This window comes from Poecile atricapillus, chromosome 5 (assembly GCF_030490865.1).
Source record: "Poecile atricapillus isolate bPoeAtr1 chromosome 5, bPoeAtr1.hap1, whole genome shotgun sequence".
NCBI lineage: Eukaryota > Metazoa > Chordata > Aves > Passeriformes > Paridae > Poecile > Poecile atricapillus.
The window spans coordinates 24,295,767-24,872,482 of NC_081253.1; the positions used below are offsets into that span (position 1 = coordinate 24,295,767).

Here is a 576,716-nt window from a genome sequence, read left to right on the forward strand (position 1 = left end):
AAGCTGTGAAAGGTCGAAACACTTAAGCTCCATTTTACATTGATACACCACAAACTCCAAATATAATTTTAACTACTCTTAAAGAAGCATGAGCTTTATTTCCTGGAGCTCTTGTACTGAGTGTCACCAATGTTTACTTATTCACATTAGTTTGTTTAATGGTACCATTCCAGAGCCAGCTGAAAGGAAACATTTCAACCCAAGAGTCTAGTGGTAACAGAGACCTTAGAGAACAAAATCAGCAGTTAAGACCCAACACAAATGGAAATCTGCACCAATTGATGGAGGTCTCTGGTAGCAAAAACTCAGAGGGAAAATGTGACATCATCAAATCATCAAAATATTTGCTCTGCTGCATACACTTCAGAGATTTTATGGGGACATTTTTCTCAAAGTGCATTATCTTTAATAGAGTGATGATAGGATTCAGAGCAAATATTCAAAAACATATCACAGAGAAGTTATGATAAATCCCTGGCCACACCTGAAAAGGGACTTTCCAATCAAGCAAACCAATTTCTCTTTAAAGAAAGCAGATGGTGGAATCCCCTTGCCCACAGCCAGTTTGAGTCTCTACCCAATGTACAGGGGAAATAGGCAGTGCCCCAGCTGACACACCTAATCCCCCACACTTTAAATAATCTGTTTACCTTTAACAGCTGAGGCACTATTTAGCATCTGTGGAATACCTTTAGAAACCCAGGATTACAAATCTTTCCAGCAAAAAAAGTAGTGCTATTTCTTTGTTTCAACAAGTATAACATGCATTTATTTTTAATAACCTGACATCTGCTTTCAGATCAAAAATCTGGCAAATACTGAAAAGGTGTTGACATTTGAGGGGTTTAGGATGCACAAGTTTGATAGAGTTTCTCTCTGACAAGTTGCAGATGTTTATTTACCAGTCATTTGCACCGAAAGTCTACATGAAAATTGCGTTTGAGAGCAGTGAATTAGACACAGCAGATACATAGTGGTCCCCTCAAATACTCCTTCAGTTAGTTTCTAGCATTACTGAACACCAAAATAAGTGGCAAAAAACAGACATAGCAGCTAAGCACCTTTTAATATAGGCTTCTTTACCTTCAGTCTTCAAGGCAAACTATTAGCACTTCCTATAGAATTGCAATAATATACTTACCTATACATACTGACAGCAATGACGGAACAGCTCCAGAATTGCTGCTTCTGAAGATAGCATTCACAAAATCATATCAGAGATATGGAAGTGCTAACTTGGAAGGACTTACCTGCATTTCAATTTGGATAATAACTCTTATTTGTTATACATATTTTAAAAGAGATGACTGAACCTAATAGAGAGTCTGACATTAATCTAAGTACCATCGTAAACCAGAATGATGTACTGTATTGTGGAAGCAAATGCTGTTCACAGCTTAAAGATAGCTCTCCCGATTGCTAATTAGACATTTTAACAAACAGAAGAAAATTATCTTTCCCAAGGAACAGAACAAAAGCCAAGGAGACAAGCTACTCACATTCCTTTGAGTCGTTGCCACATTTTCTCTGTATGTCCTCCTATTTGGTACTGTACAGAAGCGCTTTCCAGTTCCCGAGTTGTTTCTGTCGCTCGAGCCCCCATCGTTATTGTCCTACAGCGATACAGTTACAGTCAGGCTCAGCAGCAAGTAAAAGCAGTCCTTAGTCCACTACAAATTTCAGAAGATCCACGCATGTTAGACAGTAGCTGCTGTCATAGCAAAACACATCAGAATTACAACAGCTGAGGGACGATCCTGCCTGAATCGCTATTCACTTTGACAGACAAATCCACTCTTCCCCCCCAAGCACAGAGCAAGTACACACAGCTCCTCTGACCTCACGAGTCTAATCCATACGGGAGAGCCAGCTACTTATACTACTGACTGCTCAAGCTCCTTTCTCATGCACTTTTTCTGCTGTAGGAATACACACAGAAACACAAAGGATTCCTTAAAATGGACTATAATTCACTGCCATGCAGGATAAATGTGAATGGCTCTAACAATCCAGAAGGAAAGAAAGGCTGATTTCTGCTTTGCAGGTTGGAGAAACAGGCTGCAATAGGAAAGCAGATGGTAGATGCCAGTATCAGCCACATCACCCTACAAAAAGAGTGTATGTTCAAATGCCAGAGCTTCCCTCTCTTTAGTTGATCCTGAACTGTTTCTTATTGAATAAATATCTACCAGCCTGTCAATAAAAATATGACTGTACAAATGCTAAGTCAGTAGCAAAGACACATCTAAATCCCTGCAGAAGAGAAATCAGCGAGTGCTACAGGTTGTTATTGAAGGAATATGCTGTAATGATGACTGTTCACCTTCTCCTAGCAACTCCACACAGTAGGTAACTGTCAATTTAACTGGTGGAAAATGCAGCAGCTGCAAGACAGCCCACTCCGCAAATCCTCTGGGACAGAAGCATGTGTGTCAAAATCTGATGCTGAACTCCGTGTGTCTGCCAGCAAAAAAACAATTAAGTGCATACAAACAGCAAAAGGGTTGAGGACTAATCAGTACATGAGCCATGCAGCAGATTGCCTGCTCTGCCTTCCAAGTGCAAACCTGAGAACCTATCTGTACAGCAAAAGTCGGGGCTTGGAGAGGGCAAAGGAGGGGATTTCCTTGCTGCTTGCTCAGTCACAGACCTGGGTTTGCAGAGTGCTTCTCTACTCTGAAAATAGCACCCGTCTTGTTTGGTGAGTAAAAATCTTCATTTCTGAAGCAGCAGCCAAATAATCAAATATACCCCAGACTTGTCTCAGTGATCATTTCAATCAGACTAAGAGCGGTGCAAGAAGCCAGGCAAGAGGAGGGTGCCAAGAGGGAGTAAACGTGTCAGCTTTGTCAGCTACTGGTGCCACTGCCAGCTGGGAAGCTTTGGGTCCACATTGGAAAAGTGAGGATGAGCGTCCTCAGATGGCCACTGGAAGGAGCCTAACGGTGAGGGAGGAATGTTTCAGTATGGCTTTAATTAAACAGCTTTATCTGTGTTAAATTTTGCAATGAAATGAGATAATGAGCATTCCTGTCTGATGCAATTGGCAGAAATGGATATTACTACAAAGTACTCAGGTTCTCACAGAAAAATAAAAAAAAAAGGGGCTTGCAGCTTTGAAATAATCTTAACATTTAAGAATTTCCTAATCAATTTTCTTTCACTATGGCACTTTTTATGAACATTATGAATTACACCCCATGAGAGTTATAAACCAGTTTGAGTTCCATCTTTTGCACACTGATTTTGGGAGGATAATTAAACAGTACATTTCATTTGCTTCCATGGATTTAAGACATACACTATTTTAAACTGCTATTATTTCCCAGACTTTCATTGAATTTTTACTGACTCAGATGTTTAAGAGTCAGTCCCATAAAATTCACTAATAATTTCTGAAAAAATAGTCACTGGATGAGTGAAATCACAATTTTCAAACAGCATCATAAGACAAAGATGAAGAAATACAAATATGTATTTTCAAAAACCATAAGGCATTTATTTGGCCAAAGGCAGCAGTAGCACCTTTGAACCACTTAAAATCTTCCAAACTTTCCACTCCTGTTTTGCATGGAGTCCAACCAAAGTTTGTAGAAAGAGTATAAATATCCTTCCATGGAATAATTAATAAGAACATCTCACACTAATCTGGGCTCTTCCCTGCCTTTTAACTGCCAAATATCTGAAGCAAAGCAAAGAAATTAAGTATTTATAGAAACCACATAAACCTCCGGGGGCAGAGGAGAATTTTAAAGGCCTCATAAAGTATTTCCAGCTCTTCTTGTCCAATTCTAGAATGAAAAAAAAATGGTGTTTGCAAGCTGTTCTCACTCCTTCAGAAGGAATTCAGTAGTTGAAGATACATTGCGTTGATTTACTGGAGAAAACTATGAGAAGGCAATATTCTTCAGGAAGGAAGGAAGGAAGGAAGGAAGGAAGGAAGGTGCAAACTGCCCAAACAGTATCCCTGTAAATGGAGATACACCTGCTGTCACCAGAACTCCACAAAGGAAAATTGTAAAACCTCTTCTCCCTGAAGGACCCTGCCACTACAACAATGAAATTTCCGACAGCAAAAGCACCAGGCATGGGATGAGCACGGCGTAAGCAAAAGACAAACACAGCAGCCATTGCTCCAAAGGTTTATCCCGAGAATCGATACAGCAAACCACCAGAGAAGACACCAAAGGATGAAATTGTATCTCTGAAAATTAAAGAAAGAGCAGGAAACAAAAAAAGACAGATAAGGCATTTGAAAAATCAAGACATTTGCCAGAATGTGTCCTGTAGTTCCCTAGGGGGACAGAAATAAACCACCCAAAACAAAAGAGCAACCTTAAGTTATCTGGAAAACACAAGCAAAAAGCCCTCGTGGAGACACTGGGAAAGGAGAGACCTTTCCTCCCTTTAGCTTCCATGATTAATGCTCAGAGAATGAGGTAGCTGAGCCCACATCCTTCCCCTGGCTAAGTGGAGGGCAGGCACGAGGCTGAGAAGGACAGAGCCGAGGCAGTGGCTGCACAGCTCTTGCTGCAAGAGGTGATCCAGGGCCCAAAGGGCAGGAGCTGCTGGAGCACAGAGCAGCCGCGGCACACGGCCTGCATGGAGCAGCGAGGGCTCAGCAGAGGAACCGCAGCCAACCCCACCTGCTCAGAAATACTGACCTCTGTCCCTCCAGAACAAGCAGGTCAAACGAATACCCAACTGTGAGCAGCTACTTTAGAAAGCAAAGCCAATCAAGAAGGCTAGCATCTGAAATGAAGTTATCCTTCACAGTTTTTTTTCTTTCCACTTCCTTTTCTTGAACCATTTTTCTGTTCTTGCTCTACCTAACCCATCATTTGTGCTACAGTCTCAGCAAGCTGTTGTTACAGTCCATATTCTGCCTAAAAAAAATATAATCTTTTTTGGCCTTTTTCTATTATTTTTAGATTTCAGCTTAAAATTTCCTTGCTAAACTCAACACACACTTCAATTAGCCAATATGGAGATACATTAAAACAGGAATAATTAACTTATTCACCCTTAATTATGGTGATAATAAAACTCTCCCAGTGACACTTAATCCTCAGATAAGAAGCTACACTTGATGAAAATTTAAACCAAGATCCTTTTTTTTTCTTTCATCTAGAAGTAATTCATTCCAGTAGTAATATCAATGCAAAGAAATAATTTTAAAATACATGCACCAGTAAAGAAATCAGATTGCCTCTTCAACATTGACTACTGACAGACCTTTACAATTATGCTAAAATCACACAATTGCAATGAAAAAACTTACCTTGAAACTGGGAAAATCCTGCAGCTACACCAGTTAATTAGCTATAAGAAGAGGAAAAGGATCATGCAGGTTTTGATGAGGAAAATAAGAGCTTTATTTTAAAGACATTCTCTGCTCCTGAAGGGAAATTAAATACACTGTTTTGTTTGAAATTAATCTTCAAAACATCAAATTCATGACACATGGAAAATAAAGAAGTATCAAGAGACCTGCAGGGTGACTTGTCAAACTAATACCCATGCCTCCAAACGTGACAACACAAACCTCCCTGCGGTGGAACCGCAGGAGAGTCATGAACCAATTAAGAAATCTGAAAACATAAGGAAAACAAAACAAAACAAATCCTCAAAAAGATAAGATAAATTTATTGTAGTTAGTGACAGCAGGTGTTAGATCTGCATGCTGTATGTCCTGGCCCTGCTCTACCGAGCACTAATACACATTTAATTTTAAGCAGGTAAAGTATTGCATTTCTTTGCTGGGTAAGACGGGGTTCAGCAGCATGGTAAATAACAGAGTTAAACCAATGAAGAGCTGCTTGCTAGTGGATTCAAGTGCTACATGGTGCTTTGTAAACAGAACCTAAGATAGCAGGGAGACCACATCACTCAAATTCCACCCTTGCAGAAAAGGAATGGTTTGCTAGTCAGTGTTCTCCATGCCTCCTTTTGCCCGTCTACTGTCTATTGTATTTTTATTTGTGATGTGTGATCATCTTCTACACAAACAGAGTTTCCAGCTTGCTTGCAATGTCCCAATATCTGAATTATTAATCAATAGGAAGTGCAGCAGCAGACGAATAAATATTTGGTCTTATTAAAGGTCATGGACTTTATTTAAATACATAGGTCTCCAGCAATCTGACAGTGGGAAACTCTTGATGTTAGAGTAATCTTGGATTTTCAGATTCTCCACAGAATACATTAACAAAATTAGTACAGTTACATAATTGAGGAATAGCAACTCTGAAAATTATGCATATGGTCTACACATTGTATTGGCATTGATTCAATTAAGTAGGCAAAAGATCTGGGATTGATATATTAACAGTGCTTACTTAGATGACCTATATAATGAGAGCAAACAGGGAACATTTTCCCATTTTTTTACTTTAGTATTTTTTGCTACATCTGGTTTACTGTATTTCAGGCTTGCTTATATAATCACTAAAATATGTATATTCATTTATGTGTCCTTCAAGTACAAACTTTAAGCTTAGCAAAGAGAAAAAGAACCTTTTATTTGTTTGCTATGTGCACAGCCTATCATATTGGTAATGAACATGGTGTCAGATTTATCAAAGCTTTTAGGCAATTAAAAATGAAAACAAATACCCACTAAGGCTTGCAAGTAAATTAGCCAAAAACCTCAGGGCACAAATAGGTATATGTTTGCAAACCTACCTATGACACATTAAGACCTTATCACATTTGATTTCTCAATTCTGCAATTAGAAGCAACCAGCACCAAAGGCCTGTCACGATTGTGTGAGTGTTCACAAGTGCCAAGTCAGTTTGATTAAGGTAGATGTCTGAAATCTACACCCATGCTGGACCTCACTGCAGTCCACAGAATTTAGATGTCCAGGTGGTCTGTTAAACACATCTATCTTTAATTTGAATAAGATTTTACACTCAATTTGGAATCATAAAATCATCCACTTAATTCAGTGAACCAAACAATCTGACAAATTCTAGGAGATGGAGAGATAGCAAAAAATGAATAAATGCCAAGATACATAATACATGAGAGATGTGTTATGGATAATCTGAACAAAAAGAACTGCAGATGAAAACCTGCTACTGCATCATAAGTAGAAAAACAGAATGAGATAAAGAGAGCATGTCTTGAGCAGCTGGACCTGGAAAGAGGCTTTAGAACCAAAGTTTGAAAACAGACAGCAGTCAATCAAGAAGAAACCAAATGTTCAGAAGAAAGTTTGTTGTGTGTCAGTGAACAAAATTAAGCAAGAAAGTGGTTCAAGGCAGGGTGATTAAACATCTTGACCTGCTTTGTAAGACAAATACTCAGTTGGAATCTACATCTTTCTCCAGTATATTTAAATTGGTCAGCATAAGTCCACTGGTAATTTGAGCTAAAAGGTAACTTTTTCACACGTGGGAAAAAACAAAAAGGTAACTTTTTCATACATGGGAAGAAACAGATGGAGAGGCAAAGAACGGTAGGTCCAAAACAGTTTTGAGATTTTCTTCAGTTTTAATTCCCTTTAAAAGTGAGTCAATAATACCTGATTCACAATTATCCTGTTCAAACCTCCACACTCCAGGGAATTGTTACAGAATTTGAAATCTAACGTCAGCTGAAAAGGCCCTTTCCTAACATATTCTGAATTTTAACCTTAAGTTCAGCAAGATGTTTACCACATTTTAGCTTTTAAACACCTTAAAAGTTGAGTGTAGTATTGAACTGGTCGGGAAAACTGGCAGCATGAGGATTTTTTTTTCATTTTGCACACCAAAAACCTTCACAGTACCTAAATTATATGTTACATCCTGGTTTTCAAATTTGCAAACCATTGATTGGTCCCTGTGGCCTATCTTAAATGGAAGTCTGTTTATTATTGCAGTATTAGAAGATAGGTCTATTGCTAAATTCTGATCAGCCATTATAGAGTTTAAAATCTGTCTGAATCATTGCTGCATTATTCATAGAATTTTAGAAATTATGCTCTTCTTAGTTATACAACTAAGTTTTCAGTGAAAGACTGCATTTCATAGAGAAAATCATTTTGCAAAAACATTCAATATATTCAAGAAGTTTGGATTGCATTCTGTGAAGATAGAAGTATACTAGTGAATGTAACTGAAGCTAAACAATGCCGTTTCATGAAAAAAATACTGAGTTGGGAGATTTTTAGGAGGAAGCCTAAACCTCTCAAATTTCAGTGTTCCTTTTCTGTCAACAGTACTTGTATTTGAAAATTAGATAGTTCAGGAGTGAGACTGTCACTGGGACAGTTGCAAGCATAAGTTCTCATGACATTTGAAAAGGCAGGCATCTGACATGGCTCTGTTTGCTGACACAGGACCCTGAGCAATAACACTTTCCAGTGCCTGCCAGTTGGGTAAGGTGTTATTCCTTCTCCCATTCAACAGACAAGTAAAGGGGCTCTCCACAAAACCTGCTTTCCACTTACAGAAGAGCACGCAGCCAGAGGTAAAAAGGTTACAGTGTCAACTCACTCTCAGAGAAAGTGAGTCCACTGCTGGGGTCAAAATGTAAGCTGCAGCAGAGAACAAAATAAAGCAGGTAAAAAAACCACCCCCTCTGCAGATGTCCAGTGCTAGTCTTGCTCAAGTGCTTTGCAAATGGTGTGGTCAGAGCAAAATTTCCTCACCATGAACTTTGCTGTTCTATGGCATCTTTCCAAACCAGTTAAAACTTTACCAAGTTATGTGACTAATGAGTTCTGAAGAAAAACGAGCTTCTGGGGACTAGAGAGGCTGATTGCTCAAGAGAGTTGCTAAAATCAGCAGAGGTTTGCACAATTTTTATGTACAGAGGAACTTTTTTTTAATATAGCTTTCCCTGTCTCTTGGAAGTCTTGATAAAGAGGACCAGAGAAATTAAGCAGTAGTGGATAACAACTTCTAAGACGGTTTTAATACTCACCTTGTATAAAAAATGCAGCTAGAAGTTATCTGAGAACTTTGTACCTGATGTTCTGAATTTCATAACTACCTTGTGTTGGTGGGGGAAGTTATATTAAACCATGAAGCAAACAGAAGAAAAACAGATAAACAAGAAGAAATATAGGTTATCCAAGCGCTCTGACAAGTACACAAGACAAAATAGTAGCAGTGCAAGTATAAGAACAGAACAAGACAAAGATTTCATCTTATACTTTTCTTCAGATGTCAGACCAACATTTTTTGTGCTTTTCTGAGTGAAACATTCATGATTCATGTACTTATTAATGTACCACTTCTGAGATCTAAGAGATTCATTACAATAGGAAACCTAACAAACATTTTTCTAGCATCAGCAGCAAACTGCTGATTTTTCACACCAGAAAGTACCATTATGTCTAATTTTTTTTTTAAATAATAGCTCAGATCAGACCTTTGCATAATGGAAAGTCTGGAGAGAGAAGGATGCAACAGTAGGATAAAGGCTACCTTTATGCTTTTTTCAACATTACACACCAGTGAATCCTCACCTGTCAATATCCCACAGGAAAACAACACTAAAGCTACATAGGTGCAACTTAGCCAACCTGGGCTTCTGCAAGAGTGGCAAATTCTTCACTATTCCCCTTGCCTTATCTGATTGGTCTCAACCAAGAAATTCTCACAGTATTGGGATGGTTAGTAGCACTGGTGAAAGAAAAGTGCACACAGAGGTGAAGATATGATCTGGAAAAGTGGAAAAGAAGGGATGGTAAAGATTCCCAGGTATCTTCTGTGGAAGGCATTTTAAAAATAATTGAAAAGAGCACTTTAACTTTCCTATGTGAGGGCTTGTCCTGAGGGTTCCCAGGTCCCTAAGCCTCCTAGAACACACTGTGGGAATGAAGCAGTATTTGCTGTAGAGAAATAAAGGGAAGGAATACCTTAATTAATTTGGACATAAGCGAATCCATGAGATTGGAGGCATCCAAAGGTGCCAAAGGAGCCAGACAAGGTCCTTGTGAGGCTGCTCTCTACCATCTATGCAACAGTAAGGGAATGGGGGAGCCCACAGTAAAGGAGACTCAAGGGCTCTTTACTGCTCCCCAGCTGCAAGGACCTAGTCAAAGGATAGAGAGAAGATGGAGGCAGATAATTCTCAAAAGTGCACACTTATAAGACAAGACGTAATAGCCGGGTAGAAATATAAGACATTCCAGCATTTAGGGAAATATTTCACCTCTGGAAAATCCAATATTTCAAAAAGAATTCTCATTACGAGCAATTAAGTACTGGAAGCGGTTCTGCAAAGGGGCTGTGGAATTGCCACCCTAGCAGTGTTCAAGGCTCAGCTGGACACATCCCCAAGTACCTTTATCATACTTGACTACAAGACCTCCAGAGCTCCCTTCCAGGTAAAACTGGGGCACCAGCATTCTAACAGCAAAGTATTGCCACCATGGAGAAAGCTTACTCCAGTAAATTGGGACTTTTCATTTCCAATTACTTGAAATTTGAACACTTCATGTTGTTTCCAGCAGCAGGATATAGACAATACAATTTACCTGCAGAATCCATTGCTGCAGGATGCAATTGATTTAATTATGTTATTAAGATTTTTAGCAGATTAAGTATAGAAATAATTACAACCATTATTAATATGACATAGGATACAAATAAAAAGGCTAGCAATTCTCAGGCTGTAGTCAGACTATAGGCATATCACCAGACAGAACAAAAGCAAAATTATCTAGTTACAATAATACAAAATCCTGCCCAGGTATATTTAATACATAGTACTATCAGAGACAGAAAATTGAATTATTTACCTATTTTCCTATAGGTTACATACTGGTTTTAATATTAAAGTATTTCAAGAACTGTTTTGTGTATTTGAGTTTTCAGGATAAATAACAGACAATACTGCATATCAGTAATTATTTCTTTGCCTTTCCCTTTACTCATTCCTCCATAATATAAAACAACTCTGATAGTATTCAAAAGACTGATAAAATATTGAATATTTTACTACTTACAAATTATTGATGAAACGTGTCTACTAAATCGATGTTTTTGTATGCAGAGGTACTGCAAAATAGATTTAAAATTTATTATTCAATAACCCAAAATATTAAGCCCAAACAAAGGCTGAAAACATTAAAAGGCAAAAGCCTGGAAGAATTATCTGCTATGTTTTAAAAACACAATTAAAATGAAGAGACGTTAGCAAATTTAATCTGCTATAGATGACATCATTCCTGGGCATTGATTCAAACTCCAAATTTAATTTCGATGAAGCTTTAGTAAAAGTAATGCCTTCTGCAGATTCTGACCCATCTGACTGAACTTATCTACTGAAGACAATAAAAAGTAATTTAACCAAATATGGTTTCTGTATACAGTTTTAAGGATAGACAAGATGTATCTCAAATTGGCTTGGGACAATATTGTGTGTTGTTTACTATCAGCATGGTTTGTGCCCTTCCAAGTAAATATTAGCACAGACTTCAAAGTTCTTTTGAAGGTCTTTTTTTAGATAGACACCTGCTTTGTGTCAAAATTTGATGACTTCTGATATATTGTTGAGGTGAAAATGTACTTATTACTGAAGAGAGATGTATGACATGACAAGCAAGGCAGAGAAATAAAGAAAAGCCAAGCTGAGGAAATTCTCTGCCAAGGCCTACTACCATGACATTTAGCAACATTTTAAATTTGTGACAACTGTAAAAGATTTATCACTTTGATCATAAATACTGTAACATTTTACAAAGTCTACCTCCAAAATAAGTATTTTTATATGAAAACTATTCTATTACTTTTTATGATAGGTATCAAAATGTACTTAGTTGCTAACTTCACAAAACTGGCAGAAAATTGTGTGAGTTGAAGTTTTCTTGGGAAATCTTAGGTTCCAATTTCACTCAGAAAAATTATCTGAAAATACTCTTGGCAGAGGCTTCTATAATCTCACAAAAGACCACACTGGAATTTGCTGGAAATTGACACAGCTCCAATCACATATATTTGCATATGCAAAAATAATTACTTGCATGAAAAAAAGATTGCATTTCTTCCTACAGACTGATATTTAGCCAAATCAATTAAATACTAACTTACATAACAGCTCATTAATCCTCATTAGCGTGTGTTTGTATAATTTCTATGACATCTACTTGTAAGTATCTGAAAGGGTAAATACTTTTCACTTGTTATGGAACATACACATGCTTTATTATTTTCTTTTTTTTTCTTAATTACAGCATTTAAAAACATGCCATGAACGTGCCTAGTACATAAAACTAAAATTCTTCTCCTTCTCCATCCCCTTCTCAGTTCCTCAACTTCTTCCTTCATAGGAATAAGTGCTAAATTACTAAGTACACCCCAAAAATAAAACTTTAAAGATAAAATTCGTTTCCAGGAACTTTTTTGGAAATTCTTTCCTACTTCTTAGACTAGAAGCTTGGGGATCATGCAAACAAAATACCCCAAACTTTGCAAACTCACTTGGAGCATCAGGTTCTTTAACAAACCCACGATGTTCAAGCTGATCAGTGAAAAAAGAAAGAGCTCATCAGTGAAAAACCTGCTTATGTGTGTTTCCTTAGTTTTACATCATTAATCAATAAATACCTTCAAATTAAATCTCTCTGTGTAAGAACACCACAGCTGACTGTATACTACAACATGGTATTTTAGAAGAGAACAACTGAAAGATACAAAAATTCAATCCCCTTGTGGACTATGAGTATGCCCTGTGTTAACAAAGTCATTGAACACAGTTAAACTGAGCACTGGGAAGGCAACCACACTTTTTTCTTGTCTTAACAGAATCAATGTAATCCCTCAACATTGCCCTATACAATTACTACCAGATAAAAACAATTCTTCCCACAGCAATTTCCTAAATAATCTGGATCTTCTACCTTGATACATTTATTTTTATTCCATATTGCCTTACCAAAAGCAGTAATAATGTAAGTGGGTTTGTGGGGCTTTTTTTCCTGATTTTCTGTGGGTTTGTTGGTTGTATTTTGGTTGAGGCGCTGTCTTTGGTTGGTTGGATTGCTTTGGTGGGGGGGAGGAGAACACTTCTTAAAAGAAGAAGAATAAAAAGCCCAACCATGTCAGACATGAAACAATAAATTTATTTTAAAAGTTGTGAATTTAGAGTTGTAAGGATTTGAAATGATGATAGCACCCACCTTTTAAGGGTTTGCCAGATAGAGGTTTTTTGGTAGCTGGAGGTGCATGGAGCAGCATTTGCTGACATAAGGACAGGCAGGAGCAGCACACAGGGGACACATAAAGCGCATAAAGGGAGAAGTTAAGAAAGGCCATTAGAGATAACCTCAGCCTATTTATAATTTACTGCTTCTTTGTGCATCTGGTAAGACATGGATCAGGACAGAGAGTTATTATAAGTGCATCCTCTTAAAACTTTTCCTAACCCTTTCTTGTATCACCCATTGTAGGTGAAAGTTATTTATTCTAACCTGAATTTTTACAGATGTGAAATACTTGGTATCACATAACCTACATCAAACCCAGGAAAAATTAACAGATTACTATGGGATAAAATTGCATGTGATAAAAGGGCTGTGTTTCTGGCACAAAATTATGCAGAAGAAATGAAGACTAACTTTCACTCTATGCTCTGTGAAGTAGCCTAGCACCAGGCCAAGGCACCAAGGGCTGTACCAACAAAATTATGCTTGGCACTGCTCTAAGTTTCAACAAATGTGGCCTTCTATTAAAAAAAAAATAAATATTTTGTTCTGTGGAATCTCTTTAGTCCAGAATTTCTGATTCTCCCTACTCACTACGTGCTTTTTAATAGCAAGTATCTGGCAGATTAAACTGAATATTTTTGCTAAGATATTAAAGTATGTAGGATCTCAAGTTTCTCATAATCTCTATCTATTTTCCAAAGCAGCTTTTTGTTTTATTTTGTGTATAAGATTTCTGCCACTTGGTTGAAGACAGCAGCTTAGAAAGATCTTTTGTAATGCTCTAAAAGTGATAGAGAAAAAACACCCTGTAAGGTTTATGTTGAAAATTCTTGCTGCAATTTCCACATAAGTAAAAGTAGACATAATCCAAAAATCACTGTAAACCAATGGCATCCCAAAGGATGCTGCAAAAAAATTTACAGAGATGTTGGAAAGCTCCAGTTGAAAAGAAACAAAGCAAAAATAAACTGACAATGACAAAGAAAACAAACAACAGGAAACAAAACCAAAGCATTCATCACTCTGATCACACTAACACAGATATTATTTTACCCCAAAAAATTGTCTTAAAAAAACAAACAACAATAGCAAAAAAAAAACCCCACTGTTTTCAAAATGGAAAAAAACCCATAGAGTTTAAGTCTAAAATGAACTTTCCAATGAAGAATTTGTACTCTCTAAATAATGAGTTTCTAATCAAACTGGGCATTTTTTAAAAACAAGAAAATCAAGAATAACAAACTTAAAAACTGAAACATCAAAGAAACTAGATCTTTGCATTTTATCCTCCTACTCATTTGATTTTTGTCCTTCTTATATAAGTGCATTTAGGATTTAATTATATAAAAGTTATTTGGTCGTAAATCAAGAATCCATTTTCTGAACAAAACATGTAAACAGGAGAATAAATTTGAGATATTATATTTCAGATTATTCATTAGCTGATAAAACATGTTGGAAGCCCACATGAATTACAAACTGAGCTTGGAAAAGCAAATAATGAAAAGCATAAATGTGGTCCCAGTTCAATGTAAGGCAGGGTATATTTTGAAATCTATAATCTATATTTTCACAACGGGACAGGTTAGGTTCTTCATGTGAAATTTAAGAACCTTATGATTATTAAGCACTCAAAGGCAGCTGCCAGTTTCACAAAAATACAGGCACAGGTATTATATAGTGCTGGGTGCTCTATGACAGACATTGTACAAGGGAGTGAACCTGAAGCTAACTTTGGAGTTTCTTCACTTAGCATGGAACAAAAAATATTTCTTAAAATTTTTGTTATATGGAAAATACATCATATACATTCTGCTTCTTAAAATTCCTATATTAAAAAAAAAAAAAAAAAACACTTTATGGTAGTACAAGTCATAGCAATGTGGCTCCTTAGCTAAACCTTTGATTTTGGGAATTGCTAATAAAATTCCACCGATTTTAGGTATCACTGAAGATGCTTCATGCTTCTGAGAGCCATTAAAATTAGATCCTATACTACTGCTGTTTTGTTTTTCTACATACAAATAAATAGATCATCTTTTTGTCACATAGAATTTAAAAGTGGGAAGGAACACAGTGGAAAATAATCCTTGGATCAAAATTACAGTAAAGCATGGAATATATTCAATGTACCTTTAACCTAAAGACAACCTTTGGGATTTAAAGCTATTAGGTGAAATACATTGTAGCATAGCAAAAGGATGCTGACATTCAAGTTTATTTTACTCCAGAGTTTTCAGTCATTCCTTATCTGCAGTCTCATTTACATGGTTCAATACAGTCTCCATGTTTTCCAAACACTAATGTTGCAACACAGAAGTTCCATAAACTCAGCTTTTTCAAGAGCAAATGCATCATATTCAAAATGTTCTTAGATGCAAGTTCTCCCTTATTTAGTCTTCAATGAAGACCACAGATGGGAATAACATTTTCTCACACTTTATTGCAGAGCAAACTATTTAATAATCAACGTGTTGACACACTGTTCATTTTGTCTTAAAATAAGTAGCTTTTAAAATAAGTAAGTTCCAGTGGATAAAATTCCAAGAGGCTTCTTTTTCCTTTAAAGACAACATGGGAGTTCAATGAATGTGCAGACCAAAATCCTAAAAGACTTCACAGCAGTTCCAGCTAAGGATAAACAAGAACTCACCAGTACCAGCACACTAAAGTTGTAATGTCCTTCTGACTAGTTAACACAACATTGTTAAGGTTCAATGAAAAGTGATATCTGACAGTTTAAAAGGGAACAAACTATGCTAAGTGATCACTAAGTGATGATACAATTCTGTAAGAAATGACAGTCAGGGACAAGAAATCACCCATGTGCTATTTTCTTTGTACATGGAAACGTGACTTGAACACCCTCTCCCTTCTATAACAATATAACTGCAAAGCAAAGCTAAGATGAACTTCTATTCCAAACAAACAATTAGACATTTTGTTGACCAGAAAAAGTAATTTGGCAGCATTTTAACACTGTCCAAGAAAGGCAATCTGACAAAGGAAACACAGTCTAAAATCATACAACTGCAGAGAGCAAAACTTGACTTAAGCAAGGTAACACAAATAATAAAATATGTCCTATATTAAAGTCATTTGTATATTCCATATTCTCTGTCAGCTAGCTGCAGAGCACTCTCTGTATTACACAAACCAAAATCTAGCATTTTAAAGGACATAATGGGGCACCAATATTTCAACGTTTGATTGTGCATTGTTTTCTTCATGATCACCTATTTATTTAAATTGGTGCAAGATGTAGCTTTGGAATCCTATGAGTTCCTGAGCTGGAAGAGGCCCACAAGTATCATCAAGTCTAATTCCTGGCTTCTGTAAATACAAACTCCAAGCTCCTGTTACAAATTGCTTGTACTCAATCATCCCAAAGCTACTTGTAATCTGCAAAAATATAATTTTTGTGGTTTTTGCTAAACTGTGCACAAAGGCATGTTCTGCCCAAGTTCATTTGTTTTGAGTACATTTTTTATTGTGATGTACTGTATACAATGAGAAAATTTATTAATTTTAGGTGATTTATTCTATCACAGATCCACTCAAGCAATGCATACTTCATTAAGAATTCATTCTGGCACATGGAAACTGGGCGTACGGACAACTGTGTGAATGTTAAGCCTGTGAAGAAAATTTAAAATAAGTCCTGTATCTACTTATACTTGACAGAATATGAAAGAGTATCCCTCTTTATTCTTAATAACTTTTTATGATATTCAAGTCCAGTGACTTTATAAGAAATCTGATTTTGTAACCATTTGTCTCCACAGACATCAGCCATGCAAATAACACTACAAGTTTAACCTTTCTTATTCTGATATTTCTGCATCTATCTTCCATTGATAAAAAGATGCTTTCTGAAAGAATTGTAGTGTTCTACTTTCCAAACTACAAATAGGATTTATTAGCTTCACAGATTTATTAATTACATAATATGTCACATCATATAGTTTGATCTGAATTACATGGATACAGAAGGAAGTATACTGAAGGTTCTAATGATGGAGAGTTTACACTTGGAGCAACACTGAGTAAGAGCTAAGCAGAGCAGACTGTCTTTTATTTTTTAGAAAAGCTATCTTAAAGTATGGCTCTGGCAGATGAAAAATCAGTAACACTTACCAGTATCACACTAACTGTACAGTTATAAACTATTTTAATTCAGATGCAAATTCATACATACAGGAGTTTTTGAAATAATTTATTCTGTAGATGTGATATCCTAAGAATATGTTCTGACTACTTTTTGTAAAATTTCCTTTATAGTCCCTGATAGAGAGACCTGAACTTTGTATTGCTGTGATTCATTTTTCTGAAAGAGATATATTATATTAATATTTCAATATAATGTTAAATTATAGTCAGCAAGTTGGTCATATCTGCTAGATTTAAAAGAAAAAAGTACCGTTTTATCTGCAGTTGATTTTATTTATTTACTGAGGATGTAACTTTTCCTAGAACCTAAGTAATATTCTGGTCTCTGAACACAATTTGTTACAGAAATACAATTAACTTACCAGGAGCTTTTTTAAGAGTCCTCCAAAATACTTCATCTTTTAATTTTTACATGTTACCAGTGATTCCATTTTTTCAGAGGAATGTAGTTCATAATGGGCACAGTGGAATTAAGTGTTGCTCTAAGCATTCCAACCTGAGAATCTGGAGGAGCATTTATTTTTGCCATACACTGCCTGTATGGCCTTGCCTAACTCGGTCTCCCCATGCTTGAGACTTTCCTTCAGTAAGCAAAGATGAAGCATGTGTCCCATCACAGGTTTGCTGGTATAATATTTAACATTTTTATCCCTTCCTTGGCAAAGGAAGAGGGAGAGGGAAATCAAGATGCCAAAACAACCAGAAAAGGCATTTTTGCAGCTATCTGGTATGCACAATATCTGGAGTGGGTTTTGTTGCGGTCTTTCAGTTTACTGTGTAGGGGGGATTTTTTGGGGGGTGCAGAAGGGGTTGTTTATTTCTTGGATTCTCTGGGGTTTTTTCAATCCACAGTGCTAGAAATCTGAAGACTCTCTATGTTCAGATTGTTCCAAGCTTTTCCAGGTTCCTGTCTCTCTCATTGTAATTCCATCTCTGTCCATCCAAGAGAATCCCACAGCAAGCCCAATCCAACATTGTCTGGAACATCCAGACACATTTGCAGACATTTGACTTTCCAAGGTGCACGCATGGTATAGCTCACATGGATGATCTGGAAATACTGCAAGCTCTCATCATAGCTGGAAGAGAATGGAAACAAAACAAAACAAATCTTTCTCAAGAAAAACTCTGATGTACCATCTGCTAAGGAGCACTTTTTCCCTCCTGGCTAGTTAAAACATTGTGTAGTCCTTTACAAAGACTTTTTGTGTTTGTAGTTGATGTTATATTACTTTATCCTGCCTCTCCATTAATGTTTCCCAAACTCAGCTGCCCATAAATTCTAAAATAATATTCAACTGAACAAATATTTTAATCTGTGTAAACAGTTCTTTTGACATAAGTGAAAAGGTGTACATCCAGCTAGAACTATTGCGATACACTTGGATTCCTAACTAAGCTCAGTTTCTTTCAAAGTAAATAAACATTCATAGTCCATCACTGCAATAACAGTTTTAAAATACCTAAAGTTTTATGCCTTACATGGGCCTCTAAAAAATATCCAAACATTCAAAGGTTCAGGCATTTATACTTTGGCAGTTAATGTTGCAATTATATTGCATTATATCTTAATATATTATACATCTCAAATATATCTTGAGACATACCTTATATGTTTATTTTTGTGTGCCTGTTTTAGTTTCCTAAAACATGTGTTACATCACATTTTCTTTTTCTTCCTGCTTTTCATGTACTTTTTGTTCCCCACTAACTGATCCACTGCTGTTACAAGCGGGTCTAAGCCAGGTCAAATTAAGGACCTCAAAACTCCAAGTAAACATTCAGATTCTGTTTACAAGATGGATCCAAGCAAAAGCTCCCAAGGTTGAATCTCACAAGAGGTATTTTACTTCAAGAGGTTTCTTTTCCCCTGAGGCTGAGTACAGGCAAGTATGCGTTTAAAATGAAAACCAAATTTTGCAGCGAGTCTAAAAGGGACACAGTTGCAGCAGAGCTCCTGCAGCCTCTCCTGCCATCAGCCAAGGCTGGTTTCACAAGGAGCACGAGGGGTTCTGCTACTGCACTGCTCTTGCACCTCATTACAGCTTGCATCATACTCAAATGCTTTCACTAGCCCTTGAGGAACAATACTTTACTGAAAAAAACCCCTCCAAAACTGTTTAGAAACTGTTTATCCACAATGCTTTGGGCTCCCTCCCACTTCAGCCTAAATAGACCATTCCCCCTTTTAAAATTTTGTGTCACCTAGGGCTGCTAGATATAGCTGGGCCATGAAGTGCACATTCTGGAAAGCTCCATTCTATTGCCTTTATCTAAAATCTTTGGAAATTGTGATGAACACAGAATTTCAGATCTGTGTCCTGCTTAATGCATACCAAGGTAAGATACATTAGATGAGTTTTTGTCTATTCTTAAAATTTACATCTTTCTTTTCATCTAACCACCAGGAAAGACTTTTGGCCTAATGCCACATTAGAAAGAGTATAAAATAAAGGACATGAATTATAAAATATTATACTATTTTATAATATGCTATTATATTATATATATATATATTATAATATATTACTAGCAAATTTGAGTATTCTGACATTTTTGTAGTTCACAGTATTTTTTTAAAGAATGTTCTCAATAAAAAAGTGAAAATCCACTCACTTCAGCTCCTTTCTTTTTTTCTAAGGAAAAGTGTCATGTTCATAGTTATTCTCCAGGGAAACATGGATTTTTACTCCAGTCAACTCCCAGCTCAGTTAATTACCTCAGTGGATTGCAATAGGAATGAGTAAGTCTGAGGAGTAAGAGCTGAGGGCATGGTGTCTCCTCTCCAAGTGTGCCAGAGGGATTTACTCCAGGGAAGCACTGACCTAGTCCCTTGGATCAACCACCATTCAGTGGCTGGAAGCAGGGTGTGTTCCTGGAGCAAATCTTATTTTACCTTCACCCAAATGGGATCAAGTTCATGTTCTCCAAGACATATTTGCAATGTGAATGGAAGCCTGACAGCTGAGGAAGATTATGATCATCTGTGTCCATCTGAAGGATCAGAGGTGAGTAAACTCAGTCACTCATTTTTATTTGTGATGTAAGAGTGCAGAAGTTTCTCATGTTTGCTGTGACTAAGGCACAAGAACTACCAATGCTTTAAGCTCATCAAATAACTTCTAGGAGTCAAGAAGATGAGAGAAAAAGACATCTTAAAGACTAGAATTTTTAATGCCAGGAGAACTCCAAAAATTGTCATTTCTTGGCCAACACCTTTAGCTGGAAAAATAAAATGGGAAAGAAAGCAAGAATACATTCATGGTTCCTTAACTCTACACACAAGAAGCCAGGCAAGAAGACAATTCCACGTAAAGGCTTCTCAAAAGAGCAAAAGCATTGGTGAATTTGGTGCAAATACTGTTTATTATCCTCATGTTAAAATTTTAATTTCTTTTAGAGTTTATCTAGAGACAATTGATTAATAATTAACATTATTTAAATCATCTCTTGGGACATCTCAATTAAGACATGGCAATTCACGAAAGCATTAAGAAAAAACAAAACAGATGCAGTGATTTGCATAAAGATAATTTGCTAAAACAATATTTGATTGGAATGCAGTTAAAATGTTAGGATCCTCTATGTTACATGTTGTTACAGTCCTTTCTACACCAGCAATGCCCTGGGTTTTGCTCTGAAGACAGCTGCTATCATTTTTAAGGCCATCTAATAATTTTCCTTGAACATTCCTCAGATGTAAAAGCTATTTTCCACACTTTGTTTCCATAGATACAGTGAATTTTTTATTAATCAGAATGATAGCCTGCAAATTGCTAAGCAAACACATCATCAGCAAGCAGTTAACATTCCAAGCTGTGTCTGTTTAAACAGGGTCCCACTCTGATCACATTTAATTTTGGACATTTAAGGCAGAGTGGAAGTGGACAACGTGATATTTTCTAAATGGAGATTTTAACACTGTGGCTCAAGACAGAAATCTAGGTCAGATAGCACTTAATGCTAACAGTTCCAGAGCATACCGAGAAAAACAATCAGTTCCTGCTTCAGGGAGGAAAAATCCATCAGGGAGACCAAATTAAAGAATCATTTCATCCAAGTATTTGACTAAATTGAATTTTAATCCAGGAAAACTAAACAGATAAACCAGAGGGGACATAGAGTTCTCAGTCTATCGAGTTAAACCAAACAAATCTGGAAACATGCATCCAACATAAAGGCTCCAGCATCTTTTGCAGAAACAAGTGATCTGGGGTTTTTTCTGTCTGTCTCAATAGGCCAGTGAAGCAAAACAGATGGGCTAATAATTACTGCTGGGTTAAAGTTGCTACATTAGCTTTCCTGGTCTGAAAAATCTCAACCTCACAACTTCAGCATGTGAAGTATCTGAAAGACTGAAGAAGTAAAAGGACTCCAAAGTATTCAGAACTCAGACATTTTAAAATAAATATATATATATATATATATATATAATTTTAAATCATATCCACAAACATTCTCTCTTTCCTTTATCATCTCCAAATATCTGAACTGCTTAAGAAGGAAAAAGAGTTGATATCAAGAATATTTGCAGCAAGTGGAAGAAATAAAGCAAAGCATGGTTTTGTAACAAAAAGAGGCAAAAGGAAGGGTGTTGCAGAAACACAGTATTAAAATTTATTCTCCCTGAGGAGTGGTCACAAGACAAGAACTTGATCCTCATGTTGTGTTGAAAACTGAAATATTCCAGCCCATCTCATGTACTTATGAAGTTACATTAAATAAATTTAAATGTAGTTACATTTAAATAAAGCAGCAGAATGTTGGGCCTTCCAAAACAGACACATACCTAGGGATGATCTGAAGCACAATGAAGTTACATTTATGTTTGTGACAGAAATAATTTCCAGTTTCTTGGTGTTGCTGTGGTTAATGTATCTGTCATTATCTTAGTCTGACAGTTGTTTTTATCGCAACTTCTGAAGCAAGTCCACCACCAGTGGGCAGATATTGCTATGGCAACTCAGCACAAGTGCAGAAACTTCTGAAGTTGTTAGGCAACACAGTGCCATCAGCTGCTGATTTTGCTCAAGTTTAGAGCAGTTCATGTTGTCCAGAGTCATCTAATCAGGTACACCAAAAATAGAGATTTCATCAAAGTGATGTGGAAACAAGCTGTCTATGGTAGAAAATTAACAAATTACAATACAGAGTGGGGAGAAAAACATAAAGCAGAAAGGTGGCTCACTTTTCTCTTTTGCAAAATCCAGTATAAAATAGTGAATTGGTTCAGTAGTATTTAAAATGCAAGGCATGTAATTCTTAATAATACTTACATAACTAAATGTTGGGAAAATGTAATGAAGGAATTTTTTTTGCTTTTGTAAAACTAAAATTTTTAACAGCATTTTTATTTTAGAACACTCAGTTCCTATCCCTGCAATAATTTTAATTTGGCCTGCAGTGGTCTATGCAAAACAAATCTTAGTAACTTTCCTGATGAAGAAAATTCTTCACATAGTTTGAGGAAGGAAAAATCATCAGAGCTGCCCTTCATTTTGGCCATCACAAAAGTTAAGAAGTCTACACAGAAGAGTTTTCTCTCACACAGAGGATGGCTCCTGCAAAGGAGTGAAGTACCTGTGCAGAGGAATGTGGACAAGCTCATGCTGCTGCTGCTGCCATGGGATTGCTAAGTGGAGGAAAAAACTTCAGCCTTTCTTTTTGGTGCAATGGAGCAATACATTCAAACACAACTTTTAAAGCAAGGATTAAACAGTGAACAACAGATTATTTATCCAAATATTCTGTTCCAGATGTGTTCCGTATAGTGAGCTGAGTGTATGCTTATAGGTCCAGAAGGAGGACAGAAGCAGTTCTAATACCTTGGAGAAGTGCTCCTCTACATGCAGAAGGAAATCCTTACTAACAGCATCCAGTGTATTGCTAATTGTCAAAGGAAATGGAGAACAGGTAATGCCACAAAGATGACTAAGAAAAATAATTAAATATGCAATTGCAAAAGGCTGAAGGAGACAAAATTGAGAGAAGGGTCATGTTTACAGGCACACAAATTATTTTAAAGTGCTTTAAGACACATTAGGTCAAAGTGTAACAAAGAAACTAGCTTTGACACTGTATTAAATGTGAGGGGTTTATTTGGGCCAAAGGCAGCTAAAAATACTGAGTGGTTTACACCCTGAAGGACCCTAGCACTGCCCTCTCTGCAGGGGTGAGCAGAGAAAAATCTGTAAAGACAACTGCAGATGTACCTACTTAACTCTTCAAGTAAGGTAAAAATAAAATCAGTTACAACAGTTTTCAGAATTATCTCCTAGACTTGATGGAACTCTCACATATTAGAGGCCTACTGCCCTAAGCACCTTAAGGATTGCAGCTCTCCAATGCTCTTAATTACTTACTGTACTCCTGCAACATTACTTGTTTTAACTTTACCCAAAATATCCATGTAAAGCTCAGGCATCCCTATGTGAAGGAACCCTCTAACAGGAGTATTTTGCCTGATAAACAGATATTTTTGAGGAAAGTGACAATTTATTGGAGATTTTCTGTTGTAACATTTGAAACACAGCAGCCAACACAGAAAAAGCAATGAATGCAATAATAAGTGTTATCTAAGGTAAAAAAAATTTTAGGTTATAGATCCTGGATAGCATTCATCAAACTATCATCAAGCTCAGCCCGACATTACCTCTTCATTTCACAATGACTATCCATTGGAGAAATATCTCCTGGCATTGAGACAATACAGGAGGAGAACAATTTCAGCTGCCTTTTCATTTCAGCAAAACAAAACAAAGCCCCACCTTTTAAAAATGTCTCAAAAACTTCTTTTGAGCTAGAAAATAATCTAAAGTGTAAATATCAATTGATTTCTGAAGTCAGACTTCAACAAACCATGAGGAACCATGTGGAAAACTCCTTAATCCACCAATAAAGCTGAGGGTCAACATAATTGGAAAATAGTTATTGAATCAATTGCAAGAGAGATTTTTTTTACATCAAGTGAGACTAACGGACTGCAAAGGTTCCCATTATGTTAACATTTCAGTAACTGCTTTTTATTTCACATTTCATTAATTATACTAGTTACAATGCGAGTCACATGAATCTATATGTGTTTCATTTATGACAAAATAATCTGCTGAAATGTAAAAATTATGAGGTTTGGTCCTGTTTTTTTATTGCATCATTTATTTCAGCAAAACAAAAGGCATCTATATAATAAATATTTTCAAACTAAACCAACACTGAGTCTAAACATCTATTAAATTTTGTTTAGAGTTCAAAAATTAATCCAGGAAGATCCATTGGCATAGCCTGTTGCTGGATACTCTCCAAACATTTATTTTGCATATGTATTTTTATTTGGCAGCTTGTGCTATTATAAAGTGAAGAATATAGAACAAGATGAAGTATGTGGTATTAACTGTTTTCTCTTACCTTTTCTCCTAATTTAAGTAAAATCACTATGACATAGTTCAGAGATCTTTTTCTCTGATTGCTTCACAAGGGAAGTAGCTATTCTTGATCAGTTCTGCAGACCAGATTTTCCAAAGGCATCTGCAGAATGCTAGACACCAATATGGATATTCTTGGGTCCCTTCCCAAATCCATTAAAGTCAGTAAAGAAATGTAGTTCTGTTTAGTGGTAGAAAAAGAAGTACTTAGTTGAAAAACACATTTTAGAGAATATTTTAGTCCTCAAGCTATAAAATCTGCAACAAGGGATGCTAAAAAACCATCTTTGCACTCACTGAAGGTACTGAGTGACAGTCATGGAAGCCTGTAATCCACATACAAAACTTAGCATGCGAAATTGAAAGCTCATCATTTGCAGACTCTTTTTCTCTGACAGGGAAGGCTTTAGTGTGCTGAAGATTAAAGATCAATGAGTTCCTTATTCGACAGCACAGCACCCATTTTTGGGTCCCCACCTTTGCTGCAGTGACCTCAGCCCATAGGCTCCTGGCCACACATTTGGTTTTTTTCAGGATTTTGCATCTTCTTGTGCCTCGTAGTCATCTAACAGTCTTGATCTTCACCACTCCCAACTGATGGACCTTCAGTTTCTAATAGAAATGCTGACCCATAAAAGCACAACCTTACCCTTCCCAATATTAAATTTCCAACTGCTATGAATCTGTTTCACGAGGTCATGAAATGACTTTTATGCAATATGTTTATGATCACCCTCACTATTTTTGTATCTTCTGGCTTTGTAGCATGAATATACTGAAATCAGTACATTCCTACTTTTGTGCTATGGCTGTTAGTAAGAGCAAAGCCCAAGCCCAGCCAAGCCCAGGCTGTAGGCTGATGTTTGAAAGTATTATCTAATAATCTTACTACACCCTTAGAGTTTTACTTTGCCTTGGTCTATTTTTGTCTCTGTTTCCCATAGCTGTTTGTCCCCAGATGATATTGCTTAATTATTCTGTCCTTCAAAAGTGTGTTTAAGAGGATTTTGTATTCCTGTTTTGATAACAAAGGCATCTGCAGTCTGCTTCACTCCCCTTCTTCAGGTTCAGTTATATTAAACATCAACTCATCAAATTACCAAAAAACATTCACCTTCCATGGCTATCAGATATCTGGACAGGAAATAACTCTATCCCTTTTGGGTGATCCAATTAAAATGTTTTGGTTTTCCCTCCAGATGTAGAAATCTTCATTTCATGTAATTAAATTATTTCTGCTAGCCACCCTTTTTTTTGTGTCTATATTCTTCCTAAAAACTGAAGCCAAGTATTCATTTAAGTTTGGAGGAAATATGTACATTATCTTTAAACTCCGAATAGAAAATATCTGCTAACGGAGAATAAAGTCAAACATAAAATTACATTTTTATGAGGTACTTAGTTTCAGGTGTAGATTGTGAAGCAAGTGCTGTTTCTCATGAACCTTGAAACAATCACAGATCCATCAGGAATGGATGCCATTGAGATGTGATTTTAGTAACTAGTGAGGACATATAAGAAATTGCTTTAGGGACAAAAGGATGAGCTGAAGAGAAACAGCTATTTAATTCTAATTAAATAGAAAGATAAGTAAAAGGAGTTATAGTATGAAATTCATTTCTAAGTGTAAAAATTTTGATTATTAACAGAATCATTTGGAAATTAAAAATTCAAATATGGAAGAGACTTGACATTTCTTTCAATTAATGATTCTCAAGCTCCCTTTCCAGTGAATTGTCACACAGTACTGAAGTGTAGAACAGGGTCACTCTTACATAAGGGGCACATCTATAGGACAGGCCATGTGGCTGGGAAAACTAAGACATGAGTTGCTATTTGCATCTCATGGATGTAATATCTGCATTTTTCTCGATGGGAAGTGTACATTTACTTACATTTTTAGCTGCGATATGTCAAGGATGTACAAATATACGTAAGAAGGTTAAGTCCAAGAAAAATTCTCTGCCACCCCTTTAGCATCTTCTGATCACCTATAGACGTCACTAGCAACTCTTAAGAGTTACTGAAGCTCTCTGCACACAGGCTGATTGTTGCTGCTACTTGAGTTAGAGTACAGTCATTGGTGACAAGGATTCCTATTCCACTTGTACTTCAAACACAGAGCCAACAGACAAAGATCTGCCTAGAATTAAAACAGATCTAGCACAAAGGCCAAGTCAGCTCTCTCTATTCATTGTGCACAAGAGAAGGAATAACAAACTTCTGACCCTGGTTTTTCCTACTGCTTGTCCTCCAGCTGAAGGCAAGCCTTCACCCACACTGCTGAGGCTCTAGATTAGAGCCTGCTCATCCACAGGCATTGGTGGACCCAGGGACCAGGAAGGCAGGTCCTGCCCCTGTAGCAGCCTGTTCTGCAGGAGCATTCTGTGCACCACAAGCACCTCCAGGGGCTCTGGACCTGGGCTTTACCTACACTAACTCATACTACCCTCAAGAATGATCTCCACCTTACTGAGTGACAGTACTAAGACAAAGCTAAAAGTTATACTTAAATCAGAACTGCCTCGCTAAAGCAATAACTGCACCAGTCCTGAGTTCCAAGTGTGAGGATTTTGCTCTGGAAGTTAAACCACTGTCCACAGTATTGGCGAGATGAGAAGACAAGAGCAGAGGAGGTAAAGTGCTCTCCAGCAGCAAGAGCCCCTGCAAACATTCTATGTGAGTCATTAGGAATTATTCTTAAGATGAGTGGAGAAAGTTGAGTCATAAGTGACTCATCCACTTACCAGATGGGAAGCAAGCGTATATGAAATTTGGGACTGCCACTTAGTGAACACCATGAGCCACTAATTCCCAGTCTGCTTCACTTCCTACCACAAAACAGGGAGCATACAGAGTGATGGAAGCAGAAGCAATATACAAACCTTCACCTTCTGCTAAAGTGTATCACAAACGAGAGGTGTTTGGGATACAACTTCCATCTCCATTTAGCTACCAAGCAAGCTAAGGAATGTTGTCTGGCCTTATCCAAACAAGGTCCACATCTTAACTTTTACACACCTGTAACAAGTAGATAGTAAAAATTCAGGAAATGAAAAAGACTTTTTTTCGTGTCTGTTATGTTGCAGGTAACTTCTTAGCCATTAAATATAAATAGGCGATGTGCTACCAAAACTAAAAAGCTCATTAAAGACTGGTGAGCAAAGACAGACATCTGTAATCTTACAGAAATCTGTAACTGTTCCAATAAAACTGGAAAATCAAGCCAGAGAGAAGGCAACAGCTACTCATCTTCTCTGTTGCTTGCCAAATTTTGGGATTATGCACTTCATGTTTCAGAACCAGAAACCTCAGAAAGCAGAAATAGCAACTTCAGAGTGTGGATTTACAGGGAATTTCAAATCCCTTAATTTGACCTCCTATTCTCCACACTGACAGCCTCTCTGCACTGTTTGTGTACAAGTCTGGAAAGTCCATAGTACCCAATCCAGTCCCTGAAGCCCTAAGCAGTTTGCTCTCACTGGAAAGCTAATATAAATCAGCTTCAAACTGACATCTAAAAATAAAAAGCTCATAGTCACCCAGTGTTTTTCAGCATCTGACAGTTCAAGGTTAGTCAAGGGCCCATCAGCCCAGTTTTATTTATTTACTTACTAATATCATAAGTCAGACAGAGCTGTAAGGATTTTTTCTTCACTCTTATGGTCCAAACATTCCAGATTTCCATCTGAGTGACTGCAGCAGCCTCCTTGGATGTGAGTTATTTGTAGCTTTGATGGAACAGTAATCACTTGACACAGACTTGCATTGGGAGTTAAAGACATAGCTTCTTTGGCAATGAAAAGCATTTGGAAATCAGGGTTTGCTAGGTGCCACTCTAGACCTGAATTTAAACCTCAGCTGTGGTCACTTTATAGATGGGTCCTTCCAGTCACAATACAGACACCCTACTACAAGTATGTTACAAATTCCTGTAATTCCAGTCAAAATCCTCACATTATTACTTGTCACAGGCACAGAAATCAGTTTGACAATTATTCCAGTATGACCTAACATATCATAAAGTTCACAATATTAGCTGGAATACAGTAATTCCTGATAAAAGCATCAGCATAAAGTAAATTCAGCTACAGAAGGAGTTTTCATGTAACTAAAAAAAAACTCAGATTTGAGTTTTTGCTGGTCTGTGACACTAATAGCATTGCATATATTCTGAGCAATCCAAACATTTAATTTTTTGCCTTAAAAGATTTGAGAATTCATCTGCCAGATGTGAAGAATTACTATTACTAGAAAATTATTTATTCAACACTGGATTCAAGTGAGAAGTTCTCCTGAATTGGAGTTTGTTCATCAGACTACTGATAAATTATCCAGAAGATGGTGTTTTATTAAAGCACAGTCCTGGAAGTCGAAACACCTGGAAGGTATTGCTTTTTCCCTCTCCTACTGGGCCCTACCTTAAAATAAATTGTAAAGTTTGTACTTTGGCTTTTTTATCTGTGAAAAATGGAAGTGTAAATCAATTCAAAACTGTATTCAAGAATTTCAAATCCATATGTAACTAGTGGAAATTAAATATAAGAACAAATAGGTAACACTGTTTTTTGAACTGAATGCTTAAAAATATTAGAAATAGAGATTTACAGAAACTGTCAGAATAATAATTTCTCTTTGGCTACTTAAAGTGTTAACCTAGTTAAAATCTTTAAAGATTCATTGAAATCCCCAGAAAAGTGACCTCTCTGGCTGAACAGGGGACATCAGAAACTCTGGAAAGAACAGAGGTCTGGCTTCCTGAGTTAGCCTCTTCCTCTCTTGTCCCAAAGACAATCAAGTAATTACTCAATTTTCCTCAATTTTACTTTAAGGTACTAGAAACAGAGACTCTAAAATAAACTGGAGCTTCTTTGAGCCTGAAGTATGTTTTACTAGAGAGCAGATACTACAAAAGCTGCCAGTGGGAGCCAGGTTGCCTCCTAAAGCTATCTGGAATGAACATGTGCTGCTCAGATTAAATGCAGCTCTTGATATGGCTGCAGAAGATACATAAAGCTGCCCAGGATCTAAGGTCTCCTGCTGTTGTTAATGACTCATATCCTGTATTTTTCACACAGGACTGCAAGTTCCAGCTATTTATGGTGTAGCCCATTAAAAATTTCTTTTCATGAAAAAAAAGTTCTGTTAGTTGCCATTCACGAGTTGATGTAGGACACCAGTTAGCATGTTAGAGAAATTACCAGAGAAAAATAGTATCATCACAATAAGCCAAATGTTCCCTCTTGAGCCCTTTGAGATAGCAGATGCATAGTCATAAGCAGAATCTTTTGTCTCTGAAGGTTTTGTTCATACACAGATCACCAAAGGAAAAAAGGGGGAAAAATACGGTATCAACTATTACAGTCCACTCCATTCTGTGCTGTGTATCTCATGGACATACTCCATTCTGCCCCAAAATGCAGCATGTGAGCATACTGACACCACTGTGGAACTGGATGGGGAAGGAGCAGTGTGTGTATCTACCTGCTGCTGACTCACATTGTACTCAACATCTTCCAAGAAAAACAGGGAGGGAGGGAATAATACTTAAGTACAAAGCTACAATTTGCATTCATTTAATTAAAGTCTTAACTGTCTAATCAAAGAATTATTTGTCCAGTTAAAATGAATTACCAACATTATAGTTCAAATTTTTCAGAGTCAAAACTGAGATATACAAGCTTTCTACTACCAACCCATTTCTCTCTGATGTTCAGTCACTTCAGTCTACAGGAACACTATAGCGAGTCCTCAGTGTCCCAAATCTTCACTGGTGAGATGATGTTGATGGGGAAGAGGAAGGGGAGAGTCCTTCCTTTTGCAAAGAATGTGATGTCACATTGATGATTCTGCCTCCTCATCCTATGGACCACTTCAGACTGTTTTTATACATTTTGTAACATGTTTTTACACCTCGTTTTTTCATAACATGAAATGTTATTTCTACCTGGTAGTTATTTCCTATAAATATTTTATACAGTGGTAGAGGATCAACTACAGAATTACTACACTATAGAAAGTTAATACCCACTGTTATTGATGTCAAATTTCAGCTGTGAACTGTCTCAACACTGAATTAATTCAGTGAAATTTACTTTCAGTGAAAGCAAATCAAAAATTAAGACATTTCTATGTAAAAATGCTGCTCTTTCTCCATATAAGTGGAATAAATTTTAATAGCTGCCTTGTTTTTTCAGTTATTTTTTACTAATTTATTTTATCTAAACACTTCATATTTCATTATACATACAACATGACTTCCCAGTTGCACAACGCAATTAGTTTCAAAGTAGTCCCTGACTGCTCAGGGATGGTTTATAAAATCAAAATGGCCCTTTAAAAATACCACCAGGTAGTACAGTTTATAAGTGCAAAGCATCAGTCATTTAAGAAATTAGGGGCTAGGAGACTTGAGTATGATAGTGATTGATCTCTCCAGGGCAGTATTCTGTCACTACTCCCCTTGGAAACAGCAGGAATCCTCAATGTTCATCAATAACAGGATTTTATGTCATGATTAAATACCTTAGGGATGATGTGAAAAAACATTGAGATCATTCATGACAGGATTATTGATAGTATAAACACAATCCAATAGAGGAACTATGGTTCTCTTGTTGGAAGGAAATTTTCTCAGAATCACAGAATGACCAAGGATGGACGGGACTCATCAATATCATCCAGCTCAAGCAAGGTAACCTACAGCAGTTTGAGCAAGATTATGTCCAGTCAGAATTTGGATGTCCATAGGTATTATTTCTAAACATCTCTGAGTAACCTGTGCCAGTGTGTGACCACAAACTTTCCAAAAGAAGTGCTTGCAAAACCTCCTATCCTTATTAAGGATCAATCCAAGTCAGGTAAACTATATCTGTCTGTGCTGCCAGATGCTGCCCATGCAGTTTCGAAGGGGCAATTTTGATTCTTTTTCACTGTGAACTAGTGAAGGTCAGTTCTGACATGCTGGTCTTTGGACACATAAAGGAAGCATCTGTAACCATATGTACAGCCTCTGACCAAAATATTTACACCTAGAAGTGATGAAGATGGGAAATCAGTGAGGAGTTGCCACTATGGATCCTAATGATTACTTTATGAGTATAAAATACAGGTATTGATTTTATCTAAAAAAAATACACAGACTCAAACTACAAACAGGATAGTGTAGAAAAGGCCAGCATATAACTCTGTGATTCTAAGATAAGATTATTAATGTCAAAAGCCACAATGAAGGACCAAACTGCACTATTCAGTAAAACAAATATTTCCATTGTCCAAGTCAGCAGAAATCAGTTCTCAGGTCCAAGTACACGACCACTCCAGTTTCTGGTATTCTGCACTATTCTTGACTGTGGAACAATCGAAAAGGAAAGAAAGAATTCCCTAAACCTGAATTCCTGCAGTCCCATTCTGGGGTAAAATAGATCAAAAATAAAGACAAAGAAGGAGAAAAAAAAAAAAAAAAGAGGTGTGGCTTCAGGAAGTCTCTAGTCCCATTTGCTGCTCTAATCCAGGTCAGCTATGAGGTTAGGTTGCTCAGAGCTTTATCCAGGTTAATTTTTTCCAAATTAAATTTGCAAATTACTCCCCTGAGGTACATATATATCTGCAGAGAAACTGGCAAACTATCAGAGTATAGCTGATTTACAATCTACAGCTGAACTGGAAAAAAATAGCAAATGTAGTGCCAAGATCAACAGACAACCCAGGATTCAAGATACTTCTGAACTACTATGAAACTTCCTGGATCATTGGAATGGTTTATAAACATAGGACAATGAATCCCCATTAATTTGTGCACAATACTGGATTCCATGGGGCATATTTGAAATACCAGTTCTGTGCTTTAGAGAACTTTATCCTCTGTCATACTAAGATACTTTATTGCAGCAATAGAGCAATTTATGTGGCTTAGACTTTAAGGCTAAGACTTTAATGTTTCTAGCTCCAAACAGATGTGCAGTCTGGCCCGCAGGGACTCTTAACCTGATGTTCTTCTACCACAATAGTATTAATCAGAATAATGTCTTCACTAAAGTAAACTTTTCTGAATCATGTGTTTGGCCAAACCATATTCAGTGCAAGAGGAGCACAAGGCAAAAAGCAAGTATGGGACAGCGATGTTCTGCCCAGGGCCAGAAGTGCTTTCTTCTTTTGGCCAGATTATTCTGGAGATATAAAACAAAACTGTTGCATAACATCTAGGAATCCTAACATATACCCATATCCTACCAGAGACTAATCACAAGTTTCACATTTAGAAAACATTGGGTAAGCAGAAACACCAAAATGTCAAAAAGCATTTGGGGGAAAATCCTCCAGAAATTTCCAAAGCTTACATTAGCTCCAGTATGAAAAACAAAAATCGAGTGGCATTTGAAAGCTTGCAAAATCTCTAGGCAGGGAAAGAAAAGACAAAACAAAAAACAAACAAAACAAAAACACAAAAACCCACAAAAACCACAAGCCACAACACTCATTGGTCGTTGCAATGTTTCCAGATCCTAGTTCTTGTAATCAGGTTTACCTGAAATATTTACAGTTTTAATGTTAAAATGAGTGGATAAGTCAATTCTATTTATTTTATTGGTTCTTCAGTATATGTACTTCATAGAAACCATTAGCAATAGCTTAGGTATTATCATGCAAGATTTCCACTAAAAAGCCTGTGCTCATGTGCTTGCAATGAAATATGAGGATATGACTCCTGAGAGCATGCAGCTGATGGAAACAGTGCAGTGTGAAAAACTGTATACATTCTATACCAAGTGCTTTTGTTAATCTTCTGCCTATTCAATTAATTCCTCAACTCCCTAAGTCTAATTCTATTAATAGTTCTAATATTTTCTAATCATATAAAGAAGGACCAAACAAATGGCCAAAGAAAGTAGAAGTTAGTGCACTTCGTTTGACCTTAAAATACCATCCATCAAAAGATTCCATGTATTTAATTTTTTTAGTATCATCACCCACACAGTCTCTAAAACGTAAAAGAATTAAAACTAAAATTAGAAAGAAATCACTAAATAGTTCTTCATAAATGTGTCTAAATTTATCTCTTCAAAAGGTATGAGCAAGCAGGAAGGACTCATTTTTAGCAGCACTTTGAAATCCATGTTCCAGAGACTGGTTTGTGATTTTGAGAGGATGCCATGTAAATGACCCTTTCTTTGATCAATTAATTGAGATATGAAAGACCCATAAACTGATTCAGCATTGGCAGTGATTCTCTCTCAAGCACCTGGACTTAATAATCAAGATCTCTCTCACATTCTCTTTTGTTGTGCTCTCATTTCATTGTTTATTGTTTCTATTACAGAAATTCTGCAATTCTAATGACAAAATTCAGAACTTAATCTTCTAAATGTCTGTCTTCCTTCCCCACCACCTTAAAAACATCCAAAGATCACATTAATCTCAAGATTGGAATAGCTGATGATATCTTAAGGTTGGAGAGAGTATAAAGGAAAAAAATAGGAGAGAAACATCCTGAGGGAAAACATAATCTAAGATATGCTGCCAAGCAGGTTCAGAATACTTACATTTCATCATGCATCTTTTCATTTTTGGTTGTGTCTAGCCCTTCATATCTTTGAAACACAAGAATAATAGAAATATAATCTAGCATTAGCTGTATTGAAGAGCACCACATATTTCATGGAGTCCAGTGATAAACTATATACTTTGTAAAAATTTTATTGCATATATGGGATTAAGGGTTTCTTACTTGAAAGAATTATCAGAAGTTAAGAGAAATACATTTAAAATGCTACGTGAATGCAAGCATTTCTAAGAGCTGCTTTGTATCACTCTTATGGTTAAATTGAAGCCCTATTCTTCTACTTACCAAAACACAACCATGAGTCTCTCACCCCCAAAAAAGAAAGGAATGATTTTATCATTGGATAATCTCATGTTTTAAGAACAAATACATAAACCAAACTAATTAGATATTCAGCAAAGATTCTGAAAGTCTCAGAGGATTTGCAAACAATAAATTGCTGGTTGAAAAAGAGTCAGTCACATATTTGTACCACAGAAATGTCTTGACTGAACAAAGACAGTAAATGTCCTCTTTATGTAGGGTTTCCTTCTTCCCTACCTGTCCTTAACTTGGAATTCAGTTTTACCTACATTTAGTCATGTAGGGATAAAGGCTTGCATAAAACATTAACCTTTGCACATTAAAAAAAAAACAACAAAGACCCGACATAATTTAGCTCTAAAAACCCTCCAAATGTCAACTCCAAAACTTCTTATTTGGATATACACTGAGAACAGAAACAGGCATTGACTTTAATGACTAGAATAAACCTTTTCATTTATTTTGCTATTTCTCCCTGGAAATCAGCAGCAAGCAAGGAGTAAGCAGCTCTACCTGGCATTGCACCTGCAATAGGTAAGCATTTGCCAGCATGTACTGACAGACCAGCAGGAACATTGTAACATCCCATTGCTACAGAAAGCAGCAGTTCTTCACCCCAGACCAGCTCCATACCATCTCACACCTGGCCACAAGTTAGTCAGATTGCACTTCTCCATAAAGAGATACTCAGGAGGTTGGAGGGTAACAGTTGCTGGGTTTGTCTAAGAAAAAAATCTGTTTTAAAAAATAGAGAGGCTTCGGCTCTATTGGCTCTTGTTTGGCTCTTTGTCACCCCTAAAAGCTACTGCTATGTCACCACAAAACTAAAATTCCACTAAGAAAATCACAGAGTTGGGATAAACTACTTCTGAAAAAAGGAGCAGCAGCAGCAACAATCCTTACTGGCAGATGAACTGAGAGGCCTGACTCAATTGTGCACCTTGGGCTGTGGAAGATAATTTGTGTGCCTAGAACGCAACCATTAAATTATTTCCTTTAAGAACTGGATACTTTTAGAATAAAAGCTTTCTGAGGATGGCAAGAAGCAATAATCAAAAGGCAAGAAAAATGTTTAATACAAGAAATCTGTGTATTAGCAACCAATAATTGAACTACTGAAATAAATGAGAAAAATAGTATCTGCAATACCATTAATAGCAGTGCTTATCTCTCCTGGAGGTCAGCTTGCTTTTTTTCTCTCATGTAAAGCTCCTCAGCATCACTGTGAGTGGCTAACTGTTGCTGCAAGAGCAAGGTAAAATGCCTGTGCACACAGACACCCTCTTCTCCTCACACAGCAACAACAGATCTTTATTTTCAGGAAAGGAAGTTTGCAACTGCCTTGCTTCCCTGTGCATCAGCCATAGAGCCCAGGCATAATGGATCTCGCAGGAAAAGCAGAGCAGTGACACTAGAAAAGGTCAGAGAGACTTCCAACCCACTGAAGGACCCTAGACATAAGTGATAACTGTCACAAGGGCAACCACTTCATTCTAATTCTTTAATGCCAGAAAACAAAGCATGTGCTTCAATGGAGCACACAGCTACCTAGAGGGGCAAGCTCCTTCCCCATCTCCTAACTAGTGTCAGATTACTGCTTCCTTTGTCTTGGTGCCAGCATTTGCGCAGCTGCATGGTGAGTTTCAGGAAACTCATTCAGATAGAGCTAAGAAATAAAAAGAAAACCATAAAATCTGGTTCAATTTCAATCAGCATATTTCCTTGCTCCAGCATACTGTGTGCTCCCTTGGCAACAGCTCCAAGAACAGGACAAAAAGCATGGCAGAGGACAAAAAGGAAGGCAGAAGCTCTCTTTTTAATAAAAGCTTGGCTTGAAAACACTGAATTTAGAGACATGGTGTAAATGAAACACTCTGAAGGGAAACTGTAGCCATAGACTGTATGCCTTCTATCCTCAACTAAGATATGCTGTAAATTAGATCACAATTTCCCTAGTAATTAAAATCAGAAATACTTGGTTCAGTAAAACATCTTTGATAATAGAGGAGTGCTTGTGATCTTCTTTAAGCACATCAGTGTACTGAAGTGAAAAGTAACACTTATCTTTCTAGAGGTGAAACTTGGTATAAATGGTGCACACTTCACAAAACAGAAAGCCTGCTCTGGAGACCAAAATAGTAGCTCTGCAGTCAGCGATCCAAAACACGAAAGAAGTGGCTGGGTATGCTATTAAATGAATCATAGTTGGGGAGTGAATTAATCAGCGTAAAAACCTTGATGCATAAAGTAGAGAAAGTAACAATTCAAACTGCAGATCCTTTAATTTCATCGCCTTTTCAATATATTTCCATGGTACAGCCACTCTTTCACATCATCTCTCTGAGACATCATCATTGCTCAGGGTTCCTCAGGGAAACTAACCACATTTGAACCGCATTAGCTTCACATCATTTGGATATATTTGCAACCAAAGCTTTTCAATTTCATTATTGACCAAAGAGCACAATCCAATTTCTTGAATTCTATTTCTTATGTAGTCATATTTTTATGTGTATTCAAGACCAATATGATAACTTAGCATGCATAAATGGTTATGCAAAATCATCTATTTCTACCATAAGAGGGTGCGGGTAAGAGAACTTGTGCCATTCAACGAGAAACTTTAATGCAGAAAAACACAGCTTATGTTAAAATGTCATTCCTATGACATTTTTGCCTTTTTTGGAGATGCGTGGCTTGTTTAAAAGATACAAGCACTTCAGAGCCCACAGTTCCCCAAGGAAATGGAAATGTGAGGCTGATTCCTTGCAGTTGCAGAAAAACACAAAAACCTCAAACATAAAATATTAACTTTTTGTTTGAATGACAACTTTAGGATCTTTTACTCCTTGAACAACTTCTTTTCCTAAACAATTTCCTTTCCTAAAAACTATCAACTAGACTTCTCAGGAAATAAAACTCATCTTGTTCTACTGAACTTGGAGAGCAGCAATGAAGAAGCATTCTCAAATCTTGTAGCTGATTTAGACTGCTAAAAAATCCTTTATAAAACGTCACAAAACCTGTGATTACACCAACTCCATTTGCAGATGCTTGATTGCAACTGAAATGAAATTCAGGAGGTATTCAACTATGCATAAGGATTTAATTGAATCTTTCGAATACTTGACATTCTAGATATTCATAACACTGAATCTCAATCCCAGAATTACTTATATTTCATCTCTCTGTGTCTTGAATGGAATTCAGTTACGTAGTCAGTATTAGACATGAAAGAAAACAGGAAGAATTACTAGTGTAAGTGTCTGGCTTTACAGCAACCTGCCTTTGAAAAGGCTATAAAAGGCATATACAGACAGTACTGAGCTCTACAACGTTCACTCGAGCAGGACTGCTGCAATGCCCCTACTTGGACAATGGAAGTAGCACCTTCAAGGAAATAACATGTGTTGGAAACTATTGGGTAGCTGTATCCCTATTTCTTCCCATTCTCTAACTAACAATGGCTTTACTTCCAACTGGAAGTTTCCCCTTTTATAAAGTGACATCTCCAACATTATAGCCTCCACCTGGCACTCAGTAGGAAAAGAATTAGCAGCTAAATGCACTAAATCTATATATCCTTTCCAGGTTATTAAACCTTTGCTATTTTGTTCTTCAGTAAAAAAAGGGCATGGTTTTCTGTCTTCTGCCACCAGTCGACACACAGGTTTTCTCCACATTTTTGCCCCATTCATTCTCTTTTAAGGGTTAATTATAAAAGTGGCCCTAGTTTCTCCCAGAATTTTAACCTCACCAGCCCAATACAAAGGTGTTTTAAACTGTAGACAGTTCCCAGTTAAAAAAAATGCAGGTTTCTACTGATCTTGCTATACAGCACACAACACACAACATTACAGTCACTCAATTCAGAGTCTGGGGCAAAAAGGCACACCTAAAAGTGCTTTGCAGAACTACATATAACTGTGTATTAATCAAAAAGGGCAGAAATTCTGGAATGGTTTCATTATACCCATTGTCTTTTTTTCTTCTAAGTTACAAAACTGTGTATGGTGTACAGAATTGAACTACTATAGTGGAACAGACTGATTCTATCCTACTAAGAATGAAACAGTAAAACGTCAATGCCCATAACTCCATGACAGAAATACAGCTGCATTTCATAGGTAAAAAAATATTTTTAAAATTCTTAAATAACAAAATAGCCTTTAGTATTGCAGCACTTAATTAAAAGAAGCAAATTCAATACAAAAATATATCAATTACTATCACCTGTAACACCTAATGCTGCACTCGTGTCTCCTAGTGTTAACACTCTGCTAACATTAACTTGCCTGTGATTCCTGTATCTACAGAAACACACACATGTAACTGTGTTTACTCTTGTTAACCAAACCTCACCCATCACGTCACAGCTAGTATAGGACATTGCAAGGCCTATTATCATCATTACTTAGGAACAACTATCTATCCAAAATTATATGGTAAGTGACACTATAGTTAAAAAAATAGGATCTCCTTTGGCTAAAACGACCAATGATTCCACAAAAAAAGCAGAAGACACCAAAAATGATGTTGTCTATCATATGTACAGTTATATATGTGTAGATACATACGTACACATAGATACGTATGTATGTATCACTAAATATTCTGCTTTTTTATATCCAGTCCAATTCTCTAACATATTATACCAATGAATAAAAGGATAAAGACTGCTTGCATTCAGCATTTTTAATAGATTAATTTTATTTTTAGAATGACAAAACAAAGCAATCAAGCCAAGGCTAAATTGTCCATAGTTTGGGGCTGAACTTATGTACATCCCATTTATTTATACTTGCTAGACAAAGCTGTAGTCTCTAAAGAAAGCACTTTCTCCATTTCTGCATGTGCATTATACTCAATTGCAACATATTCAAAAGATCAAGCTCTATCTCTCATGATTGCTTTTTGTAAAACAGAACAATGATCTGACTAGCAATTTGCTCTTGCTTCAAGTGACACAGTCTATCTGTCCTTTCTAAACAGGCACAGAACACATTTAATCAAGTAACCTTAGACCATGCTGCTAATCAGCACTGGAACATAATTCATCAGTGCCCTTTTCCAGTTTAATTTGCAAAAATTATTAATTAGCTTATGGAATTACAATTATATAAAGGAGAAACTATGTCATTATCTGACAAAAGATGCTAGAACATAGCTCTTACTCATCTTTGGATATTCAAGATTCTGAAAGAATTTTGAAAATCAGACTTACACATAACATGAACTTTTCTGAAGTGAACAATTAATGTTTCAACTAGGCAGAGATATATATATTTTTTAAGACAATCTGTCAGAGTTTTTGCAGTGTTCCCTGAGTATTTATCAGAAAATCAGTGACTATATAAAATGCACATGGCCAACAAATATTTGGAAAAAATACATAAGTTGTGATTGCACAAGTAGCAATCGGGTATTTGTTACACATGACAGTAGAGAATTCACCTGCCAGCACGAGCACTGGTATAAGGTAAAGGGTATAAAATATAACACTTACTTAATGTTAAGATTTAAAATATATTAAAAGTTTTGGTCAATCCTGTAAATAGGAGACTTGTTTTAGCAGAATCAAGATTCCACATGAGGGAATAAAATTCAACTATATTTTTGAGCCCATTAGTCACACTGGTGTTCCCAGAGATTTAGAGTATTTGCTAGCAACATTATCTAAGCTTACTGTTATGCAATAGAGAGTAGCTCATGCTTACAGAAAACTGAAATTACCTTTAAAAAGCATTCACTCAAGTATTCCTCACAACATGAGACATGAGAAGTCATTAGGACAATGAAAGCTGTTCACCATTTAGCAGGAGTGTATCTTTGTTTCTTAAACAGGAAAGTAAATATTTTAAATAATCAAAATAATTCATTTTCAAGACAGTCACAGAAACTGTTAAGTTGAATATAAAGTAGAACAGCAGAGAATTCAAAATATAAAACTGCCAGATGACTTCTGAACTGAATAATGTCCCATGTTATACAAATTAGACAAGACACTTTTCAATATATGTTTTAGCATTCAAAGAAATTGCTGGCCAGTTTCAAAACACTGCAAGTCACCCCAAGTCTGAAATTGAGGACATGTAGTATTATAAGAACAAACCATTTCATATTCTCACATTTTCTAATAAAGTACATCATCTCTTCTTCCACACTAAACCCTCATTGTTTCAGATAAAGGGGTAAATACAGAAGCCAATTCCGTGTTGTGTGGCTGGAGGAAGTGGAGAAGAGAAAGCAAACTCTGGTTCATCAGCTATACTGCGCAAATCAGCAAGACCAGCAGTGGTCAAGATGAGGCTCCCGTCAGTCTCCTTTGCACTCCCAGTTTGTCAGTCACAGAGGACACCCCCTGAAACTTACTCTTGCAAGTTTCTGACTTCATGTTCACCCTACTATGTCATCTCTCTCTTTTACAGATTCATCACTCTCTAGCGTAAGGCAACTTTAGTTTTGATGATGATACTCCTTTTCATTCAGCTTAGACCATAGAATTTTGTTTTTATACAGCAAGAAATAAATTACTGTTCAATAAAATGTAACAGTCTCCAGAAAGTGTCTCCCTAAAGATAATGAAGGTGACATCTGATTAAGGAATTTAGAGAAGAGGAAAGCACAATTACCTTATAAACTTCTTAGGATGAACCAAATGTGTTACTCAGATCTAAATCACAAGTAGTGGCTTGCTAATTCTTCGCAAAATATGAAATGTTGATATATTTTATATATTACTAAAGGCCTGTATGCACAAACCAGCCTTTGAAATAAGTTGTGATATTAAAGGCTAAAGTCCTTGAAACCTTCCTGCAGAAGAGAAAGTAAAGCAAAACAATATCCTTGTGTGTAAGGGAAAAAATGTAAACCTGTGTGTGTTAGCCAATAGTAGCTTGCTCTGCCCGCGGACCCTGTAAAACCCTATAAAAGGTGTGCTAAAGATAGAAATAAATGGCGTTCATGTTTACTTCTGTGAAGACTGGTGAACAGCTGGCAGAGCTCTCAATAATGAAACAATTCTAAATGAACCATATTTCTCTGAAATTTATTCTGCATACTTCTCAAGTATAATATTTATGTTGTCATATATCTTTACAATTATACTGACATGAATAACAAAACCAATTGAGTCTCAAAAAAAATATTGCTCCAGAAGGGATAATAAACAATAAGTGTAGATAAATGGTTAAAATAAGTATGTTATTATAAAGTTAATTTTTTATTATAAAAATACAGTGAAAAAATCAAGCTATATTCACACAGCCTCTGAAATGCAGTCCTGGACATTTTATTGTAGAAACATGAATCCTCATCACATGGATTAAACAAAATCCTTCACTGAATCTTGTCTCTAGTTTGTGAATCATCCAGAATAAGACAGAGACTGGACAAAAGCTCGTCATCTGTTTATCCAGCATCTCAGGCATTCTGGCCAGCACACTGCTCTTCTCTAAACACAGCCCATTCTTGAGAAGTTCTGTTTACTCATAGCAGTATTAAAAAAAATAAAATAAAAAAAAAATTAAAGAAAATCACACAAAATCCTTCATCAAGGTCCAGCTAAACAAACTCAAGCCCACATGAATTTTCCAATTACTACACAAAGCAGTTAGGGCACATCTATTTCCACCAAATATGTTTCTGTAGTGATGTTTAAATACAGATTTCCACTGGTGTATTTTTTCTCTTTCCGCATCTTCAGGTCAAGACAACTAGTTGTAATAACAAGGTTCTACCAAGAGATCTCGCTGTTTCAGCTCCACCCTTTCACATATTTTACATAGAAAAGAGAGAATGCAAATAAAACATTTCTCAGGAGTAATCACAAATTCAAAAGAAATGCCATAATAATGAGTTTTGGTCTCTACATGATAAATTGCAAAGTACATGGAACAAACGGGCAAGTGTTTGGGACTTGACACACCATCACCCCTTCTTTGTGGCAAGTGGAAAAACCCTGCCACGGTTTACTTCTGCAGGTTAACAATCACCTTTAACACAAAAATGTAAGAAATTTCTGTTTGAAGGGCACATCAAAATTTTTATCTTAAAATAGAATTGCATACATCATTGAAAGCAAAGTCACCAATTAATTTTCAGTTATTTTCTTTCAACCTTGTTATTCATGTAAATAATTATAGAAAGCTAGAATTATTTTCTAACTGCATCACTGTGATGCATGACTAGCATATTCTTCGTTCAGTCTAATGGAAACTTGTGAATTGCTAGTGATTGAATTGTCAATCATTCAAACAAGTAAATAGCTTTTTTCCTCCAAATTATGCTTTCAGAAGATTTTTACAGCTATTTAACCTCAGTACCTCACTATTTGTGAGTTGTTAGCTCTGTCCTGTCCAGAAATCTTCATCTCCAGATACTGGGAAAATTCTGAGATCCACAGGCCAGTATTTTCCCAGACTCTAAACTTGAATTTCTGAGACCTGGCAAGTAAAGCCTTGCACCGACACCTGAACACTATTAGATCAACCCCAGCCAGGTCAACCATTGTCTGAAAAACACTCAGAACATTACTTCCACAGTCAGTCTTCCAGTGAGAGACTTTCTCCAGTTTGAGCTTGTCATGCTCCACATCCAATAGAAATAGGTACTTGAACAGTAGATGCCTTTTAGAGCCAAACTCCCCAAAGACAGTGGGGGCAAGAGAACACTGAGAAGGCAGGGAAGTGACAAAATCGAACTGGGATTCACATGCCTTTTTGGGGCAAACACACATTATTTTGGTAATAGAAAAGTAGTGGGCGGTCATAAAAGATTTCTTAACATGAGATTCTGTAAAGCTAAAGGTAGCCTACAAACCCAGGCCTATTTTCTCTTCTTGGTGTCACCAAGTTAGCTAAAGAGTTTAATAAGTCCTTCTGTCTCTAGCTGCTTCTCATTGTATTTCTGAAATAGGAAATTATTATCTTCCAAGTCTGCTGCCTATTTGCTTTATGGTAATATACCCTAACCTGTTTTAATATGAAAGAAAAGTTGCATCAGAAGAACTATATTCCTACTGTTTAAACTAGCTCAGCTTTTTTTTATTCTGATAGGTAAGAAACTGCTGATGTCACAAACCTTCAGGAAAACAGGAGTGCTGCTAAGAGATGCACCTAGACTTCACATTCAGTTTCAGAAGGCTAGGAAGTCTTTGCTTTTTGTTTTCCTTAAAGATGCACATAAAGTTTCTTGCTAGAGTATTGATCTGAATACCATATTTGCCAGTTTGAAAATGGGAATATAAATATCCTTTTGTTTCAGAGGTGCGCTGTGAAAATCAACTGGTAGATATTTAAAACCTTTCTGTAGAGCGATACTAAGCACCAAAAAGGCCTAAAAATTACCAGTTTTGTGTTCACTTTGTGCTACGGACAGAAAACTTTAAAAAAAGCACTGACTGCTCTTCAAACCATAAAAACAATATTAATAATAGCTTTTCACTACATGTATGCAATCTTTCCTTTAATATATTTTGACATATTAAAACACATACACAAACATCCATAAGAGCTGCTAATTTTAAAAAATTGCACAAGCAACTGAGATTTCAAACTATTAGGGATGTAATTTTCTACTAATCTTAGCAAAGCTCTAAAAACCATTATTTTGATTAGGACAAAACCACAATAGTTTGGGAAAACCAGTCTGGAGCAAATCACAAGTGCAGTGTATAGTGACAAATTGGATCTATGCTGAGGAAAGATGTTTGGGTTAGTGTTTTCTGTTACAGAGGATTCTAAGAGCACACTTAACAGATGGATAGAGAGAGAGTGTCCTGATAAATTACATACATCTCTGCTCCTATTTGAATTGTAAATACAATGTTGATACTACCTACCCTGTGAATAAGTTGCAGCACACACTTACATAATCATTTGCTAATGCAAAGTGTTGAAAAAAATTCCTGCTGTTAGCTAGAAGCATGACAAAGGGATGTGAATGCAAGTAAAAAACAGTTAATACTAAATGCTGTCTTTCTAAAGAGATTTTGATGGATAAAGCACCAATATTTTTAAAATAAGAGACTAAACAAAGTGCAATTAGGATATTGAATGTCTTCAGTATTGAATCCCTTGTGAATTGCTATATGAAATATGGAAGCTGCCCCTCCAAATTAGTAAATACTGCATATTAGTCTTTTATCAAAACAACACATTCTCCACTATCCTTTATTAATACAAATTTTGAAAACATTACCTCTTCCTTCACTGAAGTATTCACCACAATGAATATAAGGCTGGGCAGTTAAAATTAAAGACTATTTTTAATTCTCATCCAGACTTGCACTCTCACTTCGACTGAGCCCAACTGCATCCAGACTGAAACTGGGAATACTTCCCATCTTGTGGATTTGAGTGTGCATTTTGACTATATAACAGGAGGAGACTGGGTGGGCACTATCACCTGAAAGTATCATGGGCAGGGAGCACAAGCACAGGATGGAAACAACATCATGCTGTGCAGGTGCAGCCTTAAGCAATCTGTCTTGGATAAAAACCTTCCTAAATTCTAAAGCCCCTCTATTTAGGGAGGGGGGAAAAATGCAATCAAAAGATTAAAGACTGCAGTTAAATAATTACTGTAGCCATGACCCCTGGGCTGCTGTAACATTAGGTAAGGTCCTTTGCCCAGTGTCTGACACACGTTGCTGGTTATTACTGCAGGAACCATATTTCACATGCTCACTGACACGTGGCAGGAAGTTACATGCGACATACAGGCATTCACAAACAGAGGTAAAATTCCATATTCTAGCAGATCACAAAAATACCATGTCTCCATGCAGCCTGAACAAGTAGAATGCCTCAACACACACATACTCAAGCCTTTCCTCTGTGTTACTGCACTGAGAGCTCTTTAAAAGAGAGCTGCCATAAATTGTTTTCTATTACGTAAGCACCAGAACAAAGATTCCTCTATTGTACTCTTTTCACAGTACTCAAAAAATTCAGACAGCGGTAAGGGAGAACTGACTTCATGAATTGAAAGATTGTCAAAAGTGCTTTGAACTAAGTGTCCCATAGTACTGTGATATTTTCTTTCGTATAGCAAAGCCATAGGAAATTTCACTTTAGATTACTCATTAGTAGAAATAGTTTTATCTTTGTAAAGCCATTTCTCTCAGTACAGATAATTGTGATATGAGCTCCCTCTAGTGTCTTATTTCTGACACAAACTTGGAACTATAAAAGATTTCATAGGTCATTTATAAGTGCCAACAGCCTATTTAAGTTACCTTCTAAAAAAAGTTCACTGTTAGTGAAAAACAAAAATCATATTCCCAGTTAAATAGGTTTATGTATTTGTACATATCAAATTCTTAACTCAGTGTGGTAAATTTTGCTGCTCCATGTAACTATCATAAGATCTGAATATTATGTAATTACACATGTAACTTTGCACTGAAGTGCAAAGGAAGGAAAATGACATTAAATCCATTTCTAGATATTTTAAAAATCCAAAACTAAGCTTAGAAGTAGATCCTCTATCTGTATAAATAAAAAAGAGAATATTTTTAATATCTAAATAAATACCTTAAATATATGTAAAAATACCTCTCTCCCTATGAACACCTCAAAGTTATTTCAGTAATTCGAGTAATTCACAGCAACCTGCAATTTGATCTTGCTCAATTCAGGTCAGTGGATATTTTCCCCACTGATACAAGCATGAGAATATGCAAGTAGATGACTAAATGCTCCCCAATAACTGAAACAGGGCATAAAAAGTGTGGGTGGATGGACAACTTTTGCCATCAATTAGTGAAAATTGTTTTAAAAGCCTTCCTAATGGAAGACACATTCTTGTCTTCCACCCAGAAGCCCAAGGCATTCTTTTCCCCAGCAAATACACCAGAGAAGCCAAGCTGAAGCAGCATGGTGGGGGAGTGGGATGAACCAGGAAAAAGACAAGCATAGTTTTTCCTCCCTAAGAAAGGGGAACTCATATTGTGAATCTTAGGATACTGTCGCTGACACAATGCCATGAGCAGCTCCATGCAAATGTTTAGTACCTCTTCTTCCACATAATACAAACAGCAGCGTTGACAAGGCATATGAGACTTTAACAATAAAATAACGGTTTCATTTCATTTTCTATAAACTGCTAAAACAAAAGAAAAACTGAAAAAAACACCCACAAATTTTAAATGCAAAAAATCCCAATGCAAATTTAGCCCTTTCCCAACCTTGTGCTTTTATAATCTTTTGTTTCCCACTCATTGGAGAACACAGAGCTTTGCCCTGAGAAAAATATATTTTAGGTATGACAGCCTCTTCTAGAACATATAAAGCATTACTTATAAACCTGACAATTACATATATGCATTTAACAGAGCTGCATATATATGTTACAACCAAAATAAACCTGTGGATTAGAATCTGTGACTGACAGAAATACAAAGAAACCAAACATGCTTTCCTCACTTCCTAATGCTAAGATTCACACTCTTGTTTGGCTCCACAGATCTCAATTTAAGTCTCATATTATACTTAAAAAAACAAAAGTAACCACCTAGCACATCACTAGATTAAGAGGGCTATTCAGTCTTCTTCAGAACACTTAATATTTTTCATACTTTTTCCCTGCTAATATTTTTTCCTTGCAATGTCATAGGGGTATTTCTAAGGCTGGTTTCAGAGTCATCCTCTGCAAAGTCACAGAATCACACAGAATCCCAGGTTATTCTGAGCTGGGACCCACAAGGATTATTGAGCCCAACTCTGAAGTGAATGGCCCAGAAAGGGAAAGGTACTACAAGTAGTCTGATGCCTTCGCTATCTCAGTCTTCCTTAAATTCTTTGTCTGAGCACAGAACCCTGTCTCTACAATCTGCCAAACAGTGGCACTGCTTAAAAAAGAAATTGAATGGTATCAGGCAGTCTCTTGAGCTTTTAGTACATACATGCCAGAGTTCAATCAGTTTATAGAACTCCAGGCTTAAAGGGCAACTGGATTCCAATAGTTTCTCATTATTTTAAAATTACCTTTAATTAATTAAAGCCAAGACAAATAGAAATAAATGCATTATGTCATATTTTCCTTTCTTTATTCTTCAGTGCAAAATTACATGGATAATTACATCACAGATTTTTGTCAATAATGCAGATAAGGCTTCTTTTTAGTTTTAGCTATTAGTAAAACAAGCTAGCACCCATTATTATGGCTTGGAAAATATTATCAAATATTGCATACAACATCACCTAAGTTTTCAAACACAAAATTAATTTATAACCTTCTACAAAGCTCAAATAGCCTACAATTCACACTAACTCCCTTATATCTTTCATAGGTACTACAGCTCTTCACAAGATGGGTAAATAATAGTGTTTGGGCAATTTTTTACCATGCTTAGAAGATAAGTTTTTGAAAAATAATCAAAGGAATTAATCACTATCATTTTAAGTTTGTTCATGGAGAACCCCTTTTGGTAGCTGTGCATTTTATGTCAAAGGGTTTCAGTCAATGGTCATCCCAAACCTGAAAATACTGCATCCCTCAATACACCATCAAAAAATCACACTGATCATCTCTGATTAAAATAATTTTATGGAAACATCCTATACAAAATAAGATCAAACAAATGAAGTAATTAGTTATTCTGATCTGTGTGTCCAGAGAAGGGCAATGAGGATGGTGAAACATCTGGAGCAGAAGTCTTCTGAGGAGTGACTGAGGGAATTGGAATTGTTCAGCCTGGCAAAAAGGAGGCTCAGGGGGGACCTTATCACTCTCCAACTATCTGAAAGGAGGCTGTAAAGAGGTAGGGGTCAGTCTCTTCCCCCAGGTAACAAATGAGAAGACCAAAGGAAATAGCCACAAGTTATGTCATGGAATATGTAGACTGGATATTAGGAAAAATTTGCGGTTGGACTCAAAGATCTTGGGTGTCTTTTCCAGCTTAAACAGTTCTGTGATCCTAAAGCATTTGTCTGTTGAGCTCCTTAGGAAATGAGCAGCCACAGCAGCCATCCCACCATCCTACCTCCAGCAGGGTAACTCTGCAGCACCAGGCTCTTACTGCAGCTGATCCAGCAGACTGTTTTGCCTGGGGCTGAGCCAAAGCAAATATTCTTAAACCAAACCAAGGCAGCTCTTCTGGGACCTCTGATTTGTAAGGTGCACGGTATGGAATGAAAGCAGAGGGATCTGAGCATTACATTGCTGCATCCTAGCTGATCCCCTTCAACTGAGTTCAGTACTTTCTGATCCAGTGCTCCTCATAACCCTGCTGTGCTGCTGAGGTCAGTGTAATTGCATGAGCCCAGCTCCTCTGTGCTACAGCCCAGTTCAGACAAGTGGCTGCGCTCACACAGCCCCAACCTCCCCAGTGGCAGCCCCACCTGAAACGCAGCAGCAAACACAGGTGAGAGCTGAGCCTGTGCAGGACCCTGGACCCCGTGCAAGACATCACACACCGGCACTGCTCTCCTCCAGCAAACCCGGGATCTGCACACACCTCAGCTCTGCCATGCTCCCAGGGCAGGACAGAGCTGCTCGAGTGCAAACCCACACCTGCCGTACCCCAGCACAGCCAGCTTAAACAACTGCAGTGCTTGAATGCTGAGAGTGAAGTTGTTTACTCTGAAGACAGCTACCAAGCTCTTAGTAAATCCAGTATTTTTGAACAAATGCCAAGCAGTTTCAAACTGCTTACATACCTACAATAAATGTCCAAGACAGTCAGGATTGAAGCATGTTTATTTGCAATGCATGAATGATAGTTTACATAATAAAAATGAATCATACTAACTGGCTTCCACCATATTCTGATAAATTCTTGCATCAAGTGAATACAGTATGGCATTTCTGTAGCATTTAAATCTATGACCTTGATTGCACACATTTAAGTTCTGCCAACATTCACATACACACTTTTTTTTTTAAAGAATAAGCCCTTCAATGTAATCATGCTTTGGGTTGGGTTTTTTTCTCAAATGTACATGGATGCAAAGTACTCATTGAACTGAGACCTCGTGTGCTGAACAGTTTCCTCTTACTTTGAATAGTATTTTATTCATAATAGTGCTACTAACAGTCTTTTTATTTGCTTATTAGAAACCACATATTTTATAACAACTTTTATTATTTATTAAACATAAATCAAGGACATAGTCAAAATCAAATATAAGCATTTTTTTTTAATTCAGACACCACGTAGTAAAGAAGTTGAAATTACATGAGATGCACAGGATTGTGAAGAGGACAGTGAAGAAGAGGACACAGAAGAACTGTGATAGTTCCCAGTGAGTTCAATAAAACTACACCAGTTCATATCACAAGGAAAACAGTTTAGGATCCAGCCCAGCAACCAGCCTGAGCATTTAAAACAGTGGAGTTTTGACTTTAGCATATGGCAAATCTCTCAAGTGCTGACTAAATTGATAGATGCTTTAAAAGCTACTGTTCATTAGACATCTTTGCTTTATTTCAATTTCAGCATAGAAGTTATAACTATATGATGATTCAAAGCATGAATTAAGAATCTATTTATGGATCATGAATTTAAGAGGAGCACAGGGAACAATTTTAAAGGAATACTGATAAAAATAATGCTATTAACATTAGTTTTACATTAATGAGGCAAGTTTAGTTGGCGATCATTCCTCAGGCTCATTAAAGATATCTGAATGTGAATCACAAGAAATTTAAAATAATGTATGTGGTTTATCCATTGGGAGTTTAAACATTTTCTTTTCATCAGAAGTAATAAATACAATGTAAATAAAGTAGCAATGCAAATAAATCAGTTTTAAATTCTCCATACTGTCTCAAAGGCTTAAACTGCAGCACCCTGTACAGTCAGATGTACAAGCAATGTACACATGTATGACATACCAGTGGAAATGAATGCTTTTCCTCACAATGCCACCTTCAGAACCAAACTAAGCATGACACCTAATGCAAAACCCCCACTGTAGGTTAAGACAGCTACAATATGGGTGGAAGAGGTCATGTTAACACAGAGCCCAAGTGCATGCAATTTGCTGTTTTATTCAAGAACATGTCCATAATGAATAAACCTCTACCTGCTCGCAGTGTGGAAGGGGCAGCATCACCTCCCCAGACAACAACAGTTAAACACCTGATTCATTCTTCAATAGTAAAATACTAAATAAAATCAGAATAATTACTTATGCAGCCCAAGGGAGGATGATTTTAATTCTCAGTGACAACAGGACAGTCGTGTTTCTAGTCTGCAAACAAGCCACCATTGTGTGTTTTGGGACTAGAGATAAATTGAGGATGTATGGTTTCTACTATGTTCTGTGTGCTACGGTTCAGGTAAGAAGAAATGCAACAGCCATGAGGAAATGAAGCACAAAGACAAGCAGAATGCAATTCTGACAAACTTGTACACCAATCAGGGGAGGCATTCTGTGCAAATACCATACAGCTTGCTCTGAAGAGTCACCCACTTTACAAGAATAATGTTCATGATGTCCAAGGCCATTTTTGTGAATAAAGTGTTCATCAGTGAGACTAAAAGATCACAGCCTGAGGCATCAATGTGGAAAGGCACTAATCTTTAAATAACAAACCCAGTATAACCAAGCAGTCCCTTTCACTGCCTTCAACAAGCACGATTTGTTATCTCCTAGCCTCAAAACATCCAGCTCTGCCTCTCCAATCAAATTTGCCCAATCAATGACTTCTTTCACCTTTTTAACTTCTGCTTCCTGTGAACACACTATTTCCTAGTCTGGGTAACTAGATTTGGACTAAAGGGTCTACAGGGAGTAACTGCACTCCATTAAGAGCACAGCACCCAGGTATAAAGCCATGAACTGGGAGCAGAAAATCTGTGTTTCCACCTGAAAGAAGTCATCCAGCCACACAAGCACACACACCAGCAGACCTAACATTAAGGAACAAGAAAGCTTTGCAGTGAAGGCAGGAAGCAGGAGAAACACAGCTATCGCATTTTGTCCTAACTTGTATCATCAGCTTAAAGTCAACACTTTGATTTGCTCTTCATGGGCTGTAGCTGTAGTATGTAGTTTGTGAAGATGGGAAATCTCAGTAGTGCAATAGGAATGCTTTGTTTTGTTTCCAAACAGTGCCAGACAGCTCAGAATTGCTGAAAAGGGGCCAGTGCAGCACACAAAGTGGCACTAAGTCAGCAGAATTAGAGTAGGCTGCTAAAACTCTGAAACCCCCAAAGGGAAGTTTAAATGATAAATGAGAAGCAGAAAGGTCATCTTGTATCATGTTGACTAAATACCGTGAATATTAAGAACATTTGCCATTATTTGTACATTGACAGATGACTGCCACTCTTTTCAAAAGTGGCACATCTATCATAATTTTTCATGGTTTCTGCTTTGATTTAGAATTTTTGGAAAGCTGTAATCTTGGGGTTTTTTTCTATTTTCTTTAATAAAAACTCCTTCAAGGATACTCAGATAGCTCCACCAGCTGCTACACTGCTATGGTTTGCATGGCCCTCAATGTGAGGTCCCTGCAGATGCGGAGCTTTTTAAGACCCAGTTTACAGATGCTTTGCATACAAATTAGTCACCCTGTCCTTAAATTATTAGTGAATTAGGGAAAACTCTTATGCCGTTACAGAGGAAGGTAAGACAAGGTTTTGGAGTCAAATCTGTCAACATTTTTACCCTTTTAGCTGATTATAGTCATCTATGAAAGTCTTCACCTAAGATGTCTGAAAATCCTGCAAAATATTGTATCTCACAGTTTATTTGTCCTATTCAGATTTACAAAAGCACAGGTGTTAACACTTTTTGTTCTTATAACAGTATATATAAAACTGTACATCAAAACAGTTATAAAGATTTCTGTGAAGCTAAGAGAAAACAGAGTGAGGTCCAAGCCCCTGGAATGTTCAAGGGAAAAAAACACTTTATAACATCATAGCCAGGAATTCAAAAATCAACAACTGGCAGACCAAGTCAGACAGAAAGCACATTTTTGTGTTCAAGGTCTGTAAAGAAATCCTTAGACTGTGAAGCATACGTTACAGGAAACTTCTACCCCCACAGCCATACCTCATTTTATCTCATCTTTTCAAAACTGGCAGAAACCACCCAGCAAACAGCTTTCCAACTGCATCAGAGAATCTCCAAATAAACCTGGAAGTTACAGACAAATACAGCTCTGCCTGTTCAATTCTCCATACTCCATTTACAGATTTTGAAAACCTGCTAACAAGGATATGGAATTCCTTGTGAGCTCCTTTGAATATTTCAGTTTTAGCTTGGATTTGGCAGGTGGCTTTCATTTGTGGAGGGATTCCCCAGGAATTTTGCCACTGGGAATGACTGAAGAGACAGATCCCTTCTGCTCACACCCCTTCTCCTGCCAGGAGACACAAGTTACATGGATCTATGAGTTCATGTCGGTTCTTCAGCAGCCTGCAAGACAAGTTAGTATGCAGCACCAGGCCTGAAAGAACTGTATCCCTTGACACTTTCAGCTACTCAGCATCAATGAAATAGTTTGCAGGAAAAGGCCCAGCTGATGAATGGAATACAATAAAACCCAGTTCCTCCTAAATTACCCACCATGCAGTGTACAGAAAGCATCAAACTGCAGCAGTCTTGCTTTTGATCTTCAATGACAAAAATTGATATGTTAAAGTTCAAAATGTGCTAAATGAACAGAATTTCTGTTCAAAGTCCTCTTCATTAACAGTTACTGCATATTTCACTGCAGGAAAAAAAATAAGCAAGTGCTTATGAAAGCTGAATGCTAATTTTAAAGCAATCAAAAATGCATAGATGTTTTAAATTACAAGAAATGCCTCTCTAACATCTTGACTATTTCAACAGAAGCAGATGGTTTATATAGCTTTACTGCTTAATTAAACATTTTATATATTCTGTAAAATGGTATTTTATGGCATCCTTTCCAACTGGATTTCTAAATTTAAATTACAAAGTAATTTTACATATGTGCCATATTAATCAGATAATTAATTAAAATATTAATATCTAATAACAACTTATTGACCTGACTTCTATCTTCTAATACATTTGAAAAGTCTAATTGTCCACTTCTTTCCTATTTCTTCTTGATGATCATACCAACTTTTTCCATAATTACTGGTTTCCTTTATTTTAAATAGTCCTAATTTAGAAGATTTTAGATTTTTCCTTTTTATCCCCTTTACAAAAACAGGATAAATAAAATGAAATATTTTATGGAATGAAATATTAAAACCAACACCAAACAAGATACAGGTTTGGATGCTGCTGTAAAAGCTAGACATGACTACTGATGAGTGTGAGAAGCTTGAGATTATGAAGAAGACTTAATGAACTACAAAAGCATTTCATAAAAGACAAAAAAGTATGCTGTCCCTAGGTTCCCCAGGGGAAAATAAAATCAGGTTACAGAGATCCACAAAGCCACCATCAGACAGTTGGCAGAAAAAAAAGAGGGATGAAAAGAAAAAACTGAGCATAGTAGGAAAAGTTCTCAAAATCTTTATCAAGTACAAATTAATTTAAATTAAAGGTTGTTATTATTTAAGTTTTAATCACAACTGAAGATCCAGAAATGCCTATTCTTGTATTCCTCTAGCTAAACAGGAGAGCTTTTACCCATTCCATATATATAGCTCATTGCTGCATGTGAGTTCTGAGAGAGAACTGATTTTGCTTACCTGGAAACACTTGACAGTTACATGAAACTTCCTTCAGACCAACATATTTCACATGCCTTATGTTGATTTATATTTATATTATATACCAATCTGTTGTAATGTGCTGATTTTATGTATCATCATCTGCTAAATGAGCTTTTGAACATTGCAATACATTAACCTCACCCCATCCATCGCAAAGACCTCAAGTCACTGAGTACACATGTAAAGAAACAAATGTTGCAACAAAGTCAGTGCTTCTGTGTGCACTCATTTAAATTCATTTAAATTCTGAAACTTAATATTAATAGCAAAGACACCACCCACTAAGCTACTTAGTCACATAGCCATTGGGAGGAAATATAAAAGTTTCAGCAGATATGTTTTTCACCATTAGTTTGACAGATGTGGTTTCTGTAATAACATGAACATTATAAACATATTTCTCAGGTACACTATACTGGAGTACGTTTTTGTTGATTCAGTAGTTTTTATCCAAAAAATATTTTACGGTGCAAATTTATTCAGGTAGCTGAAATTAAAGAGCAAGTACAAAAAGAACTCCCTTTCAACAATGAGCCTCAGGAACTTCTGCTACTTTGACATTATCAGAAGCAGTCAGAACTTAGGATTGGTGCCATCTACATACACGAGACCAGGGGAGTGAACCGAAAGACTTTTGGGCATAATTTCAAACAAAGCAAGTGCACAGGGGGGCAAACTGTAAGAAAACTCGATTATAGGCATTGCAATATAATCCCGAATTATCCTGGAAACAGAAAATACTTGCAAAGACTTCTTGCAATGTACATGTGTTTGATAACTAGCTTTTTAGGCCCTGCTCATAAAACAACGAGCGTTTTGTCTCCACAAACAGTAAAAGTGGTTATTAAGTGTTTATTAGTTCTTAGCCCTACGTGAACTTTTAAAAGTCCTCCGAAACACCCCACCGCGCCCTTCAACTCCCTGGAGCGGCCTGGGCCGGGGTCGGCGCTCAGGGCGCGGCTGGACATGAGCTGTGCCGGCTTCTCCTCCTCGGCTCCACCGCCGGCACCTCTCCCATCCCGACCCACCGGGACTCCGCGGGGCCCGCAGCGGGCGGTGGCAGCCGGGGGCGGGCCCGGCCGAGCCAGGGGCGGGCCGGGGGCGGGTCGGGCTGAGTGGGACCGGGCCGGGGCGGAGCGGCGTGCCCCGGCGGGGAGCGGCCGGGCGGAGCCGAGACCCCGCCCGAGGCGGGCGCGGCGGCCACGTCAGTCCCGGAGCCGCCCCGCCCGCCTCCGGCCCAGAGCCGGATCCCGGATCCCGCCGCCCTTCCGCCGGCGCCGGGGGAAAGGCGCTGCTGTCCCGGCCTGCCCCGCGCCCGGCCCGCTGCACCGCCGGCTCCGCAGCCCCTCAGCGCCGCTGCCCGGGGCCGGCCCCGCTCCGCGCTGCGGGCACAGCAGGGCAGGGCAGGGCAGGGCAGAACACCGCCCCGCCCCGGGCCTCAGCAAGCCCTCCCGCCGCAGCCCGGCCCCGGCCCCCGGGCTCCTACCTGCGTGGGGCTCGTCTGCCCGGCTTTGTCTGCGAGGGGTGTCCGCCGCCTCCTTGGCAGCCGGCTCCCAGCCACCGCGGAATTAACCCCGGCGCTACTGAAGGTACGTATGAGCCCTCCTACACCCGCCTTTCTCCGTGCGATATAGGTGTGTGGCTTTTAGCGTCACTCAGTGAAGTTGTGCATGATTACCTCGGTTAAGGTGACAATTAAGAGATGGTCTACCACTTATGTGGTCTTCGGAAAGAAGGTAATTAACCACCTAGAAACTTAAATGTTCACGTGCAGGCCTCACAAGGTGGCGGTGGGGTGCGTACTAACGTGTGTTTATTAAGTAGTATTTAATTGTTTTTTCCTCTGTCATTTTACAGGGTGTCTCTTTAGCAAGACTCGTGACATGAAGTAGAACAACAGGCATTTTGAAGAGCTGTGCCATAAATACAGCTGTGTCTCCGAATGTTGGCACATTAACTGGAGACTCTTCCCAAAGTCTGTTTGAATCAGAACCTGTGAAGTTTCCAAAAGCTTCATAATGGAGTTTTTAGCATCCAAAGGAGATTATGTTAGGTGTTTCAAAAGGTCTTTATTGCTCGTTTTAGTATGTGTAATAGTTCTTGTGTGCACTGATCAGGACTACTATAGTTTGCTTGGAGTATCCAAAGAAGCAAGTAGTAGAGAAATACGACAAGCATTCAAAAAGCTGGCATTAAAGTTGCACCCTGATAAAAATCAGGTAAGTTACCTTTTTAACAAGTCGAAGTTGTTGACTTAATGGAATAGTCTTTAAACAAAAAGCAATATTAATTTATAAAAAATGTGTCTCTGTTATTGTGAAATAATCAGCTGATAATATAGTTCAACTCAGATTTTCTGCAGAAAAAATTTACAAACAGCGATACAGTGGTCATACATGGTTTTGTTGAATTTAGGCTGATTTAATTGCTGTAGTAAAAAGATTCAGGATTCTTTAATTCTCACTTTTATTGTTGTATCTAGAGGAGAACTTAGTTGTGTACCACATTACCTTGTTGGTAAGCTGTTGAGTTATCCCCTTTCCATTCAGTTTAGGGGGACTTGCTGTTTCCCTACCCTGTGGTCTCCTCTAAACATCAAATAAGAGCAGCCCCTCCTGAGACATCAGTCTCCAAGTATCAAATAGGACAAAATAGACATCTTGGCACTGCCACGGTGTAATGGTGGAGGTTACAAAGAGCTCTGGACTTACTGGAGAGAGAAGATTGGAATGGCTCAGTCAGTGCTACCAAATTTCTGAAATACAAAGAAATCACTTTTAAACATCAGTTTTTCCTTGAGATTACTTGAAATAAGCAGAAATTCACAGGAAATAAAAGGGTTTAGATCTCTGTACGTACAACTGCATGGAGCCCCAAAGAGCAGCAGTTTTTTCACATGAGCCTCTGACAGAGCTCAGAGAGAAAGCCAAATGTCAGCAAAGCTAGGAATGCCAACTTGTAGCTATTAAATGAAAGTTTTGTTTTCTCTGTTGAGACTTCCAAAATAATGGCATTTGTGGGCAGATTCTGTCATTTCCAAGCATGCATGTACTACGGAAGGTTTTTCAATAGCTTATTTTCAGCCTTACTGTTTACATATAGAAGATGAACCCATTAGACAAATTCCATAATGGTAATTGATTTCCTGTGTATCTAGCTAAAAAAAAAAAAAAAAAACAACTTAAGAAAAAGTGTTTTTTGAATGAAATGTGTAAGCAGAAGTTTAAAGAGCAGGACAGTGTGGCACATTTCACACACCACTGTTACACTGCACCTGTGCAGATCCCCAACTTGGGTTCAAAATACGTCTGCAGATTTTTTCACCATTCTCATTCCCAAGTTATCTGGAACAAAAATGCTTCTTAAATAAAAGGAGAAGGCATCTGTCTAGACTGTTAAGACCAGAAGGGATGAATCTGTCTCTATAGCAGGGATTTTGAACTGGTCAAGTAGGGATTCTTGGGGAGTGGAAAGGATTATGAAGGAAATAGTGTAATTCCTTCTTGAGTATGTTTTTTTTTTTTTTATTCCACTGAAAAGAGAGTTGAAAAAAGAGGGTTCACTGGAGAATGTTACAGCATCCTACCAGTTCGCTTTGCATTTAAGTTGGTACTTTAGTGAGGGTGGAAGAAATAAGAGGACACATCTGGCTTTGGGAAAGAAAAACTTGACTGTAGTTGGTTTGAGATGACCGTGCAATGTCTGCTTCCATTACAACTTGTATCCTTAGCAGGAATATAAAAATATTTCTGAAGATAATTTTCTCGCATTATAGGCACAATATGTTTATTAACTAATTACTAACTATGGTTTCCCTTACATAGAATGATCCAAATGCACATGAAAATTTTTTGAAAATAAATAGAGCATATGAAGTACTTAAAGATGAAGACCTAAGGAAGAAATATGATAAATATGGAGAGAAGGGTCTTGAAGATCAGCAGCAAGGAGGTCGTTACGAAAGCTGGCACTTCTATCGTTATGATTTTGGTAAGTTATGATGTATGCTTGCGATTTACTTCAAACAGCTACAAGGAGATGCAATATTCAGATCTATTTCAGAGCTTTTCACGTGTTTCTTATATGTCCTCTCCAGATTTGTCTGCTCTGTAGTTTTGCTGGCCCAATATTTGATTTACCCTGTTAATGGCTACCCAAAGATGCAATCTATTTACCTAGCCTTTTGTTCCTGCTGCTTGCCTTTTTATAGGTCATCTAACTTCTTGTTTATTTTTTTTAAAGTGCAAGGCTTTTTTTTCACCTAAATGTCAGTGTTAATATTTCATCAGGATTCTTTTTAACTCTTTAATGCAGGAAGACCTTCTTTGTTTAGTATTCTTCAGGGGGATTTCGAGAGGAAATTTTTGCACTGTCAAGCCTATTTGATGCTCAATAGATGATTCTCAGAGCTGCTGTAATAGAAGTAAACTAAAACAGGGAACTGAGGAACATAGTTTGATTGGGATGAAAAAGCTAGAACCTCCACCTTGGCAACAATTTTTTTCTGATGTTGTTTGTCCCAGTCTCTAAGAAATCAATGTCTGTGCAGATTGGAATTGAATAAACCAGTGATGCAACTATCGCAGGAAAATATGAAAATTAGCCCAAAACTTCTTCAGATAAACAGATTTAAGAAATTTTATCTCACTGAAGTTTCACTGCTTGATTGATTAATTGTCTATTAATCAGTTATTTAGGGAGCATCAATTTTTATATTTTATATGTCTGTGTGCATATATAAGTACAGCTTTATATATTTATATGTATGGGTGTGCATATGTATTATATTACATGAGATATAAGTGAAAGTAATATAAAAAGTACCTTGTCTCCTGTAGAAATTAATTTCTCTCATTATTTATTTGCATTTGATCCTTGTGTACTTCAGGTGAAATGACATCTCACCATGTTAGGTACTGTAAAAGATCTGCAACCATAGTAGCATAATATAATGCTCTTTAATAGTATTTTTGATACTCTGCACTGCCTTTCTTGTGTAGTTGAAGTATTGAAGTGTTTTGTAGTGATGCTCTAGGTAGGACTGGTTAGCTTTGTCTTCCTTACCTTTGTTCTACCCACTTCATTCCACTGGATTCACACACACATTTTACCAGTGGAAAAGCTTGTGGCTGGAAACAGTTTTGTTATCTAAATGTTTAGGTAACCAGAGGCTGAGAAAGCTTCTGGAAAAAAGCTTTCTTTTCTGGAAGCTTCTGAGGAAGCTTCTGGACATTATATAAAGCTCTCAGTGAGAGTTGAGGCTTCTTGAATTTTAATCTGACAGCTGGATGATGTTATTTCTAATGCTCTTGCCATAACAGCAGTAGTTCTAATTCTCTTCTCGCTCCATGGTTGGTTATTAAATTAGCAAAATAACATTCTGATAGTGGCTTTTGTAGCTTGAGAATGAGTGAGCTAACAAGAGGTTAGACTCAGGGTCCAGTGCTAATAGACAAGGATAGCATTTTTGTAAAACCTCTTTGCCACCTTAGTATTTCAACTTAAATCTTCTGTCTTCTCTTGTGCATAAGGTGATAGGTTTTTCTTTGCTTTAAAGGTGGAAAAATAAAAAGCAATTGTTGGGTTTTTTTTAATAGGTATTTATGACGATGATCCTGAAATTATAACATTGGATAGAGGAGAATTTGGTAAGTTTTTTTAATAAATGGCTGCTTGACAACATGACAACCCAAAGTACAATTTTTACATATTGAGCTGTGTCTCAGTAGGCTTTTCTTATCTATCTTTGCAAACACTAGTTGGAAAATCGTCTTCACATGAGAAAACAAAAAAAAAAGTACTTCTTAATGATTCCCGTTAAATACTGGTTAGCAAATCGAACAATATCCATAAACAGCTTACATTAAGTTTTAATTTGTGAGATCTGTAAAAGGAAATTATTTGAATTAAAATTTTGTTACTCCTAATTTATTGTTGTTGTTTCTTTTGTATAAAAATGCTCTTGATAAAACTTTTATAATATATTTTTTTTCTGTGAAATCCAATCAGTTGTGTGTAGTTCAAAAGCAGAAGGTGATACCAGATACTAAAAACACAGCAAAGGAGAACAAGGTGTGGAAGGATAACAGTTTCAATGAGAATATTGTCCAGGATTTTTTTATTTTAAAATTACAACTAAGTTGTTTGTAACAAAGAGAGGCTAGAGGCAAAAATACTGGATTTTGTGTGATTTGTCATCTGCATATTGAGTACAGTTTCCTGTGTGCAAGATTGGACCTACATGCTGAATTAGTTTTGTAAACTGTTCTAATAGCAAACCCTCACTATGCTCTTTGAGACCACAGTCTTGCTTTGGTTAATCTATTTGTGGGGTCTACACATTCCTTATTGTCTTTTTTGTGAGGATATTTTAATATAGGCAAATAAAGTTTGCAAAACTCACTACAAGAAAATTGGACAGGCTGAAAGCCAAGTAATTCAAGCTGATAACTGCTCTTCATGTATATTTTGTTGCTGTTGTTTTCTTTCATAAGCAAAATTACTTATATTTCCCTTGACTTTTCTAGTAATTATATTAACTTGGATTTTTAATTACATTAGACATGATTTCTTAATAAAGAGATTGTGTAGTGCAACTCACTAAATACATAAAGTAATATAAGGAAATGGAAAATTCAAGTGGGTAAAAATATTTTAGAACTTGTATCTTGTAACCAGACTTACACTGTCACACATTTCAGCTAGAATAATCTTCAGACAGTACTTTTTTCCTCAATTAATAGAAGAGATGCTGAAATTCAGGGTGCTGATAGCTTCTGAAATATGACTTTTGTGCACCCGCCTATGAGTATGATTGTATGAGATACAATTTTTAATCTCATCTTAGTTACTGTTACTGTGCCTGACATTAAATACTTAATACAGCTTTTGGGGAATACAATATAGCAAAAATGTACATTCTAGATATAACTACATTGCAGATGTGCACAATTTACTTATAATTTTCTTCTCTCCATCTAGATGCTGCTGTTAACTCAGGGGAACTGTGGTTTGTGAATTTTTATTCTCCTCGATGCTCTCACTGCCATGACTTAGCACCCACGGTACGTAAACCAAGTAAATTAACTCTGAAAATTCATTGGTTTTAATAACGTAAAACTTAATGAAGTGGATTTCTACACTGAAGCTGAAACCAAAGACAAAAATTCAAAATGCTGGGAATAAAATACATGCTCATTTTTCATTATATTTTTATAGGAAAATAGCCTCTTTTTTGCCTTTTTTTTTAGTGGAGAGAATTTGCTAAGGAGCTGGATGGAGTAATACGCATTGGAGCTGTGAACTGTGGAGATAACAGAATGCTTTGTCGAATTAAAGGGATTAACAGCTACCCCAGTCTGTACATTTTCAAAACTGGAATGGTGAGGGATAAGACTTCAAGTGCTTTTAGAATAAAATTTGGAGAAGTATTTCTTTAATGGCTGCTCGTAGAGATTTATTACAGCAATCTTCCTCTTTAGTATGTTACTTTCTTTAATAAATACAACTTTATCTTAGTTCAATTGATTTACTAAGTTAACTTAAGAAATACATATTTGTTAACATATATAATTTATATATAATTCCAAAGAAATGCTAATATATTTTTGCAGTGTTTTTTCTGAATAATTTTTCTGTGCAATATATCACTTCTGATTGGGAAGATGCTGTCAGCAGAGTTGCTGTAGCAAAGCAGCAAGTCTCCTTGAACAGTTTCTCTTACAGTGTTGTAAAGGACTTTTCAAGTACAAAGCATAGTCTGTGGTTTTTAGTCTTAAAGAGTATGACCATATGCCTAAAGAGACTTGAAAATCCCTTCTACAAGATTTCCCTCCATGCTACCTGCATGATGTACGTTACTCTTTATAGCTGCTTGCTAAGTCGTGGTGCTGGGGTGGTGTACAAAGTGCACCTGAATAGATGGGTCCAATGATAAGTTTTGAGAGGTTGAATGCTAAAGGGAGTGATGTAAACAATTTTTATTTAAATAGAAGTACAATCATTGGGAGTTGGTGTTTCTATGACTTAATTATCCTCATGTGGCAGCAGTTGGAAAGAAATCACATTACAAAATTTAAATTAAGATTTTGATAGGGGAGAGAGAGAACAGTTAGACTGGTAGTGGGGGTTGGTCCTGCAGTTGCTTAAATACTGTTAGAAGAACACAGTAGGTTTTGGGATGGAGTTATTTGCCTTTTTTTTTCCTTAATTTTATAAACTTTACTCTCTATCTTCTGTAGCAACCAGTGAAATATTATGGAGACAGATCAAAAGAGAGCTTAAAGAACTTTGCAATGCAGTATGTTACAAGCACAGTCACTGAGTTATGGGCAGGTAATGGCTTGGGGGGCTGTTGAAACTGTTTTTACTATATAAATATGGCAGAAACTATGCATATGACTGAATCTGGCAACTTTTACTAAGTCTTGTTTTGGAGACTAAAAATAGTTCATGTAATTTGCTAATATTAAAACCTTGTTTCATGGTCACATTTAACTAGTCATAAACTGATGCAAATTGTTTCACTCTTAGGAAATTTTGTAAATGCTATTGAAACTTCATTTGCTTCTGGTGTTGGTTGGCTGATCACCTTCTGTGCTGAACGTGGGGGTAGGTATATGAAATACTTTTCAGATAATGTGACAGAAAAAAGGACTTCTGTTGATAGTGACATAACGTGTTTTGCTACTAAACAACATCTTAGGTGACCACAGTATTTGGCCTGTGGGTCATTTAAGCTTTCTGTTAAAAGCAGTTTGACAAAAGGGACATTAATGGAAAAATTATGTTATGCTTTAGTAATGTCCTGTGGGTCATTAAAGCAGCACTGGAGTGTAACCCATCAGGAGGGGAAGTGGCAGAACTAGCTCTTCCTTTCAGTTTCCAGCTCCAGTGACAGATACTGCTGAGGTACATGCCAGCTTCTCATGATAGCTGAGTAGCAGAAAGGCTACTTAAACCACCAGTATTAAAATTTAGTGGAATGTTTTCTTTTAAGTTAGGTTTGCACACAGTAATTGGCTGTTACCAGTGGTTTCATGTCAGAGTAGTTTTTTGTAGCTGTTTGTCCCTGGATTCATGGGATCACTAGTGGATACAGTATATGAAAAAGTTACCTTGGTTAGCTGGTCGAGCTAAGTAAATGCACTGCACCTTTGACAAATAAAGATTTCTCAGCCTTATGAAGAGACCTTTGTTCTGAGAACTGAATAGCCAGAGCTGCAGTCTTGGATTTACATTTGTAAATAGTTTGATTTCAAGTTGCAGCCCTTTTGTTACAGTTTTCAACATTGTTTCAGTTGAGGAGAAGTTGATGCATCTTATTTTTTAAAAAAAAGTCTGCATCCAAAGGCAACCATTCAAAATCTGGATGGATAATTAAAGCATATGATGTATTTATTGTAGTGAATTATTTTTATCACAGAAAATGGATATTTCCGTTGAAATACCATTCCAAGACTCTATGTAGATACTTGGATTAATTTTTTTTAAACATCGATAAACGAATTTTAAAGGTCAGTCTTTACAGTAAATAAAATAGTAAAATTTTTTAAAAGAGAATTCTCTGTTAATGAAGTAAGAGAATGTTATTCATAGGTGCTTTTTAACCTAGAGTAGACAGCCATTGAGTGCTGATTATTAAATGTGACAGCTCCAGGAATATTGGATGAACAGCCAGGAAGCATGCCATTAGAAATGGCCATGGTTTTTGGGAGGATTGGGGCAGTTCTAAGCAAGAGTAAATTTAGTGCATTAATATGGTGAAGTTTTATGTTTGTAAATAAATAATTTTTGTTTTGCAGATTGCTTGAGTTACCAAACCCGCCTTAAGCTAGCTGGCATGTTGGTAAGCAGTGTTTCACTTTGAAAGCATTACCTGCTATATTTAAAACAAAATAACAGAAGTGAAAGCATCAAATTGTAACTAAACTCTCACTGAGTTTATCAGAACCAAGATGTCACTTTTAGAAGAATTAAACATTTTGAATAGATTTTGAAATAACATTAATTTTTTAAGGATTTTATAAAGTAAGAATGAATATTACGTAATAAATTACAGTGTTGTTTTTTTTTCATTTTCTAAGTATTATATATAATTGCCCGTGTTGGGATTTTTAAAAGCATTTCTGTACCTGAAATTAAAAAATTACTTTTCTTTGGATTTGTTTTGTGTTGTTTTTTCCTAATTACAGGAAGGTCTTGTTAATGTGGGCTGGATGGACTGTGGCACCCAGGGTGAGCTTTGTGATAATTTAGATGTCTCATCTAGTACTACTGCATACTTTCCACCTGGAGCCACCATAAATAACAAAGAGAAAGGAGGTGTTTTGGTATGACTTGCTCTTCATTATCTATTTAGATAAACTAAGTAATAACCATGCTAAAGGAATGTATAAATCATTTCCAGACTGATGATCCACAACTACAGAGATGCTTTTTGTGTTTTTTTCTTCTAAGCTGGTGTGCTCTGCTGTGAATTTATATCCCTGTGTCTGCTCAGGCAGTGATCCTGGAGGTGATTGCAGTTTGCTGGGAGCGTGAACAGCAGCCTGTAACTCTGCCTGGCCACCTGCCCAGGAGCCTCCCTGAGCAGCTCCGGGAGTTCAGGGCTGGGAAGTGCCCTGTGACTGGCCTAAGAGCCACTTCTAACGCTGCTGCCAGCTGTCCTGGGCAAGCCTGGGAGTCTCTTCTCCCAAGTAAAAACTGATAGAACATGAGAAAATGGTCTCAAGCAAGGGAGGTTTAGATTGAATATTAGCAAAACTTTCTTTAGCAGAAGGGTTGTGAGAGGTTGGAGCTGCTCAGAGGGACATGGCTGAGTCAGTATCCCCTGGGGTATTTAAAAAATGTGTGTAACGTTGCACTCAGGGACATGGTTTAGAGCAGTGAACCTGGCAGCTGGTTACAGCTTGGCCTCAATGATCATAAAGGTCTTTTCCACCCCAAATGATTCTGTGGTCTTTTATGTGCCCCTCATTTTTAATTCCAGAAATAATATGCCGCAGGTATCGCAAGTTTGAGAAATGCTACCCTGACATGTGTGATAAAAGTACTCCTACGATGTCTGTCAGTACAAATTTTACTGCTCAGTTCTATTCTAATATTGCAACCTACATTGGTATGGTAGTTTTAACTTCCCTAATTAATGGGAGACATTTCTGTTTGAAGCATGACTTGTTCCTTTATTGTCACTACTGTTACCTGTATTTTTAAAAGGAGGAAAATAAATTGCAACCTACCTACACTGAAACTTTCAACTTACCATGTCAGTTACTGATTCATATTGCATCCAAAATTTTACAAGTTAAGGAAACCCAAATATCTCTACAGTGCAGTTAAGGAAGGCTGTAAAATTAGATTGGAAATCTTGTAAACTTGATTGCTGGGTTTGGTGTGAAATTTGAATTTCACGCTCTCTGGTCCCTGTCTTGACAAAATGCAATTTCTTGAGTTTAATATTGTAGGTAAGTGAACTAAAAAGCAGTATTCTGAGAGTGATATTTGTGAAATTACATATACAAAAAAGAAGTTGATCAAATAAAATATTATTAACTGCATTCTCCATGTGATTGAAGGGAAAAATCAGAATAAATTCCCTGACACTGGGTACTAATCAGGTTGATGTTTGTAATTCCTTATAATAAAGATAGTTAACTTTCCATCCTAGTTTCTTAACTCCTTGGATGCCAGAGAAATTTATCAGGAAGTAATGCAGCACCTACCAGATTTTGAAATCATCTCTGCAGCATCATTAGAGGTATTTTTTTTAAAATATGCTAAGATTTCTTTAGATAATATATTTTTATATTTTTATTGTTATTTTCCATGTTTTTCAAATCCTGCTGACATAACAAGTTAGTATTTAACTGAATATTACTTATTTTTATCCGTACACAAATTTATTCTACATTTACATCTGTTTAGCAAAATAACAAAAGTAAGGGAGGAGATTTCATAGGAATATAGGAAATCACAGAAATTACCATTGCAACTCACTCTGCAACTGCAGTTTTTTAGTTATTTTTTGAATCAACTACATTTTAGAGAATTTTGGTTTAAGTGTGTTTCGTTTGGTAATTTAGAAAAGAAAAAGAAAATACTTGTTAATCCATGATAATTAATGTATGAACTGAAATTAAGAGTCTTAAAAGTAACTCATGTCTTGGAGGAAAAACAAAAGGAAACCTCTTCCCACACTCGTAGTTGCACATAGCAGCATAAAACAACAAGAAATCCACATGGAGACAATAATATTAGAGTGCAGCTTGTAGCCAGCTTGCTCACAGGCTTTTCCACTTCCTTGATTATGATGCAGTAAAAGGAAGTTTAATGGAAGGACTACAAGAAAAAATTCATTTAGTGGAGGTCTTTTGGAGATGAATAACTGGACATTTGCCTTTAAACAGAAACACAGAATAATTTTACATGTTGGTATAGTTGGGATTAATTTTTTGTGATTTTGTTGGTTTGTTTTTTCCTGTGGTTTAAAGGACCGTCTGGCTCATCACCGGTGGCTGCTTTTCTTCCAGTTTGGGGAGGGTGATAAATCAAACCTGCAGGAATTTAAGAAACTTAAGTTTTTGCTTAAAGATGAGCATATTCAGGTAAGAGTGCTCGCTCTTCTCATGTTAAATGCTGTTTACAGTCCAAGAACAAGTCATGATTTTCATTGTTACTAGTTGTTACCACCACATGCCACCTCTGGTACTGAAAGAAATATACTATCATATGGTAGATCTGCAGTGAAGTTTTTTATTTAAAGAAACAACTTAAGTTTCATGTACATTTTGAATAATTTAAAAATAGCAAGAGATTATCTTTTAAATCTGCTCTCTTGTTGGAAGTCTGCAGAACCCATTCAGTTAAAAATTACAAATTAACATTCAAATATCAAATGTGTATGTATGTGAAATTATATTTTAATTATTCAGAAAATCCTGTGACCATGTTGATTATTTTCTTACTAAAAAGAAACCAATTTCAAACTTTGTACTAAAGGGCTGTGGATTGTATTATTCTATAAAGTATGTATTTTATTTAAATTGTTGCTTTGACTAGAAGAATTTTAATGTCACATTTATTTTAGGTGTCTTCTTGTTTCCTTGCTGTTATATTTTGACAGGAGAAGTTTTTATTCCCCATTTTGGCCTTTAATTTAAAAATTAGCAAGTGACCTAATGTAGTTGTGCCAGTAATTTTCCTTGAACATCACTTTGTCTTAAGATCTCTGTTGTTTATAAAAAGAGCTATCAGTTTTCCATATTTTTACCTTTATTTCCTAACTCTTACTGCCTTTCAAAATCTGTTAATTGATATAAATTAGGCTGCTTTAATTAAAATGGCATTGTCTTTTAACCAATAGGTTGGGAAGTTTGACTGTCTTTCTTCACCAACCATCTGCAACAAACTGTATGTTTATCAGCCTTGTTTAGCAGTCTTCAAAGGAAAAGGAACTAGAGATTATGAAATTCATCATGGTAAGGGAAACTTTGGCAAGTTTAAATCATGACCTAATCCCTCTGAGATGACAAAATCTTTGGCAAACTGCAATTGTTTTCCCAAAGAACAGTTTTGTAGCTTTAATATTTGCTATCTTTTCTCTGACCATAATGTAGCCTTACATAAACTATTTATCATTTCCTTTGGTTTTCCTTTTTCTATTTTTCCTGCATAAGCACTCATCAGATGGCAAGGGGTGTGTTTTGTCTTTGCAGTACATGATTACGTACAAATGAAGTCTCTGAAGCTGATCAGGACAGCTTCTGCTTTGAGTAGGACAACCAAAGGATGCTGTAAGACATGCTCTTCAGGGAGGCTAAACATGCTGGTTACACAGTGCAGCCAGTTTGGCAAACCTGGCTTTGGTTTCATGTATCACTGCACTAAAACTAATTCTGTGCTTTGTTAACTTCTGTCCAAAATACTGAGACTTTCACCACTTACTTTCATTTCCAACGTGGCAGTTTCCCTTCAGGAAAGGCTGGAACTGTGTCACTATTCACTGCTGAAAGAACTCAAAAATGCTGAAGAAGGGAGCCTGAAGCCAAACTGTAGCTTGCAGGAAGAGGTGTAGCTTCATCCAGAATGTGGCAGTTATGCAGGATAAAATTCTCATTTTTCAGCTTCTGAGGTATTAGAATCAGCCTGCTAGGATTAAGTCAGAAGCTCATAAACAGGAAAAGTGAAGTATTTCACCATCTTAGGAAAGACTAGGCTTATCAAGGGGGAGAGATGATCCCATGCATCTAATGATTGGTATATAAGGAAAAGCCTTATATACTTCCTGTAATATACATTGCTGCAGAGAAGGCAAGAAGAGATCACATCCATACAGTATTTTTATAATGGTGTGGATTACTGTGGAAGAGAATTATATTGGAGTACAGTGTATACAGGGATTTTTTTTCTTAATGGTTGGTTTACTATTTAGAAAATAGATGGCATATAGAACATTTTACCAATAGCCATCTCACTGCAGTCTTTATTGGAAAATTATCCTTAAAAGAATCAGGCTTTTTTATATGCTATGTTGAAGGGCTTCAACAGTTTAAAATCTAAGAACAGGAATAAATCTTGGTAAGTCATTGTGCAGTGACTTCAGATTTGATTAACCTGAAGTTTTTATTCTCAGACAAACTCTCGTTTCTGCTGATAGATATATATATTAAGGGTATGAAGAGACTGGATCTTTGTCCACTGGAGCTGTGTGAGCAGGAATTTAGTTACACATAAATAGCTGTGATTTATCAATATAATTTATTTTGCTTGAAGTTTTTTTACCTTGTCAATCCCTTTGACAAGTCAAGTGTATCTAGAATTGTACTTTTTAATTCCAACACAAGTAAGATGGTAAAATGACCAATAATCCTGTCACAAAATTTTGTCTTGGATAAAGCATTTATTTGGCTACTATTGGGTAACTGTCCAGTTGAATATTTAGCCACATATCAACTATCAGCTACAGTATGTCCTGCCTGGGTAGGTTTGGACAGTTTAACATTGTCCTGCTAAAGAAAATCAAGTCAGCCCCTGCTAAATTTAAGCAGGCTGTGTTTAAAGATTTGACAGGGGATCTGAAAGACTCTTATTGCTTTCAAAGAGTTTTTTAATTATACCTCTTATAGGTAAAAATTTAATTTACTTTCTACATTATTCTTTGAAGGAAAGAAGATCTTATATGACATTGTTGCATTTGCCAAAGAAAGTGTGAACTCTCATGTCATCACACTGGGACCTCAGAATTTTCCTGACAAAGATAAGGAACCATGGCTTGTGGATTTCTTTGCACCGGTAAATTTTTAATATCTATACATTTTCCTTCTTCTAAATGTGTTCTTTAACTATATAACAAGGTAATAAGGAGTATCTTAAAAGTGCCCTTTAGCATCATGAGAGGGTGTTCTATAATTCCTCATTCCCTGGCAGCTCTAGTTCCAGACTGGGTTTTGTATTTAGTGGACTCTTGTCAAAGAAGCAGATTATTAATCTCAAATATTCTCCTGAGAGATACCTGTGGGAAAAGCAATTGTGCTTACTTGTGTTTTGTCTTCTAGTGGTGTCCTCCTTGTCGAGCTTTGTTACCAGAGCTGAGGAAAGCATCTAAACATCTTTATGGTCAGCTTAAATTTGGAACACTAGACTGCACTGTCCATGAAGGCCTCTGCAACATGGTAAGCTGCAGGAACTAAAAATAAAGAAATACAAATATAATCCTTTCAAATAATATTTTTTTTCTTTGAATTGGGGGCAGGAGGATATGGGAAGACAATGCTTATCCTTTAATGTTACTTTCTTTAAGGGCAATAGTTGCCCTTTAAGTTGAACAGACACTTGTATCATAATGTTTTTTTCAAAGAAACAAACTATATAACCACTACAGATACTGCATATCTGTAGCATTAATGTAGAATACATGTCAGATTTTATTCTAATTTCATAGTGTTACTGGAAGACTTACGAAGTCTCAGAATTTAATAGTTCTGGGGTACTGGGGTTAATATCTGGAAACACATGATAAAATGAGCAAAAAAGGACACATTTTTTCAAGTTTTATTTAGATGTGTTTACCCACTGAGGAATTCACATGACGGAAACCAACTGTATTCAATGGTAAACAATAGTTATTCATACAGTACAAACATTCCATCTGAGGACTGGGAATAGTTTTAAAGCTAAGGCTTAGGAGGCCCATGGATTAATTCCTGTATTTGTGGAGCATGGCAAAAGAATTACTGGCTGGTTTTTAAATTGAGAACACACTACACCATCTCTGAATACAATTGGCATCTTGTCTGTACTGATTTGTTATGGTGTCAGATTCGCACCTGTGTGTAAATCTGAGCACTTGTACTGTACAAACTGAACAGATGAGCAGCTTGAGCCACCAATACCAGTGACAGTTATTGGCAAGTCCAACAGCCTTAATCAATTTGTTGTTGTCTGTTTTATCAGCATAATATTCGAGCTTACCCGACAACAGTTGTGTTCAATCAGTCTGATGTTCATGAATACGAAGGACATCACTCTGCTGAACAGATCTTGGAGTTTATAGAGGTATGTAAATGATAATGTTTGTTGCAGTCTTGTTCGATGCAGTTCATACACAAATATGTCCTTTAGTTGGACGATTCTGATTTTTTTATTATTTTTTTTTATTAGACAAGGAAAATAAAAGGTGAAAAAACTTTGGGCAAGAAAAGTGGTCCAGCAACTGTCAGTCAGAGACTTAACAACTAATGGATTAATTTCCCTACTCTGTCACATAATTTCTTTGAGATCATTAGCAAATAAAGAAAGATCCCTTCCAATCTGCAAAATAATAGTAACAATTTCTGTCTTATGGAGAGGATAAAGGAATTAATATTACATCACTTCCTACTTTTAAGGTGGAAATGCTTCACATACACACCTTGATAAAGGAGAGGGTTCACATTTTTGTCAATTAGATTGCTGCTGCTCACTTTTCTCAGCTGTCTTTGAATTTTCTTTACTCACAGAACTGAAAATTACTGGTATTGGTCACTGTTGATGTTAGTGTTCTGGCACCCACTTGGCTCCAGCATTCAGGTTCACTGCTATATCCTCAAGCTGTTTTTCCCTTTTTGAAGAGACAGTTCTCTCCAGGTGGCTCAGAAAAAGCAGCTTCAAGAATACACATGCAGAAACAGGTGGAGATTAGTCTTTCAGTGGGCATTCAGAGGCCCATAGTGCACTATATGTATTCTTCTGTATTCCAGCTTAAATAGCATGGCTATGTTTCAAACCACCTGTTTCTGCCAGGTAAACTGGATTTCTTGTTTTTATCTCCTTTTATTGAGAAAAGGCAGAAAACCTCCCTTTTGGAGCCTGGGTATACTTTTTTGATAGTTTTTCTCAACAAATTAGGCATATGATTTTTGAGTTGAAGGAATGTCTTTTGATGCTTCCAAGCCTTTCAGTGGTGTGGAGTCTTCCCTACCAGAGCAGCATGCAAATTTCTCAGAACATTCTCAGAATTTGGTGCAGTCTGTACATGATGGCCCTAGATAGGGGATACACTGTGCAACAATACGTTGTGTCTATAAACTCTCTTTATTTAGGATCTTAGGAATCCATCGGTGGTCTCCCTAACACCAGAGACATTTGCTGAATTAGTTCAGAGAAGAAAACGAGAGGAGATCTGGATGGTGGATTTCTATGCTCCATGGTGTGGACCTTGTCAGGCTTTAATGCCAGAATGGAAGAAGATGGCCAGGGTAAATGACATTCAAACACTTCTCTGCTTTTGTTACTATTCTGGGAAATTGCTGAGATGGCACAACTGCTTTCTTAAGAGAATTGGCAGCTGAGAAAATTTAGAGTCTAATAATGCCACCAAAACAGCCAATTCCTACCTGACAGTTTAGGATTTTTTCAAATACAAAGTTTTTATTTGGCTTTTTAAAAGCTTCAGTACACTGATACTGTAGTCCAGTTTCTCATGTTGGTTACAAGTGTGTAAGGTCATTACAGTGTTCTCTCATTTGCAAAAGTAATATTTCAACATTCCTGGGGATTTTTCCAGGAACTTGAACTAGAAAATTTGGAAGCGGGGGGAAAAAAGGGCTTTGGAAACAAGCCTGTGACTTTGAGACATGTAGAACTCGACTAAGAGCTGTAGCCAGGATTTGCTATTCCATTGGAATGTCTGTGGAGTGTTGGTAGCTCTATAGGACACATTCATGAATCATAAGCTCCCCTGCCCGTCCATGCTGGGTAGTTTGGGTCTTTGCAGCAAGTACAGTGTGTTCAGGACAAAGGCCCACTGTGACACAGCTAGCACATCTGCACTGCCCCAGGATCTGCCATAGTTACTGAGCTGTCATGGGGCACACAGGAACAGGGCATTCCTTACACTCAAAAACCCCACCCGTGGGTGCCTTTGAGGTAAGGTAGGTGCCTTGTGAGCCATGTGCTTGCAGCTTATACTAAATGTGTGCATGATGGGAATGCACCTAGGGGACTAGCTCTGGTATCAGATCCGTTTACAGGGAAGAGGAAAGCCTTGTGAGAATCTTGGTCTGTTTTGCTGAGATTTTTTTCCCCCAACTCAGTTATTAAGACTTAAATTCTGAAGTATTACGGAAATTGTAGTAGTATTGTTTAACATATTTGATGGTAGGTTTTCTTCTTTCTTTTTCAGATGTTAAATGGATTAATCAGCGTAGGCAGTGTGGATTGTCAAAAGTATCATTCTTTCTGTCACCAAGAAAGTGTTCGGGGCTATCCTGAAATCAGACTCTTTCCTCAAAAATCAAACACGGCTCATCAATATTAGTAAGTACATTGCTTCAGTTTGGGAAACATTCCATGATGTGAAACAAGACAAATACACACACCTCTTCTGTTGTGTAGAAGAGGTTTATCACAGCTGTTAAAATAGGCTGTTAGGATATTACTGTACTAGATACCATTGGCTTTGTTACTTCAAACTAGAGATTTTATTTTGCTGTTGCATTTCAGTAATTTGAAATAACACAGGAATCTTAGTTTTTATTTGTTATCTTTCTTGTCTTAGTCTTCTAGTCCTTAATTTTGTAAGCTTTAATTGTATTTATGAGACTTTTCATTTATTCAGATTTGAAAGCAAGGTAGAAATATCCTAAACCATATGCACTTACATTCTTTGATTATCACCATTCTTCAGAGTGGGTTGTTTGTAAGGTTTTTTTTCCAAAATAATTCAAACTACTGTGCAACTGGCTTTGTCTCTTTAATGTTTTTATAGTAGCTACAATGGATGGCACAGAGATGCCTATTCACTCAGAGGCTGGGCATTGGGGTAAGTTACTGCATTAAACTTAGTTCATGAGCTGCTTTATGTAGCTGCTTGCTACATAAATAAATATTTAAATGCTGTATCAATCAAGATCTGGAAGCACTTGGGTATACGTATTGCTTAATTTTAGATGTTCAAGATTCTGCATCTTTTAACTTACCACTTAAAATTTAGAGAAACAGCATACTCCTTGCTGTCCACCCATCTCCTGAAGGCTGTATTATTTTGTTTACCATGTTAAAGAAGTTATTCTCCTATAGTACAAAGTGTGAGATAGGGATTTGCAGACTACTCATATTCTTAATTTCAGAAGCTTTTCTTAAATGGAATTTGGATGTTGTTTAAAGTTCTGAATGTATCACGACTGTTACTCTTCCTTTACACAGGTATTTACCACAGGTGTCTGTAGACCTCACCCCTCAGAGTTTCACAGAAAAAGTTCTGAATGGGAAAGATCATTGGGTCATTGATTTTTATGCTCCTTGGTGTGGACCTTGTCAAAATTTTGCTCCTGAATTTGAGATGCTTGCAAGGGTATGTTTTTAAATGCACTGGTGTCTTGTTAGAATTGTAATAGTTAAAAATCTTACTCATCAGCACTTTATTTCTTAGCATTCATCCAAAAACCACAATATTTCCGTGAGCCTCCTACTCATGGAATGATGCACACACTTCTAGGTCCCACTAGACAGTGGGTGTTGTCTCTTCCACAGACAGACACACAGAGACCCTCTTTTGAGACAGATTTCAACTTTTGATGGAGGGGCCTGTGGTGTGTTTTGGTGCTTTGCCCAGAATTCAAGTCCAAGTGCTCTCTGAACACACAGAGACACACCTGACACAAGGCTGACAGTCTGAGAAGCAAGCAAGCAGCTACTCTGAAATATTTTAAAGATTGGAGCAATACTTTTTTTATTTTTAGCTGTACTGCTGGCTTATTCCACTTATTTGCTTATACCCACCCATGGAAACTTTTGGTTTGTTTCTAATAAACATTTCTTTTCAGGCCATTAAAGGAAAAGTGAAAGCTGGAAAAGTAGACTGTCAGGCATATGGTCAGACCTGTCAGACTGCTGATATCAGAGCCTATCCTACTGTTAAGTTCTACCCCTACCAAGGAACAAAGGTAAAGTGTTACTGGTGAGCAGATCCTGTTAGTAAATGTATTTCATTTCACATTAAAAATAAACAGAATACTTCTATAACATATTAAAGGGAATTATTTACCTATCTCCAAATAATCAGTTTCAGTACCTAAAATAGTAGGACAGTGATACAATAATAATAAATTTCAAATTAATAGAACTAAATAGTAACTTAATAGAATTCTAATAGTAATTAAAATGAGGGCTTGACCAGAACTAGGGTTTAATTTGCAAGGTCTTGGGTGACAAAATGTTTTTCAACTTTTACCAATTCCATCACATATACAAAAGTAGATGGTCTCTCTCTAAAAGAAATATGGACAACTTTATATTGGCTAATGCCAAATATAATTAAATGTTGTTATTATATTGAAAGACCGATTTTGACTTACATCATGTATTTTAAGATAGATTTTGAAAAAGATATGGTTGTGTTGTCTCAAAACCAAGCCTTATCAAACTATTTCAATTATCAGGGGGACTCTTTCAGATCAACATTTCCTACTAAAAGAGTAATAGTGTAAATTGTAATTAGTTAGTTATAGGGAATTCCTTTATTCTTGTAACATTAATAAATTTCAGAAATATTATAGTGACCTTTTTAGATGTATTAATGTTGAAGAGAAAGTATTCAATGATTTCTGATAGAGAATTGGCTTAACTTACTTTTCTTTTTTTAACTGAATTTTTAATGGGAAGTTGTAGAAATCTTTCTTCACACAATCCCACCAAATTCAATGCGATTTTCTGTAGTAAAGAGTAGAGGCTTTCCAGCTCTTCAAAGTAGCCACCCACAGTGACAGATTTCATATAAATTACAAAGTGGCATACTTTGTAATAGCTGTCTACCTTAAATGCTTACCTCAATGAATGTGAGCAAATTATAACTGTGTCAGGTTTCTTTAATGATCAGGACAAAATGAGTGTGGTTCTGAAAACTAGCAGCTAAGAGTGGTTCTCAGTAGAATGCAAATTAGCATTGTTTAAACAGAGACAAAAATATATCCATGAATCATAAATCAAGCTACCAGGCCATTGTATTCTGCCCTGCTTTCCTCTTGAATTTTGTCTGAAAATTGTGTAACGTATTACCCATGCTCTGTTTTTTTGTTTCTTTTTAAGAAAAATGTTCTTGGTGAATATATAGACAGCAGAGATGCAAAAGGTATAGCTGACCTTTTGAATGAAAAATTAGAAGCAATGGAAAACAAAGGAAAAAGAAAAAAATCTAGAAATAAGGTAAGAGCACTTACTGTGGAGCCTTTCACAAAAGACTTGCTAAAAATAATAAATGTTTAAAATTATTTTAGTATTTGCTCGTTATCCATAGTACTAAATGCAAATGACAGAGGCAAGATTGGTAAACTTAAGATACTAACACACAGCTACTAACTACCCTGAATGCTACTTAAGAAATGTTTGTCCAATTGAAAAATTAGTGCTACTGAAAATGTTAAAATCATGTGAAAAAAAAATTTGTTTGTACTTTCAGAGAAACTCTATTGTTTATTTACTTTTCACTAGGATGAACTCTAACTGGTACTGAAGGTAGATACAATTCAAAATATTCTGAAGCTGTGAAGATAGAAGACACCACAAGGAAAATATAAGGATAATTACACTGATGACAGGACAAGACACATGAAAACAAGTTGAGTTCACAGGCATACACGACTGTATGAGTTCTGTTAGACTGTGGGGAGATGAAAACATTTTGGTTTTGGTGGAGTCAATGTTTCTGCATGACCCTTTTCTGATGTACCAGCTACCTTCTTCCTGGCCAAACACTGGAGTTGACCAGAAATGTGGACTCTCACTTTTGCCTACCCATTTACTAGTTCCTTATATTTTTTTCTGTCTCTTCTGAAATGCTTTTTGAATGTGGCACTCAGCCTGTGGCTGAATATGCACTCAAACCACTCTGCAATGCAGAACATAATGATGGATTGTCTATTTGAAAGACAAACAGTTGTACCTGATGATTATTCTGCTTTGGGGTTGCATTATTGTCTAGTCAATTAAGAGCTAAAATCAAGGACTGGTAGGAGGATATGTTTACTGAATTAAATTGCTCTTGCCCTCAAGTGGATTACTCTGTTATGGCAGTGGTGATGCTGCCTGGATGAACAGAACTTCGAAGAGCTTCTTTAGTTGCTAGCTTTGGTTTTAGGATTGTGTTTATTCTTTTTTTAAGAAAGAAAAAATAAAGTAATGCAAATGTGGTGTTGACTTTCAAAGTTTAAATTATGCAATAGAAGCATCTGGTTAAGTCATTAGATCATCACTTTGATCATTGTCTTTTTAAATATGAATGTATTCTGTGCACATATTTAACCTCTTTTGGCATTACCACTGTCCCTTTCTCTGCAGATGTGTTTTTAGGTGGGTTTTTTTTGTTTGTTTTTATATAATCTTCAGGCAAGCAGGAGAGCAAGTGCCTTCTTTAATTTAGTAATGAACACTGTACATTGTAATGTGTCTCCTCATCCTTCTTACTAGAATTCCTACTCTAAAGAGCAATATTTTTTCAGAGCTTCTCCATAGACAAGAAAAATTACAGAAGATGACAAAATGTCTGCAACCAACTGTTTCATGATCTCAATTAAATGCTCCCTAGCATGACAGATAGAATTTCCTCCCTGCTCTCTGTGTATTTAGACCTAGCATGACTGGTCAGTGAATTATGTGTATTACAAATTTGTAAATACATTGTTATTGACAAGTAACTTATTTCATAAAGTTGGCAGCAAGAAGTGAAGAGTGAAGTAACTGAGACATTCACCTGGTTTTTCCCCTATTTTGAGGGTTGCCTTTATTGATTTGTCATTTTTGCAGCATATTATTCTAAGAACGAAGAGACTATTGCATCTACTTCTTAGTAAAGTAGACCTTCCTACATCCAAATTTATCTTCAAACTTAATCACAGTCAAAAAACTAAAATTTTAAACCAAATTTCTTTGTTTTGTTTTTGCATATCACTGTAACTGCAGTTCCCACCTTCTAAGCTCTTCTTGGAGAATGAGGTCTAGGAAAAGTTTTGAAACATACTTAGGCTGTGGAGAAGAGAATTTAGTTTGAATATCAATAAAGTTCATTTTGAATATATAATTCTGTATCAAGATATTCTCTTTGCATCCAGATTTTTTAATTACTGAGGGACCAAATGTATATGTATGGGTGGGAGAAAATAATCTTCCAAACAAAAAGAAAACTAGATGATGGAGGTTTCTAAGATTTTCCAAGTTTTCATGGATTTTTTGCATGCTACCCTCTCTGAGTTTTCATTGAGCAGGCTCTGGGGAAAATGGAATGGGTGATAAAATCTTGCCTTTATTTCTAGCCATACAAATAAATAAATCCAACCTTTTATATAAAACAGCACTATCTCCAGCCTTTCCTAAGGACAAATTCACAGTTACATGACCTAATTTTTACTAATGAAGGGTTTAAACTGGTTATTCAAGACCAGTGGAGCAGCACTATTTTAGTTACTTCAAGATGTTTGTATTCTAAGTCCTTCAGTTTTCTCCTGTAGGATCATGGAGGTGTCAGCACTGCCACTAGAATTCCATATCTACTACTCCATATATTGTACAGCATACATATATTTTGTGTCTTATTATGTGTTGCCCTTCCTTTATGCATGTGTAGTTACACAAGAAGGAAAAGGTAAAGACCAACCTCAGGCTCTGCTGTTTGTCATAGAATTCCAGAGAGAAATTTAAAAGCTATTAGAATTTCAATCTTGTTTTAATTAAAACAAGGACTTCTGTGGCTGTTTAGTGTCACTGAAGTGATAAGCTAGCATGCCTTATCTAAAGCAACCAATTTCTCAAAAGACATTTGTCTCATTTAGCTTCTACTGCTGCTGAAAGGCATAAAAATAGAATAGAGAGAATATAGCAAAACTTTCCCGGGTTTATATGGTCTGCAGTTGGAAAAATCATGTTTTGACCAAACCTGGCAGGTATGATCTTTTTCCACTCATGGGCATACTTCACATTTAATTAGTTGTGGATGTTCAGTCTCTTTTGTCAGTATATAAAAAAACTTAAAATTTTCTGTTATTTAAAGTTTTCAACAGGAATGCACAAGAACTTACTCCATTTACTGAAATTTGGCATCTGAAAATGGTGACGTTTCAATCCCAAATACGTTCAACCTTGGTCTTCTGTCTATGCCAGAATTCAATACTAATTTTATACCCCCATATATGTAAAGCCATATTTTTAATAATAAACATAAAGGTGAATCATCAACATTATATGAAGTACTTATCCCAAACACTGAACAGACTCCTCCTTGTACTGCCAACTTTCTAGGATCTAATAAACTTCTCGAGCTGCCAACAGATATTAATTACTTGAGCAAAAAAGTGTTACCCAAATTAATGTATATGACCGCTGTATTCTGCAGACTATTTCTTGACTAAGACCACAAAAGCCATATTGGTTAAAATTTGGTGTGTATTCTGCAGAAGCCAACACTTCCTGTAAGAAAATGACTACTTAAATGTCACAGTTTTAAGAAAACATTCAAGAGCTGAATTAAGTAGGGGTTGGGTTGTTGTACAAACATGTTAGTTCTGGTGAATTCTTACTGTACAACTGAGCTGGCATGGGACATACAGCCTGAAGATGTTCTGCTTTTTAAGGCTTAATAGACAAAAAGCAGACTATTGTTTTTCCATAAAGCAGTTCAAATTAACATGAAGATATAATTTCTGCATGTTATAGGCTGCTATGGGATCACATAAAACTACCTTATTCTTTTTCTACCTTAACAGACACATTAACAAGAATACACCTTCAGTCAGAATTAATTACAGATTAACTAGAAATTCATATAGCTGACTTGACCTGCTTCCAGAAAATGGTTTTCTGCCTATAGTATTTATTTTAAATAATATTTATAATCCTATCAGAAAAAGAAAACATTTTCTTTCTCTTGTTATGTGCTTATGTGTACATTAAGCAATCCCAGTTGTGCTGACCTAGATATAACTCTTTTGATATATCTTTTGTTCTTTTAGTTATGACACAAGATTTCAGCTAGTCCAGTAACAGAAGCCTGTACCCAGGATACTCCATTTTTTCACAACCAGAGTGTTTCATGTTTGCTGAAGCTATATGAGAAAAATACCCTATGTAAACAATGGAGATAAAAAGTATTCCCATCCTATCTCTTCAACTATAATTCAATGCTCTCTTTGGTAATTGTGTTCACTTACTTTATTATCCTACCTTTGGTCACCAGATCATTATTTCTTGAACTAATGCTGTATTTGTACTTCTCAACCTCATGCCAAAAGCCCCTCAAGTCCCACCACTCATCTTTACACCAGCAGAAGGCAGCAGTACCCCTGAATTGAGTATCCCATCTTTTCCCTGTTCATAGCTCTATGGGGGACAGGTTCTGATGCAGTTTCATACTGCAGTAGATGAAAGAACTCAAACTCACCTGGCAGAAAATGGTGATTGCACAAAATACAGGTAAAATCCTTAAGTTATAGATAGGGTTTTATATCCTAGGAATGAATAAGTCCCCTTCCCAGAACTAATCACAAATTATTTTGAGATTTAGCAAGGAGGTCACTGTATACCAGGTTAACGTGAAATGATCAAGACAAGACATTTATTTTCAGACCTTCTTGGATTTTTTTCTTTATCTAGTCTATTTAAGATTATGGAAATACCTGGAATGTGTTCTGCTTTGTGGCAGAACTGGGCAAAGGCACATAACCGCCTGCTGGACAAAACTGGATCCCTGTCTCAGACCGCACTGTGCTGAAAAGCAGCTGCAGAGAAGACAGAACTGTATAAAAGAGTATTTGCACATTCTACTGCCAGTGCCCTGGGGAGCTGCCCAGAGGGGCTGCCCCATCAGAGGAGATGAGCTGCCAGGTACAGAGACAGGACCATCTTACCCTGCACACAAAGCTGGAACTCTGCAGCACAGCAGTCCCTGCACAGTGAGCAGTGGCCTTGCCTCTGATCAAGAAAATGGGGTACAACGAGACCCAACTGCTCCACCCATGGAACAGACTCAGGTATATTTTAGTTACTTTATTTGTATCTATATACATTACATTTTGCTTCTCCAAGTAGTCAAAGCAATTATTCTCAAATAGTTTAGTACATCAATTTTATAAAATACAGCTGAACCAAGTTAGAATAGAAATGCATACATTATAGTACATTAAGTGCTTTGAACAATGACTAGTCTGGCCACCAGCTAGTGAGCAATTCATGTGGTTTTGGTCATTCTCAGAGGAGACTCCACAGGTAACGCCCCTGAGTCCAGCAGAACTGCTCTACCAGCAAGAGTCCCTCATGAGCTTTTTGGGGACAGAATGCATCCCTGGGCCACTACAAGGCATTCTCCTGTCCACATCATGACTCAAAGTCATTGCTTCTGACTTGGACAAGATTTAGACATTTGTCTCAAGGCCTCAGATCAAAACAACGGAAGAGCCAGTGTAACTCAGAAAAATTTCAGTTGTCACGTTTGCAACTGGGATTTACTTACACATATGCTAAATCTGTGTTATAAAGAGAGAACCAAAGGCTTCATCCTTAGGAATTCTACAGGGACACAGACCAAACACAGCCTCCCAAGCAGCTCTCAAATATTTGTTTTGCATGAAGTACTGCTCTCCTTCTGAGAAAATTAAGCTTGGTAATAAGTGAAATGTCAGGACAACTATTATACTGGAAATGGAACATTTGAGGAAACCCATTCAGCTGCTGGGATTTGAACTAGAAATGCTTACAGCTTTATATCACAGGACACCTAAGATGACCCAACTCCAGCTGATACTGCAGCTACTGTGATACTCATGACCAGCAGTTTACTCTTTACTCCAGTCTAGTCAGGACTGATCTATCAGCCACATCCTAGCCAAAAATTAACTGTTGATGCCAGCTCAAGATCATTCCTGCAAATCTCTCCAACTGCTGTAACTTCATCCCAAGGAGGTCACAATTCACATGTCTCTGGCTCTGTTCATAGGCTGCAAAACAGTGAAAGATTCTTGCACTTCTGCAGTGCCGAGGGCCTCGTGCTGTCACATTCAGAGGAGTATTAGCCACTGTCAGATGATCAAGCTGCTTACAGCCATCTGCTCCAGACTGGCAGACAAGCAGCACAGAGCAGCCACACATCCCAGGGTAAGGATAAGGGTGACAGATCAGGCTAGCAGGCCACATTAGCCTAGTGCAGGTGCTGTGACACACGTGCACACACTTGTCCTCCATCCTCCAATCCACATAACTGACAAAGGTGGAAGGCAACATAATTAGCTACTGTTGGATCACCTTAGCTGGCCAGGACAGGCAAGTTTTTCCCTGTAAACTTCAAGAAGGGAAGGAAGAGAACACATGTAAACTTCAGCTGAGACTGGAACACAGGCTGCACGGCAGCTTCTTTCTCATCAATGAGCCAAGACAATAGGTAGAGGCCACAGAAGTGGGAGTAGCACTGAGCTGATGGACTGGGTGACCTCATTAGACAAGGCCACACACAGAACCAGGCGTTTTGGGAGAACATTTCAACAAAAGAGGCAAGATACATCCCAGAGGTGATCAGCTGTACCTGATGTGCTGTGTTGGACTGAAGGGATTCTGGGTAGAGGAAGCAATGAGTACTGTGTCATCTTCCCACAGCACATATCACTGCAGACTTCAACCCTGCTACAGAAACAACTATTGTACTGAGGAAATCAGTACACTTCCTTTTCTGCTGCTTCAAGGCCAGCATCTTCGCTCACCCCCTAGTACAGTGTTGCAATAGGGTGGGGAAGGCTCCTTCCAACAAATGACTGTTGCCTCCTGGCAGCTCACGCAAGAGCTGCCCTGGTTTGTTTTGGAGCAAACAGCTCAATTCTCACTGCTGGGCTTTTCCTTTCTTAGTGCTGCCTACTGTTGGTCACTCCTGAACATCCATTACTATCTGCTGCAGAAAAAAATACTGAACACAGGAGAATAAAATACACATTTCAATTCATACTTACAGTGATAAGGGCATTATCAGGCAACTGGTTAGAATGAGAAAGTGATCACTAAGATCACTAAGAGCTATCCTGTCCCAGATTTCATGTTCATTTGATGTTCCTCCATCAGAGACTGGAAGTCAAAGTTAAAACTCCTCTTATTTACTGGCCTGTATTATAATGAACCTAAAAAGTAAACTCATCACCTACAAAAATGAGTAAAAATTTTTTTAAAAATGGAAAGAAGTGCTTATTGTAATAATATAGAGACTCAGAGATTTCTGAAAATCTTCTCCATCATACAAGATACCTGTTAGTTCAGGTTTTACTTTTTACAGAAAACAACTACATTCATCTCCGTAACAAAAAAAAAAAATCATGTCATGAATGCAAGAAAAACATTCTCCTGGCAATATTTCACCATGAGGTAATTGCATTGCTTGAAAGTAAAGAGGAACTGAAATGGATTTGAAGTGATCTGCCAGGAATGATGGTTGCATTAAGGAGAAAGTTGTCACTAAAGCAGTATACTTCACTTTGTCTAGCAATTTACTGCCTTTACTAAGGAAAGGGTTAATCTACTTCATAAATATAATTAATCAAGGCTTGTTAAATTAAAGGGTATGTTAGTTACCTGTTTCCAGGAATTTGAGCAACATTCAGATCAAAGTACTGTTTAGGAGTGAAGGGATATGTTTTGAGTTTTGCAGTATACTGATAACTGACAACCCATTTTTATGGGGTTCAGCTAAAATGCAATTATGACAGATAAACCAGAGCTGTACTGCAGTAACATGACTTAAAAGACGGAGTCATAGGGCATTATAGATGTGGAGCTGCCTTAAAAAAAAATACTGTTTACAGAACCCAGCAAGAATTAAAACTATGGAGCATAAACAGCACAGGTTATTAATGGATCCTAAATAGGTCAATTACAGACCACTGCAACAATAGCAGAACTCATGAATTAACCTCATTCTTCTCTTCCCCACCCACACTTGGGGGGTTTATTTCACATTTTCAGTACCAAGTATCCACTACAGAAACATTAGTTGTGCATATTCAACACCATTTCGGCAGTGCAAGACTTCCAGAGATCACGTACTTCTTCACCAACAGGATCTGGAGAGAATCTCAGTTCAGTACTTACAAGGAGATAGCATCACCTTCCCTACTGTCAGGAGGGATGTCACTGATCACTGTTCAATGGTACCTTACAGTTTAGATCCTTACTGAGGCAGGTTTGCTTATTATCCTCCAAGGGGGGATTAAAGTGCAAGCAGATTTCACACTCTGCAACATGATGCACATGGTCAGTGTAGACATGGAACTGCAATCCTCTCGCTTGCTGCTGGACAGACCACTGGAAGAGAGTGGCCTATAATGTCATTGTCCTCTTGTGCTTTCCCAATATGGGCTTTAGCTCAGCAATTCAGGCCCAGTCCTGTCCAATGGTCTGGCACCATCAGGAAATACTTGTCCATAGCTTCACAAAACCTGGTCCGGTACAGTTCTGGAGAGACCACAGTGGGCATCTTACCTAATGAGTAAGAGTCAAAGTTAGAAATGGACTAAAGATACTACAGCACAGACAGATGTCACATGAGATTACACCAGCAGACAGCATAAACTTGAAGGCAACAAGATAGAATCTTATGAAGTTCAACAACAAGCAAGCATAAGGCCTTACACCTGGGAAAACATAATGCAGGAGGCACAGCACAGGCTGGGATCTCCCTGGGGAGCAGCTCTGTGAAAGGGACCTGAGGATCCTGGTGGACAAGCAGCTCAGTGGGAGTGAACAGTGCTGCCACTGTGGCAAAGAAAGCCAGCAGGAAGGACACTGGGCTGCACCAACAGGGGCATCACCAGACAGAAATCATTATCACACAGTATCCCAGCATTATCATTCACCTGGAAGGTGCTACTTCCAGGCCATACCTGGAATACTGGACTCAGTTTTGGTCCCTGCTACATTTTTTTAAATATATAAATAAATAAAAATAAAAAATGTGGACAGGCTGAATAAGGTCCAGAGAAGGACCACAGAGATGATCCAAGGACTTGAGAAGCCTGCCATATGGGGTAAGGCTGCAAGAACTGGGTTTATTCAGCCTTGGAAAAAAGGCTACTTAGAGGAAACCTTATCACCATGTTCCAGTATTTACAGGGTGGCTAAAAACAAGACGGGAGACTCATTTCACAAGGAGCCACATGGAAAAGATGAGGGGTAAGGGATACAAGTTATTTTTGGGCAGATTCCAGTTAGACACAAGAGTAACATTTGTCACAATGAGAACAATCAGCCATTGGAATAGTCTCGCCAGTGAAGTGATGGATTCCCCAACACTGCAGAGTTTTAAGATTCAGCTGCATAGGGTGCTGAGTCATCTTGTCTAGAGTGTGATTATGCCTAGAAAGGTTGGATCAGATAATCCTTGTGGACCCTTCCAACCTGGTATTCTACATTTACTTCCTCTGTTCTGGACAACTTAATCCATTAATGGTGGGGAAGTTGTGACTATCAGCAGTGTTATAGAAAGCTTCTATGTAACAAGGAAACATAATCAAAATCTTTGCTTTTATTCTGGACTTACCTTGTCCTCCCAAGATACCAGTTGACTTCACCACCATTTCAAGCTTTTTGTCCCAGGTAAAAGTACGAATATAGTCTGTTACAATAAAAAAAAGAAATCCACACAAAATATGTTTTATTTATTTTAATCCAAGTAACACTGTTTTAAAGTGTATCTATTTCCCCCCAAAGAGGGCAGGAAATCAGTAGTCCTTTGTAGTCAGAGCTTCAGTGTTTTCCCTACCAGCTGCCTCCTTTTCTGTAGTATTGGTTATGTTTGGGTAGGGTGAATACAGTCTCTCAAAAGCCCAGCAAGACTACAATTAATTCTTCCTGTCTCTACAAAACAGGCTGCCCAAGCACGTCTGTGTTTATCCATGTCAGAGTGTCAAGGGCTCATTTACAAGGGTCACCTTGCTCATCCTCATCCCAGAAGCCTCACTAGAAACACTGAGGGTTGGACACCTCTCCATTTAAACTAGTATTTCTCATCACTGCAGCCACCTGCAGGTTTAATAACAGAATGGAAGTGACTGCCACTTTATGATAGGGAGGACTGGAAACATCAACAGTGAACATGATTGGAAGATGAGGCAGCAAGAAGACAACTTCTGAATTGTTTCCAAGCCCCTTCCAGAGAAAGCATGCTCAGTTAATACAAGCACATGAACATTTTGGCCTGCAAAACTAAAGCTGCAATAAGATCAGTTTTTCATTACTGGGTATTATCTCCTAAAATTTGACTACAACTGTAATTATACAATTTTGAATTTACGGGTTTTAGATTTATTAAAGGCTGCCATAAGTATTCACATTTCATCTCACTTGCGCTTAACACAAAACTCATCCAGACCTGACAATCTTAAGATTTATTCATTCATCTGAATACTGTTTGAAAACATTACTGAGAGTGTTTTGGGACAGATGTCAGTGAACAGTTTGATCACTATCAATTTGCTCCAAGGCCCAGAGTCCCACACAACTGAGCCTACAAATAAAGTTTTCAAAGCTTTTCACAGACCCAACTTACTTGTTTCCTGTATCACATTAGGATCTAAAGCAGGTAGAGATACTGACCCCAGATTCAAACAGAATCCAAGCTAGAAGTTTTTAGTTCCTGTCCAATACAAATTTAAGCTTGAGTACTTTATAAGTTCTCAGGGTATCATCTAGAGAACATTCTCATAGCCTGATAGAGCAGGCATGTTCCTTCTCCTTGATAATATTTGCCTTCACCAAGTTCCTTTACATATTTGTGTTAAACAGTGAAGGAACTGGTAGCTTTAAATATCATTAAATTATCTTTAATCAGATAAGACTTGACATAGGACGAAAAACAGCCACACAAACAGGAGAAGCACATGGTCAGTGTAGTGCCATCCTGTTAACACCAATATTCAAGAGTCTACAAATCTAGAAAGTAATAGCAACTTGCAACAAGCAACAGCTTTCTTTGTAGCTGGTTTAATTCTCAGCTAGAAATGTTATTGAAATGGCTTTCAAGCTTTATCAGAATAAGAGTAATCCAGACCTCCCATCCTCTCATCTGGAAGCATTTCTGAGCTGGGTTTCAAGACCATTTCATTTCCCTAAGTCAATTCCACATCCTGCAAAAATTGCCTCATCTCTAAGTCTTCTGTACTACAGAAGTTTGTCTGTCTAAACTGTTTGTCATCCCTACTTTCCAGTATCAAGCAAGGTAATTACTGCATTGCCACCCATATTATCCAGGTCAAACTATTTGATTATATGAGACCCCACGATGTTTTTAACTTCTTCCTTCCAATGCTACCAATACTGTTTCTCCTTAGAGTCCCTCCACACAAGATTTCAAAGACTATGTAAACATGACTAAACTAAAGTTTACAGATTAAACACATAATATCATTCAAATATCTTCCCCTGCTTCAACTGGAGTCAGAGTGTGGGTTAAACTACCTTTGAGGCCTCCTGCATATACTCATAGCAATGCAAATGCTAATCTGAGCCTATACAAGACCTGGGCAGAAGGTTTCCTGCCCCCACTCGGAATACCTGTAAGAGGGGAGCGTGGTATTCCACCAGGGAGAAGACAAGATTTACTGACACACATCTCTCTAGTGGTAGCGCAGTTCTAAGAACACTATGAAAACCTAAACCAGAAGAAAACCATTTCATCATCTGAGAGCAAGAAAACACAAAAGACAACCTACCAATGATCCCAACAACCAGCTCATTGTTGGTATCATCACGACCCACCAGCAGGGAATAGTCGATGATGAGATGGCTGGAGAGGAACTGGGAATCGCTGTGTATGGAGGCTTTCAGCACAGCTTTGCAATGGGAACGGATGTACAAAGGATTGTCTCGCACCATCTTCAGAAGGTTTTCATCCAGCAGGACTACATCACAAGTTTCCTTGCCTGTGTCTGTTTTAACATTTCTATTTCGGAGGGAGCCCTTCAGGTCAAACACCTGCAAATGGAGAACAGCACTACTTTGTTTCATTTTTCTAGGTTAAAGACTTCAGTACCCAACATCTGAGAAGGCAGCAGAGCCGGGCAACTCTTTCCTTCTCTTTAGGAGGAAGACAACTAAATAAAGGTATTTTGTAGAGAATAGCATGTAAGCCTGGGTGGAAGCTCTGCCACCTCAATTCATAAGTTTTAGGCACTAATATTTAGTCTAAATTGAGAGAAAAAGTGTCTCTAGTTTTTATATTGCTTAGGTAAACTCAGTTTTCCAGCCAGTTCCTACAGAGTTAATTGCTGACAAAAGCAAAGCCACCGAAGAGGGAGGTGGGTGGTACATGAAGCGCTAGTTAGCACTGGCAAGGCAAGAGACAGACCCATCATGAGGCTGGAGATGATCTCTGGAGTTCTCCAGCCCAAAGTCCTGCTTCAAGCAGGCCCTTTTAGAGAAGATTTTTCAAGTTTTGTCCAGTCAATATTTCACAAATTTCCATGGAATAGAGTCCACAGTATGTTTGGATTTCTGTTTCGTAGTGCCTGAGCCCTCCTCATGATTTAAACAACACACAAACAAAAAGAAAACCCACAACATCGTTTACATCCATCTAGAATTCCCTCCATCCACTTCCTCCCACAAACATTCCCTGTTTGAGGTCAGGCACTGAGAGGTAAAGTGGAAAGAACTGATACTATCTAGTTTTAGAAGTAATTTTTGTTTGAACTTCCTTTTTGGGTTCAAATCTCTATTTAAAGATAATTTCCCCCTAGTCATTTTAAGATCTTCATTCTACTGCCTGATAAAGGTTGCTTTCCCTTGACTAAGAGCAAGACTGAACTCAAAATCTTGTCCCACACCTGAAGTGGTCCCACAGAACAGTGGGTTGAAAAAAATAGTTAACTCTCCCCACTACAGAGTAACTCTCTCTGAGCGAGGCTCTTATTCTAAACAAATCAGTGTGTAATTCAGTCAGTTCCTCTGAAAGTTTTGTAAAAAGATTTTACATTTTGCTAACCAGGTTAGCAATGCTTTCTCTCAGACACCAGAGACACAGGGACAAACAAGACTTCTAAAGACTGAACCCTGCACAAGAGCTATTTGAACTAGCCAATATTGGCATCAAGTTCCTGAGGATCATATATCAAGGAAGAAACACAAACTGTCACCTTTGAGCAGTGCTAGATGTCACTAGCACACAGAAGTTACCTAGACCGCTACGAATGACCCTGCTCTTTCTCCCAGTCACAACTGCACTGCAAGGGAACAGAACACTTTGCTCTTACCTGAGCCATTTTCCTGCCATAGAAAAGGTTTTCCATGACAAGCAGATCCAGCTTCTTTTCTGTGTTGTTTTGAGAGTTCTTGTAACCAATTCGATATACCCCAAGGATTTTAGCCAGTGCTGTGGGCTTCTAATGAAGACAAGACATGGGTTAAGATCTGTGTAGAGACAGTCAGCAATCCCATACCAGAAACACTACTGTTCTGTCCATGTATTACGGCTTAGAAGTGCAAGCATAATTTCCACTTACATCCTAAAAACATGTTATTAGTGTAATCCACACCCTCCAACATTTTCTTTTGTTTAAATGAAAAAGGTTAATAGAAACTTCTGCTAGTCTTTAAAATACAGAACACTGCCTAAAATAAAAAGCACCTTTTTTTTATTACCTTCTGCTGAACTGCATTAGTGATGTAAGTGAAGTAGTGTGGAGCAAAGTCAAGGAATGACTGGACTTCCAGACGAGGCATTTGCTTTAAGATGAATCTATCATCTGTTTTAACATCAGACAGAGGCAACAGGGTTACATACGATTATATGATACATGAGATTCTAAGAAACACTGTCTTTATCAACAAGTTTTCCTTGAATTATACTCAAGTTTTTTTTTTCTGAAGCCTGCCTGGGAGTACAACCCATCTGTTCAACTGGCCTTCCTAGCTGCTACTGCTGAAAAACAGAACTACATTTTTTTCTCCTGCATGTACAGAGAGACAAATAACTTGATACTGAAGACCCCAGAACAATCCACTTAATTTTCCCTTCTGAGTGGCTGCTTTACAATCAGCAACTCTCTGGACAGAGGTTATCAGGAATAAAATGACACACTAACCACCACCATACAGAAATAATACCTCCAATTACAAGTGGGGAAGAAGCTGCATTTACCCTCAGTCACATAGAATGCAGCTCCAGATTTGCCACCTCGTGCCTGCCAGGGCATCGAGTGAGAGAGGGATCGGATGAAATCCTCCTCACTGCTCCCCAGGATCACTTCACGCATCCTGTGAAACTCCCCAGCATAATAAATCCGGCAGTAGAACTTGGCATTCGCATCTGAGAACTCTGCAAAAAATGGTTTTCCTCAATAACAGCATGCAACACGCACTGACTACCTGAGACAACACTGAGATTTTACTTATGTCTAGAGGAGTGTTATTGTGCTAAACATCTCTCTCATGCTTACTGTAATTCAGAAGTTTCCATCAACGGGATTTAAATGGAAAATTGAAAGGGAAGTCTCTCTAGATTAGCTCACAATATATGTCATGGGAAAGTGTTGGGACAAAAGACCAATTAAAAAAAACTTTATGGAGTATTTTTGCAAAAGAGATTGATTGCAGTAAGTAAAAATTGCATTGCTTTTTTCCTGATTTGCTTTTCTTTCATGACAAATACCAAGGAAAAACAACTACTAACTTCAAGACTTCCACAACACATGCATGAAGAAATGAGTTTGTCAGCTAAGTTGTTATTTACAACTACTCACGGAGTTCCACATGGGGATTCACCACCTGTTTCTTCTGTCCATCTCCTCCATCTCCATCATCTGAAGACATAAAGGGCATTCAGTCAGGGCTGTTCACTAGTATTACCAAGAAAGCCACATTAGGTTTACTGCTTGTAAACTCATATTACAAGAGAAATCTTTTTTTTTTTTTTTTCCAAGAATACAGAGGAAACTAGACACAGGTAACTAGAAAAACTATAGTTGTACTAGAAATACTATAGAATACTATAATTGTATAATAGAATACATATGCTAGAAGGGCACTGCTGTTGGACACAAAACCAGTCTCTCTCCATTCATTTTCCATGAGCTAAAACAATGAGAACTATACAGCAAGAGAGAGAGAGAAAGGACTGCTTAACTAGAGTCAACTCAATCTAAAGGTATTCAAGACTACTCCATATCCCTATAGTGTGTGTTTGAAAGATCCTGTTCCCCTTATCACAGAGATAAGCAATTATTTAGGAAAAAACCACACATTTGATGTTCAAATAATTAATTTCCAATGCCTACTGAGTAACCTTGGACAATTGAAAAAGCACAAGCAGGAGTGCATTTGGGGCCTTGCTGGGATGGATGAGGTTTGGGAGAAGTAACAACCCAAGAGAGAAAATGAACTCTGTAGTCTTGTACCTTGAGCCTCTGCTCCTTGGCTTTCTGCTCCCTCTTTGCCCATCTGCCCAACCTGGTAGTAAGCACTATCAGCACCACGTAAGGTTTCTTTCTTCTGGGAAGACAGGTCTGGGCTCTTCCCTCCCGTGCCACGGAAAAAAGACAAAACACCAGATGGTTTCTTTGCTACAGTGAAAAGTGAAAGGAATAAAAAAGATGGTGTTGGCATTTCCACAGGTAGTTTAATAACAGCATTTAATAACACATTCCCCATTCATTGTTCTATCTGGAGGAATTATGCCATTCAACTATAACTCATTTGCTATTCTTTAGGCAACTAAGTTCCATGAGCGTGGATGATCTGAGTAGCATCCTAGAGTGCAGAGACATTTGAAAATACAGACCAAGAAGGAGTGTCTTTAATAAAGTAAGAACTCCATGTCTCCATTTCAAAATATTTTAACTGCGTCTCTTTAAAGAAGGCCAAAAGAAGGGCATTATATCCCACTGAACAGGCTAGATTAAAGAACAACCCTAGGTCTACTACATAACAACATTAAATTAGGGAATGACAGTTTGATCTCATAAGAATCAGAGAAAGCCACGGACTTCAAAAAACAAACAAAAAAAAACCCACACACACACTCCCACCCCTCTCATGGGTTACATTAAGTCGACACTAAGACTAGTCACAATTTCAGCTCAGAATGCAGCTTTTTCTTCCCCACATGAACTAGAAGCCAGGTTAAGTGGGCTCAAGTCTGAGCTGGGACTAGCATCATGGATGATTTTGGCAAAACAGTCTTACGCTGTTCTGGCTCTGCATTGCGAAGTGGGCACACATTAGCCTCAGGAAGGCGGACAGGGCTGCTGCTCTTGGGTTTGCTGTCTGACATGCTGAAAGGAGAAAGAACAAAAGAAAAGTCATGAATCAACAAATGCTGCCACCCAAAACACTACTGCCTTATGCCTAGATATTTATTTCTCCCCCTTGCCTAAACACTAAGGGAAAAAGACACCATTTAAAGGTCAACAGTGTGTGACTCTCCAAAGTTGTCCTCCTCCATCTTCCTACAAAATATCTCTCAGGGTCCATAGGAACAGTTCCATCCATGACCACAGCAAAGGTAAGCAGGCCCAGTACTCCTACCATGTATGTAGCCAAGAGATTAGGAGATGGAGCCAGCGTGCTCCATAACATGAAATGGAAACTCACATACTGGAGGATGTGTTGATTACATGGAATGGAGTCAGATTCTATCAGAAAGCAGAGATCCTAACAGGGGCATATTTTGAGAGTTCTTCCCTATTCTAGTTTTGGCTTATTCACTACCATCACTATGTCTTCACTCTATGTACTGTAGTTCCTGCACGTAACCTGTTTGGTTGTAGTCCTTCTTCAGAACTGTTCTTCAGAGATGCTTTGGACAACTCATCCAGGGCATTTCTGTACTCCTTGCAACTGATGGGGAAAAAAAGGGAAAGGACCCAAAATAATTAAGTATTCTCTTGGAAACTCTGCAATACCAGCCCAAAGATTCAGCTCAGAGACAAACACAGGAAACAAAACACCATAGTAGAAAAACCTGTGCTTTATTTTTTCTTATTATTAGAACTTCGTTTTCTTAGAACAGAAGCTGCTCTAGACAATACTGAAGGAAAAATATCCCCTTATTTCCCCCCTCCCCACAATTTAAGAATGCACTTCTTCAAAAATCTGCTGTCTTGTGACATGCAAACCCAAAGATTTACTGAAACAGCTGGTGAGAAGAGCTGAGCAGTAGCAAGAGCTGCTATGACCACAGGTAGGTAAGAAACAGACTGCAATATCAATACAAACAGCTGTTCCCCAATTCCGCTGCACTTCCTCCAGTTGGAGAGGCTGAGTAAACCTTAGCTGCACTTCTTTCTCTAGTAATATCTCATTAAAAGAAACACCACACAACTAAGTCATTTTTGCATACTAGAGTTCCATTAAAAAAGTCCAAAATACAGTTGCATTTTCATTATCTCAGCAGTAAAAGGAAAGAACCCCATCTCTGGCAGAAACTCCAACACAGCTTAATGTAGAAATTCTGTCATGCTTGTTCCCTATCATCAAATTCAAATATTCTTCAAAGACAAAAACTGCAAAAGTATAAAGTATGTCAGATGAAAAGCCAAATGACACCAGTACCTGAGAGCAAAAGCTATGATGGAGCTTGGCTCTTTCTCACAAACCGCAATAGGTACACGTTCATGCTCATACATTAGGTAGTGCTTATCTGGGTCACTAAATGAAAACAACAGACTGTCAGTAGATCATAAAAATTTGTGAAAAGAAAAGAAGTTTTGGTCAAAACCCATATTTCATCACTGCACTCCCAGGCACAAGCTGCAAGTCTCAGCATGGAACCAAAGCTCCCCAGATCAGTTTCTCCCAACAGACGCATTCATAACTACGTGGTTAATTCTAAATGGTAGAGTGTTAGGGCAATCAGCATTTCAAGCAAACTGCTTGGATCAGAAGACCAGCTTTAGGTTAGAATAAGAGTCTCTTTCTGTTTAGCAGCCACTGTTTCTAATGGCACCAAAACCTGCCTGAGTTTGGTTTGACTGTCCAGCAGCATAGCCTGCAGAGTGAACTTTAGGGGACAAACCTGGACTCCTTTCTAAACAGGCAGTTTATCAGAGAAAATTCCCCAAAGCCTCCTGGATTCTTGTACAATTTTCTTCAACTTATCTGTAGGGTCCAGTCATTTAGCTTTTACCTCTTTAGCCCAAGGCCTCTGCTCCTACACTGGGGGTGGGATTCACAAGTTAAACTCAGGCTGCCAAACATTAGGCTCATGTCAAACACGAAACACTATGAAGCACGCAGACCATGTAGCTGAAAGACTTTCCAGCCTGCCCTTCTTCACATGAGAGGGAGACTTGAGGGCACATGCAGTAGCCATTGAACCTGACCTACACCCAGACAATGCCAATTTGAGTCCAACCCTTGGAAGAGTTCTGGAAGCAAAAACAAGATGCAGGCATGCAGCTTTAGTTAAGTCTTTGCCAAGGAAGGGCATTTCCACTCCCTCCCTGCAACACTGAAGTTTGAAGGCACCTTTCTCCCCTCTTCCCCAACCCCTTCATCTCCCACAAGAACATGCCTACTAGGAGGAGAAACTGATACTGGCTTTACACAAGGGCAGATCATTCATAAGAAAGGTGAGTAACCTACAATCACTGAGAAAGGACACATAAAACTTCCTACCTTGATGAAGTTCTCTATCTTACTCAGAGGCAAACTCAAGTAATGACTTAAATTATACACTGAGCAAAGGAAGCATGCACGGTTCTGCCAGCAATCTGACATGGTTGCTAATTTTTTACATTTTATATATATTATGCAGTACTTACAAGGGAAAGGGAATGGGGTTATAGTTGTTTCCAGGCAAAAAGTTAGCCAAAATAGCTTTCATAGTAGACTTCTCCTTCACTTGGCTGTCTGTAGATCCCAGTGAGTGTCCATCAAACACATCTGGAACATACACATGTCAGGTCTGCATCACAGTATCAAAGTTTAAGCTGTAAATTCTGAAGGATGACTACAGACCAGAGTTAGCAGTTTGTCATTTCCTAAACGGATCTTATGCACTTGGCGCAGAAGAGCAAGAGAAAGAATACAAGATCACAACTGTGCTATACCTTCTGAGCTGCTTGTTGTGTCCTGCTCAGAGAGTGTGTTGGCACCAGTCATATGCTCCGATGCAACCTCTGGAGAGGTGGGCAGCTGTAGATGGGTGGAGGTGGTGGAGCTCTGACTTGATAAAGTTGTCAGGAAACGATCCTCTGAGAGTACAAGGACAGTTAAGGACAGAAGAAAGCATTTTACATGGCTGTCAGAAGTGATGCTGCTTGCTCCCAGCCCAAGCTATAACCAGGAACTACTTTCAGAAAGTTTTTACTTAGAGAAGGCCACACAGACCACAGGACTGGGCAAGTTCATCGTTGTAGCACGTAACCTCCAGAAAATGCATACTCTTTTAACTACTACCTTCAGCTCTCACAGACTCTCAGTATGCCTCACAGGTAAGAGATCTCAGCACCCATAGCCAGATCACAGAGGAGGAAAAAGGCATTTCCCAAATTTCATGTAGTTATTCAGTTATTTAGAAAGCCTCTGAAATTTTTTAAATTAAAGTTCAAAGGATAACTCTTGTCGGCCAATTTACTATTCACTGGTAATTCAGCTTCATATTAGAAGTAGATAGCCAGCTTCTATCTTACCATTAGAAAAAACAAATGTGACATGACAGGGGTTTGGTGTTTCTCTGATTTATCAAATTTGACAAAAGCTCCCATATTATGTCAAGAAAAGGGCTACAACATGCTTCTATTGGCATCTTATGAAAAATAAGCAACAGACCTTTCTCTCCATTTTGCAGCGCTGGAGAAGCATTGCGTGGGGAAGCATCCATGCTACTGATCTAGGCAGAATAACAAAACACCAATGTTGATGCCAAGCTCTTTACAGCTGTACTCCTTCTTGTGTGGAACACTTACAAAAGCAGATGTATTACAAGAGAGCACTCCCACCCACTTCTCAGCCTCTGCATGTCACTGTATCTGTTACCACAGGAAGAAGACAAGGCGACAGCAACTCAAGCTCACAAGATGCCTGTGTTATGATGGATGTTATGATAGCAGTGTGTGCTGCTTTGAACACTACACTCTCCCTCTCTAAGAACTATCTAGATCAAGATAAGGTTTCTTTAGCACCTAACAAATATGTGTTAAGTGGAAGGGGTGTTTGTGCATGCAGCAGAGCAAATCCATGGCCTCTAGGTTTTTAGTGCACCTTGCTATGGTAGAACTATTGGGAGCTGAGCCTCTCGGTATGATGCTTATACTGTACTGCCTTGCAGCCCAGACATTTCTTCAGAGTTCCTTCCAAAGGGTGGAAGTTCAGCATGTTGGCATGTGTATCCTTGGACAGAGCTCTTGAGGCAGCAGACCAAAACCATTTATCCATCCCTTCAGTCAGTTCCCACAGGATACATGACAAAACAGCGCATCTCAAAATGCCATTATCAGTCCTTCCTGTGTCATTTGCTCTACCTCTCAATATTATTTGTCTTTTGTTTTTGACGAGGGATGCACCTGATGGGCAACAACCTAGAATTGAAGGAGATGGCCCAGTTCCTGTCTAGGCACTTGGGAATGACTGCAGCTCTCTGTTGGCAGTGTTCACATCAAAAAAAACCACACAAGCATCACAGAAAATCATCAACCCCTATTCATACTTACACTTTCTCTCTACAATATGGCTTTTAGTTCAGATCGTTTAGGAAAAGACACATATAGTAACATACAATTTAAGCTTTTACAGTTGAAAAGCTACAGGATGAAGTAAAGCTAGTTTACTAATTATTAAAGAGAACTCAAGCCAGTCTAAAGACTATTGTGTTGCCCCAGAAAAAAAAAGTGTTTAAGAGGTTTATAGCCTGCTAGCCATACCTTGCTTTCTTCTCCTTGCCTCAGTCTCCCAGGGCTGGGTGGTACTGATGGACGTTTTCTCCCTTTCTCTTGTTGGAAGAGATCCTGCAATCTTAAACAAAAAACAATAGTAATAAACCAAATAAACAAAAACAACCCACACAAAACCACCACCAACAAAGAAAAATTAATCAAAAGGTAGTTTTCTCCTGTTAGCTCTGAATGACACAAGTTACGAAGTTTCTCCATACCAAACTCAGATTGCTGCTAACACGTGTCAAAGATGTATCAAATGGCCAAAGAAAGCGCATTTACTTCACCTCAGATTATTTCACCCAGTCAACAGGTCCCATGCTTCCCTCTTCCCATCTCTTCCACCTCTATTCAAATGAACATTTCTCCACCAGATGCAAGTTGCGCTCTACAACACAATGCTTTTACCATATGGCCTCAAATGATTTTCTATTCCAATCGATCAGCTGTGTGTTCTTAACCAGTAGAGCACATTCAGTACAAGCTCTATAGAGCAACTGCTCCATAGTGAAAGAAACTACAGCTGGAGTTCTGGAGTTCTGGGAGCTCTTCCCTCCCAGAACCAACACAGTATTAGTGTTGCTCATGATTCCAGCATGTGTCCTCTTACCTATTATTCCAGGCTTGCAACATCTCACAAAGTCCTTGCTTTTTAGCTATCAGAGACTCAAAAACAGATTGCAGCTGTTGAGGTGTGTCCAGTGATGATGAAAGCAGCCTTGCTTGGATTTTCTCAGTCCAGTTTCGAAACTCTCCTTCTTCCATCTGCCAAAAGGAAAACTGTCAGTATTATCTCACCAAGATGACACAAGATCTGAGTAGATCCTCCACGCACTTAGCCTGTGGACCACTGGTATAAAAATAGTCTATTACCTCCTTTTGAGCAAAGAGGTCTTCCATCTTTTCTTCCCTAGTTTTGCTGAAAGTATCCGTTTTCAGAGAAGCAAGGCGATCATCCACAGCAAGATAAACTTGGGACACCCTGTCAACAGTGATGCAAAGAATTAAGGTGTGACTACTTTGAACTTCTTCAACATTCTTTTATTAAAGTCTGAATGTGTTTAAGCATTTAAGCTTTAACCATACATCTGAATGTGTGTAGCATTTAAGAATACAAAAGACAATATCTGACAGCCTTCCTGCACAATAAGCTATCCAACTGTACTCACAGAGAAAGTTCGGAAAACTTCATTTTTAATAGGAGAAACCTAGAAGTTACATACACTGACATTTGTCTCCACAATTTATTCTTAGCAGTGGAAGTTGTCAGAGAGAAATACAAATGTCTCAAACACATTATTTACACAGGGGAACTGTTGTGTTATCTGTGATTAGGAAGAATCTGGGTTTGCAAGCTACAACTCCACCAGGAGGGCTCAGAAAAAAATGAGTACCTCTATTTCAGTTCTAAACAAAGCTCCACAGGTTCTGAAGTCAGATGGTCACAGAGACATCCAGCAATACAGGAATGCGGTGACCAAGCAGAACAGCAGTCTGGCTGGATTTGACAGAGTTTTCATCAGGCCTGCCTTCCACCTTTTTATTCCTATATTTAGAAAGTGTCTAGGCTCATGGTAGTTCACCTTAGACTACAAGGACATACAGTCTGCCTGCTGTTGCCATATTCAACAGATAACAAAGGCAAAGACTTTTATACATCAGAGAGTTCCATTGCCACATGACCAATATAATGACAACAATTCTGTTCAGACAAGAGATTTGAGCAAGGTCTTTGCAGTCTTTGGGGGCTGAAGAATTGAAACTCAGTCACATGTTCTATAAAGGAACATTAGGGTAAGAGTACAAAGTATATCCTCAGTTTTCAGGGTTGGCCTCCTAGGACCATCTTTTCCATTTCATTTTTAACATTAGAGGATGGAATTAAAAATACTTTAACTGTGCATTTCATAAGGTAACACTTCAGACACCTGCTGACAGTCAGGCTTTCAGTAGCTTGGCAGCATTATTCAGAAACACGCTATATGACTCAGGTATCAGTGCAACTATTCAGGGATAGAGAAGAAAAGAATCTTAGTTTCTATTGGCAATGTTTAACCTGACTTGCCACCAAGGAGTTGAGACACTAGTACAGATATAACAAGCAATGGCAACAGAGATTTCAATGCCACTGTCCCTTGGAAGCACACATGCATGCATGTTTTAAACTATCACTTTTCTATCAAATAATGAATATTTAGCCAAATCTCATCATACTAGCAAAAATAGTTATGTGTTCTTCAAATAAAGGTACAAAATACAAATAAGATTACAAAGACATGAAAAACAAAGCTTACTTTTGTGAGAAATCCTTGAGATCCTGCAAAATAGTAACTTTTAATGGAGCCTGTCGTTTGATATAGATCTTGGGGAGTGGGACACACACTTCCAGCAGCCGGATTGGAGAGTAGCTGAAAAGGCAATACAACAGCTTGTTACAAGACCCACACCACACAGTACTAGTTCTACACCATACTGAGGTTTCAGGCCCTTACATGAAAAAGGACACTGTCAATGTGTCCAGGGCTCTAGTTACTTTTAGCAGCAATAACACTGTTTATGTATCTCCCAGGCAAGAAGTAAAACCACAAATCACACTGCAAAACCAAAATTTTCAAAGCATTTGGAATTAGATAGGGAAAAGCATTTCCCTTCTGTATCATGAACAGGAACCATCCACTCTTGGAACACTGCCCACCACAGGTAGGACAGTGATGCCACCCACAAAGCCCTCTGCAAACCAGCACACAATCCTGCACTTGTGATTATGGTACAGTTATGCTATCCCATGCTGTACTCACAGTGAAGGACAGAGCTGATGAATCCTTGGTAGAGCCATATGCTTCATACAGTACCAGAGAGAGAGAGGGAAGCTTTTAGCAGTGGAACTTACCTGAAAGATGCCACCATCTGGTTATAGGAAAAATACTGGTGATAGTCGTGGTGAATGGAATGCCCACAAGGCTCTGCATTGGCCCTTCGAGTGTACTGGTACCCATAGAACCTCAGCTCAAGGTATTTTGCAAAAGACATAGACCAAGAGTCATTGGAAAGGGGAACAACTGGTGTCACCTGAAAAATTGAAAGGCAAGTGTCTACATTTCATCCTTCAAACAAGATTAAGGACAGGATAATCAGACAGCAATCTAGTAGTTCTAGTACCAGAAGCACCCACGACCCTGAAACATACTTAACAACAAAGATAGCATTTATGCATAGCTAAGGCCAACACATAGTTAAATTAAACCTGATAAACAACAACTGCTAGCTGATGATGAAAGGTGCTAAGATGGGGGAGTCCAAACATACCCCTGATGGAAGTTTATTTCTGGGATGCTATGTCTCTGTATAGAGTCAATTTCCAACAACCTAGCCAGCAGCAGTGGCCATATCATATACTTTTTCCACTGTGATTCTCCAGCTACAAATGTGTTTGTACTGCTTTGCAATGTACTTCAGAAGTGCTTGCAAGCTTAGAGCTTTACACACACTTAACAACCTCAAACACATAAGTGTTTACATGAGCATACAAAAATAAAAGGTTATAGAGCAGCTGTATACATAGCAGCACAGGGCTTGCTGTCAGCAACCGTGTCAACCTCCTCCAGGTATCTGTAAATCCAACACCCATGCTTAAGGCAGCATAAGTAGGTGACCTGAGTCATCCACATGCGTAATTCAGATGTTTTGCATTTCAGGTACTGCATGAATCTTTTTTTATTAAGTCTTATTCTTGTCTCTTTGAAGGCTCTTCATGTTTAGCTAGACATGAGTATACAGTTAGCAATGTTTTTTTTAGCTAAATTACAGAACAAACTTCAGGTAATACACAGTCTTACTATCTTGTCGGCTTTCAAAATCAATTTAATATTTCTTTAATGAAGATGTTTCTTTCTAATGACTACTAAAGGAACTCCAGACATCACATTGACGCAATGCTGTTCAGTCTACAGCAGATCAAAGAACAGCAAAGTGGTTTTAGCCAATTACTATGCCAGTAGGCCTTGGTGTCAGCCCTTGCCTATATGCTCATAAAGATTCACTGCAAGAAAGGGACCAAACTCTTCACCTCTAAGTGGACAACTCCATTTTTTCTGCTTAGATCTATCCTCTCAGAGTCAGTTTGACACCTTCTAACAAGACTACCTCACACAAGATTTTTCACCCTCAAGTGCCCCAGTTTTAAAAGAGGCATTTGTATGTAACATGAGGACATATGTATCAGTAACAGGTTTTCTGCCAGTTTAGCCATAGCTCCAGATGTGAACACTTTCTCAAAAATGCTGCCTTTCCATACAAAGCCAGTCACAACAAGAACACAAAATTGGAATAGCAATGATTCTGAAGTCCACATCCTTACCTGTTTGCACAGTCGGCACCAGGAGTAAGTAAGGATGGTGTGCTGGTAGCCAGGGACAGGGGAGTCCAGCTCCTTTAACACAATCTGCACACACCCTTGCCCATGAACAAAGCGACGAATGTGGTGCACCATTGGTGTTTCACAGAACATGCTGGGGCATTGGTAGGAAGGCCTTACAGAGAGAAATAGAAACATTTATGAACGTTCACATACCAGGCATTGCTGAAGAACTGATTCAACAGATCTAATATGCCTTTTAATGTCACGGTACTATTTATCTTTTCTGTAAAATTTTTCTAAGCCTATAGTGAAGGCTGTTTCTGCAGAGCAATTGAGAAGCAGCATGTAGTGAAGTTCCACTGACAGCAATGGCTGTATAGGTCCCAAAAGCAGTGACTGGACACTGGTTGCTATCACCTTTTTACAATGAATCACTTTCTACCAACATATTGTGTGCAAGGATTAAAGCGCCTATGGAAGTTCCTGGCAAATTAAAAGATTGCTTTGGCGGTGTACCCAAGCAAGTGTTACCAAGGAAAAAGATGTGACAAAAAGCCTTCAAAATGGAAATGTTTCAGCTCTTGAAGGAATAGGTAAGCAACACAGTGCCATAGAACATCTTTGAACAGTAAAACCCATGACCTTTCTTTGGATGGGTTTTTTTTTAAGTCACAGAAGAAAGACAAAGACCAGTACCAGAAAAATAAAAGCTAAATTGTTTAGGTACCGAAGTCAGATAAGATATTCTTTAAAACTAGAAAGAGCCTGAAAAAGTTCAGATTCTCCTTGCTTATGTGAAAAAATAAAGAATTTTAATTACTGAAACTAAGAGATTGAGAAGCATTCACTTTAGCACACACTAGCTAACAAGCAGAGAGAAGTAAGAATTTAAAAGTGAGCAGCTAAGCTCCTTCTCACTGATCACCACAAGGAGAAATACTTGTTCCTCCAGAAGGCTGCACATCAAGAGCCTTCTGCCACTGCAATTGGCCAAGGGAAAGAACAGAGTAAGCTTGCCTTTTGAGCAGATTACCTATCCAGCTTCACACTCTGCTGAGACTCTGCACAGGGTTGTGACAGCACCAGTTATTACAGAAACATAACAACTTTTCCCTCTGTGAGATGAAATAAATGACACACCACTTTGCTAGGGCTAGAAGTGTTCTGGACTGTTTACATTGGCCACCTTGCACATATGACAAAGCCTTACTCTGAGACATTAAAGGAGTAGTGTTACCCAGAACTTACATGAACTTTCAAAGAGGAACCTCAGAAAACTGTGACCAATACAGTTGCTTGTCTTGAAAAACAGACATTGGAATGAATACATGTTCTGACTCTTAACTTGGCCCTTAAATCCTAATTGCTACAAAAAAGTGCTAAGTGAACACATTTGTCCTTATGAACTTATAACCCTTGTTTCATAATCAGTTTCACTTCCTCATGTAGGGAAGTAAGGGGGACAGGGCCAAAATAGGAAAGCAATGGCTGGATGTATTTGCTTGTAACAAGTGAGCATGAGTGAATTAGAATAAATTCCTCCTTACCTGAAACAGTAGCGCTCCAGAAAAATCCCTAGAGTTAGGTCATTTTTGCCATAGAACTCCATGGTGACAATCCTAAAGAAGAGAAAGAAAAGCTTTAGCGACTGGATGCCATCACCACAGCTGTGCAATGGCCTTTAAGTGCACAGATCTACAACTACTGCTGGCTTCTTTCCAGCCCTGTATAACTTCAAATACTGTTTTTTCCACTTGACTACCCTTCCTAGATCCCTGCTGTCAGGTTTGCTGTTAATGAGATCAAAGCCCTACTAGAACAACTTTAAACCTGACATTTAAAAGTCCAATACAATTCAGCTGCACTGATGAAGATTATTCCCAAAAATATCTAGGCACAGAAGTCTAAACAGCTTTAAGCTTCAAGCACTAATGTTTAAACACCTACAAAAAAGATACATCCATAACATGAAAAAAGCCTCAAGAAATCCTTATTCTTCTAGAATATTTAATAGCAGCTTTAGTTTTGCCAGAACCCAAGGTGACCAAGCCATTTAAATTGTGTATGAGTTTAAGTGTCATAATTCAGATATACCTAATATCACTAATTTACATCCTCTCGTTATTGCTGCTTAGTGAGTGTATCACCATCTTCTTTGGTTCATTTCTAAGCTTTTACAGGAACTTTAGATTTTTACCTGTAAGAGGGTCATCTCTTTATTTTCACCTATGTGAAATGATTAAAATCACCTAAGCTCATGATTAAACACCAAGACCTGTTCTGTCTAATAGAGATAAAAGTGTGCATAAGTTGCACACAATTAGAAAATTTCAGCCCCCTAAGTTGGAAATAAAGCTCTTAATACTGATGACTACAGTATGAGAAAGATAGCAATATATTCCAATGCCACTGTTGGATAATACAATCTTCAAGTATTCCAAGATAATCACAAGGCTCATTTTTGGGCTTGGACATTGTCCCATGTTCATTTACACTAACTCTTCTCCAGAAGACTGCATGCAGTGCCTCCCACACAGACACATCACTCTGCAGTGAAACACCAACTAAAGCACTTGGTTTCAGGCTGGGCTTTCTCATTCATGCCTTGGGTATTACTTGGGTTGTGCAATACTGCTGTAGATTCATCTGACCACACAAGACTAAAGCCTTTTGTCAAAACTTCCTGTTACAGGATGGGCACAACCTACCAAGAAGTCCTCAAAGAAATACTGCTATGAGGCAGGAACTGACTCTGACTTTGGGAAGGAAAAAATAGCAACTATCCAAGCTGTAGAGGAGTAGTTTTTATACCAGGGGCTAACACAGGCACTTGGAGCATTGCTGGACTGGGCAGAAGAGCTGCTGAAGAGAACACAGAGCCTCTGATGGTTTACTGGACTCAGGCAATCCACCTAGTAGAGAGAAAACAGCTCAATCACTGGTTACAGACAACTCCATTCACACACAACTTCTGTTGACAAAATTCTATTCCAGTAATTTTATTCAAAGACAAATCTCTGCTTTCTCCTTTCACCCAGATTAATTTAGCATTATCTCCCAGCCTCAGGTGAACTTGTACTATGCATAATTGCTAACTGCCATTTTTAGAACAGAGCTCACATGCATAATGGAACCAACGAACACGCATGTGTTTCTGTGGAAACAAAGCCAAGAGGAACAGAAAACAACAAAAGCCCCATGACAAACATCCAGAGTCTCTAAATTACTGTTTGATGTAGGACATCTTGGATTCAAAACTCTGCCAATATATTGTACTTCAGTTACTCATTTAGGCTATAGAAACATTTCCATCTTCCTATTCTCTGGGAAGAGATGTGCCATGCTGCTCTTGGAATGGAGCCGTTTTCCCTTCCACACCCTACAAAACTAGGTTGTTACCAAATACTTTTCTTTGATCACTGAATAAATTTAAAACAGCATCAACCAGTCTGATACAGAGAAAGGGCTACTCTTACAGTTTGTAAGATTATGTCCTGTGAAGCTACAGAGATCTATCTACATTTAAGTACCAATTAAAAAGTGACTTCTGTTCATGAATACAAGGGCTGATTGGCTCAGGGACCAAAATGTTTGACTGTTTCAACAGCTCAATTCTGCTACTCTTGTTCATAGACTTTTTTCCTAAACAGCTCACAATTCAAGAAAGTCCTAAGATCCTTTTCTTCAGATACAAGTCAGTTACTTTCACGACAGTTTACCAAAACTTGAAATATTTTTATTACAAACACGTACTCCCTTGCTTTGAAATTTCAAATATTCCTTCCCCTCCATTATGTGATTTTCACTTCTCTTCAGACCACTCAAACTTTTACAGTCAATCAAGTATTTTAATGTAATTACAGCCTAATGCTGCTTCTATGACATTAAACCTTCTGAAAACTACCGTACATGTCTACTAAATAACCAAATAGCCAAATACAAGGAGCAAGAAAGCTCAGTTTAAGAAACTTCTTAAGGTTTGCTCCCTCTTCATGGACTCATTTTCAGAAATCAGTTAGGTACAGCCCAGTCGAACAGGCAAAACTGATTCTGGGCTGTCTTCGTGCATTTCTCAGAGAAATTTTGCAGTCCTGTGTTCTGAATGATTGCAGAGCACCACAACATAAGATGGAGTTATGACCCAGTCAAAAAAACCAAATAAAACAAAAAAACCCCACATAATCAAACAGAAAGAAACAGACAAGAAAACATCCCCTCTGGTTTAATATGAGACCCTACACCTTTTGTATAACATGAGAAACTGATGTAGAGTTTTGAGCAGCACAAGTCTATCTTACCTTATGAGACCATGAAGACTCACTCTGAGCCAGTCCCTTCTCCTCCTCTTCAGTTCTGCTCCCAGTTTTTCCAGTAGGGACACTGGACACATCCTTATTTTGGGCAAAAGGATCTGTGCTTTTCTGTAGTATCCTCCCCCCTCTGGCCCGATAGTCAGCCAGCATTCTGGCTAAGCTCTGGCTATCACGGAGATGTTCTGCTATTCTAGTATTAACCAACTCATGAGAAGGCAAGATTTGGATAGTCTTGGCTTGGATACTCCCATTCCTCCCTTGCAGTCCAGAGAGATCCCGCAACAATTGCTTCTTCCTTCTGCTCTCCAACTCCTTATATTCCTTATTGAGGAGAGGAGACCAATAAACTTGCTCAGGAAAGTATTCCCGGGCAGGGCATCTCATGCCTTTTTCAGTCAAAAGAAATGGTTCGCGGAACATCAGTACTGGAGAAATGCAGAGAATGACATCTTTCAACTCCTGTTTAAATGCTGCAGAGTAAGTTTTGAGACGATCCTCAGACGAAGTTACCTCCTCCGTGACATATAAACCAGTATCATCCTGGAGAGGGTCTCTGAAGACTCTCATCTGACTCTTGGATTCCTGTAAATCATCTGCCTGTTGAAGAGGCTCTAGTGCCTGGTTATCCAGAGTGGCCAAGTGCTGGTCCATGCCATGGAGAGGCAGCGGGGATGTTTCAGGTATTGAGTGAGGTACAGAGCTGAACACTGCAAATGGTGACTCCACTTTGTGGTGCTCTTGCTGCTTGGAGGGCACTGTTTCCACCTGACTGCTCTCTTGGTCACCTTTGTCAAATATACCTCTTGGTTCAGGCAAACTCATCTCATCAGAGGACACGGATTCAGAGATTACAGGCAGCTTTTCAGAGGACAGTTCAATGTCTTTGACTGCTGTGCTGAAGTCCTCACCATTGAAGAGGTTCTGTTGTTCATTTTCATCTCCTGGCTCCTCAATAAGGGAGTGAAAGGAAGTGTTTTTGGTGAGAGTAGGGGGCATGGCAAACTCATCCATAAGAAATGAGATTTCCAGCTGGGAATGATAAGCCACACAGACCATGAAGATCAGGATCTCCTTCACACGAGCCAGCTCATACTCTGCAGCACCACACAACTTGATAGTGCAACCCAGGTGCTGGGGACACCCTTCAAAGAACATCAGGGGTTTTGTCTGATCTAGAAGCAAAACATGGGAGTTAGGATAACAACTACAGTTAATGCCTCGCATACCCAAGAGACTGTAAAGGAGACTAAGAGCAAGTAACATTGGTAGCTGCAGAAATTCACATTACTGTACTGAAATAACTTATTTTAGAAAGAAAAAAAAGCATTGGCTATAAATATTTCTTTAGAAAGAAATAAAAGCATTGGCTCTTGTTTTACAAAACAAGTCATCATAAAGTCAAAGTGAAGGCCACATGGAACACCCTGACCTTAACAGAATATTCTAAGATCACTGTAGACTGCACCAACGGGCAAAAGAATCACTTCCCTCCCAGGCACATTTGCTCATCCTTACAAGTAAAAAGCCTTTGACATTCTGAGGGCAATCTAAAGGCTGGAAGGGACAATGAGGAAGTGGAAAGGGAACTGTTCAAGGACAGATTTGACAGAACTTGGAGCAACTTGGTCTAGTGGAAGGTCTACTTCCTGCCATGGCAGAGAAGTTAGAACTAAATGATTTTTAAGGCCCCTTCCAAACCTTTCTATAATTCTATGAAGAGATGCAAAGACTGCATCTCCACAAAGATCTGCATCCACAGCATTTATTTGTGCCAGCACCACTGGTAACTTGTCAAGCAGCATTCCTTCCTTTGTAGAATCCCACTGTCTAGTGGAGTTACAGAGAAAAAGGAACCCTTCTTAAAGATGTACAATGACTGGACATGGGCAAGTGTGCACAACTTGCAACAAGGCAAATTTTGATTTGATTTGTTAAGGTAGGACCAGATAATCTTTTGAAGTCCCTTCTAACATAGGCTGTTCTATGATTCTCTTATTTCAATGCAGAAAAATTCTTTACAGTGAAGATGGTACTACAAAATCTCAGCTCTGCAGTATTTTCAAGAGTTGGCTGACAAAACCCTAAGAAATCTGATGTTGCATTGAAATCCTTCCTGTTTTGAACAGGAAGTTGGACTAGACAAACTACAGTTTGTGGGAAGAGAAAAAACAGTTTGGAAGAAAGAAATCAGTCTAATTAAAAACAATAGTGTCTTCTTTTAGTAAGATCACGCTTTTCTCTATACAGGCAGTTCACTGTAGTTCCGAGAACAGAAAGAAAATGAGTAGGATGACACACAATCACACAAGGAAGTCAACAGTTCAGATCTACTTAAAAAGGAGCAAAGTATTCATCCTTTCACACACATAGACTAAGGCACATCAAGCTTTACTCACCATTGGGCAACTGAAAAACTTGCATATAAAATTTATGACAGGTCCCCAGCTGTGGTTTGGTCAACAGTTGATCCATTGACATCACTAAGTCTCCCTGGGTCATTCGACTTACCCGGTCTAACACTTGCTGTAAAAATGGAAAGAACAGTAAGAATCCACAATGCAAAGAGGACACCAAGAGGCATCCTTATCTTGCTTTTAACCTAACACCACCGTAATCTACGAAACTTCTCACTGAGATGCAAACTCTCTGTTAAACCCAGTCCCACAAAACCACATCCACAATATACAAGAATCTTAGAAATACAATTGGGTAAATATTTCTGGTGAGATTGTACCCTGCCTAGAACTTCTCACTTGAGTAAATCCAGATACCTCCAGGAGGTGCAGTGCAGTCAGCATAATGCTGGCTCTGCATTTGATTGTCTGTACCCTGGCTCACAGGGACAGAGGCTCTCTGGCAATAGCTGAGGACCCACACGATTTGCTACAAATGGATATTGAAGTTAACTAGAACTAAACCAGGGTACAAGGACCCACCAAACAAGGACACAGCACAGAAGCTGTTAAGAGCTAAGGAAAAAGCAACTCTCCAGATTTGCCTGTCTTACCTTCTTGGAAGAGAACATTTGGTTAGAGAAGAAAATAAGACAACTCTTGGCTTTCTCCAGGGAGTTTGCTAAAAGGAGTCATTAGAAATCTCCACAAGGCTGAGTCTAACTCTGATCAGAAATGCTCACCGGCTTGACATTGATGACCAGAGTGATACCATGCTCTAAGAGCATGTCCTGGGCAATTCTGGACACAGTCTTCTCAACAAGGACCAAATTGGGCTGGACATCAACTATCCGCTGTACGTAGTTCTTCAAGAACTCCCTTTCCTGCAGACAGGAACAAAGTATACCAGTGAATTACTGCAAACCCATCTGGAAAATAAACCTACTTTAATGCTTAATATTACTTTTCCCTTCATTTACATACTGTCCTTTCCTATAAAATAGGGAGAACAGCTATCCAGAAAACACCATCAGTAGTCCATTGTGAACATTTTCCCACCCCACAGCACAACACTAGTTTATCAGTAATATTTTATAAGTATTTAATAAAGAAAAGGTCTATGTACTTCAGTGTTTTCATATTTAAGGCAAATCCCTGCTCACAGGGGCAGGGCACCTGTTCCAAAGTGACATTTTCTAGTTCATCACTCCATTAGGTTGGTGGTTGTTCCATTTATTCAAGCAAATTTATTCAAGCAAAGGCAAAATCCTGACAAAAAATAACATGGGTGTGACCTAACTCTCACCTACACTAACTTTTCAAATACTTCTTCACACACCTAAACCTTATCTAGCTCTAATACTGTATAAGGAACATACAGTTCAGAAGGTCTCAATAAAAACAAATAAAAGTTTTCTAAAATGCTGCAATTGTGAGAATCAAAAGCTCACCTGTTCTCAGGACATATAAGCTGAGGACCCTCAGTGCAAGGCTACAAGTTTGTACTGTATTTACTGCAGCAGCTCTTAGTTAGCTTACTAGAAGAGGAAAGTTCTCTCTTTTCTATGCAATCTCACTCATTCAACTCCACCTTACACGCTCTAAAAAACCACACTGATCATGATTTTGTTGGGATTATTTTAAACAAGAACAAAAGCATATTCTCACCTGAAGTACTATAGGCTCTATGCAGGTAAACTTTGTTTCTTCTCGATAGAGGTACTCAATTGAGCATTTTAGCAGAAGAATTCTTGGATTTTTTAAGCAAGAATTCATCTAAAAAAGACACAAAAATAGTTAAAACAAAAATACAAATATCTGGAGAGGAAGAAGTACGCAAGAAAAAGGAGACAGACTTCCCACGATCTGCCCCTGCTACCCCCACCTCCCTTTAAAGCATCTCAGCTATCCCCCATCGGAGACACAATTACATATTCTTCCTTCTTCTGAAGTTGTTACACCCAGTTGTTGGAATTTCACAGGTACTGTCCATAAGCAGACAATTCTAGAGAGGATTTCCAATCACTGGTAAGAGCCCCAAAGTCTTGATACGCTTGATTCACGCACTGTCGTTCTCTCCTATCTTGCCCTCCTGCCTTAAAGGCCCATTTTACTATACTAAGTCAGAACCACAAATGCCTTTTTTTGGCTAAAAATTGGAGCAATTATTAGCTGCCTCATGCTGTAGGAGGGGTAAAAAGTATGTTTTTCTATACATGCATGAGGAAAGTTTCTCCCCCAGAATCTCTGGGCAAGAAAACAAAACAGCTTGGAAAAAAAATTCTTTAAAAGCCATTCTTATTTGGGAGCACAAAGCAGAGAAAGGTCATAAATCTCCTAAATGGTGAGAGAAAAAAAAACACCAAAAAAAGCAAGTCAGAACACCCTTGTTTCCACAGCATGCGTTAATCAAGATTAATCAAGATGCATTACCTTTTTGTGTGCAACATTCTTAGTGCAAACAAATCCATTCACCACCATGGAGTCAAATTTCTTTCCACCAGGGATCTAACAAAGCAAAGAACATTTTTAGAACTGTCATACACTCCCACATCTTGTAGAGCAGTAAAGCTAATACATAGAATTCCATTCCTGTTGTAAGTGATGTAAAAACTCCAGCTACACCCTCAATTATCAGATGAAAGATCAGATACAGTCATGCTGGACACCTAAGTCTTTCCCTTTAAAGCCTGGCAAACTTAGGACAACATGAAAAAAACTACTGAGTTCTAGGATTTTTACACCCCTCCCAAGGGGTGCTTATTTGTTAAACCAGTATACTCCAGTACATGACAAGGGAACCTAATTCTGACAGGCCATGAGGAGCATACACCTTTGCACATGTCATTTCTATTAACAACAAACAGATTGTAAGGGAGGAAAACATACAAAATAAAGAAAGAAAACAAAAAAATCCCCTACCTACCAATTGAACACATCAAACAGTTTACTGGTGTGCCTGCAGTCACAGGCAATCCCAGGCATAATAAACAGCATGAAACAGGTTTCTGAATAACATGTTTCAGAGGACATTCATATTACCAGCATGTGAAAATAGTAGACAGCTATGAAGAGCTTTCACCTCTGAACAACTGCTCTTTGAACCAGAGTTTTGGGAGAAGCAGGAACAAGCAGTGCTGCCTGAAGAGATGCCACAGAACTACCACCAGAATCACAAGGTTCTCCTCAAATCTCATGTGGCTTTCAAACAAGAGTACTGCTGAGGTGAGCTTGACCAAAGAAAACTAAGCCCAAATCTTCAGTCCTCAGTCACACTAACTCCTTGGATGTTATTTTCACATCCAACTCTCAGAGGGAAGTTTGCATGCCAGAACTCCAGACTTACAGTTAAACAGTGTCAACACTAGGCCATCTGGCAGAACTGGATACACCACTCCATAACAATTAAGTTTTCCTCTTGAAGAAAGTCATCGTACCTGGCATGAGAGGAGGTTAATCCTCCATAATGGATAGGTATAGGGAAACAGATTGCTGCAACATGTCCTGCAAGCTACTTATCCAGCATTTGGTATATCTCCAATTCAAGCACAAAACAAGCAGTAACCAAAAAATGAACCAAGTCATTATGGAGGTGTTACTCTTTGCTACGTTCTGCAGCCTACAGCCTGAGAAAAGAGGTCAGCCCCAGCACATCAAAGCACTTTTTTACAGCGTGCCAAGTTCAAGTTCCCTCTGTGCAACTTCTTCTAGAACCCCGCCTTTCCCCAAAGCCAAGCCAGCCGATTACAGTACTGAATATGCTGGGGGCAGCGGAAAGGGGACAATTCTCTTCAAACAAGGGGTACTGCCAACAGCTGCATCCTTTTGTTTCCCTACATCCACTGCTCGAAACTTACTTTTTTGATATGGACAAACTGACGGATATCCATGTCATCATCTCTCTTCTTGACATCTGGCCGTACTGTTTGAACTACCTGGCAGACCACGGGTACAATAATATCCCTCCAAGACAGTGACAGAGACTCATTGTATAAAAGCTGCTGAAGCAGTGCCATCATGTGGTTGTGATTAGCAGACCTATAAAAAAGGCAAAATAAATAGATTTCTCATTAAAAAAATATAAAAAATACACTGCAGTGATTAGCTGAAGTCACATCTCAGAAGTAAATTTCTTAACATTTACAGTGCGGAAGTCCTCTGAAGGAACAGTTGCCTAGAATGTTCTACAGTCAGCTCCAGTCCTGTACTCAATATATAAGCATAACAAGATAAATATATATACACTGTAAAAATGCTGCATTCTTAATGTAAATTAATTCCTTGTATTGCCTACTGTAGCTCAAGTCCCACTGAAAGTTGTTGGAATAGGGGGGCTTCAGAAATTGTTACTCAAGATATGCGAATTCCTTTTTCTACGTGTTTCTTACAGCAGTCTTTCCATGGCTTGTTTCTCCCCATTCTCTTCTCTCAGCAGATCCAGATTGCTGTGGTGCCAGCCTAGGGGTGTGAATAAGAGTTCTTTGGACTTCTCCTCCACCCTCCTGTTGAATAACGACTCTGCAAGAGACAAACAAACCTTGTTAATGCAAGTAGGGTCACAGTTGAATGCTTGTGTCTTTCTGAAAGGCTGCTTTGAAAAGGAAAGAATTTACTAGGACATCAGTCTAGGCCTCCTGAAATACTGAGTTTAAGGTACATGTCATGGTCCTCATTTTGAGCAGGACCAACACTTTCAATCACTACATTGTGTAGTAACTCCTTAGATGTGTTCTCTGTTTTGCAGTACCAAAATTAGAGGTTATTTCAGCACAGTCTGTGCTTTGAAAGAGTTACTAGGCTACTTCCTGCATGGTTATTATGACATTATAGAGGCAAATTATAAACTTCCACATTGACATAATGGCTGACTGTATTATAAGTCATTTATACTAGTAGTGTATAAATGTTCATCAAGCAAGTATGTAAACCTTCAGAGTTCCAGCTTAAAACTCCTCAGTGTTAAGCAAAATCTCTAGACAATATTAATCCGAGGAGGACTACTGAAGAAAAAGACTCCTAAAAAACAAGAATTAACTTCTTCCAGATGCTCCACACACAAAATTAGCTGTGTAGAAGATTAATAGAAGCTACATTGATTTCTAGAAGCTACATTGATTTCCCCCTTCCTTCTGCAAAAGCTCAGTTAAAATCTGAACGCCAGTTTAATCCAAGACTTTATTTTTCAAGATACACAGACCTTGGTGTTTCTCCCTTATTTCTTCCTCTTATGAGTGCATCCAAATCAGTAGCATTAACTGGGAAGAAAAAAGGCTCAGAAATGCATCTGGCCATGATACTGGAAAGTAGGTTTAAAAGCTCGTAAGTGAATGTAATGGCCTTTCATTTCATAAATAGTGATACTGGTGGTGATGACAAGAAACCCAGAAAGATTTAAGAGAAGAAGCTGTAAGCTACTCTGTAGAAGCAGTGCAATTAATTGTATGACATCTTCATTTGCTTGCACAGGAAGTTAAAAATCAGTTACATAAATTTGTTGGTGGAGAAACTGTGAACAGACTTGCCACTTACACTTATTTTTAAAAAAAGGAAAAGCTTTTATTTGAATCTTTTTGAATGCAGGAATGTAAGAAGTGACAGAAATTTTAAGCTTGAAAGTGCATTCAGAAAAGTCAAAGTACAGTTTATACATCAGTTTTGCCACAAATAACTTCAGATTCACAGTCCGGTAAATATTTTGAAAGGGTCAGTGCTCTATTAGAGGAGCATTAAGGAATTTCTATCATTATATTAAAAAACACAACAGCAGCATTTGAAGTTTTTCCTTACCTTTAATAAAAGCGTCACTTATAGAGAACATCTGCTGCCCTCCGTTTTCAGGATTCAAGTACTCTGAAAGAAGAGAGAAGAGGGATATAGGTGGAGACAAAAAAAAAAAAAAAAAAGACAGGTTACACTGGTGTGCCCATATAATTACAATGTACACACCCACACCAGAAGAAGCAGCATTACTCATCTAAGTGTTTAGTCACCAATTTAGCAACAGCTTGGTGAGTGGTTAAGACAAGAATATCCTCTCGTTCTATCAAAAAATTCTACGATGACAAGAAAATAGCGCTTATTAATGAGAGGAAACAAAACAAAACAAAGTAGACATGAGCAAAGACTGAACTAAGAGTGCACTTTTCCAACTGACACAGACCACCCTTTTCTAGGCCTGAATATGTGTTAAGGTGTGACCAGATACCAGGGGAATTGCCTCCTCACTCAGGTCTAAAAATGCAGTTTCAGAAACCATTTTGGTCACCTACTCCATTGAACCATCTCAGACTGAGGGAGAGACTTACCATAAGATGTAAGAAAAAGAAGACAGCCTGCCTGTCAAGAGCTGAAAGTCTCAAGTCTACAACAGTTCAAAGTGTTTTGAGGAATCTATGCTGACAGAGAGCCTCTGAGAAACACAGCAGAGCAAGACACAGATCACTTGACATGTGGGAAATATAGTTAGAGCCTGGTGCTAATATTGACAAGGTTGTGGATTCAATCCCTGTATCGGCCATTCACTTAAAAGTTGGATTTGATGGGTCCCTTCCAATTCAGAATATTCTGTGGTATCTGTAAAACAGGATGAAGCTCCACCTACTACCCTCATTTAGCTTGCTAGATCTTGATTTTTCGTGCTGACTGGGTACAAAAAGCTTGTTTTCTCCAGAAGCCATTAGCTTGTTGTGCCTTTAGCTGGCTCCTTATACAAAAAGGGATTCAACAATGAGAAAACAAGAGCAGTAGCCCAACTGCTTATACAACACAACTACCTGAAGCCCAAAGCCAATCCTCTATCATCCTTCCTGACAATGCTCCAGACCCATCACAAACAGAACACAAAGCCAGGCTGCTTTCAGACACCAACAGAAAGCAACACAAAGCTGACAGGACATAAACAATCGCAAGACTCTGAGCAGCAGCACTCAGGAGACCCCTTTCATGCCATCATTTTAAATATCTGAGCTTATTTGCTAATAGATACTCAATAGAGGATAAGGGTACCAAAGAGAAGTTACAAAGCCTCCTTTGTAGATTCTTGGTTATCTGAGATTCTTTTCATCTCTTGCTAAGTTTTAACAGTTCAATAAAATTAGTTTAACAATAAACTAATGCTTGATAAAAGCTGGCTCACCCTCAGCATTCAATCACCCACTGACTATCTAGAGAAAGTCATGTCATGCTCTACCTACACAAGAGCATGTATACTAGCACCTCCATCACTCTCCATCTTGCAACAGCCTCATGGCATCTGCTCTTACTGTAAACACACTTAAATTAGGTCTGGCACAGACCCCCTGACTGGTACAGCCAAAGCACAAGTTATCCCCAGCTGAAATCAAACCTAACTTATGCTCTGGACAAAGAGAAACACCTCCAAGCCACTTCTAGATTTGTAATGATCTAGGTTCTTTCATCTAGATGATCTTTAAGGTCCCTTACAACCCAGATTATTCTATTGTTCTTTTATATACAACTTCAGCTCCCATACCTTCCCTTCTGATTTGCTCCCAGGGGAAGTTTCTGATAAGGTAAGATACCCCTTCTTAGTCCAGACAGATAACACACTCATAAGTGTGAGTCTGAGACGGTTTAGAGCAGCTAATGCACACTTCTTACCTCACATCATCCCTGCATGCATCATGCTCTACAAAATGAGGAAGGGGGATGGGGAAATGCTCCTGTAGCTTATTTTATAACCTGAAAACTCAGGCACCTTCTCAAATGAAGAACCAAAAGGGCTCCACGCAACAGCACACTAAGCCTTGGCAAGCAATACTGAAAAAGTATCCAGCCATCTTCTCTTTCCCCCTCCTAACTACTTCCAGCATCAAAAATTACCCAAAATACCTGCTACCATGATCAAGGATATCTGTCGGGAAAAACATTTATAAAATAGAATTTCACATATTCTTAACGGTATCTCTTCAAAAACAGCAACAAAACCCCATATATAAAGTTTATCATGTAATCTCTTCCCCCAATTTAAATGGAGAAAATAATCTTACTTTGTTTCCCCTTCTGATACACACTATGTCTTTAGGCAGATGATAGCATAAATGAGTCACTATTCTCAGCTAACTCCGAGTCACCCAAATTTCATGGAAACATACCAGACATTAGTCAGCCCATAACACCACAAGAAGTTCTGCCATTAGAGAACATACAAACCACTCTGCTAAAACACAGCTGGTGGATACATCACCCGCCCTTGCTTCAAAGCAGCTGACCTCTGTGACTCTGGGAAATTGCATATCCTTTAATCGTTAGAGAAACCCGTGAACTGCCTAGATCAAGGCTGACCTGAACTTCTCGCACTTGCTGTTTTCTATTGTCACTCCTCCCCACAATGAAATTACTGGAATTTACACAGTCCTAAGGAAAATAAATTAAAAACTAAAAAAGGAAGGTTGTATCTTCAGCTTCATTTCATTATTTCAAAGAAAGTCAAGTCACTGTCACCCGTCTAAGGGCAAGAGACAACTCCATCACAATCAAGCTAAATAAGTGTGTCCATAACAGTCATAGGGAAATTACTGATGCTGACAGTGGCAAACACATAATGTCACTGATTAACTACAGAACTCTGTTCTTAAAATAACCACCCATTTTACACAAATGCTTAAACATCCCCTTTTGGCTGTCTAATAATTGTGACAGTCTAGCATCTTAGATGGTATATTTTCTTGAATACAGCCAGGATAATCAGAAAAACAAGGTGAAAAATCTTAATATTAACTTTAATATGTAAAGCCTCTGGCTTTCATATTTACAGAATTAATTTTTAGAAGTCATGTATTTCACTACCCTAGGCACTGCAGCATTCACTGTAGGGTTTTGTCCCTTCTCACTACCCACAAAGTTTCAGTCTGTCTATTGCCAAGAAGTGTTTCTCGCTATTCAGGATATTGTCACTCATTTTAACTTGTTGCGCCTTGGTTAGGTCTTTTCCCTAGAGATTCTCTCTCATGCCAGGAATTATAAACACAAACAAAATAAAAGAGATATGGTAACTTCTCTGTATTTTCAGATATAGATTTTTCCAAAAGCTGCAGGATACCTACCTATCCATGGCGCACTTCCATGACACACTTCCACCCTATCCCAGTTCTTGGCCTATTACTGGTACTATTCCCTCAAGGGAAATCCATTGTCTTGGAAGAAATTTTTACCAGTTTTCTACTATCAATTACACTCCTGCAGAATAACCTGGTTAAGAGACCATATGTTTCAGGAACATATATCAAATACCAGCAGAGATTCACCAAAGATACCAGAGTGCTGCCAGCATACATAATTCCAAGTCAGAAGCCTTTCACCTTTCAGTCCCCTCACCACTTGCCTTTTCTGCTGATCTCTCAGCTCTTCACCATCAAAAACCTCCTCACAGGAACTCACAAGAGTTCTGGCTCTGAGCAGCCTTGATTTGCTCAACAGTTTCCAAGAGAGAGGCTTTCTTACATTTCCCCTTTATAATGTACTGCTCCTTGTAAAAGGAGATAAAGAGTGAAATATGTATGAAACCAGACAAACACCCTACAAATCCTTTAACACCTGGCAGAGCCAAACTGCCTACTGCCTGCTTTACTGCCATCACACACTGGTAAAGCTAAACCTGCTACAGCTGGAAATTCATTGGATACTGCAGCACACCTGGGCCTGTTTCAAGCTCACTTAATCCAGCACCCCTCCTTTCTAAAAGGAATTCATTGGTGTATCTCCCTCTCCCCAGCTTTCCTTCCCTGTAGATGCATTAGCTTTTCATTTGATTAGGGCATCAGCTGGAAACAAATTGAAAGGAACCAATAATGAGCTGGTGTCAGTAGTGCTGACAATCCATTCCCAATTTTGGATCAACTCAAACTTTTGACATCAACTTGAACTTTTGAAACTGTTCTGCTTCTCTCTTTGGGGGAAAATAAGCAATTAAATTTCTTTCCTTCTAGGCGTATTTTTAGCAAACAACAAAAGGTGACTACAGTAGCCATCAATAAATGTCCCCTCTAATTTGTCTCATTCTGCCCCACATGTCTAGCAAACTTGGAAAGTCAACTGTGACCACTTTTCCTTCCTGTCTTCAGAGACCATTTCAGTTCCAGAATATGCAATCTGTAAGCAAGCTTAAGGCTGCTGTTCCATTCTGATTCATAGCCACACAAGAGACCTGCTAGACTTTATAGAAGAATGAATTAATTAGGAGTACAAAATATTTAACACTGAATCATCTTTTAAAGTCAGAAACACTGAAAGGGTGGGGTGATACAATACTTAAGAAACTACTTAGAAGCCACCAAAGATCCAAGTCTACAAAGCTGAGGTAACCTTATGTAAGGAAGCAGAGCAAAGACATCAACTACTACCCAACATGTAAAGCAACTAAAACATACTAGACCCAAGCCAGTGGCAAGCCCCAGTTTCAGACAGCCCTTGCATCAGAGAATGCAGTTGTCAACAGGCAGGCACATTATTTCTTCCATAAGAATGTTGCTTATAGCGTCTTTCAATTTAGTACTTCTTTAGGGGAAAATCCTTTCAAAAGCAGTCTTCAACACCGAGTATTTGATTTCTTCCTACTTAAGTGGATGATCTCTTTTGAAGAAATACTATGTATATGGATTAAGTCAGGCCTTATTGTTTATCAGTAAGATTCTTCTGTAAAATGTAAGCTTATTAAGGTACAATTTTAAGCCAGCACAGAACTCTTCCAAGTTAATCTTGTTCTTTTGTTCTCTGGGGTTATATTTCTTGCTTGCCTTTTTAAGTTCCATCTCCAATTGTAGAGTCACATATCAAACTGGTTTATGTGTGGATTATTTTTCCACCCCAGTAAGCCAGAACACATATGTGGATCTGTCTATTATGAATGGGCAAGAGACTGCTTCAATGGCAAAGAGAAAGTCACAGGGGAAGTTACACACTCTGCAGAGAAGGCATTTCAACAGGTCTATTGAGCCTCCTCAGAGGTGAGCACATCGAAACTGCAAGCAAGTGCCAGTTAAAGATGACATTTTCCCCTCTGTAAAACAGCTACATAAGCAGTGTCCGAATAAGTCAGTGATATTAGGGCCAGCTCTCCATCATGTGCAACTCCAGCTGGTGACTACCTCGTACCTTTTTGGTCGGCAGGGTGAGGGGGCACATGTGGGTACTTGGAGTGCTTCTTGATATGGAAGTTCACGTTGTCCAGCTCCACGTTCAGGCTGATGGAGGCGGCCGAATCACTGTCCATTGTGGACTGGAAGCTGCTGACTGAAGTGCGCTTGCTAGGGCTGGCGGAGTCTTTTAGTGTTGGGTGAGGGGGAAGATACAGGGAGGAGAAGGGTTCAAATGGGTATTATGAGGGTACCAGAGAGGAGAAAAATTGTCTTTAATACATAAAGACCAGTGTGCAATAATACAGGAATACAGTATTTTCATAGTTCTAATCTTGTCTTCATGTGGGCATGCTGACATACTGGACATTCTTTATACTTGGACTATAGAGCCCAAGTCAAGCAGAAGTCTGCCTGAGAAACAGAAGGCAGCAATTTACATGCAAGTATGAAGCTTAACCAGTTCCACTAAATTCAAAATACTGTATCCATTGTGAGGAAGTGGAAGACTAGACAGGCTGTAGCTTTCTTAGATCCTTACGGCCCCTAGCGCACACACAGAAACACACACAAATAAAGCAAGACATGGTAAACTACTAAGTCCTGAAGGACTGGGGACAACAGGAGAGAAGGCAAAGTGAGGCAAAGACTCAGGTGAAACTTACTGGCTGAGTTGTCTTCCCCTTCATCAGCAATCTGCTCTGTGTCACTGTCATCAAACTTGATGTCTTTGAACCAGGATGGCTCAGAGTGGCCCTCAACGGAGTTCACAGAGTCACTGTCTGGAGATGGGGTTTCTGAGAACTCTGTGCTCTAGAAGACAAGGAAGGGAAAAAAGTTATTAAAATGCACCTCTGCTGAAATATTAAGCAGCCTTCCACAAATGCAGGTCAGGCATTTTAAAAATCAGAGAGAGGATAGTCTAAGTGAGCTGAGCCATGTTAGTCATAGAGTAAACCCCTTTGGTATGAAACAGGAACATTTTGGAACAAAAAACAAGTACTTCTTTACAATTCCCAGATACTTGGTCTCTGCCCACGCTGTGCTTCTAAACAAATTATGACTAAGTGGCACTAAAGGACAAGTTTATTATACTGCACATTTTCTATCATGACATCCAGTTAAGCAGCTTTGAAAGCTTGCTGTCTCCAGCCAAGGTGGGCAACAGCCTTATCCTTTGCCCAGAAACCAACACACACAGCTCTTGGTGGAGCCTTATTCAAAGTTACTGGAGCAATTCTTTAACTGACCAATGTAGCCCCAAGAGTTACAATCCAAGATGGGCTCTAGCTGGGCCTACTGTGTCAAAGCAAAGACCAGCCAGGTTGCCAGAGAACCTGGAGACTACCTAAGTAATTTTCATCAGCCTTCCTGATGCCTCCAAGTACCTCAAAATAAAGTTATCATTATCATGCCTTTGGCTGCATCAAGTGTAGCAATCAATTGAGTCAACAACACCATTTCTCCAGATGCTTGTCCAGAAGAATTGAGATGAGACAGTGCTTCCAGCTGATGAAAGCAAGAATTGATTTTAAACATATAAACACCTTACAAATAGGGATGCATAAAGACTAGCTAGTTAAGGGCAAGCTTTTAACAGGACACTGAGACAGCTGACTAGCTATCAGATGAACCGCAGAGCAATCTCAAGGGAAGCCATATGACTGTGTGCATATGACTGAAATGCATGAGGAAGACAAATGCTATCCGCTGCAAGCTTTCTGTCTGAAGCCTATGGGACAGCTAAGCTATTCTTCCTTGTAAGAAGCTGAAGAACATGAAAGGCTCTTAATTGAATGCTTTCAGTTAAGAGAGGCTACAGAGATACCTTGTTCAAGCTAAAAAACCCAATACAATCTCTCAGGCCAGTGACTGCTCTTACCCCTCAGCAAGTTTGATTCCAGTGAAGTGCAGTAGGACAGAATCTCTGGTCACTAGTTCCTGCCTCCCCTCAAGTAAACTAGTCCTGTTTGGGAGTCATGAAAAAGACCCCATCCCAAACTTGGATCATGTGGCTAAGGTACTGAATTCCTTATTACTGCATCACTGGATATCAGAAGAAAGTTACCAATACAATAGATCTAAAATATCCATTTGGAATTTTTTTTAAGGAATTTTGAAACAGAAAATCACCATTGTGTCTCCGTTACCAGTAAGTGCACGCAGATTCTAAATTATGCACATAACATAGCTGCCACAAGCACAGACTGTGCCATCTTGAGTCCTCTGTGGAAGATGTCCACCATGAGAGGCCTGCCACTGAAGACCGTTTTCTTCACTCTAGGCAGCACCACATGTAACAAGTCACTCTCCACAGAGGACAGCCCCAAAGCTTTCTGGGCAAATGAAACCCCCCCAGGCTTCAAACCACTAAGGAAAAAGGCCTGGCTCCCTATTTTCTGTACAGGAGACCTGATTTAGAAAACATACTGCAGCTGTTGAGAACAGGATTAGAAAAGATTCTAGTCAACAACCAAAACCAAGAAGAACTGTATCTTTCAGCTTTCCCACTTTTACCTGCAACGGTCTGTAGAGAGCATATTCATCTCTGAAGAGCTGATCATGATGACTGACACATTCCAGCCAACGTCCATCAACCAATGCTTGTCCTATTGCAATGGCCTGGACCCTGGAAGTATAAGAACAGAGATGGTTTTCTATGTTTTGCCCTAAACACATATCATTTATGATGCAAGCACACTACAAAAGGGAAGAGTCATTTGCTATGCACTATTTGACCTGTCAGTATTCCATTCTCATGCTTAAACAGACACTATTTACAATACTGGGGTGAGGCAGCACAGTGTACTAATTCATGCATGGAGCTAAATAAAGAGACTGCCAGTACTCTGAACTCAGCTGAGGTGTCCAACATATGATTAAGACATGTTGTTTGTGCTCCTCCAATATTGTTAACTTGAGTTATGTATACTGATCATCTCTGAGGGAGGACTGTTGCTCTATACTTAAGAACTATCTCAGTTTTATCCCATTTTCACATAATTAAATATACAAGATTATTTATATTCACCTACACGGTTAAGAGCCTGCCAGCTCCACTGAAAATTTAGGTATCAAACATTATTAGTGATCTCTGATCTCAGAGGCAAACTTGCTCTTTGGAGTACTGGTGAACACTTTTGGACAGTTTTTGTAACACACACACTGTTCTCCAAGTGAGTGATACTTGTCCCATAAGCTACCCCCATACTGGTTTCCAAACCAGACAGCCTCCTGTGGTTTTTTTGGGGCACATGAAGTGAGAACACAACCTGCTCTGCTAGGCAGTAAAGGGGGATTTGAATTTTCTTCTCTCATCTCCCTGCAAAGAGGCCTGTATCTGCAGTCTAAGGTATCCTGTATCAGCTCAAACTCACAACCTCCTCTCACAGAGACGGAGGACATCTGCTGTCCTAAAGCATCAGAGTTACCTCGTGGTTATGTGCCCATTTCTCATGAGCCAGTTGACCAGCTCTTTTCCCACAATGCAGTTGGGATGTGTCCGCAGCCAGTAGCGATGGTCTTGAAATTCCATACCACTGCTATGATGGCAGATTTTCTTCCACAGATCTTTCAGCTGGACCGAGTCCTGGACAGGGAGATGTGCAAGTTAATTACCAGTCTAATCTCAGCACTGGTTCCAAGGGCATCAACCCAGGCCTTCAGATCACCTTCTACATCAAAAGCCCTCCAAAAATAGGCACAGAACCTAAGCCATTCTGCAAACAGATATAAAATCAGCTCCTTATTACTTTCCATTTATATCCAGTAGAGAACAATCAAAAAAACAAAGTGGTGCCCTTAGAGATAAGGGGGTTTTGAAGAGGCAACATTTTATGCTGCCTGCAAAACACTTATGTCCTCACTACTGCCCTCTTGCACCCTATTCTTAAATTCAGGGGGTGTATGCAAACACAGAGGACATCATCCTTAGCAAGAAGGTTTATCTATATTATCTGTGCTCAACCCAGGCATTGTGAACATATTAGTCCAATATCAAGACCAGATATAAAGCAAGTACTTAACAGAGCAATGTGTTAAGGATACTATCTCTTATTGAGGATCCAGTTTTTTATTGTCCCTTATGAAGCTTTTTTAGGCACTATTAGCTTTGGGCACTAAGAAAAAAAAGTGTGTATTCCTCCAACTCAATTAACCATTTTTGAATCTGTGAATCTCTTCCCTTCTCAACTTAGAACCTTCAGTCTATAACTAGAACTTATTTTGGAGCCTGGTAAACATGTGTGCCAACTCTTCTGGCTGTGCTCCATCCAAACCGAGCTGTTCTCTCTGCATCTAGCTGCTTTTGCCTTACCATATGTGCCCTCACTTAGCACAGCACAAGCCATTATTACAGGTAGAAACCGGGATCTGTGATTATTTCGACCAAGCAGCACACCACCCCAAAGTGTGGACAAGAGATGCTGCAGCTCACTTTCCCAAATACCTCATTTGTTCCATTTTTGTGTAACAGAACTTTAATTAAATTACAACTGGTTTCAGCTTTCCAGTTAACTATCAGACCCACATTATTGCACTTTCCAAAGGGTGTCCTGAGGCCCAGGAGTTATGCTCCACTTTTATTACTGGACTGACTTTCTGCTTTCAGTTCCAGCAGTGGCTGTCACAGGTATTACCCTAGAGGCAGTGCCAGCAGCACCCCTTCCACACCAGGTACAGAGTCAAATGGGTCAGTACCCAGAACATTGATAGGATCACACAATTTGATGCAACTGGAGTCTCCACAGTTCAGATGTCGTGAACTGGCAAATACAGTGAACTGAAGAAACTAGCAGAATAAAGCAAATCCTTCCATCTCAAGGATTTTGACCTCTAGTTCACTGGAGTAGGTGCTTATTCCAGCATATGTACAACCTCCTCTACCTTTATTTCATGAGCAAAGTTCATTAGTCTTCTGAATGGACTAAGTCAGGCTTTAAATTAACTCCTGACATAGGGTCAACTCCACACAGTAAGGGTAATAAACAAACAGTAGGAATGTACAGAAAATCCTTCATTAATTGACACTGTCTTCTGCTCTTACATGAACAAAATAGTACCAGTCCTCCTTTCCCTCAAGAAAGAAAATGGACAAAAGATTAAACAATGTGAAGCCAAAAAACACCAGGACTTGAATGTCTTGCTTCAAGTTGCATTCAGAGAGGTTTGAATTTCCTTTTTCCATCCTGCATGAAGCAGGGTGGTATAAAGACATGCCTTAAACATGTTTCTCCCTCGGGTGTTATCCATTTACAGAGCAACTCAGAAAGGAGTTCTGTAACTAAACAGCAGTTAGTGTTTCTACACCCTCAGGCACACTTGAATGCATACTGCTCACAGCAGGCAGAACGGGGTAACACAGAATGAGCCTGATTTTAAAGTAGCAATGGGGTGCAATCTTGAATCTTTTAATGTGTGAAAAACACTGCCTTCCCTTCTCTGCAACTTCTTTGCTTTATTTATTGGAAACACTTCCCTTTCCCCCTCTCAAAGAAAATTATCTGGTTTTTACTGTTTAGAAATATATGCAGTAGCTGCAACATACAAGATTGCCTCTGGGGGCTAAGGGATAATAGGACTACACAGAACTGGCCCACATTGACTTTTCTTTTAAAAGGAAATCATTACATCATTACAATCTTCTACAAAATCTTTCACTTATTCTGCAAACAAAGGGAGGGGCCAAGTTTTGGCCCAATAAGCTATAAGGGCTTTAATTTATTCATCATGCTGGAACTGTTTCAAAGCAGCCATTTAAAGCTCCTGATTATGTGGCCTATGAAAGAGAAAATCTCAACTTAAAGAAATACAAAAACAGGTCAATGCATTACAGCTGCAACCACAACAGGTTTAACTCAAAAAGCCACCTTACACCAACTCCGCACTTAGCAAGCCTAAAACTGTAAACATTTGTATGCAAAAACCCCATGAAACTATGACTTATTTCCAAAGCAGCATCAATATTCTCCATCTCTGCTCCCCCTGGAAGAGAGGTCCAGGTACAAGTGCTTAAAGAAAAGCCTTAAAAGGCAGCAAAATACTCCTGCTGCATGACACAAGGAAGACAAACTTCACTGTCTTCACAGTGTAAGGCAAAGAGAAGAGTGAAGAGTACCAGAAGGATTTTGCGTTCATCCTCGCTGGTCTCTGCCTTCATATGAGTGCGAGTGGCCTGGGGGCTGACTGACGTCTCGTAGGTAGGCACCATGGGTGACCCTGACCGATCCAGAGACAGGTTAGTGATGCTGGCTGACCTGCAGGGGAACAGAGAACAAAAAGTGTAAGTATTCATCGTGTGGTGCTTCACCAGAGCAAGCCTTTATCTTACAGCATAATAAAAACCAGCTCAAACCTGGGACACTGTTTACTCTTGTCAGTACAGACTGCTGAAGGCTTTCTTCTTTGTCAGAGCAGAAGAAAGGCTCCCTAGGAAGCAAGTGTATTGCTTTGGAACTGCTAAGGTAAGCATAAACTTCTGCAAAGATCTTGTGTGAAGCAGCTGGAACTAAGTTTAGGCACACCAATTCATACATGTCTGTATTTAAATAGACTGGGGATGGGATGCTGGGTAATTAGAAGCTCCAGCAGTTTAGAGACAAGACAAATATCAGCAAGGATGGCCAACACCCAGACTCCCATAACAGAGCACTGAGATTCCCTCCTCTCATTGTCCCATGGAAAATTCCTTGTCCTCAGCTCTCAAATACATGGCTGAAAGCTTGCAGAGTCTGAAGTTTGAGCACTTGTTCCCCAGAGTTGTTAAACCATTTTCTGAAGCTGGAGGTCACTGCAGCTGGCAATCCTCCTCGTACAGGGATACAGAGCATCCCCTTATCTCAGCCCAGCTGTTACAAAATCTTGGCTGTGCCCTCCAGCACATACACACGGTTTTGCAATTATCATTGCAAAGTTTCAAATGCAAATACAAGTTCCACATATCTGCTTCATTAACCCACAACTAGACCTGACACTCTGAATAACCAGAGTGCAACTTCTCATCACATAGCAGCAACTGCAGTAATGTATCAGTGCTAAAGCACTCTAAGGAGTGAGGATGGAAAACATTTCTGCATGTATCAACAGGGAAACTCAAAATGCCAGTGCTGAACTGACTGAAGAGGTTTGCACCAACCTCATGAAAACAGTTGCCAGCCTCTAGCCTTCGGAATGAAACTTTGATAACTTCAGAGAGCTTGCTAACTGGCTAACAGACATATTATAATTATTCCCAAAAATTGTCCATGGATGATGTGGCTCAGCCCAGGCATGAGAAAGCAATGCCACCCTATTTCAGTTTTTATAGTGCAGCTAACAGAAAGCATCCTAATGCACAAGATGAGGCTGACATGGAAGTCACTCCTCCCAGTTGTTTTGCAACAGCTACTTTAATTGTGCTGCATACCTGTAAGTAGCAGGGTTTTTTTACTTGGGTGTAATCAAGTTAGAACAGTGAGATTTCACTGATCTCTGTCTTTATTAACAACAATTATATCTGGGCCTTTATGATACATATCTTTTTAAAAAATAGAGGGAGATTTTGCAATGAAAATGCTTATCCTTTAGAAGGATCTGCAAGGGAGCAGTTTGAACCCTGCTTGCAACATTTGACTGTACTGCTGGGGTTCTCCCCCCTCATAAAAACCAAGACTGAGAACACATTTCCCACCCAAAAGGGAAAACAAATAGCAATATGTAACTTCTTCTACCTGCATCTAAATGCACTCAACCTGCATCTTTTCTGCATCATCCCCTCTAGAAAGAGAAATATTCAAGCTTCTCTCAAAGAAATGGCTACAGCTGCTTTGAGAAGATCTAAAGGCTAACATTGCTTAACCAAAGACATCAGCTTGTTTTCCAAGGGTTCAGAATTTTTAACAGAGATATATTATAACTCATCATTACATGCATCCAAACAAACAAGTACTTTTGGTGAGACTATGAACAGCCAGCCAGAGAGTTAAAATTTAACTTGAATAAGCAATCTGGGCCTGCCAGATCAAGATTAGAACGATCCTACTACTGCACGTTTGAGCAAACAGCAAAAGCCTTTTAAAACAGACATATATTCAAACAGGAAGCATGAGACCATCCTCAAGGTTTCAGACATTTATTGACGTCACAGCAGTTATTTAGAATTGAACTTTTAATTCTGAATTCCTTGCCATGTTTGCCCAGGATTGATTTTTGGTACTCATTTATTCATCAGTACTTTACTCCACAAGGTTAGATCTTTGGGTCTCAGATGTACAGTCAGTGTGCATCTCCTCCTAACCATCCCCATCACCCAGAAAATAAAGGCTCCAAGCAGTCCATTCTCCAAAAGGCTCACCCAGCATCCTTCTCAGCTGAGCTCCCTTGTCTTCACTGGTCCTTCCAGATCCCTCCAAACTGCTAAACATTCTGTCTTCCTCTAACACCAATGCAAAGAAATCTCTGAGTGTCCCCTGATTACAGTTTTGAAATCTGGATTATTTTTTCTCTGTTCCTCACCTCCCTGCCTTACCTTCATTTCCTTAATTTAACCATATGGGAAGCAATAACCATCACCATAGTAGAAACACTGTGAAATGGGAGCTACTTGTACTTCTAAAACCAGCCTATTTAGTGGGATTAAGCTCAAGTACTCACAAATTATACTAAAGCTCTCATGAACACTTTCAAGTTCATCCCAGCACTCTTGCATAAAGATCTATGAAGGGATTTTAGCCTGAGGAAGCCTGGTAATTTAAACAAGATTATCCTTAATGAAGAGCAGAGGAAGCAAATGGGGACACACACAAACAAATAAACAAAAACTACACCTCTGCTCCCCATGACCTGAATCTTTTTGTCTCACATCACCAAGTACATGTTACTCCCTTTTCTTCAGGTTCCTCAGAACTGCACTTTTCTTAGACACTTCTTTCCCCTCCTGTCCTCTTCTGCTTGGCCAAGTCAGCAGTAAACTACAGGACCTCAAAAGTAGTACATTTGTTAACAGGAATACATATACAAATGGTTCTTCCTTACCACTCTATGGGCAGTGAGATGTCCCATTTTAGACATGAAACAGCACTATCAGTAAAAATAAACCTGGAAACACAGACCTTACAGCAATGAGTGTGCTAGGGGTGCGTCCACAACAGAAAATATTCAGAAATTATTAGTTTACCTGTTTCTAGCTGGTGACTTCCCTGCATCCTCCTGGACAGACCCAAGGCGTGCAGACAACGTGGTAGTTGCAGAGTCTGGGTGAATCAAACTGCAGGGAAAGGAGCATGATAGAGATGTTTGAGATAATTGTGACATCCAGTGTGTCAGAACAGCTGTAATTAAAGTACAGTTAATTGTCACGTTGCCTCTCACTCACACCCATGATTGTTAAATCAACAAGGGAACAGGGAGAGCTTTCCCCATCTGTAGGCCAAAGGTATCTGGAAGACAGTGCTCCTGTCTTCTTCCAAACTGAACTCTTGAACAATAAAGACTATTCCTAGTTCTCATATTATCCTACTTTCCCACCTGCTTCCCCTATTTCCCTTCCTTACATCTTCCTTTCCTACAAGCTGCTATAAGATGTTTTGGAAGTAGACACATTGCCCTCATCTCCCCAGCATACCATCTCTGCAATCCAAGCAATGCTATCCATAGCTACTGCTAGACAGCTTTTGCCAAGATAGCCTGACAACCTTCTATAATTGTTTAACCTGAAACTGATCACCTTTGCCCTCCTTCTGTTTCCACCCCAAGAGGAAGGACAGCAGATATTTGAACACCATCATACAGAAATTCCTGTGAGCAAAACTGTATCAGATCTAAGGCACTACAGTCCAGCTGATACAGCTACCCTGCTGTGCTCTCTACCACAATAAATGCTCCTAGCAGGATAAATGCTCTTCATGAAAAACTGTAAGCAATGCAGCTTCACTGAGTAGCTGTACTTATCCAGAGTATGCCTCTCCTTAAAGGACATGGCCCTTCAAATGAGTTAAAACAGGAACTCTGTGCTCTGGCTGTTTGAAGACCAGAGCAACGTCTGACAAGTACATGCAGCATCAGTGTCCCTAAATGCTTTTCTTGCTGCTTTGCAGCATCTTAGCTCAGATACATTATTTTGGAAAGAGACAACTCCCAAGTTTTTTTTTGAAACCAACTACTTCTCACACAGAAGCCACTATTAGAACACAACCTCTGCTTCATTATGAAGTTGTGAGTTGCCAGTTCCCATTTCAGTGGCACCATTTCAATTCAGTATCTTGAGTTTAAATCTCTTAAATTCAATCAGGAACTTACCAAACAGTATTTAAGAAAAGCACTGTAACCCACTGCAAAGTGCAACAAGCACTGACGAAAATGTTAATCCTGCTAAAGCAACAATAAACCACCTAATCCCAAATCTCTTCCTCTCACATATAAGAGAGACCCACGTTTATTCAGTGTCTCCCAAAAAGACTATATTCTATTATAGAGTTATGAACCTTTCAACAATAGGAATTATTTTGAGTGCTACAAGCTGCACCAAATAAAGATGCAAATTTTTTCTTTACATGTTCATGTCTACAGGCTGCTGAATTGTTGTTATAAAGGTACCAATAACACTTCCAAACAATTCCTTCAGTACTTTGTACGTTTGAAAAGAACATTCTGAGAACACCTACCTATTCCCCAATTCAAAATTTGGTAGTATTTATCCCATGCATTGTTAGATTACTACCACTTTAGATGACCATAACATTAAACCAGAAGTACTTTCCTTTATTTAGGCCTAAAGCTGATAATTTAAATGCTTCCAGATAGGAGCAACATACTCTGAAAAGCAACAAGCAAAGCAAGAGTCAAGGCATTTTCTGAAGACAGAAAATGGTTTGATGGTTTTTTTTAAATACTATTAGGAGAGATCTGCTATGGGACACGTCACTAGCACTACCACTCAGTTAAACAAGGGTTCTGACTCAAGACCACCTCAATAGTTTCACATCTGCCTGATCTTCTGTTTTAGGGAAATGAGCACAAATACCACACCTGATTATTTCTTCTTTCCCACAACAGTAAATTAAATCAAGGTATTCCAAAAATAACTTGCATAGCACTTGAGAAGTACAGTGTTCTTTTATTCATGGTCCAAAAATAAAGATCCCCTCCTTTGAGAGCAATAGGAATAAATACACTTTGGAAGGAGATTAGAGAATCTTTTAAAACTGTCCTTTCAATCTTCACTTCATCTCAAATAGGCGGTTACTTCCATCACTTCTCTTTTACCTACACAGAGAAGCATTTCTTACATTCTCTTGCCCAATTCAAAACGTGACAGATAAAGCACCAGTGTTACATTGATTGCCTCTCAGTACATGGGTGGTTAGAATTTGATTTTGGGTCTCTCTTTTTAAACTCTGAAGACAAAAGCCTGCTCTGTCACTGGTACAGAATCACTGACTCGGTACGTTAAAGGAAGAACTGCAAATAATTTGAAACTTCACAAGAAATGTTTCCACATTTCAGCTTGAAGAGAAGAATACTACAAGCAAACACAGGATTAGGTTCTTTTTACAGGAGTTGGAATCTAAGTTTCCTAGGTGGAAACAACCAGTTTTTGTCTAGGTAGCTGTAAGCCTGAAAACAGCTGAGATTCTGGAGCTCAGCATGAAGCCACTGACCTTACCTTTGCCAGGTCAGATCCTCCTCCAGGAAGATGTTGCGGCTAGCTTTGCGGCTCCCAACTGGTGTGCGTGGCTCACCAGGATCCAGTACAGACACAGAAGAAGCAGAATCTGACAGGGCATTTAAGTCCTCTCCAATGGAGTTACTGTCTGTGGAGTGTGCATAGCTTAAGGCTATTTTACGGCAGTAAGTGCAGGCTCGGAGATCCCCTACAGAAAAGGGAACCAGAGACTGTAAGCAACAGGAACAAATAATACTCTGTTCCTACCGGATCAGAGGTGTATAGTGGTGGAAACAGAAGGATTTTCTGTTTCAAAACCTCTTTGCAAGTCTAATTCTCATACTCTCTGAAAGGGCAAAACCCTGGATAATTACACACTCGGAGAATTTTTCCAAGGCAAATGATGCCTAACATAAGATCAGTGAAAGAGGAGAGAAGAGAGAGAAAAGAAGAGGAAGGGAGAAGAGAGAAAAGAAGAGGAAGGGAGAAGAGAGAGAAAAGAAGAGGAAGGGAGAAGAGAGAGAAAAGAAGAGGAAGGGAGAAGAGAGAGAAAAGAAGAGGAAGGGAGAAGAGAGAGAAAAGAAGAGGAAGGGAGAAGAGAGAGAAAAGAAGAGGAAGGGAGAAGAGAGAGAAAAGAAGAGGGAGAGGGAGAGAGGGAGAGAGGGAGAGAGGGAGAGAGGGAGAGAGGGAGAGAGGGAGAGAGGGAGAGAGGGAGAGAGGGAGAGAGGGAGAGAGGGAGAGAGGGAGAGAGGGAGAGAGGGAGAGAGGGAGAGAGGGAGAGAGGGAGAGAGGGAGAGAGGGAGAGAGGGAGAGAGGGAGAGAGGGAGAGAGGGAGAGAGGGAGAGAGGGAGAGAGGGAGAGAGGGAGAGAGGGAGAGAGGGAGAGAGGGAGAGAGGGAGAGAGGGAGAGAGGGAGAATACACGTCCACTGAAATGATAGAACAACAGCCAGTCAGATATGACACACCAACTGATGTCTAGAATTTGGTAACTGGCATTTGAAAGACTCCCCCCATGCTCAATTAAAACATGTGGCTCATACTTTAAAACTACTGTTAGTAAAAGCAGCTTTTACTTGAGCATACTTTTTTTGTACTGCACACCCTTGTTTAATAGTGGCCATATTTGTTTTGGTAAAAATTAGCAGGCATGGTATAATCCAACATCTTTCATAGAGAAACTGGTAGAATTAGGTCTTATGATTCTTTTTCGTTATTTTTAAGCCCACTATAGAGCTGTACAGCATTTTCTAGAAGATTCCAGTAACCTAAACCGAGGTGAGCACACAGACTGTTCTGTTTCTCAGTAAATAAACCCTACCTGTGTAGCCCATGAATTTTCCAGGGATTTCCTGATTGCAGCATCGACTACAAAAGATCTGCCCACAAAGTCGACAGTGGTGCCTCCTCCGGAAGGTGGTAAATTTCTCACTACAGTCATAACATTCTTTGCACTGGCTGTCAGGCATCCAGTACTGCTTCAAGTCACTGTCCTACAAGGGAAGACAGCAGATAAAAGCTTCTTCTTCTGTAAATAAGAAAGCATGTTTAGTTTCATGACTCCTTGTAGACTGTGCTCATGGAAAAGAAAATTTCATATATTCACATATCCGTGCACATGTTTACACATTCTTGCATAAAAGCACACAAAGGATTTTTCATGTGGTTTTACAAGAAGGCAGAAGGATGAAAGTTCTCAACTAAAAGAGTAAATCCAGTAGGACTTTGTTTCCTTTATCCATGACGTAAGCAAAGCAGAAAAAAAGTCATACAATGCAGATAAGTCAAAAAGAAACAAATATATGAAATAGTGACTGCTCTCCCCTCTCATTTGCCCCCAGCACATGAAAGGTCCTCAACTAGCACAGTTTAAAAATTAAAAGGAAAAAATCCACCAAATTCTAGTTGAAGCTGTTACCTAGGAGTAAATTAAGTTATCAAAAATTATCACTGCACGAAGATCATTTCAACAGCTAATACTGGGATATGTTTTGAAAGAACTATAGATAAATGTAAAAAGTTTTATTATTTGATTGAATTCTTCAACACTTCAGTAAAGAGTTGTAGAAGCCTGTCCCAGATTGATCTTGTTTCAAAACTCCAGGTTAACTGCTATGTGAAGAAAACTGAAATTCACATTCAGTAGATAACAATGTATATTAATTTACAGCATCGGTATAGCCACAGGAAAAACAACACCTTAGAAACAGAGAGTTAAAACTCCATTTGGTGTTGAAGCTACAGAGCAAGACAAACTCTCAATTGTGATTCTGAGCACACCAGCTGCAACTGCCATGGATGGAGACAACTACTAGTGGTCACATGACAGCCTTGGCTGCGCAATTCTCTTTGCTAGAGTTCAGTTCTGGCAAAAAGCCTTTTCAGAGGGACTGAATACTCCAGGTTTTTCTTAGGAAGAGAAACTGCTGCAAGTATTTTTTCAAAACAATCAGAGAGGAGAATAATCACACAAAATAAAGGTGATCTATGCTCTCTCTTCACATAATCAAAAAAAAAAAAACAAAAAAAACCTTGGTTTTTATGTTAAATTGGGATTTATTTTTGGAAATTCACAAAGTAAAGTTTACCATAGCTGCTAAATCAATTTTGAGACCAAAGCAGTTATGATCAACAACATAAAATTTTCATGCTGTCCTCAGCAAAGAAAACCCACACAGAGAGAGGCTGAAGACTGCTCAAGACAGTCTAGTGTTTTAGAGAATCTAGAACCTTTTAAGATGAACACTCAGCTTCAAGCAGGGAAAATTGCAGTGAAGAGCTTTGCCAAGGAACTGCTGCAAAGCTGCAGGGGGTGCCATACAACAGCTTTTGTTGCAACTCTGCATGATAAGCCAGGGCTCTGCATCTACCACAAACACCAGTGCTGTGCCCTGCTGGCATGTGACTATGTGTCCAGAAACCCAGCTCTCTGCCTTCCTTGCAGGCTGTTCTTGTCATGAGGGAGGGTTCAGAGCAGAAGTCTGGCCCGCCTCAGCACTAGAGGCTCATTAAAACAGCACCTTCTAGAACATGACAAAAGTTTTCTACAGAAGAGGTCTCCTGTAGAGACAGGCCAAGTCCACAGCAGGAACAAACTGAAGTGCCTGAAGTCACTCAAGCAAAACATGGCTGCAGTCAAGGGCAGTGATACTTTTTGTACAGAAGTCAGCATGCTTCCATGAGAAGACCTGGTCATATTTACTGCTGTACCCTGTCTGTTTCAGCACTTCTCCACAGCTTCTCTAGGGCCTTCAGAAGTTGCCACAAAATGAATTATTAGTAAGGGGCACACTCAATGCCCTGCTTACTGCAATGAAAGGATTCTGCTTTACTCTCAAAAATATCTCCGTATCTATCAAAGCAAGATTATTCTTACAAGCAGAACAGCACTGGAAGCTTAGTAAGCTTACTCAAAGTCCACGTATAAAAGCTATCAAGCCAAAAGCCTTTTTCTTCCTCTACCAATTCAACTAAATGTACTTTTGCCTGCTCATGTCTTGCCCACAGACATAGCTATTTATACCCTCATTTATAAATAGCTGTGGATTCTTTCCTCAATTAGAGCCTCTTCTTAAAGGTATGGTCCAACTCAAGATGGAGGTGAAATCAGCAAGTCAGTTGCAACCACCAGACTTCTTGTCTATCTAAATAGAAACTGATTAACAGGGCACACCTTCCAAGCAAATATTGCTGACCAATCAATACCACAGTAAGTAGCAGATTAAAACCACTCTGGGACTTCTCGTTATTATCTATGACAGTTGATATGTTTCACCTGTCCTGGTAAGCCTTCTAGGGAGAAAAATATCAGGGCTTTTTTTCACTAGAGTGAGTAACACGTAAGTGGGAATGAGTCTAAAAAGAGAGTCCAAACAGGAGAAGCCAAGTAAATGCAATAATTCACTCCCCCAATATGACAGATGTTTGGCAAGTCAAAAATCAGCATCAAATGAAATTGTTTCCCCTGCATTCACACAATGCTTTAAGAGTTTATTCACTCATCCTTCAAATACCCAGAAAAAAATTCTCATGATGCATCTAAAAACAAAATTCAGAAAAGTCCAGTAAAGAGCTCATTTTCTAGGTTTGGTCTACAAATGCTTCAAAAGAAGTACCTGGCTCTTCCCCTCCATGATTTCTTTGAGACGTTTTAAAACAGTGCTGAGGCTTCTTAACTGAACTGCAGTTCGAGGATCATGACCTCCAAGAGGTGGTTCAACTTTCCTTCGATTGTCTGGAAGGAAAGAGAGTGATATTCTTTTCTTCCATGATACATCAACATTCGCATCACAATACAAAGCCACATTAGAGGGAAAAATATCCAGGTATATATACATTTTAGAAAGTTATAATGTGTATTGCTTCTTACCCTTGTGTTCTTCTCCCCCCAAAGGAGCTACTGATCCCAGATAGTTTGCTGTGACTGACATTTTAAATACCACCCACTGTGTTTACAAGAAGCCATTTAAGTTCTCTGAGAATGAAAACATCTTTCCAAGAAGTGATTTTCAACCTACTAGATGAAGCTTGTAGTAGTCTATTACAGAGCACTGAGGTCTCATTTTTAAAATGCCCTCTAAGGATACTAATGCTTACAAAATAATTGCTACAATATACATGTTAATTCTAGGAGTAGTGTAAGTCAATGCTTTAACCTGAACTTATTTATAAATTACAACAGCAAAAATCAGGACTCTGTTGCTCATTCCTATTAAAAACAGTAATTCAGAGTAAAATGCATTCAGAAGTTCACATTTTTGAAGGGTTTGGGGTTTTTTGGTTTGGGTTGGGTTTTTTCCTAAGAAAAACATCAGGTCACTAAGAACTTGTACAGTCATTCTTGACTAACTATAACAAAGAGACTCCTTAATAAGAATGTAATACAGCCAATTTCTTTTACTTTGAAGCACTGCTGAACAAGGTATAAATAGGCTCCTTCTCTCCAGAAAGATTTGAAATCACAGCTGTCTCTTTACCCAAACATTTAAACATTTTCAGAGTCTCTTTTCTTAATCAACAACTTTCTGAATAGTTTAAAGTTTCTTACCAGCTTCGTTGCTCTCCATCTGACTAGTGTTTTATTTAGCTTGCCCCTAGTAGAGGAAGAACAGACATGGCTGCTTTCTGTTTACTGCCTGAGCTATCCCTGATGTCAGCAGCAATGCTGACAGCTCTGTTAACTGTTGCTGTGCAGTAACAGCTATGCTACTGCCTCGTGTGCAGCAGACTAAAATCCTCCCGGTAATGTGACCAAAACCGTGGGATTCCATGCCTTCCCTTCAGCTTCTTAGGAGGTATTTTTAGTCAATCAGCCCACACTTTGCTGCTATGTACAGCAAAGAATGCACGACATTTTCCTTTTTAAGAAAATAAACCATTTCTGTAACTAGCCACTTGGAATTGATTTCTTTTTAAAAATCAAACAGACTTTTGGGCAGTACGAAGTTCAGTATTCCAGGGGGATTAAGGGGACTTTCATATTTCAAGAAGACATTGATAATACCAGAGAAATCTCTGGCTCCTCCCTGTTTCTATCACAAGATCTGTGCTGTGTTCACTTCCTGGTACTTCTTCTGAATTCAAAAGTATCTCCTTTCCAGGAATGTGGCTTCCAATTCAAAGAATTATCAGATCTACTACCAATAAATCTTGTCAGGCAAGCAACTTCCAAAAAACAAACATACACAGCACTTAGGAAATGTCACAGTTCTTGTTAGCTAAAAGCCCTTTTCTCTGTTCTATAAAACAATGTCAGAAGGATGTCATCTACATAAGAAAAAACATGCCGTCAGCAATAGCAGCATGTGGCCAACCTGTTTATACTAGAGAAGTTGACTGATACTCAAATTAAAATTCAGTTGTTTCTTTTCCTTCTCAATCATGAGATTTCTCCCTTTCTGAGGAAAAACACAGGGTACAGTGAGAAAGAAGTTATCATTCCTTCAGCAAAGGAAACACTGTTTAAAACACCATCCTTCAAAAAGAATTCCCATGTATCAATCTTAGGTTAACTTTTACCCTTGATCCAAACTGCATTATTGTAAGTTAAAAATTAACTCCTACATTTAAAAAAAAAAAACAAGTCAACTTATTTTAATAGTAAACATCATCCTTCTTGTATGTATTTATGGTTGCTGATCCTTGGTAAAGCCACAGAGAAAAACTCTGAATTACAGAAATATGTTTTTACAGAGTTTCATGACTCCGTAGTATTTTAGCATTCATTTTACAGTGACAGACAAGGCAAAAACACCACAAGAACTGCTTTGTTGCAACCTAGAGCTTCAGTTTATAGAAGAGCTGACCATATACTAACACAAGAGGTAGAGATTCACACAGTTTCAACAATAAAAAAATACCCTACCCCTGCCAGAGATGCTACAGTTTTGCTAATACAAAACAACATAAAGTGCTTTTTAATTACTTGCTGCCACAGCATAGAATTTCATATTCAATTTCACTACCACCACTCAAACATCACATCTTCCTCAAATCACTGCCATAAAAAGCTGTCGTTCTAATTGGGAACGGCAGGAAGAACGACACGGACTCTCAAGGGAGTTAGAATAGGAGAGAATCTCTAGTTTATTGCTTCAGTCATGTTACATAGACTAGTTCGTGGAGAGTACAGAAAGGAAACTCTTATTGGTTAGTAAAGTGCTACATTACCATCATTGGTCAGTGGGGTTCACCACCCCCTGACTTTCTCCTGCAAGGAAAACACGGGAACAGATAAACAGCACCTGCAGGCTGTTTTGTGTCTTTGAGGATTGTTTTGAATCCTCCCATGAAATTCCCAGGCTAGCTTCCCAGGCAGGGCTGGCAGGCCATGGGGCCTGCAGCTTGCTCTAAAGCTAGCCTCCATAAAAAGCACTGCCACAAAAGGTAGGAAAACTGTCCTTAAGTTCATTTTATAACATGCATTTTCATGTTCCAAAATCATTTTGATTAGAAAAGATGCTCTGGTAATAACTTGCGCTACAGTAATACTATAAAATAACTAGATGGTTTCCAGTAACTACCACATGCTTTCCCCAGGCCTTCTTCCCCTTCTATGATCACTGGCCATTCCTTGCTCCTGCTAAGCTCCTTTGCCACTCCCTATTACTGCCACTCTGCTACAATTGTCTAGAATTAACAGCATTATCCTGTATGACAGGGCAGCAAGCCAGAAGTGCTTTTACTACCCATGCTCCCTCTGCAGCAGTCAGCATTTCCAGCTCTCCTTAAACAGGATTTGCAAGCTGTGACATTATCTCAGTGACAACAATCTCATTATTGGACTATTTTGGTTCAATCCAGCACCTTGAAAACCCTCATCTGACAGCACAGCACACATAGTCCAACATGACCAGCTGGGCCCACGGTCCCTTCGCAGCTCCTGCTCCAGCACATGCTGATGCAACAGAGCACCCAAGAGAGAGGCCACACAAGCCATTGCACAGTCTCAGCACTGGTTCTTCAGCCACACAACCCTCAGAGCATCTCTGATATAAGCCAGGCATCTAACAGCTCCTCCTATTGTCACAAAATCCAGGAAGGAACTACTATAATGCTTTTGTGTAAGCAGCCCTGAAGGGAAGCACAGAACTGAAACCCTACATAACTGCTGCCAGACAAGAGTCCTACAAAAGCCACCATCCCTCCACATTGCTCTGCACTTGCAGTTGTCAGCTAGCACAGTCCTTAAGCAATGAAAAGATCTGCCCAAACACTACAAGCTAATGCACAGAAGAAGGGTGAGGGTCAGCATCTTCAGAAGCAATTTCATTTCATCACTATTTAGAGGCATCAGCAGCAACTTTTTATTTATTTATACCTTTCAGTTTGATTAACTTGATACTTTATTTAAGATCAAGTAGGCTAGAGAAACCTTTGTGAAGGGTTTATATATTTTCCTGCCTACACTTGCCCATGTTAAGTATCTAATGGAAAAGCCTAGAGAGACATTTATAGGCCTGTGGACACAGGGCTACAAGGCTACAATTCAATTAGCCAATTCACTGTCACTGAAGTCAGTGGGTGACCCAACCTATCAATCTGGATGTTTATGTAAATCCCATCACTTACTTTCCTGCTTTTCACTATTTAGATATGACAATAATTTCAAAGATTTTTTGTGCAGGCCAGCATCAGCTGCAATAGCAGAAATAAAATTCTCTGCTAGTCAAAGAAAATCCTCAAAGACCTGATTATTCAGCACTATTTAAGGTAAAAAAAAGGAAAGAAAAATTATTTTCTAAAGTTTGCTTAAAAAAAATTTAACACCTTATTTTTAGAGAATGAAAATGCAAGTATTCAAATAAAGTGACATGGCCTAAAAAACTCCCCCAAATCTTCTCACCAGTCCAGTACACTTTTACATGTGTTACACAGAGCTCATGTTTGTTACAGCACCAAGGTTGATTGGGGGAAAATACTCAACAGCAAGCCAGGCGACTTGGCACACAGTACCACAGAAATCTTCAAAAAGTGAGCAGCAATTCCTGCTTGTTCTAACTTTACTTCTTTACAGGCTAATTCATCATTACATTTTTCTAAGCATGCTTGCATCCAGACCCAGAGATATGAACGGAGGTCCTGAAAAGGAGCTGGAATAATACAGAAACAGTTTCTCCCACACACTTTAAACTAAATCTTGTGCAAGACAGTATTTCCCTTATCTTATTCCCTGGCTGCCTAATCCCAGAGGAAGTCAAACAGCAAGATTATTTCTGCCTTCTGAGTATCGAACGACATACCTCACCTGAAGGTTTCTAACAATCCGCAGGCAACTTCCAAGTGATTTATAACAGGTACCAAGAAAAAGCAGCTAAGAGCACATGGCTGTTTCTGAGACATTTGAGACAATTCTTTAAGAAAGCGTCCAAGCAAACAAAACAAAACAAAAACCCCAAATTAATTAATTAAACTCCTTAATTGGTTTATTGGAAGAAATACAGCTGAAAAGATCAAACAGTACTAGAGGGCAAGGAGGAAGATGAACACATTTAAATAAACATGCAAATGACTTAGGTAAAAATGCAAGTTATCTATACTAGAGTTTTGCCTGGCTAGTAAAACTGCACATCTTTCTAAATATCCCATACATATTAACAACATTTAGGATCTGATTTGTTTGCACTAAGTACCACACTCTTGGAAATATTGTCTTGCACAAGATTGTTAGCCAGTTATCAGTTTCCTCAAGGCTATCACTAATAGCCAACAGTAACCAGTCAGATTTCAAGAGGACCCCCTGCAATCTACTTTCTAGCTCTTTCACATCTTCATAAAGCCATTACACAGTTACACCTTTGAAATCACAATCAACTCACATACCAGCTAAAAGATTCAGGACAGAATCTGGCAATAGTTTCACGGTTAGGCAGGACAGGAAAAAAAGAAAAATCTTAAGCATAACTTCCTATTCAATTCTCCTCAGAACAACTAGAAGCAAAAAATCCCTTGAAGACATAAGCATCAAATCTATCCAGACTAAGCACTAAAGTTAGAGTTAGCATGTGGATGTTAAGAAACTGTAGTCTCTCAAGATAAAGCAGAAATGTTCAGGATCAAAGTTCAGGCGACTGGATGTGTTTTGGCAGCCTATTCTGTTCCAGACTGTTTTCCAATTGAAAGACCAGAGACCCAACAAGAAGTTGTCTTGCTGGAACACCAAGAACTGGATGGTAATGACGTTAAAGTGCAACCTCACTAACAGAAGCATTGTAGCCTGATCCAAAATTCTGCTATGAATCTAGACACTCAATGAACCTTTGCTCACATCCTTCCACCTCACCCTGAAGCATCCTGGCTAGTACAACATTGCTTTATAGAACAAAGAGCTGAAATTACCCAGAGTTGCAGTTGCAGAAGATCTTCTTTGCAGCTCACCAGTCAGTTGTTTTTTGTAAGGAATTGGTGATCTCAGAGACTGAGCCCTCGTGGGATGCTGAGGACTGGACCAGCCACCACTCAATGCTTGTGGATCACTCTGTCCTGCCTCTGCTCTCTCTGCTGGGGATGAAAGCCTGCCATCATCTAGAGTTGACAAAAAACAAGACACTACCTGTTCAGACATGATGAAGAAAACCAGTAATACACACAAAGCTAAGGGTAAAAATCTCTCACAAATAGCTCTTTTGGATCATGATTAAACAAAACAAAACAAATTAATTTTAAATTTAAAAAATACAATACACACCACAGAAACAGGACAGTAGACTGTCTTCAAGGCTCAGGCTATTTCAGAAATTCCCTAATTTCTGAAAAGTGTCCTAAAAAAGTGTCTAATTTTTGAAAAGTGTCCAAAAAAAACTCTGGCGGATTATTCTTGAATAAGAATGTGAATTATTCTTGCTAAACAGAATAACTACATGTGACTATCAGCTTCTCCCTTGAAATGAGATTTTCAGTTATTTTACAAGCCAGGACTAAGGTCACATTAAAGTTACTACAGCCTTTAATTTCCATCAGCACATCAAGTATAGACAGGTTCTCATTGATTTTCGTAAGTAAGATGCACATTTCATGTGTTCTTTCAAGGTTGTTTTCCCATTCACTTAACAAAAGACTTTGCTGACTCCAGCTACATCTGTCAGAAAAAAAAAACAAGTGAAGCCAATATTGACCACATTTTATGCAACTTTCAAAAAATCAGCAATGACTGGTGCTACTCTACTATGCAAACTAATAGCAGCCATACCAAGTATTTATTTTTCATTCTGCATAAGATGAGTCTGAACAGATCAGTTTGCTTATGCAAAAAGCTGTTTGGCTCTTTTCCCCCAGCCCAAACATTGCTGAAGTATGCTTAGCAGATAATGAACAGACTAAACAAAAGCAGCTGACCAATGTGCCATCTCCATCCTAAAGAGATACACAGACTTTCCACAAAACCCAGGTGCATTCATTCACCACTCTTTTCAGGATTTTTCTTTGAAACAAAAAGGAACTCACACGGTTCTTTTAGAGTTTTCCCACTGAGAACATATTTCATGACACATGCAGCACAAAGGCCAAAATCAAGTAATACTTCTAAATATACAAAACTTTCACAACATTTCAGACTTCTTGATGGGGAACATCTAAGCCATGCAAATTAAGTGTGGACTTCCTGCTTTATTACAGCTCAGCTGTCACCCAGCTGCAGGTACGAGATGCACAGGAAGGTGAGGGGTGGATGAAGTCTGAAGTAAGAACTTGCATTGGAAGGACAAGCATACATTTTGCTCATACAGGCTGGCAGAGGGTTACTCCTACTTTCAGCCCCAAAAAAATGCACACAGACAGGAAATTCTGATGTCAAGCTAAGAATCCATATAATACTATCTGCTAACTGGCTTGTCTTTGATTTTCACAGGCAGCCACAGCTTTCCAGCTGCAAGATGCTGGCTAGCTTCTCTCATAATAAAGCTCTGCTACATCACCCAAAAGCAAGATGCAACATCTCTCACGACAGAACTGACATCAGCCCTTTGACATTACGCTCCTCTGTTCAGAGGTGTTTCTAGAAGCAGCAAACGGCACGCACAAACCATGACCACACATCCCCCCAGCACTTGCCTTTGCTGAAACGGAAGAGATTTACAAAAGAACTGTAAGCTGATTTAAAGGGAGGCTCGTCCTGGTCAGGAGTCAGGGGTTTGAAGTGAGTGAGATGAGACGGGCTGCTGGGAGAACGAGGTAGATCACTGGTAGAGTCCAGTGTCGGAGAGCGTTTGTCATCTGCAGCCATTTCAGGTGCCCTGGAAAGAGGTCAGCAACACACATTACACATAGGGTGGTGAAACAGAAACTCTTCAGTCTTCTGAAAAGGAGGTATCTCATTAGATTCCAAGGGAGGGACATCCACCCAACTGACCACAGGCATCTGCTATTAGCACAGATCAAGAGTGCCAGAGGAGCCCATGCTCCCAGCCCAGCCATTGACACTAGAGCAGCATCTCTGCAGAGCATAATTCAGAGTGCCTAGTTAAACATCCAGAGCAATAAAGTAAACAACCACTACACTGATGACACACTCCAGTAAAGGTTTATGAGAACTTGAAGTTTTCAAACGGAGACTCTGCAGGCAGATCACGAAGAAGTTTTAATTTTGACAGCTCTTCTCCTAATGTGACTTCTGCAGCCCTTGTAACAAAACTGAAAACAGGCATGCCTGAGCAAGCACAAGGCAGACCTGTTGTTCGGCCAGGTTAACTTCAGAATGAGAAGTAGAATAAACTATAAACAAAAACAGGACTGAAAGATTAATTTTGGTGGGAAACTGTTTCCCGCCCCTCTTCATTACAATACAGGCCCTTGTGCAAGTTACCAGGGAAGCAACTTGGTTTACTCATTATCAAATCTCACACCTTAAACCAGCCTCGTTTTTGGAAGCAGCTCCATTAAGGAAAAACAAACAAAAACCCCGAATCACTTTCTGTATTAGGAGAAGCCTTACTTGTAAACCCTATTTTCTGCATAACAAACTTCATACAACCAAGAGTCATACTTTTTCCCAACCCATACTCTTCAAGCTGAGCAGACACCCAATTTCTTTCACAACACCTCACTCAGCCTGCACTTCTAGCCTGCTAGGCTAAGATGCCTACTACCTTCATCTTTGTTTAAGTAATATTGCTTAAATATTGAGTGAAATGTTTGACAAAGTAGGAACACAGGGAGCTGATGGAACCTATGAGTGACAGCTGATTTTTACCTGTGCCAAGAATCAAAATCCCTTATGAGCCTACTTCCTGCTTAGCAGCTGATACACACTTCTTCATGAAATAACAATTTCCAGTTCCCACAATTGTTCCCTAGAACTTACGGGCATATATTGTTGACTAGAATATTTTCTTCCAAGTTCCAAGAAGCCACACTAAAAGAAATCTGTGCAGTCCAGAGAAAATCAACGCGATCAGCAAGTGACACTGAAAGTGCAAACAAGCTGCAGGCAGCTCACGTAACAAGGTTTGACTATTCCTACAAAGAATACTGAAAAGATGGTACCTGCAAGTCATTCACATGACTTCTCAATGGACTTTGCTTGTTGCTCTGTACAGTAAGCACCTTCAGCCCAGTTTCTTTTGCTATTCACATACCCTCAGGAAAGAAAACAGAGAGGCATCATTTACTAAGTTTCAAGAAAAACTTTGGTCAGGGTCTTTATATAAGGCTGAGTCTTAGTCTTCCACATCCCTCTCCCTTGTAAATCAGGGTATGTTTTGCTGCTGTTCATTTCACCAGTATTATCCAAACAGGTGATTTGACTGTATTTAAACACCAGATTTCACGGAACATTTTCCTTGAAACACGTTCTTCAGATAAATTTGGAATTGTTTCATCAATATAAAGGCAACTAATAGTTTGATTTTTAAATGATGAACATACAACAGGGGTGTACCTTCACACACACACATTAAAAATGCCACTAAGGTCAAACAGTTTTGTAGGAAACTGTGTTCATATTTCAGCAGCTGACTATAGCCCAGCAAGATAACAACTACAAGCAAGTCTCTGAAATTAAATTAGATGTGTATATATATATATATATATACAGAAAAATAAAGTTGTTTCAAGGGGGGAAAAAACCCATAATAACTGCTTCTGTCACAGCAGTATGGGTCTAATTAAAACTATTGAAAAGATTAGCATTGTACCTGGCATGAGCTCCAGAAACACATAGGTTTTCTGTGCTGTACAACACACTAGCTGTGGAATCTATCAGCCTTTCTATGCTTTAGCTGTCCCACTAAAGGGAAAATACTACCCCCATCCCACCGCAAGAAACCAATATATAGTCACTTCTTTGTATAATACAGGAAATAAGAGAGCAAGGTGTACGTATCGGTCAGCAAGCAGAAAACCAGAGAACACTTCTCACAGGATCCTCACCAACAGTCACGGGCAACGTATCTAAACCCATTGGCAGCTGCAGCTTCAGCAATCACCACTCATCACTGATACAATACGGACTACGAGGGCGGCTGTGAGCCTCCCTCCTCACGCGTACTGCTGTTCCAACCAGAGCAGCGCCGGGACGTCCTGCGCCCCAAAACCTGACCGCAACTGCTCAGTGCCAGAAGGATACGGCCACTCCTTACACAGACACTACTCCCGGGCACCTAGATAACACACCCAGGGTGAAAAACACCCGCAATTCAAACGTAACTCGTGACAGTTCCCTTCCAACCTCTGCGCAGGAGACAGCGCCTTTGCCCTCCCCCCTGTGAAGGGGACACGGCGCCTTCCCTCGCCTGCGATGGCAGACCCGGAGATCACCTGCGACGGGACGGGGAGGACGCGGTGGGCAGCAACCCCCGGAGAGCCACCGCCAGCCGCTACCAAGGCCCCGCCCGGGCAGGCTCTGGGAGCAGGGGCACCGCAGAGCGATGGGGGGCGCGGCCCCGGCGGGCTGTGCTCACCTCTACCCGCGGCGCGGTGCCGGTGCTGAGGCGGCACCGCCGCTTTTCCTTCCCCGCCCGGCCCGGCAGCGCCGCCAGCCCCGACCAACCGCCCGCCGACCGCGCCGCTCCCCTCCCAGGCATCGCCAATCGAAGCTCCGCGCATTCCACCCGCCGGCAGCGCCCGGCCCCGCCCCGCGGCCCTTCCCGGCTGCTCCGCCCGGGCGCGGCACACCCGGGCTGCTGCCTCGGGAGCCGCTGGCGGTGCGGAGAGCCGGTGTGTCCCCCGGGAAGACGTAGTACACCGTATTCCATTATTATTCCCTTCTCTTCTATTCCTGCCCGGAGGTTCCTCCCCGGCTACTCTCCCCGCCTCGCCCCGGCCCCAGAGAGGTGCCCGCTCCTGCCCCCGGGGCCGTGGTGTCGACACCGCCGCCCCAGCGCCAGCGGAGGAGCTCGTGCCCGCTGTGGGTACCGCATTCCTGAGCTGGGCTGCGGCGCTCTCTCTGGGGCACGCCCGAGCCCCCCGGCGCCCGCAGGTTCCCTGTGCCTACGGGAACTCACTGCGCGGGGTTGGCGGAGCGCGGAACGGGCCCGGTCCGGAACGGCAGCCGCACGGTCCGAGCTGTCGCGGGCCCCTCGCACGGGGGCACCTGCGCGCGACACCGGGGCGGGCCGGGCTGCTGGCCGCGCGCCAGCCCCGCGCCCCCTGGCGGCCCCGCGCTGCCGCCGGGGGGAGGGGCCACCGCGGCCAGCAGGGGGCGCCGCCGCGGCGGCGGGGCCGGGCGGGGCGGGGGGCGCGGCCACATAAAGGGCCCCGAGCACGGCCCGGCCCCGTATTGCCTCCACACCGCCACACGGAACGGACCGGAATAGCACCGCACCGGGGCTGCAGGTAAAGGGCATCGCCACCGCCCCAGCGTGCCGCGGCTTCGGCGGCCGCACGGCACCCTTTGTCCTTTCTCTCCTGGGCGCGGCACCCCGCAGCGGGGCCCCTAGGGGCTGGATTGTGTTTAAGGGCTTTTTTCCCTCGGTGCGGGCGGGACCCCGTGGCCGCGCCCCACCCGCCGCGACTGGCGCTGAGGGCGCTGCGCCCCGGGCTCGCCCGCCCTGTCCTGGGCTGGGCTGTCTCCTCACGCAGTCCTGGGGTCCCCCGCTGGTCGGTGGTGTCCTGGGCGCGAGCCGGCCTCGGGGGCTCTCGCCTGTCCCCGCCCGCTTGGGGAGTGGCCCCGGTCGCGGCCGTGCCAGTGCCGGGGTTCCAGCCTCGGCTGGGCGGCTGCTGCCCGCGGCCCGGTGGGATAATCCCCCGTGTGCTACGAGATCGCCTTGCTAGGGGCGTGTGCGGCCAAAAAACGAGTGCAGCCGAGAGCTCGGTTGGTGCCAGCGACCCGCTCCTTGCCCCCTGCGAGCCGCCTCCTCCAGGAGGAGATCAGCTGTACACCGGAGTTACGGACTTGTTGCAATAGTTAATTATTGCCCATAAGGCCCCGAGCCCTTCCTCCCGACCAAGTGGTGTTTGGAAATACACAGTTTCTTCTAAATGGCCTTGGCTTTGTGCCTGGGGTAAGTGTAGTTAGGGAAGAGCTTCTGCAAGAGAAAGACCTTGCTGGATTTTGGCGGCTCAGTGTAAAATCAGAGGGGACGAATGCCAGAGTTGAACTCTAGGGAATGTGTGCTCTCTAGAGGAGCCTCTGGGCGTGTTGACTGGTGTGCAGGAGAGGGATGCTACTGCAGTACTGCCCCAGTTCATAGAGACGCTGCAGACGCTGGTGGCTGAGGAGGGGAAAAGTACCAGCACCTGGGCCATGATCACAGGAACATGTTGGATGCTGTGAGAGTTATTGAAGAAGTGGATACATCAGTGAGGATGTATCTCAGTGGAGGTGTGTCTCACCTACCTTTGTGTTTCCTGCATTACAGCGGCATAGAATAGTTCTGAAACCAAACCTATTGCAATGACTGACTTAGTCTGATTTGTCTGTCTTAAGTAGAACCAAAGTACAAAACAAGCAGTGTATTGTGGATTTGTGCCTGTCTGTATTTTTGCTTAAATGAATCAGACTGTGTTTCAGATTGTTCCAAAAGCAAAACTGAGCTCCCCTGGAGTAGTAGTTCTGTGACTAGGCCATGGGCCATGATATAGACCTTATTTATTTAGATAGTCACAACTGAAAACTGAGTTAAAAATACTTGCATGAGTAAACTGAGTCTAGACAAGAGTGTGGTGATGTGAAGTTCACGTTCTCCCTGAGGACTAGAGAGGCCAAATAGAAGCCAAGGTGCTGTCTGTGTTAGGGATAGAAGTGCCTGAAGTAGGTTTATCTTTTAAACTGAATCTCAGTAACACAATCTTATTTTACGTTTTCAATTTTTTTTTTTTTTTAAGTGCTTTGTGTTATTTTTTGGGGGGTGGTTTTGTTTTGAGTGAGGTTTTTTGTTCGGGTTTTTTGTTGTTTTTTTGTATGGGAGTGTCTTTTTTGTTGGGATGTTTGTATTTTTTTTAGTTTTTACACTTCAAAAGGTTTGGAAAAGTTTGATCCTCTGAACACAGCTTAGAAAGTTTACTCTCTTCCCAGACTAAAATTGTTTAATAGATTGGATTTTGGAAATGCTGCACAAGTTACTTGAATTAGGAAAAAAAGAATAAATTATTCTTGGGATAGTTTTCCAACATGCTTGTAATGTGGGGTCCTTGCTCTGCACAGGAGTGCACACCTCGGAATGACTTGGTCTAGATGAACAGATCCTGTGTACAGTGGGACCCTTCGTTCTGTATCAAGAAATTCACTTGGTCTCTGAGACTGTAACCTCAGGCACAAGGGCTTGCTATCTCACTGTAGTATCCCAGCAGCTGCACACAAGCACAGGACTGTCTGGAAGGAGGAACTTGCCAAGTCACAGCTCTTGCATAATTGGAGCTAAGACCCAAGAAACTGTGGCTGTTGGAAAGCAAGGCACTATGTTAGAGCACTTCAGTACTTTCTGAGGTTTTCTTGACACAGAACAAAGTGCAAATAGAAGGGCAGAGTTCAAGTTTTGTTTGGTTTTTTTTTGAGGCTTTGTACACAAATATCTTGGGAAACCTCTGTTCCCTACAGCAAAGAATTTACAGTATTTATTTTAGCTGTAGAAATAAAGCTTGCCACAAAAAAAACACTTGTAGTTCTTGGATTTTTCTACCTGTTTCCTTCCTTCCTGGGGGACAAAGCTAATAAAGAAGTTTACAATATATTAATCTTATTAGTTTCAGCAGTATGAGCTGCCATTGTAACCATGTCCATTAACCCTTGATTTTCAGAAAAAGGTGGAGAAACAGGCAATTAGAACTTGTGAAATCTAAAAGGAAACAGTGCTTATTTATTTCTATAGAATTTGGGGGAAGAATTTGGTCATCTTTTCAAATTCTCTGATACAACCAAAATACAATTAAAGCCCATGCCCTTAATTGTCAAGATAGTAACTTTTCTTTTTATCCTCACACAGATCTTCCTAGGAGCTGGGGCTTTAAGGAAAATACCATGTAGCATGAAACTAAGGAAACTGAGGTTATTTTCAAGACTTTTTGGAGAGATCCTGTATTCCATCTTAGTACATCTTATATATACTTAGTACATCTTATTATATCTCACCTAGTTATGTTGTAAAAATGCAGGATACATGTATTGGTAGCTTTTAACTTAGGTTGGACTTTTTTTTATGTCTGTTGCAGTTCAAGATGTCTAAAAAAATCCGTGGAGGCTCCGTTGTGGAGATGCAAGGAGATGAAATGACACGGGTCATCTGGGAACTGATTAAAGAAAAGCTGATTTTTCCTTATGTAGATCTGGATTTGCACAGGTAATGGCTCTGTGACATTCAGCTACTTTGTTCTGCAATTTGCATATGTCATTAGGTGTTGATGGATTTTCATTTAGCACTGGAAGCATGCCCTCATCACAGCAGTAAGCAATGGGTGCTGAATTCTGAGTTAGCTTTTTGCCTGTGCTGTGCCTTTAAGAGAGTCTCTCAGAGACGTGGCCTGTGTTTTGCTCTCCTGTGTCTTGGGGTTTCCAGCACCTGCACCCCTGAGTGGGCTTATGGCTTCTTGCCATGCCTGTTTGAAGATCTGCCCAGAGGACAAAAAGGTGTGTGTAGGGCACAGACTCTGCCCTGATGGCTGTGAGCCGGAGCTCTGCTGTTGACAGTGTGAGGTAACTGCTGCAATTACTCCCTGAAGCTAGCCTGTGCTCCTGTACTCCCTTCTGGAAAAAAAAACAAATACTAGCAGCTGGGTACAGCAAAAGGGACATGTTATCTACAGCATCTGCCCAAGAAGAACAAATAATCTCTTCCTTTTCAGGCCACTGAGCTATAATTATTAGAGAGGTATCCAGCTACATTTCTCCTAGCCATGTAGACAGAGGCTTTCAGTGGTATCTGCCATTGTTAAACCCGTGAGTCTGACCTCTTCCCCTGCCAACTGGAGCCATTTGTATGCCACCTACATCAGGCTTTCTGCTTGCTGGTGTTGGGAACCAGGCAGACAGGAACCCAGCAGCATAATGCATGCACACAATTTGGAGAGCATCCCTTTTCAAAGAGGGTGGGAGGAGGGCAAACAAACCTCTGGCTGAGGCAGCACAATGGCTAGATTTGTATACAGCTGGCTGTGCTTCAGGGCTGTCTCATGCTGGGCACCCATTGTTCTCCAAAAGCTATTAAAACAGAGAGCATGGAAATGATCTTCTTCTGATGTTTGAGGGCAATATTGGCAGTTTTGCTGCCAGAGCAGGATTGTGGGTCCATTATCAAAGCAGTTTTTAAGCCTAGTGTAGTTTCATGTGCTCAGTATGTGAAGTAAGCCAAGCGCCTGTCGTTCTAATTGGGAACGGCAGGAAGAACGACACGGACTCTCAAAGGAGTCAGAACAGGAGAGAATCTCTAGTTTATTGCTTCAGTCATGTTATATAGACTAGTTCGTGGAAAGTACAGAAAGGAAACTCTTATTGGTTAGTATAGTGCTACATTACCATCATTGGTCAGTGGGGTTCACCACCCCCTGACTTTCTCCTGCAAGGAAAACACAGGAACAGATAAACAGCACCTGCAGGCTGTTTTGTGTCTTTGAGGATTGTTTTGAATCCTCCCATGAAATTCCCAGGCTAGCTTCTCAGGCAGGCCTGGCAGGCCATGGGGCCTGCAGCTTGCTCTAAAGCTAGCCTCCATAAGCACCCTCAGCACAAGAGGTTTGAAGTAAAGGTTCATATTCATCTGAGGATTTTGCTGCTCCATACAATTAGAATCCTCACTGACAGCTGCCATTGCTGGAAGCTCAAAAGGCAAGGAAGAGGAGATACTGTCCCATGCTGGGGGCAAACCTCAGCCATAAACTGAAGCTCTCCTTTCACCAATCTCCTACCAACCTCCACTAGCAGGAGAAATGTCACTGTATAAGTCTGATTTCTTCCAGTCCAGTAGCATTTGCACTGGAAGAAGGCTAACTTCAGTTGTGGCAGAATGCTGGAACTACTTACAAGCACATATGAGGTCTTGTTTCTTAACTTTTGAACACAGACAAATGTCCTGGGCAGTCCTGACCATGTTTGTGGGTTTGTTGCAGCTATGACTTGGGCATTGAGCATCGTGATGCTACAAGTGATAAAGTAACTGTGGAAGCTGCTGAAGCCATAAAGAAATACAACGTTGGCATAAAGTGTGCAACCATCACTCCTGATGAGAAGAGAGTGGAGGAGTTCAATTTGAAGCAGATGTGGAAGTCTCCCAATGGCACAATTAGAAACATCCTAGGTGGCACTGTCTTCAGAGAGGCTATTATTTGCAAGAACATTCCCCGGCTGGTGTCTGGATGGGTGAAGCCCATTGTCATTGGCCGTCACGCTTATGGGGATCAAGTGAGTCACTTCAGTGTTTACCCCTCTTTTTGCCTTAACAGGCGTACTCCTGACTGGTATAGAGCTCCAAAGACTTAGATGTCCCTGTGTTCCTGCTCTGTCCCTTGCATTCCACCTGGGACCACATACAGGCTAGCATACTGCATCTGGCAAGTGTGGGAGAGCCAGGTTTGTGCCTCTCTTCCTTGAACAGTGTCACTGTATAAACAGCATTCAGAAGCCTGTGCTTGGACTACATAGGCTTGTACTTAGACTTAACTATGCTAAGTTATTGTTCTTCACCTCTCTAGAACCCTCCTCCCTACATACTAATGTATTTAGAAAATATCCTTTACACTGTCCACCTTCTTACTTTTCAGGACTTTCTGATGTCAAATACTGCTCTCAGCAAAAATGGGTAGAAATGAGTGATTTCTAGAAGTGGGCAAAATTGTCTTCTGTATTGGGATGTGTTTTTGTTCTATTTCTTTTTTAAACTTTTTTTTTTACTGTAATCTGCTGCTTTAACTTGCACAACGCACCTGCAGAGTTGGTATCTGACCTAGGCACATCAGGCTTTGGTACAGAAGCAGGGAAACCTCTTTTATCAGAGCTTTCCTGACAGTGGTAGTAGAAGGTTGTGGAAAGCCCTGGAATAGTTTTCAATGTTGTGCCCTTTGACTAGCTTGGAAGATAAGAAATCAGTCATGTCAGCTCCATGGGCAATCATATGCTATAAAGCTACCAAATATGGCAAAAGAAAATTGTTCTAGAAGAGCCAAATGCTTAAATAGGTGACTAAACCTGCAAACTGAAGGCAACTCATTAGATTACCTGAGATAGGGAGGTAAAATAATAAATTTTCAAGAGGAAAATAATTGCAGAACCTTGACACTAGAAAAGAATCGGATTCAACTTCCTTAAAGGTTGTGAAAAATTGAGAAGGTCAAAATAATTATAGGAAACAGTGGATTAAAGGGGAAGGATTGAAACCCTGCAGAAGTATGAGATTAAAATGAAAGGAACAATATAAGAACATCCAAATGACATAGGAGCAAGACACTAACTTCAGAACAGCTCAGGGAACAGATTCCCATGACAGGAGGGAAACTACGTGAAGAAGAACAAATTTCAAGGAAATGTAACCTTAAATAGTACTGTTCAGGACAATTGGGAAAACGAGACATCATTTTAATACTGAAAGTTTTTAATTTCAAAGACTCTGACTACAGGTTGGCCTTTCAAATGTCATTTTGTATGATGTATGAACCCTGTTATTTATGAGATCAGCAGCTATAATATGAATGGGTTTTTTGAGGCAGGGAGAGGAACCTTTCTATCCACCAATGACACAACAGTCTAAATACTCTGCACTTTAAAACCTCAGCACATCTGCAAAAGTAGATACTCTGGCAGTTGATGGGGCCCAAGAATCTGTGAACTTTTTCCCCTAAAGGGGAAGATGGTTTCTGAAACAGGCAGACTTTTGACTGTTCAAGGACACAGTTTAGTGATACTCTTGGCAGTGCTGGGTTAACTGTTGGACTTGGTGATCTTAAGAGTCTTTTCCAACCTAAGTGTTTCCATGACTCTTTCTACTCTAGTAAAATAATCCAATGACAATATGGCTGAATAAAAAGTCTACTTAATGGAGTTTTTAGTACAACTGTTTTCCTGTACCCTGTCCTCCCAAATTAGGTCTGTCTTTTATGGTTCCCTCTTCCTGATAGATGAAATCATCATGGCAATTTTATATTTTCTTAACAGTACAGAGCAACTGATTTTGTGGTACCTGGGCCTGGAAAAGTAGAGATGACCTACACTCCCACAGATGGAGGCAAACCAGTCACATATCTGGTCCATAACTTTGAAAGTAGGTATTTTCTATAATTAGTGATCAAAACTGCTATTTTTTATTTAATTCAACCTTGAATTATCAGTCAGATCTGTTTGATGGTAAAGTATGACTTGAAGGTAGAGTAGGATAGAAAGTTTGGGCCTTCTTCATTTATGTTTCAAGTACTGAAAGTTCCTTGAAGGCTTCCTGGGATCAAAGAGGCACGTCAAGAGCACAATCATATTAGATTGGCACCTGTCATGCTCCTTATATGATGACTCTTGTAGCAGCATATATGTTTTTTTCTCTGATCAGAGACGAACTTGCTATGTAAACAAGGCTTGACCTAAGGGGAGATATATTTAAGAACAATCTATGTGTAATTCTTTCTGGGATTAGGTTGTTTTACTGATCTCTGTATACCTTTGCAGTTTTTGCCCTTCTTTATGAAGCAGTCTTTTTATTTGCTGAATAGAAATGAGAATTAACACTTTGTCAGGTGGAAAGAGGATTTCACAAGGATGCTCCTGACTGTATGGACTGTAACTGATGCAGTCTCAAAGGTTTTGGTGTCACTCCTCTCCCTACTGCTGTGCTGGCTGCAGACATTGCAAGGCTCAGGAGGAGTTCTGACATTGCTGGGCTTTGTTAATAGAAGTAGTTACATGCACTGCCAGAACTCAGGCTGTTTTCTCTAGGGGCAGGATTCAGGAAAACATCATACAAATTATGTCTCTTATCTATCATTAATCAAAGGGTTCAGGATTTAAGGTCTTATGGTGATCTCTGTGTGTGTGCAGTGCTTTGGTTTTAGCTACAAGAAAATGAAACCATGTAAACCGCAGCATCCTTGTTTGTGTGCAGTTGGTTCAGCAAACATGTACCAAGATTGACATATGACCCTCTTTTATAATACTTGATTTCTCTGGCATGCTTGTTCATAAGGACCTACATCTCTACCATCTCTTGTTGCATAGCCTTTCATCTGGAGTTCACCTGCTTCACAGCCAGTCCTAATCTGTTTCCATTTGATAGGTGACTGGTGAGCTTGTGTTGGAGATGTGTGGCCATCCAGCTGCCAGTCTGATTTGCTGCTCTGCATTGCACCAGCAAGCTGAAAGCAGGGAAGTGCAAAGACACAGATGACTGCTGTTGCTCTGGGGAGCTGCCCTCCCAGATAACTGTTGTGCCAGCATATCTCCCAAATGGTTAAGGGTAGCTTGTCTTTTTACTGTACTGATGTGTTCAACCTTGACACTGAATCAAGAGATTTTTAGTAGGCAGTAGGATTGTATGATTGCAATAAGGATTTTCTTTTACATGTCTGAAAATAGCAGTTTGAATTAAACTTAATAGCTGTCATCCAGCAACCATGAAATCATGGCTCTTGAGGACAGTCTCTGTAGCTGACCACACCCTGAACTATCCTTGACTCCATAGGGAAGGTACAAGGACAACATGTATTTTTCACTGGTAACAACAGGAATTACATTCTCTGCCAATATCAACTTTAAAATGACATTGCTATCTTGGCAAGCAGATAAACCTCCTCTGACTTCCCCTCTTCATTCTGCATGTGTGTTCATACAGTAACAACCATCTGGAGGTAAGGACAAATGGATATTGGGACAGGTATTTAAAAACTCAGGGTGTTTCCAGGGCAAAGATCCCTAATATTGGTACTGTACAAAAACTAGATCGATGGTGGTAGTGAAGTGCTTAAAATTAAGTACATGGTATCTACTTTTCACTAGAAACACAGAGTTGTGCTCTGAAAATGACAAAGCTTTCTCATGAAGCTCTAGATCCTGCTTTCACCCACAATCGTCCCCTTCCATGATCTGAGTGCTGCTTTCTTTTAGGTGAGCTGGGCTGCAGGTTCAGCACACTTCCATTTCTGCTTCTAACACATCTGCCTTACACAATCTAAGTCATGTGAATGTTGATGGTTCCTCAGAGCCTTCTCAGGACTTGCCTGAGCACACACATGACTGGCACATTCTTCCCACAGCTTACTAGAAGTGAGCCTGAGCGGGTGGATCAAAGCTGCAGGGTAGGCCACACATGTGCTGAAAAAATGCAGGAATTCATGTGGAGTCTTGTTTACCTGAGCTAGGCAAGGCAGTCCTTGACTGCTGGAGTTAGTTCTGAATGCAAAACATTTGAGGTGTAAACACATCCATTTCTGGCTTTGACTGAGACCTCCTTCTCCAAACTGCTGCCTGTTGCTTTGATAGAAAAAGACTGTATTACTTAAATGGCTAGTAGGAGTTCAAGTACACTCACTTCTGTCATAGGGTACTTGAGTACTTAGGCTGGATTAGAACAAAACTTCTTAGAGGGATTAGATCACATTATTAAGATGTACTTACCTGTAAAACAAAACCACCTTCCTATCTATGTGTCACAGAACTCCTGGAGCTTTGAGCTGATAGTGCAAAGCAAATCCTGAAAGAACCTTAAATTGAGAGCTATATGAAGACACCTGGGGAGAGCACCAGCCTGCCTGCCAGCCAGAGTATGCTATGCGGAGAATAAAATTCTTAAATCAAAACTAAATCTAGTTGATTCCTGTCTATTCTTCCTCCACTAACAGGCTGTGGTGGTGTAGCCATGGGAATGTACAATCTTGACCAGTCTATCAAAGATTTTGCTCACAGTTCCTTCCAAATGGCACTGTCTAAAGGCTGGCCCCTCTACATGAGCACCAAGAATACCATTCTGAAGAAGTATGATGGCCGCTTCAAAGACATCTTCCAAGAGATCTATGACAGGTAATCAGTTGTGTACTTCCTACTGCAATGCATAAGTCTGCAGCAGGAGTATCCTCTCCAGCCTTTTGAGTTACTTTTTCAGACACTCAGCAGCACTTTCGGGGCACAGTCTCTGTCACAATCTCCCTTGTTCTGCAAGGCACAATACTCAATGCAGAAAGCTCTGCTAAATGCAGCTGTGGTGTCCGTCTCTTCTCATAAGGCCACAGATTCTCTGTGGGTGCCTCTATGACTCTGAAGCATACTTGCTATAGCCTAGCAAAGCAGACAAATTAAAAAAGAGTAAAGAGAATGTAGAGGGTTTTTTGTCTTTAGTCTTAGCTCTGTGCACCTCTCTATGGACAAATTGTGTAATCCCTGTTTATATGACAAGGTGTTTTGGTTTTTGTTTTCTAGAGAATACAAGTCCCAGTTTGAAGCCAAAAAGATCTGGTATGAGCACAGGCTCATTGATGACATGGTTGCTCAGGCCCTGAAATCTGAAGGAGGCTTTGTCTGGGCCTGCAAGAACTATGATGGGGATGTGCAGTCAGACTCTGTTGCACAAGGTATGAGGTGCTTCCTGTGCCACACTGAAGCAGGCTTAGTAGTAGTCTCTTGTGGCCTTCTGTCATCTTATGGAATGGCGCAGGAGGCGGTGTTAGGTCTCAAAACTTGTATTTCAAACCTGTGGCCAGTTATGAAGGTATCAGACAGTCAAAAAATACTGATTTTTTTTTACAAGAAAATCTATTGAATGTAGACTCTGTAGTTGAGTTTACTTACAGGAGGGAAGTTCCTACCACCATGATAACTGGTAGGCGCTTTCTATTTTAATGGACAGTATTTAGACAGCTGCTTCTCTGTCACTGACAGCTTGAGTTAAGCTGGCTGCTGCTGAGTGTGATGGCAGGTGCTCTGCAGATAAGTAATAAAACCTTCAGAACCTAAAGCTACCTGTCAGGTGTAAAGAGAGAGTTGATATGTTTAACTTCACATATTTTCAATTCTTGATCAAAAACCTATATAACCAAGGTGCCCAGTGCCAAAATGAATATGGATGCAGAATTCCACAGGATGAGATGTGTGGTTTTATGTAATATGCTCTTTCTGAAGTAATGCCACTAAACTGCCTCTCACAGAACAAGGATGTGTGTTGGACTGCTAAACAAAGCAGCCTTCAAAGATGCAGATCTCTGAAACTTATAGGGTTAGAAGTGGTGTGAATGTCCAGTGTCAGAAGGTGCTGGTTCCTCTCACAAGAGCAGATACTCTTGATAAGAAGTTAGTTTGTTTCCTATCACGCTGTGTGAAAGACAAGCAGCCCAATATTTACTGTTCTCGTTCTGTACGTTTTCAGTAGAAATCTGTCTAGCAAATTAGGTGAGAAAACTAATTTTCTTGAAATGCTGCAGAATGTCTGTGTATCTATATCTCATGTTTCAGCAGGACTTCATGTTGAGATGAACTGTTATTTTGATGTATAGGGACTTGCCAGTTAGTTGCAGAAGGGCTGCTTCAGCTCTGTTGTTCAGGGATTTTCATATCAGTGGAAGGATGTAGGGGGACTGTAGGGTGGGGAAATTAAAGGGAATTCGACGGAGCAGACCAAAGAAGACACTGAACTTTTGAAACTTGTATTGTGTAGGCTATGGCTCTCTGGGCATGATGACCAGCGTGCTGATCTGCCCTGATGGCAAGACTGTTGAAGCAGAAGCTGCTCACGGGACAGTTACTCGTCACTACCGCATGCATCAGAAAGGCCAAGAAACCTCCACTAACCCCATTGGTGAGCTGCTTTTCAATGCCCATTATCATCTCTACACATGAAAGAAAAAGTTTAGAGTAAGAACATCTGCACCCTTTCTGTAGACAACTTCACCACTGAGTGGTAAAACTTGCAGTTCATAATGCATTTTTCTTCCAGAGACTGTGACAAAGCTTAAGGAGAAGGAAGTACCTAAGATTCTTAAATTCTCATTGATCAAAAGAAACTACAAAAGTCAGAGGGTCTCCAAACAATCAGAAAGTAGATCAGTAAATTACATGTGACGTGGAAATTACTGTGTTAGTCCCTGACCTACTATATAAGCACACAGCAGTGAGTTTTAGATAAAGGGGCAGGGTGAAAGGGAAGAGAGGAATTAAGGAGGTAAAGATGAATTAAAGTAAGAAAGGAAAAGAGAAAAAGAGAGAATTAAAGAGGAAAAAGAGGAGAAAAGAGAGGGAAAATAAGATCACCAGTACTGGTTACAGCATTGATTCTGCTGAGGGGATGCCTATCCTGGTTTCAGTGCTGATCCAGCCGATAAGTGGCAATCCAGCTGCATTGGTCTGGCTGCTGAGATGTCTGGGGCCCTGGGGGCCCTGGGCTTGGGGGGGTCAGAGTGGGGAGTACCCTTTTATGGACAGGTTTCTTGCTTTTTATGTACATTAGTCATCAAGTGCAGTCCATTCTTTCAGGCCTGTCTGGAAGCTGGTCAGAGGACTGGGAGTCTTTGGTGTCAATCCCACCCTATACTCCATGCCCGCTTCCTGCCACTCATTCTTGTGCTGCACTGTACTGTGTTGTTCTTTCTCACGGAAGAATGCTCTCCTGTTTCCACCTGGCCCCTCTTTTCCAGTCAAATCTTGTTCTTTTTTATGGCATGTCAGTGCCAACAGTCCATGGTTGGCTCTACAGCAATCCAGTTATCAGTGTTTGAGACACACACATTAGCTCATTCTCTTGAGATGGGCTCAGTTGGGCAGAGCACGGTGCTGATAACACTAAGAGTGTAGGTTCAGTCCCTGTATGGACCATTCATATAAGAGTTGGACTCAAAGATCCTTCTGTGTCCCTTGTAACTCGGACTATCTGTAATTATATGTGTATCTTCTGGAAATGGCAAGCTCCAAAAGATCTCACTTTGGGCTGCTGTTTAAAGGGTTGTTAGAGAGCAGGGTATAGTATGCATTAGCTCCTTATAATCGAGAGCTTGAGGGATCTCACTTTGGGTCACTTTATGGGGTCGCAAGAGCGTGGGCTTTAGCCATAGTAATTTTCCATCCTTGCTGCAATTCAAGTCAGTAACTTTCTTTGAAAGTCCAGTAACAAAAATATTATTCAACTTGGGTTGTTATTCAGGCAAGAAAAATCCCTTTCCAAGGCTGGTCATTAAAAAAAAGGTGCTCGTTAGATACCACTAGTTCCTGGGTTTCTGATAAGCTTGAGAAGGGCTTAGTCCAGGTGTGGTTTGCCAAAGCCTAATGAGCATTTCTCAGACCACAGTGTGGCCTGAGAGAGGTGAGGGAATACACCCCCAAGAGTCCTCTTATGACTTAAATCAGCTTCTCTGGGTCTCTACAGACACAGCTACATCCTGAAGCAAAAATCAGGCTGGAATGGAGTGAGTGTGAGCAATAAGCCAGACCTAACCTAGCCTTTGAGATATGTACTCCTCTAAAAACAACTGGTTTATAGTCACAAGGCCTTAAGGTTTAAGTTAGTTGTTTTTTATTTTACTCCTCTTTCTGATGGCCCAGAAGAACCAACCACACCTCAAGCCATGGACACACTCAAAGTGTAAGTGCATTTGAATGGGACATGGGGGAAAGAATCCTCTAAATTCGCTTAGAGACCAGAGCATAAGGTAGTGTTAGGAAAAGGACTGCACCCTTCTGTCACAATATTCTATGTAACTACAGAGGCCTACCGCCTGTCATTCTGACTGGGGCAGGAGGAAAGTAAAATGACATGCATGGAGAGATTACTGGAGGCAGTGAGTAGTTTCTGAGGTTCTGCTTTGGTTTTTTTTTTAGAGTTGCATGAAAGGCAAAGCATACCTAGATGAAGTGTTCTTTCCCATACCATATTTTCTTTTTTTCAGTCTGCTTTCCTTTTTATTGGTATTAAAAAAAACAATTATTGTTCCACATGATGATTTAGAGCAACTTTCTGGAAGTTCTAGATGGATAGAATAACCATGTTCTCTTTCAGCCTCCATCTTTGCATGGACAAGAGGCCTCGCTCACAGAGCTAAGCTGGATAACAACAGTAGCCTCAGGAACTTTGCAGTTGCCCTGGAAGAAGTCTGCATTGAGACCATTGAATCTGGCTTCATGACAAAGGACCTTGCTGCCTGCATCAAAGGCCTGCCTAAGTAAGTGTATGAAATAACCAGCTATGCTTACAGGAGGCTGTTTTACGTGGTGGTTGTGATCAGCATTTGCTGGAATGTTATTTTTAGTAATAATATAATTATAATGGTAAAGAACAGGAGTCTGTCTCACAGGACTCACCTGTACTCATGCTATACAAACAGAACATGAGACACTCCTTGACACAAGCAGCTTAGTCCAGATTGATCTCTCCCTGCTATTGCACCAAATGAATGGGGGGAAAAAGTAAAGAAGGAACTGAAAACTTTTAGATTTTTTTTTAAACAGTCTAGCTATGTTGGCCAGATCCTAATAAATCAAGAAGACCTACATAACTAAAATATCACCTGGCTATCTCTTTCTGGAGCCTTTTGTCAAAAAACCCCAATCTGATGAGTAGGAGAGAACTCTTTTGGTTTTAGAGGCATAACATAGAGTTTTTTGCACAGTCTTCCCCTGCTTTGATTATTTGAGAGTCTGTACAGCTAATATCTGCCTTGTTTTGTTTCCTCCCACCAGTGTGACACGCTCTGATTATCTGAACACCTTTGAGTTCATGGACAAGCTTGCTGAAAACTTGAAGCGGAAGCTGGCCTCTATGCCCAAAGCTTAGGGCTTGGGTTCTACTCAAGCTCCCCCAACAAAGTCTCCCACTTACATAAGAGTGTAAGTGGCACTGTCTAGTGCTTTGTTGCGCTTCTTTTAGGCTGTCCTTCAGCTTTGGCCCCCTGGTATTATCACACTGGCAGATACTTCCTATCAGGATCATCTTTTTGCCCAATTACTCATTTTTCTCTTGATTTTCTGTCTGATGCTCTTTCTGCTCACACTTGAGTCCTCTTGCAAAGCATAGGCATTGGAGGTCTCTTTCCTCATGAAAAGTGGATTTTTTAGACTAGAATCATTTGAGGGAACTCTTCATGACTTGAGAAGTAACCCTGTGTTTCAAATATTCCTTAATGTTGGTTGGTATAGGGCTTACCCTCTGCTGCAGGGAGCTTTACATGGCAGACAGGAGGAGAGAACACGAAGGAAGCAGAAGATAGCTACGGGCTAATCATAGAGCGCTTAAGGGCCATGCCAATCATTAAAACAGACCTCCATCAATTTGTCTCAACCACTTTCTCCACCCCATGAGTCCCAAAGAATTAAAAACAGAAGAAATCCACGGTACAAGGCTCAAATTGTCAAATGTGTCAAAACACAGGCATTTTTCAAGTCCTGTAGTGGCCTGATATCTGCAAAGGGGTACATTCACATGATCAAAGTGATTCCAAATGATTTCCAGATATCCTTAGAAACAACAGCTATCAAATAGAAAGAGCTGCATTACCAGGTTTCTCTGAACATGCACAATCCAGAATTCAATCATATTCCCTCTAAACTCAGGTGACCACTTTAATCCAAAAATACCAGACCAGCTCCTCAAAAATCAGCTCATAAATCAAAATAGGTCCCTCAGTGAAAAAATATAGATCACTGGTACTGATAGTATCATGGGCCCTGGTGTAGTAGAAAAATGATATAAAACCTCTATTTGATAGCTGGTAATGCCCAGGAGCTTACACCTGGAGGAGGCAGCAAGCTCATGGCACACAGACAACCTACTGACTTCAGCAAGACACAGGACCAGTGGTCACTGCACTTTTCCAAGTGGTGTCAGCCAAAAGGAGGAGAGCAGGAGAACTTCCTCTCTACAAAGTACAGCCCACTCCAGTTGTAACAGGCCTGTTTGTCAAAAGCTACAGCAAGGAAAACCCCACAAAACTACTCTCTTTACAGAGCACCCATTATCACCAAACTCCCCAAAAGGATCAGCTTAACTATTGTATTACCAGCCCAGGGATACACCCTCCAAATCCTTTTAAAAAGCAAACAAAAAAAAACCCCACAACCAAAATCATTTAGGTTGGCTCCTGATTAATTTCCAGTGAAGACATCACCTAGAGTTATAAAGTCTGACACCCTGCAGCACTAACCATTCTGGACGAAAAATTTGTGATCTTGATATTTTGTGCCCCAAAATGTACTGACTGACCCTAGTTGGCAGGGTCAGCATCAAATTAGACTTTTGAACTGCTTGAGTACTTGATTTTCTAAATTAATAGACATTCCCTGTAGATAACAAGAGTGGTAAAGCAAGACTCAGCTGCTAGTCTTGTCCCAAGATCTGCACATGGACAAGTGGACAGATATTCTTGCAGAAATGCTGATAAACTAGAAGCAAATGCAGTCACAGAAATGACTGGCCAGCACAAGCATAAATGGTATACTGGACACTGATCTTTAACTCTGAAAAAAGAGAAGAGAGGAAGGAAAATATAAGCACTTGCTGCATGGATTTTTTGCCTTCATCTCCAAACACAGGTACCTTCCCCAGCTTACCACCTACCAGGTTCCTTTGAAGGTGTGCTCCAAGAACTTGACTGGACTTGGTTCCTTTCCCCAGGTATTTCCTCTGCAGTCTTTTTTTTTACTATCAGGGAGTTTTTCAAGCAAACAGGGGATTTTGCTGACATTCTCTTGCCCTCAGTACTTAAGCTCTTGGAAACTGATACTTCTGTAAGTCTAGAGCTGACAGGCAAAACTCCAGAACTGCTCACATGGGAGGCCTCAAGACTGTGTGAAAAGTCTGTAAGACTATCTGCAAGTGATATCTCAGGTAGCTGCTCCTCCAGGAAAGTATCTGGCTCAGACAGCAGATGTGTAATGCAGGAAAACTTCCCCATCAGGACAGTTTGTTTGGATGCAAGTTCTGTGGAACTTCCAATGAGAACCTTAGCACCATCACTTTTTCCAGCCAGGGAATCAGAATCTGGAGGTCGAGAGTTGCTCCTCTTCCTCTGAGCCTTGGGTTTGCAAGAGGCTTCTTTTTTCAAAGCATTCATGTTGTTGTCAACTTCACCTTGCCCCTTTTCTTGAAGGCCCCCTATCTGTTTTATAGTGCTCTTTTGATTGCTCTTAGCAGCTCTGGGGATTTTGCTCCCTTTGCTCCCAGGAACAGACCTGGGAGGTACATTTTCACCACCCTCAAATTCTGTCTGGAAACAACCCGAGTTTCCTGCAAGATCCAAAGGATGGACAATGTAAGTTTCCCTGCGCTGCTTAAGATTACCTGGCAAATCCTTTGTGCTGTCATTAGCTACTTCTTGAACATCTATCCAGGGCCTAAAACCGTTAACTTCATTTCTCTGATCACAATTGCTTTTCCTGACAGCATTCTTCCTGCTTCTTAAGCTTCTTTCAGGCTGGTCTTCAGCTTTGGCCTCTGGTATTATCACATGGCTTGGCACATATTCCTCATCAGAATCCTCTCTTTGCCGAATTACTCTAGTTTTTCTGTTAGCCTTCTGCCTGATGCTTTTTCTGCTCTCACTTGAAAATTTTGTAGGATTTTGTAGACTGGAATCATCTGAGGGAACATCATGACTTGAGAAGGTACAAACTGGGGATTTTAGCAAGCTCTCCATACTTTGTATCTCAAACATAGGTACCTTCTTAACCTTTTGCATCAAGTCAACACTTTCAAGACTCTGCAGCTGTGCTGGATTCACCTCATATGTACTTCCAAAGTCTTGGACTCCAGCAGGAGAGTGGGAATGGTGCTCCACACCACAGTCTCTATTCTTCCTGTCAAAAGCCCCCTCATTTGTCCTCTGCCCCTTCTCACAGACTTCAGCCTCACTAGAACATGTTGCAACTTTTGGTTGAAGAAGCTTCTTTGCATTTTGAGCACACTCTTCACCTTGAGGTCTACCAGTATTACTTTCTGCATTGTTTTTAATTGCAGTCGTTTTCTCTTTTCCTGTTCTTGCTTTTTTAACAGTCTTTTTCTCTCCAGTTTTACAGTTACCTTTGCTTTTAACCTTTACAGGAACAAACTCAGGGACTTGGCTATAGCTGGGGTCCATTTCAACACCACACCCCATTTCTTTTGTCTGTGGCTGCTCACAAAAGGTCTCTTTACCCACAGAGTTTCTATGAGAAATAACAGCAGTTTGAGCAGGTGAAGCCAGGGGGCTGGGAGATCTCAGCTGTTGCTGTGTGTTGTTCTTGCTGGAGCTGCTGTTGTCCTGTGCAGTAGTACCCCAAGCTGCCTGAGTGGAACTGACACGTGGGAACATATCCAGAGCAGAAGATGGTGTGCTTGTAGCAAATGAGGTGGAACACTTTCGCCTCTGAGTAACGTGCCCTTGTGAGAGACGAAAGAAATGTTTTGCCATCTCATCAGCCTCATATGAAAGAGGATGACTTTCCCAGGCAAGTGCTGGCAAATTGTTGGGATTTTGTTCAGTGGTGCACAAGACCTCTGTTGGAAAGAAAAAAGTAATGTCTAAGGCTGAGAAATGCAGCAGGCAAATGCCATCTTTCCCCATACCACTAAAAACCTTGCTCCATACACTGCCACAAATCCAGAGCATAGAAAAAAGCATGATTTTGTCTCTATTGGGACTCCCCAAATTTACTGTGCACTGGATTTGCTTAGCTGGCTTCCCTCTGAACAAAAGGGAAGCCCAAAGCAAGATCTCCTAACTAGCTCTAATATTAAGAACACTTATGATCTGTATAAGAGTTATTATTTATATGGAAAATCCACAAGTAATGGTGGTGCTGATCCTAGTCAGATCCTGCACTTTCAGACATCTCCAAAAATCTTATGCAAGTTCAGTGCCTATTACTCAAAAAGCCTGATTTGCAAGCCTGATTTACTGCAAAGGTCCCACATATCCCTCTGAAGACTCTGATTCATGACTTGAATCATGACTTGATCATGACTTGAGAAGGTACAAACTGGGGATTTTAGCAAGCTCTCCATACTTTGTATCTCAAACATAGATACCTTCTTAACCTTTTGCATCAAGTCAACACTTTCAAGACTGCAGCTGTGCTGGATTCACCTCATATGTACTTCCAAAGTCTTGGACTCCAGCAGGAGAGTGGGAATGGTGCTCCACACCACAGTCTCTATTCTTCCTGTCAAAAGCCCCCTCATGTGTCCTCTGCCCCTTCTCACAGACTTCAGCCTCACTAGAACATGTTGCAACTTTTGGCTGAAGAATCTTCTTTACATTTTGAGCACACTTTTCATCTTGAGATCTATCAGGATTACTTTCTGAGTTGTTTTTAATTGCAGTTGTTTTCTTTTTTCCTGTTCTTGCTTTCTTAACAGTTGTTCTTATCAGTTTTCATTTTCCAATAGGCTCCCTCCAGGGTACAAACATTCACCCATGATTGCTGAATTTTTACAGACTCACTTCCCCTAGATGTGAAGCTATACCAATATATAGATGATACTCTAATAAAAGGAGATTCCCATGAAAAGGTGGGAAAAGCAGCAGCAATAATGGGAAGCATTACATGAAGCAGAAATTGAAATTCCACTTGAAAAACGTCAAGGACCAAGTAAAGAAATAAAATTTTTGGGTACTAGGTAGATGCAGGAAATGCAGTAGGTCCTGCAGTCACTTTAAAGAAATGAGAACAAATACAAGTGCCCTCATCAAAAAGAGAATTACAAGAGTTAATGGGAGCTTTAGGATATTGGCAAAAACACGTTCCTGGCTTTTCTGTCATTTCTCGCATTAGTGGCTCTGTATTGTGCTTTGCTGTGTAACATTACAAACACTAGACAAAAATGAACATAGACACTTTTAAAACTTTCAAAAATCATGTTTTCTGAAACCTTTGAGCTGCTGGGCTAAGCCCGACTTTTGCAGATGAATTTGATAAAAGCTTGGTATGGGTCTGGATACCTAATTTTGTTCACAGCAGACCTGAGGTTTTTCTCTATGACTTTGATCTATGTCTATCTCTTCCTCTCAGTGTGAAGGCCAGTTTGTGTCAGAACTCTGGTGAAACCAGCAGTGACCTACTGTCCAGCAGACCTTAGAAATTAATACCGTCCTCTTCTCTCCAGTACTTCCCAGTGAGTAGAAGTGAGCTCAGAGGGCTATGCCAGCTCTACTGCAGCCCTCCTAAATTTAACTTGTAGTGCCAACCAGAGCACAGTATCCTGATACCAAGGGATTTGGTTCCATTGCTACAGTCAGGACTGTAGCATTTGAATAGCACTTAGTAAATGCTGGAAACAAGCCTTACAGGCTAAGAGCCTACCAAAGCCATGCTGCAGTGTCTAAATGCAGGCCATGCATTTAGTTATGCTCCTTCTGACTGGATGTGAAGCATAGGAACTGTTAACCTCTTCCCTCACCCCACAATTCATAAAGGTGCAAACTCTTCTCCAATTGTCTGGGCTATTACTTACCCTTGTTGTCTTACAGCAAGTCAGATCATGACTGTGAAAACTTACTCCATCCATGGTTGTATGTTGGGTTTTTTTTAAGGAGTATTTTTGATTCAGACTAAAATAAAAGCCAACTAACATTCATTCTATCTCCTTCCTTTGTGTGATTAGCAGATACAGGGAAACCCTGCCTCAGAGAGAGACTCCAATAGCTTTCAGCACAGTCAAGTACATGCTGGGACAGACTGTTGGAATGTGATACAAACACAAAGTATCTCCCCTCTTAGAATAGAGTTTTAGTTTGTTCTGGCCTAGGCAAAGCTGTCCTCTGTAGTGTTAAGTGATGTAAGCACCAGGTAGTGAGTGTAGAAGAATTTGAAGATAAAACTTGCATTGAAATTTTATTTGGGGAGTAAAACAAACTGATACATCATCACTCAGCAAAACAGAAACTGGTTACACACAAACAAACTCCCTCTCCAGCTGACTGCTATAGGTGGTGATTAGGATAGAGGTACCAGAGTTAGACTAAAGGAGCTAGTATTACCATGTGTTTGAATCAATAACCTTCAAAGTTACACCAGTAGACATAAAAAAAGCAAGTGCTTGAAGCCAGTGGGTGCTCAGTCTGCAATGGAAGAGTGCAGGATTTCCTGAAACACAGCTGAACCCATCTGGAGTACTGTTGTCCAGATCTGGGATTTCCAGCTGAAGAGGGATAAGGACCTGTTGGAGCAAAGCCAGTGGTGGGGGACACAAAGATGATCAGAGAGCTGAAATACTCCTCCTGTGAAGACAGGCTGAGAGCATTGATGTTGTTCAGCCTGGAAAACAGAAGATGCTAGGGAGACCTTACCACATTTTCCAGTACCTCAAGGGGCTACAAGAAGGCTGAAGGGTGTACTTTTAACAAGGTCAAGGAGTGATGGGGAGACGTTTTTAAACAGCTCTGTCCCACAGTAACCTCTCCTCCGATCACCTTTCCTGTAGCAATACTCAGAATGTTTGAGACAAAACATGCTTGGGTCTGGTCCTAAGCACCCTGTGTTTCAAATATTCCTTAATGTTGGTTGGTATAGGGCTTAGCCTCTGCTGCAGGGAGCTTTACATGGCAGACAGGAGGAGAGAACACGAAGGAAGCAGAAGATAGCTATGGGCTAATCATAGAGCGCTTAAGGGCCATGCCAATCATTAAAACAGACCTCCATCAATTTGTCTCAACCACTTTCTCCACCCCATGAGTCCCAAAGAATTAAAACCAGAAGAAATCCACGGTACAAGGCTCAAATTGTCAAATTGGTCCTTGGGTTGCCTTAGTTGGAAAAGTTCAGCTGCCTGGTCAGCCACCTCCATCTTTGCTCAGGCCACTGCGTTCAAAGTTGTAGCCTTGTGGCTAAAGGGACAAGCTTCTAAGAGTTTGGGGGCTGCCTTTCAACCACTATCCTTTCTGTTGTTATGAACTTCATTGCCTTGGCACCGAGACATTCTTCAGGTGTTCCTTCTTGGTTCTCTTTCATCTTCTTGGTCATTCCCTTGGCTTTGACAGGCTTTCTTTTTCTTTTGTAGATAGGAGAGTGGAGGAACTCAGTGTCTGTAAATGGGTCACCCTGTCTCAGTTTCCTGCAGAACCAAAAGAGTTACATTGAAACATCAAGTATTCCTTGAATTACATGTATGATTTTAGTCCCTAAAGTTTCTGATTTCAGTGCAGTTCTTCCCCATAAGATGATTAAGTGGTACAGTCTGTTTCTTGTCCAGTACAGAGTACTTTCTGGTGCAATGTAACCAGCTATTCATGGAAAGTTCAAACTGGGACACTTTGCAGGAAAAAACACACCCAGTAATGTTACATAACAACAAATTTTAGGAGTACGTAACTGTGCAATAGCCATTGGATGTTGCTACCTTGAGAATTAAGCTTTTTGATCTTGTTTTCATAGTTTCTAGCAATTTTCCCAGGAAAGTACCTATAAACATAGGTGTTTATATATATACCATGCAGTTAAAGAAATGTCTTTTGATAGATGTTTCTCACGACCAGTGTGGTTGGGAAAGTAGTAACCTAACTATCCAATCCCTGGGTCATTGTTGAGAATCTGTAAATACTGAAACCACAGAATAAATCATACTCTTCTTCCTATCACACATTAAACTGTCTGTGTGAATAATTTCGTGTCCAACAGCAACAGGATGTACTGAATCTACAGTTTCCTAGGGAAAAGATGCAGCTATTTGTTTAGATATCGTATCTGCTAGTGAATATAGATACAACCTGCTCTCAGGAGGAAAGTATTGTTCAAGTGTGTAAAATTTCAGTCATCACAGAATGTAAAAGAAATCAGGGCTTTTGCTGAGCTGTCTTTAGCCTGTATTTTATCCCCATGCTATTGCCTCATTAGCACTGGAGTACCACAGATGCAGTCTGCCAAGAGATGTGCTCATTCCAACAAGTAAAATAACATCTTTGGTAGCTTGTTACCAGAAGCCTAAACATCTATGTGTGCTGATGCAGAATTTTGGCATAACCACAAAGTGGTAGAAAAGGAGGGTCACAGAACACAAAGGGTAAGAAGAAGTTTAAACAAAGCAACAGAGGATCCCTGGAGAGGATAAGGACAGAGTAGGGGTTGCAGCATGGGAACAGTCTTTGGAAGGAATAGTTTAAAGCCCAACCTATTGATCAGTGGCTCTTTGTAGCAGGTTGGCTTCCGTTTCCGCCTTGATGGACGTCCTGATGATTCCTCCAAGCCAGAGGGAGACAGAACACAGGCATTTTTCAAGTCCTGTAGTGGCCTGATATCTGCAAAGGGGTACATTCACATGATCAAAGTGATTCCAAATGATTTCCAGATATCCTTAGAAACAACAGCTATCAAATAGAAAGAGCTGCATTACCAGGTTTCTCTGAACATGCACAATCCAGAATTCAATCATATTCCCTCTAAACTCAGGTGACCACTTTAATCCAAAAATACCAGACCAGCTCCTCAAAAATCAGCTCATAAATCAAAATAGGTCCCTCAGTGAAAAAATATAGATCACTGGTACTGATAGTATCATGGGCCCTGGTGTAGTAGAAAAATGATATAAAACCTCTATTTGATAGCTGGTAATGCCCAGGAGCTTACACCTGGAGGAGGCAGCAAGCTCATGGCACACAGACAACCTACTGACTTCAGCAAGACACAGGACCAGTGGTCACTGCACTTTTCCAAGTGGTGTCAGCCAAAAGGAGGAGAGCAGGAGAACTTCCTCTCTACAAAGTACAGCCCACTCCAGTTGTAACAGGCCTGTTTGTCAAAAGCTACAGCAAGGAAAACCCCACAAAACTACTCTCTTTACAGAGCACCCATTATCACCAAACTCCCCAAAAGGATCAGCTTAACTATTGTATTACCAGCCCAGGGATACACCCTCCAAATCCTTTTAAAAAGCAAACAAAAAAAACCCCACAACCAAAATCATTTAGGTTGGCTCCTGATTAATTTCCAGTGAAGACATCACCTAGAGTTATAAAGTCTGACACCCTGCAGCACTAACCATTCTGGACGAAAAATTTGTGATCTTGATATTTTGTGCCCCAAAATGTACTGACTGACCCTAGTTGGCAGGGTCAGCATCAAATTAGACTTTTGAACTGCTTGAGTACTTGATTTTCTAAATTAATAGACATTCCCTGTAGATAACAAGAGTGGTAAAGCAAGACTCAGCTGCTAGTCTTGTCCCAAGATCTGCACATGGACAGGTGGACAGATATTCTTGCAGAAATGCTGATAAACTAGAAGCAAATGCAGTCACAGAAATGACTGGCCAGCACAAGCATAAATGGTATACTGGACACTGATCTTTAACTCTGAAAAAAGAGAGGAGAGGAAGGAAAATATAAGCACTTGCTGCATGGATTTTTTGCCTTCATCTCCAAACACAGGTACCTTCCCCAGCTTACCACCTACCAGGTTCCTTTGAAGGTGTGCTCCAAGAACTTGACTGGACTTGGTTCCTTTCCCCAGGTATTTCCTCTGCAGTCTTTTTTTTTACTATCAGGGAGTTTTTCAAGCAAACAGGGGATTTTGCTGACATTCTCTTGCCCTCAGTACTTAAGCTCTTGGAAACTGATACTTCTGTAAGTCTAGAGCTGACAGGCAAAACTCCAGAACTGCTCACATGGGAGGCCTCAAGACTGTGTGAAAAGTCTGTAAGACTATCTGCAAGTGATATCTCAGGTAGCTGCTCCTCCAGGAAAGTATCTGGCTCAGACAGCAGATGTGTAATGCAGGAAAACTTCCCCATCAGGACAGTTTGTTTGGATGCAAGTTCTGTGGAACTTCCAATGAGAACCTTAGCACCATCACTTTTTCCAGCCAGGGAATCAGAATCTGGAGGTCGAGAGTTGCTCCTCTTCCTCTGAGCCTTGGGTTTGCAAGAGGCTTCTTTTTTCAAAGCATTCATGTTGTTGTCAACTTCACCTTGCCCCTTTTCTTGAAGGCCCCCTATCTGTTTTATAGTGCTCTTTTGATTGCTCTTAGCAGCTCTGGGGATTTTGCTCCCTTTGCTCCCAGGAACAGACCTGGGAGGTACATTTTCACCACCCTCAAATTCTGTCTGGAAACAACCCGAGTTTCCTGCAAGATCCAAAGGATGGACAATGTAAGTTTCCCTGCGCTGCTTAAGATTACCTGGCAAATCCTTTGTGCTGTCATTAGCTACTTCTTGAACATCTATCCAGGGCCTAAAACCGTTAACTTCATTTCTCTGATCACAATTGCTTTTCCTGACAGCATTCTTCCTGCTTCTTAAGCTTCTTTCAGGCTGGTCTTCAGCTTTGGCCTCTGGTATTATCACATGGCTTGGCACATATTCCTCATCAGAATCCTCTCTTTGCCGAATTACTCTAGTTTTTCTGTTAGCCTTCTGCCTGATGCTTTTTCTGCTCTCACTTGAAAATTTTGTAGGATTTTGTAGACTGGAATCATCTGAGGGAACATCATGACTTGAGAAGGTACAAACTGGGGATTTTAGCAAGCTCTCCATACTTTGTATCTCAAACATAGGTACCTTCTTAACCTTTTGCATCAAGTCAACACTTTCAAGACTCTGCAGCTGTGCTGGATTCACCTCATATGTACTTCCAAAGTCTTGGACTCCAGCAGGAGAGTGGGAATGGTGCTCCACACCACAGTCTCTATTCTTCCTGTCAAAAGCCCCCTCATGTGTCCTCTGCCCCTTCTCACAGACTTCAGCCTCACTAGAACATGTTGCAACTTTTGGTTGAAGAAGCTTCTTTGCATTTTGAGCACACTCTTCACCTTGAGGTCTACCAGTATTACTTTCTGCATTGTTTTTAATTGCAGTTGTTTTCTCTTTTCCTGTTCTTGCTTTTTTAACAGTCTTTTTCTCTCCAGTTTTACAGTTACCTTTGCTTTTAACCTTTACAGGAACAAACTCAGGGACTTGGCTATAGCTTGGGTCCATTTCAACACCACACCCCATTTCTTTTGTCTGTGGCTGCTCACAAAAGGTCTCTTTACCCACAGAGTTTCTATGAGAAATAACAGCAGTTTGAGCAGGTGAAGCCAGGGGGCTGGGAGATCTCAGCTGTTGCTGTGTGTTGTTCTTGCTGGAGCTGCTGTTGTCCTGTGCAGTAGTACCCCAAGCTGCCTGAGTGGAACTGACACGTGGGAACATATCCAGAGCAGAAGATGGTGTGCTTGTAGCAAATGAGGTGGAACACTTTCGCCTCTGAGTAACGTGCCCTTGTGAGAGACGAAAGAAATGTTTTGCCATCTCATCAGCCTCATATGAAAGAGGATGACTTTCCCAGGCAAGTGCTGGCAAATTGTTGGGATTTTGTTCAGTGGTGCACAAGACCTCTGTTGGAAAGAAAAAAGTAATGTCTAAGGCTGAGAAATGCAGCAGGCAAATGCCATCTTTCCCCATACCACTAAAAACCTTGCTCCATACACTGCCACAAATCCAGAGCATAGAAAAAAGCATGATTTTGTCTCTATTGGGACTCCCCAAATTTACTGTGCACTGGATTTGCTTAGCTGGCTTCCCTCTGAACAAAAGGGAAGCCCAAAGCAAGATCTCCTAACTAGCTCTAATATTAAGAACTCTTATGATCTGTATAAGAGTTATTATTTATATGGAAAATCCACAAGTAATGGTGGTGCTGATCCTAGTCAGATCCTGCACTTTCAGACATCTCCAAAAATCTTATGCAAGTTCAGTGCCTATTACTCAAAAAGCCTGATTTGCAAGCCTGATTTACTGCAAAGGTCCCACATATCCCTCTGAAGACTCTGATTCTGGGATATACATAACTCCAGCAATAACAGCCGCCGTGGAGCATGTAGTTCCTACCCGTCATTAGGAGCTACTGAAGTTGTGGTTGAGAGCTATGTTACCTCTGTCTCTCTTTTCCTTGCCTCCTTTGGGCTCTGTTCTCTGTGGATATATCTTTTCTTTGTCTCTCAGCCTTCTCTGGGCTCAATTCTCTGTGAATACAGCTCTCTATAGTCTCTTAGCCTCCTCTGGGCTGAATTTTCTGTAGATACAGCCTTTCTATAGTTCCCCAGCCTTCTCTGGGCTGAATTCTCTGTGAATACAGTTCTTCTCTAATTCCCCAGCCTCCTCTGGGCTGAATTCTCCCGGGATCCTCCCTCGTGGGGAGTTCCACTTATCTCAGTTCTCATTATTCGAAGTAAACTCTCGAGCTCGTTAGAATCTTGTTTCTCGTGTTTATTGCAGGATCCTTACAAAAGTTAACAGGTTTCTTCAGGCTGGTTACAAGGTTAATCTTTGCAATTTGGTACATTTCTTTCTTCTGATGGTACAAACAAGGCCTTGTGGCACACTTCATGTCTGATACACAAAATGGCCCCGAATTACGCAGTTCTTTTATCTTTATACCTATTTTTACCCAATTAACAATAGACACGTATATTATTTTTCTTAATGACCCAATGACCCATCACCTCTGTGATGCACTGCGGCATTTTCTATCCAATTACTAACTATTACCCAAAAACCTCCAGGAGCAGAACATGAAGAAGAAAGAAGAAGGACAAGGGACAACACCCTAAATCCTCCATATTGTCTCCTGTTCTCTAAACTACTTTTTCACCCAGTGATTTAAGAAACTTTCTAATCTACACACCTACCTTTCTTATCTAACTTTAGCATTTGTTTTCATGTATTACTATGAAAACATGCTCATGAATTTCATGTTATATGAAATTCAGTGTTTTCTTGAATCTCAGAACTAAACATTAAAAGCAAGGGCACACAGTCTGTATTTCAGACTCCAACAAGCTATGGCACTCATGCATTTCTGAGCACAGATACAAAGTCATACCAGAAGAACAGCAAGAGATGCAAATTTACCTCTGAAGATGTGTGAGTCATGGAAAGCCTCCTCTGTTGCCAATGTATCAGTCACCTTCTTGCTATTCTCTTCCTGGTGGAACTGAAGCTTCCCATCGTGCTGTGGTAGCAAAGTATCTTTGGAGGCAATAGGCACAATTTTTAGGGGCTCATTAGAAGCAAGTCTCTGAAGTTCTCCTGCGTTAGAAGCAGGTCTCTGAAGTTCTCCTGAGGATGTTTGTACTGCTGTGGAGCTGCCAGCTTGCTGCTCTGCATCATGTAGCTTGGAAATGGGCACTCTCATGGGTATCCTGGTGAGAAGGAAGAGCAGCAATAGATCATGTTTCAAAGATACACATGCCCCAGAATCCCGCATACTAAATACAGGCCACGTCTACAAAGTACAGGCCCTGTCTTCAAAGGGGAGACCAGACAGAGGAGAAGCAGGACTTCAAATGTACTTTAAGAGATCCTGCTCTGGCCATCAGAATGCAAGCTTACAACATACAAGCAGGTGACTATTCAGCATTTTTATGTAACAAAATCAAAGTAGCTAGCTATGCCACTCACCCAGCTCAAACAGATCTTGCCGTACTCACCAGCTACAAAGAGAAAACTGCCTAAAAATAATACAGTCTCAAAGAAAGGAGATAAAAAGACCAGTTTTTGCACGGACTCAGCATTAGGACAAACAAGACAAGGAGTGGTAATAAAAGGACGGAATAAAGGAAAGCATCAAGCAGTGGTGGTTCAGATAAGCTATCTCATGTGAAACTGACAACTGGGCACACATATAAAACACAAGAAGTACAGCATATAGAAATTCAGGACAAGCTTGGTAGTATCATTTTAAAGCCCACCTCAGAAGCTGACCATCTGCAATATCATCAGCCCAGCTATCTTCAGTCATGCTGCTCTTCCGGCCACTGGACAAGGATGCAGAATTTGTATGGAACTGGAAAGAAGAGAAATAGAAGAGTGATTTAAAGTTCTTGAAATCCCTTGTGCAGCCTCCTGCACAGAAACAGCAGAAGCTCAGTTTCTCTGGGAAGTTTGTAAAGTACTTTAAAAGAGTCAGCAACCCTCTCATGTTATGGAATAAATTGCAGCAGATTCAGAGTGTGTCTCCACAACCTAAGGGTGAAGTTCAAACTAGTTCAAATAATCTGAAGTAGGAAGCAGAAATATTTTCCCATCCACCCATAAGACAGGACATAGGGGAAGTGTCCTATTCCCTATCCCAAGTTGCCATGGCAATACTTTAAAACAGAAATTGAAAAGAAGTCACAACCTATCAGAGCAGAAGAGCCTACTGGTCAATATAGCAAATAATCCAGAGAAAAACAGTTTAAAGCTGTAGCTCTTCCTACAGAAGGTGTTATCCTGGACTTTCTTAACACCAAGCTGAAAACAAGGATGTAGCCAGCACAACTCATGCAAGCAAAGAAAAACAGGTGAAACATCCAGCACTAAAGTGAGCAGGCAGCACAAAGCAAAAGACAGAGAAAAAGACAGCCCCCTTCCCAGAGCAGTGTGCTCACATTTCCCATGGTTTACCTCAGACAGCTCAGCCATCCTAACTGCAGCCATAAGATTGTCCATTTTTTTCAAAGTATTATTCTGTGTTGAGGTAATAAAGAGAGAGAAGCCACAGACATTAAATAAAAACATCTATTCCAACAAGGATGCTAGTAGCCAGAGGCATGTTCTGGGGAGCTTGGAAACAAAAATAAGCAAATGAATGGTGACCTTTTCTATATGTCAAAAATCCAGACATTCAACAACAACAGCTCAATCACCCCACGGTTGAGATGCTAGTGCAGCACACCTTGCCTACCACCCCTCCCCATGCCAGCCACACAGTTAGTGCCATACCAGGAAGGAGAGCCTGTGCCTCAGCACAGCATTCTGGAAGTGGCACTGCTTCACCTCCTTCTGTAAGATGGTCTTCTCCTGGGTGAGCCGCTGTGCATTGGCTTTTTCTGCATTGAGGGCCAGAGCCAATGCTTTATTGTTCTGCTTTAGGGAGACTTTCATAATGGAGGAGTTGTCTGTGAGAGACAGAGCATTATCACATACCATCAGCATCCAAGGTCTCATCCATATCTCTCCCCTTGTCTTAGGTTACAGTGCAAGATGTAACCAAAATATCTATTCTATCACCTTCTGTTAAAACCAGGTGGGGCAGTGTTCTTTATCTTTTCCATGTCCTATCCCTTGTAACTCCAGGGGGATATCTTCTGTTAGTGTGGGCCATTGAATCTCACTGCAGGACTGATAAAATTCCATCATCCCATTGGGAAATGCTCCACCCAGGGGGAGGAGCCAAGCATTCCTACCTGGATATAATCTGAGCTTTGGAACATCACAGGGAGCCTTTCTCCACTGGATTCCCAAAGGACCAGACCCAACTACATCACCACTGGACCTTCAGAGGAAAGCTACACCCTTCTACAAGATCATTGCTTCAACAGAACCACACCTGTCACTCCAGGAGGACTGCAGCCAGCCACCATTTAATCAGACTGCTACCAACATCCTGACCAGCAGGGTGTCAGGTTGTATTGTGACTCTGTCAGTGTTTTTTTTTTTACTACTGCATTTGTATTTTAACTTTCCTAGTAAAGAACTGTTATTCCTATTCCCATATCTTTGCCTGAGAGCCTCTTCATTTCAAAATTATAATAATTTGGAGGGATGGCGTTACATTCTCCTTCATTCCTTCCTTCCTTCCTAGTCTCCAGAGAAAACAGGAGGAAAAAAATTTCTATAATAACATGCAACACTTCAGATACCCTCTCCACCCTCAGTGGGTCATGCTCAGGCAGCAAGCTACTGCTCCAATTTGTAATGAATGACATCATGGTTCAAATGCTGAGCATAAAAATATATTCTCCTTGCTTTGAACAAGTCACCTACAGGTAAGTCCTCATCACATCCAAAAAATGGGAGAAATACCTATTTTCCTCTATAATTGCTCTTGAGTAGATTTGGACCCCAGGTTCCCAATTTCAAAAGAATTAAATAAAAGTAATGGAAATACCTGAGTTTTTCAAGGTAGTCCAAATTATCTCCCGTTTCATCTTTGCATTACTTCCCCCATAAAAACAAGTCAGTTGGCCTAGCTTCTGCAGAGGATTGTGTACACTAAAGTACTTTCAGGCACCTTAGGTCACCTTGAGTGACACGACACTGATGTGCAGGGCACTGAATTCACTCGAAGCCCCCGGGCAGAGAAGTAGTTGAGAAGCAGCGCACGAAGGACTGCTGCCCACTCCCGATGGAGCCCAGTGAGAAGCTGACATAGCAGCCACCATATGTACACATTGCAACGCAAAATACACTTACTGATGATCTTCGTTTTAATTTTTGATGCAAGCGAGGCGTTCAGCTTCGCAGTCCTCAAGGCACCCTTTTTCTTCTCCCGCATCCGGTCTCTCACGCCGCTCAGACTGAAGGAGGACATTTCGGCGGACTCCCACTCTGCCATCGCTGAAGAGAGCGACACCGAGCAGTGTCAGCACTCGTATTTCCCCTCCGCAAGCCCTTACCGGCCAAGGCTCGCACTTGCCCCGAGAAGCGGCGCCGCGGCTCGGCACAAGGCCCGCGCTGACCCCCGGCGGAGCAGGGGGAAGAAGAGGAGGAGGAGGAGGACGAGAAGGAAGCCCTGCCCGCCGAGCGACTTTCGAATGTCGCGGCCGGCGGGCGGGCCGCCCCTCAGGAGCGGCCCCTCCCCTGCGCTCGGCCGGCGCCGGAAGAGCTCCCCGCCCTCCGCGGCCTTCGGGCCGGAAGCCCGTCACGCTGAGGAGCTGCTGCTGCCGCCTGGCCCGGCCCGCAGAGCTGAACCGTTCCTGCGATGCCTCAGGAAAGGCCGAGGTTTCTTCTGAAGGACATACATCACCCAAACATTAGGGTTTGTAGTTTTCAGCGGTGAAACTTAACATTTCAGTTAAATGTGACCATTAAAAGGAATTTTCTTCTTACGCACTATACGCTTCAGTCTAAGTTAATGCATTGTTTTCCAGACACCCTTGAATTTGCCCTCAAGAAGCTGGCATTATGTAAGCTGGTGTGATGATGTTAAATATTTTAAGGAAATAACACGTACAGGAAAAGCAGCCAAATATTTTGAAAATCAATTTACAGTGGAGGTACTAAGGGAATAAAGCTGCTGAAAATGTGTCTGTTTTCCCAAATGGGTTCTTTTACCTGGTGTGCAAGAAGCTGATCTCCACAGAGAGGTATTTGATTTTCCTACAATTCTGCACAGAAAGGAGTGTTGGGTGTCAAATCCACTAGGCTGGCACAGTGACTATCAAAAACTATAGCTATTCAAACATTTTAGTAGGCAAGGACATTAATATTCATCAGCTACAAGTTACATAGTTCTCTGATTAATTAGTATTCTATCTACTATAAATATAAAGTCTATGTGCTCAGTCTCTCCTCTTTTGAGTTGGTGAATTTCATGAGCTGGTGGTCGTAATCTCCCCTTGGCAGAATTACCTTCTACCTACTTGGGGCTGACTTCAGCACAGTTACTGAGTTGGTTTTGTTAGCTTCTTCCTTATCCTGGGAGTTCTGCCAAATGTCCTTGTGGCTTGTAAATTCTGCATTCTTTGTTTCCACTATCACTAGTACATCCTTCACCCAAACTCTGTAAACGTCCCTCTGGAGCTGAAATGATTGAAACATTTCAAGCTCTAAACCTCAGCAAGGCAGTTCCACTGACAAGTAATTTATGTTTCTAGCACTTGAACATCCTACATTCTGCCACAGACAAAGGTAGCCCTTTGCAAGAGTCCTAAACCCTACTCCTATTTTATGAGGTATTTGTTAATACATTAGCAGATGAGCATTAGCTAATGGCAATTATTAAATATATTTATTCATTCCAACCTAATTAAGTAGCAGATCAGCAAAACACCCTCTATACCTATTCTGAAAATCAGACACACAATGGTTAACAGTTCTGCAGGCACACAGACCTGCCTGTAGCTTTACTTCTTGATCTAGGGAAACAGACTGCCATTAAATGCTAGGGCTATGGGTGTGGGAAAAACACTTAATTATCCTCTAAGACATATTGTATGTTCCATGTATGACAAATTCCAGTTTGGGGGCCTAAATTTTCTCTACTAAATTTATTGAGCATACCTGTCAGCAAATTAAATTAACAACTGGCTTCTTCATACCAGAGACCCTTTCCCACACAGCTTTATTGAGACAGTGAAAATCTTTGCCAGAAGACATTGCAGATGTCATTACTCAAAATTTCAATATTACTTATTCTGAAAACGATTGGACAAATGTGTAGAAGTTAAAAATAAGCAAAAGATATTAACTGCCAGGGCAACACTTTTTGCTCAAGAAGGTCCTGAATTGGAGAACAGAGAAATACACTAAGTTTGATGCCTGCTGGCACAGTTCCTCCATCTCTTCCCTGGGCATCTGTTGCCGCTGAAGATGAATAGATCACACGGACACAGGTCAAGGTGTGGTGAAAAGAAAGAGAAAGTTTATTTTTCCCCCCAGGATTTATAGGCTTCTGACCACAGCCAGGGATTGGATGGTGAGGATAACACTTTCTCACTACACTGGCCATGAGAGATGCCCATCACAAGATGTGTAACAGAAAGAATGTACACATATCTATGTTTATAGTTACTGTCCTGGGAAAGTCTTTAGAAAACCATATCAGCAAGCTCAGAAGCTGAGTTTTCAGGGCGACAGGCATCCACTAGTGAATGTTACTTATTTTTACCAGGGAAGAGCACAAACACAGTGGCCTCACCCACCTTGCAATGATATGGAAGCATTTCTTGCTATGGGGAGAATGGCAGGGATCAGCTCACCCAAGGATTAGGGACCAGACTCATTTCAGGAAAGTCCCTTTCTTCATCAGGGTATCACTTTTGCCACAACAGGAGAGGGGTTGGGTTAGCAGGACTTCTGGTCAGTCCTGGCATGGCTGTGTTCACTTCATGAAGGTCGTTTTTCCCTCTCGCCTGGCCATAGCAGCAGATAAGCCCTGGGGGTGTAACTGGTGGAGCTATGCCTGGCAGGCAGTAGATCTGTGTTTCTCAGAGCAAACAAGCAGCAGCTCTATTTTTGACATGTTTGCCATGATGCCTGTATGGAGTATGCCCTCAGAAATCAAATCCAACTTAATTACAAGCTCCTTTTTTTTTTTTTTTTTAAATCTCAAGCATGCTTAGCTGAAATATTAACGTCAGACTGACACCCAGTGTCCAGAAAGTGTTAGAGCTCATTTCAGCTCACAGTTACGTGCACCAGAATAGCCTTGGCTGTAACCTCTCTTAGCTGAATTCTTCCACATCAACAACTAGAAATGTCACTAGTTGTGATGTAGGGGCATCTCACAATATGTTATTTAGAAGGAGGGATCTTCCTCTCTGCTCCTGGGATAGGTGGGTGGATCAACTGTCCCTCCTTTTGCTGTGAATGTTACACTGTATATTTTTACAGCCTTGCTTCTTATGGACAGGAATACTTTCCTTGATGAATTTCCAGCCCAAGATATTTTTAGAAATCTGTTTTGAGTGCTTACCATACACTGCAGAGGAGCCATGTTTTCTTGAAAGGTTTCCAGCTAGCTACTCATGCTGTTTCCTGTGGTGGGATGCTTGAGTTTGCATTTGGGTTTTGGTGGGTTTTTTCCCCTTTGGGAGGAGGAGAGGTGGGGCTCTTTAAGCTTCGATTTATATTCTGATGTTATGCAAGCAGAGACAAAGAAAGAACAGAAATATTATTTCTGCTCAGCTCATGTTACTGTCCACTTGCCTAGACCTTGCCCCTTGTGGACTCAGATACTTCCTTAATGATCACAAGGTAGGAAAGCTACATAATTTTCTGAAGAAGAAGAAGAAAAGCTAATGTTATCAGGCTCTTCAGTTTCTGTTTCAGCCAACAATGCTGCTTCGTTTTAATCATTGGCTAAAGATCATTCCCACTCTATGAGGAAGGAATTGAAATGCTTTGATGAGCTGGGAAACTAAGGATACTTTATTTTGCAAAGTCCTAATTAATTTAAGATGTTAAATCGACTGTTTTAAATTAACAGTAACTCCTGGAACTCAGCCTATGCTTCTTTAAGAGTCCTAGACTCAAAGAGCTGGAATCTGGCCCATCTGAAAATTCAGTCTCTGTGGATTTTTTTTCCCCACTGAAGTAAACTGGTGATTTCCTGTTATCCCTCATCAGTTTTGAAGCCTTGGCTTAAATCTCCTTGAAAACCATGTACTAGCTTTATTAAGATATATAGATACTCAGGGAGCCCAAGTCACACCCTTAAGGCAGTTCAGATAGACACTACAAATTGTGCTCATTTATCCACCAGGACTGGATAAATGAGTCTTAGCTCCTGCTGACCAGAAGAGTGTGCCCATTGTCATATCATGTAGTTTCTGCAGGTATACAAGTCTGTGAGTTGCTGTCCTTTCAGGACCACTGGATTCAACCTTTCAAGATCTCCCTGCATCCATCTGCCATGCTGACTGCCCCTGAAGCTGCAGAGCATGCCAGGGAGCAAAGTGAGCACATTTTCTCTCAACTCCTACAAAGCCAGGGCAAGGGAACACCAAGCAGCAGGACCTGGCCCAGCAGAGCCACCAAGGTACAGCCCACTGAGCTCCAATAGCTGCACGTGGAAAGGATGCTGTAAACCTTGGGCTGTGTCTATTCTCTTGGGGGGAGGGTGGGGGAGGATGCAGAGGTGTTTTGTCACTGTAAACTAAAAATGGCATCTAGCTCAGGCTCCTGAAATTCATGACAATTGCAAAAAGGTGCATTTTCCTCAAGTAGAGGTAAACAAGATAACATGTTTCCAGAAAATCAGCCTTCATGTCTGTCAATTATTTGCCTGCTTTTAAGTTTGGACTAATACTAGAAGTTTCACAAAGGTCAATTATGCTACTGGCCAGTGAGAGCCACCTACAGCTTGCCTGTTTACTTTCCAAGTGCAGCAAAAATGAGAGTAACTTTGGGAGCATTAAAGAATTTGAAGCCAGAACCTCTTACCTCCAGACATGTATTGCAAGTAGGCCCATGCAGTAGGTCTGAAAAAAACCAACCTAGTGGCACTCTGTAAGCCCGAGATGATATGAGGCTCTCTCTCTCCCCCAAGGCATCAAGTACCAGACACCAACTGCACATCAAAAACAAGGCCCTCGTTTAGCAAGAAGAGCTAAAAAGGACCTCAAGCAACTGGACACACTGACCAGAGGAAAGCACAGGGCAACAAAGCAGGTCTGGAGAATTCACAAAGGCCAGTAAAACAGTTTTTGGAACGCAACACCGAATGACTCAGTCGTGTCTACCCTTCTCAGCTCTCTTTAGCATGAGATGTTTCATAGTAACACTAAAATGTTAATTCTATATTGGATTTCAGGAAATCGGCAGAAGGTGGCACTCGTGAGCTAGAAAGTCAGCTCTGGTAATACACACATTGAAAGCATCTTCTGTCTAATATCCCTGAAAAAAAAAAACAAACCCAAACAAAAAAAGCACACACACACAAAAAAAAAAAAAAAAAACAAAAAAAAAAAAAAACAAAACCAGAACATTTACTACCATCACTTTTAGGTTAAAAGAAAAGAAAGCCTATTTTTAAAGAAATTAACAAAAAACTGACTCCATAAAGAACCACTAATGTCAGATTAGCCTAGCATGCTCATGAAATAGGTTCTGCCTTTATATTTGTCCATGATTTGCTAAAGCCTTTTGTTTAACACTGCTCCACTAAGCAACAGAGCTAAGAAAACATTCCAGCAGCAGTGCTGGATTTGCACTGCATTTGAACTAGAGTAAGGGGACTCCCCCACAGCCCTGAGTTCAACGTGCATCACATGTCACACAGCAGGAGGGAAGATGATCTGCCCTGCAGTTCCCATCCCTCCTGATGGATTCAGCCCTGCCTGCTGTGTTTGTGCTTATTAACATGTGTAGCCTGCAGGGAGCTACAGAAGCACAAGGAATCTCTCCAAGGAAGCCTGGAACAAATTCAAAAGTGAGGAAAGCAAATGAATCAAAGACATAACAAAGACCTAGACTTCATGTACCTAACTTAGTTGTGGGTGAGCTAATATCTTCTACCTTAGCTTTGGTAATATATTTGCAACTTGTGTTTTAGTTGGGGTTTTGTTTGTTTAAATCTTCACAGCCACTACCTCCTTTCCACCCTCATATCTTGTACCTAAGATATCCATTCCCCTTTCATTAGTCACTTCTCTCCTGCTTCCTCCTGCCACTATGTTGGGAACTTACATTCTCCCAGTGCATTCCTTCTGCTCCTCAATGCACTATGCTACTTTTACAGAGACAATGAGCAGATGAGGAACTTCAGAGGCAGGGAGTTCACACTTTCCCTTTTCCACAGTGTTTTGCAACTCCCAGACATGATCCAGCATTGGGCTGTGCCTCTCAGCTCTCCCCTTTAACCATCCTGCTCTTATATTTTGGTAAAACTAAAGAAAAAGCATCTCCCTGCAGTGCCAAGTAGCACTGAAGTCTAGCTTCCAATTCCTATTTATGTGTCTCTAATGTTTGCCTCTTATGTCCTCTTATGCAATGCTGCATTACAACGCTCCCCATTCTCTAGATGGGCTGTCACTAATCGCAGCTCAATACATTCACAAATTACAAATTACCTGATTAGTCTGCACTGAAACAAATTCAGTAGAACCATAGACTGCAGCCAGTGACAGGACCTGAGCAAACCTCATCCCAGCTCAAACAGCATCAGTCTGACCCCTTAAAAGCCAAACCAGACAGAAATTGTACTTTGAAATGAGGTCATTACAAGAGGGGAGGAGGGGATATTGCTGCTGAGCCCATGAGAGAACAATGGTGAGAGGGTGGTTAAGATTAAACAGCTAGAGAGATTAACATCTCATGACTGTTTTTTGTTCACTGGCCTGTAATAAAATAAGCAGTAAGACTAACAAATAGCTGATTAGCTTTTTTATTCCAGTGCTGTCTTTGCTGTTAGACTACTGCCATGGTTTTCACATTTCTTTGGCTAATACTTTGTGGTTTTATAGATAAGACTGGTGAAGTTAAGAGGAGTAAGCAATAGAAATTTCATTATAGTATGTTACGCTTATTATATTATTACTTACTTACTTACTAATGCTAATAAGCATAAACCCAGTGTTTTATTTTCAAAGTGCAAGTACCTGCCCTTTTTCTACTCTCTCCCCTGTTGTCTGGCTGTGCTAATTGTCTGCACACAAAAATGAAGCCCAGCACTTCATATGGTTTGCTGCTCACATGTTCAGACAGACAGAACTAGAGAGCTGAAAGGTGCTTGTTGTGTGCACCACAGGATTGGTGAATCATAGCCTTCTGCTGCCTTGACTGGATATTCCTCCTTTCCTGAGCTATATTGTATCCAGAATGAAAAAAATAGCTCTTTCAGTGACCAAATAAATTAGTCAGAACTATTTCAAACTCTTTCTTCAGCTATGCAGAAAGCAATGGACAGAATTCAGAGCTCAGATGCAATACAGAATCATAATTTTTTTCTACGACTCAGAAGAGACCTCTAATCATATGTGTACTGTATGCAGACATTTGTTGTCTAGCATTGCACTGCAATACTACCCATAGTGGGAAAGATAAGAGGCCATTCTGGATCTGTTCTTCCTAAGCACCTGAAATCATGGAAAAGGGGAAAGTAGGTAATTAACAGGGCATTATCCACTTTTCCTTTGGTAATTTCAGAGAAAAATTGTACCCCAGAGACTGACTCCAGCTGTAGAACTCATGGTGGCAACCTTCTGTTGCAATTCATAGCCCAATTTACAACACTGAAATCAGATGGTTTCAGCTAACATGCTTGACTGGACAACACAGCAGCTGAGGCACAGACATATTGCCTGCTGGACCAGAAATTCTAACTTCTTAAATTGCTCCACACAAGTTTGTGAGTCAGAGTCTTCACACCACAGCCAGAGTTACTAGAACACTGCCCATGCATGCAAGCACAAATTTCTCCCTCATTTCTGCTACAGTAATCTTAAGGCAAGTCACTACTGATTCTCTAGCTAGTCTGAAAATTCTCACTCATTATGGTGAAGAGCTTTTTCCTAGCCAAATGTCATGTGGAAACATCTAGCATCTATCATGGAAAAGCAAAATATCTTTTCTTCCTCAAACTGGTTTATCTGTTGGACAAAAATATAACCAATCTGTTCTGAAAAGCATCAATTTTGTCAGGTTGGAAAGTAATGTAAGTCCACAGGACTATATATCTTCAAGCTGGCATCAACAGCAATTACCAAAGCCATGTGAAAATCAGTTTTACTCCATCTCTCTAAAACACTGTTAAAGATGCTGGCTTCACAAGAAGAGTCATGGTTGAAAGAGTGCTTAGAGGTCCTCAAACAGAAACTAGCCCAGACAGGCTGTTATGGATGTGATCTGCCAGGTACTTCCACACAGGTACTTCCACTGCCAGTGCTAAACATATCATCCATTTAAGTGAAGTAAGTGTGTGGTGTGGTTGCCAAAGGCATCCAGGGCTAGTTTTCATGGCCTTTCATAGGGACTTGCCAGCAGACAAATGTCAAGTCCTGAATAGCATACTTACAGTAACAGCAGCAATACAGCAAATCAAATACAACAGGCAAGCAAACATCATGACAAGGAAATCCAACAGGATGAAGGCAGGTGGTCTGAGATAACACAGTCTGGGACAAAAGGGCTGAATATACTAAAGAGGACAGAAGGGTATCTAACCTGTTTGGAAATGGTGAGTACACATTAGCCCCTGTCATGTAATATGGATACAGTTAAAAATAAACATCAGGGAAATGGTTTGTGATGGAAGGCTGTGATGTGAAGATGAAGGTTTCATATTTGACCCATCCATTTTCCCAGAAGACACTCTTGTCTTTCTCTTTCCTTTCTTACTACAGCACTGAAAGCCCTTTTCTTTGGCTTGAAATGTAAGCAAAGCTGCGCTCCACTAAATCTCCCAAACTGTGCCCTGCCCTCCCTCCTTATAGCCACAAATACTCCTTTGTTCCATTGGAGATGGAGGCAATGTAGTTGAAAATAGTGTTATTTTAAGTAAATTAGATCTACGAAGGTGTTCACCTGTGTGCCAGGTTACTCATGGATCATGTTGACAAGGTCTTCACATGCTTGAATGAGTTCCCCCAAATAGATAAGATTATAAATCTAGTTTTGAAGTGCAGTAGCTTGTTTTGATCTGAAGCCTTATCTGGTGATATAAGTCACCTTTATAACCAGCTTTGCCTAGCCCATGAAGCAGTTGTTTTTTCGGAGTCTAAGATTTAGGTGCAAGAAAATGATAACCGAAACAGAACAAGCCAAGGTTTGTTACAGCCCTGCACCAAACAGGAAAAAAAACCAGAGGAAACGTTTCAAAATGGAGGAATAGTTTTCTCTAGCCTAGTGCTTTAGTGTGAAAGCACTCTGCTTTTGCATTAACAACAATCCTTCTGAGTTCCAGATAGAGAGCAACTTGAGTTTAATGCTCTTTTTTCCCTCTGAATTTTTAAAACAGACTTCCAAAGCAAAAAAAATGAACCAAGTGACCCAAACTGATTTACAACATTATTCAGGAAGTCAGATACATTGATAAACATCTAGTAAGAACCATTTGATTGCAATCTTTGTAGTCTTCTGGGATGCTGCAATTAATCACACACCAGGAAGAAACTGAAACATTTAATCACTACTTCTTCCTCACACGTCTGTGTTAAAATCTGTAAACAATAGAAAGGATTAGAAGGCAAAGGCTAACAACACCAAGTGAGCTGGAGACTTTTCCTGTGTCCAGGATAAAGCATGTGACAAAGTATTGAAATTGAAGCAAAGATTATCTGCTGTCACAAAAGGAAAGTTTGCCATGGGATGAACTTGGGCAAGCAGTAATCAGCACAGGGTGGGGAAGGAGAGGAGCAGAGCTGCACCAGAAGCTGCTCAGGTCTGCTGAGTTAGAGAGCTTTCAGGCAATAGAGGTTCTATAAAGAACCATTTTCATATACTCATACACATGCTTGTACCTATCTCACATTGGGCAGATGGACCACATAAAACAGACAACAGCAGCTCAAAGTGTAGTCTACCCCAGAGTTAGTTACATGGTAACTCAACTTGCACACAGCATCAGCAAATGTAGCGTAAAACACAGAAAAAAAATAAGAGTCCCCCATAGGAAATGCAACAAACGTCATAACTACAATAAAGACAAAACATGAGAAATCCCCACAGCTTAGAAGGTCTCTTTTGTGTTGCATTTTGCAGATGGGGCACTAGGACTCTGGTATATAAAAGCAAACACAATGTCTGCTAACAGCTCTCAACTTTCATCTCAGCAACTTTTCAGAAGTGGGAAAGAGAAGTGGAAAATCCAGTATGCCTGTGCCTTGCTCTGACACAGACAAGAGGGTGGACTATGAGTCTTGCAAATGCGTATATGGCAGATCATGTTTTTTTATGAAGATAAGAGCTTCTGGCCCGCTGCCGTGAATGTTGCAGTGACCACTTTGACCTGCAGCCCCTCTGTGAAACAATGCAATTCCTTTAAGGCAAAAAAAAGACTGCTACAATATTTATGAGAGCCCAGTTACTCAGAACACCATTGCCTTTTAAAAAGGAAGAATGATCCTGACTTCCAGAAGTGATTCACTCTCTGCAATTCCATCAGGTCTTGCCATGTAATATTACAAGTGAGTTCTGCTAAGCAGCACATCACAGTTTAAGAAAGTGGGTACCGTTTGTCCTTTAAGATTATAGTTACGCTGTCTCTCCAAGCAACTTGAAAGACAGGCAAAGTTCAGTAAGGTGATGCAAAGTTTCACTAAATATGAAGGAAATAATCTGTTTAATATCTGTCTAAAGCTATTTCCAGGGCCTTTTCAAAACTTGAAGATACTAAAAGAAAGTGGAGTGAGTGTTCCTAGGTAAAGAATATCTTTACATCACCCAGGGAGCGGCTGGCAGGGCTAGCTGATATAAACTTCTGCTGTGGGCTGATGTGTGCAATTTGCTTATGACCATACTGTGTTATTATACAATGATACTTGAACATGTTAAATCAGATTTGCAATGGGTACAGTTTTCATAACATAAAAACTGTGTTGGTTAAAGTCAGGCAAAGGATTAATACTTGCCAAGGTACCTCTCATTATTTAGCTAACCTTTCAGTATAAGCCATAGCAGCAGGAACGCTCCACATCCCCACACTCACAAGCAGTTTCCCACATGGCATGTGTCCCATGCACACCGTGGGAGCATAAGGAGTGACATGGTAAATGTCTTTTAGTAGCATAATTCTAAAAAGGGCCACATTATTCAGTTCTGGTCATGAGTAAGTGCCATACATCATCGTCAAATTGTATTGATACATTTGCTCCGATCGTCTTGATACAGAGTCCTTATAAATCACATTCCTTCAAGCCATAAAAGCATCTTCCAGTTACTTGCTAACACACGTGTGATCATACCCATTTGTTGACACACCTGAGCTCTTTCCCTATGGGTAAGGATTAAACCTTTTCTATCCGTTTCAAAAGAGTGAATCTTTTTGCAATCCCATCTCCAGAACAGAACACGATTTCTCAGAAATACACATAGAAGCTGGCAATGCTCCTTTTCCTGTATTGTTTGGTAATGTCAAAATCAGTTAAACTTCTGTCTTTTCTGTATTTTTGCTATTTTCCACTGCAGATTCTGTTTCCCACAATATTCAGCTCTATAAAAAAGAAAAGCCCCGAGGTCAAATGTTGAGTTTTACTGATATTTGTCCCAGGCTATGCCTATCTCCCAGAGATCTGCTCCCTCAGTGCCTGAAGTGGCTCTTGGATATTGTATGAAATGTCTAAATTCAGGGCAGACTGTATTTATTGAAACCAAGGGAATAGAGAAGAATTCTTGACTGTAGTACAGTAAATGCCAAAAATTGTCTCTTTGCAGAGACTGATTCACACTGAATTACTGCTCTCATACTAAATAAACAGTGAATGCATTCTAAAATCCTGGTTCGAATAAATCTTTCTTCAGTACTACAAACTAATTAAAGTTGTGCAGTCCAGAGGGAAATCTGATTTCTTTCATGTTTTCAGGGGAGAGGAGGAATAGGTTTAAAATATATTCACAATCAGCCAGTGGTTCATGATAAGTTAAGGCATGATAAGTTAAATAAGTGTTAAAGGTCCAACTGCATATTGCTGGTAAGTGTCCACTTACCATATCCTCGTAAGTGAAGGGAAAGGTCTGATTCTTTCGTCTAAGTTCTCTATTTTCAGAAGTTTTCAATCTAGGAATAGATCCCAGCTCTATACTTAGCAGGGATACTACTGTTTTTCAGCAAAATTCTGGAGATTTTTGTAAAGAGAAAGCAGTACAGAGAGAACAGAGCAGCTAGGACACTCTGCAACCTTATCTAGTGTATGTTTAATTTTAAATCACTTCTTCTTGGCTTGAAATGGTAGGCTTTGATTTTGTTTTGCCTAGCAAACATTCTGATAATGGAGTCCTTGAATAAAACCAAGCAACTTTTACAGCAGTGAGGTAGACTGCTTAAAACTCACATCTCTCCTTGCTAATGTCAGAGACCTCATTTAGCCATTATTTCACACTCACATGACCCATCAGTAACAGTCTGTTAGTGATCCTCACCAGCCTTTCCCTGACAACACTGGAGAGGAAAACAGAAGCATTTTTTGCCCTTCTCGTCCTTTCTTTTGTACATGGGACACTATCTCTGCCCTCCTGCCTCTCCTTCACTGCATGAAGTAGGCTGTTCAGCTACTGGAAATGTTTGGTGTACACAAAAACACCATGCTTCAGCCAGAGGGAAATGGAGCAGGAACAACTTGGCTTTCAGGGCAGAGGTGTGAAAAAGCATGTTTCCTCTTGTTCACAAACAGCTAATATTGTGCATTTATGGGAACTGCACAGTGTGAGGAATATGTGTGTTAGCATGCTTAGCTAACCCAGATTTGCAAAATAGCACAGCAGTTAAGGTACAGTATCTGTTTGTCTGCCTAGAACAGGAAGTCAAACGATTTCATTTGTTTTCAGCAGGAATAAAATAAAGAAGTGACCGGTTCCCCAGACAACAATTAACGTATGCCTATTTTCTGCAACAAAATATGTGGTTCAATTAGTGCAACTGAGAACCTCTACAGTGATGTGTAGATTACATGCTGGCATTCCTCTGGCAAAAGGCAAGAACCAACAGAAATAACTATTCAGAGATCAGGGCGATAGGTAGGGTGTCTGGATTCTAGATTCTGCTGCATCCTAGAGCTTAGGAGTGGTAAAGTTTTCCCCTGGAGACAGGGATGGTGGAAATGCCTAGTTTTTAAGGACCACTGAGAGGCTGTACTTGCTTTGGTTTGCAAATGTTCGGAGAACCTCAAGGAGATGTTAAGAACAATGGTGCTAAATTGGAAATTCACAGAGCATCCAAGTTTTCACTAACAAGTAGTCTAGGCTTCTGCAGCTTGCTTTAAGGTTGGTAGCAGGTACTACAGCTGCTGGCATGCAGGCTGTATTTCTTTACAAAAACACTGCTTTTTTCAGATTACTCCTATGCTCAAGTTTTTCTGAGGTGTGAAAGCAGTCAATCTCCATGTAAAAGCAGCTGTCATAACAGCATACTTGCTGAGGGCAGCTGCAACAGGTGGAAATAACCATACTCCTCAGACCACGGATAACGTTTGTCTAACAAGATATTCTGGCTCCAAAGTTTAAGATCAACCCACAGCTCTTCCTGCAGTGCTCAGTTCATCTGTGGCATAGGCTCCTAGGAACAGGATCCAAAGAGAAGTTGGAGACAAATTCACTGAGAGTTTTTAAAAAGAGAGAAGAAACCTCCTGCTCAGAAAACCTCATCAGCTAAAAAAGCTTGAGGTCCTGAAATTTGAATGAAATGTCATATATATTTGTTTCACATCTACCCTTCCCTCATGCCTACTCCTGGAAGTTATTTGGCTGGATGGCCCATCTAACCTGTGATGGCTGCACATTTGTTCCAATAAGAAATTTATATATGCCTGCTCTGCTCAAGTTCAAGGTCTCTCAAGTTCCAAATGTGAAAACCAAAGTTCACTCTCTAGAATTTTTAGAAGTTTCATAAGGGAATAAAAAGGGACAATGTCCAGCTCTGGGGTGTTTCTGGCTATTGGCCAAAGAACACATAGGTGGATAAGACAGTGTTATTTATGTACTGTTATGTTACTAAGGTACATGCATATTAATGTGTTTCATAATTATTCAAACATTCTTGTGAGCTTTTTGATGTTTCAGGAACTCTTTTGTTTGGTTTTACACTCTGATTTATTTGCATGACATCCTATGGGTTAGGTCAATATATTTTATTTCTTCTTGTTTTTCCATCCTGTTGTTTCACACTCCCTGAAAAGGAGTTGACAAGTTCTTCTCCAATTCTTCTCCAGTGCTCTGGTTTGTATCACTGTTATCTTATCTCTTGGAAATATAATATATTAATCACATTACTATTTCTATAAGCTATAAGGTGCAAAACTACTAGATTGTATTATAATACTAAGCAGCTAAAAGGAGTTAAAAATTGTACCATATTCAAATACTTATGGTCAATAACAACATGTAAAAGCTAATACATAAATGCAAAAGCCAATATTATATTGTCATTTTTAACAGAAACTTCTTTACCAAGTCCAGTGCCGACTGTATTCATCTGTGAAGGACCTCGTGGCATCCAAAACACAAACCTGCTCCATAAAGCAAGCATGATCACAGACAGAACAAAAAAAAGTGTAACACTTCTGAGCCCAACAAAGATCTTGGAGAAATACAAGCACAGGCCTGCACATAGAAGTTGTTACTGCAAGTGAATTCAATATGCTTAGCATTAACCACGAGGAAGAAGTTATTTTTGATACAAAGAAGGCATACAGGTGTCCAGAAACAAATGCTAGACTCAAAACACACTCTTCCCTCAGTCTGTGTTCAGTGTTAAAGGGTACAATTTCCTGGCTGAGGAAGCACCTCCAAGAGAGAGGCTGACAATAGTGATACCATTTACAACAGCCATCAGAATCACAACTAGAGCTGTGTAAAAACAGGAGAGCTAAAGATTTGAGCCTGAAGTTTTGCAGTTTCATGAAAACACTATACAAGACTCATAGTGAGACACAAGCAACAAAGCCCAAAACAAGTAGCATTTTGGTTGAAAAAGAAACCAGTGCAGGAAAAGACCCAAAATTCCTTCATGCAGTATGAGCAAGAAACATGAAAATGCACTGCACATGAATAAAATTTGTGACATTTAGTTCAAAGGTGGGTGTGGAAGGAGAGAAAAGGAAGGCAAGTATGAGAGAAAAGGCGTCACAGTTACACCCTAGCAAAAGCAGCGAAGATAAGAACAGCTGAGTGAATGGAGCAAACAGCCTAGCATGGGTATAGCTTCTTGTAGGCAAGTACGCTTGCAAACATCATTAATTGGGCTACCTGCAAAAGATGCAGAGGGGAAACCTTCTTTTATTATCCATCTCTGATAAATTTACTAAAAAAAGCCTATAGTGTACTTGACAGATTTCAAATACTAAAGCAGTTACAATAAAAAATTCTTTGTGTTTTCTGTCTGGCTAATTTCCCTTTTAGTTTTTCAACTGCTGAAAGAGACCTAAAGTTTATATTATCTTAGATTTTTTAAGAAAATAAGGTTGAAATAACCTATATCAAACAAATGTAAGGAATATTGCCAAACAATACTGCTGAATTTAATATTTCTGGCTTGATTTTATTGTTGCTAAGATATGGCAGTCCAGCAGACCTAAAGTGCTCAGTGGGCTAACTTGGGTTGGACTGAACAATCTTGGTTTTTTCCAGTATCATTAAGAGATGTGAAAGCTTCAGCACAAATAAGATATAGTGGAATTATTCCTTCTTTGTCTCTCTTCTACATTACAGAAGGTTTCTAGGAACCCAGGACTGGCAGCAGGAGATGGGCACAAAGTTGAATGAATGTGTGATAAACAGAAGTCACCCACAGAGCTATCAAAGATCAAATGGGGTTTCACTTTCTCCAAATGCTCCCAAAACCTTGTTAAAAGGCTGCTAACAGGATATTTTCATTATGAAATAATGCTAACAGTTGCTCCCCTCTTTCAGAGACCCAAAGGGACACCCACCATTCTCTACTACTAGAGAAAGGAAGACAGCACATCCTATAGAAAATGGATATAAGAGCTTTCCTAGTCTTAGGGCTCAGTAGAAGTGTCCCTATGGTCCCCTGCAGTCTTTGGATTGCTTTGTACAACCCAGGCAAAACCCAGTCAGTTTTCAAATACTTTCCAGTGTGATTTGCAGCACATTTGTTTTATTGCAGATGTCTTTCTTTGAGGGCTGCTCCTGTGACACCAACACAGACCCATCAGATCTGCATGCCTTCTTCAACTGCTGATAAAGTGGAAAGCAGCTGAATGATCTATGAATGTCCCAACTACACAGACCATCAATACTTCCTGAAATTGGAATCTCTCTTGACTGCCAGCACTGGTTGGGCTTCAATTTAAAAAATAAAACAAAACAAAAACCAAACCAAAACAAAAATAGAAAACAAAATAAAACCACAGAACGAAACAAAACCACAAAACAAAACAAAAACAAACAAACAAACAAACAAACTACCAAAAAATTAAAAAAGCTTTCAGACCTTAGGGAAAAAAATTCTTAATTTATGATTATGAAAATCCCAAACTCCACCTGTAATTGAGCCCATGGGCTAACTCCATGCTTGAATTGATTAAAGGGTGTACCTTCCATCTTGAGTTGACCCATAAAACCAATGGCCTTCACAGAATTATTTCTTCTGTGAGTACACTGGCAAGCTGGCAGCAAACAGTATCATCAGGGAAATACTGCATACCAAGCCTCCAGCTGGGACACTGGATGGCTTAAGACAGAGTGAAGTATTTACACTATTTACCAAATTTATTAATAAAAATTATTTCTAGCAATGACTGTTTGAAATGCTACAGATACCAGAATGAATCTTTCAGCTGTTTATTCACTTCATGATTAAGAAACACCCAACAAACAAACAGTCTTGGTCAACAGCCCAATAGTTCCTGCTACCATTTGGCATTAAATCCAGATTTCTGCACAGGATTTAATTGCTCCTACTTCCAGCTCAAGACCTACACTGTGCTCTTTTGTTTAGCCAGGACCTCACACCATTTGGAGGAATGAACTCATGTTGACCCTCCACAGCCCAGAAGTAGCAGCTTTCCCTAGGGCCTGGGGTTAGGAGCCAAAAGAGAGACTTGTTATATTAAAGATTCTACAACCAGTTCAATGTGCAAGTGGGCCCCCACAAGTCTCTCACATACTCTTAACAGCGCACTGTTTACACTACACTGCAAAAGCTTTAAAACTCCATTTCACGTTTTAAAACAGTAGCCATCATTCAGGTCTCTGTACCCCTTCTGTGCTCAGGAGTTAGGCTAGCCAAGTCCCTGGGATATTCACAAGGGCACACAGTTGGTTTCACATCCCACTCAGAAGCAGGCAGTGTGTTTGCAGTCAACATCTAGCTTTTGGGAGGCTGTGGTACTGATATATTGCAGTATCCTCAGCTCTGGTCAAAGTTAGAGCTTTCCTAAGCTCATTTTCCCTTAGTTACTTACCCTCATTTGCCTTCTTCTCCAAACCATGAGAAGTTAGGCTCCATGTTGCTATAGCAGACACCCTTGAGACAAGCTTACCCTGCTCACCTAAGAGGGAATTAAATTCAAACAGATCAACAGAGACTACTAACCCCTACACATCCTTCAGTCTTGGTTGCTGCTATGTTGTTTTTTTCCTGACACATTGACTGCTTCCAGGAATCATGCTGCAGATCCATACTGCTGAGCACTGCAACATAATGAAATAATTCATTAAATACCCTCTTAACTAAAGCAGAATGATTTGAACTGCAGGTAGTGATCCCTGGCACTAAGATTGTACAATAAAGGATGGGTTACTTTGAGTGAGAAGTCAGTTTGTTGAAGGAAGAACAATTTTATGATGCAATCTTGTGCGGTAACAACTGGTGCCTTCAAGGATCTGGAAAAGAAAGACAGCTGTAGCACCAATCTGCGTTAGCTCTGGCATAGCTAATCTAAATGACAGCAGAGAAGAGGGGCAATTCTCAACTCTCATTTATGAATTTTCGCTGTTTGTTTAAGAGCCTAGGCAGATCAAAGCAGATGAACACATACTATCTATGAAAGGGTCTTTAAGGGGTACCCACACAAGAACATTCCTAGCACAGCTGCAAACTTAAGGCTTGTGATAAGGGAGCCCATACTACAAAAAAGGGAGCAGAAGAGATCAAGTCACTGCCTGAGCCTTTGACAATGATGGAGTCATTATACTGAAGGCCCCCTGTGGAAACTAGCCAAAAGGACGGGCAAGGACAAAAATACTCACCATGGTCCCAGGCTACCCTGGGGTTAATTCCTTTCTGATTTTAAGTCTGGTGAGTGGCTTAACCCTGCATATCTGAAAGCTGGGCAGGCAGGGGGACTTAATGCTATTAGCCAGACCATCACCTCCCAGCTTTAGCTGCGGCCAGTCTCCAACACTTTGAAAGAAAGTAACTAAAATCCCTAGATACCAGTTTATATGTCAGGAGGCAAACAAATTCCTTCCCATTTTTGAATTTTACGAACAACTAACAAGCTCTGAATTACCTGAGGTACAAAGTGAATATAGTTACAGAAGGAAAATGAAACTTTAGGTTTGCTGATTTACCTAACAGAATAATTGCAAACTCATCTGGCCATCATAGCCAGAGAAATTCAAATCACCCTCAGCAAAATGTTACACAGAGACCTTGCAATCTTACAAGGACCAGCTTGCCTCTTTCCAATAGCCATACCAAATCCAATCTCAAGTTATTTTTGCTTGAATGTCCATGAACTAGCATCCAAAAAGTTTTATTTCTTTACATTCAGCAAAAGGTATTTTGATAACAAATTTTACATGCAGCCACAAGACCATTTGTTTACTTACACTGTAAAGCTTACTCCTTGCTTCTGTGCAAGAGCCTGTATGTAAAAAAAAAAGGTAGAGGAATTGAGGGACAGGTTAATTTCTAAGCTAATTTCTAAGTCCATTTCTATTTCAGATCTTTATTACTGGTAAACAAAGCATTAGCTTTAAAACATCAAGAAAAAGCTCAGCTAAAAGCTTTGCCATACATTTATCTCAGCATGATTTCTGTTGGTCTGGAGCTTGTTTTCAGCAGAAGCCTTTAGGCCAAACAACAGGTCTGAGAATATCTAAAAGTCAAATAAAGATTTTTGCCTGATTCATTTGCATCCACAGAAAATAAGCATAATTCTACAAAAGCAGTACTATAAGGTGTGTGGCTTTTCCTGCCACTTCAGAGATTCCTGGACTCAAAGTTACAATCCAGTGTAGTCCATTTCTTTGTTAAATCTTCCCTTAACACAAAATTAATGCCTTCTCCTTATCCACACCCTTCTTTGTACCCATTTTATTACCTGGACTTGCTGACAAACAAATTCATTCCACAGTAAAATGACTCAGTTACTAATTTACAGCTCCTGATGAGCGACATTAAAACCCACAAGTAATAAACAAAGTATGAGAAATAACCACTGCTGTAAACAGTTACCACAAGACAGCAGCTAAGGGACAATAAAATACTAATGAACACTGCCTACCTGACTGTTTAAGGTCCATGAAACAATTAATACCTAATTATGGAAGAGCAGGCAATGAAAAGTCTAACAATTATCTCACAGCTGAAACAATCCATAAACACTCACATTTTAAAGTATCCATCCATAGCTGGCAAGGCTTCTCTTTACACTTTCCTCTGTTCTTTGATTTCCATATCCTTTGCTGAGTCTTCATGTAGGTAAGTACACTGAAATATAAATTCACCTACAGTTTTACTCCACCTGCAGAGACAACCCTGTAACCCACCTTTTTCCACTGACCTCTCCCATTTTTGCCCATATATCTATGTAAGAAAAAACTCATAGCAAATACTAAATGTCTGTCTGTACAGGGAGAGACTAAACCTATACATCCAGTGATGCAGACACCCCAAAGCCACCTCAATAACCTTACAATAACCCTGGCTTAGGAAAACCTCTAGGTCAGACCAGGAGACCACTTACCCTGAATGACATAGGAACAGACTGTTCTGTTGCAAACTACAAATGCTTTACTTTCCATCTAGAGCACCTATATAAGGCAAGAACTGCCTACACAAGCAGCACTGATTGCCTAGGCCCACTAAAATAACTACATTGCTACAACTCCAGCAGAGTGGAAAATGGCTGCTTTATAGTCTGGGAGCATCCGAATTATGGGGGCGGCAGCACTTAGCCAGGGAGGAGTCTCCAATTTCTATCAGAGGATGGTTTTTTATTGCTTCATTGAAGGCTGTTGCAGGACTGGTGTGTGTAGGAGCAGCTGCTCTTACAGGAATCAGTAATGCAAAAAAGCAGAGCAATAACTGAATAACTGATTGGGATTTTTTCAATGGTTTTGCTAGGCCCTGATTTCTTCAAAGGGAGTAAGTTGTAAGAGAAATTTAAAATAAGCTGTTGTTTAGTCTAGAAAAGGCTACCAAAAATATAATAAGAGTTTGGAACTCAAAAGATCTGCCATAAAGAGCTTCCTCTTATTGAATTACTGTGGAAGGGCCAAATAATAGTGGTTTGCATTTGCTAGCAAGGTGATGCAAGTTGGCTGTTAGGAAGGAGCTCCCAGCAGTAACTCAAACCCTGAGGAAAGTCTCTCAGGGAGGAGGCAGGCTCTCTTTTTATCCAAGACACATTGCACTGAAGGGGGTTCAGGGTGGTTTAAGCACAGCAGATCCTGCCCTGGGGACAGAGATAGACTCTAAGCTCTTATTTTTTTCTTGATGGAAAGCATCCTCAAGGCAGCAGAATATTGCGGCTAGCATCAAGTAGCATAGCACATGTACCACACAACTAAAAATAATTTTACAGTCTCATTTTTGTCAGTGTCCCTCCATCCGCGCTAGATACTATGTTTAGATATTGCAGTAAAAGATACTTCTACCACTCCCACAGTGGTGATCCACATGAAACAACTGAGCAGAGATTAGCTCTTAAATTTCACCAGGGAAACTTCACTGATGTTCTAAAAACAAGACAAATATGCAAAGGCCTGTTGCAGAAACATATCTCAATCTGTCTTTGGGCTCTTGGTGATACTTATCCATCCCTAGAAAAAAAATTATGTAGCAGACACTACAATGATATTGCACAGTCAATTCCTTTGCAGAGGATTTCCAAACCTTGTATAAAATCATTGCAAAGGGGTGAAAATCCCCTGAAAGTCATGACAATGCTTTATTGCATGAAGCTCTCCGAACCCAAGAGAGTAGATGACTCAGTGGCAGAAGGACCAGGACTGTGATTCTCGCAGCAAACTAGAGAGATGCCCCATGTCTCCTTAAACTGCCTCCTGCCTACTTTGGAGTCTGACACAGCATTAATTTCCAGCCTCACTTTCCAAGGGAGCAGGACACAGAGGGAAGCCCATTCCCCGGGGAGTGCCCTGTGAGTCATGCAAAGATGCTGTTGTTGCAGGAGCAGGAGGGGAGTCCTTCACTGGAGTGTGGTGCCTGGGCTGCATCAGCACAGGCTGCTGTGCTCGGGCAGGGCCACCCGCAAGCTGAGGGATGTCTTTTTGCATTTCTCCTTCAGAAATCTAACTTTTTGACGAAATCTAACTTTGGTTCCTTAGTCCTATGTAAGCTCTGCATACAAGGAAGGGAGCTGCCCTACAGTGGCAGCAGGTTGGATGTATGGATATATCCGTGCTCTGCAGGCTATGCTGGCAGGCCTCTCTGGAGCATACGTAAAACACGTGCATGTGCTTGGTAACCTTTACTACTTACGAAGCAAAGCAGTGCGGAAGTTTTCTGAGGTGCTCAGAATGGTGATGCTGATTGTTTACGGGCACGCTTCTGGTGCGACCGAGGGCCGCGGGCCGGACCGGGCTCCCCGGCTCTGCGGGCGGGGCGCCTGAGGCTGCGGATCGGCTGTGCCGCCGGGGCTCTGCCCCCGCCGCGCCCGCCCCGGGCGGGCCCTGCCCCCGCCCCTGCTCCTGCCCGCAGCCAACATGGCGCCCGCGGCTTCCCCGCCCCTCGGCGGCGGCCCGGGGCGTGTGCGGGAGCGCGGGCGGGGCGGGCGATGTGGCGAGGCTCGGCCCCTCCTGCCCGGCCGCCACTCGCCGCGGCCCGGGTAGGCTGCGGGAGAGGCCGCGGTAGCGCGGCGGGAGCCGGGGAGGCCGCGGCGCGGTAGGTGGCGGCGGGGGGCGGCCGGTCCCGGCCGGGAGCGGGCGGCGGCGCAGCGTGGGGTTCCTCCCGCGCCCCGCGGCTCTGCCCGGCAGCCGCTGGCCTGCGGGGCCCGCCGGGGTCCGGGGCGGCCGCGGAGCCCGGGGTCCGGGGCAGAAGGGCGGTGGCAGCGGCTGTCACTGCCGGGCCGGCAGCGGCGGTACCCGGGGCTCCGGCGGCCCCGCTCGGCAGCCCTGCGGCTTCGTCCCCTGCGAAAGCGAGAAAGCGCCACGAAAGCTGAACGCCAGACCTCTCCGTCACTGGGGAATAGTGTCAGAGAGCAAAGCGGTGCGACCTGCCGCCGCCCGATTCCCCGGGTTGTGTGTGGGCTTTGAGTGCGGATTCGTTTCTTCCTCCCTCCACCAAAGGCCTGAAGGATATGTTTTCACTTTCAGAGATTAAATCCGAAGAGGCGCTGGCGAAGAACTGACATGCTTGACACTTGTCTGCAGTTGCTTGTGTTGGACTTCGTTGTTTACTCGAAAAGGAGAGACTGAGACCCTGTTAGTTGGCTTCTTCTCGGGTTATGATATAACTAATAATAAAACAAAACTGTGGAAAGAGCACCTGGGAACTGAGCATGGTAGGATCTTAAAGAGAAGAGTAGCTGGGATCGACGGGAAGAGGAAGGGGAGGAATGGCATCCCGAGAGAGGCTGTATGAGCTTTGGATGCTTTACTGCAATAAGGTAAATATTTGTGTGTGTTTGCTTTTATCCTCTCTTGTTTGGTAGTCAGGTATTACGATTGTAGTATCTTTTTTCTTGGAAATTGCATAGACATGATTAGCTTCGGTAAGGGTGTAATTGCACTTCTTAGACTATTTACAGCCTCATCCCATGGTTTGCTCTTCAGATTGGTCTTTTTTATGTTTGAGATGAGAATTGCAGTGTTCGTGGGTCAGTTTAAGCAGTTATCGTGGCCATATATTTTAACTATGTGAGTGCATACGTTTATATAATTCTTTGTTTTGTAGCACATTAAACTGTACTGTATTGATTTAATTCAGTGCTGCCTAGTATTTAGCTTTGTACTTACTGATTTCTGAACAGCTTCAGTTTTATTTATCTTTATTAGCAAAACCCTTCCTAAAGAGCAGATTTATTAAGTTACTCCAGAGTCTGCCTTTGCTGGCTATTGCCATAACATCTACATACTTCATTAGTAATGAATTTCCTTCACCTGGCAGAAATAATACAAAAATGCTGTCCTGCCTTCATTCACATTTTATAGTGTAAAGCAATTAATGTGTTTAAAGAACATGTCCTAATTGCTGCCAGGTGAGCTGAGTATGTAGAGAAATTGGATTGCAGAGTATCTGAATAGGTAAAATGAGTAGAATATAAAAAATAACTGTAGAGGTGGAGGAAAGGACTGATCTACTGTCATGCAGGAGCTCTGTGGCAAGGGTAGTTTCTGATGGCCTTATTCTCTGGTTTTGCTTTGCCTTTTTGCAGTCTCATGCTTCGTTTGTATTTCAGTTTCTTTAAGTCTCCAATCCAGTAGGATGTTAAGGGTAGAACAGTCCTCCCCTTGTTCTTCCCACCTCATTTCTAGAGAATGCTCATCTCAAGAGCATAGAATGTGAGGTCTTAAGTATGTACAAAGTACTTGTTTTAATTGTATCGTTTCCTAATTTTTGTGCAGCCTTAGTCCTCTACATGTTGTTAGAACTAGTGCAAGCGTAACTGCGTGGTATTAGTTCTTACTGTTCCCCGTGTGGGTGATCTGCTGGGTTGAGCCTTTGCCTTTTAAACCAGTGATAATGGCAGTAGGAAGTGGAGTAGCACTGGAGAAGATGGATGTTTTGCCTGTGAGTTCATCGATGTGAGAGGAACAAATGCATTTGGAATACACTCAAAGAATCCAGACTTGACTCAGCTTTGGGAGACACTAAGATATGAGCCAAGTTCTGAATTTCTTTGCTTGGCTGTTTTTTGGCTCTTTCTTCCCTTGTTTAAAATATTCTTTTGTCTGTCTTGGACCTACTCCCCCTCTCGCTGGAACCTTTCATTCAGATTGTGTGGTATCCCCCTCCGTGTTGTTCACATAGCAGGAAGTTTGCATGAAGGAATGATATTAAAAATGTGTAGTTTAGATCACTTAGGGGATGTTCAGTTTCTTTATGGGAATGATGTGTCCATAGTCTACTCAGATTTCAGGTGGTAGAGGATGGGCTATTTAAAAAAAAATAAAAAAATATTTTCATTTATTCGGTCTCCTCATTAGCTATCTATGACTTTTTTTGGCCTTTTTTTCTTTCAGACCCATATATTAAGGGCATGATTAAATGCATTTGTTTGTTGATAAGGGCTTGTTCCTAAGTAACAAGACATATATTTAAAAAATAAAATAATGTCTTCAAAGTATGAGGGCAACCGGAGTGATTTAGAAAAAGGGAGTCTTCACTTTTTCAAGAAGTGTTAGGCACAAAACAATTTTTTTCCTTATCTCTCAACTGGTTCAGGTTAATATGATACCTTATTCTGCTTGAGGCAGGTAGCCAGAATTAGAGTCTTGGATTAAGCTTGGTGAAGTTAAGAGCAAGAAGCTATATCTCCATCTTGGGATGTGAAATGTGGGAAGCCTTTATGTAAATTAGTTTGTTCAGTCCACTTGGAAACATCTTGTGCTTTGCTCAGAGCATTGCACAGAATGGCAAGGTGTAGCAGTAATTACCAGTGACAGGATATAGTGGTTTAGAGAAAAGTTGTTTATACCTGGGACTGCCCAGTGAAGTGTAGTATGTTGCACTGCAATGACTTGGTCCCAGAATGACATCCTGGGAAAGAAAGCTAGGCAATTTCTTCCAACTAGAAAAACGGCTGGAGAGTTACGGTTTAGTAAAGAAGGAATTTATTGTGCCACAAATCCCAAATATTTGGCTTTAGCTTTGGCACCTTGTTAGCTACAGAAGCAGAGAAATCCAAGCTACTCCTTTGTGATACTTCAGATTGTTGCTAATAGTCTTGTCTTTTGATAATCGGGTCCTTCATGATAATCTTTTAAATACACCACCCGATGCTAAAGCAGCAAGGCTTTTCACAGCTTTCAAGTGCTACATAATGCTGAGTTACAATCTTACCACCTATCCTGGGTCATGACTCTTGTTCTTTCTGATCTCTTGACATCTCTGGCAGCATCAGGTGTCAGTTGCAACACTTAGTTTTGTGCAAAGTAACGTTAGGAAGTCCTTTCTCCATTTTCGTTGCCTCTTGAGCACTTGAGGAATTGGAGATTTGAGCAGACAGCAACATTAATCAGGGCCTCTGTAGGAGCAGTCTTTGGAACACACCATGTATGAGGTGGTTTAATTTTTCTGTTTCAATTTTTTTTAAGATGATGTTTGAGTGTCTGCAAGAGTTTGGTTTTAGTTGATACTCAGTTGTTTTTCATCTGGCAGTTTCTAATCTAAGGCAGGGATTTGGTTTTGGATTTCTTTTTCTTCTTCTGTTTCTCTAAAAGCTGCAGATTATAGTCTGCTGTTACAGATGAAAGTAGTAGCCACATTTGAATTACAGTGCTTCTGATGTTGTATGGAAGCAGTTTAAAACTTCATTAGATTTAGTAAAATTTAGAGTCACTGGGTTGTTACCATGTTGTATTATTCACAGTCTAAGTTTGTCTGGAGTCTTTTATTGTTTTTTGGGTTTTTTGCTTTCTTTTTTTCAGTTTGTTGATTGATTGACTCTGCAAAGAGTGCCTTGTTAAGAATGTTTTTCAGTTTCAAGTGGTTTTAGTGGTTGGGGGATTTTTTTCTGTTCAGTGAACTGTTAATGTACAATGCCTTTACTCAAATATTGATATGGATGTAAAGTGCTGTCTTCTCATGCAAATGTTGGAATGTGAGTGTTATAAGATAATTGAATTGTGTAGAATAGATGACAGATTTTTTTTCCATTAGATTGCCAGTTCAAAACCTTCAATAACCTACAGAGGAGCATGGAACACTTCTTGTGTAGGTGCATATAGAGCAGATATCTGAAAATGCTTTACTAATGTAGGTGTACAGCAGGAGAAGAGCTCTATTAGGTAGAAGGACATGTTTTTGTGTGTGTTTGTGACTTCTTTGGGTGTATGTGGCTGAGGTGATCTATCAGTTTTCTCTTGTAACGGTAGACTGTCATGGCTGCAATATTACTATGGTAATATTGCTATTGTAATATTGGCTGATTAACCTTTTATTAGATATTAATTATATATCAGTATAGAAAATTTGTTTCTGTTTCATAATCCTCTGAAGTAACTTTTGTCGCAGATTCAAATTAGAGATTCAACCTTTGCCTTATCTGTAAGATTTTGACTATATGTAGTTCATCTCCAGTTGTTCTGGTAGGTATTTCAGACTCTTAGACATAAAGCATGCTAGGATTTCTGATATTTTAGATTTTTTTCAGAAAGTGTTCAGATAGTCTTTTATATAGAGATTTTTCTAGTCTATGAAAATAAAAGGAGTCCTAGTTGCCTTCATAAGGGGTTTCAAAGGCATTAATGCAAGTGCTTAACTGCCATATGCACATCAGAAAATTTTCAGTTTTCATGATACTACAATGGTTCTGAGCTGCTTCTCACACTCTTGTCTTCAATATAACCTTGATTTTATTTAAACACTGCCTTTTCCTGTGAGAGGACACAATGATTTGAAGAGAAAGCTGTGAATGTTCTTCACGCAGTTTGGAGCCTGTGCTTCCCATTTTAGAGGGAACATTCAACGTTAGTGTCATTGATACAGTCGGGACTGTGTGTTAGCTGATCATAATGATCTGGTCTTTATTAATGCAGAGAGCTGAGACACTCCACCTCCCTTGCTGTGTTAAGAGTAGCAGACCTGTGCATAAGCTGTTATCTCAAATGTGCTTTCTTACCTTGTGCTCATTTGTTTTTACAAAATCTAATTGTATTGGGATAAAGATGTTGTGGTTTTCTCTCTGGCACAGAAAGGGATATCTGTATATTATCAATGTATTCTCATGTAATATTGTAATATTGTTTCCCAAAGAAATGTGGGTTTAGCCAAAATTATGCTTTGTTGTGGTGAGAAGCATGTAATTCAATAAGAATATAAAAATCTTTGACGTTGAATTGTAAGCCCCATGTGAAAAACTGACCTTTGCATCCCAAATGTGATCTCATCCTGACTTGGCTTGCCCTTGTCTTCTTTCTTGTGCAGTTGCTGACTTGTCAGTCATGCAGATCACACTGCTACATGTTGCCATTGTTAGATTTGATAAAGAAGTATTCAGTTTACAGTTAGATGAATGTTTGAGCAAACCAAATGCTCAGTAAAAGTAGTTTTTATAATTCACTGTTGTGTAAATTTATACCTCTGCTGAAACTAGTGAGTGAAGTCTTAGAAGGAATTGCTGTGTAAGATATCTTTTCTGTAGACTGTTTTAAGTAAATCTCTGCATTCCTAGGGAGTGTTACTTGTAGAAGATCATGTCACAAGTCACTTGTGGCCATGTTGTGGTAAAAATATCTTTGTCTCTATTCAAGCTGAACTAAGAATGGGTATAGATAACAACAGTTGGTCTTCAGTTCTGAATTAACTGCTATTTAAAGAGATGTCTCCTAGTCCAAGAACATAATTCTGATACTTACAAATATAGAACTTTTCATATAAATAACTGACATGAGTATATGAGACATCAGTCTCTTGAGTGGCTGTTTCCTTCCTTAATTATGGGCCAGGGTGACCTTGTGCTCGTAGTTGTTCAGAGACTGACACAGAGAATGCAGACTTTATGTTGCAGTGAGGCAGCAGATAAATCTAAACAGGCAAATTTGTAAAAAAAAGGTAACATTTTACAAGCTGTGAAGAAATTATTGTTGCTTCTTCTGTAATATATTTGGCAGTACATGTATGTAGCTGCTACTGCTGGATACAGTAGAGTCTGAGGTTTGTCCATTTCTTTGATATAAGATTCAGGGCTTTAGTGGTGTCTAGCATGAGGTTAGAATTCTCACATGTCTATGGGTTTGTGGATCAGCACTTTACAGAGTCAGTGAGAAACATCCAGTTCTGAACAGGCCAACAAATATAATTCAGATCAAGCTTTTATTGACATGAAAGAACTGAGTGTCTCTTAAATGTAATGATATATCACAAACTACAAACGCAGGCTTCAGGTTGTTGGTGCTCTAATATAGAGTGAATGTAACAAACCCTGGATCATTGTGTGTGTCTGAGTTACGGCTCTTTGAACTTGGTAAGCTGGGCAGATCTGGGGATAACGTGTGTCCTGATAAGAGTATTGCCAAAACAACTCAAATATGCAGTATGTTTGTGCTGATTAGAGAAATGAGAGAAAGGCTTGCTAGCTGCCCATTGAACAGCATTGGAGCTTAAGACCTGAATCCAAATGTTGTCAATAGATACTGTTAAAATATTTACAGCCTTCAGAAAGGTTAAACAGCTGCTGTAGAACTGAGAAGAGCTGCTCTAATTACTGAGCTTTTCTTGCTGAAAGAATTATATGTGAATAGGGAAACAAACATCAAAACATGCACATCTCAACAGTACAGATAAGTGCCTTTTTTCTTTAAAAAAACACCAAATTTTTCAAGTCTAACTTTTCCAGTTTATCTTTGACTACATGGGAGGCTGCAGTGGAGGACAATGTGAGATACAACAGGGAGCACCAAGAAATGAAAACTGTATTTGATTATTCTCATCATAAATCCTGTCTTAAGTTTGGTATCTCAGGCTTCTCCAAGTGTCTGCAAATCTAAACATTAGCTGTGAGTTTTCTGTGCTGGTAAGATGTTTGTGTTTGTTGATGCATTCTCTGATATTTAAAGCAGTTTTGATAATCTAATTTATGATTGAGGTTTATATTTGCCTTTAAGCAATGGGAATAAATGATATTAAATATATAGTGGGTGGGTAAAGTTCTTGGGAGTAAAGCAGGGTATAGAAAACAAATGTGTTATTTACAGGAATCTGTCTCTAGTTAATTGTGCTCATCATTTAACAACTGAACCAGCAGAAGTGCAATGGATGCCAAACAGCATTTGGACAAGTAACCCATATTCTGCTATGCCATAGTTTTTGAGGGTTTTTTTAAAGTGTGCTTTTGAAAAGTGGATTTTGGGTTTTTTAATGATACACCTTCAGTGTATTCATTAATTATATCTTCAGTACATTAAATAAGGCCAGGTAAGACTGAGGAGGCAAAACCAAATAGTTAAATCCATAGCTAAAGATACAGAACTTTTAGTTTAATTTGGTGTAATCACATGACACTTTGAAACAAATACAGACTTATTTTGCTAAACTGTACTCGAGTTCTCAGCCTTTATCTACTGAAAGACATGTCTAGGCAATGTTTAGCTGTTGATACGGTGAAATAGGCTGATGTTTTACTGTTGTAGCACCATCCTGCTTCCTTTCTGTCTATGATAAACTTGTACTGTCTCTTGCACTACACTGAAAGTTAGAAACTCAGTGGGGCAAAAGCTGACTTTGTGTGTGTTGCTGCTAAAATTTAGCCTTTTTCTCATGTAAAATAATGGCATAATTTGGGATTTTAAAGCAATTAAGAGTTAAAATCTGAAGCTTTCCTAAGGTATAGTTTGAATTTTCATCAAATTTAGGCTAATCTTGACACTGCAGACTTTTGACATCATGTTATTTTAGTTGCCTTTGAATTATTTTGGATGCTTCCTCTTAAAACACAACTTCCAGTTGGCTCACTGTGCCAGCTTTGATGGGAAAATTGAATGTTAATAGAATGTAATTTATTACAGTATGGTAAATTCCTGATAAGTGCTCCATGCAGTGGACTCCAGAAGGCTGAAACAGAGTATACCAACTTGTATATGGGGCTTGCCTAAGGGTACTTTCTGTCAAATGTGAAGACATTAAAATCTGAGTTCCCATTAATTAGATTCATCCCATGGGTGGTATCAGTAGCATGCCAGTTTTAAGCTACAAGGCTGTAATTGTATCATCATTCAAAAACAACAGCAATGATAAAAAAGGCAAGAGAAAGAAAAGTAGAGGCTTTATTTCTATTTTAGTAAGAAAATTCTTTCATTTTGATTTTCCAGTTTTGTTGGCGATCTGAAGTAAAAAGGAAAATGAATAGATGTGTTTGGATTATCTTTAATTTAAGGCAATACTAGAAGATTAAAATATTTTTTTGTTTGTTTTGAAAAGAGAAAAAAAATATTAAACTTGACTTTAAAGTTCATGAGCTAAATTTTATCATGATTGACAGCTATAGGCTTATTTTGGTATAGATCCCTATGCTAAGGAGAATTTTTAACTTGTCCCAAAAATAGTTGTTTCCATCATGATTCACTGCAACTTCCATTTATAAAACAAATCATCACCACTCCATCCCTTTTTGCTTTTAATTCTGGAAATGGAACAGAATGCTTGTGTGGATGTTGAAAATGGAGATTTATTGTTACTTGCCAGGAGCTTTTCTTTTGGATCCACTGATTCAAAAAAATCAGTGTTTTGATTATAATGGAAAGCTGTGCCCAAAGGTGATTCCCCAATCAATTAGAATTGATTGATTGAATTTATCAAGGCAGTTAGACGAGTTTAGAATGGTTTATCATGAAGTCTTTTACTAATTCTAACTGCCACGTTGCTGCTATAACAAAGCTTTTCATATTTTATTTTGGCATTTTATATGAAAGGTTCACAAAAAGCATGAGCACTGTGTCATATTTCAGAGTAAAGGCTGCTAGGAGTTCTCATTCTGGAAATGCAGCCTTTTATATCTGAAAACATGGAGAGGGAAGATCTCCCTTAACACAAATCTTCTAGTTCCCAAATGAATAGTTTATTTCAAACACTGTTGAGAAATGTTCTGAAATTCTGCATTATGCAGACTACTTAAATTAATTTAAAGATGAGTAAACTCACCAGTGATCTAAAGGCAGTGTTTCATGTTTAGTTTCCTAATGTTACATTTTGTAAGTCTGATTCAACCTTGACACCAAAGGATTGTTCTTATTTTAAATAAAATGCTTGGGGATGGGGGATTAGTTATGATAATGCCAGTGCCAGTTAGATTTTATGGTTGTGCTTCTAAGCACAATCCACTTTGAAGGTTGACTGAGAGCTAGCACAGGAGTCAGACTCGGCTGACTGATGGCTGCATGTTAAATTTAATGACTTCAAACAACTGGCTTGTCAAACAAGTCAGGCTTGTCTGATAGTTGGACTCTGAACTGCCCTGCAGGCAATTTTTGCCTTTAGAGCATGGAATGTGACACTGCAAAGAGCCTCAGGTGGATCCAGCTTTTGTTTTTAGCAACTAATACTTCCTAAACATATCTATAAAATTCTACTGAGCTTTGCCCTTCCAATTTTTTTCCTGAAGCCTTAGTAGAGATGGAAGTTACTACTAAATCAAAAAGAAACCCTTTATATAAATACATAAATAGTGTCGGTTTGAAACCTTGGGTAAATGTGCCTATATTCCACTGGCACAGGGCTGATGACTTTCAGTAGGGAGGACTTCAGTGCCAGTTTCATGTAAAATGTTTTCATTTAACTGAGAGCTAGCTGTAAGACTACTACTAACTGGCTTCTTAATGGATCTAGAAAAATGTTATATTGGTTCAAACATTTCTTGTGACCTTCTTGCATAGGCAGACTGAAAAATGAGAGTGTATTAGAACATTTTCGTCATTCATTTAATCAGTTTTCATAGGGACTAGAAGAGGTTCTTGTAATTTCCAGACAATTTAGTGTATCAAAGGCTAGAAAGAATCTGTCCCAAGCTAGTGTAAATTTTGGCTGTAGTTTCTATTCACTTAATTTTCTTAGAGAAGGTCGTGTCTGTCTGAAGGGCAGATCCTCACTGGCTATCGGCTTTGCCTCAGCATGATGCAGTGCTGAAGGTGGTGAATTGGGAGCTTGTCTAAGAACAGCCATGCTAGACTTTATACATCCATATTGCAGGTGTTAACACTCCATGGGAATCTTGATGATTGCTTGGTAGTGTTCAGTCACAGTATTGCATACTGGGGACCAGTACAGTGGGTTTATCTAGCAAATGGGTTTTTTTTTTCTTTCTAGCATTGTACTAACTGTTGGGAAAGAAATAAACCAAAAACCTAAGCCTCCTCTGTCTGTTTAATGGGAAACAGTATTTTTAGTGTGTTATGGTTTTGGGTGGTTTTTTTGGTTGTTTTCAGTACCTGTTAGGAACACTCTGCTGCTCAGACCTGGCAGTGTTTTTTTTTTTTAAGTGTAAAGAGCTGTAGCAACTCTTTCAGGGAAATGGAGGCCTGAAGGGTGGTGTGTTATTGTGCTGGGTTGGGTTATTTGTTTGTTTTTTTAATGAAAACCACAGGTATTTAGGGAAGGGAAGGAACAAGGAAGTATTTTCACTTTCAGGTGCTCTGAGCTACATTTGATTTAATAGGCACAAAGGATTTTTTCATGAGTGCAGGCAAGCGACTGCCATAGCACTTGTTACAGCAGTTTCACAGGCTCAGAAGCCTAAGCTTAGCCTCTGAAAACCTGTGGCTATCAACAAAAGAACTTTTATACTCCTGGGCTCTTTATTTTGTTTTTCAGGGTTTTTTAATAGATTTTCACTTTTCTTACAATTACACCTTTAAGATAGCCTTATTAAAACTCTGATTGTTTCAGTTTATCACTTTGAAGAGAATGGCTGACTTAAATTGGATTTTCCCTTCTTGGAGTTCAAGCTGTGGGGAAATTATCTTCCAGAAGTTTTAAGGCATGCAGTTTCTATATGTGAATTATTATTCAAGTAAGTTATATAAATTTGTCCTGCACAAAAGCTAGGCAAGTTTCAGATTAATAAATGGAAACTTTAGTTAGGCTTGTAACTTATAAGGCTTTAAGTTTTCAGAAAATAGCATTTCTTATCTTGTAGTAATTGAAAGTTGTAACTGGTGAAAGACATTTTATTACCACTTACAAGCTTCTTCCTGCTTTTACTGCTGCTGTACAAATCAAAAATGTCTTTCTTGATTTCTTGCTGATCTCATAGGACGTCTGCAGAGTGTGTGTGGTGGGGCTGGAGAAGAATAACAATCCTCACACTGGTTTATCACAGTTCAGCCTTGTGGTGTATTATCAAAGCATACGTTGCTTTGTAAACTGTGCTTTAAAAGTGCATCTTCAACCAGCACCACAAAAACAAATTGGAGCTGTTTTCTGACGTACAGCCTCCAGCTACCTGTCTGCACAGTGATTACAAAAGGATAATTTTCAAAGAGGGGAAATACATCCCATGGTTTTTGCTGCTCCTCTGGTAGCAAGGCTTCTGAGTATTTATAATGCTTTATTCTGGTGTTCTGCTGCTTCCTTAGGAGGACCACAGATGTAATGTAGTAGCTCACAATTTATAATGAACCAGGTGGAGCTGACGTTGCAGTTCAGTGATTTGTTGCCCTCAATAGCAGCATGGATCCCATGGGATGCTCTCTTCTGACACTTTATGACACAGATATTGGTCATATTGCAATGTGTACCAGCTTGGAAAGTTGATCTGCGCTGGAGAACACAAATGAATTAATGTTAAAGTAAGGTTAATTTGTGTTCTGCTGTTAGTATGGTTTACCACTTCTGTTGTGAGAAAATAGAGGATAGTTGAAAAGGTGAGTGGGGGGAGAACTTAACAGAAATACATTCTTTTTCATTTTTGATTCCACCGAATTTAAACTCCAGATTAAGTGGGAGCAACTGACCTCAAGAAAAAGTTCAGTTCAAGATAAAGATGCTGGCTAGGATAATTGCATTGTACATAAAATCACAGTGTAAACAAAACAGCTGATAACTGTTATTACTGCCTGGTTTTACAATGAATTTGGAATTTTAAACCACTGTAAGAAGCCTTTGTTTCTCCTAAACCATGATGCCTTTGGTTTAGAAGAATGTAAGATGCATCTGACATAGGCAGGTCTTCAGAAAGGTTGTATGTATTGAGCTGTGTTTTAGGACATTTATATGTACTTTGCCAAGTGTAACATTTACCATTTTCAGTTTCCTTTCTTAAACCTGCTTCAGTAAAATGTAGATTTCTTGCAGCTTTCAACAGGACACTGGTGCCTGGGATCTGCAATGATTGCTGCTAATAAAGGCAAAGAAAACCCAGGCCAAATCTGAAGTCTGAAAGCCGTTTATAACTTCTGTTTCTAACATTTTTAAAATCCCTTACATATTGTAATTGTAGCCCATCTGCTAAATATTTTGTCACTTTTTCCTGGAGTGAACTTCTACTTCACAAGTTTTCATTTTTGTTCGTTTCTGGAAAGGAGGCATGCCTCTGTTAGCTGGTGTATAAATGGTGATCTATTTCTTGGTGTTTCTCATGTTGCTAAGTGATCTTGTTTACCTTTTTGTCTTCATGACTTTTAAAAAAAAAAAAAAATTCCAAGTGGTTTTGAGTTAGCGCTGTTGCTTGGATGGAAATCTCTAGATTTGACTCTGAGTCAGCTGTTGCATAAACCATTTTCTGCTGGCACATACCAGTAGTGCTACCTGATATTTTGATATCAAATCTGATTATTTTAATAACTTGGAATATTACATTATTAATTGAATGGCAGAGAATTGAGATAGAAGGGAGTTGGGTTGAATAGTGTGCTGCAGGGAATGACCAAACAGTACTGCAGTTCTTGGTTTTTACCAGCACTGGGAGGAGTTCTAGTGGCAAAGTAGATTGAGCAGTATGTGCTCTACAGGTAGGCAAAAACTTTTGGCTCTTTCATAACATAAAATCTGTATAAGTGCAATTTCTTGCATATTTTGTCTGCCAGTGTTCTCTTATCCCTAGTCTGGATAGCTTTGCAAAGGTATTGTAGTTCAAAGATAAAGAAGCTTGAAACTGATTTAGGCTATATCATTAAAAAGGAGCAAACAGGCATTTAATATAAATTCGTCTTTTGCCCTGCCCTTCCCCTTTTCTCATCCTTGACTTTTGTTAAAGTAATTTAAAGTCAGATAACGTTGTTATTTGCACATCATCTTTCATGGTGACCAAGAAAAACAGGTTTTTTACACAAGTTTGCTGTTAGCAATTAGGAATGAGCCTGAGCTGTGTCAACGATTATAATTTTGGAATATGAATAGAATCAATCTAGTATTTCTTATTGGATTTCAAGGAGAAGTTTGTCATGCCAAGGAAGGAGCATTTTGTTCAACAGGGGAAAAGTCACATAAGTTCAGTTTTTGCACGTGTATGTGGCCATTGTCATCAGAGGCACGGACACGTGTCCTTTGTAGCCTGAACTGTATTGTAATTACTAAAATTACTAAAGGGGGTTCCCATGCTTTATAGCTCCTGTACTTGCTGTGGAAAGAAGCTCTGAGAAGAGCTTTGCACCACTTGAGGTTCTGGATTTATGTGTTTATTGTATTCTGAGATTATTTTTGTTTGCGTGGTTTTTTTTAACTTTGTTTTGTTTGGTGATTTTCCCCTGTGGAGGGCTCTTTTGTAAGTTGCTGTTTTGCACTGACAAGGACTCTGTCAGTCTTTCTTGGTGACACTTTCTTTTACACTGATATTGCTGCAGAAGAGTGTGTGTGTTAGAGATACTCACTGCTTGCTCTTTGATCTTAATTCTGCAGGGAAACATCTTATTTGGGAACATCTGTGGTAATATAAAGGCTACAAACGAAAGGGAGGAAGTACAGAAGAGGGAAAAGGATGATGAAAAATGTTTTCACCTCCGGCAAAATCTTTTAAATTATGGAGTAGATTCAGAAATCATTTGTAATCTTAAATACTTCAGGCAAAAATTTTAAAACTGTTTTGAAAAATATTTGTAGCATGGAGTGTGGGACTGTGTGCATGTGTATTAATGGACAGGACTGAAAAGTCCTGGCAGAGAAATATGTTAGCTATGGGCTGGCAACTTGTTTTTGAAAATTAAGCAGCTTGACTTCTAAGTAAGACTACCTCAAATCCATATTTTGGTAGAACTTCCCTGTGTGGTTTGCAGTGGTCTAATATCTGTCCTATTTCCTGGGACAGTGTCCAGCCCTGAGGGACTGCTGGTCACAAACACAGTCTTTGTACGCTACTAGGAAGCTTAAATATAATTTTCTATCTGTTTTATAGCTATCTAGTATGCAGGTCACAGTTTCTGCATTGTCTTTATGAACACCATCTGTCTCTAATCTGCTGTTGTTTGCCATACTGACCCATGATCGAAGCAAAAGTTATTTTGTGATTAGGATTGCTGTTAGGGTTCTTACTTAGTTTCATGAACCTCAAGGAGTGTTGTGTACTAGTGCCTATGGTATCAAGACCAGAACACATTCTAGTAAGTTTGTGAAGCTGGTATGGATGACTCTGGAGAATAAGTTAAGATTGTTCGTGAGGGGAAAAGCTAAAATGCTTTGGTTGACACTGGTGCAAGAAGAGGAGATGCATAAACTAATGAATAGAGCAAAAATGTCCCATCAGCACAATGTGGCTGAAAATTTCAAAGTACACAGTTGGTTGTTTTTTCTTTTGGTTCTAAAAAATGTTTATTCCTCCCTTTCTCCCAGTTGAAATGCATTAAACAGTAGCTTTTTATTTGAGGCAGTACTGCAGAGTTGTTGATAGATGACCTTGAGTGCAATATTGCCTAATGCTCTCTTCCTTTCTACAGAAAGATCCAGATTATCTGAAGCTCTGGTTGGATAGTTTTGTGTCTAGCTATGAACAGTTTCTGGATGTGGACTTTGAGAAGCTGCCAACAAGGTATGTAGAATTGCAGACCTGTTCATCTTTCCCTGATATCTGAAACACGCCTGGCTGGGAGCCCAGTCTTGTTCAATGGCAGTGCTGCCTTTAAACAAAAGAAAGTTTTTTTGTTGTTAAGTGGCACTCCCATTCATTTCAAGGTCAAGTTGGGTTGGGAATGATGAAACTAGATAAATACTGGTATTTGCATTATATTAGGAAATTGGCATGAGTGCTTCTTGTTCTTGCTCATAGAGATATAATTGTTATTCCTTGTGTTCCTCATAATTTTTTTGAATAAGTATTTATTAAATGTTGCATATGAAATAGTGTTTACTATCTGCATCAGCAGTGACAGAAGAGAAGCAAGATATAGGTAAAGAGTTTGTAATTTTACTTCAGGGATTGCTTTAAGGTTAAGTGAAATACTCAATAAAAGATTTGGATATCTTAGTTGAAAACATTTAAAAATGAAAATATGGACCAGATATAGACTTGAGAGTGATCTCCTTTCATCCACGAAGGCTTCAGGGTAGGAGTATTGCTGACGTCCCTCATGTTGCTGGCCAAAAGCTCCCACTTATAATCATGAGGGTCTGTTGGAGCCTGATTTCAGAGTTTCATATTCAGTATTTTAAATTTGTATGCTGTGTTATCATGATTGTGTTTTCATGTCTAACTTTGAAAATGAGGAGTAAAAACTTAGGCGTTGGATGTTTTCTCTTGCTTTTGAGGTGCTTGGATGAACTAGGGATTTTTAAAAAAAACAGATATTAAAGGATTCAGATTTCATGAGAACTGGTGTCAGTATTATGGCTGATACAACTAATGGTGTTTGAAAGCAAAGAACGGTGCCCCTTGCATGATGGCTGCATTCCAAGCCTTGTTGAAATCAATGGAAATTCTTTAATGGGCTTTGGATCAGATCCTGTTTGAAGTGCAAGTGATCCCTCAACTGTTACAAGGAAATGAAGAATACTGCAACTGGATCTCAGCAGATAAAACCTGGACTTCCCAGCTCTTTGTATTAAAATTTTCCTCATAATACCTATATGAGTGCAAAAGATATAGTGCAATTACCAATAAGCAAGACTTTCAAGTTAATTCTGTGCTCTTTCTGAGAATTTATTCCTTTGTAGTATCAAAAATGCATCTTACGATGTTTAGTTAAGGAAAAAAGTTTGTCCTTTGACACAGGTAATCTTTAGCATACTCTTTGGTATTGAAATATGAACACTGGAAGAAAAGAATGTCTTGGAACTTTGATTTTAAGTTTTTTTTTTTAATTTATATGTACTCTGAGTTTAAGTGTTTTTTAGTATATGTGTTCATGGTTTTCATGTTAGGTTTTTTTTCAACAACATAAAGCTTAGTTATGCAGAACAGTACCAGCATCTTCATTGTGGTAAATGGTGACTTTAGTGAGTGTAAAAATAATGTGTGTTTTTCTGAGCTTAATGACAGGATTAGTGATTTAGTCTGGAAGAATAGCAGCATGTGGATTTAGACTCATTTGTGTAACAGATGTAAAGAAAAAGCATCAAAACAACATAGGGATGAAGGCAGATCATTCCTGTGCTTTTATGTCTGCATTAAAAAAAAAAACAAACCTATGGCAATCAGATATGAGAATTAATAAAGAATTTCAGTTTCTGGCTATACTTGCATTTGTGATATAATTAGGCATTGAAAAGTGAAAAGTGTTATCTGTTTGGGCTTTGTCAATTTGTATTACAGGCCTTTCCATTGTGAAAACACCAATACTGGGTGCATGAAAAAGAAAAGTAGGTCAGTGTGGAACCACCAAATACTGATTTCCAGTGACTCCAGGGGCCACAGGACCCTGTGGACTCACTTTATTTATTTATTTTTTAAACTGGATTCCTTATTAGACAGCTAATTCTATCTGTTGCTCTTAAAGTATGATGCTAGCTAGAATGAGAAACTGACTGATATTTTCTTTTTTTTTTTCCTTCTATAAGTCTTGGTATGTTTTACAGCTAAATGCCTGAAAGACCTTGATGCCAGGAAATAATGAGAAGCTGTTTAGGGAGAAGGCTTGTACAGATTGCTGGACACACTAACCTTTTGGAAGACAGGCATGAAATTCGTGTCAATCTAAAACATATGTGGAGGTTTTTATCATCCAAGAAAATACTAGTTAAGAAATGTAGAGATTCTATTGCAGGTTTGGTTTTGGGTTTTTTCCTTCCTGAAAGAAGGACTTTTAATTGGCACTGTCACTTGAAGATTTAACTCATAAGAAACTTTTTTCTATAAATTAGAATATATCATTTCCTGAAGTCTGCTTTGGAAATGTGAAAGATGCTAAGCTGTACAGAATTAGGAAACCTCTAAATATAGTGTGTGAGTGTATCCAGTATGATTTGACTGTATAAGTAGAGCTTATACAGTTACACAGCTTATAGGCTTACACAGCTTCAGTTCTACCCCATCTTTGTGCCTCTACTTTGTATGAAATAGCCCATTGATGATGTTATTAATGACTTTGCTGAAAAAGTGAATATAGCTGTGCTAATGGTTGGATCATTGAGGACAAAAGACCAGCAGACCTGTATGTTATTTCCCTCAAAACATGTATCCATGTCATATATGTTTACCATAAAAAGGATAAAACCTTTACCAGCTGGTCTGAGGATTTCTTTCCCCTTGCTGAAGAGGAATTGTCATTTGATTCAATAGTTTTAAAAATAACAAAGGCCTCTGGAGTGTTGTCATACTTTTTTTCTGCTTTTGGTTTGCATGATCTTGAGCAAAGGAGCTTGAAGGAAGCTCATGCAAAGTATCACAGAAACCATATTTTATTAACTTGCTGACTTCAAATCCACATAAAAATGATGCAGAAATCATGATAGGAATGCTGATTACATGGTTGTTGAAAAGTAAAACGTGGTTTGCTACAGTAGTTTCTTCCTGAGTGTTTTTCCCAACCACTGTCAGAGGAGAGTTCCCAGTGTGTGTTTGAGCTGGAATAGGTGTGTACAATGTGGAGGTGATTCAGTTCCCTTTCAGACACCTGACATACTTTCTATGGCTGCATAGCCATGTTGTAACATAGTGAAGGAAATTATCAATAAAAAGAACCCAAATGTGTCAAGTTCTTTGACATATTTTTGAGATGGCATGCCAGCAGTAAAATAACAATGATAGGGTATGTTTTTTTATATTCATTTTTTCCTTCCTTTTGGAGTACTTACTTTAAACAGCAAGTCTGCTGGGGAAAAATTGGTACTACATGTCAACAAATTTAAATCTTTGTTTTTAATCAAAGGTTTTTTTGGTGGTGTAGTAGCAATTTGGTCTGGGGTGAAAACAAGCTTGATTACTTATAAATGTTTACATTTATTTGTATACTCTAGTGTATTCATTTTGTGTAATGCAAATCAGGATTTCTCATGCCGGTCTCACACATCTCTCCCAAATTCTCATGGCTTGTGCAACACACAGGCAGCTTCTGCAAAGAAAACATTCTTTGGGATGTGAGGCATGAAGGGTATGCTGTTTGCTCTCTTGTAAAGCATTTCATGATCTTACTGAAAAAGACTTGTTGGCCATTTTAGGGAATTAACTTCTGGAGATATTATTTCAGCTGTCAAAAATTACAGTTTTCCTAATACTGAGAGGGAATTACCAGAATCTGAAACACAGAATCTGAATTATCAGATTATGAGAAACCATGCTTGTAGTTCCAGAGAGTGTGGATCTGCCAGCATCTTGAGAAGTGAAGTTGCTATCACAGAAATTAAAATTTCCTTTTTGGCATTTGTGTTGGAAAAAAAGCAGTTGCTCCCAGTTTTGTGCTTAGTGTTGCTATCAGTTTAGATCTTAGGCTGTAAAATGTGTGTTACAACTCTTTGAATCCCTCAAGATTCTGAATTCCACGATCTGAAAAGCAAATTGCACAATTGTGTGAAGAGGCTAGGGAATGAACTGTAGGTGGTTGTATGTATTAGTATAGGTAACATTTGTTTTCTAGGATATGGGAGCTTTCTGTCATTTACACCAGTCTAGGTATTTTACTAATCTGATTTTCCCTCCTATAAAGGCTTCCTTTTCAACATTAGAGGCTAAACAATGGATTGTTCCCCATTTTCCTCAAATAATAGCAATCACAATGTATAGGGTTACTCACTGCATTTCTACACGTCTTTTTTGTGTTTTTTTTCTCTCATGGATGCAACATACACAGCAGTCGTGTCAGTGAGGTTTTGAGCTTGCTGAGTTTTTTTGTTGTAACTTTCCTCTGGCTTTGGCTGTGTTGAAGGCTTTTGTAAGCTGTGAGGCTCCTGCTTGTCTTCCTTTTTCTGCATACAGTTCATAGATGATTTGTCTGGGTAAATAGCTGCTGCTAAAGGCTAACTGTTTTTAGCGTGTGCAACAGTGGATAAACAGTTTTCTTCCTGAAAAATGTTCTTACAGATCTATAGATTTCTATACTGTTACTGAAATGGGTTTCCTTATGGTTGTTCCTGGGTCACTTTCTTATTTGGTTTTGGATCACTGGGAAAAAAAATGAAACCACAAATAAACCCATTCTTTTCTTCATGTCTTGCTTCTCCCTGATGTGTTTCTAAAAATGTTTTAGTTTGCAGAAAACAATAGGCAAGATAATTTTGTATGACTTTTTGAAATTTATATAAGAACAATATGAAGTTCACTGTGGATGAATACCAATTGAGCTTCAATAACTATGTAATAGTTGGCATCTCATTTATTTGGACACTTTTAATCTTCAGTAGAAAGTTGAAAGTGTTCTTCCAAATGCGTTTTGTTCTCATGCTTCATTCCTCTGTGCCTGTCCCTGGGGATTTCCCAGGCCATTTGTTTACCTGATGAAGATCATGCAGTTTCTTTGTGGCAATTAAGGCGGGTCATCGCATGGAGGAGGATTTAGGAAGCCACTTAAAAACGTAACGAATTTTAAAATTTTTTTTTTTTTTTAAATGTAGTTTATTGCCGGGGGAAAAGAAAGCTCAAAGTGGCTTATTGTCACCAGACATTTCCTTGTGGTTCATTAGAAAGTGTTTGTGATGTGTCAGTTGGGTGACCTTTCCCACAGAACTTCACTGGAGCACTACATGAGTACATGGAAATCGATTGGCAGCTTGGCATTTGTATGATTAACAATTTTGTGTCTGGTTTTTTTCATTAGGGTGGATGACATTCCGCCAGGAATATCGCTGCTCCCTGATAACATTCTTCAGGTCCTCAGGCTCCAGTTGCTACAGTGTGTCCAGAAAATGTCAGATGGCCTGGAAGAGCAGCAGCAGACTCTGTCACTTTTACTTGTAAAATTCTTTATCATCCTTTGCAGGTATTTGTTATAATTGTCACCACAGCAAGGCTACTGTTTTGTTTAAGAAATCTTGATGTAGCCTATAAATATAGATTTTAATAACACATGCGATGTGATTTGATGCCTTCCAATAGGTAGAATTGAATAGGTAGAATAGAACTTCTCACAATCTTCAAAATAAAGGCAGAGGGAATAAAAGAGAGATAGGAGAGAAACACAATCGTCTTAGCAATACTGTTTGCAATAGGAATAGAAGGGGGTTGAACACTAAATTCCTTGTAGCTATAGAAGATAAATCTATGGGAATTCAAGGTATGATGTACCCTGTATAAGAAATACTTGTACAAGAAAAGGTGCACTCTAACAAGTGTTAGCTATGAAATAACTTGAGAGAATTGTACAGGAAGAGCTGTTTCACATTCTTAACATGCTTATAATTCCATAAACAGTTTGTGAACCTTATTATTGCACTACTCATGCAGCTGATTTCCTTCTGAAACTTCTGACTGATAGTGTAATTCTGTTGACACAAATAAATTGACTTAGTTTTTAGGGATCTATTCCTCACTGTTTCTTCAGTTTGCTGTTGCAAAATGCTTTGAGAGAGAGGAAGGGGATAAAATATAATAGAGATAATAATAATCTCCTTTACTGAGGAGTGTTTGAAGCAGTATTTTTGAATACTTTGGCTCACCTTACCTCTGAAACAATACAAAGAGCTGTATGGCAGTGTTTTAAGTATCCTGGAATATTGAATATAAGCTGAGTGGATGGGTGGTAATATGTTTCTGAGTTACAAACTGGTGTCAGCTTTACTTGCTGAAAAGTTCTCCTACATCATCACTTTGGTATCTGATCTTTGTAAGTTCAAAACTGAGAGAGCCTTAGTTGTTGCTTTATTTTCTCAAATAATTTATTAAGTGTTTGTTTTGCTTCAGAGAATTTAAAGTGAGTAAGTGTTTCTAGGTTATATGTTTCCTAAAGTTTTAGAAAGTCTATGTGCTAGTAAAGTGGACGTTATTGTCTTTATCAGATGACATTTCTGAGCTTTCTATTGAGGGTGTCCTGGGAATCTGCTTAACCTCTGAAACCCCAAATTCCAGATGGAATTGGCCTGTGGCAGAGTTACTTGAATCTTTCTTCCTGTTAGATGAAAACTTGTGAGCTCTGTAATGGTGACAGAAATAAACATTTGAGTATGTGCAGTCTTTTGGAGAGTATTTTTGAAATGCTGGTATCCTTCTGTATGAATATAGACAAAATGCTAAAACAAACATTGTTTGAACTAGCTTCAAATGGTACACTGTGTACAGTCTGTGGTTTTTATGTTGTCTTCACAGGAATTTGGCTAATGTGGAAGAGATTGGGATGTGTTCATACATTAACCATGTTATCACCATGACCACATTGTACATTCAACAGGTACGTGGTTAATAATTCTTGTCTGTATTTCTGCCATCTGACACCTCCTGCTCCTTTTTATGTTATCTGCTCTTTCAGTAATAGTGTTGTGTGGGGAGCAGTTCGTAGGTTCAGAACTGTTTTGGGGGAGGTCAAAATTAATTTTCAACTTCTGGAAGTTTTCTGACTGTGGCTTTCTTTTTCTCCTCAGTTAAAAAGCAAAACAAAAGAAAAAGAAGTGGAGGATCAGACCCCCATAGAAGAATTTGTGAGACATGCATTGGCTTTCTGTGAAAGTCTTTACGATCCGTATCGAAACTGGAGGCAGCGAATTGCAGGGTATGTGTGGACTAGCACAGGATTGTAAATACTGTGGTTTATGAGAGCTTTAACCATGAATCAATAGAATCACACCACAGAAATGTGTAATGCTTTCTCAAACTGGATATGAATAACATAATTTTCAAAATTTTTTTTTTACTGTTAATATAAAAGTTAAAAGAAAATTAAATTTGAGAATATATTAAGAGGTGATTGGTTGTAACTGGTCACCATGAAGGTGCTTGCATTAAGTCCTTCTTTCAAAAACTGGCCATTTTTCTAAAGTAGTGGAACAAGGAAGCCAAAAGGAATGTGGTGGGGAGACTTGCTTCAATTGGGGCAAAAGAAGTTACTGAAGTTCACAGTGTAGATAAGTTACATCTTTGAAAATAGGTTTATAAGTGTATCAATAGAATTACATCTTTTTAATTTGATTGTGTGTTCCCTCCAGCCTAATGAACTCATAATATTGTTTTGTGTCCATTTAAAATTGCTCGGTCAAGAAATTTGTCAGTATAGAAGATGTCTTAGTTACAATAAGCATGGACTAAATAAGAGATTGCTGGCTTTTTTATTTTATTTTTGTAACTAAACCATCTTGTAAAATGTTAAGTATTTTTAGGTGCAGACTGAATGTGGGATTAGCTGTGATTCATGTTTTCAGGATAAAATACTGCTTCACTATTCTTTTTCATCCTGTAGGCAAAAGATAACTCCTGATTTATGGCAGTATTTTCTACTATGTCATGTTATAATTTCATATTATATGTCATAAATTAATAAGTAAGTCATAAACAAAGGTATCATGTCTAATTTATTTGGTGTATGTTTTTTAATTTTATTGCAGGCGTTTCCTTAGTACAGTTGAAAGGAGCAGACAGAAGTATAAACCAGCTTCCCTCACTGTTGAGTTTGTCCCTTTCTTTTACCGTAAGTATTACTTAACAGCTTGTTAAAAAATAGTTTTCTTTAGAGGAATGAACTCCGTGAGTGCAAGTAACTTTCTCCTAAACATACCTGATAATGTAGAAATCCTTTACTTGCTTTCTGAGGCTGAATGAGGTAGGTTACTATGATTGCTTGTTTTTTGTACTTGTTCTTTGCTCTGAGCATCACTATTTTGCCATTCCTGCTCATCTTTGAAAGCCTTTTTCCTTATTTCCAGACTAAATTTCAGTGCCTAACGTGCTTTAATAGGGTTGGATCTGTGAATTGCCAACTTTTCCTTTTAATGTGGTACAATTGTAATGATTGCACATGAGATCCCTGTAGTAGCTGCGCTGATAACTCCCATAGGAAAGTAATCTTAGGAGAGTGTTTGTACACTTCTGTCTCTTTAATATGATTTAACAGCTAGAAAAAATGAAGCTCTGTGCCATTCAACTAGCAAATGCTCCTTGGCCTCAAGTTTGGGAAACAATTTTCTCTCTGATTAAGTCATTAAATAGCATGATGGCTACTTTGGAATTCATGTGTTCTTACCATTACAGTTTGTGTAAAGGAGAAGGACTTACATGTCCATATTCTGTAGTTAAATCTCAAGATTGTGGAATGCCCAAATATTTGGCCAGTTTAGCATACCAAAGCATTAGTGCCTATAGAATTGAAGCAGCGGGAATAAGCTGGAGGGGTGGGCAGTGAAAGAGTGAAATCAGCCCTTTTTGCAGCTATCCATTGACTTAGTTTTAATTGAAAATTTTAAAAAAGGTTCCATTTGTGGAGTGGTAGCATTTATGAATTTGATTTTTCTAGGTTTGAGTCACAGCTTCTGTTCCTTGAGATTCCATTGCTGTGTACAAAAAATAGGATAATTGCCAAAAAGACCAAATTGTTGCTGCCAGCAAAATGCCCTTATCTACGTGCCAGAGCACTGGAAACCCGCTCTAAAGGCTGCTACTGAGGAATGTCACCTATAGGTTTTCTCCTCTCCATTCACTGGATTTCGTTGCCCTGTGGTTCCTCCTAAGTCTCTTAAATATCATAAAATGCGACCGAGCTAAAAGTGTGCTAATTAGCTGGCAGATGCTCATCTACTTGTTGGCCAGCTGCAAGAAAGAACAGAGTAAGAAATTGCTGAGCATGTGCCTTAAGCATTCTACCATACCAGTACTAATTTCAGGGGGGGCGGTTTCAGTCTACCCAGCCTAATGATTTATTCACAATCTGCTAGGTACTGCTCTTTTCAATTTGTCTGAGGCTCTACAGAGATCCAGAGGCTATAAGTCAAGGAGTGGTGGTACTAGCTCACTAATGGTGTGATCATCTAAGTTTTGTTCTGTTTGGAGAACAGATTAGAAAAATAGCTCTGCAATCCTCTTTTAAAACAGGCTTAGACATTCAGTTTATAGTCAGAAATCTTATTTGCCAATAAGTGGTATTTCCAAAAATTGTAGTTTCTTGCTGCTGTGTTAGATCTAGTGTTTTTGCTGTAACAACAATATCCAGGTTATATCTTTGCTGAGAAGAGTTCCTGAGCTGTTTGGGAATAATTTCTATCAGATATGGCAAGAGAAGAGATTCAGGATAGTTATCATTAAAGAATTTACTGCTAGAAAAGTTTCAGATCTGCACAGTATTCTTTGGCAATCTGCTTTAAAGTCAGCAAGCTCAGGGGCTGTTGTTTTGAGCTACCTGCGCTGCATATGGTACCAAACTTTTCATACCAAAATTTCTCTGAACTTTGTCACACTTGATAACTGGTTGTGTGTTAGAATGTCCTTCTATTTCTCATTAGTATGGACAAAATTGGCTCATTCTTACATTATGAATCAAGAGCAAAAGTTGTGTGTGTATAGTTCTGTCAGCTGGCATGGGAACTTCATGCAAGTTGAAGGTGTGGCCCTGTGAATTCTTGGTAAATGTGGTAATGTTACTTTGATAATGCTGGAATTGGTGTGTTTGTGTCTGAGTTATATAAAACAAAGTGGAGATGATACAGTTGAATTTTTTTTTTAATTTGTATGATGGCAGGGAATAGAGGAGGGGTTTTTTATTATTTGTTGGTGGAGGTTTTTTGAGGAAAATCTCCCTTTTATTTAATCAGAATGTTTTCAAGAAAGTGAACATCTCAAGGAAAGCCTAAAATGTTGCCTGCTGCATCTCTTCGGAGCTATTGTGGCTGGTGGTCAGGTAAGGATACTCTAAACTTTTCAGCTGCTGAAACCTTCAAATGCATGTTCCTTGTTTAAGACTTTTAAATACTCCATAACTTGTAAATGAGAAGAATTTATTATCCATGAATAACTATTTTTCTCTTAGGAACTTTGGGATCATTCTGGGTAATAACACCTATATGCTAAAAGCTGGGTCCTGATTTCAAGTAACTGTAGAAGTTTGCTGTTTAGAATAACTACATGTTCATATGAACTTACTATAATATTAAAAAAAAGTGTACGACATTAGGAATTTCCACCTGCAAAGATGTAAATTTTGCATGTGTGTGTGCATGTGCATGAAAATGATCTAGCTTACATCCCAGTACTGAAGGTAAGCTGTTTTCAGTAGAAGGCATGGGGCCTTTACATCTTGGAAGCTGTTTTAAAGTCTTTGGAAGAATATGAGGAAAAAAGGGTATCCAGCAGCAGCAAAGCCAACATCCACTTTCTCACCTGATTTCTGTCATGTCCTACTTAGTCTGGTCACAAGCAGCTGCTACTTCTGATGGTCTTAAAGGGAGTGTTTTCAAAGGTTGCCAGGGAGCTGCAAAGCCAGGCTTTGCTCTGACAGGGAGGACAGAGGAGTCTGAGCCGGATGGCCAGCAGCAGTTGACCTGACCAGCAAAGGGAGCGATCCCACTGTACCCAGACAGGGGAACGGGAGCAGCTGTGGTGGCTGGAACCAGGATCAACCAGCCCAGCTCACTAAACAAGTTTGTGGTGGTAAAGCCTAAAGTCAAGCCAGGAGGTCTGGTCAGCACAGCAGAGTAAGGGTTTGCTCTACTGGTGATAACTAGAGTCAGTCAAGAGGCCAGAGGTTGCCAGCGCCATCCATAGCTGTGAGGCAGGGCTAAGGTCAAGCATCAGTCAAGTCAGTGGGTCAGGTTCAACACATGACATGGCCAAACATGGCCATGGCTGCAGTGAAGACCAAACAAGGAAAAGGTTGAGAGCCAAATCTTGACTACAGCTCCCTACAGAGGGCAAAGAGTCTTTGACAGGGCTTCTCAAAGCTCACCACAAGCCTGGACTCCTGTCCCTGAGCCTATCAGGGCAGTCGGGCCCCCAGGAAGAAAGGTGAGGAAAATGCATTCAGGGCCCAGGCAAACATTTGCTAGTTATTGTGTTCTTACAGCGTGATTTAAAGTATCATAAATCTGATAATCTAAAATGAGAACTCAGGTGAAGGTTTGCCTCAAATTAGCAGTTAGTCAGGGCGACCTTATAAGAATGCTATTACACATATTTAAATTATATTTTCTCTCTTGTATAAGCATTCCCTTTGAAAAAGGGAGCCTCATTAAGTGAACAAGTTTGGATGCATTTCATCTGTAGCCATCAACATAATCCAAATAGAATGTTTCTTAGTTATTTAGCAACTACACAGAGTTAGTAGATATAATAATGCATATTGCCCAGTTCAGATAACTCAAGTAGGTGCAGTTGGTTTGAAGAGGTTCAAATTCTTCTAAATTTATTTTTCTTAATAATTTTTTTGTCTTAATGGGTTTCAGAGGAATGCTCTTCAAGCAGTATCTCCTGCCACCATGGAAGTCCTGATGCGTGTTTTAGCAGACTGCGACAACTGGGATGACAGAAACCCTGAGGAAGTGAGCAGGAAGGCAGAGCTTACTCTGAAGTGCCTGACAGAAGTTGTCCATATCCTCCTAACCAGCAGTTCTGACCAGCGCCAAGTCGAGACAAGTACAATACTGGAGAACTATTTCAAGTTGCTTAATTCAGACCATTCAGCCTTACCTAACCCAAGGCGATGCAGGCAGTGGGAGAGCAGATTCATAGCACTACAGATTCAAATGCTGAGTGAGTACACAGTTCCTTTCAATATTTCTTGATAATAACTCTGAAGCAAAAAATATTGACTTGGCTAAGCAATTGAAAAATTTCTAACATTTCTTCTTATATATTTCTTCTTTGATCATTTACTAATTAAAAAAAAAACAACAGAAGAAACCATATCAGATTGCTGCCATTTAACCTGAGTGTCAAGGTTCATAGACAGAAAGTCTCCATCACAAGAGAAAAACTTTGCTAGGCAAGAGGTGCCTTACTTATTATTACTTACTATTCTGTAATAAAATAGCCATATGGTACTGTTCTGTGATAGTTTGATTTTCAAATGGCATTGTTGTAAACATTGGCCAAAAGTAATAGCCTGAAAGAGTTTGGTATAAGTTTTTGGGTTAGAATTCAGGTGTTTGAGTTTTTTCCATTTTGATGTTCAGTGTGGAAATAAAGGGTTTTTTTTCCCATCCTTCCAAGAAAACTGAGGTATAGTGCTGTGGCCATGGAGAATGCTTACAGTGTAAGGCTGCTGTAGAATGCAGAGTAATTGCTTGTTGAGGAAACAAGTGTTCATGTGCTGTTAAAAAAAAGATAATGCTGCTTCTGTACTCACAATTGGCAATGACTTGAAACAGAGGCCCAAAGCAATCAAAGATACTCATTAGCTGAAATTTCTCCATAATACTAGGCTGTGTGGTAATTTTTACAGTGTCAAAATGTTTAGCTTTAAGGCCTAGTGATTTGTTCTTAAAATGCATTTCATTCTTGATCAAAAATGCAGAGCATATAATTTGTCTAATTTTTTCCTGATGTTCTTTACAGAATGTGCAGGAAAAAATGCTTAATGGATTTGGGAAATATTTTGTCTTTGATGCTGGTTCTGTTTTAATTTTATAGATACCATCACAGCCATGTTAGACTGCACAGATAGGCCTGTTCTGCAGGCAATTTTCCTTAACAGTAACTGCTTTGAACATCTCATTCGACTGTTGCAGAACTGTAAGGTAAGTTCTCCCTTATCAGCACATTTTTAACAAAACCTGCCTCACATTATTACTAATGAAGTAGAGGTGTCTCGTGTCTGTAGTTAAAGCAGTGAATACTTACTTTGAGTCCTGAGGAAAATACCTTTCCAGACCCTGCTCAGTCTCCAAAATCTGTTACTATGCTGTATCTTTGAATCACTGCTAAATCTTTTCTTACCTATTAAAATCTCTCAGATGTCAGCCTTTGAGTTAAACACAATGACCTCTTAACAGCATATCTGATCAAAATAAAAATCAATCTCCCCTACTTTTTTATTTGGGTTTTTGTTGTGGGGGTTTGTTTTTTTTGTTTTGTTTCTTTTATATTCTATCACAACTGCTGCGAGATGGAGGTCTGAATTCAAATTTTAGAGGAATGTTTTTCCATTTAAAAAAAAAAATCTTTCTGGTGTGCCATTGTAAGTGTTTCAAAATATTTGAGTCCTGTGTGTGGCTGACATAAAACATGAGCTCAAGCTGTTAAAAATGTTCCTCAATTTTTTTTTTTCTACATAGCATTTTGGGTTTTCATCTCAACCACAAATGGTCATAATTTTCAAACTTCCACTGATTGCACTCATTTCATTTTTCCCTGTGTAAAAGAACACAGATCTGATGTAATTCTCTGAAGTATTTTATTTCTCTTTTTGTGCTATATTAGTGACATGTCTGTTTTGAGCTCTTCTGATGCTAGATAATTTAATGCTAGCTACAGCATGCAAATTGTTTCTAATCCATTTAGATTTTGGATTAGAATGTATTTCACTGTAGTGATGAATTAAAAATAAATGTGTTTGGATTATGTCCTAGTTGTAATTATAATCAGTGGCAGAATGCCAACTGACTTGAAGTGTTTTGAATAGTCTGTAGTTTTAGTATCTCCTTCTGAAAATATATTGTTTGACCTTTCCATCCTCCTGTTTTTGGGTATCTCTGCCTATTTTTGTACTAACCTGTACTCCATAAGAAACTTCTTTTTTAGTTTCTTCTAAAATCATCAGCAGTGTGATGTTTACCTCTTCATGGAGACTCTTAGCATGACTCTTGGCTACATGAGACTCCTATTTTTTTCTTGCAGCTGGCTGTTTTTATTCTGCCTGTCTGTATGTCACAAGATATGTTATTTTAAGGTTTTTTCCAGAGGTACAGTCTCACCTATCACTGCGTTGTTTAGAGATCTGTTCTGCCAGTTTGGTACACAGTGTGCTTTTTTAGCCTTTTGCAGGCAAAATACCTCCACAGATGAGAAGTGGGAGAGATAGAGGCAGGGCAGGTGTTGCAATATATTTGTGCTTCCAGATATACTGTGTCTCCATTCTTGTTCAAAGCCAAATAGCAAAGATTGATTTAGCTGTGGAATTAGGATTTCTCCTTATTAGCTGAGGGTGGAGATCTTAGTTCTAGATTTTATTCCTTCATTTTTGAAAATTGCTGCTGGGTTCCTAAGCAAGCTGTGTGTGGAAAGCATGTTCTGCACCTTTGCGGAGAGCATGAGAGTCCATACACGTATCTGAAACTCAGGAAGCTCTTGGATCTTCTGCAAACTTCAAATGCAAGTAATTTCTATGGAAAGAAAGGGTAAAGAAAATTCATACCACTGTTTCTACTATAGATTTCCCAAAGAGCTAGGGGTGTTCAAGGCTGTATTTCTACTCATACTTCCTAGTCATTTGCAGTATAACAGTCTTCTAAGATGTAAATCCTTTTTTTCCCCCATATTTGCTGGTTTGGAGGCTTATGGGCAAATTGTCTTTCCTTAACTATGCTTTAGGGTTAGAGATCTACACAAAAGCTTTTCAAAACTGTTTGGTTAAATTTTGATGATCAGAACGTCACTTTTTGCCAGTGATATCCAAAAAGAGGGACTATAATTTAGAGGTATCAGGAGGTGCTTGTTCTGTACTGAGAGTCATTTAATAAACTGGTTTGTCAATGCTGAATCGTTTCTCACCTATTTGACTCTCTCAGAGGTCAGACTTTGAGCAAAGAACAGTGACCTCTAACAGTATGTCTGATTAAAAGAAAAAATGTGATTTTTGAATGGATTTTAAAAGGAAAAATTAAAACCATGTAGACATAAGAAGAAATCTATTTTTACTTTACACATGCCTTATGAGAAATGAAGTAACACGTGCCAAAAGTTTGATGGACTCTATTTTTGCATTGTCTGCATTTGCTTTTGTTTAATGTTCTTATTCTTGCTAATGTTATAGTCCTCTGAGACATATTATAGTTACTCTGCATTGTTAAGTGCTCCTGACTGTGATGTACCTTTCAAAGTGTTTCTAACGATGTGCTTTCACACCTATGTAAATCAGAGTAGTATCTTGAGTGTTGTCCTTTGTTTTGCCCTAATTTATGGAAGTTGATTTTTGGGCTGTTCCTCTTCAGGGAGACTAAGCTAGCAGATAATAGAACAAAGTGGGGGGGGGAAAGAAATGCTTAAGTTTTACCCACTAAAGGAAATGGTTTCCTTTTTTAAAAAAAGAACTTTTAAAACATTTTGATCAGGGTTTTTTTTATGCCTCAATAGAATCTTTAAACTGAAGGAGGTAAATTTGAGTTCTGATGATGTTACAGCTAAGTTTGGCATGCAGATTGACTGCAATTGGTTATGAATTTGGGTGAGTTTGAAAGTGTCAAATACAGGTACTGACTAGGAATTTAGCTGCTGAACTCAGAGCAGTTCCTCAGCTGATGATGCAGTATAGGTGTATGCTAGATTTAAAGCTATTTGCTGTCTGATTCTTAGGATGATGGCAGAGATATTTTGCCCCTTTTCCTGTCCCAAAGACTCTGTGCCCCAGAAATTCTGCTACTGTGCTGTTTGAAGATGAAAATATTCTGTTTAGGTATCTTCAGCTTTCATCTAGGGTGAAACATAAGTGGAAAATGTTGAAATATCTGTATCCATTTCCTTGTTAATGCCCCACTCTTGTCTTTATTTCTTACAAGTAAATTTCTTGGAACTCTGTCATGTTGCATATTGTGAATGAAATCACAGTTGCTAAGCCAGAGACGAGTATAAATTCCAGATAAATCTCTGTCTTTGTCTCAGTGATGACATATTTTCATTTCTTTTTTTCTGGGGGGGAGGGAAGAAGTAATTAGTTTTTAGAAAAAATAAAGTGTAATCTTCAGTATTTTAAGAATTATCAGAAGACTAATACTTGGACAATTGTCTTACCAGAGAGAGAAAGCTTTATTTTTCCCTATTTTTTCCCCTTTTTTGTTTTTGTATGTGAAATACAAATCTAAGGCAGCCTCCACAGACTAGGCTGCAGGTAACTGTTTAATGCAATTATTTCCATTATTCTTGTCTCTGTTTCTAACAGCTGTTTTTAAATGCTAACAATAAAGTGGCAGACAAGAGTGAGAAAGACCTTACCAACAAATTACTGACAGAAATGAATGAGGACCAGGTACCTACCTAAACTGTATTTTGCTTCAGTTGAAGTCAAGACACAATCACAGGAAAATTGATTCCTGTGCTTCACCTTAACCATCCTACTTAAGCCTTCTGCAGCAAGATGAACTTATGATGCTGCGCAGATCAGCATTTCCCATCACTGGAAAATGATTTTTCTGAATAACAGATTGAATTCAGCCAATGTTTATTCATCTGCTTCGAACTGCAGATATTGGTGATAGAATGAGCATCAGTTATACTCCTTTTAAGGAAAAGGTGAAGTACACGAATGGGATCCAAATTAATTCTCTCAACCTGATGGTGATTCTTTTTCCCCTCCTTTTCTTCTTTTTTGCTCTTTGTCTCAGCACTGTGGTGTTTTGGATTCTGGGGCTTTGTTTGTGAATCTCAATGGTTGTGTTTAGTGTCCTGATTCTTTGCTTGTCATCAAGAACAGATGTTCACAAAACAATGGACAGGCTGAATCAGGGAGGTAGGAATAGCCTGTTGTTTCACTTTTCCCAAATACTGTAAAAAGTTTCAAATGCAAATTTTTGTGTTATTTTTATAGTAGAATTACTTGTTCTGATTAAAAATGTAAAAAATGCTCTATACAAGGGATGGTTATTTACAAATTGTGATTTTTAACTAATAGCTTTAGCTTTTTTGGATACAGCACAATGCTCTAACTGCATGTAAATGTTTCTTCACATCTAATAGTCTTCTGATTCTTGACATTTCACTTTCAAAATATGTCTGAGGTGCAAGTAATATTTCAGAGATGATGAAACAGTATGTTTGTTTGCGAAGTGTTGCTAATTAGGTTTACTGATGGATGCGAAAGAGTGCTCTAACATTTTTGTACTTAAAACCAACATAGAAATATCAATATAAACAAGAATTATAGAAAAATACCTCGAAATATTTCTTAAATTGGAGAGAGAGGTGTTGAATCAATGTAATGAGGCCATGGGTGAGGTAGTCACCTGACTGTGCTGGTGTGACTTATCTCTAACACTTTGGGGGTGTGTCTGTGCTGCATTGGTTTGCAGGGCCTTGGATGAAAAATAAGTCACTTTATATAAACTGCAGATGCTGATTTTCCAGCAGCACACACACACTGCAAGAGATTTCCTAACTGTTTTCCTCCCTCCCTCTTGAGGTTGTCCATTAGACGCATGAGGAAAACTTGTTTGTCCATCAGAATATTTGAGGTGCAGTTTGTGTTGCGAATGCTTCTCTCCTCTTGAAGTCTGTGGTTAGTTGTCTACTGTGATGTAATTCCTTGTAGGCTGTGGGGTTTGAAATTTTCACTGGTGGGGTGATGATTTTTGAAGCATGTTACCAAACTCTTGGTTTCCTTTCTAGCAGGAGGGCACAGCACAGATTTTGGAGCTGAACTGTCTTTGCATGTTTGTACATGACTTCTGTACCTGCTCCTTTCAGGTGTTTCAGGGACACCTGGACTCCTTGGCAGTGTCAACCATTCAAGCCCTCACAGCAGTAATGCACAAGTCTCCAGCTGCAAAGGTAACAGTGTCTATGCAGAGGGCTGTTCACAGCTTCTTGATCTTGTTTCCAGTTAGTGTTTTTATCACAATACCTTGATGGATCTTGCTAATGGAGATGAGCAGATTGTGGTCACACATTCATGCCAGATAGGAATAGCTGATTCACATTCCTTATCCTTTTATATGTGTCTGATGGCTGGACACTGAGTCATCTTTCTGCCAAAACTGGAAGATCTGAGTATGATGGCAGTTGGAACCTTTGTAAAGGTGATTACTTGTCCCATGGATATATAGGGTAGACTTAGTGGGTACTTCCAGGAGTTCTCAGGCAGCTGTTTGTGTTGTAGCTTTATATGGCTTTAAACTAAGCCAGGACAGTATTGCTGTCCAGATGGTGGTTATGTCATTGCTCTGTGCCCTTCCTTGGTAGTTATTCTTGTGATTTGGTCATTGGATAAGTTGTGGTTAGTTTGTGATTCTGACTGGAAGCCCAGCCCATGGAAAAATAGTATATTTATTCCTGGATTGCTGACTTCGTTGAATTTAACCCTTGGCTGAATGATTCCCTAGTCTTGGCACAGTTAAAGGGATGTGACTGTGCACTGGAGGATAAATGAAGAGTGGGAATTTCATTTGTTAGTGAGACTGGAATTTTTATCCTCAGGAGGTCTTCAAGGAGAGAATTGGGTATGCGCACATGTATGAGGTACTAAAATCACTGGGTCAACCTTCACGGGAATTGCTTGAAGAACTCATGAATATGGTGAGCTGTGCTTGCTTTGAAGCAGGAATGCTTACATCTTTCAACAGTACTTCTGGCCCTGTCCTATTGTATTTCATGTCTGAGTTCCCTGCTGTTTTTCAGGCTGTTGAAGGTGACCACATGGCTGTTGGGATACTAGGCATTAGTAATGTCCAGCCCTTATTGCTGCTTATCCAGTGGCTTCCAGAACTAGAATCACACGAGCTGCAGATTTTCATCTCCAATTGGTTGAGGCGAATCTGCTGTATCGACAGACAGAGCCGTGCCACGTGTGTCAATGCTAACATGGTCATCCGTATCATCGAGACCCTCAATTCCCACTCGGTGCTCCACAGCACTTGTGCAGAGAACCTGATTGCCCTGCTGGGCTCCCTGGGCAGCCAGTCCATGGGCTCAGAAGAGCTGCTCCAGCTGGTGCGGCTGCTGCGGCCGGAGGAGCCCCGGGGCGCTCACCCGTACGTGGTGCCGGTGATGCGGGCGCTGCTGGCCATGGCGCGCAAGCAGGGCCTGGCCAGCGCCCTGCAGTACTTCGACCTGCACCACAGCATGGCCGGCATCGCCCTGCCCGCCATCCACAGGTGGCCGGGCTCCGCATTCTCCTTCAACGCCTGGCTCTGCCTTGACCAGGACCGGGTGGACCTCGGCACGACGGGCAAAAGCGGCAAGAGGAAGCAGCTCTATAGGTACAGTTACTGTAACTGCTGCACCCTACAGATGTAGGCCATCTGTGCCCTGTGGCGTCTGGTAGCCCATGACGTGTGGTGCTTCTGCTTGTCTTCACCAAAGGCAGTACTTAATGCTTAGTCTGGGAAAGGGAGAGCTTTCATCTGCCACCACAGCTGAGTTCTGTCACAGAAATAACGTGTAGCTTTTCTGTTTTAATGGCTTGTCATCTACAGTTTCGAAATCCATAACTTCAAATAGTGGTAAGGTTCATTGCTTAAACAAAACACCATTAAAAACTGAAACCCAATCCCTCCAACCCCCCACCCAAAACCAGAATAGCCTTCACACAGTTTGTTGTAAAGGTAATGAATTCTGGATTTGTGTAAGTGCACAAGTGAGAAGGCATCTTCATGGTGCTTAAATAGTGCACGCACATTGACATGAATGCTTCTTGATATAATTTAACTTTTTGGGTACTAACAGAAACAAACAAATGTCTTTTTGGTCTTCTGTCTTCTTTTTTTTTCTTTTTCTTTCTTTTTTTTTTTTTTTTTTTTTTGATAAGAGCAGTAACAGTCACATAGTAAATATTGGACCACCACCAAACAACTTGAGTAGATTTTCCTTTTAATGAATGTATTGTTAGGTGGTAGTTTTGATGAAGCAAGTCCTTGATTGTGTGTCTTTTGTAGCTTTTTTACAGGAAGTGGTATGGGGTTTGAAGCCTTTATTACGTGCTCAGGAGTATTGGTGGTTGCTGTGTGCACAAAGAGAGAATATGCAACAGTGATGCTGCCTGACCATTGTTTTTTTGACTCTCTCTGGGTAAGATTTGATACTGACAAACACTTTGTTTAGGATTGTATTGTTAGGTCAGAAGTCAAAATCACGGTTTTTTGATCGTTTTACAAATAATCTGTTTTATAATATTGCAGTAATTCATTGGATAAGAGCAGATTTAATCTCAAGTCATGCAAGCAATTTTCACATAGATTAGTTGTTGACTGAACTAATTTATGCATATGTATTAAGCATTTTTTGTTGATTAAGCTTGTTACAGCATTAGAGGTTTTTTATATTAAACTAAAACAAGCACAGGTGGCTGCAATGCTGTGCAAATAAATTAGCTGTGGTGCTGTTTCTGCATTACCCTTTCCTGTTCCTATACTTAAGCACTGATGTGCATTACTATGAAAGAGCTGTATCTTTCTCTTCAAAAACCTGTTTATATGTAAACATTTCATTTACTACTTCAAAATGGAAGCAGCAGGTGCTTTTATATTCTTGTTGATGCTTTGGATTTATTTTCTTAAGTGCTTTCCTCACCAGCTTAATAGAGAGAAAGCTAAATAGTTTCATATAGTAATTGCACTGCTCTTAATAATGACTTCATTTTTTTTTTTTTTTGTTAACCAGCACAACATAACTATTGTTCATGTGCCTGGAAAGAGGCCCTTTGGTCAGAGCCTTGTATATATCTATGTCAATGGACAGCAGAAGGTCTCTGCCCCACTTCGATTCCCTGCTATGAATGAAGTAAGTTCCCTTCTGAGCCATACCTGATAGGATGAGCTCTCATACAACAGTGAGAGTTCAGACTATTGCTAATAATGTTCAGCTTTGGGTACTGTCCAGAATGTCATTTGGAAGTGTAACTAACCATTAAGTAATGCTTGTTTAGTCATCTCAGTTTATAAACAAAACAAAAAACTCTGCCAGATGATACTGATTAAGTCATGGGGTTTTCTTCAAAATAACTGCCTGAACATATTGACATAATTATTATTACATCATAATAAATGGCAGCTCTACTAGTAGGATTGATGTAACAGTACTTAATGAGGAATATTCCCTGTTACTTTCAGTATTTTCATTTCTTTTTATTTGTGTTTTCTGAATGTTTCTTTAATATGTTATTCCTTTCTTCCTTTGGTAACTGAACAAGCACTTTATGTGCTGTTAATCTAACCATTTTGGATATGTACACATTTAGCAATACACTAGCTATCGAAATGAGTATATGCCATGTTTAATTTCCTCTGTAAGCTTTGTTCATTCCTTTTGGGGAACAAATTTATATTAAACTGGGCTACAGCACCCAACATTCTTCCCTCTTTTGTAAGTTGTAATTTGGTATTTGTTTAGTATGTTGAGAAAACAGTTAAGTTGGATGCCGTAGTGGTAAAATCAGTATAAAACTTAAAAATGGGAATAAGTGTAGTTTTCATTTCAAGATAAAACTCTGGTTTTTTAGCTCATCTGTAGAATAAACATTATAAATCTTATGGTAACTAAAAGTAGGGCAAGTAATTTTACCATGAGAGCATATGTTTGAGTGGACTAACTGATATGAGAAATGTACAGTAGCAGATACGCTGGACTAGAATTTTGGAATATAATCCAGAAGAGGAGTATTTACAGAGGGATATCTCAGGAGTACTGTCTTTCCTGGCTGTGCTTCTGCTAGAGATCATGCAGCACTTGAAGTAACCACACTGCTCTTAGCTGGAAAAAGGGTGTTTCTCCTATTAAGAGAAGCATATACTCTGGCTTTTGGCCTACTGTGATGGATTGCTCATTTTTCAAGGCTTGACAGAACTTGTTGCTTGTGGTTTCATTTATTTAGTTCAGATTTGCTACATGCAGGCTTCAGATTTAAAGCTTAGACTAACAGTGTATGTTTTATTCTCTTCCATGTGTGACTCTCCAGTCGTTTACTTCTTGCTGCATTGGTTCAGCTGGTCAGAGAACAACAACTCCTCCTCCATCTCAGATACCAGATCCACCTTTTTCCTCCCCAGTCATGCCCCATCGGACATCGCTTGGGGGCATTCTCGCTACTGGAAGTTGGGGTGGGGTGCTTGGAAAACCAGAGTTCATCACCAAAATGATCTCAGCAGGGACTCAGGACAGTGAATGGGGGTGTCCAACATCTTTGGAGGGCCAACTTGGATCAGTTATTATCTTTCATGAAGCATTGCAACCTTCTCAGGTGAAAGCATTATATTTAGCAGGTAAGTGGTGATTGCACTGGTTTTAGCAAAGTAAAAGGAATGAGTTATGAACAAGATCCCACTAAGCTTTGCTCTACACAGACACATAATGAACAGCTTGCAATCCAGAAGAGCTGCAGATCTGACCTAAGTGAGAGGGCTTTAAAGCAAATAAGCTTAACATTTAATAAGAATGTTATGAAGTTTGATTTTAAACTGTTATATTTGCATAGGCTCATCTGTTTATTGTATGTGCAGACCTGCAAAATTAAAATGTTAGATAATAATTTCACTTGTAAATTCCTAATTTTTACTACTGTTTGCCTACGTGTATTTACAGCTGAGACTCTTTAAAAGTGCTGCCCTTATTTGTTAGGCCACTTAAAGGTGATTTATGCTTGAGGATTTTTCCATAAGAATCAATAATTAAGCAGTTATTTTAAAGAAAATACTTGGAAAGCTACATTGTACAGTTCAAAGTGTGAAAGGTATGAAGTTCCATAATGACTCAAGGTTGTTACAGATTGGCATTAGAACACATTAAAACATTTAATGGAAATATTTCCTATTGCTAAACAAAACTGTCTTGAAGGTTACTCATTTTCTGGGCATTTAGTCTGGATGACAGAGATTATATGAGATGGGTATTTGTAAAGACACATGAGTGCTGTTGGAAGGTATAAAAACACCTTTGTGTAGTTGAGCTTTTCATGTAGAATGTGTTCCTTTTCAAGCAGACCCTCTTAAATGAATGATTTTAAGTTGTAAAAACTCTACTTCAAAGCATGTCACAAATTGATATGGTTCAGACTACTCTATTTGTTCAGTTTGGTAGTATAAAATTTGTAAAGCGCAACTTTAAGAACCAGTGGGCTTTAAATATATGTTACATGATTTTATATACTTTTTTTTAATAGGTCCAAACTGTTTAACTCCATGGAAGTCTCAAGAAGCTGAAGTAGCAGATCTCCCCAGTAAGGTGCTGCTTCATTATACACCAAAGGTATGAAACAAAACATAATTTCTGTTTGACTACACAGTGTGCATTACTTTCAGTGTTTGCACTGTGGTTTTTATGGGAAGATGAGCAGTGAGAGCTTTCTTAAACTGTAGTCTTGTGCAGACATAGTAGGTTTGCCAAAAGGATGGAATTACCTTGTACAATAAAGAATGTCAAATCTAAAATGGCATATATATTCTAGGGGTTTCATGTTGTTTAAGTACTTTAATATCAATAAATCGGCACAAAATCTTGTGCTCAAGCATCTGTAACTTGTTTCCAGATGATATCATGGCTTCTTTATTTGTTTATCAGGCCTGCAGAAACCCAATTTGCCTTGATCTGTCTGCAAATCTTTTACATGGAAGGCTAACTGGAAACAAAGTAGTGAATTGGGACATCAAGGTAAATGTGTTGTGAAGAGGCAGAACCTGATGTAAAAATGACAATGGTTGTGTGTGTTCATCTAACTTTTGGAATGCTGGAAGTTATTATCATAATGCAAAATATATTTAACAGATGCAGCATGCTTTTGTACTGAAAATTCATGGGCTAACGCTGTAACTGGAGTAGTGTTGCATTTACATTAGATTTATTGAGAACTTAGGAGGCCACTGCTTTTACTGTCACAGTACATGAAGGTATTTTGTGGTAGCTGACTATTCTTCATAATAAGGTTGAATGCATGTTGTGTATCGAGAGCATTTTGTCATCTCTAGGGAATTCTGTCATGGTTTTCTTGCTGTCATAAGCTGAGTTAAATTAAAATTAATATGGTTTAGTTAACGCTTGTGACTTGTCAGTAGAATGCCACATTTTTTCATCTTGAGGAAAATGTATGAATAAATAAGGTCTGCCTTCTTTTCCAAGAACAGTGAACAATTGACTGTACTTAGGAGACTTGAATTTTAAGGAGAGGCTAGAAATTAATGTATATGTAGAGTTATTAAAAAAAATAAAAAATTATTATTTTTAACTACCTAAAGTTGAAATCTTGCAGGAAGATGATTAAAGCAGAGATGTGTATAATCTTTTAGTCTTACTGTTTGCTGCAAGTAACATAGAAATCAAAGAAATATTTTTCAAATATATTTAGCAGAAGATTCTTCCTAAGTTTTTGTATCCTTCAGTTTCCAGTGTTTATGTGGGGGCAGGACAAAGGAAATGTAAAAAATGTACTTTCAGAACAAGAGCTGACAGGATGGCCCATGTGTTAGTGGCCTGTGAGACATTCTAATTTGTTTGTGAGTACTCCTGTATGCTGAGTAAATTTTTGCTATAGTTAAATGGATTTTATTTATGGTGATGTTTTTCCTTCCTTTTCTCTTGATTCAGGATATGATCAACTGTATTGGTGGAATAAATGTGCTGTTTCCATTGCTGGAGCAGATCAGCTTTCTTGGTGGACAGATGTCTGAGAAGTCTGAAGGAGAGAGTCTGCCTTCAGAACTAGTAACTCCTGTAGAGGGTGACTGGGTGGTGTTTTCATCCCCAAAGGCATCAGGTAGGGAAAGTGAAGTTGAAGTGAACCAATTTTTAAGCTTGATTTTACAAGTCCTTTTTTGAATGGCAGAAAGCTGTTTATTCCAGAGTATCTATGTAAAGTTGGAAGGCTCTGTCTGTTCCTGGATACCTGACATGGATACTGAATACCAGGAGTTCAGCACTGTATAAAAAATAATATAACGTATTTCAAGTATAGATATATGTAGTAGCATTATTTTTCTTTTCATTATTTACTCTTATGGGTGCCAAGGTATGACATTGTTTTAGTTTCTGTTGTGATTATTATGAGGAATGATGTTTGATGTAAAACTTACTAATATCAACAGGAGAAGCTATCCTACAGCTTGAGTGCTGGTTCACACAGCCACATGGGTACAGCAGCAGCAGAACTGTGCTATTTAGTCTTTAGCCAAACTTATATTTTCTTAATAAAATATTCAGGCTCTTACCTCTTACACACATAGTCACATTTTGGATTAAAATAAAAATAAACTGAAAGGATGCTTTAAGAATAGATTTTTTAAAAACCTTGCTAATACTGAGAATTAACTTTGACCTTAAGAAAAACCGCTGAGAAATCAGACCGTGCAAGGGAAGACACTACTTTTTTGTTTGTTTGTTTGTTTCAAAGATTAAATGGTGGAGTAAAGTAAAACAATTGATTTTCTTCTCTGTGTCTCTAATGCTTTTGCATACCATGGCTAGTCAGTTGGCAACTACAGAGGGAAAATAACTGCAGCATATGCAAAACATTATAACAAGGACGTTTCTAACCTACAGCCATGGGTGAAGCAACCAAAGTCAGGACTAGGATTGCTTTGTTCTGGAGAGGCATTGAATGGCTATGATTCTGCACAGGAAAAAAATCTAAAGCCAGTCTCTAGCAAAGGAACAGGAGTTGAGAAGTTGAAGAAATAGTGAGGAATATAAACACTTGATTTTACTTTTTCCCCTCTATTTTGATGCAGTGAGCCAATGATAAACCATAAGATTTTTGCTACTGTTCTGTTCTGCAGAAGCACGTCTGGAGAAGAACATAGTTGCAACTTTCATCTTGATGATAAAACACTTTATTCAGGGACATCATGTTAACCAAGAAAATCTCATTCACTCCCATGGAGTTGCCACCCTAGGGGCCTTGTTACAGAAGGTGAGTAAACTTGAGAAACATCCTTTAGTAGTGAATTTTGTGGATTAGGTCCTGATTATTTTGAAGTATAGCCAGAATGCCAGAGTCTTTAAAGGAATCCTTAGTAAGTATTTTCTTTCTTGTGTTTCTGAAAGCAAAAATGTGTGCGAAGTTGGTCTTTATCTGAAAGGTGAAACACATTTCATTTTTTTCATGTTCTGCTTTTTTTGATACAGATACTACGTTGTTTGGTTATTCAAACAACAGTCTACTTTTGTGTTTATTGTATTGCTTTAATGGAGCAGACATTGCTGTAGAAGATAAACTTCCATTTTTTAAAATCTAATTTTATTAAGACATTCAGTGTTTTGAGTGCTAACACCTGCTGTTATTTTGCAAGGTGCCAAGCATCTTAATGGATGTGAATGTCCTGATGGCTGTACAGTTGTTGATAGAACAAGTCTCAGTAGAAAAGAACATGCAGCTTTTGCAACAGATGTATCACCACTTACTTTTTGACTTCAGCATCTGGAACAGTGGTGACTTTCCCTTCAGAATCGGTGAGCTCTTGGCCTCGGGCAGCTGTGTGAAGACACAGGACTCTTCACATGACACAAATCTTTATCTTGGTTCTAAAAGAAAACTTTATGTTGCAGGACATATACAGTATCTTTCTACAATCATCAAAGACAGTAGAAGACTCTTCAGAAAGAAATATGGTGTGCAGTTTCTTCTAGACACACTCAGGATTTATTATGGGTATGAGTTTTACTACTTCTGACTCCTCATTTATTGTATGTGGCTCTTGGGTTTTTTTGCCATTGTTCTAATGAGAAAATTAATAAATAAAACTGCAGGTTGGATTTTGGTGGTTGATTTAATTTACAAAATTGCATTAATTTTTTTTTCCATTTGACTTACTACTTTTCCTTGCCTTGAATTTTTATGCCAAGATTATGTGAAGTTTGTCAGTAACACTAAGAGTGCTTGTAAGAGTAATTAAAACTACAAAATTGTTGGACTTGTGTTCAACAATGCAAATTAAGTCATAGATCATTACCATTATAAAAAGTTTAGCATTTTAAATTCTTTTGAGTGCTTATAGAATTTGAAGTAGGACTTCTTTAGGAACTTAAAATTTTAACCTTTCAGTGCTGATGATTTATATCTGCTTATGAATATAGTTATGTGCTTGAAAAAGATTGACTAGAGACTTTGCTGTTTCCTGTGGGAGGTGGGAGCCTGCAATCCTGACCTATATCCAGACCAGTACAAGTCTGCATTTCAGGCCTTTTATAGGCTTGAAAAGTCTGATCTGCTTATCACTATTCAGTTGCTTGAGTGCGGTAAAAATTGAATACTTGTGCATGATGTCTGGGTAGATGAAAAATTACCAAACTGGCACCAACAAATTGCTATTAATGAGCCATGAAGAACTTCCTTAGGTTGGCTTTCTGGTCTGTTGGCATCCAGGTCTGGTTGTAAAGACAGCGATTTAGCTCCCGATGACCTGAGAACAATACGGACATCCCTGTATGGACTGATCAAATATTTCCTGAGCAAAGGTGGAACACATGAAGAAATTCAGAGCATTGTAGGATACATAGCTGCCACCAGTGATGAGGAGCAGGTATGCAACATGGTATAAATTAATAGTTTAAACTGGACGTGTTTTGGGTTTGCATCTTGGCATTTAGAAGTCTTGCCTTGTGTACTTCAAAGAAGGGTGAACAACGAAAAAAAATGACAACAAGCAAAATGTTAACTAATGCATGATTCTGTTTAGATGTAGGTAAGATAAGGATGTGCCATTAAAAAGTTATCTTACTTTACAAAACCAAATGAATTGATCTTCAACTGAACAGGAGTTGTGATGATGTAGTTTCTATTTTGTAGAATCAGCAGCACATAAACTTGCTTTGTGTCTCTGCTTAATTTGACAAGGTGTTCAATAGAGAGAAAAAATGTATTGAAAGTTGTTTAAATGCAGTAATACTGAGCAATAAAATGTATATTAACCAGCAAAGGTAAAACTTAAAAACCAAGAAAATTTTCCTAAAACAAAGCATGAAATCTGAATGAACTGGGGACTAATTTCATTGTCTTAATTTTGTAGCTCTGTGGAATTTTGGACGTTCTCTTCAGCCTACTTCATTCCAGTCCAACCCCAGACCAGCTTTTTTTATTGCTCTTTGAACCAGGCAATGCTGATATTCTTTATGCTCTGTTATTGCATCAAAGATACTCAGACAGGCTTAGAGAACTTGTGTTCAAGGTAATGAATTGAATAATATGTTCCTAAATTAATCAATTGAACATAAATTTGTGTTTTTCATTGATCTGGGAGAAGTGTATGTAATTACAAAGATAACTAATCATCCAAGTTTGCTTTTTTCTTTTCATTCTTCTCTTATGTTAGCTAGATGGCATTGTCACATAGGAATTAGTGTTCTCTTAAAATAAACTATTGGGATCTTTAAAGAAACAATCCATCTTCTTTGAGTTAATTTAGCAAATAAACTTTAAAACTGTGGATGAGCATGTTATGTCACGCACAACTTTGAGAACTGGATGTTTTTTGTGTTCAGTTTGTGTCTACTTTTCCTTACAGATCGTGGAAGAGATGCTGAAATGTACCAAAGTTTATGAACGGAGCAAGCACCGCATGAGGCTCAGAGAAGTGGGGTATTCTGGGCTGGGACTCCTTCTGAATGAATCACCAGTTACTGTTTCTCTTATTAAAAACCTTCTTAACCAAGTTCTGTATGCAGGTAATTGGCAAGTGCTATGTCTGACATTAGTTCACCTCTGCTGCTCAGAGGCAAACATACCTGGATTTTGTTGAGGAAAGCCAGGGGTGTTACTTGTAGAGCTGTTCTATTCAAAGTTCCCATTAGTCTCAGTTAACATTTTCTTAGTTCCAAAAGTTTGTTCCTTTTGCTATCCCTGGATGCAGTCATAATTTCCAAGGCAATTTTTAAATATTTATCTGTTACATTCTCTTGTGTGATATTGTTTATGGTGGATTTTTTCTTTCTTCCCTACAGATCCTGCTGTGAATTATAAAGATCTCCTAGCTGTAGTGTATCTGGCTCATAGATCAGATATAAACATGAGAGTGATTATCTGTAGAAAGGTTAGTTGTCTTCTTTAGAACTGGAATACTGTTCTTCAAGCCTATAAACTGTACAGTGTGATAACTAAATTATTTCTTTAAAACACAGTGGCAGTATTTGTTGTTACTGTTTTCTTTAGCAATGATTTATTTTAAAAATTTAACCCATATGTCACTGTTGAATTTTGTGTACTCAAGTACTTTAAAAAGCCAAAACAAAAAGTGAAGCTTGCATCATGATTCTCAAATAGCTTATATGTTCTACAGGTTTGAGATAGTAGGCTCCTTGAATTACTGACTTTTCTCTAAGCTCATATCACTGGAATTAGTACTGAATGTAGCTGTGAGACACCTTATAGTCTATTAAGTTTTCCCAAAATGAAGAAGTGAAACTATAATGTACCCTATCAGTAAGCTATTAATACTGCAATTTTTAAAATTTTATCTATTTAATAGTTGCTAATCAAGCATATTTTCTAGTCGAGAGTTTTTTTAGACTATGGGTGAATGGGATTGTTTATTGAGATAACTGGCTTTTGAAGAAATTGTTGTAGAAGAGTTGCTGAAATAGGGGAACTTACCAATATGCTTTGATAGCTTCTTTTCTCCCCTACTCCTGAGAATTTTTAACTTTTTTCCTTCATTTTTCTACGAGGAAAATTTATTTTGTGGCTGGTTTGCTTCTTATTAGCCAGTTATGGCTCTTTCTATAAGGTTGTAAGAAAAGTGAAGAAGTTGTAAGACTGTTAAATGTTTAATTGAAAAGCCAGATGGATGCAGTTACAAGCTAAAATTAATATGTAGATATGGGATATCTTCTCTCCTTAGATTTTGCACCTTTTGCATTCCCAATTGGATGCAGCACAACAGATTTCTCAGCAGCTGGGCTGGCAGGACACTTTGGTTAGGCTGTTCCTGAAAGAAAACTCAGAGGTCCGAATTGGCTTTAAGGAGAGCAGGACTGATTCCTCCAGGGAAGAGGAAAAAAAGCCTCCTGCTGAAGAGCTTCAGAATCATCAAGCTGATAAGACAGAGAAAGAGAAAGCTGGCAGCTTTGCATCAGTTAATGGTCTGTTTGACCAGTGGAGTTTAGAAGACAACAAATCCCTGGACGTCCCTGCCCATTTCTCTGTTATGCCACTGGAAGAAGCATCCGCAGCAGAGATGTCTTTTAGTTCGGAGGGCCGAGAAGAATTGTGGCACAGTAATCCTTCACATTTGAGTTTAGATTTGTCCAGTGTTGACTCTTATGAACTGGCTGATGTGGGGAATCAGATGACAGACAGCCAGCCCAGCACTCCCTCACCGACAGAGAGCACAAAGCCCTTCTCCAGGCAGCCCGACAAAGAGCTGGGTGTAACAAATGATGTGGGCTTCACTGCTGAGCTTTCTCTATTTGAAAGCCAAGGAGTAAGTAACTATGTGACTGGTTTCTCCAACTGTTGGAAATTTCTTTTTGTTCTTTGAATCTCCCTAATGAATGGTTATTACTTTTTTTTGTCCCTCCTATCACCCAACAGAAAAGCGAACAATATGTCTCTTTTATAATGAATAGGGGTACTTCCTTTCGTAATGTGTCTTTTTCGATTGTCCAGTTGGGATAGCTTTGGTGTTAAAAAAAAAACCCAAACAAACAAACCAACCTCCCTTCCCAACCACAAGAAACCACAGAAAAACCCCTGCAAACTTTCCCTGCCTCTATATTTAAACATCCTTTATCATCCAGAGGAGGCATGGAGCAGACATGCTGTGAAAAAATCAAGGATTGCTGAAGGCAGCTTGTTTTATATCATACAAGCAAGCCACAGTCTCTTATATTTGTGTTTTTGTGAATTTTTCAATTGAGCTTTAGACTGCAGAATTTCAAATGTTGAAACATCAAAGCATAGTGACTGTGATAAGAAATGTTTTGAAGATTTTCTATACTAGGTCTTTAAATATTTTACTTCTTTTGTAGGGGAGTGATAATGAGCTCATACAGTTACTTACAGACATCCTACTGTGTATAATGTGGAAAGGTATTGAAAAATCTGATGATGATGCTTGGATTGAGAGAGGACAGGTGTTCTCTGCTCTCACCAAACTGGGGATGTCTAACGAGTTGCTTCGGCCTTCTGATGAAATAAAACTCAAGTGAGTGTACAGCTCATCCCTTTTGAGGATAAACAGTAGTGAGGGACATGAGTGATGCTGGGAAGGGGTGGGTGTTTCCTAACAAGGTGTACTTTTCTCTGCTGTTGCTTCACATACTGTTAGAAATATATTCCAGTACCTATTTAGGAGTGTCTTGTGGCCAGAAGGTTTTAAAACTATCACTGTTTTCATGAGTCTCTCAATCGCTTTTATCTCATTGGCTTATCAAGAAGATGGCAGTTATGTAACTGCAGACTAAGAGATTCAATTAAATACTTAATTGGATTGTTAAAAGCCACTTAGAATGTGTAATACTTACTTTGGAATTTTGTTTTCCATGCAGCTTGCTGGAGAAGATGTTAGAATGGTCAGTGACTGATAACAGAGATTCAAAAGCTCTCCCTACGCATGCTGAAAATGCCTTCAAGCTCTTGCTAATTGTCCAAGGTTTCCTGCAGGCAGAAGGACTAATTAATTCAAATTTATGGACAGAAAAGGTAGAGTAACTGCAAAATGGAAATACAGTATATGGGCTGAAATGGTAACACGAAAGCTGTTGGTTTGGACACTGTCACCCTTCTAGTCATATGTTTCTAAACCACAGATATTACAGAGTAAGGATTTATAGTGGAATGGATTAGAGTGCCTCTTCATGAATAAAAATGTGACTGTTTACCACAGGGAATATAGTTAATTTTGCAAATTAAATAGGCATGTAAGTGGTACTCTTTACTCAGAATCTAGGTTTCTTCAGACTGGAGAAATATTTACAAAATGTAAAAGCTAATGAAACAGCAGCAGTTGTATCTTAAGCAGATTTTGCACTGTTTATCAGCATTTATGACTCTCTAGGAGTCCTGACTGAAAGACCAGCCAAAACTCTGCTCTTGGTTGCAAGTTGGGAATTGTCACTTCTGGATTTGAACCCGTATTGGCATTTCAACACCTATAATTTATCTCACCATTTATGTAATCTCTGGCACTCATCGTGCTTCCTTCGCAGTCGGAGATGTCATTGCTTTTCAATTTTTCTAAGCAAAAGGGGAGAGAGATTATATGGAAACCATCCTTATTTCACTAGAAAGCCATAAAAAATATTTTTTAAGGCTACTTTCTTTAAGAAAAAAGTGCAATGTCAAGAGTCATTAGCAGAGTAATTCCTAGGCTGTTCTCCAAAATGCTTATAAGTAAATATAGCTTCAAGCTTTAAATTGCTTGTTTGAAGAAAGTTTCCTCTTCTTAAAAGCTTTGCCTTCTATTGGGAAACCTAATTAGAAATGAGAGCTGAACTTTGGAGTAATGAAAGTTGTACTTCTTGCCAACTCTGAATTGAAAATAACAGTACTTTCATAAATTATCTTCCACTGTGTCCAGGGAGAATTTAAAGTACTGTAATATCCTAAACAGGATATTTCAGTTAGAATGATTTTACATTTGAGTAATTTGTTAGAGAACATATCAAGGTGTATTAGTTTTAAACAAATCCATATGCATAGGGAAATGTGCAGTTTGCCTTGGGAATACCCACATTTTGCAAGGCTTGTTATCACTTTTGCTGTATAAAAACTGACAGAAAGAAGTGCCTCCTAGAGTGACTCTCTCCCTGTACACACACACACATATATCACGTATATATACATCACATATATATGCTTTATTTTGGGGAGATACTTGACTTAATGTACTGGACTAGGTAGATTTTTGTTGTCAGGAATTTCTTTAAATTACTGGTTTAATCGCAGTGTTGTGGGATGATTTTCTCAGTTTGGTTAAGATAAAAATGTGAGCACAGCCTCTTGAGCTCTTTGAAATTATTGTGTCTCCAGCTAGAGTAGTTATTGTTACTTTTATTTCCATTTATTTTATTTATTTTAATTTTATGCCAATTTTTTGTTTCTGCAATAGCTCTTGGAAGAACTAGTGACTCTCATGGATAGCCTGTCAGTCTGGTACTCTGATGGCCTAGAAGCAATTAGGCTTTCACAGGTGCAAGTCCAGCTGCTCCTTGGATTCATTGCACAAGACAATTTACAGGTTTGTTGCAAATTCTTTAAGGGCACATTTGATGTAACTGTTGTGGGTTATGGGAGAGCTGCTCATACCAGTGAGCAGACCTGTGGCAGTCCCTCATCCTTCTGTTGGGAAGATGTTTTATTGGTTCTTGCCTTTTGCAGATTTACTCTACAGTCCTGTCAGTGTGCACCTCCAGAGCACAAGAAAGGGGGCTTCTGTTTGAGGATGGGAATATGCAGGCAGGAGTGGCAGGAGAATCAAGGAGAATCACATTCATTTTTGCTGTTTGTTTTTGTAGGTCTGTGCTATGGCAGCAGCCAAACTAAACACCCTCCTTCAGACCAAAGTAATTGAGAGCCAGCCTGAAGCGTGCTACCTCCTGGGGAAGTTGGAAGGCATTTTGAGTAGGTCAATTGAAGAGAAGACAGAAACTTACTCGTTTTTGATTCCTCTTGTTCGGACATTGGTATCCAAGATATATGAACTTCTCTTTATGAACCTGCACCTTCCTTCATTGCCTCCTACCAATGGCAGCCCATCTTTCTTTGAGGACTTTCAAGAATACTGCAGATCTGATGAATGGCAAGTTTATATTGACAGATATGTAAGTAGTAAATTATTTTTGTATAATTTCCTCCTTCTTTTCAGCCATGAAAGCAGAGGAACCCATTCAGAAATCATATGGTACTTTTTGTTTTGCTTTGGTGAAACCAGATTATTCCAAATATGAAGCAATACGAAGAGAATTCATTCAGACATGATAATGAACAGATGGCACTTTATTGGAAAGATTGTTATGAAGCATTTATGGTGAACATGCACAAGCGAGACCGGGAAAGAGGAGAAAGTAAACTTAAATTTCAGGTAAGGTTTTCAGTGACTGCAAGGTTCTCTTAAAAGAGCTCTCTCAAGAGTTGCCTTTTAAAGATGGAGAAAATTAATTCTAGGATGATCCAGTTCAAGTAATTATAAACAGGTTAATTGTATTAAGACTTTATGGGCAGTGGGACTATACACACTTCTAGGATATGCTTTCTAATTCTACTTTGTCCATTAGGAGTCTTATGTGGAAAGTTATTTCAGTACAGTAGGCCTTCCTTTTCTTACAGCAAGGTAGAAATATGCTCAGCCATAAGCTGCATCTTCTTTTACTCTGATTTGTGTTTTGAATTATTAAAACCTGTTTTCCATTATGAGCTGTTTGTTTGCATTTTTTTCTTTAACCCTATTTCTATACAATTATAGAATTAAAACAGTGAACAGTTCTTATTTAATGTGTGGAAAAATTGCTTCTAAACTGACCTTTCTATATAAGGTCCAGACTGAGTTTCAGCATTAGAGCTAACTGGTAATTACAGGAAATACCATAGCAAAGTTACATGACTTTTTGTTTTTTTAATAACAAAACTTGTAGGTCTATTTTACTCAACTAGCTAAAGGAAAGATACAATGAGAGTCGCATTCTAGAATACCAGAATTGAAGAAAAAGCCCACCTATTATAGTAGGATTTCTAATACTGACTGCTTTTCTGATGATGAAAAATTGCTTTAGTGTGGATTCAGCATTGATAAGGCTTTCTTCTCATGTTTAAATCAAAGTCTGACACTATTTCTTCTAGGTCTAAGCTGTTAAAAATGTCTCTCTTAAGTATTACCTTAAAATTTCAGAATGTTTTATTGCTAAACGTTTCCCATTTCTTCTTGTTTTATGAGAATTCTTGGAAAGCTGTTTTCCAAGGTCAGAGTTAATTCAGTGCTAGATCTATTTGCAATGGTCTTTCAGGAGCACTTTGTGGAACCATTCAGCAGAAAGGCTCGGCAGGAAAATCTACGGTACAACAGTATGCTGAAACAGCTTAGCAGTCAACACACAGCCACACTGAGACAGTGGAGAGCAGCCCAGCTTTACTTGTTCTCTGAGCGTGGGCCTTGGGCTGAAAGGTGAGACTGGAGTTCCTAAGCTGTGTATGATCCTTAAAAGGAATTTGCTCACATGACTGTTTCATGTGGTTAAAACCAGGTCAGATTGACTGCAATAACCAGGCTTGAGATGTATGGTGTCAACAGGACCAGAGAAAATGGCCTCGAGTTGTGTCATGGAAGGTTCTTACTAGAAAGTAATTTTGGGGTGATTGTGGTGGTGGTAGGTTGTCAGTTGGACTTGATGATCTTGAACATCTCTTCCAACCTCACTAATTCTGTGAAAATAAATACTATTTACAAAATAAAGAGTGATGATCAGAATTGAAATGTGAAACAAAAGCTATAAACTGCATTTTAATATTTTATTTTTTACAATGTGCAAGTGGATGATAAGTATTTTTCTAAATATGCACTCTTTTGTAATCCATTCATTCCTGCACGTCTTTATTCAGATTGTTTTTATGAATATTCTTTTTTTCCTAGGAAACAGCGTCCTGTTCACTGGAAACTTTCAAATGTGGAAAACTTTTCACGTATGAGACTAAAACTAGTGCAGAATTACAACTTCAACTCTCATCAGGATGCTAGTGACCTGAGAGATAATTTAGGTAAAGTTTAGGTAAACTTGTGTTCTTGCCAAAGAAAGATACCCACTTTCATCTTTTTATTTAATAAGTAGTATAAAGCTAGATACTTAAATCTTGATTTTTCTTTACTTCATCTGTAGTAAAATCTATAATATGAGAGTGGTTCTTTGACCTGAAGCAGCATCTTCCCACTGAGTAGAATTCTTTTGCTCTACTTCATTGACATGTGGGGTTTTCGTTGTGCAATTAATAAAAGTTAACTTCTCTATTTTAAAATAAGAAGTCATACAACTTTCTTGTATGAGATTATTTCTTCATGAAAGAAGCAAAGAGGCCAGAGTAAGCAGTGTTTGTCAAAGCCTTTCAGAATTTGTGACTAAAATGTGTAGATATGAAGCGCTTTGTTTCAGAAATGTGCCGAACAGCTGAGTTAGGGGTGTAACTGTTAAGTTTGGTGTATTGGACATCAAGGCTCAAGCAATAAAAAAAACCCCAAAACACTCTTGTAAACCCACATAACCAAAAAGCAAATGCAGTACATTTCTGTTAAATCTGCATGCTTTAGCAATGTCTGGAAAAATATTATGAAATATTTTATTGTAAGTGTCCACATCAGAATTCAATTAAAATTTTTCGTAAGTATTGTGTTCCCTTTCTACTGTCACAATTTTCAGTGTATCTCAAGGACTGTTTTTAGTGTTCTGCTTAGCCACAAAAATATTTAAGAAATCTGGTTGCTTCTTACTTGGTAAAAACTAACATTCAGCTGTAGAAGATAGGCTTAGTAGGACAGATTTCCAAGAGTATTGTAACAGAAAAAGTTCTGAGCTGTTATGTGTATTTATGCTAGGTGTGCACCAGACACAGCCCTCTAGTGAATCTCTGCTTCTGGAGGTGGTGAAGCAGGTGAAAGTGAGTGACTTGGAAGATGATGTTCTGGAGCTACCAGAAGAAGACACAACAGCCAGTTCCAACTTGTAAGTAGAACAGGATAAACAACTTTCATTTGTTTGTGTGCTAGGGATAAGGAGCAAGAAACAACTTTGGGAATTGAATAGCATCCAAAGCTTAGTTTCTTTCTTTATCTGGCCTTAACAACTCAGTCCAGGGCAGTTTTGATCAGCAAAGGTACTGTTGGATTTATCATTATCACCACTGAGACAAGAAAAGCCCCAGGGAAAGGCAGGCAGAGCAGATGTTTGTGAGAATCCATTAGTGATTCACTGCTCGCAGGTGGGTTGAAGCTACAGAATTGCTGAGACTTTTCTCCTATGTATATTGATTGTAATTCTCAAGAGGCAATCTGCCCTGTAAGGACATGGACCAGACTGGAACTGCCTCGTGTCCATAGTTGCCATGGTCATTCACTCCACTCTCAGCTGCATAACATGAAAGTTTGTGTGGTTGGCATTTAAGTGCTGGAGTGCCTTGTGTTTAAAAGTATTCCAGAGGGAAGGCCTGCTGTGCTTCCTTCATGTCACTTGTGTGACTGCGACCAAAAAAAAGGGCAGGAGAGAGAGAGCAGGGAAAGGGGAGTTGAGGTAGGATAGCAAATGCTTTGCTTCAGTGATTGGACATGTCATGTTGTGCATGCATCTGTGCGTGTCTGTGCTGTTAAATGGCACTCTGAGTGGTACTGATACATTTTGTACTTTAAAGGTTATTAAATGCTTGCTGTAGATTAGAGCAAAATAAACTTGAAGATAATTTTAGTCACATGAACTGGAAGTTAGCTCCCCTCTGGGCCAGAGAACTTAACCACCAAACAATTAAATAAGAAAGGGAAATGCTGATGTTTTTGTACTTCAGGTGAAGTCAAGTCCGTTGTGCCTGAGACCAAAATACCAAGACTGAAGAGCAATGCTATGAAATGATGTTTGTGGTCTGGTCTGAAATACCCCAGACTGCTGATGAAAGCGGCTTTATATAATTGTTTATGTTGTATTTTTCATGCCATTCAGATTTGATTTTTTTCTGAACTGTATTCTTACAGAGGACCTAAGCAACAGTATAATCTACCCAACCCTGTAACACTTAGTGGTGTTTTTGCAGGGATGAGAAGGATGAGGAAAGTCAGAAAGAAAAGCTAATACTGTCTGAAGACTGTGAACTCATTACAGTAATTGATGTGATACCAGGCAGGCTGGAGGTCACTACCCAGCACATCTATTTCTTTGACGGTAGCATTGAGAAAGAGGAAGGTAAGCATGATCAATATCTCTTTATTTTCAGTGCAGTTCAGCATTCTGCTTTTAGTATGCTGAGTTTATGTTTTGAAAATGAGTGTCAAAGTAATTGTAAAGACACAAGTTGTTGTTCTGTACTTAAAATTAATATTGCACTTGATGGTTAGTGGCTGACTGATCCCTTCAGAATCAGCAATCTGGAACTGTACTTTCTGAGCTGGTAAATTGATTAACTATTCTTAGTATTACTTAAAAATAGCTTACTGAAAAACCTGCTGACTGAAAAAAAGTTACTACTTCTAATTTGCTTTGTAAATGGCACCTCTCAGTTCTCCCTGACAAATAATGTTTTACTCATGTATTGATTAAATAGTAGTAGTATGTAAGCATTAATCACCTATATTAATTTAGGGAACTTTAATAGAACATACACAGCTGTCTCTGAAAACACTGAAGTGAAATGTTAGACAAATAATAGTAAAGTTTTCCAAATCAGTATACCAAAATATTCAGCATCTGGGAAATCTAAACATAAAAGTTTGTTTGAGCCTGTTTAAAAAAGCAAAAGGGCTTGATTTGTACTTTTTGTCAACAGAATACATTTGTAATGTCTTTAATCAGAAAGCAAAAGCAAGTTCTACATTCCATCAGGTTTTCTTTTAGCACAACAATATCTGAAGGTAATATTTTCCTAGCAAAATGGTTAATCAAGTCAGCTATAAGACTTTCCCTTTCTAGGAATAACTCTGGGGTGATTTGAGCTGGTACTGCACTGTGTCTATATGAAAAGGGGTTTTTTTAATATATATTCCAACTCAGTAAACAGAGTGTTCCTCCTAGGGGTAGGTTTTGATTTCAAATGGCACCTTTCTCAAATTCGAGAGATCCATTTGCGTCGGTACAACCTGAGGAGGTCAGCTTTGGAGATCTTCCTTACGGATCAAACCAACTACTTCCTCAACTTCAATAAGGAGGTATGGGTTTCCTAAATTTCATGGATTTATACAATAAGCACAAGGTTAATTTTGATTAATTATTGATTGTATTTGAGTCTGGTGCCTTTCTTGATACTGTAACACTAATAGCAAAAGGTTTGCTTTACATAGTCATCATGAAAAACCAGACTGCAATCTGGCATCTAGAAACTGATTCATTGTGAAAAGATAGATAAAACAAGATTCTCCTTTTTCCCCTCTCTCTCTCTCTGTTATACAGAATGGTTATTTAACTAAAATCACATCAGTAGTAATCGAAATGTTTTGAAGCCCATATTTTTAAAGATGGATCAAATTAATTACAAATCAAAGGGGACTTCCTTTTTTACAACAACATTGGAAATCATTGTTATTTTATGGTTAAGGAGGAGTGAACATTTTTCCCCTCTGGGTAATATCAGTGATCCTTTTTATCCCTAGGGGTCCTTAGGGACTAAGATAAATTTCAGAATTTAGGGTGAGTTACATCCTAGTAGGTCAGTTTATGAACAGCTCTTAGAAATGTTGTGTGGTTTGGTTTTGATGTGATGGATGTCACATCCATCCATGTCCAAGTGTTTTAAACAGCAAGAGATCAAAATACATTAAAATATAACTGTGTCCTATTTATTTCACATTTTAATTAGCAGATTAGTTACTTGTCAGCTTCAGTCTCCAGAACGTTGCTTTATTAGTGCTGTTTTCTAACAGGTACGAAACAAAGTATATAGTCGGATATTGTCACTGCGTTCTCCAAACATTTCTGGGACCAGATCACCACAGGAACTTTTCAAAGCGTCAGGTTTGATGCAGGTACAAGATTTCAGCTAAAAGGTCTAAAGAATTCTTCTGCTTTTTGAGGGAGTCCCCCAGTGTTAAGATGGCAGCTGCCAACTTCTGTACTCTCAGCCTGGCTCCTGAACTTTCACGTGCATATTTTTAGGATGTTTTGGTTTGTGTTTACAGTCAGGCAAATGGGTGTAGCCAGGCTCTGTTGATGTGGTTGACAGGCATTTTAATAAGAATATAAACCATGGCAGATTTGCTTCTGGTTTTAGTCTATGATCTTGAGTGCCATTTTGAAACTTCTTTCACTAGATGTGCAAATAATTATCCCTGCTATCTTTTCATGATGGAGTTTTCAACAAAACCCACATGAAGATTAAGTGGGAATTAGTAATATTGGTAGAAAAGGAAAATGTCAAAATGTCCCTATTACCATAAACACAGAATTTTTTAAATATAGTAAATATATTTTTATCTTCAATCTCTTTATGCCAAAATTGTTTTCTCTGAGGGAGAAAGCTTTACAAATAACTTTAAAATATTGGGAATACTTTGATTGTTGTTTTCCTAACAATAAGAACTATCAAGTTGTATATTTAAACAGAGAAAACATCATTTGTCATGACACATCTCCATCACTCTATAGACAAATACTGAGCTCTTCTGAACACAGCTATGTCTGTTCTTTGGTTCAGAATATAACAATGGAGCAAACAAAGGTGCACAGACAATTTGGTTTAAACCTGTACTTAACCTGTACTGTTAATCAGTGGGAGAATAATTTATAAATAATTTTGATCATAGCACTCTAATGAATTTTAAAGTTCTGGTCTCCATTTTATCAGTACCTGCATAGTTACCTTCTTTTAGTTTCTCTTATTTCCTGTTTTTCTTTTCCTTTTTACCAAGGTTGCTAATTGTCTGCTGCTCTGTATTTGAAACAGTACTATCACAAATCAGAACCAGATTTCAATGAAATATAGATAGCACAATCACTGAATCAAAGAGAAAATAAACTTTATTATGAGAAATCAGGAGTTGCATACAATGCTTGTGGTCTTGTGCTTTTCATTTGCCAGTGCTATCCTCTGGCAGATAGATACTGACAAAATGTGTAATTTGCAATAATTATATCTTTGGTATAGTGAATTCCATTTTATCTTTCTTTGTCTTTCAGAAATGGGTGAATAGAGAAATATCCAACTTTGACTACCTTATTCAGCTGAATACCATGGCAGGACGAACTTACAATGACCTTGCTCAATATCCTGTGGTAATTAAAAAGTTAATTTTTAAATTTTTGCCAAAGGCATGTGTTTTTTCTGTTTTGAAAAATGTATTCTTAATCCCTATCTGATGTTTGGCTTACTTTTCTTTTTCAGTTTCCCTGGATTTTACGAGATTACACCTCAGAAGAACTGGACCTGAATAATCCTGCCGTATTTAGGGACCTGTCCAAACCCATAGGTGTGGTAAATGAGAAGAACGCTAAGACTGTGAAAGAGAAGTACGTATTTGAACATTTGGTTATATTTCTTTGTCTTTTTTGAGCCTCCAGGCTAATAATACATTTAAAAAATATAGTTGTGACAGTGAAATTTTTGGAGCTGGTTTTATGACATAACAGATGCATTTGCAAATGTGGTTGGTTTGTTGTTCCTGCTGCATTCAGACTGTTTTATATGGCACTCAGTTATATGGGAGTGGAAGGACAAAACTTACTGTTGTAAATTTCTAGGTGTTTCTCAGTTGAGGAGATGAAAAACTGAAAGACTGTAGAAACAATTTAATGGCCCAGAAGCTTGGAAAGACATAACGTGTCCCCAGTCTGCATCAAGATAAGGAATGTGAAATCATACTACTGAGTTGAGCTGCCTGTGCTAAGAGGTAGCATTGATCCTAAATCAGTGCTTCATCTTTTTGGTAACATTGATCCTAAATCTGTGCTTCATCTTTTTTTCAAGCATAGATTATTATCTTCAAAATAAAATGTGTCTCAAGTGACCTTTGGCAAGTCCTCTGTAGGTTCCAATGACAGTACTTACACCCACACAGCAGTGTAGTAATCTTTCCCTGTTTGCTAGTCTGGGGAGTGAGTGTGCTGTCATACCAGACAGTAGTCAGGTGTCTTCCAAAACCTTCTGAAAACTTGGAATTTGGAGAATTTCCTTTGAATGATTAGGCTCTATCCTGGCTGTAATGAAATGGGTTCTCTGGAAGTATGTTTAACTAGAATTTCTCTTACTAGCCTTGTGAGGCTGAGGCATGTATCAGCCAGGTGGTGGCATGGTAGAGTGAGTTTGCTAGTAGGAAAGGAAAGGGGCATGAATGTGAAAAAGATCTCTCTTCTGCATCCTGCACAGTCAAAACACATTTCCTAAATCTTGCAGGAAACCATCACAAGTCTATTCACTAGTAAATATTCATTTTAGTGATGAGGGGTTTTTTGGTCTGTTGTATGAAGTCCTGTCTGCCCTTTGTCTAGTTTCTGACAGCTGATAGCAAGTTCCTAGGGAAGAGTATAACAGGCATGCAAAGGCTTCATCTGGTGTACATTTTTATCTTTCAGCAGTCTTTTTTTTAGGTACTTTCTAAGTAAGATTTGGAATCTTCACATTTGATAGAAACCAATGTATTTTTCTCTTATAGATTGCTGTGGTCGTTTTTTTTGAATCTTTGCCTGGAATAAGCATAATCCACATGCAAATCAACTGTAATGCTCAGTTGTTTATAAAGATTTAAAAAGATTTCTTTTTTTAGATATGAGAATTTTGAGGATCCTCTTGGGATGATTGACAAATTTCACTATGGGACACATTACTCAAATGCTGCTGGTGTCATGCATTACCTCATTCGGGTAGAGCCTTTCACAACACTTCATATCCAGCTTCAGAGTGGCAGGTATGCTGAGCAAATAAAAGCAGCCCCTTCGTGCTTCTTCCTTGTCCTTTTACTGAGGGAATCATCAAAGTCTGACCTGAGTTTTCTGATCCACAGATTTGACTGTGCTGACAGACAGTTCCACTCTATTCCTGCTACCTGGCAGGCACTCATGGACAACCCCAATGATGTCAAGGAACTTATCCCAGAGTTCTTCTACTTTCCAGAATTCCTGGAGAATCAAAATGGTAAACTGACTGCTAAGAATATTCTCACAGAAAACTATTTCTGTATTCTTCAGAAAAGAATTGTTACAGCCATTTCTGAATGCTGAGGATCACTTATTATATTAACATTACGGTATGACTGTAGATGTTAAACAGGAATCTGGCTTCAAACTGTTTAGTGAGGGTACCAGTTGTGTTAAGCAGCAGCCTAAACATAGTTTAAAATTCAGGTTGTGAGCTTAAGGATGGCTAAAAATAGTGTCGTTTACCCAATGGAAAGTATCAGAGATGCTCATTTGGATGTTTGAAAAAGTTAGTAGTAGTTAATACTGATTAAATTCTTAGCAAAAGTTAAGAGATTAATTATAATTGTTATAATGCTGATTGGAAAGAGTATGCTGCATTCTGACATGAGACTCCTAGACATTTTTAAATTCACATTTATTGTTTAGCGATTTGTTTCTTTATCTTTGCACAATTTGAAAATGGACTTGTATGGTTGTGCTACTACAGTCTACTAGAGTTCTAAATTAGAAAAATTGGGAACTCCCAAGTCCCACTTTCAAGTCATTTAAGTATTTAGAGTTGTTTCAATGATAGCTGGTTACATTTCAGATTTAAAAGCCTTGATTTTATAAACATTTAAACTGCTAAGTAACTCCCTTCTTATGAATAACCTTACTGAAGTGTTTTGGACTCTTAGTCCTGATACAGCAAATGCAGATGTGTTTATAGATGGATGTGTAAAAGATTAATACTACTTTTATGGTTAGGACTTGAGCTTCAAAATAATTTAGATGTTTTGGATAATTGTTATCCGTTATCATTTTAAATCATAAACATGCAGAAGAGAACTTAGCCTCCTATGTCGAGGTAGGGTTATTAGGGATTTACATTAAGAATTTTTCAATGTCCTTCTCTTGCATTGAGAAACGAATGATTTTTAATCTTTATTGAGAAATCAAGGTACTTGAAATATTTTGTAGCAACTCTAAAACTTTTCTGAATTATTCACCAGGTTTTAACTTAGGCCAGCTTCAAATGTCAAAAGAGGTGGTAAATGATGTTGTTCTGCCTAAGTGGGCCCACTCCCCAGAAGACTTTATTTATAAACACAGGAAGGCTCTGGTAAGATGTTTATATGTATGACATAATCATAAAGGAAGTGCACCTGCTCATTGTGACTCTGGCTTAAATGTAAAACAAGTGGGATGGCATTCAAACCAGAGTTGTGCTTGCAGTTGACATTACAGTCATTTTAACTTCCAGTTAAAAGTTCTGTGTACGTTGATAAAATACTAAAAAGAGCATTTAATCTCTTAGGAATTTTGGGCATTAATGATTTAGGCATTTGCTGTCCTAGGGGACAAAATGCAGAGGTAGTTGAGTAGGCTTCCCTTGCTATTTAAAGATGATTTTGTCTGGTGTTAGGGAGCTGGCAGGTTACCTTCCCTTGCACAGGTTCATTTCAATAGTGCACATCTCTTGTGTCACTGTATTGATTTTCCCTCTTGCCTAGCAGTTACTGCCTATAGCACACAAGGATATTCTTATGCTTCTGCCCTATACATTGCTAAATACCTAATTTGTGGATAATTTTAATTTAGAAATGGAATTTTTCCCACAGAAAATAGTAAAAAATTTCAAGATGGGAGCAGTAGTTCTCTTATTCTTACAAGAGCATTTTTTCCTTCTAGGAATCTGAGTATGTTTCTGCACATCTTCATGAATGGATAGATTTGATTTTTGGCTACAAGCAGAGGGGACCAGCTGCAGTGGAGGCACTTAATGTGTTCTATTATTGTACTTATGAAGGTACAAAGCAGTATGTTCTCCTGTCATTGTCATCAGGCTTGTGAGTTTTCATTATTAGACAGAAGACACTTGATTTCTGAGAGTACCGTTCAGTAGCATATGGTAAGGCAGCAGAGCTATAGATGAAGTATGGCAACAAACCTTGTAATCAAAAAAAAAAAAAATCTTTTTTTTAAAAAGGAGGGCTGTTACAGTTTCTACTCTTTTTTTTTTTAATTTTTTATAAAAGTTACTGTGTTTTCTTGTCACTTATTTGCTTGCTTAAAAGCATTTATTTTTTCTTTTCTAAGCATAAGGTTTCTTATACTTTAGAGTTCAGGCACATTGCTTAAAAGCAGCTAATAATAGAGACAAAATTTAATCTGTTAATTTCAAAGCTAACTTTTGGATGTTTTTTGTGTGCTACTTGTTGCTTGCATTGAAGAATATTAAATTCATTTCATAAGACAGAGGCCTGCAATTCGTGCCCTAACAGGTACACTTAAAGTTCCACATGCAGAGTGGAGTTTTCAGATTTTATTTTAATTGGAGGCATTGTCTGGGGGCTTTTCTGGGGACAAAGGGTCATAATGCTGCAAGTAAATTAAGTTTTGGAGTGTTAGTTCCATATTGGAATGTTAGACCATATTGGTTCTTAATAAATTGTTTGGATTGTGTTCTTTTCCCCCCCACCCCTATTCTTCATCGTTCTGGTTATGATCCAGGGGCTGTGGATTTGGATGCTTTAACAGATGAGAAAGAAAGGAAGGCTTTAGAAGGGATGATAAACAATTTTGGGCAAACTCCCTGTCAGCTATTAAAGGTACTGCTCTTTTGCTCCCTCTCAACCAGACCTTTGTGGTTAAATACAACTGACTTATTGGCTTCTCTAAATACAACTCTCTGGTTAAATTCAAGGACTTTTGAAAAAAACAGTAGTTTGTAATTTTAGCAACATTAATCTTTGCCACATTACCAAGGAATCCATTTTCAAAATAAATTAATCTACTTCAAGAAGGGATATTAGCTATTTAAGACTGTTTTCCCATTAAGATTCTGAGTATCTCATGTGCACTGAACAAATTGATAAACTAGTCTAATTTGTTACTCCTTCAAATATTGCCTCCTAGGAGCCCCATCCACAAAGGCTGTCAGCAGAAGAGGTAGTGCAAAGACTAACTAAAAGTGATACCTCTACTCTGAATCTCTTCCAACACCTCACTGAGCTGAAGTCATTCTTCATAGAGGTAGATGTGTTACTTGAAATTGTTTAAAATCTAATCTGAAACTTGTGATGTATTTGAAACAAAAGGTCACAGTCTAGATGAAAATAAACTTGCTTCCTATTTAGAGAAAATATTTTACAATGCAATGTGTATTAAATGAGCTCTCTCTTTCTAGTTGGCTTCATAGAGGTTGAATCCTGTAATCTGCTGGCTGCTTGTGTGGGTGTTGTTTGAGTATTAGTTTAGTCACCACACTGAGAAAGCTGCAGACCTCACTGGTGATGTGTGAGGACTCGCTGAACTTGGTAGTTAAATTCCCTGATTGGGGTCAGGGTTTCATTTGCAGTGTTTGTGATGAAGCTTGCCTGCACAAACTGAATGGGTATGTACCAATGCCTTAGGGTGCTCTACAGTTCTGACACTGATTACAGAGTCTTTGGATCTTACTCTTTACAGGTTCTAAATTTATTCTTTAGCTTTTGGATATAATCAGATCAAACCCATGTCCTTTCTCTTAGGGAATTAGTGATGGTGTGCCCATTGTCAAAGCTGTTGTCCCCAGGAATCAGTCGCGTTCCTTTATTTCTCAGGGAAGCCCAGAGATCTTGGTGAGTTGCATGTGTCAATACCATTCTTAAACTGCAGGTAGTCAAATGGGTACATTTTTTTTCATGCCATTTGTAGACAAACACTTCTTAGCTGTTCCTCTTGAAATATATTCCTTTAATCTACAACAAATGTCAGTTATAAGTTAAATATTCATCTTCCAAGGAGAAGCTAGGCTAATTTGTTGAATGGCATTTAAGAGCTGATGAGACATGACTGTGAATTATAGTGAGGCATATTGTAAGTTGCCACTTGATCAATTTCCCTGCAACAACCAATTTGTTAATGCAATGCAGCCCAGATTTAAAATTGCAGCACTGAGTTATTAATGGTGTCATTGTTTGTCAATGCTTTCCAATCCATATATTAAACTATACCATACCTGCTGCATGCACACTCCAAAGGCCTGCACTGTTCTTAAAACTAACTCTTGCACTAACCCACATTCTTGTACTATGGCAGATACCAAATAATGGAAGGAGAACAGTGGTTTTGTATTTGCATCTGTATATGTGGCCTAGGCACTGGTCCCAGTGCAATACCTCTGTTTTGCAGGAAAGAATATTCTGATATTTCTATTTTGTATGTCAAAATTATTGTCTTGGTTTAATGTGGTATATTCATAGGTTATTTGGACACATCTAAAATTCTCCTTGTGTTTTTCATAAATATCTAATGAAAATAACCTTGAATATTTAGATTGCTTTGTTACTCCCTCAGAAATGAAACGGTAGTACAATGTTTGTTAAACTTTCTGTGTTAGTGTTTGCTATTAACAATTAGTATTCAGAGAAGAGAAGGAGCAGCAGCTTAAACTAAATGGCTGACTTGTAATTAAATATTTCAGAGGGGTTGGTTGGCTGTGATTTTCTAGCGAACTTTCATCCTTCCTACCCGACTGTTCTAATGTGGTTCTGTGTACCACATGTGGATTTACTCATCTGAGTGGGAATTTTATTGATTTGTTTGTCTGGGGAGAGGTGCATGTGCTTTTCCTTTGTAGTAGGTTTTCAAGAAGCCTCTGCTGGACTTCATGCAAGCTCCATTAGCATCAAGGCAAGCAGAAAATAAACCTCATCGTTTTCATCAAACTTTTTTAGGTAACAACAAGTCTGAACTGCGTTATTGGAACTCATGGTTGGCTGCCTTATGACAAGAATATTTCCAACTATTTTACATTCATCAAAGATACAACAGTGACAAATCCCAAGTAAGCAAATTTTGAGGAGGGGTACAGATGAATGCATCTAAAATAATGAAATACAGTAATTGTTCAAAATCAGTGGGTTGTACTGTATTCATTGTCTGAGTTTTCACCTAAGAATGCATCTTCTGATGTTCAGTAATATTGCCTCTAATCTGTAATAGCATTCTAGTAGAGTTAAGTGGCATTTCAGGCTTCATTCTTCAAGCTACTTGTATTTTTCTCTAATTGTCAGTCATGAAAACTCATTGGAATCTGAGACAGTCTTCATCCCTTCTTACGCTCTAGTAATACATAGGTATATGTGGTGATTTGGGTTTTTTTGTTTTTAAGAGTATTCCTTTTTGTCTTTAATGTTACATTGTTTAGTAGGGATGTGAGTTATCCAATTGTGTAAAAGGCTGAAAAAAATGTAAGATGAAATCTTGCTTCCAGTCACTGGTGGCAGTGAGAGTTTTGCCATGGATGTGGCCTCTTCTATAGATGGAATTCGTTACTGATTTTTAAAGACAGAAGAAGTGAAAAATCTGTGGATTTGAACCAAGATTACTGTTAACTGCTCATCATTTTCCTACAGAACACAGCGCAGCATGAGTGGTCCTTTTGCCCCAGGGCTGGAGATCACCTCCAAGCTGTTTGCAGTGTCCCATGACGCTAAGCTGCTCTTCAGTGGTGGGCACTGGGACAACAGCATCCGAGTGACATCCCTTACGAAGGGCAAACTGATGGGACAGCACATCAGGCACATGGGTCAGTCACTCTGTGTTGGGAAATGGAAAAGGTTTATGTGTGTTATTTGGTGGTCCCAGAATATAGCCACGTCACTTGGGCACACAAGTGTAGCAGCTGGAAAGGAATGGCAGCATAAGAACAGAAGAACATTTGAACTGTGATTATATGTAAATACTTGAGCATGGCTTTTCAGTCATTGGAGTGGTGCTTTGATGTAGTTTCAAAATAAGGCTTGCCTGCTATTTTTAGGTAGCAAAGCTGAATGTGTCAAGTGGGTACACTTGGCTGTATGATGATTTCATTATTTCATAGTGTCACCAGCCCTTATCACAGTGGAGTATTTCCTGCTGTCTGCAAAACAGGATACAGTGTGACAAAGCGTATCCACATTGTCAGTCTGTGGGAAATTAGTCTTAATTACTCATGTGACAGCTTTGTCTTCTTTTCTTTATCTAGATATTGTGACCTGCTTGGCAATAGACCACTGTGGAATTCATTTAATTTCAGGCTCCAGAGATACTACCTGTATAATATGGCAAATAGTTCAGCAGGTGGGTTATTTAGGCATACTCAGAAGCAGTTTCTGGATGGGTTTTTTTCATTCTGTTTTGCTATTACGTTTTATTGATTTCTTTTTAGGTTTGTAGGGAAGATAGTGCACTAAAATCGATTAGCTTAGTAATTTTACTCCCATTATCTTCACTGAAATACTATACATATTAGTTACTGTATAGCTGAAGTGCACTATTTTAGAGGCTCTCTTAAAGATTTTATAGATTATTTTCAGGGCAGACAAATAAGAATTTTACATTTCTAGGCAGTTGTTCACTCCTAGTAGCTGCATTTTAGCCCTTTGTTTTCTCTGTGGGGGTACTGATGACTACAGCAAAGACAGCACTATTTGCATTTGCACTGGCATTTGAGAATTCTTTAATATTGGTCTCATGCTTTCACATAGTGAAAGTAATTGTGTGATCCATGTGTGTACTTAATACTCAAAATGTGAGGCTTTTTCCATCATTATGCATTTAAATGCTGATTTCTGGTTGCTGCATTTGAGATATTCAAGTAGGATTAATTGCTGGGGGAAGCTGTCATGTTTTGGACAGTAGATTTCATCAAGTCACCTTGTTCTTATCGTGGAACTGAAGTCAGTATGCTAAAGCAGTAGAGTGATGCATAACTGGATGGGCTTTTGTGGAAGCTGTCTTTATGGTGGGAGTATTTATAATTCTGTAAAGAAATACTTGTTAGTAACAGTGCATGATTAAAAAAGTAAGATCTTAGTGCTCATAAGAGTAGCTTTTTGTCTCAAGTGGGCATAAATGTTGGAGTTTTTTAGTTTTTTTATCTTTTCATTGTGAGTTAACTTATCCTCTGGAAATCTTTGTTTAGAAGTACTTTTTCTTAAGATTTTTAATGTATTTTTTTATCAATAGATGTATAAATGCTATTTTTTGCATAGTAGATGTTTCTTGTGAGAGTTTGTCTTGGTCTTTATGAAGTGGCAGCAATGGACTGCGTACTTCCATTCTCTGCAATGACTCCTTCTGTATTCCTGCATGCTTCAGGACATGATTGGCAAACAAATTCTTATCACAGAAATGAAAATAAATAGTTCCCTGTAGAACTATTTACTATAGCTCCTCTCTAAGCACAGTGCTTTCCCTAGAACTGGTTTGAGAATAAGTCTGTATATGCTGACAGTGCACTCATTGGGACAAAAGCTGTAATACCCTGCAGTTATGTGGGAATGTTGCTATTTTTAATGAGCATTAATGCAAGATTTCCTTTGCATATCATACTGCTGGTAGTCACTGAAAGTACTATTTTCTTCCTTTTCCTTGGAAAATGAAAAGAGTTGCGGTTACTTTAAGTATAATAAAAATAAATTTCAGGTTCTTTAGGTTTGATTGTGAAGCTAGTGCTTGATTCCAGGGTAAACTCTAAGAACTGGAGAAGCCCAGATAAACAGGTGGAGAATGAGTGTATGGATGGGGTATATGAACAACTGTTAGGGCTGTTGTCCTTGCACTCCTGGACACTTGCAGGGATAGGAAGGAGTCAGCTAAGTAATATTGTCTCTCACACCCACACAGTAACTGTATGTTCATTCATTCTTGGGATTTCAGTAAGTAAGGTGCTGACATAAAGGGCAATACATTGGTATTGGAGTGGTGAGTTATGCCTTTGGCCTCTGTCAGATACACATCTCTGATACTGAAGATACCAGAAGCTCATTTTTTGTTTGTCCTTCAGCTGCAAGAGAATGTGTCATTGCACTTTTTGTTACTCTCAGGGAGGAGTGCCCGTAGGCTTGGCACCTAAGCCATTACAGATCCTCTATGGGCACACTGATGAAGTTTCGAGTGTTGGCATCAGCACTGAACTGGATATGGCAGTGTCAGGATCCAGGGTAAGCACCTTCCTACTTTTCTCTTTTTTTTACCTCTTCTCATCCAAACTCACACCATAGAAGGTGTTTGAAGTAGATTAAGAACAATACAAAAGAAAGTCACTGTTTCACGGTCTTGTTCTTCAGCCTTGCTTATCAAGATATGTGCCATCCCCTTTGCTGTTGGCTTAAATCAGACTGTCTCAAACTGCTGTGCAGAGCATAGGCCTCACCTACTATGTGGTGTTATTCTGCAGAGATGAGCTTTAATATGTGTGGACTTTCTTGGAGATTTTAAGCTTCTCATAGCAACAGTATTCTGACTGTTTCTTCCCAGGATTCCCTGGTTAACCCTGAAGGTTCTGTGCCACTTTCTCATGGTCTGCCTTACTGTACTGCACAGGCAGGCTGCAGAAGTCTGGCTCTGTACCCCTTGTAATGCCTACTCATAAATGTGATCTGTGAAATGATTTGTGAAGTGATTTGCTGCCTATCCTTCCTCTTGCCCTACTTGCATTTGTTTTTTTCATATACCTATAGTACATGGTCTTGAGGGGAAGGGTTCTTTGTGCAGAGGTCCTAATGCTCAGAGGAGTCCTTATCTCCCATTAAGAACTGAAGTGCTTTCAAGTATTCCCTGTATCCTCTGTATGTAAATACTGAGTGTTGTGATAACTCTCCTGCTGAACATCAACTCCCGTAAATGTGGTTGCTGCAGGATGGCACTGTTATTGTCCGCACTATTCGGAAAGGTCAGTACGTGAGGACTCTGCGACCGCCTTGTGAGAGTTCCCTCCTGCTGACTGTTCCCAACCTGGCTGTGTCCTGGGAAGGCCATATAGTTGTCCACACCAGTGTGGAAGGAAAGACTACTCTCAAGGTACTTAAGTTTGTGGAAAACCTCTGTTTCTGTCACTGAAGGTTTTAATCATAAGTGTATCTAACTTTATCTCACTTCCTGTAATAATGAGGCTTTTTGAGCATGCAGTGTCAGCTTTTGTATTTTTTTTAATTTTGCTAGCCAATTTGAGAGAAATTTGGTTAAAGGGTGACAGGTGTACTGTGCTCCTGTGAGTTTCATGAAAATCTCCAAACACCTGCAATGAAGATGTTCAAGCATACACTAGTGAGTCTTTCAGGGAGAGCCACTTCGGATTAGAGAACTAGGGGAAACAAGTTCCACTGTACACAGAAACAGAGGCTTATAAGGGGAGCAGTAAGTTCTGGGTGCAAGATGCTCAGTGTCCACATAGTTTCTTAGTTTGGGATTGGAGGTACAGCTATAAGGTCTGTGGAGCTGTGTAGTTGCTTTAATAATGGTAGAGCTGTTGAGATTTCTTTAAACATGGGAGATTTCTTGGAAAACGAATCTCGTTGATGTAGGCATATTAACTACATTAGAATGGGGAGTGAAGAAATTCAAGATAATGCCAGGCTGTAAGAATTAAAGATGGTTTTGTTAGTTGTGTCTATAATCCAGCAAGAAGTCATTGGCTTGTCTAGAAAATGCTTCTGGATCTAGCTCTGTGGAAAGATGAATGTTTCCTTCTGCTTTTGGATTTGGGAGGGGAAGGGAAGGAAGGAAGGAAGGTGGTACCAATGCCAAAGATGAGTGTAGGCTTGCTTTCTTCTTTCTTAACAAAAGTTCTTATAAAATAGGGATCCCTCTATTAAATCCATGGATGTTTCCTGGAAATTTAGAATCAATTAAATGGAGTAGGTAAGATACTACAATGTTACATCGAGAGACAGCTTCAAAAACTTCCATACTGGACCTTGCGTCCATATACATTGTGTATAGGGTCCCTATTCTTTTATCATTCAACAAGAAGACTGTTGTCAGTGTTATCATGCGTGTTGTTGCCAAATTAGTGGCTTTTAATGAGCAAAAGATAAAAGTACAACACTCTTTATCCTATCATCCTCTGTGACATTTATTTTTGATCTCTTCAGGATAAGAATGCATTACATCTCTATTCTGTCAATGGGAAATATCTGGGTTCTGAGACTTTGAAGGAGGAAGTATCTGATCTGTGTGTAACTGGTGAATATATTGTGATGGGCAGCTTGCAGGGATTTCTTTCCATACGGGATCTCTACAGGTAATGCACCACCATTTTTACTGAGATACAGATATGGAGGCTTATAGTGAAATGGCCATGTAATGAGCTCAGAAACTGCAGGATCAAGCCTCATGTAGTTCTGCACTAAGTTTTAAGCTCCACTTACTGCTTAGCTCTGTAGAGCTTCATTGTTCCTCAGAATGGGAGGGATGTTAGGCAGCTGTGGGACTAATGTCACTGTTCTTCAGTGAAAATGTCTTAGCTTACTGACAACCCATCTACATCTGTTCTTGCTGTTGAAGCTCTATTTTGAGATACAATTAAATCTTTAGGATACAATTAGATAATTGAAACTGAAAATTATATCCTTGAGAAACTGTGTGTTATAGTGCATCCTGTGGACAGCAATTTCACTTGCATGTGATTCTTTGCAATATGAGCAAGCAAATACATGATGTACAATTCTCTCTGTGAATTTTGTTCCTTTCAGCCTAAGTCTGAGCATCTCTCCCTTAGCCATGAGACTGCCAATCCATTGCATTTCTGTCACCAAAGAGTACAGCCACATCCTTGTTGGCTTGGAGGACGGCAAGTTGATTATCGTTGGTGTTGGCAAGCCAGCAGAGGTAAAACCCACCATCAAGAACTTTTTCTACCGAACAGTGGGAAGTTCACTTATTTCTGCTTTCCAGTTGAGCAAGAGGTCTCCTCTGTGGCAGGGTAAATTTAAGAGCAAGTTTCAGTTTTCAGTGGGAAACAAATAACTTCTGAGACTGCTCTACTGAAAGTTCTGATTAAGAATCAGAGGTATATAGGGATTGAAAATGGGAAGATCAGCTGGACTAACTTCCAGACTTTATCACTCACATCTGAATAAGCAAAGTCATAATAGCTAACCTTTTCTGAATGGGATAGTGTTGTCAGCCTCTTCTTGATGAAATAATTTTCCAGAAGAAAATTGGAAGTGAAAGAGAGCAAGCTACTTTCTTTATTTTTTTAATGGTTTCTATCAGGTATCTTTTAATATGCATTGACTGACCTTGGGGAAAAAGGTATTACTTCTTTCTGTTGAGAGTCTCTAATGGCAATGCACAGGGAATCACTTCTGTAGGTTCCCAGTATGCCTGTGCTCCATATGGTGAATATAAACTTGTTGGTCCTGCATATGCAATATCAATTACTGAGCATCCATCTCTCAAATAGATATGCCCAATTTTTCTTGTGCAAAACGTAATTTTTGCTTTAATTACTTCTTGTCATGACTTTCAAAGTACTTGAGTTAACTTAAAACTGCTTATTATCTTTATAACTCAATCTCTGTTGTGCTGCTATGTATTTATTTGAAAATGTGATTATCACTTTTGCATGATCTTTAGTACATGCCAGAAAAGTGTGTATTAATTCAATTTTATATTTTAAATGTGGAAACAGAGCAACTTTATTTGTATTTTTAAATGTTTTTGCTAGGAGATACATAGTTTAATATTGGAAAAAGGCTTCACACAATGATAGTCTGATTTTGCGTGCACTGGATGTGGAAGGGAAGTTTCCACTGACTTTCAGTTTTCTATTGTAGAATTGAAAAAGAGCTAATTATTATGTGGTAAACATATGCTTGTAACAGCAGTTTTACAGTCACTGTCATTTCTAAGCTTCCTGTTCCATAGAAAGATCTTTTGTAGGCTGAAATTTGTGTGTATCATTAGATTGAAAGCTTTTTGTTTTCTTATTTTTTAATCACATCTATTTTTCTAACTATGCAGAAAGTGTTGTTTCAAAGACTGGATTCCTCTTATGGTTATAGAGGCTTTCCAATGACTTTTTTTCCAGGATTTTCTGTTTACAGTTCAGATGATATGCAAGCTTAATATCCATGTAAATAGATTTTTTTTTTTTTAAACACAAACATATAAGGAACAACATTATGTCCCAGATTTTCTAGTTTTCTATAATGGCATCAATCAATATATTTGGAAAGTGTGTGTATGTGGGGTGTTCATTTGTTGAATGACTTATTTTCAGTTTGGAAGGAATGTGTTAATTCCTGGAACTTTATCTATATACAGGAGACAGTGTTGTAGTTACAGCTTTCAGTGGTGATATTGATCCTTAGCACAGAGAATTGGATCCTTAGCAGGGACTTGCATTAATGTGCAAAAAGTGAAATGCTGCTTGGTATTGAGATTGGCCTTTAGTGTTTCTGCACTGACAGTATCTAATCTGGAGTATAATAAACGCTTTTGTGTTTTTAACAATTACTTAGATGTTTTGGATGTTGCAGAAGTCTGGGCAATTATCACTCGTTAGTGTTAATCCTGGTCAGTGCTGTGCCTTTCCTAGAACACTGCTGCTGTGCTGATACAGCTCTGAAGCAGGTTACATTTGTAGTAGTAACTGTGAGGAACTGTTCTCAAACTTGTAAAGGCATGGATCTTATTTATTGGGCTGCAAGGAATTTCAGAACCTAATCACCTGCCAGGCTGATCACTACTGGCCAATCATCAACCTTGTGCTTAGGTAATTAAGAGTTTCTTACAAACTGTTGTCAGATTGCAGACCAACCAGATGCTGGATTTAAAATGACTTCTGGTTGCTTGTTATCAGCCTTGTCCTATGGAATGCTCACTATGAATTACTTCTGCTTTAAACATTCCTCTGAACACTGCACCCAGGATCTTTGGAAGACTGTATACTATATATGACACCAGGAGATAACCTTTCTCTTTCTCCTTTATTCTGCTATAACTGTCCTGCATCTTGTTTATTTTTTTTCCCACTTCTAGAAATTTCTGTTTGAAATCTCTAAAATAAAATGTCCTTCCTTCTCATTTGGTTCATTTTTGCTTGGCATTCACCTCTTCTTTTCCTTTCCTATCAAAATAGCAATCTAAACACTCTTTCTAAGCCGTTTGAAGTAGGTTAAGCATATAAGTACACCATTAGTAGGTAATACCCCTTTAACAGTTCAAAATCAGAAGACTGTGGTTAGTGTTTTGTGTCTTGTTTTTTTGTCAGTCCCAAGAATCATCCCTAAGTGTAACTTTTAGTTTATTTTCAAATAATTTTTGTTGGTATATTTTGTTTATGCAGTACATTGTAGTGTCTGCATTTCACCAGATTCAGTGTCTGAATTCCTTTTTAATTTATCCACCTTATCCCTTCCCCCTCCTTTTGTTTCTCTGAATTACTTTTAAACAGATGCGCTCAGGTCAGCTTTCCCGAAAGCTGTGGGGATCAAGCAAACGGCTCAGCCAGATTTCATCAGGAGAGACTGAATATAACACTCAAGATTCCAAGTGATTGCTGCTTCTACCTTCTCTCATGGATTCCAGAAAAATGTTTAATCTTTTGGTCACTTTAAATGTGTAAACATGAAATTAGGGCTTTGATTCTTAAGTCTGTTGACGAAGAACCTATGGTAGAGGTATAGTAGTAAGCATATGTACTAATGCAAGTTGGCTTGCTTGCATATTTGCCCTTAACTGTGTTGACTTGTTCACAGCAAAATCCCTCTCACAACAGCGGCTAAAACTGTGTTTTGGGAGGGCTAAAAAAACCCCAAACAATCCTCCCACAAGTCTCCAAACCCCCAGATTACTAATTGAATTTAAGATAAGTAGCATTTGATTTAAAGCTGAGTAGGGCCAGATGCTCCTTGATAACAAAGAAGATACTTGGCTTTGCTTTGACAGCACTGTTATTCCCCAGTAAATTAAAACTCTCGCAGTTGCAATGGTTGAATACAGAATTAGATAGATGACAGTTACGACCTTCTCAGTACATTTGTTAATGAACTTTGTTACAATTTGTTCGTGTAAATGGCTATTGCTCTCTTCTTTTGTATAGTTCCAGTTTAGGCTGTTCTGCAAGGAACATCTGTGTTGCACTACTTTATCAGAAATTGTTTTAAGTACAGACATGAATAACTTCAAAGGAGTTGGAGGTGGTGAAGGAGCTGAAGGAGGTAGGAATTATTGCTGCTGAAAGTTATTTATATTGTTAAGTAAACTTAGACATACACCAAGAAATCCCATTATATATTTAATATCTTGAAGAAATACCCAGGAAGACTCATTATCTATATTGGTCAAATATCAGCCTGCTTCATTAGTAAGGCAACTCCTGCAAACAAAAGATAAATTTCCACTGCAGAATCATTATGCAACATTGCAGCACAATTCAATTAAAAATAGCACCTGTTTGTTTCTTGGCTTGGTATTCACCAAACCAGTTGTTAGCCATATATTTTTTTTTTCTGTAAAAATAAGCAGGGAAAGAACAGATGATGTATCCATTTTCAAAATGCATTTAAGACCTGGTAAAAGAAAATATCAGATCCTTATGTGTGCTGTATCCAATTGCTTACTATGTTTTGGAGAAGCCATTACTGATTTGTTGTTTGTTTTTTGTTTAGCGATACATGATGGTAGAAGTGTGTGCGTTTTCCTATCAATATGATATGTTTCTAATATTACTGATTGAAATTATAAACCCTATACTGTTAGAAAAGCTGGGTACTGAGGGAAAGATAAAAATTTCCAGATCAGCTTGCGAAGGGGTGTGTGTATATGTATATATGTGTGTGTGTATATAAGTATATACATGAGTATGTACTAAAAGAAGAAAATCCCGTGGGGTGAGGGGAGCACAGATACAAGGCAGGTGTAAGTGATTGTTAGCTAGTGTGTTCCCTTTTGGGTCCTCCTTTCTTCCCTCTACCATCGCTTTTCTTGTTATTTTTTATTTATTTATTGAAATGAATGTGTGTTGTATCTCTCATAAATGTTATTAGATATTCCCTGTGGCTGGGGAGCTGTTGAACTACCTGAGGAACATAATGTATAATCTCATTTCATTAACTTTAAGCACAATATTTATTAACTTTATAGAAATAATAATTCCTCCTTACCCTGCTAAAGGATAATCTTTACAAGTTAGTCTCATTCAAACTGATTTCTCCTCCTCACTTTCTTTACTGGAAAAAAAATCCCTCTTGATGGCTGATTGGTGTACTTTGTAAAGAAAGTTGTGTTGCATTTTATTAACTTTTGAAAATGAAATAATAAATCAGATTAGTGAACAAGTGGGTCTATGCATAGTTGCAATATTCTGCCTAATCACTGTGACAGACTGGATTGTCTGGAAAGTTAGGAGAAAATAAGAACTATTATCCTGAGTCACTTGCTAAGAGAGGATTAAACTTCCAAAAGTAAAGTGGTGTGGGTTTTTTCATACTCTATGTATGTAAAAAAGTATAAATTAACCCACATCCCATATTTTCAAATAAGCTCTAGAGAAGTGAGAAATACTATTTTTAGTCAATTGCCTATCTATTAAGAATAGTAAGGATACTGTGGAAGTATTAAGTTTGTTCATGAGAATGTGAAGTATGTTTGTCCATTATGATTTCATGAAGAAGGGATTTCAGGGGACCTCTTTGGAGAGTAGCTTAGTGGTATTTCAGCTCAGAATGTGAGATCTTTCTGTGTTATGGGAGATTGAAAAAACTGAGTTGGGGCATTGAATTGTTGAGTTTTATATGTATGCATAAATGTTGTGTTTAAATGCACAGACAAGGCTAAGTGTTTATTTGGAGGGGAAGGGGGCAAGAAATTATCGTGTTTTAGGCTATGAGAATCAAATGGAAAAAGGGATGCGAGTCTTATGTAGTGCTTGGTGGGAGCACAGTTTTCTTCTTCTCACTTGCAAAGAGGGCTTTGCATACACATTTGAGAACCTGTTGTGGGTTAGGTACGTTTTGTACAACAGCTGATTTCATATTTTTAGTAGTTCAATATTAAAGGATACTGAATACAGTGTGTCAGTTAAGGTAAAATATAATGTTGCAATAATTGAAACAGTTTATGATGAAGACCTTTGACATTTGAACAGCATAATTTCAGTGTATCACAAGCACTGGGTGATCATCACAAATACCTGGGATAGGCTTAAATGTGGAGAATTCTTGGGCTCTCAAACTCAAGACTAGTCTGTGCTCAGTGCAAAGCAGCAGCAGCAGAATGAGGAGGGCACAGGTGAGCTCTGAGCTGCTTTATGCCCCAGGTAGAATGGCAACATCCATGGCCTTTGGATCTGAGATCTGGTCCTTGGGGGTGGTAGATGTACACCATCACATGCTTGGCATCCTTGCCAGATGGTCCTGGAAGGACCTCCATAGCTTTGAAAGTCTGCACTTTGCCTTTATTTAAAACCAGCTTTAAATAAGAGTCGCAAGTCTGAGCATTTGCTGGTATGTTGTTTCTTTTAGGTTTAACTTACTTGCATAAAAAGAAGACAATAATGTTTAAAAATAGAAAATAATTTTTCTGATTAGCTGTTTAGGTCAGTTGAATTGCATCCTGTTATAAAGTGCACTGTGAATTGATGAACTGACTTTTGTAATTCTTTGATTTTCTCAAGTCAGTAAAGCTTGGGATCCCATTTTGTTTTTCAGGTAGTATTGGTGATTCTCCTTTGGTTTTGATCAAAGATTTGTTCAAGTATAAAAAAGTAAAGTTTTGAGATGAGAGGATTCCAATGAGAAATTTAGAACATTTAAGAACATTTAGCTGCAAACAAGTCTTAAGTGACATTTGTTTCATAGCATTACATTAGTCAAGATCTTCTTTGTGATATCTTCATATGTTTAATTTTTGGAAGAACTCTAATAATACTTATCAAAGTTTAACCTATGCTTACCTTTGAAGATGAATGAGTAGGAGTGTAAATATATATATATATCTAAAAGAAACTGAAAACTGACCTACTTTTCATACCTGTATATAAATGAGATCAAGTAGTTAGCAGTATGAACTTCTTTGTAGCACAGTTTTGAACTTGCATACCAAAGGATATTTAGAAGACATGTCTCCTTTATTTCAAATAAAATGTCTGTTAAATTTCTCTAAATCAATTTACTTACAATTCTTGATAATATGTTTCGTTATCTTTTTAGCTATAGTGAAGAATCCCATCTAGTCTTTGCTGGGTTTGAACTACACAAACATACAGGAAGTGATCTTCAAATTAGCATCTGACTTGACTTAGGCAAATTTTTGTGTTCCAGTATCCATTACTCACTCATAGGATATCTAGAAACCACATCTTCTATCACCCATGTACCTTACCAGCACAACATAATAATCCCAGTCTTAAAGTAACTGCATTTGTCCTGATGGCTAATACACATTGTAGAAATTGGGTTTTCTTAGGAAAATAATTAATTGTTTGATATTAAAAAGAGGAAAAAAAGAAAAAACTTAAACTAACAAACCAAACCACCTTAAATCCCCATAACTTCCCCTCCAAAAAAACCCAGACTTGCCCACATCCATATTATAATTGTTTTGCTAATATGCAACATTGATATAAACAGGCATTTTCCCCTCTGGCATACATTAGATCATGCATATTATCACAAAACAGGTTTATTGGTCCTCAGAGGCTTTAAATGGCTAAGTTAATTGGTTGTCTTAAAAGGATGCCCTTGAAAGTTGTATTTCTTCATCCTTTAAATGAGTGCAAAGAACTAAGTTTCTGCACTGGAAAAATGATATATGGGACTGGTAAAATCAGTCTGCTTTAAAATGGTCCTGCAGGAATGATAAATTTATTTTTGTAATGCACAGATCAGGTAGGTCTTTTAACTCCTGCTTTAGTCAATGGGAGCTGTATACCTCACTTCCCTAAACCATGTCTTCCTCCTCCCTGTTTCCTTTGCAAACCTTTCCCAATCTTAATTAACAAAAGCATTAGAAAAGATAAGCAAAGGAACCAAATGCTGCACAAAGCTTTTACTATGTACATGTATTTAGTTGAAAATGTGTATTTATATACAGATTATAGGATGGTAGGGAGCTTTAGAGCTGAAGGGGTGTAGAGAGATCGACCTCCTTCTGCTCCTATATTGAGTCTCTGTAGACACGTGCTCTGTATTGTCACCTGAAACATTCCTGTCTTCCACTGCTAAAGGCACCTTGGTGACTATGTTAAATGCTGAGCTGAGGTGCTGTGAATATTTTTTTCCCTTTCAAGGAATTAAAAAAAAAGAAACGTGCACATATAAATGCATATCGTAATGTGAGCCTAGGGCCTGATCTAATAAATACTGTTATGTGAAAGCACTACATAGGGTTATATTTATTTGAATGGAAATTCAAGCATGTGCTTCAGTGCTTTCTAGGTATTTTTGTGCTTTCTGGTTTATAAGCTGTGTTGGTTTCGGCTGCAAATATGACACTTGTTGGTAGTCTCCTTTTGGGGAGAATAAGTTTCCATGGTATCATATACATGTGGGTTCATTGTATGCCAATGTTAGAGTCAACTGAAGGGTTTGGAAGATGCTTTCCATTACAAGGAGCCAATCTTATTATTACTATACTGCCCTTGTAAGCACATAGTTTTGAAGGACAAGGTTTTCTAAAAAGCTACTGCATTAAAAAAAAAAAAAAATTAAATTGGTAAAATGCTATTGTACCCTTCTTCAGTGTTACAGATATCAGGTGCCTGAATGTAAAAATGTCTCTGAATGGCACCATAGCATGCTCTGCATTTCAGTTAAGTGCCATTCACCTCACTGCAGTCTTGAACACCCCATATGTGAGGAACTGCCTGCAGTGTTTAGTCCAAGGTAGCCTTTGTTCAGTTTTAACTCCCCTTTTTGCTGTGCATCTGTGGAAGAAGACTGGTGTGTTTTTCTTTTAGCTACCATTTACCTAAGTAGCCCAAATAAAATAGGTGTTTCACTTGTTTTCAATAGAATTCCTTCAGTGTGTGTTGTTTCTAGTTTTGTCCAGTGGACTTGAGAAGCTTGGCAGGTATTTCCAGAGTTTAGGTCTGTGCTTATACTCAACACAGACACAAATTCATCACACATCTTCTGTCCCAGAAACACGATTGTCAGTATAGATTATGGTTTAAAGCTGCTAAGGTGTTTTGAGATTGGAATATAAAACATCCAGCATATATATCATAGATCTAACTGAACTTGGAGGCCACTTGTTTATTTAGCTTCCTATCTAGTCAGTATTTTCCTCTCAAGGGAGCCATATCTTTTGCCTTGAAATAGCTTTAAAATAAACTTAAGTCTTGCACCTGACAATACTACTTTAGTCATACACAGCTGTAAGCTGTGTCTTAAAGAAAGCCATGAGGGGAAAAAGGAATTAAAGAAAAACTTGCAATACATGTTCTGATTTTGCAGGAGCAACTTAGTATGAGATTAGAGAAATGCTGCATGTGAGACTTGCCTCCCTTTGGTCAGTGTTTTGATGGAAGTTGTGATGCCATTTGCCTGATTAATTTTTACTGACACCAATCAGGAGGTGGAAGCAAAAACCTTACAGGAACAGTTAACCATATATTCTGATAATTCTTACAGATTGTGCAATTATATGATTACAAATGGATCTTTAAATGCCAAAAAATGCCTTTTTAAAGAGTTAAATGTTAGGTCTGAGGAGTGTTGGAAATAGCTACTTCTAGAAATGAGCCTTCAGGCACTGTAATGAACTTGCTGTCTGTCTTCCGTGCAATATCTTTTTCCCTCTGGGTGCTTTAAGAGTATACTGTATGTCTTATTTTGTTTTGATCAATATGTTTTAAGAGTGTGTATATTGGCTAATGATGGATTTTTTTTCCTGTACAGCATGGTGGAAGATGTTTTAAAATTTTGCACTTTTCTAGGATTTGCAAGTTTGTAACCTGAAAATTTTTAACATGCACACTTTTGTACATAATTAGCATTGTATATATTTAACATGAGTCTGAAGCAAATAAAAGTAATCGAATGCATAACTTTTCCATTTATTAATAGCACAAAAATTAAGCAGAGTGTGGGAGTAAATTGAATGAACAATTCTTTTATTTATCAGGTAAAAGTAGGCAGTGGGAACAGCTGTTTTTTGGTGGGGAAGGAATCAAAGTGGATACTTGAATGTACAGGCCCCTTCAAGCTTTGAATAACTATGATTATGCAAGTATTGCAAAAAAAAAAAAACGGTCTTTTTGCTGGGAAGGAGATGTCAGAGACATGCACTGAGGTGAGGAAAAGAGTCACTAATGCATTTTTATCTTTATTTATAAAGCTGAAGTTCCCCACCCACCATGGGACTACAAGCATCTCTTTCCTTCTTCCTCATTGTGTTCCCCATATAGTAACTTCTGCTGCAGAATATGGAATGCTATGGATTCAGGGGATTGCTGTCAGTCAGGAGGAAACTGAAATCTGTTCCGGGCTCATGTTCAGTTGGCTTCTTACCCCTGCAAACAAGACAAACCATGCTGTGAGCTTTAATGGGAGGCGGGACTACTCTGCTTCTATCTGTTACTAGGGATGGAGCAAGGCACCCTTATTCTGAACAAGCAGAGTTCTGACTCCCTTCTTTGCCTACATCATGTGACATGCATTTCAAATTTCTCAATGTAGTCCATATAATTCTAGATATGGATTCCCTTGTTCTGGAGTTCAGTGCATTAGGGCCAAAGCGGCTAGCTAGAATTTGGAAACATAAGCATCAATGGATGCAATCCAAAGTACACACTGGGTAAGTCAGATATCCTTTAGAGCGCTGTCATACTCCTGGCTCCTTTGGAGCATTAAACAATACTCACATTTTGCCCAGAGAGAAATGGAACCAAGGGATTAAGTAACTTCTGATGTGAGGGACAGACAGCATGTGCCAGGAGTCTAATTGAAGCCTCTCTTCCTGTCTGAAGGTTATCAATTCAAGTGAAACATTTACCTCAAAAACAGACGTGCTCCTGTCACTCCTTGCAGCGTGGCTTTATCTCCTTCCACTAACAGCATCGTACCTTCCCGCAAGCCCTGGTGTGAAGGTGGAAACATTTTAAATCATTTCCACACTGTGTGAAAGGGTAGAATGCTGGTCACAAGCAGCCTAGTCTTACTGCCACCATGACTAGAGACTAAACCTTCTCGCTTACTTAACTCAGCTAATTTTGTCTTTACCTCTGTTACCTTGTTTCAGAAGTTGATTCCTTTGTTTTCACTCTTAAAGGAGAGACCACCATTAAGGAGGAGAGGAAACTGGTTTTTTCCCAGTTATTCTTAGATCCAGTTTGGGCTGAGGTGGGTTTGTTAGTGCACAAACTTTTTACTACAGGATCAAACACAGGGACAGGAAACAGAGGGGTTCCACTTCCCCAGACAGACATAATGAAATTACATATATGCTGCTGAATGTGCAAATTCAGAAACTATATTACAGAGATTAAAGTTAAGAGTATCTGCAAAAAGATTAAGGGGAGTTTTGTACCATCTGCATGCACACCACCCCCAACACACAATATATGGTGGCCAGTTACTGGGAAGATCAGAGCTGCCTGATAATAGGAATATGCATTTCATTGACCCTAACCCATTTTCTACCATGAGCAATATCCAAGGCTGAAACTCTTAGCAAGAATACAATTAGCATTCCAAGCTGTGGAGTATTGACAGGCAGGGAACCCAGACTGAGAGCTACTATGAATGCACTTAAAATGTTTCTCATGCTACAGCTTCCTGCTGGAGAACTACTGCTCACCAGAACTGGAGGGGTGTTTGGTTCTTCATGATACTGGCGGATTCTTTCCTCTCTCGTCTCCTGCAATAATGAGTATAGATTTAGCTTCCTGCACCACAAGGTAGGACTTGGAGCTATCCAAGCAGCATGACATCAAACAATTTCATAACATTGAACAAAGCAGGCACTTCCCCTCAAGCAGAATCAGATAGCAGGATTGACTCTTAATAGATGTTTTACCCTTCATCGCTTTACTGCAGGTTGATCAAACAGAACTCACACAATCCTAACCCTGAAAAGCCTTAAAACTTACTCCTACTCAATTCATCCATGTTTTTGTTTTTTTTAATTAGTACTATCTCTGTGTGCAGAGACAGTACTAATACTACGAGGACGGTGGTAGAAGCAAATGCCTGAGGTGACACCTTAGTGGAAGTGAGCATTGAATCATGGATTTTCAGTGATTAAGTATTTGCTTGTTTGTCGTCAAGTAGGTATTACACTGAAGAGTTTCCTTCTGTGAACAGCTCTGTCATGTTTCCTGAGGTTTGCTGCTGAACTGAGCAACAGTAAAGAAATAAAAACATAGGAACACAGCAGGGACTTGGTACAGCACAGAGCTTCCAGCCTGCTCTGAGAGAAAGAGCAGAAGTTATTTATAGGGAAAAGACTGCCTGCATATCTAGTGACAAGCTGATTAAATTAATACCTACAACTTCATCTAAATTCTAGAAGCACATCTATATCCACCATCTATTCATTGTTCCCTAATTCTTAATACTTCTTTAACCATGGAATTTTGATTACAAGGAGGAAAGAACTGAGGTTGTTACAAGATGCACCACACAGATTGTTCTCTGAGGAGTTAGCTGACAATGCTATTCAAGAAGGAGCTCCTCCCCACTGTATGGAAATCTGTCTTTGTGCTTGATGGCTGAAGTGTTTTTCTTTCAGCTATACTAGTGCATGTACTTGGTCTGTACTGGACATTATAGGCTGTGCTCCTTGCAAGGACACCAGTGCCCAGGTATTTTCTTACACAAGAACTGTATGATTCTCAAGATCTCCCTGTTCTGATCGTTTCTTCAGACCACCAGATATTTCAGCCACTTAATCTATGTTTAAGTTAGGTCTTCTCAAGTAACAGGTAAGACAGAAATTTCCAGAACCACAGTGCTTTGCATCTTAACACTTCAGGTTTATCTTTTTTTTTTTTTTTTTTAATTCCCCCATTCCATGCCAGATACCAAGCATTTCAACAGTATTTCAGACATTGCAGAGCTTCTGTTTGTGAAAAACACTTTGTTCAGTAATACTGTTGCCAATGCCTCTTCCCAAGCAAAGTTAAGTTTTAGGAGGAAGTAAAGTGCTACTGCCTCATTGGCATTTCTACATTCTCTAGGGAGCAGCTGTTTGACATTCTATAGCTTTGTAAGGCCTCAAAAATGCACACTATTTTTACTTCTCCACACCCTGGTTACTGTGTTAGTTCTGGTGTGCTTTACTTACACCCATGTGAGTTCTTTTAATGTCTGGGTCCAGGTAGTGGGGGTTAATATTAAAAGGAACTAATCCTAGAGCCTGCAGGGAAGGTGGATAAACAATTGGCATGTCATTGGTGGTATTGATGCTGATGGTAGCAACGTTGGTTCCTGCGCTGGATCCCATGTAAGGAATCCCATCCTGAAATACAAAAGCAATGATCAATCTGCAGTATCACAACTAGGAACTCAGTTTTATAGCATCCTCTATCAATCTCAGAGACTCCTCAGTCAGATCAGACTTAGTCCTTCTAGCTCATCTTGCTGCTAATTTTACAGGTTAAAAGCAGTACAAGAATTCATGTTCTTGAGGTGGGCAGTAGCTTCTATGTGTCAGAGAACTAACTGCTGCCTGCCTTGTACTCACAACTCTGTAACCCCTCAAGAGAGAACTTACCAGGCTGTCAGTGCATGTTGGACTTTGCTATTAAGAGGAGAGACTTGCCTCTATTGCAGTTACAGGAAATATCTGAACTGGCTTTTTAACTAGCTTCTGAAGAAAGCAGACCTTAGGAAGCTCAGTGCAATGTTGTCACAGCTTCAACTTACCAGCACCGTGACCAGTTTAGCACTGTTTAGATTAGTACTGAGTGCTGTGCTGTACACAGAAGAATGCTATATAATATGCAAGTATATAGGTAATGCTGAACAAATTGTAAAAATAGAGTTGTCTTGAGACAACTGGTGGCAATATAACCAAGTAGTCATACAGACTTAACTGGTATTTGGACATTTTCTGGCTTTCATTCCCACAACAGACATTGAATTTCTATATATTAAGCCTAGCTAACCTTTATTCTTGGCAGCTGGCCTTACTGGGGCTTGTATAAATCTGCATAAAGTCATTTGCAATTCCACATTGCTAGGGAACACCTTGCTTCTGTTCTCCTCCAGAAATGCTGTGCCTTGTGAGATTCACCAGCTAGACTGGTGCTGCTGACCAGAGGGACTCAGTGGCACTCACACCTCTCAGTTCCAAGGAGATACAAAAATTACATAATTTGCAACATCAACAGGACACTGTCTAAAAGGCATGTATGGATCCAACTTTATCACCAGTTTATTAGCAGACAACCTGCAACATGAACACATCTATATCAACAAGATATGGAGTGGACATCTCAACTGAAAACAGGTTTTTCCTGACAGATTAAATCCTGCACTGGTCTTTTGACTGGTATTTTGAGGGATTTACTTCTAGGGTTCTATGTAGCATTGTAAATCCCAAAGTCTTGCAATCCAGCATCTAGAAAACTGCTCTAGGAAGACTGCTGACCTTAAGTCTTTTCAGTGGCTCAATGGTGACCTTATTTGGCCATGATTTTCAGTTCACCAGGTTGTTTGAGACGGCTTGACATTTGAAGAACATTAGAGACAAAAATGCAGAATCAGCTTGGATTTGTCTGAACAAAAGCTCATGTATGAGATCCTGCCATTCAGACTTGGCCAGAATCTGTAGTTTTACCTCAAGAACTCTCTTCCTGATCTCATGTATCAGACTGTTGTCATAAAGAGCTTTCAGGAGACGGAATGTGTTCCCACCTCCTGCAGAAAGAAAATTCAGCTTATTTAACATGCTTTCACCATCAGTTTTAATTGAAGCCTTTACAAACTTGGCAGGCACAATGAGTTTTATTCTCTATCCAGGGCAGTATCCTGCTTTGAGAAGCAGTAAAAGCAGAAGCTTCAGAAGAATGGTCATTGGGCAGGCCACGGGCATGCCCTGAGTCATCCTTGTAAGGCTGCCACTGTCTGACAATGCCTCTTCCACTACCCAGGACCATGGTATTAGGACTAGAACTTCTTTGGCTTGATAAAGTGATGATACAACTGTTATGATCATGTTTTTACACTGAGGTACTGTTCAAAATAATAATTTGAAATTTACTGGAGATGAAGTTCCATTAAGAAATCTACTTCCCAGTCCACCACCAAATTTAGGGTCTTAGGGCTCCCAAGTACTGTCTTCTGTAGTTTCTAATTACTAGGCCTATCTGCTTAATAGTTGGTCTTTAGTGCCACCTCTGAGCAGGACTAATTCTGTGTCCTATATAGACCTTCACTGGGGAGTAAGAAGTAAAACTTACCAATAAATATTGCTTCAGATTTCCTTACAGCTTCCACTGGATCACAGGATTCATGAATGCTGTCCAGCCCATAACCTTAAATGAAGAAGTATTTACCTTTGCCGTGTCAGTTTGTTGGAAGAATGTGATATGTTCAATCCCTCCCTGCCCACCTCCTCCAACCCTGAGCCAAATGTCTCAACCAGGGAAATTTCAGAGAACTCTACAACATAAAACAGAGTGTACATCCTACATTAGTGCAGGGCTTCAGCATCCAGCTGTACAAAAGGAAATGTTTGTTTTGTGGATATATGCACTCAGTCTCTAGTAGCAGAGCATTTCATTCAGCAGGTGCAGGCCGAGGCACAATATCCTGCTGAGCATTACAGGTAACCAGAAAATAAGGAAAAAGCTGTTACTCCTCAACTTGGCTGTGCCGAATTCTGATGGGATGTGTTAGTTTTAGCATTGCTTGTGCAAGTATCTGATACAAGTATTGTTTCTGTTAAAAGGTCTGCCTTTGATAATTTGCCTTGCTGGGATTCACTGAGTACAGGAAGTGTCACGAGAGAGAGGAGAACATAGGCATTTGATAGGAGCAATCCTCCTGCAAGACAAAGAGCAAAGTGTGCTGCCCAGGGAAGTGAGTACTGATTATTACTACACTAACGGGTCCAAAGTTACCCTCAGCAGTGATAGATACTAGGTGGAGGTTTTGCTGTTTTTCTTGCTCGGCAGAGATTTTTGCTCCAAGCAAAGTTCAGCTGCTATCATGGAACTATCTGGCTCCTTGATGTGCTTTAAGTAATGTTCTTCACTTAACACCGTTAACAGTGGTTGCACTGTTTGAGCAGAGGTTTAGGATACACGGGAATAAATGTTCCCTTATGTGATTAAGAAGGATAAAAAGATGCCACTTAATAGTTAGGGATAAATTCTTCTTCCCTGGAGTAGGTAATAGTGTTTGCAGCAGGATTTCTTCTGGAGGCCTCTAAACCACCTCCTTCCAGGCAGAAGTCCGCAGCCGCCTCCTGCTGCTCCCTGCCCTTGCCCAGCCCAGCCCGTGTGTCCCGCGGCTCAGCGCTGCGGGCCCGGGCCGCTCCGTGTCCGCACCCTGCTCCCCGTGCCTGCGCCAGCCGGGCCGGCCTTACCCAGGCTTTCAAACTTCTCCCTGGCCGTGCGGGCGTAGGCGTCGCGGTCGTGTAGGGCGTAGGGGATGAACAGCACCCGCTTCACCTTCCTGGGAGAAGAGAGGGGAGAGAGCGGTCGGCGCGGCGGAGGCGGGGGCCGGGAGCCCTCCCTCAGCCCCGCACGGCGCTTACTGCCCGAGGAAGCTCTGGATGTGCTGCTGGCAGTGGCCCAGGTACCCCCCTCCGTGCAGGGTGGAGTTGGAGATGAGCAGCAGGCGCCGCGGGCTCCCCATGCCGAGCGGAGCCGAGCCGAGCCGTGCTCCCAGCCCAGCCCGGTCCGCCCCTTCCTGCCCCGCCGGCGGCCCCGGGGTGGGGCCGAGGCGCCGCCGCTGCACCGCCGCGGCCTGGCCATGCTGGACTTCGCCATCTTCGCCGTCACTTTCCTGCTCATCCTCGTGGGCGCCGTGCTCTACCTGTACCCGGTAATGCTGCCGGCGATGGGGCGGGGGGCGCTCGGCCCGGCCCGGCCCCCGGGGCAGGCGGGCGGAGAGCCAGCGACCGCGGGGCCGAGACAGCCCCGGGCCCGTCCCACAGCCCCTGGGCTCGGGCGGTGCCCCCGGCCCGCAGCCCGGGGCCCGGCGGGACGTGGCGGAGGCCTGCGGCAGAAGCTGCCGGGCGGGGCGTTCCCGGGACAGCGCGCCCCCGGCGCTCCTCCCGCTGTACGTGCTCCGGGAGTGAATCCCGCTTTCCAGAGGCGCGGTCTGCTCGCCTTGCATTTTTGCAGGCCTCCGGGGCGAATCTCTGTGTAAGATGCTACACTGCAAACTTCACCCTTTAAACCTTTACGCAGACATCTTTCATCTAACCAGATGAATAATCCTGGTTTAGCCAGTGGCACCAGGCACACACTTGAGGTTTATCGGCTTAGCAGGTTTAAAGCCTGCAGATGTAGCATATCCAGCTTCTGCTTCATGTTTGTAAGTTATGTAGTAGTATTGGTGTGGAAAATTCATTTCTCCTGCTGGAAAGCTGTGGGACCTGTATAAAATCTGAAGTTCATGTAGATTGATGCATTTCCTTTTACTCTAGGCATCTAGGCAAGCATCAGGTATCCCTGGGCTGGCTCCAACTGACGAAAAGTAAGTGGTTTCTGCCTCCACATTGATGAAGTTCAGCATTGGCAGAGGATGCTATTCATGACTATATATCCTCTGTGTTTCTCAGGGATGGCAACCTGCCAGATATCATTGTCAGTAGCAGTTTACATGAGTTTCTTGTGAACCTTCATGAGAAATATGGGCCACTGGTCTCCTTCTGGTTTGGAAGGCGTCTTGTTGTCAGCCTCGGCTCCATTGATCTCCTGAAACAACATATTAACCCCAACCGATTGTGTAAGTGTCTTTTATGTTGTCTTTTGTTCATTTCTCTATTTGTTCTGGCCTTGCTGGGAATCAAAGGAAGGGTGTCAGAGGAAGTCAGGGTTTTGTTCTACATTGAAAGAAAATGAGACTTGTGTGTGACATGGTGGTTCAGGTATGACTTTGGTCCTTCTTACTGAACTTGAGTAGCAGTGACCAAGGGTTACTGCTGTCCGGTGGCCATCAAGAAATCAGTACACTTGTGTCTTTTACCATCTCTCTACAGGCAAACATCTAGGGAAAGCATCATGCTCATTAGTCACTTGACAGAGCAAGGTGAACATCCTGTAGCCACTTGACATACATTTTAAGAGCAGTTTGAAATGCAGTTTAGGAGGGTAAACTTCACTAAATTAAGTCTGAAAACAGCTCTGCTAGCTTGTGATAACTGCCTTGGAGGCAGTTATCATGGAGGTTTTTCAAACTATTATTTGGAGAAATTCTTTACCTTTCATGTTTCTTTTGGTATGTAGAATTTTGTGATGAAAACCTTTAATGGTCTTGGAAGTAGCTGGTGGTGCTGGTAGCTGAACTGACTGTCTTAGTCATGGGAGAGTATTTAAATTTATGGCCTAAGCCTCTTAGGTGGGCATTTTGCTTCATAAGGTTATCACGCTCAATAATTTAACTCAGTTGATGTTTGAGTTTATTCTCTTGCTTTCCCAGTTTTTATCTTCCAAGGTTAACTGAGGTGCTGGGTGCATACCTCTGACCTGACCCTGTAGGTTGTCTTCAGGAAAAGGCAGATATCTCAGCTCACTTTATGCTGGGATTGGGAGGGGTAAGCTTCACGTACAGTTGCCTGACAGAATCAAAAAAAGAAATGGTGACAATCTGGGAAAGGAGTGGGAGTTAATGAGGATCAGTAAGACACAGTGGATAACGATTACACTCCAGAAGGTGGAAAACCACCCTGAAAGATCTGAATGCTCTCAAGTGTGTTTGGGGGAAATTAAGCAGACAGTCACTTTCTCAAAACTCAGAGAAGTGGTGACAGGCCCCTGCACAGGCAAGTTCTCATAAACATTCTGAATTTGCGAGGATCTGAGTATCGGAGAAAGAGAATCACAGTGCCTGGACTTAAGTGCAGGAAATTAGGTGACCCAGGCAGTTACAGACTAGCCTAGTATCCTGCTATGCCAAGAGCTAAACATACGTTTTTAAGGATGGGATATAAGTGGGAAATGCTCATTGTACTTCAATAATTTGATTTTTAGACAAGGAAAGTGAGAGAACTGTGTTTCTGTCAGGGATTCAGTTCAGAATTTACTTGGATACTGGTAAGGGGGATCAAAGCTGGATTGTCTTGGAAAAGTGAAATGCAGTGTTTGGTACATGAAATACTCCATCTTATGTTAGTGTCCTACCCTGGTGGCATTATTTTGGAACCCTTTGTTGGCGCAGGGCAGCAGAGTGAGATGGATATCCCTGAGGGCTGGGATAGCAGGGACAGGAACAGGAGGAGTAAAATTGGGCTGTGTGAGTTGCCTGTGGGGTGACATGGCCATGGAGAAAGAAGGATACATTGAGTCATGGATTTTCTGTAAAGGGAGGACTTTTGCACAAAATGAGCATGAGTCAGACCTGGAGTCCTGTGTGTGGCTCTGCCCTCTATACTCAGGCATGATTTTGAATAAAGAAAGTGCAAATAAAGGCTGCCAGTGCTCTCAGAGAAGTTTGGAGCCTGTCATGCAGGAGAAGCCAAGGAAGGAAAGCCCAGACAAAGAAAGAGCTTATGAGGGGATCCTCATAAAGGCAACAAGCTTGAGAAGGAGGGTTCTTAACGATCTCAGAGCTGGAAGAGCAGCAATGTTAGTTGTATCACTGCTTTCCTTTTAGCACTGATGCTTGCCAGAAGTGCTCAAACTTTATTAGAGGTGAGCAATCTTACAGGTTACATTTCCTGAAGCATTGAGGTATAAACAGTAGTAGCTGAGTAGCTGTAGCAAAGCCCTTCCTGTACCCTTTCTTGGTGAGTAGAAATAAGGGTTGTAGTAGGTCTCAGTGACAAACTGTCTCTGGACAGCTTGAAGTTTTATTGGAGATGTGGTCTTGCCCGTATCTCTTCTGTGCTCACATTGCTGTGGGACAGGAGACGGCCCACAGTGGACTGCTTTATATCCAGCTCCTGACTCTTCAGCCCCACGTGAAAACCTAAGCCATGTGACTCTTCCTCAGTCAGCTGAAGTGCCTGAGGCCACTATCCACCTTCATGGATACCTGACATTTGGTTTCCAAGGCTGAGATACAGGATTTAGCTCCAAGTAACATACGAAGGTTCCTCTCATCTCATCTGTGTGTCATATGTATGGCCAAACTTCTTGGAGACAGAGAGAGAAGTGCAGATAATGCATTTCTCATCAAAGCTTTGAAGCTGAACTAATTGGATTCATAGTTATAAACATTTCCAATGTCAGGAGACTCTTCTTCCTTAGGTTTCAAGCAGTGTTTGAAATTGGTATGTTTTCATGGCCTCTTAAAGCTTGGTTGAGATTAATTAGCAAGGAGAATTCAAAGGAAGTAAAACTTTGTATCTGCTATTGGTGATTCCCCTGAGTGGCTCTGGGGAAGCAGTTCAGGCCTACAAACCATGTGGATGTGAAGAGGGTGGACTAATACAGGATTGCCAGGAGCAGTGGGTTCAGAGACCAACTTGGAAAACTCGCCTGAGTTGGTGTCCAGGACAGCACTCTTGAGGTTCTTGGGATGGGGAGATTTCCGTGTAAGTGAAAGGAACAGTTGAAATTTTGATATTTGCCACTAGGAGGGCTGAAAATGTAACCGTGGAGATGTTTTCAAGACAAGGACAAAAGGTGAAGTTTGTGCAAGTGCTGGCTGAGTAGAGCTCTCTCCAGAGGCAGTTGGTGCCTTGTGGGGTCACTGGCCTCCCACAGCTGTGAAAAAATAGCCCTTGCCTGAACAGCAGAGGCAGAGCCAGGCCTCAGCAAAAGGGCAGCCTGGGCTCTGCAGCCCTGAGTGCACAACAGTGAGTGTGTAGTGGTGGTGTGGGATTGCCAGTTCAGTCTAAGGACACTGGGAAAAAAAACCCCAGAGCCCATGGCTAGTCCAGCAGTTTTCTTTCATGTGCAGCAGGAAGACTTTGCAGTTTCAGCAGGTGTTGCTTCTAAGCATCCTCCAGCCTCTCTAGATGCCTCTGCTTGCTGGATTTTCTGTGTGGGCTTTACCACCTGCCATGTGTCTTCCTGGCTACCCAGTATTGTGCCTGGCTGTGCCAGTGCCAGTCAGCAGGGATCTGTGGCATGAATAGCAGCTCCATGACGAAGTACCTTGGAGGAGGAATTGTCAGCAGCAGCTAGAGGCACATAACAGCCTCTACCATGTAGAGAGCCGCAGGTGCCATCTGCTCTGCCAAAAGACACATGCTCATGCTCCTTGTCATTCAGAGTGGGAAAGAGGGTGAGATGCAGAGCTTAAAAACATTGGAAGAGAAAAGATGTGAGAGAAAAACATTTGGGAAAGATTACCATATTCATGCCTCTGGCCTCGTTAGCTGGTTTTATGTCTTTAGGTAGTAAGTCCTCTGCAGGTGGGAATTTTCTCTTCGTGTAAGTTTGCCTAGTAGCATAATGAGACCTCAGTCTCCATGGGGAATCCTAGATACATCCACAGCTGGTAAAGTCATATGTGTCTAGCCCAGCCTTGATGTTTTCTGATGCCTTAGAGGTTTCACTCTCCATCTGGGAGAAATAACAGACTGTGATAAACAGTGACAATATCCTTCTTGAAAACCCTGATTGCTGCTTCCAGATAGTTCCTTAAAGACTCTGCCAGTTCCACAAGGCACGCTAAAAGGTTTACAGAAAGGGAAAAACATATGCCATGCTGTATTGCACAGTTTTGCATTGACACCTAATATCCTTTAACAAATCTTTTAGAGGTCTTTGGTGATGAAATTCACAGTTAAAAATCTAACTGAAATGAGTCATGGATAGGGAAGTGACGTGGTTTTGTTTAGTTTGTACACTGATGCAAGTGTCTGTATGGAAGGATCAAAGATGAAAGAATGTGATTAGCAGTAGAAAGCATTCTGTAGCTTAGTGGGGTTTGTTTGCTGTAGGAGCTTCTAAGCTGGAGGCAGCCCTGGCAGACAGGTAGGTGCTAGTTTGGGAAGAGCTCCTCATCAGGGAACTCAGTGCATGCAAGAGAAATCATGCAGGAGCAGTAGAGTACCTAACAAGGTTTGCTGGGTCTGTGACACAAGGGCAGGAGTGCAGAGAGCAACCTCTGGCTAAGTCTGTTGTGAGCTGGTATGTCCTGAGTGCATAGCCACATTCAGGCAGGAGGGCACACCAGATGTGAAGGGGAATGTGCTTAAGAGACTGCTGGTCAGGCTGGAGGAGAAGGGGAAGGACCATGCCACACACATTCTTGTCACCAAGTAGATGGCAGAACCAGCTGGGAACTGGCAAATGGGGAACAAGCTCTTGAAGGCACTGTTACTATAGAGTTCCTTGTTAGAGCCAGCAGGCAAACTCTGCGTGGGGAACTGATCACAGGACAGCAGTCAGCCCCAGAAAAAGTGAGGTACCAGCTCACACTGAGCAGGAGAAACTTGACGCCCCAAATAGACTGTTCCAGGGAAGGGAGCCACACCTTGCTCACTGCCCAGAAGTAGCAGTACCCAGTTAAAGAGGCTGCCGTTTTCATCAGCCCTGTGCAGTGTGACTTTTGAATGATGTTTCCTCTGTTTGCTTTCAGTGGATCCCTTTGAGACAATGCTGAAATCCCTCTTGAGGTACCAGTCCAGCCTGAGTGGGGATACAGGAGAGAGCCACATGAGGAGAAAACTGTATGAGAACAGTGTGACCAAGTCCTTGCAAAGTAACTTTGCTCTCATCCAGAAGGTAACTGCCTTTGTACAGCAGAGAATCCCTGTGTGCCTCACAGGGGAAGTTTTAATGAGAATGATCACTAAAGGACTTGCATTCAAATTAGTGCTGGAGCTATAAGCATCTGAGATAGCAAACAGCCTCTGCCTTTCATGGTGTGAATATTTGTGTTCTCTTAGCTCCAGCGGTTGGGAGAAGGGCAGAGCTTGCTTAATTTTTATTCCAAGATACCAGATGCAGTTAAAGATACTGGAGCATCTGGATTCTAGATATATTTCCCAGGACACAAGGATCGAGCAAGGAACCAGCTTTTGGGGCCACAAAGAAGTGATGTTGATTTAGTCCAGCACTCAGAATATGCTCTGTTTTCCTATTGTGGCAGAGGGAACAAGAGAGGAGGGTAGGGTTGCCTTGTTGGGGGAAAGCCTTGAAAGAAGTAGAAGATTGGAGGCTGAAATATTCCTGTTTAACCATGGAAAGAAAGCTGGAAAGAGTTTAGCGTTATTTCCATTGCCATGAAAGCGTGGTCTGCCTTAGGAAGTGGGTGGGAAATTGTCCAGGGTGTGTTTGGTAAATAGACTGCTGGTGTTACTGCTAACTAATGGTTCATTCTCTCTCAAGCTGTCAGAAGAGCTGCTGGCCAAATGGCTGTCTCTCCCTGAGGCACAACATGTGCCACTCTGCCAGCACATGCTGGGCTTTGCCATGAAGTCTGTCACGCAGACAGCTATGGGCAGCAGCTTTGAAGATGACCGGGAAGTCATCCGATTCCGCAGGCACCATGATGCAGTAAGTGTCCTAAAGAGACAGAAAAGCTCCTATTAAATTTTTCCAGACTAAAAACACAGAGCTTGTATCTGTACACTTTAGTACAAGCTACTGCTGCAACTTTAAAATACAAGCTTGAGGACTCTGCCTCACTTGTCCCAAGCTGAAACTGTTAGAAAGATCCTCCTGCTGATCCTGTTGTCAGTAGTCTGAGGTGTTTCTAAAGGATCCATGGAGATCAGGAACCCAGGTCCAATGACAGCTGGGAGGTCTTTGGGACCTAAGTCAGTTAAACTTTGTTGGGACTGCCAGTGGAACTTCTCCCTGTCAAAGATCTTCTCAAGGCTCTCTGACATTGTGGAGAAAGGAAACTCTGAGGAGATCTCACCTGTATCCACATGTGGGGATGTTAAATATGCTTGTGATAGGGTGGGAAAGAAACAGTTTCTTCTCCAATTTAAGATTCCCATAGCTTTTCCCTACAGTTGTAATTACAGTTGTTTAATTTCAGCTTAATTCCAGCTATCATAGACATAGTGTCTGAAATGGGATGTGGTGTTCTAAAGAAAAGACCAGTTCCATACTGACAGGAAGACTTAGTTTTATTTGATGTTTTAATTTTCCTGAGTAGGAAAGACTAGAATAGTCCCAGCAGTCTCAGCCTGTGGTAAGTGATGGTGCTGTTCTCTGTGTCCTGTTTCCAGATCTGGTCAGAGATTGGAAGAGGTTTCTTGGATGGGTCTCTTGACAAAAACATGACTAGGAAGAAGCACTATGAAGATGGTAGGTTTCTCCCAAAATTAGTTTTCCTCCTACTCTGATTAATACTTAGGAGTTAGCTAGCATGTGAAAGCCCTTCATTTGCCCAGTTGTTGTGGCTTTTCTTCAGAGCTGCTCCTCATGCCATAAGCTACCAGATACATTGTACTTACTCTCGCATTAGGTCATTGCTTTGGAGTTAAATGGCAAGTGCAAGAAGTCACAGGACTAGAACTCTAGTTCCAGGTCTGGTTCTAGGGTCTGTCCAGTCTGGAGAGTGATAGAGGGGAAGAATCAGGGTGTGCTTCCTCCCTTCCTGTTCTGCTCCCTAGTGTCCACTTTTGACCTGTCTTGGAGGCAAGCAGCTGTGCTAGGTGAGAGACTGCCAGACAGTCACTCACAGGCTGGAAGACACAAGTACAGAGGTGCTGCTTTGTTGGATACACCTTCCTGGACACATCATCAGATAGCCTCTGATGTGTTCTTACAATATAACATGACTTTCAGGTCTCTTATAGCAGTACTTTTGTTTCTCATATATTTTATAGAAAGTTATTTTAATTCTAGGTTGTCTTACTTAAACCATTTCAGTATTGATTGATAAGATGCTAAACTAAAGTAGATAGTATCTGGAACTAAAGTTTTGCTTGTGAATCCTCCAAACCCACTGTCTCCTTTATACTTCTGGTTGTGTTGGTTTCAGAACCTGAGCACAACTTCTGCCCCATTGAAATGGGTTCTTCTCGTGGTCACTCTCTTCCTGAGTTGTAGTGTGATGATGCATGAGGACACAATTTCAAAAACTCCAGATAGTGAGCCTTGATGTTTGAGTGTTGCTGACCTTCCTATGCAGAGAGGAGGAAGGAAGGTAATTCTAAAACAAAGGAACTGAACTAGGCGTTGATAAATGGAGTTTCAGACCCAGCTTCCACTCCATGTTTCTTGGATAGTCCTCAGCAGGTCATTTAAACCAGACAGGAAATGATGTCTAGATCCCTAACTCCCCCTGGTTCCCGCAGCAGTCACCAGGAGTTGGGGACTCACATATCTTCAGATATGTGGACTCTGTGCCAAAATCTTCCCACGTTCTCCTCCCATTCCTCTCTCTGTCTCTGCAGACTCTTTAGCACAGAGCCATCCTCTTGCCTGCAGAACCCCTGGCCAAAGGGGCTGCATCAGTCCTGGTGCTGTGGTAATTGTAGCTCTGCAGGTCATGTAACCAGAGCTGTGTGGCTCCTACATGTTTTTCTCAGGGCTGATGAAATACATTCTCTGATGGTTCGACGGTATTATTTATCTTCCCCTTACGTGATTTCAGCTCACAGAGTATACACCTTGGTAATACCTGTAAGGATGGCTTTTTATAGGCAACCTGTGTTATTTGGTTCCTGCATTTTCAGCTAAATTGGGGGATACAGCCTTCCAAATTGACAGTAACATGTAACAGAGGCTGCTTCTGTAAGTGAGCCCAGCAGGGACAGCTGGTCTGAAAATCTGCTTGGGGAGACGGATTTGCTTCACTGCAGCACCAGGATGACCAGGTTTTAAAATAAACATTTCTTTTTTCTTCCAAAGCTCTGGTGGAGATGGAATCCATCTTAAGGAAGGTTACAAAGGAGCGCCGAGGCAGATCATTCAACAGACATGTCTTTATAGACACCTTGCTGCAGGGGAGCCTGAGTGACCAGCAGGTCTGTGCAGCTGTTACCTCCTTACTCATAATGGAGTTTTGCCAGATGGGCAGTTCATTACCTTGTAGCCTTTGATTAATATAAGTTTTTGCATCTTAGCTTAGATTCTTTACCAATGCAGGGATTCTAGTTCATTTTTTCCACTCCTGCAATGTTTCATTGCATTAGACTTTGGTAGATTTCCTTGCCACTGCTTTGTAGCTATTTTTATAAACCAGAAATACGTTGATATTAAGCATGTCTCGTGCAATGCCTGTGGAAGTTCTACAGAGAATTCAGTTTTTGTCTTCTAGATGTATTTCCTGCTCTCTGCACTAAAGAGATTTAATGTGCTTGAGTGGAGAGTGTGCCACTTCTTTTTTCTCTTTACAGTCTTATGAACTTCATTCCCTGAAGTAGATTTTCTTTCCTAGATTCTGGAAGATACAATGATTTTCTCTTTGGCAGGATGTGTAATCACCGCTAACTGTAAGTACAGTAACTGTAGGTAACTTCCCATCCTTACACTCAGCTGCCAAAAACTCTGTAATGACATGAGACTTACCCTAAGCTAATAAAAAATTGTATTCATCATTCTTTCTCCTGAGCTACAGACATATGAAAGCAGCTAATTTTTACATCAGACTGTTAACACAGCCTCACAGTTAGTGAGCTGAACCTAAGCTGGGTTTGACAACCTTTCTAGTCTTAGGGTGAACCTTAGACTTTCTCCCCATTGCTTTTTGCTTGCATTCTTAACCCCAGCCAGCTGGTGCTAAATTTCAAAAAAACACCAAAATAAATAAGCCACAAAGATCATGTTGTAAAATAGTTTTCAGGCACACAGGAAGAAATTTAGACTGCTAGCATGTGTAGGGGTGCTTTGAATTTCTGGAGGATAGGTGTGTTCCGTGTATGGAGGACTTTTAAAGAAGCTACTCTGGGATTTATGCAAAGATTATGAAAAAAAACCCCAAAGAAATAAAAATACAAACTGAAGCTTTGTAAAATACTTTATTATAAAGGGATGATTATCTAGCCTTGTACCTCAGCCAGTGGGGCTGGGACTCCAAAGAAAACCGCCAAGATGCATCTAGGTGTTAAAAAATATGGGAAGTAAATCACACAACTATGGTAATACTCTTTCCAGAGAATACCCTCTCCAGGTACTCCAGGAAGAATGTAATTTTCAGGGGCTTGAATCCACATGGATTTACAGAATCAAAGAATATTCTGAGTTGGAAGGGACCCACAAAGATCATCAAGTCCAAGATTCCAGATCGTTCTCATGAATAGGCATTTTTGAGAGCTAGAAGCATTTCCTTGTAGCTTTAGGGAAGCTGCATCCTACACACTTATTTCTTATGCAAGGTTTTTTTCTAACTCTGCTACTGAAGATAATCTCAAGTACCTCAAAAAATAGATGTGGGGGACAAGTGCTTGCCAACATCTGCAGAGAGCTCCCTTCAGGAGCCCCAGGCATTGGCTGGCTGGAGCACTTGCCTGAGATGTGCTAGGGAAGACCCCCAAATAAAGGAGTTTTCTAAAGCTTTGAACAAACCAGCCTTTCATTTGCATGGTTGGTGTAATAGCCCTGATTCGTCAGGGTTTGTTGGGCTATGTGATCCCTTTGCCAGAGCTGTGGGGCTGAGTGCTTTAGTGTCCTGCACAGGTCCCTAAGCTCCTCATAGCATCTGAAAGAGAATTTTAGCTTGCAGGGACTCTTGTTACACAGGAGTTCAGCCTCTGTTCCTACCACTGAATATAGAATCAGCACTGCCTGCTGTGAACAAAGGTCACCTTATTTTAGGCCAAAAAGTAATGTTAAAAATACAAGAAGTAAGAAAACTGAATGCCATTTGTGAAGGATTGAATTTTCTGGGTCCAGTCTTGTCTTGATTCCTTCCCCAGTGTGTACCTGGGCAGTCTATTTCCTGACAACCTCAGAAGATGTTCAGCAGAATCTCTACAAGGAGATGGACCGTGTTCTGGGGAAGGGACCAATTACACTTGAGAAAATTGAGCAGCTCAGGTGGGTCCTATAGAAGGAATGCAGAGGAAGGCTGTGTCATGTGGTGGCTGTTTCATGTGGAGTCTGATGCCTAGCCTGCACTAGGCCAGGAGAAGGCATCCAAAAAGTACTTACTCCATTTTTTCTTTCTGGAAGTGACCAAACCTCAGGATGACTTGCAGCACAGAGAGAATCTGCAGGCACTCCAGACACAGGGACCAAGGTGTTCACTGTAGGGTGTCTGTAGGAAACCCTTTAGGTTCATCAGCAGAGGAAAGCAAGAATCAGTGCCCTGGCTGCCAGGCCCAAATTTTTGCTCACTGTCTTGTTTGGTTTCAATCCTAGTTTTTCAAAAGTAGTAGAGGTAATCAGTCATCTTCATGGTTGGATATAGAGATATTTAGAGAGAAATCATGAACCAATCTACTTCTCAAAGGGCTGCAAGTAATGATGACTGGTCAGCAGTGTGCCTTTATGTTTTCTGCATTTGTTACATTGGTGCAACCAGGTACATTTTGTATTTGGACTAGCGTTAGGGTTTCAGTAAAAGAATATTGAGAGTGTGGTTTTCTTGCTGCTTCTTTTGTGAGTGAAAGGTACAGGAAAAAGCTGGTGTGTTTATGCATTTTAGCAGATTTAGTTTGGTTTAAAATCTGAAAGAAGAGGGATTCCGATAACCTTCTGTAAAAGCTGTTCATGAGACTTAATGCTTCTTGCAAAGACGTTGAGACTCCTTGTCAGAAAAAAAAAGAAGTGCCTCTAAATACAGCAGTTGACTCCACTCTGTTTGCTGCCAGAAGGATGTGGACAAGCTTCTCTCTGAGAATTACACTAACCAAGGGTTGCTGGTTGCAGGTACTGTCGGCAAGTCCTGTGTGAGACAGTGCGGACAGCAAAGCTCACCCCCATTGCTGCACAGCTGCAGGAGCTGGAGGGCAGAGTTGACCAACATACTATCCCCAAAGAGGTAGGGCAGTGCTGGGAGCACTAGGCCACTCTCCTTTCCTGTAGGGGAATTTTCTGTTCCTTCTTCTTCCAGACCAGGAGAGAGGCAGGAAGACCATTTATTTTGACAATGTTGAACCTGAGCAGGTGCTCGGTCATCTGAAAGTACAGTTTAGCTCAAAGTTTGCCTGCAGTTCATCTGTGGGAGAAGCTCTGCAAATTCATGTTCTCTTGCTGAACAGATTTGCTTCTGGCTCCACCAGGGATGAGTAAGCTTTTGAAGGGGCCTGTGGGCTCAGTTATGCATAAAAGAGCATTGTTCCAGGCTTCATCACATCACTCATCATATCACCTTCCCTTCCAGAGACTAAAGTAGTCCCTACATACATCTCAGCAAGCATAGAGAAATGGGGTCACACCCTCTATTACCACCAACAATTGTAGCATGATTCTTAGAAGTTAAAATCCTAACATCTGGGCATGGAGTATGAAAATCTGTAGATGAATACTGCATAATTGTCTTTTTAATCCACCTAAATATGAGTAGTCTACAGAATAATCATCATCCACTGTCGAGAGAGCTGTCGAGAGGTGTTTTTAATTGTGCATTTCCTTCCGCATTGACGTGTTGTAATTCTCTTTGCAGACACTTGTGCTTTATGCTCTTGGTGTGATGCTGCAGGATAGTTCATCTTGGCCATCACCATACAAGTATGTAGAATCGACTTTAATTGCAACTAATTCCTTTGCTTTGTTAAATTGGATCTTACAGCACAGCCTTTTGTGCTCCAGGGCCTGCCTTAAGCAGATTCTGGAGATGAGAGAGACTCTGTAAGAAAATCAGTTTATGAGGGTCTGGGTTTGTTTGTCTCCATGGGCATGGTTTTGGGGCAATTAAAGTCCAGTTCCTCCGATGCTCAAGTCTTTGTGCATGTATGTGTTAGGGTTTAATAAAAACTTCTTTGAGCTAAAAACACAGAGCTTCCCTGGCTAGTGCTGGTAACTTCTGTTAAAGGTTTTCTGTGAAACAGTGACTTGAATGGCTTGTCATCATGAAACAATATGCAAGGGAGGAGATGTCAGTCTGAAGTTGTGGGTTTTTAGGGTGAAGGGAAATGCTACCTCAATATTTTGGTCTGTCTGTGAAAACTGAAGTGGATCTAGGCCAGTGTTTTGGAGGTTAAAGAAAAAAGTCGCTGTAGCTTCCTGTGGCCTCCAGGTGGCAAATATTAACCTGTGTCTGATTTACTTCACTTGGGCTACAAAATATGTGGGTCAGTTATTCTAGACAGAGAGAACAGACAGCTGAGATTTAGGAGAAAGAATAGAGCCTTTAAAACAGCACTTGTCCTCTCCTGCAATTACACTTTTTAGAAAGGGGTCAGGGATTGAGGCAGCAGTCTATGAGCACCTTGGCAGGGATTGCCTCCCAAGGTAGGTCATGACTGCATTCAGGTTTGCTGAGGTCCCATGGGACTGACAGCGAGGACTGCTATGAACATTGTATGTTTGTGTCAGGAAGGCTGGGGCTGAGGTTTAGCTTGAGGTAGATGAAGATTTCCATGACAGAAGTAGGAGACCAGCTCTGTGTGACCCTTTCACCCACCTACTATACAAAACCACTGTTTGCCACCCCTGCTTTTTTGCTAGGCAGCTGCATTTTCTCTCCTATTGCAAAATCTGTAATTTTCATTTTAGTTCAGGGGAAATCTTAGTTTGATACTGCTTTTCCTAAGGATCATCACCCACATGCCCTTTCACCTTGTTAGAAGCAGAGCTTGGATGTCTAAGCAGGGAAATGTAGGCTTGAAGAATTTATCAGAAAGGTTTAAGAGAACCATCTTCTGTCCACCAAATTTTGTGTTTAGATTCAATACTGAAATTGAATGTTATTTTATTAGTTTCCCTTGTTTTAACTCATGCCAGCCCTGGATAATAGTTTCCTCGCAGCCTTTACCATCCTAATGCTGGAAGCCGCTTTTCTCACTTGAATGAGTCACTGGCTTCCCTCCCCCAGCACATACACATACACACACCAGGTGCTTGAAGAGAAGGGTGAGGGGCAGGCAGAAAAGAGAAATATTTTTGGAAGTGAAAAAGGAGGGGACTCAGAGGGGCAGAGAGAGAGGGAGAGACAAATGAGATTGTGTGTGCCCTGGAATCGAATAGAGGGCAGGTAACAGCATCAGCTGAGCTGTGTACTGAGCATTAGTTCCAGCCCTGTATCACACTACCTTAGTTTGTCAGCATTTTTGACCAAGATGGGACACAGCTGACCAGCTGGGAACATTGATGGAATGGATGCACAATTGCCTTCATACATTTGTGTGGAATGACCCAGAGAGAACAAATTAGTGAGATTCTTTATTTCATTTCCAGTTTTTTACTTGTGTGCATGTATGCATGTTTCTGGGGAAAGGATGCAGTGTCTGCTCAGAAAACCCTAATGTGTTTTGTCTTTTATAGGTTTGACCCAGACAGATTCAATGAGGAATTAGCCATGAAAAACCTCTCCTTGTTGGGTTTCTCAGGAAGCCAGGAGTGCCCGGAGTTGAGGTGAGCATAGGGAAGGAGGTCATAGTAAGTCACTGTGGCAGACAGGAGAGAAGGTGCTTCCAGCATCTTGGTGTTATTGCTGGGACAATCTGTCCAAGCTGGCTGTTGTCCTTTGGCAAATTTACATTTTAGCAAGGTTTTTATTATTTTCTCCTGATTCTTCCCTTAGGTTTGCCTATATGGTGGCCACAGTTCTGCTGAGTGTCCTGGTAAGGAAACTGTATCTCCACCCAGTGAAAGGACAAGTCATGGAGGCAAAATACGAACTGGTAACCTCACCAAAGGAGGAAGCCTGGATAACGGTGTCTAAGAGAAGCTAAGAGAATACAGAACAAGGGGTTAAAAGTGACAGCAGTGAAGTTCTGAGTAAGGGTCTTAATAAGAATCATACTGGCACCAAGGAATTTTATATCCAGATTTTTTTACCTTCAATATTCTTAACCTCATGCCTATCTTGGGTACTTTCTCTAATTCAACCATTAGTCATATTAAAGTAGATTTATCTACATGTCTTTTTTATATTTGCTTTTGGATCTCTGGCCAAACCTTTGCAAGGAAGCAACAAAATCTTGCAGTGGTATATGTATGAACTAATGTTTCAACTAGTGAAGGACCAGAGCTCTGGTTAACCCAGCCGCTTTCCAATAGCAGCCAGAGCTGGGTAAGAGTGCCCCTCTTATCCAGTGGAATTCTTCTTCCTGAATCCTAGCTAAATAAGACCTTGAAGACACAAGGTCAAAGCCTTTCTCTATATATAGGTATTTTTATTCAAAGTGTCTTTCCCTCCCTTGAGCTATATCTGTCAGGAAGAGCAGATATATCCTGTGAGAAGTATGTGTGAGTGTGAGAAAGAGAGAAATAAAGTGGGGTGGGAATAGCACCACTAGTTGTCATGCTGTGTAATCTCGCTATGCTGTGGGGTTGCAAGAAAAAGAATGACTGAGAAATGCTAGTAAATCAAGAAGAATAAAATTGGTTTGGCCCCTGAGAAAACAGAAGCATCAGTAATAATATAATGAAATGAAATAAAACTGCAGAGCAAAGCCCCAAGAAAGGGAGTCTATCCTGACAATTCCGAGGGCAGTGTCTAATCTGATCAACATCAGAAATTGACAGATGCTTGCAATTTATTCAGCACTGGGTCAGTATGAGACTGGTTATGCAAATACTGGAGAGTGCTGATTTCATAGGGCTCCAGATTAATGTTGTACTTAATAACTTAAAAGCCTTTCAAAGAATCCTCTTCCTCCTCCAAAATGTGTGCTTGCCAAAGGAGCATCAAATGCTGCATATTCATATGCTTTTTCCTGCTTCTTCCTTTCTTTTTTGCCAATCATAGGATAGCTCCATTCAGAGCCCCACTGAATGGTTTGCAAGGCAGGAACCTCCTACCCCATCATCACATTGGAGTAATTGCCGTCTGACTTACTGTTCACGTTGTGGTTCTTCCCTTTTTTCTCTTACATTTCTCTCTTTATCTGATCTTTTTAAGCCTTTTGTCCATACACCTGACTTCTCTGTTATCTCCAGTTCCTAGCCCCCTTCCCAGCCAGCAGCTGTGTGGTGGTAGGTGAGGGGTTTCTCAGCCTGCAGCTGTGTCTGCTTAAGCCATACACAGCTGCCTGTGCACCACAGAGCAGGCCAAGAGTGTGTGCCTCCCATTAGAGCTGCTTTTACTGCTTGTGGAGACAGAGTACACGTAACTGGGAACTGCAGTTTTTATTTCTGCAGATGTTGGTATTTTCACCGGTACCTTCCAGGTCAGGAAATCTGCTGCTCTTTTAAAAATGTTTTTGCTCTTGTCTGAGGTGTGCCAGCCTGAATGCAGTCCTGTCAGCTCTTACAGGGTTAACAGCTGATGCCATCCTCTGTGGGCACCAGACAAAGACAATTCTGCTCTTGGCTTTAACATGTCAGATCTGCTTTTGGTGGAGCTGTGGAGATTCAGATGCCCCCCAGTGTAGCTTCTGTTGGGGAAGAGTGATACAGAGATGTTAGGCAGAAAAAGGGGAGTTGTGCAGTTCAGCTTCCTGTCTTTCTTGCATTGATTTTTATAATGAACTGCAAGAAAGCTCTTGCTAATCTGACCTCCACTTCACTAAAGGTTGGTCATGTCCCCAGATGGCAATTCATGTTAGCCTTTGCTTCACTGCTTATGCAAAAAGGCCTATTTTTCTTGAAGGTTGCAGATGTTTCCCAAACCTTCTGGAAAAATCAGTGTGGTAAAGAATTTAATTTTAAAACATTCCTGGATGTGCAGAGGAGGCAAAACAAAGACTAAGTTACTGCCTTCTTTGGAAAATATGGTGGGATAGCATTGTCCCTGCTAGGAACAGCACAAGGAATATAATTGGGTGATGAAGACCTGCTTTAGGAGTGACGCTTTCAAACACTAGGAAAGTTTCCCAAGTGTAATTGTCCAGATTTCTGTTACAGCATTTCTCTGCCTTGTGGAGCTGATCAAACTGCCTTGCAACAGCCCCTTCCCCAGTTACAGGAATCAAAACCAGGAGTGAGTCCATATAATTTTTTATGAATTTTCCATTAGCCTGCACCCATAGGCTGTGCTCAGTCTGGACCAGTGATCAAGCCTGCTACAGGAGTCTGTGACTGATAGAGGAGAAGAATGTGGCTCAGTGTGCTGGAGAAAGCCAGTGATCAGTTTGTGTTTGCTCAAAACTGCTGTCAAAAAAACACCCTGACTTACCAGTTAAGGAAATGTGTTGAGCATAGAGGGAAAGGAGGGGGGTAAGGCACTTTCAGGCATTTGTAATGCACTGCTGGGAGTGACACTGAGGTCGCAGCCACATTGCTGAAGTCTGTAGGTTTCCATTCCTTGCTCTATGTGTGTCAGTCACTTCAGACAACCCAACTATGGCGGTTTAGTGGAACACTCATCAGCCCAGCCATGGATCCTTGTGCAGCAAAGTCCTTTTTTTGTATGGGAATGTTCATGGAATAAGAGCTTTCTTAGGAAGTGTTAATCTGTTTTGATTTGAAGATTGACATATCAGCTTTCTCCCATTTCTGCCCTCATCCCTTGTCTGGCGTGCACTGGTTCTTGCTGGGCCTGGTTTCCTAAGGACTTGTGTTCATAGGGTGTGTCCCCTCCCCACTAACTTCTGGCCAATTTCCCCTTTCTCTTACAAGAACTAACTTCTGAGCCCTAGGGCCACACCAGCTGCATTTGACAGGGATTTAAATTTTCTACACTGTTGTGTTCCTGCAGATTTTGTGAGGAGAGAAGATGACTGGGATGGGGGTCTATGCTAGCCATGTCACAAGATTGTGGGCACAGCATTGTTGATGCCAGCCCGGGGAAAAGCCTGAGTCAGTGCCTGCACTGATGGAGGTGTAACCAGTCTCAGGAGCCCACTCAACAGAGCACAGGGGTTTGTCAGTGCTGCCCAGACCCACACACATGTATAAAGTCCAGAGATGCCTTCTGCCTGTTATGTGGGGATATGGGCAAGCATTGCAACCCGTGCAAAGAAATGTCTTAGTCTAGGAAGAAAGCCAAGAGGGGGAGGTTGCTTCTAGAATATAGGGAATTGTTGCTTTTTATGCTTCATATTCCTGCTCTACAACAGCAAGCTGCTTTACGAATTTGACAGGATGGTTTTGAAAAGCACACAGAAAAGCTGTCATTTCATTCCTTAGACTCTTTCTGTAGGACAAGTTTCTACAGAGAGCTGCAAACTCAGGAAAGTTAAGAGCCCAAGTGTATCTCTGCGCCTGTGCAACCTGCTGCCCTCAGAAGCAGACAGGTAGTGGGAGCAGCCAGGCCATTGCTAATGCTCTTTATGACTGGCAAAGCCTTTTACTTTTGCCCCTTGTCCTGGTGGCAGCTGGTGAGGCAGTTGTTAGCAATTTTGAGCAGAGCAGACAGTTTACTGACTAGCCTCCCATTGCCTCCAAAATACCCATGAATGCCATTATCTCTACATTTTAATTAACATGAGCTACATACAGAAGCACCATTGCAAATTAATATACTGTTAATAATAGTAATATCCTTCTGTTCCCAGCAGTTTAAGGACTTGCTGGCAGTGGCTGTGGCACGCACCACAGAGTTTAGGGCTACATGTTTTATTTTCCATTGTTACATAGAAAGGATGGTCTTGGCAATTTCTGTCTTACTTGCTGCAGAAGTAAATGTTGGTTATAGGGCAGGGTGGATGTTTGCTGATTTGAAGTCCCTTGGGCAGCTGTTGTGCCAGTTCCCCAACAGCTGTGCAGTTACATGAACTTGGGGCTGTTGGCAGTCCAAATTGGGAAAACACTCACCTGCATAGTCAATTATTGACTTCCTTTTTGTGCTCAGATTGTCTTGTGGCTTTGGGACAAAAGGAAGGTGGTACATACTTTCCTGAATACCTTCAGGAAAAAAAGGAAAATCTTCATTACTTGAGGGTTATGCTACCAGGAAGTGAAACTGTTTTAATGACCATGGCAGCTCCTGTTCTTTCCACTTGTCCAAAGCAAGAACTTTTGCTAGAAAAGATTCCAGGCATTTCTCTGGAGCCTGAGAACCCATCTTGACACCTCTTTGTTATTAAGCTTGGGAGTGGGTTTTAGCAATGACTTTTCAACTAAACAAAAGGCCTGTTTGACATCTCTTAGAATTCAATGCCAGGGTTTTGGTGGTAGCAGACAGAGAAGAGGAACTACCACATGCAGGAAAAAGAAAGACGAAGAAAATGTTCTTCACATATGGAGGGTGGGGAAGAAGACACGGTAAAGGTTTCCATAGCAACATTCCTTGAAGAGAAGTATTTTTAAATCTGTGAATTTTAGCATCAGAAACACAGTTGTGTTTCCCACAAAAAGATTTGGGGGAGGGCTGGAGTGGAAAGAATTTTTCCCCCTACTTTTCAGGTCATTCTAGTTTCTTTTACTGAGGAGCCTGCTCCCAAGATAAATGAAGTATGTGTGATTTCTATGATCTTAATGCTCCTGTAAGAAAGCCTGCTTCCAGGAGCAGGAAGCATCAGTCATAGTTCTATATCTGCTCCAACATCTTTGGCGCAAGCACTTGATCATCTCTTTAATGGGAAAAGTAGTTCAAATAAATCAATGCTAGACCACTTAAAAGTCACAAGGACAAATCTTGTAGGATTTTACATTAAAACTAGTGTAACTTGGCACAAAATCTTAATTTTAGTTGATGTACAGTTAAGTGATAGTAGTTGTGATGAGGTAGCTGAGGCCTTTTGCCTTGGCCAGAGGAGAGGGTGCAGAACTGAAAGAGCAGAGAAACCATCTAAAAGATGTCCCTGATGAACATCTTGGTTACTTTGATGAAAGTGAAGTGGTGAAACATGCCTGTAGTAGGACAAGTGATGCTCCAGTGACACACAGAATGCTTGCTCTTACTGTGGGGGTGTCAGTGCTGGGGCCACCTCTGAACCTCTCTGAAGCTTCTCTGCTCCGGTCTCTGCAGTGCAGAGCAACTCACGGGCATTGGCACGCTCTGCTCCCACCTCCCTGCTGGCATCCAGGCAGGTCAGCTCTGTCACGAGCCTGGCACATCCAATGCTGTGCCTGTTTGGCTGCTAACTTTGAAGTCTCACCAAAAAAGGTTTCTTTTTTTTTTTTTTTTTTTTTAAAAACAGTTGCTTCCAGTTCAGTGGTGACTCAGACACTGCAGCAAGGATGAAGTGATCATCTTCCCCTTCAGAGCTTTACAGCAGAAGGCCCTGAGTATTCTCTCTAAAAGAGGGCTTGGTGAGCCCAGCCATCAACTGGATTCAGTTCTTTGATTTAACTGATGGAAAAAGATACTCCAGCAGTGCTGTGTACCTGCTAGCTCAGAGCCCGTGTTTCAGCAATAGACTAAATGATTCCTAAAGTACTTTGTATTCAGAAGCCCTGGGGAGGGGAGGCTGGGAGGGAATGAATAGTCATACAAAAAACAGAAGGGACGATTCACCCATTAAGACTTTTTTTCTGACCAAACTTCTCTTGGCCATGAATCCAGGAAAGGAACAAAAATCTATTGCAATAATAAGAGAAAAAAAGTAAGTAATATTTGGCCATTTATCTTTTAGGGGGAAGGAGAGGATGCAGATAACGGTGTCTAAAAAAGCAAAATTCATACTGTCAAAAGTGTGGAAATCAGTGCTTGGCAGCATTGTTTCATATTGGCCAAGACCTGATACAGAATAAGCAAGGCTCAGATCTAAGAGACTAAGATCAACTTCCCTACATCTTCACTGATAAAACCTACCAGCAGCAGGTGCTTGGGGAGGAGTAGAGTGAGCCATGAGAGTCAACAGGAGCTGACAGGGATGCCTGCAAGAATACATCATTGCCTATCATGGGAAACCAATGGTTGCAGCCACCCCACATTCATTGATAAGCGAGATATTTGGGAGCAGAGAGAGCACTTTGTTCTTCTGCTGTGCAGAATTCATACTGAATTTGACAGACCCTGCACCTGGATTTGAAGTACTGTTCTAAAAGGAGGAAGCAGATTGATTGCTTGTTAACAGAATGCTCTAAATTAACCTCAGCCATGGGCCTGGTTCTGCAATCCTTTGCATGACTATTATTTATGCTGTACAATTGCATTGAATACCATTGACTGTCCAATATGTTGGTCTGGCACAGCTGCACTGAAGTTCTAGTTGTGGCTTTCTGTTGTTGGAACCCAAGTTTTTGGATCTGCTTGGATACTTGGATTTTGAATACTCCCAAACAGTCAAGCACCTACTTGACTAAACACCTAGATGTCTTTATAAGTCTAGTATTGCCATAATGCAAAGAAAAAAGGAAATTATATGGAAGTTGTCTGGCCTCTGCTTTCATATCCCAGCAGTGATAAGCAGGTAGAGTCTGTTGCTGTATATACACTGTAGTTCACAGTGAATGCCTTTTTTGCTTGAGGAAGTTTGATGGTGATTTTTACATAGTAAAGATGAAAATACTGCAAGCATGCATCACGCATTAGCCTTTATATATTTTATAGCTGTACTGTTCCAGTGTGGCAAACTGAGCTGAGCAATCACATTTTCTCAATTACCTTCAAGAACTGGAAATCTTTATCACCTCTGTGTTTGTTTCTCCCACTACTGCTGCACTGGTCTTCAAATTGTCACCAGAGCTAAAAATCTTCATGCTGTAAATTAAACTGTGATTTCAAAAAATTTTACAGTACAGTCTCCTCATAAAACTCCACAAGTCTTTTTCTGATGTGACTCACTCAATTACTCATGTGGGCAGACGTTCAGATAATAAAAGTGGTTAATGGAAAGCTGTGAGAAATACTGCTGGATTCTGAGGAGGCAGCCAGGGGGAATGTACCGTGGGTATTTTATCCTAAGAGCTGCTGAATTCACTGAGCTCCCAGCCATTTTTTTAAGATAAAGATTTCTCCATTCTGCTTTTTGCTTTGTATGAAAACAGCTTGAAATATCAGATTGGCAACAGAGAAGCAAAAGCGCACCAGCTGTATGTGTTTGCTCTTCTGCTCCTCTTCCTACATATTAGAGATGATAGCTAGTCTATGCCCTGAAATAATCCCTTTATCCTAGTGATGTATACACCTAAACAACAGTATTCTAATGAGCTGTGGATTTCTGAATCAAGGAGCACAACTAACAAGTGGCTAAAAAACCTCTTTCGCTGGAAGTGCCACGTATACTGACAAGGATCAGATTTTTCTGGAATTAATAAAATTAAGAGATTTGGCCTTGAGATTTGGTGTGCAATAGGTCAGGAAATACATCTAGAAAACAGGTTTCAATGACATTTCAGTGAGTGCACATTAGAGGAATATGTCACCTTTTGACATTGGTGAGGCAGAAAGGAACAGAAAAGTAGTAAGGTGGATGTGAGAGCTCCACTACCTGATGAAATTATACATGTGTGATGGCTTCAAAGAGACTTAGAATTAAGGCAAACTGGAACTAGTGTAAGTGGATGAACTGATTATAGAGCTAAGGGCTCGCTGGCATTTGCAGAAATTAATTCTTGGTTGTGTGGCTCTGAGGCTGCTAGATTTTTGGGGGATGTGCTGCTGCAGTTGCTGTGTGAGCCCATTCCAACAACAATGCTGGATATAGAAAGAGAGAAGACTTGAAGATACGCTCATTTTTGATATGAGCTGGGAGGGAGACTATGGTTTGACTTGTAAAACAGAGCTTCTGGCACAGAGAAGCAGTGCATGGATGTTGAGGCTCTGGACCAGAGAAAGTAAGCTGTCAGATTATATTTAGCAACTATATGCTGCAAGAAAGCACAGAGAGGGAAGAAGGGGAGCGATTGCATAGCTGAGTGCCATGGGTAGTGAGCGCACAGAGCAGGGAATGAGGCTGTTAAGAGAGGATGAATTGCCTTGGAGTTCCTGATTCAAATAAATCTCTATGTGAGGCCAGGTATCTGCACAGGTGTGTATGATTCCTTTGATTACCAGAGCTCAGCTTTATTTATCCATCAGTAATACCCTAGACTCCCATTAGGTGAAGAGTGACCAGCCTGTGGCCTTCCAGTCATTCCCCTCTGCCCTCACTCTAGGGATGTCTCCTGCAGCAATCCCATTCCTAGCTGGGGAAGCAGTAGTCTCAGAGGGGCTCTTGAAACCAATGTCCTAAGGTGCTGTACAGCCCAGTTGCACACCCAGCTCAGTCCTAACCCACTAGAATCTTGTTAGCTAAGGCTGTCATCTGCAAAATAGGTTAGGTTACCCTGCTCCATTTGAATTCAGGGATGTGAATCCTCCATTGTGTTTTCTGGAAAGCCCAGTCCTAAATAGATAAAGATGGAAAAAAAATTTCTTACACCTGTGTGAGACAAATCAAACCTTACATGCTGACACATGGCAGCTGATCATTTGAGTCCTGTCATATACTCCAGGGTGCAGAGATTGTAATTTTGACTAGTTTACAGCTGGATGGGCGCAGCTTAGGTTCTTAACTCGTTCCTGCTAAAAGCTCACTTGTATGATTCAGAGATGCTTTTGCCTTTGAAATAAATAAAGCCTTTAAGCTCCCTCTCAGAGGAGACGTGTGGGGAGGCCTGGCTGCCTTCTGTGCATAAATATTTCTGTCAAACTGGGTTCAGACTCAGGTGGGTGAAACGACTGCGCCCATGGGGAGCCATCAGTCTCCACCTCCTGTTAGGCAGTACTGCATCACTGAGATTTGTGTTGTTACCATACTGTCAGAATTAGCTGTGGGTAAGAGAAAGGGCTGAAATGCTCCTGTATGTTCGCCAAACAGGAGGACAGAGCAGCTGGGGGAGGAGGGAGATGAAGACAGTAGTAGTGAAGAGAAGCTGTGCAAGGAGAGGCTGCCTTTACAGCCTTTGGAAAGGGGATTGCTTGTCCAGGTGTGTGATAGGAGGAAAGATGACTTCAAAGATGTGATTAATTATGCTTCCTCTGCAAGGGAGAGTTATGCTAGTTACAGAAACAACACACATTAGGTTTGGTGGCTCCTAAGAATATGCAAAGTCATAAAATACTTTTAAAGTGGTTTATGTGGTAAAAGCAGGATTACAAACAGAACAGGATTAGAAAAGCTTCAGGGTGCAAGTTCCTGGAGTTATGCAAGTACCTAAAAATCTGAACTTTTTATTTCAGGAAGAAACAAAGACCTCAAAAAATGGTTCTGACTGTTGCAGCTGCTGCAGATCAAACTTGAAAATGTGAAAAAAGCATCAGTAGGTCAGTAACAGTGAGACAGAATCAATAGTACAGAGAGGATGAATTTTTGTATGTGCTGTACTGGAGCATTAACTACCCTTCAGCGGCTCAGTGGCCATATCAGACCTTACCTGGGGGATGCCACAGGGTCAGGACAGACTGGAAGAGAACTGGCAGTTGGTCTGGGTTAGCAACTTAGAGAAGAAATACCAGCAGGAAAAACAAATTAGAGCTGTTCTTTCCTCCCCTATTCCCTGAATGCTTGTTGTTTGAACCCTTGGAAGGAAACTGATGAGCAACTATGCTTTGTGCTGGCCTTTCTTTGAGACCATTTGTTGCTTGTTTTCTTTTAAAGTCTGAAATGTTAGAAAGAGATAATTATTCTTCCTATTTGGCTTGACCTCCTGCTTCCTGGGAGTGTACCTCCCCTTGTACTGGCTCTGTCCTCACACAGTGCTCTGTTGAAAGAAAGTTCAGCAGAGAACTAGAAAAAAGCTTGGGATTTGGAACAAGACGTGCCCTCAAACAGACGGTCTGAATCTCTGCAACATGTCCTGTTCCTCTCTGGAGGTGCTGTGAGGTATCAGATGTCAGTCATGCACTAGGTGGTTCTGAAATAGCAATGTTAGGGAAAACACTTCCATGAGTTGGAAGTTGCTCCATCAGTCACCTCTCCTACCTTTGTGAAGCAAGCCTTTTACCCAGCTGCAGTTTCTCATAAGCAGGGAGGTTATCTGTGGCTATAATCTTGATTGCCCAGCAAATTGCTGAATGCCTGAGGAAGCAGGAGGAGAATGTGCAGCTTCAGGGTGTGTGGGCTTTTCAATCTGGTTTACAGTGAGCACTGGAGATTGAGTGTTTAAGATGCCTCTGGATCCTGACACCAATTGTTGGAGTATTAGACAGCTGCATTCTGTGCTGAGAGGCCACCCCAGCATTCTGGAATAGCCATGGGAGTTAAATAAACTGCTGTTTGCTTCAGAAGCTTTGGATTATGAGACTGGCAAAGAGTGGCTACCCAAGCAGAGGCAGACCCAAACACTGTGTGAGGCAAGCGTGAAGACTATGTCTCTGTTGGTGGAGTGAAGGTACATACTTCAGTTACAGGCTATTTTCTTCAATTGCCCAATTTTCCTTCCCTCCCTCATCCCTCCAGTAAATGCTACCTTCCTCCTAAAGGGCATGGACCTATATATCATCAGTACACATGACCAAAACTTTGGTGCCAGAGTCCTTTGTCCTTCATCCAGCTGCAAATCTGCTCAGCTCCATGTGATGCAGCAGCACAGGGATTTTCAGCTTTTGTTCTGCTGTTTACAAAGAGTGAAAAAGATAAAAGGAAAAATGTTCATAAAACTAGTGCACAATTACATAAAGAAGTGAACTGAAAACCTGCAGCAGGATCTGTCCGAGGTCTGACCTGGTCATCTCTCCAAAGAGGATGTTTACTTGCTCCCCTTATGTGATGTCTGTACTGTTCAGTTCTCTGTAAAGCAACAAAAATGGAAGAGACTTTGACTGTGATTTCTTACTGTGTGCAAAACATAGGTGGGCTTTGAGGTACCCCATTTTTCCTTTTCTCTAATAAAGAATTGATGATTCAAACTGTACGTGTGGGACACACAAGCAGAGTGCCCAGTTTTAGGATTGCATATAACCAATGGGTTGGCTCATCTGTGCAAGTTTTTGTGAGGAGGGGACTCCCTTGAATGATTGGCAGAGGTAAAAACATGACATGTGAGAGAACTTGGAAGAATAGTGGCCTCCATATGCTATGGGATCTTGACCTCCAATTTAAAGTCTCTGGACTGCTTGCCTTTCTATTTTTTGGTGGCTGTTTGAACAGCACCTTTAGGTGAAAAATGTGTTTGTTTCTCAGTCTTGAAGATATTGATATAAGGAAAAATCTTGCACAAAAGGATTAGAAAAAGTGGAGAAGTTAAAGCTTGTAATAAATTCGAGCTGAGGGAATATAAAAACTTAAAATTAGTTTAGCACATCACTTGACAGATGGGAAGTAATTTATGTAAAATTAGGGAAGTGGTAGTTGGATTCAGTTGATCTAATTTAAACACTATGTCTAATTATTTTTTTGTATGTATACAGAGGATTATAGAATGGCCATTATCCTGACAGAAGGGCTCTTCAGGTTTAAATTTAAATCCATAAATAAGTACCCTATTAAAATGTAAACATGCTGTGATAACAAGCACCTGATTATGCAGACAGGTTAGTCCAGCTACTCTGGTGAACAGCTGTGTGCATGCGTTTCAGATAATGCTTTTTCTTACGCCTTAAGAACCACAGGCCGAGCCCTTGAGAGGTCAAGAGGTGCCTGACCCACAGGTGGGAGCTGCCCGTAAGGAGGTTTCCTGATGCTGAGTGCAGATCTGAGAGCAGATGGGCTCTCACAGGTTTACACTGGAAGCAGGCCTGGTGGCACACAAGGGCACAGAGAGAAGATGACACAATTCCCCCCCCCTACACTCTGGTGCTGCTAATCCAAGTTTAAACTCCTAGCAGCATCTTTGGACAACCTTCTCCTTTACATTTTGACAGCTCTCTCCTTCTGCCAAGAGAAAGATCATGTAGGTTTACTGGGGAGCTGCCAAATGACAGCTTGACTTCACACCTGAGAAGCAAATGAATGAGAAGGAAAGCCTCAGCCTGCCTCCAGCCTGGCACAAACACAAAGAATCTTGGAAGCCTGGGCATGAGCAACCCCTGGAGCTGCAACAGCAGCAGCAGATGTGACATGAGCAGAATCCAAGCTGAAGCTATAGTGGAGGAGGGAGCACGGGGCCAGTTACCAAACTGCAAAAGCAGTATCCGTCAGCTGCACACGCTGGGGGGAGGTGGAGGCCTGGCCATGGATGATTCTTGGAGGTGTGGGATAAGGCTTGGAGCTCCACACTGTACGGCAGCCTTCTCAAGTTGATTTGGCTGGCTTTCCTTCCTTAAGCCATTGCAGCAAAGACATGCATTGCTCTCTCAAGACGTGCATTAACAGTCAGCAGGGCAGCTGACAACCATGATTCATTCTTTACCCCAAAGCCAGTATTTTTGGATGTGTAACGCATGCTTTATAAACTCTGTGGGTAGAGGGCACTAAGAATGAGGCTGCACGACAGCTCTTTGCTCCTTGTGGGTTTAGGGCAGAATGCCAGACTGTTGTGGAGAACTGCAGGCAGCCTGACTCCACGGGTGTTCAGGGACCCCATGGGTGTTCAGTGACAGTGCAGGTGCTTGTGAGCAGTCACCTCTCTCCTCCCACGTGCATCGTGGTGAGGTGTCTGGCAGAGTATGTTGTGGTTCTTAAGCCTTTTTGTGAGAGTAAGACTTACAGCTACAGCTACAAATTGCCCTTGGCTCTCTAACTGCCGGTAGAAAAGTCAAGTAGTTAAAGTTGTGAATTTCAGACCACATTTTAAAATGGGAGAAAAATGCTTTGCATATGAGGGTTTTTTCACCAGTATGATGAACACTGTGCCTGACTCATCTTTCATATGGAAGAACTAAGCAAGCTAAGAAATGACCCTCAGGGCAGGGATTTCTATCTCATTTTTCTTTTAAGGTAAGACATTTCCAAGGACTGGCCCCAAAGACTTCAAGTTTGTTGCCTGACCCCACCAGGTGTTTTTTTAAATTCTGGAAGTCAGGCATAGCTAGCTGGATGCCTTTGCAACAGCTTTCAAAGCAAGAGAACAACTGTTCCTGTAGGACCAGACTGATGCCCAGGTCCTGCAGTGCTGGATGTTCTCTGGCCAGCTACCAAAGTGTCTGTAACGTGAGGGCTGGGAAAGTGTCAGGCTCTTCCATCAGCACCCTGGGCTGCACTATAGAGGCAGCAGGAGCTTTGTGGAGCCTCCTGGGAACAGGAGGTGAGTAATCACAGTTGCAATTCATTTCAAAGAGACAAATGAGCTCTCCTGCAGAAAGCTGGGACACCTGCTGAGAGGGCTGGTTGGTTGGGGTTGTTTGGTTTTTTTGGTTTTTTTTTGTGGGAGAAATGCTACTTCTAGGTTCCGGTGGAGAAATTGAGTGGGAAAGCCTTGCACGTCCCTCGAAGGGTGGGCATTTTTATGGCAATCGGAGAGTGACTTCCCTGGGAAATAAGGGACGTCAGCGTTAGAGCTAGGAACTGACCTCCTAACTGATGGCTTCAGTGCAGTGCTTCGGCCACGAGGCTGTCCTTCCTCTGTTTCTGCTGACCCTTCATTATCTGCTTTTTTGGCAAGGCTGGGACGCTGGGAGTTCACCCTTCCTCGGGCCCCTGTACAACAGCAGCTTTTCAGAGGGGATCCACACAGAGGAAGCATTTTGTTCTTCCTCGGGCGATCAGAAGAGCGGCTCAGCGGCCGCACAGGAGCACGAGGGTCTGGCGCTCACACGGCACTCGGAGCCCCCGGGCAGAGGCGGCCGTAGCCCTGTGCTCTGGAGGGTGCGCTGCCAGCAACCCGCCAGCGAGTGAATTAACGCGAAACGATGTAAAAGGAAGGCAAGACCCGCGGAAGGATGCGCACGCCTGCTTATTTATTGTTTCCCGGGACAGCGGTACCGGGGCCACCCGCGGGCAGCGCCGCCCCTCCCCCGCTCCCGCCGGAAACGCCCCCCGCGCGCCGCCGGCGCGGAAGTGGGCGCGCGGGGGGCCGCGCGGAGCGGCGCATGCGCAGGGGGCGGTGCGCGGCCGCGCCCCGCCCCCGCCGCGGTGGGGGTCTGGCGCGCGCTCCGAGCGCGCGGCGCGAGGCCGGGCCCGGGCGGCGGGGGCAGAGCCCGGGGGGGCGGGGGGAGCGCGCGGAGCGGGCGGGGGGTGAGGGACGGACAAACGGACAGACGGCCGGCCGGTGAGAGGATGTGAAGATGGCGGAGCTGCAGATGCTGCTGGAGGAGGAGATCCCCGGGGGGCGCCGGGCCCTGTTCGACAGCTACACCAACCTGGAGCGGGTGGCCGAGTACTGCGAGACCAACTACATCCAGGTGCGCGCGGGCCGGGCACGGGCGCGCCCTCACGGCCGTGCCCGCGGGGCTGCCCCGCTCGCCGGGCCCGAGGCGGCGGGAGGGCAGCGCCGGCTGCTGCAGCCTGGCGAGGGGGGGGAGAGCTGCTTCACCTCGAGTGTGAACTACCCCGGCGTGACGAGGCGCTTAAATATGTAATTGATTCCTGAGTTGAATTCCTTCTACTTTGTGAGTGGATGTTTATTCCAGATCGTGTCTCTGTCGCCCCTATTCGTTCCCTCCGCAAATTCTGATCTCCTTTGCTGCCTGCGCTGAGGGGATGTGATAAACCGAGGGCACGGCTGACTCCTGCAAATATAGTGTTGGTGCCTGTTAATTTAGAGCAGAATGACATATGCTTTAGTAGGGTTGTGTCTGTCTGTTTATATTCCCCTTATCGAGCAGGACTGTGGAATTCCATAGGAAGGGCAGCTACCAAGTGGTAGGTGCGGGATGGAAGCGTGATGTAGTAGAGCTGGTACAGAATTAGGGAGAAAGAGATGAAGTGCAAGTTGCTACCGCATAGTGTGGTAACCAGGCTGGTGTTAGGACTCTGCTTTTTAAATTTCTCTTTCTAGTGGAAAGAAAAGCAAAATATTCTCGGTTTAGTTTGATACTGATAGTTGATCCAAATGAAAACTTTGCCCCTATACACAAGAAGACCCCGTAAGACATGTCTGAGTGTGCAGGAGAGAAAGGTGCGGGGGATAACGTGTAATGTTGAGAGAATTCCGAAGTGTCCCAGAATTGTTTTTGAATTCAGTCCCCTAAGGGCAGACAGAGTGCTTGTGTGCTTCCAGAGGGCAGCTAGCGATGAGATCTGTAGTGAGACTGTTCTGTCAGTGAAAATGGGAGAGACTATTTAACCGGAGGCAGGGAATACTTAAAATGACCCTGTAAAAAAGCTCTCACTATTGCTTTTGAATTGCTGAATGACCAGCTGTCCTTTAAAATTTGCATATTTTGAGTCATTTACAAAACAGGTCAATTACAGTAAAATTATATAGATGTATTTTATTATGTAATAACTTTTCTGATATTCAATTAGCATGACTTGGGGTTTTTAAGAGACGTGTTGAAATATTTTCTTACAGCTATGACCTGACATACATGCGTTTAAATTTCTGCTTTTTTTGAAAAGTGATTTTTCTGGAATATAGGAGAAGAGTATTGGATGGCAGAACCAGATAGGAAGACCTGCATGTAGCTGGGTTTTTTTGCTTTGACTTTTCGTTTTTATTCTGTGTATAAATCAAAGTTTGCAAAATCTCTATGGAACAGCTCCACTTTTAATGTCTTAATGAAAACTGCAGAAGATGCTGTTTTGTGCAAATAGAGAACGAAAAAAAGATGGTTATTGCCCCAGACAGCACACAGTCCATAAGGACAGTCTAGGATCGCAGGAGATGGATACAGACAGATGGTGAATGAAGGAAAAGAATGAGGCATTCTTGGTCAGCCTGATGGATTCTGACCACCACACAGCAATATCCCGACTGTTGGCAATTTATCCAAGCATCATGATAGCACAGAGCTTTAAGGGGGAGGTGAGAATTAAAGAATGAAATTGTGTTGTGAGCATTGACTGTGAGGTGCAGTATGGGTCATGGCATCAACCTGCTTAAATTTTATAGCAAGTGAGGAATGGAGGACATTAGCCAGGCAAAAGGTTCCAGCTTTTGGAATTCTCTGAGGCATCAGAGAGTGGGATTGTTGTGGAGAAGAGGTTCAGTGTGAGGGGATTCTGGATTTAGTGATGTGAGTGTCCTAGTAACAAATCTGTCAGTGAGCTCGCCCCACCTTCCCAGTGCCACAGCTACGTAAACTGCTGCACCAGATCTCTATAAAAAGCTACTTTTTTCTTCTCTGCAGGAGGGGAATAGATTAATGGGAATAACTATTGGATAATTGGATATTTGTGGTTTTGCTTTTAATAGCATTTATTATTCCAAAGTTGTTATGCCTCAAAGAAGTCCAAATTATATTTAAAATAGTAGCCTTGAATTTTGTGGGGAAGATGGGTTTGTAAATGCTCTGAAATGTATGGGAAAATAATTGTCCAGAAAGTCATGTAATGAAGATGAACTAATTCTACTGTAATCCTGTAGTATTTCACTGCTGACAGAAGATTTGTTGTGGATAACCTTGAGATGTAGGAGAGGCTCAGAATGGGACTGAGACTTGAAATTTATCTGCTGGATGTTAGGTGCTGTGGCGATGGGGACATGAGGACACTTCATTGGCCTGTATTATCTATTTCAGGAGCCAAGCCATTCCCTTTCTGTTCCAGTTGCTGCTTTGAAGTTTTATTGTCCAGTACAAAAACTGTTGCAAAAGCCAGTGAGGCATAGGCCAGTGTAATAGAATTTGAAGTTCAGGGCTAAAGTGAATGGATTTTTTCTCTCCCCCCCACCCAGCAACATAATTGCAGCTTTAAAATAATTAAACATGTAATCTCATACATGAGGAAATTGCTAGTTCACAGTAGTAGAGCTGTGGCAATTGCAGCTCATTTGACTTCTGCTTATGAAATGAAAAATCTGTTCTTAAAATTTTTGTCATTGTTTATCCAAATTATGATTGATATGTAACTCGATTACTTTGGCAACAGGGGATGTTACATAAAATGTTATCCTTCACTTGAATCTGTGGTATGGCAGTGTATCAGAACATCAACTTTAAATTTTGTGGAAAATTATAGGAAATATAGCAAATGTATAATAAACGGACTTGCAGCAGTGCAAGAAAAGACTGCAGTTTTGGGGGGAAAAAGTTTCTTCATGTCAAAAATGTTTTATTCTTCTAATAACTTGGATAAATCGTACAGTTATTTTTATGTTACTCTACTTCTTAAAGAGAAGGGGAAGCAAAGCTTTTTTATTTATGCAGTGTGCTATCTGACACTGTGAATCAGGTTAAATTTTATATGGTCTGTTCGATGCTTTATGTACTAGTGCTGTGTCCTCTGTTACAAGTTCAGTCTCAGTCTAAACGTGCAACAGTAATTCTATAAAATTTGATTATTTGATGTACTTGGTATTTGCAGTCTTTGATTTATCTATTCTTTCATAAAAAGCAAATAATAGTTATATTGGGCAGTGTGCTGTGTTTGCACAATTTTCATATTCCTGCTTAATTTTGTTCAGGAGTGTCAAAGAAAATTTCTGCTTATAATAGTGTAAGTAACAAGACCATACAATTATGTGACTTGCACATCTTGTTACTGAAATACTGACATAAATTCCAACACTGCCTTACCCTGTTAAGTTTCTTCGAGCTTGTCCTCTTTAAGTCTATTCTGGAATAATCTTTTGTTTGTTTCTCATTATCATCGCTCTTTTTAAAAATCAGCTTTTCATTTTGTGCAGTGCATGGAGCTTTCTAGAGTAACTAAATGCTTGTGTCTGTAACTCTTTGTTGAAAGAGTCAGAAAAAATTACCAGGTGGAGACATGTTAGCCTGTAAGTGTCTGGTGGGCAGAGAGTTGAGATGGGGGGAGGTCCCTCCACCACAGAATGCAGAACTGAGTGAAAAGCCAAGCCTCTGTCCCCTGCCCAGCCTTCAGAAGGAACCTCTGATTTCTCTGATGCAGCTGTGTTGGCTGGATTCTTCTAAAAGGCTCTGTATTTTTTAGTTATTCAAGGTTATTATGTTTTACTTGTCAGCTCTAGAGACAGAAGAGGGACCTCCTGATTTCCCTCCCTTCATAGTCTCCATGTTGCCATGACTGTGTTTTATATACAGAAACACTCTTCTGTTGTTTGTGAGGGGAAGGATAGAAAGAAGATTTTTATTCTTGTTCTCAGTAATCCATCCTGCTGATTACTAGGAATAACCTGCTTTCATTCCTGCAGATAGTTTTATTTAACTAGACAGCTGAAAAAAAAAAAAAACAACCAAAAAACTAGACAGGTGAAAACTACTTATTTCTTGTTAATTTTACTACAGTCCATAGATCAATGAGTTTCATAATTCCTTTCCACATATCTGTTAATTTTACTTAGATCTCATAAGTAAAACCAAATGGCTATAGATTTGGAAGCATCTTCAGTAGGCTGAACAAGAAAATAAGGCATCTATTAGTATATTATTTTTAAATTACAGGAATGGTGATCTTTACAAACAGCAGTTTAATGGTTATAGCTTTAGTAATGGGAAATTTCTATAGAGTCGCTTGTAATGACCGGTACCAGTATATAACTCGTGTAATTGTGCAGGGAATTGTAGGCATTATGGTTTATAAACAAGTTCAAGAACGATCTCTCTTCAATTTGCTGAAGATATATATCACTTTAACAGAGGTGACTGAGTTAGATTCAGAAAATATATTTAATTATCAGAAGTGTAAATATCAGAGGAAAGTTGTTTTCACTTTTTTTGTTCCTTCAGCTTGTTTATTGTACAATCCAACTTCGGTAAAGGAATGATTAATCTTAGCACTGATGGAACACTTGTTCTGCTTGCATGAAAGTGGATATTGATTAGCTCCAGTGAATATTAGTCCAGATGTTCAGGAAGATAGTAACAAGTTGAAACTCTCTGAAGCTAGTAAAACAGTGGTAATGAATACATGGGCAATGTGCTATACTGTCTCACTCCTAAATTCAGTGAATATTACGTGGATATATCTTGTCCATCAGCCTATGGTGGGACTTCATGAAAACCATGTGATTTTAAGTATACAGTGGTGGATTAAGCTTGTAAGTCAGCCAGGTGCCCACCAAGCTGTTCTCTTATTCTCAGTCCTCAGCTGAACAACAGGAGAAAGTAAGAAAAAAACAAACCAGCTCATGGGTTGAGTTAAGGACAAGGAAGTCACTCATGAACTACTGTCCTGGGCAAACCACACTCAACTTGGGGAGTATTAATTTAATTTAGTGCTAATTAAAAATGGAGTAGGACAGTGAGAAACAAAATTAAAACTAAACCCACCTTCCTCCAGCCCTCCCTTCTTCCCAGGTTCAATTTCTCTCCTTCATTTCTAACTCCTGTACTTCCTCCCTCTCCTGTGGTGCAGGGGAGCAGGGAATGGAGGATGCTCTAGTTCATTCATATCACTGTCTCTGCAGCTCTTTCCTCCTCACAGGAAGGAGAAAAGATTCCTGCCACTCCAATGTGGCCTCCCTCCAGTGGGGTACAGTCCTTCACAAAGGACACTTTGGAGAACAAATACCATGTCTTTCCCATGGACTGCAGCTCTTCAAGAAGTGCTCCAGCGTGGGTTCTTCCCAAAAGCATCCAGTCCTGCAGGAACAGACTGCTCCTGTGGATGCCCCACAGGCCACAGTTTTGCCCAGAGCCTGCTCCTGCATGGACTTCTCTCCATAGCTGCAGCTCCTGCCAGAAGCTTGTTCTGTGGCCTCTGCACAGGCTGCAGCTTATTTCAGAGCATATCCACCTGCTCTGACATGGGATTCTCCAGGGACTGGGGGCAACCTCCAGTGCCTGGAAACACCTCCTCTCCTTCCTCCGTCTCTGACCTTGCTCTCTGCAGAGTTGTTTCTTTCACATTTTTCTCCCTCTCATAGCTGCTTCACAGTGTTCTTTACCCTTTGGTAGATACATTATCACAGAGGTGCCACCAGCATCGCTGACTGGCTTTTGCCAGTGGTGGGGCTCTTTTGGAGCGGGCTCTGTCTGATGTGGGGGCAACTCCTGATCATCTCTCACAGAGGCTGCTCTTGCAGCTGCCTGGCTATCACTGAAGTGTCTCGTTAGGTTTGGGAAGTTTAGTGAGGACAATCTAGAACATGTTTCCTTTAAGTGAGTCAGTGAAGCTGGCAAAGTTGTTGGAGGATTTATCACGCAACCAATCTACTTTCCTTTTTCATCACCTGTGCTGTGTTTTGCCAGGAAAGCTAATTTAATGCATTTAATAGTGCCACAAGTTCAGCCTGGAGTTCAGGAAGTGCGGGATTGATCCTCTATTGAGTGGAAATGGAAAGAGCATGAGCCATTTTATTAGAGGTAGTTGAAGTTGCTGGTGGTAATACGGTATGTGTAGGTATGAAAATAAAATTTGTAAATATGCAAGTTGCTAATATCAACATTGTAACAGTAAATGCTGATTACAAGTAGCATTCCAGTTGTTCCCTTCTGTAGTTTATTTAGACTGGTTATTGAATTATATTGATCAAGAATTTTAATTCAGAGCAGCAAGCTTCTGCATCCTACAGTTAATCAGCTCTCTGAAATTTATTGTCCATTGCTTGTGTTTTACTTGAGTTTACAGTTATTAATCTTTGTGCCTTAGTGCTGAGGCAGAATGTGGTGCCTATGTAAGGCAAGAGCGTCTCCAGTCAGTGCTATAAGCAAGTGAAATCTTACTCTGTAGTGTTCAGCAGAATATTTTCTTGATGAAGAGAATTGATTTAAATACCATGTTTGAAGCAGATTTATTCAGTAGAGTCTATGTCTAGAGGCTGATGGCCCTTTTTTTTAAAATTTTGTTTCAAATGCTGTGTTTTCACACTTATTGCACACCTGAAATTGTCCTCTTCCTTAATAACCTAAATTTTGTAAATTTTTTTGGCTATCCCTACCAGGAACTTCAGTCATAGGGCTGCTTTATGAGGCAAAACTCCATGTCAATAGATGTAACATCATCACAGCATACTAAAATTAGGAGCATTTCCTCTTTTCATAGCTCTTACTAGTTAGGTTGGCAATTCTTTTTTGAAGTGAACGAACTAATATGATTTCGAAAGTGAATTGTGTCTATTTCAGTGAGAAATCTTAATCTTCTGTTTCTCAGGTGCAGCAACTAAGTTGCTCTGTCAAATTTAAATTTACATGCTCTGAAATATAGACTCTGTATATGCTATTCCATTTTCCTGTAGCTTATTTCCAAGTAGATGTCATTGTAATGTCTATTCTTAATGGTATCTCAGCTTGAGATAATAAGTGCTTGCCTTGTTATCATTGGTGTAGTGTTAGCATGATGAAGTTGTTTTATGCTCAGTGAAATGCAGGGTGATGGACAAACATTACTTGGTCTGGGGTTCTAGTAGCCTGTCTGTGTTGGTTGTAACACACAGCCAAAGCCAGCTTTGTGCCAACCCATAAATTTACTATTTTTTTTTCCTAAAATGTCATCTAAGTAAATGGCAATGTTTTTATTAGGGTATTCTGTAACTTCGTTGTGAATTTCCTGCTGACAAGAGCAGCACCATTGCTTTGCTCGAGGATGGTGGGAGTGTGAAGTGAGGGAGGAGCAGGAGGTGGTGAGCTGTTAGATGGACAATTGGAGGTGAGTGAGAAGTTCATCAAGATACCAGGTATCAAGCGTGGTTATTTTGAGCTTTTGTGTAGCGGCAGTGCTGCTTTTCGGGCCTGAAGGTCTGTAGTGAAAATGTCAGGTGTTGTTTCTGTAGCCCCTCGTGAAAACTGTGAGCACTGGGGTTGACGCTTGTTGAACGTGAGAGGGTTGGTACAGATAACCTGTAGGTAATATGGGACTTTAGAAAGCAGAGTCAGTGCTTGTCTTTCTCTAGAGTCTGTCTTGTAAAGCAGTCAGAGTCTCTTCTTGACTGCTGGTTTTGCCAGGCAGGAATATACAAACTTAGCTGAAATAGTATTAGAGTCTGATCTCTGTTCAAACGAAAACTCCTAGTGTGTCTAACAACCAAAATATACAAAGCCATTTATTACTGAGTAGTGTCATATGAATTCAAAGCACCCTGATTTGTCTTGATCCACTTTAATAATAATCAGTAAATAGTATGTGTTTACTTAATATACGATGCAGATTCTCAATTATCTTTAAGTGTGTCCTCTTAGACTGTCAGTTTGAGCAGTGCTGGGCATTGCAGCATTTGTAATTCACTCTAATATTTTAACTAGGTGGCAACTTTGTAAGTTGGTTTGAGATGTGGAGCTTGTTCATAACTTTCTATGTGAGGCAGTGTTTGCTGCAGGTTGTGGAAGTTTTTGTCTACCTACTTTTAATTGAGTAAAAAACAGGTGTGCTGCAACTTCTGGGAAATGTAAAAATGTTAAATGTCCCAAATCAAATGGCTATTTTGAATCAGCTACATACATTTGTTTGTATGGAGGGTCTTCGGAGGGACAAGATATTAATAAAATATTTAGCTAAAAGGAGATAAAAAAATCGTATAGATACTAAAGCTACCCTGCCATTATGGAAAGTTTACAAACTTTTTTATAAATATGTCAAGAGTTTTCTATAAATATAAAGTTTTTAATAAATACATCAGGAAAGAGAAGTAGTAAAAACAAAAGCCAACCTCTTATCCCCCACACTGCTAACAGCAAAAGAAGAGGCTGAGGTGGATGACAGGCTTCAGAGACACTGAAAAATGCCAATATGAGCAGACACTCAAAAAAGGGGTGGTTATTTTTGACAGAGAAATAATGAATTATAGGATTATTCAAATAATGTTTTGAAAAGTATGAGCTATATGCACTGGTTTCCCATTTTTCTTGGGCAGAGTACAGGGTTATTAAATTAAGTTTGAGAGGCAATGCTATTTAATCTATGGAATTATTGCTATTGGCTAAGGCTTGGGATTTAATGGTATTCGAGAAAGGCTACAAATTTTAAATAAATAATGAGAATATAAGCAGTTCTGTCTTTTCCTTTTATATGCTTTTGCCTTGCATTTATTCCATGATGGAGTTTTATGTCTCTTATATGAAGTATTTTGCACTGCCTACTGTAAGTCATTCCACTGGATTATTAGGGATATTACTTCTACTTAATACTGTATTTTCTGTATCTTGGATATGATAGACCCTGGATACTTTGAAATGGTTTTTGTCCAAACTGGTGTTGGATTTGCCTTCCAAGGAAAGGAATTAATATGTTGAGTTACTCATGTCAATTTAATAAGATCTGGATAAATTTCATTTGTGAGAAAGAGAGCTAAAGGTTTTTATGTGATGGAGTATATATGTGTGTGCTGAAATGGTGATAGTAAAATTAATGGGCTTTTTCTACCATGACTAATAACTAATGAACTGAGAGTGAAAGGAGTTGTAGAGAAGAATGAAACTGTGACATTACATTTATTTGTTATTTATGATAAATCAGTCTGCAGTGTTTTCTGATATACTCAGTTGTCTCATTTTATTCATCTGTTAGTGATCTCAGAAATTAGTCTCAAAGATTCAGGCCTATTTGTGTTCGTGTCCTTAGAGATGTGATGCACATGAAGTGACTCTGTCTCAGAAGGGGCAGAATGATTGAGCATGCAGAGTCTCTGAATCAAAGAGTAATGTGTAATCAGCCTAAATTAGTGAGGATGTTGGTTTTGCAGCATTTCTATCACATTCTGAGTGCACTGTCATAACAGCAGTCCACTCCTGAAGGAAAGAGGTAATTCTTTGACTGTATGTGCATCTGTATAAATTAATCAGTTTGGATAATAGAAAGTAGAAGGTTATCAGTAGACTCTGAATCACTATTGTATTTGTCTGGTGGTGATAATAATTAATTTAAATCCTCTTGAAATTGAGGACACTTCTATAACCACTTGATGGAGTGAGTTAATAGAACTATTTTAAATCATTCCCATTTTATTATCTGCTTTAAATATAAATTTTGTATTTTCTAAATGCGTCTGCAGTCTTTACGCTTATTGGAGTCAGTAATTCAGTATGTGCTACAAATACATCTAGTTTTGATGACTGGAATAAGAGGAAGGGGTAAGCTGCTAATTTTTGTTGTTCTCATTTGTGTATACTCATCTGTCCACCAAATGCAGGTCCTTGGAAACAGAACTTTTTACTGTGATGAGCCTTTTACAGATGTTTGTACCATTTTGAGACCCTTAATTTGTTTAAGGCTTATAAGCTGTACTAATTATACAACACAGGCTCTTATGAATGGTCTCATTTGATCAACAGTTGGATAATTAATGCAGAGTTCTAACTTATTTAACCATTTATACACATTCAAAATATTTTTTTCATTAAAAAACAAGTAGGGAATACAGTGCCAGTAATCCACTTGTCCTCTATAAAGGCTGTGCTTAAAAGTTCTCCAAAGAGAAGGGCATTTTTCCTTGTTTTCTTATGATGAGCAGAGGTTAATATTTTCCATGTGTTTTACTTTCCCTAAAATTTTCTTAACACTTTTTTAGTTGTAGCTTTTTGTTAAGGACACAGAGAGGAATGAGAGATTTATTTGCCACTGGTAAAGCCACAGAGTATTGAATTCTATTACATTTAGCTTCTTTTCTTAGCAGCATGCTCAACTTTGTAATATTCAATCTATAATTTCAAGCTAAATTTTCTGTGTGATACAGTATCTTTAAAATTAAAAACATACTTAAAGAAATTACTTTTCTGTTTTAAATTAATTACACAAAAAAATCCCTTAACCAAGCAACAATTTCTTTTAATTTTCTGTGCCACTCTTGAGGCTGTGCAATAATATGGGCAGCAACAGGAGTTTCTGTAGAGCTGGATTTTTCTATAAGGAGTGTGATATGTTATATCATTTGAGAAGAAAGCTGTTTTAGAGAAAGTACCAGTTTTAGATCTGAAGTTTAGTTTGCAGCTACCATATGAATATTACTGCAATAATCCCGTCTCATGAAAGGGCCCAAAATGCTTTTCTTGGCTTTTTTAAAGGAGTGAAATGATAGTCTTCCTGTGGTGAACTGATTTGACTTTAATTTTCAGGAGTCTTGGCACCTCTCTGAAAAGCAGAAATTTTGAAAATGGGTTTTTTAATTAATTTTATATTGGAGATGGAAATGTTAGGGATTTTGATCTCTGTGGAGATTGAAATGCAAGGATTAATGAGCTTTTGTTTAATTTTTAAAAAATATTGTATTAATTTATCAAACTATTTTTTTGTGTGTGCTAAACAGATAAGTGCCTCTGCACAGGGTAAATCCCAATTTTAGCAGGAAGCTTCTTATACCTAATTCTGTTGGTTTTAAGTAACACAGCTCTTATGTGATGTCATCTCTAGATCTAATACTCATACATGAGGGTAAGGACAGATTTTGTGTACAAACAGTGAGTGAGTTTTTTTGGTCTGGATTTCATATGCCCTTAAGGCTCTGAACACAGTCCTTCAAGAATTGTTTGCATGGTTTTCTTTGACTAATTGTAGGGGGAATATGAGTGTTTTTTCCTGAGTTTTAGGGATAAACTGTTCAGTAAAATGACTGGAAGATGAGTGATACAAAAAAAGCCAATTGCCTGTGTGTAGGAAGGTGGAGGACTAGAGGTTATGCAGCTGTTAGATCCTTCTTCTTAAAGAAGGAGACAATTGCTTGTCTGAAAAGCAGCTTGAAAATTCATGCTTTCTCTGTGCATCTTTGTCTTAAAACCTATGATTTATGTTGTGAAGCTCTGCAGGATAGTTTAATTTATTGCCTTAGCAAGATGGATAGAGAGGTGATATTTAGGCATGTCTTGTAAAATGAACAGGTCATTCATGCAGCACTTTTAATTCATGAAGGTGTAGAGAAAACCCTTCTTTCAGATGATAGTAGAATTTGCTGAATATGTAGTTGTAACAATCTGTTAAGACAACTTCAAAATGAATTCACATTAAGAAGTGCAAGGCAAGAGAATCTTTTATGACATAGAAAAAGCATTCAGCAATTGAAATATTCTTATTTTTGTTGTTTCACTTCTTTGATGCTTCTATTTTTGTGACAACAAATTGCTCAGAATTGTCAGAACAATAACATTAAAATTTGGTGAATAAGTGAAGGGTGAGACTCAATCTGTGTCATAATTATGGTGATAGTAAATACAGTCATGGGGATTCTTCAAATCCTCAAATTCTCAAAGTATTGGAGCATAAAACTGCTGAGAGTCTTACATTCTTTCAGGAGTCTGCGATGTCACTTTGAACTTTCGTGGTGTAACTTTTCGTTTCTGCAGTTTTGGTGCAGCGCTGCACATGTAATGCTGTGTTACCCTAGTGCTGTGAGCAGCTGCTCCCGTGCAGTGCAGTGCTGTGGGGTGGGGTGTGCTGCCTGCAGCACTGCATGCAACACGTGCAGCCGTCGGGATGTGTTCTGGGGCTGAGAGCTCTGGCCATTGGGAGAGTTCCCAGCATGGGGAGAGCTGCCTGCTACTGCTCTAATTAGAGATGATGGAATTTGGCCTATGTGGGAAACAGCATGATAATTCTTAACTGTGGGATTAAAATGACTCTTTCTTGAAATATTTGTCACCATATAGCAGGAAGGAAATGCTTCCCCTATTTGAGACAACTCTGTCATGTATATGACTTTTCTTTGAAAATTGTTTGAAAAAATTGACTCTTTAAACTGTTTTATTTGAAAAAATTCATTATTAACAATTTTATTAATGAAGCAAGGAAATAAAGAATTCATTTACTTCGTGAAAATTCTGGTCTTCAGTTTTACTTGGCTACTTCGGATGTGGCTGTTGTAGGGGGAAAATAGCAGTACATTTTTATCTTCTGCTGAGATGTTGATGACTGGTGGTGTCTTCTCTGTCCAATATGAGTGCTCACCAAACTATAAATATTGAAAACAGTAAAAATCCTATACATATGGGGAAAAAGGTGTTTAATTTCTATTAAAGAAATGCATCCTGTCTGATCTAGGCTTGTCTAAGGGATATTTATAAAAATCTTGGGCAGAACGGCATCAGTAAGTGCTGAAATCAGTATCTGAACAAATCTGGAAGGGCCAAGTGAAAATCTGGCTTGCATTAGATAAACAGAGAAAAGAAAAAATTATTATTTCACCTGTTTTTGTAAAATAGGATAGTGTCTGCAGATGCTTTCATTGTTAACGTGCTTTAGTGGAAGCTGAGGTCTGGAACATTAATGTGTGCAGAGGTGGGCAGCTGTGAATTTTGGAGCATTGCAGATGCTCTGTACTACTTTGAGAGTGTTTGATTCATTTCTCTGTCCTTTTCTGAAGCTTTTATGGTAACCACCTTTTTCAGGACAGAATTTGTAGAACTTCTTGTGCTATTGTATGTGATGCTTATTTTAAATTTTAGAATTGCTTCCAGGTGTACAGAGCTGTCTTCTGTTGGATCCCAAGTAACTTGATAGATATTTTGAAGGTGTTCTGATAGAACCATGTCCTTAGCTGTTGCCTCTACAGTGTCGTGCATGGAGATTTTCTTCTGGTTGTTGACTGGGATATTGCTGAAGTTCTGTTTTTCAAAATGTCCTCATGTGTAATTTCGTGTGTTTTTCATGTGAGTTATAGGTAGGTGTTGTCTTCAGCTGACATCTAAATGGAAAGGAACAAAGGAACTTAAACATTTTAGAAACAGAAGCTCTTGTTTGGTACTGCAGTCATTCACATGGGGTTTGTTGTATTCATTTAAGTTTATTAAATACTTTTGATTCAAAAAATATATTTGGTGCATAATCTACTTTCTTTGTGTGGAAGGGTAAAACCAACCTTGTAGAATTTATAGAGCTTCTGCCAGGGAAACCAGTTCCATTATTTTGGCTATTAGGTAATGCTAGTGTTTTGTTTTAAGACAGCAGATTTAAACATCTACTGTACGATACACTGATACTGTTCTGAAGGAATTTTCAAAAAATTATGGTCTCTTCAAGCTCATCCTGATTGATGTTCTGAATGATGGGCCTTTGTAGTTAAGCGAGAAGACCCTTATTCCTGGTAGCTTATGTGTCCTGGCTTTTCTTTACCAGACAGAAAACCCTCCATATTGTTAGAGAGAAATTCTGAAATGGCTCAGTGACCTGCATTGTGATTATTTTGTTTCAAGTCTGGGGAATGTTAGAACTATTGTATGTGGAGAAAAACTTCGCCAAGGTTGGATTTGGTTATCAAGCATATTGCTTTTGATACATCAGTGTGATACTTGTCAAGTCTTAAAAAAGTAACTTGGTAATTTGCAGAATTAAATTGGAAGGAGGTTACTGTGTTACAATTGCAGTGTAATAGGAACAATCAAATATACATTCTTTGATGCATGTAAAATGGCTGTATATTGTTTTTAGAAATCAAGTTAGCATTTGTATGAAACAGTCTGTCTTTGGATAAAAAGTACTGCTCTTAATGTCAGTGTAGGTCATACTTAGAAAATGTGTGCGTAAAATAGAGATCTTGCTGGAAATAATTACAGAACACTTGATGCTGTGTTGTTAAGTTACATGCTGCAGATTGAATATAGCAACTTGGCTTGCTGTTCTTGAGCTACATAGCAATTGACAGAAGGTTTACTTATAATTTTGAAGTAAATGGACCAAAACTGCTTGTTATGCTGGGAAAAAGAATAATTGCTAGTTACAGTACCTGCAGAAAAGGGGTTTTTCCTGCTTATTTTAAGAGATTCTTAAATTGTAACAGCATAGCAAAATTTGAGTCTAGTTGAAACGAAAAACCTCTTGTAATCTTATAATTTTTTATTTGTTGACAGCTCTTACAACCATGAACAAGAAGGGTTCTGAAAAATCTTTATTTCTGGCAGTTTACTCTTGGGAATTAGATTGGGACTCAGTTGAGGAGATGACTTTTATGTTTCTAAAATCTTCTATAGTAAGCGCAGAACACAGATCTGGGCTTGGCTAACTGTCTCAGCATAAGAGGCCAGAATCCCTTTCTCACTCTGCCAATATTGTATTTTGTCCAGTGCTATGGTAACAGGAGCAAAAGGTTGTAAAATCATTCTTTGCCAGAAAAATGAGCAGATGCTTCTCTCAGGACACATAGGAAACAAGTCTACTTAATAAGAAGAACTAGTTTTGATTTTCAGATTTCAGAGTGAACTTTCACTAACTTTCTTTCACTTTATGATGGTAGTTTGTTTAGTTCATCTCCGTCCTGGGTTTAATTATAATTTGGTGTCATTGACTGTTAGCACCACCTTCAACAGATGGCTTGTACAACGGAGGTCAGCTTTCAGCAAGATGAACAATGGATATCAAGAGCAAATAAATCAACCTGTTGCTGCCCTCTTTCTGGCAAGCCTTTACAGTGACAGCAAGGAAAAAGGCCTGCGAGTTGTGTCGTCTGTTGTGATTTTTCAGAGTCAGACAAGAATACGTTGGTGTTTGGTCATGTAATGGAAAGCCAATGAGCATTTGAGGTGATGGGACTCTGGTGCGTGTGTAGCACTGTGGGGGTCAGAGCCTTGGGCCTTTAAGTGGTTCTGCAGTAGGTCAGAGCCTTGGGCCTTTAAGTGGTTCTGCAGTAGGCAAGGACAGCTATCCTGTTTGTTTTAACACAGACAAGAAAGAGGGGCAGATTCCTTTCATGGAGGAATGAGGGGAAACCTTTTCTGATTCTTTAGTTCTGTGCTGTAGAGTGATCAACTGCCACTGCAGCCCACCCAGGCTCTGCTAATTTAGCATAAATCTCTAGGTTTTGGGGTTTGCTGCCAATGGTTCTTTTGCCATCTAGACGAATATTGTATATTGCAGCTGTTGTGTGAAAGTTTATTATTTTGATCTGTACTTTTTGATATAAAAATAAAATGTTTTATGGGGATTTTTTTTTTCTGTCAGATTCTGGCATAGATCTGAAGACAGTTCATTTCTTTCATTATGTCTGAATTGGTAGCAGCTTTAAAAAGTGCCAAGTAAGAATAATTTCAAATTTAGGTTTAACTGGTCAGTATGAAGGAATCTCTGTAATCCAAGTGTCTTTATTTCTTAGAAGAGTGACTATGCAAATTACTGCCCCCCATTAGTTTAAAGCCTCTATCTGTTTTCTTTGGGAGGCATACTCATGGTACCTGATAGCTATACCTCTTTACTTCTCTTCAAGCTTTTGTTAGGCATAGTTACCAAAGGTAGTTAATTTAAAGTATAACTTCTAGTGTGATAAAATGTTGGGCTTGCTCAAGTGAGGAAGTAGAGAAAGTGAATAGCGACTGAAAGACTTGTATTAGTTAGGGTAATGATGTGGGAAGAATTCTGAGGATAAAAGGACTGCATTTGCTGTGGATAGGGAGGAGAGGTTTTCCAGCAGCTTGCATTCCTTGAGCTACCTCAGTCTTTTTGTGAGTGCCTGAGGAAGTGGGACAGTGCGGCGGAGCTCGGTGTTGCTGTGGTAACTGATGTAGGCGTTATCTCCACACCTGCCAGCCTCTCTCGGGAGACTGGCCGAATATCGGCTGTGTATGTTCCCCGGGTATGCTGCAGTTACAGCCTGGCAATTACAGGTGTCCTGCATCTGAGTGTTTACAGGGGTAGGTTGGGTTCTAAGCTGTAATGGTGGAGGGTATGTCTGTGTGCCCTACTTAGCTTTCCTTGTTATGAGCTTGTGATGTCTGGCAATGGACACTTGGAAACAGAATCTGCTTCTGCTGCCACAGATCACTCTGCTTGTGATTCTAAATCAAAGCCATTAGCTGACCTCAGTTACTGCTATGTAATGAATTGAAATGAGAATTTATAGTGGAAGGAAGAAACTGGCAAAATTGGGAAATAACTCAATTGTTACATAAACCCCTGTGACTAAATAATATTTTGTAAAGCTGAAGTAGATATCCTTTCTTAGAAATGGTAGATTTTGTCAGATTTCAAGAGACAGAGATAAAAGTCTGTTCATCTGATAGTGGGGAAAACAATTTGTGCAAATAGCATTTTTTGTACAGCAGAATGTAATTGCTATATGATTGTAGTTCTTACTTGTGAAAGCCACTTTGCATATGAAGTAATTTTTGCATATGTTACCACTTGCTTTATTTTTATTAAGTAACTGTAAAATTAAATTGAGTTTATCAATGATTTTGACTTGTAAACTCAATGAAACCTCTGCATACTGAAGCATGCTTGGTGAATGAAGAGTTGTAGAACAGCAGATACATGAGATAATAGAGTTAAGCCTGTGGATCTGTGCTGTTTCTGAGGTTCTTTATCCAGTGCATTTGTATTGACCTAGCCTCTTACAGCCACAAATGTGTTGATACTGTGCTGCTATTAAAGCCAAAATATGCCTTGTATCTGGAACTCCAACAACAGTTATGTTGTTATAGGAACTAGGAAATGACCCACTTCTCTCACCTGTGTTACTGCAGAAGAGGTACCAGAGTAAGATGAAACCTCCACTGGTTTCACAGGATTAGCAGAGAAGTAGGTTCCCTCGCTGCTGATTCCTCTAGAGCAAGAGCAAAGTCTGATGCTGTGCAGCAGTGATGAATAACTAGTAATATAACTACTTATTAACTGTATTTTAGATGTAAATGCATTTTGATGCTAGCATGCTGTTCTTGTGATATGATTTCTGTTGCATCATTTTTACTGTGTTACTGATGTGTTGGGAAAGTTTTATATAACCTTGTCTAGTAGGTTTGTGTGATTATATCATGTCCTGTTATTTTTGCATAAACAGGACTTTGGCTCTATTCTTGAGGAACAGGAACTTGCAAGGTCTGATGAGAGCAGGACATTTGTGTGTGAAAACAGGTCTGCTCTGCTTTTGAATGTATGGAAATAAATACAAAGTTTGATTCTGGTGAGGGTTAAGGGAAGCAAATGACAGATTTGTTGCAGTGATGCAGCATGGAAACAGTGATACAGGTGATTAGATGTCAGGGAAGCTGTGCTTTCCACAGCTCCCGTTTGCTATATTTTTCTCTTGGATAGAGTAGAATGATATTTCTGTCATAGATCTCAAACCAGTGAGCTAGTTTTACCCTCACAGGCAGCCTTGAATGCAGTATGTATTTTAAAAAGTGGCTTTTCCTTTCAGGAAGTTAGGTTCTGTGTGTATTTCTTTGAAAGGTAGCTTTCCTAGCTGTTAATCAAACCTACATTTTGAGGCTCAGCACAGAACTGAAAACATCAAATAAATTTACAGCAGTGAAAACAAAAGACTGCAATTTAATGCAAATGACCTGGTAGAGACTGCAGCAGATTATTGATACTGAGTTTAAGATAGCTTAAAAGTTAGGCAGTCACACTTGTAATCAAGAACAACTCATGAATCATTACAGTTTTTTAGTAGTTTGGAAAACAGAATAACTTGATGTCAAAGGCTTTACTAGAGTATGAATGCTAAGAATATATTCTTTAGCTAGCATGCGTGCTATTAGGATATAGATAAATAAAAATCAATTATAAATATTATGTTAAAATGGGAATAACTTTATATGTTATTAATATTAGTGTAATAAGATGAATAAATTAACCCTGTGTTTGGAAATTACTTTTTTAAATACCAGATTTATTACTTGGTCTTTGAATGTTGTGTGAATTATAAAGTCTAGTGATAGTTTTGATGCATTCTTGATTCTAAACCCAGTATATTCTGTAATTATTGTGTTTGGCCTAAATGCCAGTGTTCCTTATGCAGCATTGTTGATTACTATGTGATCTCTGATCAAAAGATGTGTTCTACTAAATGTAGGACATACAGAATTCACAGGGCTGTGAGAATAGTCCTAACCCCATTATCAGTTGTAAAGAGAAGAGTTTACTTCAGTATAGTCACATTTAAAGGTGTTTAAATTTTAAATGCACTTTGTGTGAACAGCAAGTTAATTGCTTGCCTTAAGATGCTAAGTAGAACCTTTGGATGCAGTTGTGGAGAAAGTATTTACCTTTCAGCTTGACATATATTGATAGGGTGGGATGGTTTATGTGCCTAACTAACCTCTGTCTGTGCCCGGATGGTCCACCCACAACTGAAGTTCCATTTAGTGCTGATTCTTACGCCGTGTCTTGTCACTTCAGTGAGCAGTTCATTAATAAAAAAGGAGTTGTGTTATTAGGAGACTTGACATGCTGTGCTTCTTTCTTCAAAGATGTGACAAAGAATTTTCAAGCAAATTACTTTAACTGTAGTTAGTGTTCAGATAAGGTCATGCTAAAATTGTTGTGAAGTAAAAATATTCTGTCTCCAAACTCTAGAGCTACCATTTCTACTAATTTATAGGCGAAATTACCAGTCTCAATAATCTTATTGCTTCCTCTGTTCATGGTCTCAGTTTTGCTGCTCATGTTTTCTTTTGAATGCAGAATAATATAAAGCAGTAAGAGTTGTGAGTGGGTTTGTGGCAGGGTATGTGTGGAGAAGTATTTCCCATTTGCGTCCAAAATGTTGTTTGCTTATGTTGCTTAACATTTGATTAATTCCAAATGTTTAGGGTGCACAGTACACGTAAATAGGCAATGATTATGGGCTCTCCTTAATTTTAAAAGAAAGGTGTATACATTTGAGTAGGGTAATCAAGTGATCAGCCTTTTGGCTGTTATTCTAAAATAATAACAGAAATAATTATATATGTATTCATTATATAATTATGAATAAGCAATTACACAGAGATGGATGTTTGTGCATGGAGATGAATAATATAGAGATGATGCTATTACAATTGACAGGAACAAAAAAATTCTACTCCAAACTCCAGGTACTGTGCCATTTTGGTTATATTAAAGAACAGGTAGACTGAGTTTCCCTGTGTACTAATAGAACACATAGATTATTCTGCATCCAAAAGGGAAGTTTGGGGTTTCTCCGGTGCCTCAGAAATAAGTGCCTTGGATTGCTATGGCCCTTAGTTTTTTCTGAAACTATGGAAGAGCTCGTTTCCTTCTGTTCTAACGTGTCAGTGATTGTGTCTGCTGCTTTGTGCCTGTTTCTTCTGCGTGTTCGAGACCAGCTCCTTAGGAATCGGTGGGTACGTGTTTTTTGTCCTGGAAATGAGCAGTTCCGGTAGTGAAAGAGGAGTGAGGGATATTCTTTATCAAGTTTTTAATGAGCTAGTTTGCTAAAACAGAAAACTACTGTATTTTTCACTGACAGTTATGTAAGTTCTTGGCATGATTTTGACTTAATTATTGGATTAATGATGCTCAGTTTTCTTCTCAATCATTTTTTGTAGTTCACGGAAGGACCTCAGAAAGCACTTGGATGGGCTGAGCAAATGCCATCTGTGCAGCTGAATAAAAGTGTGTAAAATACTTAATTATGTATGAGGCTTTCAGTAACTTCAAGGAATTCAGCAACAATTAAAATGAAAAGGATGATATAAGAGCTCAATCTATTTTTCACAGGAAAACTGAAGTGTGCTTTGTCAGTATCACAGTTGGGCACATTTTGAACTGAATAATGCAAGCTTGTTGAACTCTAGCATGCAGCTTTTGTTCTTGAGGCTTCTTGAAGCTGATGCAACCTCAGCAGAAACCTGAAGGGTTTTGCTAGCTGGTCATAGGACAAATGCCAGCTTGGGTTTGTGTTAACAGTAATCAAAAGAAACAACTGTTACATTGATTAAATGAAGCTAATCTTCTGTCTTAGTTTTAAAATTTTACTATTACTTTTTCATCATATATTAAGTATGCTTTTTTTCACTAAACAGAATAGATGCTCTCTATGTTGGGCAATTGATTAGTATATTCTGGTTATACTTTTTTGTGTAGTTAGTCTGGTGCAAACTCTTCAACCTCAGCTTCCACTTTTATGCCTAAATATTACTGCATAAATCCACTGCACATTGGGGAGTTGATTTGAGTATGAATTGAGATTTCTTTTTTTCCATTCAGAACACTGTTTACTAAAAGATATGAATGGCAGTAGTCTCAGGAATGAAAAGCTCTATTTTTTCACCCCCTTTCAATTCAACATTAAGTATTAATCTTGGAAGAATTTTTTATTGTAGTTGTATTGATATTGAAGGCAACAACTTGTGCCAATGTTCTGTAATAAGAAACACAGTTTCTTTCTCAACTCATAGGTCCAGACTTTTTGGCTCATCCAGTAGAATTTGTCTAAGTCTTGTTAGCCCAGCTGCAGAATTGTGAACTTCCAGGTGGATGATGACTACTGGATAAATAAAAATTTGGGTGTTTTTTTTTTTAAGAACTGTAGCAGAAAAGAAACCTAGTTACAATAACCAAGTAAACTGCCAGTAGCTTTTAATGCATCGTTTCATGCACTACCTTCAGACCTGTCTTTATGAGCTGTTTCCAATTCATAGGAAATGTGGTTGGTTTTTTTGTTTTGTTTTTTTTTCCTAATGTGTTGCTATTCTTGAAGTCTTTCCTTCTATTTTGGTAGCATTGGTAGAATTCTGAGCATTTGGTAGCATTTTTTCTTTTATCTAGTTTTAGCTACTGAGATTGATGTTTTGTAAATCTTACTGTAGGGTTAATGTTGCATGCCATCATTTGTTTCTTTGTAGAAATTCTCTATCCATTAGTAGCTGCTTTTCTGTACAAAATTATTCAAGTTTTTAACAGGGGCATAACAGACCTTATCACTAGGATTTGGCTGGTCACTCTTTAGGTGGGAGAATGCCTTAAATTCTTGGTTTTTTTCTAGCCCTGCATTTTATGCTCTTTATGCATGTAAGAATTCCTTTTGCCAGTCATATAGGCAAATAATTTTGTCATATGTCATTTTGTCAATTTTGTCATGTCAATACTTTACTACATGTTTCATTTTCTCATCTGCCCCATTCAATATTAGTTTCTTCTTTATAATCTGTTTTTTAATTGCTTGTATAAATATAAAAGTTTGTGCTTTCTTAGGCAGGAGACTAAACACTGAGACATTTAATTCCTAAAGTGAAAGGATATTTTCTATAGTCAGCAGTCCAGGCTATTTCTTATTCAAGTCTGGTAATGTAATTGTGCAGTGTAAATGAAACTTCCAGAGTGGGAAGAAAAAGTGGTGCCTGGGCTCTGCATCCTGACGTGAAAAATAATCATCTTTACATTTACTGCAGGTTGAATTCCACAGAATTTCTATTGCTAGCAATTTGGTTTATACAGTCTAATAAAAAATGAGCAGTATTTTCAGGTGAACATTTATGATAATTCCTGAGCTGTTAGATTTAGTGTCCATTGTTGGACTGGCATGTTGAAGTGGAAACTGTTAATAATTCTCCAGTGTCTGAAAGCAAGCACACACTGTTGCCTTGTGTATGTAATACATGGCTTTTCTGACTGACTGTGAAGTCTGTGCATTTGTAGCTGACTTGAATGGCTTTGATCTCCTGTTACCTAAAAGCCCCAGTTTGTGTAGTCACTGTAGTATGTGCTGTAGCTAGGGCTGGGTTCATCCTGTGAAACATTTACATGTAGTTGATAGCTTGTTTTGTTTTCTGGTGGAGATAAAATAACTGTTGCGGTACTGGGTGCTTCCCACGAATGGAAAACACTCTCCAGAGGAGAGCTGGGCAGAGCCATGGCTGCTGCTGTGTCCAGGTGCATGGGGAACTGCTTGTTGCTGCAGTGGGGAGAGCATCTCCCAGTAGGAGCTGACGCTGTCCCCACTCTGTATGTGGCTGGCAGGAGCATCAGATGAAGTCTTAGTGGTGAGTCAAAATGGTTCTCTTACTGCTGAGAGCAGGAGAAAAGGATGCTGCCTTGTGACTCACATGGACACCTGATGTGTGCCTTGTATGGAGAAAAATGATAAACAGAGTAAATGCTAAGCTGTTGCCTGGAAATTCTGTAACATGGGCACAGAAGGCATGATCTAAACATTTCTATTTAAGGCTGTGAAGATGATCCAGCTGTGATACTCAAGTATTTTAACATTGTGTGAGAAGTTGAAGCTACAGGTTTAAGAGGTGGAGACGCAGCAGCATTCTTAACACGGTTAATGGAAAAATATTAAGGGAAACATGGGACACTGTACAGTTTGGGTGAAGAAAAACTATAGGTAGTGGAGGGGTGGAAAAGCTGTAGTGATGTTCCAGCACTTGTTCCTTTTCTTGCAAGCTCAACAACTCTGGGTAGTTCTTCCCTTGTATTCTTGATTGTATCCTTCCTGGTGTTTCTCTGGCTATGCAGTGGTTTGGATGAGGCAAAACTTGTAATTTGGTTTATGGATCACGTGGTTTTCACGTGAGATGTGCCTGGTCTAATTCACTACAGCAGATGGAGTGTGCACTTGGTGTTGGGGACATCTACTGTGACAGGTACTGCTGATTAAAGTAGATCCTGAGTCTCCATAATACCATGACAGTTGCTTAGACCGTAATTCACTGAGTTGCTTTGCTTTTTCTTTGTGGCATCTACATAGTTTTGCTAGGGGTAGTGTTTGCAATTTTGCATGTCAGAAAAGATAATGGAAGTGACTGGAGTTTAAAACAACCATTTGTTTCTAAAGTTAGTTCTAAACTAGGTCAGGTACTCAGTCTGCCATGTGGCCCTGCATAGACAATGGAACGGATATGTTTGGTCTAGGAATGAGAGGATCCCTATGTTGGCAGTGTTTCAGAAGACTTGTTTGTCAGACAATAGCTTTGACTTCTGAAATTTATTATCCATTAAAAAAATGCAGATGAAACTGAGCTAATGGTTGAAAGCATTGCTTTCCTAGGAGTTGTGTGTGGATAGATGTTATGAGCCTGTATTTTTTCATAGACATGCATAATTTTATGTGTGTGAGTGCTAAAGATACTTAAAAACTGAAATGGAGAGATACTGAAAGGTCTGCTTCATGGTATTTAATTTAGGTCAGGGCACTGAAAACACTGCTACCAGTGCTTGATCATGCTGAACACCATGTTTCTGAGAACTGAAGGGCTTCAAGGACTCTGGTTAATAAGCTTAAGTATCCTCAGGAACAAGTCTTTTTGTTATAATGACCACAGAACATGTTTCTCTTGTTTTTGGTATTCTTCACAGAAAGAATCTTCCATAGGTGACTTAAACTACTGTAGAGAGTCTTACCAGTTTGATATTTTTTTCTTTCACTAGGGAATTTTGGTAGATATGGATATTGGAATAACTTCTTCTCTGCCTAAAGTCTGATGTGCAGCATACTGGCTGGTACTTTGGTGTTAGGAAGATCAAGAGTATCAGATCTTAGACTGCCAAGGATTATGTTTGAATTTTGTTACTGATGACTTGAAACCATTATCTTATTAGCAGAAATCCCTTTATTTACATAATTTCATACTCAGTGAGCACAGCAGCATTTGCAACAATGTAATTTGCTGTCCATGTGGAGTATAAATAGGGATTTTGTTACATAGGAGCACATAAGGTACCATCTCTGAAAATCTACTTATCAAATTAAAAGATGGATTTCATGCTAAACACAACTTATCATTTCAAGTTTAATTTTAACTGGCATTTATTGTTATATTTTCACAGGGGAACTTAAGATTTTTCTGTAAGTATTCTAGAGTTTTTACTCTTGCTGTGAGTCATTCAAGTTTTCATCTCTTGAAAGGGTAAACATGATTGTTTTAAAATGCTGCCACTAATTATTTTTTGTTCTTTTGAAATGGATTGATAGTAGTAGATTCAAATAGTCATTTTATTTTGAACAGATTCTTCACAGGAAGAAAGTTCAAACTTCAGTTTTGATGTGCCAAATGTGAGTGGAGTTTGCCTCAGAGAATTTTGGGCTCTGTAAAAAGACATGTAGGGCAAATCACAGCTGTTACCAGCTAAATTAATGAATTAGACACCTCAATCAAATGGGGTTTTGTGCTGTTAACAGTTTCAAAGTAGTTTATAGTATTGTTTTATGAGATCTTTAATGCATTTGAGCATTGAGAAGTCAGTTTCTTGTTGGTTTGATCTGGGCATGACTTGAATTTAACTATTAGGTTAAAGTCCTGGAAGGACTAGCTCTGAACATGGATTCGTATTTGTGCTTCTTTAAGCAGAAAAACCATATCAGAGGCTCATAATACTTAAATTTAAGGAAATTTTTCCTTTTGTTCTCCAACACTTTGTCTGTTAATGAAAAAATACTGTGTTTCCTGGATTATACTCATCTTCTCTGGATATACAGTGTACTAATGGAAATCAGCATTTTCTGCTTCTATAAATAGCTTGGCAGCAGCTGCAGAGCCAAACAGGAGAGCTTGTGGTCATTTTTATTATTGCCACTAAGAAATGGTTTGAATGGCTGTGGAGCGTGCCTGCTGCAGGGGAGTGCGCAGGCTGAGTTGGGGGTATGAGCAGGGAGAGGGGAAGAAAGAGTGTATTTACAAGCCAGCAATGTGAGAACAGAGGTACAGAGCTCGATGTTCCTTCATTTGGGAGTACTTAAGCTGAGTTTCAAGCTCTTTTATGTACAAGACATACTACTCAGCTGGTAAAAAGTCATGAGTTCTTAAATGAGATCTGAGGATAGCATTTTTCTAACATCTTTATAGTTGAATATAAGACAGCATTTATAATTGTGCTCTGTTGGAGAATATCCTCATGCTGTGCCCTGAGGAGTTCCTAAAATTATCAGTTCCTTCTTCTGTTTGTCTCATTTTGTCTTCTGCATGGGAGAGAAACATGGTGAGAGCGCTCACCTCTTGCAGCCTTCCTTCTTCCTCCCCCATCGAGGCAGCTCTTGGATGAACAGCAGCTGCTGCTCTCCTCCTTCCTAGCAGATGAGGACCTGGTGCCAGTGTAGCCTGCTAACTGCCCAGTTAAGTTACCAGTGTTGTTTATGGACACAGGAACTTGCCAGGAAAGAAAAAGTATTGGATATCTTTCATGTGAGCATATAATGAAGTCTTGTGTCTGTGTTTACATGTGTGGGATTTTTTTTTTTCCTATGAAAGCTAGCAATCTTCTTTTAAGAATCTTACTGCAAGGTCTTGGGAAACATATTGAGCTGTAGGAATTGTTTTCCTGAAATACAGATATACTTACTTTCTCTGTTTCTCAAAGTACATATAATACAAAGGATGTTAGATTCAGCTGGTGCTGAAAGTTATGGAATGGCTTTGCATTCCCTCTTTATTAACAACACGTTTCTTGAATCTTGATATCCAACCCATATGGAAAATATACAAAGCCAAGGAAACGATGAAATACAGTATTATAATGACAGGTGGGAGTAGAGAACATTTATCAACCATTCCTTTAGAAACAGCACCATCAGCTTGTGAGATGGCTGAAGATCGCCTAAAGGTGAAGTTCACTGTATACTGAAGCCTTGGAAACTGGAAAGTTTCTTAGCATCTTAGTTGTATGTTTTACCAGTGCTTTAATCTGTATTCTTTGTACTGAATTACATCTTAGTGATATTAACTATTTTTCAAGGAGAAACACAGAAACCTAACAATTAGATTCTTAGCATATTGTTTTTAATGCTGTTTGAAATGTATGTGCATTTTAAAATTTCTAATGGATATCTTGTCTATTGATAGCCTAAATACTTTCAGGTGCTCTACTACTAGAAAAATGGATCATATTAATTTTTCATAGAAAATAGTATTGGCAATGTGAAAAAGTACAAAACGTGTTTAAGAAGAAAACATGGACTTAGTCTTTTTTAAATATTCTTCTCACATTGTATTCAGCTACCATTTTATGGGAGTAGTTACAGTTCACTGTGAATGATCATTTGTGATAACAATGAGGCCTAAATGATTGGGAGAGATAAGGAATATGGTATTTGGCAGCTTGTAGGCTGTTAGGAGTTATAAACAAAGTACCAAGTTTAGAAAAATGAAGCAGTTCTAAACCATATAAAATCTAGGCAAAATAACTAATAGTTACCTCAGAGTGCTTTGCTAAGTAAATTGCTAAAATTCTGAATAAGAAGTTGGACTTTTGGCAAGAAAAATACAAGTATATTAAAGAAAAAAAGGAGCTTAATTCTTCTTTGAAAGTGTAGAAACTCTTAAAATACAAAGGTAGTGTCTTTTGTGGAAAAATAGTAACTTGTATTTAGAACTAGTGTGACTTGTATAATGTGTTGTCTATAAAGGCAGGCAAAAAGAGTTGATTCCAAGAATCTTTGCATGAAAGACTTTGTGCTAAATAAACCTTTTCTTCCTGTTTTTCAGTCAGCAGATAAGCAGCGAGCCCTGGAAGAAACCAAAGCCTACACAACCCAGTCGTTAGCAAGCGTAGCCTATCTGATCAACACTTTGGCCAACAATGTTCTCCAAATGCTGGATATCCAGGCATCCCAGCTTCGGCGCATGGAATCTTCAATCAACCATATTTCACAAGTGAGACTTTTTTCTTTTGCCTTTGATATTACAAAGCAAGTAAAACTCTGAACTGACATCTAGTGAGAAGAATTTAAAACAGAAGGATGCGGTTTTTTCTCATATTCATTCTGGGATTTGGTCTCATCATGTGGTTCTATACCAGTGTTAGTATGAGCATTTTACATACCAAAGCAGCCAGATTATGTTTGGAGAGGGGGTCATTCTGCATAAGTGAAAAGTACAGAAAAAATTGCTAATGGTAAAAGAATATTATGCTAAAAAATATGAAATGGATGGTGGAAAACAGTACTTGTCACCTTTTTACTTTTTCGGTTGGTATAATACTGGCATCTAATGACAACAGCATGGATGACAAAAATAGTTTGCTCCTAGCTTTTCTTAATGAAATGTACTTTGCAGTGACATGAACAAAAGCCAAAATTAATGTTTCAATTTGTGTATGGCTGCAGAACTCCTGCCTTTGTTTGCAGTTTTTCTGAGCAGCAATAAACTAAGCTACTATAATCAGGAACCTGGGTTCAATCGCCATATTGATGAGAGAATTTTGGCTGCCAGAATGGGCTGAGAATGAATGATAGATAAAAGTGGAGGTTTACCAGCCACTGATGGATTAAAAGAGAAATTTAAAACAATTATACAACAGTTTCTGGGTTTTGTGTCTGTTTACTGAATATTTTGTGTCTTAGTTGACCAATACATTTTGGCTACTAGGGTTTCTTGATCAATAATATATATTAAAATAAAGAATATTATAGTATTTAGAAAAACATTTGAAAGTAGGGACTGTGTAAGGTAGCAAGTAAGTAGATGGATTGGATCTATTTGAACCAGCGAAAGAGGTGAATAATTTTATGCTGGCTTACTGGGCTGAATTGCCTCTGATTGGATCAGAGGAATACCAGGGCAAGTACAAAGAAAGAGGTGGAGAGGGTTTTCCCTTTTGATAGTGCTGTGCTATTAGATTGCCTCAGTTGTCTCATGAATCTGCATCAAAAACAAGCTGAAAGTTTGATTTCTTCTGCTAAAAGCTGCATGTTAATCCATCCATGGACAAGTAAACTAATTTTTTTCTCCCCAGAAAATATTATTAATTACCCTGTGTATGCCTGTGTGCTATATCTATATGCTGTGTGTGTTTATGCACTTCCTCACAGGCTAGTGCCAGCTCACATGTGTTCCAGTTGGTTGAGAACCTGATGTAAAAGACAGTATATTTTGCATTTCATGAATGTGGAAAACTCATTTTTGTCACACAGCTTCTGTAAAGTAGCTTTTGTGGAAAGGGCCATAGCATTTTAAATTTTTTCCTCCAGACAAGGTGACGTTTATGCAGATTGAGAGTTAGGTTAGATTGTTTTTACCTTTACAAAGTTCAGCTAGTTATTTAAAATAGAGCACTAAATTAGCAGTACCCCAACACTTAAGGAAAATGTATCTGCAGAATTTCATGGGACGAGCTTCAACAGCCAAAAAAATATCTGTGATGGTCTTTTTTTAAAATACTACTGTAAAAATGAAAATCGAGTTTGTTTGGGGGGATTTTTTGTGTGCTTTATTTCAGGTTGTTTGAGACTGCATCATCTGTATGCAGGATGTTCCCCAAATCTTCATAGAAGAAATAATAACAGAGGAGCAGAAAGTATTTAAATTTTGGATATTATATACATGAAGTGTATTGATCCAAGGAACTTTATTGAGTTAATGTGTTTGGAAATGGCTTCCTCCCATAATACCAATATTGTAGATTAGTGTGTTACTTGTCTTAATTTGCGTGGTTATTTTTAAAAAAAAATTAATATGCACATTTTCTGTGTAATTAAATAATTTATTGGTTTTGGTTCTGAAATTAGCCTCATCTGCAGAAGGTTTCCTTGGTGTTTATGTTGGGTTTAAAGTTTAGTGAGCATTTCCTAACTGAAAATGCATTGTGGTGTAATACCTCACTGCCACAAATTAGGATTTCAGTCAGCGTGACTTGAAATGAAGTCATATAGTAACATAGTAACAGAAACATAGTAACATAGAACAGAAAGCAGGTTGGTAATTGCAGGTGGTAAATTAATTTTTGCATTAATGCTTTGGTCAGTAGGTCTTGGTATTTAAGTTTAGAAAACATTACATGCAAATTGTGGATGGATGGAATCCTGCTTTAAATTCTGGTTTGGGATTCCACATGTTCTCCAAAGAAGGGACCAGAATAATTTGGTTCTTGGTATGAAAACTTTTCCCAAAGCGCTTGTTCTGTACAAGTAGCTCAGACTGGGAGAGGTGTGATTAACTTTTTAGGATAAAATGCTCTGGTTTTCTGTTTGGCATTGGTAGAATGCCAATTTATATCCCTTTCTGTGTTTCCTTCTCAATGCCAGCCTACTCAAAGAGCTGGAAAGGAAGCTGATAATCATTTGTGCTTTTTCAAATTATATATAGGTTGTGAATAAGGAAATTGTTACTATTGAAACTATTTTTATGACAGTGATTAAATCCTATTTGTTTAAAATTTAGCATTATTTTGGTTTGGTCTGAAAGCTGATGAATCTATTCTTACTTGCCTTCTTGAACCTTGTCCAGAACTAGATGATACACAGTGTTTCACATTTGACTAAGAGTTTAAGTATTAAATACAGATCATATGTATAAATATTTATACTTGTTAAAAAAATTATCTTGCAGCTTTCAAGTTAGCAGGCACTGTGAAATTTTACTAACATCCAAATTCTTTAAATTAATCCCGCAGATTTTCGGGTTTTAATATTTGTATGATGAGAAATGTTTTTTCTCATCCAGCAATACAATATTTAAGCAACATTTTCTTCTAAGATTTTTGAAACTGAATTTTAAAAGCCCAGACTAACAGACTGACGATTTATAAATTTAAATTAGAATGGTTTGAGAAGAGGAAGAAATGAAGGCTTCTGGAGACTCTTATCTCTGAAATTTCCCTGTAATTTAGACTTTTAGCTTGCTGTTGTGGTTTAACTCCAGCTGGAAACTAAGCACCACATGGCTGCTCACTCACTCGCCCCTACCAGGCTACGGGTAGAAAATCAGAAGAGTGAAAGTGAGAAAATTTGTGGGTTGAGATATGTACAGTTTAATAGTGATGGTGATAATAATAATATAGAAAATTAATATTTAAGAGAGACATAGAACCCAAGAAGAAAGGCTGCAAATGAAGGCAGTTGCTCAGCAGCAGCAGCTGAGCGCTGCCCAGGCAGTCCCCAGGCAGCAGTGCCCGGCCAGGCTCCCCCAGCCTGGTGCCGCATGGAGCATCGTCCCCTGGGTCAGCAGGGCCAGCTGTCCTGGCTGAGTCCCTTCCCAGCTTCTTGTGCAACCCAGGCTACCCAGTGGTGGGTGGGATGGGGAGCAGAAAAGGCCTTGACTCTGCAGTCTCTGCTCAGCAGTAACTAAAACATCCTGGAGTTATCGGCTCTGTTTACAGCAAAAATCCAAAATATTGCCCCGTTCTGCAAAGAAAATTAATTCTGTCCCAACCAAAACTAACTTTAGTTAGTTCAATGCTAACTTAATACTTTGAGAAGTTTTGTTTACTGGTAGAAGAGAATATTTCTCAAAACTCATGAGTTCAGTGACTTAAGTGAACTTGTGAGTAGTGTTAACTTTCCCAGAATTTTTTTCATGTGTTTTTTTGTTTTATTATTTGCAGAGCTTGAGATTGGCTTTGTTTGATTCAGTATGAAAACCTGATGTTTCAAAATGGCCAGAAAATTCCTAATAGAAAAAAATGCAGTGGTTCATACTTATTTTTCCCCTTCTGCTCTCCCTGGGTATTGCAGGGATCTTGGAAAGCGTACAAAAAGATGATGGTAATGAGCCTAACCTCTAACAAACTGTCACTTAAAAGCTTTTGCCAAAGCTAATGGAGCTATGTGAAACAAATTTTTAAAATCATAATAATGCTGTCAGGTGTCCACAATTTCTTGTTAGAAAACAGAGTTTAAAGTTTTAGAAGGGCACAGTGTATCCCATCTGCTTTTCCCAACAGAGTTTTCAAGCCAGGTGTTTTGTTAGTCTGGCTCTAACCCCAAAAACTTCTTGTTAGAACTTTGTAAACTGATGAATAAACATTTTGGTGCATTCTCCTGCCTTGATAAGAGATTTATGTTAGTACTGGAGGTAATAATTACCTGTGTGTTGAGGATAAATGTTTTCATTTTCTTCAGTAGCAGGTTAATGTTTGTTACCCCCTCTACTAATGGAACTTTGTGCTATTTTATGGGTGTATTAGGATCTCATGACTTCCATAGTCTACTAAACAAGAAAATGAAATGTTTGGAAAACTGCCAGCATAGTGCTTTTCAATACCATTTTAGGTGTGTGGACTAGAATTAGGTGCAGTTTGTATACTTTTAGTCATTCCATAGCTATTCAAGTTAGAAGAGATGTTTTGAATCATAATGCAAGAGAAATCCCACCAGATGAGTTTTAATTGGGTTTTATGCACTTCATTGTTTGTTACTGTAGTCATGCCTTACAATCACCGAAGTCCTTAAGGAAGCTGGTTGTACTTGTGGCTCCTATTGAAAACCCACTCTTTACTCATGGAAATAGCTTTGCATAGTGCCAGGATACCATTGCTACAGTAACATGAGCATTAATATCTGTACTTTCATTGTATTAGTAGATAATTACATAAGAAAGTACTGAGAGAACATATTCAAAGTTGAAGGGTTCTAACTCTTGAAATAGAAAATGAGAAATCATCTTGCCAACCCTGCACTAATAACTTCCTTTTTGATTTGTGGATTGAAATTAAGGCTCTGAGTGCAATACCCAAGGTATGAAACTGTTTTGAAGGAGCAGATTCAGACCCATAAGATTTTGATGTTCCAGTACATCCTGAAGTGCAGCTGCTATTGCTGCTGAAGTTTTTTCACATGCTAGCAAATGGTATCTATCAGGGGCCTGTGAGACAAAGAACGTACAAGAGTCATGTCTGCAATTCTGCAGTGGTGTGTCTAGACCACAGTTAAAGGCTGCAGTAGAGATTGAATGTGTCAGTGGTATAAAACATGAGACTGTCCTCCCAAGTTGTTGCCGTCACCTATCTTCAGCTTCTTCAGACAGTTATCACATGTGCCTGTGTGCCCTCTGACTGGTGAGGTGGGGAGGCTGTAGACCATCTTTTCCAGAACTTGTGACTCCTATTCCCTATGCTGCAAAAGCAAAGGTCTAGCACAGAGAAGGGCTAAAAGCCTGAGATGGTAGATGAAGTCTTACAGCTTACCCTGATGAGAATGATGTACTTTAGGTACTCTGGTCTGGAAAATGTTGGTGTGCTCTCTTTGCACTTGTGCTTGTACCATAAATATAGCACTGTAAGAGCTGTGAAGATCTGATCTGCACTGCTGTATTGGGGGTAGATGTGTAGTCCTGGTCATCTCGGGGTGCTTCAGAAAGGACCGTGGCAAATTCATTGGAGGGTGATTTAGTTGTTAAGTAGTTGCAGAAATGTTTCTGTTATACTTGTGTGAACTGTGCATTTATGCAGAATTTATATATTGGCCAAATCTGGGTGGGTTTTTGTGTGGATGTCCCAGATAGTTTAACTACCTCTATTAAATTTCAAATCACTGCTCAACAAATTTGAGCTTTCCAAAAAGAGTTTTGCCAATACATTTTGACCTTAAAATCTGTTTTTCTGTAGTTTTATTTCAAGAAATAGCTATGTACCTGTAGTGGAAACCTTACAGTTCTAGGCAGGTGGAAAGAGAGGTGGCAGAATGTGCATGACAAAGCTGGAGCTAGTGCTTAATTTTGGCAAAGTTACAAAATCTTGAAAATATGTTGCTGGGAGATACTAGGCAATCTTGATGATAATATTATAAGCTCACATATAATGCTTCAGGTATTTGTGGAAATCCTTCTCTGGAAATAATGCAAAGAAACAACTTATTGGAAGTAGTTTGTGGGTTGGTTGGGGTTTCTAAAATTGTTTTTGTAATTTTAAAAGTTGTGAAGATTGTTCAAAGTAGCACAGGTTCCATTAGCTTGTTTTGGTATCAGTAGCTCTAACAGCCAGGTAAAACAGTGTAGCCAACCCCACTGCTCCGGTGCCTGCCAACAGAAAAATAAAATAGACAAAAATGTGTGTTACGAAAATGAGTTCTCATTTGTACCTGTTCCCGAGTTACTACAAAGCCTGGTTCAAAACTGTGAAAAGTGTTTCTAGTGCCATTCATAATCACTAAAGTGGCAAAAAGAATCTATGAGTGTTTAGAAATCCTTGTGGTGGTTCTGGATGGTTTTACTTCTGTTTTTCATCCTGTAGCTAAAACTTTTGTTCACAGTTGAGCCAATTTCCTATATTGAAAGCTATTTTGTGAACAAGCAATTATTTTTGGTTTAAATAAGTCAAAGAACTCCATGGCCCATGATTTAAGGGATTATATTTTCCTGGAAGAGATAAGTGGCTTTTTGGTAGCATTTTCTTACTTGTTACCTAACAAGATTCATGTACATGTTTTTAGGCAATTAATTTTCAGCAGGACTTTGTCTTACACCAAGGACTCTCCGGTGATACTGATTTTAATATATAAAGGGAGGGATTTCCAGTGTTGGCCCGTGGCATCCGAAGGGAAGACAATGGGCTTAACCTCTGGCTTTATTGTGGATTAATTAGTATGGAACACATACTAAAATATAATCATTGCTTTGTGATAAGTGAGTTGTAATGACTGAAATACTTCCTTGATTTGTCCAAGTGAAATTTTATTCTATCATAGTATTACCAGTCCTAATTTAGCAAACTTTTACAGTGTAAGAAAACCTTTGTATGGTTTGTTTTTCAGGTCTTAAAATTAAGGTTTGGGAAGGCATCCTTACGTCCTTCATCTTGTTGAAGCCTATGTCAAAGACAAGCTTAGAGAGAAGTTGTAAAATAAAAAAGGATAAGTGAAGGAGTCTTATAAAACAGTGTCAGTAAATTATGCAAACTACTAAGAATGGAAAGGAGAAGGAATTTTGTGAAACTGAAAGAATGAGGGTAACAGAAAATCCAACCCCCCCTACTATTAGTGTGGCTTTAGAGGTGGCAAATTCAGCATTAAGTTGAAGACAGATGATGTAATAAGTATGTAGTGATATGTTTAGTACAGTGTAGAGATTTTCAAACCATTAGAACTGATTTAACTTTTTTTAATACTGACTCTGTGTTCCAATGCATACCACTGTTAGTAAATACACTGCGTCTTTTGTAGACGGTGGACATTCACAAAGAGAAAGTTGCTAGAAGAGAAATTGGTATCTTGACTACAAACAAAAACACCTCAAGAACTCACAAAATCATTGCACCAGCTAACTTGGAGCGACCAGTTCGCTACATCAGGAAACCTATTGATTATACAATTCTAGATGATATTGGACATGGAGTGAAGGTAGGTGATATTGTTAAAACAGCCAAACTGCAAATTCATTGTCTTTGTATATTTTCAAAATTATCTGATGCTTTTCATGGTAATATACCAGTTTCTCCTTGCCTGGACAATGTGTCTATAAACATGAGAGGAGTTCTGTCCGATTTCCAGTTGTGCCTTCCCCTTCTCTTGCCCCAGTGTTTCTAAATGTTGCAAACTCACTGAATCTGATTTCTTGTTGGGACTGTGAGTCTCACCTTTTAAACTGATTCTGAATATCAACTTGTGTGATGCTGCTATTATTGTTTGGGTCAGTTGCCACGGATATATATATGGGGACTGGAGAGCTAATGACCATCACTTTTCTGCCTGAGTTAGTACCACAGAGTGTGATCCAGCTGTAATTGCCACTGGTTTACTTCAACACTTACTCAAAGGAAGGGTTCGCATGAGGTGTGTTATGGACTCCCTTTTCTTCTTTCTGCCAGCATCAGTTATGCACAGCCCCAGTGACGTGCTTTGTTAAAGGGAGCTCTCAACAACTTCTGTGCCATATGGGGTTTTGGGATGGGAATATTTCTGCCATGTTTAAAGCCAGCTGGTTTGCCATTTCAAGATTAGGAAAAAAGGACTTTCAGGGCAGAGATCGGACTGAGACACACCTGGTGGCTGTTCGATGTACAGAGCAGCAGTAATATAATGTGGTTAGATACATCCTGAATGTAAACACACTCTTATCAGGTATGAGCTCATTATTAACTTGCGGTGCCAGGGAAACAACTATGGAAATGAGAACACTGACAGTATTAAAGTTCCAGGAAATGAAAGGTAAATAACACACAGTGATGTCATTTTTACAAGGCAAACTAACGAATCTGTAAACCTGCTAAGTAGCAGTAAGGTAAGATGCTTCTTCCAGTCAAGGTACCCCAGAATTTCTTTTGCTTGACTTGTAACTGGATTAGGATATCTCTGTCATCGTATTTGATTTGTCTGCTTGGATGGCCGTTTAAATGGCAATAGGTTGTTTAACCTAACTTTTAAAATTCAAATTCGGAGCAGTTTGATTTAAATCTATTTCCCAAGGAATTTTATTTAAGGTCTTATTTAAGGTCTTTTCAACATCCTGTTTGTTAATGGAAAGTCTCCTTCCCCCCATTTCTTACCCAAAGAATCAACCTCTGAACAGATTTTAAAAAGGACAAACAAAAAAGCGTACCAAACTTTAATAACTACAGTTTTGACCAGGAAATTATTACCAGTTGTGTGTTAAAATCTGCTACTGATTTTGAATTTATGCAGGTCATCAGACCTCCTTCTGGATATGGATGGAGCATATTAACCTGTAGGATTGCTGTTGCTAGTATTTTAATCATCACTTTTTGTTTTAGGGAGATAATTTTAGAACTCATTAAAGAATAGTTTTTAATTGCTCTGCAGCACAATCTTATTTAGCACTGGCTCTCAATCATTATAATTGGTATCCCACTTACCTCAATGTTGCAGTCATACTAAGATGCAATGAATTACGTTCTTCTGAAAGAGCGTAGTTCATCGGATGGATGATGACTTGAGCGTGTTTTGCATCCATTTGTTATGCTTGTGATAGACTTAAATTACATTTACCATGCACTATGTTTGTCTGGAAAAGTTGTCTCCTTGTGAAACAATAATCAGAGAACTTGAAGTCATGCTATCCTTAAGACAGTAAATGTGTTCCAATCAGGTTAATCCTGTGTTTGGGACAGAAGAAATAACAGCTTTCTTGCTGATGGGGGAAAAGGTGGCCAGTTGTGCTTATGAACCTGTTTGTGTTCTGCTTGAGTAACTACAGATTAGTTTATCAGATCTCTGGCTGTAGAACAGAGAGAAAAAGAGATAGGTAGAAGCTTTAAATTTGCCTATTTATAGCTCTTTATTGTTTGAGTTGTGATACTTCAAGTGAGCATTCAGGAGTTGCTGCATAAACAGCGTTACACTTAGTGTCAGGATTCCTCAGTCTGCGTTCTTTGTCCTTTTTCTGCTGAAGGGATTCTGCTCCAGTACTTGGACCCAGAATAATGTATTTTCAGGACAGGCAGAGTGCTGATAGCAGCAGACATTCGTTGCAACGAATCCTGAGAAAGATGGCAAGCTGGACAGAGTAATGTAGGAATGAAAAGGAGGATTCTTGGCCGAGAAATTCAGTATACCATACTGAGAGAAGTGGAATATTAAGAGGCCCTCAAGCATCTCATTCCATCCATTCAGAAATTTGAAGCATAGTAGAGACAATGTTCAGGAAGTGTTACTCTGCAGAATGGTTCCTAAATAGATGTGAGAGAATTCAAGTGCCTCTGTATCATTCCAGCAGTCCCTCCTCATCTTCCCTCCCTGAAGCTACAATGCTGCAAAAACCTAAAGAATCTTTTGTGTGAAAGAGGCTTGCTTTCAATTTTTTTCAAATGTTTCCCAAGTTACAAAGTCTTCCAACCTATTGTTCCTGCCAAAGAGTTCTTCAGTCAAGAGAATGGGGAAAAAATAAGTGCTCCCTTCAGAGAGGTGTTTATGAAGGCATTGTAGTTACCAGGCAGTGTTGCTGAGGTCTCTGCAGATGGACCTTCCCTTGTAACTGACCACGGTGCCCAGTACAGGGGGGCCTGGTTTTCCAGCATAGCTGTACAAGGCAGAGACCATATTGGTTAATTGATCCACAGAACTTTAAATTCAAAGACAGGAGATTTTCTAGTAAATCAGATTATGTTTTTTTAGTAGAGCAGGGTCACTTCTAAATTGATGGAACAAAGCAGTCACTCTGGATGCTCTATTTATCAAAATATTTAAATAATTATTTATTTGAATATTTAAATATTTACCTGAATATTTACTGCTCAGTGCTGCAGAAAGTGTAACAAATTTAATGATACATTTAGATGAATTGAACTAAAAGCAGATAATTCAAAGAGATGGACAAGCAATTTTAAAATAAATTATTATGGAGAAAGATGTATGATATTGTGCCAGTAAGATGCAAAACTTGGTCTCAAAAAGCTAGCACTTAGGCTTTAAAGTAAGATTTTGCTGTTGATTAATGTCTTAATTTATAGTTTAGGAAATGTGGATATGTGGTACAGTATCCATAAAGAGTGCTGTACTTCTTACAAGACATAATGATTTGCTCTTGATCTTTGTTCAAGAGAGATCTCATGGCACCAAGTTAACTAACAGCATTCTCTAGAAAAGAACATACATTAGCGTAATATGTTAAAGCTTCCATTTCAGCTACCTATAAATGTGCTAATGCATATAAACAATTTAAATGAGCTCAGGCTCATTGATAAGGCTAGTCTTTGACAGCTCAAATAAATTAATCTCTGAAGTTAATCCATCTAGACCTCGTAACACATTTTGAAAGAAGCTGCCTTTTTGTTAGCACTGTAAGAGCTTGAGTAAACAGTGTACAAGCATTTGAATGTTGATTTAAAGTAATAATTTAAAGGCTTTGTGGTCAATGTATATTAAAAGTTTCACCTTGAAGATCTTTTGTTCATGACATTCTGCTTTAACCACTCTTTCTATGATCTACTGATACATTATTTTGTTAATGCTGAATGCTTAACTTTTTTCTTTCTTTTTCCTTTCTCTTCATATCCTGAAGTTCCAACTAACCTTTCAATGCTTTTTTTCCTTACCTCTTTTATTTGCTCCATTTATGCATTAAGTGGTTGCTTAGATTTAAGGTAAGAAACCCCAGGGCTGGATTTCCATTCTTCTTCTGAGATTATTACACACGGGGAGATGATTGACATCAGTGCTACTGATTGTTTAAAACAACACCCGCTCTCCCTTCTGTGTCACAGAACTACTGTTGAGTAACTCATTGTGGATAAGCATTTTGTGATATAAATTGATGTGTATATGAAAGGAGGTTAACACAGCTAATTTTAAAAGCTTTGTGGTAAAATACTAGCTGCCCTCAGCATATCTAGCAGATCATGTGTGAGGGAGGGATATTGTGCTAGCCTTGTGTCAACAAAAGTATACATGGACTAGATAGCAGCTGAATATGAGCCTCCCCCTGTGTAATATTCTTTTTATCCTATATACGGTGTAAGTTATGGTTTGATTTGGATTAATGCTTCAGTGTGAGATTGCTCAGATAATGGGCTCCAAAGGTGTGTAACAAATTCAAATCTGTATATTATTTTTTAAAGTTGCAGTATTCTTAATTTTTTCAGACACTGATAGCAGTGCTTAAATACTCAGAGGGACTCATCTATGGAAACTTCCAGAAATGTCATAATTGTGTGAACTTAGTAACTTAGTAACTGTTAAACAACAATACAAGTGATTTATTTAGTTGAATATTAAAAGAATAATGCATCAAAGAACTCAGGCTGAAGTATGTCAAATTCTTTAAATGTTAGCAGTCTTAGTGGCTGCAGAAGCAGCAATAAAAAGCATCAAATCAATTAGCAAGCAGTTAAATTAAGTTACATGATATTATGGTGATGTTCATAGTACATTAATTAATAGCTAGGTTATGTGATGATCTCCTCCTCCTCCTGAAGTGCAACTGGTTTGGTGAAAGAGGGACTGGAAGATTTTTAGTAGCAGGTGCCACTGTTGTAATGAGGGAACTGTATTACAGAACATAGAATGCCAATACATAGAATGAGTATATTAAGTAAAGGAAGCTTCAAGTTGACATGAAATATTTTTAAGTATTTTCTATGCTTGGAAAAAGCTAAAAGAAAATCCTGCAAATTCCTGAGATTGCCTGTAAAACCAAGTATTTCTGCAGATATCTCCATGATGTCCCTGTGAAATTGGACAGATGGTACTTTTAGTTAGGCATTTAAGTGTATGTAGCATCTCTGATAACAGTGGAAAACTTTTAGTTTATGAGAGAATTCTCACATGTCATTTGAAATTTATTTTTACAAAGGTGTTTGAAGTGTACAGTATTTCAACTCACTTAGTGTTTACATGCTTTTAATTTGAGAATGGCAAAATAGGTCTCCTCCCTGTTTTTTTACTGCCTGTTTACATAAAATAGGTACTTTTGATGCTGAATATGTCTTATTCTGGACACACTTAATATTGGATGATGGTTTTCTCAGTATTCTTAAAAAAATTTGCAAACTCTATTTTCTTTGTTGCTCTCTGCAGTTGCAATTTATGAACAAGTAATGACTATCCTAAGAAGTTTTAAAATTGTAATTATATATTATATGTGAACAGATATATCTATGCATTACCTGCAGTGGCAATAAGAGTTTCTACTGCTTTTCAGAGTAAATATTTTTCCTGTTTATAGGTTTGGAATGAAAACATTTTTTGTTATAACACCATTTCTTTATTTGCTAGAGTGAACCCAATTAGAAATTTGATTTGAGGAATCAAACATGTCAGTCAACTCCTCATTGGTAAAACATGAGGGTTTAAAAGAGAAAAGGCAAGAAGCAGCGCAGCATCTCTCAGTAGACCCAAGTTATTTTTTGTCTCACTGCAGTCACTGTGCATCAGGCTGAAAGAAGACTGAAAAGCAGTCAGTAACCCCAGTTCTGTGTGAATGGCTATTTTGCTTCACTTAAAAGTGATTGGCTATAAAGTGTTTAGCCTGCATTTCTTTTTTGTGACTGCAAAAACCCCTTAGCCTTACCTAACAGCTATAATATTAAACTGACTTACTGTAGTACTGGATTTGTGTCTGAGTAACTTAAATTTTAAACAGATTTTGAAGAAAATTTCAGTTACAAGGCCAAGGAAAATCAATTGAAAATGACATTGATTAAGCCTTTTTGTATTCATCAGATTTGTTTCTTCAATTCATTTTACATGGGTGGATATGGTAAAAAAAGTAAGCTCACTTGCAGAAGCTCCTACTTGTGGTCATTTACCAAAACAGGGCTGAAATTTATACATTTCACTTCCATATAAACTGGTTAATGAGCTGTCAAGCAAATGGTTTGATTAGACATACACAGTAAGTATTTGAGTGGCTGAGCACAGCCTGAAAAGAAACTCATTTTGAGGTAGCAGATGATGGGCCAAAAATCTATTAATCATCTCTGTGGCATTAACAAGATGAAGCAAAGCATGGAAAGGGAGTTTTCATTCAGCCTTCAATTGTTTTTTCCTGTAATTGGATGTAAAATCGCTCAAGAAGGTTGAGGAACTGCGTGAAGTTTCTGAATGTAATCCGTGAAACATCACTGATGGGACACTTTTTCTTACTAGGTTTCGGGCAAAAACCTATTCTTTTGACATCCTGGAAGTAGTAGGAAATACAGTGTGAAAGCAAAGAACCACTTTAAAATTTCTGGCTGTGTCCAGCTTTAGAAGTAGCTCCTCCTGAGGTTTGATTGTGTTGAATATCTGGTATTCAGTATTTTGGGGGAGAAAAAACAACCAACTAACCAAAAACAGCCCAAACTCCCAAAAAGCCCATCTTGCTTGCTTTCTTGCAGGTAAGTGCCTCATGTCTGTATAAGTACAGAACATTGATGCAGATAGTTTTTGCAGTCTCTTGACCAGCTCTCCTATCTGACCAACTATGTATTTCTGCACTTCCTGTTCAGTGATTTTCTTATTTTTTTTTTGGCTTGTGAAAATATTCACAAGAATTAAATTGAATGAACAGCAGAATTTATCAGTTTTAGCCAATTTATCTAGCACAAATTCCCTCGACTGGGGAGTGCTAAAGAAACTCAGTATGTTACATGCTGATAAAAATGTAACTATGAAGGAAACTCTGTCATATGTAGGACCATAAGATGGTGTTTTAATCACTGGAATCTATGAAAAAATAGTTGCCAAAAATAGAAATTGGCCAGTAAGTCTTAATTATGAAAAAAATTAAACTGAAGAGGATAGTTTTTTCTGCTCTAGTCACTGCCATATTGTGTCGTGAAGTCATCAGATGGTACCTTTCTAAAACTGTAGCTCAGTACTAGAAAATATTGGATGAAGTACTGTTGTACCCTTTTGAAACAGAATTGTCCATAGGGATCCATTTCTTTACAGTTCATTTTACAGCTGTTAGTGTGGGGCTGGATCCCAGAGCATTTTCTAGGATGTCTTACTTACCAAGGATCTGCTTTTTAAGTAGTTTCTGTAGTTTCTTCCTCAGCAAAACTTCCAATTCCAGCTCCATTGCTGACAAAGTTACAGCTTTGGTAGAAAATATTTTTCTGTGGTGCATTTGCTTGCTAATTCTGTAAAAAGCTTCTGCAAGGTATCAAGTAAAAAAAAAAAAACAACCAAGATCTCACTAGAACTGTTTGGTGTTCCATAACTTATCTTGGTAATGTTTTTTACTTTTTTTTTTTCTTCTGTGAAAGAGGAAAAGAAAATTTATTTGAAAAATCCCTGCATACATTCAGCACAGACCCTGAGCCCTACTTGTCTGTTTACAGGGTTGTCTTCCTCCTTTTACACCAGTCAGCTGTGGTTTTTTCCTGAGCTTTGTGCCCAAGTCATTACTGCCTCTCTTATTTTTTTCCTGTTCTAAACACAGTGGTTGGCTGGTTAACTGTGCAGTTGTGAGGAAAGGCAGAGACAGATACTCCTTTGTTTTTCTGGTTGCAGGCTCTCTTTTGCTATGCATTTTCTTAAAACGATTTGCAGGATTTAAACTAGAAATCAGCCTCAGCCCTGGGGGGGTCCTGCAGTCAAAAAAAACCACCATCAGACAGATGCATTCCTCTGCTTTCACCCTCTCATTAAATCAGCTGCATCTGGCTAGTTCCAGCTGTGCAGAACCAGGAGAAATGATGTTTGAAACAGTGCAACTTCTGGCAAATACCAGCTTACTCCAGAAAAAGGAATTTTTTAACTTGACAGCAAATGCAAATGTGACCTTGAGTTCTGGTGGTTGCTTCAGATTTTAGATCTTTTTAAGATGGATGTGTGTGGGTGAGGATTTGTGTATGGAAACTGTATTTACAACTATATGTGCAAAATAGAAAAGGCAATAAAGTAAAGTTTGGAAGAGAGGGGGCATTTCTTCTGCCCCAAGTAGAAATCATTATAGAAGGAGACAGCTGTTTATATTGCAGTGTTTTAATCTCAGTTGTAGTTGGTGCAACTTTCATTTTTTTAGCATCTTGCATGATTTTATTTCCAAGGATCTGTCCATTTTGATCAGAATTGTTGAAATAATTGTATATTTTTAATTCATCTTCTCTGATTATTTGGCAGTAAGTCAAAGGGAAGTTACTTGCACACAGGGTTGTTTAACTTAGAGTAGCTGATCTTAAAGCCATCAGTCCTGTCAGATTTGAAGACAACCTTATAAATTTTAATTACTTGCTCTCTGAACATTTCAATTTCAATGTTGAAAAGTAATTTCCAAGACCCTGAAACTAAACCTACTGTCAGTGAATTTTCTGATCTTCCAGGTTAGGTTTTTTAAAGGATGGCTTCTTTTTGCTAAGTTCCTGGGCTAAAAGGGATAATTTTTTGCTTGGTCATATTTTCTAAAGCTTTCTTCCCATCCTTGTCAAGGATCTCTGTAGTGTTAATGAAAATACCGAGCAGTCACTGGAGTTCTGTGTTAGTGATGCGAGTGCTGCCTCCACTTCTGGCTGTACCCGGTGTGATGTTCCGGCATCCTCTGCCTCAGTCATCCTGCCTTTTCATGTAGCCATAGCCCTGGGGATGCCTACAAATTCATTGTTGTTCTTGCAGTCATGGTATATAAAATAATAACATTATTTGTATTAAATATATGGGATTTTATATTAGTTGTAAAGTGATAGCCAGTGGTTACATCATCTTATGAGAAACAATAGTGTAGCCAGTTAAAACCCCTAAATGGACTATTCAGGGGCACACAGATTGGTCTGTCATCTAAACACATCCAAAAGCAGAGGCTGAGTGGGCTGTTTGAAAAACAGCAAGGGACAATTCAGTAAACATTTAATTAAGGTGGATTTTGTTTGTTTGTGGGCTTGTTTTTTTAAAAAACTCAAATAGGTGGATGGGTGAAACAGGCATGTTTAATGAAAGAGGAAATACAGGGGGTGCTGCAACTTTAAAAAAAAAAATTCAGATTTTGCTATTTCTTAAATGTTCCGTGTATAGAATAAAATGTATTTCATTTTACACTTCCCCCTTTCCCTTCAAGTAGTTGTAGTTCAGTGCTTACCTCATCCCTCACTTGAATTAACTTTAGATTTCTTGTTGCTTAGAGTTGGCTTAAAGGACTTTATAATGCTGTGCGAAATAATTTTGTCTTAAATTGACTTTACAGAGTACTCTTGCACAACTAAATCCAAATGCTTGTTTTTGAATCTGAAAAAATACCCCTTCCAATGCTTGGGTTTGCTTTTCCTCCCTGCAGATTTAAAATGTGATAGCACTGGGATTACTTAGAGTCAGAGAATCAAGTTTCAGTGTATTAGAATACTGAATGTATTACTCTTTATATTGTTGTCAATATTTATTAATTCACAAATCTAAACACTGCCAGGGTTTTAGGTGAGTTGTTAGAGTCAAATTGTGAAGGAATAATTTGCCTTCAATAATGTTTGCAAATACTCTTGAGTGCCTTGATCACTGTTTCATTTTTCTATGGGAGGTGGAGGCAGTAGCCAGGACTTACGTTCTAGAAAGAAGAAACTCTGTGAGATAGAGCATGGCAGAAAGAAGAGAGAGGGATGTAAGCACACTTGTTTAGGTTTGCTGAGTGTCTCTGTGCCTAAGCAGTAGCTCAGGCAGTCATAAATCCGAGCTGTTTTGTAAGCAGACTGTGTACTGATTCCTGTAAGGATGTGTGCATTGAGGGAATTTTGCTTGGCTGGCAGACTACAGAGAAGCAAAATGCACATGGGTAACAATTGTTTACAATTCCTAGATTAGTCAGTCAGTCAGGAATGCAAATGAGTTTTTGAAAGAAGTTAGAGTAAATTATTTTACTGCAGTTGTATCACATCACTGCTAAATGTTTTTCTACCTGTCCATTTATTTATAAACTCTCAGAGATGAAATTGGTACAGATTTAATGGGGGGGGGGGGAAACACATTTGTACTTTTATCAGAACAGCCTTCTCTGTATGTTTACTAATGTAACTAATATTTAAAGTAAATATCTTGAAAAGATTTTCTAAGCTATGAAAACATTAAAACAATGGCTCATATTTATAGAGTACTTTGACTTCTCCATATCTGTATAAATTACATTAGATTGTGGCCTATTTAGATAAGCCTTAGTATTTTTAAACAGTGTTCAAAAATATTTTTGAAAATTTACCATTCAGTAGTGCCATGTGAAATAACTGCGTTTTTCTCAAATAATGACTGGGAGGTTCAGCCAAGTTAGGTCCAGTGTCTGTATTCTCAGAGATTTAATATTTATGTGATAACCTGAAGGCAAATTCACTTTCTTGTACAATTTCTAAAAACTATGTAATAAAGAGTCCTTTGAGCTCAACTCTTGACTTCTAGCAGAGTGGAAATTGCATATAAAACGCATGGCCTCTCAATTTTTTTGTTTGTTCCAACCTTCCCCTACTTAGAGTTAATTGCTAAAGGTATCTCTGTGTCTCTCCCCTCAACCCTGAGCTCAGTGAAGGCCGTTTTTCTCCCCGTTCTTTCATGCAGGTCAGCACCCAGAACATGAAGATGGGTGGGCTGCCTCGCACAACACCACCCACCCAGAAGCCACCAAGTCCACCAATGTCGGGAAAAGGAACTATTGGGTAAGTGCAGTGGGTGAACAGAAGGGAAAAGAGGGAAGATGCTTTCTTTTTCTGTAGTGGGAGAGGTTTCATGGTTTTATTTTAACTGTTCAGAGGCCAAGAGATGTTATCCCATCCTCTTACACCGATCACGTGTTTGTATGTTAGTGTGCTGCTGCCTGAAGACAGTGGGCATCATGAGCCTTTCCCAACAGGAACCTTCTTCTCAGTGCTGAACACTTAACAATTACATACTTTATAGTAAAATGTCATTAGCTGTGGCTTTTGCAGGTGGTGCTAAACAACTGAAAAATGAATACATGGCATTGTTCATTAATTATTTGTGCTGTGCTTGCTTGTTGAAAGTACTTTACAGTAAAGTTTATGAACCTGATTTTGACCTTAGGAAAATATGTTATAAGTGGGATGAGTGCTGCTTGCTGGTGTGTGATGAAGAACACCCTTAATTGTATTTTTTCCCCTCGTCCTACGAAATAAGTACTGTAAAATTATAGAAAAAGCCCATTTTTTAAGCTCATGTTCCTGATTAGTATGTAGCTGTCTTTGAAGGAGTGAGAAATCTCTGGGTTTGTGTGCGTTGCCCTAACTGGCTGTGACGTGTGCTTGTGCCGTGCAGGCGGCACTCCCCGTACCGCACACTGGAGCCGGTGCGGCCCCCGGTGGTGCCCAACGATTACGTGCCGAGCCCGACGCGCACCATGGCCCCGGCCCAGCAGAGCCCCGTCAGAACCGCCTCCGTCAACCAGCGCAACCGCACCTACAGGTACCGCACCTGCAGGGGCACTGCCCGGCCCACGCTGCAGGGATGGAAACTGCTGTGCTCAACAGCAAATCCACCTGCCTCTGCTGGGAAGCTCCCTCCTTCATCCTGTGGAGTGGGAATCTCCTTTGCATGATGAGAATGAGCTCTAAAAAAGCCAGAATAGGGAATCGTGTTAAAATTGTTCACTTAATCCCCTGTTCACCTCAGTTTTAGTGCTGTCACTTAGAGTACTTAATGAATTACTAAGATTGTGAAGTCTTTCAAGGAGGTAGATCATGATACTATTTTACTGAACAATTGCCAAACTCGGGGGAGACTTTGTACACAACTTGCCTTCTTCACGTTGAAAGGCTCTTAGATACTTGATATTTTTTGAACAGTCTTTGCTGTTTAATAGCTTGAGTTATTTATTTTTATTGCTATTGAATAGCTGAAATTGTAGCATAGTGTTTTGGGGATATTGATGACTTCAAACAGAATAAAGCTAAACTGCATTACCAGAGGCTCTGCAGCAGACTAGCTTTTTCTCTAGGATAATTAGTTTCGTGATACGATAGATCTAAATACTTCCCTTGAAATCTTTTTAAACATAGTAAGTACTTGAAGATGGGTAAACAAGTGGACTTAAAAGATAAGAAATCTGAATTTTATTGTCTTAAAACTTTAAGGCTTTAGTAGTCTCCTATGAAAGCATGCAAATCACAGTCTAAGCATTCTTAAGTTTTAAAGTTAAGGGAAAAGTTGTGTATTTGCTCTGTAGGAGCTTAACAACCCTGGAAGGATGTGCTTTGAACAAGGTTCTGGAAGTGTTTAATTTTTGGGCAAGTTCACCAAGGCTAACTTACTGCAAAAAAAGCCTCTTGTGTTGCAGTCAAAGTGGAGAGTCTCAGGAAAGGCCAGCTTTGTATAGATTTATATTGTTTCTTTTCTCTTGTTCCCTGTTACTTCTCTGATTTTGTAAGATGCTCTGTGAGGAATCTTATGTTTCAGCATGAACAGCAGCATATTCATACCCTGGTTGCTTTGGTTTCTTACAGCAGCAGTGGCAGTAGTGGAGGAAGCCACCCAAGTAGTCGGAGCAGCAGTCGAGAGAACAGTGGAAGTGGAAGTGTAGGTGTTCCCATTGCTGTTCCCACACCATCTCCTCCTAGTGTCTATCCAGGTAAATGGAGATTTCTTGTTCCTCTTTCTGCCTCATTGTTAACCTTGAGCTTTTGTAGTTTCATAAAATCCAAGGGAAGCCCAGAGTTCATTGCTATTGCTAATACGAGTTTGAATCAAGTAGTATCTTCTCTGAGAGTGTCTGATGTGCTGTAATATTCCTTTTATGTATTAATTTGTTTATCAGAATTTTTTGCCTGGCTGCCTGCATGTGACAAGGTAGGACATAGCACCTTTTTCAGTGGGCTGAGGGACACTTCTCCCTTGTCCTTTTAAGCAATTAAATGTTTTTTCATTGGCTGTTTATGCAGATACATAGAAGCATGTCTAGAAAATTAGATGGAATGAGAGGCAGGCACAGAGTATATCTTGAGTACATCAATGCAAGCCTGAATTGTCACAAAGAGATACTTGCTCAATGTAATGGCCCCAGACTTTCCAGAAGTAGGACGTGTTATTAGTACTACTTTTTCCTTTGCTCAGCCTTTTCAGTGAAGAAGAGCCTGTAGTTGGCTTGCAGCAAAATACATGATGCTTCTTGAAACAAAGAGCTGGAAATTTTTCTGTTTCCTCTTTATATTTTCTAATTCATACAGAAGCTAAAGACAGCCATGCTAGAGATTGGAGCATAAATAACACAATGCAAAGACATCTTTCAGAAGTAATGGCTTTCACTGAAAAGTTTTGGGTTGTGTTCCCTTCAGACCTGGAAAGAAGTGGATTTGCTTGACCCTCATTTACCATCTACACAGGAATGAGCCTTTCTTTAACAGCTCCATTGTTTTCTCATCTTGTGCATTCTGAAATACTGTGCAGCTAATAAGTAGCTAACACTAAATAGTCAGAGGCTTTCTCTAATCCTTGCTAACATATCTCCTTATTAACTCCACCTCTTCCTCCTCTCTTCACTTAGCCCCTGCTGGCTCAGCTGGCACATCTCCCCTTCCTGCTACCTCTGCTCCTGCCCCCACTCCTCCTGCTCCTCCTGCCCCTTCCTCTGCTGCCCCAGATGCTGCTGCTGCTGCTGCAGGAGCTCAGCCCCTTGCTGATGGCTTCACCTCTCCAACTCCCCCTGCTGTTTCTTCCACACCCTCTGCAGGTGAGTCTCTGCTCCAGCTGCTGGACAGATGAACCCAGATGAATCCAAGGCTTTGCAAAAAATCACTTCGGCAGCAGTGATTCAGAATTTAAGAAGAAGTTTAATTATAACTAGAAAATATCTGCTAATACCCAACTATAAGGTCATGGTGACAGTAGACAATTCAAGGTGTGATTTGACCTTGACTACACCATGTGTCATGGACCTGCTTTGGTGTTGGATGGGTGTTTGATTTTGCACCAGAATGCTGATTCTTTATTACTCAGTCTTTATCTTGTGTGCTTTTTCCTTCTGGGTAATGTACAGTTCAATAATTGTATTTGTTACATTTTATGGTTACATTTTATTGATTTTATTAACAACAATCATTTAATTTTATAATTTGATTATTTTTACATTTTTATAATTTGCTAAATCATAATTTTATTTCTGTTTGGATACTGAGAACCTCACATAATTATAAATATGAACATCATTATTTGGCAGGAACCAGCACTGATAGTTCTGGGTCTAATTATTAGTCTCTTTAAATGCAATTTAAAAAAAGTGTATCTAGCAAAGTATAATTTATGCAACTGGTTTCTTCAGTGCTGTCAAATGACAAGTCTCCCTTTAATGAACTGGTGAAAAGGGTGGGGTTTTTCTGTCCTGTATTAGGTAAAATACAAGCTTTTATTATGCAGACTATTATTAAAGCATTTTGTTTTCATATGTGGTACTTATGGTGTATATTGCAACTTCCTTTTTTTTAATGCTACACTTTCCATTTTCTCGTGTGCTGAAGTTGCAGAGTGTAGCACTTAACAACCATAACCTGTATCACCTTTTGATGAGGAGATTGCAGTGTAAAGATCTCCTTCAGACAGCCAAATTCATGTGTAGCTACCTGCATGCTTTGCTACTTTACATTATGGTGGGAAGGCTGCTTCCAGCGGTGGGAGTTGGTTTGCATGTTTATTAGTGTTCATCGCTTAGTAAAAATAACACCAGGTTCCAGAAGCATTCTTGAAATTGCATGTAGTTTAAAGATCCATGGCTCATACAAAATTAGAAGATATTTACACTAGAATCCTTAAGTGTGACCAGAAGTTTCTTAAATGTGATGAATTTTGATTTCAGAAGATGATCCTGACTAAACTACTTTCATGGGGATGAGCTGTGGCATATAGTGCCTCAATCAGTTTTTCATTTTTGATTCACTGTCAGTATCCCAGTTCTTAAGCCATGTAGTTTCTATATTTTCAACAAGTCAAAAGCAAGCAGAGATTAATATTTTAATGGCTGTAAATTCACATTCACAATTTCATAAGAGAAATTTTGCATTAATTACTATTTTTAAGATCTTTTGTTTCCCTGTTTTGTTAGTGAGATTGCTTGTATGGCTTCTCTGGAATAAAGTATTTGTAGAGACTGGATAGGTCACCACGTATGAAGTCATAGCTTTTGGTCCTTAAAAACCTCCTAGCCCTCTCTCCTCCCTTCTCTCCAGTCACCACCAATTTCTGCAAGTACATTAAGTATAAGAGAGAGAGACACACACGCATTGGAAAGACACATCAGGAAAAATTGGAAAAAGCCTTTATAGAATGGATTCTTTCTTAGCTGTTTCTTATTTGTAAAAAGTGCATTTTTTTATATGGTACACTACATTATTGGTACAAAGCAGAAGGAATGTGACTCTGCGTTTGCTCTTACAAGCAAGTAACAGAGCAAGCAACTTGTATTTTTATTTACTGACCTAATACACAGTTGTGCAAAGCAAGCAAGATGTAATGAAGAACAATGCAGGTTTTTTTTAATTTATACATTCTTTTGTTCTGTTTCTCTATTTACTTCTCTACTACAGTGACCATCCCTTCTTCCCTTGTTTTCTTGCAAACTCTCAAATTTGCTTCTAGGTCAAATGGTGGAGGCAGAATAGTTTATGGGGTGTAATAGCTCATCTAGGAATAATAAATCCAGCTCACTGTTATATACAGTATAAAATCCAGATAATTTTATGTGAGCAGAGAAGATACCTTGCTTTGTTTATTGCTTTCTGGGATTCACAATCCATGTCTTGAGCACAGGAAGTAATGAAAATACAGAGCAAGTGTTTGAGGAATTGTTTTGAGAGCTCCCTTGGAGAGGGTCTTTTAGTTGGACTTCATTTATTCCATCCTTCAAGCAGTTTTTAACATTCTCTTCTCCCCAGATGATTCTCTGAATATCTTCTAAATGGCACTAAGATAGGTAATTCTGTGTTTCTCAGATACAGAAGGTAACAGCTTTGAATCCTGGAAATCACCTGCAGTTATTTTTTACATGTATTTTCCTTCATTGCAGAACTGGGGAGTTTTTTGCAGGCTTAGAAATAAGTAAATTCACAGGAAGTTATTGTAATACATTATTTAAAATAGATAACCAGATATTATTTTCTTTCATTTTGAAGATTCGTAGCTTAAACACCTTTGTATTTTGCTACTGGCTTTTGTAGGCAGTGCTGAGTGCAGGCAGTTGGGACAGTTATGTTTTCCTTTGCTCTTGAGACATTCAGTGTCCTGCCAGTCTGGCAGCCAAAGTGGCTGACTCCTCCTAGGATGCAGAGTGTCTTAAAATGAAGAGCCAGAAATCTTTCTGAACCTTTGAAATTGAGTGCTGGTAGAGAGAAGGCAAGCATCATTCTTCTCTTTGCTGATGCACTTCTCTCTCTACCCTAGGTCACCCAGTTCAGTTCTACAGCATGAACAGGCCTGCAGCTCGGCACACACCCCCAACCATCGGGGGGTCTTTGCCGTATCGGCGGCCTCCTTCCATCACATCCCAGACGAGCCTTCAGAACCAGATGAACGGGGGCCCCTTCTACAGCCAGAACCCAGGTAAGGTGGCTTGGCTGCTCCACTGAAATCCATGGTGGCGAACACAGTGCCCTTCAGCTCTCTGAAATTTTATGTTCTGTCTCCATTGCAGCTCTTGCATTTTCAGTATATTGCTGGTAGCTGTGCCAAAGCTGCAGTGCAAGTGCAGAGTGTTCAGCTTCCATTATGGCAAACATCTTAAAAAATGCTGTCTTTGTTGCCAAATAATTTACATTTGATGTCACAGTCCCTATCAGACGAACTTTAGTCCTTGACTACACCATGTGTCATGGACCTGTCTTGGTGTCGGATGGGTGTTTGATTTTGCACCAGAATGCTGATTCTTCGTGAATCAGTCTTTTATCTTGTATGCTTTTTCCTTCTGGGTAATGTACAGCTCAAACAGTTGCACTTGTTACACCGGGATAAGCATTAGATGCCTTGGGGACACCAGTGGTGTTTGGGTGCGAGGGAGCTGTGTCATCTGCTAAGCCCACAAGTGATGTTATTTTATGGGTGATCTGCCTTACAAAGCAAGAGGAGACTTATCAGGGAGTGAGCGTTCTGTGTGTCAGCATAACACAGTAGCCTTTTACCTAAGGAGTCCTTCTTCCTGTGCTTCTGATGGGACAGGAGAAGGGTTTTATACCAGACCAGGGAAGAATTTTTCTTTTGACAAAGCTACAGAAAGATGCAGGGAACACGCTGAAGGTTTCTTGTCAGGAAATGCCCTAATACTGGCAAGATTGAATGTTGAGTTGCAATACTAGAGTATGTTGGTGTTTTGTGGTGATGGGATTTGAAGGGGGGTGTGTGTTGCTTGGTTGCTTTTGGGGTTTTTTGTTTGGTTGGTTTATTTTGTTTGTTTTTTAAAAATTGAGCACTGAACTTGGAATTAGATCAAATCCTACATTTAAAGGATTTGATCAAGTTTGGCTGTTACTGTTTGTGAGCTACCCTGCAGGGTGAGGGTTGTGCTGAGCTTGAGATGGAAATGAATGGTCCTTCTGGGCACAGGGAAGTGGAGTAGCTTGTAGGGCTGAATTGTAGCCCAGTTGCCTGAAATAGGTCATATTTTCTAAGCACATTATGTGCATATTAAAGGCTGAAGGGGGAAATAGGCAAGAAGGGTTATAGCAACAAAAGAAACCTTTCAGGATTACAATAAAGCAATTTTTGCAATAAAGATGATTTTCAGTATATCCAGAGAGTTTTTGATGACTGCTATGCGTTTTTTGCTTTAGCAAAGGGATAATTCTCTGCAAGCTGCCATTGCATTGTTAATATGTAATCACAGAAGATGCCAAATGGACTTAAAATAAATTGCATAACCACAGTTCAGTCTGTGTATCCAGAAGGAAGGTAATGATTATGGTGATTAGTCATTTGAACTGTAAATCACAAACAAAATACTTCAGTTATACTGGCATATCTGAGACAATATAAATAAGCAGTTGTAGTAAGAGACTTTTTTTTGATATACCAGCAGAATACAAAATTTATTAGCTTGGCAGTTACACTAAACCAAGGGTTTTATTGAGCTCACCTTGAAAGGAGAGGATGCTCAAGCATGCATAATTGATGAAAGCCCTAAGAACAGAGGCACTGATGTGTCTGGAAGGAGCAGGTTTCATAGTGACAGGACAGAGGCCACGTTTTATTCCCAGCATTCCTGAAGAGAGGCAGGAAACAAGAGGAGAAAGAGAGACCTTACAAGAGGCAGAGGAGGGTGCCAGTGATGCCTTCTTGTTGTTTGTAGGCTGTTTGGCAATAACACAGTACTGTTATTTCCATTGCCATTTTAAAAAAAAAGTTTAAAAATGTTAGTTTATTCACTTGACAGGAGGATGAAAGGTACTTGCATTGCCCTGTTCTGCTAAATGCCACTTGAAGACAATACATTTTTCCTGCTTCATGACAAGACCTTTTTAACAACTGAAAAAAAAGTATTAAGAAATGCAGACTCTAAATGATCTCAGCATATGTCTGTCCTAAAGCCACTCTTGCTAGCCAAGCCCCTAACAAGTGCTTTAACCTTGCAACTTTGGATATCATTATCTAAGCAATGTACAGCTCAGCACAGGCTAAAATCCATGTGGGAGAATATGGGCAAGTATTGAGATGGTGGCTGCACTCCACCCCATTTGTACAGCTGAATTCCTACCAGTCTGAAGCAGCCTAGTAGATGATGCTTGTGAGCATTTCTAAATTAATTTACAGCAACTGTGTATTAAAAATAGCAATATGAAAGGAAGATGGGATTTAAGATGATGTTTATACAGCAGAGGTAAAGATCTTCTGATGCGTTTAATAAACAAAATAATTAATAATAAAATATTTACTGTATTGCCTCTTAAATGTCAAAACTAGAGTCATACAGCATATAGAGACAATATTATGATAGTCCCTGCATAGTGCAAAGACTGAAGCACAGACTGAGGGGTTAAGATACACAAGGAATGATGTCAGCTAGTGTTAGCATCACCATTGCGATTAAACTACACAACCCAAACTGAACCTGGGAATTTTTTGTATTTGCTTGGCGTGCTTGTCTGGAATGATTTATTTTTCTCCATGGAAGCCTTGCTATTTGAAAGAAATATATATAGCTCATGAACAAAGTACACTGAAGAGACCAAGGAAACTGGAGCTACTCTACTATGATAAATATGGATTGTACGAGTCCATATGATGTTGAATAGAGGAATCATTTGAAATGAAACATTTTTATAGCATATATAATTGAAAAAGCAGGGACAAGGATGCTGAATTGATGAATATTACTGCTTTTCAGTAGGACTTGAAATCTGAGTTCCCTTTTTCTCCTTCGAAAAAATGCAAGACCAAATCTTTTCACAGCAATCATGGTTACACTTAAAGGAATAATTACTCTGAGGTCATGTCATTTGAGTCAAAGAATCTTTGAAATGTATTTCAGCTTTTTCTCAAGAGATATCTTGAGAAAATGGTTTAAATGGTGAGATAATGGAACTTACTTTATGTGGAGGTACAAGATATTTTTGCAACAAAAAGGATGGTTGCTGTTAGTCTTTTCATTTATAGTGTGTGGTTCTGAAAGAAATGTGAATGTGAGTGACAAAAGAAATTCAAAGCACTTAAGACAGTTGTTACTGGAATGAGCAAATAGAAGAAGTTTTGAGACACAAGTTGTAAGTGCTGTAGAACTCTTTTCTCTTGCTATGATAATGTGAATTCTGAAAAATGCTACATCATATCTGTCAATTTTCTTACTACCTCTGAAATTAGCCTGAAATTTATTTAGTTCTGTCTGGTAGCTAAATAAATGTACTGGTACATAAAGTACAGACTTTTTTCCCCTTAATCCCTTTGGACATGATTAAATGTTTTTTGTATGCCACATACTAACAAGAAATTTATTATTTGTGCTTCTCCTAAGGTGTGCTGTCTGAAAAATCATCTCGCAACTTGCCTAAAGAATTTGCTGCATTATTCAAAGTGATACTAAAATCATATAAAACTAGTTAGCTGATTTTTTTAACTAGAAATTTTAACTAGAAATTTTAACTGAAATTTGCATTCCAGGCTTAAACCACAGTTCAGTGTTACAGCATTTGCAACTGGCTGAAAGTATCTTCTTTAACTGGGAATTCACATGTATTGTACAAAGGCAGCTCTTATTGTACAGACAGAGTTCTTCTGGTACCAGTGAAAGGGCTGTTTAGAGTTCAGTGCAGTGAAGTCAGGTGGGGAGGAAACCAGCTAGCATATCTGGAATAGGCCCTGTGGTTTGGCAGCAGCACAGTGTGCTCTGTTCTGTCAATAAGATCAGAAGTGTTGCATCTTTCAGATCTGCACACTTCTCAAAAGGCATCTTTTTCTGTTTTGTCTGAAATAGCTGCCTCATTCAATGGGGGGTTTTTGGCCTACATCTTGGAAAAAAAAGTATATCCATTTTCATTGCTGGGGAGTCATGGATGCTGTTAGTCACCTCTATAAATATCAGTTAGATTTGAAAGGGGGAGGATTATAGGCAGAGAGTCCTCTTGATACATTTCTTAGGTCTGTTCTTAAGGTGCTATATTAGTAAGAAACTTCATCTTAAGGGGATCTCATATACAAATCAGAAAAATACTTCTGCATGGATTCTTAATGTTATGAAAAAGAGCTGGGCTGGAAATGTTAAAAATAAATATCCTTGAAGAAAGGATTAGGAATATGCTTAAACCACCTGAACCATTTTTCTTTAAATGTCAGTCTTTGTATCTCAGCTTCTTGGCAGCCTGCTGCACTGTCTGAGTGGTGATGATGTCTACTTTCCTGTTTGCTGCTTTGTTGTGTTTCTAACTGGATGCCTCTCTCTTTTTAATTTCTGTGGCAGCATCCCTTGCTCCTCCTCCCCCCTCCATCCTACAGGTAACTCCACAGTTACCACTAATGGGATTTGTGGCCAGAGTTCAAGAAAACAGTAAGTTTGCTGCTTCCTTGTGCTATGTTTTATCACTGGATGAGGCTTTTGGATTGAGGTGATGGAAGATTTGTCTGTGTATAGCCAGAATTCTGCCTTTCCTACTGCCTCTGCAAGTTTGTCTGAACTTGTGAAGGGTGGAAAAAAAGAAATAATTATATTGGAAGGACCTGGTCCTCCCTTCTCTGAATTTTCCTGTCTCTAGTGAATTTTCACAAATTATAACTGTTGGTTGGTCCCAATGCAGTTAATTGGGATAGAGAGTATTAGTTGAAGCAGCTACCATGGCTGTAGAGACATTTTCATGGTTGTATGGTTATTTCCTTTCAGTTTCAGATACTCCTCCCCCTCCACCACCTGTGGATGAGCCAGTGTTTGATGAGTCTCCACCCCCACCCCCACCTCCAGAGGATTATGAGGAGGAGGAAGCAGCTGTGGTGGAGTACAGCGATCCCTATGCTGAGGAGGACCCTCCCTGGGCACCGAGGACATACTTAGAAAAGGGTAGGTTTGCAGTTAGAAGAGACAGCTTTTTGTATGTGCTCCTGCCATCCTGCTTTTGGATTTGGAGTCTGCCTAGATTCTTTCATACCACTTTAGTCAGTAGCAAAAGAGAAAGAAGAGGCCCTGGTGTGTGTTTCTAAGTGTCTCACACTAATGCAAGGGGCGTGCTGTATGTACACGTGCCTTGAGATACAACTTTCTATTTGAGGAAATAATGATATTTGAATGATAGTTCTGTTCTGCTTTCCTGTGGGACTTCATGAGCTTGAGAACTAAAATAGTTTGTACGGGTGCATATATGCACAGATCTGTTCCATCTCACATGAGATAACAAAACTGTAAAGGGGAGTCTTGAAAGACAAGCTGGAGAAAGTCAGGCTTTTAGTCAGAAAATGTTTCCTATGGAGAACAAAAGAAACCAAACATTGTCTCTATTGATGTAGAGACACATGCAAAGACATAATTTTGATCTGTATTTTTCGAACTGGATGATCAAAACATTGAAAGGTTGGTCTATTTTTAGAAACACTCTTAAAAGTAATAGAAAATGCAATTGCTTTCAGTGTATGAAGAACTATTAAATAGTAGTTTTAGGATGCCAGAAAAAAAATGAGATATTTACATAGGTGTGGATTCTGTTGTAGTTGCATGAAAAGCTCTATTCAGCCCATGTCTAGAGATTTGACTACTTTGCTAGAGTTGGGAGAGAAGTGCTTGGTTGTGAGTTTTTTGTAGCAAACTTTGAAGCTTTAAAATTAATGACTTACCTTATACTAAAAGAGGACTTTAATACTCAGAGAACATGTATACTTACACTGCTGGGAGTTATAATGCTTTATTCAGCAAAATAATTTATCCTGTGGCAACTCCTAAAGTTCCTATAAATAGTATATTGTGCCACATGATTCAAAGTGGACAAAACAGATGAAAGTAGGTAGCTCTTCCAACACATTTACCCCCAATAAGTAGAATTCCCAGTTCTCAGGATTTGTATTTGTACTTTTGATATGGCCATTCTTCTATTTAAGTTCATATGAGAGCACTTTTATAGGGTATGGGTACATGACCTTTGCAATAGAAGCTGGTACACCAAAGAGGTGTCAAATACAGAGGGTTGCTGTAAATTGGAATGGGATTCAATATGACCCTGTTCTGTAGAGGGTCAAGCAGTGTGGGAGGTACCTTTAACGTGAAGATATGCTCTAGCCTGCAGCTGAGGATGGAAGTGAATAACAGATCCATTTGGAACAGATGGAGAAATTGTTAAGTAGGATATAGTTACTGTGGATGCTGGACTTGAGGACACCGCCATGTGACTGTAATAGCAACAGCCAACCTGCAGTGTCCAGGGATGTGCACTGCAGTTTTCCATTTGAGCTCTGTGTCTGCATATGTGGCAGGAAAAGATAAGAAAAAGACCTGGCTCTGCAAATCAGATGAATGGAAATGGGTATCCAAAAGGTAAAATTGCACTTAGACCACTTAGAGAAAGCGTGTGTTCACAGATTCCAGTTGGATAATCAGCCTAGCCTACATTTGTGGTCAGTTGGATATAACAGAGTTCTGCCAAACTCTCTGTAATTGTTGAAGAACCAAAGATCACTGATTGGAAGAATGTCAACCTAAATGAGTAATTCTGTTTTTCATAACTGCATTGAAACATATTCAAACAGAAACTAAAAGAGGCCCTGGCTCAGGCTGACAGGGAAGGATGCCACCTCCTTAGTCAGTATTGCTGCTTCCTGTCTCATCTGGAGCCTTTCTTGCAATACTGGACTCTTCCTAACTCAGGACATGTGACAAGCACAGCTTGAGCTGGGGGGACTACAGACAGAAGGATTCAACAGCCTTTTAGAGAGAGGACTGTTACCAGTACACAAATAACATGCTGGAGGAAGCAGTGGCAATGTAGAAACAAAGCCAGGCTTCAGGTAAATTTTATGAGGCTTAACAAGAAGCAAATTTTCTTCACAGACTTAAGGAAGAGTTTCCTTCTTGTGATCATGAAATAATGAATCCATTTAGTATCCAAAGGGACTAGAGCACAATCAAAAGTTAAAAAGGAATTGGAAGTTACCGTGATCCTTGGATGATGATTATTGTCATAAAGAGAATGAAGAAAAATAGCACAATGACACTAGGAAGAAATTTCAAAACCCTTAGGAATTTTGAAGGACTTAAATTGAATGCATCACGTGTTCATACACTTGTTTTTCAAGCTAAAAATGTACTTGTTTCTCCATTGGTGTTTTGTTTGCTTAGAATTATGTGTCTAAAATTGTACAGAATAAGTCACTTAACAACTGCTGGCACAATTGTAGAGCTAACAACATGTGCTTTTAAAATATGCTTTAGTCAAATGAGAAAAAAAAAATACATACTCTGATTTTCAACTTGGATTGATCTGTATATTTTACAATCTCTTCTGGATCCAGGTTTCCCTAGTGTTGGTTTGTGTTGATTCCTTTGCTCCCTCAAAAGGAAATGATCTCTTTTCTTTTGGAAAGAATGATGAGTTTACTAGGACTCTTGGACAGTGGGTTTATGAACACATGCTGTTAATTTTTAATCCTTGCTTTAGTTTAGAGTATCTTTCCATCTATCCTCAGTACAAGGTTTTAGGATCCCTGTCCAACATACTTTTTTTATTTCCTTAGTGGCAGCACTGCATGTTTCATTGCCAAGTGCTTAAAGCAGTGATTGATGCTATTTGTTAAAGTACTCAGAGTCTGGCATAACTAACTTTTCTATGAAACACATAATGATAGCATTGAGATTGGAAAAACATATCAATTTGATGTCTATTTTCTGGCATTTCAGGACTGTTCCGTTTAATATTTCCAAGTTCTTTGTCCAGTTTCTTTGCTTTTCCTAACAACTTTTGTGCCATCAGTAAAATATTTTGCAGCTGTAAGAAAAATGTCTTGATACAGTATGTGTACGTTTCCACCTTCCTTCTTCACGGCTCCTAACAGGGGTTTGCCCACTGTGGTGCTGTGTGTCCTGGGAGTGGCTGCTGGATAATGAGATGCACATGCAGCTTAAGAGATTTAAATGTGGAAGGAGCTAAGATGGAAGTATGGGACATCAGCCATGGCTCATTCATACTGTGATCTAAAGAGAGCTCTTGCTCTCTCTTCCATGTTTTCCTGCTCTTAATTGTGCTGAAATCTGGTTTAGCATATGTAGTTATAGTTTTGAATGGTCACAGCCATGGGGATTCACAACCACCTTGTTGTATTGTTCCACACCAAAAGTTTATCATGGGTCTGGAAATAGTAAGAATAGAAGAGTTAAAGGAGTCCTGGCTCATGTGCTTCTAAGTGTGAGCTTGTACAAAAGGGGGTGGAAGAAACTGTTTCTCTCAGCAGGTCATTATGCACACACACAGGTGAGGCAGTGCCTGGACAAGGGAGGTGACTGGATTTTCCTCCTCCTCTCCTAACAATCACATTCTGTTCTTTCCTAGTGGTGGCAATCTATGACTACACCAAGGACAAGGAAGATGAGCTCTCATTTCAGGAAGGTGCCATCATTTATGTCATCAAGAAGAATGATGATGGCTGGTATGAGGGGGTCATGAATGGAGTGACGGGGCTGTTCCCAGGGAACTATGTGGAGTCGATCATGCATTACTCAGAGTGAAGACCAGAGGACAGAACACTGCATCTCCTGCTGCAGGAGCTGTCAGGGCTTCCCAGATCTCCACCAGCCTCTGGGACCCCGTCCAGTATAACTGAATGAAGGATAATTGTAACAACCATTCTTTTGGGTTTGGTTTGGTTTTTTTTTATTTTCCCCCTCACAATAAGACAATAGTGATTTGAGTTGTTTGAACAAATGGCTCTTCAGCTGCCAGCAGAGGCTATCCTGAGCTATCTGACTTTGAATTAAGCTGACCCATTCAGATGTAACAAACTTGTTGATTAGCTCATACTTCACTCGAATTCTGACTTTTGACAGGCCTTGGGATCTGTCTCAGGAATCCTGTGTGCCCTCACAGTACTTATATTGGAAGCAGTGCCTGGCACTGGGGATGTCCTGGATGCTTGTGGTGAAGGTTACTGGCCAGTGAGCATCCCTCCTGTTTCTACACTACACTCCTGTGCAGCTGGAAGGACAGTCATGTGCTAGAAAACACTGGGATTTCTACACAGAGACGTTCCTGTAACTGACTTCCAGATAGCTGGATGCATCTTTAGCATAAGCACTTCTGCAGCTGCTCTGCACATGTAGGCTGACACAGGGCACACAGAGCCAGCTTTCATTCACTCACCTTTCAGTTTAGACAATTCAGATGGCTGCAGCCCAGAGGACCACCACCCCCATTTCTCATCTTCTGAATGCCACATATTTGTTTTGTGTTCTGCACAAAAAAAAGAAAAAAAAAATGAAAAAAAAAAAAAGAAAAAAGTGTGCTCCTCTCCACAGCGAGCTCCTTGCCACGGTTGCTGCCGGTTCAAACAGAACTCACAGATGCCGTTGATGGTGAAGGCAAAACAAAGTTTACAGGTCCTCCTGGGGTCTGAGGATTAACTCTAGGGGGTGTGATCTAAGGTTCAAATCTACTCATGCCTGCTTGCACTAGAGAAACTTGCCCCCAACTTTAGTTTTATGCACAATATAATCTTAAAAATCCAATCAGGTATTGTAAATTGGCTATTTTGTACTTGATGACTAGATTTGCATTATGTACTGTGAGAGCCCTGTGCAGAGGCAGGACAAACGGCAATTGTCGTCTTCATGTCTGTTGCCAAAATCTCTTCAGCGGAAGCAAAAAGGGCTGTTGTGTGTACTGGTTTCCCATGGAAATCCAAGCAGTAACTAGTAGTAGTCCTAGCTCTTCCCCTAGCCCTCTCCACTGTTTATTATAATAGATATTTTGAGCTGTACTGGTGGCTTGGGGTGGAGTAATACCAAGTGAAGGCTCTGTAGCCCCTTGCAATGATACTTTGCTTCCTAATCTAGTTGAGTTAAAAGTTCTGCTCAGTGATTGTACACAGCAGATCACTGTAAGTGATGGTTGTACTTGTCTGCCCGTAGGAACATCTAAATGTTACCTTTGGGTAAACATTATGCATTAACTAATTAAATTTCCTGTTAAGTCTTGTTAGTCTGCAAATTGAGCTGATCTTGTATTATGAGAGTCTCCTGGGCAAGGGCATCTTCCTGAGCAACTTTAGGCTGTCACCTGGCCAATTTGTAGCTGGTAGCAAGAATAGCTTGTCCAAGGTGAGGCAAGGCTGCAGCCAGGAAGGCCAGTATTCAATCAGAGCAGTGCACAGGAGAGCGGGGCTGGCACCAGTCTTGGCAACTGACCCAGCCCCTTGGTAGGTAGTGCAGTGCCAGCATGGAGGTGCAGGTTTGGTGCCAGCCTGGGCAGGGAGATGCCATAGCTGCTCAGAGGGGAAGAAGGAAGAAACAAATGAGTGTTTGTAGGCCATGGAGGAATATGATCACCTGCTGTGAGCTTGTGGAACTCCTCTGACAGTGTGCAAGAAACTGGTTTGGTTAAAGTCTGCAGGAAGGACAATTGGAAGAAATTCATGTGCAGATAGAAGTCGTTTTCTCCCTTGCTAATCCACATGTTGTCTTCTTTCTGGAAGCTGACAGCATTGTTTGGGATGAGTGCCAGAACAAATACCCTTTAAGCCATTTACTCTACTCTCTGAAAAGTTTTCTTGCCGCAAGACTGAGAAGCAGCCGTGTTCAGTTCTTCCCTCAGCCCATCATTTCTGTGGAAGCAAGTCCAGAACCACTGGTTGTGCAGTCACTGGAATAATTGTTTCTGATGTCATTGGGCAGGTCTAAGCTTTTGGAGCAGGGAGGTGGTGCTTGTAGCAAAGGTGATTGAACAGCAGCATTGACAAGCCTATAGTGCTTATAGGGGGGCTGTGTTTTCCAGGAATATCAGAGCTTTCCTGGCTTCTCTTGGCTTGGATATGTTTGTGGCAGAATCAGAGCCCACAGTGCTCAAATGCATCATAAGGGCAGCTTAATGAGTTCCTAAGTGAGAGCTGAACCTCTGCCTGCGCACCCAAACTGCAGCTGGCAGGTCACACTTCAGTGAAATGTGTGTCAACCCACTCTAAGCAAGGGCTTGTGCTTAAACACTTCTGGCAGGTGGGTGGGGTAGTGTGTACTCCCACTGTGTGTGATACTTAATCTTCAATCAGCTGGTTTTCCGTCTTGCAAGTTTTCTGTGTTGTGAGAGCAGAGCAGTGTGAGATGAATGCTTGCCAGAGCCCAGCACAGAAGATGAGGCTGCAAAACCTTGAAAGTAGAATGTGTGACAGCTCCTCAAGAATTGGCTTTGGTCTGATGCGCCAGGGTTTAGTTTGGTCCCTGCTTGATAGTACATGGAATTGTTTATTGTGCAAGAACTGCTGTGGATGGAATTTCTGGGTCACCTCCTGCTGGTTTTATGCTTTATTATGCAGTACTAATGTAAAGAAATTTGTTGAGTTTTATGCATATTTTTATTTTGTACAGATTTTAATTCTGTTGCTTGTTTGGGGATGATGTGATGTAATGGTCATAGACCAGGCCAAGGTAAACAGGCTTTGTATATTAGTGTTACATAGATTGCATGCTAGTAAAGTCAGTGAGGGTTGTGTTTCCAGTTTTGTCCTGTGTACTTCTCCTTGTCCAAAACCTTCTCTTCCCCACCCCTTTTTAATTTACAGGTTTACTTTAAAAGGGGGTGGCAAATCGGGGGTGAGGAGAGAAACACCTCAGTATTTTAAATAAGGTGCACAACATCTCTTCACTGCTGAGTTTTGCTGCCACAGCTCATGGTGTTCTGCATCACAGGCTGTTGAAGCGGGAGTGTGTATGTATGAGAGGTGGGGGAAGGAGACACTCCAGCATAGCCCAAAGAGTTTTGCTGAATGGCCAAAATGTATATGTTTCTCCCTTTGTGAGAACTGCCTTAGCCCAGCCAGCTGTTTTCATTGTGCACAGAAATTGTTCAGCATCCTCTAGCAGTGTATGTTGCCTTGGTTTACTGTGTATCAAAGGTTTCTTCCTTCCTCTTGGCACCAGGGACAAAGCTATTAACTACAGCTGCCTCTGTAACGTGCCTGCATGAGAGGAGATCTGACTGAGTCTGTCCACATCTAGTGCTGAAGCAGGTTCATTTTGGTGCCTTCATTCCAGCCGAAGAGAGATAGCTGAGCTTGTATATGTCTCACCCATTCTTTCCCCTCCTTTTCCCCTTCCCCTCAGCTGCTGTAGCAGAGGGCTGAGAGGGGCAGGAGAGGCAACCAGCAAGTTCTGAGGGTGTCCATGTGCATTGACTGGAGTAGGCACCAGAGCAATGCCAGATCTCTTGCTGGTCTGGCTGGTTAGACACAAACACGTATTGAAGGGCCACTGCTCTCACTGGAGGACAAGAGGTGTGACTTGGCCCTGAGGTAGATGACAGAGCTTGGTGTGTGTTATCAGGAGGCTGAAGGTGTTCCTGGAATTCAGCTTGTCCTTGCAGATGGTTGAAGTTGGATGTCATGGAAGTGTCTGGAGCTGTCTGCTGGTGTGAGCCACAGGTCCCCACAAGTCCTGTGGTGTGTGCCTGGCTGGCTTACCTGTGGATGCCAGAAAGGCACAGACTCAGCTAGTTCTTGCTAGAGCAGTTTGTTCTCCTTTCACAGCTGCTGGGCATTTTCTTTTCTTGCTGCTGAGGGTTCTTGGTGATAGCCAAAGTTGACAGTGGCTGTAATGGACCTTCTGAAAAGTGCCACTTTTACCTGGGGTATTTCAGGTGATCATGAAAAGAAAGTGAGGAGGCAGCAGGACTGAGGAGCCTTTTCCAGCAGAGGGTGTGTGGGCTGCCTGCCTGCTGTGCATGTGCACATTGATGACTTAGTGGAAGAGGACTGTGCACTGATACTGTTGAGCTTCTTGGTGTCTCTCACCCATGCTTGATGGTGACTTAATGCTGTGCTCTTCCTAGCAACTTCCACCACTTCCTAGCAGATGTTGTGGATGCACTTCTCTGCTGGAAACAAACTTTTTTATTCCATCTGTGGGCTCCAGGCATAGAGCAAAACCTCCACATCTTCCTTTCTGGAAAGGATGGAACTTTATGTGGTTTAGTAAACTGGGTGCATTTACAGAGCTTCTCCTCCTAGAGGTGCAACAGAACATTTTGTGAAACAGGTGATATCTGTATTCTCTGCAGGCCCCCTTTTGGAAGCTGCTTAGAGAATGCTGTTGAAAAGACCACAGTGCTGTGGCTTTACTAGGAGCAGCAGTTGTGTTCAGAGTATTAACTGTCACTGGTGAAGCACTGCAGCATTTCAGGCAGCATTACAAACCCCATGCAGAGACTTCAGTACCTATGTTGGCAACCGTGGCAGTGGAAAATGTACAGCACTGTTGCATTCTCTAAGGCAAGTATTTACAACACGACGCTTTAGGGAAGGTGGTGGTGGAAACAGCACCAGCAGGATCATGGGCTGCAGCTTCTGGGGTGCCAGTCACAAGAATTTACTGTGCATATTCACCTTCCCCAGCTTCTGGCATCTCCCAGTATTTGTTACAGCTGCATTTTGTGGATAAAATGGTTATTACACAGAGGTCAGGACAGTAAAAGAAGGGAACAATGTGTGGTTTGTTTTGGGGATTTGCCCCCACAGTAGCTGAAGTCAGTGTGTAGTAGCAGCCCTATTTACCTATTTCTAATGTTAAAACTTCCAGCATAGCAACGCCTCATGTCCATGGGGATGTGTTGAAAGCTTCATGCAGCCAAGGTTTGACAACTGCTGTTAGAAAGAATAATTCACAGATCATGGTGTTCTGCTGCTTTCATTTGAAATAAAACCCACCCATGTGTTTTGTGTAATCTCCAACCCATGTGGGAAGAGGTTTGGGGGATTTTTTGGTACTCTAAATATACTAATTGTATTAGACATATAACAAGACAGTGAGGGCAGCAGCAGCCTGCTGTCCAGGGGTAATCCTACACCCAGGACCCTGCTGAACACTGATATGGGGACCCTGCTGAATGGGTGCAGTACATTTGTTGCAGTTTCTCTTTATACCTCCGAAGAATCCTACCACTACTGACTAATAGGAAGAGCTATGTACAAGTTTATTTCCATTACAGCGCCTCGGTAAGTGCTGACATGTCCAAGATTTTTTTGTAAAGAACAAGTGCTTCTTTTCACATTTGAAAAAGTGTCTTTTGCAACTTGCATGGACAAGTAGTTTCTATGAATTCTCTGGAGATGTCAGTGTCTAACATGGATTTTGTCCATGCACTTTTTTCTGAAAGCAGATACCCCCCACTTTGGTTTGCAGTTGGAGCAGCACGCTGTGCTTTTGCTTTGGCACTGCTGATGCAGTGGATGGATGCAGACCCCACTGTAAATGACCAAGCCCACAGGACTCTGGGGAGCTGTATGCCGCCAGTAAAGTTTTAGTGTGTGTGCCATTTGAACCACCTTCCAGTGAGTGCAAAACCCAATTTTTAAATTTTTTTAATTGTACTTGGAATTAACTGTTGCTGTGTACTAAACCCTCTTGTTATGAGCCCTAAATAAAAAGAACAAAGCACACCTCATGTGTTCTGTGAGCGTGCCACAGTCGTGTCACATTTCTTGTCTTTGGCTACAGCTTTCAACGCGCTAGGGCCAGGGATCATGTCTTGTGCAAGCAGGAGACCTGTCCCTGAGGCACAGCACTTCCCACAGGAAATGTACAAGCCTTGGCATCCAGCCTGCTGCCTTCAGCAGCTCCTCAGCCTCTGTGGGACTCCCCCTTTTGTGCACTTGCTAATGTAATTCTCAGATATCTGCTGTGGAGGGGTGCAGGGTGAGGCTGAGAGCATTCCCAGCCACGTTCCCTACAGCCCCCAGAGTGGGGCCACAGCAGCACTTCCCAGCCTGTAGCTGTTCTTTGTGAGCAGAGCTGGACAGACTCTTCAACCCTGAGCAAGGAGCAGATGGAAAAGGTGAGCCTTCACAGGGGGTCCTCTTCAGCCCTTTAACTGGTGTGCAGCCATGGCTGGTACAGCCAGCTCTGACCCAGCGGAACGAACTGTGCAAAGGAACAGCAGTTTCACTGGGAATGAGCACAGAAATGCTATACAGCTGTAGGCCATCAGCTACCTGACCCCTACTGAGAGCAACCACTGATGACCTGAAAACACAGTGAGCTGATGAAAAAGGAAAATTGGAAGACAGAGGATTAAAACAGAGTATTAAATTTAACTACATCTTTATTGAATTGTGCATATTCCATTGTATAATGATCTATATTGGGTATTCTATAATGTAGTATTTCTTTTGTCCTCTCTCATGCTTAAAAAAGTATATTTATACATATATTTATATATATTTATAATATGGCAAAGCTCCCCCCAACCTGAAGCTATCAGTCTCAAAGAGCTTTGATTTTATTTTTTTTTTTTTTTTTGGAAAGGGAAGAAGAGGGGAGGCAATCCCATGGAAAGATAAATGTGCAATTTTCTTTTTAAAGCAGTAAACATGAATGTATTTACAGCACTCAGCACAAGTTTGCTGCACAGACAAATCATCATTGCAATGACACTTCTTACACCTGCATCTCCAGTATTGTACAGAATATTCCCAGTGACTGGTAACAATTAGTGTAAGCCATAAACCAAACTGCTGCTCCAGCTCATTTCTGGTCCACTGCAGTCCACTAGGAGGCCTAAGATTTCCAATTACAACTTGTGACAAAACATTTAGTTTTTCTTTTAGAAGTACAAGCGCTATTGTGCTGCACCAAATCAGGCAGCAGGGTGCCATGGGCACAGCTGTGTTTGCTACACTGTCCTTTGCAAGTGTGTACCCACTTCCAGTGTTGGTTAAAGGCAAGGGACACATAACATCTAAGAGCGGCAACCCTGTTCTCTCACCAGACATGTGCTACACATCAGCAGTATGAGACCCCTGGCAACAAGAGACTGGTGTACACACATCTGCATACCTGGAATTTAGCTCAGAATGCATCTTTGGCATCTTGGGAAAGCTGGAAGGAAATTATTTTCCACTGTAGCAAATGGTTGAATTCCAAAATCTCCTAAAAGACAAGTTGCCTTCAAGCATTTAAATAAGGGGGGATAGTGTCCACAATCTTTTACTGACAATCCTTCTCACTCATTTCTACAGCACTAGTTCCTGTTCCTCCTGGTCTTCTACCTTCTCTAACTCCCCTTTACCCAAGATCCATCTACTGAGCAGAGAGCTCACTGAGTCCTTGCCCCACTGAGTGCCTCAGAGCACCAAATGATCATCATCCAAGTCATTATTTGCCCTGTGGTTGGTTAGTATCAATTAAAGTAATTTACACTCTGCGAGATAAGCATGTGTTTGTCATCTCATTTGCAGTTTAGTGTCTTAAACTTCTCAAAATTAGACCAAGCCTGTGTCACAGTATTAGTGAGTGCTGCCCCCTGCAACAAAACCCTGGTTTGGTCAGTCTTCATGGGCATTTTTTAATTGAAGGAAAGAAAGTTCACAAAGGAAAGTTATTCAGTGTAGAAAAACAGAATTCCAAAATAAAGATTAAAATCCCACCAGCATGTGGCAAAAAACATCCAAGAGAAACTCCCCTGTAGTGTTCAGTCCTCTCTGGTTTGGAGTCTGCCCCAGTGGTGCAAGGGAATGAATGCAGAGCCCAACAGCAGGTGCCACAAATGGGCCCCAAAGTAGTAACTCACCTGCAGCTGAGTGTCACTGAGTATGTAATCTATACCTTAACATGCTAAAAGGAATAAAAAACCCCAGCAACCAAACTCCCATGTTCTGGCTGCATCCTCACCTTCTGCCAGGAATTCATACTGCAACTGATTTTAATATCACACTAGTTAAGTAATACTCATACTAGGACCCACTTATAATCTTACTTTGAATAAGATACAAATTTACCTGTGATGGTACCACTGTAGCAAAACAATTTGGTTCTATGCTGTTTTCTGTAAAAAGCAGAAAAATTCTCTTTTTGCCCTTCTGCTGTTGAAATGGCACTTTTGGTTCCTTAAACTGTGGAAAAAAAAAAATTTAACTGAGAGGAAGACTGGCCACTCTATCTCTGAGCTGATATGATTTATCTGGTTGTCTAAGGGCACAGAAAGAAGGAATTAGAAAACTTTCAAATGTGCAAGGCCCAGAACAGTAAACATTAAAATGCACTTGTTGAAAAAACTGCTTCCTCTCTCCTCAGACCTGAAAAAAAAAAAATCCAGGTACCTGCACTTTGTTTCCCTGATGTGTCACTCACTGTTGCCCTGCAGAGAACTGCAGAGTAATCTCAGGAGAGGAGCTCTTTGGCTTTGAGGTCTTCACCAAGTCAGAGCAGTCAGTGGTGATTTGCTGCAGGAGGAAACCACTGTGCAGGGTGAAGCAGGAAACTTCCTCTTCCATAGAAAATAAGAGAATTATTTAGACACTTGAGCCTTTCTCTCCCAGCTACAGCTGTTAAAAGACTAAACAGGACCCCTAGCACAGCCACCTGAAACATGCTGCCTGTGGTTTGCTTAGAACAATTTTTTTTAAAAACAGTATCTCATCTAAGCTTAGTGCTGCTAGAAGAGCCTAGTTTTCACTTTCAAAGCAACTCCCCAACACCTGAACTGTGATGTAATGGCTGAGAATAGCTCCCTGCTTTTTACACCTGGGCTGCAGGCACAGACACCTGGCTGAACAGGGCTCTGCTACTCGGAGGTGGATGCTATGCTGCATAGCAGAGGAGAAATGAAGACCAAATGTGGAAAAAACATACTAACAAACACAGCTGAGCCCTTTTTCAGCTGCCCTTGTAGGAACAGGGCTCCCCTAACACCCACCTTAACAAGTGACCAGCCTGTGCCCTGCCTCACATATTCCAACTCCAGCCATACACGTATTTTGGGATCAAAGCACTTTTGTGTCCAGAGTATGAACACTCAGCCTTCACATGCCCATTTTAACAGTGCCCAAAGTATTACTGCCCATGTTTGTAGCAGGAAGCCTCTTCCTGGGTGTCTGAAATCCAGCCCCTCAATTTTCTGATTTAATAAATATTATGGTGCAGTTATGAGATGACTGCACATGGGGGAAAATAACTTACTTGCAAAATAAGCTGTAAATATTTACTGTCACAAAACCAGTAAACATACCAGAAAAGCAAGTTACAATGGGAGGTATCTCATAACTTGAAAAGGCAACCAGATTTTCTGAACCATGCTGTAGCCAAATTTCCATGCTCAGTCGAGAGAAAACAAGCAGCAGGCGCTCAGTGGATGACTACTGCCTTAGGAAGGAAACTGTAACTAGAAGGAATACAGGGTACCACCTTTGCTGACATAAATTCTTTTTGCTGCAGGCTTAGGAGTTACACAGCTGTCTCCCAGCAAGCTGCGGGCAGCCTGCAGTAGTAAGCATGGATTAATTACCTAGGGAGAGATACCGGGGATATGAATGTGAGCACAGGAAAACAAGAACAAAGCACAAATGCCTCTAAAGAAATGGCACTCAAAACATTGGTGTGCCAACTCCAAAGCCCAGAGGTACCCGCACCAAATGAACTAAAGTAAAAGGGCTGGAACTGACACACACCAGTGAGGCTGTTGGGGAAAAGAAAAGCAGGTGGGGCAAGCAGAATTCCCTGACTGCTCTCACCTGGAGCACACACTGCCTCAGCCCAGGTGCATCTTGCCAGGAGCAGGAGAATGTGCCCACTTACCCGTCACCGCTAAGGGCCGAGCAGTTTCGGCTGCAGCGAGCACCTTTTGCCCGCTGGTGTGTCTGAGCCCCAGGAGCTGCACACACGAAAAAGCAGCAAGAGGACCAACGGTGAAAATTACAGCACCCGTGAGCTGCAGTATAGCTTAACAACCCTCCTGTGAAGTTAGTCACCAGCTACACTGAGCATGCTTAAAATCAACAATGCAAATGCTTTTAAGGACACTTTGTAAGCACAAAAATAGTACAAACAAAACTTGGTGAACAATTTGAAAGATACAAAAAAGTGCCTTTCCATAGCAGTGCTTTAAAAATGCACACAATGGTATATACTCTTATTGCTCAAAAAATCTAGTCTGAAATATTAAAACAATTTCCAGAGGTGCTGAAACAGATTTTTAAAAAATCATATGAAACAGGTCAGCAGAGACAGCACCACTAATTTTTCTCTTTTCATGATGCACCTATTTAAAACTATATAGTTATAGATGTGTAATTTTCCACCTCAAATTAGCAAAACTTTTTTTCCTATTCATAAAATATTCACAAAGACATTTATTTCACTATTTGGCTAAAAAAACCCAAAACAACAACAACTTTATAAAAAAAAGGAATGGGGGACACTGTCACAATATTTCTTAAATGTATCATTCTGAATTACTCTAATGAGAGATCAGTTTATATTGGTTTTACACATGTGAGGGTAACTGCCAGGTCAAGCTTCTTTGTTTCATTCTTTGGGAAAAAGAAAGCATTTCAAGTTTGTTTTTGGAGAAAAAGTATGCAAAAATGAAATTATTTGCCCTATGAGCCTATTGACAGTATCCCCATGGTGACAAGGGAGGCAGTAAAAGCTGAAGATGGCGTAGTTACAGTCCAAGTATTTTAGTTTTACAAAGGCCCACCACCCTGCAAGGAATGTGCAATGATACATAACACCACTTACACTGCCTTATCACAAGGTCTGTGGGTCAGACTGTACAATCAAGCTACTGAAGTAGCTACTGAAGAAAAAAGGACTGTCATAATCGATCTGGTGATCAATATCGGTGACTAACAAGAAACCAAGCAAATCAATAGTCTGTTTTCTACTCATATGGGCCCTTAGATGAAATTCCTAGCGAATGTTATTGCCTCTTTAAGGTTGTTTTATTTCCAGTCTTCTTCCTTGACTGCTAGAAGTGCAACTTTGTAATAAACAGGTTAATGCACTGGTCACAGTCTCTGGCAGGTCAAAGAGAGCGAGTTCCTACTCTCCTTGTCCTGAAATTGCTGCTCCCTTCTCTCTTTCCAGAAAGGAAAGTTTCCTGAAAATTTCTAATCAGTTACAAACAATACTTTCTTTACACATTTCCAGACGCTTGTTTTTGTGAAGACACTGCATCTTACCAGACACAGACCAGGTGAGACTGGACACTGTGCATGCCTGCGTGAGCACACAGTGCTTTCTACAGAAACCTACCTGTTCATTCAGGGTAAGAGTTACACGGACAGCTCACGGATCGGCGTGGGTCAGCCTTGGGGGTTGGCAGGATTTTCGACTGCAGGAGTCCTGGCAGCTTTCAGAAGGGGTTAACAAAAATATATTCATCTTGAGCTATAGAAACAAATGATTGAGCCTACTAACAGTTAGAATGCATAATGGTTTGGAATATATATATTTATCCTACTTAGCTGAATGGACAAGTAAGTTTGAAATAATTTGTATCGGTGTATACTTTTATACTATTTGAAAGGAGGGGGAGGCTCTTTATAGTATAAATATATTTCACTCCAGCCCACTATATATAAAATCTATTTCTTTCCTCTGAACATACTCATTTTCAGTAGTATTATGACCAGAATGTTTTGGTATGTTGCATCTGTACTTTTCAATCAATGGACAATGTACAGTTACCAGCTGAACACCTCAGCTTTGCAGAATTTACCCACCACAAACTGCTGAGAAGTTTGTGGGTTTAGGTTTTTTATTTCCTTTCTTTAAAGTGCCCCCTACATCTCCATCTTTATGGTAAGATTTGACCAGTTAGAGTCCGATTCCAGATAATATACTGACTGAAACAATAAATACGGTTCTACAAAAACATTCTGGTTATCTTCTATAATTGCGACGAAATAGATCACAATATATTATATACCTACACTTATAATACATGCACAAACATGTCTCACGTGGACAGACACTACAAAAAAAGTATCTCCCTCCCCCTCCCCTAAATGCAGAAAAAGAAAATGAGGGGTTTGGTCCAATCCGTAAGAAGGGTAAAAGTAACTGAAAGGATGAAGCCAACACCTCTCTACCCACTTTTCCCAGTAAAGTATCAACACCCCTAAGCCTCCAAATTTTTAACCTAGCCATGGAAGGGGAATGTCTTTACATTTAGCCATAGCTGCAGTTTGAGATCACCTCTTTTAATGGGGCTATCATCCACATCCCCACATCCTCTCCATGTGCACAAGACCACAGGCTGGCTGATCACAGAGCAGCCCACAAGTCATGGAGAGCACTGGCCCTGGGGACTGACTACCAGTCCCGTGACAGCTTGGTGTTCTGATCCCTTTTGGGGGGTGCGGGGGGTGGCCCCCTCCGTAACGTTGCATAGCCAGATATATGACTGCCCCCAAAGCTGCTGGTCTTCTGCTGGTCAGCCAGCAGCTCTGGTGGGGGTGGAGGCAGGGCCATGTCGTCCATGGTGGCGGTGGGCTCTGTTCTGGACATCCGTGCGGAGGAGAGGGAGCCATGCCGGGTGATGGATTTCCGCTGCAGCGTCCGGTTGAGGTCTGCCAGGAATCCCGGCTGAACGCTAAGGCTGGACTTGGGTGACGTGGGCACTTGTGGGCCGGCTGACCCTGGGGGCTCTGCGACCTCCGCCTGTGTCAGTCGGGTGCTGTCGTTCCGCTTGGGGCGTGTGGGTGGTGGGGCTTTTTTCACAGATGGTTTTGACCACGCCTGTGGCTGGGGATTTACAACGGCGACTTTTGGGGAGGTGCTGCCTGAAAACACAGATGGAATTTCTACTGGAGGGGGAGGAAGATCTATTTCAGGTGGTGGTGGTGGGAAGTCTGAATCGGATGGTGGTGAAGGGAATTCTACCACAGGTTCCTTTCCAGACACACTCGGAGCAGAAGCCTTGGCTGGGATCCCACCCTGTGGAAGGACAATGGGCAGACCAGATAGGTTGAGCTTTCCTGGCTTCGGAGGGGCTGGAGGAGGTGATGACTCCTTGGAAGGAGATCCTGACGGCTCTGGTGAGTGTGCAAATTTGCTGACAAGGCGGTCCACTGAAGGCCTCTTGGACTCATGGTACTCAGTGGAGCTTGTGGACTTGATGCTGGAGTTGCGCTGAGGTGTTGGAGGCGGTTTCTTCCCTCCAGGGCTTGATGTCTTGCCGGCCTTTTTGACTGGAGACCCTGATTTGTCAGGTGGGGGAGAACCTGCAGAGGAAGCTGGGGAAGGAGGTGGAGGAGGAAATACTAAGCTGCTCTCTGGTGGAGGAGGTGGGAAATCTGGGGAGGGAGCAGCAGCAGGCTGCCATTTGGGCTTTGCCTTCACTGCTGGGGGTGACTGTGGAGCCACACTCAGTGGAAGGGGTTTCAGAGGCTGGGGCTCAGTGGCAGGTGGTGTGGGAGGAGGGGGGAACTGGCTGACTATCTGCTTCACCACCGATGGCACCGGGGACTGAGGGGATGGAGGAGGCTTTACTGAGAAACTCTGCTGCTTTGGGAACGTTGCAGGGGGAGTGGGGCCAGGAGGGGCTGGGGGCAGAGGAGGCACCTGGGAAGAAGTGACACTTGGTTGTTTCTTTATCGCAAGGGGCAAGGGTGCAGTCAGAGGGGGAGGGATGTGTGTGACCCCAGGTGACGCCACCTTCCCACTAGGCTGAGGGGGCAGAGCTGCCATGACAGGCTTTGGGGGTGCCTGGGGTGGCGGGGGGGCAGGCACAGGAGGAGGCGGCGGTGGCAACGAGGAGGCGACAGTAGCCTGGCTTATATTTGGTTGAACCTGATGTATCTTGGGGGGCGGTGGTGGCGGCGTGAACTGCGGCACAGAGGGGGCGCACGGTGCCGGCTTCAGCTGCGCCATGGCCGAGCCCGGGGTGGGCGGCGGCGGCGGGGGCGGGGGAGGCGGCATGACCCCGTTGGGGGGCACCAGGATCTGAGGCTTTGCCGAGGGCGGGGGCGGCGGCGGGGGCTGCTGTGCAGCGGGGGCTTTGGAGAAAGGGCCGCCGTGCTGGGCCGCGTTCTGCAGCCGGGTGATGGTGCTGTACTTGACGAACATGGTGGCGGGCGAGCCCGCGGACGGGGCGGCCTGGCTGGGCAGGGGCGGCGGCGGCGGCGGTGGGGGCGGCGGGGGCGGAGGGGGCGGGGGCGGCGGCGGCGGCAGCGGCGGGGACGGCTGCGATGCTGTGTAGGGGGTCACGGCTTTCGTCTGCGGGGACACGGGAGCTGCGACAGACACCAAGGGCCGACCTGCAGGCTCCACTCGGGCCTAAGGGGAAGGGATTTTTAGTCGAAGTGGAAAGGGAGAAAAAGAAGAGAGAGGGAAGGAGGGAGAGAGGAAAAGAGACAAAGAGATTATAAAGTCAAGGTCTAAATGTGCCCAACATTAAAAATAAAGTGGCGGATTACAGCATGCAAGAATTATTAGCAAAACACTGGAGCAAGAGACAATTCCATACACTGACAAGCCTGGACCATGCAAGGGGATGGGGCAGGCCGGGACGGGAGCCTGCAAAAATCGGTGGAGCCAGTTCTGCTCCACACGATGCCAAGTGACAGAGGGAAAATATGCCAGCCTCGTTACTTCTGTGGGACAGGCAGTGGGACCCAGTGAGAATTACTGGCTTCCTCTGGGCGAGCGTAATGACCCAAACAGAGCCACCCCAAAGCACCCCAGGCCATGACAGAGCCAGAGCAGAGACTCTGTGGACATCTCAGCTCAGTAGGACTGGAATCAAACCACACACGGTCTCCCAGAGCATGTAAATCCTTACATCTGTTAGTTCAGGCCTTACACTGTAAATGCAGAAATCCTTAACTGCTCTAAAACACACTGAGAGCAATCTCTGCACTGAGATATTTTTCCTTCATGTGCTCTGTTATCCAGGACTGGCAAGGAAAAAATAGGGAGAAAAGAAGGAGAACCAAGTTTTTCTAGGGAAATTTACCCAGAAGGAAATGTTTAGAAATCTGCAAAACAAAGTGAACTTGGGAAAGGAAAGTTACACATGCAACTCATATGTTAAGCAGAAAAAATAAGGAAAAACAGAGAAAAGCTGACTAATGGAAGGATCAGTGGGAAAGCAGCAGGCAGTATTTTAGTCTACTCATAGGGATGTGCTCAAGTTAAGTTGTTTCTCAAAAACTGTAAGCCTACTTTAGTCTTAAAACAATAATTGCATTACTCAAATTTTTAAACATCCTCCTAATACAAAGTGTTTTGGCTACAAGCCAAGTTGTGAATTTCACATTGCACAGCCTAGAAACATGCATTAGAAATACACCACCACCATGGCAACTGACCACACTGGGTACCTATACCTTATTAGTAGGTACTTTGCAATAAGTTAGCCCAATTATGCTCATCTGCACGGGAAGAGCACATTTACATATTGCTTTGTTCTAAACACAGGTGCACAGTGTCTGTATGTGCAGAACTCCACCAAAAGGATTAGAGTCAGAAGCAATAAACAGTGATTTTAAAACAAAACAGGGTGTGCCTCTACCTGTCACATTAGGTTTGGAAGGCAAGAATATTAACAGGTCTGGAACTAAATCAAGGTGTTCACATTACAAAACAGAAATCTTGATGTCTTGCAAGTGTTAGTCTGTAAATTACCATTCTCCCAATCACCCAAGGTTAATGAATTTTCAATTAGCACCACCTGACCTTAATTGTGCCCTGTATAAGGCACCATGGGTGTGCTGCCCTTAGTTGTGCTGAGCTTCACTTTTGACACCTGAGACAGCAAAAGGCAACAGGAAAAATAAAGGCGGCATAAAAGAGACAGAGGGAGATGAAGGCATAACAGAATAGCTATAGCTGCCCCTGAGTGGCAAGACCTTGGGGAATCTTGTATTTGTCCTTAAAGCAGACACAGTGAGCATGCATTTGGGTATTTGTTGTAGCATACCATTTGAAATAATGTGTTCGAAATCTAACAAGCAAAATGAGTCTTAATGAGCTCTTCACTGCCCAGCTGGGAACAAATGAATAAAATATTATTTGGGCAAAGAGCAGGCTTTCAAAATATGAAGTAGATGCATTATCTGCATTTTGGGAAAAGTTTTTCTTAATCTTCTTAATATTTGAAAGAGGGAGGTGTTTTCCTTATAGCCATTGAAGACAGTCATCTTCACAGTGAACAAATTAAACACTCAGGACAGGGAAAAGACTATTATGCATCCCAGGGGATGGGGGAGCCCCTCCCATCTCCACAGAATCAAATTAAATTTAAACCTCCAGAAACATTCTGTGATACTTTGTTTACAGAAAAACCTTGACAGAGATTCATTTGTCCTTTTTTATGTCCTTATAATTACATTATGTCCTTCCGTGTATCTTGAGAAATTATGTATCACATACTAGCAATTCCTATTTGTAACATGCATCTTCATGACTATCTGGAATTCTAAAAAAATGCTATTCTAAATACATGCATAAAAGATCTCTTTTTATATCAACTGTGCCTTTTAATTTTTTTTGTTTGTTTTGTTTTTTAGATATTTTTTCCCAAGAAAACAAACTTTTGCAATTGAACTGTTTGCCATCTCTTTTCCCATGCTTTTGGACTGGTTAGCAAATTTAAGTCTAATATGACAGATCTCTAGAAATCTCTGTATGTTTTCGACTTCAAGAAATTGTTGCAAACTGGTAAATAAGAGAGAAGTGGGCAGAACTCACCCATTATTAATTTGTTGAGGCACTAGTACAGCACCCTGGCTGGAAAGAGCACCAATGCCATCTCCCTGCGGAGACACAGCATGCTCTCTTCTGCCCTGCTTGCCCAGGGGAATGAGCCAAGGCTGACAAGGTGGGAGACAGCTGTTGCACAAGGGGAAGGGACATGCAGGAAAGTTCTCCACTAGGCAGCAACCTGCCCACATGAACTTCTTAAGCCAAGAAAGCACTGTAGCAAAGCTGCCCCTGAGGTAACTGGAGACTAATCTGACTAAAGCACATGGCAGTATCACTGTTAACACCTTCTCATGGAAATTACAATTCTTCAACACAGCTGTTGTCTTTCTTGCCACACAGTTAACATTTTCCACTGCCAGTCTGATTTCCTAGTCATTCAAGTTCCCCAGGCCAGAATTACACTGTAGTTTCACTGAAAGTCAGTTTTTCACCAATTCATTCAATCGTTTAACACAGCTTCTCTAAGTTTACACAGTCCATTTAATTTGGGTTCTTTGGAAATTTTAGGGCAATCCATTTACCTGAGTTACGTATGAGGTGAAGAAATATACCTTTTCTTGGACTTGCAGAAAGGAATTCAAATGGATGAAATCTTGATACATGGGTGGCCCTCAACAGGAAGCATTCTGAATATTTTATTTTTAACATGGCTTTAATCAGGTAGCATAAAAAATCTTGGGTTTAATTAGATGAGCAATTGCCAGCAGTACTACAGACTTGATGAAAAACAACAGTAACCCCAAGGCAGTGAACTTTAAACTTTTGCTTAAAAATCTCATAGTGAGTGTACATAGCAGCAGTATTTACACTGAACCCAAGACTTGAGGAAACAGTAAAATAATCATTCTCACAGCAGTACTCTCTCATCTCTGTTGGACACCTGCTAGCAAATGCCCCATCTTGTGCAGCTCACTCCTGCAGAAATGATGCACCTTATACCCACACAGAAGCCATCTGCTTATGGACATGCACCACATGTTGCACTCATGCAGTAGAAAAATTTGGACCACAATTTAGCAAGCTACATTCCTTGACTCAGTACTACGTTACTATTAGAATCAAACAACTTCCAAGCCAGCAGGCACTGCAAAGAAGTTATGAATCCCAAAGGATGCAGCCGTGTCAGCTTCCACATATGCTTTCTCATTTGAAAAGATGATGTGTTATCTTTAGTTATTTATCTGAAACACCAGTGCCAGGCGTATTGACCTGTGGTTTTAGTTTTACAAAGCTTGCTTCTCTAGCTTGAACCTGAGGTCTGGGGAAGATTCAGAACTGACAGAAGTAATGACAGCTTCTCATAGTGCACTTCCACATGTAGCTGCTACAGTTAATGACATCAAGGCTGTTCAGGGACCTGGAGATTCCTTCATACCTGGCAACAAACCAGCTTCAGCAGAATTTCTGCTGTGCATGGAAATCTTCCCCAGGAACTACAACAGTTTACCACAGAAAGAACAGAAAACTAACCAAACCACAGCAGACCTGAGCCCCAGCCTCAATTGGCTAAAGTCTTTTGTAACTCTACCAGCAACAGGAGATACCACATCTGCCTTAATCCACAACAGCTGACAACATCAGTACTTTTGTTTTGACTATATCTGAGGTTACTGGTTCCATTTCCAACTAACATAACAGAAAAATTTTGAGTAAAAACTACTGAAGTACTTCAAAATATATATACCTGATTTCAGGCCCCAGTTATTCACATCTTTTCAAAGGAAAGATGTGGCTACTTAACTGGAGAAAAATCTTAGTGAAAGAATTTCATTCAACTTGTTAACAGCTTATCTTTTTATTTTGTGTTCATTCAACATTAGTAAAAAAGACTCTGTGAGAGGGGCTGTATAATGCCTTCAAAGAACAAAAAGCTTCTATGCACACAAATAAAAGAAAGAACAGAAAGTTGCAGGGCTGAATTACCTGAAGAAGTGAATCCTAAAAAAGCAATTATATAGCAGAGTAAATCAACCACATAAAACAGAGAAGAAATGCCACTCATGACAGAGTGGAAGAGGTACAATGCCCTGTCTCATACATTTTGTTGGGCGTTGGTTCTCAAATTAAAGTCTTCTTGTTACCTTGCTGGATTCCTCCAGTTGGGTGCCTCGTTTCCAGGCCTCAGAGAACATGGAGCTGACAATGCTTTGGGAACGGACATGTCCAGCTGTCTGGGTGTCAGAAACTCCACTGTCAGACTGATTAGAATGATTTGACTGAGATTCTGTTCAGAAAAAAAGTTAAGGAAGCGTTAGCATATGTTTCTGAATGTAAGAGTAATGTCAGTACGCTTATAACGCAACTCTGTGTGACTTGTCAAACTTGTCCCCAGAGGACACTGCTCCCAGTGCATAAGCTCTAGCTCACATCCAGGCCATTACCATCTGGAAAATAAAACAGTGCAACAGATGCCTGGTATTAACCAAACCTGAGGCTGCACAAGGATGAGGGCATGTCAGATACATTTCAAAGTAAAATCACACTGCAGCTGTATGGTCCTGAACCATGCCTCATCCCTGCACTTTGGGAAAAGCCCCATTTCATGCAGTGCACAAAGCCTGCTCTCTCCAGCACTCCCTCCCAGCACAACCTTAAAAATGGACCCTGGGCACAGGCTGTGGACAGGCAAACTGCACTAACCAAGGGAGGACACTGCCATTCCTCAACACAAGAGAAGGACAGGTGTGCATCCTGCAAGTAGCCAACACAGATGATGCTCTGGGTCCACAGGGTGTCTTGACAAAACAGCAGCAGGCACTGCCAGACCAATTTATGCAGCCTGGCACCAGCTTTCTGTGTAAGCCCAAACTGCTCTGGCACAGGTTGGAATGCAACTTTGGCAGAACATGCATGGTTGGTGGGCTGTGGCTCAGCTCCCTACAAGAATTGACACTTTATCAGAAAAACACCCAGCTTAGATGGAGGAATTGTCAGTAACCAAGAATTTATTGCTATGCCACACAGTTGAAACAACAAGATACCTTCCCAGTTAGGCTGCATTTTCTTAGCTCGTTCTTACAGGCTACTTTCTGAACCTGTCCAATTCAGTAGCATTACTTCCCAACTTCTATCTGTGGCAGACAAAACACCTTCACACAACAGCACATTTTCAATAAAGAACCTAGCCCCTGAAGGTTCTGAATAACCCATCAAAGCATCAGACAGCTCTGAACAATGGAATTACACTGTATAAACCATTTATTGATTTTTAAACTGTTACATGCAACAAGAAACCAGCCACAGTTCTGCTGAGAGATACACAGGAGCACATTAATGCAGATATGCACAATTTGACATGGGAACCAAAACAGCATTTTCAAAGTTTTCTCTAGAGATTGTTTGGATCTTTGCCTTTGGGCAGGGGCTATTTATCATTTTCCAATTTGAAATATGTCAGTCAACAAAGCAGTTTAAGAACTACATATATATGTTATATGCATCATTACAATATAAATGTTTTCAAATAGGTGAACATAGAGGCATCAGGAATTTGAAATGAGGTTTCCTCCTCTCAGTACAAGAAAAATATTGGTTTTTGGAGGTGAACAAGAAAGTGCCACATATTTCAAATACATACATCACTGCAAGTAATATAGCAAAACAGGCTTTAACCTGTATTATATATATACATACATGAATGTTATAGATAAAGTCTATGTTTTAGACCAAACATAGCATGAAAGACTTTGGAGAAAGAGTCCATTTCCTGCAATAGTCTCTCCCGAGGCATCCAGACAGCAGATGATAAAGGCAATTGAATCTTTGTATTATGAGATAGATAACATTGTTACCTGGCAAACTAGATGAGCTGGAGCCTGACTTGATACTGGAGCTAGACAAGGAGGTCCAGTCATATGCTGATTCTGTTCTCTTCAGTGCTTCCTGATAGTTCATGTATAGTTGCTTCCCGTACTAAGCAAAATGACAAACAAGTTTAACAACTCCATATAGGCTGTACACTCTTTTCAGACTGTTGAGCTCCACCTCCAGCTTCTCTACTACATCTTTCCTCCTGCCAGTCCCCCAAAGCAATACAGGCTCTATGTTAAGGAGTTCAGGCAATATTAATAGTATTAGTGAACTGCTGAAAGAAAGAAAAACAATTCATTTATGCTAGAAGAGAGAGTGTTAAGCAAGAAATGGCCCAAGGAATAAAGTAAGACAAGCTGAGGATCTTGGAAATCAACTCTATTTTCTAAATTCTCTTTTTTCATAAGCCTTCTGTTTTAAAATCTGAAAGGAGCTGGCTAAAATCTATTCATGATGTATGTCAGAACTGTCATGTGAAAAGAGTGCAGCAGAAACAAGAAGAAAAGGCTCCATTACTGAATTATTATAACGAAGTCTGATAATTTTGCTAAGGAATGAAAAATATAAGAGGATTTTACAATTCATATTCAGAATAGTTAAACAGAGGGAAGTCAGATTTACCATGTACTTTGCTAAGCAGCTGTAAATGGTTTTAAGGAGGTGATGACAACTACTCATGACAACGGCTTGAGACTGTCTGGGGATTACCTTAGCAATGCGGATGCCATTGATCCACTGGTGTAGAGTTCTTACATCATCACAGCAAAGATATTTGATATACTGGGACTTCTTCTGGATCTGAGGATGCTGCAGAAGAAATTGTACATTCTCATCAATGTTTTCATAGCTAGGAATGCAAGGAAAGCATTTATTTGTTGAGGTCTATACAGATAAACCTAATGCTGGAAGCTCTTCAATGGTAGTCTGTATTTAAGCCCACTTAAAAATGTTCCAGAATATTTCAGGAGGTGAATTTCATTAGGGATTGCTTCACATACACACTTGGCAGTGTGTCCTGCATGTACTGATTTTAAGTTTGAAACACCAAGAAAGGGCAAGTCTTTTACTATTTTAGGGCTGTAGTACTTTCTATCCACCAAGAGTCTTCTGTACCTATGGACTAACTCACCACTTGACAGAGACAACTGATAATTCGCCTTTCTCTCACACAAAAATTCCCCAAACCAGAGGAAAACAAACACACTGGTCTTCTCTGCCTTTGCAGACTTAAGTGAGACACTCCCCAAATGACATGCTGTTAAGCACAATTGCATTTTCAGCTTGTAGAGCTTTCAAAGTTTCCACCCTAGTGACACAGGGCTATCATCTGAAGATACTTGATGCTCTCACATGCATGCATAAAAAATGTAAAGGCACTGTATTTATCAATTCAGCAGTCAAGAAACAAAGGCATGCTTTTCAAAAATCAGACACTAGAAATCATTGGATGGACTATTCGGCTGTTTCCTGTCCATGCTGTAGAAGCTACAGGTCTCTCAGCTGCTGGGGTAAGTGGATACTCCAGTTCTAATCATTTCATCTGTTAGCTTACAGCTCAGTGACACTGTGGAGTTTTACTAGGGGATTGTAGATATTCAAGCTTTACTGAAGACTGTCTGAAATATATCAAAAAACTTTTAAGCTTTTTCACAATATTTTATCCTGTTGCCTTCCAACACAATTATTTTAAAATGAACATAATATGCTTATGTCCATAAACAAAATATTTATAACAAATTTTCTTATGACAGTAGATAGTTGTTTTCATGTTTCACTACCAGCCTCCTTCACACACATGTTGTATAATAAAGAAGAGTCTACAGAAGCAATACAATTACTTTGCTAACAAGCCAGCTTCTTCCTAGACTTGTTCAAAAATTTGGTTATATAGAAATAAAATAACTTCTCGGAAATCTGACATTTAGGATCAAGGAATTAACTTTATATACTAGCACACAAATGTTACATTTAACAATAGCACAGCAACTTGAGCACACTAAGTTTTGATATAAACTAAGGAGTGAAGATAAAGACAAATCCAGTCTGGACGTCAGTAGAGAATTGGACCTTCAGTTTGTATTTGCCATTCACCTGTCCCAGAGGAGATACTACCTTGCTTAGTGAGGCACAAAACTCTATTTCTATTTTAAAAACTGTGTGGTTTCTATACATTTGTACTAATTGAAAACATTGATGTAACATTATAAGAACTGATGAAGGCAGAACTGAATCCTACTTAATACAACAATTTGGTGATTCATCAGTTCCACACAGAAAGTTCAGCTTTACTTGGTGTAAATCTACTCCATTAATTTACTTAGGGACAATTCCTAAACATTTTGTCTTCATTAACATTACTATTAAATTTTATGTTCAGAATGGCAATAATTTTTTAAAAAAATCTACTTTGTGTGGTCAAAAAGGCTGAAAAAATAATTTAATATTAATCTGTTCAAATGATATAGACAAAAGTGACATGTAAGTAGAAAAGAATTTATTTATAAATTCAAAGAATTTATATATACCTACGAATACTGACATTTTTGTCTGCATTCAATGACCTATAAGAACATTAAAAGTACTTCCATTTTCAGCTGTGTACTTTCTCCAGTAATATCATGTTCCATATTTAATACTCAGTATCTCCAAGAAATGTTGCCCTGTCCAAGGGAAAATGAAGTTCTTTTTCAGGTAGTGGACTGGCAGCCACACACTCCAGGCACAGTAAATGGTCTAATGACATGTACAACACCACAGGAGCTCCAGAGCAGGGAGGGGAAAAGTGCAACTATAACCACCTCTTGTTCCTGGCACCATTTCAAATCCATGAAGACACACTACTTGCTGTGAACACAGTGTGAAAGTCTGTTTTAAAATAGCTTGGTACCCAGCTATCCTGCAGGAACTGACACCATTCTGAACACTATGTGGGAGTCAACAGAAACTAGGAGATGTGTTGATGCAATTAAAATAACTTGATGTACTCAAGTTATTAGATCTGTTTAAGATCCGGTCACTGGTTTTATAACTGGTTTTGTTACTTGTTCTTTCTACCTGCCCTTTATACTCAGAAGATGCCTCCTTTACAGCAGCCCTTTTCCCTCTGGTTGGTCCATAAATGGTATACTTGAATCTTTAACGTCAATTTCTGTACTACTCTGGACCTACACTGAGAAGATAACTCCCTGGAATTAGCATTTCAAGAGGTATTATCTCTTTGGACCTAAACAGCTTTAAGGTATAGAGTTGCCAAATGAAAAACAAGACCTTAGTGTATATTTTAGAGTATAATGAACAATTAAATAGACTAGCACTCATCAGTCTGGAAATAAAACAATTCAGGGCAATCTGAAAATGTCCATGAAGTCACGACCAGCACAGAGAACAGGCAACAACTGTTCACTAACCGTTCACATTGTATACAGGAACTAGAGGAACATGAAATGAAAAGCAGCTGATGGTTCAGATTGAGAACAAGAGTGTATTCAAGGTATAGCCAACTGCTGCAGCGTTACCTTTAGCACTAAACAATAGTCTGTGGGTGCCTTGTACTTGTTCCGATAGTCCTGTCCATAGTAAACACTGACATGGTCTAGCTGTAGAAAGCACACAAGATCCCGTGAGACCTAGTAAATACAAAAACAGTCATTTACAAAGGAGCTTTATAAAAATCCACACACATTGACACTATCAGTCTAATGCTAAGACCCAATGCTAATATAAGGTCTAGTTAAGGTCAAATATTACTTTTAATCTGATTCAAAAACTACCAAGACAAGAAGGAGATACAGCTATGCATAAACTTTCATCACACCTTCATTTTTAACTCAGTTCAGTCTGGGTTTTGTGTTTTGTCTGCATTTTGCCTTTTGACAACATTTTACAGTGGACTGCTAATGTTTACTCAGAGCAGGTATCAGGAGAAAGTAAGTATGATTGGTTGATCAGGAAGTTATCAGCTGCTGGTTACATTTCACCTTGGTAATAATCAAGGTGTCCAAATTCCAGTGTGACTGTGAGTAGAATTCTAAAGATGCTTGGCAGTGAGTGTAGGGAAAAGAATTTCAACAGGCTACTTGCATACAGATTGTTTTAATGAAGCAAAAGATTATGGAAAGAATATCTGACATGCATTCAGCTCTAAAGGGAGCTGTTGTGCTGATAGAGATTTCCTCTTTGATCCCAGATGTGTGGGAGGTGGACTTCCTGTACTGGGAATCATCTAATGCTGTCAAGACTGATGGATTCCTGAATGACTTGAACTCACAAGTAGTTCAGCCTTCAAGCTATAATGTATCTGTAGTGGCTTTCTACTTATTTTACATTACTGATACAGAGAACAGCAGTAAGTGATCCTGAAGAAATGGAATTATATTTACCAGTTTCAAAAAGTGTAGCACCAATTAGTCCAAAAAGAATCCCATTTATATGAACTAACTAAACGTAATGAAATTATACAGACTGATTGTGGAGTTGGTCTGATACTTCATGATCAACATTTGCAGAGCAACTTGGTCCTCTGTCTGAATTCTGCTTGAGCAAAGACCAGCTTCTTAACTCCACCCAAAGCTTTTCCTCAAGTATTTCTGAACACCTAACTCTTAATCTAACTCAAGAAGCAGACCCCTGGATTCTTGTATTTTTAAACTGGGGTTACACCCTTCACATCAAGTGCTGCCACAAAAATTCACCCATATTTCCATGATAAAGCCAGCCTTTTAATTAAGAGACACGGCACTTGGAAAGGCACAGCTAAGCCAAAGCTTAAAGCTAACTCTTGTGTGCATTGTTTAAAAGCAATAAACAATTCAGAGCAATTGCTTTAAGTAGCATACCTTTGCCTTCCCTTTAGGGACATAGTAGATTCCAGAAGCCCGAAGAAGGAAGTAACGTTTCTTCCAAGATTTCTTACCATCCTCTTTCAGCCACAAAACTCCCTCAATCTCTGGCACAGTTACAGAACTTCCACAGAAGCATTCCTGCCAATAAACACAGCAGTTTGGGAAACAGACAGAACAGAGAGCGTGCAGTGGTTTGTTTTGAATGACTGAAATTCTTTATCCAAGGAATGCACTTGCAGCAGGGACAGCTCTTTTTTCACATAAGATATGAACTGCAGATTAATCATAGAAGCAATAAGGTAATTCAGACAAACACAATAGGATGTCTGAGCATTTGCTCCGTGCAACAATGACAAAAAAATCATTAGCAGCTACTGCAAAGATTTTCTAACCACTGGTTCCCAGTAATAGATCCCCCGATGGCTTTAGTGGCTTTAAGGTCACAAGGTCACCTTATCTAGCCTCATATGTGCAAGCACACACAAACCTAACTGTGCATCCATCAGACACTGCTGCAATTCATTCCAGGAGTTCTTTGCTGCTACTAACTGCTCACAACACTGCAACTTCTGCTAAGCTTCTATTTATAAAGAACTAGCAGAGAAAACCAAATGCTTTAAATACACTCCAGATTAATATGCAGCACAGAGACTTACAAATAATGGTAGAAGACAGAAAGAATTGTGCAGAATTCTCTGCATGTTGTGGCTTCAAACAATTTTTTCATCCAGAGTATACATACAAACACGCGCTTATTAAAACCATATTAACAATATACTAGTAACATGCATATGCTACTTATAAGTTAAACTGTTTTAAGTTTAATCCAAAATGAAATACCCTAAATATTTACCTTTGAGTAACTATGTAAATCATAATCATCCTGGAAATCAAGTGGAACCTATGGCACTTCAGTCATGTCACAAAAATATTTAGTTTTCAGCTTATGAAGGCTATAATTTACTGTTTGCTTTATTTGCTCCATACTTTTATGCTCTTATTTTTGTAAACTGGTTAATGTGCTTGGTAATAATTAGTTTTCTGTCATGCATTTCTTAAAATTCAATCTTTGGGTTTTTTTAATGTAAAAATGTAATTGAAAAGAATTTTTACTACTTTGTTTATTATCAAAATTTGAAATATTAACTTAGACCAGTCTCCAGACCCATGCTCTAGAATTCTGTAGAAATATTTAGAAAGTGCTAGTAAAAATTCTCTACCACCACAGATCAAAAAAATAGGTGACAGTTCTGCAAATTTCAACTTAAATTTAATGGTTTTAGCCATAGCTACAGGCAACCTCAATTTGATTATCACTGTGTATGGCATTTTAAATACAAAATGAAGTACAGAAACTTTTTTTAACTGATCACATCAGAAACAGTGTTAAATTAAAACAGCCATTTATCTCAAACACACTCTATTCACAATCTTCCAGAATTATATTCAGCTCTGTCCACCAACTTCCATCACCACAACCTTTTGCAGTTTGTCTTCAAGCTCCAAAATGACTACTGTATCCTTTTTGGTTTGACATTCTTACCTCTAGCAGCACCTCTTTATTTCTGTCTGCCATCTCAGAGGTTTCTTTCTTCCCCAGAAGATAGTTCTGTAACAAAAGAAAGTTTAATATTTCTATAGGCATTCTGAAATCAAGCCAAATGACATTTCTTGTTTATTTTTCTGTAGCAGTAAGAACAAAACTTTGTAGACCAATTGAAACTGTCAGACTTTCAAACAATACATTGAAGTAATTTATAATCACCTTTACCAGAAATATCAATCAGCCTAAGTTCTTACCTAACAGCCTCATAACAACATCATCCTGCTGTTCCACAGATCAAACAGCTCTCTGTTACAATGCTCCAGAAATAAAAATACTATGAACTTGTAAATGCCACAATAAAAATTAAAAAAACCCCAGAGATCTGTTACATACTGTCATTACTTCTGTGTTCAAAGAAGCACACATAGAAGCAATGTACTTCTTTCCACCTAGGTCTGAGTTTTGCTGAAGAAAAATATTTATTTTCACAAAAAATTACTAAATAAAATACTTGACAACTTCTTAAAAGGAACTTAATTATGCACAGGCACCATTTCTTATTAAGTAAGTTTTTACTCTTACTCAGTTTAGAAAAGACTGGGACAATGAAAAACATCTTTCTAACCCCTAGCTCTAATACTGGAAAAAATCCAAATATTCACAAAGTTTTGCAAGTTCAACATTTTAAAGCAAGGAGAAATATTTGGTTTATGCTGGTACCTCACTCCGGCGACAGTGCCTACTATATGTACTGATAGTAAACCTATAATCTACAAACTTTTTAAAATAATGTAGAGTTTCAGTGCTTCAGTGCAAAGCACTTCCATAAGACCTGGTTTTTAGATCTTAAAAATAAATAAAATCAAGTAAACTAATGTCCCATAGGATGAACATGCAAAACTGATACCAAATATAAAACAAATAAATTAGAAATAGATGCCATTCAGATATAAAAATATTCTATCAGCTCACAACGAAATAAATTAAATATGAGTTAAGACAGAGATCATTTGAATTTTCAGTGCAAATTCTTCAAAGAGAAAAAAGCCTTCTGCTTTTCTGTTTCTTTTCCTCCACTCCCCGACAATACTGAAGTGCTGCCAGATACCAGGTCTGTAGTTACCATTAAGAAAGGTCTTTGAGACCATTTGAGAGGAAAAAGGGCTTTTAGTTTCCTAGCCAAGGAGCAGGAAACACAGGTGAAAATAGGCAGGTCACAGCTTCCACAGGAAGGGACACACACTCTTCACTTGCCATTTGACCATGGAGTAACTATTCTCCTAGATTTTGTCTTCCCTTTCTTGCCAGCACAGTGCACAGTGGAGAGACATTACTATTAGCAATATCTGTCAACACCTTTCTTGCATATTTACATAATTGAGCAGCACTAAGTATGGGTGTAAATCCCTGGAAACTGCCTGGCTTCATGTGCATTAAAATTATTCACAAGCACATTAGCAAACAGATTGCTTCAGCTCATGGTTGTCTCTAAGGGATTGACTTTGTGCCAACAGCACTATGAATGTATGTAGTCAAGTGTAAAGTTGCCTGGCATTTTAACACATACACAAGTACCAAAATGAAAGTATGGAAATGAATGCTACCAAAAAAGCAAGAAACTGCAATCAGCCAACACACACACTCAGCACAAATCTCAGGCTTACCTGTGGATTCTTAAAAAGTGCGTACTTCTCTATACGTTCCACAAACATTAGTTTGTTTTGACTATCTCTTGTCCAGTTCAGGAGATTTTCAACTAAATTTTCATGATCTTCAAAGATTCTTTCTGCAGCAATAACAAGTGAGCAAATACATTGGAATCTGTTGCATTTTGTGATAGAAACTAATCTGTAGTAATTTACAAGAGACAAGGCATATGTGCAAAGAAAACAGTGTTCAAGATCTACTACAACGGGAAAGAAGTTTTAGTTATGCTAAGAGACTAAAAGAACTTAGTCCACTTCTAGACATGCCTGGTTTAATTTTTTTTACATCCAGTCACTCAACATGGACTTCCCTTATCTTCAAGCTTATAGTTCCATTAACAGATTAAATGTTTTTATTTTTTTTATCTGAGAAGGCCTGTCATCCCACAGGAACACTGCAGACTCAAATGATAACATTTCAAAGTTTATGAGCACAAATAAGAAGGTTATCACATTTATGTGTTTTCTGGTCTACATAATTCCCGGAAGAGTGGATTGGGCAGGTTTTTTGGCACAAAACTTGTTTCTACATCCCAAATAACTGTCTCACTCATAAAGTATCAAAAAGTAGTGGGCAATGATCAGAAGGAAAACAAAATGCTTCTGAAATGCAGAATACCCATGGCTAGTAGTGGTGTTGTAAAGAAGTCTGAAAACTGATACTGTCTACTTCCTATAATCTCTGTTGCCCAATAAATGATGTTTCATTCATTTCTCAGCTTCTGAGAGCTTTGGTTCTCAGTCAAAGCCCTGAGCTTTGACTCTCCATTGAAGAAGTTACCACTAGTGTTCTAATACTAGCACTTCAGAATACTGAAAATAGGCAAAAGAGAACACAGTAAAGAGGAAAATTTACTGAAATAGTAGAAAATAACTGAAAATCCTCATTGCAAAATAAATAAGAAGAAATCTTTGGGAAACCACTAGACCAACTTCCTCATCCTTTTAAACACACTGAAGTAGAATCTAGCTGTTTACAATTTGTTCCTTCTTCATACAGGCTACACAGTGGCATTTCAGGAAATTAATTTTTTCAGAATCCTCTGGGACCTGCTTGACCTTTCAATTGCACCTGGAAGTAGAACATGATTTTTTCCCACAAAATCAATTCCTCCACATTCTTACAGAGTGTATATATGGCTGATCACAACCTAGAAGCTATTGCTAATGAAGACTCAGATGACAGATGACATCTCAACATGTTAGTGTGAATGCAACAAAATGTCATCTGCAGTGAGTGTCAGATGGCAACACATTACTGCGGTCTCTGAGTTCTTTCTAAGAAGCTTCTGAGTTACAATTCATTACTTCCATCAAGCTCTACAACAACACAGCAACAGTTGTCTTCCAATAGAGTAAAAAAGTCATTACCTAACAGAAGAATAAAACAAAAAAGCTTCAGATGACTATAGATACAGATACAAAAGTTTGCATCTCACTACAGCTTTATTAGTGAATCTGGATAGCTTTCAAACCATATCAGCTCTCATGACAAGAACACAGTTTATTAAACTTTTAAGTTCCTGAGCCTTGTAAGATATCAGTTTTCATGTGATAGGTAGAAGATTTAAAGAATACCCTGTCAGGCCACAACAACCGTTTGGCATGCTCCGCTACCTAAAATAGACAAGGTTTCACCAAAAGACAGAGGAAACAATGACTTTCATTGTAATTTGAAATCAAGGTATTTGGCTTCAGTTCTGAGTTTTTCTTTAATCAAAGTCAATAAGATCCACCTTATAATTTCCCTTATTTTCCATTTATATGCTATATCCTTTGGCTAAATAAGCAATGTGGTATGTGCAATGATGTACAAAGAAGTTTTAACTACTTTTAGAGGAATACTGCTAATTGCATTAAAATATTTAACAGGGAAAAAATGTAGATAGCTTTATGCAATAGGAGTTAATAGGTTCAATTCAAAATACTATTTACAAAGAGAAAGAAGCATAGTAAGTTTTTTATCCCTTACTTCTTTCTTCTGTTCAAGAGGCTCAGTGACCACACATTAGTAAGACTTCTGTATCACACCACAGAATTTAGCCATGCTTTTAATATAAAAGAAGAAATAATTTTCAGATGATTCTGAAACAAGGTCAATCATGAGCTTTATTACATGAATTAGCATTTACTACATTAATGAACAGGATAATGAACGTTATGAAGACAAGTATTTAAATCATTCTGAGGATGTAGGCTACTGCTGCATCAATTAATATTAGAAATACTTATAATTATTACTTACCCATTTGCAATTCAGAGATGGTTTCCACCAATGACCAGTCTAAACTGTAGCCACAATGTGATTTGTCCATCAGATTGTCTAATACTTGTCTCACTGTTTGCCTCTCATCCACCATCATTGTTTTTGAGCTGTCATCAGACATATGGACTCTGATCACCAACTGTTAAGCAGAAAATTAAGAAAACAAAAAGAAGGATTCATCTACCACACTTCAAATAAAAATGTTTCTAAGATCTTGTTTATTCTTCTAAGGTTTTCTTACAGTAGTGTAAAATTCAATCAAAACACTCCCTCAAAATGTAAGAAGTCAGAAATGATGGCTGGATATTTGTATCATGGACACTTAACAAGATACTGTTCTCCTTCAGCACAAGAAAGTAAATATAAAGGTCTTCCCAACAGAATGAGAAAGTCCTTCAGTTGCGTGTTAAGAAGGAAGAAAAATCCTTCCTGCTGAAGTGTCCTGTTCTGATAATAAAGTGTCTTTCAGACAATATCTAGGTGGAGCAAACATAGATATGGAGCTCTGCACAAGCTTACAAAGAATCAGAATTTTTCAGATGTGCAAGTTTAAGCTTTCTGCCTGCTTCCTACGGTATTTTCTAATATTAAACCTTACTTTTCTGGGGAATATGAAACAGTAGTGTGAAAAAATCTGCTTTTAAAACACAGTGGATTTTCATAGGCATTTTAAAGAGGTCACTGTCCAGAAACAAAAATCCAGCCATTTTTTTAAACCAAAAAAAATACTTAAGACAACAGATTTTGGTTTTTTTTTTTTGATAATCATTATTATTTCCATTTTTACATCTTGTTCAGCTGGAAAACATAAAACCTACTAGCTCTAATGCACTGGTTGACTCGTTAATTCCCATCTTCTAGCCAAGACAGTGTTTTGGCTTTTGATCTACAAACAGTTAATGCAAAAGGCATTTTAAGCTACTGAAAAACTCCAGTCATAAAATAAAAATGCTAAATTTTAAGGGCACTCTATATTCTTTGAGAGAACATCAAGTAGTGGAAGTAGACTTTTTCCATTTGGTAATCACTGTCTTTAGCCTGGATACTTCTCTTCCATTTAGCACTGGCAAATCCTGCTATGCATAATGGGAAAAGGCTTGTGAAGGAAAGGCTGTGAAGAAAACAGGCACAATTTTTAAACTTGTGACTGAAGAATATACTAGAACAATCTCAGGAGGCTGGACCTTCATTTCAGTTCAGGGTGGAAGTTGGTAAAATCTTCCCAATGAGCACTAGCTGAAAAACAAGTTATTTCTTTAGAAAAACATAATGTTATTGTTTTCCCTGATTAGGTTCAATCTAGATGGGAAAGCACATTACCACTGAAGATTAGAACACTACAGTGCTCCTATTTTATAAAGGGCAACTTAAGGATAATAGACACAAATGAAGTTTGCCTGCATTTTCCAAGTGGAAAAAAAAATAATAAAGTAAGGGTCTAATAAATTGGTATAACTAACTTACCTTTTTCACTTGTGCTTCTTTAATCTTCTCTAATGCAACCCTAATCTTCTCAGCTTTCAGTTTAGCAGCCTGTTCCTCCTAGGGGGACACAACACACAATTCCAGTTAACACAAACTTCAGTCAGGTTTCAGTGGGTTTTTGTTTGAGGCTACCACACTTTTAAAACATGAACTGAAATGCTGATTTGCTCACCTATAAATCTCCAACTATTTCTTAGTGATGATGAAAACTATTACTTTTTAAGACAAAAAGTATTTCTAATTTAGAGATACCACTGCCATTAACTCCAAAGGAACATACTGGAGGTATATATTCTGTTTAGACATTTGGCATTTCTCTGTTCTCCTGTACTGTAAATAGCCTTATGCTACCAAATATTTTACATTATATATTTACAGTCATAGGTTGGGACAATACATATTCAACAAGAGTATACAAAGGAATACACCCAATAAATTTTGCTTGATCAACACAAAACACAGCTAGCATGGCAAAAAGTATCTGAATTTAACAGCACACAGAAATGATGGAAACAAATCCCATAATTAGGATTCCATACTACATGCATTAGTTTGAAAGATTTTAAAATGTTAAATCCATTTGGAGCAAGAGATTTGAAAACTCCTTTTGTCTTTACTAAATCCAAGCTGTATTTCTCCTTGGTTTAAAAATAGCAAATAAGCATTATTTTGCTCTTCTACATAATCTATTTTTATTACAATTGGAAATGCATTAAAAATTCAGGTAGCTTAAATCTATTTGCTGATGCTAAAGAAAACTGTCTTTTTAAGACTAGTAATAAAGATTTTTGAATTCTGGAGACTATAGACATTTCTGCTGAAATTGCACTTGAAACATGCGCTAAAAAAGCAACCACTGTTTTGAAAATGACAGATGCAATTTTCAGACTTTCAAAATGCTAAACTGTAGATCTTCATTGTGATTAATATCTAAAACCATCATAAGTACTTTGAAACCTCTAGCACCAAGAAGTCTATTAAAACCCACACAAATCCCTTCCAAAATATTCAGCATCCTTAAGAAAGAATAATTAATGTTTTTCCCAGAGCCAAAGTACCACATCCCATCACGACATTCAGCATGCTATAAGCATCTAGTTCTATATTGCTTTCTTCTATGAATGTAAGTCATAGTTTCTTTACCACATGTTTAGATGGCTACTTTTCTGGTAAAAAGAAAGATTCAGCTATTCTGAAATCCACAGAGTTTAATGTTTTGACTTCTCAATAAATTACTAATATTCATACCAGCTGCTAAAGAACATTCCCTTGTTATTTATTGCACGCTTAGTAGCTTTGGTCCTTCACATCTGTGACCATCCTGTGCACCAGAAAAAAACATCAGCTAGACAGAACAGCATACTGCCTTGTGAGAAACATAATTCTTTTCAATAAAGTGAACTAGTAAGTTGACATGAGCAGAAATAATGTGAGCCTGAAACCTTATCTGGGCACTGACTTACTCAGGAACATTGCTTTTATTATAGTCTATAGGGAACCACAGCTTTTTTTTCACAATAGCAATGGTGTCCTATAGCTTAGGAACGTTACAACAGATTAGCATTCTAAGAAAAACAAACCATGCCATGATAATAGAATCTTTTATTCTTCCTATTCCTTAACATTAACCATTTTAATGTGTAGAAATAAATTGTTAGTAAAAAATGAGGCTTCACAGCACCAAGCCTGACAGAGCACAAGAAGCACTTGGACAACTCTCAGGCACATGGGGTGACTCTTGGGGATGTCCTGTGCAGGGCCAGCAGTTGGACTCAATGACCCTTGTGGGTCCCGTCCAACTGAGCTTGTTCAGTGATTCTGTGAAAGATTTCTCAGTTCTTAAAAGTGATGCCATGTACCTGTTCATCATGAAATCAGCAAAAGCAGAAGACTCATTTTATCATATATTTGGAGAAACTGTAATTCACAGTTTTGAAAAGCTGCTTATTAACCAAATCAGCACAATTTTCCAGCCCATTTCACTGTACACCAGTGCAAAGCACCAGGAGCACCTGCCTGCCACAATGCACAGACAGCAACACCAGGGCCAGCAACAAGCAGCTGTGGTCTATCATATACCTGTGCCAATACAGCTAAAATATATTTGGTGACCTCAAAGTTTATAATCCATCATTCCCTAAAATGCTTTTGAAAATAGATGAATATGTAGACCAAAGAGGATTTTAAAGACTTACTATTTTAATGTGTACCAATTACTTTTCATCTCCTACTGAATTTAATGTGGGTCCAGAGATTAGGATTCTTTATACTTTATTAGAGTTTAACAAAATCAGTTTAAATTAAAAACAAAACAAAACAGAATTGCAATTATCAAAATAAGAACTGGTTTCAACCAGTGAACAATCATAAAAAGAGGTCTGAATTCCCTAACTGGAAAACACAGCGAGGAAAAGAAGAATTTGAAATTTCTGAAAGCCTATACTAGTCAAAGATTTTGAGCTATTTTGGGCAGTAATAAACTAAGCTCAGGCCACTGCTGCATCACTGCTGATGTGGCAAATTATGTTTCATAGGAGAAGGAGGAAGAACTATTATTCCTTAATCAAATAATTTAATAACTCCCCAAAACCCACAACCATGTATTCTGTTTCTCTCCTAATGGCCCAAGAAAACAGTCCCCTGCCCATCAAAGCCACCCAAGAACAGCACAACCACAGGCTCTCTCTTCCCCCTGTACATGAAAGCAGCACAGCTTCTATCCAGGAGGAAGCATGTGCAGTCCATCAGCTTGTACTAATAAGCTAACAGCCCTTTTCACTGCAAAGGGAGACAGCTGACAGATGGCAAAAATACCTGACTGCAAATGTAAACTATTTACTGCCACCAGCTAACAGGGCCAGCACATCCAGTCCAACCACATCTAGCTTCAGTATTTATTTCCCCTTTGCTAGCAAATACTGGCAGCAGTGCTAGGAGTTGCTAAAGGGTTAAAAAGATGCAGGTAAATAGCAGGACTGCTGCGCTGTCACAGCTTCACAGGCAGCACAGACAATGTCAGTCCCTGCCATGGGCACACACCCATCCCCTGCACAGCATTACTGCTCCCACAGCTCTCACAGCCCTGCCATGGGCACACACCCATCCCCTGCACAGCATTACTGCTCCCACAGCTCTCACAGCCCTGCCATGGGCACACACCCATCCCCTGCACAGCATTACTGCTCCCACAGCTCTCACAGCCCTGCCATGGGCACACACCCATCCCCTGCACAGCATTACTGCTCCCACAGCTCTCACAGCCCTGCCATGGGCACACACCCATCCCCTGCACAGCATTACTGCTCCCACAGCTCTCACAGCCCTGCCATGGGCACACACCCATCCCCTGCACAGCATTACTGCACCCACAGCTCTCACAGCCCTGCCATGGGCACACACCCATCCCCTGCACAGCATTACTGCTCCCACAGCTCTCACAGCCCTGCCATGGGCCACACACGGCTCCACCACAGACTGATCTGGAGAACTGACACAGCAGGCAAGATTCATCAGAACCCATTCCCTGGTTAGACTGCCTTTACAGGCACAGGCAAGCCTTGGAAACACACCAAGGAGATACATACACACACATACACTTTATAAAATCACAAAACGTAATGAAGAGTCATTTCCACCTCTGTCAGGAAAGCATATTCTCTTATAAGAGCAACATGCATCACCATCAAATTGCAACAAGTTCCTCACTTAATAGGACAATTCTGGGACAATTGTTAAAATCTGACACCTGCATTTTAAAGTTTTGACCTAAGATTACATTTGGTTATGGAAAACATTGCACCTGATTCAAAGAATGCTGAAAAGGTCTCAGATATTATAATGTTACTACACTTGGAGAGTGCCATATTTTTCCTTTGCTCTACTTTGTTCACCATTCACAAACTTTTTGCTATTAGAAGACTAAAACACAGAAGATGGCTTCTGAATTGAAATTGGAAAGCAGTAGCTACATTTTAAATGTATCTCGAAGTCACACTGGCTTTTGTCACTATTTCCCACAGAAAGGGATCTTCCCTGCAGTCTGTAAGGGCACAGAAGGCCCCATATCACTAAGGAAGATGCTGAAAAGTCCTGCATCTGATATTGACCTCTCAGGTGCACCACTGGTTAATGGCTCCAGGCAGACTTGTGCCCTTTTGAAGTTATGCTTCAAGGTATGGCAGAACACAACCTTAATCAGCAGAGACGTGCATTCTGCTGTCTGCCTGGAAGGCTACTCAGGCTAGATTTGACAAATCTGGTGGTGATGAAATAAAAAATCCGAAGGAATTTCACTGGCTCTTTATGCCTTGAAGCAACCATCTGCACTGCATCATCATCCATCTGCCTCTGAACAGGACCTGCCTATTAACGGCCCTAGGCCAGGCTTCTCACCAGGGCAAACAGTTACACAAGAATCCATACTGAGACCTGGGACCAGGAGAAAAACAGCAAAGGGAAGGGGAGGAAACCCAAACAAACCAGGTGGAAGAACAGGCCCCAGAAACCACACCAAGTTTGAGAGTGGAAAGATGACTACAGTATAAGAGAGGAGACATTACAACTAACTGACAAGGAGTTTTAGTTGGACAAAAAATTCAAGGGATATGCAGAACAGGGCAGAAAGATTTCAGAAGACTCGCTGATTATCTAACAATGCTGCTACAATAGATTATTATAAAAAATATATAAATTATGTTTTTATTATAATGACAAAGTATATATCATTACCGTAATACAAAGATAAAAGGTGACACTAACATTACATAGGCCATCACAACTTCCTCAGAAAGCTTTTAGATTGTCCTTACATTCCTTGCAGATTAGAAGTCAATTGCTGTATTTTTAAACGGCATTAAAAAAAAAAAATCTCAAACAGATGCTTAATTCAAGAATGAGCGCATCTGAGAGTGGCCTAAGATGCATGAAGCCAACATCACAATAAAAGTCTGATGGAATTACAGTGTGCAGGACCAAAATCTACAGAGCGAGGGAATGAACATCCATAAGAATTTTTGTCTTTCAGGTCAACACGAAGAGAAGAATGCAATACCTGCTATTTGGGAAGAAAGGGTATAACATGGTTCCTTTCCCTCCAGATGCTAACATACTATTTGAATCATTACTTCATTAAATCACTATAATCTGTCTTCCTGTACGTAGTTTCAGCTTCACATGCATCAGAACAGTGGAAGAAATGCTCACTTCAAAATCCAGCATGTTACATTTCTATTTTCATGGCCAAAACTGAGATGTATTTTTGAGCCCTGAATATTCTCTCAAAATTATCTGCATGTATTCTAATTTTACATTACTAAGCTTAGTTTTCAATAGTCATAGGGAAACAAGCTTGCAGATTTGACAATAAAGCTACATTGCTTTATTTTCAATATTCAGTAACTTACTTTACACATATGCTTTCACTTCTGTTTTCAAACAAAGGTTTGAATGCTGTGTGAACAGTAACACCTGGAATTATATCTAAAAATGAAGAGCTCACCAAAACCAATACATCATTTTCCATGCTGAGATCTGCCCTATGCTGCAACAGGAACTGTGTGTGTGCATGGTTGTAATGCAGAAGGGATCTAGTCCACAGCTAGAATTTTTACAATTACTTATATTAGCAGAAGAAAAAAATGGTTCTAGTCTCAAAAAGATGCAGACATACCAGGGAAGGGGAAGAAAAAGAAACAGGTAAAGACAGTAAGAAACAGTTGACACCCCAGGGATACCAGCACAGACCTGCAATATGATCCTACAGTCAACTGATCTAACACCTTGGTACACGGAAATGTCCCATTTCTTGGGACTGCTTCACTCATAGTGAGGCTTATCCAATGTTACAGCAAACTCAAGAGCTCTAAGCAGCTAAGTGGACTTCCATTTCATCATTTTGCTAAAGGTATTTCTGCTTGCAGGAGGTCAGAAGGGAACCAGTGAGCTCCACGCCAGGCCTGCGTGCTCAGGAGTCAGAAGTGGAAGGCACAGCTCTACTGAAACAGTCACAAGATGACCAACATTAGCCTCAGAAAATCAGAAGGCTCACCAAAAGCACCTGAATCAGAGCTATGAAGCCTAATTAGCCAACAGAAAGATTTATAATACAAACATTTAACTTTAGAGTGTATTAGAATGCCTGACAGGAGCTACTCCATGGTCATATGACACAAAGGGATCATTTAATGCACTTTTAAAAATTAAGTTACTGTATGGTAACTAACACTCATAATCCCACATATAAACAACCAGAAGGGAGGACCTGAAGACATGGAGATGAAAGAAAATTGTGTTTTCTGTTTGTGTTACAGCTGCTGTTAATCTATTTGCAATCAAGCCAATTGCTGTTTTGATGGCTGTTTGCTTTGTTGGGCAGTGCAGGGGGGGCCGAAAGCTTTTGGGGGTGGGTCAAGGCAGAGGTATGGACTTAAAATTCAAGCAAAACAATCACAAGAGCAGAAGATTACTTGCTTTTGGCTGTTTGTACTCCTCTGGAAGATAGCCTGAAAATCTGTTGTCAAGATACATGCTGAGCATTTTGAGAAGAATATTAAGGTATTTAAGAAAAAGCAGTAAACTAGTTTTAAACTTTTATTGCGAAATACAGACAACCAGTGAACATTGTCCTTATTGTTTTGAGGTCACCAAATTGCATTTTGTTACTTCAGGCTTGCCTGAGGTGTCTCCACAAGAATGTCTGTGAATTAAAAAAAAAACCACAGAAATGGTTTTGCAGTATGTATTAGCATCAGAGACATCTGACACACCTCAGCTACCAAATATTCAAAGTTCTGAGCTACATGAATCTGTTTGTCCTTCATCCCAGACTGTATTTTCATCAGCAATTTATAGCTTGCTCCATCCCTTGTCCTCTAGTTTCAAAAGGAAATACATATAGAAGATACAATTCTTAGCAAATAGAATGACAATTTGTGACCTGTTAGTACATTACTGACCTCTTTCCTGGAAAGAAAATGAATTTATAATCAAGATTTGTACATACCTGGCTCATTTGACCACTGTCTTACTAGGATATTCTCCCCACATTACATTCAGTCAACATTCAAAACATTATAAAATATATCCCTTACTAGTTCGTCTTTGATACAGCAAGAGAACTATTTTAAGGCTACTCTTGGCTTTTAAACTACTAAACACTCCCACATACTTTTCACAGCTAGGATATTTTCTTTTTTTTTAAACTATTGAATGGCAATAAGAACAAAAGAAGTCCTAGCTCAGTAAATTTCCTTCTCAGTTAAGGCATTTTACCTGTTAATATGGCTATTAAGTATTTGTCAAGAACTTGGAACACTTTGATAAATCTGCAGAAACAAACAATACACCCTTTAAAAGCACCTTGGATAATCAGGAAAATAATGTAAGTAAACACAGAAGTTCCTGGAAAGGGCAGGGGTGGAGAAGTATAGCACACACCAAAAGCATTCTTTCTACATAGAAACAGTCACATACAGTAGAAAGAAGCATCATCACCTTGGTCAGCAAATGAGAAGGTTTTCCTGCAATGTTTCTCAGAAGAAGGGAGGTTTCCCTGTCCAAATAGGAGTGCTTGTGCAGAAAGAAAGAGAAAGAACATAAGTCAAAGGAAGTCAGTATAGTAATTTTATGGTGTCTTGATTACAGAAGACAAAGCAGAGCTTTAAAGAAAAAACCCCTACATCATCACTTTTTTCCCCTCCCATAAAAACATGAACATTCCCAAATACGATGAGCCTGATACACTGATGTAAAAGCAACTGTGCTAAGAGAAGACACTATTTTAATCTTCTCCCGTACAAAATGTCACACAATAGAATTAAGAAAACTTTTTCTTACCTGCCACTGGTTTCTTTTCTGCAAGAAAAAACTTATTTGTAAAGACATTTAGAGCTATGAAAGAAAATACACTCTTAAAATGTTTTTCAAAATCCTGTCCAGTCTTTTATAACTAAACATTGTACTTCCACTACACAAACACAGAGCCACTATCCTGGTTTTTTATGCTTTCTACACGGGTTGCTGCTTCAGTCTTAAAGAAGGAAGATATTACCACATCAACAAACCAACCTGACTTAAAATTCATGGTTTTTTTTTTTTTTTTAAAGTACTTAAGTCTCTCTTCTCTTGTATAGTACAAAGTATAAAATTACAAATCCCTGTGGCTTCTCTTGGGAAGATAAATTAGCAGAAAATAAATTTTCATCTGTTTTCAAAATGGGAAGCAAAATCAGTAGAGGGGAAGCAACCAGTAAAGAAAGACAGAAATCAATTAATAACAGACCCCAGAGTGATGATCTTCTCCAGCACCTGTTACAGGCAACAAAACCATCATCATGTAGTGATTTGCAGAACCACACAGTCCAGTCTGCTACAGAAATTAGACCAGTACTGTGGCACTTAACAAGAGCATTTAAACAACTTACAAGAGCATGAAGTAAATCTTCTGTGTACCACCACCATACCCCAACTTTTGTCCCATGTGGTTACAATTGTCTAAGCTTTAATTGTTTCATTTGTTTCAATGCTATACAGAACAAGGCATAACAACTATACATGCCTATTATATTTTTGTTTAGCAATTAGCAATACAGAATCCCACTTCTTCAATGCCACAATAAGGTATAGTCTGAAAGAAATGAAGAGCCTATGTCTACAACTTGATGCAAGGCAGTCTCAAATAGCTTGGTGAATACAGTTCCTGCAGGGAGTTTATCGATGTGACTGCCACATGCTGGGATGAGCAATTAAGGATCTCAAGGAGGCTTTAAAAGGTACACCTCAGGAAAGACTCTTCACAGCATTTGAAGTTAAACCCAGCCTCCAGCCAAAGTTCCACCTGGATATTTCGCCACTAATACAGACACAGTTTATGTTACAGAGTAAATGAAGATTTTTCTGCCTGCATATTAATTAATCTGTATTTACATCATATGTTTTAGATGCATAGCAGTGCTGCCTCGCTCAAGCCACACTGCTGAGGGTTCATAAAACCTCAACTTTAAAAATTTAAAACTTATTTACCTTCACACTGAATTGGCTGTAACTTCCCACAGAATCAGTTTAGGATAGCTTCATTACAACATATTGCTACACAACTTGCAGAATAAAATAGTTGGCTCAATCCAAACTCCAAAAGTATACATAAAAATCCAGTTTTTATGGATTTGTCAAGTTCAAAGAAATTCTTTTACGAGTTTCTTCATAGAATTCTTGTTAGTCATCATGGACTCTGATTAATATGCATCACTTTCTTGGTTAATGGAGCAATGCAGTAAAAGGAACATTACAATGTACGCTTGCAGCCTTTTCCTTAGGGTTCAGTCACCTTCTGTCTTAGCCTGTAAGTCAACAATAATGTCAGGATCAAGAAAGGATACAGAATCTCTCCTTAAAGGAAATACTATTTGCTGGAGAATATTTCTCCTACAGGGAAGGTCAAGGTAGGCTAATTAACCTTCGTCCTATCTTGATCATCTTGGCTGCTGCTATCTTGCATTTAAATACATTTTCTCCACTAAGGAACTTCTATCCAAAAATGGGAAGGGCATATCCTTCTTAGAACGTAATAGCCACTTGAAACTTCGATAATGATATTTTACAGGAATAGGGGGTGGCCAGTAAAACATGAACACCAGTGTAATGACAACTAACTATGTGAATTGGAGCCACAGAGATAACATGCCTAGAAACAGGAAGACAACAGCTCTTTTCTAGACATTTTTTTGTGCATGGCTTCTTCCTACCCTATAACAAATTCTGCAGTACTGCACAAGACCAAAAGTTAGAATAAGCGGAAGTAGCAAAGCAACAAGAAAGCCCAAGTTCTAGAAATCATAGCTCAGCAAACAGTAACTACAGGCACATAGAAGTTTTTAAATATGTGGCATGCACAAACCAGTAGGTAAATTAAATTTCATTTTAGAACAATGTGTTACTTTCACAATCTAGTTTTAAAGCATTTAGTCTATTTCAAAGAAAGACATAAGTTCATACATCAAGCTTTGAGGTAAACAGATGTTGCTCCTAGAATATTCCATTGTTCAGGGGAAGAGAAATATTTTATTATTTTTTTCTAGACAGTATAATCACAATGGTCCACTCAGAGGATCTAAATAGCCCACTCTTCCTCCTAAGGATTTGAAATACATATCAAAGCTCTGACAATATAAATGCCTGATCTTGCCAAGCAAATTAACCTACTTTTCTATCCCAAGTACTTCACTAGACTAAAAAGAACAGCAATGACATTCAGGAAAACCAAAATATGAACTACTCCTAGGGAGACATTTCTAGTCTTCCACCATGAAAAGCAACTGTTCTTCTACCTGCTCCCATCACAACAACAAGAATTCAAGCTCTGGCAAACTCATCCCCCTGTGCCTCACCTTAGATTCATCTAGGCTATAAAACCAATTCCAATTCTATAAACTAGTATGTGTCCCTCCCACTACTGCAATACCATGCATTTTTCTATCCTGCTCCAGTAAGCTGACTGCTTCCCCAGTACGAGGCCATAATTTCTTGTAAAGGGCTATTTTCAAATTGTCACACAACCAGAATAAAATGTGGTTGGAAGGTAAAAGTAGTCTAAAACACAATGGAAGTATCAAAACTGACAACAGCTTTAGAGAAGACGAAACCATACAGCCCTTTATACTAAGCATGGAATTGCAGAAGAAGCAGATTGTAACAGTGATGGAAGAGTACTTCATTCCTGCAGTCACTAAAATACTCAGTGTAGCTAATTCAACATCAATAACACAAAGTCAAAAGAACTGATGCAAATTTACCAAAAGCTTTGGAATATCACATATGTCTAGGTCAGCACTTAGAAGGGCAAGCAAAAAGAGTATACAGCATGTGCACACTCTAAAGCTACCTACAATTCTTTTCTTCTACTAGGTGTTGGGGTTTTTTAAGTTGTATTTTTTACGTGTAGTATAGCTTTCTTAAAATCCAGCCATTAGTAAAAGCCATACCTTGTTATAAGTTTTAGTATAAAATTATTACTGCAAATGCAGTAAAAACGAAAGAGCTTGTTTCAAAAGAACCCCAAAACTGAAATTATTTCTAAACTATCACTGAATTACTAAGCATATTAGATTTATTTTTTACAGACAGTTATTTTTTATCATTTATCAGTTTTAATAACTGATGGCTGGATTTTAAGAAAAGCATTGAAGATGCGGTGATAAAACTGAGCTGCCTAGCAAGGATTTGAAGCACAAAGGCCATGTAGCCTATCTTGCCATAGTAGCAGCCACTGGTTCACAATTCAGATGCTGTATTATACATGGCCACCTTTCTTCAATTCTACTTGAATATTTTTGCAAAATCTGAACACTGATCTATTTTCTTATTATGTTTGATTATCACTTCATACAGAAAAGTGTGATCAATTTAAAAAGATTCAGTCTCGTTGCTGATACAATACTGAATTGTATCTAATTCCTCTGATTTTAAGGTAAGGGCTGAGAATACAGGCATCCAGCATTTAAAAACTACAATAGAGTCAGAAAGGTGTCAATTGTGTTCTTTACACTGACAGTTTACATATAATGATCAAAAATTGGGGTGGGAACTGTAAGAAAAATATGAGCTAGTGCTATTCTGAAGTATTTATCTTACTGTTCTAATGCCTTAAACATGTTAAATAAAAAACTTGCTTTTTTGTTAAATACTATTTGTATATTCAAAGACATCATTCACTCCAGGTATGTACAGCAGAATAACATACCTTAGTACATTAAAAAAAAAATACATTAAAAAAAATAAGAGCACACTGAGGACTTTTGCATGTAATTGTCTTGCTATGTTTCTTCCAAAATTCTGTAATAATTTAACATAATAAATACACATGTTTAATCAAACCAGCTGGTGGCACTCTTGTGCCACTATTTTGGATTTAATGTCACAGTCGAGAAACACTACAAAATCCTTCTTTAAAATGCATTCTCTGTCCCTAAGAAACAAACTAAAAATCAAGGGAAACTCAGTATACAGTGTTCACTTGCAGGGCTATACACTTGCAAAATTTTGTTGAAAAGATTACTACAGCTTCCATTTCAACCACATTACTACACTGAATTCTTTGGACTCCAGCTTCAAGAATTAGAATCCACTATTTCCAAAAGAAAACTCAAGAATTAAAGATTGAGAATTATTTTTGTAATTTTGACCCAAAGATGGGGAAGGAGAACTGAACTTTTTTTTTCCCAATCTCTTTGAGATTACGTATTCATATGGAACTTATTCATATGGACACAATATGGTAAACATCTAACCAAAAATATAAATTTTCTGCTTTCCTTTGCAAAAGGGGTTGTTTAACCTAGCAAAAAAGAGTCTCAGGGGACACCTTATCACTCTCTACAGCCACCTAAGAAGGGATTTGTAGATAGGTGGGTGAAAGTCTCTTCTTGCAAGTAATAAGAGATAGGACAAGATAAAAGGCCTCAAATTGTACCAGAGGAGGTTTAGATTAGATATTAGAAAAAATTTGTTGCAAAAGGGGTTACAGTTTATTCTTATTAAAACCTCAGAAAAGGAAAATAGGCAGTGAGAAACTGAAGCAGCAGCACTGGGTAACAGAGCTGCCTGACCCTTCACATGCAACGTGTTTTCTCAGAATCATAGAGTGGGTAAGGCTGGAAGGAACCACAGTTGATCATCTGATTCAACCTCCCTTGCTCAAGCAGGGTCATCCTAGAGCTGCTTATAAAAATCTTGTCAAACGATACTACTGAGAGAAATTTTCCATGATTGGACACTGATCAGTAATCATCTACATCAGACAAAGTATTCCCAAGAAAGGAAAGGAAAGTGTGTGTCATTTAAAATATGTATGTTTTTAAAGACCTCTGCACATCTGGCCATGAAACAGATGAGGGTCCTGCCAATAATCTAAGTCTTGCTTTGTGCTTTCCCAGGAGAAGATAGCTAAATTTTTCTGTGACAGAATTAAAATTGTAGTCTCAGAGAAGCCCAAAGCATCACAATTAAAAAAACCTTGATGCTGAAATTTCTCACAGAGCACTGGCCAGCCCTTCAGCTGGATTGCACACTCTTCCTCTTGAATCAAAGACAGGCCAAGATCAATAATGCCTGGGTCCATGGTGGGAGACTACAGCAGTCTTCCTTAAGCTCCAGTGCCTGGCTGCTGTAAAACATGATGAAGCCAGACAAGGGAAGGGAGAACCTGGTGCAATTACTCTGTGCCTCAAGAGTAGCCAACCCTCCCTCCTAGGACTCCATTTCACTGCAGGCAACTGGAATAAAAAAAATAAAATAATTATATCTTAACTTATAGCAATTACTTCTTAAATACCAGGGATGTTTTATAACTTCATGCCAGTCCTGACAGACTAATCCTGTTGAAATTCACTGTAATTTAAGTAACATGTCTGTGGACATCCCAAATGAACAAACTGCTGCTCTGTGTGCATGAGGTGCACTCAGTGCTAGTCCATCACCTCCCAGGTCAGGCTGGGATCTCCCCTGCTGAACACAAGTTACTTTACTTAAGACAGAGCAGGACAAAAAGGATCGCAAAAGCTGGTGAACATTCAGTTCAAGATTCATTTCACTATTGCTTTTTAGAAATTTAAAATTTAAACTTCTGCAAGGAAGAAGCAGTCCTGTCATTCCCCCAACCACATGCTCTCACATCTCTTGTGCAGACAGCAATAATTTTGACCATGTGGTCCAACGGATCAATGAACAACTAATTCACAAGGATTATTTTCCAGGGAAAGCTGCTCCAAATCACTAGGCAGCTGCATAAACAAAAGCTCCAACACAAGATAGGGCAAGGCTGCCCAATTCAATTCAGTTTGGATCCAAACTGCATAAACCAAATGTGAAATCCCAAATACAGTTTGTCTGCAGGGAGGAAGTTTCAAGAAAACCCCAAGAAAAAATAAGACGGAGTAATTTCACAGAAAATCATTCTCTGGAAAAGGCACATTAAGTGGAAGATCTAAACAAGAAAGGGAAAAACCCCCGAACTATAACTAATTGATTCCTATCTGCATTACTTACAGAATATCAGAGACTTCATCCTGTGAAGGGCTCTACCTGTAGCAGAAAACAAGACATCAAAGCAGCTAAGAAATCTAAGGAATAAGAATACATATAGCTTTAACTGAAGCTATAATTTAGTTTGAAATCTACTGCCTTATACTCTAAGAAGTAATTGTATTAAGAAAAAATTTTATTTTAGGGCTGTTGACTTCTAAACTAGAAATTCTGCCCAAAATGACTGTAGACATAAAACCATCCAAAGATCAACTGCTATAAAAGAATGGGTATACACAGCTGGGGCGTTAAAAGTCACAAATCTACCCTATTTGTTAAAGCAGTCAAGCCACATGAATGAAATAAAACTTGCATTCATAAAGCAAGGCATGTGATGTGGCAGGTCTAACATACTGAATAACTTGCATAAGTAATCCTAATTAGTGTCCAACACAGGAAACTAAGCAAAACTGTACATTTGGTTAACTAAAATGAAGGCTTTTCTTTTTATTTGCAGACTTTTATTGTAGTATAACAAACTGAACACTAAATACTATATTATTGTGGTATAACAAACCAAAGCAGCGTGTTCAGAACTGACACAACTAAAAGGCTCTCAATTGTTTCTCCAGAAGATGAAGTCTTATTTTTGAGAGGTTCAAACTCCTCTAAAAGCCTCATAAATCCTAGTTTTCATGCTATAGTTTAGAAATATACATAACTGAGGAAAACAAATTCTTTTCTTCTCTTAGGAGTTTAATGTTCCACAACTGGTGGCTGTGTTTCCAATTTTTGTTATCTGTCCCAAATTTCTTTTTTGGCAACCTGAAACAAGGACAAACAAGTAATCTGTTTCTAACTTCCTACAGATTTAGTATTTCACATCTCTAATCTAATCAAATGTTGCAGAAAAAGTAAAGAAATTTGTTTTAAGCAGAACGATGTATCCACAAAGAAACTGGCTGTTTTAAAAGCTCCATAACTGATCGTCACTAGTAGAGTGATATCCTCACTGGAAACTGCAACCAACGCACACAACTCCCCTGCAGCACACTTTCAGCAAAGTCTGGTAACATCGAAAGGCAAGACTTCTGATTTCTCAACTCAGGTCTAGTGGGTAGCTCCAAGAATGTGCTGCCTAGATTTAATTGATCATTCATCTATGGGATTTTTCCTCCTGCAGACAAATCTGGTAAGAGAAAGAACCTCTGAACAACCATTTTCTTGGCTTGCCTGTATTAACGATTTTTTCCTCAAGAAACCGTCAGAAACACAAGGATTTTTCTGAAGTGCTGCGGAACAGGCATAAAAACAAAGAGATTAATTTTAAAGTGTGCTTATTTACCCAGCATTTGGGATAGCAGAGTGAGTCATTCAGTTGCTTGTCCACAGAAGACTCCAACCTCACAGAAAAGCCCAAAGAACAGTGTATTTAGGTAGAAACAACGCCTTTGGTGCTCACACACTAACAAAGTACATCCTAACTGTAATTCTTGAGTGGATACCAGCCTTGCCAGCCAGCGGTGTCAAACAAGACATATTACACTGTCCATTTTCCTGTTCCTTTCAGGGAGGGAACTTTAAAGCTTATTCACCAGTGTGAGGCAAAACTGACAGAAGAGAAACTACTCTTACATGTTTTATGGTTTCTGCTATACTTCCATTAGTTATCTCCTATGTGGAAAAGTTACAGGATAAAGTTTAAGTCCATAGCTCTAAAGTAAGTCAGATACAGTGAGTGGAGAATCAAGATTTACCAATTCAAGGATAATGTTAAAATTCTTGTTTCCCTCTCATGTATTTTAAATCCATCTACCCCAATTTTTGAAACCTACTATTCCGTGCATGTGCAGTAAACAAAACTTTTAGAACACCTCCTTTGGATCTCAATTGAAAATCCTTTAAAAAATTAAAACTATCCCTTCCCATCACTTGCTTTGCAGATTCCATAAGTATAATGTGAAAATAAGTTTATGTGCTAGTTTGCAGGCATTTGGGAGAGTGTATTAGCAATCCTTGGGTTCTAGTGCATCATATGACGATTACGCATAGCCGAGCACATTTGATTATTTCTTTGAAATATATAAATATTGTTTATATTTTATAAAATCATATGTTTATCTTAGAAAATGCTTTGAAAGCTTCCAAAAATCTGGCAAATGAGGAGTTATTTTACATGTACTTCAAGAATATTTGAAAAAATGGATGGCTCACACTTCTTATGCCAACAGAACTGGAAGCCAAACTAATTTTTCAGGACGACAGATATGCACAATTTTCCCTTACTGTTGACTTATTAAAGAACACTTTGTGACTAATAATTGGAAAAAAAGAAAGCGGAAGAAATGGTCTAATTGTGTTTCAAATTAAGTCTCTCCATTGACTATTTTCAGCTTAGGAAAAGCGGAACTGGAAATGCTGCAGAATAGACTTTGTATTCTAAACTAAGGACATAACACAACTGGCAGAAAATGAAATTAGGTTTTTTTAAAGTCTTTAGAAGAAACACAAACCAAACCTCTGCAATGCTTTGTTTGCTACTTATCTGTGACTTCTCGCACATATTGGAGTCTAACATCCTTCACATCTGCTAGCCACACAACACATGGACCATAAGGAAAAGTACTCAAACTTCAAGCTCCCAAAATACAAAAGCCAATAATGCTCTACTCCTGCAAGAGCTAAAACAGACAACTCTTCTTTAAACCATGTACATATAACAGATGAGATTCAGCAGTCCAATTCTATTTTAAGACACCATTGCCAAACAAAGACCATATATATCATCAGTTTGTCTGCATACATGAACAGTCAACTGCCTTTTCATGCATAGCAACATTTAGCAATCGCACATAAAACATGAGCCTCAATTTTAAATGGATACTAAAGTTTCTGTGTTATACCACTGCACAGGCAAATGAAATGCTAACAAGTCTATATAACAACTATAGCAAAATTGCTATGAAACACAAACTTTATTATCCCTTACATCCATTTCAAGTTTTCCATTTTATCCCACAGGATCTTTTAGCCAGTACAGATTTATTTATGTGTGCTGAGCTTACATGACAATTGCTGCTGTCAATGCCTCCAAAGCTCCCTTTTTTACCCTGAAAGAAGCATTAATATTTACACTGCCTTCTCTGTCAAGTGAAGCAAAAACCATGTAGCTTTATTGCACTGGCATTCTCTTCTCATGATTTTTACCCCTCATGCATCAAGTTTAAATCTACAATAAGTTTAAGTAAAAGCTAAAAACTAAAGTGCAATTAAATCATGTGGTGTCACTGGATAAATTTTGCATTATCTTTGTATGTGCAGAATCTCTCAGCTGTGCAAACTGGGTTACAGACATAAAGAGGGTGGGGGATGATGCTGAACTGTGCCAGACCAGATGGCAGACATCAAACTTATCTGCAACCTCTTCACTGAGTGTGTGCAGGACAGTAACAATGACTGCCCATGAATGGAGCCTTTCACCCGCCAGACACAAACAGCTACATAAGCATCATCAACAGAGTTGTCTATTCTCTCCCCTCTGCTTTCTTCTCCTTCTGCTCCAGCACAGGTCACTGAAAACAGAGACAACTTCTTGCTGGCAGAGGGACCAAAGGACGAAGAAAAAGACAATGTGGGTGGAGGCAACAAGCTAGTCATAGAGACATCATTTCCCCTACCTTCAACTCATGCTTCACTAATTTGGTCTACATACAAGTAAAGTATGTAACCCCCCACAGAAACTACATTTTAAGGTGCATGCCACTCACTGCACAACTAAAAGCATAGAAAATTAAATGCAACCTACCAATTTAAGAAAGAATATTGTTCAAGCGAGGATCTATGAAGCCATTTTGTAAAAGACAAATTGAGCAAAAATTATGTGGGTTAGGGAGGGGTGGAGACAACTTTTCTTTTTATTCAACAATACTTAAGGGGAGACCGAAGACCAGAACATAAGTGCAGTCAGAAACTTGAGACAAGGTCTCAAGACTACAGAGTGATTGCAGTCTTTCAAAGACTTCAAAAGTCTTCAAAACATCAACATTCACAATGTCTAAAAAGATAGTACTACGAAAGGAAAGTAGGAAAGGAAGAAAATTAAACGATGATGACAACGAATAAACCCACAATTTTAGACAACCAAGGGAACTCCATTCAACTCCCCTGAAAGTGGCCTCAAGACAAATGCAGAATGAGTATAAGGATGGGCCTGGCCAATACAAGCACTGAGTTATCATCTGTCATCATGTTGATTTATCTGCAACCCCAAGAATTGCCTACAGTACTGGCTGCTAGGAGGAAGAAAAATACAAGACATTAAGTTGCCTGTCCAAATGCTCAGGCAAGAAGTTCTAAATAATCAATTACCACCAATGAGTTCCTGCCCTCCCTTCCAGCCTCCAGTCCCTGGCTACAACCTCTCCTAATGTGCATCAGTCCCCTGAGCCTCTGCAGTTCACCTAAATAACACAGAATGAGGCCCAGAATAGAAGCATAAAGTTTTGGTGGACTAAGTACCAGTTAAGTGCCAAAGCTGGGACAAGGGAGGAGATGAGAGTGTAAAGAAGAACTGTGAGGAAGGAAGGATGAGAGGAAAGGGAAGTCACATCTTCCCATTGCTGGTGGTTGTGGAATTGCAGCCTTTTTCTGTAATATTGGTCTCTATTACCAGCCAGAGAGTAACTAGACCACACATACCTTCAGTGGGCCAGTGCATGACTGTTCTTTTACAGGATTTTCCTGTACTTCCATCTCAGAGAGCTCTTAAATACAGAGCGGAACTATTTTTTTAAGATAGAATACTGAAACTGAAAAGCCTCATTTCCTTTTTCCTCCCATCAAAATTGTCTTCCATTTTACTTAGGAAGAGCAAAACGTGAAGCTGCAGCACAAAGGATGACTTTTTAAAGTACCTATACTGCCTGGAGAAGACAGAAAGTATCGGTCAAAAGGGCAGAGCTGCCCAGACACGGACCTCTTTCAGAAGAGCCACAGCAGTAAAGAAAAATTTTAAAGGTCAGCTCACCTACAGGCAGTCTCAAGGAAGACAGGCAAAAGAAAAGAGCTAACTTGAAGCACTACTTCAGAATAACAAATCTCAAAACAGATCTGCTGTGACCGTGAATAAACAGCCTCTCCCACTTTCTGCATAAAAACTGTTGGGTTTTTTCCGTATATGGACTTTAGGATTTCTTCAAAGGCTATTTCCTCAGAGGGATGTTTTCTATTAGAAACAGCACCACTGAGTCAACTGTGTGGGTGGGAGGGTACAATTCAGCCCTACTGAAAGGTGTTTTGGTTCGCAACCTAGCCAAGAGAATTAATAAACCCTTCAACTAATTTTTGGGCATTAAATGAATGACATAGGAAATAAACAGCTTCATTGATACCAAATTATTCTTCCAAAGAATCCATTTAAAAGCCAAATTAATTTAGAAAGCACAACCACAGAATCTGTCACAAACTCAAAAAAATCACTGCCCTTTTTCTGTTCACCAGTGATGAGAAAAAAAAACTTCTTCTCAGTAAGTCCCATCCCATCCCATCACATAACAATTTAAAAACTGAATAGTTGAAACCAATTCTGTAAACCTGCGGGCAAGGACTCAGAATCAAACACCTTCCTCAGGCTACTGAAATTAAAAAGAATAGATAGAGCCAAAGCAAACAGCATGGTTAATGAGTGCAGAGGTTTCTGTTCTCAAGAGGAGAGCAGAATCTGGATCTCAAATTACTGACACTTTCTGGTTACTTCCTTCAAAGGAATCAATCATTTTTATCAACTTATCTGGGCAGAGAAACAATAGCCACATTCTTATTTAAGAAGCAATCACTGGGTTTGTACAAAGGCAGCTCTCACATGTCTTTGAGAAAAGCTTTTGGGAATGATTCTGAGCCTTGAAGTCAGTGGCCAAGAGCTCAGAAAGCAACTGAAACAGCAATTGCAATGCTTGCAGCAATATAGATTAGCTTCCTGTGAAGACAAAGCAACTTCTTGACCTCTGTCCCTTGATTCACCAACATCAAGTGAATTAAGTGCAGCAGGTGGTTTGTTGATTACCCATGACACAAAGGATTGAAAAAACCTGGGAAACAAGAAGGGCAATTTTGACGCCTCAAGCATATAACTCTCAAAGTAAAAGAGAAAATCTAAAGGAAGACCTGCAAGATCTGCAGAAAAGACCTTGTGTTAAAATTCAAAAAATTGCACCATTCATGCTTTTCTTAGGCTATGCAAGCTAGAGGAACTAATTCACAAAAGTCATCTTTTTAGCCCAAGAAGAGACCAAAATGCAAGACTGCCTAACTTTCTACATCATAAAGACAGACATATAATCATGAATAACAGCTGGAGATGCACAAAAAACCCCAAACCCAAAAATAAGCCTTATCATACCACGAAAAGAAAATGATTCTCAAATAAACAACAATATAATCAATGGCTGTCATAGGCTGGGCTTGAACACTTAGGCCTACAGCAATAATGCAAAGGTTTGCATTTTAACTTTACAAAGAGCAAAGGGCACATTTCTATCTGTTTTGCTTCACTCAATATGAAATCTCCAATAAAAGCAAACTGAACAAAAACGTTTTATACAAAAAGAAAGTTGACCTAAACTGTCATTCATTTCTCACCATTTCAAGTAGATTTAAATCAAAGTGTGACCTCAATGAGTTGACCATAAGGATGACAAGCCTGCATTGTTCACTATATATCAGATGAACTTTTGTTGCAGATGTGTAGAACCAAGCTTTTAGTACAGCCCATTCAGATTAGTTTTAATTATTGATTAGAATAACGTCAGCTTGTTCTAGTTTTCTCTCATGAAAGAGAACATACATATTAGTACAACTGACATTTTAACAGGTCAGATTTCTGTTTCAGAGAGTATTTCTACAAGAGAACTTCTAAGTTTAAATTCTCAAAATTTACTGTAACACTTTCCACATTTTCTCTCACAAGTCACCAGCACTTGCAACGTTCACTGAATTGGCTGGTCTTACTGAAGTTTCCTCTCTGATGAATCAATATCAAAGCATCAAAATCCCAAATTAATATCTGCTAATGTTGTATTGCAGCCCAGTTATTTTACTCTGTTGTGTATTGTTTCAAAGAGCTCCTCCCGTCATACATTAAACAAGAATATTTAGTAGCAGCAAATTATCGGTATAGTATAGCTCCTGATGGACACCCACAGATTGCTCCATGTATTTCAGGTATTAATTGTACTATAAGAGGAATGGAGTTTTGTCAGTTGTGCTTCCTTTTTTCCCCATCTGTTCACTCTTCAGATTTAAATTAAGGGCAATATGGGATATTTACTTTGAATAAAAGTATTAACTATAAAAACATTAAAATGTATGACTGGCTTGAGAGGAGGAAGAAGAGATGGGAAAAGCTCTTAAAAAATCCAAAACCAAGACAATTCTTTATAAGAAGTTTCCTTGCAGACAGAACTAAAACCAGAGAAAGAAGTAGTTACAACATGTGCAGTTCCTGTAAAAGCAAGTCTTCAATCAACCCCACTGCACTGAAGATGTTTAGCTATGAGTGTCAGCATGGGAAATGTGGTGTACATTTGAAGAGAAAAGCCCAAACCAAACAAAAATCTTGAATTAGTGACACTCTACCTCAGTGATTGGTTGCCCTTGTGATGTCAAGTCCAGCTCCTGAGGTCTCGTCACCTTATCGATATCCAAGGAGTCCATGCTGGAAGCTGCTGAGGTCACGCTGGAACGGGAGGAGTTACTGATGGAGCGCACCTCAGCATCGCTCACCGTGCCAGCAGACGCTGTCCTCCTGTGCTGGGCAGCAACCACTGGCTTGGTGTCTTCTGCAAGAGACTGCTGGGCTGCTTCATCCATGCTCAAAGAGGCCTTCTCTAACTGTGCAGTGATGTCATCCAGAGACACGTTGGCATGTGATGGTTTAGTCACCTTAGCAGAGGAGGAGGACAATCCTTTCACGCTGCTGTGCTTAGCAGAAGGTCGACTAGCAGGCGGTTTCTGAGTTTTGGGTTCTGTGGCAAGGCGTTTGACTGCAGCATTGTTTGCAGAATGAGAGCCGATGCTGCTGAGCTCCTGCTCTATGGAACAGAGATCAGCCATGAGGGCATCCAGATCCACAGTCTCCCCCTGATTCAGGGCTTCTGCAACAGAAGAACAGTCAGTATGTCAAACAAGAGTAGCCAGTACGTGCAGAGTTATTTCATTTGCAACGCCTCGCTTTGTGTTATCAAATCTAATGGTTAAGAGAGCAAAGGAAGCAATATATTCTTTTCCCATCTGCATTGCAGAAATCTGTGCACTGCTGAACAGAAATTCATTTGCACTACTATCCTTGACCAGTGCAACTTTCACACTATTTAGGTTAAACTCATTTGTCAGCAAAAGAAGTCTATGAATGTTCAGATTACATCTGAAAAGTTTAAACTGCTTTCCTGTGAACAGAATGTAAAAACACATTTGCACAATATCATGCCTCACTTTTTGAAAAGGTGCAGATGTTTTGCTAAACATTTTGTGCTAAAGTAATGCAACTGCTTTAAAAAAACAAAACCAAAACATCGAACCTTTAAATTAAGGTTTTGTTCTGTTTATCCTGAAAGCATTCTGTAGCTATATTCCTGCATCCTGTTCCATAAAACAAGATGCTCTTTCTTCCCAGTTAACAGATTCACATTAATTCATTCTTTCATGAGACCAGATCCCAGAAAAAGTTTTTTTATACAAATACTACACTACAGTTCTCAGATACTGGAGGTGTTGTAAAAGATACTGCTTTAGAAGACTCAAATACGCAAAAAAAAAGGACACCAGAAAGCAATGCCTTTAGCAAATATGTTCTCACCTATCTCATCTCTCAGCTATAAGCATATTCAAATGTTCTTATATTTTACAATATTTTAATTTATATCTGGAATAGGTTTTTTTCTTAAACTATATGTGGTAAATAATTCAACAAACCATTCAAATTGTACATGGAGAAGCGATATGAGAAGTTGGCAAGATTGGTTTCCTGGCGGAGAGGTGACCTCTTCACTGGTGCCACAGGCTTATCTGCATCCAAACTCTGAAAAAGATCCAAAAAATGGCAAAATAAAGTTTGACAAGGAATTGGACAAGCAAATCTTTAAGATGAATGAAAATTAATTTTCTCTAAGAGAAATTTTTCAAAACTTACTGGTATATATAAAAACACCCCTAGTTTTCAGGCTTTAGACTGAAAACAAACATTGTCATTGTTTTTGAAAAAAAACACATTCTGCTTTTTTTCAGAATCAAAAAGAGAGACACATTTCCCAAATGCTTTTCTGAGTGGTGTTACACATCAGCTCATTTTGAAACAGACAGCTGACTTACCTGTAACTATTTCTCTTCAGGAAACTGCACAACATTCGAAGTGGGATAACGGTCTAAGATAAGGTCTAAGATATCCATATTAACTTATGAGCATAATCATGGCATAAGTGCTTAAAAACATTCAATGAAGAATCCTATTTTATTAACAAGGATTTAAATTCACTGAACTCAGAATTTTTTTTAAAATAGTGTTTTCTGTGAATAACATTAAGTTATGAAAACCCAGCCTGTTTATGTAGGACACATTTTATTTTTAAGGAAAACTAGCATAGGTTAAAAAAGAAATTATTTCTAACCAATACACTCAGTTTTTATGTTATGATGGCTAATATGGGGATAATACTATAATAAATACCAGTATTTTTGTAAGTAGCAAGCAGTAGGGCACTATGATCCAGCTGCTGACCCACGTAGTACAGGGTCAGGAGCTGCTGGCCCTGGAGTGGAATGTGTTACATGGGGAATCCAGCTCTTGCTGTCACTGAAGCTCAACAGGCCTGCAGAAAATCCGAAATTAGGCAATGCTTGTACTGATAAAGAGCTCCTGAAGATACGCTTGCCTGAAGGAAAAGCGTCTTCTAGTTCCAACAGAACTAAGTTTTTCACCTAAACTTTTTATGTTCATTTTCTACATCTTTACTCAAGACTTTGTTAAAAAAATCAAATACTAATATTTATTCTTCCTGAGCTCCCTTCTCTCCTCAGCTTGGCCTGAACTTTAAAAAACAAAAAAATCTATAACCCTAGAGACATCACTAAAACTGGAGACAGAAGAAGCAAGTTAGGCCCCGTTCCTTCAGACCAAACCCATAGACTGCTACAAAAGATTTCCTGTGAAGAAAATATATTCTGGTTGAAAGCACCTCAACCATGTTTTCCTGGCTTTAATAAAGTTATTGCAGATCACTGGACACACGTGATATCCCCTCACTATTACCTAAACGCATTCTCCGTAACACATTAGACTGCTAAACCAGCAGTTTGGAGAACTGCTAAAAACTGCTACAGCTCCAAAAGCTTAATTCTAAATAATCATGAGAAGCAAGGTAAATTTTTTTTCATTTAACCTGCACCATACAGCAGGAAAACTTAAGCAGAATAAATATTAAAACACCCTTCATCAATGCCAAATATTGCTCACACATGCTGCAGATTTTGTGACTTCGTTTTATAATGCTTTTGTTAGACCAAGGGTTAAAGAGGAAAAGTGAATTCAAATGATTCCCATGGGCATTTAAACAAATTCAGATCTTTTAAAAAGCACTTACATCTGGGTTTTACTTTAAACCTCCTCAAAATAAACATTTAGGAAGTCTAAAAAGAAGTTAAAGATTAAGGATCTCGGGGACAAGAACCTTTCCTCCTTGTGCTCTTGAAATCTAGCTGACAGATAGCAACAAATGCAGAAACTAGAGGAGAATGCACTTTGGATCTCATTAACCACCTCCCTTTACTGGGACTTCACTGGAACTGCCCCATCAAGATTTCATGATTGTCCAAATAAATGAACTGAGACACAACCAACTCCGTTAACTTGTTTATACAGAACAATATGGGGTCATTCAAAGTTTTGGGAGAAATGTCATTTCGCTGTAGTTGTGAAAGATAGAAGAGCAACTGCCAGGCTATGTTGCAGACTGTCTTGAACAGCAATATGAAGGTAAGGAACAAATAATGTGGGTCCTACCATTAAGTAACTGTTAGTAGGTTTTAAGAAATTTGCACAGACCAACAACGAACTGAGACATCACCCTGAAGTCTGCATGTCAGTAGTGCAGCTATAAGCCCCAAGTAAAGGATACTTGTATTTCTAGGCTGCTCATACCATTAAAAAAATGGGGCAGAGAACAAAGGGTTTAAGACCCTTTGAATTGTTCTGCTACAATGGCTATAATAAATACCAGGATTTTTATAAGTAGCAAGCTGCAGGGCAACTGTGATCCAGCTACTGACCCAAGAAGTACATGACAGGGTCAGAAGCTGCTGCCCCTGGAGTGGAATGTGTTACATGGGGAATCTTGCTGTCACTGAAACTCAACAGGTCTGCAGAACATCCAAAATTATGCAATGCTTAATGCGTCTAAGACCCATTGTGCTCCTCTGTGAATATCCTCAAGCCAATTTACAAAGCCCATGCCTTCAAAATGGTTCATACCATTAAAAACCCTTCAAAGGAAGTTAAAAATCAGCAAGAATTAGTACATGCAGATTCATGTTACACTCTTCCACTCATCTCAGAAGGCAGGATTCTTTATTGCCTTGCATGTGTGAGCTCAGGAAAAAAACCAAACATTTTCCCCTATAGTGCTATATACACTTAGAACTTGCTGGCAGAGACATTAGCAGAGATGAGACTGAATTTGAAATCCTGTTACCAAATACCAATACCTGAACCAAAACCACTACAATAATTAGCTCAATTTTCCTTTAGTCTTCAGGTAAGATGAAGATGAGAAAAACTGTCTCTTCTCTAGCTTAATAAGCCTTCAGTTATCATACCTTTGCTTAACTCTACATGACAAACAGGGAGAAAATTAAATATGTTATTCAGGAAGGCCAGTTCACACAGCTGAAACACCCCTTGCAGGCAGTCACAGAGAAATGGCTGATCACCCCAGGAGTGTAGCACACACCATGCCAAATGCAGTAGCTGCTTGTGAAGCAAAGGAAAAGCACTAGAACAAAAGCAGGACCAAAAGATCTCCTATCAGCTGCTTCAATTCAATTGCATTCACGTTTTCTTCTTATTGCTGTTTAGGTGCAACAAATAAATGCTGTCACAGCTGTACAATGTCAAATCACATGTTTTGAGACACAGCCTATTAGCTGAAATCCATACTGCTCTACATATGTAAGGACAAATACCAATTCTATAATTCTCGGAAGGAACTATACTCTTTGTGACAGGTCAAGCTAGCAGGTTGTACAAAATGAATAAACAACATCAGGATGGAGAAAACAAGCCAATTTATAAACCTTTAAAGGTTACTGAACTGGTCATAGGCTACGGTCTGCCTTGCTGCAAGTGGCAGTGTGAAGCAGTTGGCATCCAACTGAAAAGAAACATAATACTAACAAAAAATTATTCCATGAGATGATTGCAACGTCCCTCACCTGTGTGAGTTTGTCCAGTTCACCCAGCCAGGCCCCAAACATCTTGTCAAGATCCTGATCTTCCTTATCACTATCTTCTTCGGCACCATGGTCAAGCTCTTCATCTGACAATTGCTCCATCTGGGGGGGAAAAAATAAAGGTTTGATACTCAAACATTCTTATCAGTGTCTAAGAAAATTGGTGTCAGCTACTATGTTTCTGAAAATGTTCCTAAATCAAAGCAAATGTCCATCCATAAACTTCATAAAAACTTCTGCTTACTAGTAAAGACTTAGTATAAAAGTTGTAATAGATAATTGCAAAGCCATTTTTTCAGCTCACTTTTGTCAGAACGATGCAGAAAATTATTAAGAACAGAGCTCACAGTATCTAATACACCATCAGAAATTCATGCTAGACTTGCATGTGCCTTCATTGCCAGCTGTTGTTGGCAAAATCTATTGACATTACATTAGAAAAATCCAACTCTCATCCAAGGAATTCAGCTGACCACAGTTAAGCAACACCATTCAACCACAGGAAGTGCAGTCTCACTGCACTACAAATAGATCACTCTACAAATCTGTAAACAGAAATGCTTAAATAGGCCATAGAGAATGTCAGCAATACATCCCCTGAGACAGTTCAAATCTTGGACACTGACCAGATCACTTCATTGATACTGCACAATTTTTATTCAACAAAGGAACTTTTCTCTGGAAGCAAAGAGTCACCATAACATCTCTCAGATCCTCCTTCATTCAACAAATTTGTGACCAAGATAATGTTCTCCAAAGTTTATCTGTTATTATCTCACAGGAAAATAATCTTCTGTTTAAATCCCCTTTCCAAACATGTCCTCCAGCCCCTTTTATGGAGCTAAGACACGCATGCCTTTTCTATGTACACCCACACTGGCAAAGACAGGATCTGGTTCAGGAAGAGAATTTACATACATGTTGTGGGGGCAACAATCTAGGTAATAACTTGGAAGCAATCAGGCAGTAGAGAAGGTAAATTTCAGAGATGTGCTACAGATTGCCCAGAGATGCATGAAAATGGAACCCCAGCAAGAGCTACACAAGAAAATCAATGGTGAGTGGAACAGTTTGATTTGGCCAAGTCATGGGCTACATAGTTACTTGCTACATAGCTTTCAGAAAGCACCAGTTCACATTTTGTAAATTCAAAAATGAACTAAGTGCTTCTCTTCAGGAAAAGACAAATCTTGGTCTAGAAAGACATCAATGTCCAACATCACACAGTTAAACTGATGAGGGATGTTATGAAAAATTATTAAGGTGATCTTAGACAAAAAACTGCTCAATCCACTTTTTATTTTACATGACAGTTTATGTAAAAAAAGATTAAAAACAAGTCTTTCCGTTTTATTATATATTGCTTTTATTTCATTTTATCTTGATAAAATAGGACAGAGGAGACTTCAGAGGTGATCTGTAATTCTGAGGTCAGCAGAAGCCAATGTCTCCCATGGATGCAAGATACTGCTGTCCAGTTGCTCTAAGCAAAGCTGTTTCAGTCTACTACTTGAACTTCTACTTTTGTGGGAGAGCACAATGCATGTGCCTACCTTAAAAGAGGCAATAACATTAAAGCCAACTTGTCATGGCACACTTCACTGCACAAACACTTCACAGATCAAATTCACCATCTGAATCTCCTTTCTTCCAACACTTGATTTGAGTCCTGCACTCTAAGGAATGAAAGCAAGCACTTCCTAAAATCTAAGGGTGACGATGAAATTAAAAAAAAACAAACAATAAGATTGTGTAATATTGCTGCACCCTTCCACCAAGACTGCAGCAGTTTTTATATTCTGTAAGCCAGGCATGCCTTACCCGGCAAGATTCCTCCCTATGATGCCTCCTGCAAGTCCTCCCACATACAAAACTGGAGACAGCATGGTAGCAGCAGCTCATACGCTGTCTGATACTGCAAAGCAAACCTAAGCTGTATTCCACTTTTATCCTCCTTCAAAGCTTTGCCTTACTACTTCTTAGGCTCTTACATGGACCAGAAATACTGTAAACTCAAGACAAAACACATTATACTTAATGTGACATGGTCAAACTGCTGTAGAAGTGCTCACATAGCATTTCTCAATGTCTAGATATATTTAAAGAAAATAATTTTTATTTAAAAGCTAAAGGAAGCTATTAAAAGAGTGCCTTATGAAATATGACTATGAACTGGTAAATCAAATAAATGGAAACTGTGATATCAACCACTCAAAGAACAGTATTTACAGATACTTTACAATACTAGCCTTTCCCTCTTTGAGTTGTTTTTGACACTCCAGCTAGATGGATTTGTTTTGCAGTGCATTCATTACATGGCACTGCTCTTAACTCACCCCTTCATTAAGAGAGAAGCTTGCTCTTTTTACTAATATTTCTAAGGATCTAAGCCACAGAAAGCATTCTCAATTTCCCATAAACTGTTACTTTAGCTGTTTTAACTTGGCATCACAGACACTGCTTTGGTTCCAGTTATTCTGAAGACAGAATTAGCAGCCTAAAGAAAACTTTTACAAGTGAAGTACTGTTGTGTCAGCATGTCTGGCACTGAACCCTGTAGTATTTGCCAGCTCCTTGTAGTCCCCACCCAAGCTTCCTAACGTCAGCTGCATTTCCTATGAGCCTGTCAACATTTACTTGCAAAAGGCACAGAGAGGTTAGTGTCTCGCTTCAGAAACAGCTAATATTAAGTCGCAAGTTCTGTAAAAGGAAAATCTTAGTACAAGTTCCACAACTGGAAGATATCCCAAAGGACATTAATTAAAGAATTGATTCAATAAATGAGGGCAGAAACAAAATTCTCAGAAAGCAGTATATGAACTTTTTGGCATAAGAACTCAAAATATTAACCATATCAAAAAAGAGTGCACATTCCGATTAAAAAATTTCAAATTTTCCTTTTGATAGGCATTTTCTTTCTCATTGCTGTTGATCACAGCAAACATGCACTGCACTTTAGCACATTATGATCTAAGTGGGAGTTATCACACCTTTCTAAGGATACAACACCTTTATTTATAACAAGAAATAAAACCAGCATAAGGGGTAAGGGGTTGTGTGTGTTTTGTTTAATTGGGTTGGGTTTTTTCTGCTAAAGAAGTCATTTAGATTTGAACTAGACATAAAAAATGGAGAAAGGATAATGATTCTGACGTGATGTCATAAAGTAAGCCACTTATATTCCTAAAACATTTGCAGGGGAACACATTTTAAATAGTTTTTATTTCTGCCGAGCTCAAACCATATGACATGCCAAAATAACTTCAGAATTCAAGTTATTTTTCAACACTTCACCTTCTATTCTGTTCAAGTGTCTGTTGAATTAGAACATAAAGAAAATGAGCAGCATCATTCTGGGATATCTAGATAAAATACGGTATCAACACAGTGTAGTCTTTCATATGGAAGCGAGGCTTCCTGCACTAAAGTGTGGTCTAGGTATCATTTCATTATCCACTATGGACTCTGACAGACTATTCTGTTTTAAATTACAGTGTAAAGAAACAAAACTTAGTTTAGGGGGAAAAAACACAGAAAGATTTACTCTTTCAAGATGATTTTTATATTCTTAGTATGCCAGGACAAGCATGAGATATTAAAACACACAAGGAAAGACGGAAACGCCAAGAGCAATGCTTCATATTACCATTTCAACATTTTCAAGAAAGACGCCACCACAGAATTCCAAAACCAAGAAACCATTTTCCTTGTATCAACAGCTTTTGGACAGTTATCAAAAGTGTATCTTAAGTGTCTTTCACTGAGACCCTGGCATGAGGAAAATGTCTTGCATTCTGACCATATCCTGCACACTCGCATGTTGAGACATTAGTTGCTACCTTAAATCAACCTAGTTGATTGGGACAAATGGATTTTTTATTATATTAACAATATCTCCTTATAAAGAAAACACTCTGTACTGAAAAAAAAAGCAGTTGTAAAATAATTTAAGTTGCATGTTTTCTCTACACCACAATTCACTGGTGATGCAAAGACTAAGAGAAAGAAAATTAGAATTCTGAGTTGAACTGTAAACACTAATGTGCATAAAGGGTCAGCAACAAGAATGTGTTTAGTCACTATAATTTTAGAAGCAGTGTACTAAGAATTTTGAACTAGAGATGCTTAAGTATGTTCAATACCAACTGACAGCATAAAACCCCAAAATGAAAACATACCATCTTTCAGGTAACTGATGTTTCTACCTACCTCCAACCTTTCTCAGTATTTGAATACAAGCTTGCACAAGGTCCTGCTTGTTCCTGCAAAAACAATTTGCCTTCTAAAAACAACTACTGAATTTGTTACAAAGCTATTTTAGGGATGCAGTAGACAAGACACAAATGTTTGAAACACTATCTCAAGAAATAACTGATTTTCTGCATTTTAAAATCTAGCCTCAAGTACTATATAGCACACCTTGGTTTGGGAAACATACTCTCACTATACTTCATCTGGATATCCAAGTTCCTTCATTTGTGATCATTCCTTATTATTATGCCAATATCCACTCCTGTTAGAAGTTGTGTACGATAGAACACTACACTAATATACTGTATGAGCACCTAAGCACAGAGTGCATACATAAATATCAGAGTAGGATTCTAGCAGGTTTTCATCTCTTATATTCATTCATCTGACTGCTTAAAGAAATAAGGCTACTTGAAGAGAAAAACACTCTAAAACGCTTTTACAAAACTCACAGGTAAAGCTCACATCCCTGTTCCATGTTTCTAGACATTTCCATAACTAAAGTCATGGTAAATAACAAGAGGTACTTTGAGCAGATATATTTATTTGTATCATATTAATACTCTGTCCATGTGACAGGGACCAATCAGCTCTGGCATACTTTTTAGCCAGGGGTTCTTACGCTATAACTGACACTAACACTCTTTGAATTTAACACTGCAGCACACTAAGCCAATGACAGGGCAGATCACTTGCTTTAGTATTTCTTTGTTTCTTCTTAATAAACATAATGTATTCTGAAAATAATTACTCCAGAAAAAGATATTTGGAGGGGGATTAGAAAGTTTTATGAAGCCCTTTGTGCACTATCCAATGTTCTATAACCCAGTTTATGATAAAAGTAATCTAGATGAAAATCTGAACAAAAGAGCATTTGTTTTCTTTAAGCTTCAAATAGCATTGTAATAGCTCAATACATCCCAAGGCTTCTGCAGCACAGACATTCCAATGCCTCTCAAATTCAAAAACTGAGATACAAATCTGTCAGCCAAAAAATTTCAAATTTAGAAGGTTCCAAATGAAAAAATCTTATGTCAAGTGAAAGTTTGTTTTAATATGCTTTTTTTTAGCCAACTTAGTGTTTCATTTTTCTTTTTTTTAAACTATGCTTCAGGCAATAGTTTTCCAGACTTGGCACTAACTAAACAAGGTGAAAACACACTGAATGTCTGATAAAAGATGAATCTTCACACACTTCATTAAAAGCAAAAAGACCTTTCATAACTAATACTCTGAAATACTGTGGGTGACCTCTTGAAATCCTGGACGTCAATATAAGTTTCACAAAAGCCAGTCATATGTCAATAGACTGCAGATATAATTAAGGTGTATAAAGCATTCATTATTACTGTGACAACCTTGGATTTAAGTCTACTATTTCTTGCCTTTCTTCCCTTAGTCCTCAGCTGATGAAGGTGTTTTTCTTTACATCAACACATTATCTGCCACAATTCAATTGATCTGTCCTGTCCAAATCAACTACATTCCAACTTAATTAAGGAAGGAAGGCACTCAGCATTGCTCTGGAAAATTGTTTTTATTTAATTCCACACTTATTTTTTAAAACAAACTAATTAGTAGCAATTTGGAAATAGTGTTGGCAAAAAAAAGAAACAAATGTTTACATGCATTGGCTAAGCTGTTCTTCAAAATTAAAGTAAGTCACTGTACTTTAGCAATAACTACTGTTCTTCAAACAGAGAAAGTCAAGAGAAGAATATGCTCTTTATTCAGAGTAACTGGGAGAAGAAAGGTAATTCCAGAATACACTGAAAGAGTTTAAAAGCTACATACAGTTTGAGCATACTTCTTTTCAAGTCTTTTACTTTGTATCAGGCAGATGGTCTAGACTGCAGAACTCCAAGTCTGAAAACCAGGCATCCTCACTTTATGGTCATATTTTCAGGTTTAACTGGGAGATGCAAAACAGCGTGGCCCACAATATTACACCCTTTGCCCACTGCTCTGTGCAACGTGAAAAAATGTACCTTGGAAAAAACAGAAATCTGCTATCTGAGAATGCATGTTTTGAACTGCACACAGGCTACGGTTTTAATAAAAGATCAACTAAGGCTGCTGAAAGTTATTCAAACATCCACAGAGTGATTTTAAATGCTCCCCTTAAAATTAGGCACATGCCTGTACAAGAACTTGCCTTTGCCTCTAGCTGTTTGTATTTCAAGCCCAGTCAAACAACAATCTTTTTCACTGAGTTCATAAAAATATTTTACTTTATGTTATATAAATATTTATAGCACAAAAGTGAACACATAACTTACATTTTAACAACTGCTAATGAAACAATTGTTTGAAAAATCAACTGGAAATAGAGAAAAAATATCCTTATCAGATACCGGATCGGAACATCAAAGCAAACTGTCTCACTGCTTCTGGAATCCCCCGAAAAACATCAGTGCTGTATGCACAAATACAGGTCTTCTGAAACTTGGTGCTCTTCATGAGAGCGCTCTTATCCCTTTCAGATTCTAACAGACTGTTCAACAACCACCCCCAGAGATTCTGACCAGGAAAGTCAAACATATCACAGTTGCTCCCCGGTCTTCCACAAATTTAATACTGAATCTTTAGAACAAAGCAGACACAGATATGACAACTTCAGTATTCTTCACAAACAATATGAAAGACTCAAACTCTTTTTGGCCAGCAGCATGAAGAAATAGAAAAACACAATTTTCCATATTCATATCCTTTTCAGCTCCCTTTGTATTTAAGCAGAATTTGTACACTCCCCCTCTAACTTTAGTTGACATTAGCACACACATTTTCCTGAAATAAACACACTGAAGATACCAGAATGTTTACTTCATCATCTTGATTTCTAGCAGTGGGAAATCATTCTGAGGTGCCACAGCAAAACCACCCACAAAATACCCACCCATCCACCCCTTCTTTGCCTGAAAGCTTTGAGAGGTAAAATGAAAAGTGCACCAAATAGAATACCCTGTATTCCATATGGTTGGTTTCTGGTTTTAAGCTATCTTTGTATTACTTTATATTGATTTTACCTTTCCATAATTGCAACCTGAAATTTTAAATTAGTCCCCGAAGTGTGCCTCCTTGTATATTGAAATATATTTATAAGATCCTCTTTCCTGTATAATATGGGAAGCACCAAAATTACAGAAATGTCACTTCAAGAATCTAACTGCATTTCAAATTTGCGCTGTTGGGAAGGCATACAGTAAAACCTTTATTCCCTCCAATATATTTCAGTAACTGACTCGCATCTAGCCAAACAGATGCTGTCTTGAAAAGAAGGGGCTTTATCAATCATTGTATCTCATTTCCTGAACCAAGATTACAGCCAGAGTACCCAAGTGGACACTAAATTAATTCCCATAAAAAGAGCATCCTAGATTGTCTCATGTCTTGCTGAACAGTCTTTATGAAGGCAACCTGAAGACAACTTCTTAGATTTACCAGCTAAGACTAGAGAATTTTCAGTGTACAGCCTGTCTTCAGTAGGCAGATATATACTTAGAAAATACATTAGCGTCAATTTTCCAGAATCTTCATCGTGTGGTTATTGTAACACAAATACTGCTGCAGCATCTCTTTGCATTCAGTTTTACCTTTGGAATGATGCCCAAAAAAGAATAATATATATGAGCAGACTAAGAATAGGTATGAATTTTGTTGTAATATTGGCCTTATGCACAGATCTCAGGGAATACCCAAATATTCCTGTAGCTGTGGCCCAATAATAACAATCACCAGGCTAACAGCAGCACTTTCAGGATCACCCTGCGCTTAAGAAGAAGCATTAGCCAACCAATCACGCAAAAATTCACATCCTTTTACAGACTGGTCTATTGTGCCTGTAAAGGGTCTTTTTCCACCAGGAACAAATATTCAAAGAAACAAATTTTTACACATACACTAAGTTGTCTTTCAACTATAAGAAAGCAAAATAAAGCAATCAACTGTCAACTACTCATGAAAGTTGAACATCTCAACAGTGCTTAGTTATAAATGAATGATCAAACCAACCAGGAGAAAGGAAATGTAAGAAAAACACTTAGGTCATAGGTAAAATTACAATACAAATGAGAGTAATGCCTCATAAGACTGAGCTACTCTACCTATACTTTAGCACAGTTAAAAACTAATTTTTGTTCAAGGGACCCTCTCAAAGGTTAAAAATAAGCATTATGCCAATGCTCACTTAAGATACCACAGCAGACACTGGCAATCTGTATGATGTGGGTACTACCCAGACTCAGATGCAGTTGCCAAATTCCTTTCCACAAGGACCCAGTGACAGTCTATGAACAATGGCCCAAAAAACAGATGAGTAATGCTTCAGCTATGATAAATAAACAACATTCTTCACAGGTTGCTTTTATGTCAGGGTATATATTTTTTATACTAACCTCAGCTGGAACATGCTGGAAGGCAACTTAGGCATCCTGGTAAGAATTAAGATTACATTGTGAAGAGGTGCATTTCACTATAGCTGGAACTACCATCTCCAGAAAAAAAGGTGAAAATAAAATCAAAACCACAACTGCATATTTTTCAGAAGACCCATAAAAGAGTGTTTGATATCTCTAAAGAATATAGATGTTTAATTCTTAGCATTTATGAGTCAACACATTCTGTTGTTTACAGCTAGCCATGACAAAACAAAATGACCTTAAGAGACACCACTTAAAAAAATACTTAGAGGATGAATAGGGAAATAATCTTTTGGCTAAAATATTTCTTTAAGAAGGAAAATAATTCAATTTTTTTGTCTTCAATATCTTCAAATTAGAAGACATCTAAATTTAATAGACTGAATAAATAGAAGACATGATTTACTTTAAACCCACCTCTAACAAACTGAGCAGAAGAACACTGCCCTAAACCAAAAATAAACACATCCAAACAGGCTACCCCTGCACAACTAATTTTATATTTTAAGACAATAGTAAGAGCAGATTTAAGTACCACAACTGGCAGTCAAATTTCATTCTCCAACTTTATAGCAAACTGTAAGAACAGACATAAAACCCCTCTCTATCCCCATCACTCTTTTGCATCACTAACCTCTACACAGAAGGACATTTGTTTATTAATGTGTGAGAGGTAGAGGGGGGAGGGGGGAAGAGGAAGTACATACTGCACACCATGAAGTTACCATGAGAAATGGAATTACTGTGTAAGGAGAGGTTTTTCCATGCAAGAGCTGTGTCTCGTGGGAGGCTTGGAAGGGAGCAGAGCTGAGAGAGAAGGGCTTGAGAGAGCCTTGTGTATCTAGAAGAGTGATGTGGGGCTCTGCACAGAGATGAGTCCCAGCAGTCAAAACTGGAAGGAAAGGCTGGAAGTCAGCAGGAACAGGGCAGTTTTCTATGCAAGGAAAGGGGAGGGGATCATTTGGCAGTAAATCAGCGCTGCTCACTAGGCAGTGATGTGAGGCACATAGGCCTGAGGGGTCCCTGCCTCACAATGAAATTTGGCAGCAACTATGTGGCATGAAAAGGACAAGCTATAGAACAAGTTCTTAATGATATGGATATAGGTGGAAAAATGTTTGTGAACATCAAAACTGCAGGATAGTCACTGCTTCAAGAGTACTTTATCAGCATCTTCCCATGGGTCTTGCAGGTGATTAAGCAACATTTCATATACCCATAAGCCTCACATGCAATAATAGGACAGAAAGCCAACATCCTGCTGCATAAACTTAAGTTCACTGTTTTCCTCAGTGATATTGTAAGAATCCAAGTTATATTTTGAGAATTCCACCAGGTGAGAGGAAAAAAACAATTGCCTGAAGGAAGTCCAACACTTGCTCAGCTCTTCTGTTTTTCTCCTCAAAAAGTAAGAGAAGCTACTCCAGAAGTGAAGTCAATCCACAAGTCAATTTTTGAGTGGTACCTGGTTGAACAAGATGCCAAAGCTGGATGCCACCACCACTTTTCTCTAGTAACGCCTGTAAAAATTCGTGAAGAGGAGAAAGTCTTGAGCAGATTTAGAAATTCAGGCTCATCACTGATAAAAGCTGAAAATACAACCTAATTCTTATTTGTCATTTTAGTAGACAGAATGTCACTGAAGAACTCTCTCCAAAGCTTCTGACCCCTTTTCCCCAAAACAACCCCAGCAAAAGAAAACAAAATAAACAACACCCCACCTCCCAAAAATTAAACCAAACAAAAAACCTAGAGAAAACTGACAGTAGTTCTCCTGGCATTTTTTCTTTTTAATACTTTCTTCTCTTGAGATTTTTTATTCTACTGTTAATTCAACATCCTTCCTCTCAAGGGTGGTTTAATGATCTTAAAACGAGAAGCCCACATAATAGCTCAAACTAGTGTCAGCAATTGGAGGTACAGAGCTATGAAATTTGTCACAAACTTCCAATAGGAACCTAAAGATTGCCTGCTGAGCACTGACCTTAATCTCTAGCTTATAAGCCTTCTGAAACTATTTATTTTTTTTTAAATTAATTTTTTATATATGAGATATTCTCTAAAGATATATGTTCATACTGAAAAGCTGCATTACTTCAGTTTCTAAATAAATCTTGGCACCAGAAAGTGAGGGAGGGGATAAACACTACTACAAGGTACCAGTCCCCGGAAAAAAAAAAGCATTTAGAGCAAGAAAACAGCCTCAACATAAAAAAAATATTGCTATATCAAAGGTTAGAGAAGTCTAAAAGCCAGTTAACACCAACAGATGCATACCAAAAGACTTTAGCTAGAATTTAATTGCCTCAAGATTAAGACCAAATGTAAATATTTAACACAGAATCAATGTTTTAAAGAACACATTCCTGAAAAAGTAAGGAAATTACCTTCCATAGCAAAAAGGAAAAAAATACAGTGTAAGTTATGCCACTGAGGAAGCAAACATGAAATTTCTGTACAGTAAAAGAATCACAGAAGATGGGGCTGACAGCTGGGTTTTGTTCAAGGAGGACTTTAAACAGAAGTATTTAAACTCATGGGATTAGGCCAGCATTCCTAAGAAATGCTGTCCAGATCTTAAGCTGCAGAGATCTTGTCTAAGCAGCTCAGCAACTGAGTCACATAAACAACTACTGTAAAGTCTGCTGCCACCACACTTGGTAGCTTTGTGAATGAAGCTTTTCTTGCATGTGGAAACTAAAGGCAGTGTTTTGCTACTGGAATGGGGGGGGGGGGGGGGGGAGGAAGGAGAAGAAGGAAATAGTAGAGTACATCAGCAGACTCTATAGTGCCTCTTAAAATCTTAAGTTTCAAATTTTCTTCCCAAAAAATGATCTTTCCTCAAACAGTTAAACTAATGACATTTTTAATTCAGTGAAGGGTTATCAGAAGCAGGTGGTGCAGAGCATCTATTATACACACAGATACATATATGCTGTGCATTATGTTTCACTTTTGTTTACAAATGTGCTTGGAAATTCTGTCACTTAGTATTAAATGATTCATATCTCCTACCCAAAAATGATGCTGTGGTAAAGGTAGGGCAGATTTAGATGAAAATCAAAAAGAACAGCATAGACTGACTAAAATAATCCTAAAGTCTACAAAAAATGTTTTTAAAAGTAACATTCCTTAGATCAGATTGATACAAAGCCATCTTAAAGCAACACGTGAACTTGTCTCATGTGCAACTTTCTTTCTTTTCTTAAATACAATAAAAATGAATGAACTATTTTCGATGTCAGGACTTCTAAACAAGGGACACACTGATTGACAAATACTACTCTCATTTCTATGCTGAGAGAAACAAAATTCAGAGGGAAAGGAATGAGATACTTCATAGCAGTCTTCAGTCTGGGGACGATAGCCTCCTCTCACTGCTGAACTGTGAACCTCAAGGGTCCAGCAGCTTCCAAGCAGTTAAGAACGGTACCCTGCAGGACAGCCCACAGGCTTTAGCACAAAACACCCCTCCACAGAATGCTCAGCAGCAAAAAGCAGGATTATTTCTTTTGATAGCTGCTACTCTTTGACTGCCATCCTGGCAGCCAGAGAGGCTCTTCTACATCATGCTGGATTTGGAACATGCAACTCACTGAGAAGCCACAGGTGAACACAACTTCTCTATTTCTCAACATAGATAAGGGAGTAACTTTCAAAATAATTTCCACAGCCCACATTCAAGTTTCCCATGAAAAGCAAAGCTGGGAGCAGGCTCTGTGACATGCCAAACGTAGCAGATGATTTGTGCTTGCCATTCTAGAAACAAATCCACCTGGAAACACACACTGGGCTGTGCATACCCAAGAGTTCAAATCACATAGGAAAGGAGGGGCTGCAACACATTCTTCCTCCTTCTTCCTTCCTGTCCTCCCCTTGGATAAATATACCATCTGCTCAGATGCAGAAGCCGAGCACCAAAATGTTACAGCACTTCCAGCAGCAAATCCTTGCATTTGCCCTATTCTCAGAAATATGACAATGATAAAGGGGCAGCCTACCTCCTACCAGAATTGCTCTGCGGGATCAATGTATTTATTAATCAAAAACATCCCCAACTATTATCAGCTGAGTAAATCTACACACACTTTTTAGCAATGCATCTGTGAAATTCAGCCAATTTCTTACTGTTATCAGCATTTAAGTGCTACAGAATATTAAAAAAAAAAAAACCAACAACATTTTGGATGAAGGTTTTCTTTGCATTTAGAAAACACTGACACAACCAACTCGGAAGCAATAAAATTGTGCAATTATCTTTCTCTCTGTTCTAAGGTAAACTTTCTATAGTAGTTTTCAAAGGAGTTTTTGGGAAAATGTCTCTTCAAACTTTCCTGATGTCTTCTAACTTTTTTTTAAGCTCCCACTCCTCCAGTTCAAAACAGCTTACACATTAAAGCTTGAGCTAGGATAACACCTCAATTGCTCTTGTGAAAAGGAAGAAACATCTTTCCTCTCCATCCATTAGCATGTTGCTCCAGAACATCACTGAGCCTGTTCAACCTTCTAAACCATCAGAAAATCCACTCAACACTCCAAACATCGAAAGAGTCTTTTCTGAGGTCACAAGCAGCAATAGATTGCCCTGTGACTGGACAAATATTAGAGCAACACATTCTTTTGGGTTCATACCAGACAGCCGGGAGAAGGGACAGGGAAAGAAAAAAGTGTGACTTCCCCTTTTTGGAAGCAGCAAGTTCATCTGTAACAGGCTCACCTGTAACCTGTAACTCCACTTCTAGCTCAGAGTGTACTGTAAGATTCAAGCAATTTTTTTAATATTCTTAAGCTCATAATAAACAGAAAAGTCTACCTTTGCCATTAGTACAGAGAAATTTTCAAATACTACCTGCTCTAGAGAACATGCAATCACATATGTATGATACTGAAAAAACACTATAATTTTGCTGAATTTGCATTTATGTTAAAGTAAGTGTTTTACCAAATGAGTAAAATGACAAGTCTTAATTAATTATTTTCTCTACAGACATGCTTAAAGCTTGTACTTTTTATTACAAGCACTTAATGTTTCAGTACTTTTCAGATATCAAATTAATCCCTAGAGAAGACTACATTTAAACAGAAGTAGGAACAAGAAAAAAAAAATCACAAAGCATTACCACCCATAAATACATTTATAATTCTGAATTCAGAAAACTTCCAGTTTAAATTCTGTAGCACTGAGGCGCAAGACACGAAAAATTAGCATGCCCATGCCATTAGATTTCACAACAGTGGCTAAACACACACAACATCTTACCTGTTGCACTTCTTCATTTAATGCTTACAAGCACAGGTCAGATATTCCTGCAAACCAAAAATTTGGTCCACAAGCACAGAACCTTGCATGTATCTGTGGAATTGTCTCAGAACGAACCCAAAGGCAACATGTCTGCTTGAAACTATGTCTCTGCAATTTCAAAAAATATATTATTTATATAATAAGTCTTGTCAATGTAAGCTAATCACTAGAGTAGTCACTAGGTATTTCTAACATTTGAACGTTCGTGCATAAGCAAAGGCACAGCTCTGTTAAAAAGCATCACAGCACTGACATAAAGGTACAATTGAATAGCTGCTGCTACATAAATTCCACTAAATAGTACAACTGGAAGGAGCTTACAGTTTAACAGGCCTATATTTGTAGCACTGTTTTCCCAAGTTATCAGGAACAAACAGGACATCCTTCCCTTTGATGTAAACATTCCTTCGCCACATGAGAAGGTATGAAGTGGCATGAAGCTGCACTAGGGGAAGTTCTGACTGAACATCAGGAAAAGGTTCTTCACTGAGAGGGTGGTTGGGCACCAGAACAGGCTCCCCAGGGGCATGGTCACAGCACCAAGCCTGCCAGAGTTCAAGGAGCATGTGGATGATGCTCTTAAGTCATGTCATATGGTTTTAGTTTAGGTAGTCCTGTGAGGAACAGGGAGTTGGACTCAATGATCCTTACTGGGTCCCTTCCAACTTGAGATAAACTGTGATTCTATGAATATCTCCTTTGGATGTAGCTACAACTGTGCAGTTTAATAGCAAGTGCATGAAGTTAAAGCCACTTCAATTTCTTGTAGTCTGAACCATAGACATTAACTAGCCAATAGAGGCTGCTTCTCCTGGCAGCATAAGAAATATTCTGCAGCCTACATACAAAAATGATTATGTCACAATACTCGAGCTCACATTTGTTTTAATGTTTGTATGTGGCTTCATTCAGATGAGTACTCACAATCAGCTGGCACCACCAGCCCCCAGCTGAGCGCCTCTGAGTGCAGTAAGCAATGAGAAATGGGGTGACCAGCTCCAGGCAGAAGAAACAAAGCACACTTCCTCCCACACTTCACAGCCCTCCAGACTACACCATGTGCTTTTGAAACCCTTACATGCCAGTGAAACTCCATCTAGTTTGGGGGGGAGTGGGGAAGTAGCAGAGAGAGCGCATGAAAGGTTAATGATATATTGTAATATTTTCAAAAAGAGCTAAATTCAAATTCTTTCAAAAGAATACTGGGATCACTCATAATTCCAGGCAAGGAATAGTAAGGACGCACAAAATTCTGTATAACACACAGAAAGTAAAAGTGCCAAACCAAGCCTGGAGTAACTCAGGCAAAGCAAAAACTTAATCTTTTCACCACATTGCGAGAGGCAAGACTGCAAAACTCCTTTGGAATGGCACTTTTAAAAAATACCTTCTGCTGCACTTGGTGTAAAAAGTACTCACAAGAACACTGCTACTCTGCTGTACATCTGTAATACCTTCACTCTAAGATTTTAAATAGCACTCTAACTGCAACTACATCCAATTTTTGTTTTTCAATGTTTGCAATTATTTTTCTCTTACAGAAGGATGAAGAAGGATCCTTATATTCTGCTTTCTGGATAAGGAAGAATGACTACTTTCCATTGTTCTTTTCCTCTAGGACACTCATAAGGTTTTCCTAATGCAAATGGTATCTTAGAAATTCTTGGTTTCAAGAGGCATACAGAGCTCAGTAATCAAACAAAAATACCAGCCAACTGTACTGTAGGCTATGGATAGAGTTCCTCGTGATACTCTGCACAAACAACTTGTTGCTGTTGAAAGCATCTAGCTCTAAAGAGCATCACAAAACCTATTTATTATATACCTACATAATTACAATAAATATAACAGTATTTATTATTATTCTGTTATACAATTCAGAGTCAAACACAAATTTCAGAAAATTTCAAGTAAGGAACAATTTGTCAAGAAAGAAATGTTCCTGCTTTTTTTGCCATCACATCTTAATATCAGATGCCATCAAGGCTGAATCTTTCCTGAACTCAATGGAAAAATGAAAAGTCTGCAGGAAGTCCAAATAGATGACTTCTTAACTAGCCCTTTTATTAATCTTTCCCTGATAGAAATGTAATGATATTACCAAGATATTGCTTAGATAACAAAAATCAACAAAACATAATACCTTTTACAGACACTGATACTATAACACTGTTTAAAAAACTCAAAACTTTTGTAGAGGTGTTATATTATTACTAACACACACTATTTCAGTTTTTTCTATAGAACATAAAAATTCGTATCTTCATATGAAAACAATTAGATACAATTTCAAGCATTAAAATTGAATTAGAAAATCAGGGCCAAAAATGAGCTTAATACCATATTGCATATTGTGTTTGCATCATGTGCCAAGAGCCATGCCCCTTCCTAAGGCAAATACAACCTCAGTTTACATCACTGCTGTAGCCAGGCTCAGTTCCCTTCCAAAATACTTAAGTCCATGTCCACAAGGCTGATCGCCAGTGCTGTCATTTCCTTTAGTGTAATTTGGAAAGCAACAGGAAACATGGCTCACAACAAATGCAGGAATACCGGACATATACAAACAAAATGGAACCTACCATCCACTCAGAGCCTATTTTTGAAGTCTGACCAAATCTGCAACTTAACCATAGTTAAGGATAAAGGGTATTCCGGTCGTGAATTCTCACAGCTGAAGAGTTTTGTGCTATGTAAAACCAGGACAAAGTCTTATTCTAGACATACCTTCTTTTGGCAGGACTATGGGAGGAGGTTATATCTAGCTCACAGAAAATTAGGTCACCCATTTCATAAGCAAATATAAACTGCATGTTGAAGTCTGTAAGCATTTCATAGATATTCTCCCTCAACAGAAATTTGGAAGAGATTTATCACAAATTCTGCATAGAGCTAGAATAATTATAAATGCAGGAGGAAGGAAGTTCATATTTACAATCTTAGTCAAACAAAAAAAAACATTATATCATCTTAGCAGCTGTGTAAGAAATTGGCAAGCCTCTGAGTAAAGTTTTTTTCCGAACATCCCAAAAGAACAATTATTTTTGTTTCCTGGAACATATCTTCTTTGGTATAAAGACCTCTCCAAGGACTGAGCCAGATGAACAAACTACAGAATACAACACTGAAAGTAGAATGTGTACCACAATGACTATTTTTACAGCTAAAGCAGCTGAATTGACCACACTGGATAAGGAATATAATTTGTGACACTAGAAATGCTAATTATTTGGACCACGTTCACATCTTCTTAAGGACAAGGGTTGGCAAGAAAGAACTGATCTGGCATTAATTTGCTGTAGCCAAAATGAGGCAAAAAGCAGCAAGAGTAGCTATAGAAAATGTAGGTGACAGCGATCAGTTTAAAAGCCATGTAGCAATGAATCTCTTAATTCAGTATCACCTCAATATTTAAAATGAAAACAATTTCCTAGTTGTGTTTCTCTACTGCACTATGAAAAAGTTTATGCAGATGCAGGAGTCTGTCAAACATTCTATTAAACTACAGTCCCATTTCCTAGGATTGCTAACATACAGTGTGAAGTGGCTGCATGATTTTTATAGTTTCATTTTTTGTAGAAAGATTTTTACACTTGAATCTTAGATCTGTCTCACATTGAATCAAATCAAAGCAGCTGCACCATGAAAGGTGAAGCTTAAAAAAGTAGAATTATTTCATGGCTTTTATAATTTTTCTATCTTCCTTCAGACCTTTAAACGTCCATTGAGGTCTAAGTCTTGCTGGCACCTTCTTCCTATTACCTTTCCAAAGGAATTATAGCTGATAGCAGCTACAGCCCAGCATACTCTGAAGGGTCAGCTTGTAACAAATCAGCACAGGTTTAAAAGCCAAAAAAGAAATTAAAAAATATTTTTTTCAGTTATAAATTTCATTCCACAGGGGGCTTTCTGCACATTCTCCCTTCAACCTAACACATCTATTCAGTAAAAGTAGCTTTTAACTACTAAAACATATAGCTGAATTCCTCGTGTATATTTATTTATGACCATGTTATGCCAGGGCCCAGGTCCAGACTGCAAAGGAATGTTGAATGTTGCATTTGACAGTGCAACACATCTGTTTCCATCCAGGAGGGGAATACCTGAAAATATAGGTGAGGGCCTTCATTCATCTTCACCCTTCAGAACTGGAGATGGTACACCATCACAGAAATGAAGTGTTACAGCTCTTCCTATTAAAGCATCAACTTCTTCCTCCTTTTCCTCCACAAGAGGCATATTAGAGTACATTCATTTACATCACAGCAAGTGTTCCCTTACTAACTCTAGAACATGAAAGAGGGATGGGTAGAAAACCAGACACCAGAAATGAAACTCTTTTGTCATATATGTCATAACATTAATCTCCCCTGTCCTTTTATTCAGTAGTAGAAACAGAATTAAAACTAACAAAACCTTTTGGTTTCCAACTGTAAAAACAATCAAGGATCTTTTTAAAAAGCTGGAAAATTAGCGCAAGGTAGAACAGCTCTTCAATTGGTATGACACATCAGTAAAGTCAACAAACAATGAAATCTAATTTTAAAACGAGTAGTCTAACTTCAGTAAAACACGATCACTGCTTTCTGATTCTAAGTCTAACATCCAAGAGCACTTTCATCAATGCTTTTCAGGAAGACTTCTAGTAACATGACAGGAATCGTGCCACATTAGACTTCAGATGTAAATCTTTAATGAGAAAAGATTTTTTCATACCACAGCCTGATAAGAGACAAGTTGGCTGTTTGTAAAGGAAGGAGGTTATGTTTGGGCCTTTAATATAAAGTAATGGATGACCATAAGATCTAGAAACAGACAAGACATGTGAAATTTCATAGCACATAGGTGTATTACAAAACAAGAGACAGAATTATATTATTTGTGACTCAGTGGCTGAAAAGATTAAACATAAAGCAACATTTTTTTAAACAGGTGAGATGCTCATGAGCCATTTTATAACAACATAAAAACATCTACACTGAGTTACATATGTAGGCTAAAAAATCAGAGTGCTTGTAGCCTCTATATAAATTTGTATTGAATGGAAGACCAAGAAATTAATTGCCAAATTGATTTTGCAGGCTGGGGTGGGACAAAAAACAGACTTAAAATCAGATCAAGGACAACCCAAACATTTAATAAAGTACAAAGGAAAAGGTGTGTTTTTCTTAGGAAAAAACCCTATGCTTTTTGACACTGCTATGCAAAATATTTCAGATGCTATATCCAAAATAACCTCAGGGTACAAATAAAGAAACAACCAAACAAAAAATAGTTAACAATGTTATGAATAATACAGAAAACATCCAGAAGTTCAGTTCACAGGTCATGTTGTATAAACATAGGGCAAAAGATACTAATAAAACAGTTTAAACGGTGACTAATTCCAATCTCTTCATTACGGTACTGGAGATTTCTTGATGCAAAGCTCCCACATAAGTATAAATGCAACATTACTTCCCTCTCATAATCAAGTAGTGAATGAAGCAGGAAGATCTCTCTTTCCCTGCATACAAGAAAGGTTAAAATTAAACTATCTGTAGGGCACAGTGGACAATCCAAGCAACTTGCATATGCAAAGTCAGAAAGTCCAAGTTTCTCTACATAAATCTCCTGATTCATCTTATGCAAGTATGGTGGGTTTTTTTGCCAGAGGAAGTGATAGCAGAAAGAAGACAGACAGTGTTAAGAAGTCAAGAAAGGTTAGTGTACCTGGGACTGGACGATGTCACACACAACAAAAGACAGCAGATTCCATTTAAATAATAATTTTACAAGTCAAAGACTGGAAGGAAGACCTCAACAGCTTTGTCTTAAGCCAAGAGACCACAAACAAACACCATAAAAACCCCCAACTATGAGATTCTCCACCCCTTTGCAAGTAAAGAAAAGCAAATAAGATACGTCCACTTTCTTTAGGAAAAAGAAAAACATCCCCAAAAATCAATGGAAGAAAGCTGGAAATTATTTCCACACACTGCTGTTGTTGCAATGCCAAACACTGCTGGCAGCATGGACCAAGAATGCATTCCTAGTACTCACTGCTATCATTTTCTAGCTACAAATGTATTAAAAAGTTCCACAAGTCAGAAAAGAAAAAAACCCTTTTATTTACACCAATATACTTTTGCACACTTGCCCATAAACAGCACTAGTAAAGAGCCACATAGTATTACCAACATATTCCATTACTAGATGCCTCAAATACTTAAGTTCCCCTAAAGTCTTTAAGACATAGTTAGATTTTAGGGTTGGTTTGGGCTTTTTTCTTACTAAACTATTTATACAGAAGGTAGATTTTATTGTGCTGGTGAAGCTGAAACAACTTCTGTTTTCATACAGCTGGATTTGACACTCAACAGAAAATGCTCTTTTGCATTTGACAGAAATCTTGCAACACACTTTGAAGGATGATACACAGAAATAGAAAAGATAAGGAAGCAATTAGCTGGGCAATTTCCCCATAATATTGAAGGAAGTCTTAAAACCAATTCTTTTACTAAACTTAGAGAAAGACAAAGGTATGGATCATGTTGTTTTGCTGTCATTTTGTTGTTCAACAGAATTCTAGAATCTTAACCTCACATTCTGATACTATCTGATTACACAGCAGTATAGCAAAAGCCTGACATAACTGTGACCAGTGAAAAGTTAGTGCAATAACCACTCTTTGAAAGCCTGGCCATGAACAAATATGCACATGGCAATTTCAGTCAAGCAACCAGCCAAAAGTCATTATTTAATGGGCAGTAGCTAGAACAATCAGCAGCGAATGACTCACCAGTGAGGTGCTAGTATGCTGTAAGTAGCATTTGCTCTGTCAGAGCTGCCAGTGGACCTTCACGCCTATTCAGGGAACTGCCTGGCTGTGATCCCAAGGCAACACCACTGAGAATGACTACCAGGAATCTATGTCTGATTGCCAGCACTGTTTCAATGGCATTGCTTTCTGCTCAGTGCAACCACTTACAAGCTCTGGAAATGAAACAGCTAGACCACAAGCCAGAGTGTGCACCACAACATCATTCAAGAAGCAACACCTGTAAAAAAAACAAATGGGATGCATCCCAAGACCTTGTTTGTTCTTGGTCTCAACTTGTCATCTGATGTCACAGCCTTCTCTCAGAAGAAAACAAGTGATAGAGCTATATGTCTGTGGAATCATTCACAGCCTTTGTGATAAGTTCTAACAGCACCTCTTTCAGCTCTATTATTCCTAACAGGTAAAAAACTCTATTTAAAAAAATTGAATCAAGTCACAGAAAGCAACTTCTCAGCCCCTTTCTCAACTCCTCTTCATCATCTAAGAACTCATTCATCCCAGCTGAGGAGAATATTCACAAAGCACAGGACTAACATAGCTCATAAATACTATTCAATCTCCCACCATGTGCATTTTGAGATGGGCAATACCAAGAATAATATCCTACCCAATTCTCAGTGGACAGAATATCTCCTGTGGGACAGTTATAGCCAACAATATCTAAGAGCATGCATACAACATAAATGCAAGTGCAGGAAGGAACTGAGCACAGAAAAAAGTATTTTTCTGCCTACCCAGTTTCAAATCAAGAAACATTTCAGAAGGAAATATTCCAAATCAATTCCCAAAAAGAGGATAAGAGAGCTACACAGACAATTTTCAGAACTACTCATCGCAACTAACGAACTGGAAGACTGTATGAAGAAAAAAAAAGATGAATGCAACAAGAGAGCAGAAAAAGTGTGTTTCCAAGATGACAAGGACAGCATTTAATCCATAATATAATGCTTCCTCTGTGGCAGACCTAACTTCCTCTTTTAAAATAATGTCCTGTTCCTCAAGACACTATAAAAGCTCAGCAATACAGAGAGGGCGCAAATCGATTTTCTACAGAATGCGGAGTCATGGATTATATTTCAGTGCTTATTTTGATCATCTTTGAAAAGTAATAGATCAGAGTTTGTTACAAACGTAGTTTCTAAATACAATCTATAAAATATATTTGCAGTACAGTGGCAATAAAAATATGAAAACTACATAGTTATCGATATGTATGCCATTAAATACCAGGCTTCTCCATGTACATCTAATGACAGAAAGATCATCACTGTTTGCTACTGTTGAAATACAAGCCTCAAACCATACATCCAAACTAGTTCCACATAGCTACACACACAATTCTTGATGCACGCAGAACCAGACTGCTGCTACCCTCCCCAGGGAAATGTTACCCATCACATTACAGATGCAGGCAGAACTTCAGAAGTTATGTCAGAAATATTAAATAAACAAAGAGTGTCTTTTACTGGACCTTCAATTTCCTCACGGAGTTGTGCTCTTCAGTTTAACAGACGACTCCATCACAGTATTACATCTCTCCACAATGAGTCATGTCAGGCTAAATTTTAAGTTTTCTTTCCAAAAAGTGAACTAATAATATTATATTTTAAATAGTTAATGATCTACATATTCGAAATTCTACTAAAAAAAACAGAACAACTTTGTATTCTACTTACCACACATTTCAAACCACATAGCCATTTCAAACAATGGCTATTATTATACTCCAAAAAGATTGATACTTCACTATGAGCGTCTTGGAATAAACAGACATAATAAAAGGCAACGATTTATGATGCACAGTATCCAGACACTAAATATTTAGTCATACTGCAAAAATAAGAAAAGCCCTAATTTTGAATATACGTTTGTTCAATATTCCTGTCAATAATATTGCCTGAATCATGCTGAAATACCTACAGTTCATCGCAATCCAGCAGTAGTCATTTTAGGAATGAAGCAGCAGCTGCTGAATCTATCAGTAGGCTATGCCTTCTCAACTCTCAACAGGCACTTCATAATATAGTGAAGGCATGCGCAGTTGTAAACTCAAATATTTAAACCCACACTGTAAGGCAAAAAGAATGCAGACAACATAAGGCCAGCTGCAATTTTTACACTTTCATAAGAGAACAACTGATCTTTTATCCTGCTTTTCAACTCACTCTATAATAGAAAAAGAAATATATTTAGGCAGCTTTAACTAGAACAAAGTACTACACAAGACACATCAATATCTTCTAACATTTTATCATTTTTCATCAGATCATGTGTATAGAAATGTTCTCAAATGCTCACAGCCTGTCAAGAGTTGTATTAAGGAGCATGCCAGATTAATCTTATCTCAGAAAGTTAATAATGAGGATAATTACAAAAAAAAAACAACCAAAAAACACCCCCCAAAAACTCATCTCCTAGTTTCAGGTGACATACATTCTAAACTAAAGGAAGACCATGTACTTTTAGGGTTAGAAAAATAATGCAGGTGGAATTCAAGCTCAGAAGGGGTTACATTACCCAACACAAAATAAAGACACTAGATAAAGTTTTAGGAAGACATTGCTTTAAAGCACATTCTCCTGTTTTGCAAATACAGTCCTATTTTATTACTGGTTAATGCATCTTTCACACTAAAGTGTAAAAAGACATGAAGTTGGCCCCTGGTCAAATTACACAGGACAAAATTTGCGTTGCCATCTTCAAAGTTAGAAAGTATATACACTTCACAAGAATCACTGGAAATCATTAATAATCAGAAGTACTAGATAATGAAGAATAATTTAAAAAGTGAAAGGTAGTATCATAACTTGCCTTATGCAGCGCACTCAGATCAGTCTTTAGGCCATAAAGCAAGCAACAACAGGCTCAATTCAAACTCTTTCCATGACAAGGATAGCAAGACAGCATGTACATTAAATCAAAATAATTTGCATCAAGTGAGTGGTTTTTTCCTACATTACGTATATTTTCAATCTAAACGCCACACAAAGCTAACATTTAAACAATCTAAAAGAATAATAAACACATAAAATCACTTCCTAAGCTTTCAGGCCTCACACTAGCTAACTTCCTACATGATACCTGTAAATATATTAACTACCTGATCCTTCAGGAGAATGAAGATTGACACCTTTTGCAATAAGAGAGACACCCAAGTCATCGCAATTCAAAAATGAAACACCACTGACATTGAAAGTTCATAGTCTGAGAATGCTTTGTTTATTCTGTGCTGGACTTTCAACTTCAGAATACACGCCAGTCATTCCAGAAATATTCCATTCCGGTTGATAAAAGATAATTTAAGATTCATTATACAGTAGTAATAATTAATCCCAGGGTCTGGTTGTTTTGGTTTTTTTTAACTTGGTCATTTTGAGAACCTTCTGAAGTTTTTGCACACATTTAAACTGAACAGATATAAACAGTATCAAAACAAAGTTTCTTTCAAGCTAATTACAAGAACAGTGCTTATGGGGGTTTGTTTTCTCTTTTATTTTTAACTAGAACATCTCTGATTTTCACTAACTGGGATAGGAAGTACAGAAGGTTAAGCTGAATGCTGTACTATCAACTGGATAGCAGTTAACACAGCATTCTTCATAAAGACACTACATGTTCCACTTTAACAGTTGTGATGTGGATATGTGGTTCCTTCTGAAAATTTCACTCATCTCCCTGTTTCCATTTTCTGCTCTGCAAACTGCCAGAAAGGAAAAAACACTCCCACTTTTCTATGGGACCCCCCTCCTTCCATGCTGAAAATGAGACTTCTCACTTCTGCTGCGCTTACAAAGTATCTCAGAGGTCTCTATTCCAGAACAACTGAACATTTCTTCATGAAAATAATTCTTTCCTTCTACCCTAGGCAGGAATTTATTTGTGGCACTCACATCAATCTGACAAACAGCCCTTCAGTTCCACAGAACCGCTCATATCACTAAGTTACTTATTAACAGACACACCAGAGTAGAGGTGAAAGAAAAAGTGATCTTCTCTTATCCAGCTCCAGTAGAACTGTTCTCCTGACCTGTGACATGCTCACAGACAGGTAAAGTTTCAGCCAGTATTACTGCTTTGCAAGGTTACTAGTGACTGAAACTAGTGACTTCCCTCCTCCATCCCTAAACAAAATTCACCCATTTAAGAGCTGGAAGAACTATTAGAAGACACAACTACTGTTGACTAAACTCCAGAGTACCAGAAATGTGCACTGATACACACAACTTGCAGAACACTTTTCCAGAAACAGTGTGCAACCACCCATGTTTCTGTCAAAGCCACTCAGACCCACACGTTCAAGTAAAAGGTCATGCTCTCTTGATTCATGCACTAAAGATCTAAGTGACAACTTCCTTTGAAAACAGATCTGTATGGCATTTTTATTTAAAGGCTTCAAACAACCTAATGAGATTTTTCATGATGGGAATTTTTTTTAAATGCACTAGAAACCACATTTGTGCTAAGTTCTGTGAAGAAGAATGATTACTGACACCTTGGAAGTTCCAGCTTGTACTGCTGTATTAAAACAAATTCTAACAATGATTAACTCGCTTTTAAGCGGTGAAACAAGTTCACAGTGATCCTTCTATCAAGGAGCAAAGCAAGAAGCAAAATTAGTAATGTAAGGATAAGTAGGTGTTTAGCAAATTTGGGGATTTTGTGCGTGCTTTTCTTACATCTAGTCTCCAGTGACGTTTACATGTACAACATCAACTCAAGCATGGTTTAGTGGTGGACTTGGCAGTACTAAGTTAATGGTTGGACTCGACTTTAAAGGTCTTTTCCAACCTAAACGATTCTATGATTCTATAAATAAAGACAGCTTGGAATGCTTGGCTTCTGGCATAGAATCAAAAATTCTATGCAAGATGCCTCAGCACTATACAGGCATGAACCAGTCAAGTCAGGATGAAATCAAGAACCATACACGAGTGAGAAACTGCTGAGGAATAGCCAAAGACTAAGGCTCTAAGTCCAGACACAATCCATAAGTATTGTACCTCCCACAGGACAACAGTGAGAAATCTCCCTGGGCAGTGAACACTGTCCTTGCTTCTGCAGGAATCTAGAGTAGACATTGCATTTATTTTACATAGGGTGTCTTGCTCTTATACACAGAGTTCTCAGAGTTAACACAATTTAAGAACTTCAGATATTACCTTCATGTACTCTGGCAACAATATGAGAAAACCTGAGGGAACACTGTCATAGTCATAATGAAATGGTTTCACATTTGTTAGAGTACTTCTTAACTAATTCAATACTTCTTGTTCTAAATTATAAAAGAGTAACAAGCAATGAGCTCAAACAAAAGTAGAAAAAATTTCCATGGGATTAAAATTAAGGCAATCAGTATGCAAGCAGAGTATTTCTGCAAAGCTAATAAGCTTCCCAAGCCAATTTCACCTCTGGAAGATCATCATTAGCCTGCAAAAATCAGTCTTGTTCCTAAGATGTTTGAAAGCATGCTGAAAACTAACTATTTTCAGTCCTGAGCTAAAACCCATTCCAGTTTTGTAAAGCAGCTTGTCTAAATAAGTATAGATAACATTAGTCATCTACATTTGAAAATTAAATAAATTATTTACAAAATAATTCTGAAAGCCTGGACATATCCCTTTCCATACTTGTAAGATGCAAAGAGCAACCTGGAAAGGAATTTGTCCTTATTTTTTAAAATGCTTTTATATCCCAGAAGTAAAAGAATCTTGAATTCTGCAAAACAATATATAATCATGGTCTAGGAAGATGGACAGAAGGATGTAGTTTCCCTTCCTTCAGCAGGTTTCAACACATCAATTCTTCAATTTTATTATTTTGTTACACTATCATTTTGGTGGACTATGCTGCTAACTGGATCACAGAATTTACATGGATTTAATATCGCCCATCTCTGTTTTCTTTAATGAATGTATTTAATGCACAATCGTTTAGTGATCTCTAAAGCTATCTAAGGATAATCCTGTCAAGAAAAGTGTAAGGAGGGGAAAAGTTCTCTAGGCTCCACTGCTTCTCTTCTCTTACTAATACCATCTTTTTAAGGGACCTACGAGGCAGAAAAAGAAAGCCCCCTGAGTGAAACATACAGTTCTTGAGGTTGGATCAGCTCCGTCAGAGATGCTAACAGGAGCTATTCCAGGCTTAGCAAATGGATCTGTACAGAGATTAATGACTGGAACAAGTATATAAACAACACAGGGGAACTTTGCTTCTTCCAAAGAACCTGCACATTGGTTTTGTTAATGCAATCTCCTACAGCAACTCCAAACCTGTGGCAACATCACATCTTTTCAATACTGGTGTACCACAAGGATCAATTCAGCAACTTCACAGTTAAATTTAAGAGTACCTCTCCAAATCTACAGGACCTTTGACAGAGAGAAAACTGTAACTCTGTCAAACATAGTTTCAATACACTTCCCCAGTGATTAAACCAATCAAATCAGCACTTTAGACAGAATACTTAACCATAATAATCAATTGAACTAGTTAACAGAAATCCACAGACATCAAAAAAGCACTAGGCTTTTTTAATCACCAATTGAAACAATGCAGATAGGCAAAATTGTCATAGCATAATGTCTAAATTGCAAGAAAAATAAAATTCTACAGACACAAAAAAAGCCACATTATGAATTCTATTAATTTTTGTAAAGTTAGCATTTTTCACATTATGCAATAACTTACTCAACATTTACTGTTGCACTTAGCAGGCAATTTAATTACATATATTGAAAGGATTTAACTGTAAAGGTGATATTAGAATAACAATTCAACCACCTGAGATGGGACTATTTTATCATCAATGCTTGATAAACACTCATTATCTGCACTTCTAAAACTAATCACTGATATAGTCTTTAAATGACAATTAAATTATAATGCAAATTCACCAACTACAATTTAAGTAAGGTTCAAAATTAAGTCTTTTGGACACTTCTGAAAACATTTTTCCTTTTACTGGATCTCAGAAAATGAAGTATAAGTTTGCACAGAGTAATCCCTAATGAATTTACAGTACTTCCTCAAAGAACCAGCAGAATTTTTCACAAGTCACGAATACACAACTGTTCAATAGCAGTAGACACTACTAGCTCAACAACAGTTTTAGTTTGGGAGGAGCAATTTTACCAGGCATCTATAACCAAGTTCAAACATTAAGACCATGATGACACAGAATAAACTACTTTTTCCTGTGCTACAGATGGCTGTTCTTAAGGCAGAAAAGTGGGAACATGACGACAGAATTTGAATCAAGATGAAATCTACCCATGTATCAAGCAACAAGCTCTACTTGGAGCTTTTCTCTGGGGAGCAAACTGTTCCTTCCTACTGGAAGAGCAGAGAAGGCAACAATTAAAGTAAGTACAAGAAGTAACTCAATGCACATCTTGACTGTAAGCACAGAACAGTTCCACTTTTTTTAAATTTACTTTAACCAGGACAAGAAGACACCAGGAATACCACAGGTCCTACCAAATCAGCAAACTGCTAAGTCTCTGGGAAAAGGGGAGGACAATGAGAGAATCACAGCAGCAGCAGCAAAGGACCCTGTGCCAGCAGTAGGCAGAATTTCACAGATGATTACAATCTATATTCAGTTTACCATTTATGCTATGCAAGATCACTGCATTTTTACCAGCAACCTGAATTCTTGACCATTGTAATATTTACTTAAGTAAATATAACAGTTTTATTACTGTGGATAGTAATTCCCTCACCAGATTCCCTATAATATTTTTTGTAAGAACTTTTACCTTTGCCTCTGGTCTTCTCAAGACAGCAGAGTATATGAAGATTCAATCACCTTTTTGATAACATTTGTTTAAAGTACTTTGATGAATTTTTGAGACTAGAAATTCAGTAATGGGTAAAAATTACGATGTTTTTACATCATCCCTGGAATTCCTTCCCCACCCCCAGGCCTCCCTCCCACCATGGCCGCTAAAATCCAGCTAACTCATTATGATATAAGATGGCAACAAATTATTTTCCTAATATTTAACATCAGGACAGTTTCAAATTCTCATGTATGTCATCCTCGTCCATACAATACAAGTGCATTGATAGCTTACAGACCAAGATATTTCAAAAGATCTTCACTAACAGCTGGATTTTAAAAAACAAGTCCAACAATCTATTCAACATGTTACATGAAACACTTCTGCTAAAGCTGGACAAAGTAAGCAACAAAAACTCCTACTTTGAACAAAATAGAGAAGTGACTAATTCATTAAAATGTCAGAAAATATCAGTCAGTATATCTCGATCGAGCTGCATAAAAATATTCTGCAGATACTTTTCTTAAGTCTTTATCCAATTTTTCTATATGAAGGATTATAAGCAACCTTTATCATTACTGAATTTTAGTTCTTTCTCATAGGGACTAATTTGTTTAATTTGGTAGTTATTAGTAATTTCTAGTACTAACATATAAAAGCTATTATGCCATTTTCAATGGACATTTTTTTAAAGTAATGGTAACACTTGCAGATTAACAAGAGAAACTTAAATCCCTTGCTAATCTGAAGAACTATAAAGGGCAATAATAGCGCAAGTTCCTTTACTGTCATTATCTAACCTTTCTTAAAGGTAGGAAACACTCCATGTGCATACTCACTCAAAATCTGTGACTGCCAATTATGAAAGACATTTTCTGAATTCTTAAGAGTACTTACTCAATATATCAACTTTTGTTTCATAATTTACATTTTCTGACTACTCAGCAGTCTCTGTCATTTCAATGTATTATTAACCCTTAGCCATAAATCAGATCTGGACTGCACTTTTATAAGGCTTGTTTATCTGACATTACCTGATTCAGCTGTAAACCAACTTAGTTTCTTCTAGCAATTGCAGAGAAAGAGTGAGAAACACAACAAAATGGTTTATTGTTGGGGCCAGAAAAAAAAATTGGACATTTCTGGCTTCGATAAGTGTTTGTAACAAGTTCTAGATTTGATCAGCGGGATCCTCAGTATGAACAGATGTTAATGGAAAGTTGTGAAGTACGTTATTTCAGTTCTACTTGAAAATTCCGTAATAGAACTATTGTTTAACATAACAGAAAAGGCAGAATGATTGTTTTGCAACGTTTGGCTTCATTTGTAACACAAGTGATTTAGATTCTTCTATTAAGAAAGTGATGGAAATTACTTAATGGCTGAGATCTTCAGTACTATTCTTCCTAGTATTTAACTAACTGGCTTATTCACTCAGATTTAACTCTGTTCCAGTTTGATAGGTTTTTATTTCCCCCTCCAGTGGCTGAAAAACATTTGAAGAAGGAAGGCAAGTATGACCAATAAAGATGAGACCAACACAGGATAAAGATCTACAATTTAAAGCACAAAGAATTAACTATTTCTAGCTAGAAAAGCCAGATGATTCTATTGAAAACCTTAATGCTGAAGGAATAGACAAAGGATCAAATTCAAATAAAGAAGCAACCACTAAAGAAAATTAGTGGTTTGGGGGAAACAAGGCAATACCCATATATTCTGATAGCCAGAACACTGAGACATCCTTTTGAAAAACAAAGCCTCTTAAAATCAACCCCAGTGAACTATTACCTACAAAGGGCATTGCAGCAGTTTCACACAGTATTTTAAACCAACAGGTGTTCTCTGTACCCAGGATTACTTTACTAAAAAAGGAACAGGCTCCAACACACAGGAAGCTGAAAACAGTTTATGTCAATACACTACTCCACTGTAAATAAAAACTACTTTAAATTCAAACCTGAAGGCAGTAGTCTCAAGATACTATGCAAGGAAGGCAGACTTATATAAAATGTCAGTGCTCTTTTTCATATTATTTTTTATACTCTTTCAAGAAATTAACAGCCAGTACACTGTATTGCTTTCCTTAGCTGTGGTTTATCTCTTACTAATACTTTTCTCACTGTCACCACATGCTGAGTCAGAGAAGCAGTGGTAGAAGGATGCTTCATTGCGTATCATCTGAGTATAAAAATGAAGCCATTTTAAGGAAATATCTATCTGAAAATGAAAACTGTACAAGGGCAATAAATAAATAAATTCCTTAGTGCCACTTACCTTTCTGTTGTATGAATGCAAAAAGCTTCTGTAACATGGATTTCTTTATGGTAATTTGAGTATCACCCAGTGATACGAAAAATCACATACCAACTTAGGTGCAGAAAAACAGTTCTGTGTTCCACTATACACCACACCCACCCAAGAATGATATCAGTGTATTAAATATAGATATATTTAGAGAATATAGAATTTCTAGATCTTTACAGAACTTACGTGGAAAGCATTCCCTAGATTATGACCTATACTTTTGTTCTTCAATATGATTTATTAAGTAGTCTTCCCAGCTCTCTATTTTAACAGGAAACTTCTCAGCAGAGAAAAGCTGATTAAAGACAATAAAATTTGAAGATTTGTTGTTCTAGACATATTGCTTTAAAAAACATCTAGAATTAATCAATTAACTCTTCTGCTCTAAGGTGTTTAACAAGCAAATGGATCCATGTCTGGAGGGCACTAGGCAGAACAGACAAAAAGAGGCAATTCGTTCAAAATGGAATAGGTGTCATTCTACAGTCTCACAAAACATTCATCCATCACATAAATGGTAATGCAAATATATTAGCCATAGGAAATAGCTTACATTTGCCAAATGGAGTGCACCTGCAATCCACCAGTAAAAATAAATTGTACTACACAGACCGCTGTTCATCACCTTCTAAACACGTATAGCTCAGTAAAAATAGAAAATACTAGTAAAAATGATAACATATATAGACTGTTCAAACACACAGGTGATTGTTTTCTGCCCCACAAAATAACAAATCCAAAAGAAATAAAGTCTTCCAAAATGAACAGGTAAGTCATGGACTTCTGAAGACAACCAGCATTAGTAGAGGAGAAAAATAAGTATAGCCATATGAATTTTACAAGGTCATGTGACATTCGTGTATACAGACACTCCTCCTTTCCCTCCCACCATCAATGATTTTCCCCATGCAGAAAAAATATATCACTCTCCCAGTTTCATGAAAACCAACAGGCATCAAGCTTGCTTGGGAGATTCTTCGCAAACCAGTCTGCCTTCAGGAAGTCGTATGGCTAAAAAGCTGAACAGATTTCAGGTTTGGTGTTTGATTTTTAACCATCATTCCTTCTTGCACCAAGAACGAGGATTTGCGCGTTTTGTTCCGCGGGTGGCAGCGCGCCTCGGCGATGCCTGCGCCGGGAACCCGACTGCCTGCGGCTGCACAGGGTGGAGACTCACCCAAGCTGACATTGTCTGGATGCCACACACACTACATCCCTCGCGCATCCCCAGCTGACTTCCCAGCCTCTTCCGAGGCATGTCTCATTCGGGGAAAACCCGGGGGGCACACACATACAAGAAGCCTCCAACAGTCACCAGAGCCTCTCTAGAGAAAAACACCCGATGGTGTCCGGGGCGTGGAGGAGCGCAGGACAGAAGCGCGGGCCGGTAAATGCGCGCCTTTCCCGCACCTCTTCGCTCCGGTGCTCCCGCCCAGCCCCGGCGGTGGCTCGGGGGCCGAGGGGCCGCGCAGGAAACACCGCCCGCCGGCTCTGCCACCGCCGCCCCCCAGAAATGCGCGACACGAAGGCGGCTCCGCCACTCACCTCGCCCCGGCTCCGGGGGAGCTCCGGCGGGCAGCGGCGACGCCCCACAGAACAGAGGGGCGCGGCGCCGGGCTCGCTCCCGCTCGCTGCCGGCGGCGGCACCCGGGTCCGCTCCGCCCGCAGACCCCCTCGGCGGCGGCGGCGGCGGCGGCTGCTGCTGCTGCTGCTCCTGCCGCCACTAATGGTGGCCGCCGATACCGGTTCCTTTCGCCGCTCCCTTCCTTTCCCGTTCCTTGTTTCCGCCGAGCGCGGAACCGCCTCCGCCCGGCGGCCGAGGCGCGCCCCTGCCCAGCAGCGGAGACGCCGCTCCCTACACGCCGCTGCCGCCCCAGCACCGCCGCCGCGCCGGGCTCCCCCCGCCGCTCACTTCCGGCGCGCGGGCCGCGCCTCGCCCCGCCCTGCCGGGACCGGCGCCAGCCACGGGGGGCGGCGACGGCCCCGCAGCGCCGGAGCGGCCGTTGGGCGCGCGAGCGGCCGTTGGGCAGGCGGGGGACGGTCGGGCACGCGAGCGGCCGTTGGGCGCGCGGGGGACGGTTGGGCGCGCGGGGGACGGTTGGGCGCGCGGAGCCGATCGCTCGATCCCCGCGGAGCCGATCGATCGATCCCCGCGGAGCCGATCGATCGATCCCCGAGGAGCCGATCGATCCCCGCGGAGCCGATCCGCCGGTGCCGATCCCCGCGGAGCCCATCGATCCCTGCGCTGCCATTGCCCGCTGAGCGGGTCCGCCCGCTCCGGGCGGTGGCCGGCGCGCTCTCGGCGGGCGCTGCCCGCGCTCCAGGCAGCTTGGGGCTACGGTTCCTTCCGCAGGTAAAGGCGCTGTGGGACGTTCCCTGTTCCGATCACCGAAAGTTTCTGTTGTCAGCAAATTGCCAAATCCTACCGAAACCTTCGGTCGTGTGTCCCGCTGATCCTGGGCCAGGCGCTGACCGTGCCACCTGGGCTACGCTCTTGCCCCCGCTTCTCACCCTACCACAGCTTCAGGGACGAGATCACCGTTTTTAAAGTTATTTACTTGCTTGCTACTGCAAGTAGTGCTATAGGAGAGGAGATTCGCTTAAGTACAGTTTTTTGCCTGGAGGCTCCAAGCTACAGCAGTGAAGGAGAGGTGGCATCCACGCTGCCTTCCGCCGGGAACTGCTTCTCCCTGTGCTACAACCGCTGTCTATTGTGACAGAGCACAGGCATGCTTTACATCAGCGTTTATCTGTCAGTGTTTGACAGGCAAAAAACTTCAATAACTTAAAGTACAGTATTTTCCATAAATGTGAACAATTATGCAAAATTATGCTTGTTTTATTGCTGTAAGTACTAATTTACCAATGAGATTACAGGCTAGGTCAACAGCAACGTGAAGATCTGTTTAAAATACAAGCTAGTACATGGAGAAAATTATTTTCATGTGTACATGCAATTAAGTAATTTGAAAAACAAAGTTCACTTATATAATTCTAACATCTAAAATATTTGCTGTATGAATTCACCTTAACATGTAATCACTTACAAATTCTAGACAACATAATAAAATGTTGCCAATTAACAACATCCTAGACAAGCAAAGATCAAAGTTATGGACGCAGAAATATATGAATTATCAATATGGAATAAAAAGACGTGCATTGATCACCAAGAGACTACAGTAGTCTTCTGGACATAAAATGTTTTTAATCCAACCATTCCAAATTCTAGACTGCTACTGATATATTGTTTCGTAGTTTGTGAAGTTCCACAATTAAGAGGTGTCTGGGCTCACATTATTTAGTAAAAATGGTAAGTACTTCAATTTTCAGTGCTGTTCTGCACATGCTGCATATCAACAGTGAGAGTGAGCTGGCAGAGACCATGAATCTGATGTTATCAGCAGGTTTAGACTTTGTCTGCAGGTTGTATTAATCCCACCACACTTTCCTGCTGATCCTCCATGACCCTGAAGGGATTAGCATGACAACACCTCCCTCAGAAGCAGACCTGAGATGGCTGGAGGAAGCACAGGGAGTCCACGGGCAATGCAAGGAGCAACTTGGGTGTGCCGTGGCCAGGTTCTTTATGGCAGCTCCATGGCAGCTGACCCGGAACAGAAGCACTGCCAGGTCTCACGTTCTGCACTGCTGCAGCTGAGGAACTGCATGGCCATGAAGTGTGCAAACTTCATACACTCAGCTATGAAATTCTCTCAGATAGGAAAATAGGCTGCAGCTGACTACTGCAAACTCTGATTTTGGAATGTGGAAATATTATTCCCTTATATCAAACTTGCTAAGTTGTCCCTGAGCCTGTGCAGACTATAGACAACAGAGTTAATTTAATGTAGGGTAGAGATCAGAGCTAGCCCAATTTGGATCTGTGTGCATCCTACAGAACCACTATCCAATTACAGACGTAAGTTACTAATGTAAAATCATCCCCCAGGCCAAGGAAATAGTACATACCTGCAGACGTTGGGAAAGGTTTTCAAAGTACAGCAAATTTAGTCATACATCTGCCAATGAAATTAACAGATAATGAATTAAAAAAAATAAGTGAAGCCTTTTGAGTAGGTTAAAAGGTCAGCTTAAATGTATATCTGCATTGAAATAAAAAAATTACAAAATGGATCATTTTTGAAATCAGGGCAATAATTCCATGGCTGTTGACCCTTTCTTCTCCCCAAATGCCATCTATCAATCTCAGTTTTACTTATAGCTAAGCACTGTTGGCAGCTGAACTTAATTTATCCTTCAAAGGTTTTATTTTCTGTATTTAAATAATTTTGAATAAGAAAACATAAATAAGCAAAGGTTATATAGGCTTCTGGATCATTAAACAGTTGGGAGAATTTCCATGCACGGTACACCAAGGAAAGGCTGGAAATATGAGTGTTCAAAATTAACAAAAAACTCATCTTGATTGTTTTGTTGGGCCTAAGAAAGCTCAATGACTCATGTAGTAGAAATGTCACATTTTGGTGAAGACCTGCTGGGTCTGACCCAGACTGTCAATCAAAACTATATGTATTTGCATATATAGGTACATCTGTATATCTATGCAACTATCCCATCATGGAACCTCAAGCACTTATGATGTCTGCCACCTCTAGCAAGGAGAAGAGCAGTCTGACTCTTTTCACCTGCTTCTTTATGAATTTCTTTTGCCAGCTACAGACTTCAAGACACAAAATCATTAAAAAGCCTTTCATGTTCATCAATAGCTTGCTCAGACTATATTGTATCTATTGTTGCTCACCTAGCTATAATGGCATTTCCAAATGGGAATTCTGACAAAGTATTACAGTATTTCTTAGGAACAGGTATACCACCCATAGCCATTAACATCAATAATTCAGCTCATCCATACTTACGTTAAAAATGTCTTCTCTCAGATCTTGCCTACTGTTCATAAACAAGAATGTTTTGAAGAGCTCCTGACCTTGCAGCAACTGGTATGATGACAGGATTACCCTGGAATAGAAATGCAGACTTGTACAGGAGTTTCTGGGGTTTCAAGCCAGCCAGCATGATATATAATCCATTGCAGAAACTCCTCGTGTTCTAGGTTAAGGCCACTAAGCTTTCTCAGGACTACTGTTCAATGGGAAGGCTGCTGCTATTTGCATGGGGGAACAGGTTCGGGGGAGCACCAGCACAGACACTGGAATGAAAACACTGTTTTTTGAACCCATTTAATCAGTGTAAATGAGAAAAATTTTGACTAATTCCAGCTGAAGTACTCCTGAATTACAGCGGGATGACAGCTCTGAATCCAAAGCACAGAATGTCTGTGGATGAAAATATAACCACTCTTTTCTTTATGTGCTTTCCCTTCACCTCTAAGAACTAGAGAAGCATTCATTGTCTTTCTCAGGTGATGAGGGAATAAGCTCTCCCTAGAGCCAGAAAGGAAACCTTGATCATAGCCAAATTCTGAATTCTGCTCATCAATGCCAAATCTGTCCTTTGCTTGGGAGGGGACTTCATTACAGACTTTTATTATTGATATTCTTTTTATGGCAATGTCAGCATTGCAGACTAGCAAATAATCTGTCTATAGCCTTCATGATCATTATTATTCCTTTTAATGAATACTCAAACAACCCCACCACAATATCTCAATAAATCAGCATGGCTAAGACAAGCCAAAAAAACATTTCTTCTTGACCCTCAAAGCAATCAGCTTATGCTGCTGAAGCAGGAAGCTTGTTTGTCCCCTGCATTGTTGTAATCTAGTGCATACAGCTGCAAATGTTGTCTTTGCTCACAAAGCTTCTTAAATCCCTTTTTTAATTCTACTAAACTCTTTGCCTTGATGACTGCCCATGACAATTGGATTCCATAGACAGAAAATATACTGTGTGAAATCATATTGAAATCGTGTTCTGGAAGGTTTTGCTCTATGAATTGGGGCATAGAGGCTGCAATTAGCTGACTTCACTACACACTTGATGAAATTTCATCTTATGTGAAATCCCCCTAGCCTCCATGATCTCTGTACCCTCCATTACTCTTTATTCTGCACAGTTAACTTTCTGGTTCCTTTTTAAGTCCTCTGAGGCAAACCCTGGCCCTCATGAATGTATGTGAGTACCTGTGCAGCCATGCACATAAAAATAGGGAAGGAACAACACACACATAGATTAGGATCTTCCAACATACAGGGCACCACAGGGACTCTGTGGACTCTCCTCCCAGGCTGAAGTCAGTAATTGATTTTAATGGGAGCAGGGCTGAGCTAATGCTGGCACTTTGGAAAATCCCACCCAAGGGATTTGGTGATATTGAAAGTGCTTGAGGCAGGTTAACTGCAGGCATTTCCACTAATGGGGAATGGCGCAGTTGTCTTTATTAATTTTCCTTCTCCAAAGTGCAATTAGAATGTATATATATTTATATCCTTAGGAACAAAATAATATAAAATGCTTCTATTTCTAGAGACTCTTACTGAAAGGCAAATAAATGAGTGATTTTCTGCAGCACAGTTACAGGCCATAAGATCTATCACACTCCCCAAGAATCTATTAATACTTTCTTGCTGCCCTTCTTTTTCCTTCAGCTGACTTAATACGATTACAAGGGAAATAATGTCAGTGTGGGTCCCAATCACAGCAGATGCACTGGCTATTTGTAAAGCAAGGCTTTTCATCACCTTCCTGGAGACAGGAGAACCAATACTTTTCTATATGACCGTACCTTTAAAACCAAGTGAAAGAAATTTCAGTGGTGAAGATGAATTGGAAAATGGCCATTAAAATGGGAAAGAAGAGATGACATGAACTGGAATGAGGTGCCAAAACCAGGAAGGGGAATGATGTAAAGAAATGCTAAAGTAGAGGACATTGTCTCTGTTTTGGTCAGTTTTTGGAGAGGTCACTACAGAATAAGTGTGGTCTAAAAAAAGAAACCAAAGCTATGGCAACAATTTTGCAAACAACTCTACAAATAAATACAGTCTTTAGCTGTCTCTGAAAACTATGAGATTACTCATTCATAAAAACACTGAAGTCCTGGCACATTATTCACTTAAAATACAAATAGTGGTTCTTTTCCATATGTTTATTCAAACAACACTAGCATTTTAAGCATAGTGGCAAACACCACCACTTGAAAAGATCCCATTGCTATAGTGTAATGGCAGAAATTTGGTCATTAACATCACAGTGAAAGGACAGCAGAATACTGGAAGATTTTCAGTCTTGAGAACCACTGCTTTACATAAAAGAATCAAGTCCACAATATGTTTAAAATATTGAGGGAGATGAGTGGCAGAGTGGGGTGGGAAAAGAAACTCAGTTTGTTTCTACTTGCTACTTCTACTTTGTGATTCAAATTTTTCCTGAAAAGTATATCTTTTCTTGCAATGGCCTTCTTGATATGACTTTACTGCCTCTCTAGGTATAAAATCTGTGCTTGATACCAAACTGGAAGAGTTGCAGGGTAACTCAGGGGACTACATTAGGCATTTCTCTGGGTCAGGCTAGAAAGCACTTTTCAGAAGATCTTTGGTGTTCATATTATCTACTCTATATTACCATTACAGAGTAAGGCATGAAAAAAGCAACAAGTAGTCATTTACCTTTCAGATTACTTTTAAACTATTTTTACTTCCTACATGACAACATTTCCCATTTTACACTGAAAATTCTCTTTCATCTCACTTCAGAAGTGACATCTGCTTACTGAGGTAGGAAAAGGGCATTTCAACGTAAATGTTGAAAATTTTGAAATGTCCTTCCAGACCAAGTACTTTATAGTTAATGCAATTCATGCTCATTACAGAAAAATTGCCGTCTAGATCTGTTTTAATAAATCTTAAAGTGCAAATGATTTTATCAATGTGCAATAGAGTTATCAGTTACATTGCTGCCTGAAAGAGGACTGAATTTTGTATCTTCAAAATACATCACTGGAAATCCAAAAGACTACATTTATTTTCCTTTCTTTACAGAGGGAAATTCAGTCAAACCCATTTCTGCACTGGCCATAATTGCAGGGGGAGCTTTGTGTGGATGCACTGCAGCAATGTGACACAGTTTCTGGAGCTGCAGAGATAGATTGACACATCTCTGGTATACTCCGTACAGGCAGTGGTTTGTTTTTCCAGTTACTATTAACTGTTTTTCCCCAAATATCTTCAGCCCCATCTACTCCTCAGATCTCATGCTGGAAAGTGACCTGCTCAAATAGACTTTTCATTTCAGGAGACAGCTGGAACTAATTAAGTTGCAGGATCAGGTAGAAAGCACAGCTTTCTCCAGAAGTTCTGTCTTTTAACTGTACCAAATGTTACAGAGCAAAACTATTTTTTTTTCCTGTAATTTTTATGCATATATGAAATATTTGACATATATTTTGTAAATCATACATTAGGATTTACTGGAATTTCTGTTTTGACTGCTTAAGTGACATTGGCTGGACCGTTAACATTTTTCAAAATAAGTAGTTTAAATTGGTGCAGTTAGTCTTTCAGTGAGTGACTGAAAATAGTTGCGTAAAGTTTCAGATTCTTTTTTTTGAACAGCTGTAGATAACTGGATGGTAGATTTTTGAACAGTAAATTTTTATTTTACCATTTTTATCATTGTACTTTGAAACTTCTACAATTTATTTTAAAACTCCCATTCTGAATTGAAAAGTGGAAAATAAACATTTTTGTATGTTTAATGTGGTCTGTATGATGTTTCTGGACTTATTAGAGAGAGCTGTCATTTTTGAATAATTCTTGAATATTTTTGAATAATTTTAGTGATGAGGTAGGAAGAATTAAATGGCACTTCAGAATAACTTTAAAGATTTTTATTCAAGATTTGATGAGCAAAAATACAAGCAATCCTCATTAGTAATTCCTTCAGAGAAAATTTTCTTCTTGAATCTTAATGTGTACTTTTGAGGTAGATAACTTGAGGGAGCACGTGTATAGGAAAATTCAACTGCCATAGCTACCAGTAGGATTTCTCTTAGTCTGAGACACAGGTACAGACTTATATACAGATCACCCATACTCATAATGTATGTTTGCATGTAATTTGTTCTCAAGTACTCAGGGATTACCTTTAACTAAATGAAGAGTGGGATTAAGTGAACATATGGTGTTAAGAAAGCTGAAAATAAAATCCCCCTCCATCTTACTCTACCACACTTATATTGCTCATTAGAGGATTACTTCTAAGTCTGTGTGGACAAGCTTTCTGAGGAAGGAATTGAAAGGCATAAAGTTTCACAGGTTATGAGACAAATCCTGCAAAATTATACTGTCTAAGTGAAAGGTACCGTGTTTCAAATCTTGAAACTCATTTTTCACTTGTACTGTATCAATGTATACATTTAGAGAAAGAGAAGACCCAGTGGATTCTTTTGACTCATGTTAAGCAGGTTTTCTGCAAGTCACACTACAATCATAACTGTATGCTGCCTTCTTATTAAACATATTTTTATAAATGTGACTGGAAAGCCCATAAGCCTACACTGAAGTAACAGATTTTCTAGCAGAAAAATCTATGTATTTATTTTAAAAAGTTATTTATGAAATTAGATTTAAACCCCATGATTTTCCTGATTACTTACCTGACAAGCTTAAAACAGATATGAAAAATCTTGCAACATCTATTGTATATGCCAACGACTAACAAACTGAATAACACAAAATGACATCAAAGGACAGAGCCCATGGTCCCCCAGTAACTCTATGGTTTTGTATCTAGCTAGTATAGCCCAGTTCATGCTTACCAACCTCAGTGAGTTCTTCTGGTCACCTTGGAAGCACTTTACTGGCACTTCTTTTTCTTGAGCTGTGTATATGTTTGAATTTGTGATTCTGCTGTCCTGTTACTCCCTTGAGTGCCTCCAGATCCTCCCAGAGGTCCATTAATGTTAACCAATTTGCCCAGCACAGTACACCCTCTTCACATAAGCTTCAAATCCTTGTAAAACACATCAAAATCTAACCATCTCTTCCACTTCTGATTAGTTCACTACTGATTAGTTGTCCTCCTATAACTACAATCTATCTTCTTTGTGTTCTCAGATAAAGTCTCTGGACCAATCTTTGAAGCCACTGCATGGTCCCTTCAAACCTTTTCCATATACACTTCATTTTAATGTCTGTAAAGTTGATAACACCACAAAAGCAACCAGTAGGAATACAAATGTCTTAGAATAGCAGTCTTACAGTAATGTAAGCAATGCTTACAGTGCACAAAATCTATGTGTGCAACTGCCTGTTTTTATTTTTGCTGTTCTTGTCCTTCCTTTCCCATTTCCTCTACAGGATATTTTTCCACTTTTTTCATTGTGTCAAAACTAATTTCAGCTTTTTAGTAAAACATATGTCCCCTGTCACATATGTGTGAGTATCTGGCATAAACAAGCGCTGAGAGCAGAAGCAGGACCTGGGTTACCACACCCCTACTGCTGCCTGTGCTGTCAATACTGACTCAGGCAGCAGGCAGCAAATCCCAGAGATCCAGGCTGCATCAGCTGTACAACAGACTGGCTGCCCTAACAACCAGCGTGCGAGCAGCACACCTGGTGCCCTTGGACACAGTGGGCACCTGGTCTGTTTAAAGTGGCCAGCCTGGAGACCCTCAGCTACTGGGCTACCTGGCCAGAGTGACAGCTCCTGCAGGGCTGCTTCAGCAGCTCCACAAAAATAGCTCCATCCATCTTACTCTATCAGGACAAAATTTGTGCACAAGAGCCTGAGGTCTGTTACTGTACAATAATAAATGGTACAAAAAAAGCCTGGTCTTTTAAGGGCTTCCCCCTGCTGATTTACAAATGCATTGGAGAACATCTAAGGTGACAGGCTGTGCTCAAGTCTCACCAGAAACAGGATGTGAGCTGTAGCTGCAGGCCTTCCCCAAGGCAGGTTGTGTTGGGGTGGCAGTGGGGGTCACAGCTCTGTAAGCTGGGCTGCATGTCTGCTGTAGCAGGCAGGCATCCTGTCCTGCCTGCTCCTCTGCTAGGACTGCGGAGCAGGGCATTGAGGGGCGGTACCGGGCCCCTTGAAGCTGCAGGAGGATGTGGAAGGCTCTTAATGCACTGGATGTGGCAAAGCTCTTAATGCACTTGCTACTTCCTGAGAAACTCTCCTCTACCACAGCCAATAAATGTTGGTGAGTAGGGTCTGTGTAGCTGGGCCAGGCCGGGGAAGTGAAGATTCAAACTGCAGCTACATCTCCGTTAAATAGTTTATGAGTGGTCCTCACTTTGGGTTTTGTTTCATAATCAAGCAGAAACCAGCCCCAGCAGCAACCCATATGTTCCTGTTTCTTTTGTTTGCTTAGGCATGTATATTGTACAGGTTTACTAAGGATCAAGCTATGACTATGTCATGCGCTTGTTGTGCACATTGTCAAAGACATGAGACTGAGCCCAACACCTGTGTTTAAAACATTATAGTTGTTTCTGAAAAGTCAGAGAACTGGGCATTCTGAGCTATTCTTACACCACTGTAAACAATTTTAGCTAGTTAATAGAAATCCTGCCACTAAATACAAGTGTCAGATTGCAACCAGATTCTCAGTATGCCAAGCCCACATCACCGTTGTTCTAGATTTCCCTTTCACTGAATAACCTGGCAGTGCCTCATGTTAAGCAGCCGATAGCAGAACTGCTGTTACCTACTCCCTGCTCATCTGACTGCTCCTGTGTAGTTCCACCTTTCAGTGTGTGACAGTGGACTCTCAAGAATCCCAGGGCATACTGAAGGAAGAAGTATAACTTCTTTTCCAGATGAGAATGTACCCAGAGCCTGAATTACTGCTGCTCAGAAAGCTGTGTGCAGAACAGTGTAGGTATTGAAGCTCAGATTCGTCCCTTGGAAACAAAAGTCCTCCTTTCAAAAAAGATAATTCTCCTTCTACCACATCCTTTGGTCTCCAAAACATCCCTAACCCCACCTACTCTGTCCCCATCTTCCCCTTGCTCTCTGTAAGGTATGTCTAATCAATTTGCTGTTTCTTTTGACCCATTTTTTGACAGCTTCATATGCATCATTTGCTCCAGTGTGAAGGTTCAGCCTATTTGCAACCTTCTATAAGTGCTTCCCACTTTAGGATTTCAAGATCCAAATGGCTCCCTAAGTGTTGATGTGTTTGCTGCATCCTTTAAACCTAAAGGATCCACAGGTGGCAATGAGATGTATGCAAGCAGCACATGCTGCTAATTCTCTCTGAAAGTCTAATATTAAGGCTAAATCCAATGAAAGCCTGTGCCATTATCAGTCAGAGAAAGGAAATTTTGACAGCATTTATAACTCCAACATACAAGTAAGTGTGCTTGAAGGAAAGTATTTTGGTCACCATGGGTAATGCTGAGCCAGTGTAAGCTACATGGATTAAAGCATATTTATTTTCCTATGCATTACTTTTCCCTGCAGAAGGAAGTGTTTTAACAGTTGGTAGATTCAATCTAGCACAGATCTGGCACACGGTTTCCTGCTACCTCCATTCCTGTTCCTTTCTGATCAAGAGTCATGTGGGATTAGCACAATAAATCTAGACTGTAGCAGAGAAGTAGTATTCATTTTATTTTTTTTAGTAATACTTAGTTTGTGATACAGCTGGAACCCAGTTACTATGTATTTAACTTTGCCTTTCCCACTGAAATGCATAATCTGTACTAAAGAGAATACTTCTGCTACACAAATTCTGCCTCAGTATTAATTGTTGTATAAAAATCGGGTCATTCAAGTAGTATTTTAAATTTATGTGGTGGTGTTGTTTGCTTCTTCAAAATCAGCCTTAAGTGAATACTTACTACAGCATGGAAGATAGGGCTGGAAGGGGGTAAGCCAAGGATGCTTAAGGGTTCACTTCATGAAAGTGAGTTTCTGCTGAAGCTGAAGCAGAACTGCATGAAGCTAGAAGAGGTCCCAAACCTGGCTGCTTAAAGTTAGCAATCTATGTGTCAGTGACTAAATGCAATGGCCTGGCTTTCTGAAATGGTTGACAGGCATCCGCATTCTCATTGAAATCAATAGGCATTGCATATGCTTAACACCCTGTAAAACCAAGCCACTTATATTTAGGAGTCAAAATATTTGGAGCTTAAATTTCAACTACTAGAGTTAAAAGTCCGAGTATCTAAAGCCTATTTTTAAGTAGGATGTCTGATCTAGTGCTAGAGGTTACATTTAACTAAGATAAATTATTCATATGCTGACCCTCCACCACTGCTTCCAAAAGCATTACCCTTATACTCAGATACCTTAGGTGTAGCCTAGGCCCCTAACCAAGAAACTTTAGTTGAGAACTCTTCCTGGAAACCCTTTCTACAAAAATATTCTTCATGGATATTTGTCCTAACAGTCAGCATTTCCATTCAATTTGAATGTAATCGTTATCAAAGTGCTCTTTGGTCCACTTGGTTTAAAAGAAAGAATCAAAAAAAGCAGAAAAAGTGTCTGCACAGTTTCCATCCTGGGCAGAGGCACCATTGCCCTCTGCAAAGAGCTGGGTGCCTGGAGCCTCAGTGCTCTGAAGCCCTGCTGTCTGGACTTCCATGTGGGGGAAGCCTGAGGGTTTGGGGGAAATCACCTCCAACAGCTGCTCACAGGCAGGACTGAACTGACATAGTCATTCAATCACATTGCCCAAGTCCCTTGCCAGTAAAGGCCTAGCCAAAAGCAAACACAGATAAAGTAGTTTCCTTGCTTCTAATCCATGAAATAGGAACCTTATTTGCTCCTCACTGCTTGGCCTGAGAAGCTGAACAGGTGATTTGCTTTATTGGTTAACCATTACTATAGCAATTGGCTCCTCTTAAGGGTACAGAGGGAGAGGCACTGCTCTGTATTTTCCACTTAGCTCTGAAAAAGTGACAAGGACCACTTTCAATCAGTCATTGGGATCTTTGTGCATGCATTTTTCATTTGTGCCTGAATCTTGTGCACAAGATTCTTTATGCCTGACCAGGAAAAATCATTATGCCACAGGGTGGAACTTGGCTTCATCTTTCCATTTCTCACATGGGGCATTAGTGCCAGTAGCCACAGCACTACTTCACAGCCACCACCATAGAGTCCATTTTCTCACCATTAAGGAAGAATATTGGTTTATTACTTCAAACACTCATCAGAGCATCACATGGAGCTCTGCTCATGGCTACAGTTTTATGGATGCAGAAACCAATATTTTGGTTTTAATATTTAATTTTTTGGCCTGTGTTTAATAAGGTACCGTAGGTACTAGCAGTCCCAGGTAAATCTCTGCAATGTTGTGTAGCTGGCTTGGGCCCCAGCAGAAGCAGGAGCACAGCCACAGAGATAATCTCCAGACTGTCATTTGGTGCTAGTTTAAGTCAAAATCGTAATCACTGTGTTTCTGGAGTCCCAGTGATACTCTTGCAGCTGCACAACTACCTTTAGTATGAATTTTCAGCATGTAGCCCATTATTTTGCATGCTAGAATATAAAAGGTCGCTTAAACAAATACAAGTTCTTTAAAAGAATTTATCTCATCACCAAACCTTATTTAGAAATGTCCTTGTAAATATGAGATCCCTACACACAACATCTTCTGTTTCCGTTTATTTCTGCCCCAACACCAAGACCTGGTGGTCACAGCCTGCTCTCCCTGATTTGTCTGGTGGAAGGAAACCAAGGAAAATCACTACAATTCAGGATTTATTTTTGCAGGGTTTGAAAAAGAATTTAGATAGCAACTACTACCAAGAGATTGCAGGGGTCTGAATCCTTTTTTTTTAAATATCATTTGGATAGTGCCTATGGTATGGTCCTTTATGTTCTAGAGGCCAAAACTTCCCCAGTTGTGTAAAAAAACAGCTCTCAGAAAGCAGCAGTGTGTTAGGTCATTACTGTACTGTTCAGAAGAGGGGAAGGCTGGTGTCCATGCATCCTGCAAAGCCCTGACTCCAGCCCACCTGACAAAGGAAAGACTTTCTGTTTTTCATGGGTTTTGGACCAAATTTTACCCATGAGCAGTAGTGAATGTCAGTGTGACCCAGATTCAAGAATGAGGTCTGCTGGGTACATTTTACAGTGGGGACCATGATAACAATTTTATAGTGGGGACCATGATAACAATGCAGGCTCCCTAGAGCAACTTCAGAGCACTCTGCATGACTGAATCTGCCTCAAGCCATGACCTGCATCTTCAGAAATCTTTCTGACATTAAGTAATTTACTCTTTCAATACATCTTCAGGGAAAACTCTAGGTTATAGGAAAAGAAGTAGCAATAGAAGCAGGGATGCATTTGGGCTGAAGAGCTGGAACTTTTGACGAGTGTGAAAAAAGCTGAGGGTGTACCTTCTCTGTCAAAAAACCACAAAAAAAACCAAAACCAGGCTTCTACTTACTTTTATCCACAAAGAGATTTTGTCTGAAAGCCAGAATTAAAACTCAAAAGTTCCTGGCTTAGACCAAAACCCTGCTGTGGGATAGTGTTTCGTTATAGAAGTTACTTATCTACCGAAACTATTTAAAGACAGGAAGTGTTATCTGTGGTTAGGATTAATCTTCTCTGTCACACAGCCTGTCTCCCAAATGAGAGATTAATGCAGAGTATAGCTTCCTGACAGGCAAGAAACATTGTATGGATTTTGTTAATTTCTGTGGGAAGAAGCAAAGCCAACTAAATTGCGCCATGCATTTCACGTTGGAACACTGTCAGCCAAAAATATCTCTGACTGCTCATTGTGCCAGAACTGATAGACAGAAATGGGCAAAGAAACCTCTATCACACCCCAACATCCATGTCTACCTTGCCAACAAGGGACAGCGACCAAAACACTGGACATGCAGCAGAAAGTAGGCAACTTCCTCTTGTCCTGACAAACTTCAGTGCCCCTTCAAGAAAAAATTAGAGTGCAAGAAAAGCAGGGCACAACAGGGAGGTAGAGCAAACACATAGAATGTCAACATGGAATGGCAACATCAAAGATGCTGGTTGAGCAGCAGAGGCAGAATGGATGAAAATGTGACAGCTTGTACTGGCATTTGCTGCCTTGTGTCCTCAGTCAGCCACTGGCACCTTGACCACACACACACAGCAGGCACCCAGACAGGGCACAGTGAGACCCGACTGCAAAACATCCTCTCTGAGCTCTTGTCATGCTGCCAAGTTGCAGATTTAGTGCACTGCCCCTTGTGCACATTCACAGAGGAGAGGAACTTGTGTCAATAACCCAGGATAAGATTTTACATGTTTAACTTGAAGGAAGGAGGTCATCACATACATCTTTTGTCTTCCCAGATGGGGCTGCCTTGTCTACTTTGCTATTTGTATAGCCGTCTACACAGCTGAAATATTTGCATTTTTTTCCTGTGCCCTGCAGCCAGTGCAGCACTATTTGAGCTGGTAAAATGCCAGACTCTTACTCAGTTGTAAGACTGAGCTGGTGATCTAGTCAGCTTTGTTATTATTGTCAGCCACAGCAGCAAGATAGCAGACATCACCACCAAGATCATCAAAGAGAACATTCACTCTTAAAAAATTCACTCTTAAAAAATCCCACAACTGGATCATAAATTACAGCATAAATCTATTTCTAGCCTAAAATACTATCTATTATTATCGAAACATGTATCCGAGAAAAAGGTCAGGACTTGACCTGCTTGTTTTGGATGATATGATGTGCTGCTGTTGGTAATGATGTGATTGGAGCCATATGGGATCTCCAGAAAATTAAGTGCTAATTATGCGTTAATGTGATTAGTTCATGTGTGCCTAATGCCTGGCTTTCCAGTGCTGATGTACAGTTTATTCCCCAGCAGATCAACTACATGTGAGAACTTCAGGGATAAATACAAGAAGTTGTTACTTGAAGACAAAGGAATCTGTGGCATGACTCCTTTATTTTTCACCTTAAAATGATGATGAGGTTGTTAATTTCAAATTAGAATTATTCCTGTTTTAGTAGAGGATAGGATGGTTTTTGAAGTATAAGACAGTAGAACACTGTCTTGTGTGCTACAGCCTGAGTATAACACAACAGGATCAACCAACTGCAAACATCCCCCGTTTATCTTAACAGGACATGTAAAGATTATTTTTTAATCCTTTGAGTGTGAGTGCTTTAAGATGGTATTTCTGAAATCATGAAAGGCTCATTGTGACATTAAGTATTGACTACTTACAACACAACTCACCCAATGTTTTTGTGGTAGACTACTGAACTAAAGCACTTTGTATTTTCACCGTCTACTTTAAAGATCTCAAGTTTAAATGATCCAATGGGCAGCTTAGAGCTCTGACACACTTCTTGTCCTCAGTCATCCTTATATACTGCTTGGAAGGGCTGGGCAGTGACCAACATCCCTTCCAGTCCCCAGTGACACAGGCTCAGACATGAGAGCTACATCAGAGCTGGCCATGAAACCACAGATTAATCACACTGTACACTGTGAACGGCTGCACCATTCAGGTAGAACTGTTAAATGCATTCGTTACATGTTGTGCTTGGAGAGTGCACTCAGGACACAAAGGCACTGCCTGGCAGCTCAGCTTCACTTCTTTCTTATGAAAATAAGGTGTATCTTCTATACTACAGTAGACATGACAACCAAAACCATGCCTCAAGACACAGCTGGTCTTCTCTGTGTTACTTTTTCCCTCTGTGCTGCTTTAGTCTTTTCAGACTGCTCCTTATGGGCAGCAGGCTGTGAATATGTGTTTCTCTGCAGATAGTACTGTTCCCTGCCTTTGAAGCACCCTCATGTTGTAGTTTGCTCTTTTCTTTATTTCTTCCCATGTAAATAGAGGGGTGGATGTTTTATAGATAAGGGCTGGGAAATGGCTGAATGTGTGTGTTTATGAAACATAATCAAACAAAATGAAAGCTGGGACTGACCCTTGAAATTTCACTGCAAACATTCTCATGCATACAAGTGGCTTAGTTGACTTCAGAGGGACTGCTAGTTCATAAAGGCTATCTGTGTGGAAGAAACAGCAAGATGGACACTTTGTTTATTGATATGATAATGAAGCTAGCTTGAGGCTGCTACATGGAGATTGTGATAAAGGATGTCTAAGAAAGATAGCAAGTTCATAAAGTGTTTCGTTATAAAGCATGTAGAGTATTATTAGCAGAGCAGCTGTAGCTTTTTATATCATTTCATAATGCATGTCATGTGGCATTTTGAAATTAAAACCCTTTTTATGGCTGTCTTTTGTCATGTACATCGTGGCCAAGATCTCTCCTTTTCCAGGGCATTCTCCAACTGAGCGTGCACTAAGACTTCAGACACCTTTGAAGGGTAAGGACCTTAAAAGCACAAAACCATTTTCCAAGAAGAAAATTAGGTGAATTTGGCAGATTGAACTAACTAGCTCTAAGGAAGAAACAGCCTGTGCTTTTGCATCCCTTCAGTGGAAGAGCTGAGATATTTCCAGGCGTGGCCCTGGCAAAGTCCAGTGCCCACGTATTTCTGGAATGAATGCCAGCTGCCTCCACCTCTTCTCATGCACACATTGAAACACTGTACAGTCAAAGCCATCAGGACTTGCAGAGAACCCTTCAAAAGATCTCATGAGAAAGTAATCTAGGACCCTTAGCTCCTAAATAAGAGACCTCTGAAACTGGACTCGCATTACTAGAGGACAAGGCAGCCTTTTGAATGAAGCACAGAACCTGAAAATTCTTTATGCTTTCACTCCTGAAGAAGCTCCTGGGCATTTTACCTCAGCCATTAATTCTTCCAAACAAAATCAATACAAATTTAGAACTCATCCTAATTGCTTTAAACAAAAAGATGGGCTCATGGAAGTACATAGCTGTAATATAACTCGTAGGTCACAGAAAGGGTAAAGGACTCCTGCCACTAGGTTTGGCCACAAAACCTGCCATCTTCCACCAGAGACATGAAGTAGGTTCCAGATCATTCTGTGAACTTGAGAGAACCACTGAATCATTTATTGGTTTAGCTTCCTTCTCTATGAGTAAGGGAATGTTTTTGCAGAGAGGGATTTAGCTTAGAGATGCATGGAAAGCTCTTTCTACTCTGAAGGAAAGGAAAATATGACTAATATATGACAATGTTGTGACATACACAAAAAAACAGCATTAAACCCAGCTTCCCTGTAACAGTCTTGTAAACAGCATCTTCAGGTGGATATGCTAAAATCAATGACATCTTCATACATACATGTCCTTTTGAGGTTCAGCTGACAAACATGACCCTGTAAAAACTTTACATTCCTATGAAAAACAAGTCTGGACACTGATAAGCAGTACTGGAAAATTACGCTTGATCTGGCAGACCAAGAATCATTAGATTGTTAATCTCTTATCCCTTCGAAGATCTTGTCCACTTAGAAATGAATACCCATTGTTACGAAGGCAAGGAAGCACCTTTTCACTGGATTAACTGCTGACTACCTAATATCTTTCATTCATATGCCAAAGCCTAGGCTGCATTGTGCCCTCTCTTCTCCCTCCCAAAATACTGCAGAAGATAAAGTGAGCAACTGCTCCCTGCAAGCTTCTACTGCCTGCAGGCCATCCTCTCTGAGCCACCTGTGAAACCAGTCATTTTACCTTCTCCTATACTTCCTGCAGCACAAGGCAGGTTCATACAGGCTCCCCCAGTCTGTCCCTGCATATCTCTCTCTCTCTCCCTCTCCAACTGCAGCAATAGCTTTGCCTTCTATGTTTGTTTGGGTGGGCTACAAACCAGCACAACCCTGCCCAGGATGGCAGGGTAGAGGTCCAGGCATCACCCTGCATCGGTGCCTATTTCGGTGCTTGCCTGTGTAGTTCAGGGACACCATCTGTCCCTTCCCTCACCTCTCCTAGGCTCATTCCAATCCCCACCCACCCACACCTTAATCTAGTATCTGGCATTTAGATTTGACTGACTTTCAAATTATAAATGGGTCAGGTCATTTAGCATAGGCTGATATGTTGCGATTGCAGTTCTTCGCGTGCTGAGTCACCCTGGCAGCAGATGTCATCTGCTTCTTGTTTGAAGGAGAGGCACACAGTAAATTAAAAATGCAATATGCACTGCTAAAATCTTAAACAGCTGTATTCAGCAGAGATGAGTGGGAGTTCAAGACAGTAAAATTACAGGGGGTTCTACTATGAAGGCAAAAATTCAGGGGGAAAGCTTTTGTGTAAGCATTTAGTTCAGTTACCCACATGTGCTTCAGTCACTGGCTAAATATAGAACACCCAAACTACTGGAAAAGCAAAGAAAATGGAGACCCAGGAAAAATAAGCCACTGATGGTGATTCAGGAAATACTTCTGAATTAAACCATTCCACTGCAGCCTTTGTAATGTTCTCAGAAGAACACAGTTGTAAAAAATGAGTCATTCCTGGGCTTGAGTGTAACATTGGCTTGACATTATTCACCAGGGATTGCAAGGGATCCGTGTGGTAATAGGGTAAACTGTGTTTGTTTTTACAGACATGTATAAAAATACACATCACTAGAAAATCAAAGCAATAACCACAATATACCAAAGACTTTCCATAGGAGGCAGAGAGTCTAATTCTCTGAGAGCCAGTGGCCCCAGCTGCTCTCAGAGCTGAGAACGTCACTCGCTGTCAAGACCTGACCCAGAAGAAAGGAGATCAGGGCTGCATTTCATTATTTTGGCACAACAGACTTCAACAGCTGCAACTAGGGTTAACGAACTGCAAGTCAACTTCCAGAGGCACAAACCACATCAACCTTCCCTCAGAATCAGACACATTTGTTTCCCTAAAAATCTATCAAAATCATTACAAAAACAAGGTCCTTTGTATGTGGCTCAAGCTGCTGGAGGGGAAAAGACACCCTGAGTAAGCACAGGTCAAATGGGGTTAAGCTTGCTTTTTTCCAAGAGTTATCTGGAAAGGATTAGAATTTAGCAGCACCACTGGCCACCAAATGTGCTCTGATATCTCAGCTGAACTCTTGGCATCTTCCAGCAAAAAGATTGTTTTTTGTTCCTCTATTTGTTCTCATGTATGTTTACAGTAGTTACCCAGCAATTGACATTGGAAAAAAACCCCATACTTCTAGACTTGTATTTGTTGAAAAGTGGAAAGCTTTACTGAAATAATTGCTTCTTTTTCACAGGAAAGAAATCAGTAGCTTTTTACTGGACTGAATCTTCTGTAAGTGCAGCCTGTTGGCTGACTAGCTGGGTTCATGGTTACAACCCTGTTGCACTCCTCCTACACTGCAAATTCTAAAATCATAAGTTTTTAACCTTTAAACAGTCATGTTTGTAATTTTAAATATCCTGTCTTCTTCCTTTCCCTTTAAATCACCTCCAGCCTAGTATCTCATTCCAATTTCAACAGGATTTCAGGAGAGAGCAGCTGAGCACTGTTTTGTCTTTTGCAGCCTTTAAGACAAAGATTTTAAAAGTTTTTATAATATTAGAGATTTGTAGGGCTAAGTAGGGGATTTGAAATACCTAGTTCCAATGAACAAAGATTTGAGGCAGTAATTTCCCAGAAGGTGGCTTGGAAATGCCCTTCATATGACAAAGAATACTACCCCCCACCCCCCCAAAAAAACAAACCTGGGAGACTCACATGGATGGGGTTTGTAGAGGTTCCTACAGTTTGACCTTACATTAGCCCACCTCTACCCTGCCCCTGCAGGAGTCAAGCCCCTCACAGGGCTTCCCGTGTGCTCTTGGTAGGTGAATTTCACATGGTGGAACCGGAAAGCACTTCAGATCGTACCATGAGATTTGGATTATTTTAATTTTGTAGGGTTTTCTTTTACTGAGATCTATTAATTAGCATATTCGACTAGACTGGAGGAAAAAAAAAATCTTAAAAAAATAGACTCCAGGGAACTATCTCAAATTAGCTCATGGATGACTTCTGTCTTCTTTTCCAATGATATTTGCTCTTTGAAAGCTTGGGAGTCTGTTTCATGTTTACCAAAGTGAAAGCTATTATATCACTGAAACCAAAGACCTTGTAAGTAATTTAAGAAGATGAGCAACAGTCTTCTTCAAATGGTCATGGATTGCATGCTCCTGCCTGTGAAACTTCTCTGGAGAGAATGGCACAGCCTGAAAACTTGCCCTAAATTTCCATCATTTTATTCTGACAAAACTGGCCACAGAGCCCTCCTCCTGCCATGGGGCTGTAGTTGCTCTCTCCCCCACAGCCTGGGCAGAGCACTGGAATACAGACTCCTTTGCTTGAAAGTGGTTCTAAATCAAGCTTGTGTACAGCAGACAGGAGGTATTCATATCCAGCATTTTGGTTTTTGGTCCATCCTGAATACAAGGATTTTTCTTTAAAACACAGTATTTGAATTTAGTAATGAACAGTACATGTTAAAAATGACTATGCCAGTTTGCAATACCCTCCCTATATCTGTATTATCAGGGAAGAAGTGCCCAGGAAACAAAGCCCTGGGCTATATTCAGTCCTGCTGTTAGCCCTTGCATCCTCATTTTATCTGATTATTTAGTTTGCAGCCCAGAGTACAAGCCTAATCAGAACTCCCTATCCTCACTGCTTATATAATAACTTCCTCTGCTTCCTCTCCTTCTGTAAGCTTTACTCTGAAAAAAAAAGAAAATTAGAGGGTACAAATACTCTCCTAAAAATGCAAGTTGCCTGATCCTTGCTATCTTTTAAAGGATATGGGGCAGTGGGAGATCACACTTCTAGCAATCTGGGGAAGTAAATAGGAGTTTAGGGCATGTAATTCTGCCTGATGGTACTAAGTCTGTCTTTTGGCTTAGTTAAGTCAACAGAAAATGTGTTTGGCACAGTATTTGTTGTGATCTTCTCTCATTTTCATTGCTATTTAGACTTGGTGCCTCCATGCATCTGACTGTTTTTAAAGAGCCAATGGGTGATTTTTCCACATTTTTTCAACTCTCAAAGCTGGATCACTGCAGCTATTTTCCTTGAATGAGTTTCGTGCATATGGACTGTTGACTACCTTCTTGATCTGGTCTCCTGCCAGTGTGACTATTTTTGTCAAGGGATCTCCCTTTTGTTGTGGTGCAGGCATTGCTGGTGGGTGCTGGGAGGTGTCTAGATGTCTTTCGTGGAGTAACCAGAGGTGTCAAAAAATAGAAGTTCAGGCTACTCTGAAAACAGCTTCCACTCTCAGTAGCAAATGTGAGACAAATACAAGGTCAATGGACTGTTTTCTTGTGAAAGGTCTTAATAAGAATATAGAAATTCAATCAGTGAAGAGCTGAGAGAGCCCCTGGTGCCAGCAAATTGGGGAGGTTTATGCAATGTGGCTCAGTCACTCTTGATCTCTCATGTTTGCAAAAGTCCTCTTTGCAAGACTCTCTTTGCAAGAGTCCTAAGAGATTATGTGGTTCTCAACAAATTAAAACATCCAGTAAATTAGCCCTAACTACTGCTTTCAGAGACTGCTTGCTTCTCCTCCCTCTTGTCTCTCTCTGACAAAACCAACATGGTCAAATTTATGATTTGTAGTTGGAGGACCTATTTTAAATTGAGAGCCATTTAAACCTTTAGCACAAGAAAAACTGGCCAGCAGAGTCATGGGTTTATAGGGCAGCACCAGAGCTAGCGCACAAAGTATCCAGCATTTCAAACAGCTCATTCACAAAAATCTGTGTACTGCGTTCTGGAGGGAGTCAAATCCTATTTGCCTTTTGGGAGTTGTCACATTGAAGCCAATTGGATTAGTCATTTGTTTGAGGCAAGCAGGATTTAACCCTCCAAGAAACAAAATGGATTTGCTAAATGAAAGGGATTAGTTTTTTCTATGTAATACTGTGATAACAAAACAAGAAACAGCAAAAAGAAAACAAAAGACATCTCTCCTCATTCTTTTTTTGGGTGCACTATGAAGCAAGAAGTAGAAGAGGACTCCTCTGTGCTTTATGCATCTTAATTTTAGTTAATCAACATCTTGATTTCATTTAAATCAGCATGCAAGTGCCAGCAGATGCTTTTCAGTATGTAGGTCATAACAGGCTAAATTGGTTTTGGAGGGTGGAGCTCCTCTCTTGTGTTTGAGACAGGGTATACTGTTTGGCTTTAGGCCCAGAGTAATCTGTAGTGGATTTAAAGTTGGACATAGCTTCTGATCTGTCAGTGCTAGGGGCTGGTAAACCAACTGCAGGTATTTGTCATTCTTGGGATGTACTGATATGGGAAAATAGGCTGCCTATGATGATGGCTTACAACGTAACAGATCCAGCCTTTGGCCCTTTCTTGAAACTTAAATAAAATTTACATTCAAGGTTTTAGTCTGAGGTAGCACTGCATTTGGATTCATTCAGCACAGAAGGAAGAAGTAAATAGGCAACATGTCCTTTTGTACTGGGAGAAATTTCATCTCCTGGATTGGCACACGAGAGAGGAATGGTGTTGTTTAATAAATGAACAGCCTCTGCATGGTTGGAGTTAAAGAAATCACAGCCACACTGCACTACAACTCTCAGCTTTTGAGCTTCCTTCCCCAAGACTGAAGACACTGAGCATTCCTAGATTTCCAAGGTCTTCCTGCAAGATGCATATGCTCCCAGATGCATCCTCTATCATGGTCAGTGTGTAATGGGCATCCCACTCATGAGCTCTGCTGCAGTGCCAGCAGCCCCAGATTTGATAAACTGGGCTCTGACAGGCAGTAGGAGACAGATCCAGTCCTTCCCCTCTCTGCTTTTATTGAAGCAGGGAGTGGCAGCTCCTCTATGGCAAGCCTCGTGGGCAGGGTGATACAATCCAGGCTGAAAGTAACCACCAGATTCAGACAGTGGTCTGCCTGGTAGTTTCTGCATTTATATCCTTATGTGGCTTAATGATTCCTTTTTTTGCTAGACCTGTGTTCTATCATGAAATTGTTTCTCTTAGCACTTACAGTCTCTTCTGAAATCTTGAAACCCCAAGTAAAAATGTGGAGCAGCATCTGTATCACATGTAATGAAAATTCTCTATGGGATAGGAATAAGCCTTTACAGCAAATTGAAATTTATGCTTCTTCTCAAGACAACGAGCAATATTCAAATGAGTGAAATGAGAACCTGGCAGAATTATAAGGAGCTCTGTTTGGAAGATCCCATACAGATAAAAAGTCCTTATCCTCCATCAATTTATGTAACAGCAGTTAGGCAGAGAGAGGAACAGTCTGCAGCCTTTCATTATGAATGTTTCTGAATCCAATCAGTATGAATCTCTTACTGATTACAATGCTATCTCTGAATTAGTTTTTGCTCCTGCCCCAATTAAGGGATACCCAAAAGAGGAGTGGCTTCATAGTGGACAGTCACTTCCATCAATGCTAAAAATTTCTGAGTGTTGTATCAGTTCACACCAAGTCCAAGATTCAACACAGGAGGAGGCAGCATATAATGTACATATAAATCTCTGCAGGGGAAGAGATTTATATGTACATTAGTTCTCTACATAAATCTGTCTCCCTCCTGAAAAACAGCTGTGAGCTCCACCGATTCAGGGTAACTGTAAGACACACAGGGTGGAAGACTTATTATTTCTTTTAAAACTTTAGCAATGATGTTATTCATCTGCTAAATGACAGATCTCTTGGTGGCAAGGATTCCATGTTCAACCAGACTGCTCTTTGAAGTAGCCTGAAAAGTTTGCAATCTGCTATGCAAATAAGAGAAGGAGAGAAAAGTTTGCTCAGTAGCAGCTGTAACCCATGAAAAGCAAAACAAATTCCACTCTGGCAAGGGGCTTTCCCTGTAAGTCCAGCTACTACAGTCTTCACAGCAGATTAAAACTCTCTTTTCCCCTCCAGAAGGCTTCTGTTTTACTCATGCTGGTACAAATGGGGAGCAGAAGGCATGAACTGAGAAGCGAGGTCAAAGACGGGTGTTTTCAATCAGTTGAATGATCAAACTGTGCTGCAAGCTAAATTCAGGCTGTTGTAATAGATCCCTCAAACTACCTCACTTTTCCTGTTGCTGCTCAGGCAACCAAAGCCTAAGGCCTCTGTTGCTGAGGAACAGACAATGCAGGATTGCTAATACCTCAGCTGTACTAATTATTTTTCCCCAGCCACTGCAGAAAACATCTGCCCTGTAATGATAGTCCAGGTTGTCACATCATCAGACAAGGTATCAGGAAAAGGCAGCTCCCTTCCTGTATCTAAACACCTCAGAGAGATATAAAGAAGTACAGCCAGGAGAAAAGCTCCTATCTTGTAATGATGAGTGTTACCATGCTGGCTTATGGATTTTCCACCATTAGTGGGAAGAGAAGGAAAAGCTTGTTCTTGCTTCAGAGGAACAAAGAAAGCACTGTGTGTGAGGGGATGCAGCAGCTGGTGGGAAGCAAGAACAGAGGCTCCATAAAACATGAGAGATGCTCTGCTCTGCTGGATGCTGTATCCAGTCCTGAGATGGTGATACGAGGAGAGAGCTTTGCCCACCCACAGCCAGCACTGAGGGCTCCTGGGCCAGGCTCTTGCCCAGCTGAGCACTGACCCTCAGGCATTTACCCATGTGGTGTTTCACTTCTCTGCTCTGTTGTGCTGAGGCACAGAGGCACTGGCCACTGTACAGGCAAAGCCTTCTTCAAGATTAGCTTCACTGACATTCTAAGCCAGACGTGAGTGATGGTGCCTGGGGACTGCATTAAAACTGCTTACTTTTTCTTCTAATCTGTCAGAAGGCTTTGGTATCTTCAAATGCAGCAGAAATGTCAGTTATTCTTGGGCTTTCCTGGTGTCCTTAGCTCCTATAAATTACAGGAAGAGTAAGCAACACAGAATGTGCATTATTTTCTAACTGAGGCTTTTAATTATTACAGTGCCAAGCTAGGAGAGAGCATGAAAAGAGCAAAGCAGGCAGTGACTATTATTTGAATTGTTGTGCTCTTCAAGGCTTGAAAAGGGCTGCTCTGAGCCATTGTCAAATAACCCTTTTGGTGTGGCTGGATGGCTGTTTCCCAGTACAGGGCTGCTGGGCTGAATCCAGCCCTAAGCCTTTGAGAACAGGGCTGCTGCAGAGTGACACACAGCTCTTTTCTGCACGGGAGTATCAAGAGTAGCGTTAAAAAATAGGTCACTTTCTATTTAAAGTGCTTGTCAAGAAATAAAAAGGTGCAGCTTGGTTTTTCTGGTTTGCATTTCAACATTTGTGAGGACTGTGATTGTGCCAGAGCTGAACCGGCAGCCTCAAGTCCAGGTCAGTCTTGATGGGTGTTACTCTTGAAGGCCACCCTGTGATTCTGCCTGCAGCCCAGTCACTTGCAGGCTCCTGTGCCTGGAGCTCCTGCTTCCTGGGGAGTAACTGGACACGCAGGAAAATGTTTGCAATAGGTAAAAAAAATGCTCTTACAGTCTTGGCTTTGTTGGGGCTACATATCTGCCAGGCTGATCTGGAATAAAATAAAGCACAGTATCAGATCAAATTCACTAATAGCAAAATCCTATTAACTGTGCATTTTCTCACATAGAAAGGCTAGTCATGGGGTCCTCAGTAACAGTGGTCTCATTCTGCAGAGCAGATCTTATTTTACATTCTTGGGGCCAGACACTCAGTTGATGTAAGTAACTGTATCTCCAAGCTGTAGCCACCCTGAATTATGCCAGCTACATGTTGACCCACTGTTAATTGCACACATTACAATTCTCTGGAATTTCTCTTGCCACAGACTGCAGTAAAAAAAATATTTTCTGGTGGTGAAAGGTCAGTAAACATATCTGAGGTGAAACAATCTCTTTGTGATTGTGGTAATGCTTTAAGAATGATTTTGTCCTTCCACAAATATAACATACATGGTCTGTCTAGAAGTTTTGAGCAAAAATACTTGTGAACAGTGACTACAAGTAAAACAACAAATAATTTCCAGTTATAAATACAACCACTATTCCTGAGTTTTAACCTATCTGCATGTCAGTCGTACTCCTGGGATTTGCTGATGATTTCTTGCCTGTTTCCTTTACTTATGCGTTGTAAGACCATCCCTAGGGATGGCCTGTTAATTTCTAATTTAGCCTGGTTTAACTAGCCCCGTTATTCAGCAACCCTTAGACAGACAGAACTAGATTTCTGAACTTGCTTTTCCTCATGTCAGCTGAAATCAGGCTGAAGGTGAAGAGCCTGTAATCACTTAAGTGCAGTATCAGTTTAAAGGCCTGTGCCTGTCTCCTCCCTGGAGCTGGATGGCTTGGCAGAGAAGACCAGTTCCTAGTGGCAGGGCAGGGGTTAACAGCCACTCCAGCTTGTATGGAAGAGCTCATCTCCCTAGCCTGAACTGCTCTGGTTTTTCATTAAGTCATTGCTCCAACCTCATCTGCTGTTCTTAGGACAACCAGCAGTCCAGGGAGCTTGTGCCTCCTCGCAAGGGGCAGGAGCAGGACAAGCACCCTTGACCCACCTGGCCTGGCTGATTTGTCCTGCAGCCAGGCAGTGTGGGTCACCCTCCAGACTGGTTGCTGTGAGGAGCTACACAGCAGCCTGTGGCAGTGGCAGGCAGCCCAGGATGAGACTGGCAGTACACTTGAGTTGTTCTGAGCCCTTAGGATATTCTGTGCCTTTGGTGTCTCCTCTTTTTCTGCCAGGAAGGTCCCTTGCATTCATGCCCGGTTGTCCTAGAGACAGGCAGGAGAGGCTCAGACACAGACCCTGTGTATGCCAGACACCATCCCATCTAAACCTTCATCTGCCCAGCCAAGTAAACATTATGAAGCTATTAATATCCTGTGTTCCTTCCACCCTTCATGCTCACCCTGTTAAAGCACCACTGCCTTTTTACACAGCTCAGGGCCTGTTCCAGACCTATGGAAGCCACACATAAAAGTGCCTGTCAGAGAGCGTGCTATGCAATGATCTCAGGCTTTGGAGCAGGGGCTGTCATTTCACTTGACTGGAGGCAGTTTCCCTCACTCTGACTTTACCAGTGAGCACATTCAGTAATCACCAAAAATCTCCTGCATTACCTCTAAGAGGGTGGCAGAAGCGAAAGGCATGCACACACACACACATTCATTAGTCTTCATATAGAAAAGAGAGCTAAAATCATCAGTAGACTTAACTGCTTAATATTTCCTCCCTGGATTTCTAACTTGATGGTATTTAATGAAAAGTGACTTTGTAAAAGAGAAGGAAAATAATTAGATTCCTTCAGTTTGTGCATCTAAATTGATGCAGACACTATAAACAAGTATTAGTCTAAGAGCTCCCTAGGCATCTTAAATTTCAGAGACACTTCATATTTCACAAGTCACAGAATCCAGTCTAGATTTTCATCAGAAGTATTAGCATTGATTTCTTACTAACCCTCAATCTAGTTGCATAACAGAATAAATTTTATATTCTCTTTCCCTGTTTTGGAATTCAGCCCTTCCCTCATGCTGCAAGGAGGTATGATTTATTTGTCCTTGTAAGAACCCATAATTAAAGTACACATTGATTACACAATGTCTGACATAGCTACAGATTCTGTGCACTGCAAGTGGGTTTTGAATCTAGGGAAAGTGACACAGCTGAGACTGCATATGGTTTGGTGTTACATGGGAGGAATTTATGGGAGATACTTGGAAGCAGAAATCAGATTAAAGGAGAGAATCATCATTTTTTGCTCGTTTAAATATGAACACGAATAAGGCTGTACACAGATTTTCCACATTAGTCAAGGAAAAGGATTATGAACACTTCCTCTAAGTGATAGCATTATAAATGCTCATTTGACATGTGAAAAACTTTATTCTGTGATTTAAAAAACAATGACATAGTTATTAGGCCAAACAGACCTGTATTACTCGAAATGTTAGAGCATAATTGAATATAGATCATTCATTGACAGATGAATAGTTCTGAATTCCTTCTTTGAGTAAAGTTTCAAAAAATAGCAAAGAATGTAATCAATTTAATACCAGGAACAACCCATCAATAAAGCAGACATAGTATTCATCCAGGCACTGCAAACACTTTGAATATGGAAATGTATTTCAGCCTCAGATTTCCATGAATTCCTTACATAGGATGGGGAGAAAATGGCTGTAAAATGTAAGCCATCTTGATGGTCTTTTTATTAGGTGATGAAGTAACTTGAATCTGGTTTTAATTTGGATCTGGATTTACCTGTGTCATAAGGAACGATGGAAAGCCTTTGCTGTGAGTTATTAAAAAATCTAGAGGCTGAATTCAGTCCTTTCCTTGTCCAACACTTGCTGAGCCTTTGTTAGCCAGCATTGTTCACATCTGCTTACGGAGAGCTCACCGAGAAGCATGTGATCCAGCTGTTGCTATGGTATCTAGTGGGATTTTAAGAGAATAACAGAAGAAACTATGACAAGAAAAGAACCTCTCCAACTGACACCTGAGTTAAAGGGACACTGCCAAAAATTATGAGTTGAACATACTGAACCTTTGTTTGTTATGTTTTTTTGGGTTTTTTTGGGTTTTTTTTGTTTTTTTTTTTTCTGAAGGAGTTGAATATTTAGCACTCCAGTGAGAATTAAGAGCACCTGGAGCCTCTGGGGGCTAAGGATATCAATACCAATAATAGTAATGCGATTTATTTTGAAATGTCTCCTTACTTTAGCAGAACATCTGCTTTGTACTGAGCTCTTCAAACATTGAGTAAGCCCAGCTTATCATCAGTGCAAGAGCACTGATACCCAGTTTCTTACAGAAACTGTAAAGTGTAGATGAGGGTACAACAGCCACCTTGAACCAACATTTCCCTGCTTCCTCCTCAGTCCTGCCAGACTACAGACAATGTAGAGTCATCACAACATCGTTCCCCAGATACTTTCCAAAGCAATATCTCACTGATGTTCTGCTGCTGCATTACACCTATGCCTATCAGAAAAAACAACATACAGAATGAGGTACTGGTTCCATCTTCTTCAGACAGAGGTTTTCCAAGAGCTGTCCAATAAGCAGTGAAATTATAAGGGGTGTTTGGCTGAGTTCAAAACTCAGCCTTTTGTGAGACAGCCAACAAGCTGGAGCCTGCAAAACCTCAGGAGAGTGGGTTTTCCCTCATTTCTGCTTGCACTTCCCTGAAGTGGGTTGGTCAGAAATACTGGGATTACTGTTCTGGCTTTCTTTCATTCCTTTGGCCAGACAGGCTCAGCCTGTGATAACCAGTTTTGTAAAAACAAGGTACTACAGATGGAGAATCCTTTGCTCCAGGCCCTGGAAGACATCCATGGATAAGAGAATAATCTATCTGAGATTACATTATATTTGGTCATAAAGTGGTTGTGAAGCAGCTGTCCTTGCTCCTGGGGAAGTTTTCTCTCTCTGGCATCCCATCCTTGAGGTCTCAGAGCTATTTTCGATGCTTGGGCAATAACTTACAGTCACTCAAAACACTCCAAAGTGGATGGACTTTGATGCAAAAGCCCAGGGAAATCAGAGCAATGAGCACTCAGGAAGTTCAGTCTGCCATGGTGCTCTACCCGCCTGCTTGAGGAGCCTCCAAACCTCCTCACTGGGTGTCTGTCCTTTCTCTCTGCCATGATGTGGCTGTGGGCGGCTGTAGCTGTGTCCAGAAGAGCCTCTGTGTGATGCCCTGACCAGTCCTTGTGACCCAGTGTACTGAGAGGTGCCAGTGCCCTCCTGCCTGGGAAGAGCAGAAGTTTGGGGTTTCACCTAGTTGTGCATGAAGCTGTGAAATTTTTCCTGATGTTTTCTCCATGTCTAGCATTAGCCTAGTGATGATAACCTCCAAGAGCCATCACTCTCTGTACCTGCAGAACTACTGTGTGTTCCTTGCAAAGACAGAGGACCAGACGTGGTGCTAATGATAGAACAATGCAGGCTGTCTTGAATGAAAATGATCAAATAATCTGATTTCCTGACTTGAACACAGATCGTTTGCTCTGTCAAAGCTAGGAGAGGGCTTAAAATCTAATTTTTGCTCCCTAGTTCCATTTGATTATAGCCTTCATGAATTAATCAGGAGAATACTTGGTGTAGTAGGTGGAGATGTGAGAGGCTGTTTATGTTCAGCAGGAACACAAAATGCTTTGTAGAACTAATCTATAAAACAAAGACTTGGAAGAATTGTATGCAGTTTAATAGCTCACTTATACAACTTGATGATAAAATATGCATAATCCAATATTATATGGGGTTTTTTTCCCCCGACAGGATATGAATAATTGAAGATTTTTTTTTCAACCACAAACCTCATCTCATGACCCAGTCAAATATTATCCTCTTAGAATGTTTTACCTTGCAAACCAAACTAAGAGACACTGCACTCTGCATGAGGAGTCCTGCTATGCACACATGACAGAGCAGCAGGGCTGGGATAAGGGCTGGGATGAGAAGTGATTTTCATGTGCTTCCAAGATATTTCTTGTAACTGGTCTTTGAAAGTCCATATGCTAATTCCACAGCAAAGGAAGGCTGTAACTTTTAGTAAGACAGAAAGAGGCACTTCATGGAAACATTCCTCAGTTCAGGAGTGCCAACAAGCTATCTTATTAAAATGCTGATAGAGAAGTAACAGAAAAGAAGTTTGGGAAGTTCTGCTAAGGCGCTGTTCAGTGCAGTGCTGAGCAGAGGGAGCAGCAGGTAGGAAGCTGCAGTCTGGGAGGCACTCCCTACATCGTGTCTGCCCTGCACTCTGCCCCTAACCACTCATCCTCTCCCCCTGAGCCTGGCACTAAACTCCTGTTTGCAAGCTTCTTCCTGTGGATTCCAAGTCAGTAATACTGATGCCTGTAATTTTCATTGTTTTGATTAATTTTCGTTATCTCAGACAAAATCATGGCCTTTCTTCAGAAAAGATCTTTGAGAGTGACATCACTGGATGTGGGAACTTGTGCCTGATATCCATATATCCTTTTTTTTTATAAGGAAGCTACTCAGTCCCACTGTCTACTGGCATCACAATGACTATTTCCAGTCCACTTTTTCCCATTTTCTATGTATTTTTGCATCATTGCCTTGGCTTCCTTAACTTTCAACCAGCAGAAATGCTTTTCAATTAAAAAAGCTATTTAAGCCAAAAGAATATTCCCTGCCTTCTACTTCTGTACATCCTATGGACTTCTCCTTATCTTCCCACATCCTCTCCACCTTTGATTTGCCTTTCTGTGCTTCTATTGCTCAGCCTGTGTACTATTGTGATCTCACCTCTGCTACAGTTCTTAGTCATTTCCTCTTGCCCCTTGAAATCTCATTTCCCTTCATTCCCTTGCTGCTAGCTCCCTATTTCCCTGCATATGCAGCAGGCTCCTATTGCTATTTCCACATATACAGTGGGAGTTTACAAATATACATATATTGACTCAATCAGCTCTGGAGTGGCTGCAGAGATCTCAGTACCTCTATATTCCAAAGGGCATGTGGAATAAAAGTCCATTGACACGGGAGAATATGAAGATGCAGATTGGCATGAGCAAACTAGTCCCAGGTGACAATGTGCATCCCCTGTACCTCCCCAAATATATCCTTGTCCATTTTAAATTCCAATTCATTTGGAGACCATGGATATTACTCTCAAGAACAATTTGCTTGGAAAATATAATTGTATTCTTGGGGATTTAGTGAATATTGCTCAGTTATCTTAAATTATTTCCATTGTTACATTTTTATTAAGATGCTCAGTGTCTTAAAAAATGAGGTCCCAGGAATTAAAGATTAACACCACCAATGTTTCTCTGGAGATTTCAAAACATGAAAAGGCAAATTTCTGGTGTACAGAAGGCAAACTCCTGTTGTGACAATGTGTTCGCAGCTGTTATGAAGGGAGGCAAAGCTTGGCAAAGTGAGGTCAATAAACCAGACAGTAAATCAAGTTTACAAAAATCCTGACCAGTGGGACTACATTAAAGTATTATCTGTGAAATGTATGCCAGCCACAGATGAAACAAATTTTGTCTCAGGAAGGCAAGTGGGAGCAGATCAATTCAATATGTTGAGAAGCAAGGAAGAAACACTGAATATTGATAACTTTGGGAACTGTCTATGGACTAAGTGACAGTGAGAATCTGAGGTACAATAAGGTGTAGTGGTAACACATACAAGGTTGTGCTTAAAATTCAAATATGACAAATAGAAATGAAGTTTTGCAAAGAGAAGTTCCTCTGGAGAGTCCCAGTCTCTTTTGATTCCCCTGTGTTTTCCACTTTGAAGAGTTTATAAAGTGTTTCATTTGCCAAATGTCCCTATCTGTTGCCCAGTGAAGAAGCAATTATTTTTTCTTTTTTTTTCATCAATACAAAGGGCAGGTGATACCAAGAAATGATCCTGAGCATGATGGCAGGGAAGTTAATTTTGTTGGATCTTTGTATGAATTTTAGATATAGTTGTCAGAATTAGCTCTACTGAACAAATACTTTCATTGAGAACCTAAATTTCAGTTAGTATAATTTACATTAAGAATTAAATAGACAAATTGTAAAGTTAGTAAGTCCAATTATTTTCTTAATAAATACTCTCAACAGGCCTGAAATCTGGTAACTGATGGAAGTGATTTACTTGAAAAGTAAGTGGGCAGCTGGCAGGTGTATAAGAAGCAAATGTGCCTTCCCAGTAATTTCTAACCCCCCTGGAAAGCTGCAACTTGCTGTTTCACATGGAGATACTCTGAATACAAAGAAGAAAGTGTTAAATGGCTTTGTTCCAAGCACCTGGTAGTGGCTTTATTATGGCCTTAACACTAAACACAAGTTGATAACAATTGCTGTGATTTTAATTCCTAAATTCCTGTAAGATTCTTTGTTTGAAGTTCCCTTAAGATTCCCAGGTCCCAAAGAGAGACCTAGTTTAAGCTTCAAATTTGAGTGTCTGCCTGATTTTTCTGTATGCAATAGTTTAACTTCTTGGCAGCTGTTTTAATCTGCAGGCATTAATAGTACACATGATATGATGTTTTATAAAGAACACTTACTGTGCAGTGCTTAAGGTATAAACTCAACTGACAAAGCAGTGCTGTGGTTCCAACCAACCCCAAAGAACTCAGGCACCTTTAAAACTTACAGCCTATGGCTATGAATAAACTGTTGGCTGGGCCTGAGTTCAGGCTTGTTCCCCATGCTGCATGCTGTGGGAAACTACGCAGAAACAAGACCAAACTGGAAGAAGCACAAATTAGAAAAGGAGGCATGTGCCAGTGAGCTCTCTAACCTGTTTCTTCCCCAGAGGGGGCTTGAAATGCACTACCATGGAGAGTTCACTACTGTGTAAATACTGAAATTTCAAAGATGTGTTGCCCTCGGTTACTGGAAACTCCTTCTAAAGCAAAGAAGTAATCCATCCTAAAAGCATTAACACTGGCAGATCCAGCCCAAATTCTTTGATCAAACAGTGACAGCCCAAAATATTACTCTGAGTGGCGCCAGTTCTATCCTGTCCTTTGAGGGAATAGCAAAACACCATTATTAGAATTATACATTTAGTCCTCAGGCTGCACTAAGTCCTTAGAAAAGGCACTCAAACTGGATATCTCTTGAAGTAGAGGATGATAAAAAGAGAAATGAAGGAAAGGGAAAAGAAAAGAGCTCTACCAAATGAGAAAAGACATATTAGATTTCGTATCTCCTGAGAATGCTATCTGCCAGGTTGGTATAAATGCTGGTGTTGAAACACAGATTTGCTCATTTAGAGTTCAGGCTGTAGGAGAGCACTTAACTAACAGATGTTTCTGAATGTAAAAGGACACTATTGTCTGTAGGACTTCCATGCTTCAATGGTATCTAGCCATTAAAATCAAATTATAGAATCAGGGAGAACCAAACCTCATATAGTAACATCTGTTGGATCTAGAAGTGAGGCAAGAGCCATTTATAATCACCCTGCTTGTCCTAAGTGCTATATCATATTACACGAAGATTTTCTGTGGATGCTTCAAGCACAACAAGGAAACAATGAAAACAAAAGAGAAATGTGTTCAGCAACGTCTGCTCTTTTAGACTCAGTGTTATATACACATACTCACTTGTCTTCCTTGTCTCTCTGGAGTCAAAGACTAAAGCAGATTCAGCCAGAAGGTGGCCTAATTAGATTGCTTTTATATTTAAGGTGGCACCACCTGGAGTCATTAAAACTCTAAATTACAGTAGTTCTCTCATGATAGAGCACTGCAGTGCTTGGTAAATAGGAAGAGACAGAGAGACAGAGATGGGTGATTTAGAAATCAAGAGAGAAGAAATCAGGAGAACATGGGAGACTTCTGGGACTCCATTGTAGTGGGTTTTATGAAACACTATTATGTATTAAGAATAAGAGGGTGGTTTAGCCAACAGAAAACATCTACATGAACAGAGTTTCTGATTTGTGTACTCAGGACCAATTTTTAAGCTCTAAATGTGCTTTCATTTTCATAACAGAGGGGGAAAAGAAGGGAAAGGTTTATCAGGTAGATGGTATTTTTAATACAAACAACACGGCTATTATGGATATCTTATCAAAATGCCTGAGCCACATGTAATTTCTGGCTCCTGATTTTTCTGAACAAGTTCCAGTATAATACATGAACAGGTCAGCAACAGAGTCTTTGCCCATTATTGCTGCTCTTCAGAGGTATGACAGTGTTAAGACATGACACAGAATGTCCCTCAGCAGGGACTGGGGATACAGCATAGCCAACTTAAAGCACTTTTGTGTGGTCTGATTAATAAAGTCTCTGGCATTTAACATCACGTGAAAAAAAGGCTTTGTTTTGATGCATCTCCAGGTGCACCCACAAGTCAAGCCACTATTCAAATACATCATTGTTAGGAGCTCTATTCACAAAGAGCTCATGCTAACTGCAACTGTCAGAAGTCTGACATCTGGCAGGTGTGCAGGTTAGCCTGCATACATGAACCAGACACAAACTAGAAAATTAAGACAGATACAGAATAGCATCAGGAAGAAAAAGAAAGGCACAAAGGTAGGAATATGCCTGAGAATGGAGTGGAAAAAATCCTAGCCAAATTACTTTAAGTGATATTCTATTGTTAGAATCCCAACAGAGCAATAGACCAGAGAACTGAAACTCCATGCAGAGGATATTATTTGCATATCTGAATTTCCAAATGATGGAAGTATGGGATCTTTTTTGAGATTCACAAGAAATGTGTGACCCTGCCACACCTTCCACGATGTGGCAGATCCATCATCTCAAGCAAGAAGAGACTTCTGTTTTTTTGCAGTGTGGGAGCATTTGAGTTGGATGCCTATGAAAAAATATTATATAATGCTTGGGAAGCACTTTCAATGGGAATTTAACTTTCTTTCACAGAACACTAATGGTCATGGAGATGAGACTGAAGGCCAGATTCTGCAGCCTGTCTGTATCAAGACACAATGGAGAGAAAAGAACATGCACAGAACTGGGTTTTGAGGAAAAAATCAGGCATTTTTGACATGACCAAGTTTTCCATATGGTAAATGATGTGGTCATTTTGAAAATTACTTTCAAAGGAAATGGTGTGAATGAGCCTTTTGGGTATTTTGGTTTTTATTCTATTTCCCTTTGTGTCTTCACTGCTAAACATTATATAGTTTGAAATAAATAATAGACAGTTCCACTGTGCTCCCCAAAGGTATTACAAAGCATAAAGGGGTTGTCATGGAGACAGAAATTCATAAGTGAAGCAATAGAATCCATAAAATATTTAAGCAACACTTACTCCGCAGTACAAACATGAAGCAGAATATTCGTGACAAGAAGATAGTTTGGAATTTCTCATGTTGGAATTGAAAAATGAAATAAACCTAAATCCATCTTGGAAAATAAAACCAAGTGGCTGCTAGATACGTTTAAATGAGAAAAAAAGTGTATACAGCCACCTACATGTCTATGAAAGAACATGTAACCCATCACAGAAAAAGAAATAAGCATAGCTACATCTCTGACTTTCACCCACTTCCTGGCTGGAGTGCTGCAATGTGTTTCTTCTGATGAGGAAAACAAATTTCTCTGGTTGTTCAAATCATCAAGAAGAATTAACTGTATTTTCATTTTGCCTGCCATTTATTTTTAAATGACTGTTTAACCTATAGAGTTGATGCAGTGAGTTAGTGATGTACAAAAGCATAGGCACCTTCTGAGAGGACACTAAAAAGGTAGCTCAGAGAAATCCAATTTTTGCCTAGTGTTACCTTAACACCAAATCTTCCCAGACCTGAAATAATGCAAGGGGCAGTTGCCTGTTCAACAGATTGCCTTTTCCATCACACTTAATTAAGCTACTTTTGACCTGGTAATAACATCTACAAGCCAAAAGGATGTGTTTAGTGAGACAAGAATTGGATAGCCAAATTCAAAGTGTATACACCAAGACACCTGTGTCCATCATTGCTGAGAGGTATTAGGAAATTATTTTTTCCCAGTTTTCAGTCTTTCCCATTACTCTGAGCCCTTTCTGTTTCTTTCTGACAAGTTTTTTTGTCTCTTCTCTTTGTATCATCTAGTCATTTCTTCTCACTTTGCACTAAGCAACAAGGGAAGAATAACAAGGAGTCAAAGGAAAGGAGAAAAATATTGGCTGAGAAGAAGAAAGAAGAAATAGAAATCTGAACAGATGTCTCACGCGAAACTCCCATGGCCCTTCACTGGGATATCTGCCCAAGTAAGGGAGCATGGGGAGGGCAGGAAACGGCCTAGAGATCTTTAAATATTGCAGAGCTGCTAGTTAATTTAGATCAAGTATTCCTGGGGACAGTTTGTGGTAATGAGAAGAATGTACTGAAGGTGTAGGAGGGGCACATAGTTTTTGCAGTATCACTGCTTTCCCAGGCTCTCCCAAGTCTGTCACTTTGAGAGCTGTATGTTTTAATCCTCAGGAGAACACTGGATGGAAAATGAAAATGTTTGGTGTGACACAATTTATGGCAGGCCAAATACCATAAATTTATCCATTTAACCTTTTAATAAATTTCTCACTGATCAATGCAACTTCCTAAAGTTACTGATAAAGGGGCCCTGTGTTCCCTGACGATGCTGAATGGTTTGAGTGCTGGAGCTCTGACAGCTGATATGCACAGCATGCATAAAGTGACTCTCTCAACATCTCCCCTTTCTAATTGACGGAGAAATGGAGAAATGGGCAGAAAGCAAAGGTTCTTCATCTGATAACCAATCTACCCACACATAAACCATTGTCAGCTGGTCATACTTGGCACCAATGCATGGGAATATGGCACTTTGAATTTGTCACACCCTGGCACCCCCACCGTAAGTGTGTGTCCTCTCTTAATCCTGGCTTCCTGCTTGCTCTGCCTCCTGCTTCCTCTTCCTTTTGCAGCAAGCTTCAACTTCCTCTCCTTGTTTTCATGGCTCTCAATGTTTCAAATCTTGCTCCTCTGTTTCTCTTATTTCTGATGAGGGCTTCTTCAGGTCTTTCCAATATCATCTTTTTTAGCTCCAGCATCTATACCTACTGGTAGCAACTTGCTCTTCCTTTTTCTTTACACATCAAATTTTATGCCACATTCTTTTTCATGCTTATTCTACTTGACAGTCTCTCTCTGAAAAAGCGTTTACAGCAATGATGCTCCCCCAAAATACACTGAGTGCCTCAGTGGTCATTCTGTTATATGCAGAACAATCTTAGAAATTTGGAAACCAGTGGTTATCTCAAACAGCTTAGTGAACTGACTGTCTCTGAGGCAGACTGTGTATAGGTGAGATTAAATGTGAGGATCCCCTTCCTGAGCAGTGCACAATGGGGCTTTCAGGAGAACAAGTGGGAACTATATAGTGACTACACCAGTGCATCACTGCTGTGTGTTCTCTGGGCTACTCAATTAGTCCAGAGCAATCACGATGCAATTGTGCTCAAAGGCCCTCCTCTCCCATGCATTCTGGTGCTGTTTTTGCATGCTGTGGACCAGCAGGATCACCCTGATCCCCACCATTCTTTACTCCATAAGGTCAGCCTGAGCAGCTGCTGTGAGGGTACCTCTGCCTCTGGGACACCCAGCATCCTCCCCTCCCCTCCCCTCCCCTCCCCTCCCCTCCCCTCCCCTCCCCTCCCCTCCCCTCCCCTCCCCTCCCCTCCCCTCCCCTCCCCTCCCCTCCCCTCCCCTCCCCTCCCCTCCCCTCCCCTCCCCTCCCCTCCCCTCCCCTCCCCTCCCCTCCCCTCCCCTCCCCTCCCCTCCCCTCCCCTCCCCCTGGCATACACTGTACATTTTGTATTATGCTGTTTCACTAACAGATAATTCAGTAATCAGTTATTATCTCAAACATTCATGTCCAGGAGCATTGCAGTACCTCATCTCTGCATGTTCAGATGCATAATCAGCTCAAGAGATTATTAAAAAGCCCCAAGTCCACAGAAATGTCCAGGAATCCCTTTGTTTTAAATGAAACTAAAGAACAATAATTTCCCTGAAATTCTCAGCTTGTTCTGAATGCCTGTTTAAAACAAATTCAAATATGCTGTATTCTTTCTGCAGAGCTGTTTGCCTGCTCAGAGACAGGGAATAGAAAGTTGAATGTAAGTGAATGGACATCTCCACGTAAAACAAACCCCACACCCAGGTCTGTGATCAGCTGGGTGTCCCAGAGGATGAGGAGGTATTTTAACAACACTGCAGCTTGTTGGAAGAGAAAGAAGGGAAGTGCAAAAGGCATGGAAGTGCAGAAAAAGGAGAACAGATTTTTCATTTTAAGGATGACATTTACAAATACCATTCCCTTTGGGTGAGGTTACATTTAAGCTAGACAGCTCAAGGAATATTAAATCTGAGATGAGGTTCTGTTTCTGCAGTGCTTTGCTTCTGAAGAAACACTTTCAGAGGAACATGAAATAAGTCTCACAGCAGCAGCATGTATGAAGCAATGATTATTCCCCATTTAGTAGATGGGAATAAAAACTGGTGTAAAAATGCAAAGGGGCCATGTAAGTGGTCAAAAGGTATACAGGAAACCTCGGAACAGCACAGAAATAGAATCCAGACCACTTGACTCCTAGACTTGTGTTTAACCACCAAGTCATTCTTCCCTTAAGTACTCAAGAAGTTGAAATCTGCACAGCATCAACAAGTCAAAGATCTGAGCAATGCTTGCCTTAGGTTTTGTTAGTATATACCTAAAATAGTATATGCATAGACAGGAAGAGATAATTATCTCAGGTATCACATAGTAAGTGTAGCATAAATGGCAAATTTGCTTTTTCCTTGATGTGCTGCTGGAACAGAACTCTGTAAGTTCATTCTTGTTCCCTGGGAAAGGATTTCAGGAAATGGAGTTGGGAGTGGACAGTTAGTTCATGTTTGTTGACCTAGACCTTTCTAAGGCCAATTAATCAGATATTTATAAATAAATAAATAAATAAATAAATGAAAGTGTTTTGTTTTGATAAAGATGATACTACAAGGAGGATGAAGGAGCAAAGATTAACTTTTTTATTTGTAGTAAAAGCTTCTGCAGGGTTTTAAAAAAAATATTAAATTACAACAAAAGTAATAACAAATATGCCTGTAAAGATTGTTCCTTATTATCATGCTTGAACGGAGGTATGGCAGCAAAGATCATCTACTTCTGAATGGTAGGTGAATTATTATCAATATTATTAACAGTATTAAACAGGAAAGGTGACTCTCAAAAAAGATTTCCAAAACAAAGAGCTGCTTGTGTTTTCACTGGTTAATGCTTATAATCTCACTTCTGCGTTCAGTTCACTGGCTTAAAGCATCATACAAAGAAGGCAATTTTAACAAGTCTAACCTTTCATGACTAAGGAAAACATCCAGTTATGTATTCCAGTGTTTGGTCACTATGCAGGTTTGTCTGACATTGGCTATTTACTTTTGGTCTGAAACAAGGTCCTCCACAGAGGCTGGTATGTGCTCTTTACTGAGATATCTTTGAATTCCAAGACAGCTGTATATCCAGAAACATCAATTTGGTTTGAAGGCATCAGTCTCAGAATGGACAGACAGAAAACATTTGCCTCCCCTAAGTGGTTAGTCTAGAGTGAGGACAAGTAACCATAAACAAAGATGAAGAGGAGAAGTGACCACTTGCTTTTCTTTTCAGTTTTGTTTTCTAGCTCTGGTATTGAAGGTCTATTACCCTGAATGCATGTGTGTTGTGTGTCCTGATTTCTAGCCTCACTCTTTTTCAGTGCTGTTTTGAAAACACGTAACAGATTCCTTTCAATTGCTCAGCTCACTTAGTGAGCAGCCTATTGCACTCAGTAATTGAAACACCAAATTAAACAAGACACCAATGCTTTAAAAGCAATGTTCCAGCTCAGAGATATGCAGAAAAAAGCTAATTTCTTCATACAGGGATAAAGACACACCTGCTTTTTGCCTCATTACAAAGGAAAGGAGACCTTAGGCCAAGCTGACATGGGAGTTCCAGGCCAGGCATAGCATCTGGATGCTGGCCTTCCTCCCCACACTGGAGCAGTTCCTGACTTTGTCTATACAACAAGATATGGATGAACAAACATGAAGGGAAGAGAATTGGCACAAGACCAAGCTACCAGAACAGCCACATCCATTAAGTATCTCCCCAGAGCAGAATTGCCACCCTTCATTTAGCTGTGGTCATTATTTGTTATTATTACTGGGTTTATATTGCTACATTGGGGTTTTCAGTTGTACAGGAACAGAGTGTCTGGGGATTTGCTGTGGGATGGGTTAGATTAATTTTTAGATCAGAACTAAATTGTGCTATGCTGACAGACAGCTGAGGATAATTTCTATTAAAGAGAAAATGCACACTCAGAGAAATTCAGGTAGCAGACAAAAAAAAAATTGTTTATTACTGAAAATTTTTCTGAAAATTTGATGTTTTCCACAGCCCCATCCTGAGAGTACACTGTGATTTGAGGTCTGTACCTTAGTTATGATTATCCTGTGGGATGCAGGTTAGAAAATAGTGCCTTTTTTCTGCTAAAATAATTCATATCTTCAAGTTCGATGCTCATTACAGTCCTGTGAGCAGGTAAACCTCTAAGCTAGGATCCCTTGCAACCTACTGCCAACATGAATTACTGGATTTACTAACGAGATGCTCCAGGAAACTGATAGCAGTAATTTATACAGAGAAGTAATCTGTCCAGATAAAACAAACATGAAGTTGAACCTTTATACAAAACTCATTGCAAACCTGAAACAAGGTTTGTCATATGTTATCTGTTTTTAATTAGGAAAAGAAAAGTACAGGGCAGGTTTTCTAAACTGTATTTGTCTCTTGTCTTATAGATAAAATTCCGTGTCTTCAAAATGCACTACAATGAAACAAACCTGAAGTGACAATAAGGAAGAGACTAAAGGCATACTAGGAACAGTCTATATTCACAGCATTACAGGATATATTCTTTGATGTTGTGGTGCTGTGACTCAAACCACTAAGGTATTAAAAAGCCAAAGGGACTCTTGCTTGGTGGGTCTGTACTTGCACCAAGAAAATGATTGTATTGTAGAAGAACACATCACTATACGTAACTCAGAGGTAACACTGAGTAGTGAGAAAAGGCCAAGCTGTATCTGATTCAAAACTGGTAGAAAATAGTACCTCGAAGATCTCCACTGTACTCAGACAAGAATTCATTCCTCTGGTAAAGTTACTGCTGTTGTTTTGTGCAGCACCAAAGACATGAAGAACAGGGATAATTTCCTGGAGGATTTTGGTTTTTCACCTTAGTAGCACAATCCCATCCTTTTAAAAGACAGTTGATTCATTAACTTTATAGATAAATGCCAGTGATTAGTATTTTATTTACACCTTGCAGATTTAACAATAATTTTTATCTCATTGGTCACCACGAAAAATCTTCCTTGACATGCCCATTGGGCAATATTGTTTCCATGTAGCTTCCAGAAGTTGCAGAATTGCTGTGATACATCTGCTACCTACCATTATCTTGACACGTCCTATTACTTGTATTGCAATCATGTCTAGTTGACCTGAACAGATTGTGTTTGTCTGGGCTGGCCTGTTCTTGACACAGAAACATCCTTTTCCAAAGGGTTATGAGAAATGGACAAAAAGAGAGTAAAGAAGATCACTGAGACGGTCAGACCCAGCTCCTCACACTGTTCCTTACCATGAAATGACACAGCAGTGTTTTCCACCGTTACCACGGCATTTTGCAAACAACTTCAGCACACTGGCTAGAAATTAAATGGGCAAACCTCAAGGACTTTGGCAGCTTGAATAAACATCTGCAAAGATCTGGCTGAACTTAGGGACAGGCTGTCCTTTGCAAAAGAAACCACAGTAACTGGTAAAGATGCACCCATTTTCTGAGGGACCCTACAAAGTCTAGAGGAAAGGGTATGAGGCAAATAAGATAAACATCCACAAAAGAAGCGAGGAGTGCAGTGGCTGGAAAAAAGTGTTCCATGGTGTGCAATTCCGTACAGTGAAGAAAGGCAGAAGGGAATAAGAAAACAAAGAGGTGAATGGAGGAGACTGGAGAGAAAGGTGCTCCCTATGCATGAAGAACAGGATGCATATTATATTACAAATGAGAACTGCACTACCTTGTGTGTCGTGTGATCACAATTACGGGCATATTCTCAGAGAACCTCTCAGAAGGTTTTCAGGCCCATGGTTTTGGAGAAGGGCAGGTTCTGCTGAGAGATGATACCAGCTGCGAGAGAAGCAGGGACCACAGAACTGTAAACTGAAGATACTAGTTTTGTAGAGTGGGCAAAATTTAGGAATTAATTCAGGAAACCAGTGGAGGCAGAAAGAAGCAGAGTGAAACCTGCTAGGTTGCTAGGTCACTAAATAGCTAGAATTGCCTGGCTCTTTTCTCTTTTCCCAAAACTTCCTATCACAGGTTATGTGAGAGTTTAAGACTGCCTCTTGGGTTGGGATGGGTATTTTCTGTTCTGAATAAACACTACTTATAGTAAGACTTACATTGCTTCGAGTAGTGCCTCCCTTTCCAGGAAAAAAGTTCAGTACATAAGGAACACCCTGTGATGACACAGGGACAGTGAGGCCACTGGCCAGCCTCTTCTCTGGGGTGACTTGACTGAATGTGGCAGTGTCAGATGCCTTACATCTGTGTGCTCCAATTCTTGTGCTATTATGTACACATCCCTGTCTCAGCTGAGGCTGCAAGCAGGAATAACAGAAAAATACCACAACAACAGCTGTTTTGTTGGATTTTATGGAACGGAAGCCCAGGAGTACTGGAAATCTTCAAATAAATCCTTTTCCCATAAAAGAAACTTCCAGATGCATGACCCATGAGTGTTTGTGAACAAACAATGTTTGGCTAGTGAGCTTGCCCTTTTGATGTCTACAACTTGCCATTAGATTTATAATCAATATGCAATAACTTCCCACGACCTACCCAACTGCATAATTTAGCAGGGTTTCTTCCCTGGATAGATTGTTCTAGAACTAAAAATTCCAAAACTGAGAGCAGTCCTTAATAAAAGGACAAGATAGTGAACAATTGCTGTAATGCTCAAAACTACATGTGATGTGTAGTGTTTTAAGAGTCAATCAAGGAACCTTTTTTTTTATGTGAAGTATTTCAAAGAAAACCAGGTCATTTTTTCCACGTGTGGCAGGATGCTGTGTGCAAATATTCTCCCTACATTTATGATCTTGCAGTGAAATAAACAGATTTAACCTACAAAAGATTCATAAAGCTTTAAAAGTGCTATACCTACTCACTGTGGTGTGTTACACACTTTTCAATGTCAATAGAAAAAGGGGATTGTGATCCAAACCAGGATTCATCCAACACCTAAACCAGTGTGGAGGGATGACTAACCAGTTAAAAGACTCCAGCACTAGAGATGGAAACTCCACCATCTAGTGTGATCACTTTGCTGCTCTGCTGGGATACTCTTGCCCTTTAGAGTTTTTCCTAATGCTGAAGTCTGGCTTGCAGCAGTGCAATCCCATCAGTTCTTGCCTTGCCTATGACAGACCTGGAGGACACGTGATTTCCTTTCTCTTTGCAGCAGCCTTTTGTGTATTCAATGATTGCTATTCTCCCCTCAGTCCCCTCTTCTGTGAGTGAACACACACTCCTCAATCCTTTCCAGACTTCTGACTGATCTTACTGCATTTCTCTCATCTCCTTCCAGCTGGACACAGCTTTCTGTCTACACAGTGCCCCAACCACCGCTTGCTGCTCTAGCTAAGGGCACGCCTGATGCAGATCCTCACAGACTGTTTTTCCCCACCACAGAGCTGCTGTCTCACATGCTGTTCCTCACTCTGTACTTGTGCAGCAGACTGCTCCTGCATGGCTGATGAACCTTGCATTTTATTGGTTCTGTGTAAGACCTGTTCTACAGTTTGTTCAGTTTTTAGCATTTGAATCCTATCCCCCAAAATGCCTGCAGTTCCCTCCCACCCAGGACTATGTGTGCAGATTTGAAAAGCAGATTCTATTGATCATCCAAGTTATTAATGAAAGTACTGAACAGTGCCAGGCCAGGCCAGGCTCCTGTGGAACTCAGAACCAAGGAGCTCAGTTTATCCCTCTATTTTGACAGCAAATTACCTGTAACTACTGAGCCTTGTTTCCAATCAATTTGATACTTTCATCTGACCATGCTTCTGTTTCTTGCTCACAAAAAGCTCTGTCAGAAGCCTATGAAAATCAAGACATACTTCATTTAATGCTTCTCCCTGTCAGCATGGTAAGGATTACCTCACCCAATGATGAAATCAGATGTTTTGATGCAGTTTCTTCTTCAAAGAACCATGATTTTTCCTCTCACTACTTATGAATAACAGCTTGACTAATTTTTCCAGTATTTTTTCAGGAACTGAAATAAGCTGAGCGCTCTCTAATGCTCTGCCTTTTCTTTAAAAAGAGAGGAAAAACAAGTATTATGCTTGCCCTCTTTCTTTCTTGATACCTGAGCTTTCGTGAGGGAAGCATAACTGGTTCTGAAATTACATCAGGTAATTCTCAAAATATTCTGAGCTATAATTCATCAAGACAGTTCATTTGAATATAGTTGTCTTCTTTATGCCATCTCAAACCACTTCTCTCCTTATCCTAGGTGCAGATCATACTGCTTTGCTGTGGTGTCTGTTGTGCTGGTTATCTGTCTGCAGCTGGGTCCTGCAGCCTGAGTCGAAAACAGCACCTGGCTTTCTGAGTAACATTTCCCCTTTCTGTTCAATAATACGCCATTTCCCAGGGATTTGTTTTACTGTACATTTTTTTTGTGTACCTGCAGAAGTGTTTCTTCTTAGTCTTCACATAATTTACTCATATGACTTCATTTTGTGCTCTTGCAGTTATGTTTCAATCCTACATGCTAGTGCCACGCTTGTATACTCATCTTTAGCAATCCTCTAGTTTCTTAATAGTTTCCGTGTTCTCTTTCTTAGCAGTCTTTCCCTTACATCTGTCCAGAACAGGAGCTTCCCAATCAAATCTCTGAACATTTTAAAATATGCATTCTGGAGGTCTACACTTAATCTTCCCTCTCTTTCGATTTCCAAAAGAAGGCCATGGATGCTGGACGCACTTGCTTCCTCTGAAAATAAGATGTTGACCATGTTTTTATTATTCTGATCACAAGGTCAGCATTTTTAACTGAAGAGCAAGAAGAGGTCTCAGCCTCCTGTTTCTTCAGAACATAGAGATATTTTCTGCCAGACGGCACTAAAGTGCGGATGCCTCTCACACATTCTTATCTGTGAATGGTATCTGATGCAAGGTGCAGAGAGTGCTTTGTGAAAGTTTTAAAAAAATGGCAGCACCTCCAGCTGCAAAAGTATCTTGTGCCTCTAGTCCCTATCACAGAAAACCACCTCATATCATTAGCGTTTTCACAAGTGCTGCAGAGACAGCTGACTATGTCACACTCAGACACATTTGGTCTTGCTGAGATATATACAATTGTCTCCATGGATTTTCAGCTATCTCCATTAAAGTGCATTTCCCAAGTACATAAAACATCAATCAACTGCCCACAAGGTAGCACAACTGTACCTTCCTGAAACTGTATTTAATTTAAACACATCTGCTACCTCATAGCAACAATGAAAATTTAGGTGACAAATTACAGAAGATTTGTGCATTTGCTCTGTGGTGAAAGGGCACGTTTAGAAGGCATTAGACCTTACAGTTTCAAGAGTCGAACTCTGCATATTTTTCATGTTCTGATCTGTTTGGATTAGAAACTGATCTCAAGCCTTTGAGCTGGTGCCTATATCTATGACATGTGAGATGATATGTCTAAAGTAATCAAAATTTAGCCCATATATGTCTTACTCGAACAATGAAATGCTGACAGAACAACCAAAACTGAATAACAAATCAACAAGCTAATCTACATCCTTCCAGCACTCTTCCTAAAGCATGATGTAACCACACAATAATACCACAGCCTACAGCTAGTGTGTCTCACACAAAACCCGAGTACTTGCAAACACTAGGGAGGGCAGACCTAACATAAAAATTTGCACCTTTACAATTAACTAAAGACAACATACATCTCTTCTTGCTTTGATGTCATGTCCTAGAACTGAACTAGAATCAGGATTAGCTAGTTATTAGAAAGTGGCAGAGAGAGTGGGAAAGCATAAAAGCTTTAAAACATTTCTAACTAGGATGGAATAGTCCAGAAAACAAAATGTAAAAATGTGGGAAGATAGTCTTTTCACAGGGTCTGCAGTCCAGGCATACCAGTTTAACAGAATTCAATAGGTCAAAAAATGAGTGGGTATGAAATCTTGACCCAATTAAATCCATGGCAAAAATCCCATTGATTTTTCTGGGACCAGGATTTCAGTCTGGTCACACTTTGTCCAAATGCTGACCTTTTTTAAAAAGCAGCAAATATCATTCTGTGTTTTAGACATTTATATGTTCATATTCAAACAAACTGGAATGTTTTTGGGCAAGGAAATATACATAGGTGACTTGGCTGTCAGGTCAAAATGGACTGTTGTTCCAGTATACACACTGTAGATGAAAGCATGGACAAAGAAACATACTGAAGTGCAGGCAGACAGTGGCCGAGAAGGGTGCTCTTTAGAGGTATGGATTTTATTATGAAATCCCATAACTCCCTGGATCCCAGCGAGATATATTATTCTCAGCAAGATGCAGTGAACTCAAATGCTGCTCAGGAACAGAAGAGGTCACCCTGTTGAGCAGAATAAAAGAGGTCAATGCTGTTTGCAAGAGCTGGATGGGGTTTTCTGGAACTCCAACACACTGGCACCCGGGCCCAAGATAGTTTACTCTCTCCCACAACCACCGCTCTTCCTCAACAGGCAGGACTGTAACAAACAGGCATTGCTAGCGAGGGGGAAACCTGGGTCATCACTGCATTTGTTCCTTCTGCCTGGAAATCTACACTGTGGTCTTAAAACAATGCTTCCCTACTTCATCTGGCTCCAGCTGAGCAGTGCACTCCACCTGCCTGTAGGCTGCCTGTGCATGCCTGACTTGGTTGGTTACGGTGTGCGCTCTTCTCATTTCCTGCCAGTGTTTACTGCCAGGCTGCAGAGAGAATTCAAGAGCTCCTGTGCTTGCTCTAGATCTCCACACCTTTGTAGTCTTCTGCCTGCCCAGAACCGATGTTGGCTCTAGTGCTCTGATATTAGCTTTAACTCAATGCATTACTTTAGGCTAATGAACAAAGGAAAACTAGTACAACCTATTCCCAGGGACAAAAGGAAGAGTCAAGAGCCAAGAAATATCAAAGTGATGATGTCAGTTCACCTTCTTTACAAAACAGTCAAGTGGAAAGACTGAAAAGGAAGGCTGCTCTTTTACTCCAATAAAGGTCAAATAAAGAGCTAAACACTCCTCTTCCCATTGCTACAGTAGTACTAGAGATTGGGCTTTTTCAAATAGTTTCCCTGATACAATCAAAGATATTTACTTTCTTTTTACAGGTATGTCCTCACACAGTTAATCCCCTCTAGCCATTCAGAAAAAGAGAAATCTATTTCTGCTAGCTTTATTAGTTCCCAGACCCAGAGCTGGATGAATTGCACATGGTAATAAGAGATTAGTTTAATTTAGTACATTTTTCCTACTTGTGACTTGACCATCACATTATCCTGACTCCTGTGTTTGTAGGAGTAATCATAAATATTCTCCAAACAGATTATATAAACACATTTCAAATGATGAGTTGTTTGCAGACCAATGTCTCTGAAAATACCCAAATTACTTTTTAAGCCCCAGAGGTATGTGGCTTTTTGCATAATTCACATGCTATCATTTCTGACAGAGGAAGCGAAACCTTTAAAATAGAATGACAGAAGCATATCAGTTACTGAACAGATAATAATTATTAATACTAATCTATATTAGAAATTGCTTGCAAAATGTTTAGGACTCTCAAATACATTGTTAAACAAACAGTTTAAATAAACACAACGCCTTGAAACCAGGAGTGAGATGGGATCATGAGAGTAGTCATTAATTACTTTCTTTTATTTCCACAAGCTCTGCTACTTCTAATTTGTCTATTAACCTACACTGCTGCTCTGTGAAAACTTCCAAGGATACTACATATAATACAAAACCCACACGCAACTAGTCATGGAAATTTAAGTAATACTAACTAAGGGAAATTTGGCTGAACAGGCAAAATATCATATAGAATAATTTGTTTTTTAAAAAACATTTACAAAATTACTTCCAATTATGAAAGGAGGACTGAATTAATTATTGCCTTTTTATGAACCACATAGACACTTTGGAGGCTTGTGAGAATATTTCTTTTTAAAAAAGCATGTGCAAGTAGAATGTAGAATTAGGGTTAATAGAGTAATCAACAATAATCTGCTGAACCAATAGAAAAATGACAGCAGAAAACTTCAGGTTTCTGAGGCATAAAACTTAAAGCTGCAAAATTCAATCATGAACTCTAATTTTATAATAAAACCTTAATAGAGCTGGCAACAAAAATGTATTTCAATTTTTATAAACTCTCAGACTGTCCTGAAATCAGCAAAACCAGAGGTTTTACATTGCTTTTAATAACCTCCAAAGCTTAGTGAGATATTAGAATTTGATTGTATTTTGATATCATCTGAAAGATTATCCAACAGCTGCAATAAGCAATATGTAGCAGGACCTCTTCAGGGTCAGACTTTGTGTATAGGGAGAGATGAGGTTATTCTGGTTTTATTAGAGAGGAATGCGTATGCATACAAGGCAGCAGCAACATGAAGTGGAAACTTTCCAATCCCAATAGCTGCCTATGGGCTCAGATTTCCCAGGTAGGTCTGGCACGTGGTGCTTGGTTGTCAGGCAGTTTGGGATGATCTCTGGCATGAGGTTTAGCCCGTAAGAGCAAGTTGTGCTTCTGCTGGGAGCCCCTGGGTGGTGGCCATGCCAAGGAGAGCGAGTGGCCCTTTGCATTACAAGGCTGTGGGTGTGCCTGCTGCTCCTGTGCTGAGGGATGCGCCTCTGGCATGTCTGGGGCACCAACACTTCTTGGGCTCAAGACATTAGTGGAGACACCCAAACATCCAGGTGGCTCCCTACTGTACCCTATGGCTGGCACCAGTAAACAGACTGGACACCTCTAAAATAAAGGATGGAAATTTTCTCTGCTTCTTGTGTGGATGGGACTTCTAATAAGGCATCATACGATTTTTTTCTCCTCCTCTTTAAACCAGCAAGGACTCCAACCCTCTGAACCCAGCAAGGTCTTTGCAAACAGCAAAGCGATTGTTTTCAATTTCCTGTTTAAAGAAATAGTTTAAGGGAATTCTGGCATGCTAAGAAAATGCAGGATTTATTTTCTGAGAAAAAAATCCATTATAAAATTAATAAGCACTTATCAGAATTCACATGCATCTCCTAATGAGTAAGCAGGTGCTTACTACTGTGATTGGAAAAGAACCTCTCTCTGCTTTCAGCACTTTTCAGTTTAAAGAATCAGGGATATTGGTCCTTAGTTCCTATGTGGAAATATTTAAAGCTCTTTCTAATGTGTTTTTTGATGTTTTCCTATGCAGCCCTGCACAAACATTTCCAGTGTGCTATGACTCAGTACTTTTTTTAAGTAGCAGAAATACAATGAAAAGTCTGTTTCTCATAGTGTTTTGGCAGAAAACAACTCTGTGGGTTGGTGTTGGCAACACCACAGTCTAAGAATAGGGCACTTCTCAGGCAGAAAGTTGTTGAACTTGGACATCAGCTAGGTTTGCCTAGGCGTAAAGAAACCACTGTCTTCAGGGAAAAGAGTAATTTGGAAATGCTTATCCGACAAGTTAGTGTGCTAGTGTCTACGAAAATAATTATTTCCTGTGAGGACTACTCAGAATGAAGTAATCTCAAAGAAGATATTCCACTGGATGAGTGAGGTTGCTGGGCAGCCCTTTGACACTTCCTCAAAGGGGCTGTCATTGTGTGGAGTGCCCTATTCTAGTTTCAATTGTTCATAAATGTGAGTAATGCTTCCTTCCAAGGGAAGAACTGTAACAGTGCAGTGCTTCAAGATCCATGCACTGTGCTGATAGCATTATTACCATCATTGTGAAATGCAGCGTAAGAGAAAATGTAACACGGCAATGAGGAAGTGAAAGAGTTAAAGCTTTTAAAATGAGTATGAATATGATAGTCTTAAAACCTAATATGCTGAGCTGAGCCTGGGCTGTGGTGGTTCTGCTGAACCCAGAGGAGGTGGAAGAGTTTTCTCTAGTTAAGGCTTTACCCATAAATACAGGCTATACTGACTGTTCTCTACAAATAAAGGCAATTCCTTGGAAGCCTCAACTACAGCATTCCCTTACTATGGGTAACATTTGCCAAATGACTGAAGCGTCTACACCACCAGTTTGATTCCATTTTTATTGTGCCCCAGGGCTCTGGATTCCTGATTATCCATACCATTCATGCTCTGCTTTTGGCAACAAAAACTTTGGTCAATTATTTCCCTCCAAAAGGAAATGCTGGCACAGATGGCAGAGAAGCCAAGTCTAGTCAGATCATATTGGATGTGTAATTCCCAGGCTTGGGCTCCTGTTCCATGGGACTGCCATTCAGCACAGCCCCAGAAAGCCCGCTTCTCTCAGCAGCTCTCTACAAATCTTCAGACAGGACCTCCCAAGACACTTCACCTTGCCCTCAGATATGAAAGCACAGTCCCAGCAGACAGAAATCTTTCTACTGGTATTTATATATCTGTGTAACTTCTCTGGAGAAGATGTAGACAGTCAGGTCTGGAAGCTGTCTTTTTGCACAAAGATGAATTTTGAATTTGTCTGCTCAAGATTTCTAGGTCTTAAATTCTTTGGAAGATGCTTCCTCTTATTTAAAATTGCTTCTAATATATCTGTAGTGCTTATTCATCTCTTTTGTCTTCAGCAGTACAAACGAGAAGGAAATAAATTATCTCCTTTGAAAGAAGGAGACATACCAAACTCCTTCCTATACAGGGCAACTCTGCATCGTTGCCATACCTTCCATGGTAATATGTAGGGTTCTCCAGCGTCTCTACCCAAGAGGAAAAAGCACCCAGCAGTGCAGTCAACAAAAATCCTTTTTCTATCGCTAATCTCTAAATGCTTTTATCACAGAACATTTAGCATACATATGTACTCACCTGTGGGCCTTATTTCAGGTCTTCCTACCTAAACACTGGTCTCTAATGAAGCAGCAGCCATATGTCAGATTACAGACAGGTGACAGATGGAGTTAATCATGCAGCTTTGAGCCATTTTCCCCCCACTCATTAATCTACCTCCTTTAAGACTTGTTCTAACAGTTCAAACCAGGAATACATACAGCCAGAATAAATTGTTACGACTTCGAAACTTGGATGAGATTTTTGACTTGAAAAGAACCAGGAATGTAGATGTGTGAACTCCTGCCCCTTTCCCAACAAACACTAATGAACAGCTTCATCTACTAGCATTAAAAATATTTGGTCTGTCAAGGAAATGTTTCTTTCCCCAAATAGGGAAGGCTTTCAAGCTTTCTTTCAGGTTTGTATGTGTTTGATGGCAGCGCTTACTCCTATGTTAGCGACACATTTAGACTGCTATATTCAGGGCTGGAAACAAAAATTTCACATCCTTCCAAAAGAGAAAGCTCCCTTTCCACTGTGACATGTCATATTTAGTTCTGGCCCTGGAAGATTCCTATGTACTAGATATCAGTTGTAACATTTTAAGTTACAGAAAAACAACTTAAAATTCCCTCTGAAGGAGTATATTGACATTTCCTTCTAAGGGTAATGTTTGCACTAGTGATATGAAGGTACCTGGACTCACAGAAAGAAAGATACAAAAACACTTCATGAAAATTCATCAGTGTGCACGGGAAATGACAACATGGAATGGAGGCCATCCGAAAACTGGTCAGACCTAGCAAGTTACACAGCTTACCAGGGCTACTTGTAGAGGTTCCTAGCTCTGCCACTAACATAAGGCATGTCCTCAGGCCTGTCTCCTCATCTTGCTGTGATTCCATTCTCCATCTGTTAAGTGAAGATAACAACATGAAACTTTATGAAGAGCTTCAGGTGACAAATGCAATATAGCTCCTTGGTCCAACTTACTGGACATAGCGGGAGGTGAATAACTTACATAATTTATTGTCTTCCTAGTTAAGAATAGCATGTCACCCTACTTCTGCACCTCTACAGCAGCTAGTTAAAGCACACTTGCTTATAAACAAGATGTGAAAGAATCAACTTTCCATCTGTATCAAGGGTGCATAGCACTTTTTCAAAACAAATCATTACCTGGAGCAGCAATGGAAGAATCAAGATGTTTTAAGAATTGCAGTTGTAAGAAAGATATCATTTACTTTAGCAGCTGACAACATACAAACATGCAGAACAAGCAAAAGAACGCCTACCTAGACTACTCAGTCAAGGTCTGTGTCATAATTATTTGTGGTAGGGAAGCAAGAGGAAGATTCCCTCAGACAACTGTTACATTTAATCTTACTATGTAGCTGCTGCACAGTATAGGGGAATAAAAGTTAATTGTCTATAACAGTTAAAAGGGAATTTTAGAGACCTACTGTCTCCCATCAGATTGGAGTCTTCAGAAATAAGTGAATGATATTATATTGATGCAATTTTCTTCTAGTATGCATATACATTTTTATTTGCTTGAGAACAGGAGTATGTGCTGGCAACAATTATGGCACTATGCAACTTCCAGTGACTGAAGAAAGGCTTCATTTATTTTAAAATTACCTTCTAAATTATCCACTTGTTTAATCATAAAAAATCTGGAATGTCTGTCTTGACTTTAACAGCTGAACACTTGGCTGAAGATATGTGGGTCATTACCTCCTCATTCTTTAATGTAAAGACAAACTGGAAGCCTGCTTGGGATTTCTCTGTACTCTGAAAGATATCCAGAAATATCCGTCAGAAACCTTTTAGAAGGATATTTTCCTTCAGAAACTATACTAGATCCTGTTAGATTTCTCTGAAACTCATGTCATAGCTCCTGTCAGTGCTTGGTTTTTTAACAGTAGGCATGAAAAGCTATGATCAAATACCTAGACTGTTGTTTTATTTACATACGGTGATGAGTAAAAAGCCCAAACACATACTCTAGATTCTTGTGTACCCTGGAAAACTATTTCCAAACCATTAATTTACTTCTCTTGGACTGCAATTTCAGCCATTTTGTGATGGGATGGAAACATTCTTTTTCCCAAACATGGTCAAATGGCATTTTTAGCTCTTTCAGTGCTCTCAGAGCTCTAGTTCTAGTGAAATTACAGTGTTAGTCTGGATTTCCATTGCTGTGACAGCAAGCAGATCCTGTCTGTCAGTGTACAGACAGACTCAACAGACTGAAATATGAATGGAAAATGGGGTTAGAATGGAAGTCAATACTGCCTGAATTAATGTTAGTGCAGACCACTCTTGCGTAATGCTCAGGATATAGAAGGAGAGATAGTTTGAGAGGTGGGAGAATAATGAAAATTTAAGAGTGAGGGCACACCGACAGACATTTTCAGACATTTTTTTTTCCTAGATAAACTTTTATGTAGTTTTTCCTAAGCACAAGATGACTTGCTAAAACCTAAAATATCTTCTTCCCCTACCCTCAGGATAATTTTGGAAAAAGAAAAAGATCACACATATGAAGTGGCAAAGCCAAGTATCTTAGTGATTGGAAATGAACAGTTTAAATTAGAGAAAGAGATGCAATTTCAAGAAGGAAAGGAGCCATACCCTCAGGAACACAAGGGTTTTAAAATCCTAGAAAACCAAGAAGTGCAGATGAGCCAAAAGCTATTTGGGGGAAGAAAAGCACCCTTCCTCATTCTAGAGATCAAAGAAGAAATGATTAGGCAAAACTAAAATCACAACCCAAAACAAGCTCTGAGAAGGAAACATTGGTACCCATATTCATCAACTAAGAGAGAAATAATCCATCACAGCTTGGTCTCTAGAGCCACAGTGGATAATTGTCCAGTGGCCCCTTCTTTCCTCTCCTTCATTCCACCAGTCCATTCCCTGTTTGCAATCAGTGCCATGGTCTGTCCTCACAATGGGAGAGGCACATGACGAGCAATAAGGGATGGAAGGGAATAAATGGAACATCACCCAGAGAGTGCACACTGTTCCCTCAGGTTTTTAGTAATGGTATTCTTAGAGCAGGATCTCCTCCTGCATAGCTGTTTCTATAGTCTGGTTTCCACCTGAATGATGCCCCTTTGCCAATGTATGCCAGGAAAATTAGTATCAGTATCTCTCTCTCTGAAATATATTCTGCTAATTCTGTGATGAGGGTAAAATGCACTCCTTGTGCATTTCCAGTCCATATCCCAAATACAGAAAGGATCTGACAGCCAAGATGCAAATTGTGTAAGTGGAGCTACCAGAGCCAGAAGATGTTACCAGAGCCAGTAGTGGGTTTTCATCTCTGTGACAGCAATTCAGCAAAAAGGTACTGAATTTGTAACTTTTTTGAGGGATTCACACTACAAGTTAAGCTAAGACTATTTTATTGGTAACTGCAGGTACATTCATATGAGTCAAAAAAATGTGTCAGGACATTTATCTAGATAGCACAAAAGTGGGATAAGAAAGAGAGAATCTTATTTTTTTCTCTTTTGTACTTTTTAAGTAATTTGAGGAAATTCCAAAACTTTCAGTATTATAGGCAACTAACACTGATTACAAAACAAAAGAGTATTGTTTAAATTTCTAGGCTGCAATTAAATATATCAGCTAAGGCTGCTCAAAAATAGCATTTGTAATTTCTGAAAAAACATGGTCTAAAATCTTCAGATACTAAGGGATATGAAAGAATAGTATATGGTCCTTCATCCCTTTCTATAACTGCCCAATTTTCTTGAAAGTATTCCTGCTAAATACCTTTCCTTTTCTCTTGAATAAATCAAAGAAAGTGACAGGCATTGATACAGTTAAATATTTCTACTTTGGTGGACCAAAAAAACCAGATGTAATAACCAGAGCTCCTCACAGTTATAAAAGCCATTATCTGGCTCTCATGACTTGCTCTTGCAAGGGAAGAGGTGACACTGAGCTTGCAAAGCAGAAAGAGCATTTACCTGATGAGCTGAAGAAAAAAACTTTACGTAAGAAGGCCTCCATGAAAGCATTGACTGAGCAATGTGCTTGTTGCCTGCTGCCTTTACTTGGATATTAACTGGATTACACTTGCACTCATTCACAAATTGGAATATTTTTCAAAATGTGAAGGTATTCCAGATCACTATTTCCTGCGCTATTGGCTCTGTATTTGAGGCAACAAGCAGATGTAGAGAAACAAACAAAATACTGCCAAAAATGTTGGTGCTCCCAGGAGCTGGGAAAACAGGCAGAAGCAAGATAGCAGGCCAAGAGAGGAAGATTTCTGCTCCTAGGAGTGAGGAAAGGTGAAGTTTCCTGAGCACACAGCTTTCTGAGGGGTCAGCTCTGGCCACCAGGAACTTGGAAACTGGTGTTTGCATCTCCCATGATGATGGAACCAGTGTACATGTGTATGTACTCCTGCTAAATAGAAAGAGCACTGCATCCCTAGGGAAGTCCATTCCTCCCTGACAAGAGCAGCCTTGCAGAGCCCCAGACATAACCACACCTTGCAATACAGGGCTGGCAGTCCCTATCATGAAATGCAGGCTTCCAACACCTTTTAAGCATTAATGAGCTTCGCAGAGGCAACTTCCTAAGACTAAAATCAGCAAACAATTTAATTTCCTGTTCGAGCATTGCTGTTAAAGTAGTTTTACTTGGCAGTGTATCATGTGCTGCAGAGGGGGGAGGAGAGAAACTGTGTGAGCACCTGAGGCTGCAGACTGGCCCCACAGGGAAGGACGGCTGGTGCTGTGGGGCGCTGGCAGTCGTGGCAGCGCCTGCAGGGGGTGGAGACAAGGCAGCAGGCCCCCCATTAGCACCATGCTCCTGGGGATCCTCGTGGTGCTCTGCTTCATCCCCACTGCTGATGTAACAGGTAACAAAAACCCCCCGCATTTCAGTCCTTTCCCCAATTTTTTCTCGCTTTGATCATCAAGGGGTAGAAGGTCTGGTATAGCTCGGAATTAATTTTAATTTTTCTTCTTGTTTGGATGAAAGGGGAGAGACAGCATGCTGCCAAGTCTGCAAACGGATCAACTCGATATAACCGAGAGGACAATTTTTCTCCTGCCATAAGACCTAAGATCTTTCTTTTAATCTGACTTCTCTCTAGATCCATTTGGAAACTGCATGCATAGGTAGAGGGGTGTTTATTCACTACTCCCCTGGCTTTACAAGTTCTGCTCACAAGTGCCTTTCCCTGGGGGCAGCGGGTCTGAGCAAACCTGCTGCCAGCGCCTGTCCTGGGGAAGACTCCACATCCCCAAATACACTTGTAAAGCTTTAGGTTCCCCCATGGCCTGGCTTAAGTGTCACAGGCTCCGGTGCTGAGTACAATGACATCCTGACAGGATTAACAAATAAATGCTCAAAAGCAGAGCTGCTTACTGAGCTCAAAGATGGGACAATAGGACTTACCAAGTTTCTGATTTTTGCATTGTTTAGTGGTTTACTGATACTTACTAGGCATCTAGTTTCTTTCTGAAGATCTTCAGGAAAGAAAAAAAAAATTGTGATTTTGAAATCCCTAGTCTTAGTGAATCCCCTTGACTATTCAGTTGTTGTGGCTGAGGGTATTTATCTTGCTGATGTCTTGCTGATGCAGTGTTCCTGTGTTCAGACCTAACATGCCTTTCCAGTGGGTATATTAAAATGCAAAGCAAGGCAAGGGATGCTGGCTTTTGCTAGGATAATCTTGAGACAGACAAATTTTCAGACTGCTGGCTGTGAACTGTTGTTTTTGCATCTTCTCCAAATATCAGGTTTCTTTTATTTTCTAGGGAAGTTACAGATAGGAATAAAATTCTGGTTTCCAGTACAAAATTTTTAACATAGAGAACATCTTTAAAAAGTCACTTTTCTAGTATAAGAGATGCAATTAAATCTATTTTTTTCTTATTTTTACATTATTTTTCCATAACTCTTTTCCTCAGTGAAGGCATTGAAGCTTGCATGAAACTGTGATCTACATTTCTTTAAGAAATCATAGATTTTTTCTTCCTTGTCTTTTCCCATATTTATAATTCCGTGTTTGCAATATCATAATTATTTCCACAGCAGGCCCCTGGATTGTCAAAGAAGACACTAATTCCAGGAGGGGATAAATATCAGCAGTAGGTTAACAGTTCTGAACACATTTCCATGAGGTGTGAACAGCTTTGAAGCAGTACTTTTGATTTGCAACAAAAAATAAGTTACAGTGTGTAGTTCTCAGACACAGGTGTTATGCCACGGCTTTATAGATATATATACACTTGCTTTGCATGAAGAACTTGTGTTTCTCCAACAGACTCACCAAGATTGTTCAGCTTCTTAAAGAGAAGCACATGAGGTCATTTGCTTCTCAGTGTTCTCATCCTTTCCCCATCAATTTTCTTCGCTCTTCATTTTCAAGATGATTGCTCCTTAGTACATGGAAAACATTAAGGCAGGTCAAAACCCCGCAGGACTTCCTCAAGCCATGAAGTGCATTAGAAGCCTCAGGTATTTTGGTTTGGGAAAATCAAGAGTTCGTCCTGTTGCTAGACTATATCAGTGGCTGCTGCAGGTTGAGTTTAAATCATAAAAAGGGATTTAAAGTACTAGTTTAGTAATTTCCCTTTCTGCAGAAACACTAATGTTTACAAAGTTTGTCCTCCTCCCTTCTTTGTTGGCTAAATAATTACCTTGCTGTGGTCTGTCAGAGAGGCAGCTAGATCAAGTCTCTGGTATTTTGTAAAGTAAGTAATATAAGGAGGCTCCCACTGCAGTGTACCACAACTGACCTCATCTTTTTACTATCCACATAACCTTCTGGCTTATGGTCTCTGGGGCTTAAAATCAACTTCTAACCTACCAAGGTCACCAGAATGCAAAAGATGGATAATGCAAGGTTAGCCAAGTGTAGGATGACATCAACTAATTCTTGTTCTAAAAAAACAAATCACAAACTGCCAAGAAAAATCCCTGTGCTCACACTGGATTTGCTTAAAGCATGAGTGTCACCTGGGCTTTCTGGAGTACTCCGCTGCCTGCAGTACTCGCAGGAAAGCAGGAAAGTTGAGCAGAAAGCAGGTCTGTAAGGGCCAGAAGGAGAGGATCCCCCCAGCTGCACATCAGACACACAGCTGGGTGGCTTCAAACTAAAGTAAAAAAGGACCCTTGCACCTAGGGAAGAAGACTAAACATAATTGAACAACAGACCATCAGCAACAAAAAGTAAATAGCTTTTTTTATAACATACCTGTGTGACTTTCTGCCTGTGGCTTAAACAAATTCCTTTCAGTTTTTTCAGTTAGGGTTTTCCCTGTCCCCCCAGGGAGTTAGGTGGGCCATTTCTTTCCTGTGCTTACAGAAATGCCAACTTATCTAAGATACCTTGCTCTGGAAAATAGCTTCTTGAAGTCAACTGGCATAAAAAAGGAAGAGGAGTACTAAATATTTTAGCAGAATATGTTTTTTCCAATAGCTGATGATGATTCATGAAGAGTTCTGGAGGAAAAAAAAGCAAAACCCAACACCTCAAAATAGATATTTTCCATACTTTGTCAACTCTATTTCACTTTCTTGGTGAATAGAAAAAATAAAAAAACTTCAGTGGAGTTTTGCTTGCATTGGGTTTGATGATCAGAGAGTCAGTATTTTACAGATATTATAGATGGATAGCATTTTGTTTCATGATCCAAAACCCCCTCACATGTGATTACAAGAAATGTCCAGCACCACAAATAATCTATTAAAAAGCTTAACAAGCATTCACTTACATTCATTATACACAATTGCATAGAAATCCTAAGATCCTGAGAAGGCTTTCAGCCTGTGCACACTGATTGAAATGATTTTACATTTTTAAAGTCACTGCTTTTTGAAACTGTAAACAATGATTTTTCATAACTGCTGTTTTCCTGGCTGGGTAAGGCCGAGATATAGATATTTATTACTACACATCATGACTGAACACAGCTCTGAAGTGGCAATCACAACCCTATTTAGGGGAAAGGAAACACCTACTAAATGTTTCAGAGTTCCACCATTTAATAAACCCAAAGTGACACTTATGAGGAAAACCTGTCTCTGTGTAGGCAAAAGCAGCCTCAGCCCATGTTTGCTCAGAATGGGCTAGATCCTACTCAGAATCTAGTCAAATCCTATTCAGATCACAAGTGAAGTGAGGGATGTTTGGCATTACTCTGTCTTCCCCATGAAAATAGCACACATTTTAGTATGACTGACTTTCTTTAATTCAAAAATCCTCCAAGTCCAGAGGAGGACAAGGATGACAGCAGGGCTTGTCCAACATGCCAGTGGGGTAAGCTTGCCTTGCCCCTTTTAGCATTGCAGCCCAACCAATTCATGTGGTTCTAATGAATTCTTCCTATAAATGAAAACAAAAATACCTCCTTTGATTTAAATTTGAAGTAGTAGAGCCACTTGGTGAAAACAGATTCGGGTGCTTAGCTTCAAACATGTAGGAGCTATCTTCATTTAATGACTCACAAATGAGGTTTTTCCCACTGGTCAGCCAGTCTGCATCCCAGCATCAGCAGCATGGAGCTGGGTTATCAAGCCTAGCTTGCAAGGCAAGGCAAACTGATTCAAGACATGAAAATAAGTTGAAGGAATTTATCATTTTAGGTAGGTGTATCAAAAGAGACTGGTTGCAAATTAGCACTGTATCATGGCAGGGACATAAATAGTCCAGAGCTCTAGCTAAACAGTAGAGCTCAAGGCATGAAGCACAGGTCTGAACATCAGGAATCCAGGTTAGCTGATGACGGCAAAAGAGATGGGGGTAAGTCATGGGGGTCTGCAGAAAAGTGTAAATAAGATCTGAAGGGAGTCCCTCAGTGATGAGATTTTCAGTGTTCTTTGACTTTCCTCTGATCACAGAGAAAATATGATCAGGCTGAGCAAAAAAATATTCATTCATTTTCTATAAGTACTTGAAAGTACAATGAAAACAGGCAAGCACTTTTCAAAGTGTAATGCTTCTGTCTGTTCTGGGACCCTATTTTGGTTGTCAGCTCTGAGACAGAAAAGGTCTCCCCTGAAGGTGTTTTCAGTCCATGTGACAATAAGGGTTGTAGCAGTACACAAATTTTGCAAAGTAGTAGAATAACTCTGTCTCAAGTGAGATGTGTAGAATTCTGCTGTGCTAAAGGTGGAACGATTCTACCACAGACTTGCAAATTGCCACGTAGGCCAAAGATCAATTTTCTGGCCAACAAAAAGATAATCAAATACCTTGTCTGAAGGGGTGGAATCCAAACCTCAGCCGATACTAGAATGCCTTATAAGACTATGTGAGAGCTTTTGTCGGAAAATGCTGATTAAAGGAAACTGAATTGTTTTGCTGAAATGTCTTTATTTTGATGAAAAGTCACCACAGGCATTATCTTGAGTAGAGACTCACCTTCTCTATTCTTCTTTCACCACTCTGTCCTAGGATTGAAAGATCCTTGTCTCTTTCTGCTGTAAAGCCTGGAAATGTTATCCTTCATCCAAAGTTTCACAGTGTTTTGGTTGCCTGCAAACATGGGATTTCAGAACTGTTATGAGCTGTCCTCCACCCTCTCACTAACAATGTTGAATAAAGAGACACAAAGAGGATAGGCTACGATCTTTCTTTGCTAAAGATGAGGCAGTAGAGCATTCCTTGTCTCCCTGTCTCACATCTCCTCCTCTCATTTGACGCAAGGGCTGGTAAAGGAGACTTTCAATGAGAAAATTAACAACTTCAGCAGTTTCACAAGTTCTGCTGGTAACTGGAGAATCTCCTAGCCAAAGGCTCTTTTTACTGCCACTCCCTACCACTAGTCCTGGCCATGTTATGCATCTCTTTGTGTTTACTTCATTCCCTGGACCACATTCATCTCAAAGGAGTATTCTGCTCAAGAGGCTGGGGTACTTCATCTTCTTGTGCAGGCATGAATATAGTAAGTATCATTTCATCCTAAATATTGTTAGAAACAGTTTTAAACACTAATTTTCTGGTCATTCTGGATCTGGCCTCCTTCCCACTTTGTTTCTCTTACTAGCCTTTTTGAAGTCTCACCACACAGATTAAGTAGAAAGAATCTAGGTATGAACCACATTTTGAGGACAAGAGGTACGGTTGTCATTTCAACAGCCACAGTGATCCTCAGGGATGTGTAAAAGACTATTCAAACTGGTTTTGAGCTGAGCTTGCATAAAGACTTAAGTAGTCATATAAAAGCTTTGGCAAGTCTCTCGCTTAAAAGCCACAACTCCCTCTTACTTAGGGGTCACCATTTGAAAAGAAGGGCCTCATTTGTGCAGGATGACATTTCTTGGAAGAAGCTGTCTTTCTGCATACTCCTTGCTTTGTTTCATTGTTTGGCAGATGATAGCACAGAGGTCTACATGTCAGAAAACATTTCCTGTTTATGTATCGGTCTGGTCAATTAAAATTCAATTATACATTCAAGTGACATGTTCTTTTCAGGCCATTCAAGTGCTAAGTGCCAATGCAGTGTCAAATTAGTCAGCTCCAGAGTCCTTTGAGAGATTAAGAATCTATTACAGCTGCTAGCTAGAGAAATTACTTATTTTTCATTAAAATGATAGCAGTTCATGCTTTTAGTGTTCATTGCCCAAGGTCCAAACCCTTGAAATGGTTCAGGAAATCCACCTGCAAACTCTTCAGGAGTCCTTGAATTAAAAAGCAAATGTATAAATAATACTCTCTTATCTGACTGCAGTGTCAATGCATTGTATTTTCACTCCATGATCCCCAGGAAACTGCTTGCTGAGTGAAGGATAGACTTAGATGGCCTTATGTATGCACACATACACACAGATGCAGACTAGGCTTCTGAGCTCTGATGTGAAGTCTTAATCACGGGCCACTGCCTCTGCTACTGTTCCGACTCTGAAGAAAAACACTCTTGATCTCATACTCCCCTAGAGACGATGTCATTATTTACATACAGGTGGATAGCTGCAACAATAGCTCCTGTGAGAAAATGCTTCTGCAGATGGGTGGTTTTGTACTCCCTGGTAGGGAGTGTCAGCAGGGGAGAGAAGATATGGAGAAGAGTTGCATGGGAGGATGTGTGGTTCTGATATTATATTTTATAAACAAGTGCTTCTCTCGCTTTCTCCCCTCCCTTCCAGAAAACAAGATTTTAGTGGCTCAGCATCCTTTGCTCATTGTAGCTAACCAAACTGCAACTCTAGTTTGCAACTACACATACAATGGAACAGGGAAAGAATTTCGAGCTTCGCTACACAAAGGAACGGACAGTTCAGTTGAAGTTTGCTTTATCTCATGGAACACAACCAAAATTAGCAGCAATTCAAATAAAGAATTCAACTGCCAGGGGTATCACGATAAAGACAAAGTCATCTTCAATCTTTGGAACATGAATGCCAACCAAACTGACATCTACTTCTGCAAAATTGCGGTCATGTATCCACCCCCATATGTCTACAATGAGAAGAGCAACGGGACTGTCATTCATGTGAAAGGTAAGCTGAGAAACCTCTGTAGGCCAGTATCCTCCCTATACACAGTCCTTACATAATGGCTAGAGCCAGCTTGTTAACTTTAAAAAAAAAAGTTGGATTGCCTGGTAAAACTACATTCCTGCTCTGGATCTCCTGAAGAAGAGATCTTAAAATGATGATTAATTAAATGACACATTGGAACAAGGAGTAAATAAGGAGAGATCGATGTTTTAAATTTCATGTACTTAAAGTTTTCTTTGATCTTTCCTTAAAGAGACACCCACCCAAATACAAGAGCCTCAGTCTGCAATTCCTTTGTGGATTCTGGCAACAGTGACTGGAATTCTTGCACTCTACAGTATGCTAATAACTGCAGTGTTTATTAACTACTGGGTAAGAAACTTGTATTTTCCTTCGCTCTGTATTCTCTAGTAGTTAATTTCTCAGGTTATACTTGCTGTGTTTATCACTAACTCACTGATACTCCTTCAGTACAGGATAGCAGTGTTTCCTCATCCCAGCTATGTATGCGCACCCATGGTGTACCCCAAAAGAGCTGAAACACCAGATGCTCTCCAGGTGGGCAGTCAAGCCTCTGCAGTGTAGTCCTACAGCAAATAGTAATGCCACAGAGTTGGCAGTGCCCTGCACACCAGCAATACCTGGACACCTCTGCCAGCTGAACCTGTCAGGGTAATCTAGAACTACAAGCATTTCTGACAAAACCCTTTGAGACTATACTGACAAGAGCTCACCTACAATAAAACAATCTATAGGGAGCCCTTAGCTCAGAACTGTCTGCACTGGTGTCTTGTGCCTATCCAGCAATTCCCTTGAGCAACCACTATTTCTGGCAGCTTGACTACAACGGAATAGGAGTACCTGGATCTCAATAGTCCTTTGCCTGTACATCAAGAGTAAGAAAGCTAAGACAGCCTTATGACTCATAATTTTTGCTTTCTAATCTCTCTGGAGAGTTGACTGCCCCAAGTCACATCCAGTTCTCCTCCTGGCATCATAAAGGGGCAGCAGAAGGACATTTTCCTTGACAAGTCTTAGCACTGTGATCTCCAGAGCAAATTTACACTACTCACTCCATGTGAGAAAGACTTGAACAAAGAGAACTCAATTCCTTACACTCTGGCTTTCCCCTCTATCTTTCTTGTTAAATAGCAATTTTCAACACAACAGTTATGAGGTAGCCTGTACAAAGGGTCCAGAGTCCCTGCCAGGTTAAATGCTGCTTGTATACAGAAAGCCACTGTCACTGCTAGCTGAAGCTTGAGATCTGCTAAGCGTTTCACAAAAGGACACATTCTCAATCTGTGTCTATTTCTAATGGAAAACAATCAAAGGGGGCACTGCCTCAGGAAAATGCAAAGGCCGGTTAAGTGGCTCTTCTTTGTCCCTACTGTAGAGGCTGACTCTGAGGAGAGCTGAGAGGATTACATGAGCAGCTGCTGGTGTGACACTGCTGTGCTGCTGTGGCTGTGCCACAGATGAGACGCTATAGCTTCAAATCCATCATTTACAATCTGAACCATTTTCTCCATTGTTACCTAAAGGCTTCACATTTTGCCACTAACATGTCTGCCCTCAGCAAGAGTGTCAATGTCAAGGCTGCATTGCCATGTGTGCTGTTTGCTGCATCAGTTTTTACCTGCTGTTATTACTGCTGGCAGTATTCTTCAGCTGATATATATTCTGATTCTGGATGTATTTTGAGTGTTGTTGAATGCAAATATGGCTACCTAGAAGACATTGTGAATTGTAAGAAAAAGGTCCTAGTTGTGGTACTCGACAGACATGGCAAGCCTGATCAGTTCCTGAAAGCAGTTAAAGATTTGTCTATTTTCATACTGTTCTGCCTTACCTGAAGGAAAACTGCTTTCTGTTGCAAAAGTAGCAGTCTTTGATCCTGTAACAGCCCACCAATCACGCATGCTAGCAAAATGTCTTTCTCCCATGAAAAACTACCTCCTAGGTGAATTAGAAATCCTGTATTATGGAGATGAACACACAGAGATAAAGCTTTTGTATCTAATGCTTTATATGCATCAGCTGCATTACATGCCTTAAGCAGTATGTAACTTACATTCAACACTTCACATATCTATAACATTAATATTTAAAAGCTTAAAGTATTTCATAGTAAGTGCCCCACTCTGTACATACAACATAATGCAGCCATCATATTTTCTAATGCAAGCCTCTTCCAATTCCACAGCATCATGTGCATGTATACTGCAGCATATGCTACTATTTCTGTACATGGGAAGGAAATTTCAGTAAAAAGGAGATTGCAAAAGAGGGTATGATCAGTATTAAGGAAAAAGCATGGAAGCATTTTACTTACCCCGATCAATAAAGCCTTAAGCTATGTAAAAAACACCAACCTTGTGCACAGCCTGCAGCAGTCAGAGGTTGAAATGCTGCTGTAGCCACATATTTCCTCTGTGATTTTAGGCAAATTATTTCACCTGTCTTCTGCTACTGTTATTTCTGAAAGAGCTGATGCTTCCCTTGTCTCACAGGGGCATTATAAGCAGGAATCCAACAGTGGAAGTAGGATTTTTGAGGCCCAGATAAGGAGACATAAAAGATTAACATCAGCTCTGATTCTTTCACTTCTTGAAGAAAGGTTCAGAACAACATATGCATTGTGTCTTACTGCTGTAAATGGTAGGAAAACCATTATACATATAGTCTGGGCTGATTTTTCATGCTCTTGTTCTGTTCGAGTTAAGATAATTTCTCTTTACTCCCTAATAAATGAGGACAGCCTTCACAGCTCAAACTCTGTTGTTTCTGCTGAATCATTCCACAGATGAGAGAGGCAAGATGATGGTGAGAGGCACCAGTTTGTATCCTTGGTGTGTAGCATTCCTTTATCTGAAGAACTAACACTGTAAATCTCTCACCAGATAAACTGGAGACTTACTTTCAGGTTGGGCAAATTCCATAGATTATTTGATGAGAACATGTGTTCCAATTATTTTGTAAATGTATTTAAACCTGAAGCTGCCTTACAAATATACCTGCTTCCCTGAACAAGGACCTAGGGCCAAAACTGTCAGCAGTTAACATGAGAGTTTTCACAGTTGTCTTCACCCTTCTCCCACAGCAAAAATTCAAAAAGAATATGTACCATCAGAGTGACTACATGAACATGATTCCCCGGCACCCACCATACCAGAAGAACAAGGGTTACCCATCCTATGCCCCAACACGAGACTACACCGCGTACCGGTCGTGGCAGCCCTGATCCCAGCAGAAGCCTCGTGTGCTTCCGGGCAGTCACTTGCTCTGGGGCATGGAAGGACAGCCTCTCATTTTCTCATCGTGTTTGTTTCTGTTGATCATGGACACGTACATCATAGCAACTATTAACTAAACTTTGATCTGCTATCAGACCAACAAACCAATATAAAAAGGGGGAGAAGTAAAAAAAAACCAAATTTCTCCATGATGGCTGAAAATGAAGCCCAGCTTGTGTTGGGGGTTGTCAGTGGATGAAAAGATGGCATCAGACCTCAGAGCTGGTTTCTTCCTAACGCTTGTGGTTTTGCTCAGCTGTTGGAAGAAGCAGAACTTCTGATCTTTTCCAATAACTACTGCCTTGGATTTAACCCTTAATTTCCTTCCCGGTATGTGTAGTCCTCAGAGAGTTGCTGTTAAACCTGTCAAAATGTAAAAAATAATCTTTTTTTTTCTATAAGACAAAGACACAGTTTGAAGTTCAAAATAAGTACTTAAAAGAAAGAGGAAAAGTTCAGTCAGAAGGCATCCAAGCTATTATGCTATGAAACAATTGATCTGCCAGGACAAATCAAACTAAGAGACAACTAGTAAACCTTCAACATGTGAGTCCTTAGGCTGGACACTTTGTAAATGTTCATAAGGCCATCTGCAGTCATGACCAAGCAACTCCACAGGCTGAAAAAGCAAACAACCTGAAGACAAAATCAAGACAAGTGGGAGAGGAAGAAAGATTTGTCTTCATCATGAGCAGTCCCATTTCTTTTTTGTTTGCCTCCTGCATCAAGGGAATGCGAAGTCGTACATAAAGCATTAGGAGAGAGAGCGCTCAGATTTTGAGAAGATTTTTACTTTTATTTTTGAATTTGAGAATTCAAAAGGTATTCTCCTAAGTCCTCCTGAAAATTCATGCATATCTCCTGGCACATAGGTTGTACCACAGCTCTTTCAAAAATCTGGTTCAGCTTATGAGCAACTAAACAGCACTTCATTTTTTTCCCCGTAAGTGTCCAGTTTTTGGGGTGGGAGAGGATTCTTCATTCTCAGCATTGTAAATTGGACCTGCAAGTTCTCAGACATCTGCAGGATCTGCTCTGAGCACTTGAGGAACTTTGTGTTATCTGGAAGTTATTTTTCTCTCTAAAGATGTTCTTCAGGGCTGCTCCATGCCAGAGTATGACAAAGTCTTTAGCAAAACATGATCCAATCTTTCAATCTAGTGAATTTACAATAACAGGACATCCTAAATTGTAATTGAGGTTCCCTTGGCATAAAATCCCTTTTCATAATAAGGAGAGAATGTTTATTCTATAAAGACTACTGAATAAACAATTAAAAGAAAAAAGCAACACATTCCCACCTTGAAATAAAATTTGGATGGTAGAACATTTAATTTCTTTCAAACTGGATAAGAAGATTCTTTCTCTCTTTGAGGAGACAGGACAAAAGTAGAGATGTGGAAGCATGACAACAATCTGCTTTGATGTCTTAACCCAAGAAAACAACTTTGGTACTTCCAAATGGGAAGTTTTATTTGAGTTTGCTGACCGGGCCACACATCTTCCACTCTGAGTCTTCTATCACCACTAACCATGTTCCTGGAGGGTGCTGTGCCACCTCTGAGCAGCAGTGAGGTGCCACCTGCCCCAGCCAGGGACAGCAGAGCCCCAATGGCAATGGTAAGCAAGGCCCAAGAGGCAGTGATGGGCCTTCAGCATGGGAATCCAGCCATGGACCCAGCAGGCCCTGAGAAACTTGGTCTGGTTCAGTTCAGCAAACTCAAAAGCTTATGATTAAACTGAAGAACTTCAAAACAAGGTCTAATTTATTTCTTCTTCTTTCCCGTCACCACATGCACAAACACTCCAAGGCTGACATTTTTCCACATACAATTTTTACTCTCTTTTCTTGGAAAGCCCTCACTGCACCTTTGTGCTGCAGCTGAGGTCCCAAGGAGCACATGCACAGGGCAAAGGGGAAGGAGCCTGGCAGGACACGTGGCAGTTGCTGTGTGGTCCCAGCCTGGCCCTCCTTGCTGGCACTCACTGGGGGAATGCTAATGCCTTGCCACCTCCCTCCCCGCTTGGAGGGGACATATGAATGATCCCGTGCTGGGCATCGAGACACTCCCAGCAGAGAGCAACAGGCTGATCACAGCTCTCTGTCAGGGTATGGCACTGTCTTACACAATGACATGTATGATCACAATGTGCTGTGGAAAATCACAACTTCTAATGCAAGTATAAGGTGAGATGGAAAATGTGTATCAAATCCATTAAACAGGATAAGTGTTCTTTACCTAAACTGTATATATATACATATTTAGGTGTAGATGCATCTTTTTAATTGCATCTATATTCCCTAGAGCTCTATTATACTTTTTGCAATCTCCTTTTAAAATTATTAAATAGATACAGTAAATTAAATGTGGAATGAATGTATTAGGCCTGAGGCTAGTTAGAGGAAAGTATTACTTTTTAAAGCAAATACTGGTATAATTTGCTTGCCTTCCCCTTACACTTTTGTACTTTCTGTATTTAAAGGATACTAGTAGCTCGCAGGACATGATACTGGAAAGTAAGTCCTGGATCATCTTGCAACAAATATTAATTCATTTGACTGACCAAAAAGGAAGGGGGATACAGGGAAATATCCTAAACATAAAATGTAAAAATGAGGAGAATCAGGATATGAGAAGCCCCAGCACTGTGTTGAAATGGACATTGCTGTTATATTAAAGCTCTATAGAAACATGAATTACGGACTGTAGGAGATGGGATACTAGTAAATTCCTTTTATCTACCACTGTAAAGGCCTAAAATAAAGTGTTTGCAGAGAAGCAAGCCAGTTAAGCCTGGAGTCTGCATATGTGGATTAGCATATTCGACAAACAGCAATCCTAATTTATTCCATCTGGTTTTAGGCAATGCATAACATGCCAGGACATCCCTGGCCCTCCCTGGCCCTTCCTTTGGGGTCTATATGCTGTTTATGGGATGATGTAAAAAGAAACCTCCCTCTGCTGCAGCTCTGAACTTGGAAACTGTCCCTCATGGAGGGCAGAGGTAAATCAGTAGGGTTTTTTGCCTTACACATGGGTTTTAATTCAAATGCAAATATAATCCTGCCAAAGAGTGATTTAATTTTTCATCCTCCTTTCCCCCACTTTCGGGTCTCAGTGTCAAATGAACATCAGATCTGCAGTCATCACATCTGAACAGCAATCAACATATGTTGCAAGGGGTCAACCAAGGGCTGTGCAGCTCCTGTATGCTGATTCCTGTTCTGCACGTCTCCAGCACAGCACAATACAACAGCCTGGCTATTCTTTGCTTCCAGGAACCAAAGCCCTAGAAGACAAATGCCAAGGAGGTATCCTGTGTTATCTCAGCAGTGTCTTGAACCTTCCCCATTGGGGTGGTCAGGCTTACTAAAGCCAAAAGTCTTGGACATTCCTTCAAGTCTGAATATTCCAAATTCCATTATCATCCTCCTGTGTAACATTTTTTCCAAAACGCCTCTTTTTTCTTCTGTAGCTATAAATGTGAACCCTGCATCTCTGCCAAACAATATCATATCTTCCTTCTTTGTGCATCATCTTTTCCCTTTCATTTCTATTCCAGACTCAGCAGTTCAGGAACCCATCCTATTTGTTAATCTCTAACACCATTGTGCACCCTTCCACATGTACTCCTGCCTGACTGGTTACTTGCTTCACAAAGACCGTCTTGTATGCCACATTCCTCCTCACCTAGGGGTATGGAGTTGCCATAGGAGACTGAAGCCATGGGGTGATTGGATGGGTACATGTTTTCTGTTTGAAGGATTTGGGGGTCTTTCATCCCTTTGATTTTTCCCATCATCTTCAAATTTTCACTTGTGCCAGCCACGTGGGGATCCCACAGACCGCGTGCTTCCCACAGTGCATTTAATTTCTGTACATTTCATTTCCTGTGCATAGCAGGTTCTTGGCTATTGCCAAGTTCATTATGCATGCAGACATGCTCTGACAGCAGAAGCAACTTTGGCTACTGATGATATGTTTGACTAATAAAAACATGGTACAAAAATCTTGAGTTTGAAGAGCACACAGGCGAAGTCTTCAGTGCTAAAGATCAAATCTTTCCACTTTCAGCAAGGGTTTTGCTGTGTGACTGGAAAATGCGTTATACAAGATGAATCACAGGCTAAGACATCATTTCGTTAGTCACTCATACTAACTAGAAAACAGGTTAGGGTGATTAGAACGGGATTAGCATTGTTAAGGTCCAGTAAAGACTGGGAAAGGCTGAAAACAGCACTAGCTTGTTTTGTAGCCAAAGTCAGTGTCTTTAAGTGGCTGTGAGAGGGAAACTAGCTGCTTAAATTGATGCAAATGGACTGTTCTTCACAATTAGGTGCTTTTGTTAGAGCATCATGTTACAATATGTTACAATTCCTGCCTCAAGGGCATGCAGATAGTATGATGTGGCAAATTTGACTGAAAAAAGTATTAGGAGGCTGTCAATTTCATATTAACCCATTTGCAAAGAAACAAAAAGTTGAATGATCTCAAATTCATGGTGGTTTTTTGTTTGTTTGTTTTCTTTTTTCTTTTTCTTACTGGATCTTCAGGATCAAGGCACTGGTTCTTATTTCCTGCTCCTCTTGCTGTTGTTGTTTTATTAAGAATTAAATATAACTTTAGATTACATAAACGTACCAGGAGCTCTTCAGTTTCATTCATCTGACCATTGAAATTATGAGGAGTTTTCAAATGCCACAGTTTTCATAGCCATTGTATCATTATCTGGCTACATCATTCCTTTTCCTCATTGTCTTCTTATTCCTTCAAGGGAACTATTCTGGATTGATTGAAATGTTCTCATGGGTTGAAACAAATCTGGTTTTTCAAACAGGAAAGATTACTACCTAACCAGCAAAATCAAAGATGCAAGCAAGCAATTCGTAAGAGTTCTGTGGAAATTAACGTAGTGGTTTCAATCTGATAGGAGGATCAAATAGCCTTTTTATACTATCCTCCTCTAAAATAAAGAAGCTTAAGAAATCATATACTAAATACCTTAAAAGACAAGAGATCAGGCTGCGAAATTAAGAAATCAAAGGTGGGAAATGCCAGAAGGAAGCTTTCCTATCCAGCCTCCCTTCTGCCCCGCAGTGTGACCGGAGTGACTCTTTAACTAGACTGCATTTCCCCCTGCTGAGCCGAGCCCAGGCTGAGCCGGGTCCCGCTGTCTCGCAGCGCTGCAGGAAGGCTCCGGCTAGGGCCGAGCAGGCGCGCAGCGGGCGACAGATTCCGACAGCAGCTCAAGCTCTTCTCATGCAGGGCTGCAGCAGGGCACAACTGGCAATCAGGCTAGCTTAGATAATAGCTAAATTAGTGCCCGACAGCCTCGTCAGTGCCCCACTAAATTAGATCACTCTGTCGTGAGTCAGAACGAACGAATTTTTCTGCTATGCTCGCTGCCTGTGACAGCCCTTGGGCTACTTTAATCTTCGAACACCAGCGGTCAAGATGAGAGCTGATTTATTTTTTTCCTTCATGAAAATGATTAAGTAGATTGCTCACATTTCGTCCTGGGTTTCTCAGCCTTCCACAGACAAATCAAAACTGGCTGCAGAACGAAAATTGTTTCTCTGTTTGCATAGCTCATCAGCTCCTGATACTTACGGACAGAGGCTGAAGTCCAGGGTGGAATGACGCCTTTGGGAGCATTATTCCCTCCCTGTAGCTCTTTCTCTCATTAGCTGATTGTTGAAATAATGCCAATGTTTTATCTTAACAACAAAAAAGTATGAGACTATGAAGATACAGAATTGGACAGCAGGGGAATAACCTCTGTCCCTCCTGCAGACCCACAGTTGATGCTACTTTCAAGTCCAGCCCTATGAGGGAGCAATTCACCAGTAAGGATGGGAGAAGCAAAAGGGGTTAAAGGAGAAATCACTCTGAAACCTCTTCAGTGAAATTCTGGAACAATCCCTCAGGGAATGGAAATGAACAAACCAGCTGTAGGATGTACTTCAAAACTCAGACTTTTGCCTCTCCCTAGCCATACACTAGAAAAACACCCTAGTCCTTCTTGCCTCAAGAACTACTTTTTACTGTTTGGCCACTCTGCATTTTTGAGACATAAGCTGCATTGATGGTGAGAGCCAGGTTAGGTCCTGTGTGTGGACTTGGGTGCACAGTCAACTCCCAAGAAACTCTTGAGATGAAAGCACAAAATATATTCAAAGGGCAATGGGCAAGCAAATTGGCTGGAAAGGTAGGATAGATGAATGGCTGTCTGCAGGAAAAGTGAAATTAAGCAACTCCAGAGCTTTTCTCTAGCAACTAGAGAAACACATTAGTTTGAACTGCAGCTGTAGTGGATTTCCTCCAGTAAAAGCAGCTCTTGGAAAGATGAAGTGATTATTTCAGGACATTTAATTCAAAACAACCATATTAGGCAAAAAAGATTTTGAAATATGCTTATTTCTTCCTTTTCTGTACTAAATGATTACTTACTTACAAATCCTACACTTAACCTGCAGTGTGAGCTTTTTAAAATCAGTGTTCCTTTGTTGTCCCTTTTTTAAAAATTTTTTTTTAGTTAAAATTTGTATTAAGGTGTTTATATTGTAGTTCTGCAATCTCATTTCAAACCACTGAGGCAGAGGCAAAATGAGGACTGGGGTATAGGCAGGGGACAAATAGACTGCAGCTCAGTCCAGTCCCAGCATGGCAGTTCCCACATACAGTAAAAAGACTTCAGGTACAAAGTGGAGTTCAAAGAGTCCACAGATTACAAGAGCAACCTGGTGAAGAAATGTCAGTTAGAAATGAGCAGCAGAAACCAGCTCTATTTTCCTACTGCTGTGGCTTTGCTTGGTGACGATGACATACAAAGATTAAGCCTAACTGCATGAGTTCCAGTGGTTTATCTCCTGTTTTATCATCGCCAGTAAGTGAAGGACATGTGTGGGTGTCACCTGCAAAAAAAAAAAGAGGTTGCATTTCTGAGAGAAAAACATCTGCAGATCCAAAAAGGCAAATGGTCTTGTTTAATTCATGCATATCCAGTTTCCTTCCTGTCACTAATCTGCAGCAATGAATTTAGTCTCCTGGATTTCCTTAGCTTTATTATGCTGAGAGAGAGTGCAAGAGAGAGGGAGACAGAAAGACTTGAGCAATATTAAGCGCCCAGAATGACTTCAATCACTGAGGTCATTTGTAAATCACTAAGATAGCCTGGCTCCCAGGGCATGGAGTTTGATTTTCCCTCCCCCCACTCCAATCTGCTGAACTATGGAGATTTGCAACAAGAAAAGCTATCTGCTGTGCAATCAATTTACAGAATAACATTTTGTTTGGTCTGCTATTGATGGAAGCTAGCAGAAACTGGAAGCCCTGGGTTCATGACACAAGTGTTAGAGTCCATGTAGATGTGGTTTTTCTGCCCTTGCAAGTTTATGTCTGTGACAGAATGAACGTCTACACACAGTTAAACACTGCTTGCTGCATACATTGCACAGAAATCACTACTTTAAAAAGAGGTTTAAAACAAAGGCATCTCCTACATTGGATACGGAGGGAAACTACACATATGGACATGTAAACAACTGTACAAACACAGATGCAAGCTTTGGTCTTTCCTCTCCATTATTATGTATATATGTAAATATAAAATAAAAAAACCCAAGCCACTGAGCATATGTCTTGGATTGCACATCAAGCACAGTATGCTTACTGCATCTAAGGTATCTCTAGATTAATAATGTTTCACTTGTCTGGGTCAACTTACTAGCCACTGAGATATAAGGAGTATCAGAAAAATTATAAATTCAGACTATCTGTATTTAGAAGCAAGACTTTCCTACACCTCCAAATTTGCTGTAATTTGCTTTAGCTCTGTACTGGAGATATATTCATAAGACTTTTATCACTAAGCCCAGTGACAGCACTGATAAACATCCCTTTTGATGGCAGATCAGAGAGTGGGTTCCCTGTGGCTCCCGTACAGCTATTCTAATTGTCAAAAGTGCATGTTGTACTCTTCTTGTGCCCCAGCTACAGCTCAGGAAAACCAAGGTCTTGACTAACCCTTCTTGCCCAAATCCAAAATACAGCATTCACCTTCCCCACTAAGTAGACCTTTTTATAAAAATTAAACTCACTTGTTCTCGATAGCTGCCATAATGAATGCTTGGTCAATAAAGATTAACTCCTTCTTCTTGCAAACAGCAAGTGCTTGTGCCCGTTTACCGATGGAAGGAATCCAATTGATGTATCATTAGTTGTGTGAGGAAGTTGCACATCTGTACAACTTGGTGTGGGAGTGTCTTCTTCCCTCATAAATGCTGCATTACAATGTGGGTCAACAAACTAATGTTTAGCACTTTTGACTACTGAAGAGCAGAAGAAAAGATCAGAATGAAAAATCTGTGAAATCTGAGGCACCAATCAATTCAGTGCTGCCTCTGTTGAATGACATGAGCGCTAGCAGCTGAGTAGCACTCTCAGATCCCTTAGGATTGAGTTCATGCTGTAATCTCTCCAAGTTTAGCATTTCGTATGTGTACAGATTGCAAAGATGGGAAAGTTCTAAAGGATCCAAGACAGTGGGAAAATACAGAGAAACGAAAGGAAGAAAGAAGAAAAACTTAGCAGAGAAACTTGCTAAAGGCAAACTGGTTTTGTGCTGGCAACAGGAAACAAGAGACAGTGCAAAGGATGTTGTGGCTGTTGGAAGGGCCTCCACTGTAGCTACTGTGCGTACCTGGGTGACTCATCATCACGGTGACACTGGCTTGCACTCTAAAGTCCCTCCTCTCCCAGCTGAAGCCAGCTGGCTCATCCTGCCTGGCCTCTCCATGTTTCATCTCTGCTAGGTTATCATCTGGAAAGCACTTGGGCTGGCACTAGGTTGGACTAGATACTGGAGTTGTGACATACGTAGAATATATGTGACACATGCAGGAGTGACACACCAGTCCTTGCTTGAGGAGATGAGAAATGGAAAAAGAAAGTGAAGGAGGAAGCAGAGGTGTGGTGCTTATGCACATGTACAAAACTCAGCAGTTGTGAGGACAGAAAGTACAACTGCGACGTTTCTCACACTGCTTGTAAACTCCACCCACTGCACCCACCATGGGTACAAGTGCATCTTGTGGGGGACTCACTGCTCCACAGGAACTAGAGGGGCTAATCATTTCATCACTTGTAAAGCTTCAGGATTGGGATTTTTTTTGTAATGAGTTTTCCTATGGTCACAGAGTTGACCATCTCTCATCGGCTTTCCATAACTCAAGTTGTCCCTAGCACTATGGACAGAGGATGACGCCCTTTGGTTATCAGATGACAGGGTTGGGAAACATGTTTCCATGTAAAAAGGAGTGTCTGCCGCTGTGGGAGTAAAGTAGTAAAGCAGTATGGCTGTACGCTGTGATAATAGAGTATGGCAAATTGAAGGCAAACGAAAGTCAAAGATCTCTGACAGAATTTGTCTGCGCAACCAGGCTGACCCTTGCAAAGGTCATCCATCCCACTGCTCTTCAGGAAAGATTGGGAATACACCACATTACACAGCAAGAAGGCAAACGAAGGTGATGAGTCTGACTTGGGAGCGGGAGCTTCAGACTGACTCACATTTTTTATTCCTCAAGAGTATTGCCAGGGTATTGACAAGCATCCTTGGCATACATTCCCTCTTCAAACTGTAGAACTTGCTCTGCATACAAAGGATAAATTAGTCTGCAATTTATTCTTGCACAGATTGCAAGCAAATTAATATACAGCAAGAATAATGACTGAAGTCTATTCCCTCATCTTTTCCTGCAGACACCCTGTAGCTCTGGGTAGCTGCTGTCCCTACACACTTGCTGGCCAAGATCACCTGTGCTAAGAGGTCATCAGGAGGACTTGGCAGAAGCAGTGTGATGTAAAAACGACAGAGAGAAGCGGATAAGTGAGCTTTGTGGCCAGCACTGCCTCCGAGCTTCCATTGGCACTTTCTATGTATCTTCCTTATTGTGACTGCAAGCTCTTTGGGCTATTTTTACTGGTGACTACATTTTTGTACAGTGACTGGGGCTCCAAGTCTTGGTCAAGGTCCTCATACTATAGTACAAATGACAGTAATAACTTCAGAAGATGTTATATCAGATCCTCATTCCCTTCTTCAGTAAATGTCAGCACTAAGAGCCATGGAGGGGGAAGTATAAAAGCAAACCTGCAAAGTTGCAGGGGTTTGGGACAGAAACACATTAATGTTCTTATTTTCTTCCTTCCACACATTTCACTTTCTTTCTGACATATCTCTTATTTACCACTTGGAACACATCTGGCCGTCAGAGCTGTGGTCTTTCCGAAGCTTATTTTTCACTTTATCACTTATTTATATGGCTGCATGTGTCAACATCAAAGGGAAGCCAAGAAAACAATATCAACAGAGAGCTCTGTAAGTGATCTCTCTCACTGCACAGCACAGAAACCACAGGTGATCGCCTCACACTGAATTCAAGTACAGCATTGCTATGAAATACTTCCACGGAGAGAGAGCTTTGCAGATGTTTGACTCGTAACAAATTTGCAACTTCACAGTACTGGGGGAAAAACGAGGAAGAACAGAGTGCAGGTCAAGCATGTGAACACAATCCAGAAGACAAATGAGCACTTTTCAAAGGACAAAAGCTTTAGACACACCTTACACCCCTTCTGCCCCTCACCCCCACTCCCACTATTAGAACATATTGAAAATGCTTTATCCTATGGGAAACATCTGTACATGGTTGAGAGGGGGTAAACATTTACACATACAACCAGCTCTATGAGAATATAATGTTTCTTTTAGAGTTATGCCAACATGGTTTTCTATTTCCCTAGCATTTCTCAGTGTAAGGACTCCTTGCACAAACTGTCCATGCTGCACAGTGACTGCTGCCTGCCCTGCTCTCTGGTTGGCAAAGTGTGTCCCTTTCTAATCTAAAAAAACCCATGCCTGAAGAAACTTGTTTTCTGAATGCAACAATCACTCCTCTTGCAAACTAGATCATATGAAGTCTCTTGCCTTGTCCTGGGGGACCCAGAACTCATGAGGCTTTTTGCAACAGAACAGTAACACACAGACCTGTGCTCCATCTGGCAGTGGTGTCCGGTTTCCAACAAACCTAGCTGCTCCAGTGGAAGATACTAAGCCTTTATGATGGCCTAGCTTGCCCTGAAAGCAATATGTTTCTATCATTAGCTAAGAATCATCTCAGGGCCTTTAACAAGAGCTTTGAGAAATAATATTTATGATTTTCATTTTATGCAATTGCAATCATTGTGATCACAAATATGTGTTTATATTACAGTAATTATCAAAGATCTATTTTTTTTCCATGCTGTGCAAGCTGAAAAGTGATATTTCATGTCCTGAAGAGTTTAGAGGATAAAGGCAGAACAGATGACAGCTAATTGACTGGGAAATAGAATACAAGAAAATGTAAGGAATTGTAATGTGATTGGCATGTGTAGCTGTTTGCTTTTAAATTGGTTGTATAAGCAGTGAAAATGGAATGAAAAGAGACGAATATATATTGTTACTGCCTTTTGGGGTTAGCTGGCTTTGTTTTCAGTCAAGCAGTTTAATGCTTGAGAAGAGGAACACAATCTACATTTCTCTGCTACACAACAGTGAACAGTCAGCAGTGACTGTTTGGGATTTACACTGGTGCAAGAGCGTGAAATTTGGAACTGGAAACTTTTTTTTTCTTTTCATAACACCACATATAACCTGCCTGCTGCAGCAGAGGAGTGTCTTCAGTTCCTGGCTAATAGGTTGAATGGTCTTTTTCTTCCTCTGAGCCTTCATTAATTTCCTCTCTTCTCCCAGCTATCATTTCTGGAGAGTTTTGGTAGGATGCTGTCAGATACATGTGAGGGAGAGATTTCTTTTCAGTCATTTTCCTTTCCTCACAAACTATGGTGCTTTCTCCTGCCAGTGTCTGACTGGCAGAACTAGGCTCTGTATTTTATGCCTCACCCAGACCTTGACTGAAGCACTGTATTCACTTCATTCATTAATTGCAGCAGTTCTCTTTACTGTGAGCTGTAAAAGCAGAGTAATAAACCTAATGGTATTATGTAGTGTAGATTCCAGCTCATGTTGTTACTCATTCTCTCAAAGCAGGGACTGCTCAGAAGGATGGATGTCTAATTAACCTCCTTCTGCATTGAGGAAGCCTTGGCAATTGGGTCATTTTAATTTAGATTTCAATACCAACGACTTTGATTTCAAAAGAACTCTGCCTTCCTTGGATCAAAACAAATTTGTCATCTCCAGCCCACTGGCCTCCAGGTTCCAGCTGCACTCACAAACATTAACTGAAAGAATAGGGAAATTGCTTACAGTGATGCTGAATGAAAGCACAAGTACTGTGCCCTCTTTGCAATGTCAGCATGTGCTGGTATTTCTTTAGCAAACATGGAATCTCATTGCTGACATCAATCGTAGGCAGAGATATCTCTATATTATAGCAGGAATCCCATCCCCAAGGGAAATAGTATGGCAACACATAGGTTGTTTTTAAGAACTAATACAAAAATACACAAAGGCTGTGTAATGATTCTTTTACCCTCAAATCTGAGGTCTCTGCTGCTGAAGCAGAGCCTTCTTGATGTGGCTTGGCGAGTCCTATGCACAAAGAGGACAATCATGAGAGGAAGCATTCCTTCAAAACCTCAGAAAGAAATTTAGCCATCCACTGTGCAACAGCCTGACTCATGAGAAAGTGAAGTCTTGCTATGAAGGGTGACACAAAGAACAGTGACAGATCAGAACAACATTCTGCTGTTACAAGAAAAAAGGACAAACAGAAGTTCTTCAAGAGATCTTGTACTCTGAAGGAATAAACCCACAAATCAATATGAGATCTCTATTCTCCAGGAACAAGTACCCAAAAGCAGCTTAAATAAATCAGGAACTCCTGAGCCACTGGATGTATAGAGACCATGGTAGGTACTACAAGGCTGAACAATGCACGTCACCTAAATAATCCATTCAGTTTTTAGGATATGGGTTCTTTTAAAAGCCTTTGACTTCTCCATACACTTGGAAAGAGTCAAAATATCAGGTCATCTTATCTTTTCCTAGATGAATAAAGCAAATAAATTTTCAAAAACTTTTCAGATGCTCGTACAGGAGAAGTATTTCAGGAGACAGCTTGAAGCTTGAGTGTTTCATGAAGTCTTTCATTTCATTAAATAAAGAGGGTGACCGTAAACCTTTTATGACTTTCAGACAAGGAGAATGGAGAGAAAGTAGAAATGGCTCCATTATCTCAAAACCAAAATGGCAACCCTCACATATGTAAAATATTTTTCCTTTTCTATTGAGATGTTTTAGGTTTTGAAGGGTTAAGTCACCAGAATGGAGCAACTCCAACACTGCAGAAAAAAACCCTGTGAGACCTTTTTAGTGCTGTATATGTCTCTGCAGAGTGATGTGTCTGCAAACCATACTGAATTATCTGATTAGAAAGTGAGAAAAAACAAAGGCAGCCTGCAGTGAGAAAATGAGACTGTGCAGAATCCATCTGCCAGCAAAGCAATTAAAAAGATGGACTTCTTAGAACTGCATTGATTGTCGTTTGTGTGTGACACTCAGTGGGCTCTGATTTCCACAGATAACACTCATGCATTTCAGCACTTAACACTCATGCATTGCAGCACCTGAAGACCATGTGATGATCACTGTGTAGCTCACTACATTTTCAGTAGCTAGGACTAGTTTAATCCCTAACTAAGCTATTTAACAGGTGCGAGACCAAACAGTCTCTTCACACAGTGTGGTGCAGCAAGACTTGCTTGTTTGTTTTTTATTTCCTGTAAATGTATTTCTCAGAAGGTTTGTGGATATGTATCTCCCTCCTCTGGTGCACAGTAAAGTAACACCCTGGTGGAAGATTTGGAAGATTTGATGTGGAAAAAAATAAAAATAGGGGAAGGGTCTTCAGTGATGGAGTACTTCATAAAATTTGTGGGAGATAATATATTTGTATTGTTTCTCAATTTCATTATACTAATTTAATAATATAAATGCAATAACTGTCCTCTACACCTGGGCATTTTGCATTCATTAATAGTTTGCCTAAGAAATAGTTCAGCCCTGATTTGATGCCAAATCTCCATGACTGTCAAAGAAAGCGCACACTGCCCCCTGGCAAACTATGGTAACAATGGATGAGAAGGCTGAGGTACTCAAAAACTTTTTTTACCTTGGTGACCACCGGAAACCTCTTTTCCCACATCTCTTGAGTGGGTTGATTGCATGGCAGGCAGACTGAGGGAGCAAAGTGCCTTCCACTGTAAGAGATTATCACGTTTGTGACCATCTATGGCACCTGATCAGATGCATCCCAGAGTCTCCAGGGAACTAGCTGATGTAGTTGCCAAGCTATTCTCTGTGATATTTTAAAAGATATGGCAGTCAAGTGAAGTCCCAGGTGACTGCAAAAAGGGAAATACTGCACCCATTTTTAAGAAGCATAGAAAGGAGGAGCAGAACTACTGAGCTGTCAAACTCACCTCAGTGCATGGAAAAATCATGGAACAGATCAACCCAGAAAACTTAGAGACCTTCTATGATGGAGTGACTACATCAGGGGACAAGAGAAGAGCTACAGGTGTTGTTGATCTGAACTTCTGTAAGGCTGTTGACACAGTCCCCCAGCACCTTTCTCTCTAAATTGAGAGAGATGGATTTGATGGGCAAACTGATCAATGGATGAGGAATTGGTTGGCCAGTTGTATCCAGAGGGCAGAGATCTATGGCTCAATAGAGATGGACATCATGACAAGTGGTGTCCTTCAGGTCTGTGCTGGGACTTGTCCTGTTGTATATCTCCATCAGTTACAACCAACAGTGGAATCAGGTGCACCTTTGCAGACACCACCAAGCTGAGTGTCCTGTTGGCACACCTGATGGATGGGATGCCATCCAGAGGGACCTGGACAAGCTTGAGAAGTGGGCCCATGGGAATCTCATAAGGTTTAATAAGACCAAGTGCAAGGAGCTGTACCTGGGTCAGGGCAGCTCCTGGTGTTAGTCCAGGCTGGGGCATGAACAGACTGAGAGCAGCCTTGCTGAGAAGGACTTGGGTGCTGGATGAAAGGCTGGACATGAGCCAGCACCATGTGCTCACAGCCCAGAAAGCCAATCGTGTCCTGGGCTGCATCCAAAGCAGCAAAGCCAGCAGAGTGAGGGTGGGGATTCTGCCCCTCTGCTTTGCTTTTATGTGGCCACACCTGGAGTACTGTGTCCTCCACATAGAAAAGGGCATCTAGAGGAGGGCCACAAAAATGATCAGAAGGATGAGGACATCTGAAGGATGTCACCTCTGAGGACAGGCTGAGAGAGCTGGGGTTGTTCAGCCTGAAGAAGTGCAGGCTCCAGGGAGGCTTTATTGCAGCCTTGCGATACTTAAAGGGGCCCTACAAGAATGATGGGAACAGGCATTTTAGGAGGGTCTGATCCAATAGGACAAGAGGCAATGGTTTAAAACTAAATTAAGGTCCATTTAGACTAGATATAAGGAATAATTTTTTGACAATGAGGGTGGTGAAATCGTGGAACAAGCTGTCCAGAGAGGGTGGAGGTGTCCCAGCTCTGGAAACATCCAAGGTCAGATTGGACAGAATTCTGGGCAACCTGTTTTAGTTGAAGATTTCCCTGCTCATTGCATGAGGGTTGGACTAGAGATCTTTAAAGGTCCCTTCAAGCCTAAACTACTCCATGATTCTTTGATCTTCTCTGAACTCAATTCTTTTATTCCTATCAGGTTGATTCCATTTCTTATCAGGGCAATTTTCCCATTTTCCCATTTTCCTAGTTGTTTTGTTCATTCACAAAAACAACATGACTTCACATTGCCAGACCACATGTTAAAATGACTATATTTCATTCATTTTAGTAATTTTATGTAGATCTATACTTGGCACTGCAGTGAGTCCATTCACGGCCTATGAGAGAGCCTAAAGAAACTGGGTTCATCCCATCTAACATCTAACATCTGACATCAGCAAACAGAGGATTTCTCTCTGCTGAATTGCAAGAGTTCTGGAGAACTACCTTAAATGCAGATGCTTGCACTGGCTAGCAACCTGCCTGAGGCAGTTCTCAGAAAAAAACCTTCCCACCTCTTGTGCTCTACTCTACCTTCTGTTTGGTTCATCTTCAGTTTGAGCTGGGTACCCTTCCAAAAATCCTGAGAGAATAATATCATTACCCTAGTCCAGAACATCAGCTGGAAAGGAAAAGTGATCCGGGCAGGGAGTAGCAAGCTAGCACTGCTGACATCCATCTGCAGCAGAGCAGGTGTTCCCTCACAGGTGGGTAAAAACTGCTTGCTGCTTCTCCAAGCAAGACTGCTCAAGATGGTGCAGAAAATTCAGTTTAGAATAGAAATTCTTCATCTGCAGACTGCTTTATTCTTTGACACAGTTATGGGAATTTAAGAAGAAAAACTGTGGGCTTGAGTGCTTGCTAAGAGAAAAAGAATTAAAAGGCTTTACAGTGTGCAGAGCTTGACAGAAGCAGACAGCTGCCAAAGAGGTACTTAGCTCAAGTGGCCTCACAAAACGTGTCTGTACTATGACTGCTCAGCTAACGATACCAGTGGTACAGCAACTCTTACATGGTCATTTGGGGGATGGCAGTACACTGCTTATCCAAGCCCAGCCACTCTCTAAGAGGTACAACACCCAAATGGGCCTGAGGTGTTGCCTGAAGTAGTTACGTGTCACACTGGGAAAGTCACGATTAACAGCTCTGTTTGCTCTTTCAATTTTTACTTGGTTTCATGGAAATTCAGCTTTTTCCCTTGAACACCTGGACAGCCTTTGAGCTAGAAGGAGATAAATAAAGCAACCCAGAAGGAAATAAATGAATCAAGAATTAAAAGGAGATTCTAACACTAACAGGGGAAATGACAAAATACAGAACATGATCCTGAAATGCAATACACACCAATGGCTTTACTGCTTTCAGAATAAAATGGCAACAAATATAGTATTAAATAGATCACTGTGTGCCCAACACTTGGAAATTCAATTGCTTCACTAAGTGTAAGTGATACAAGTGTACAAGGCATAGTGATTTTTAATGACTGAAATGATATTTAAAAATTCTGCAAACCATTTTCTTGCCTTCAAACTTGTAGTGTTCATACAACACATTACTGCTGCTTGCTGTTCATGGGGGGAGGGAGGGAAGGCAAGGGAATTCTTAATTCTTAATTCTTGCATAGGAGCTCTTGAGCCATGGATATTAAATAAAAAAAATAAATTAAAAAAAAGTGGATTAAGTACGCTCCTATTTGCTGTAGGTCTACCGTGGGTGTGCTGATGACATAGCAGTGGACTTCAGCAGCATCCACAATTTACAGAAGGCTGCATTCACGCTGTCATCTCTTGTTCCCTTGTTGCGGTGGCATTCAGCGCCGAGAGGCTGAGGAACGCGCTGTCCCAGAGCTCGCACACGCCGCTCCGTCCCGTCCCGGGGTGTTCCCGGCCCAGCGCCGGTGCGGCTCGGGGCGGGGGGAGCCCCGGCCGGTGCCGCGCTGTCCCTGCGCGCCGCCATCGGCCGCCAGCGCTCCCCCGCGGCCGCCGCTGCGGCTGCTCCTCTCGCCCCGGCCCCGCAGCCCCGAGCTCCTGCAGGCCCCCTCCTGCTCTGCCCACGCCGGGGCCTCTGCAGAAAGCCATGAGCTGCTGTTCTGCACGGAGTATGCAAAGCGCCTGTGCGAACCGAGGACTCATTCTGGCTCTCTTCTCGTTCACTCGGATACAGGAGGACAGTTAGGAAAGGGGCCAGTCCATGGTGTCTCAAGGAGCAGTGAGTGTTTCTCCACCTGCTGATCCATGTGGATCAAAATTCTCCTGCCTTTACAGGCCCACAGGGAGCCTAGCTAGCAGCAGCCCAGAGATTCTGGGATGTGCCTCGCCTCATGCATCCAACTGCTCTGCTGCAAGCGGAAGAAAGGCTAAGTCAGATATCGGGAAGGAAAGCTGCGTGTCCCTTTTGGAAAACCACCTACTCTGATGGGCTGCTGCACACAAGGAGCTGCAGTCCTCTGTTCAATATGGGCACTTTGTGAGCTGAGCTGAAGTAAACTGCACGTGGGGAAAAGGAGCAGGGCGGTGCCTCTTCAGCTGAGATCCCATTCAGCCTTTCCCCAGGGTCCAGAGGAATTTGATGCATTTCCGAAATTAACAAGTGTTCTTGAAAGCAGTGATATTCAGTGTTCAGTACCAGAGGTCTCCCAGGGCTGGCTTGGACAGTTCCCACATGAGAGGATGTGGGGAGGAGAGAAAGAGGTCAGGGGTCTGTTTGCTCATTCTTTATATGAAGGACAAATGAGGTAACTGGAGGCTCCAGAAGGCTGACCACAGTTCTCACAACTCTGTTCATTCTATAGTGCTCACTTGTCTCAGTTGATAAAAAAACCCCAATAGTACAAGCCCCAGGAATAAGCTTTACTCAAGCTAATCAACTACTCCAAGTTTATACTTCTGCTTCCCAGTCTAAGACTCTGCAAGACGAAGTATGACTCCATCCTAGGACAGCAAGAAATATACCCTGCATTTCCCATCAACTCCCAAACTAATGATAAACTTTGGGCTTTTCACCTTATATCCTCATGCAGTGATACTCCTTCAGCCTCGTAAATTATGAAGACACCAGGACTGAGCAATGCTGAAATGCTCCCTGGCAGGAGAATCAGGATCTGCACAAAACTGGCTAAGGAACAAAGCCACTGTTGTTTTCCTGTGTGGTGCTCCCACCAGAACACCTGCCAGGATGCTACACTCTCCATGCCTCACCTGCTGACTGGGGAATGGTATACTGACTGCACAGTGAGAAACAAACTTGACATACTGGATTTATTCAAGCTTTGGGTTGGACCCCCATGATACTGATAGTGCCTTTTCCCTATCTTATGCAGCATCTGCCATGATATGCCTTGTGGGCCTTGTCTGGGGCCATGCAAATCTCTGTGACTGGTGCAAATGGTCTGTGACCTGCAGAAGAGCACCGAGCTTTCAGCTCTGGTCTGCCCAGCACAGCTGTGAGCAACACTGAGCAAAAAAACCAGGGAGGACATTCCCTTCTGGAGGACTTATGAGAGGGGCATCCAGCCACACAGCCACTCCACACTAAAACAGAGACCACTGGTACTGAGGAGGATACGAAAGGAAAGACTTTGCATTTCATAGTTACCCTCGATATTTCATCATTCCTGCCAAGGGCATGCTATTGCTGGTTCTGAGAATGTAGCATGTCAAGTGACATTTGGCTGTGGTAGACCTATTTTATAGTGAGGCTTTGTACAAACCCACAGCTCTCAAACTGAAAAGGGGGAGGCTTGCGGGAAATGAATTCTTCAGGAAGGTATGGCAGAGGCTTTTCTAAGAATATACTGCTTGCTAACACATACCACTCTTGCCAAAGGGGAAAGGCCAAAGATATATATTGCCCTGTTCATCTATCAAGGAGGCCTGATAAGGACATTATTGCACATTCAGCTCATTCTTTTACTTCTAATTTATTTTTTTCATTACCCATTTACACCAGAGTTTTTACCAATGGGCTATGCTTAAATATTTTGGAGGGATGCTGAATTTAGAGAAATTAGGCTGAGATTCACTCCCAATCTTTTTTACCTTCCTTTTTCTTTGGGGCTGTCAAGCTACAGTGGTCAGCAGCTGCTGTTTCTTGTTGGACCCCCACTTACAAGGACTAGATACAAGATTACAAACCTGGTCCTAATGTGAGGATGACAACACCACAAATGTGAAGGATAAATGTCACAGAATCATAGAATATTCTGAGCTGGAAGGGATCCACAAGGATCATCAAAGTCCAACTCCTGGCCCTGTACTGGACAACCTCACACATCATACCATGTGCCTGAGAGCATTGTCCAAATGCTTCTTGAAGGTGTGGGTGTATTTTAGGGGAAAAACTATCAATGCTTTTAAGATTTGAGGCCCCCTCTTTAATGTAAAATGTATGTTTTTCCTAGAAGGAGAGAACTTTGTGAGTTCCTTAAAAAGCCTCAGGGTTCCAACCCACAGAGTTACAGGAACATCGGCTCAGAAAACTTGTAAGAAAAGTTCCCTTCTCACCATTTCCCTGGGGCTAAATCTTGCTCTGTGTCTGTTAGTAAATCAAATGGGCCCAAGGATACTCCTGTGAAAACCTCTCAGCCTCCAAAGCTGGGTGGATGCATCCAAATTGCTTGTCTGGCTGGGGCTGGTACTGGAACATCCTCACTCCAAAGTGTGAGTCCTTTGGTGAGGGCACTTGCTGGCTGCCCTGGGGTAAGGACTGGCTGTCCCCCTGCCAGAACCATCAGCTGGTAACTGACACTTGATCTTTGAGTTTAAATACCTTACAGCACTTGGGCATGGCTGCTGGAGGATGGTGTGGGGACCGATAGAGTATTCCTGGAGCCCAGAGCCCATTCCAGAAGCAAGTATCTTGTGGCAAACACCCAAAGCAGCATCTGCTATTCACAGAGACAAGCAGCAGAGTTCTTTACATCTCCATCATTCCTGTGGCTATGGCTGATCCAACATAATTTACCTTATAAACAAAGACAACTAGAGTGAAATTTTGGGCACCCAGAACTCTTTTCCCCTGATCTCCCTGTTGAAGTTCTCAACATGCCCAGATTTGCCTTACCCTTTGGAGAGAGAGCTCAGCTCTCCTTTAACCACATCGCATTCACTTGATGTCTGTCTCTGTAGCAAACAGTGTGTTTCTGAAGACATTCCCCTGTTCAAATTAAACATTTCTGATATTTTTCACAGCCGCTTCTTCAGCCCTTTCTATCAGAGCAAAAATACCATTTTTATAGAAAAAATTACTACAGCAGTCATTGCTTAGAGGACCTTTAAGGTCAAAGCTGAATAGACCTTAAGTGCCCCACCATGCATGTGTGCAGAAATAAATTTCAATTTCAAAGATTCATTCCATCCATTTATTCCCTGAGGTTACACTGCTCACAAGTGTGAGCCATATCACACCTGTGTGTCAAGCCATATCATAGACTACATGTTTAGGATTTAATTATCTTCACTGTGTATTAGATGTACTATATACAGTGTGTTGGAGAGTCAAGACTCCGACAGATTTAAACACTAACAAAATGTACCTGGTTGAGGAGAAAGCCTTGAGGAATTCTCCAGTACCATCCTGCCTGTCAGGAGTATTTTGATCTAGGCAGTATTTTAGGACAAGTTTTCATGGTCTGCTTTACCTGATCTCAATCAGCATCATCAAGGAAAGGCAGCACTAGACTGCTTCTCTGGCCTCCAGCTGCACCACCACTCTGTTGTGGTGGCACTGGGATTAATTTGGCAGTGGCATGAACTGGAGCAAAGAAAGGATTTAGCTTACACAGCTGCACAAGGGCTAATGCCAACAAGGGAGAGAGAAGCACTGGCCTACTCAGTTGGGGATTTGGGGGGCAGGGAATGATCCTGCCCATTCTGGTAGAAGTTTCTCTTCCATGGGGTCAGGCTGTTGGTGAAATCACACCCACAGGACAGGGACCCTTCCTTCTCTGTGTGATGAGACAATTCAGGCACTGAGCAGTGTCTTCTCACTTGGATCACAATAATTTATACAGTAAAATCCCATGAGTTTAATAAATTAAAAGGTGGCTGTTTGGGCTTGCCTCAGGGAAATGAAGAGGTGGGAGGGTGATAGCTACTTTAGCTTAAGAGATAAGGGCTGAGGCCTGGCAGTAGCACACACCCAACTGCAGGCCAAGCTCTCCCTTTGCAGGGAAGGCATAGTGCTGCCTTGTGTAAGAGGCTGTCACAAGAGGAATCTTGGCAGCTCAAAAGCAGCACCACAGTGCCTGCACTGCATGTGTGCCCACAGTGTAACAGCAGAAGTGGCCCTGTTGGTTGCAAAACAGCGTTGCTTGCGCCTTGAGAGGAGAATTTTCTCTTGAAGGTTGACAATTGCCCATGCAAATTAGAGCTGCCTGCAGTTTCGAGAGTACAAGGACAAACGTTTTGTCATGTCTTCACCAGAAATCAAGTCACATGAAACATGATTTGCCACTAAGACATGTTGATTGTCTGGGCTTCACAATGCCCCTGAAATGAGCACAAGCAACTCAGAGGACAAGGTGCCATCAGCTAAGCTCTGCTCCTGCCTGATCTTTAAGAACTGGAGGTCTTGGTGGCATTGGAATTGAAGAACCAACCTGTCCCTGATAACAAAACAACTTATCATCTGCTTTCCCTTTCCTGCTAAACGAATGGTTGCTGTAGGCCCTCACTCCTGTAGAAAACTTCTGTCCATCAAGGGGAAGAAATTCCAACAATTACATGGACAATTAGGGTAGACATTTAAACAGCTAGGAGTGTACAAGCTAGATGTGGCCTTCATGACATTTGGTATTGAACTGGGTAACTGAGGAGAAACTGTAGGCACTTATTGTAGTGAATCCAAGTAACAGCAAATGCAGGTTAACTAAAAATGCAGTTAACCCCTGAAAGTGCAGAGCCAATGGATTACCATGTAAACATCAGGAAGGTGGCTGCTGTCCATTTTAGTGCAAAGGGAAGGACCTGTGCTCAGCTGGGGCACCTGGGATACCACTCTGAGGCCCCACTGGTCCAATGCATGAGAGAGAAGTGCAAGAAAGAGAAAATTTCTAGTGCAAGTTGCTAGCAGCAGTACTAAAGTAAAAACAGGTGTGTTCCTCTTCAAGATCAGCTGAAAAGCCTGGCAGCATTAGGCCAAGGTCCTCCTTCAGAGATGCTGTTGGGGAGGGACAGACTGTAATTCACTTCGGGAGAGTGTTGATTGACAGTAAAGAGGAAGCTGGCAGCCCTTGCTTCCCACCATGCTCACTGGTGGCAGTGTTGGCAGTGGCAGAGCACAGGGAAGAGGGAAATTATGAGATCAGGGTGGCTGCAAAAGGAGGGGGAAGTCAAAGCTTCTTCTTTTCCCTGCTCTGCCTCTGGTCCCTCAGTTTGACCTTGTTTGTCACAGTTCTGTTGTGTTTCTTGATGTTTGTTTTCCCTAGGGGTTCACCTTCAAGGACAGACCTCTGTGAAGAGAATCCCTCCATCCTTTGTCAAAAGAACTCCTGCACTGCTAGAGATCCTGAGCAACATCAGCTGGCAGGCCAGGCCTCCCTGCTCTCCCTGCCATCCCTGTATTGGTGCTACCTGCGGGTGCCATGGGTGCCCCAGGGACAGGTGGCTGCTCCTCATCCTTTCTGCTGACACCATCAGAGTGGCAGCAGGTCTTACAAGGAACTTCATGACCCAAGTCATGTAACCATTTTTGTCCTCTCAGATGCATTTGCCTCACAGGATGGCAGCATTTGATATCTCAAAAGATAAAGAGTATTTTTTTGTAAACAAAAGAAAACTACATAATATTGATGGTAGTATAAGGGCGAGTAGAAATGAGCTCAAAACCATAGCCAAGGTAAAAGTCTAAATAATCAGATGACTGAGAAGGGTTATAATGTGCAAGTGGAGAGTCACTGAGTCATGTTTCAAGCTTGTACCATAAAATGATCTATAACTATTTCCCAGAAGGTGATTATTTTGCATAATACAGAAGTTTTATGAAGTGTTCATTGGAACTCAATGAATAATTATTTTTTTGTTTCATTGGCATATTTGGAAAGTCAAGAGGACTCATTTCAGTCAGACTGAAAGAAAAAAAAATGGATTTTTTTTTTTTAATAGAGTAAAACAAGTAATAATTTGGAGGCTTCAAAACAGACATTTAATCATAAAACAATTAAGACCTGATTTGAATGGTGACTATTTAAATATTGTTGAATATTTAAAAACAGAGGGTTTTTGGAATGAAAATGATGCTTTGAAAGAAAAATAAAATAATTTAATTTGAAAAAAAAATTGATAAATATTTAATTTGAAATTCTGATTTTTTCCTTGTTAATAAAGATTACGATTGTACTGGCCGAGCTCCTGAAGTTTATTACTATGTCCTGTCCTAAACTGCTGGCTGCAGAAGTTTATTTCAAAAACAAAAACCCCATTCCAAGGCTTGATAGTATATCAGGCAAATCCAGATTTCTCAAGACTTCAGAGCTTGCAGCTCCACGTATCTCCAGCTCCTCAGTGGCCCAGGGACTTTAACAAAACACTAATCAGTCATTGCCAAGTCACAGAAAGAAATGATAGCTGCATCCTCTCCAGAGCCTGCATTTGCCAGCTCAGTGCATTATGACTTACTACACAATCTACCATTAAATGGCTTGCAAATGAAATTACTCTGTATCAGGATGCAGTATTAAAAGTGCAGCAAGAAAAGTGCCCTTACAGAACATTTTAGTTAAACCCCTTCAAGGCAGGAATGGACAATGCTGTAGTTTGGTAGCTGAAGGAATGGTAATGAAGGGAGACAGAGTCCTGCTTAACCCCTGTAGCCCAAAGCTCTTAATACAGAGATACCCTGTATTTTCACTGAATCTTGACCCCTGGCAATAACCCAGCACAGGCTGATACATGAGGCACTTAGTATTTCAGGAACACCAATAACAAGGCTGTGGCAGCAAAATTTGTTGATGTGCTTAGGTTCTTAGATTAATGAGAACCAGGCAGTCTGCTTTCTTCTGCTTTTTCTAAAAGGCATCAGTTAGTTGCTGACATTTGAAACTCAGAAAAAGTGGGTTAATACAATGGCCATTTAAATGAGCAAACATAGCATAAAACCTTAGGAAGTGAAACTTTCTCAAGAAAACTTTGCTTAACTGCAGTTGCTCTTGCTGAAAAAGAGCACCTTTTTCTCATTTCACCCATTATTGGTTCTAGACAGAAAAAGTTAAAAATAGATTTTGACAATATGTAAGACACTGCTGGGTCTCTTTTTTTTTTCAAAAGAGCTAATGATTTAAAAATGAAATATGTTGTTGGGGACTTAAAAAAAGTTTTATGAAAATAGGTACATACATTTTCTAAAAAATTCTCCTTTCCTTCAACATTTCTTCAAAATTGTAAAATTCAAAACATTTCTTCCTATTTTGCTTAGATTTTAGTTTTTATTGGACCCCATCCAACACATTTGTTTTCTTTGTATGCACCAGATATAATCTCACTGATATCGAAAAGAGGAATTCCCCAAGGGGTGTGCTACCCACAAGCCCATCCTCTCTTGCTGATTTTTCAGCCTTTTTTCATAATTTCTTTCCCCTCTAGGAATACATTTGCAAACTTCCTTGATTCTCCCCTTCATCCCTAGTACACAGGCAAACAAAACTGATCACTATCATATGTTGTAGTATGTTATCCCTGTGATCAAAACATAAAGAATTCTTTTGGAAGATGGATTTGAATTTTAAAATGTAGGATTTCCTAGCTGGGTTTTCAGGTATGATAGTGGGAGGAACCAGCTAGAGCTGTGATGAGGCACTTAAGTTGAATGCTCACTGCACTCAGAGGCTTTATAGCAGGCATTAATCAGTCCTCAACTTAAATAACCAGGAGAGCAAGCTCCATTCACAAATTCAAGTTAATATCTTTAAGGGTTGCTATGATGTGACTGTCTAAAAATATGAGAAAGTCAAAGGTTGTAGGGAGCACTAATACCTGTCAGCAAAGAGGGAGAGTAAGAAGGAGCTTCTGAGCAGAGAGGTAGAGGCTTCTCAGCTATTTCAAACTTCACTTTGCTAATGAAAAACTTCAGCCTCCCCTTGCCCATCTGGCCTTTCATATACTTCAGGGGCTTGTTTTTGTATTTAGCCCTGGTAGGCACTTTGGGAAAGGGCAATTGCTAAGTCCAAGAAATATGGTTTCAAATACTTCATAAATGAAGGAAGACAAAGGGAGTTTGAGTTATCACTAATCCAAGAGTAAGGCTTTGTACATGAGATCAGATTCTGTGGGGAAGAGTGGGTTGAACAACAAATCCTGCAGCTGATACATTTTGGAAGGCATAGGACCTGATTTTAATTTGCTGATGCCAGCCATAAAGCCACTGCTTGGCTATAGTATCCCATTTGCAGAGATGTCTGCCTTATGGAATGACAATTTTTTTGCAACTACTACACTTGAAAATTAGAAAGGTTCTTGCAAAGTCTGGGATTTATTCTACAATCCTCTGCTGGAAAATCTGTATCTTTGTTTTCCAGAGCCCAGTCTATGATTTAATAACCATTCTAATGGCAACTCACAATCCTTGCATACATCAAGTAAATTGTGTAAACTTTCAGTAACATGTGGTGGCATGGACCAAAAGGCAAACAGATTGAACATTAAAGATCCCTAAATCAGGGCATCAACCCTACAGATCTTAGACATAATTCCCAGGATTATATTCTCATACAAGCCCTGAATAAACAATCAGTGATAAAGCCACTATTCATTCTATGCTTTTTGTAAATAAATCTGTAAGGAAAGAGGCAAGGAGAAGGTGTTTGAAACAGAAAAGCAGGGCAAGGTTTATAGCAAGGGGGGGATTCTGAAATGGTCCCCATCCCTCAGTGCTGCGTTTCTGTATTGCCTAGCTTTGTCATGCAAAATTTAAAGAGCATTATTGACAGGGACGCAGGTGGTGCATTATCTGGTCTTCACTAAAATGTTTTTTCCACTCATAAGAGACTTCTGGGCAGGTTTTGTCTCAGAATCTACTTCACTCAGCCCAACAGTGACAGCTGAAAGCACAAAAAAGCTACATGTACCCTTCACTGACCCAGCCACTCATATTTCAGCCAAAACATCCTTTTCCCCCTTGGTATTGTCATTTCCCTACCTCCATCTCATCACAAGTCCTCTGAGATTTCCTCGTTGAAGCTGGTCCCCTAAAATGTCCAAGGCTTGTGGCTTGTGTTTCCAAACTCAGTGTGCCCCTGGGAAGAGATGCATACTGTGCTGTACTTCTGAGATCTAGTCCCTGCAAATGCAAATCAGAAAAAATGTGGACATGGTTGAATGTGACCAAATACCTTTAGAAGCCTTAGCTCATGATTCTCGTTCACCTCAACTGCTGAAACAATCTCTGCTGGCCTTGACAAACATTGGCTCACTGCTGTGTATTCCAAATGTTAGTAAACATCTGTCAGTTTGAACACCTTGTTACTCTCTTTGTGCTTGTCCAGTGACTTCTGCCTTCTGCTACAATACCAAATTCTCCCTTAATTTAATTTAATTTAATCTAATTTAATTTAATTTAATTTACTTTCATTTTCTAGCCCATCCCATTCTAACTCTCAGCTCACATCCACTCTTCAGAAATGGCCTCCAGACTTTGGCAAACAAAGCTGACCTTCATTACTCACTTGTTATTGATTCAAAGAAGTACTTTAGAATCTTCTCCATGCCCTTCCTTGGGTGAACTTCACACTGTGAGCTTACGAAAATGCCTTTCTTTGTCAGGGCTCCTTTCTTTCAAACATTTGGATTATACAAAAGTCTACTGCGCTGGAGCACTATCTCCTTTATGCAAACTTCATTGAGTCCTTTGCTTTATAAAGGTTTAATTCTAGGTTTTCCAGGAGTCCTGCTTTGATCTTAATAGTTTGAAATATCGTAATTTTTGGTTTTATTACATCAGGGACTTCATTAGCCCTGTGTAAACTGGAAGCAGGCCCTTAATTATGCCCCTCATCTGTACCCTTTAAAATATTTCTTACCCATCTCATTTTTTATCAGAACGTAATTTCTCACATTTTCAGCACTGATTTATTCTTGTGTCCCTCAATAATGCGAACTGCTGCATGCGTGTCAGAGCCAGAGACTCAGAAGTATGTCCACCTCTTGCTGGTTTTCCTTTTTTGCAGTGCTTTAAGAAATCAAGTGGAAGTAAAACATTTCCCCAGTATTTCTCCAGTCATGGGGTACACAACTTAATTTTAGATTTGAGGGGTTCATTTGAATCTTCTCAGCTTATTCATGAAAACAGACTAGCTTTCAGTGTTTGCTTTGAGGTGAAGATATCTGCTTTATTCTGTGCTCAATCCCAAGTGATTGGTCTAGAAACCACAAATAATTGGAGCTTTGCTTTGGAAAACTCCTTCCAGTAAAGGAAAATCGTTAAATATCTGCCAAGGCACTTAAGGTCTGTTAAGGGTTGTCCTAAAATCTTTCCCTTGCCACAACCTCCTGCAGAAAGTTATGTGTGAAGACCTTTTGCCTGTGTCTCTCTTTCCTCATGCTTCTGTCTGTATCTCCATACATCTCAGATCTTACATTTTGACCATAAGCTGCATGGGGATGGGGCAATACATTCACACAGGCCTGGTTACTACTGTGACATAGATGGCTTATGACAAATAACATGTAGCAAACCCAGCCAGGTAAAGGCTAGAATGCAAGCACTCAAGGCTAATTGAGAAGTGGTAGAATGAAAAGTTGGGAAGAAATTTGCCCTCTCTGTCATTTCATTATGATAATTATAGACGCTGTACATATCAGGAAAACTTGATATAATTAACTTTACAGTAGGGGAAACAAAACCTAGCTTCCAGAAAAGAAATACCAATGACTGTATCACAAAGCAAAAGGACACTCACATATCCACCTCCATCTCAAATGTTTTTGGATAATCTGTTTATCAGCAGAAGCTCAAAAGAAGGCCAACCCCATGTGCCCTAAGAAGCAGTGGAAAGAATTCCTCAGCTAGTGCTGTTGTCATCTCTTCTGAGGCTGGATTGGGGGCAGAGGCTTAGGATTGGAGAGCAGCATTTACAAAACCAGGCTAGAAGCTGAGAAAAAGGCAACAATTCTGAGAGACTTAAAAATCAGCAGTTTTGTGATATGAATTGTGGTTCCTTCAGGAGCTAAGTGTGATCCACCAAACTTGGTTACATCTAGACCTTTACTTAAACTTATCAGGTTTTAGCCCTTTAATGGTAATGAAACAGTATTTTCTCAGTCACTCTGTTATTTCCTTTTCTCTTTACCTCATGTTTTGTACAAAAGATTTTTTCTTCAACCATACCAGTTAGAGATCTGTATTGTTTTCAAATGACAGTGCATCTCAAAACCCCAATAGGTTTGTGGCAAACTAACATGGTAAAAACGTGAGCTGTTTAACATAATAAGACATGATCTCACATTTTGAGTTTAGCAAAAAATCCTGAAACCAGATACTTATGCAAATTATAAGAATTTCTTCTCCCCATTACATCTCAAGAAATTTACCAAGTAAGTTCCTGTCACAGAAGAAAAACATGGGCATCATGAGATAGGCTTACAAGTGTGAAAATAATTTTGTGAATAAAAACATTTTGCAATGGGAATTCTGACAAGGTATCAGCCGGAAGGTTTTTCCTAACAAGTGTTCAATGAAGAAAAGCAAATCACTAGAATGCAAGTGACTAACCCAAAATGAGAAAGAAACTTACATGAGAAACCTAATTATTTAACTTCCTAGCAATCTGAGCAATCACAGTAGTGTAGGCCAGTGTAAAACTGCATGTCCCTCCATCAGCTAAGTTCAAAGAGGTTGTGAAGCCCAAACCACTCCTAAGATGAGCCCTTTGTTTAAGGCTCTGCAGCTTTGCACTGCAAGGCCCTGAGTCCTCTCCCATATTCTGACACTTTGCTGTGGTAGCATATGTAAAGTATAAAGGTTTCCTGTGACACAGGAATTAATATCATCCCTAAGAACAAAGAGCACTACAGTGTAAGTAAATGCATTAAATGAAAGATAAATATCATATTGATCTTTTGGAGTACAAAGCGCAAGCCTTTAGAAACAGCCTGAGGAATAATCTCAATTAAAGACCTGAATCTCAAAGTCAAAATTAGGGCTCTTCTTTCAGCCATTCCCTTGTCTGGCCACTAGACCTAGTGTAAGGTTCCGTTTATGGGAAAGGGTGAAAGCAGACTACACAGACAAGAAGGTGCAGTACCTAGGTAAGATAGGTCCTGTGGCTGTAGCCCACAAATCATGGTCTGTATTTTTCATATGATATTTTCAGGGAAGGTGGGGAAAGCAGAAGTCCAGAGACTCTTGACCAGCTGAAGAATAGCTAGATAAGGGACACAGAGGAGAGAAAAGGTGTCCCCAGTGATTCTTGTGGATATTATTTTAGTGGGGAACTCATGTTATAGATACCTTGTTCCATGCTATAACTGAGCTGGGAAGGATGGGACTAGTGCAAGTGAGATCTTACTTGGAACAAGATCTCTTCTACTGCATAATCTACCTGCTTTTTGCACACATTAACTCGAGAGCCAAAGTCTGATTAAGAAGGGTAGAAGGCACCATGGCAAGATAATCTCTATCCATTGGAAGGGATAACTGAAGGCAGCGGGGCTCACTTCAGGCTGCCCTGTCTGCAAAGACAGAGATGACTTCAGGAGACTCCACAGGGAGACATGTTGTGCTTTACTTAGAAGAGTAATTATCATAACACAAGGCTTTTAAGAAGGAACAAGGGTAGAAAGAAAAAAGTCATGGATCTGAAAATGTACCCTGAGAACAAAACAGCTGGGAAACAAAATGCCACTAGAAACAAAGCTCGCTACAGCAGTCTCAAACAGGAGAGAGAGAAGTGCCAGAGCACTGCCTGTCGCTCTAGCAGTGCAAGATCCTGTGGCATGAGCACTGAGTTTTACATGGCAATCCTTTGCCAGTGTTTAGTTGCTAATTGCACCATCAATTTGCAGTCTCAATCAATTATCAGGAGATGACACTGTAGCTGATGAAGCTCAAATGCATCATTTGTTTAACTGCATGCAAAACCCAAGCCCAAAAGATACAAAGGGCAGATAATTTAGTTACTACTCTGGATATGAAAATGTCAGGCATAACGTGGTAATTTCATGTCATAAATCTCACTGATACTCTGGTACATGATGTTGCAATAGCATTTATTTTACATTTAATATTAAAATTTATTTGAGCCTGTCTAACCAGTAATACAGTATGTGCTTGTCTCATTATTAGGGTGCAGTTTTTCATTTTCCCATAGCAGTATTTTTATTTATCATCAGTTCTGTTTTGAATGTTGGTTAAGATTAAAATAATTGTGAATCTGTCATTACAAACAAATATTGCAGAACCTAGGTATGGAAGGAGTAAACTTATATCATTAGGTATTTATGTGATTCCAAGGCTAAGTGTTTATCCTGGATCTTTTGATTGGGTGGGCTAGTGTTCAAGAACTAACGCTGTTAGTTTTTCTAGGTCACAGCAAAAACAGCTCTTTGTAATCTACTAGATCTACACATATAAATGATGAAGCACCTTCTAAAAGAACTTCTCAAAGTGTGGGTAAAAAAAAAAGAATGCCGACCTTCAGGATAACTGAAGTGAACCTTCATTTTTATGGGATTCTTTAGGCAATGATTCATGGATATGACAGCTTATCATATAAAAAAGCAAAACAATTTCCAAAGCTTACATGGCTTTTAAAAGATCCATGAACAAAAACTGTTTCACTGAGATTTGAAATGACGCAGGTGCTCTAAGCAGAGATAGCAATAATCAAAGCTCCTGCAGTGCTTTTCATCTGCTGATGTCAAGGTAGTTAGGCAGTAAAGTCTGTAGGTAGCAAAGCTCTGTACAGATGTGGAAGTCATTAGCTAGAAACCTAGATAATTTTTTCTTGAACACAGGAAAGCTTAAAGAGGCTGGATTAGGATTCAAGTCACATTGCTGATACAAAAAGATGAAGTAATTGCAAGTGTAATCAGTATTTTGAAGGGGGTAGCAATTTTTAAACATCAAAAGCACTAACATTAAAGCAAGCAAAAAATTGGGGGTGGAGGCAAGTCCTTCATAAAAAAAAACTAGCTTGCAGTGATTCACTGTGCCACATTAGGCAGAAGTACAGTTCTCTGCATGCTGCCCTGGTAGGAAATACCTGATGATTGCTTAAATATTAAGCACTATGATTGTGCAAGCTGGCACCACCAAAGGGCCTGAATTGCTCTAATGATGATTACCTTTCCTCCCACAATTCTCAAAGCAGAATGGACGGCAGTTTCAGATTGAATATATATTTTCCATCTGCTGAATAGTTGTTTTTGTTCATGCTGTTTGAGGTTAACTGTTCACGTACTAATCAAACCCACTACTTCCTTTCTCGTAAAACCAAAACAAAGCTTCATACTACTTTCAGGTACAGCATCTGGGATCAAAGCTATATATACACACTGGCTCTGTGTGGGTTCAAACATTTTGAAAATTCACTATCCTGAAAGGTGCCACCTCTTTTCCAGTCCTGAGAGTTCCAGTTTGTCTTAAAGTCTGAAGTCATCAGACACCGTCAGCCCCTTCAGCATCTGTCCCAGCACAGGAATGCTCTCAATATTGGTCACCGTGGGCTTTCTCTGCACAGCCACTGCCATTGCTGAAGGTGGGTAGATGAAGGAGGCAAAGTATCTGAGGGTGTTGACTTGTTTTCAGTTTCATGTCCTTGCAGGAGATGGACTTGGTACAAGGAGAGGAAGGTGACATAGGACTAATGGGAGCAAGGTCTTGGGGCACCGCAAGGTGTCTGGAAAACCAGACACAGGCTTTAGAGAAGTACTATCTGCAGGGACACTGGGAAACATTCAGAGTAGCTCAAGAAGGAAGAAAAGATCTTGAAAAACCAGGCCCTGCCAGGGAAGTTGTGACAGCTGATAACATGGGTATAGTGATTTGAATGTATGGAGAAATTCTACTCCCCATCTGGAATTCTTGCATTGCAGATCTGAGAAGACAAACCCTACTTTAAAATGGACTCATATAAAATGAGATTGAAAAAATAATGCTGAGTCTTCACAGCTTACTAAAGCAAAAGACAGTGCCATCCCATCATGTGTCAGGATAGAATATAGAAGTTGCTAAAAGCTGTCAGTGAGGTTGTACATGGTACAGTAATCTCCCCGTAAGTTTTTTTTGCAGTCTGTTTATCAGGCTTTGCTGCTATGTTGGCTTGGGGTATATATTGTTGCTATACTGTGGCTTGGGAGTAGCTAGTTAAAAATAAGGAGAAAACAGATCAGAAACAAAAGTATGAAAACAGATTTTCTATTCTGTTTTACTAAAAACAGGTTACCTAAAGAGTTCTCTTCCATGTTCCATACAGGAGTCAACATTTTTGTTCCTAAATGTAAATGTGTTTATTTCTGACAGGCAGAAATTATGGTTTAAAAGCCTGATTTTAAATTTCAAATTTCAGCCTTACCATCTATAGTCTATTTTTTGGTTTCTTATGTATGCTAAAAAGTTTGTGTTGAGGGAAACTGAAGCATGCAGGTCATTCATTGCTCAAATAAGTGGGCCAAATAACCTACTATTTAAGCAACAAGTAATTTCTGAGATTTATAATATAATTTTTAGTAATCAAAGCATTTATTGAGCTTTTTAAAGAATATTAATGCACTGCTAACATGAATTGTGGTCTTGGAGTCTTTTCTTTGAAAGCAGCATTTCTAGGAATCACCCATGGATAATTGGAGGTGGCAGGACTCCCCTCCTACTGTGCAGGTTTGAAGTAAATTGCTCTAGATCCTTTCTTGACAGTTCACTTACCATCACACTCTTTACTTCCTTACAGTAATGGAAGTGACTCAGCCAGCAATGGTGCTGGCCAACAGGCAAGGAGTTGCCAGCTTGGTGTGTAAATACAAGAACATTGGGAATGCAAAGGAAATTCGAGTGACTTTGCTTAAACAGACTGGTGACCGGTTCACAGAAATCTGTGCTTCATCATACACCATGGAGTTTAAAACATTCTTTGTGGAAGAGGTCATTCAGTGCCATGTTACCCCCGGCCAAAACAATGTGACCCTCACCCTGGCTGGCCTGCAAGCAAATGACACCGGGCTTTACATTTGCAAGATGGAGCGGATGTACCCCCCACCCTATTTTATGAACAAGGGCAATGGGACACATCTCTATGTCATTGGTAAGGCAAGCAGGTTTACAGTACTGTGATATTTCCAAGTTAAGGGAGTTGCTATTACGTCTCAAAGGTCTTCAGAGTTCTGTTTGTAAGAAGTGAGGGTGAATACTGGTTTCAGCTCTGGAAATCTTGATTAGCTCTTATTTTTACAGGTCTCCCTGCATACACCCAAAGCAAGCACAGTCATAGCCATAGAATGATAGCATAAGCAACACCATGCAGTGTTATCTATCTATCTATCTATCTATCTATCTATCTATCTATCTATCTATCTATCCATCTGCAGTAAAATATAGAAGTGCAAAAGTAACAGGGTAAGGTGCGAGCTCTTCTACAGATAAAGACTGTTTTCCTTGGAGGCTGAGTAGGCAGCGATTCAGGGCTCAGTCCTGGTGGTATCTTGGACATGCACATGCTAGAGAAAAGCAGTGTAGAGGCTGACTTATTGACTCTAGGGCCTTCCTTATGAGGCTTGTGTGTGACATGACTTGTGTGATATCATATGTTTTAGATCCAGAACCTTGTCCAGATACTGCCATATATCTCTGGGTATTAGGAGCTACTGCCTCAGGATTTTTTCTTTACAGTATCATCATCTCAGCCATTCTTGTGGGCAAAGCGGTAAGTCCCATCAACTCAGCTCCCTTCTGCTAATAATACCCCTTTGTGTGATGAGGACAAGGAAAAAGAAATGAGAACAGAGAAGAACACTGGGAACAAACCCAATGGGATGCTCCATGTTACTAGTGCAATGTTATTACAATAATGCAAAATAAGAGAACTTGCTGGAGCTGCCACTTATACTTATTTATGGATCATTTGTGTTGTCAGCATACTAGAAAGCAGTCAGCTTCCATCAGCTGGACTGAGCCTTGGCTTATGGCTGGATGCTTAAAACCAGGCAAAGTCCTCATGCTTCTGGGATTGAAGGCAACAGTCTTCATGTGTACTCTCATTTCACAAATGATTCACACAAAGTCCCAGAATTTGTTTGGTTTTTTTTCTCATCATTCACCTCTGCAAAGCAAATTTAAACAGCCTTCTCCTTGGATGGGGAAGTGTAACTTCAAGCATTTTTAATTTCAGAGCTAGAAATGTCTGTGCAAAAGCATGCCAAATGTAAGCCTGGGTTGCCTTTTTCCACAGGGGTCTGCAGCACTCATAGTCTGTTAGAAATGAACATGAGCTTGAAACCAAACAATGTCTGTCCCATATTTTTCAATCATTCCTTGTCCTTAGAAATTAAGTGAAGCTGTCAGGTATGAACACTCCTAGCTTTGAACCAACACTGAACTCTGAATCAGGAGCATCTTCGAAGGGCTAAATAAATGTCAGGACTTTTTTCTTTTTTGCATAAATAGCCTTATACATCCTGATCCTCCCTCAAATGCTCTTAACAGATCTTCTATAAAGAGGTAGAGAAAGGTGTCTAGAATACATCCTACTCAGTAAAGGAAGAACATCCATCAGTTTCTCTAAAATGTGCTGGTCAATGATTATGCTGTGATTGCTTGTTTATTTTACTTTCTTTCCATGTGTTACAGATAAAGAGAAGACAATGTCTCACTACTGGAGTCTATGTGAAAATGCCTTCTGAAAAGCTAGAGAAAAAAGTGATTCCATTCCACATCAGTGTTGACTGTAACAAGGAAAGAGAGAAACCATTTCCTAGCTGGGATGGAGCGTCTACTAATTCATTTCAGTTAAAGAAATAAATTAACTGTCTTTTTACAAAAGATATACAGGAAGGTGAAAGAATATTCTTCGTAATTTCTATGGTTTGGGGGAGAAAAAATGGTATATGTATTCATATTTGAAGATTAACCCTGTCACATAAAAATGGCTACATTAAGCCATTGACTTTTTTGAGGTGTATTATACCAATATGTAATATATATATGTGTGTAGCATTAAGAGCTATTGCTCTTACTTTCTTTCCATATGTTACAGTTACAATGGAGCATCTTACTGTCAAATTTCATCATGCCTACTGATCAACTGAAATCCAAACACTATTATGACAGAGGCTTGTGTGTCATTGCAAGGCTAATCTACAAGTCTGGGGGGCAGAGGTAGGAGAGCACACTAATGTACAAAGGAATGTTGACATTTTCCCTGCATTGATATTTATTGGTTCCATTTCTGGCATTAGTGCTCTGCACTTCCACAGAGGCTCCCCATAGGCTGGCACTGGTGACAGTGCTGCTCAAGAGGGCTGATCTTAGCTCCCCTAAGTGGCTTTGTGTCCCAGAAGTGCTGTGATAAGCTGACTGATGATCTCTGAGCCTGTACTGACAGTTTGGTTAGAGAAAACGCTCCAGCAGGAGCCCTCTTAGGCTGTGCTGGGAAAATGCTCCAGCTCTACTGGGGCCTTGTGATTAACAAATGCTAAATTAGCATCTATCCAAAAGGCAAAAGTATGTTGCTGTGTTTAATGAAGTCTATTTTCCATGAAAATACTGACAGTGTATAATCTTGTTTATTAGTTATGTACCATTCAATAAAAACCTTGAAGCTTTGCCCAAATTCAAGTTCATTTCTTGTTCATCATTCTCAGAAGAAACAGGAAGTGGCTACATGTTAGAAAGCAGTGAAGACAACATGAACCTTTCCTCCCTGACCCTGTGTTTTGCCCTTCAGAGACAGCATGTGTGCTCATGCCAACACTTCTGTTCTCAGCTCTCTTCCTCAGCCAGCCACCATTACAGTCTGTCAGTTCTTCTGTCTAGTTACAGATGCTGTGATGTGCTTCAGAGACACTACCAGTCAAGTTTGCACTTCCAGCAGTTACTCACTTGCAGAAGGTAGCTGTGATGCCTTTGACAGCACCTCCTGTACATGTTTAAACAAAAAACTTGTCCTAGTTTCAAATCCTGTTTCCTTTGCACCACTCTGACACTCTCACTGACTAAGTGCCAGTCAACACACAACGCTGTTGGAGCTTGCTTAAAACCATTTCAGAATTCTCAGCTACTACCTATTAATTTGACTCTTTGCTATCAAAATTTCACCTTGCAACCCAAAGCACTGGCAGCATGTGCCTCTGTTTCACAGCTATGAATCCATCTTCTTGTCTGCACAGGTGTGCAGCCAAACCCTTTATTCCATGTTCTTGCAGTGGCAGCAGGTCTCAGAACACCAAATCTCATAGTTCTTTAGTCTGCTTTCCCTCTCTTGTCCATTCATCTGGCACCACCTCCAGCTGTGCAAAGACACGTTCACATTCTCAATTTGCCAGTATTTGCAGGTGCTAACTGCTCTCTCAGTGTTGATATACAAGTGTGCTGCATTAAGTAAAAGTAGTGTCTGATGACATATCCTTTTTTTGAAGGTGTTTTAAGTATTCTGACATTAGTCTGGTATTTTTTCCTAATTTTTCACTCCCTAGTGTTTTGAGGATAAAAAATGGTAAAAGATCACATATCTATTGTCACTGCAAAATGACCAAACTTCTGCCCTTTCAGGTGTAGCCTGATTAGGCAAGTATGCTTCATGACTCCATGATGAAAAATAGGTTTGACCCACACATACAGCTTGTAGAAGCTGTACAAAGCATGAATAATTATCCAGGGAAATTTTTTCCACCACAGCAAGTAGTGAATCATGTGTATGGCTTCTAATCAGGAATGGACTGGGTTTTTTTTCCCTTTCCTTGTCAATTTCTCTATACTGGGACCAAAAACTTACTTTTCTTAAGCAATCTAAAAGCAGTTCAAGTACATTATTTTCTAAGCTGACAGTACATTTCTATCCCTCCTGGATGAAGAGATGCTTTTTATCTGTATCCACAAGCTCATGACAGCTGGCCACAGCTGGCTGTGAATCTGTGTCACCACAGAACATGTGTATATTCCAATTCACCTCCATTTCTGACCACTGAGCTGACCTAGGCTTTCTGCATCCACCTGGGCAATTTCCTCTCGGTACACCTGCATTTCCTTGAGACATTCAGTCTGTAACAACCAAGGAAGAATTCTGCCATAAGTAAGCAACAGGTTACTAAAATAGCTGAATAGTGAAGGTTATGGAAGAGCATAACAGAAACAATAATCTCATATATGATAGTAGCAATATTTTGTGTTTGCCTCCTGCACTTAAATTATCATCAGTATGATGTTTATTAATTATCTTACTAGAAATTACTTTGCCCAAATTCTCTGTCTGTTCTGATCTTCTCTTCATCCTTAGTGGCTACTTCTTCCAATCTTCTCTTGTTTCCACAGTGCTTAATTTTCTTTGGCTTTGCTTACCACTATGGCAGCTTTTTCTGAGCTAAATGTTACATAATGCTTTATTACTTTTTGTTCTAAGCCAGGCAGGGTAGTAGGTGCACTCAAATCAGCAGATGTAGCAGTGAAGACCAAAGTGAGATTTCAGTTCAGATTTTATTGACAGTGGTATTCTCATCATTCATATCTGGCACTACGGAGATGAGTGGAGCATAAGTACCTGCAGAGATGATATTTATACCTACCTCCCTATGGTCCATATAGCAGCTAGTTATGATGAGGGCAGAGCCCAGACCTCAGGGAATTTCCCTGGTCCTGTGATGCCCTCCAGAACCTCAAGGTCTGTGCTTTTCCCTGATAGCAGTGAGAAGCATCTTTCACTATCAACACCCCAAAAAATTTAACATATAAAAGTCAAATATAGCGTTCTGTGAGATCGCAGCAGTACCAAAATGAAAGGTGCAGGTGCTATATCAGTGTACATCCCAGAAAATGCAATAAAGAGGAAATCATGCCTCTTTCTGGGAAGAATGTGCAAAGCAAAGATGAAAAGATTTGGTCTCAGAACTCTGCTCATTAGAATGGGGAGTTTTAAAACACAACTGAGTATCTTACCTGGACAGCCAGATTATGAGACCATACTGCTTGGTGAGGTTCAGGAAGAGCTTCTTTTGATGTGCTCTCCACCCCTTTAGGAGACCTGTTCGCCTGTTTGTGAAACAGAGAGTATGAGTTTCTGGCTGGATGGGTGGGAATTCAGAGGTATACTTGTCTGCATCAAAGACAATGGCATATGCATACACCACTCCCAGCCCCCAGTATTCTACTTTCATTTTCATCCACTTCTTTATCTGAACCATTTTTTTCCCTTGTCATTTTCAATTATCCGAGTCATATCTGCTACAGAAAAGCATACGACAAAGGTTTCCCACACAGCTGCTCTGTGAGTAGGCGATGAGCAGTCTATCGTTTTAGGATTAGAGATTCCTCACTCTTTGAAGGAATATCTGAACTCACTACGCTGCCAGGCCTTGAGTCTGCAGAGAAAGTTCATTAATTCAGTTTTCCTCAGATACTTAATAAATGAAAAAAAAATTATCAATCACTTATAGGCTATGCAAGAGTAGACATTTTTTACCTACTGCTATCCTTCCTAAACTTCTGACTTTTGCTCAAGACTCCCTTGGGTCTAATTTCTTGTTTTCCAATAACCAATGCTGGCATTGGCCAGGCACCTCCTAACAGATCTGATAATTCCTGGCTTCGCTACTGACTTTGAACTCTGCAGGTCTAAAGAGTGTGAGTATGTGTGTGAGGAGCTGAGCTAAGGCTTGGAGGCAAAGTACCTTGGAAGGTAATACACATCAGGCTTCTTCCTTTCACTGGACCAAAGCTATTGCTGAGGAGTGAGTTCTGAAAAATCAACCAGAGAATGCACAGTTTTGCCTGTAATAGGAACAATCTGAACCATTACTAAAGAGCTCTACATCTAGCAGAGGCATAAACAGGAATCAGATGACGTATCCAAGAGCTGTAACATGAAATCCAAACCAAAGAAGGCTGGTGTAGAGCATGGATTTATGCATTTCTAAAACAAAATTATTGTTAACATTTGCAAACTGCATTCTTGCCTGAACATGTAAAAGTTATTTTGAGGTAGCTTCTATCACAGCTAAGCAGTGGGGCCCTTGCACATAACAGTTATTCATAAAAGATCTTAAAAACTGTGGGAAGGGGGATGTGTAAAAATTGTGCCTGAAGTCAGTATAAAAATTGTTGTTGTTTACTAGAGGGATGAAGCAAGGAAGAGTTTAGGTTAGGGACAAAACTTCACTGGCTATCATTAGTAATTGCAGCCAAGGTAACATGGCAGATATTTCCATGAACTAAGAGACTGTTATCTACTCAAAATTTCGCTATTCTTTCCTTTTTCGACTTTTCAAATGTAATTCTATTTCTATTTCTATAGCAAGCTGTCTTAATCACAGTCACATTTTTCTATTTTACTGAACATTTTTTAGTGATTATGAAGTTCCAGTTGAACAAAATGTTCTCAGTTTCTTCTTTGATGGCTTTTCCTCTTCATTCTTTTCTGACTGCTGTTTTCAAAGAGTAGTACTTGAAAATGTTGTGTCTGGTCTGCTTCATTCAGCAAAAAGCAAGACCTTGCTTTCAGGGAAAATAGAATTTCTCACATAATTATATGATTCCAATAGGTGGTACTTTTAGATGACCACATCCTGTGATGCAGCAGCTTGTGTGGAAAGTTGGAACAAGCAGCAGGGTGCTTTATTCTTCCCAGATAGATCAGTGCCTGGGATGTAGATTTTCTATAGGAAATGAATATCAAGGTTTGGGCCAAGATTGCCACTGACATGAAAAATATAGGATTGCTGGTTTTATATAAATAAAAATATATACACTGAGCAAATACTCCAGGTCTTTTTCAAATTAGAAACTCAATAGCCAGACCCCAAAGACTCTTACAGTTCAATATACACAGGCAATAAACTAATCCTGCTCGACGTTAAATGGGCTAGTTAACTTCCTACACCATAGTCTTGTTTGTAGGATTTCTCCTTAGGAATTTGTAGCTTCATTGAACTAGTGATGAAAGGGGCCAGCAGAAACACTGCTTACTTTTGTGCAAACTGGAAACTCTTCCATCTGCAAACTAGAAATCGTGAGGGGATTGATTTGTCCTAACTTCCCAGTACTTAGTTCTGGGCACTTGCAACATCATCAGCTGTAAGATATATTTCAATATCCTTCCTTCCTGTGAAAATTCTCATGAGAAGCTGGATCTCTGCTGGCCTTCAGCTGAACTCCAGATACCTCTTTCCATGTGCTGGTGTGTGGGGAAAGCTGAGGTGTTTGAAGTTCTGTTGAAGCTTTGATAAGGCTTCTTTTCATCTTGCATGCTTTCAGAGCTGGCCTTCGTACCTGCCAAACAGAGCTGCTAGTTCTTGCTGTTGTCATCTTTCTCCTTCGTTTGAAGCCAAACAAATGGGTGATTAAAAACAGGCCTCTTCTCCTGTGCTACAAAGGGTCTTAGGTGGTACTATGGCCTAAATTATTTACATCATATAAAAAATATAGATTCAATGAGCTGGATAAAAATCATAAAAATACTTGGTGGTGAGGAAACAAGTACCAAAAATAATCCACATTTGAAACTGTCACAAAACGTGGTATGTTAGCAGCACTTAATCAAGATCAGGAAGCAAAACAGTTCATTTCTCTGTAAGTTCTCAAATCCTTCTGGTAAGTGACACTTTGGAAACATTTGACAGCTTCATAACTGGCTGACTTAATGTTTTACATGCAGGAAAGATGGCTAGAACAGCAGCAATCAGCAGAATAAGTTGGTTTCATAGTTGAGCTTTGGTGAGGTGTTAGATCGTGTGGGCAGCATTTATAAAAGCTTTCTCACTTTTAATTCTGTAGCAAAGATGACTGTCTCCTTCACAAATTAGTAATATTTTCCTTTCTATCATAATGCCAAACTAATTCATTATATCATATTGTATTTTATGACTATTTGCCTGGTCTTCTTTTGATAGTACTCTCTCACTAAGATGAAACATCTCTTAAGCTCTTTTCCTTCTTCATCTCTCTGCAATAACTTAGTACCGTTATTGTGATTTTACCAATAGGTTCCAAACTCATTTTATTCCTCCTCTCTTATGTAAGCCACAGGGACATATCTGATGTAAAAATTCCTCACATTAATGTCATCACTTGTACTGCAATTTTCAGAAAAACTTGCATTATTTTTATCATGTTTTTACTTCATATTTTATGACTAAAAAAGACCAGGCTTCCACATACTTTCATTAAATACAGCAATTGCTTTAATGTCACTGCTCACAAGGAAGGTGTGGTTCTTTCATGGGAGTTGAGAAAAAGCTTTACTGGTGTTTCAAACGCCTCAGTCAGAAATACACCTTAAGCAGTTGCTTTATGGTTCCTGGAAGGAGTGCATTCCCTATGCTAAGTGTGTGCATGTGTTTTCTTGGTTTGTTTTCCAGTGCTGGATGCTCCAAAGGATCTGATAGCTTGTGTCTCATCCAACAAATCCCTGAACTGGAAGGGGATGCACGCTGTGTCTTGCCCAGGCAGTGGATGACTTGCAGGAGAGGAAACAACCTGCACAGCACCAGTGGACATCAGGAGGCAGAAGGAAGAGGCTGCAGGAAGTGAGAGGGAGTCAGCCTGTCTGCACACAGCGTGAATGGCACTTCCAAACGTGGCACCTTTTGAAATTGCTCTCCCTCAAAAAGTTGATTTGCATTCAACAACATGGATGCTCTTGGTTTACTTTTCAACATGCAGAACATGAAACACTCAGCACCTGATCTGCTCTAGAGATATGAAGTACTTGAATTTAATAACCTCTCCACTCACAGTAAATATGTCAATATTTATTTTGGGAAATTTTTGTGTATAGAAAGAGTGTGAAAAAAAAGGAAACTTGTTGGTATTCTTATATCAAATACTTGGACTTCTTTGAAATAGTGTTTATATTTAACTATATCAGATTTATAACAAAAGAACTTTTTTTACCAACATGAAATTATTTTTTCTCAAGTTCCTAGTTTGTCAAAATTTTAGATTTTCCGTTTAAATAGTGAATTTAAAACTAAGTTTAAGTCTAGTCCTTGCAGAAGAACAGAAATTACGGATGTGAGTATTAAACCTGTAAAGAAAAATATATTGAAGCTTTGATATCAAAAAATCCAGATTAGGCCTAATGTAGCAAAAACTCTTGTGTTGATCTTTCCACCTTACAGTGAAACCAGAAGTGTTCTGTGTTATTTGTTACATTTCAGTGGCCAATGAAGGTCCAGTTATTTTTCAATAACTAGTCAGTCTTTTTTCTTCTGATTATGCTATGGCAGTTACCATTGTATGACTCCAAGTTCAAGTCACTGTTATGACAAATTGAACTTCAGATGCTGCCAGTTAGACGAGTATCTGGGTCTTCCTAACTTCCTTTTAACTTAATCCTTTCTTTATTTGATTTAATTGTCATGGAAACCAGTATATGGATTAAAGGCATTGGCATGTGCAGCCAACTAATCAGATTCACACTAAAAGCTTGTTCATGTGGCTTTAAGCTCATGAATAAGTCACAAAATCTTATTTGTCATGTAATAGTAACAATATGGTAAAGTTTAGTGCAATGTTTAGGTGTAGCAGAAAACTGTCCCTGCACCACAACTGGAAGAACAAAAGCTGGAAATAGCCTGTTGCATATGAAGCAGGTAGTGTGGGAAAGTAGATTTAGGATTTAAATCTATTAAACATATACAATAAAATATAGTAATCTAAAAATATGCTTATGAAATATGCATAACTATTGAGTATGCCTGGAGGCGTCTCTTGCTACCTAAACCCACATTCTATTAAAGAAAAACTCTTGACAAAACCTGTCACTTATTCAGCAATACATTGTCTTGACGCTATTCTGAAGTAAAACCTAAAAATTATCATAAAATTAGTGTTTCCAGTTTCTGTCTAGAAAATATTTCCATGTTTTGCTAAAGTGCTACTTTTAGCCTTTTCAGCAGGAAACTGATGCATTGATGATATGTGATCACTAGAGATCCCTTGGCCCTTTCATAATAAAATATTTCAAAAGAACACCCTAGCATAATTTCAAATCAAGAGATTTTACAAGCTCTGCAGAGTCTTGTATGATTACAAGGCTGACTCTTTCCAGTGAGGGGTGAGATGATGTAATTAGTCACCTTCACTTAACTAGAATTGTCCAGAAAGCTCATACAGAGAATTCTCATCTATTGAAAAAGCCTCTGTGCACGTGTGCACATGCACGAATGCAGCAATTAAACCATGTGTGCCAAAACTTTCCTTGCATCTAAGTAGCACTTCGTGTTCAGCACCAGAGACAGGAAGGAGAAGAGCCACTTGCCCAAAGGCTGTGGTACTGCTGGGAAGTGAGAGCCACAGGTTGCTGCCCTGTGACCTTACACCAAAGGCAGGAGCATGCCTGGAGCACTGACTATCCTCACTCTCTGCCCTTTCAGTAGAAAACTTTGAAGGCTGGCAGGCCTTCTTGATTTCTATTGATAATCTGTGAAATATGGCAATTTTGTGCTGATACAGATTGGGAAATTCTTATCTTGAAAGTTTGCAAGTTTAATAGTAAATGTCCTGATATTTTTGTTGTTGTTGCATTAAAGTCCTTTGACGTTTCTAAAGAGGATATGCCATTACCAACACTGTCCTGTTACTGCATGGATCAGCAGCAGACTTAGTAATGAGTACTGTGAATCTGTCTTGAAACAGAAAGAGGAATCACTGCTTTCAACAATTTTCAGACACTTAAACATTCTTTACCCAGCAGATTATTATGACAGAAGGAATAGTTTTTTTAAGGATCAAAACCAATAAGCACCATTCTTTTGTATCCAAGAAAGATCTCTGATTGGAAAATCTTGTCAATGATTTAGGTGCTGCCACCTACTAAGGATTAGTATTTTGAATCCTGGCTGGATTTTGAATTTCTGGCTGGAGTTTTATCTGTGCTGGTAATACTGTGTTTAGCTTTTCTTTTCCCTTCCCAAGTCACACACATACTGCAGTCATGCATCTTATTTGTACTGTTTGTAAGTTGTTAATCATGAAATATCATAGCTCTTCTTTTTGAAACTGGCAAACTGCACAGCAGACTGTGCCCTTGGCTCTCAGCCCTGCTGCAGTCACTGTTAACTCACTGGGAATACCAAAAAGACTCTCAGTTCTACTGATGCCTAACAGAAGAGCACAGCAGCAGTAACTCTTTATTTCACACATGGTATTGCATGATTATTTGCAATAATCAGGAAGAGTAGAATATAAATGAATACGAATAAAACAGGACGTGTTCTACAGTGTCTGTAGGCATCGTTCAAGACCAGACAGAGCAGGCAGGAAAATAGAGATGGGAATGATGCTAAAAGACACAGTGGCAGCTGTCCACTTCCCAGCAGTGCCCAAGAGCAGATGGCAGGAAAGAGTATACAATCAATGATAGCATGCTATGAAACCTTCCTAAAATACTGTTCTAGCCCTCCTTCACCAGCAGCTTAGGAACTTCAAAGCGTGGTGACTTTGTCTTCAACAGCCTCAAGGGATTTCTCTTTCATTAATTTACTCTGTAACTTTTTGAAGCCCTGTGGACTTTTGAGTTCACATAAACAAGGTTGGTCATCTGTTCTGTATTACAGAAGAAATGGAAGAACTCAAAGCAACACAAACAGCCTTGAAAAACAGTGGGGAAACCTAGATAGACCAAAGGGGATCTCTGGGGTAGTTTTCAAAGTCTGGAAACAATGAAATGTTTATTTACATAGTGGAAATCCAGCTATGTTTCCGTATCAACTAGAACAATTTGTACCTGTCTGATATAAAACTAATAATAAAATCACCACTTCTCTGTAACCACTAGCACTAATCACCTACTTATGAAAACATAACTAGAAGGAAAGATACAAATGGCCAAATAATTTTTTTAACCTTCAACTATTTTTCCTCTTCAAGCAAAAGCAGCACCAAAACAGTCCATCATTCAAGAATGACAGAGCCTTCACTGATGTCACTAGAAAACACAGTGTAACCACAGAACCACAGCAACCCAATGAGAAGTAGAGTGGTGTGACTGGCTCACTTTTTTTTTTTTTTTCATTTTTCTTACCTAACAGGAAAAGGAAAGCTAATGGCTTATGGAGGTACATGCCTAAATCAATATAACATGAATCCATGATCTTGTAACAACAGAATCCTATATTTGTTGCTTGCATGTGCAACAGGACACCCATAAGAAGTAATACATTTGTACCTTCATCATCATACGGTGATCACCAACAAAACAGTGCTTACAGATTTCTGGGTCACAACAAGCTCCATTCCTGGCCTGGCAGCAAAGCAGGACAGCTTCCAGCCAGAAGGGGATTCCTGAGGAGTTCTGAAGTTAGGTTTGTGAACAGTACTACCATTAGCCCCAGATGCTAATGTAAACAATAATGTTTAGCACCAGTGTCAACACAGTGAGAACAGAGAAACACCGACTTCCACCTTTTCCAACAGTCATCTAAATTAATGAGAGTATAAATGTGAAGGCTGTACCAAATGAGAATAAAAAATAAAAAATCAGAGATCAAGTATCTTACCTCACAAATAAGTATCCATCAGCAGGTGCCTAGTGAGGAATGTAACATGAGGAAAGACATATGGTAATACTATCCTGAAAGACTCTCATAACCTACAAAAATTTTCAGGTTGAGGAATTGTCTGATTCTGATGAGGAGACAGAAAATCCAGGATTCTGTAGTATCTATAGAAACACCATGGACACCTCTATTTCCCCAGCTTCGCTATGCTGCAGCAGGCTCTTGCAGGCTGCTTGACTTCTACTCTGGACATAGGTGTGCTTTGCTGTGGTTCAGTCTGGATCACAGGAGGCTATAGACCCAAATGAAGCATTAGTGGGGTAATGAAATTCCCCATATCAAACATTCACTTTTAATGACCAGCAAACACAGAGTGGAGATCAAAGAGACTTAGCATGAAAAGCATGTTCTTTTCAGTCATGGAAAAGAAGGGAACTGCACATTCCTATACAATTTGTATACATCTGCCTGGACCAACTTAATAGTAGCTGGGAACAGCTTAGACTGAGCAGAGCTTGCTGAGGTTTTATTCTGAGCTCAAGGGTGTGTTAGCTACTGGGGAGCTTGCCTGAATGTAACTAGACACTTCCTGCGTCCAGGCTGACACTGTGATCCCATTAAAACTGGTTTGCATAGCTCAACCTAAACTGTATTGAGAGTGCAGTAGAGACACAGGGCACCTAATCAAGATGTGATCCTGGCAGCAGCAGAGCTCGTTCTTTTTGCTCCAGTGCTGTGTCTCCCAGGAGCAGAGAGGTGCATGGCAGCTGGGAACTTCAGTGAGGAAATCTGGAATCTTTACGTGACAAAGGCGAAATCACCAGAATATCCTGTGGTGATTTGCAATGTGATCACTGTGGTTTAAGTCATGTTTTAGAATAGTCATTTCAATCACGTTTTCTAGAAATATAGATATCTGATTTCTATTTTTTGCTTGTTGTCACTCTAGTTATTACTGCAGATTCCTTTTCGTGTGGTGACAGCATCCAAGCTAGCTAAAAGAAGTGTGCCTATACTCCTCCTTTACAGTGAGATCCTGAAGCACACCAAAGGCCTTAAAGTTCTGTTTCACTGGGTTAAAAGTACTCTGGGACGAATAGCAAACATGTCAGAAAGGTTTATAGTCGACTCCCATCCTCTCTCTTGCAGGAGAGAATTTGCCCCTAGATTTAAAGTTGGTTAACTGAAAATTTGCTGAGTGGCAGCAAACTCTGCCGAGTTCAGTCTGGCCTCGGGGTGTTCCTCCTTCACTCTTCACTACAGCACCTCAGAGACTGCATCAGGCACACTCTTGTAGTGATTCCCTGTGAACTGACTTCTATTCAAA

At 39.7% G+C, this 576,716-nt stretch overlaps 12 protein-coding genes and 1 long non-coding RNA gene across 43 annotated transcripts; 7 read left to right on the forward strand and 6 right to left on the reverse strand.

Moving 5' to 3' along the window:
• Positions 1–55,468: 55,468 nt before the first annotated feature.
• DNAJC10 (DnaJ heat shock protein family (Hsp40) member C10) lies at positions 55,469–76,919 on the forward strand. The gene is made up of 23 exons (XM_058839601.1): positions 55,469–55,844; positions 56,113–56,474; positions 58,080–58,245; positions 59,853–59,903; positions 61,237–61,319; positions 61,506–61,637; positions 62,496–62,589; positions 62,788–62,865; positions 64,059–64,102; positions 64,449–64,586; positions 65,924–66,013; positions 66,747–66,860; positions 67,619–67,733; positions 69,419–69,546; positions 69,810–69,926; positions 70,708–70,809; positions 71,835–71,990; positions 72,917–73,050; positions 73,502–73,555; positions 73,939–74,086; positions 74,559–74,678; positions 75,820–75,936; positions 76,222–76,919. Exons 2-23 carry the CDS (start codon positions 56,274–56,276, stop codon positions 76,231–76,233), a joined length of 2,394 nt encoding a protein of 797 aa, XP_058695584.1. The 5' UTR covers positions 55,469–55,844; positions 56,113–56,273; the 3' UTR covers positions 76,234–76,919.
• A 3,829-nt stretch (positions 76,920–80,748) lies between these two features.
• PIKFYVE (phosphoinositide kinase, FYVE-type zinc finger containing) lies at positions 80,749–145,536 on the reverse strand. 9 transcript variants are annotated; one of them, XM_058839592.1, is made up of 44 exons: positions 144,800–144,888; positions 143,385–143,477; positions 141,954–142,135; positions 140,244–140,429; positions 134,522–134,640; positions 131,728–131,899; positions 130,409–130,616; positions 127,922–128,011; positions 124,886–125,024; positions 122,202–122,359; positions 121,288–121,399; positions 119,436–119,583; positions 118,790–118,957; positions 113,465–113,527; positions 112,066–112,195; positions 111,535–111,715; positions 110,111–110,185; positions 109,346–109,453; positions 108,421–108,561; positions 107,681–107,807; positions 105,270–106,456; positions 103,783–103,883; positions 102,519–102,590; positions 100,972–101,143; positions 99,505–99,683; positions 98,909–99,022; positions 97,488–97,596; positions 97,225–97,379; positions 96,603–96,693; positions 95,512–95,572; positions 94,791–94,934; positions 94,503–94,623; positions 93,978–94,106; positions 93,292–93,387; positions 92,494–92,577; positions 91,924–92,012; positions 91,137–91,301; positions 90,483–90,542; positions 89,882–90,058; positions 89,383–89,486; positions 88,995–89,123; positions 87,456–87,717; positions 85,286–85,360; positions 80,749–84,228 (listed from the first exon to the last, which is right to left on the reverse strand). In XM_058839592.1, exons 2-44 carry the CDS (start codon positions 143,393–143,395, stop codon positions 84,113–84,115), a joined length of 6,510 nt encoding a protein of 2,169 aa, XP_058695575.1. In that variant the 5' UTR covers positions 143,396–143,477; positions 144,800–144,888; the 3' UTR covers positions 80,749–84,112. The 9 variants fall into 9 exon arrangements, with proteins under 9 accessions (XP_058695575.1, XP_058695576.1, XP_058695572.1 ...); XM_058839593.1 differs by having other exon boundaries at positions 143,385–143,464; positions 144,800–144,882; XM_058839589.1 differs by lacking the exons at positions 143,385–143,477; positions 144,800–144,888 and adding an exon at positions 145,343–145,536.
• A 4-nt stretch (positions 145,537–145,540) lies between these two features.
• Positions 145,541–165,766, forward strand: IDH1 (isocitrate dehydrogenase (NADP(+)) 1). Of its 3 annotated transcripts, none has more exons than XM_058839603.1 (10): positions 145,541–145,673; positions 148,488–148,615; positions 150,378–150,669; positions 152,416–152,521; positions 155,082–155,259; positions 155,656–155,807; positions 156,887–157,027; positions 159,218–159,380; positions 159,898–160,310; positions 164,163–165,766. In XM_058839603.1, the coding sequence occupies exons 2-9, from the start codon at positions 148,494–148,496 to the stop codon at positions 159,989–159,991; spliced, it is 1,248 nt and encodes a 415-aa protein (XP_058695586.1). In that variant the 5' UTR covers positions 145,541–145,673; positions 148,488–148,493; the 3' UTR covers positions 159,992–160,310; positions 164,163–165,766. The 3 variants fall into 3 exon arrangements, with proteins under 3 accessions (XP_058695586.1, XP_058695585.1, XP_058695587.1); XM_058839602.1 differs by lacking the exon at positions 164,163–165,766 and adding an exon at positions 162,817–162,950; XM_058839604.1 differs by lacking the exons at positions 145,541–145,673; positions 164,163–165,766 and adding exons at positions 146,321–146,341; positions 162,817–162,950.
• On the reverse strand, positions 148,927–150,371 carry LOC131579528 (uncharacterized). The gene is made up of 2 exons (XR_009277724.1): positions 149,990–150,371; positions 148,927–149,627 (listed from the first exon to the last, which is right to left on the reverse strand). It is a non-coding gene; the product is annotated as an uncharacterized LOC131579528 (long non-coding RNA).
• LOC131579922 (uncharacterized) lies at positions 160,317–163,601 on the reverse strand. The gene is made up of 3 exons (XM_058840509.1): positions 163,232–163,601; positions 161,771–163,147; positions 160,317–160,616 (listed from the first exon to the last, which is right to left on the reverse strand). The coding sequence occupies exons 1-3, from the start codon at positions 163,599–163,601 to the stop codon at positions 160,558–160,560; spliced, it is 1,806 nt and encodes a 601-aa protein (XP_058696492.1). The 3' UTR covers positions 160,317–160,557.
• On the reverse strand, positions 164,910–198,106 carry LOC131579524 (shugoshin 2-like). Of its 2 annotated transcripts, XM_058839599.1 has the most exons (12): positions 197,928–198,106; positions 195,814–195,914; positions 195,032–195,066; positions 193,791–193,888; positions 176,336–176,479; positions 174,863–175,038; positions 174,545–174,607; positions 173,848–173,942; positions 173,009–173,298; positions 169,576–171,492; positions 168,296–168,422; positions 164,910–167,242 (listed from the first exon to the last, which is right to left on the reverse strand). In XM_058839599.1, the coding sequence occupies exons 4-12, from the start codon at positions 193,798–193,800 to the stop codon at positions 167,032–167,034; spliced, it is 3,033 nt and encodes a 1,010-aa protein (XP_058695582.1). In that variant the 5' UTR covers positions 193,801–193,888; positions 195,032–195,066; positions 195,814–195,914; positions 197,928–198,106; the 3' UTR covers positions 164,910–167,031. The 2 variants fall into 2 exon arrangements, with proteins under 2 accessions (XP_058695582.1, XP_058695583.1); XM_058839600.1 differs by lacking the exon at positions 193,791–193,888.
• A 120-nt stretch (positions 198,107–198,226) lies between these two features.
• On the forward strand, positions 198,227–275,795 carry NBEAL1 (neurobeachin like 1). 5 transcript variants are annotated; one of them, XM_058840406.1, is made up of 56 exons: positions 198,227–198,329; positions 198,761–199,053; positions 212,966–213,057; positions 218,213–218,374; positions 219,697–219,778; positions 219,969–220,096; positions 220,926–221,008; positions 223,122–223,207; positions 224,748–225,054; positions 225,934–226,040; positions 229,397–229,483; positions 230,917–231,000; positions 231,646–231,744; positions 231,847–232,427; positions 233,103–233,235; positions 233,827–233,946; positions 235,121–235,424; positions 236,321–236,406; positions 236,719–236,808; positions 237,739–237,907; positions 238,926–239,059; positions 239,439–239,598; positions 239,695–239,797; positions 240,512–240,668; positions 241,155–241,313; positions 241,650–241,809; positions 242,086–242,174; positions 242,982–243,563; positions 244,111–244,286; positions 244,630–244,783; positions 246,192–246,320; positions 246,598–246,903; positions 247,014–247,163; positions 248,083–248,240; positions 248,706–248,830; positions 249,660–249,786; positions 250,862–251,010; positions 251,836–251,969; positions 252,681–252,782; positions 253,933–254,028; positions 254,138–254,262; positions 255,516–255,656; positions 255,753–255,883; positions 256,881–256,990; positions 257,560–257,677; positions 258,382–258,479; positions 258,787–258,903; positions 259,401–259,490; positions 260,589–260,698; positions 261,270–261,442; positions 261,881–261,975; positions 263,724–263,840; positions 264,538–264,699; positions 265,773–265,921; positions 266,373–266,508; positions 269,081–275,795. In XM_058840406.1, exons 2-56 carry the CDS (start codon positions 199,003–199,005, stop codon positions 269,180–269,182), a joined length of 8,175 nt encoding a protein of 2,724 aa, XP_058696389.1. In that variant the 5' UTR covers positions 198,227–198,329; positions 198,761–199,002; the 3' UTR covers positions 269,183–275,795. The 5 variants fall into 5 exon arrangements, with proteins under 5 accessions (XP_058696389.1, XP_058696390.1, XP_058696391.1 ...); XM_058840407.1 differs by lacking the exon at positions 198,227–198,329 and adding an exon at positions 198,344–198,682; XM_058840408.1 differs by lacking the exons at positions 198,227–198,329; positions 229,397–229,483 and having other exon boundaries at positions 198,344–199,053.
• Positions 275,796–275,939: 144 nt separating this feature from the next.
• On the reverse strand, positions 275,940–282,469 carry LOC131579888 (alpha-aspartyl dipeptidase-like). The gene is made up of 8 exons (XM_058840414.1): positions 282,337–282,469; positions 282,166–282,254; positions 281,036–281,110; positions 280,414–280,493; positions 278,917–279,090; positions 277,429–277,488; positions 276,625–276,707; positions 275,940–276,142 (listed from the first exon to the last, which is right to left on the reverse strand). The coding sequence occupies exons 1-8, from the start codon at positions 282,435–282,437 to the stop codon at positions 276,064–276,066; spliced, it is 741 nt and encodes a 246-aa protein (XP_058696397.1). The 5' UTR covers positions 282,438–282,469; the 3' UTR covers positions 275,940–276,063.
• A 33-nt stretch (positions 282,470–282,502) lies between these two features.
• On the forward strand, positions 282,503–308,372 carry LOC131579886 (cytochrome P450 20A1). Of its 2 annotated transcripts, XM_058840412.1 has the most exons (13): positions 282,503–282,626; positions 283,234–283,283; positions 283,369–283,535; positions 288,282–288,427; positions 289,034–289,201; positions 289,885–289,963; positions 291,515–291,630; positions 292,044–292,098; positions 293,521–293,641; positions 294,476–294,587; positions 295,212–295,276; positions 297,032–297,121; positions 297,291–308,372. In XM_058840412.1, exons 1-13 carry the CDS (start codon positions 282,555–282,557, stop codon positions 297,439–297,441), a joined length of 1,392 nt encoding a protein of 463 aa, XP_058696395.1. In that variant the 5' UTR covers positions 282,503–282,554; the 3' UTR covers positions 297,442–308,372. The 2 variants fall into 2 exon arrangements, with proteins under 2 accessions (XP_058696395.1, XP_058696396.1); XM_058840413.1 differs by lacking the exons at positions 288,282–288,427; positions 289,034–289,201; positions 289,885–289,963.
• A 3,187-nt stretch (positions 308,373–311,559) lies between these two features.
• On the forward strand, positions 311,560–377,036 carry ABI2 (abl interactor 2). Of its 11 annotated transcripts, none has more exons than XM_058840233.1 (11): positions 311,561–311,744; positions 338,421–338,588; positions 345,809–345,985; positions 349,666–349,683; positions 356,552–356,649; positions 357,266–357,412; positions 358,453–358,574; positions 362,372–362,530; positions 366,870–366,956; positions 367,287–367,460; positions 370,930–377,036. In XM_058840233.1, exons 1-11 carry the CDS (start codon positions 311,628–311,630, stop codon positions 371,103–371,105), a joined length of 1,443 nt encoding a protein of 480 aa, XP_058696216.1. In that variant the 5' UTR covers positions 311,561–311,627; the 3' UTR covers positions 371,106–377,036. The 11 variants fall into 11 exon arrangements, with proteins under 11 accessions (XP_058696225.1, XP_058696224.1, XP_058696216.1 ...); XM_058840232.1 differs by having other exon boundaries at positions 311,562–311,744; positions 358,450–358,574; XM_058840242.1 differs by lacking the exon at positions 366,870–366,956 and having other exon boundaries at positions 311,560–311,744.
• A 625-nt stretch (positions 377,037–377,661) lies between these two features.
• RAPH1 (Ras association (RalGDS/AF-6) and pleckstrin homology domains 1) lies at positions 377,662–463,012 on the reverse strand. Of its 5 annotated transcripts, XM_058840229.1 has the most exons (17): positions 462,657–463,008; positions 430,212–430,331; positions 426,702–426,807; positions 425,367–425,884; positions 411,213–411,287; positions 403,701–403,778; positions 402,216–402,375; positions 399,929–400,050; positions 398,262–398,327; positions 396,713–396,856; positions 395,393–395,503; positions 392,586–392,684; positions 391,859–391,979; positions 390,149–390,291; positions 389,991–390,005; positions 387,039–387,108; positions 385,520–385,637 (listed from the first exon to the last, which is right to left on the reverse strand). In XM_058840229.1, the coding sequence occupies exons 2-16, from the start codon at positions 430,329–430,331 to the stop codon at positions 387,040–387,042; spliced, it is 1,947 nt and encodes a 648-aa protein (XP_058696212.1). In that variant the 5' UTR covers positions 462,657–463,008; the 3' UTR covers positions 385,520–385,637; position 387,039. The 5 variants fall into 5 exon arrangements, with proteins under 5 accessions (XP_058696209.1, XP_058696210.1, XP_058696212.1 ...); XM_058840231.1 differs by lacking the exon at positions 389,991–390,005 and having other exon boundaries at positions 462,657–463,007; XM_058840228.1 differs by lacking the exons at positions 385,520–385,637; positions 387,039–387,108 and having other exon boundaries at positions 389,856–390,005.
• Positions 463,013–519,106: 56,094 nt separating this feature from the next.
• Positions 519,107–531,968, forward strand: CD28 (CD28 molecule). The gene is made up of 4 exons (XM_058840342.1): positions 519,107–519,286; positions 525,526–525,879; positions 526,133–526,251; positions 528,983–531,968. Exons 1-4 carry the CDS (start codon positions 519,232–519,234, stop codon positions 529,121–529,123), a joined length of 669 nt encoding a protein of 222 aa, XP_058696325.1. The 5' UTR covers positions 519,107–519,231; the 3' UTR covers positions 529,124–531,968.
• A 29,297-nt stretch (positions 531,969–561,265) lies between these two features.
• Positions 561,266–564,793, forward strand: CTLA4 (cytotoxic T-lymphocyte associated protein 4). The gene is made up of 4 exons (XM_058839965.1): positions 561,266–561,450; positions 562,639–562,989; positions 563,498–563,607; positions 564,531–564,793. The coding sequence occupies exons 1-4, from the start codon at positions 561,393–561,395 to the stop codon at positions 564,699–564,701; spliced, it is 690 nt and encodes a 229-aa protein (XP_058695948.1). The 5' UTR covers positions 561,266–561,392; the 3' UTR covers positions 564,702–564,793.
• Positions 564,794–576,716: the final 11,923 nt, after the last annotated feature.

Coding starts and splice junctions, on each gene's coding strand:
- NBEAL1 (XM_058840406.1), top strand. CDS start 199,003: ATGGCATCCCGAGAGAGGCTGTATGAGCTTTGGATGCTTTACTGCAAT. Junction 213,058..218,212: donor TTTGAGAAGCTGCCAACAAG/GTATGTAGAATT, acceptor TTTTTTCATTAG/GGTGGATGACATTCCGCCAG. Junction 233,947..235,120: donor GATTCCCTGCTATGAATGAA/GTAAGTTCCCTT, acceptor GTGACTCTCCAG/TCGTTTACTTCTTGCTGCAT.
- LOC131579524 (XM_058839599.1), bottom strand. Junction 175,039..176,335: donor AATTAAAACGAAGATCATCA/GTAAGTGTATTT, acceptor TGTCTCTCACAG/ACAACTCCTCCATTATGAAA. Junction 174,608..174,862: donor GGCACAGGCTCTCCTTCCTG/GTATGGCACTAA, acceptor ACCTCAACACAG/AATAATACTTTGAAAAAAAT.
- ABI2 (XM_058840232.1), top strand. CDS start 311,628: ATGGCGGAGCTGCAGATGCTGCTGGAGGAGGAGATCCCCGGGGGGCGC. Junction 311,745..338,420: donor GCGAGACCAACTACATCCAG/GTGCGCGCGGGC, acceptor CCTGTTTTTCAG/TCAGCAGATAAGCAGCGAGC. Junction 338,589..345,808: donor CAATCAACCATATTTCACAA/GTGAGACTTTTT, acceptor CGTCTTTTGTAG/ACGGTGGACATTCACAAAGA.
- RAPH1 (XM_058840226.1), bottom strand. CDS start 430,331: ATGGAGCAATTGTCAGATGAAGAGCTTGACCATGGTGCCGAAGAAGAT. Junction 403,779..425,366: donor AAGGGCAACCAATCACTGAG/GTAGAGTGTCAC, acceptor GTGTCCCCCTAG/GAGGAACAGGCTGCTAAACT. Junction 398,328..399,928: donor CACTTTTTAAGAATCCACAG/GTAAGCCTGAGA, acceptor CTTTTGTTACAG/AACTATCTTCTGGGGAAGAA.
- IDH1 (XM_058839603.1), top strand. CDS start 148,494: ATGTCTAAAAAAATCCGTGGAGGCTCCGTTGTGGAGATGCAAGGAGAT. Junction 152,522..155,081: donor TCTGGTCCATAACTTTGAAA/GTAGGTATTTTC, acceptor CTCCACTAACAG/GCTGTGGTGGTGTAGCCATG. Junction 155,808..156,886: donor GTCAGACTCTGTTGCACAAG/GTATGAGGTGCT, acceptor TGTATTGTGTAG/GCTATGGCTCTCTGGGCATG.
- CD28 (XM_058840342.1), top strand. CDS start 519,232: ATGCTCCTGGGGATCCTCGTGGTGCTCTGCTTCATCCCCACTGCTGAT. Junction 519,287..525,525: donor CCCCACTGCTGATGTAACAG/GTAACAAAAACC, acceptor CCTCCCTTCCAG/AAAACAAGATTTTAGTGGCT. Junction 526,252..528,982: donor CAGTGTTTATTAACTACTGG/GTAAGAAACTTG, acceptor CTTCTCCCACAG/CAAAAATTCAAAAAGAATAT.
- LOC131579922 (XM_058840509.1), bottom strand. CDS start 163,601: ATGGCAAAACATTTCTTTCGTCTCTCACAAGGGCACGTTACTCAGAGG. Junction 163,148..163,231: donor TGTAAAGGTTAAAAGCAAAG/GTAACTGTAAAA, acceptor AAAACAATGCAG/AAAGTAATACTGGTAGACCT. Junction 160,617..161,770: donor CACACCTTCAAAGGAACCTG/GTAGGTGGTAAG, acceptor ACCCCTTTGCAG/ATATCAGGCCACTACAGGAC.
- LOC131579886 (XM_058840412.1), top strand. CDS start 282,555: ATGCTGGACTTCGCCATCTTCGCCGTCACTTTCCTGCTCATCCTCGTG. Junction 292,099..293,520: donor ATGTGTAATCACCGCTAACT/GTAAGTACAGTA, acceptor TTCCTTCCCCAG/TGTGTACCTGGGCAGTCTAT. Junction 294,588..295,211: donor AACATACTATCCCCAAAGAG/GTAGGGCAGTGC, acceptor TTCTCTTTGCAG/ACACTTGTGCTTTATGCTCT.
- PIKFYVE (XM_058839592.1), bottom strand. Junction 99,684..100,971: donor GGTGCCGACTGTGCAAACAG/GTAAGGATGTGG, acceptor TCAATTTTTCAG/GTGACACCAGTTGTTCCCCT. Junction 94,107..94,502: donor AACCCCATTCCCTTTCCCTT/GTAAGTACTGCA, acceptor TTTTGCTTCCAG/AACTCTTCCAAGGGTTGGAC.
- CTLA4 (XM_058839965.1), top strand. CDS start 561,393: ATGCTCTCAATATTGGTCACCGTGGGCTTTCTCTGCACAGCCACTGCC. Junction 562,990..563,497: donor GACACATCTCTATGTCATTG/GTAAGGCAAGCA, acceptor CATATGTTTTAG/ATCCAGAACCTTGTCCAGAT. Junction 563,608..564,530: donor CCATTCTTGTGGGCAAAGCG/GTAAGTCCCATC, acceptor CATGTGTTACAG/ATAAAGAGAAGACAATGTCT.
- DNAJC10 (XM_058839601.1), top strand. CDS start 56,274: ATGGAGTTTTTAGCATCCAAAGGAGATTATGTTAGGTGTTTCAAAAGG. Junction 59,904..61,236: donor ATTGGATAGAGGAGAATTTG/GTAAGTTTTTTT, acceptor CTCTCCATCTAG/ATGCTGCTGTTAACTCAGGG. Junction 64,587..65,923: donor AAGAGAAAGGAGGTGTTTTG/GTATGACTTGCT, acceptor TTTCCATCCTAG/TTTCTTAACTCCTTGGATGC.
- LOC131579888 (XM_058840414.1), bottom strand. CDS start 282,437: ATGGGGAGCCCGCGGCGCCTGCTGCTCATCTCCAACTCCACCCTGCAC. Junction 281,111..282,165: donor GGAGAAGTTTGAAAGCCTGG/GTAAGGCCGGCC, acceptor TCTTCATTTAAG/GTTATGGGCTGGACAGCATT. Junction 280,494..281,035: donor ATCTGAAGCAATATTTATTG/GTAAGTTTTACT, acceptor TTCTTTCTGCAG/GAGGTGGGAACACATTCCGT.